This window comes from Phyllostomus discolor, chromosome 6 (genome assembly GCF_004126475.2).
Source record: "Phyllostomus discolor isolate MPI-MPIP mPhyDis1 chromosome 6, mPhyDis1.pri.v3, whole genome shotgun sequence".
NCBI classification, from domain to species: Eukaryota; Metazoa; Chordata; class Mammalia; order Chiroptera; family Phyllostomidae; genus Phyllostomus; species Phyllostomus discolor.
The window spans coordinates 40278248-40854963 of NC_040908.2; the positions used below are offsets into that span (position 1 = coordinate 40278248).

At 37.4% G+C, this 576716-nt stretch overlaps 5 protein-coding genes, 4 long non-coding RNA genes, 2 other non-coding genes and 5 pseudogenes across 16 annotated transcripts; 11 read left to right on the forward strand and 5 right to left on the reverse strand.

Annotated features, from left to right (window-relative positions):
* Positions 1-3281: 3281 nt before the first annotated feature.
* Positions 3282-63708, forward strand: KIAA1841 (KIAA1841 ortholog). Of its 4 annotated transcripts, none has more exons than XM_028516758.2 (21): positions 3308-3513; positions 6129-6287; positions 13632-13815; positions 14656-14749; positions 17215-17453; positions 20449-20507; positions 21888-22048; positions 29074-29160; positions 29267-29377; positions 36613-36736; positions 38837-38989; positions 47829-47974; positions 48988-49087; positions 50502-50534; positions 51382-51481; positions 57365-57456; positions 58805-58833; positions 58911-58984; positions 59595-59683; positions 60946-61037; positions 61908-63708. In XM_028516758.2, the coding sequence occupies exons 2-21, from the start codon at positions 6138-6140 to the stop codon at positions 61942-61944; spliced, it is 2154 nt and encodes a 717-aa protein (XP_028372559.1). In that variant the 5' UTR covers positions 3308-3513; positions 6129-6137; the 3' UTR covers positions 61945-63708. The 4 variants fall into 4 exon arrangements, 3 of the variants coding, with proteins under 3 accessions (XP_028372559.1, XP_035883899.1, XP_035883900.1); XM_036028006.1 differs by lacking the exon at positions 3308-3513 and adding an exon at positions 3686-3934; XR_004903675.1 differs by lacking the exons at positions 58805-58833; positions 60946-61037; positions 61908-63708 and having other exon boundaries at positions 3282-3513; positions 59595-59666.
* Positions 63709-94473: 30765 nt separating this feature from the next.
* On the forward strand, positions 94474-96757 carry C6H2orf74 (chromosome 6 C2orf74 homolog). The gene is made up of 5 exons (XM_028514495.2): positions 94474-94793; positions 94978-95073; positions 95200-95284; positions 95393-95470; positions 96260-96757. The coding sequence occupies exons 1-5, from the start codon at positions 94678-94680 to the stop codon at positions 96428-96430; spliced, it is 546 nt and encodes a 181-aa protein (XP_028370296.1). The 5' UTR covers positions 94474-94677; the 3' UTR covers positions 96431-96757.
* A 4029-nt stretch (positions 96758-100786) lies between these two features.
* LOC114500145 (activator of 90 kDa heat shock protein ATPase homolog 2) lies at positions 100787-119155 on the forward strand. 2 transcript variants are annotated; one of them, XM_028516754.2, is made up of 9 exons: positions 100787-101010; positions 102250-102440; positions 113716-113801; positions 115624-115738; positions 116816-116904; positions 117619-117717; positions 118079-118180; positions 118758-118809; positions 118927-119155. In XM_028516754.2, exons 1-9 carry the CDS (start codon positions 100931-100933, stop codon positions 119097-119099), a joined length of 987 nt encoding a protein of 328 aa, XP_028372555.1. In that variant the 5' UTR covers positions 100787-100930; the 3' UTR covers positions 119100-119155. The 2 variants fall into 2 exon arrangements, with proteins under 2 accessions (XP_028372555.1, XP_035883912.1); XM_036028019.1 differs by having other exon boundaries at positions 100789-101010; positions 117613-117717.
* A 597-nt stretch (positions 119156-119752) lies between these two features.
* USP34 (ubiquitin specific peptidase 34) lies at positions 119753-340712 on the reverse strand. Its single transcript, XM_028516659.2, is given in 82 exon segments — positions 119753-121001; positions 121193-121352; positions 122646-122789; positions 122892-123032; positions 125232-125311; positions 132952-133075; positions 134080-134204; positions 134322-134426; positions 135637-135744; positions 136597-136723; positions 138298-138376; positions 140014-140171; positions 141890-142524; positions 146693-146840; positions 147907-148011; positions 148997-149041; positions 149120-149224; positions 149310-149358; positions 152788-152939; positions 154428-154502; positions 154601-154769; positions 155746-155831; positions 157421-157501; positions 159302-159367; positions 159485-159532; positions 159621-159696; positions 159943-160007; positions 162863-162958; positions 163069-163122; positions 164565-164643; positions 165751-165904; positions 168726-168898; positions 171954-172048; positions 172622-172699; positions 172795-172851; positions 172939-173085; positions 174427-174492; positions 175779-175939; positions 176968-177151; positions 185041-185161; positions 185260-185315; positions 186655-186759; positions 188174-188326; positions 189339-189463; positions 189594-189634; positions 194720-194802; positions 197701-197901; positions 205628-205714; positions 206196-206279; positions 206612-206734; positions 210313-210438; positions 214055-214264; positions 214470-214570; positions 224029-224176; positions 224269-224395; positions 227247-227406; positions 227530-227629; positions 228961-229074; positions 230158-230312; positions 235008-235090; positions 239377-239472; positions 242365-242454; positions 250959-251086; positions 251172-251287; positions 254878-255092; positions 261288-261898; positions 262192-262322; positions 262646-262681; positions 263141-263270; positions 263448-263573; positions 268349-268384; positions 268387-268433; positions 268523-268601; positions 269632-269644; positions 282177-282238; positions 283315-283507; positions 288613-288680; positions 295076-295225; positions 295399-295449; positions 302523-302931; positions 309721-309808; positions 340550-340712. Coding segments are annotated over 82 exon segments (10629 nt in total). The 5' UTR covers positions 340593-340712; the 3' UTR covers positions 119753-120393.
* Positions 134739-136910, forward strand: LOC118501098. The gene is made up of 2 exons (XR_004903678.1): positions 134739-135408; positions 136560-136910. It is a non-coding gene; the product is annotated as an uncharacterized LOC118501098 (long non-coding RNA).
* Positions 153482-173243, forward strand: LOC118501097. The gene is made up of 3 exons (XR_004903677.1): positions 153482-153786; positions 163218-163224; positions 173233-173243. It is a non-coding gene; the product is annotated as an uncharacterized LOC118501097 (long non-coding RNA).
* On the forward strand, positions 272644-274999 carry LOC114500839 (annotated as a pseudogene).
* On the forward strand, positions 278162-278617 carry LOC114500073 (annotated as a pseudogene).
* Positions 320664-323304, forward strand: LOC114500072 (annotated as a pseudogene).
* Positions 340713-348448: 7736 nt separating the features above from the next.
* Positions 348449-349826, forward strand: LOC118501096. Its single transcript, XR_004903676.1, has 2 exons — positions 348449-348828; positions 349035-349826. It is a non-coding gene; the product is annotated as an uncharacterized LOC118501096 (long non-coding RNA).
* A 13355-nt stretch (positions 349827-363181) lies between these two features.
* Positions 363182-408331, reverse strand: XPO1 (exportin 1). 2 transcript variants are annotated; one of them, XM_028516369.2, is made up of 25 exons: positions 407515-408331; positions 404298-404429; positions 399758-399859; positions 396057-396129; positions 379831-379892; positions 379550-379594; positions 378232-378413; positions 377188-377236; positions 376992-377111; positions 375501-375629; positions 372920-373078; positions 371957-372154; positions 371366-371504; positions 370782-370963; positions 370550-370706; positions 370298-370461; positions 369892-370026; positions 369371-369554; positions 368968-369074; positions 366882-367076; positions 366065-366233; positions 365410-365544; positions 365170-365329; positions 364989-365085; positions 363182-364202 (listed from the first exon to the last, which is right to left on the reverse strand). In XM_028516369.2, exons 2-25 carry the CDS (start codon positions 404421-404423, stop codon positions 364056-364058), a joined length of 3216 nt encoding a protein of 1071 aa, XP_028372170.1. In that variant the 5' UTR covers positions 404424-404429; positions 407515-408331; the 3' UTR covers positions 363182-364055. The 2 variants fall into 2 exon arrangements, with proteins under 2 accessions (XP_028372170.1, XP_035883914.1); XM_036028021.1 differs by having other exon boundaries at positions 363183-364202; positions 398033-399859; positions 407515-408174.
* On the forward strand, positions 393894-416121 carry LOC118501099. Its single transcript, XR_004903679.1, has 3 exons — positions 393894-394008; positions 412910-412925; positions 416109-416121. It is a non-coding gene; the product is annotated as an uncharacterized LOC118501099 (long non-coding RNA).
* Positions 416122-438479: 22358 nt separating this feature from the next.
* On the reverse strand, positions 438480-438586 carry LOC114501078. Its single transcript, XR_003684852.1, has one exon. It is a non-coding gene; the product is annotated as a U6 spliceosomal RNA (small nuclear RNA).
* A 24768-nt stretch (positions 438587-463354) lies between these two features.
* On the reverse strand, positions 463355-463975 carry LOC114500599 (annotated as a pseudogene).
* Positions 463976-507974: 43999 nt separating this feature from the next.
* Positions 507975-508264, forward strand: LOC114501049 (annotated as a pseudogene).
* A 33463-nt stretch (positions 508265-541727) lies between these two features.
* On the reverse strand, positions 541728-541829 carry LOC114501099. Its single transcript, XR_003684872.1, has one exon. It is a non-coding gene; the product is annotated as a U6 spliceosomal RNA (small nuclear RNA).
* Between the last annotated feature and the right edge of the window lie 34887 nt (positions 541830-576716).

Sequence of the window (576716 nt, forward strand, 5' to 3'; positions counted from 1 at the left end):
GGTATTCTCTGGTAGCAGCCTATTAGAAGATCAGAAAATTACCTCTACCCTTTACTAGCACAGGTACTGTGGGACAAGGGAGATAATATTGTTCAGGAGTAAGCAGTCAAGATTCTACAGTGTTAGCCATAGAACTGCCACACACATAAACACATATGTGATGACACCATGTAGGACTCAGTCTGAGCGTGAGTCATACCAATTTAAGTGGGTTTTGTGAACAGGGCCTCCATTTTTGAGTGGTAAAAAGAACTCCACACTGGGATATAGTAACAGACTTTTTGGGGAAGTGAACATGGCCTCCTCCAACACACCTATTTGATTTCTTTCAGACCTTGAAGCAGATGAAGGAAATATATTTATTGCTTTGTCTTTACTTTTCCACATTATTTTTTGTTTTTGTTGTCTTATACAACTCTGCCTTGTCATGAAGAAAGTTATGTTTAGTTTTAAATCTTGCTCTGCAGCAGTGTTTGGTAGCAGCTGGAGTCCAAAAGGCATTGTATTTATTTATTGATTTATTTTTATTGACTTTTATCCATAAACATTTTTCTGTGTGTGTACTTCACAGTGCTGATAGAGTTCCTTTTTTGTTTTATATTTCATTAGTTAGAAATGTTTCAAAAATGGCTAATGTGGTTCCATGGATTGAGTCCCGGCCTGTGAAATGGTTCCATTCCCAGTCAGGACATGTCCCTGCGTTGCAGGCCAGGTCTCCAGTGGGCTGTGCAAGAGAGTCAACCACACACTGATGTTTCTCTCCCTGTCTTTCTCCTTCACTTCCCCTCTCTCTATAAATAAATAAATAAATAAATAAATAAAATATTTTTAAAAAATGTTTCAAAAATAGTTTAGTGAAGTCAATAATAAAGGTTTGGGTAGCATATAATCTTTGAAACTAGACTTTTGTGTAGAGATGGTTAATTGGCCACCAATATTCATTGTCCCATAATTTAAAACTGTAATTCTTACCTTTTCGTTGGGTACACAACTACTCAAATGGAGCCTTCATTATCTGGCCTCCCTCTTTATGGTTAAATTGTAGCCAATGGCATATAAGTGAAATGATATGTGTGACTTTTGGGTCATGCCTTTAAAAGTCCTGGGGCATGCATTTCTTGCCCTGTCTCCCATTTCTTCCATGGGATGTGGAAATGAGTGGGCATTTTGCAGCCACTTCAGATGCCACAATGGAAGTTGTGCGTAAAGGATGACAAAGCGGCCATGCCATCCCTGTACTACCACCTCTACTGTTACTTGAGAGACAAATAAACTTGTATTGTGTTTATGGTCTCTTTGTTAATGCAACTTAGTCTATACTAAACCTGATAGAGGGATAGATAAGCTTATGAACACAGAACAATTAGACTTGATGAGGAAGGGAACGTAGGTGAAACACTTAAGTTTCCCATTCTGCATAGAAGACCTCAGGAAGGAACATCTGCACAATGCCAAAGAAAGATTCTTACTTGGTCAAAGGTCATTGAGCCTAGTGAGTTGGCTATTTGGACTGGAAAGAGTCACATAAACTTTCTCTGACCTTAAAATGAAAAGATGGAAGAAGTTGATTTTTCAAGGCTCCTTTCTGGTTCTGTCATTCTGTAAATGAATATCGTTCTAGAAAAGACTGGAGACAGATGAGAATAACCTTCAAAGATTAAGCACCTGAATTAATCCCCCAGAGGTTAATATGTGGCACAACACCTGGAGCAGATGTTATGGATGGGGTCCAGTTGTAGAGCCCTATTCTCTAATGTGTTTGTTTGCAAACTGGCTAATTCATTTCTTTTTGTTGAACCTTGCTAAAAGCAAGGAGCAGTAGCCAACACAAACTTACATTCTGACATTTTCTCAACTGCTCCCCTCAGAGCTTGATAATCTGCCTTCCAAGTTAACACAGGTGACACTTTCCAGCCTGCAATATGTTTCTACCTGCCAATGCCATATAGATCTTAGATCTGTTATTATAGCACACCACTTTCACAACCAATTTTCCCTTTTAGGGACTTCACTAAGCTTCTGAAACAAATAGGTCAAAAATTACTGTGGCTAAAGCAAGATAAACACTTTTCTCTCATGTAATAGTCCAGAGGTAGGCTGTCTAAGGCCTGTGAGTCAGCTTTGGTTTACATGGTAATTCATGGCCTCGGTTCTTTCTATGTTATTGCTGTTCAGTCTGTTAGGGGTCCCTATTCTCCTGAGTTCAGCTGGCTCACCACCATCACAACTAGGTTCCAGCCTGTGTGAAAGGAGAAAGAGGAAGTAGAGAGCAAGTAGCCTCACTTTAGAATTTACTTAACTTCATCCTGGCCAGGTAGCTCAGTTGGTTAGCATGTCACCTCCCTACACCAAGGTTGTGGATTCTACCCCAGTCAGGGGACATGCAGGGACCAACCAATGAATGCATAAATGAGTGCAACAACAGCAATCAATGCTTCTCTCTGTCTTCCCCCCCTCTTTTTCTCTCTAAAATAAATTTTTTAAAAAGAATGTACTTAACTGATATATTTGTGAGACAAAACTTTCCTAACTTTAATGTCATCATGGAACAAAACTAGTAAAAAGATTTGCAGAAAGTCACAGGTGATACAATTGGAGAAAAAACTTATTTTCTGCAGTTAGCTACTTCATCATCAGATCTCATTATATAATTATTCATTTGAATAGGGCTTTACTTTTTCTGTCCTTTCTGATTCTAACATTTAGTTTTGGTTCTCAGAATAGGCACATTCCAAGTGGCAATTTAAAATATGACATGTAGTATTTACAAGACTGGGCCTTACATATCTTACCATGTTCCCAGTGGTAATCACAATAACACACCCATGCTGAACCTATTAATGTGAATAAAAACTCAATTTGTAACCTAGAGTTATTTACATTTTTCAAGAGAAGCCTCCTGAAAAAGAATGCTTAACCCAAGATACTCTGTGTCTCTCAGATCGTACACTTTTGCCATTCTACCTACGTAACCTAAGCAGCTATACCAAAATGACCTGGACCGAAAACCATTTCATCCATTCTTTATCCGAGTTCTTTTATCTCTCGAGTTCTTTTATCTCTCCCGTGTTCCCCCTTTCTTCTGGACTCAGAGTTGGTCACCTAGGCTCAGGCTCTGAAGGTCTGGTTGCTAAGAGGCAAGACGCTGGGAGGGTGGGGTCGCTGCACTGCGACAAGCCTAGGAGTGAACACCCAGAGGGGGCAGGGGAAGGGCCGTGGTAACCGCTAGCTGCAGCTACTAGTTCGGCTCCCTCCCGCCTGACAGGAGCTCGTCGGTTATTGGCTCGCCCTCTGTGGCGCTGGGCTGCGATTGGTGGGACGCTGTTGGGCCTGGCGCTCCCCCGGCCCGCGGGTGCTGGTTTCCCCGCCGCGCAGGGCGTTGCGTGAGGGCTCGAAGTGAGGGCGGCGGCAGGGCTGCGGGTCAGTTCGCGGGAGCTTCATGGCCGGAGCGCTGACAAAGGTGGCCGCTACAGGTGACCGAGGTGCTGCGAGGGCCGCCGCGGCCCTGTTGAGGTGAGCAAGATGCCTAGGGGTCTCCGGCGCCGGCCCGCGGGCGGGAAGTGCGACGAGGGGCGGTTCCGCTGCCAGACCGCGCGATCCCGCAGCGCGGCCTCCACCCCGGCCGGCCGAGGCCCCCTTGCCCAAACGCCCGCCAGCGCAGCTCGTAGCCCGCTAGCCCTGCCTGCCCCTCATCCTCCCCTCAACCCGTCCCGCCCGCGCACCTGCCGAGGGAGTCCAGCTTCTGTTCCCGCAGCCTCATCCCTCCGCCCGACGCCTTTGTCCCTTCCCTACCGGCTCCGCGCCCGGAGAGTTTCAGCACCTCGGGGGATGAAGGTGGAGCGGGAGACAGAGAGGGCCTGGGGTGCCCCGAGGACGCGCGGCGCAGGGACTCCCTGGGCTGAAGGTTTGCAGGGCTGCGGACTATTCATCCTGGGTTTCTAATGTTATTTTACGTTCTCCTTCCTAACGAAAGCCAACCGTCTCCGCTCGCATTTGAGGTCAGGCTTCTCCCCTGGTGCCGGATGACTCGGTGGTACCTCCCACCAAAGGCCTTCGACCTGCCCGCCCGGCCCCCCTGGCTTCCCACCTTAGCACTGCTTAGGGGAAATTGTCTCTACAGCCCTTCTCAGTTTCAGAAAAGCAAAATCAGATGTCAGTCGGGGACCTATGTTGGTCTTAATTAGTTAGATTGGTCTTACAGATACATTTAAATACACTAAGCTTGTGGGAATGGAGAACATAAAGTACATTCTTAAAATGTGTTGTGTATTAAACAAACAGATTTTTTTTATTTCTGGTAAATACATTTCAATTTAAACATTAACTTTTAAAATATATTTTGTCATGGATAGGGGTAGATTTAGTGATAGTGTAATCTGAGCTTCAAACTTTTCTTTTTGTCACAGTTTTTGATAAGTCTGTACTTTTTTTTCCCCCAGAATGGGGTGCACTATGACATCTGTTCTGAGAGTTTATGTGTTATTAAGGACTATCCATCAATGCTAGGCCTGTCGTACTTACATGCAGACTCGAAGAGATGCTTTCTTGAACATTCATTTAACTGGAATTAATACTGGGCACTGGTTGCTTGCTTGGTATGATTCAGTTGTATAAAGAAAATGTTAACAGAAGAAAATTTTCACATCTAGATGATTTAAATTATTCTTATTTTTAAACATGCATATTATATTTGAAATATACATACAAGTTTTAAGTATTTGAACAGTATTTTTATAAGTTAACAGGTGCCCACACATTGAAGAACACATTAAATATTTTTGGAATTTTATATAATTTTGGGGGGAAAAAAAGCACCCAGTTCCTTGCCCTGAATTCTGTTTTAGACTGTTTTCTACTAAGGCCCAAACAAATGATTAAAAGAATACCCCATGCCCTAACATACTTCTCAAATAATGGAGATAAATTATTTACTGAGCACCTTTTGTGTGCCAGATAGTGTCCTGGGTGCTTTATATATTACTATTTAATCCTTACCATAACTCTAAAGGTAGGTACTATTTTATTTTATTATAGCTGAGACCATTGAAAGTGGTAAAAAGTGGATAAGAATCTAGATGTGACTTTCTACTTATTTTGTCAAGAGTGTACTTCGTTGAAAAGTTGCTGTCTCTTTTATCTGCCACACGATTTGTTTAATCTGAAGATCTCTGGTAGGTAATGTTGCTACTACAAACATATAGTCCATACTGTGTGCTAGGTAGCTCCGTCCATCCTCAAAAGTATGAGGGCTAGCCACTATTTTTTGTTTTACAGATGAGGAAATTGAGGCATAGAAATAAGTAATCTGAACCATATAATACTAAGTGCTAGAACCAGATTGAAAATTTGGGAAATTCGGCTTCAGAGTCTATATTCATATTCACAATGTGATTCTGGCCCATTAACAGGGTTACTCCCTGGTTGCGAAAAAGCTATGATTTTAGAATACTTAATGTTTTTCTTTACTTCTTTTTAACACTCATGCAGATACATGTAGGATAACTTTATTATATCTACCACCTGTTGGTAGATGAAATACTGCTATTTGTGACAACATGGATGGATATTGAGAATATTATGCTAAGTGAAATAAGTCAGTCAGAAAAAAACTAAGAACCATATGATTTCACTCATATGTGGGATATAAAATTGAAACTCATTGAAACTCATAGACACAGACAGACAGCAGCATGGTGGTTACCAGAGGGAAGGGGGTGGGGGGCTAATAAAAGGGTAAAGGGAGACAATTCTGTGGTGACAGAAGATGATTTGACTTTGGGTGGTGGGCACACCATGCAATTTACAGATCATATATCATAGAAATGTATACCTGAAACCTATATGACCCTATGAATCAATGTTACTCCAACAAATTTAGTAAAAAAATATATTTTTTGTATTATACTTTTAATCACATGTTTATCTATCTGTCCATCCTTCTATCCATCCATCCACTAAGTCGTGATATTAAAATACTATTATATTTGAAGAGTTTGAGCTATATATTTTGTGTTAAATCAGTTTTATTTTTCCTTCACATAGTAGTAGATAATTTTTAGGAATGAACTACAACTGATTTATAATGTTCTAAAAACATTTGTAAATAAATCTGTCCTTTCTATCTATAGTTGCAAAAGATGAGTCGTGGATATTCAGAAAACAACAATTTCCTGAACAATAACAACCAAATGGTGTTGGACATGATCCTTTATCCATTAACTGGAATCCATCAGACCATTAACTGGGAAACTGTGGCAAGGCTTGTACCTGGGTTAACACCCAAAGAGGTAAATAACAGTCTCACAAGTCTCTCCTGAAAAAATCAGAAGTGATCAGTTTCTTTATTATTTCTTTTTTTAACCATTTAAAAAAATTATTTTTATTGATTGATATTTAGAGAGAGAGAAGAAGAAGAGGCAGAAGAAGGGAGGAGAGAGAGAAAGAGAAAGAGAGCTGTTGTTCCACTCACTTATGCATTTATTGGTTGCTTCTTGTATGTGCCCTGACTGGAGATTGAACCTGTGACCTTTTGGTGTATCTGGAGGATGCTCTAACCAACTCAGCTACCCAGCTGGGGCAAAAGTTATCAATTTCAAGGAACAAGCAGAGAGAAAAAAGGATCTGTTTTACATGTTTATACAACTGAAAATTCGCTCACAATATCTTAATCAATAGAGGGTTTCCTGTGAAATTATGGGTAGATAAAATTTTTGTAAATAATATTTTACATTATTAAACACCTAATGCTATGAGTAATATTCAACTATTTAAAGGAAAAAAACTTAAAACTCCCAATATTGACTTAAATTATTTTATCATAACATACAATAAACTAAATGAGCTCCAACAGTACTAGGTATAAACACGCCTATACCACCATAAACCTAATTTACATATTATAGACATAAGTAAAAACTAAAAACAACACAGTTCAAACTAATAATGCTTACTTAATGTGATAAGTTTAATGTTTTTCCTGAAATTAAATTGCTGATTATTACACAAATATTGTGCAGTCTGTTGTGGCACAGAATTTTTTGCATTCAGCCATGACTGCCATGTGCCATTCAAAGCCTTCATTCTTTCTCCACTTTTCTCTCTTTAACCTACTAATGAAGCCTTACATTACACAATAACATTACTTGCCTTGCCTTGACACTATTGCACCTCTCCTACAGGTCCCTTCCCTACCTTTATCCTTTTTTAAAATTAGCCTTGGACAATTTAAATGTTTCTTGGCACAATCTTACTTGTAAACAGACAGCAAATAGGCAGTGAAATAATCTGTTATTGTGATGATCTAGAGGATTTTATTAATATTATTATACTCAGAATAAAAACTTAGAATCTAAAAACTTCTATAGGGAACTCTTTGATTTCTGATCATTTGTCAATGAACCCAGGCTTGAGAAACACTGACCTTAGAATTTTTGCTGTTAAAAGGAATCTTGCAGTGGGTGAATCATCTCACAGTTCTAGAAGTAGAAATGATATCAGTGATTTTTCCCAGTATTTTTGAAACTTTTTCACCTCTGCACAACTCATCATATACATTATAAATACTGTGGAATTGGTGAATGAACCAAGTTACACCCTCTTCTTTTTACAGCTGAAAAAAAAAGGAACTGTTCTTATCACTTGCCCTCAGTTATCAGTCTTTGTGAAATGATGTTGAAACTTATGTTTTAGAGTATATTATCACTCCCTAATTTATGCATTATCACCTTTAGGATTTTTACATGTTAGACATTAAAAGTTGAAAAAATAATACACCATCTTTATATCTTTAATATGGGTTTGGCAATTCTAGGATTTGATCTCTTTATGTAATTTTTTGTGACATTTAAAAGTAGGTTTCAGGCATCATAATACCTCACATTATAGACTGTAACATACATCTCCTTAAAATAAGGACAGTATTACATAACCACAGTACCACAATCAAACCTAAGAAAATAACTCTACCATATCATCTAATATCAACTGCATATTCAAAATCACCCAATTGAGGATTTTTTAATTATATTTATTGATTATGCTATTATATTTGTCCTAATTTTTTCCCCTTTGCCCACCTCTACCCAGCACTCCCTACCCCTTTATCCAATCCCCACACCATTGTTCATAATCATGGGTCATTCGTGTAAATTCTTTGGCTACTCCATTTCCTCTACTGTACTATACATCCCTATGGATATTCTGTAACTACCTATTTGTACTACTTAATCTCCACGCCTCTTCACCCATTCCCTCACAGTCCTCTCCCATCTGGCAACCATCAAAGCACTCTTTGTATCCATCATTCTGTTTCTGTTCACTTGTTTGCTTAGTTTGTTTTCTAAATTCAACTGTTGACTGATTTGTATTTATTGCTATTGTATTGTTCATAGTTGTGATCTTCTTTTAAATAAGTCCCTTTAATATTTCATATAATTGTTTGTTGATGTTCTACTGTTGTTTTCCTGTAAATTGTCCTTCATTTCAATTAGTGTATCCTTCATTTCTGACTGGATCTTTTTCATGCTGTTGAGGTCCTCAATAAGTTCCTTGAGCATCCTCATAGCCAGTATTTAACCTTTGCATCTGATAGATTGCTAATCTCCATTTTGTTTAGTTCTTTTTCTGGAGTTTTGATCTGCTCTTTCATTTGGGCCACATTTCTTTGCCTGCTCATTTGGCAGCCTTCCTGTCTATGTTTCTATGTGTTAGGTAGAGCTGCTATGACTCCTTTAATTCCTTCTTGTTTGTAAAGCTATTTTTCAGCTCTTTGATTCTAAATGATAGCTTTGCTGGGTAGAGCAATCTTGGCTGTAGGCACCTGCTTTTCATTACTGAATATTTCTTGCCAATCCCTTCTAGCCTGCAAAGTTTCCATTGAGAAATCAGCTGACAGTCTTGTGGGAACTCTGTGGGTAACTGGTAACTAACTGCTTTCCAGTTGCTGCTTTTAAGATTCTCTCCTTATCTATAACTTTTCCCATATTAATTATAATGTGTCTTGAAGTGGACCTCTTTGTATCCATCTCTTTGGGACTCTCTGTACTTCCTGGGCTTGCATGTCTATGTTCTTCACCAAATTAGAGAAATTTTCTTTCATTATTTTTTCAAATTGGTTTCAAATTTCTTGCTCTATCTCTTCTCCTTCTGGCACCCCGATGATGTAAATGTTGGAATACTTGCAGTTGTCCCAGAGGCTGCTTATAGTACCCTTGGGGTTTTTTTTTATTCTTTTCTCTTCTTGTTCTGATGAGTTGTTTTTCGCTTCCTTATGTTACAAATCATTGATTTGATTCTCAGCTTCATCCATTCTACTGTTGTTTTCCTGTAAATTGTCCTTCATTTCAATTAGTGTATCCTTCATTTCTGACTGGATCTTTTTCATGCTGTTGAGGTCCTCAATAAGTTCCTTGAGCATCCTCATAGCCAGTATTTAACCTTTGCATCTGATAGATTGCTAATCTCCATTTTGTTTAGTTCTTTTTCTGGAGTTTTGATCTGCTCTTTCATTTGGGCCACATTTCTTTGCCTGCTCATTTGGCAGCCTTCCTGTCTATGTTTCTATGTGTTAGGTAGAGCTGCTATGACTCCTTGTCTTAGTATTGTGGCCTAATGTAGTAGGTGTCCTTGTAGGTAGAGTCCAGTGGCACAGCCACCCCTATCACTCAAGCCTGGTACTTGAGATGTGCCCTTCTGAGTACACCCTTCTTTTGTAGTTGAGCATTGATTGATGGTGGCAGGTCAATGGGAGGCAATTACCCAGGCCAGTCAGCTGCAAGGACTGGCTATGACCACTTACCACCAACCTCTGCCCTCTGTGGAGGATCAGCTATGCAGGGGCAGCTTGGGTGTGGTCATAAGTTGAGTGGAACAGAGTCTCAGGAAATCTCCCAGGGCATGGCAAACAGTGTTAGCCAGGTTAGTGGAGCCTCAGATCTGGCACCTGCCTGCTGGCTCTGTGGCTCTGTTTCGGGAGGCTTCAGAAAAGAGACAGTGACCTCTGCCTACCTTTCTGTCTGGGAGAAAATTGTCCCCCCGTTCTTGCCTTGATGCCAGACACTTCAGTTTCTCCCTGTATGCCACTGGTGGCTTTCAAGCTGCTACCCTGATGCTGGAGCTCGGAGGGAGTGAATCTGAGTAAGTCCATGTGCAGGCTGTCTAAGAGGCACTGCTTGGGACTCCAGTAGTTCCTCAAACCCTCGAACTCAAACCCTAGAATTTATACAGCCAGAATTTATGTGAGTTTATCTTTGTGGCACTGGAACCCTGGGCTGGGAGCTTGGTGTGGGGCTGGGACTTCTCAATCCCAAGATATCCCTTCTGAATATTTACCCACTGTACATGTATATGGGACCAGTCTGTTCTGTGTCTGTGCCCCTCCTACCAGTATGAATGGATGTGGTTTCTTTAATTCCATTGTTGTCAGACTTCCATTCAGCTTGATTTCTGAAAGTTCTAAGTGGTGGTTGTATAACATTTTAGTTGTAATTTTGGTGTGGTTGTGTGAGGAGGCGAGTGTGTTTATTTATGCCACCATCTTAACTGAAAGTCGAGGATTTTTTTAACCAAAATACAACTACGTAGTGAATCAGACCATTTTTAAGTAGTATTGATTTTTACATAATTTTTATTACTAAACATAACATGTCCTTAAAGAATACACACCCACAAAGATAATAGCAAAAAATCAGAATTTATTAATTTCACCTCAGCTAAAGTATATATATACCTTATATATATCCTTCCAGATTCTTTTCTATATATGTATGAAATCTTCATGTGGACTTATAACAAATGTACTTTTTTGCTGCATGCTTCTTTACTTAATATATTGTAAATATCTTTATGGGTCAGTTAATTAATAGAATTCTATTACATTGGATGGAGTATACTATTTTATTTGAGCTATATCATAATTTTCTGAACCAGTCCCTTTTGTTGGATAGTTAGGCTATTATTTTCAACTTTTGACTACTACAAATACCACTTTAATAAACATCTTATTTTCCTTTCTTTAGGGGATAGTCTCAGCAGCACAATTGCTTGATCAGGGTGCTTGTGCATTTTTAAGGCTTTGTTACACATTGCCACCAGAAGGGTTACCCATGTTATACTCTAGTCAACATAGCTGAGTGCCTGATCCTTGCACTTTCTATATAAGTATTATTTATGTGTATGTGTCTTCTCAAAATTCTTATATATATATACATATATATATGTATATATATATAATTTTATTTAATTTCAGAGAGGGGGGAAGGGAGGGTAAAAGAGAAGCACAGAGACATCAACATGAGAGAAACATCAGTTGATTGCCTCTTGTATGTACCCCTGCCAGGTACTGAACCTGCAACCCAGGCATGTGTCCTGACCAGGAATCAAACCAGCGACCTTTTACCTCGCAGGACAATGCCCAACCATTCAGGGCTCATTTATATATTTTTTAATAAATGCTGTCTCATTGCCATTTTAATATAACCTTTCTTTAAATCCTGAAGAAGTTAAATGTTTATATTTTTTTGTTCCATGTCCTTTTTCTATTTCTGGATTTGTTACTGGTATAATAATAGTTTTGTGTGTATTAAGTATGTTAACCCTTTATCTAGCTTATTTTTCTGTTTGTTTTCAGCCTATTAAGTTACTATAATAGCCACTTATATTCAAATGTTGAAAAATTTATGTTAAAGTTTATGAATATTTTACTTTGATATCTGCCATTTTCATCATGCTTAGAAAATTCTTCTCACCTGATTTATACCTGTATATTTTTGAGTCTTATAGTTTTAACTCTTATGTTTAGTCTTTTATTTATTTGAGCTAATTTTTATATATGGTGTGAGGTAACCTCATTGTTTTGCAATAGATATGTACTTTTTGCTTAAGAAAGGAGAGAGACGTTGGAGTTCAACCTGATTGTTTTGCACATAGATATGTAATTTTTGCTTAAATACAAAAAAGGTATATTTTAAAATTTTTATAGTTTATTTGCTTTTTAAGCAACCATGTATTCATTTTGAATATCCAGAATTTATAATTTTCTTGTTTTTAAACTATTAGAAATTGCTGTAAGCTTTGTTAAATAAGTCTATTTATATTCAGTTTCCAAATAAGCTATAAACTTTACCTAAAAGACCAAAAGAATCTGTGTTTTAAAAGTTACCTTCCACTTTCTTTGTGTTACAAAAAATAAACTTGTTTTGTAGGAAAAATGGATCCAGTAATACATCATTTATATTCTTTTATCTTCTACATGTGAACCTGTACATATTTCTAATTATGTCCTAGCATGTTTCTCTTTTTTCCCAGACTTTCAACAGTATTTTTTTCAGTACTCATAAACAAATATTTTCTGTTTCTCATTTATCATATTATTTTTATTTAATTTTAAGACTTAGTTTAAAGAGATGAGAATATCAATTACCTAATATTTCAGTCCACATTTACATATCTTTTAAAGCCTTTTAAAAAAACTGTTACTTCCCTTTTCAAAGACTTGAATAGGCATTTGTGGTAGTAACTGTGTAAATAATGCTTCCTGAAAATAGCGCTTAATATCTAGTGGGTACTTGTTAAATATTTGTGTAATAAATGATTGATGCCATACCCAATGCATTATTCATTTAATATGTACATATACATGGTATATATTTTTCTCTTTTTTTTTTTGCATCTCCAAATTACTTAGTCTTCTATGGGATTTACCATCCACTTTAATGTTGATGAGATTTATAAACAGATACTGTAGCAGTGTTGTTTGATCAATACCCACAGTAAGGAAGGCATTTTATGTTATCACCCAGAACACACATAGAAATGACATTTTTGTGAAGGAGTGCTTAGCTTAATGCACTCTTGATATTTTCTAATCTATTCTATTTTATTTTTTCCAGTTGCTAATCTGGACCTTCTCAGTTGATTTCATGACTAACTGATGGGTTAAGGGAAAGCACTGCAGTAGAGCAAACTATGTCCGAATATGTGGCAATGAAGTATTTTGTGCAAGGTGAACCTCATTGTTAGTAGGAAAAAGTCTTTTGTTATTTTAATAGAGAAAGTCTGGTGTCACAAATCAGATACTTTTTGGTTTAGTTTCCATTGAAGGTTAGAATTTAGTCTTATTCCTGGTGGAAACTCAATATAAAACTATTATCCATTGTTTACTAAATTATTTAAATTGTCAATTGATCATAACAGCAGACCACAGGGAAATATGGCTGATAAAGGCATTCTTCATTTTTCTACAAGAGCATAAATATACTATGCCTTTGGGTGGTTTTTAATCAATAAAATCAATCAATAAAAAATAAATATAGTTACAGAAAAGTATCTTCAAATATCTCAATAGTACGCAAAACTATATATCCTCATTTTTTTAGTTTTGTATTTTTTATTATTTTTTTAAAGATTTTATTTATTTATTTTTAGAGAGGGAAGAGAGAGAAACATCAATGTGTGGTTGCTGGGGGCTGTGGCCTGCAATCCAGGCATGTACCATGACTGGGAATCGAACCTGCGACATTTTGGTTCACAGCCCATGCTCAATCCACTGAGCTATGCCAGCCAGGGCTTAGATCCTCATTTTTAAATTACAAAAACTCCCAGACCCACATTTTCTTCTTTTTATATTGTTACAGTGCGCAAAAAGGTTTGAGGAACTGAAGAGCAGTGGAAGTTCACCTGTTGACAACCAGTATAGTCTCCTAATGGCTGGAGAGAACCCTGTAGAAACTTTGGCAACATATATCAAATCCTCACTTCTTGATACACAGGGAGAATTTCAGGAGACTTCAGTTGGTCAGGATGCAGTTTCCAAAACAGGTAAGGTTTTAAAGCAAAATGCAGTGTTTGTCCTTTAATTCTACAAAATATTATACATTCCAGTCATCTTTTCTTTCTTTATTTAAAGGCAAATATAAACAGTAATAGAGAAATCTATTAGTATTTGTATCGTTTTAAATTTTAGAAATTTGTCTTTTCTATATTTGAAAAAAAATTTAAATGTTAATATACAGGTGAAATACTTTTACCAAAAAAGCTCTTTACCAAAATTTACTTCTCCAATCTGTTAGCCTACTAATGTCATAAATTTTGGAATTTGACCTATACGTTTTACTTAAATTGTTTCTTTGTTTTTGTTTTTGTTTGTTTGTTTGTCACTAAGAGAATCTTGCTTGTTTCTTGTGTTAATTTTTTTGCAGCTACCCTTTATTGCAGTCAACAACGGCTTTAAATGACACAGTGGCAGGGCTGAAGAGATGTTTCCACGATTGCTTTGGAAATAACAACTGGTTTTAGCAATCCTTGCAGGGAATTATTTCAGTCTGAGCAGCAGCAGTCAGAGTATTGATATAAAACTTTACTTCAGGAAGAGAAATTTATACTGTTAGCTTTGAGCATTTGACCCTGTCTGTACATACCACATCAGTATTTATTTTTAACTTCATTATAATATTAGCAATTTGTTATCCCTTTTTTGTACTGTTTCTTCCATAGACCTTTGGAAATATTGAGGGGTATGCCACCTGACCAAGTACCATCTTAACTAGCCTTGAAAACCATGCATTTACAGTATAACCATTCAATAAGTGAAAACTATTCTGAGCTAGAAATGCTAACCTACCCCCTTTGTTTTTGTATGTGTTTGTTTCTGTATTTAAGGAAGACATAGTATAGCTTCCACAAGGAATTGTTCTTCAGAAAGTGAAAATTGTACTACTCGTAATGGTGGAGAAAAGACTGAAGAATCTGAAGGGTAGGAGGCTGGTTCTTTGCTAGATAAGATTTAATATGAATATCAACTTAATATATGATTGGTGATTGTATACATCAATTACCATAATTTAGGAAATACCACATTACACAATTGCTAAAATAATTGAAATCAGTTTAGTTCATGTATTGAACTATAAATAATTGTTTAATAGCTAAACATATGACTTATTTGTGTTATTTATAAATTGGACTAGTTTTTCATTTAAAAGATTCACTTTTATTTTGTGAATATTAGAAACAACATCTATTAACATAAAACTTTAAAAGTAAATTTTAAAGTCCAAAGAAAAATCTGTCATTGGTTCTCCATCTCTATTTTAAAAAACTGGGTATGTATTTTAGAATGATATATTTGAATATAATAAAAATTAGAGTACATCTTTCAATATATTACAAGTTTTGATAGTTTTGTATTATTTTGTGTATTTTACATACAATAAACTGAACATATTTTAAGTATTCACTTTGATGAGTTTCCACAAATGGGCTCACCAAGTAACCATCATCCAAATGAAGATATAGAACATTTTCATTGTCTCTGGAAGTTCCTTTGTGTATTTTCAGTTTAGATAGTTCTTTTATAACAGATTTTTTAACATGATTTTTAAAAGATTTTATTTATTCATTTTTAGACAGAGGGGAAGGGTGGGAGAAAAGAGGGAGAGAAACGTCAAAGTGTGGTTGCCTCTCACACGCCTTCTATTGGGGACCCAGCCAGCAACTCAGCATGTGCCCTGACTGGAAATGGAACCAGTGACCCTTTGGTTTGCAGATTGGTGCTCAATCACTCAATCCACTGAACCACACCAGCCAGGGCTAACAACTTTATTACCATATAATTTATATACCATAACTTTTACGTTTTTTGAAAAGGTTCCAGAGATGGATGGTAGTGATGATTGCACAACAATGTGAATGTACTTAATGTCACTGGACTTTACACTTAAAATGGCTAAGATGGCAAATTTTATGTTATGTATATTTTCCATGGTAAAAAAAAAATCACCCTTTTAAAGTAATTTTTTTGTTTATTCACATATATTTTTTATATTTTTTTAACTGACAGGTTTGTTTGTATGGCAGAAAAATTTCATCAGATAATTTCTCTACTGGAATTACCTAGTATTGTGGTCCAAAAAGCCACACAAACTTTATGTTTCATTGTAACAGTGATTACCTGTTAATATTTTGACCATAATTTCTTTGGAAGAACAATTTGCCAAGAGTTAAATTCCTTTGACTTTAACAGACTGTTGATTAATGATCCCTTTTCTGGTAGCTCAATTTTATTTAAAATGTAATTAGTTAACTAATTAATTAATTACTTTTAATTTTGAAATGCACTTGACATTCAGTATTATTTTTTCAATTGCAGTTGATAGTCAGTATTATTTTATATTTGTTTCAGGTGCATGGCATACTGGTTAGAACAAATGTAATTTTTTAATTAGAAATTTATCAAGTTGAATTAAACACACATTAAATTCCTACTGTAGGACAGTGTATCTCTTCCTATTTAATATTTTCCTTTTGTAATGACATGAAGGCACTTGTGGATCACACTAATGATTCTTTTTGAGGTAATATAAATTTCAAAGGATAGTAAATTCAAGGAATATATATCATTTCAAAGCAATCATTCTGGTATATTGTCTAAACTTATCAAATTATTTTTTAAATATATAAATAACCACATTCTAGTCTTCAGAATTCTTTAACTATATTTACTGATTTATATTTATTGAATGTCTTGCAAACTTTCTTGCTGTTAAAAATGAGTAAGTTGTCATGATAATTTTTAATTCTTTAATGAATAATTTTAACATTTTTTTCTACTTATAACTAGTAGGAAAATTTTAGTATTTAACTTTATCTCCTTCCCAGGCCCATAGCCATGTAAAAGTGCTGTTTTATGTTCATGACAAGAATTAGAATGTATTATTTGATTTTTTTTGGTGAATTGATATTGTTCTCTAAAACTTTATAATTATAACTTGAAAATAATATACAGAGTCTGGCACAAATAATGCCCCCTTTTGTTACAAAATATTTTATTACAAAATTGTAAGCATGTAATTCTGTAACATAACAATATCGCACTCAAGCACACCATATGACATTTTAGGTAAAATGTTCAAATTAAAACTATAAATTATTATACCCATATTATTACCATACCAACCACACTCAACCAGGTGTTACTTCTGCCAGACCCTGTATTTAAACCCTGTAAATTATGAGTCCCATAGTAAAAACTTTTATTTGTTTTATTAAGTCAGTAGTTTAACTAAAGTTATTCCTAATCTAAGATATAGATCAGATTAGCAAGACACTTAAATCCTATACTACTGATTTGTGGTCAGACCTTCAAAAACATGTCAATATGCTTGGCTCCTCTTCTAAAACTCTTAATAATTTCATTTTTTTATAACATTTTTTATGAAGGCCAAACATGGTGATCCATGTATGTGATGAAGCAAAAAATTTGAAAGAAGATTTTATTTGCCCACGAGATCTTTTGATATCAGAAATGAAGTACTTTGCTGAATATTTATCTATGGATGCCCAGCGCTGGGAGGAGGTGGACATTTCAGTTCATTGTGACGTTCAGATTTTCAACTGGTTGATAAAATACGTTAAAAGGAACACTAAGGAGAATAAAGATTGTGAGATGCCTACTTTAGGTAAAAGACAATCTATTACTTATTTTGTAATAATTACACTTATGCATCACCTGGTAGTTGCATCAGGCCAAACATGAAATGTGGAAAATTGCCTGAACATTAGCATTAATACTCGGATTAGTAATTGCCATTTAGGAAAGTGATATCTCATCTTTTCTAGTAAATTATAATGAATTTATGGCAAATGGACAGGTCTCTAGATCAGCAGTTCTTACTGTGTGGTCCATGTATCACTGGAGTCCTGGAGGATCCTTTTAAAGAATCTACCAGGCCAAGACAATTTGCATAATAATACACAAGATGTTATTTGTCTTTATATGTTGACATTTGTTCAGGTGCAGAAATAAAGGAGGGCAAAACTTGCAGTTTTAGCACACGTCAAAGCCAGGACACCACCAGACTGTGCTAGTGGTCACTGTATTCTTCAGCACCATGTGCTCATAGTAAGAAGGAAAAAAAGAAAATCCCGGTTCACTTAAGAATGTCCTTGATGAAGCAGTACAAATTTTAATTATACTAAGTCTTGACCCTTGAGTTTACATCTTTCTCATATTCTGTGAGGTGACACAGGAAGTGCACTTCTGCTACACACCCAAGTACTATGTGAGGAAAAACACTTGTGCAGTTGTTTGAGTTGTAAGCTAACCTAGTTGCTTTTTTAAAAAAGGAGAACCATTTTCACTTGAAAGAATGACTGACAGACAAATTATGGTTATTCAGACTTAGGCATTTGGCAGATATTTTCTTGAAAATGAATTAAGTGAGCTGGTCAGCTAAAGGGAAACAATTGCTAGTATTTGTTGCCAATAGTAAAATTCAAGCTTTCAAGTGAGAATTAAAGTTTGGAAGTCTTATATGTATCTTCACGTGCTTGACAATTTCTTAATATTTAAAGTCTTTTTTGATGAGACTTGTGATTTTTTAAATATATTGTACAATGAAATGTTTCAGCCTTTGCAAGATTTACCTAACTCATTGAACGAATATTTTCCAAATGACCAATGCATGATGCAATCATGCACAGGATAAAGATTCAAATCACAGGATAAATCAATGGATTTTGAGGTAACATTATGAAAAAGTTCATTGATATAATTTCAGATCCCATTCCAACTAACCTTAAGGAAGTACCATTTGTCAAGTTTTGATGTAACATCAAAGACTTACCCACATATTGAATGTAGAACCAGATATGAGAATCCAGGGGTCTTCTATTAAGTCAGACATTGAAGAAATTTGCAAAAAATGTCAAACAGTGCTATTCTTCTCTATAATTTTTTTCATTTTGGAAAATATAGTTATTTTTCATAAAAATATGTGAACACATAATGTTTATTTTTCTTTTTAAATGAATTAATAAATATGTTTTCTGTTTTAATTTCTAATATAGTAAATACTAACAGATATAATCCATATAAACAAAAGCTCTTTAGGAGTCTCAGTTTTTAAGATTGCAAAGGGGTCTTGAGAGCAAAAGTTTGAGAACCAGTATTCTAGATGAAAACAATAACAATTACTAAGTAATCTTTCATTGCGCATAGAGTTGTACAGGAACTCTCACTAGTGGGTTAATAAAGTCTTTCCATGCACTAGAATTGCTATTTATAGTAGAACTAAAATATTTCTAAATTCTCATTAGTAAATGAATCTATTCAGACAGTATAAAATTATCTGAGGAAATTTATAATTTATTACATTTTAATGATGAAATTTAATGGAAAAGGCTGCTAGTCTAGTGATCCTTAAATAAAAATGACAAGATTGCTAAATCAAGCATTTCAGTCAATCAGAGTCCAGAGATTTCAGACCATCCAGATATATGTACATGTGAAGTAAAAATCAAAATATGTAGAGAGAAAAAAACTATTGTTTGATCCAGCAAATTTATATGTATAGCAAAGGTAAAAGAAGTGGATCAAAACTAGTCACTGTAATCCTTGACTTTAAACTAGTGAATAGAAATGTAAACTTTTTTTAAAAAAATATTTTATTTATTTATTTTTAGAGAGGGAAGGGAGGGAGATAGAGAGAGAGAGAGAAACATCAATGTGCGGTTGCTGGGGATCATGGCCTGCAACCCAGGCATGTACCCTGGCTGGGAATCGAACCTGGGACACTTTGGTTCCCAGCCCGCGCTCAATCCACTGAGCTACGCCAGCCAGGGCGAAATGTAAACTTTTATAAAAAGCAATGTTTATTCTAACCTAATGACTACCAAAATGCTTAATTAAATTTCTGAAAATCCACACATTGCTTATCTAGAATGGATCACATTACAATTTCCTGAGGAACTTTTTCTGTTTGAGAATCTTTAATCTAGAATTGTTATTTAAGGAAAGATTGGATTACTTATTTTAATCATTCTATTATTCTTTAGTTGAATTGCCTTAGTACTATAACAGTAAAAATCAGGGGGTTTTTTTCCCTTAAATATACCTCATAGGAGATGACTTAGGTTGACTAAAACAGTAGCATTACCTGGCTCACCCCTTTCCCTGGTTGTGCCTCTGAAGGCTCACTCCGTCTGCCTGCGGGAAGTAACTTGAGCACTTCTTCAGGAGTAAATTTTATATTATCTTTCAGAACTATTTTCACTAAGAATTTGTTCATAACAAGCAGTAAGCTGCTTTTGAAATAATTCATAACAAGGGCTCTCCTTAAATCGTTTAAAAAGTTTTCTCACTGATTTTTGTGTGACGTATTCTCAATTTTAATTATCTTCTTCCCTGGTTTAGTTAAGGAGAATTTGCCTATGTCTTATCTTTAGCTGGAGTCCTTTCACTTGATGTGACTCTAATTCCAGGAGTATTTACTGTGCATTTTCTCTGTACCCTAAGTTTGAACACTGAATTTTGTTTCTTTGATATATGTAAGTCATAGTAAGTTTATCTTAAATTGTTCTTATTAAAGTATCATCTTCTTTTCATATGAAAAGGAGCCTGTTCTAAGGACATTAGAGTACAAATCAAAAGGACAATTTAATTTTTTTTTTTAGAGCCAGGAAATGCCATTTCAATTCTTATTTCTTCAGAGTTTTTGAAAATGGATTCATTGGTAAGTATTTTTTGGATGTTTTTTATTTTTACTTATTTATTTTTTTATTCTAATTGTTGTTCAATTAGAGTTTTCTGCCTTTTACCCCCATCCCAGCCCACCCACATTGGTAAGTATTAATAAAAGATCTAAGTTCTTCTGTTCACTATGCTTGATTTAACATTTAACTTGATTTTTCCTTCAAGTGTTAGAAAATTCTAAGGCATCTTTCTGAAGTAATTGTTAATGCAAGAGTGTGATTCCATTAGAATGAACTGCTCATGTTTGAAGATATTTAGGTCTGTTGTGAAAGGAGTCGAGGCCATGACATATAATTTGTATATGATGCCTATAAGGAAAGCAATTTATCCTCATGAAGTAGCTCTCTTTTGTATTAGATAAAACTAAACAAAATTAACTTGACCCTAAAAGAGAGTTTGCTCTAAAACCAAATTAAATGAAAATTAATTGGAATATAGTTGTTTCACTATTTAAGTAATTTAATGCTAATTTGTCATTCACTTATAGTTGAGTGAATTAAGAACAAATACCCAACTATTAAACACTATCATTTTGTATGTATAAATGAGATGCTCATGTCTGTTGTTTAAAAGTAGTTGATTAAACATGAAAGTACAATATATACATATACATATCAAGCTTTAACATTAAAATTTGTTTTTCTCTTTATTTAATGAACTTATTCAAATATTTTTATATGTTTTTATGGTTTTACTCTAAATAATGTTTGCTTTTGGTCCCTACTAAAACTACAGAGGGCAGAATACTCCTTTGCTATGTTAATGGATATGAAATTTGTTTCTTTGATAGTTGGGGTTTTACTAGTTCCCTGTATTATTTCTAACCCTTAGTCCCATAAGCAAAATATTTTGAAGAATACATGTTTAGAGAATGCTAGTTTTCCCCAGAAACCAAACCCACCTCAAAAAGTAAATAAATATACCCTCAGGCTGGAGAAAGGGAAGGAAAGTCAGAGACCAGCATGGGATTGAGAAAACCCTGAAGTCACCGATAATATGTTTTGTGCTACTTCAGAGAAATGGAAACTTAAAATTGTAACTATGTCTAGTGATAGGAGTCAGATATCCTGTACATTTGAGTTGGTGGACTAAGATTTATACCTGCCAAAACCATGAGAGATGCTCATTGCATCTTTAAGAAGGTTGAAAATTATTTTTCTAGCTATGTATATATGTTTGTACAAATTTGGCCCACTGGAACACTTTGGAACAGTGTAGATAACCCAAATAGGCAAAACCAGGCAGGACCTAGCAATACAAGTATAAAGCTTTTAATGAATTTTATCTTTGAAAGGTACTGATATGACATTATCCTTCATGCTACTGTTTTCATCATTCATTTTCTATTCTGTGTTTTTAGGTTGAACAATGTATTCAGTATTGCCACAAAAATATGAATGCCATAGTAGCTACTCCATGCAACATGAACTGTATTAATGCAAATCTTCTTACACGTATAGCTGATGTGTTCACACACAATGAGGTTGATGATTTAAAGGACAAGAAAGATAAATTTAGGAGGTAATTTTTATTTTTAAATCTAGTGTTTCTATTAGAAAAAATATTTCTTTCATTTTAGCAAAATATTGTTTTAGATTATATTTAGAAATATATTTCCATCTTATTATAAATGAAGTAAAATTTATCCAGAGCCAATTGCTCAAGGTAAAAATTAGTAATGAAATTAGTTATTTTGTATAATATACCTACAAGTTTATTATGGCAGTGAATTATATGAAAAAATATTAAGAAAGGCCTTAGTATAAAGGAGAAGAGTGGTATGAGGTGGGGTCAGCAGTGGTCATATCACTTAGGTGCTGTTTAGGTCATAGCAAGGAGTATATACTTTCTTCTAAGTATGAATGTAAGCAGAGGAATAGCATGATCTGATTTGTTAAGAAATCATTTTGGCCCTGATTTGTGTGCCCTGGTTGGGTGTCATTCTGCAAAGTGTAAGGTCACCAGTTCAATCCCCAGTCAGGGCACATGCCTGGTTAGCAGGTCCTTGGTCTGGGCACATATGAGAAGCAACCAATTGATGTTTCTTTCCCTCTCTTTCTCCCTCCTTTCCCCTCTCTCTAAAAATAAGCAAATCTAAAAAAGAAAAAAGAAAGAAAATCATCTTGGTTGCTATCTGGAAATAGATTACAAGGAAGTAGGAAACAAAGAGACCTATTTGGAAGCTAAGGTGGTAGTCTGGTGAGAGACAAAAGGGTTACAACGGACTAGAGTAGAAGCAGTGGAGCTGGAAAGAAGTAGAAAGATTCACAGTAAGTTATTGGAAAGAGTTGACAGTCCATTCAAGATAGTGACATAGACAGATATGGCTCTCCTCCTCGTATGTACAACCACATCAAAATTACACCTAAAACATGGAACAACTATCACTCAGGAATATCAGAAATTCAGTTAAATGGAATTCTGACAACTATGGAATTGAAGAAACCATATCCATCCAGACTGGTAGGAGGGGTGCAGATACAGAATGGGCTGGCACTGCACCCACATGAATAAAAATTCTGTAAGGATATCTTAGGAACAAGGAGTGCCACACCCACATCAGGCCCCTCAGCCCAGGATTCCACTGTCAGGAAGATAAGTCCCACAACATCTGGCTGCAAAAACCAGTGGGAACTGAGTAAGTAGAGGAGGCTGCTAGACCTCTAAGCAGTTCCTCTTGGGGAACCCACACACGGACTCACCCACTCAGACTCGCTCCCCCTGAGTTCTAGCACCAGGTTGGCAACTGGAAGGGCACCACTGGTATACAAGGAGAGACTGAAGTGTCTGTCATCAGGGCAAGCATAGGCCATTGTCCCTTTGCTGAGCTCCCTCCACCCCACCCCACACCCCCCCCACCCCGGTGCCATATCTGCAACTTCGTAATCCTGGCTAACACTGTATGACCCACCTTGGAGATCCACAGAGGCTCTACCCCACCCAATTTAGTGGCCCACCCAAGCTCCTTTTCCATAGGAAAGTCTTAGCTCCTAAATCCGATCAAACAAAAAACACCTGGCTTTAGTGAGCCCTAGGGCAGCAAGATTAGAGTCACAGCTTGGCTTCACCTGGGAATCTCCAAGCCCAGCACAGGTAGCAACCATCTCAGATTGCTTTATAGTTCAGGCAGGGTGGCCCTGTACAAAACACAGGTAGGGGCTTACCATGGCTTCCACCACTCGGGGAACCTCAAGGCCAGCACACCCAGTGAATAGCTACAGACCAAGTTGGAGGACCACCATCCTGCCCCTGCATAGCTGATCCTCCATGGAGGGCAGAGGTTGGTGATCAGTGGTCACAGCCATTCCATGTAGCTGACTGGCCTGGGTAAATCCCTCCCATTGATCCACCAACAGCAACCAAAGCTCAACTACAAGAGGAGGGTGTATTCAGCCCATACAAAGGGTGTGCCTCAAGTACCCAGCTTGGTGATATGGGAGGCTGTGCCACTGGGCCATACAAGGACACCCCCTACATTAGGCCACACTACCAAGATACAGTCAGAGTCAAAGCAACTCTAGCTAATATATAGAAACAAACAAGGGAGGCTGTCAAAATGAGGAGACAAAGAAACATGCCCAAATGAAAAATCAGATCGAAACTCCAGAGAAAGAGCTAAATGCTATGAAGATAAGCAATTTATCAGACACAGCTCAAAACACTGGTTATAAGGATGTTCAAGGAACATAGTAAGGACCTCAACACATAAAAAAGATCCAGTCAGAAATGAAGGATGCATTAATTGAAATAAAGAACAATTTATGGGGAAACAACAGTAGAATGGATGAAGCTGAGAATCAAATCAGTGATTTGGAACATAAGGAAGCAAAAAACAACCAACGAGAACAACAAGAAGAAAAAGGAATGCAAAAAATGAGGATAGTATAAACAGCCTCTGGGACAATTTCAGGAGGTCCAACATTCGCCTCATGGGGTACCCAAAGGAGAAGAGAAAGAGCAACAAACTAGAAATCTATCTGAAAAAAATAGTGAAAGAAGGCTTCCCTAATTTGATGAAGGAAATAGATGTGCAAGTCCAGGAAGCACAGAGAGTCCCAAACAAGCTGGATGCAAAGAGGCCCACTCCAAGACATGTTATTAAAAGGCCAAAGGTTAAAGATAAAGAGAGGCTCTTAAAAGCAAGAGAAAATGAGTTAGTTACCAGAAGATTGCCAGATGGGAGGGGACAGGGGAGAGAATAGGTAAAGAGGTGAGGGGATTAGGAAGTACAAATAGGTAGTTACAGAATAGCCACAGAGATGCAAAGTACAGTGTAGGAAATACAGTAGCCAAAGAACTTACACACCTGACCCATGGGCATGAGCAATAGGTGGGGGGGAATTGCCTGAGGGAGTAGGGGGTACAGGGTAGAGTAGGGGCAAAAGGGCAAAAATCAGGACACCTGTAATAGCATAATAAATAAAATTTTAAAAAAGAAGGAGTTAACAGGTGTTTCAAATGTAATGGTGTAGGAAGAGAGAATATGCTAGGGTAATTACTAGGTTTTCAGGTTGAGCAACTAAGCGGATGGTTAATGTCATTTACAAAGAGTGGAAAGATTGAGGTGAGGAGAATCAAGAGTTGGGTTTGAATCATGTTAAAATTATTTAATATATTTAATGTACTTTTAGACATCAGGTAGGATGACAGGTAGATAGTTAAATATACAAGTCTGAAGTTCAGGTAAGAGGTCAGGGCATAAAATAGAAATTTAAGAGTAGATGAGGTTTGAAAACGTGGGATGAGATGAGATGGGATGAGATTTCTTAGCAAACCCTCCTATCTCCATAGAATTGCAGATGAATATATATGTGAGATTTTTCTTTTTATTTTTTAATGAATTATATTTATTTTTTCTTTTTTAAAATATATTTTATTGATTATGCTATTACAGTTGTCCCATTCTCCCCCTTTATTTCTCTCTGCCCTGCACACCCCCTCCCACCCACATTCCCACCCCACCCCCCTGCCTTAGTTCATGTCCATGGGTTGTACATATAAGTTCTTTGGCTTCTACATTTCTTATACTATTCTTAACCTCCCCTATTTTCTACCTACCATCTATGCTACTTACTCCTGTAACTTTTCCCCCCTTCTCTCCCTCCCCTGCTGATAACCCTTATGTGATCTCCATTTCTGGGATTCTGTTCCTGTTCTAGTTGTGTGCTTAGTTTTTTGTTTTAGGTTCAGTTGTTGATAGTTGTGAGTTTGTTGTCATTTCACTGTTCATAGTTTGGATCTTCTTGTTCTTAGATAAGTCCCTTTAATATTTCATATAATAAGGGCTTGGTGATGATGAACTCCTTTAACTTGACCTTATCAGAGAAGCGCTTTATCTGCCCTTCCATTCTAAGTGATAGCTTGGCTGGATAGAGTAATCTTGGATTGTAGGTCCTTGCCTTTCATGACTTGGAATACTTCTTTCCAGCCCCTTCTTGTCTGCAAGGGTTCTTTTGAGAAATCAGCTGATTGTCTAATGGGAACTTCTTTGTAGTTAACTGTCTCCTTTTCTCTTGCTGCTTTTGATATCCTCTCCTTATCTTTAATCTTGGGTAATATAATTATGATGTACCTTGGTGTGTTCCTCCTTGGATGCAACTTGTTTGGGACTCTGAGCTTTCTGAACTTCCTGAAAGTGTATTGCCTTTGCTAGATTAGGGAAGTTCTCCTTCATTATTTTTTTTAATTAAGTTTCAATTTCTCCTGGCTGATGTGGCTTGGTGGAGTGAGTGCAGGCCTGAAGACCAAAGTGTTGCTGGTTCTTTTCCTAGTCAGGCCACATTCCTGGGTTGCAGGCTAGGTCCCTAGTGTGGGGGCACGTGAGAGGCAACCACACATTGATGTTCCTCTCTCTTTCTCCTCCCTTCCCCTCTCTAAAAATAAATAAATAAAATCTTAAAGAAAAGTTTTTGATTTCTTCCTCTTCTTCTGGCACCCCTATGATTTGGATGATAGAAGGTTTAAAGTTGTCCTGGAGGTTCCTAAGCCTCTCCTCATTTTTTTGAATTCTTGTTTCTTCATTCTGTTCTGGTTGACTATTTATTTCTTCCTTCTGGTGCAAACTGTTGATTTGAGTCCCAGTTTCCTTCTAGTCACTGTTGGTTCCCTGTACATTTTCCTTTATTTCACTTTTCATAGCCTTCACTTTTTCCTCTATTTTGTGACCATACTCAACCAATTCTGTGAGCATCCTGAAAACCATTGTTTTGAACTCTGCATCTGATAGGTTGGCTGTCTCTTCGTCACTTAGTTGTATCTTTTCTGGAGCTTTGACCTGTCCTTTTATTTGGGCCATTTTTGTTGTTATTGGGTTGTTTTTGGTCTCTGAGAACCTGTTACTTAGTAAGGGGTGGAGCTTTAGGTATTCCCCAGGGCTGGGCAACCCCTGTTGCTGTGTTGTATCACTGTATGTGGGGGACAGTCCGAGAGGGAACAATGCCACTTGTTCCATTCTCTTGTGGCTTTCAGTCAACTTCCCCCACTACCCACAAGCAAAGTGGGCCCTTCTGGTGCTGATTCCCAGGTGAGTGGGTTTGTGTTCATTCTAGGACCCTATGGGTCTCTCCAATGAACTTTCCTGTGAGGTTGGGAGTTTCTCCTGCTGCCTCAACCCCCACAGGTTTTTTCAGTTAGGTTTCCAGGCTTTATTTCCCTGCTCTGGAACCCTGGGTTGCATGGTCTACCTTGCTCCCCAGTTGTTCCTCCCAGTTTATCTGCATGCAAATGTGGGACCACCTGGTCTGTGAGCTTCCACCTCCCTGGTCTGCCAGCTGCCACCTTGCCTCAAGTCCTCTCTACCCAGCTGCCCATCTTTGTTCCTACTGGTCTGGATGGATGTTTCTTCTTTAACTCCTTGGTTGTCAGACTTTCATACAGTTCAGTTTTCTGTCAGTTCTGTTTTTTTGTTAGTTAGTTAGTTTGTTTGTTTGTTTTTAAATTTGTTGTCCTTTTGGTTGTGTGAGGAGTCACAGTGTGTCTACCTATACTTCCATCTTGGTGGGAAGTCCCTGTTTCTGAGTTCTCCATTTTGTTCTGTTGGTTTCTTTGTTGATATTTTTTATCAGTATCACATTGTCTTAATTGCAGCAGCTTTATAATATTTTTTGGTATCTAAATTCTCCAGCTTTTTCCTTCTTCAAGACTGCTGTCTTAGCTATTTTAGATCTCTTGCATTTCCATGTAAATTTTATAATTAGCCTACCCATTTTTCTTTCTCTTGTGCACACACATACACAACTGCCAGAATAATTTAGGGTTAATATTGAGCCTGTAGATTTGTGAAAATTGGATATCTTAATAATATTGAGTCATTCAGTCCATCAACATGGTATAACCCTTCATTTATTTTAGCAATGTTTTATGATTTTCAGTGGAGAGATATTTTTCACTTCTTATTAAATTTATTCTTGGGCATTTAATTTTTGGGTGCTGTTGCAAATCTATTTTTATTTGTTTAATTTTATAATTATTAACAAGAATATTGGTGAAGACTATCCAAAATTTAGAGGTTCAACAGAGAAGTGTTACCAGTGAGGGGTCTGAAGAGGAGGGACCGGTGGGTTGAAGGAAAGAGGTTTTCAAACAGGAGAAACTGATTAAGTGATCAAATTAGTAGAATGCTGCCACCATACAGAGTGAGATGAGGACAGAATGTGACCAGTTGGATTTAGGTGACTTTTTTCCAGATGTTTTGCTCTGAACAATTGCTGAAAAATTTAGTAGTAGCTATTAGGGATAGGTAGGCTCAATAAAGGATTTTTTTAAGGTGATAAATATTAGATTATGTTTATTTGCTGACCAGGACGATTCATGAGAGTAGGAGAAACTGATCATGTAGGGGATGATCCAAGAGTTTAGGCCTTAAGGGAAATGAGACAGGGGAATTATCCAAGAGCCAAATACTTAAAAATGGGACTAAGGCCCTAAATCTGGATCTGGCCTTTAATAGCAGATGTTTTGTGAGAGAAAATGGAGACAGGATAGTACACTTGGAATTAATGACAATTAGTTTAATTAGAATTAATTAGAAGATTTGAAGTTTAGTCATTTTATGCATGAAAATAAAGTATTAATACTCATTGAATACTTAATGCTTTGGTATTTTTTTTAATTATCTCATTTAACCCTCCTAAAAACTTATGAATTTGGAATTATTAACACCACTTTATGAATGACAAAACAAGGTTAAGAGAGATTAAGTTGCTAAAGATCACGTCCTGAGTTACTTGGTAGACCCAGAATTGTTAAATTTCCAAAATCTTCAATCTTGAACATTCCAGTTACAAAGGACTAAAAGAGAGGTAATATTTCAGTCTTATTTTTATTGTGAAAATAGATTCTTGATCAAGCAGTTGTCATTAGGAGGTTTATTTACTTAGAACACTAAAACTGTATTATACATTCCCAAAGAGAATTAATAAATCTAAGGATTTATTAATCTTATTTTCTACATGTGCAGATAGATCAGTGTTTGTTTTCATTGCTATTGAGTAACTTTAGTAAAGTATATATGGGAAATTAATTTGTTGGTCATTTGTTGTTAATAGTAAACTGTTTTGTAAGAAGATTGAAAGACTATTTGATCCTGAATACTTGAATCCAGATTCTCGGAATAATGCAGCAACATTGTACAGGTATGGTAATATGTTTTTCTTTGGTAGACTATATGATGCAGCTAAATTTTTTAATTTTACTACATTAAAATTTTTTCTTATATTTTTAAATCTCTTTTTGTTGTAGGTGCTGTTTGTGTAAGAAACTTCTAACTAAAGAAACAGAAAGAAGAATTCCTTGCATTCCTGGAAAAATCAATGTGGATCAACATGGAAATATTGTGTACATTCACATAAGGTATAGTGAAAAATACAGCTTTTCAAATATAAATTACTAGTGTATTTATAGAAGCATAACTACTCCTATACGCAATAGGATATATTTTCTATATGTGATCCAGTTTTGATTTAGAAAGATGCAACTTTCAAAACAAAGTTGTTTTAAAGGCTATATTTTATTAAGAGGGTAAATATCACTAAACTGTTAAGTTTTCAAAGAGTAAAAATGGTCATGCATTTATCTCGAAAGATATTCTGATCAATACCAATAAAATTATTTCTTTACACTAACAGATTTTATATAAATGTTATATTGAATAGAGAACCAAGAGAACCAAGTTTACTTTCAAGTGAATTTTGGTGGGGAAAATGATCTTTAAAACTGAATTTTCTGGAGAAAGCAAAGATGGCAGCCTAGGTAAACATGGCTCACCTCCTCACATAACCACAAAAAAATTACAACTAGCTGTCCAGCCCTGGCTGGCGTAGCTCAGTGGATTGAGCGCGGGCTATGAACCAAAGTGTCGCAGGTTCCATTCCCAGCCAGGGCACATGCCTGGGTTGCAGGCCAAGGCCCCCAGCAACCACACATTGATGTTTCTCTCTCTCTTTCTCCCTCCCTTCCCTCTCTAAAAATAAATAAATAAATAAATAAATAAATCTTTAAAAAAAATTACAACTAAACTACAGTTGCACGTGGGTCTCCGGCCAGCAGTGACCATGGAACGCTGTGGATGGCTCGCCGAAAAACACGCGAGAAACAAACATGCACAGAGACAAGACTAGTTTCTGTGGGGAAGTAGGGACGAAATGGCCACCCCCCCTAGTGGGGAGCGCCCCGATTTACAGTCCATACCTGCTTTTATTGGGCTCATTTTGCATAATCAGGTAAAGTACAGTACTCATTAGGGGGAAGTAAGGAACTATAGAAAACAAGGAACTCTGCTGGTCTATTGTATTGAGTCGGGGTCAAAGAGCTGTAAGACTTTGAGGAACAAACTAACTTTCTCCTTGGACCCTTCTCATTCAACTGAGAGCATTCTAAACAAAGAAGGTTTCACAGTAATTTACATGTTCTTTCTTAGGCCTGATCACCCGGGGAATCCGCCCTTTTCAGCATAGAGCTGCACCACCCCATCATTGTTTCAGGCTTAGCACGGGAACTAAGGCAATAAGGAGATTTTCTCCCAGACGATGAGAACTCAGGCTATGTCAAAGCCGAGGAGCGAGGGTCCGTCACCCTCTTTTGCTGCAGCCCCCCAAGTCCTTCTTTTGGGGGGCCTCCCAAAGTGATCGTGCCTGGCTTAGGTCGTTCCCCCCGTGGGGAATCTTACCCGTCTTTGGCTAACCGACCAAGCTTTTTGAGGTTCAGTTATGAATAAATCAGCAGAAGCAGCATTCCTGCCAGGGAGACAAGCCCTTGTCTCCTTGCTGGCTTACGGTTCCAAGGGCGTTCCCTTAGCCTTAGCCTAGGTGGGGGTTTCAGCTTCTGATACCAGTCAGGGCGGTTCCCAACAAACTACAGAAAACCCATTATTCAGAACTGCCAGAAATTGAGCTGAATGGAAGTCCTACAACTACAGAATTAAGGAAGAAACCACACTGAGATTGGTAGGAGGGGTGGAGACATGGAATGGGCTGGTCCCACATAAATGTATGGTGGATACAAATTAGGAGGGATATCTTGGGAACAAGAGGTCCCAGGCCCCCAGCCCAGGATTCCAGTGCCAGAAAGATAAATCCCCATAACTTCTGGCTGCAAAAACCAATGGAGATTGAGGCTGTGGAAGACAGAAACTTCTGGATTCCCAGGCAATTCTTAAATGGCCCATGCACAGCCTTATTCAGATTCACTCCCTCTGGGCTCCAGCACTGGGGCAGCAACTTGAAAGGTAACAGAGGCATACAGGGAGGAACAGGGAGGAACTAAAGTGTCTGGAACCAGGGCAAGAGCTGGAGGACAGCTTTCTCCTAGACAGAAGTGCTGGCAGAGGCCATTGTTCCTTTTCAGAGCCCTCCCCCACACAGAGCTGGCAGGCGGGCACCATATGTGATACTCCATTAACCAGGGTCACACTGTTTGCCCCACCCTGGGATTCCCTGAGTTTTGCCCAACCCAGATTTCACCCAAGCTGTTTCCAGTGGCTTTTCTATACAAATGGCTTGTCTTGGCTCATGCTTCAGATTTTTGTAAATCTCAAACAAGCAGCATCTGGCCTCAGCAAGCCCCGCACCTCTTACTAAGTGACCCCAGGCCTAGCACTAGCAGCAGCTGGCCTTGATTCACAGTTTGCCCTTGCCTGGGGCACCTCTAAGCACAGCATAAGTAGCAGCCACCTCCAGATCACTTCGTAGCTTATGCCAGGTGTTCCCAAACAGAACACAGGCAATGGCTGCCCTTAGCCCGCACCTCTGGGAAAGCCCCAGAGCCTGCTCACTCAGTGGGCAGCTACAGAGCACATTGGAGCACTACTACTCAACTACCTCCATAAGTGACACACTCATGAGGAGAACTCAGCAGGCCCCAGAGCCCTAATGAACTAAGTCCTGCTATGTGGACTGGGCCCTGCATAGCTGATCCTCCACAGTAGTCAGAGGTCAGTGGTCTGTGGTCATAGGCAGCCCTTGCAGCTGATCAGTCTGAGTAAATCCCTCCCATTGACCTACCAACAGCAATCAAGGCTTAACTATAAGAGGAAGATATATACAGCCTGCATGGTGGGTGACCTCGAGTACCCAGCTTGGGTGATAGGGGAGGCTGTGTCATTGGACCCTACGTGACACCTACTACATTAGGCCACTGTACCAAACCAGGGAGTCATAGCAGCTCTACCTAAAACATAGAAACATAACACAGGGAAGCTGTCAAATGAAGAGACAAAAAGCAGGGTCCAAATGAAAGAACAGAACAAAACTCCAGAAAAAGAACTAAGCAAAATGGAGACAAGCAATCTACTAGATACAGAGTTCAAAACACTGGTTATAAGGATGCTCAGTGAACTTAGGGGAAGAGCAGATGTACTCAAACAGAACTTCAACAGCACTAAAAAGAATGCAGAAAGCATTAAGAAAAAACAGAATTGAAGGATACAATGAAACGAAGAACAATTTCCAGGGGAACAACAGTAGAGTGGATGAAGCCAAGAATCAAATCAGCATTTGAATAAACAAAAAACACCCAATTAGAACAGCAAGAAGAAAAACAATCCACCAAAAATTGAGGGTAGTGTAATGAGCCTCTGGGACAACTTCTAGGAGACCAACATTCACATCATGGGGGTGCTGGAAAGAGAAAAGAGAGAACAAGAAATTGAAGACTTATTTGAAAACATAATGACAAAAAAACTTCCCTAACTTGGTGAAGGAAATAGACATACAAATCCAGGAAGCACAGAGAGTCCCAAACAAGATGAACCCAAAGAGGCCCACACCAAGACACATAATTAAAATGCAAAAGGTTAAAGACAACGAGAGAATTTTAGAAGCAGCAAGAGAAGAACAGTTAGTTACCTACAAGATATTCCCATAAGACTGTCAGCTGATTTCTCAAAAGAAACTTGTCAGGCTAGAAGGGATTAGCAAGAAATATTCAAGGTGATGAAAAGTAAGGACCTACAACCAAGGTTACTCTACCCAGAAAAGCTATCATTTAGAACTGATGGTCAGATAAAGAGCTTTCCAGACAAGGAAAAAAACTAATGGAGTTCATCATCACCAAAGCATTATTATATGAAATATTAAAGGGACTTATTTAAGAAAAAGGATATCGAAACTATGAATATTAAAAAAGCAACAAATTTAGCCCTAGCTGGTGTGGCTCAGTTGATTGAGTACTGTCCTGCGAACCAGCTCAATTCCCAGTCAGGGAACATGCCTTGGTTGCGGGCCAGGTTCCCAGTTGGGAGTGTGTGAGAGGCAACTGATCGATATATATCTTGCACATCAATGTTTCTCTTCCTCTCTGCCTCCCTCCCTCTCCCTCTTTCTAAAAATAAATAAATCAAATCTTTAAAAAATAAAATAAAAGGCAACAAATTCACAACTATCAACAACTGAATCTTTAAAAAAAAACAAAAAACTAGGCAAACAACCAGAACAGGAACAAAATCATAGGTATAGAGATCATTTGGAGGATTATCAATTGGGAGGAGGACGAGAGAGAATAGGGGAAAAGGTAAAGGGATTAAAAAGAATAATTGGTAGGTACAAAAGAGACAGGTGGTATTAAGAATAGTATAGGAAATGGAAAAGCCAAAGAACTTATATGCATGGCCCATGGACATGAACTAAGAGGTGGATTCTTGGAGTAATGGGGGGTGCCAGGCAGAGGGGAGCAAAGGGTGAAAATTGGGACAACTATAATAGCATAATCAATAACATATACTTAAAAATAATTGAATCTATAAAGCAAAATTAGCAAACAAGCAGAATTATAGATCCAGAGAATAGTTTGATAGTTGCCAGGTGGGAGGTGGGTCAGTGGGGATTGGTGAAAAAAGTGAAGGGATTAAGAAGTAAAAAATTGGGAGTTTCAGAATAGTCATGGGGATGTAAAGTACAGCATAGGGAACAGAGTAGCCAAAAAACATATATGCATGACCCACAGACATGGACAGTGGTGTGGGGTTTGCTTGAATGAGTGTGGTGGGAGGTGAGAGCCTGGATGGAGGAGGCAAAGGGGGAAATATTGGGACAGCTATAATAGCATAGTCAGTAAAATATAATTTAAAAAATAATAATAAAATTGAATTTCCCCAATCTAGTTGTTATTCTTATTTTGTCAGTATTCCATTAATACATAGTTCTTTTTTTATTCCCCTTTAAGTTCAAAACCAGTTCTCATTTTGAGTTGGAGGGAAAATGTAAATGGTATGTCTCAAGAAAGCAAAAACTTCAAAATACGTGAGGTCTGTCCAGAAAAAAGTCCAGCCATTGTTAATATAACTAGAATGGTTTTCGCCACATCGATGTAGCCTGGCAGCCAAGGAGAGGGGACCGGAATGCACATGAATGAACAATGAGGACTTCACTGTACTAGTCAGTGGGGGTAGCAGACACCATTGACTGAGCATGTGTACTGTGTGGCTGTCACATTCAAAATGACTGAGTGAGTAGAGCAATGAATCTGCATCAAATTTTGCATTAAGCTTAAACATTCCTCTGCAGAAACTATTCAGATGATTCAGAAGGCTGTGGGCAACTGATGATTGGCAGCTTCATCACGACAACACCTGCTTATATGTATCATGTCTCACGCAGTTTTTTGGCAAACCATCAAATCACCCAGGTGACTTGCCCCCCCTCCAGCCCAGATTTGGCATCCTGTGACTTACGGCTTTTCCCAAAACTAAAATCTCCTTTGAAAGGGAAGAGATTTCAGACCATCAATGAGATTTGGGAAAATATGACAGGGCACCTGATGGCAATTGGGAGAATTGTGTGGGGTCCCAAGGTGCCTACTTTGAAGGGGGCTAAGACATCATTTTTCCTATGTACAATGTTTCTTGTATCTTGTATCTTCTTCAATAAATATCTCTATTTTTTAATATTCTATGGCTGGATACTTTGTAGACACACCTCACTCATATATTCTCTGATAATATCCTACTGCTAGGAATTTACCCAAAGAGATAGTATTGGATTTGTGAAAGCACTTAATAAGGACAGTTTTTGCTATATTGTTTATACTTGTAATAGAGGAAACACCCTGGCTGGTGTAGCTCAATGGATTGAACGCAGGCTACAAACCAAAGGGTTGCCAGTTCAATTCCCAGTCAGGGCACATGCCTGGGTTGCAGGCCAAGTCCCCAGTGGGGGCCACGTGAAAGACAACCACACATTGATGTCTCTCTCTTTCTCTCTCTCTCTCTCTCTCTCTCTCTCTCCCTCCCTTCCCCCTCTAAAAATAAATAAATAAAATCTTTAAAAAAATAAAGGAAACACCCAAATGATTAAACAAACTAAAATATATCCATACAATACTATATCTGTATAAAGTACATCTAATCAATTCTTAATGTGCAGTCTTTGAAAATAATGTTGTAAAGGAATATATACCTACATATAAAGTTTTTAGTGGGAAGAAGTGAAAAGAACAAACACATTGTAAAACAAAACTAGAGACATGTTCACTAAAATGTTTACTGTGGTATTACCTTTGAGTCATAGTATTATGGATGATTTTAATTTTCTTTGTGCTTGTTCTTTCTTTTATATTAAAATATACAAATGTTAGATTTCATATTTTAAACATTAAAACAGAAGTACAGAGAAACATTTAACCTAATATGAATATAGTACAATCGACTTTAAAGTGTTACATTTTTCTCTACGTACAACAACCAGGCAATCTTTACTAGTTATTGTAAGCACCTGACATTTTATACTTTTTTGTCTTGAGACTTGATTCACCTTTTAAGAATGTCCACTCTTAAAAAAAAAAAGAATGTCCACTCTGATAGCAATAACAATTATATATTCTATATATATTATGACAGTGGTAACTATGTGAAAAAATTGATAGTAACTTCAACATCCATTTTTGTTTTATTCAAAGTATTTTCCAATAGGCCAGCTATTGGTAACACTTTTTAAATTGTCTTTAACTTAAAACAAGTTCCTGTGTAATTTGTAATAACATGATAGTATTTTGTTATTTGTTGAACTAAGGACAAGAAGAGCAAAAGTTTGAAAAGATTAAGGGACTTGGAAAAAAATGGTAACTTGAGTTACATAATTCTATAGCAAATAGGGTTTTAAGCCTTTGCCATTTTTAAAGTTTATCTTACTTAACTTAAAAATGTATATTTCTGAGATGGATTGTATCTTACTATTATTACTCAATTACTGAAAATGTCTTTTGAGAATAATATAAAGATCACATTAATGAAATGTTCAAAATCACCAATTATTACTGTACATCTTATTATACAATATGTACAATTAGACTAAAGCAACATCTGAAGTCTCAAATGTTAGTCTACTCAATATGTATTTAATTTATAACCCTATATGTAGCTTAGCAAAATAATTCGGCATTCAACCTTCTATACCTTTTCCTATGATTCATAGGGAAAAAAAGAATAAATAGACTCCAAAATGAAATTTTATCTACCATTCAGTTTAGTCCATCCCACAGCCATTATTTTGGGGAAATTCTTGGATATAAGCCACATATTTAAAAACATTTGCTCTAATCAATTGTTAATATTGCTTGCTTGTAAAATAATATGACAATTGAGACTTTTTCCCCAGAGATAAGACTTGGGACATTCATGAGTATTTGAATAGTCTTTTTGAAGAGCTAAAATCTTGGAGAGATGTGTATTGGCGCTTGTGGGGAACAGTCAACTGGCTAACTTGTTCAAGATGTTGTCAGGTGAGTTTTTAAAAAATACCCTGCTCTGCAAACATTGAGAGCAGGCTCTTTTGATATGTGCTGTTTAATTAGTATGTTTGGATGTGTTTTGATAATATCTGATATCTTTTTAAGAAATTAGTGGCAAAAACACTGGTGCTATTATAGAAACATTGCTTACATCTGACTTAATTTCTCTTACTACATTTCTTCTTCTCCTTTATTATCATTATTGAAACAATCAACGACTTGCCAAATTTTTAGAAAACCAGCAAGCTTTAAGTCACTAAATACTTTTTTTAATGGAAAAATAAATACTGAGTCCTTATTGCCTTCAGTTATTTCCAGCCAAACTTTTTCTCTGCTAGCCCACACATTTCTTGAAAAATCCAGAAACACCTTTGCAGATAGAGTGCTATTGATATGTGCCCTTCTTGTTATAACAGTTGTGTTCCAAAAAAAGGTTTTGCTCATTTTTTAATAAAGGAATTCTGTAGTAAAAACACAAGAAAGCTTGCTATTTAAAGATACCAATAATAAATCATTTTATAGAATAAATAGACCATTGTAGGTCACAGTCATTCCTAATTAGTCTTATGTATAAATCCAGAGTGTTCTACATAAAAAATTTTTGTGAATCCCTAATGTCTCTCTAACCCCAGTAATTTTCCTCTCTCACTTGAGTAATGATTTTCGGTAGAGGGAACGAAGAGCTGCTTATTAAAACCTTCACTATGAGATTTCTATTGGACTTATACCCAATAGACTCCTTATGTCCCCACAATTTTTAAAAATTGGGTTTATTGAAATAAAATGTATGTACAGTAAAATTCACCTTTATACAGTAAAATTAATTTCTGGCGTTTGACAAACACAGTCATGTAACTACCACCACAGTCAAAGCATAGACCAATTCCATCACCCTAAAAATTTCTTATGCCCCTTTGCAGTCAGTTCCTTCTTCCACCCCAGACTCTGGTAACCATTGATTTGTTTAAATGTCTTTATAATTTTGACTTTTTCAGAAAGTCATACAAATAAAATTATACCACATTTAACTTTTTAAGTACAGCTTTATTTTTTTTTTATTTACCAAAATGAACTTGAAATGTTTATTCACTAGGTGTTTTGTAGGTGTTTTGAAGGGCTTTGTAGGTGTTTGTAGTTTGGGGCCATGATGAAGAAAGCTACTATAAACATGTCCTATGGACTTCCATATGAATATAGGTTTTTATTTCTCTTGGGTAATAACCTAGAAGTAGGTTAGATGCTGGATTGCATAGTAAATGTAAGCCTGTTTTCCCAAGTCTCTGAACTTGCATTCCTCCCAGCTTTTAAATTTAATTTTATTTATTATTTTTCGAGAGAGGGGAGGGGAAGGAGAAAGAAAGGGAGAGAAACATCAATGTGTGATTGCCTCTCGAGCACACCCTACTGGGGACCTTGCCCACAACCCTGAAATGTGCCCTGACTGGGAATCAAACCAGCAATCTTTTGGTTCACAGGCCTATGCTCAATCCACTGAGCTACACCAGCCAGGGCTGAAATCTATTACTTTTATAATTAAATCTTTATAAGTTCCTTCACCAATGATTCGAAGTTACTCCATAGTTTTCATTAATACTAATGCTAAATATTTACCTTAAAAATATGTCAAAGAATAATTGAGGCAAAATTTTATTTCATTATTTTCATTGAAAACTTTGTGTTTGGCTAATTGTAAAATTAGATAAACATCAAGATCAATTTAATTCATCTGAATTTTGGGTGACATGTTTTGTTTTTGCTTTTTAATAGCTTTATTACAGTATAATTGTATGCCATAATCTTCATTTAAGTATGCAGTTTAGTAAATTTAGAGTTGTGCAACCTCACCACCATCCAATCAGCTCATCACCCCATCACCCCAAGAAGATTCCTTGTGTCCATTTGTTACCACTTCCCAATCTCAGCCAACCACAAATCTACTAGTCTCTGGAGATTTGCCATTTCTGTATATTTTATGTAAATAGAACATAGGTGGTCTTGAGTAAAGTATTTTTAAGATACACTTAAATATTGTATACCTTAAGATATACAATATGGGAATAATTATTGATTTTATATATTTATTTTATTCAGGTTTTTCTCTGTATAGAATTTTCACATTGTCAGTATCATTCAGAAGCAGTGGTTTATCCTCCTGCAGCAAGTTCGCTGAGTACTGTGGGCACTGGAATTTATCCCTGCTGCAACCAAAAGGTTCTTCGGTTTGATCCTACTCAGCTTATAAGGGTAATGCTCAATGTTACCCTTTTGCAGTTACATTGCTCATTAATAATTTTTATTTTATTTAAATCTTTTTCCCTTTTTGTTTTTAAAGTATAAAGGTAATACATCAATGTAGGGTTGATGGTATTACAAGTGTTGCAATGAACATCCTTGCACATACACCTTAGTGCAGTACATGAGTATCGCTATAGGTTACAGTCCTTGATCACTAACACTTTTGAAAATGTTACATAATTAAAATTCATGGTTGATGAAAGGAACCTAAAGCTCTTCCTCATCATCATTCATACAACTTTCATACAACAAATATAGAGGGGAGCAAAAGTAAGTTTACAGTTGTTCGTGTAGAAAAATAATACAATAATTCATCATTAATAATACAAGAATAAACTCTTTGTGTTCCACATGCTTACAGCTGTAAATCTCCTTTTGCCCCATCCTGTATTTATAAAGCACCAAAGTTGTATCACACATTATACAAGGCAGAGGGCAGTGTATAAAGTTCGATAGTTTCTGTCTTCAAGGAGCTTAGAGTTCAGGCAATAATATCAAAAGGGAAAAATTATACAAGGAAGTGTTTGCAGGTTCATAAATGTCTGTAATAGGCTGATATTACCTTCTTAGGGATTTGGCATTTCATTGAGATCTGAAGGGTGGGTAGGAACATTTGAGGGGAAGAGGAAGGGAAAGAGCCCTGCAGTCTGAACAGCAAATCCAAGAGTTACAGTGAGTAAGAGACTGAAAGAAACTCTGCCTGTTATGTGAAAAAAAACAAAAACAAAACAAAAAAAAACATGCATATTTGAAGACAAAGCTGGAGAGGCAAGTAGATGTCAGGCCATATAGGGGCAGGACCTCCTCCACCATGTTTGAGTTTTTTTCTTCACTTCAGGTTTTTGAAAATAGCAGTTGCAGTGTGGAGAATGGCTTGAGGAATAATCAGTGGAATTAGGACCAGGAGGAAGTTGTCATAGTAGCCTCAGAGAAAGATGATGGTCACTTGGACTAGAGCAGTGGAGATGACGAGAAATAGATGAATTCAATATTTAGGAAATAAAACTGATTGATGGATTATGTCATATAGGGAGAATATGACTCAGTTTCTTGCTTGTGCTACTTGATTGATGGTGGTATTATTCACTGAAGAGGAAACAACAGAAGGGAATTAGGTTTGGAAAGAGGCTCACAAGTTCAGTTTTGGACATTTTAAGTTGGAGATGCTCTATAAGATAACCAGACAAAGAGTGTTAAATATATGGGTTTGGGTTCTCAGATAAGTGACGAGGCTGGATATAATAATTTTTAAGTCTTCTTGCAAATAAATGATAGTTGAAGCCACCAAGTATAGGTGAGCATAAGGGCAGGGGGCCTACAGTAGCACCTGGAGAAACTCCAATATTTAATGGCTAGATAGAGAAGCATCAGCCTACAAAGGAGAATAATCAGGAACAGCCAGAATAATAGGAGGGAAACCAAGAACATTATTGTGAAAGTCAAGGGAGCAGTGTTCAAGAGAGAGCAGTCCACAATATGAAGTACTGCTAAGAGGTCAAGTAAAATAATGAAAGAAATGTATTTTGGCTTTGGTGACCTGGAATCCATAGATATGAAGATCTGTTTTGGTGGTATGCTAGATCCAGAAGTCAGATTAGTGTGGGCTGAAATGTGAGTGAAAGAAGAACAAATGGAGGCAGTGTGAACAACAATTCTTTTGGAAAATTTGAGAAAGGAAGGGGATGGATCAATAATCTGTATTTGTTTCTGTTTCTGTTTTATTTTGTTTTGATAGAAGAGAACGTCTTAAAAATGAGTGGAAAGGATCCAGTAAGGAGAGGGTGATAGTATAAGGTTTATGAGGAAGCAGAGTAGGGTGGATCTGAAGCACAAATGGCAGTATTTGTGTAGACAGGAGGAAGGGAAGCTCCTCTAATGTGACAGGAGAGAAGAGGAGGATGGTTGCAGAATTAGTAAAATTGTATTTTTCTCATTGATGATAAATTAATCCAATTGAATGCCTTTCCTGTTCTCCATCAAGTAGAAGAAGGTAAAGTGGTCTGCTAAGAATGAGGGAAAGAGGGAAGGTTTCAAGGTTTGGAGGAAGTATTAAGGTTTGAAAGTCTTTCAGAAAACAGAAGAGTGAATTTTCCAGATAAATATAGGTTACTAGGGTCATTGAAAATTGCTGATCATAAATGTATAGTGAAATCCAACATAGCTTTTCATATTGCTATCTCCAGAAATTTTCTCCAGGAGTGGTGAAAATGGGTACTTGAGCTCATCCAGAGTTGGGGTTTTGTCAGAAGGGTATGATGAAATTTAGCAGCAAGGAATTTGGGATGTTAGCACAAATGTTACTGAAATGATGGATCATAGGATTTAATTTGGATTAGGAAATTTGTTATTTTTGCAATCAATTACCAATTTTGATTATCAGAAATTTTATTAGTGAGGTAATAGATTGCCATCATAGTGTTCATAACTAAAATTTAGTTAACACTTTGCATGCAACACTGTTTAAATGAAGCATGAGACTTTGAGCAGAGGAGCAATAGCTTAGACAGGCCCAAGGGATTTTGTTAATTCATGATTGCTTTTATTGCAGTAACATGATTTTTAGTCCTTACAGTTCTTTATGGTTATGATGTTTCTATTTTAACTATCACTTCATTTTGAACAATACTTCTTAAAGTTGTAACTCTTTGGCTTTTTCATCTACTTAATAGTTATATCAACTACTAATCCATTTACTGTGAGAGGATTAGGAGTAAATAGTGATTAAACTGTATGATAAATTTTGTTTGTGAAATCATGGATATTTATTGAGGTAATTTATTGGGCTAAGTGAAATCTAGATAACTCATACAGTGATTTATATTTCCAGTAATGGCTACGTAATACAGACCAATCCTCCCACCAAAAAGCAACTTAAAAAGGTGGATGAAATATAAAGATCATATTAAAAGCATGAACAAGCTAATGGGGAATTAGTGATAAGATACAGGGGATAAAGGGAACTGAGAGGAGTGCGCTGGCACTCAAGGCCATTTTGGAGGGGATTGCAACCTGAAAGAGCGGTTGAGAAGCTGGGCTGTTTTTGGTGCCCTATCAGGATTTTTGGGAATAGTCAGTATCCAGGGTCTGTCAATACTGGGGATAATGATGAATAACATTCACTCCCTTACACTTTGAGTAAGTCAGAAACAAGCCATTTCTTGCCTGGATAGTAGCCTGGCTTTGATTTATTTGGGTGGCGTAGAATATTTCAAGCCCTGAAATTGGATTAAGGTAATCCTGGATTGCCACTCTCCAGGAACATGGGAGAACAGTAAAAATCCTCTTTGGACAAAGATAACATTATTCTAAACCTCAAATTATTTCTATAAACAATTTTCAACAAAATATTCAGCATGCAGAGATAACCTGGCATAGATGAAATAAGTTACTGAGAATGGGAATAGCAGAATTTAAGATACAAAAACAAACCACAGAATTATTTACATAGACTATAAATTAAATAAGATTTTGTATTTAGTCTAAGTTAATAGAAGCCAAGCTTAGAAATTTTTGTCAGGGAATTCTAAACTATAAAAGGGTTTAAGTAAAGCAAATAGAAATGCTAGAAACATGTAATACAGAAATTAAGCTCATTGGCAAATTTAACAGCAGATTATGTACAGCTGAAAAATCAATGAATTAAAAGATAACAATCAGAAGAAACTACCCAGAACAAACCACAGAGAAACCAAATGAGAAATGTAAAATAAAGTAAGAGACCTAGCGTGTGCATGTCTGCCTCTTTTTAAAATTGTGGTAAAATAAGCATAAGATAGAATTTTCCATTTTAACCATTTTTAAGTGTATATTTATTTCAGTAGCATGAAATAGGTTCACATTGTTGTGCAACCAGTTTCCAGACCTCTTTCCTCTTGCAAAACTGAAATTTTATACCCAATCAACAACTCCCCATCCCCGTATCCCTTGGCAACCTCTGTTCTACTTTGCATCTCTACAAACTTGACTACTCTAAGTACTTTATATGGTATTGTAGAATCACACGCTTTTTGTCTTTTTATGTGACATCTAACTTTTTAATGGGGTTCCCAATAGAAGAGAAAGAGAATAGATCAGAGGCAAAGTTTGAAGAGATAATGGCTGAGATACTCTAGAATTATTGAAATATGTCAATTTATAGATTCAAGAATTCCAGTGACTCCCAATAAGATAATAAGAAATTCATACCTGCATATATCATAGTGAAACTGCAGAAAACAAAAAAACAAAGAAAACATTTTAAAAACAGAGGGAAGAAGTGCTGAATCCCTTTAAGACATCAATAATTAGAGTTTATATCTCAGCAATAAAAATGGAAGTCAGAATATAGTCCATAGGTCTTCAGTGTGCCAAAAGAAATGTTAACAGTCTAGAAACCTATGCCTTCCTTAAATATCCTTTAAGAATGAAGCCAAGCCCTGGCTGGTGTGGCTCAGTGGATTGAGCACCAGCCTTTGAACCATGGGGTCACCCGTTCAATTCCTGGTCTGAGGCACAAGCCTGGGTTGTGGGCCAGGTTCCTGGTGGGGGGCGTGGAAGGAGCAACCACACATTGGGGTTCCTCTCCCTCTCTTTCATCCCTCCCTTCCCATCTGTTTAAAAAATAAAATAAAATCTTTAATAAGAAAAAAAATGAAGGCAAAATAAAGATATTTTTAGGCAAAGAAAAATTGAAGGAATGTACAACTAGCAAACTGCTTTAACAGAAATACTAACACATTCTTGAGATACAGGAAGGAATGAAGATCAAAGAAAGAAATTAATGTATTGAGAAATCTAAATGAACACTGTAAAAATGATGGTAATGCTTTGTGTACATATGCATGTATGTATGCATTCATGTTTGTAATAAATATATAATTATATTAATATAGACAATTAAAAATATGTAATTGATATATACTATACATTTTTCCCAATTACAAAAATCAGTTGTTTTTTTAATGTATTTGGAAAAACCCAGAAATTTAAATTTTTAGAAATGCCATTTACATTAGCACAAAAATATGATGAACTGAGAGATAAATCTACCAGATGTGAAAGACTTACACCCTGCAAACTACAAAATACTTTTGAGGAAATTTAAACATCCCATAAATGGAGAGATATACTTTGTTCATGGGTCAGAAGATTTAATGTTGTTAAAACGTCATCTCTCTCCAAATCGGTTTATAGATTTAATGTAATACCAGCAGGCTCTTTGTAGAAATTGATAATCTGATTCTATAATTTATATGTAGTGCCTAAACAGCAATATCAACTTTGAAAAAAAAAGAAAAAATAACTATGAAAAAGAATAAAGTTGGAGGGTATGACTACCAATTTTATATGTCAACTAGACTGGGACATGGGGTACTCAGATATTTGGTTAAACATTACTCTGTATTTGTCTACAAGGGTGTTTCTGGATTAGGTTAACCTTTGAATAGGTGGACTGAGTAAAGCAGATTGCCCTCCCCAGGATATATACTATACCTTTTAACATATAATTATGTTAAAACTTACAATAGCCTATAAGTTGGGAGAGCAGTGAAATTGAGTTTAAAAGGTCTTGAGAAGGAAGTGTATTAACAAATTAGACTTTGATAAGTCAAAGGTACATCTTATAAGTTCTAGGATAACCACTAAAAGGACAACAGAATGTGTAACTTCTAAATTAATGTGTGCGAAGGGTATGAGTACAATGATTAAAAAATTAAAAAATAAAGATTCTTACCAGATTTAGGAATAAAAGGAAAATTATGTAATTCAGTAAAGGATAGATGATATAATAAACTTGTAACAAATATCACATTTAATAGTGGAATGGAGAAAATTTTCCTTTTGAAATTGGGAAGATGATAAGGATGCCCCATTATCACCACACTTCTATTCAAATGGAACTGGAGGTCCTGGGCAGTATATTAATGCAAGAAAAAGAAATTAAAAAGAGACTGTTACAATTTGTAGATGATGTTGTGAACATAGAAAACCTTGAAGAATCTTCAGATAAATTATTAAAATGAATAAGAATTTAAGATTGATCTATTAAAAAGCATTTATAAAAAGCAATAGTATTTCTGTAAACCAATTAGATTAGACAATGAAATTTATGAAAAGAAAACACAGCAGCCTTAAAAATATCAGGTGCCCAGGATTAAATCTAACAAATATATATAAAAATGTTATAGAGAAAACATAAAACATCATTGAGATAAAATGAAGAACACTGAAAAAATGTATTACTGTACCAAGTTCATAGATTGGAAGACTCAATATTGTAGAGATGTAAATATTCTCCAAACTGATCTATATGGATCAATGCAACCTCAATAAAAACCCTAATGGTTTTGTACTGGGAACTTTGCTAAGCTGATTGTAAAATGTATATAGAAATTCAGAGGGCCAAGAATAGCTGAGATAGTTTCAAAGAACACCAAGGTAGAAATACTTGCTCTGTCCAATGTCAGAATTTTTTATAAAGCTTTGGTAATTCAGATGGGATGATTGTGATAATGAATAGACTGATGGACCAATAGAAAATAAAGTTCTCAGAGCCACTGAGTACTTGACTGAGACAAGGTGTCATTACTGAGTAGTGGGCAAAGGATAGACTTTCCAATAAGAGGTACTGTGACATTAGGATATCCATCTGGGGAAAAAATGGAATTAGACTCTAGCCCAAACTATTTTTTTAAAAAAGATCTATATGTGAAAGAAAAATGAATAAAGTTATTAAAAGGTAATAACATAGGAAGAAATTTTAAAGTATGTCAACTACATTAAATAAACTGAGGAGACAAACACACAGGTAGAACCAGATGTTAGCAACACATCTCCATAAAAGGTTCATATAAGATTTTTTAAAACTCTTATAAATCAATAAGAAAAAGACAATAGGAAGTTCACACAACAAAGTTCTTTGTTGTCCAGTAAACGTTAAAAGAAATTCAACCTCATTTGTAATTGGGGAAAAGCAGATAAAAACCACAGTGAGATACCACTGCATGCTCATTAGAATGACTAAAAATGTCTCACTAAGTGTGAGAATTAGTGAGAATATAGAGTAATGAGAGAACTCTTCATACACTGCTGATAGTAATATATTTTTGTACACATGAACACTTGTGTTCCAGGAAACATGTAAAAGAATATTCATAATAGTATTTTTTTATCCTCACCCAAGGGAGGACATGTGCAGAGAGAGAAGGAGGGAAAAAAAGAGGGAGAGAAACATCAATGGGTTGCTTCTCAAACGCACCCCGACTGGAACCAAACTGCAACCTAGGCATGTGCCCTGACCAGGAATCAAACCCATGACCTTTCAGTCTATGGAACAATGCTTCAACCAACTGAGCCACAACAGCCAGGGCCATAACAGTATTATTTGTAATATCTCCAAACTGGAAACAACCCATCTATCAATTGTAGAATAAATAAATTTGTATGTATTCATACAAAGGAATACTGTATATTAAAGCAAAGGTTAGTATGTATAATAACTTGGCTGAATAAAAACACAGTTTGAACCAAATGAGTGAGGTGAGACTAAACAATAGTACTTAGGGTTGTATCTTCCAGTGGTAAAAGGATAAAAGCAAGGAGAATTAAGTACTCTAAAAGTCAGGATAGAGGTTATCCTTTGGAAGAAGGGAGGTGGTTATAGGCCCTTGGGGAATGGGCTCATGGAGACTCCTGGAGTGTTGGAGATACTCTATTTCTTTTTTTTTTTTAAGATTTTATTTATTTATTTTTACAGGGGGAAGGGAGGGAGATAGAGATAGAGAGAAACATCAATGTGCGGTTGCTGGGGGTCATGGCCTGTAACCCAGGCATGTACCCTGACTGGGAATCGAACCTGCAACACTTTGGTTCGCAGCCCGCGCTCAATCCACTGAGCTACGCCAGCCAGGGCTGATACTCTACTTCTTAATGTGGATGGTGGTTACATGAATACTCTTGGATATTTTTAAGGTATATTAGGTCTGTCCAGATCTGTCCAGAAAAGCCCAGCCATTGTTAAAAGAGCAAGAACAATTTGTGCAGCATCGATGTAACCTGGCAGCCAAGGAGAGTGCCTGGAATGTGCATGTATGAACAGTGACTTCACTGCACTAGTCAATGGTGGTGGTAGATGCTGTTGAATGAGCATGTGTACTATGTGGCCATCGCATTTGAAATGACTGAACGAGTAAAGCATCGAATTTTGCATTAAGCTTGAACATTCCTGTGCAGAAACTATTCGGATGACTCAGAAGACCACAACTATGGGCAACTGGTGATTGGCAGCTTCATCACAACAATGCACCCACTCATACATCACGTCTTGTGCAGAGTCTTTTGGTGAAACATCAAATCACCCAGCTGACTCAGCCCTGCTACAGCCCAGATTTGGCACCCTGCATCTTCTGGCCTTCCCCAAAACTAAAATCACCTTTGAAAGGGAAAAGACTTCTAAACTTCAATGAGATTCAAGAAAATACAATGGGGCAGCTGGTGGTGATTAGAACTGTGTGAGGTCCCAAGGTACCTTTTTTGAAGGGAACTGAGGCGTCATTGTCCTATATACAATGTTTCTTGCATCTTGTGTCTTCTTCAATAAGCATCTCTATTTTTCATGGCTGGATACCTTCTGGACAGACCTCGTACATTTATGTCTCATGCTCTTTCCTGTGCAAGATTTTTTTCCTTGGGAAAAAAGAGCTAAAATGGTTGATATGACTAAGCAAAGAGGAACAAAAACATAGTCATCTTTAAAGGGAGGTTTCCGTAATGAACCAACCTCTCTAATTTAGTGTCTCTTGTACAACAGGGTTGTAAAGTGAGAGACCACGTGGTTGCTCTTCACGATCAAGGTGAAGATGGAGATTTGCTCTCCTTTCCAACTGCTAGAATACTGGATGATCTGCACAAACACAGAGATGTCGTTGTTGTGCCTTTTTCTAAAGACACAGTTAGGTGAGGTCAGGAGGGAGGAATGGGGGAGGGGGAGAGGGAGGTACTGCAGCTTTACCATCCCCTAGTGTGTCTCCAAATCACTAATGTCAGTCTTCATATAGTTTACATTATTTCAGAAAGCTTAACTGAAATCACGTTAGCTTAAAATAAGAACCATCGGGTGCTTATTTGATAGGGAGAGCACTTCTGGAGAAAGAAAAACTAATAAAAGAAGTCCTTGGTGATTGAAAGGTTGGGACCAGCAATCCAATTTTTGAAGTGTTTTTTTTTCTTTTTTCAAGTTACTTAAGTTCATCTAGTTGTGATTGACACAACTAGAAAAATAGTTGATGGTTGAGGTTATCTTTGCAAAAATTTGAGCTCCTTGAAGTCATTAATTTCTGAGGTTACTTCCATCATCTTGCAACTACAGCAGGTTATCAGGTTGAAGTTAGGAGGACTTCATAATAAAGGCGGTTCTTTTTTTTTCTATTGCTGAAGTGAGCTCCTGTAATGGGTACCATTCTCAAAGTAGTACCCATTATAGGAGCCCATTTTACCCCCAGGCAAATGTGATGCCTGGAGCACAATGGTGTTCCCCCTGTACGGAGTGATCCCTGCTGGGGGAATCATTCGATGAATTAAGAAATGTAAATTTAGAAGTACATACCTTATCCTCAAGAACTGTAGTTCCTTTTTTTAATTGAATTTATAGGAGTGACATTGATTAATAAAATTATATAGTATGCAGTATTCAGGTATACAATTCTATGATACATCATCTGTATATTGTATTGTGTGTTCACCTCCCCAAGTCGAGTATCCTTCCATCACCATTTTTCCCCCTTTGACCCTCTTCTACCTCCCCGCACCCTCCCTTCCCTCTGCTAATCAGCATACTGTTGTTTGTGTCTATGAAGAACTATATTTCTAAAGAGCAAATTATAAAACATGTGCAATAAAAAAAGATATCATTTGCATTTAAATTCTTAAGAAATTGAACACTTCTTTATATAATGTCTTTTTCTCCTTAGTGATTCTGGAGTTGGTCCCTGGGATGAGAAGGGTCTGGACTGTGATGTTTTACTGGAGCCAAGTACACCATGGGGCCCCAAAAGTGGGGAGCTCAATGCTGTGAGTAGCTTGTTTCACTCATTCTTTATTTACACAAAAAATTGATGACATTTAATCTTTGACAGAAACTTGATCATTTTAAATTGAAGTTGAGCCCTAGTCAGTATGACTCAGTTGGTTGGGCATCATCCTGTAAACCAAAAGATTGAGCGTTTGATTTCTGGTCAGGTCAGGGCACATGCCTAGGTTGTGAGTTCGAGACACCTATGAGAGGCAACTGATTGATGTTTTGCTTCCTCTCCCTCTCTCGCTCTCCCTTCCCTTCTCTCTAACAATCAATAAGGATGTCCTCAGGTGAGGATAAGTAAATAAATAAATTGAAGTTGAAATTTTTAGTTAATAAATATTTTCTAACTACTGAATGTAACAAGGTATTATGCTGAATTAATAGAACTATAAGGGTAATAGGACACGTTTATTGTCCTCATAGAATTAGTGGCTAATTGACTTAACTTTGGCAGAAAATATAGCATGGCCTTCAGAGTTTTTATTATGGATAAATAATGACTTGAAGAGTGAAAATAGTATGAATGGCATATTTTATCTCCTCCTAGTACTATAAACTGTTTTTGACATGAAATTCTTTTTTTTTCTATTATAATCAGGAATGCATTTAGTTTTTCCAAAATTTCAAAACTAAAATATGACCAGGAATCTTTGGTTCCTGCTGCTAACAATCAGGGAATCTGTTTGCTGGTAGCTTCCTGTCTGTTGGGGTGGCATTTACTTTGGAAAGTGAAATACTTCATGTAAAATAAGTTTTAAACTCCAAGTGGCTATAAGTGTTCAATCATTAATATTTATTTATGAATTACATGCAAAATAGCAAATTAGATTTCTTGAATATTCATATATAATCTGGTTCCTTAATTTATAAAAATATAAACATTAAAAAGTGAAATAGTTAAAAAATAACCAAAAGTATATTATATCTATATGTTATTTACTTGTCCTTTGGAAATGACACTAGGAAATGTTTTTATTTTATTTTATTTATTTATTTTGCTAAGCCATATATATCTTCTCTAGACAGAGGATATAAAAGATTATATCATTTTTAGCCTAAGTTTAAAATTATGTTTCAACCTGGAAGAAAATTATACTTGTAACTTTTAAAATTATTCTAGCCCTGGCTGGTGTAGCTCAGTGGATTGAGCTCAGGCTGCAAACCAAGGGGTTGCCAGTTCGATTCCCAGTCGGGGCACGTGCCTGGGTTGTAGGCCAGGTCCCCAGTATGGGGCATGCAGGAGGCAACCACACATTGATATTACTCTCTTTCTCTTCCCCTCTCTCTAAAAATGAATAAATAAAAATCTAAAAAAAAAATTCTTCTAGAGTATCCATATGAAAATAAGAAGCTTTAGTCTGTGTAGATGCAGATTTATTATCTCTTATTCTCTTGTCTTTTTTAAAGTTTTTATCACTGAAAAACTGGACTCTGCAGCTGGTGAGTGAGCAACTACATTCCACTTTCATGGATCTCTTTCTTCCTAAATTGAAGTATAGTTTAATATGTTATCAACATTGTATTTTTAGATTTTATATATTTTAGTTAAATGTTTATCATCCATTTCAGTGTCTAAACTTTTGTATTTACTAAAATTGTCATTGTTTAGAGCAGACACATACTTCATTTTCTGGCTGCATAATCTGTAAGTCTAATTAAATGAACTTTTAAAAGTTATTTTTGTCACTGAACAAAGCAACAAATCTATAACAGGAACTTTCCAATTATTTGGTTGTTTGATTGGTTATTTGATTTTTTTTTTACCCGTTTGCCTTTCTTGTGTCATCTGCCATCAGTATTCACAAAAATGGAGTCAGAACTCGGATCAGTGATGACAGACAGTAGGGTGGATAGATGCAGGAAATGGATGTAGGTATGATTAAGTGATCCAGGAACCCTCTGATCCAGGGAATGTGCACATGTGCTTGTTTATGAGACTACTTTAATATTGGCAATTATTGTACTTTAATTTACTCTTCATATCCATCAACATGCATTTAGTTGACTGACAGAGGTACAATTCAGCAAACACTGAATACCCGTTAGGTGCCATCACTCTTCTAGGATCTGTGAAGGAAATAAATAAAAAATATTTGATGTAATGTGATCCTGTCCTAATTACAGAAATTGTTATGTCTGCTTCCTGAATGTTGTGTTAGGCAGTGATCATTTATCAGCTCTTATTTGGCTCATTCATCAAAAATAAATTTACATATATGTGAAAAAATTCATTGTATATGTGATAATACCACATTTTTAATAGGATATGTATTATTTTTTAATTCAGAAACAACAGTCACTATTTTCAGAAGAAGAAGAATATACGACTGGATCTGAAGTCACTGAAGATGAAGTTGGAGATGAAGAAGAAGTGTCCAAGAAACAAAGTACATTGATTTCTTAGTTAAAAATTAAGCCTTATTTTTGTGAAGGGGCTATATTCTGAATGCTTTAATGCAAGGGATGAGGGATTGGCTTTACACGTTCACATGGTAGGGTATAACATGGAAGAAAAAAAATAAAGACGGCTCTATCAGGATTTCCTAATCCTGGCGCTAACACAGAATACTCACAAAATCATTTTAAAAAAGTGCAGTATACTGAGAAATAATCCTCCAAGTTTTTTTTATTTTAATCGTTGTTCAAGTACAGTGTTCTGTCCTTTACTCTCATCCCAGCCCGCCCACCCATCCCTCCCCACCTTTCTCCCATTTCCACTGCCCCCTAGTTTTTGTCCATGTGTCCTTTATATTTGTTCCTATAAACCCTTCCCATTCTCCCCTGAAATTCCCTCCCCTCTTCCCTCTGGTCACTGTCAGCCTATTCTCTATTTCAGTGTCTTTGGCTATATTTTGCTTCTTGTTTGTTTTGGTGTTTAGGTTCCTGTTAAAGGTGAAATCATATGGTATTTGTCTTTCACTGCCTGGCTTATTTCGCTTAGCATAATGCTTTCCAGCTCCACCCATGCTGTCACAAAGGGCTTCTTTCTTTCTGCTGCATAGAATTCCATTGTGTAAATGTACCACAGTTTTTTGATCCATTCATTTACTGATGGCACCTAGGTTGCTTCCAGCACTTGGCTATTGTAAATTGTGCTGCTATGAACATTAGAGTGCAGAGGTTCTTTCCAAGTTTTTATTTCAGGTGTAATCTAATAGATTTCTCAAAATGTATGACTCACATCAGTGTACCTAAGATGATTTGAAATGATACTCAAATGAAACATTGAATAATAGTCATCAAAATGTGACTTTAAAAAATTAAAAACATGATTTTATACAGCTAGCATATGAACTTGTGTCAAAATTTTTCAACTCACTGGTGAGAGAAATAGCAGGAAAATGGATCGAAAGAGCATTTGAAGATTTAGATTTTCCTACAAGGCAATAAACCCATAACCTTTGGGGTTATCTTTTCTACTAGATAGAAATCATTTGTATTTCTATTAGACACAAAAATCTTCAAGTTAACATGAAACTTCACAGAATTTGGGCCTTTAGTCAATAGTAGATAGGAAAGTCAAACTCAAGGATGTTATCTTAGAGAAGTAATCCCTGCGTAGGCCTCTTTAATAGTCCTCCAGGGGAACACTGAAAGAATGTGCAGTTCTCCCTTTGTCTTATTTCCAAGTTTTATATAACTTTTCTTTAAATGTAGTCCTCCACCAACTATTTTTCAGTCCTAATTAGTCAAGGAAACAATGCTACTATGTCATATGTTTTTCTCACAGTTGACTGAGATATAATTTACATGTCATAAAATTCAATCTTTTTTGAGGGTACACATTGAGGAGTTTGGGCATACAATTGTGTAACCACTGCCAAAATCAAAACCTGGACCGTACTCCAAAAAGTTACCACCTGCCCCTTTATACTCAGTTCCCTTTCCCTACTCCCACCCCCAGGCAACCACTATGCTTTTTGTCACAATGATTTACCTTTTCTAACATCTCATGTAAATAGAATCATGAGTAGTCTTTTGTGTCTGGTTTCTTTCACTTACTATGATATTTTGAGACTCATTCATATTTTGTATATCAGTAGCTCCTTTTCATTGCAGAATAGTATTCTCTAGTAAGAATATACCATAATTTGTTTAACCATTCACAGTTTCATGGACATCTGGGTTGTTTCCAGTTCTTGGCTCTCATGAATAATGCTGCTGTGAACATTTGCGTACAAGTCTGCGTGGACATATATTTTCATTTTCCTTGAATAGATAGACACCTAGGAGTGGCGTTGCTAGGTCATCTGGTAAATGTATATTTAACTTTATAAGAAACTACCAAACTGTTTTTCAAAATAACTATACCAGTTTGCATCCCACTAGCAATGTATGAAAGTTCCAATTGCTCTACGTTTACTTGGCATTATTGTTTTGTGTTTTTTACTTTAGCCATTCTACTGGATATATAGTTCTATGTATCTTTTCATGTGCTTTCACCTAGTACAATCCACTTAAAACTATTATGAATTACTTCAGGTAAAACATAAGAACCTTAAAATAATATAGTTTCATTTACCTTCCCTTCTTTGTTGAGATACATATATTTATATACATTACGACTTTTGCCTTAAACAGTTTTATGGAATTTAAAGAATGTAAGGAAACAAAAAAAATATGCATTTAGTCTTTTATGTTTACCCACATATTTACCACTTTTTCTTACATCTGTATTACCATCTGATGTTATTTTCTTTCATTCTGAAGGACTTTTTTTATTATTTCCTGAAGTACAGGTACATTTCCTATTGTACAGATATATTAGCAGTGAATTCTCTCATTTTTATTATCTGGATATATCTTTATTTCACTTTAGATTTTTTTTAAGATTTGATTTCTTTTTAGGGAGAGGGGACGGGAGGGAGGAAGAGAGGGAGAGAAACATCAATGTGAGAGAAAAACATCAATGGGTTGCCTCTCACAAGCGCCTGACCAGGACCGAACCTGAAACCTGGACATGTGCCCTAACTAGGAATCAAACCATCACTTTCTGGGATGAGACCCAACCAACTGAGCCACACCAGTCAGGGCTCACTTTAGATTTTAAGTGCAGTTTTCTTGATATAGAACTGTTGGTTAACAATTATTTTTTCTTTTAGCATTTTGAATATGTTATTCCACGTCTTCTGGCTGCCAGTGTTTCTGATGAGAAGTTAGTTGTTGATATACTTGTTACCCTGTATGCAATGTGCCCTTTTAATCCTACTGCTTTTGATGTTTTCTTTTCATTTCTGACTTTCAGAAGCTTGACTGTGATATGCCTAGATGTCCTTTTTTCGTGCGTTTATCTTACTTGGGATTTGTTGACCTTCTTGGATTGGTAAATTAATGTTTTCACAAAATTTGGGTAGCTTGTTGTCATTATTTAAATACTTGTTCTGTCCCTTTCTTACTTGTCTTCTGAAACTCCAGTACACATACATGGTAGACCTTTTGATATAGTCCCACGGGTCTCTGACATTTTGCTTCTATTTCTTCAGTTTTTTCTTTATTTTTCTGGAATAGATAATTTCTAGTGCTTAGCTCACATTCATTGATTCATTCTTTTGTCATTTCAGGTTTTCTCTCAAGCCCATCTAGTACAGTTTTTCATTTCAGTTATTATGCTTTTCAGCTCTAGAATTTCCACTTGGTTTAATAGTTTCCATTATTTCATTTAGATTCTCTATTTGTTTACTCAATAATATAATTTTTCCTTGAAACATATTTGTAATAGTTGCTTTGAAGTCAGAGTCTGCCAAATCCAACAATGTGCAGGCCCTCACAGAATCCGTTTTCGTGGACTGTTTCTTTTCTGAGCCATACTTTTCATTTTCTTTACATGTAACTTTTGGGTGCAAATGGACATTGCAGATTGTCTGTGTGCAGTCCTAAAATATTTTATTCTTTTGAGGATTATTGGGATTTTTGTTCTAGTAGGCAGTTAACTTGCCTGATCCAAACAGCAAAGTCTCCCCCATAGTATGCAGTGGATGGTGTTTCTGCACAGGTGATTTTCGCTACTCACTGCTGCTGCTTTAGCCTCTCCCATTCCTTACCTGCCAGGGGTCACACCAGCCTTGGCAGTTCAGTGTCAGCCAAGGATTTGGACAGAATATATATTCACATTTGGAGGCTTACCTGCTTAGTAGTTCCCTTGCTTTATGGGTTCTACCTAGATTCCTACTTGTCTCTCCAGCCCCAAGTCTGACCTCTAAAGCCAATAAGACCTCTGCTATCAAAAGTTCAAACCATGTGCAGTTTGGGGAAAGCATTCAGTCAAAGGCACAAGAAACTCTCACACCTCACAAAACGAGAAAAGTTGTGTCTCACAAGGGTTGACACCCCACCGTAGTTTCTGCTTGCCTTTTTAGCTGGGTTTTCTAGGGCCTCTCGTGCACTTGCATAGTTTAACACTTAGCTAGGAATTTGGGCAGACTTTAAACTCACATTTTATTTATTTACTTATTCAGAGCTTAAAGTGAATTTATTAGTGAAACAGTGAGACAGAACCTATTGTCACATTTTAGATCTCAGGTCTTTTGTGACTTTCTTGCTTCCAAAATTTCCCCTTTATATTTCCAACTTCTCTGTTGCTTCAAACTCTTATCTTTTTTTTTATTTTAATCATTGTTCAAGTACAGTTTTCTCCCTTTTACTCCCATTCTAGCCCACCTTCCCAACCCTCCCCACTTCCCTCCCATTTCCACCCTCCCCCTAGTTTTTGTCCATGTGTCCTTTAAATTTGTTCCTTCAAACTCTTATCTTGACCATGGAGCTCATGAGGCTGTAATTTTTCTCCTTGAGCTGGGGAGGTTAGGAAGTACCCTCAGGCAAGAAGGCCACAAACTCACAGTTCTTACCTCTTGCATCTTTCAGCTTAACAATAAACCACAACCTTCTGACCAGCTACCTCTTGCATCTTTCAAATGTAAATATTCAAATTCTCCCTACTTTTGATTATTTGCCAGTGCCTGCAGATGGTTATTTGAAATATTTTTGTTCTCTTTTTATTATCATTTTCTTTGGAAGGAATTGCCATTGCAGATGTCCCACCCTATCATGCCTTTCAGCAATTCTTTTTCCTCTCAGCAATTTTTAAAAATTAATTTATTTTCTGATTACATATGGTATGCAATATTATATTAGTCTCTGGTGTGCAACATAATTAGATATTTATGTACCTTATGAAGTGATCACTCTGATAAGTTTAGTACTCATCTGACACTATGCATAGTTATTACAATATTATTGACTGTATTCTCTATGCTGTACTTTACATCCCCATGATTCTTTTTTAAATAATTGTTTTTATTTTTTTATTACAGTCTGCATGCAATATTGTATTAGTTTCAGGTGTATAACCCACTGATTTGATATTATACAGAAATTTTATATGTAATACTTTGCAATCTCCCAATTAAACAGAGACACTCGTCAGGGGCTCAGGATTTGCCAGCAAGCAAATCTACCTAGATTATTAATATTGTTATTTTTATTCTAGTATCTTCAAGGTTACCTTGTATGTAGCACATTTTATAGGTTTCTCATTTATGGTAGTGATATAAAGTTTCCCTTTTAAAAGATATAGCAAAAATTGTGAAGATTGTTTACAAATAATTGATGTTTGTGAAATAGTGATCCAATGTACAGTATTACCTTCAAACATTGTTTTTAGAGAAATGCTTCTTTCTGTTTCTTATTTTCTGCCCCTCACCTTTCTTTACTAAACTGTCAGTGTTCAAAAAAAATTCAGAATGCTGACTGCAGAAATGCCCCAGTCTAAACTACAATTTGTTCCAAATCTGCTTCTTCCCAAGATCATTTTTGTCCTACCTCCATTTTTACTTTTATAGCCCCACCTCCTGCCTGAGCAAAAGACATTTTAAAGATGTGTGTGTGTCTGTGTGTGTGAGTTCCAGGACTATAGTTATGTTTTTATATTAAAAATTTGGAATTAGGAGATGACTTCACTGTCAAATTAGACTCAGAGAAATAAATATGTGTAATTTTCCCCAACATTTTTCTATATTTAATTTCAATGGGACTTTGAATTCATTGCCTCATTTTTTCCCCAAAGGTTTTCACCAAGTAGAAGAAAAGTAATTGAAATGAGCCCATGTTAAGTACTTTTAGTGCTTAAGACTTTTCTGTGTATTTATTTTTTATCCAGAAGTAATGTTAGTTTTTAAAAGACAATGGTTTTTCAGGGTTTTGTTTTTTGGAAGAAACAAGTGTATTAGAGAAATATATGGGACTTATTCTCAAAACATTGACTTTTTTATCAGGGAAAAAGGAGAAGCCAAAGAAGTTCACTAAGCAGCCAAAAAAGCAGATGTCTTCACCCTGTGGTCAGAAGAAAGAAAAGGCACTGGAGAAGGTAAGTCTAAATTATATATTGCTATTCTAAAGTTCATATTCAGATAAGAAAGCAAGTATAGCCAGGAGAAATCTGAAAGAGAAGAAAAGCAAATCCCATAATGGAATGCTAGCAATATAAAATGAATGAAAAAGTCCTATTAAGACAGATTAAAGATCTCTAAGATATATTGACAGGTGAAAAAAGAAAGTGCAGAATGGTGTGTAGAATGGCATATTATGCTATCATTGGTGCAGTAGAGGTAAAGGAATATATATGAATTTATTATATATACCTAAAATATCTCTGGAATACTATGTAAGAAATCGATAAGGTTGCCCTGGCTGGTGTAGCTCAGTGGATTGAATGCAAGCCTGTGAACCAAATTGTTGCTGGTTCAATTCCCAGTCAGGGCACATGCCAGGATTGCAGTCCAGGTCCCTAATGGGGGGCACACAAGTGGCAACCACACATTGATAGTTCTCTCCTTCTCTTTCTCCTTCCCTTCCCCTCCCTCTTAAATAAATAAAATCTTAAAAAAAAGAAATTGATAAGATTGATTGCCCCTAAGGAATGGAAGAATGTCTGGGAGCAGAGGCTTTTTACTATATGTGTTGTTTGTACCTTTCAAATTTTGAACCAACATTACTTATTAAAAAATAAAATATATAAATAGACTTTAAAATATGATAAATAGACTTAAAATTTTTAATAAATTAGTCAGTGTGGGGCAAAAATAGGTTTACAGTTGCTCATATGGAAAATAATACAATTACTAAATAATAATACAGGAATAAACTCCATTTCATATACGCATAATAGTAAACCTACTTTTGCCCCACCCTGTAATTTATAGTCTTTTAAAATAATTCTTATTTCCCTTTGACTTCAAGGGAAGGGGTAAAAATCCAGGTAGGAATAAGAGAACAGTAATAGCCACAGTTGCCTAAAACAGAAACAAACCACGGATTCCACAAATGTGTGAAAGCTGAATTGAGACAAGTCCCACACAATTGCACTGGACGTGTTGTAGGTTTATCTTTGTGTTAGGTACTACAGACACACGAATGGGTGAATTATAAAAGAGTGCATAAGCTGGGGCTTCCATTTCAGACAATAAAGCTGGGTTCAAATTCTAGGTTTGTTTCTCTTTGGACAAGTTTCTTAATTTCTACGATCCTATCTTTTTATAGAGATAATAACAACACCTGTCACATGTGGTTGTTGTAATGCTTAAATGAAATAATAATTGTAATGCTCTTCATACAGTATCTTGCACTCAATAAATGTAAACTCCTTTTATTATTAACTACAGCACTATCAATAAATATGTTCTAATTAGGCCTTAATGTTGTCTACTTTTTTTTAGTCAACTTCTAGAGATGTGTCTCCTTTCATGTGAGTATCACTCCTGAATCCAATGAAATATTCACTCTTAAAGCATCAATGCTGATTTTTGCTTAATTTTTCACTAGTGTGAGTATGCAGAAGAATAAGTGGGATGCTTCAAGGTCATTGAGATTCAATCAGGATGCACAAAGAGAAGATGGTAAGTTTTACTTTTTGGGTGGTGTATAAATTAGGTATAAATAACAATAATAGAAATCTTTTATATTATGAAGTATGCTGAATAGTTTTTTTAAAGATTTTTATTTCTTTATTTTAGAGATAGGGGGTAGGAAGGAGAAAACAAGGAAGGGAAACATCGATAGGTTGCTTCCCACATGCACCCCTAACCAGGGACCTGTCCTATAACCTGGTATGCTGAACAGTTTTAAAGGTTTCAGTTGGAATAAGGCTCAGAATTAACATATTCCTTAGACCTCAACCAGAGTTTCACTATTAGACAATCACAGTGGGTAATGTATTATCTTACGCACATATGGTTTTGAGGTCTCTCAGATTGACTTTTGTCCATTAATTTTACTCTAAAGATGGCAAAATATGTTTTAGGCTGATTTACAGTAATCTCGAAAGTATCACAATTACCCATGTATGAGCCCTTTTGTTACAGCCTAAAATTCTTCAAAGATAAATAGATATCAGCAATCTATAGAATGATATTTTCATAAAACCTTGATGATTGCAATCTTTTTTTAAGAAATAAAAGTTATAAATCATTCTCATGACAAGCAAGTTTTATTATTTTTTAACTTCAGATCAGAGGCGGATGTCTGAAATTACAGGGCACCTAATAAAGATGAGACTGGGTGATCTGGATCGAGTCAAGTCAAAGGAATCAAAAGAAGTAAGAATTATGTACTAGTGTACTGTGCTTGCTTAGATATGCCTCCCTACTTTATTTTCATTCATCATAAGGAATATATAGTTGTTTTAAGCAGAATTTTAAAAGAATAGTTTAAATATTTTTAAATCCTGCACCAGTTAGCCAATTCATTCACATAAAAGTTTTCCACCATCTCTTATGATCCATGGTTCATGGGTCCTCTGCAACACACATAATAAAGTACACTGTCACTGGAAGTGTAATGTCACACCAAGGTTAAGTGTGCATTGCTGACCAGATGCTAACCATCCAGAGGATAACTTTGTGGAAGTTGCTGATTTTGATCAACCCTGCATGAAGTACTTAGCTGTCATCTCTAAAGATATGATCTTGTTGAGAATGATGACTAGAAATACCTATGTTCTTACTAGAATTAAATATTAGTTAGAGCATATTCTCATAATATTGGTATTATTTAATAACTCTTGCCTGTATTTTTTATTTAAAAATGCATTTCCCTATAAAACTTATAAAACAAGACATAGGAAAAAATCTTTGTGACCTGCATTAGGCAAATATATCTTAGCTACAACAACAAAAATGTGATCCATAAAAGAAAAAACTTGACAAATTGGACTTCATCAAAATTTAAAAGTTCTTCTTTTTGAAAGACACTCTTAAAAAGTGAAAAGACAAGTCATAAGCTATGAGAAAATATATATAAAACACTTACCTGGTAAAGGATTTGTATCCAAAGTATATAGAACTCTCAAAAATCAATAATAAAATAAACAATCCAATTAAAAGAAATGGGCAAAAGATTAACCATACTCTTATTAAAAGAAGGATACAGGAAGCAAATAAGCACATGAAAAGATGCACAACATCATTAGTCATTAGGGAAATGTAAATTAAAACCTCAATAATATATATCACTATAAACCAACTAGAATGTCTAAAATAATTTTTAAAACATACTGGCAAGGTTTCCAAGAATTGGTAGTGTCAAATTGGTTGACTTATAAGGGACATAAGGGGATTTTCTTGGGTGAAGGAACTATTCTATGTCTATTGTAACAATGGTGACACAATTGTATGCATTTGTCAAAACTCAGGAATATTTACTAAACAGGGTGAATTGTAATATATGTAAATTATGTCAGAGAGCCTGGATGTTCAAAAATCAAACTAAAGGTACTTTTAAGTTAAAGAGTAATACCATTTTAATAAAGCATAGTTTCTCTTGATTCTGTAAAGATAATGACTGCTCCTTTACTCTGCAGTTTGCAGGAGGTATTTATTCCAGGATCGAAGCACAAATCAAGGCCTCAGTGCCAGTCAGCGCTCGGCAGGGAAGCTCAGAGAAAAACTCGAGGTGAGTCAGCCTAGGCAAATTCAGAGTGCCATTGGCTTTGAAGGTATTTTTTCTGGGCAAATCATACTGAGTTTTGTTTTGTTCTGTTTCAAGGATCAGATCAAGACACTAATAATAACCAGATTTTAAATCAAAAATTAAGACTTTAAAAGGTCATAAGCATGAAATTTAATGAAAGTATAGGTTCTTTTTAAGGCTTCAGTTTATTGATTCATCTATGTTCTGATCCAACTGCTGATCAAAATGTAAGCTATAGTGCTACTGTTAATTAGCAGACTTGTAATACTATTTATAGGTTATATGCTATTACTTTACATAAATCATTGAAGTCTTTCTCATTCTTTGTTTTATTTCTCTTTTAAAAATCTAACTTGTGGATCCTGTGTTATTTTATTTCACCAGTTTTCTTTTAAAGGTTTACAGTTACTGAGATTTGATAGTTAATACTATGCATCCAAAAGCCTTATCTGCAATTCAGAAATCCTGAAAGCTCAAAACACCACAAGATTTTTTTCATATATCTGTGTCAGCTCAAATGTAAACTGAGCTACTATGATGCTATTCACAGTTTTTATCTCACTTAATGTAAATGTTCATTTGTTTCACTGTGAAGTAACATTAATGTGTTTGATTATGAGGCATTGCTCTAGATCCATAATAGACAATATATGTACCATATTATCCCCCCCCCAAAAAAAATATGTGAATTCCAGAATACATCTCACTCCAAGAGTTTTTAAAAATGTCTTATGGAGCTACATAAAGTTTCATTAAATTTTGATACTGTCAACCAAACATAATCTAATGTAACAGTAACATCTTTTTGTTGTAGAAGCACCTCTAACCTTCTTTTCTGTTTAAAATATCTAGATCTAAAAGTCGTTTTGGTCCGGGGCGTCCTGCATAAAGCACCTTAACATATAACTCAAGAGGCCAAAGAAACACTTCAGACATCTGAAATTGCTCTCACCTCTTGAAGATCTTCAGAACTATGACTTCTAAATATTTTAAGTTATTTATTAATTATTCTTGTAAACCACATAAATCATAATGTTAAGGAAAGTGTATAATTAGGTCTTAGGAATCTAATTATAAATATGAAACTTCTTAAATCTAATTTTCTTTTACTGTGATGCTAAGCTGTATGGAAAATTAGTATTTACAAATCAGTTAAGACCCTAATATTAATTTGTTTATCTGAAAAAGAAGAAGACTAAACTGTGGAGTAGCCTAGATTTTTTCTGAGACCTTAAAAACTTAGGAGAACATGCTGGGTGCTGGGTACCATGCATGTGCACTTACTACGGTACATGTTCTGTGAATTGTGGGGTAGCGTTGAGAACTGCGATTTGTGTGATGAAATTCCCAGTGATGCTGATTTGAAGTTTGCATGGACATTAAGGAGTAACAGATCTCAAGACTGCATTAAATAAAGTGCATGGTGAGGTATTTCCTGTGTTGGGCAGAAGGGTTAAATTTTTTCAAGTTTATTCCATGGAAAGCACAATGTTATTCAACTCTTTTTTTCTTTTGGTTTTTAATGCTTATCTATTGGTCTTCTGAGATGGAATTACTGATTATTAACTCTTTCCTCTGTGAAGCTAGTGCCATCTGATAGTTTTAGGATAGTCGATCATTTCAGTTGTAGGAGATACCCATTGTACAGTTCTCAGGGCTCTAAAACCCAATCATATTTCCATAGCCCATTAAAACAGTTATAATTACTTATTGCTTTAGAGCTGTTTACAAGGAAAGATTCCCAACTTCATTTGATGGATGAAAAATTGCATATATTCAAGAGAAATCAAAATAAAATTATATAGGCCATATTCTAATTTTTCTAACCAAGCAGAAAGAGTGCTCAGGGAACATTTTTTTAAACCATGAGCATATAAAAAATATATGTTTAGAAATTATTTATATATAGGTCTCTTAAAACTTTAAGATGCACTGTTCCTAATTTAAATGAAGATTTGCCTTGTAATTGAAATTTCTTCAAGTTGTTTAGAGAACAGACTTTGATGATGTGTGACAGAACAGCAGTTTCTGTTCAAATGCTGAAGTGTTACACTCAGTATTACACATACAGAAAACATTATTTTAGTGACTGTTTTAGTTGGTAAATTAAGCTAGATTTTATTTATGTTATAGCTATGGCTTGGCCAAGGTTTTTGAACTTCTGTTTGGAAACCTTGTTGCAGTTTATAGAATTTTTAATTGATATTTTTGAAACAGATTATAAAATTTTTATTTTTAAATGAAAGTATTTTATAGTACATGATCTGTAAGCCCTGCTAAATACCAATTCTTGCTTAGTTTACTGTATTCTCTGAGTTAAAGTACTTAGGTATATACAGGTTATATAGTGTGGTGATAGTCATAACTAGAAGAGGAAAACATGCCCTTTTGACTTTTAACTGAGTGTAACAAGGCAAATTGCTCCCCGGTGAGATTGTACCACTGAATTGATTTTTACAAACTACAGTTTATCAGAATTTGATTCTCTTCAGAATGTGCTTTTTTGTTAATGTCTGTCATACATAACACAGGTACCACATCATTTTATTCAAGCTCTTACAGCATTTCTTTTGCCACATACTTTGAGGTTTTACCTTACATTAATTCTGAATTTGCATATCTTAAATGGAAATAAACATTAATGACAAAAGTAGTATGAAAAGTCCCTTGATCTGAATCATTCCATTTCCTCAGAAAGGCCTGGATGAGCTCTAGATCACAGGTCTTCGTGGAAAAGGTGAATTTTGTAAATTGTAAGATTTTTTTAAAAGGTTTCATTTATTTCATTGAGGAACTATTGTAAATCTCACCATCTCACACCTTTCAGTTAAAAGGCACTGTGACATCTAGTTAGTCCAGTTCTAATAAGCTAACTTTCCCATTCATTTAAAGCTGGTCAGCTGGGGAAGATGATATGGGGATGGTATTATTGCCGCTCTATAGGGTTGTTGGGGTATTAAATGGCTTACAGATCGAAAACAATAGCACAGTACCTTCTGGCTCATAGTGAGCCCTCTGTAAAGGTTAACTATTATTGTTGTTGCATTCTTATTTTAATATTTAGAAAGTAGACTTAAATTCAGTAAGATAAGGGTTTGATGTCCCTCTTATGTGACCTGAGTGGCTAAGACTTAGATATATTTGTGTGTGCTTAGTGCAAGAAAGAAGAGAGGCATTTAATGCTCGGTCGTTGCTATGGCATCATTTGTTACTTTATTATTCCAAACATCTTGCCTAATTTAGGCAGAGTAAACAGCATTTGTAGGAAGAGCTAGATAGGAAAACTATTTCCTGATATGCGGTAGTGACTTATGCTATTTTCAAAGAGGTTTACTGAAGGGGAGAGTGAAGGTTACAACATAGTCTTACAGCAGCTTTCCATCTGAGACATGTCTTTTCTTGAGAAAATGTAGCGAGTTTTGCTCTTACTACTTGTCAAATCCAGCTGATCAGATCAGAGATGGTGTGGAATAGTAGTTGCTACGTGTATATGCCTTATCACCTTTAGTCTCACAATAAATCCCCCACATCTGGTATTACCTCACTTTGTACTTGGAGAAGTGAATTCAGAGAGGTAAAGTAACCCACACACTGGGATTGGAATCTGGCTGGGCATATCAGCACATTCCAACACCTTCTTGGAACAATTTTACCTTGAATTTACCTGGAAACATTCTCGCCTGGTTCACTGGCAGCTCCTTCAGATTGAAAACAAGTGACCCTAGCTCACTTCCTGTAGTTTCAGTCTTGTGTATCCAACAGCCTACTTGGTATTTGTACTTGAAATACCAGTACGTGTCTCTAACTTAATGTAGTCAAAACAGAACTTGTGATATATCTCCCCAGTACCCCCCACAACTCCCTATTTGCTCAAGCCCAGTCTTCCCTAAGTTTAATACTATTGCCCACCCAAGTGCCCAAGCTGACATCTGGAAATTATCTCTTATCCCTCTTTCCTTCACTCCCCACATCCAGTTGATCAGCACATCCCATACATCCATCCATTTACTTCTCTCCATCTCCATTAGCACCACACCAAGTGAGTATCTTGTATAGGAAGTGCTGCAAAATTCTAAGTGATTTCCCAGCTTCCACTCCAAACCCTGTTATCTACAAAGCAACCGTAGTGATTTTGAAATGTGAATCAGATCACACCACTTCCCTGCAAACATTCTAGTAGCATTCCATCAAACTCAGAATAAAATCCAGCCTCCATTGCTTGGGTTTACAAAGTCCTGCATGACCTAGCCCCTGGCTGCATCTCCAGACCTCCTTGCCTACTACATTCCAGTCACAGTAGCCTACCTGTTCCCCCAACGTGTAAGCTCATTCCCACCTTTCAGTCCCTTCACATTAACTGTTCTCACTGGCTAGGTGGTTTTTTCTTACAATTCAGATTTTAGGCTAGATCTCATTTCCTCTCAGGAGGCATTTCCACATACTCAATCTAAAGTAGCTACCCAAGTCACTCTCATCCCATCATTATAGTTTGTTTCTGTATGAATGTGACATTATTACTCTGATTCTTTAAATTTGTTGGTTTGCTATTTGTCTCTCTTACCAGAAAATGAAATTAAATGCATCCAAATTGGAAAAGAAGTAAAACTATATTCACAGATGGCATGATCTTATAGACAGAAAATCCTGAGAAATCCATTAAAAAACTATTAGACCATATCATTAAGTTCAGCAAGATTTCAGGATTCAAGATGGATATACAAAAATCTACTTATACACACTAGCAATGAAAAATATGAACATAAAATAAGGAAAACAATTCTTATAACAACATCAAAAAGAATAAAAACTTAATAAATTTAACAAAAGAAATGCAGAACATATTCTGAAAACTATAAAACATCACTGAAAGTTTAAAGGAGAGCTAAATAAATGGAAAGACTATTCCATGTTCATGGATCACAAAACTGAAATGTTCAGATGGCATGACTCCTCATGGTTCCACCACAATCCCTAACAATCCCCAGCTGGCTTCTTTGTAGAAATTGACAAGCCAATCTTAAAACTCGTGTGGAGACTCAAGGGGCCCCAGAACAGCCAAAACAATTTTTTAAAAGACTAGAGAGAATTCACACTTTCTCTTCTAAAATCTTAACTGTAGAGCTACAGGAATCAAGACAATGTAGTAATAGCATAAGGATATGGAGAGAAAGAGATATCAATGGAACAGAATTGAGAGTCCAGAAATAAACCCATATATTTATGGCCAACTGATTTTCAACAACAGGGTCCAAGACCATTCAATGGGGATAATCTTTCCTGGAAATGGTGCTGGGACAACTGGATAGCCTGGTGCAAAAAAATGAAGTTGGACCCCTACGTAACACCACATACAAAAAAAAAAATCAAAAACATTCAAAATGGATTAATGACCTAAATGTAAGAAGAAACAAAATTAAAAAAGTGAAAAGACAGCCTACAGAATGGGAGAAATTTTTACAAGCCGTATGTCTAATAAGGGGCTTCTTTTCAGAGTATATAAAGAAATTTTACAATTCAACATTAAAAATTAGACAATAGCTTCTAAAATGACAAAGGATTTGAATAGACATTTCTCCAAAAGAGATAAACAAATAGCCAATAGTACTTTATAAGATCAACATCGTTAGCCTTCAGGGAAAATGCAAATTAAAATCACAATGAGATACCACTTCACACCTAGTAGAATGGCTATAATGAAAAAGCCACCTAATGACTTGTAGACAAAGTGACAAAATAGGAACCCTCACGCTCTGCTAGTGATGATGTAAAATGGTGCAGCCACTTAAGAGAGCACTCTGGCAAGTCCTTAAAAAAATTAAATATAGAGTTACCATTTATCCATCAAATTATACTAACAGGTATATAATTTTTATTTAGTCTCTTCTTTGTTTACCCATATGCATATATTCATGCACCAGATAGTATTACTATCTACTTTTTTATACAGACGGAGAAACTAAGACCCAGAGATGGCAGCTTGTTTAAGGGCAACAGGAAAGAATGATCTGAGCAGGGTGCTCTTCATAACATTGTTGCTATGTTAAATGAGGTAATACATACATGAAAGCACTAAGAATAGTGCCTGACCTACAGTGAGTGCTGGAAAGATGTTATTATTAGACTACATGAAAGACTTCTAGAAATAACTATATTGTGCTCATTTCTATTTCCAGCCTTGGCTTATGTTGTTTTCCCACCTAGATCCCTCTCCTTTGGGTTTGCTGCTTATCAGAATTTCCCCCGGCTTTATGTCCCTGCTCCCATCTCCTCCATGACTCTGCTGGTCTCTCTCTCTCTTCTGAATTATACTGAAGTCACGACGTTGCCACAGTTTAGCAGTTACATGTTCTCATTGCTTTTATTTTTTGATGGTCGTGAGTCCCCAACCAAATCTTATGCTCTACTGGTAATATTTTATATGTAGATGACCCTTGGACAATGCAAGGGCTGGGGGGACCAACTCTGCGCAGTCAAGAATCTGTGTAGAACTTTGAATTTCCTCCAAAGCGTAACTACTAAGAGCTTCCTGTTGACCAGAAGCCTTAGGATACTATAAAGTCAATTAATATATATTCTGCTGTATGTATTATATACTGTATTAGTGAACTATAAAAAACATTAAGAAAATCATAAGGAAGAGAAAATGCATTTACTGTACTTATTACAAATAATTTGCATAGAAGTGGACCCATGCAGTTCAAACATGTGTTCAATGTCCAAACATGTATAGCACATATAAATATTTGAAACAAATATGACAGTGTTTGTATTTGTTAACTTTGAGTGGTAGGTTATTGTTTTAGACTCTGTGCTTGTCTGTGGTTAATATATTTTCCCAAATTAAAAAAATTAAGCTGACCAGAAGTTATTAACCATTAAAATGATGAGAATTTGTTTAAAACATCAAGAGAAAGTAAAGCTTCAGCAAGATATGTAGACAACTGTCAGAATTATTCTACAGCAGATACAAATACTTAAGGGGATCCCTAAAGTGTATTTATTTCTAACCACAAGTAATCATATGACTGTGAGGTATGTAGTCATAAAATCAGGGAAGAAAGTTGACCTTTTCCCCAGTAAGTAAAGTTGCTGAATATTTGTTAAATGTCATCTAGCTTAGTCCAACGAATCAATGTTAAAGGCTTTCTGCCAGTGGCTCTGGAGTGAGGCCTAGTGTTGGTATTTTTTAAAGGTCACCAGATGACCCTATTGTACAGACAGGTTGAGAACCACGCGACTATGTGATATGATATCTTTAAATGACTAACACCTCTAGCCAGAAATGTTCAGAGCATTAAAAAAAAAAATCAGGACAGCATATATTCTGATAGCAGAATGCTGCCATAAGGTGGTGCTAAAGTGCAAGGAAACCATAGTTTAAAAATCACACAACTTACTTCTGGTGAAGATGGCAGCATAGGAGAACATGGCTCGCCTCTTTGCACAACCACATCAAAATTACAACTAAAATACAGAACAACCATCACTCAGAACTGTCAGAAATCAGACTTCCAGCAAGATGGAGGCATTGGTGGATGCACCGTACCTCCATGCACAACCAAGACAAACAACAATTTAGAGCCAGAATAACACCCAGAACTAACAGAGAATTTATCTGATTGGAAGTCGGACAGCCAGGAACTTGAAGTAGACCCGCTCATCCAGACCGGAAGGAGGGGCTGAGAGGAGGAGCGGGCTCAGGGCGCGGCACACGGAGATCAGGGAGAACTGGGCGCCTGAGGCAACCGGGAGCACGTAGTAAGCCTTCCGGATGCAGCGGTGGACCCTGAGTACGCAAGCAGCAGCTGGGGGACCCAGTGAGGCAGCGACTGTGGACCAGGGCAAAGCGCGCAACCCAGGATCCCAGAGAAGGGACTGAGGCCCCGGGAGGACGGAGCTACCGCCATTGTTCCCCCGCCCCCACATACAACATCACAATCCAGCGACTGGGGTGCCCAGCCCAGGTGAACACCTGAGGCTCCACCCCTCACCTTAACGAGAGTGACCAGACCGGGGGGGGGGGGGGGGGGGGGGGGGGGGGGGATTGAGAGAGAGATATGTCTCCAATTGAAGAACAGACCAGTCCCCCAAGACTCATCCTTTTGAGCGACCAAGAAATAGCCAATCTATCAGATGCACAGTTCAAAACACTGGTGATCAGGAAGCTCACAGAATTGGCTGATTTTAGGCGCAAATCACATGAAAAAATGCAGGTTACCATAAAAGAGATGAAGGAAGATGCACGGAGAACCAATAGTGAAGGGAAGGAAACTGGGACTCAAAACAATAGAGTGGACCAGAAAGGAAAAAAAAACAACCAAGCAGGAAAGAAGGAAGAAATAAGAATTCAAAAAAATGAGGAGAAGCTTAGGAACCTCCAGGACATCTTTAAACGTTCCAACATCCGAATTATAGGGGTACCAGAAGGGGAAGAGGAAAAGCAACAGATTGAGCACATATTTGAACAAATAATAAAGGAGAACTTCCCCACTCTGGCAAAGGAAATAGACTTCCAAGAAATCCAGGAAGCTCAGAGAGCCCCAAAGAAGTTGGACCCAAGAAGAAACACATCAAGGCACATCATCATTACATTAGCCAAGGTAAAAATGAAGGAGAGAATCCTAGAAGCAGCAAGAGATAAGGGGACAGTCACCTACAAAGGAGTTCCCATCAGACTGTCAGCTGATTTCTCAAAAGAGACCTTATAGGCAAGAAGGGGCTGGAAAGAAATATTCCAAGTCATGAAAGACAAGGACCTACATCCCAGATTGCTCTATCCAGCAAAGCTCTCATTTAGAATGGAAGGGCAGATAAAGTGCTTCTCAGAGAAGGTCAAGTTCAAGGAGTTCATCATCACCAAGCCCTTATTTTATGAAATGCTAAAGGGACTTATCTAAGAAAAGAAGATAAAGAAAAACCATGTATAGTAAAAGGACAGCAAACTCACAATTATGAACAACCACACCTAAAGCAAAACCAAAAGAAACCAAGCAAACAACTAGAACAGGAACAGAACCACAGAAATGGAGATCACATGGAGGGTTAGCACCAGGGGAGTGGGAGGAGGAGAGAGGGGGAAAAGGTACAGAGAATAAGCAGCATAGAATGTAGGTTGAAAATAGATAGGGGGAGGGTAAGAATACTATGGGAAATGTAGAAGCTAAAGAAATTATAAGTATGACACATGGACATGACTAAAGGGGGGATATGGGTGGGAGAGGGTGTACAGGGTGGAGGGGAGTGAAGGGGGGAAATGGGACAACTGTAATAGCATAATCAATAAAATATATTTTTAAAAAATGTCAGAAATCAAACAATGGAAGTCTGACAACTACAGAATTAAAGAAACCACATCCATCCAGACTGGCAGGAGGGGTGCAGACATGGAACAGGCTAGTCCCTCACCCACATGTGGTGGATAAAAATTCAGGAGGGATGTCTTTGGAGGGAGGAGTCCCAGCCCCACACCAGGACCCCCAGCCCAGGGTTCCAGTGCCAGGAAGATAAGTCCCCACAACTTCTGGCTGCAAAACCCAGTAGGGATTGAGCTGATAAAAGAAACTTCTAGAGCCCCAAGCGGTTCCTTTTAAAGAACCCACACACAGACTTACTCAGACTCACTCCCTCTGAACTCCAGCACCAAGGTGAGTAGAGACCATTGTCCCTTTTCTAAACTCTCACCCCACAGAGCCATCAGGCAGGTGCCCTATCTGATCTGAGCCATCAGCCTGGCTAACACTGATGGCCCTTAGAGGTCCCCAGACATTCTGCCCAACCCAGTTTATGGATCCACCCAAGCTGCTTTTTGATATGAATGGCTGATTTTGGCTCATGCTCCACAACTTCCTAAATCCTCTCAAACAAGCAACAGCTGGCCTCAGTGAACCTCAGGCATGGCACTAGCAGCAGCCAGCCTAGATTCACAGTTTAGCTTTGCCTGAAAATCTCCAAGCTCAGCAGAGGTAAGAGCCAGAATGCTTATAGCTCAGGCAGTGTGGCCCTGGGCAAAACACCGGTGGAGGCTGATCTTGGCCTGCACCACCCGGGAAACCCCAGAGCCAGTGCACCCAGTGGACAGCTATAGACCAAGTTGGAGTGCCACCACCCTGCCCCTGCACAGCTAATTGTCCATGGAGGGCAAATCCTTGCAGATTACTGGCCTGGGTAAATCCCTCCCATTGATCCACCGACAGCAACCAAGACCCAGCTGAAGAGTAGGGTGTACTCAGCTCACACCAAGAGTGCACCTTGAGTACCTGGCTTGGATGATAAAGGAGGCTGTGCCCCTGGACCCTACAGACACCTAACTACATTAGGCCATGCTACCAAGACATGGTAGCTCTACCATGCAGCTACCTAACACATAGGAACAAACACAGGGAGGCTGCCAAATGAGAAACAAAGAAACATGGCCCAAATAAAGTAACAGCTCAAAAATCCAGAAAAAGAGCTAAACAAATTGGAGATAAGCAATCTGTCAGATGCAGAGCTCAAAACACTGGTTACAAGGATGCTCAAGGAACTTAGTGAGGACCTCAGCAGCATAAAAAAGATCTAGTCAAAACAAAGGATATACTAATTGAAATAAAGAACAACTTACAGGGAAACAACAGTAGAGTGGATGAAGCTGAGAATCAAGTCAATGATTTGGAACATAAGGAAGCAAAAAATAATCAACAACAAGAAGAAAAAAGAATTAAAAAATGAGGATAGCATAAGCATCCTCTTGGACAACGTCAAGAGGTCCAACATTCACATTATAGGGGTGCCAGAGTGAGAAGAGAAAGAGCAAGAAATTGAAAATCCATTTGAAATAATGACGAAAGAAAATTTCCCTGATTTGGTGAAGGAAATAGACATGCAAATCCAGGAAGCACAGAGTGTCCCAAACAAGATGGATGCAAAGAGGCTTACTCCAAGACACATAATAATTAAAAATGCCAAAGGTTAAAGATAAAGAGAGAATCTTAAAAGCAACAAGAGAAAAGAAGTTAGTTACCTACAGGGGAGTTCCCATTAGGCTGTCAGCTGATTTCCCAAAGGAAACTTGTCAGGCTAGAAGGGACTGGCAAGAAATATTCGAAGTCATGAAAAGCAGGGACCTACAAACAAGATTGCTGTACCCAGCAAAGCTATCATTTAGAATTGAAGGGGAGATAAAGAGCTTCCCAGACAAGAAAAAAACTAAAGGAGTTCATCATCACCAAATTATTATTATATAAAATATTAAAGGGACGTAAGAAAAAGAAGATCAAAACTATGAATGATAAAATGGCAAAAAAATACATATCTATCAACAATTGAATCTAAAAAAACAAACTAAGCAAACAAGAAGAACAGAGACAAAATTATGGATATGGAGGGTGTTTTGATGGTTGCCAGATGGGAGGGGGTGTGGGGAATGGGTGAAGAGATGAAGGAATTAAGAAGTACAAATAGGTAGTTACAGAAGAGCCATGGGGATGTAAAGTATAGTACAGGAAATAGAGCAGCCAAAGAACTTATACCCATGACCTATGGACAGAACAATGGTGGGGGGATTGCCTAAGGGAATGGGGGTGCTGGGTGAAGGGTCCAAAGGGGGGAAATCAGAACAATTGTAATAGTATAATGAATAAAATATAATTTAATAAAAAACACAATTTGCTTTAGTTATGCTTAGTTCTTAGCAAGTGTGCATATGCTTATTATTTGTAGAAGAAAACAGAATATTAGAAAAAGAGATGGTAAGAGAAATTGTAGATAGCTAAAATACATAAGGAATTCTAGAAGGCAAATGAGAAAAAGGAAGAAAGCAAAAAAAGAACAAAGAACACTACTGACTCATATGTTGAAGTTTAAGTTTGATGTCCTTCTTCAATGCCAGAATTACCTGTTTCATAGCCATGCTTTTGTATATTTATTCTGTAGTTTTCATAAACATTTAGAAATCTCGAATCATTCTGAGAAATTGAAAAGGGAAAAATATTTCAATAGTCTTGATAAAACAAAGTAAGTGATGGGAATTGAATTAATGTATATTCTTTAATATTAAATAATGAAATGTTCCCCTTTCTGTAAATATTTTACTTAGCAAAGGTACATCCTCTAGATGAGTAAATTATTATCGAGGTTAGCAGGTTACCTAGCCTGCTAAACTCTGTACACAGTCCTCACTTCAGTTCTCTGAGGACCCGCCACCCTGTTCCTCCCTGTCCAGAGAGGAGAGACACAAAGACATAGGAAAACAATGGGCAGATTTATACCAATGTATTAGCAGAGGTTACTCTAGGGATGGGCAGGCAGAAGAGGTAGAATTATGGTGCTCTTTTCATTTTAGCTTGCCTATGTTTTCTTTTTCATTGATATTAAATATTTCAAGTTGACAGAAAAGTGTAGAAGATAATACAGCAAACATCCAGGTACTCACCCTCAGTATTATGACATAATAGCATGATATACATTTTTTTATAAGAAACAAAACAAATACCTTCACCTTATTATAGATGATTCTGCTTCCAACTGTCTTTCCTGGAAGTAAATACTTCCTTAAAGTTGGTGTTTATGTACATGCATATTGTTATACTTTTACTACATATATTATGTAGCTACAACATAATAGACTATTTAAACTCTAATGAACTCATACTGCACATCTCTTATATGATTTTTAGACTCTTAATCATGTTTTTGAGATTTATATATTTTAAGAGATAGCTTAAGTTTATTTTAGCTCCTGTACAGTAATCTATTGTATGAATCTACCAAAAACTATTTCTCCATTTCTTGTCAATGGACATTGAGGCTATTTTCCATTTTTTTCTTAAAATAACGCTGCAGTAAAAACTTTTCATCATTACCTTGTGCAAACGTGAATTGAAGGGTATGCACATCATCAACCTGAATAAACAGTTGCAAACTGTTCTCCAGGGTTGCTGCACCAGCTTAGGCCCCTGTCAGCAGTATATGAGCATCCCTGTTGTTCTGCTTCTCTGCCAGCAATTAAGGTTGTATCAGTCAGGATAACTAAGTTATACCACAATAATCAACAACCAGAAAAATCTCAGTGGCTTAATTCAAAGGTTTATTTCTCACTCATGCTGCGCTCATACTGCAAGTGCAGTGCAGGTCAGCAGTGAAGGTCTGCTTGTCACAGTCACTCAGGGACCTGGGCTGCAGGAGGCTCACCCTGGCGCCTGCTGCGGAGAGGCAGGGAAAAAGAGCTACAGGGCTTGCACTCTGGCTGTTGAAGTTTCTGCACGGAAGCAGCACAGGTCACGTCAGTTCGCATTTAATTGGCCGAAACAAGTCATGTGACCACATCGAACTTCAAAGAGTCCTCTTTCTTACCTTTCAGGTCTAAGTATAAATGGGTACCATGGTACCAACAGAGTTTCATTTTTACTAGTCCAGTGAGTATGAAATGGTGTCTTGTTAATTTAAATGCCCTGATCATTGCTGAGGTTGAGCATATATTCATACGTTTATTGGCCATTTGTGTTTCCTCTTTGGCAAATTGCCTGTTTATATCCTTTGCCCATATTTCTGTTGAGTTTTTAAAAAATTGATTTTGTAGGATTTCTTTATATTCTGGATACTAACCTTTTATTGGTTATATGCAGACATTTCTTTTCACTTTAAGGTACCTTTGTTCACTGGCAGATAGCTTCTTTAATTGGTAATTCAAGGACCCAGGCTCTTATCTTCTGGTTTCACCCTCTTCAGAACATAGCTTCCACACAGCCACGCTTATCTGTCTCAAGACAGAGGGCAGGAAAGAGCAGAGGCTTGCTTGTGACGGGCCTGAGAGTGGCACTCCACACTTTCGCCCACTTTCAGTTGCTTTGAGCTCAATCACAGACCACACCCATTCCTCCAGTTATGGACCCTTTTCATTTCTAAGTAATATTCCCTACTGCTTTAGCTCTTCCTTAATCAATCTTATCAAAGGTTAATATATTCTATTAAGTTTTTTAAATAACCAGATTTTTAAAAACCCCATTGATGAAGAGATGTGAAACTATGACTGATTACTGGCCACCTTCACTCCCCAAATGTTTGGAGACCAATACCAACCTTCATGAAGTGTATGAGGCTAATTACAGACCACTTTTGCTAACATGAAAAAAATGTTTTCTCATTCCTAACTCATGAAATTTTCTTAAATTTAGCCAAGATGGCATTTTTTTTTTAGAAACCTGCTGGCAAAACTATGTAGTAGTTACTTTGTAGTTACTTATATTGGCCCAAACTTGCAAACCAAGCCGTTTATAAAAGATGCTTGTCAAAGATTAGCTAACCAGCAAGCTGACAGACTTTCTTTTTTTTTTAATCTAGAGAAGTGGTTTCTATTGCCAGTTCTTTAACGTTCCGCAAACTTATGTAACTTATGACATTGTGAAACCCACATTACCTACATAAAACTGTGCATTAGACAGATAGAAGGCAGAGACCCTGGACAGAGGTAAATTTATTCTGATTTGCCATGGTCTGTGGTTCTTACTGCTACAGCAATAAAGCCTTTACTACAGACTGGTCACCCATGTAGGCTGGCCATTTCCTGTTAAACTACTACCTATTACATCTTTGTTTTCTATTTCATTAATATTTGCTTTTTCCTTAAATATATACAAGGAAATGCCTATGTTTATGGATAGGATAACTCAATATTATCAAGTTGTTAATTTTCATCAAATATACAAATTTGATGTGATCACAATAAAATTACCAATATTTTGTTTCCTGGAACTAGATGGGCTGATTATAAAATTCATATGGAGAAATAAATATTCAAGAAGAGCTAGGAAAATCCTGAAAAAGAAATGGTTGGTGTGTAGGGATGACTAGCCATACCAGATATGAAATCATACTACTGTAGATCCCTAGAATACAATAAAAAGTATGGAAATAGATTCTAGAAAATAAAAAATAGTATATGGCAAAAGTGGAATCTCAAACCCTGGGAGAGATTTTTAATAAATAGCATAAGATAACTGAATTTTGAAAAAGATGAATTTGGAATATACTTGACCCCACATACTAGGATAAAATCCCAATGGCTCTGAGAGCTACTTGTAAAAAATTAAATCATATAAGTGCTAGGAGAAACTGTGGGTGGACTCCTGTATAATCTGGGATAGAAAGATGTAATAAAAGGAAAGACCAATAATCTTAACTACTTTTTAAAAAACTTCTTCATGACAAAAAATAAAAATAAAAAAGTCAAGAGAGATAACCTAAGGGCTCTCGTGAGTTTTATTACATAGGGCTCAGATCACTGATATATAATAAGTTCTTTAAAAATAATATGAAAAAGACAAAAAAGAACTTCTTATGAAAAGGACAAAAGATAGCCCTGGCTAGGTAGCTTCGTTGGTTAGAGCATCATCCCCATATGCCAAGGTCACTGGTTCAATCCACGGAAACAAATTTAAAAGAAAAAACAAAGGTGAATAGACAGTTCACAGAAAAAGATGTATGAATGGCCTTCAAACAACCAATGGGAATATACTCAACATATTCACTATAGGAGAAATGCAAATTAAAACTACACTGAAGTACCAATTCTCATCTATCAAAATAACAAAACTCCAAAGGAATAAAATGGTGCTACCTCAAGGAGGGGGATTTGACAATATCTAGCAAATAAATATATGCATTTATCCTTTGACCCAGCAAAGCCACTTCTAGGAAATTGCTATGAAGTTACAACTTGACAAATATAAAACAATAGAAACATAAGATTACTTATTATATCATTATTTATACACAACAGCAATAATGTATAAACAACTCAAATGTCCATCAGCAGGAATCTGGTTGAATAATAGTACACCAGCACATTGTGGTACTGAACAGCCATTGAAAAGAAAAAGGACAGCCCTGGCCAGGTGGTTCAGTTGGTTGGAGGGTCATCCCATATGCCAAAAGGTTGTGGGTTCTCTCCCCACTCAGGGCACATATCTGGTTCAGGGCACATATCTGGGTTGCGAGTTCGATCCCCAGCTGGGGTGCACACAGAAGGCAACTGGTCGTGATGTTTCTTTCCCACATCAATGTCTGTCTGTCTGTCTCCCCGCCAACCCCCAAGATCACTAAACATATCCTCAGGTAAGGATTCAAAAAAAAAAGACTAAGGACAAAGACTATTTCTCTCAGTTTATATGGATATATTGTTGAACAAAGAAGCAAAAAATGTGTAGAGCAAGTTTCTTTTTTTGTTATTGTTGTTCAATTATAGTTGTCCCAATTTTTCCCCATTGCTCTCCCCTGTCCCGCCCCCCTCAATCAATTCCTACCCTGTTGTCCATTACCATGGGTCCTTCAGCAAGTTTCTTTTGTTCAAGAAATAAATAGAATCAGTAGACTCTATTTTTAACAATATATTAACAATTTTACTTAACATATACATATTAGTTCAACAATAAATACATGGTTTTCTGCAAAAGAAACAAATCTGGTTATCTATAGAAAGTGGGAATGAGGTAGAGGAGGTAGAGTTGGAGAAGCTAGGCTTCTTTATATCATTGGACTTTTAAAACTTTTTTAAAAACTTTTTATTTTGAAATCATTACAGATTCTCTGGGTACTATAACCTAGCCAAGTTGACACATAAAGCGACCCCAGTCAAGAGAGGAAGTAAAATCAACAAGACTTAGAAATTGACTTAGAAAATGGGGTGGGGAGTTGAGAAGTGGAGGATAATCTCAAGGGGTGTGTGTGTGTATGTGTGTGTTTGTGTATGTGTTTTGAAGAGCCACTGGCTGGTGAGGAATAGAAACCGAAGTGTGGACTTGGAGTTGGGTGTCTGGTAGAATTACGCCTAGCTTCTTATCATCCACATTAAAACAAAACATGCTGGTAGAGAGCTCCACTCATGTGCACAGAGTTCTAGACCAGCTTCCTCTTGCCTAATTCCTAAATGTGACACACAGCCAAGGAACACTGAAGTGAAACAATCCGACAGAGGAAGACCAAGATAAATGACCTGAGAAAAGTAAAAAGTGATCTGAGAGGGAAAAGCTAATTCTGGTAACAAAAGAAGATATTAAAAAATAATAACTTTAATAAGTATCCTCAGAAAAATTCAAGAAGATTTGCATTTGTAAAATAAATACAGCATAACATAAGAAAAAAAAATAAGATACTCCTTTATTTGCTGAAATAAAAATGCAATAATAAAATTAAGGAAATAGCTGAGAATATAGAGGAAAAATGATGGTTGGGACCTTTTGATGGTTCACATAGAAATTTAACCCAGAATATTCAACATCCAACTAATAAGCGTTTCAGAATGAGATAATCAGAAGGGAAGAAATTATTAATAAAATAATTTCAGAAAAATGTTAGAACCAGCAAACACAGGTTTCTAGATTGAAAAGGCCCACCAAAAGCTCAACGCATTGAATGCAGGAAAAAACAAATCAAGGGTGTCCACAAACAGAAACCAGGCCAGTGACCCTGCGGGGAAGATCCAATGACAGCACTTGGAAGTTCATATTGGCCATCTATCTGCTCTGCTGCCCTCAGAAATGGACACATGATAACATCCTAAGTAAGGAGCTGTGGCTTGTAATTAGTAAGTGAGTAAGACACAGAAGAGGACATGCGAATGCTGCATATACTCCTGATATTATTATAGAGTCAGCACTGAAGCTGACTGCTCATGAAGGTCAATTGGATTTGAAGGGTTTTCATCTGTTGTCAAAAATATTAGTTCGGTTATAAGTATGTTTATACAGCATACTCCAGATGAAGATGTACCATAGGTGCCCACTATTTGTGACTTGAGTTTCAGCAATCCAGCAGAAATATCCAAGATACTAGAAGCTTGGAGAAAAGAGAGATCTAATAGAGTACCACCCCCAATTATCAGCTACCTAGAAGTCAGTTTATCGTGTGTAGAAGAACTCAGCTAAACTACTAGGTCACTGTCTAGAAAAGTGCTTATATAGACAGTTTTAAAGGCAGAGCACGAGGAAAATGTGCTCTGTTGCTCCCCCATCCACTGGCTGGTGGGGCTGGGGCTGGGGGCTGAGGTTCCTGAGCTGGAGGGCTTTGAGGGAGGATTCCCTGTGGCCCTGCCCCAGTGCTCCGAGAGGTGCCTGCCCAGGAGCCAGCAGGTTCTGCCTGAAGAGCCCTAACCATACTGCTTCATCCAGGGATGAAGCCATCCGTTCATTCCACATCCTGGCTCCACGATTAGCTCTGACTTCGTGGCAGTAATTCCTTATACTTGTTAAGGAGCTCCTGGTGGAATATGACATACTGCAGTGATATGGTGATTTTAAGACTGGGCTTCAGGACATTCAGAACCCTCTGCAGGAGAGCCTGGGGTCTGAGCAGAGAAATGGGAGTGAGCTGCTTGAAAGAAACATGGCATTTGCTGATGAGCCAAAGAATCCTCATTAGATCAAGAACTGCTAATGAGAATTAAGAACTTGCTCAAACGTGTTATCCTAATGGATAATGGATAATCATGAGAAACAACTTTGTTTCGTTTTCTCTACTTTGTAGTCTGGAAAACAGTGTTCAGTTTTTGAAAGATATGGAATCTGGGAAAATAGATGGATGATATTTGGAAGAAGAGGCGACAGATGACCAAGAGAGCTCCTGAAGGAATTTCATAAGTGTGGTCTTGAAACAGATGATTAGTGAAAAGGACAAAACAAAACAGGAGAAGGGAGTCTCAACCCTTTTTTCTTTCAGGCATTTCTCCTGAGAAGCCCCTGTCCAGACTTCTCTCTGCACCTGATACATGCAGTCCTGCTTTCCCCTTAAATTCTCAGTGATGCTTAATAATGCCATTCACCCTGCTCTCCCAAAGCAAAAACCTAGCTGCCATCCTTGACAGTTTCCTCTTCATCTTCTCACTCTAATTCACAGGTGGCAAACACAAGGCCTTTGAGACTGAATCTGGCCCCCCACCTTGTTTTATCCAGCCTGGCACCTTGTTTCTACCTGGCAGGAGCGCTGAGCTCCTTGCCCCTAGTTAAGGAGTAGTTACATTTATACAGCCCTAAAATTACATTCGGCCCTTTGAAGGCATCCACAAGCCTGATGCAACTGCTGGTGAAAACGAGTTTGATATCCCTGCATCTAATTCATCATTAAGATATGTTGGTTCTATTGCAAATCTCATTTCTCCTTGCTCACTCCCTCCTGCTGCTCCTTGGTCCTGACCCTAACTTTATCTCAACTAGACAGGGGAGTTTCAACTGGTCTCTCAGCCCTCTGTCTCAGCCACTTCTCCATCTCCACTGTTTACATCAATATTTATGATTGCTGTTCTTTCTTCTCTTTATTGGCTAGAAGCACAACTATATTTAATGCAGAGCACAGTAACAATTAAATTTTGTAATTGCGAAATTTAAAAAGTGCCTATACAGATTTTCAATGTAAATATATTAGTATGCTTTCAGAATATAAACTAAGCTTAAAAAAGAAATATGTATATAAAATAATAAGAGATCTTTTTTGTTTGGGAAGGAGACAAGAGAAACAAGAAATTGCATAGTTTTTTTCCCCCTAAACTTTATTCATTTCACTTTAGGCCCTAAAGATCATGTGATATATTGTATCATTGTCTTTGTCAAACAACAAAAACTTGAGTTTAGCTTATTTCTGCTGCAGAAAGTGTCACTTTAGTGACTTTTGAAAACCGAATGGTATTTTATAATGAACTTAATGTAAAAATGTGATTTTGTTTTTTAGCTATTTTTGTATTTGCCCACAAACGATTGACTAGGAAAAAATTAATTGGCTAAATAAGGACCAGAAGAGTCTTCTGCTATCATAGCTAGAAATGGGCTTCAAAATGTTTTCTCAATTGCAGGATTGTTCAGAGTAAAGCAAAGGGAGCATTTAGTGTTTTATTTATGTCTTTAAAGTTCCTTTAAAAATTTTCATATATGAGAAATAGGACAACTGAAGGATAGAAGCTCAGTTGTAAGTTTCTGTTTTTTGGTCTATAAGAGTCCGAGGTGACACCAGGCAGACCTCTGGGTCTGTGTGCTATACATGTGTTTTATTTTTAGTGATATTCTACTTTTGGAATAGTAGCGCATGAAAATGGGTTTAATAACTCACTGTGGTTCTGAATTGTCTTACAGTCATTATCTCTCAAAATTCTTGTGTTTGTTTTTATAATGAAAAATAAAAGTAAGTGATGCCTAAATAAATAAATGAATAAATACCAAGGCGCACCACTGCAACATTCAAAAGCACTGGGATCTGTGTGAATCGAGGGGATGAGAGCACTGTGAGTGGAGGCTTGACCTGGTAGAGATCAGGTTTAGAAAACAGCAAATACCTGAACGTTGTGAAGTAAATTCATAAACCCACTATATATAACTTCAACTCTAACTTTCTTATATACTAAAAAATAGAAGTATTTAAAGAAACCTTAAAAGATTATTCAGTGAAACCAAGCAGCAGTGTGGCAGATAATGTTGATTGCTTACCCATTACTCATTCCCTTCCTTCTTTGCTCACAGAATTCCAGTTTCATTCAGGTATTAAGTGGTCAAATGCTTTTCAGGGAAGCTGGCCCTTCACTAGCTCCAGAAGACGAATTCTGATTTGGCCAACTTAATAATGGTGATTCAGATTTCCTTGCCAGTGATTCGTTTAAGAATGGACATGTAACTATGGATAATGGAGGGGGGAGGGAAAGTCTGTCGTAGTGCTTCTTGGATATTTTCCCTGATATTTAAAAATAAAAATAGGCATGAGTAAAGGCCCTTTCAGGCATTTGGACATTATAATGTCTGAATATTATGCTTACAGTAGCTGAAACCATATTGCAATTGTGCAGAAAAACAAGAGAAGAGGACACAGATGCTACACTGAGAAATGGGCCCTGGCTGGTGTGGCTCAGTGGATTGAGTGCTGGCCTGCGATCCAAAGGGTCACCAGTTCAATTCTCAGTCAGGGCACGTACCTGGGTTTCAGGCTGGGTCCCTGGTGGGGGCTGCGCACACATTGATGTTTCTCTCCCTCTTTTTCTTCCTCCCTTTTTCTCTCTCTAAAAATAAATAAATAAGCCCTTTTAAAAAAAAGAAAGAAATGGAAGAGAACAATTTAATGAAAGTCTTGGACTGGTGATTAACCCTTTGACTAAACTACCTTAGTACATTTGTATGAGAAAATGCATTTTTAAAAATTATTTCAGATAGTTGAGTTGGATTTTCCATTACTTGCAAGCAAATACACCTTAGCAGATCCAAAAGATTTCTAAGGAATTCTGGTCAAGATAGTAAATATATTTTTAAAAAGTGACTTCTAGCCCTGGCTGGCGTAGCTCAGTGGATTGAGCGCAGGCTGGGAACCAAAGTGTCTCAAGTTCGATTCCCAGCCAGGGTACATTCCTGGGTTGCAGGCCATAACCCCCAGCAACTGCACATTGATGTTTCTCTCTCTCTCTCTCTATCTCCCTCCCTTCCCTCTCTAAAAAATAAATAAATAAAATATTTTTTTAAAAAGTGACTTCTGAAACCAGTTATTTAATCTTTAAAAAAGATTTATTTTGAAACAATTCCAAATTTGCAGAAAAGATACAAGACAGGAGAAGAACTGATTTGAGTAGAACTCAGTAAGCCTGTGCAGAGCCCTGAAGGGTTGTGGGTAGCAGAGACGGCTTTTGTGGAGAACATGAGATAAACCACGAGGGACGATTAGAAGGTCAGACTGGGCCGGCAAGAGTACAGAGAGGCATGCAGCGAGAGGACAGCAAGGAAGTTGTAGGGAATTCTAAGCAGCACGATGGGAAATGAGGCTGGAGAAAGGAGGTGGGACTAGAATCAGACAGCTTATGTGGTAGGTGGTGGGGAGCTGATGAAGAGGTTAGGCCAAGAATGGCATTACCGGAATTGTATTTGACCAAGATAACTTTGATGGGTTGGTCAGTGGTGAACTGAATCAAGAGGAACGTATTCAGAGGTAAGGAGACCAGTTAGGCAGCTCTTGTAACAGTCCAGGTAGGGCTGACATCCTGACCGACCTGGGTCATGGGTGGTAGAGCTGCAAGGGGGATGGTTTGGAGAAAGATTAGGATGGCAATCAGCTGGATGTGGTCACTGAGGAGACAGAGGCGGAGAGAGGAAGGAGCCAGCGCTGTTTTTCAGATTTCTGACTGAGGGGACTGAGTGGATGGTGAAGCTCTGAACTCAGGGGCAGGTTGTACTCGTCAGGTAAGACAAAGCATTCAATTTAGGACTAGCTGGATACATTTGAAATCTCACCGTTCCCTCTGTTTCTCACCATGGCATCCACCACACACAGCGGAGTATGCAAGACTTTTGCTGAGTTTTTATAGTTTATTAATTCTCTACTGAAACACCTGCACAATTTCCACAAACCAAGGCATGGCTGTATCTTTAACCCTTTGTTGTTAGCTCCAACAGTGATTTTTCCATCCCCTGACTTCATCTGTTCTTGTAATCCTTCTGCTGTTTTCTTGAAGGCTTTTTCGGTTAATATAAGGCCCTATGGAAATCCGAGTCTTATTTTTCTTTGTGTAACCCTGGAAAGAGTGGAACATGCAGAAGCCATGCCAGAATGGGTCTGAATCTGAAGACAAAGATGACATCTGTGGTTTTGCACGTGTGCGTTGGTTTTTGCTTTGGTGCTGTTGCTTTCTCAGGGTGAGGACATCTGTGACCCTTTGGAGCAGCAGATTTGTCGTCAGCTTCCTAGTTCAGATAGTTCTGGTTATCAGTCAGAGAAAAAAGATTCCTCCTTCTCTTCCCGCTCTTTTTCTTTTTTATTCTTTTTCTTTTTTTTTCTTTTCACCCTTGCTGGGTCGATTGACTTTTACTTATTATTTTCTCCTATTATTTTGAAAATTATACACTCTCGATTTTTCTGCCAATTAGCCTCAAATTTTCAACTCATGTACCTGAACATATATTTTTAAAACCTAGAGCTGAGCATGTAGATGGAAGGGAAGACTCTGGACCCAGACTGCTAGGGTCAGAGTCCTAGATCCACACACAGCGGAGTATGCAAACTGGGAAGTCACGAAACCTCTTGATGCCAGTTTCTCTACCTGGAAAGTGGGATTGTATTTAATGACACCTAACTCATAGGATTGTTGTGAGGATTAAATAAGCCAAATCATGAAAAACACCTGGCAACAAGTAATAAAATTGACTTTAACTATAGAACCTTTGAGAAGATAGGCGCTGTAGATGACAAGGTTGGCGTGAATGCAGTAAATAAAATAATTGGTTTATTCTTTAAATTTGAGGCTTTTTTTTTTTGCTTATTAGCCTAAAATTCCATTTGGTGATATTGACTAGCCTGGGGCATCCGGTGAGACTGCTAGTGTCCTTTCCAGTGCTCGGGGGAGAGCTCAAGGAGAGGGCGAGGTCATTCTTACTGTCAACCCTGTAACTCGGCCTATGGAGATTTACACGAAACAAGGACCACAGACTTCGATGTTTACGTGGAACCCCCGATGCCCCACTTATCTGCCTCTGACATTTGTATGATGCCTAGAGCCTCTGAAGCCACCTCCTACCTATGAGGGGGCCTGCTGACAAACAGGGGGCCGGGTGGAAAGATAGGAAGAACCTTGACCCTTGATGATGTCTCTGGACCCTGGAATTAACCAACCCTGGAGCCATGTTACCTTCAGGCTTTTTGCTGAGTAAGATGATAAACTTCTTATTTAAACTACGTTTAGTCACATTTTCTACTGCTTGTAGCTACAAACTATATAAAAGTTTCAGGGTCTTCAATATTTTTAATAGTGTAAAGTTTCTAAGATCAAATAGTTTGGGAACTACTGGGTATATTATTTAATTATAAAAATATATCACATTTATATTGGTTGTTCTCGTACTTTGGATATCACATTTGTTATTACAGAGCATACTGTAGGGGCAATTTAAAAATACATTTTTTAAGCTTTATTATGGAAAATTTTAAAATATACAAAAGCAGAAGGAATAATATAATGAAACCAATGTCCCATCACTGGGATTCAATAACTATCAACATATGGATGATCATATTTCATCCAGACTCTCCATTTCTTCCTACCCAGATTATTTCTAAAACAATTCCAGGTATCATCTAAGTTAATAAACTTAGATGAAATACTCACGTATATTTCTCTAAAAAATAAGATTTCTTTTTAAAACATAACCACAATACCTTACCACACCTAAAAACATTTTCATGCTTCTTTGATATTATTAAGTATCCAATCAATGTTCACACTGTTCTGAATGTCCTATAATTTTTTTTTTAGTGCGGTTCGTTTGCATCAGGATTTGAGTGAGGTTCGTGTGCTATACTGTTTTATAGGTTATCTTAAATATTCCAGCTATGGTCTTTCTCTCCATCATTAAAATTTTTCTTTATTTCTTATTGTTGATAAAACCGATTCTTAAAACTGTGGTTTCCCCACAGTCTGTATTCAGGTGATGGCCCCTGTGGTGCTAGTTCACACGTTCCCCTGGTTTTCGTATTTCCTGTAAACTGGTCAAGTCTAGAGGCTGGTTGAGACCCACATTTTTTCAAGGAGGCGCAGTAGGACTACTTCGTGGGTGCTGCTGTGTGATTTTCATCGGGAGGCATGGCATCTGTCTGTCTCTCTTTTGCAATGTTGACAGCAATGTGTGAATCCATCAACGTGAATCCATCGACGCATGAGGGACTGCCAAGTGATAATATTCAAATTCTAATATAGTTTTCCTCTGTTTTATATCTGAAACTTTTTTCTAAAAATAAATTTCTCATCATTTGTTTGCCCTGAGATAGAAATTATATAAGAAAACAGAAATATTTGACTCACCTCCTGCCCTGCCCTTTATTTACTGGTTTAAATACTGAGCTGGCTCCCTCGCACCCTCCCCTGGTGGATAATGAGGGTTTTTTCACGTTGTTTAAAAGGACAGACAGCACTGAAGGGTCCAAGTGGCTGTGGCGCGCCTAGGACCCCCGTACTGCTGCTGGGAGTATGAACTGGTAAAACTCTTTGGAAACCTGTCCTGTGGCATCTTCTAAGGACTGCCTAGCACCCTGTGAACCATTCTGTGGACAACAGAAATGAGCACGAGGTCCACCAAGAGATATATATTAAAATGACCCCTGGCTGGTGTTGTTCAGTGAGTTGAGTGCCCGCCAGCAACCCAAAGGTTTGCTGGTTGAATTCCCAGTCAGGGCACATGCCTAGATTGAGGGCCAGGTCCCCAGTAGGGGCGTTTGAGAGGCAACCACACATGGATGTTTCTCTCCTCTTTCTCCTTCCCTTCCCCTCTCTCTAAAACAAACAAACAAACAAACAAACAAATAAGATCTTTTAAAAAATAACAAAATGCTTATGGCAGCGCTACTTTTAATAACCAGTAACTGGAAATAACTCAAATGTTCATCAACAGCAGAATGTATAAATAAATTGAGGTATAGTCATATAATGGAATAATGCATATCAAAGTAAATAGAACAAGGCATTGCCACATATAACCACATGGACAACTCCTCCTCACAGGAGTAATGTTGAGTGAAAGAAGCCATACACAAACAAGTGCATCCAGTATGAGTCCATTTGTATGGAAATCAAGAATAGGCAGAATTAATTTATAGTGATAGAGGTCAGACAGTGGTTCCTTATGGAATACTGACTAGGAAGGAGTATTAGGGTTTTCTGATGGGGTGTTAAAAGGTTTTTGTCACTAGAATTTACTATAGGTAAGTTATGTTTCAACAAAAAGTTTTTAAAAGGCAAAGTAACAATATATACCTATCGCTTACATCATAAATTTTGGAAGAAAACACAAGAGCCCTGGCCCAGTGGCTCAGTTGGTGGGAGCACCATCCCACACACCAAAATGTTGCGGGTTTGATCCCCAGTCAGGGCACCCCTGGGTTCCAGGTTCGATCCCCAGTTGGAGTGCATATCAAAGGCAGACAATTGATGTTTCTCTCTTTCTCCCCTTCCTTCCTCTCTCTCTAAAAATTAAATAAACAAATGAACAAATAAATAAATATCTTAAATTAAAAACCACAAGAAAGTAATAATGTTGGTTTCCTGGGGAGTGGGTGCTGGCACAGAAATAGGGCCGAATGGGTCAGGGCAGGATAGGAGATGCTTTTGCCACATAAGCTGTTTCTAAATTAAGGCATACTTGATGTATGACATACATACTAGTTTCAGATGTAAAACATAATGGTTTGCTATTTAAATATGTTGCAAGGTGATCACCATAATAAGTCTAGTTAACATCCATCACCACATATAGTTACAAATATTTTTTCTTGTGATGAGAAATAGACTTTCTATATTTAAAATTTTTGAAATATATGAACATATTTTTCTTTAAAAAATTGATTGTTGCCCTGGCTGGTGTGGCTCAGTGGATTGAGTGCAGGCCTGCAAACCAAAAGGTCGCTGGTTCAATTCCCAGTCGAGGCATATGCCTGGGTTGTGGGACAGGTCTCCAGTTGGGGGGTAGAGGGGGAGGTGTGAGAGGCAACTGATCAATGTATTTCTTACATATCACTGTTTCTCTCCCTCTCTTTCTCCCTCCCTTTCCCTCTCTCTAAAAATGAATAAATAAAATCTTTGAAAAAATTGATTATCTAGTAGAATCCTATTTCCAAATGGACCTACCACACAGGCAACTATTGTCTGTTTTCCAGCCTCGTCCTCTTTCTCCTGACAGCCATGAAATGTGATGCATGGAACCATTACTGGGAAAACTGATGCTTTTCCTTCGAATGTTGACTAAAAGTTTTAAGCACTGAAAGCTCAAATAGTCTAAGGAAAGGCAGTATGCTCAAATGTCAAATTATTATGGATATGTTAATAGGAAATATTCTGTGTCTCACCCCATCTGGCTTTGGATGCTCTGCAAGTACTGATGGAATTTGTCCCGTTTGTCCTTAATAAAAAACAGAATTAGCTGGATTAGAACCATATTGACTACAAAATCTTTTCGTTCTTTGTGATAAACGACTCTTCTCCAGTCAGAACTTGTTTCGGTCCGAGTGCCCATTCCCAGCCATAGACAACTTTAGAAACTGCAGATCCGCCAGTGCTGTGATCTTGGACTTCCCAGCCTCCAGAGCTGTGAGAGCTAAGTGTTTGTTGTTTATAAGTCACCCAGTCTATTTCTGTTATGGCTGCCCAGTCATTTGGGGCTGAGCTGTGGCATTTGGGGATTGGTGTAGGGCAAGTGGACTTGATCTTGGCTAGTGAAAGGCTTTCTTCTCCCAGTCGGCACTGTGGAGTTTACAATACATGATTCCATTACCAGTTTCTGTTGGCTTAACACTACAAAACTCATATCTGATTTCCTGTCCCCCGCCCCCCAGGTCCCCTTGCAGCATTTGCTGCTTTCCAAATATCTTCCTCCCATTGAACATCTGTGTTTCAGATGATTTGTCCCCAGATGTGGCATTCAGGGATAAGTGCCTGTTTTCTTTCTTTTTAAAAAAGATTTTATTTATTTATTTTTAGAGAGAGGGGAAGGGAGGGAGAAAGAGAGGGATAGAAACATCGGGACAGGGCCACAAACCAGGCATGTGCCCTGACTGGGAATCGAACCTGTGACCCCTTGCTTTGCTGGATGATGCCCAACCAACTGAGCCATGCCAGTCGGGGCTGGCATGTATTTTCTTACTGAGGGAAGTGCTGACTTGGTGTCATCACCCCTGCCAAGGGCTGTGTCTCCCGTGGTAGAGCTCAGAGTCCCTTGTCCCATGAGAAGTACCTGAGTGATGAATGGATGGCCAAAACCTTATCAAGCTGTAGTAACTTTCTGAGTTTTTAAATGGCTTCTGCATGAAAAGGTTAACTGTGAATCATAAATAACAAAGGTTTTTCAACAGAACAACCTTTGTCTTGTGTGGAAACTGTACGTACTGAAATATTAAGCATTTATCTTGGTATTTAACATCATTTTTTCTGTTTTCCTCTAATAAAAACTGACAGGTTTTGGCCATTAATGTACAAGAAAAAAACCTATTTCAACTCAAGTGCCCTGTTAAATATCATAGCTTGATGTTGATGAGTTCCAGTAACTTCCTGGAACTCATCAGGTACTCATCATTTAGATTATAGCCTTCTAAAATCTAAAATGAACCCTGGCTGGTGTGGCTCAGTGGATTGAGCACTGGCCTGTGAACCAAAGGGTTGCCAGTTCCATTCCCAGTCAGGGCACATGCCTGGGTTGCAGGCCAGGTCCCCAGTGGGGGATGTGAGAGAGACAACCAAGAAACAGTGATGTTTTTCTCCTCCTCTCCTTCCCTTCCCCTCTCTCTAAAAATAACTAAAATCTTTTAAAAAAATAAATAAAATCTAAAACGAGAACTCTAAGCAGCCCCACCAGCTGTGGTAGGGAAAAGCCTGCACTTGTTTGATAAAAGAGAAGGGTACTCACTTCACTTGTCATTGGAGGCTAGAGCAAACTTATGTATACTGTCCCACAAGACAGTGAACAGGCTCCGTGGCTCTCGTGAGCAGTGCAGGAGCCTTGTGTAAAGAATCAAGGGCTGAGAAAGGGAGGCAGTATGGTGTTGGTCACAACATGTGTCCATCAGGAATCTTAGATGGCAAGAGACATAAACCTCATTCAAAACAGCTTACGGCTAAAAGGAGAGGCATTGGCTCACACAACTGAAAGTTCAGCATCCATCTACACTTCAGCCCTGCTGTCCTCTGTGCTGGGAGTTTCTGCAGATGTCCTGGCATTGAGATTAACGGAGATGATTCAGGCCACATGTTGACTGTGGACTGTTCTGATTGGCCAGAACTGGGTCCTGTGCTCACGCTGGTGCTCAGACTGGGGCAGCTGTGACTTGTGAGTCCTCTGAATGTCCTCATCTTCGTCCTGCAGTTCAGGGGTTGTGCTTTCATCAAAGGATCTCACCAGATCCATGGATCCAGGCCTTAGGGAGGTGGCTGGGGATTCATATGCACCCCAGACCCACTTGGAGCACAAGAGGCTGCAGACCCTGCACCAGGAGGGCATGTCTTCTGGCGACTACCCCAAAGGAGCCTTAAAGGCAGGAGGGGAAGTAGGACAGAACTGCTCATCCCAGGAGGAATCCAGGTCTGACCTCCATGTGGCAGATGCCCTGAGCACCAGAAAAGCCCTCCTGGCTCCCAAGAGAGCTCCCTATCTTCTGGCTGATACCTGAGATTCTACCTCGACTGTAGAGTGTCCTCAAATATCCTTGAGAGTGAAAACACTTTAAATTTCTATCAGGAACTCTTGGGGTGAAGGATTAGAAAAAACAGGTTTTGATAACAGGAGAGAATGGAATTTGCAGGGTTCTGGGAGCCTGAGGTCAAAGAATAAAAGAGGTGGGAGGAGGGAAATGACAAAGGAAGTGAAACTCTGCACCACTTCCCAGGACGCCTGCAGCAGGAGCAGGACAGACGGGCGAGGGTCTGGGATGTGGCAGGTGTGCGGTGTGTCACTGAGTTGCAGTTGCAGCTTAGAGAAAGCAAGGAAGAAAGGAAGCCCAGTGGGTGGTGATGCAGGAGAAGTAGCCCCAGACCAAGTCTTGGAGGAGTTCGAGGTGGGGACAGGTAAGGGCCGAGGGAGAGGCAAGGCTCTCCCAGTGGGGAAACAAAATGAACGAATGGATGGTGACAGAAACAAGATCTCTTTGTGATGGGTTTATTTTTCTAGTGCCTGCCATGTACCAGGCTGCTTTATAGATGGGTTCCCTTTCCTTTGTACCACGAGTATTTTTGAACTGTGATCAAACACATGCAACACAAACTGGCCATTTCTACGCATACACTTTGTGTCATTAAGTCTATTCATATTGTGGTACAACCGGCACCACTGTCCATCTCCAGAATGGCTTCACTCTTCCAAGCTGAAACTCCATACCCATTAAATAACGACTCACCTTTCCCCCTCTCCCGGGCACCTGGCAGCCTGTGTTCCACTTTCTGCCTCTGTGAATATGTCTGATCAGGTATTGGATGTAAGCAGAATCGTACAATGTATGCACCTTTGTGTCTGCCTCAGTTAGCCTGGCATAATGCCTTTGAGGTTCATCCATGTGCAACAGCTATCAGAATTTTGTTCTTTTTTTTTTTTATCCTCATCTGAGGACATTCTTTTCATTGCTTTTAGAGAGAGAGAATGGAAGAAAGAGAAACATCAATTGGTTGCATCCCATGTACGCCCTGATCTAACCCGCAACTTAGGTATGTGCCCTGACTGGGAATCGAACCCACAACTTTTGGTGTACAGGACAACCAAATCACACCAGTGAGGGCAGACTTTTGTTCTTTTTAAAAGCTGAATAACGTTCCTTTGTATGTAAACACCACATTCAGTTTATCTGTTCACTATCGGTGGACACTTGGATCGTTTCCAACATTTGGCTGATGTGAACAACACTGGTATGGACGCGTGTGTGCAAATATCTGGTCAGGCCTCTGCTTTCACTTCTTTTGCGTAAACACCCAGAAGTGGAATAGCTGGATGGGGTGTAGTTCTGTGTTTCGTTTTTTGAGGAACTGTCGTGCTGCTTTTCCACAGCGGCCGCACCATTTCACGCTCTTACCGGCAGAGCACAAGGGGCCCGATTTATCCGCATTCTTCCCAATACTTGTCATTTTCTGTTTGTTTTTTTTTAATGATAGCCTTCTTAATGGATGTAAAGTGGTATCTCATTGTGGATTTTATTTGTTTCTTAATTATTAGTGATGTTGAGCATCTTTTTATATGGTTTTGGCCATTTGTATATCTTTGGAGAAATGTCTATTCAAGTTCTTTGCCCATTTTTGAATTGAGTTTTTGTTGTTGTTGTTATTGTTGTTGAATTGTAGGGGTTCTTGATACTCTGGATATCAATCTGTTATTATATACGTGATTTGCAAATATTTTCTCAGCATTGAGTATGATATTAGCTGTATAGATATTTCTACATGCAGCCTTTATTATGTTGGGGCCATTTCCTTCTATTCCTAGTTTTTGAATGCTTTTCTTTATCATGAAATGATGTTAAATTTTGCCAAATGCCTTTCCTGAGTCAGTTGAGATGATAATGTATTTTTCCCCCGTATTCTGTTGATGTGGTGTATTACATTGATTTTTATATATTAAACCATCCTCGTGTTCCGGGAATAAACCCCACTTGGTCACCATCATATTATCCTTTTAATACGCCACTAAGTCCAGTGTGCTAGTGCTTTGTTGTGGGGTTTTACTCCAATATTAATAAAGGATATTGGCCTTTACTTTTCTTTGTATGTGTTGCCTTTGGCTTTGTTATTGGGGCAACACCGGCCTCATAGAATAAGTATTCCATTTTCTGCAATGTTTTGGAACTGTTTGAGAAAGACTGGTATTAGCTCTTTAAATGTTTGATAAAATTCCCCAGTGAGACCCTCTGGTCCAGGACTTCTTTGTTGTTGTTGTTGGGAGGTTTCTTGACTATTTATTACGTCTTTTTATTGTAGCTTGACTCAGATTTTCTATTTCTTCATGATTCAATCTTGCTTAGTTTTGTGTTTCTAGGAATTTTTTTTCACTCATCTAGGTTATCCAGTTGGTTAGCATACAGTCATTCATGGTACTCGCAGAATATTTGCTGTTTCTGTAGCACTGGTAGAAATGTCCTATCACAAGTAATTTTTCAGTCCAAACATTCTGTGGGCAGAGGACAGGGTCAGACTCCGGAGACCAGCTACGAGCAAACCACCATGGCATCACAGAATGACAGTCCAGTGCATGGAAAATGTGATTTAGAGACCCAAGTTGGATAACCCTCCACTGTATTATATTGCATTATATTAACTACACATATAAATTTAAGATGTTGCTTCCCAAGCCACATTCAGTGAAGAAAGCCCTTAGGGAATGTCTTATCCAGCCCTTACTTGTTGCTACAGCCATGTCCTTGCTAAAGGTCTCTGGTCTCAGAGTGCGTGTGATGAACAATCTTGAAGACAGAGCCAACTGCAGCCGCCCTCCAGTCCAGCATGACACTGCACCACACACGCTCAAGCTTAGGTGTGAGGGTGGGGCCCTTTTTCCTTTTTTGTTTAAGGATAATATCCACATAGTACAGGGCATGAAGTGCAGTAATCTCAGGCACACAGTTTCATGGGTTTTTACATGTTTCTAAACCTGTGTAACTACTAGTAGGTAGATATAAAATACCCCCATCTTCTAGAAAAATCCAACACAAGAAGATTTGGACTATTTTTTTAAAATTTTAAATTTATCAATGAGGGAGCGAGAGAGCAACATTGCATCATTGTCCCACTTATTTATACACTCATTGGTTATTCATTGGTTGATTCCTGTATGTGCCCTGACCAAGGATCTAACCCACAACCTGGGCATATTGGGACAATGCTCTAACCATCCAAGTTACCCAGCCAGGGCTCCAAGATTTGGACTCATGAAGTCTCAGTCTGACAGCAGCGTATGAGGTATGAGTCTTCACCTGGCAGCCTTGGCTGGAGGAAGTGTCATCCAGGAACTCTACTGACACCAGGAATGGCTCAGAGGTTCATGTTCTGCAAAATCAGCCTTGGCTGAGCCCTCCAGCAGACTCCCCTTGTGTCTACTCCCACACACATTTACTCAACATTCATGGAGTTTTCAGGCCCTGACTTGGTGGAGTGTCCAAAGATAAAGCAGCCACAGTCCCTGCCTTGCTGGGAGGCAGCCAGTGCCTCTACAGCCTGGAGCCACCCCCAGCTCACCTTGGACTGTTAGAGATGGGATTGGTGGTAGCTGCCTTCCTCCTCTGTGCCTGCCTTTTCTTCTCAGAAGGTCCTAGCTCTGCCCTCCCCATCCTTGTCCCCCTCCTTGTCCTGGGCATCACTCACTCACCTGAAGTTAGGATGGGTCAGGGGTCACCTGTACTCTGACATCTTGTTCTGCCCCTGCTTTCTCAGTCACGCCCTCCAGAGCTGCCAGTGTTCTGGTGTGTCCAGGAAGTAGGCCCACTGATGGCGGATAGAAGGATATGGGCTATTAGGCCTGAGGAGAGCACCACTGGGGCCAGAGAGATGGATTTTATAAGGAGGAAGTGGACTGATTGCTTATGGTCTGTGAAAAAAAATTCATTAAGCAGGTTCAGGTTAAGAAAGGAAGGGAACTGTTTTGAGAGTAGGAAGATAATCTTTGTCCAGAGAGTGGCCAAGATGATGCCAAGTGACCTCCACCCCCACCCTCTCAGAGGAGAAATAGGCAGACCTCAGGCCAGAGGAGAGTTTCATGGATTGCCCGATCCAGGTGATGGGTGGGGTTGGCTGGCGCTGGTCCCCCTAATGCCATGGTTCCATGATTCTGTGATGTCATTGAAGAGAGAAGAATGGGGAGCTGGGCTCAGCTCCAGATGCTCCAGTTGCCCCCTCCTTCGGATTCTGATAGTTTTTGGGATGAGGGGAGGTGAGCCGAGTGACCACACGTGTCTCAGCTCAGAATCCCCTCTGGCCACCTCAGTCCCCCACCGCATTTATGGAGAAAAAGTAGCCAGTGTGAGTCAGTTCCACTGAAACGAGCAGAACATCTTTTACAAAGGTGGTCAAATGAACAACCATGAAAACAGGCTTTTACTCTTCTGTTTCTAGAAAACTTAAAGAACAAGAGACCGACATTCAAACTGAGCTGGAAAAGAACATTTGGACAAACGGCGATTGTGAGAGTGGATGAGTCGGCTTCTTAAGCCTATGAGCTTTGAAACCACAGCAATTACTTTCATCATCATCCTACTAATTTGCTTCATTTGCATCCTCCTTTTACTGATGCTGTTTTTATATAGATGGTATAAGTCCATGCTGATAGATTGGGATCAGATTTCAAGTCACACTAGCAAATGTATCTAGAAATAATATAAAACAATTAAAATAGAACAAATGATAATGCTGTACCAATGTACTTTTTCCATCCAGGGCTTTAGAATTGCCAGTTTCCTCTTTAAAAGTGAATTTTTGTGCATTAATTTTCAGTTTCCAAAGCAAGGAAGATGAGGAGATAGAAAGAGGTACTTATGAAGATGGTTTAACTGCTAATGTGAAGACACACAACTCAGGAGACCAAGAAAAGTAAGTCTACCACAGAATGTTGCAGAAAGCCATTTGTGTGTGTGTGTGTGTGTGTGTGTGTGTGTGTGAGATAATGGTGGCTAATGTGCATAACTTTAAAAATCCCTGCTGACTGATTTTTTTTAGGACTCTCGTAAAGCAAATCATACGGCCCGGCATTCTTGTCCAGAGACAGAGTAAAGAAATGGTGGCCACCCTCCTAGAAAACAAAGAGGGCATAGAGGGCATTGAGGGCAACGAGGGCAACGAGGGCAACGAGGGCAATGAGGGCAACGAGGGCAACGAGAGCAACGAGGGCAACGAGGGCAACGAGGGCAACGAGGGCAACGAGGCCAAAGCGGAGAACGAAGTAAAAGAGAACCATGATGATAAGAATGCTAAAGAAAATGGGCAAGAGGTGATCAGCTTTTTGGCACTCAAGGGGCAGTAGCATTTATTTGATTGACAAGGAGGCAAACTACTTGGCTAGGTGCATTAAGGAGTGGTCTAGGCTGTATTTAGGTTTGTACCTGGAAGGAGAGCAAAGTCCACACTCATTCACACCATTCTTCTTAGCTTTATAGGCTCATGGCATTAAACCACTTATATATGCCAAGCTTAGACACTCATTCTTCATTCCTAACTTTGTGTTTTTCCTAATAATTCTCTTCATTTTGCTGCTTTTCTCAGATTCATAGAATCTTAGTGCTGCAGGAGGACTTGGAGATCATGTAGGGGTCCAAGAAATGAGAAAAAGACATAAATTGTTCAAGGTCATCCATCTTCCACCGTGGCTGAGCTCGGGACCGGCCCTGTGTCCCTTCTCAAGTTCTAGGCTCCTTCTACCATAGCACACAAACTTTGCCAGGGCCTTCTGAAGTGCCACATTTGGGGCTTCCTAATAAGAACAACTCATGTGCCCTCCCCACACGAGGCCCATGCCCAGCTGGACACAGGATGGTGGTGTAGGCAGCTCTTGGGTTTGGCTGCTATGTACAGAGAGTAATGCATTACCAGAGCTGTCTATGTCAGGGTGTGCTTTCATAACCACAGAAACAGGAAAATGATGGATTGTCACTGTTTTTCTATACCACTTAGTGATACTTTTCTGTTTCTCACTAACAATGCACATATAGCCTATGTCTTTAAAAGCAGGGTTTGTTTTCATAAATTGATCATTTACATTCTTTGTCCCATTCTCTTGCAGGATGATTCAGAAAAACCACACATACCTGTCAGTGGAGCCCCTTCAGTTACTGATCACAACAAAAGACCTTTAAAAGGAGTGACATTTTCTAGGGAGGTAATTGTTGTGGACCTTGGGAAGCAATACCCTACACCTCAAAGCTATATTCAAGAACATAAAGAGAGAAAATGAAGCTGAGAAAAGGCTGAGAGTGAAAGAGATATAACCTTAGACTAACAAGGAGATGACAGGGGCGCAAAATTGTGTTGAAATAGCAAAAGAATAGGGAATTAAGCAAATGCAAATAGTATTTTGCCTTTGTGCAGAAATAAGTGGGCTATATGCAAAATTCTGTAAAATAAAATACCGACAGCTTGACTACTATTTTTTAAAACTCAAATCTGAGTTCACAAAATTGATTGTATTAAGTGTCCTTAAAATTCAGTCTATTCACTGTTGAACATGTGAATAAAGTTATTTGTGTTTGTGCAGATGTCTGTTAGGTATGTGATATTCAAGGGAACGTGGGAAACAGCACATGTCCTTGATGCTCTGATCACAGGCATTCATGGCCAAGTAACATTACTACTGTTACCATGGAAACCCCCAGGGGCAAGGACTAGGGTCGCCTGCCACACAATCCCCATTGAACTCAGCCCTTAACATTTTCTCATACAGACTTTTTTTTTAAAGTTGATTTTAGATAGAGTAAGAGAGAGAGAGACAGAAACATTTTGTGGTTCCACTTATTTATGCATTCATTGATTGCTTCTTGCATGTGCCCTGACCAGGGATCAAACCTGCAGCCACGACATATCAGGACAATACTCTAACCACTGAACTACAGGCCAGGGCCCTGATAGCTGCTTTGTAAGAGTGGTACGAAGAGACTACCATTACCAAAAAAACATCCTATTATGTTAGGCAAGTCCCGAGATGATATTATTCTTGATTTCAGTGGTTTGAAATGTGCCAGGTTCCAAATGTATTTGGAATCTGGCAGTACAGACTGGTACTACACTGTGGCCATCTGCAGTAAACGTTTGTGAAACATGTCAGGCTGTGAGAGAGGGAAAGAGTAGAAAACATAGCATGCGATTCAAGGGCCTAGCACACTGTCATGCGTGTGGCGTAGGTTCAGTAAGTGTTTGCTGAGTGATGGAAAGAATAAGTGATAAAATTATTTTCAACGTGTAACTGATGCTAAATGGGGAGTATTGACATCTTGATGGGGAGAAGTCCCTGTGGCCTGGGATCATCCCATTGTGAGGATTTTGAAATAATTTCAAACTTACAGAGGAGCTGCAATAGTGTAAGACTCCTTCAAGATACTCTTCACCTAGAGCCTCTGGTTGTCAACAATTAGCCTCACTTGCTTTATCTGTGTTTTCTTCTGAACTAATTGAGTCAATTGCAGACATCATATTTACCCATAAAGATTTCAGCATGCATCTCCAAAGTGCAAGAATATTCTCCTTTGCAACCAAAATTCAGTGCTCAGAAAACTTAACACTGGCACGATATTATCTAATACATATGCAGTCTGAGGTGCAATCTAAATTTCCCCAATTATGGCATTTTAAACTGTTTGTTTTGGACCCAGGAGCTAATTTAGGATCATGCACTGCATTTATTTGCCATGTCTCTTTGGGCTTCTTTTGACATTCACGAAATGTTTATCTTTGAAGAGTCTAGGCTGAATCCATTTTGCAGAATCTCCCTAAGTTTAGACTTTTCTGATGGTTTCTTCATGATTAGATTCAGATTAAACATTTTTGGCAAGAATACCACACAGGGTACATTGTACCTATGTCAGTTTGTTCCAGTTTTGGTTAAGGTGGTCCATTGGCAGATTTCTTTCTTATAAAGATGTTTCCCTTTCATAATTATTAAGTGAACTAACTGGGTGGGTATGTGTGTGATACACCTTCACACTGCATGAATACCCTCTTGCCCAGAAATCTTTTTCTCACTGGATTAGGGCTTCATTCCCATTTTTATTGTGGTAAAAATAACAAATTTCACCAGCTCATCCATTAAGAGTACAGGTCAGTGGGACTGAACACACTCCTGATGCTGTGTCCCTGTCACCGCTGTCCAGAGTACCATTCACCGTGAAACCGAAACTCTCTGCCCATACACAGTAGCTCCGCATGCCCCCTGCCCACGCAGCCCCTGGCAAACACCATTCCTTTATGTCTCTGTGATTTAGGCTATTCTAAATTCTTCATGGAAATGAAATCATGCAGTATTTCTTTTTGTTTTTGTCTTATTTCACTTAACACAGTGTTTATATGCTAAGTTCACATTAATAGCATAATGTAAGCCTCAAGTTCCATCCATATTGTAGCATATGTCAGAAGTTACTTCCTTTTAAAGGATGGCCAATATTCCATTATATGTAAGTGACACATTTTGCTTATTCATTCTCCTATCAGTGGACACTTGGGTGGCTTCCACGCACTGAATAATGCTGCTATAATCATGGGTGTACGAATTTCTCTTTGAGACCTTGACTCAGTTTTATTAAGACTAATATTTTCATAATAATATTTAAACATTTTTAAAGAGCCTTACCCAAGGAAATTTTAGAGAGAGGGGAAGAGGGAGAGCAAGTGAGAGAGGGTGAGAGACATCACTTGGTTTCCTCCCTTATGTGCCCTGGCCAGGGCTGCAACCTAGGTATGTGTCCTGACCAGGAATCAAACCTGTGATGTTTTGGTGTATGACTTTCCAATCAACTGAGCCACTCAGCCGGGCCATAATAATTATATTAATACTGAAGGTTTTCTTTGTGAAATTACTTTTTGGAGCAAATTCTTTTAGGTCAATTTAATTCTTGGTCAATTATTACATAGAATGCCCTTTTCATTTACATTTTAATATAATTGTTTCCATTGGGGTAGTTCTTTTTGTATAAATACTGGGAAAAATGTTTTGTCTACATAAAATTTTAGTGATTGTAGCCTTTGTCTTTGTAAATTTCCTGGTCTTGTTTTTTCCCACAGTTTTCAATTCTCCATATCTAAATCTTACTATGCAATGTCCTATCATTAATATTCTTTATTAATTGGATAAAAGATACACAGCTAATGCACAAGAAAACTGTGACCACTAGTATTACCATTGAAATTCTTTCCTATTTGATACCATGTTTTAGTTGTCCGTGGTTTTGGCGAAGTAAAGTGTAAAAGGTGAAATAAAAATGTCATTTTGTTTTGGGGCCAAAACACTTTGAAGTAGTCTGTTTGCATAACTGTTGTAGATTTTTGGAAAATTAAATTGGCATGCAGTTGCTCCAGTAAGGAAAGGAGAAAAAAGTTCTCCACCAGTTAGTTTATCTCTTGATGAGCACAGAGCACAGACAAAGGACAGGTCAACATCAGGGAACAGAAGAGTCAGGTGCTTCCACCCTTCCATCGTCATATTTGTTTTCCATGTTAAACCAATATCCACAGACCCTTTAGTAACATCTTCCATATAATCAGTGCAAAGATTTTGCGGGAAGGTGAAGTTTTGTTAAAGGAATCATTATCCACTTAATTATTGTAAAATTGCATCAAGCTACAATAATGGGCACTTGCAGTCACATTCTTTTGTCATCTATAAAGGATTACTAAATGAATAAAATATAAACATTCTTGAAGTAACTGGGAACTTGGTAACGTATGCTACTTGGACAGGTGTTGGAAAGGCCTGAGGAGAGAATCATAGCTCACCAACTCTGCAGGAACTTTCGGACAAAACAGGAATGTGGTGTAACAAGCACGCGCACAGTGGAGACCGCAAGCACCGTGGGCTCGCTCCGACCTCAGAAGTCGGTTGTACAGCAAACGGTGATCAAGCACTAGGGTCGAGTCCTGCACTGGGCCGAAAAGCACAGCTGATGACAGCCTGGACAGACGCTTCCTGTCTGCATCCCCAATGCGGCTGGCTCTCAGGCAGGCTTGTTGCCCGCCGCCCATCTGCTAGCGTTGAAACTAATCACTGTAGTAATAATGAGCCCTTGAGGTGTTCAAGCCTTTATAGGAGGCGGCCGAGGTCCCTCCTATGAAGGAGGTCCTTTCTTCCTGGTCCCTGCACTTTGGAGTCCGGCTGCGGGGACCCTTGGGCCTTTCCAAACCATCCACAAGGCCGCCAGGACCCCGCCCCCGCCTGAGGGACCGCCCATCAGCCCGGGGCCTGGGAACCTCTCCCCACACCGTCCCGGCAGGCACACCGCCTGGACCCCGCCCCACGGGCGCAGGCTCTCCGCTCTCTTTCTTACGCGCACCTCCTCCCAGCCGCCCGACTCCCAGGCCAGACCTCTCCTGGACCCCCATTCACGGCCTCCCGGGCCTCCTCACCCCACCCATAGCCCACCAGGAACCCCCTACCCCCAGGCCCCGCCCCACCCCGCCCCACCTCGCCCCACCTCGCCCCACCTCGCCCCACCTCGAGGCCCAGCTACGGCACCGGGTCTCTCAGCTCTCAGCGCTCAGCGACCCGGCGCGCGGTGCGGAGCGGTGGGCGGAGCGGCGCAGGGGCGGGGATTTCTGGCACTTAGTGGGCGCCGCGAACGAACGCTCCGGTCCTGGGCTGAGAAGCCGGAAACGTCAGCGACTCAGCCGCACCACGGGACTCAGCCGCACCGCAGCCCCGCCGCCGCGGCCCTGCCTTGTTCTCTGCTGAGGGCGCGCCGCCAGCGCAGACATGGCCAAGTGGGGCCAGGGGGACCCGCGCTGGATCGTGGAGGAGCGGGAGGACGGGACCAACGTGAACAACTGGCACTGGTGCGGCCGGGTGGGGGTCTGGGCCGTGGTCCTGGGCCTCCCTCTCCGGAGTTGCCCGGCGGGCTGGGGGGAGCCCTCTGCGAGCGCCGAGCGCCCTGAGCACTGGGGCTGGGGGGTGAGGGTGCCCTCGTCCCAGGGCGCCTCGGAGGGGCGGGGTCTTGGACAGGTGCACTGGATTCCTTTTCCCTCCCCCAACTACTTGTAGTTGCGACTCATCTGTAGCCTCTGGGCTTGGTAAAGCCCTCTGAGGCCCCGGACGTGGAATCTTGCATGCACTGCCTCTGGGACTTGTTTCCTCCTTTTGAGGTTGGGCTCCAAGAATGGTTTTTGATTTACTTCTTCAACTTTGACAGTCTGTACCGTTAATCAGGTTCTTCCCTTCCCCCCTCCCACATCTAATCCTCTTGATGTTTCTGAAAGTTACAATGAAGCTATAGAGAGTGTGTGTGTGTGGGAGCGAGGGTGTGTTTTGGTTTGTGCATAGTGGAAAGAACAGGCATTTGGATCTCAACTCTGCGTCTAACTTGATGGGTCTCCGGTGAGCCCTGCCTTGGAGGAATTTGAACCCTTTACCCATCCTTTTTGTACCTCATTTGGAACACTGGCGTATTTCTGCCTACCCCGTCCCCCAGAGCTTCAGGAAGTGATGCTCTCTGCCCTGCTCCTCTGAGGGCTGTGGTACCTTCAGGCCATCAAGCTGATGCTGAGGCAGGTCCAGGCAGAGCAAAGCCCCGGGTCTGTGAAGGGATCATTTTCTGGCCCGGGCTCAGAGGAGCTGACCTTTTCCCCCCCCCCCCCCCCCCAGCCGCAGACACATCAGGGACTTCTCTTAGTTCATTTCTGCTTCCCAAAGTGGGAACATTATTTGGGGAGATTGCATGAAGTAATAATATGTGTGAACACACTTCATAATTTATCTTGTTAGAATTATTTGTTATTACTATCTTCTCATATAGTGTATACATTTCCTACTTAGATTGGTAGACCGCCTTTTCCCCAAATAAGCTGGTGTTTTTAAGACAAAAAATACTACTTTATAGAGTAGTTAATACTATCTTAAGGAACCAAGCAGAAGGTTTAAGAAGTATTTGGGACAAAGTTGGTTTGAGAAGCATGTTTGTAGGTTTGAGGGTGGCAGTTCTTCCAAGGCCCCTTGAGGGGAATCAGGCGTATCTGGGCTGGGCAGGTGGTACCACCTGGGCCTTCCATTCATGGCTCTGCCCTTCTGGCTCCTGGCAGGACAGAGCGAGATGCCACCAGCTGGTCTAAGGGGAAGCTCCGTGAGTTCCTGGTGGGCATCGTCGTGGAGAATGAGGCTGGTCGCTGCCAGATCAGTGAGCTGAAGCAGGTGGAAGGCGAGGCTTCCTGCAGCAGCCGCAAAGGGAAGCTGATCTTCTTCTATGAGTGGAACATCAAACTGGGCTGGAAAGGTAACAGGGGCCTTATGGTTCAGGTAGGGCTGGAGGCAGCTGCAGGGTAGACCCCGATGATTCATTATTCATCCATTCAGCAGATATTTTTAGAACTTCTGTGGACCCTGCATTGACTGGCTTCTGAATTAGTGCTCGTAGTTTGGGACACAGCCTTACCACACATGGAGTTCCTTGTCTGACAAGCGTGGGGCTGCCCCTTCTCCCAGCACTCAGAGCTGCTTTGAGCTCTTTGCTTTTAGCTGGACTCTTGTCTGCCAGGCACCTGTGAGCACTAGAATTTCCCAGAGCTGCTGCCTGGAACCCTGTTCCCCCAGACAGCTGCCTGCTGGCTCCTTTGGGCCTTTCAGGTCTTCATCCTCAGTGAAGCCGTCTGTCTGCATCCTGTAAAATTGCGATGCCATCCTTGTACTGTCTTCCTTCCCTACTTTATTTTTTACCACAGTGCTGATATTTGGTATACTATATATGGTTACTTAAATGTTTTGTTTATTATTCTGGTTCTCCCCTTCTCCCACTTCGTCAGGGCAGGGGCTTAAAAATATTAGCTTTATTGAGCTATAATTCGTGTACTGTATAATTCCCCCCTCTCATATACAATTCAGTGGTTTTCATTACAGAGTTGTACAGCCATCACTACAACAGATTCCAGAACGTTTTTATTACTCCTCCCAAACCTGGAACCTATTGGCAGTCACTTCCCCTGTCCTCTGCAGCCTGTGGATTTGCCTGTTCCAGACATTTCGTATGAATGGAATCATGCAGTATGTGTTTTTTTATGATTGTTTTTCACTTAACATGATTTTTTTCAAGGTTCATTCTTGTGTGTAGCATGTTTCATTCTTTTTTGTAGCTGAATGACATCCTTTGGTACAGATATAGCATGTTTTGCTTACCTGCTCATCAGTTAGTGGACATTTGGGTTGTTTTCACTCTTTGGGTCTTTCAGTCAGGAATTGATTGGTTTTGTTGCAGGCCCAGATCACTCTCTGGAATGTTATGTTTGTTGAATGAGTAAATTTCTCCTGTGGTGCCGAGCTCCTGGCTAGGTAGGTAGTCCTTGCTCAATAAATCCTTGTTAAAATAACCACAAGTGTGAAGACAAAGGGAAAAAGGAAGAGAGAGAAGGGGAGATCTGGTTCTAGAAGATTATACTGTGTTAAAGTTGGGCCTCAGCCCAGAAGTCAGCTCCTTTCTTGAGAGTTTGGGTTAGAGAGCCACCTGGTGAGCTGACCTTGGACCTCTGCTCTAGTGGCCACCTCGTCAGCTCAAGCCAGGCCAGAGCCCGGGGAGATGGTCAGCCAATATCAAAAGTGGTCCCACTCCTGCCTTGGAACCTTCTGTTGGGGTTTGCTGTCACTCACTCCTTCAGGAGCTGCTGCTGGATAGTTCATGACTGGGTAGCTCCTCACACTCACCTAGTTCCTCCACCCCACTCCTTGCCAAGACAGGGCTCTGAGGGCCCAGAGGAAGCTCTCAGTGCCCTGTGCCCCTTCCCTCTGCCTAAGCTCAAGGCAACAACCAGCTCCTTTGCAATGAAAGACTCAGCCATGCCCAGGCAGCAGCCAGAGGGCAGGCTGAACAGGACTTGCCCTGACCCTCTGTGCTTTCACCTCTAGCAGTGAGTCCCAGAGGTGGCAAGCAGGACCCGCTGGGGAGGAGGCAATACTCAGGTCTTTTGTTTTGTTTTTTAACTGAATTTTAATTTCACCCCACTCCCTGGTTTATTGATATGTAATTGACTTAGAGCATTGTAGGAGTTTAAGGTGTGCGATGTGATGATCTGATTTGTGCACATACTGTGAAATGATTGTCACTGTGAAGTGACATACTGTGAAGTTTGTCACCTTTGACCTCCTCCATCCCCCACCCCCTGGCAACCGCCAATCTACTCCCTCTCTGTTTTGAGTTTGATTTTTCTACATTACACATATAAAATCATACAGTATTTGTCCTCTGATTTATTTTACTTAGCATAATGCCCTCAAGGTCCATCTCTGTTGATAAAAATAGCGGGATTTCCATTTTTATGGCTAAGTAACAGTCCTGTGTATGTGTGTGTCTCATTTTCTTTACGCCTTCAACCACTGATGGTTACTATGTTGTTTCCATGTCTTGGCTTTTATAAATAGTGCTGAAATGAACAGAGGGGTGCTCTCTCTTTAAGATAGTGATATTATTTCCTTTGAATATAAACCCAGATGTGGAATTGCTGGATCATATGGTAACTCTATTTGTAATTTTTTTGAGGAGCCTCCATACTGTTTCCCACAGTGGCTGTACCCGTCTGCATTCCCACCAGCAGTGCGCAAGGGCTCCCTTTTGTCCACATCCTTGCTCACACTTATTCTTGTTTTGATCATAGCCATTCTAACAGGTGTGAGGTGATGTCTCATGGTGGTTTTGATTTGCTTCCCTGGGGATGAGTGATGTTAAACACCTTTTCGTGTACTTGTCGACCATCATATTAATATCTTCTTTGCATAAATATCTATTTAGGTCATTTGTCCATTTTAAATGACATTTTTTATTTTTTTGCTATTAAGTTGTATGGGTACCTTACATATTTTGGACACTAACCCCTTATCAGATAACGCTTGAAAATATTTTCTCTCATTCTGTAGGTTGTTTTTTCATGTTGATTATTTATTTTGCTGTGCAGAAACTTTTTAGTTTGATGTAGTTCTACTTGTTTTGCTTTTGTTGTCTTTGCTTTTGGTGTCAAATCCCAAAATAATTACCAAGACCCATGCTTGTGTTTTCTTCTAGGAGTTTTATGGTTTCAGGCCTTATGTTCAAGTCTTTAATTCTTTATTTTGAGTTTATTTTTGTGTGGGGTGGAAGATAGTGATCCAGTTACATTTTTATTTAGCACAGCTTTTCCAACAGCATTTATTGAATGTACTCTTGGCTCCTTTGTAATAGAATAATTGGCCACATGTGTATGGTTTTATTTCAGGGCTCTCTATTGTATTCTGTTGATTTGTGTCTGTTTTATGCCAATACCATGCTGTTTTGTCTATTATAGCTTTGTAATATAATTTAACAACAGGACATGTGATGTCTCCAGCTTTGTTCTTTCTCAAGATTGCTTTGGCTATTTGGGAATGTTTGTGGTTCCATATACATTTTAGATTGTTCTATTTCTCTGAGAAATGCCACTAGAAGTTTTATTGGGATTGCATTGAATCTGTGTAGGTTGCTCCCCCCCCCCCCACTTTTTTTTCCTGCTGTGGCTAAGTTTTTTTTTTTTCTAGTTTCTTGAGGTATAAAGTTAGGTTCTTTATTTGAGATCTTTTTTTCTCTTGATTTATAAATTCATTACTACAAACCTCCCTCTTTAGAACTGTGGTTGTTAGCATTCCTTAAGTTTTGGTGTGTTGTGTTTCCATTTTCATTTGTCTTGAGATATTTAAAAAAAATTCCTTTTGATTTCTTTGTGCCATTGGTTGTTCAGGAGTATTTTGTTTAATTTCTATGTGTTTGTGAATTTTACGGCTTTCTTCCTGTTATTGATTTCTAGTTTTATACCACTGTGGCTGGAGAAGATACTCATATTCTCTTTTTGAATTTGTTGAGACTTGTTGTGTGGCCTAACATATGATTTATCCTAGAAAATGTTCCATGGGTGCTTGATAAGAATGTGTATGTATTCTTTTGCTGTCTGATGGGATATACTTATATGTCTGTTGGATCCATATAGTCTACATACAGTGTTGTTCAAATCTGCTATTTCCTTATTGATTTTCTGTCTGGATGATCCATTCTTTGTTGAGAACTGGGTAGTAAAGTCCCCAGCTATTATTGTATCGCTATTTATTTCTCCTTTTAGTTCTCTTAATATTTGCTTTGTATATTTAGGTGCTTCAATGCTGGGGGCATAAATATTTACAGTCATTACATGTTCTTGCTGAATCGACCCCCTTACCATTATACACTGATCTTCTTTGTTTCTTTTAAGAGTTTTTAGTTTAAAGTCTACTTTATCTAATGTAAGGATAGCTGCCCCTGCTTTCTCTGGGTGACCATTTGCTTGCAATGTCTTTTACCCTCCCTGTGCTGTTAGTTCACATGTGTCCTTAAAGCTGGGGTGAGCCTCTTACTGGCAGCATGTTGTCAGATCTTGATGTTTTTTAATCCATTTGTCATTGGGTGTGTTTTGCTTGGAGAATTTAATCCATTTAGGTTTAAATAAATATTGATAGGTAAGGACTTACTGTTGTCACCATGTTAGTTGTTTTCTGTATGTTCCTTGCTTTCTCTCCTGACATCTTCCTTGGGGATGTGATGCCTATTTGAGGCAGTATGCTGTGACCACTTTTCATAATCTCTTATGTATCTACTACAGGCATTTCTCTGTGATTACTTTGAGGTTTACATAACACACCTTAAATTTGTAACATCCTATTTATACTGGTAACAACTTAACTTCAATAGCATACGGAAATTTATATTTTTTTCTCCCCAACATTGTAGGTTATTGATGTTACAATTGAGTTTAAATGTTATCATTTATTTTAATGGATTTTAACTGATATAATGAATGTTACAATTTACTTTAAGTTTTTCTTAAAGTAAATAGAAAAAATCATAGGCTACCATATTTATAAGTTATAGTTATTTTTAATGTTTCTTTTTTAACTTTTAAAGTAGAGTTTTGACTTCTGGCCAAGATGGAGACATAGGTGGACTCACCATACCTCCATGCACAACCAAGGTTGGAACAACAACAATTTAGAGGTAGAATAACACCCAGAACTGACAGAAAATTTATCTGAATGGAAGTTGGACAGCCGAGAAGTTGAAATAGACCCGTTCATCCAGACCAGTAGGAGGGGCAGAGACAAGCAGCCAGGTGCAGAGAACAGGGAGAATTGGGCGCATAAGGCAACCGGGAGCATGTAAGGCATCTGGGGTGCGCAAGATCACAGCAGGTGGACTCTTGAGTACGCAACTGGCAGCTGGCAGACCCAGTGAGGCGGCGATTGTGGAGCAGGGCAGAGCGCACAACCCAGGATCCCAGGGAAGGGACTGAGGTCCCACGGAGAACGGAGCTACCGCCATTGTTCCCTCTCAATGCCACCCTCACATACAACATCACAATCTAGCCACTGGGGTGCCCGGCCCTGGTGAACACCTAAGGCTCTGCCCCTCACTGTAACAGGAGTGACCAGGCCGGAAAAAAAAAAAGAGAGAGAGAAAGAGATGGCTCAAACAGAAGCACAAATCAGTGCCCCAGAACTAATCCTTTTGAGTGACCAAGAGATAGCTAACTTATCAGATGCACAGTTCAAAACACTGGTGATCAGGAAGCTCACAGAATTGGTTGATTTTGGTCACAAATTAGATGAACAAATGCAGGTTACCATAAAAGAAATGAAGGAAAATGCACAGGGAACCAATAGTGGTGGGAAGGAAACTGGGACTCAAAACAATAGAGTGGACCAGAAGGAAGAAAGAAACAACCAAACAGGAAAGAATGGAAAAATAAGAACTCAAAAAAACGAGAAGGATCTTAGGAACCTCCAGGACATCTTTAAACATCCCAACATCCGAATTATAGGGGTACCAGAAGGGGAAGAGGAAAAGCAACAGATTGAGCACGTATTTGAACAAATAATAAAGGAGAACTTCCCCATTCTGGCAAAGGATATAGACTTCCAGGAAGTCCAGGAAGCTCAGAGAGTCCCAAAGAAGTTGGACCCAAGGAGGAACACACCAATGCACATCATAATTACATTAGCCAAGGTGAAAATGAAGGAGAGAATACTAGAAGCAGCAAGAGATAAGGGGAGAGTCACCTACAAAGGAGTTCCCATCAGACTGTCAGCTGATTTCTCAAAAGAGATCTTACAGGCAAGAAGGGGCTGGAAAGAAATATTCCAAGTCATGAAAGGCAAGGATCTACATCCCAGATTGCTCTATCCAGCAAAGCTTTTATTTAGAATGGAAAGGCAGATAAAGTGCTTCTCAGATAAGGTCAAGTTAAAGGAGTTCATCATCACCAATCCCTTATTTTATGAAATATTAAAGGGACTTATCTAAGAAAAGAAGATTAAAAAAAAACATGTATAGTAAAAGGACAGCAAACTCACGATTATGAACAACCACACCAAAAGCAAAACCAAAAGAAACTAAACAACTAGAACAGGAACAGAACCACAGAAATGGAGATCACATGGAGGGTTAGCACCAGGGGAGTGGGAGGAGGAGAGAGGGGGAAAAGGTACAGAGAATAAGTAGCATAGATGGTAGGTAGAAAATAGACAGGCGGAGGGTAAGAATAGTATGAGGAATGTAGAAGCTAAAGAACTTATAAGTATGACACATGGACATGAACTAAAGGCGGGGAAGTGGGTGGGAGAGGGTGTACAGGGTGAAGGGGAGTGAAGGGGGGAATGGGACAACTGTAATAGTATAATCAATAAAATATATTTAAAATAATAAATAAAAAATAAATAGAGTTTTAAGTGCATTATACACTACCATTACAATATTAGATAATCTGACTTTGACTATATATTTATCATTAGTAGTGAATATGATACATTTCTATGTTTTTATTATGCTAATTAGCATCTTTATATTTTAGTTCAAACAATGCTCCTTAGCAGTTCTTATAGGCAGGTTCAGTGATGCTGAATACCCTGAGCTTCTGTTTGTTTAAGAAAGTCTTTATTTCTCCTTAATTTGTGAAGGACAGCTCTGCTGGGTATAGTGTTCTCGCTTGATAGTCTTTCCTTTTTTCTTTCTTTCTTTATCCTCCTCCTCCTCTCTCTTTTTAAATTATACTTTATTGACTATGCTATTACAATTTTCCTGATTTTTACCCTTTTGCCCCCTACACCTAGCACCCCCACTCCCTCAGGCAATCCCCTCACCATTGTTCATGTCCATGGGTCATGCATATAGGCTCTTTGGCTGCTTCATTCCTACACTGTACTTTACATCCCGTGACTATTCTGTAACTACCTATTTGCACTTCTTAATCCCCTCACCTCTTCACCCATTCCCTCACTGTCCCCTCCCATCTGGAAACCATCAAAACATTCTCTGTATCCATGATTCTATCTCTGTTCTTCTTTGCTTAGTTTGTGTTTTAGATTCAATTGTTGATAGATATGCATTTATTGCCATTTTCTTGTTCCTGGTTGCGATCTTCTGTTTCTTAAATAAGTCCCTTTTACATAAGTTCCTTTACCTTTTTCTTGTCTGGGAAGCTCTTTATCTCCCCCTCAATTCTAAATGATAGCTTTGCTGGGTACAGCAACCTTGTTTGTAGGTCCCTGCTTTTCATGACTTCGAATATTTCTTGCTCTAGTTCCTTCTAGCCTGACAAGTTTCTTTTGAGAAATCAGCTGACAGCCTTTTGGGAACTCCCTTGTAGGTAACTAACTTCTTTTTTCTTGTTGCTTTTAAGATTCTCTCTTTGTCTTTAACCTTTGGTATTTTAATGATGATATGTCTTATTTGGGATTCTCTGTGCTTCCTAGATTTATAGGTCTGTTTCTTCACCAGGTTATGGAAGTTCTCCATCATTTTCTTTCACATAAGTTTTTAATTCCTTGCTTTCACTCTTCTGGCACTCCCCTGATGCAAGTTGTCACAGAGGGTCCTTACAGTGTTGTCATTTTGTTGGATTCTGTTTTCTTTTTGCTGTTTTGATTGGGTGTTTTTTGCTTCTGTATCCTCCAAGTCTCTGATTTGATCTTCTGCTTCATCTATTCCACTGTTGATTCCTGGTAATGTATTCTTAAAACACTTTTTTTTTTTACTTATTGATTTTAGACAGAGAGAGGTGAAGGGAGAGAGAGAGAAACATCAATTTGTTGCTCCATTACTTATGCATTTATTGGTTGATTCTTGTATGTGCCCTGACTGGGGACTGAACCAGCAACCTTGGCATATCGGGACAACACTCTATCCAACTGAGCTACCTGGCCAGGGCCTGTATCCTTCATTTCAGTTCATTTATTCTTCAGTTCTGACTGGTTCTTTTTTATGATTTCTAGTTTCATTTTTATATTTTTAATCTCTTAACTTATTAAGTTTATCTATTCTTTCCCTGTGTTCTTTGAGTATCCTAAAACCAGTGTTTTGAACTCTACATCTAGCAGATTGCTTGTCTCCATTTTGATTAGGTTTCTTTTTGGAGTTTTATTCTGTTTGTTCATTTGGGCCACATTTCTTTGTCTCTTCATTTGGCATCCTCCCTGTGTCTGTTTCTATGTATTGGGTAGAGCTGCTATGTCCCCAGGCTTGATAATGTGGTCTTATGTAGTAGGTGTCCTCTAGGGTCCAGTGGCACAGCCTCCCCGTTTACCTGCGCTGAGCACTGCAGGTATACCCCACCCCATGTGGGCTGTGTACACCCTCATATTGTAGTTGAGCCTTGAGTGCTGTTGGGATGTTAATGGGAGAGATTTACCCCCAGGTTAATTGGCTGCAAAGAGTGCTAGAACCACTGTATGGGATCAGCTGTGAAGCAAGAGCCAAGACTGGCTGTTCATATAGAAAAGCCACTGGAAACAGCTTGGGTGGGTGCACAAGTTAGGTGGGGCAAGGTCTCAGAAAATCACCAGGGTGGGCAAACAGGGTTAGCCATGGCCAGGGAGATTCATATATGGCACCTGCCTGCTGGCACTGTTGGAGGAGGGCTCAGAAAAGGAACAATGGCTTCTGCCAGAATTTCTGTCAGAGAAAGCTGCTCCTCCAGTTCTCTCTGATGCCAGACAATTCTATTCTGCTCCATATGTCTCCGGTGCTTTTTGAGATGCTGCCTAGGGCTGGACCTCAGAGCAGGTGAGTCTGAGTAAGTCTGAGTGTGGGCCCTGTAAGAGGAATGCCTGGGGCTCTAGAACCCCCCCCCCATCTCACTCAACTACAGTCCTGCTGGTTTTTACAGCCAGAAGTGGGGACTTCTTTTCCTGGCATTGAACCCTGGGTTGGGGGGCTTGTTGTGGGGCTGGACCACTCTCTCCTCAGGGGGCACCACCATAGCTGAGGTATGCCACCTGATTTTTATCTGCCTCATGTGGGTGTCAGATGAGCCTGTTTCGAGTCTCTGTCCCTACTGCCAGTCTCAATGTAGTTTCTTTATATCCTTAGGTCACAGGTGGCAAACACAAGGCCCACAGGCCAAATCCGGCCCTCCACCTTGTTTTATCTGGCCCAGCACCTTGTTTCTACCTGGTGGCAGCACTGAGCTCCTTGCCCCTAATTAAGTAGTTACATTTGTACAGTCCTAAAATTATATTCGGCCCTTTGAAGGCAACCATGAGGCTGATGTGGCCCCTGGTGAAAATGAGTTCGACACCCCTGTCTTAGATCTAAGACTTCCATTCAGCTCGACTTCAGGCAGTTCTGAGTGATGGTTGTTTTGTAGTGTGATTGTAATTTTGATGTGGTTGTGGGAGGATGCGGGTAACCACATTTATCCACGTTGCCGTCGTGACCAGAGCCCCGACACTCCTCTCTCAGTATGTTGAGTATATAGTCTGACAGTTGGCTAGCTGTGTTCCGTGGTCACACTGGCCACTAGCTGGGCTCTGCATTTACCTTTAGTCATGTGGGGTCACTGGCTGTGTTCCCCAACAGAACACTGCCACTGTTTGGACTGTGATTGGGCAGTCTGTAGGCTGGTCTCCGCATTTGCTCCTGAGTGGGTGGGGTCTCAGGCTATGATCCCTGACCAGATGGTGCCATGGGCTGGATTCTGTTAGGCAGGGTTGCAGGTGGGCTTTGCAGTTGGACCCAGCCTCAGGCTGTGCTCTGTGATCAGGTGGGCATACAGATTGCCTTCGGGTTCAGCAGGTCTGCAGGTTACCTTTGTGAACAGGTGGGCCAGTAGGCTGGTGGGCTACTGGCTGTGCTAGACCCTTTAGCAAGGTTGCGGTCTCGGTCAGGAGGTGTCTCCCGCAGTTGAGTGGGGTCATTGACTGGGCTCCCTCTCTAGCTAAGGGAGGCCTCAAGCTGTGTTTTGCATTTAGGCTGGGCTCTCGGCCGGGCTCTGAGTCTGCTTAGGGTCACTGTTCAGGCTCCCTAGTTATGTGGGGCCAGAGGAGAGGACTGCTGGTCAGGCTTCTAGAATAGTGGGAACTGGAGGCTGTGCTCAGCGGTTGAGCTGCCCTGCCTGTGTGGGGCAATAGAATGAGCGCTACAGCTAGCTTCAGCCCTTTGGCTGGGGATGCCGAGCAGAATTGCTGATGGAGGTCCCTAGCCAGACAGGGCTACTGCTCAGCTCTGCAGATGAGTTGTCACTGACCGGGCTCTCTGCTCAGAGTGCTGTCCACTGAGACTTGAGGGAGTGCTGTAACATACATGATTGTCTAACCACTCTGCCATACACCTGAAACTGATACAAAGTAATAGTGAATGTAAACTGTAATTGAGGAATAAAATTTAAAAAAAAGGTTTGAGGGCTGGTTGCTGAAAGCCCTGCCTCCACTCCTCTGATTCCCAGTGGTCTCTGTGAGGTAAGTCTGGAGCAGCCTCCTAGGCAGCACCCCACAAGTCTGGGGAGCTGGATGTCCACCTTGTGCTTTCCCCTCCGCTGGAGAAACCGCCGGGGGGCCCTCTCAGTGTGGCTCTGTGCAGCCTGGGGCAGGGGTGATTTGGTCAGAGTGTTACTCCTCCTCTTAGCCTTCACATGTGGTCCTTCTCTGCCTCTGGTCCAGGAGGGTGTTGCAGTCTCAACTCTGGTTCTGGGATTTTAACAGAGGCATCTTGTCTACAGAGAGCTGCCAGTTGGTCATTTTGTAAGGGGACTGACTCCGGACTAACCTATGTTGCTATCTTTATGTTGTCACTGCAGTTGACACTCTGGTGTTGGGGAAAAAAGTCAACTGCATGGAGTCCACATAGAGCTTCCCCATGATCAGAACTCATTGTCCCTTTCTGTCCCTCCATCCCTTTTGTGACTCATCAGGATGGCCCTTTACCCTGCTTTAATGTGGTAAAGACTTTTGGGGGTTGAAAAAATAAACACTGGTTGCAGAACCACTCAATCCAGCCCTGTGCGTCCACCGACCCATGATTTTGTGTGTCCATTCCCAGGCCAGGTTCTACCCCTGCTTTTCCTGGTGGCTTACCTGTAATCTGGGACAGGAGAACAGGGTCAGGTTTGGTACCTGTTTTGTTGGTAAAGTCTTATGCCTGCATTATCACGAGCTGTGGTGGCACCCTGTGAGGAGGGTGGGCTAGTCAGTTATGCAGGAAAGTTCTGCATAAACCAGTTGTTACTTTGTAAATGAAGAACACATTTTGCTCATTTTAGGTATAATTAAAGAATCTGGTGTGAAGCACAAGGGATTGATTGAAATACCCAACCTTTCTGAAGAAAATGAAGTAGATGACACTGAGGTGAGGTATCTGATATTTCATTTCCCCCTTTTTTTAAATCAAGCTTCTGCTGTAGAAGTTGAAGATTTGAAAAACTGCTCATCAGACTGTGTGATTCCTGTGCTGTAATTTTGGTGAACTGTCGTGGGCTCCTTTGCTGAGAATTGCTCACTGGGGGGGGGGGGGGGGGGGGCGGGCAGCACAGTGGCATAGGGAAGAGTAAGCTGAGGGAGTAACCCTAGACGGCCCCATGGCCCGGGTGTGGGGCCTGGGCAGGTGGCCGCAGCCTTCGAGGACTCCTCATCTGTGGAATGGGGTTAATCCATCTTGCAGGGATGGCATGTGACAGTGTACGTACTGTAAAGGGATTAACAGCACGCAGTTTGGCGACAGTTCTCCCCTGCATCTTTGCTGTTTCCCTTTAACAGTGAAAATTCTCAGCTTTTAGCTATGATGTCCTTTGGTTAATATATATAATTCGTAAACTAGTTAGTACCTATCACTTTTGACTGGCTAGGTCTCATAGTTCTTGGGAGATAGAGCATGTGTATCTCCTAACTGTGGTTTTCAGCTAGTGCCTTCTGGAAGCTGAGTTTGGTTCTGGGGAGAAACAGTTTGTAGGGTTGCTATATTTTCTAAACCAAATAGTTTTTGACAAAAGGTCTTTTTTGATTAGTGAAATTATTCAAGGTGAAGGCTTTCAAAGATATAAAAACTAAATCACACTGAGCAACACGTCTATATAGTTATACAATGAGAAAAGCAGGGCTGTCTCAGACGTATCTTCAGCGATGTGGTTGCTGTACTCAGGGGCTGTGATTTCACTTTGCCATATTCCAGTCCATCAACTGAGAAGTTTTCATCATCATGTGAAACTGGTCTTTGAGTTTCAATCCTTGGTGGCGTCACAGAACAGACTCTCTAGACGGTACCTGGAACAAGCCCAGCTCAACTGCATCACAGGACACTAAATGATTTCTAACCAACCCCACTTTTCATTCTGAGAATAAGTACCACAGAGATGTCCCCAGAGCATTTTGGGGTTTCCCTCTCCGTCTCCCCCCATTTCCCTCCCCTCTCCTCCTTTCCTCTCTTTTCTTACCTCCTCTTCTGCTCATTTTCCTCTCCTTTTCCCAACTCTCCTTCCTCCCTGCCAAAAAAAATGTGTAGCTCAAGGCCATGTTATATGGGAACTTGTTTTTCTTAATTACACTGGCTTTGGGGTTCTAGACCAGCGCTGTTCAATAGAAATATAATGCAAGCCAAATACAGAATTTAGGATTTTCTAGCAGCCATATTAAAAAAAAAGTTAAAAGAAACAGGTGAAATTAATTTTAACGTTTTTATTTAACCCAATATATAAAAATACCATTTCAACATGTAATTAATATAAAAATTATTAGATTACTTTACATTTTTTTGTTTTGTACTAAGTCTCTCAAGTTTGGTTTGTATTTCTTTATACTTCTAGCACATCTCAAATCAAACCAGCCACATTTCAAGTGCTCAGTAACCACATGGGGCTAGTGGCTACCATACTGGACAGCGCATTTCTAGACCCTGATAAAAGCCATAAACTACATCATCAATGTAATACATATACATATAAAATTTTGAATGCAAATTAAGGGGCTCACATTCTTAGAAGTCCATTCAAGATTTGGCCAACACAATCAATGGAGCCTTGATTTAAAAGCCTTTACAGCTTCTCAAACTATAGGAAGAATCCTGTCACAGCTCTGGTGTAGCCACTTCTTCCCCTTCCCTCACAGTCACGTGTCCCAATGTTGGAAGAATACATCAAACCAGGTTTTTCTTAGGTTTGTATTTTTCTGATTTGTAGGTGAACGTGAGTAAAAAGAAAGGAGATGGGGATATACTGAAGGATCTTATGAAAACCGCAGGCACCGCCAAGGTCAGGGAGGCCCTTGGAGATTACCTGAAGGCACTAAAGACGGGTAAAGAAGGCATCCCTCATGACCCCAGGGGTCCCTTTTCTATTTACCCAAGTTATGCTCTGCGCCGTGGTCTGGATTCACAGGTTAAGCTGATATCTCAGGCTTCAGAAACTAACTCTTTATGCTGCAGGATAAGCTCTATAGTGTGGATGGTGGAGCTAGTCATGAGTAAGGCCATGATTAGTTATTATCAGTATTGCAGCATGAACCATTTTGCCTACAGAATTGTTAATAGTTTTCTGGAATAATTATTTAATCAGTCATTTGTATAATTACTTATTTAATGTCTTCCCTGCTAGACCATAAGCTCCCTGAGGGCATGGAAGGTGTCTGTCTTGTTCATTGCTGTATCTCCAGTATCTAGCATAATGCCTGGCACATAGTAGTAGGTGCTTAATAAAATTTTGTTGAATGAATGAATGAAAGTGACTGTAGGTAATACAGGTGTAGTGAGGTTTACCTAGGTAATTCCTACACCGTATGGAAGTGAGATTATTTACTGTTTTCTTACCTAGAGAAGTTACTTGCCAGGCAAAATGGCCAACAGGGCCTGTATGTCTGCGCACAATCCTTGGATTCTGCTATGTGTCTAGGTGTTGGCATAGATGGATTTGAGGTTGCCACTTCTCCCTGGAGACCACACACATGGCTGGCCACAGGCGGGAATACCATGAGGCTGGTATTTGCGAGGTGGTGGTGAAGCAATGAGGAAGTATTTGTAGAGTACAGGAAGAGGACATGAAGTATGCTTCTGACAGTACACAACGGCCAGTTAATAGTTAACTGAGCTTTCTGGAAAACAACATTTGAAACTTTTGTGTATTTATCAACAAAAATAGATAAAAGTGAGGCATTTGAAAAGTGAAATAAAAGGCACTTTTTTGTTTTATAACTCGTTAGTTTTATACATATATAAAAAGGAAATGGTCTTGAAATCTTCAAAATGATTTAGGAATTCTCATATTCTCATAGATATCAGTTCTTTAATTTTCCTATATGCTGTTTGGGGTTTTCTGCCTATTTGTGCTGAAAAGGAAAAAGTTCCTTATTAAAACCATCTCTCATTTTTCTTTGTAGAATTTACAATGGGAATGATTTTACCAACAAAAGCCACGGCAACACAGGAACTGACTATTAAAAAGAAACTGAGTGAAAATACCTTGCAGGTATGATCTCTGGTGGTCAATATGTAGAGAAGGGGCTTAGTGTGAATTCTTCAAAGCTCTCAACAGCCTTCCGATGATGGCCTGAAAGAATACCAGGGAGGGCCAGTTAATCCACCCTTACATCCTATCTTCTGCCTTTTTTGAGGGGGAAGTGACTTGCATCTTTGACGGAAGGGAATGTATAAATGCCTTTTGGGGGGATCAATACTGAATTTCATCGAAGACTTGTAAAGGCACAGTTCTTTGGTAGGCAGCAGGTTATAAAACCAGGAGACTTTGAAGCTCACATACCACAGTGGACCATCCTTCTCTCCAAACTTTTGGATTGGGAGGTTTTAGATCCTGTTCTTGGAATCTGGTACTGTAAAATTGACACTCTTGGTCCTTATGTGCTGTTGTCCTTCATCTGCTTATCTGCATGCCTTCTGGTCCATATTTATATGTCCAAATAGGATTTGGGGTGTTAAGTCATAGCTTGGGAGTAGAACAGAGTTTAAGAGCTCATAGGAATAATAAGCACCATTCCCAAAATAAAGGTCTGGACTGGTGGTACTAAGAGACCTTTTCATGCTATTTCCATGTTTCTGGAATGGGTAGTGTGGAATTTGGGATATATTAGTGTTTTATTAAGCCTGGAAAACTGAATTTTTAAATTTAAGCAGCTTTACCTCTTGGCATGCTAATTATTCTTTGGAACCTCTTCTCCAGACTCAGGTGCCCCTTGGTGTGAGGATTCCCACTATAGCACTGCACATGACGGAACTGTTCGACACAGCTGTGGAACGGCTGTACAGCATCTTCACTGTCAAAGATGTAAGTAACTTCTCAAGCTAGGATCTTAAGCGCTGATACTGGAGGACATGTGCCACTAAGAGCTGGAGCTTGTCTTTTTGTTTTCCTTATATTCCTATTTTTCTGATTGAAGGGATCTAGAAGTGTGGGGATAGAAGTCTTCAGGTAGCTTCTGAAATATTTGATGGGGGGAAGGATGGACATCTTGGGGGGAAATATATAAACAGTTGGGGGATACATTCATTTACTTCATTTTCTCCCTCTGCAAGAAAAAGAGAAAAGAAAGCTAAACTAATTACAAGCTCATATTCAGGACTTAAAAAAAAACTCATAGTAATTGTTACATGCTGAAGTAACATGTCTTACTGTTTTTCTTGGTTAGCTGGTACAAAAATTTTCTAAATCTCCTGCCATATTAGAAGCTGAAAAGGGAGGGAAATTCCAAATGTTTGATGGGAACATCACCGGTGAATATATAGAACTGGTAAGTAATCTTACAGTTAAAGAAAATAAGCTGGGGACCGACTCCTGTTTCCGTTTCTATTGCTTTTTAAATTAATGCTATTTTTAACTGCTTTGGGGTTTTATTTGAGCTCACAAAAACTTGAGAACTTTATATAGTTGGTTATAGAACAAATAAAAAATGTTACATATTATGAGAAAGTTGAAGCCTTAGTTTCATAGTATTTGGGCAAGTGCTTATGATTTTAGAAGAGTAAGATTCTCCCAAATCTTTGTGTATAACATTCAGCTTTCTGCCACCTCAATCACTGGGATCTGCATTGTCAGATGTCAGGTGACTTACCATTGACATTGGTTCTGTTTTTGTTACCCATGTTACTACACTTCTGTCCTTGATATTAACTGCTGTTATGGACATTTTGGCACTAGGGACAATGAATTCTACAATGGTACGGACATATAAACTGGAAGATGGAATTGTATATTGTTCATTGATTACTTTTGGTACATAGGGGTTTTGATGAAAGGCTTGGGTGTTTTTCTGTACAGTACTATAGGAAATTTTAAGATGTTTTCAATATAATTTCCTTTGTTTCCAGTTAACAAATGAAAAGATCGTCATGAAATGGAGATGTAGGAACTGGCCAGAAGGTATGTTATTGGTACTGCTTGCTTTAAGAGTCCACAAACAAGCTGCTTTCCTCCTCACTGTGAAAAGCAGGTAGTAGTACTTAGTTTTCCTCTTCATGTTTCCTATTTTTCTTCCAGAACACTATGCAACAGTTATACTGAATTTTGTGCCTGCTCTAGGGCAAACGGAATTACAATTGGACTGTAAAGGAGTTCCTGTCTGTAAAGAAGAGAATATGAAATTCTGTTGGCAGAAACAGCATTTTGAAGAAATAAAAGGCTTACTGCAGCTGACCACTCTAAATGGTTGAATTACAAGATTTTATAAGGGCATTACTTTTTGTAAGCAGAAAAGTGTCATTACTTCTTCCTATTTCTTTTAAAAAAAGAAAACAACACTCATTAATTTCTAGTGGGTGAAATCCATGAACTTTTACAGAATTTAAAGCATTGTTTGAATCTTTCCTATTAGACTCTCCATTGAGTTAGAAGCAGCAAGCAACCTGAAATTAAGTATTTAACCTTACCTCCGATAGATGCTCCTCTGGGACAAGACTGAATCCCTGAGTACAGATAGTTGAAGTTTCCCAACCTAAAGCTTGTCATTGTAGCAAGCTTACTTTCAGCTGTAGTTTTAGTTCAGGAAGACAAAAAATGAGTGGCATGTTGATATCATTCCTTTATTTACTTCAGGGTTTGTAAGGTGGGTAGCTCTTAGGTAGTGAAACAGTGGCATGTTGCACTCAGAAGCATGTTGAAGTGAGGACGAGTTGGTTGTATTAACACTTCTCCCAGCAGCAGTTAAGTATTTCAAGGTGGAGAGGACTAAAAAGTCTTATGGGAATTAAGTTACGTGTTGGACTGCTACTAACACTTCTAACGAAATAGACTATAATGGATAAGTGCTTCCCTCGTTCACAGTTTTCTCATTACTGTGAAGACTGAAGCACCATATGTAAACAAATGAAAACTCATCACAATCAGTTTAATTAAGTGCACAGAATAGCAATCAGTCATGTCAATAAAAATAAAACAATTATTTTTACATCAAGTGTGCTTTATTTCCTCCACAGGTATTCTGTTAAATAAAGCACCATTTATATACTGCCAGGCCACAGCTAAAGAGGATTCTTTACAGAATCAAATTTCTTGTGGTTGTTCCGTATACAAGTAAACTTAATTTTGATAATAAGAACCACAGCGATCGGAGGCAATCTGCCTCTATTATAAGGTACAAAACTGGCACAGAGGACACCATATTATACACAGTAAAAATGCTGTAAGTTTAAATTACATTGTACAGGGCCAGAGAACCCTGTTCCTCCCAGACAGCCATATTAAAGGAAAGCCACTACAGTGAACTCTTAATTACATAAAACATATCCATTATCTGATTGCCCTTTAGAAAGTATACTGAAGATGCAAATTTTTTTCATCTGGAGTTCTGCCTGACCAGGAATTAAGCCTATAAATCTATCTTGCCATTCAAGCAGAGAGCACTGGACAAACTGAAGCACAAAAACAGAAATAAGCAAAACTTATACAAACAGCATTGGGGGGGGGGGGGCGGGGGCGGCCTTAAAAGTAGACATGCGACACCTCATGTCAAGAAGCAGCCTGGTTTCCTTTGCCAGATATCCTTGTGACCACGTGGATCGTGGACTCGATGGTTCTACACAGCGTATCTAAAATGTCGTGCTGCTGCATGTGACTGAAGAGTCCTCTGGAATGGCCACAACTGAGGGATACAGCAGCCTCAGGGTCCTGGGAGGGCAAAGCTTGACCATCACAGCTTCTCAAGTCAGCTAAGTCAGACAGAACGGCAGAGATAGAAGTAGAAGGGAACTCGGATTCTTCCTCAACTAAGTTAGAATCCTTGGAACAGTGGAGGTCTTTAAATTCTTTACAATCTTCAAATCTACTACTGTTGGACTGTTCTTCGGCATGCTGTGACCTGATATTTGACATGTCTTCTGAAAACGAAGATGGAACTTCCATTCGGTATTCTTTAACAGAACTATTTTCAGGGGAAGGAAGATCTTGCTCAGTTCCTGGATCGATAATTGAGGAGTCTCTCGTCTCATTGTCTGAAGTGCTAGTTGGGGTCAGGACCTCCCTGGTTTCTGTTTTCATGTCGCTGATGCAGCTGTCTACAGTGTGCTCCTCATCACTGCTAACACGCCTTCTTTTCACAGGAGTCGCCCCTTCATCATCTGTGAAGACAAACACTTCTGTAAAAGGAGTCACTAAGCTCACACTGAAGGGCAGTGTCTATGGAAAATTTCCTCTTCAGCATTTATTATATTTCGGAGGCCCAAGTGAACACAAAGCCTACTGTACAGTCAGTTATACCGAGTGTATTCCCTTTTCCCACCCTGAAGGTATATGGGCCCATAAAGCTAACCTTTAGTTTTTCTTTCTTTGGCTTCTTGCTCTTGGAGTGAGTTTCTCTGCTGCAGACAAGTCCTGCATTTACTTAAAAGCTCTTGCAGAGTTGGAATTAGAGCTGGGTTTAATTGTTTGGGAGTGTGTACCGACAGGAGCAAAGCAAGTGCCCGTAGGTCCTACAAAAACCCAGACATGAACATTTCAAATTCTGTAGCCACATCTGACACACTTTGTTTACAGTTCAATGCACATATTTACCTTCCCAGGAATCTACCCTGATTTATTTTTTTAATTCTTGCTTGATATGTTTATTGATTTTAGAGAGAAATGGGGGGGGGGGAGAGAGAAACATCGATTAATTATCTCCTGTATGTGCCCCGACCGGGGATAGAACCTGTAACCTAGGTATGTACCCTGACTGGGATTAAACCAGCAACCTTTTGGTGTATGGGACAACACTCCAACCAACTGAACCACCCAGCCAGGGCTTAATAATTTGTGTGTGTATGTTTTGGGAGAGAGAGAAACATCAACTTGTTTCACTTATTTATGCATTCATTGGTTGCTTGTATGTGCTCTGACTGGGGATTGAACCCACAACCCTGGTGTATGGGGACAGCACTAACCAACTAAGCTACCCGGCCAGGGCTTCTCTGGCTTTTTACAAGAATGCTGAAACCAGAAAGCCAATGTTATGATACTGTATCTCACTGGTTCAAAGTCACTAATACCATTATTTTATGTACCACACCATTAAAATAAGACTGAAGACTCAAATAGTGTTTTCTGAAAATGGGGGTGGGAGTGGGGGAAATCAATAGAATTCATGTAGGAACTTAAAAAACAAACCCTGAATGACCCATAAGAAAGGTAGGCTTTATTAATCCAGAAATCAGTTTCTTAAATATAACTTTGAGTTGTGGAAAACAGGCCTTCCCCACTCCTCTCTGTAATCTATGCTGGCACCTGAGCCTTGTGTTACTGGAAGGCTGCTGCTGGACAAATGCCAGCACACAACTCCAGGTCCCACTATTCTATGACATGGCTATCTTGAGAGTCCATACAAGGCAACTCACTAATTCCCCAGTTTTAACTGGCTTTATAATAGGCAGATCATTAATCTGATTGTTTAGTTACTCATGAGCATCATACATCACAAGGCAATAACAAACATCACAAGTAATTGTTTCAAAAAAGGTAAACAAGTAGAGACAAAGGAAATGTCTTTTAATGGTCCTATTGCCATTATTGCCATTAGCTCATGGCTTCTAATGCAATAGACAGTGTGTGCTATATACACAAAAGCCATAGTGAGCAAATTTTTAAAGATTTGATTAGTTTCTTCATCATATTTGACTTTTACAGGTTGAATAAGTTAAAGCTATGAAATAAAATCATACTAAACCCAATTTAGATGTGGTTTAAGGAAAGCTCTGAAGTGTGTAACTACTGCGTTCCATAGTTCTTACCCCATTTAATGAAGCACTTGCTTTGGACATTTCAATTCGATTGGTAAAGTCAGACTGCAGGTTCTGATACTGATTTATCAAGTTTGTAATAAGGGTGCTGATCAAATTGGCACAGTTTGCTTCAGAAAACACTTGACCCTGAACCTGAAAAAAAGAGATAAAGAAAAAAATCTCCACAAAACTAACATAATGAAAAACCATTAACTAACTGGAGGTAGTATACTGAGTTTTCAAAGTACAACATACCTTTAGAAGAAAATGAGTCATGAATGTGTAGACAATGTTGTTGTTTAGGAAAGTTCTTTCATCCATTAAGATACACTTAATATATTCTGCAAAAACAGGATCTTCACACAAAAGCTTGATGCAGTTTTTTGACAGAGCAGACTAAAGTGGGGAGAAGAAGCTCTGGTGGGTAAGCACTGAAATCGCTGGAAACCTTAAACACACTGCTTACAATGTACATCTGGAGTCTGTAAGCCCTACCAGAAAAGCCACTTTTATCTCAGTCAGTCTACTGAACTTTCAGTCATGGCAACCATCCCCCCCAAGCAATAAAACAATAACTGGGACTGCATGAGTGCGTGCTACAGCGGGAGATTTAGAAAAAGTCTGAATGGCAAAACTGAACAATCATTTTCTTTTAAAAAATGCAGCTTTAGTACCTATAATTAAGGGACTGGACAAATAGAATGTTTTTAGGAAACTAATTAATGGATAGTTAATAGGTAACCAAAGCACACGTAGAGGAAATTTTAAGAATTAAATTTATTCTCTAAATTGAGTTACAACTTTTACTGTATGATCTCATTAGCAGTAATTTGTTAAAATCTTCTCCCCTCATAATAGTGCAAAGGTAAACAGCAAACTTCTTTTTCCTAACTGCCTCACACAGAGAATTAGTGGGTCCAATATGCTGAAATTTTACTAAAATTTGGTTTTCCTGTTTTCAAATGATCATGGCTCTTAAACACAAGTAGTATGTCTTTAAATAGATACACTCCCTAGATCAGTTATATGAGTTTTAATAATAGCTCATTTACATGGAAGACAAAACAGACTGTTTGAAAAGTAGGACATTTAGATAATATGTGCATTATATACTTAAATGTTTTATTACAGTAAGCAACTGTGTAAGTAAAATGCTCAAGATCATCCAAGAAATTAGGAGTTGAGTAGGACCAGGGCCCAAGTCTTCAGATTGTTGGTGTCAGGAAGATCTGCTTTATTCTACTCTGCCTACTGCCTATGTTTCTTGCACAGGATGGCTGGCAGGGGCACTGGCAGCCTTAGTTGGGTTGGTATGGTTTTGTTTTAAGGGAAGTTGGAGGAGCAGATGGTGAATTCTGTGGAAAAAAGCTAAATAAAGGAGTAGTAGAGTGCAGAGCAAGAGGGAAGCAGTAGGTGGGGGCAGCATACAGGAATACTCCTCACCCTCTAAAATAAAGCAGCCACCCAAACCAATAAGAAAAGATCAGCAACAGAGAGTGGGAAAAAGCAGAGATCTATTTCAATTTACTGATTAGGCCACTCAGCTCAAAAAATCAATCAGCAAGTCATATTCTGAATGTCTACTAAATATTAAATCATGTGATCAATGTACCTAGCCTTTCAAAGATTCCTACTACAGAAAACAAAATGACATTTCTTCAGGAAACAGAGATGACTCAAATCAAGACTCTACATTTGAGGAGCTCACAGTGTGGGACAAGGAGACAGAAACAACTATAGTACCAAGTGACGCACCCACTAGGAGAATATACAGATCACTAATGCCTGGGCAGGAGGCTGGACCAGACTCAATCAGTCAGATACTATAATGTGGGTAAATGTTTACAGCTAAGAAAGATTAATAAATTCATCTCGTTGGAAATGAACAGATGCAATCAAGGCAGGAAAACAATAGTTTTTTTCAGGGTCTAAAAGAGTAGAGATCCTTTATGCCTGATCTAAGGAATGAGCCCAACCTTAGGACCAATCTAGTTTCTCCCCTCTCCCTGCCATTCTCCCTCCACAATTTAACAAGCATTATTTGGGTGCTCATGTTATTTGAAAGGGGTTGGCTCTTAGATACCTAAGGTAGGAAGGGTACAGTGTTTCCTGTTCTCAATGAGACTGCTGAGAACAAGTGTATCAGACTTGAAAAACTACTCTGAGGTAACAGATAAACAAGAGGTAAAAGGACTGCTGAAATAATTTCTGCTAGAGCTTTTGGAATGGTGGAGGGAAATAAGAGACAGATAGGGGCAGGACAGGGAGAGCAAGAAGTAGCCTCTGTCTTCTTCCCCTAAGATCTCCATCTTGGATTTTTACAACTGTTGATATTGATGTATAAATGAGGAATTCAATTATGAACAGCTTATTTGAAGCACCCTGTGATACATATCTGCCAAAGTAAAAAACCTGAAAGGGCAACTAGATGCCCAATGCTTAGTAGCTATTATTTCCATTAATCATCTTTTACCTACAAAGATTCTAAAATATCCCCAGTGTCCAGCCGATTTTCAACCAATTGTTTCTAAAATTACTGACCACATGGGTCAGATAAGATTAAAGACTAAGTCATCTAAAACTCATTTTCTTTACCTGAGTCTGGCATAGCTCAGTCCAAAGTTTGGGGAACAGTGCAAGATGAAGTGGCAAACCTTCATAGGCAACTAGGATACCTAATATTTGAAAAGAAATCAGAATAGGTTATAAATTACACTACTGAGGTATTAAACTGTAGGTACAATATAATAGCTATTTCTAGTTGTAACTATGCATATTTTCTACATATTTTAGAAATATGTAAAATACTGAAAGGGAAGAATTCATTCCAATGTTTTAACCAGTTAAATAATTTAGAATGCAGTACATTTTGCATTTACTTATATTCTACACCGCATTCCCAGAAGGATCTGAGGCACCTTAAACAAATTATTATTTTGGAGTACTGGAACTTTATCTGGAACAATTTAATAAAGGTTACTGCCAACTGGTTCCAAAACTTTCTTGGATTAAGATACTTGGCCACTTGGCCTATTAAGAGGATTTTCATCATGCAAGAGCTAGACTGCAAAGTATGTGTGTGTGGTACAGAGTGCAGGAGGGGAGTGTGCGCATGCATGTGCTTTCACATGGAGAATTAGAGAACATGTTGTTACTTCCCCTTTTACTTTATTTCTTTTAAAGATAGGGAGAATTATCTTCATGGTAGATTTAGGTCAACACTGCTCTGAGTCTAATAGCTTCTAGCCCTGTCCCCAGGATCTTTTGGATAGACCATACTTAGCTGTGTGTCACTGTCCTATCTGGAATCTGTATTTTTTTAAACTTTCCTCTTCTTCACTGTTCCAGATGTCAAGTACGTCTTTAAGAAATTCGTTCCCCTACCTGTTGCCCTCCTACCTCTGAAAGCACAGAAATTGCAATACTATAGCCATAAGTCAATTTCCCATCCTCCATATTCCCACCTCCAGGGAAAGTATAATCGTGGAGGAGAAACACAGTAAAAGCTATCTCCTCCATTAACAGAAATTATGAAAAATCAGACATGTAGTCAGCAAACTTTTCTGTAAAGGGTCTAAACAGTAAATATTTTAGTATTTGTGGCCTTTTGATCTGTTACAACTACTCAGCTCTGCAGAGTAAGTGTGAAAGCAGTCATAGACGACACTAAATGAATGGGTGTGGCTGTCTTTCAATAAAACTTTAAGAATAGTGAAATTTAAGTCTTATGTGGTTTTCATGTGATATATAATATTTAGAGTAATCTAGTTTTTTTTACTATCCAAAAAGTAAAAACCCTCCTAAGCTTGCAGATAGCTCACTGGTTATACAAAAACAAGGAGCATGCAGGCTCCTGTTTGCCAACATATGGTTAGACCAAGGATTTGAGAAAATTTTAAAAGGGAAGTCAGATCAGTTACCCAGTTTAGTCATCCAAGGATGCCTAGACTCCCTTTTGTAGGTAAGCCTATTTGTTTTCCTGTCCAGATTAATCCCTTTGTAAAGATCCAAGTTAACTTCATCCTCTTTCACCTTTACCCAATATACATAAACAAATAAGGGCATGTCATCAAAACTGTTGGTCATTGCATAATTACCCACAGAAGAACAGGGGCTTGCAAACTGGCCCACAGCCTGTTTTTGTATGGCCATGTGAGCTAACATAAATGTTTTTAAAGAACCGTAAAAACAAAACAAAAACAGCCAAAGAAAATGTGACAGAGACCATACATGGACTGCAAATCTAAAATATTTAATACCCGTTCAGAAGTTTGCCAATCCCTGAACTAGAGGCTGCTCCCATATGGAAAGCAAACTGTGTAATTCTGTTTATGTTTCTCCGGTGTTCATTCTTTTCTCACCAAATATTCCTCAAGTGAAACAATCCTTATTTCTCTTTTCTGTAACTATCAAAAAGCCAGCATTACCACAATAAACAAAAAATCCCATGGAGGCCTTCTATAATCTAGATCACTCTCAAGTGATATTCTGATACAAATTTCTTTATAAGCAAAGAAGGAAATATACCAGTACTGGCATCTACTGTGCTAGGTATGTCAGATAACCAGTTACTTTTCTCATCAATTTGGGAAGTATGATCCTCATTTTTGCCCCCCTTTTTGGATGAGGAAATTATGCTCAGATGGGTTATATAACCTGCTCAGGTTCATCCCAAAAGCCAGTGAACTATACACTTGTGTCTACCTCAGATTTATGAGATTCTAAACCATGAGTTCAATGTAATAGTGATGTACTTTTGTAATACAGTAAGATCCATACGTACTTATTAATATAAAACTTGTTTTTCCTGGACCATCTGTTACACCACACTCTGGTAAACACACCTACGGTGAGCTAAAGACACCTCTTTCATAGTCCCATCTATTCTCTCTGAGCAGCACCTCCTCTGGAAGGAAGGCCATCCCTTCAGAGCAACAGAGTTTCCATTTCTTTCTAGTCATTTCACAGAACACTGAGGATCAGGTGCATCTTGGCTCTGTGACTCAGGGTAGAGGCCAATACCATCCTACTCCACACACTCCTGCTCCAATACCTTCTGGAGTCTCACTGGGTGGAAAGCACAGGGAGATGCAATCAACCAGAGTTCTCAGGAACACATCCAAGCCTTGTATCAGTGAAATGAGATGGGCAGGCCTAAAACCTACTGGCTTCTGTACCACTTAACTTCCTTCATCCCCACTCATGAAGGACCTAATATACAACAATAAAAAATTGTATCTTTTCTTCATTAGTAACATCTTATACTGCAGAAACTGCTGGATATGTTATTAAAAGAAAAAGATCTTTTAAAAACTGCTTTCGTAGGTAAAACTGCAGTTTAGATGGTTGCCAAGAGGATAAAGTATTTCATATGTGTAGTTACTAGTTAGGGTTTCTCCCATCTGAATTGAGCTGATTCTCTGTCTAGTTTTCTACAGGAGCATTTATCATATTCAATCATTATCCACAGGAAGTGACAGCTTTAGCCTATGGATGAAAGGCCCACAACTACGGCTCCAGTGTGAGAATGAATCATCATCTTAGCCTAAGACTGTCACACATTTGATGCTTCTAATCCCTCTTGTTCTGATATCATACTGACTAAAATAACTTACTGTTGTCTATTTAGCTTCCCATATAGGTTACTAGAAAAAAAAAATCTGCTGGTCCTACCATAGAATATTTACACACCCGTGCTAGTTCTTTCTCTATGTAAATTAACAAATTGGTATAATGGGTAGAGTTAAAATGTGTTTATTAAATATAATTACCATGTATTAGTCTAGGGTAAAGGGATTTGCCTTCGATGGACTAATAACAGCTGGCTTCTTATCTGCCCTAAATGATTGGCCCTGCTCTGAAGTATATTCATCTTAAAAAACCCTTCTGAAAACAGCTAACCAGCTGCTTCTCCAATCAGTCCCACCCTGACATCACGAAAAGGTCAAGTACGAATCAGGGCTATACTTTTTGTAATTTGAAATTTTAATATGTTAACTTTTACCAACTATGTGAGCTTTTTAAATTCTAGAGATTTGAAGATTGTGGATTTTCTAGGTACATCATAATGTTACTTGCAAGAAAATCTATTTCTTTTAAAAAAGATCGATTTCTTTTTATTTTGGTTATTAATGCAAGCTTTCCAAAACAGTATTAAATAGTAATGGTGACAGAAATTCTAGTTTTGTCTCTGAAAATGAAACTTACTTAACTCAATGATGATATATAGGGATTTGTTATTAAGTTTAATTCTACTTGAGCATCTTGTTAATTCTGAATGAACTATACAGCACCTAAAGAAAATGGTATCAGAAGATGCAGTACTAGTTTTCTATATTACTTTTTGTTTTTTTGTTTCCCAAATACAAAACCAATGCATGATCATTATAAATAATGATCTAGAAAATAAAGACACCCCATAATTTTATCTTTATACAGAGATTAACCCTCTATGAATTTTTTCCATATACTGAGTGATTTTGTCCCTCTAAAAAATACAGTAATATCAAGCATGGGTTTCCAGTTTTTTTTCATGTAATCTGCAGTCAATTCCTGTCTTTATATCTTAATGGCTAGATAAACTTTGGTTTACTTAACTAAGCTTCTATTAATGGACATTGGGTTGTTTCCAATTTTTACCTAATCCAAACCAAGTGGACATAAAACACCCAATGTATATTATTATACATGCTTTGAGTAGAGAGGGCAGATTTCTAGATCTGGTATTGCGGGATCAAATGGCATGAACCATCTAAGTATATAATGCCAGATTGCCTCCCCAAACTGACTCATAATATTATAAGATCTCTTCTTTCCCCAATTATGCATATTACCTAAACTTTGACACACAGCTGAAAAAAAATTGTTACATATTTGCTTTATTCAGTAAGGTTGGGCAATTTCTCCTATGGTTACCAAACATGTACTCTGTGTGTGTGTGTGCACATGTGTGCTGACTGTTCATGGTCTTTGCTTATTTTACTTCATATTCTTTACCATCATACCGAATCCTAAAAACTGTTATTTGGCAATACTAGCCATTTATCTGTTAAGAATGCAAATATTTTTCCCATTAGTGGTTTGTGTTTTCATTCAAATTATGGCATTTTAAAATATATTTTCAATTTTTATGTATATAAAATTTTCAATTTCTGGGTTTTGTTTCCTGATGAACATGGTCTTTCAAATCTCAAGGTGGCATCCACATAATCCTGTGTTTTTCTCTAATATTTCCATTATTTTGCTTTTCACGATTAAACTAGTAATCCTCTTGGCATTTATTTTAGTCTAAGGAATGAAGCAGATATTAAAGGCTCTCTCTTTTCTCCCCAGACAGCTAACCAATTATCTCCACACCACCCATTCACCATTGATCTGCTGTGTCCTTGTATATCCTTATACTCGTTTTGGGGCTCTTTTTCCACTCTTCTATATATTTCTGTATCTGTATCACATTGTTTTAATCATTATAGTTTACTTTTACATAAGAAATGGATGAAAATAAATCTGTATTTACTGTTTTTATGCATAAAAAGTAAAAGGATAAACAATGAGTAAAAGTGGTAGGGGGCAAGTCTGGGATATGATGTGTATCTTTTTAATATTGTTTGAACTATGAACTCCACATATATTTAAAATAATAAAAATTACTATACCTTTAGTATTTTAGAAATCAATAGTGCCAGTCCCTATTCCTATTCTTTTTCAGAACTTTTCCAGCTAAACTGCTATTTTAAAATATCAAAACACTGTGGTTTCAGACACACTGTTACTTCACATGGCAGTCAGTAGCTTTGTTCACCCTCCCTCAATTCTCTTCTCATTTCTGTCTCCCCTAACCCCATGCCTGATATCCTTACTTCAAAAGTACTTCCACCCTCCCTTTGTTTACTGTTTAGTACTTGCAACTCTGTCCCCTGCAATTCTAATCTACAATTATTACATAATTCCTTTCAATCCCCTAACAACTTAAAATCTACTCAGTTACCCATATAAGAATTCCTACAAAGACTTTTCTTCAAAACTGGAAATGGCTCACAATTCAGTATCAGTCTTGAGACATTCACATCTACAGTCAGTCATAATATTCTGGCCCTTGGACCATCTAACCTCAAGACTTAAATAATTAAGAACATAACCAATTTAAACTTACCCTTTCCTCTCCTTGTTGCCAAATATAATCTTCTGAAGAAATTATATAAATTAAAACTCTCTGCTTCCCATTACAGTCATTAATGAGGGCTTTGCTTTTGCTCAAGCCCTTTCCTAGGGGCCTCTCCCTGGAAATAAACACTTCAGCTGGAAGAAGGAGTTAACTTCAAAATACTGAGACTTAAGTTCTCCATTTATAAAAAACATAAGGAAAGCAATGTTTTTAGGTTTTTGTCCCACTTCATATCCACTTTTCTGCATTAATTAAGATATAACTATGAAAAATTTTTGTCCTGCTCAATTTGTGAAGGGTTTTGGTCTCCACCTAGAGCTGTGCTATTCAATACAGTAGCCATTAGCCACATCTGGCTCTTTAAATTTAATTACAATTAATTAAAATAAAAATTCAGTTCCTTAGTCACACTCCAAGTTCTCAAACACTCACACATGGCTAGTGACTACCATATTATGAATGATGATACAATTGGATAATATTTCCATCCTCGTAGAAAGTTCTATAAAATAGGGTGCATCTTGAGAACTAAACATCACAAGACAGCATCAACAGTGCTTCATGGTTATAAGAGTGATGAGAGCATAAAATATTATGAAAGCTGGTGTAGCATATGTAGATGGGTAAGTGTGTTGCTCTTTTCTTCAGTCCTCCTTCCCTCCATGTTTAACTTCCCTGAAACTGTGTATTTGTATTGATAAGGAAGACAGTTCCAAACAGGGTTGAACACTCATTATTTGGTCAGAGCTGTTCAAGTAGCTAAAATAGCTCCTCACATAATTTTTGGTATAAATCATATGAACACAATTACCAAGAACTTTTCTTAAGGTAAGCATCTTTTTATTAGTTCCCCTCCTTATTTGGAAGCAAGGCTGTGTTACTAGAACTCCTGATTATCCTCTCACACCTGATCACTGCCACTGCTAGGTTTTAGCTTTTTACCAAGTGCCACAACCCTGCTGTGTAATCATTAAATGGCCAATCTGAGCATATTCTCACCCCTCCCACCACCCGTGTTGGCACTTCAGTGGTGTGTGTGTGTATCTCCATTTAATGATAACAGGTAGAAGAAACAACCTTTCAAATCTGAGATGCTCTAATCACTTACCAATCAGATGGTTTTTCTGAAGAGGAATTATCCCTGAGAGCTATTACCACTTTCTTCTTCTTGGATAATGAAACCTAAGGTATGTTCACATCTTTTGCCCTACCTATAATGGATCAAAACCTTCTGCACAGGAAGGAAGAGGTGATTGAGAAGGAGAACAAGGGGATTCCTAGGGTGTGGTAATATTCTATTTCTTGACCTGGGTGTTAATTCCATGAGTATGTTATTTCCCATGCTCTGAAATACAACTATAGAACACTGGCAAGGATTCCTGGACCAGGAATCCTGGCAAGAAGACACACAGAGCCTGGGAACTCTGGAGGTCCTGAGACAGGGGACATCTGGAGGGGGTGGCTACATTTCTTCCAACGACTTATCTGTTAAACAAAAGTCACCCAAAGGGAGCATTCTCTAACAGCTCTCATGTACATGCTTGGAGAGACCATATTACTTATTACCTAATTTGAGTTTTCTTTCCCCTTCATAATTTACTGATGGTTTTGATTTCTATTTCTCACATATTCCTTTGCAAATTTCCCTACTTACTCACCTCTCTATTTTAAAAGACTTACCTCCTAATTTACTCATATATGCACCTCTGCTTCACCCTAGCAAGCCCACTCAGCTTGCTCTTGGTGTTACCAGCTCCAAAGCACAGCTGGCACTATAAATCTCAACCTCAAGATCAGGGGTGGGGAAGTCCATCTAAGCCTGTCTCCCTAATCAGAGCAGTTTCTGTTTTTTGTTTTTAAATTCTGCTGGGCAGATGGAGGAGGACTTGGGCTTCTAAGTACAAAAACTGATCAGCCCTACTCCACACTCCCTTATAGGCCAGCTGAAACTCTGGGCAGAACTATTCAATGGAAACCAGTAAGTTGGTGTTTTCTTAATAAAAATAAAAATGTTCCCAAGATTAATATTTTTAAACATTCACTTTAAAAAATAAAAAAAAAAGAGATTGTCTCATTTTTTTTCTCCCCTTCCTGAATGACTAGGGGCTTAAAATAATTCAGTGGAATTTACTGCTCATCTTTTATACTTACTCAGCTTAACTAATGTTTCAGTAAATTTTTCACAGTTGATTGCAACTCGGCATAATAGATGGATGAATTGATGATAAGAAAAGAAGTAGTCTAGCAGCATACGATCATAAACGTCATCTTTGCCCTGAAGGTTAAAGATGATAAAATGGTTGCACTTTAATTGTATAATAAATTAAAGAGCATATTTTGTGTAAATGTAATAAATTTAACTAAAAAGCTGATTAAATATTTAAATTCTATAAGAACCTAGTTTTAATCTCCAAGTTTCTAGTAATGTTATTAAGATCTTAATTGTCACAAGTTTATTTTCAGTGTGCAAATGCTGTCAATTAAAATTACCCATTATGTCTATATACTTTAATAAAAAATTACTGTAAGAGTTTAAAATGTGACACTTTATTTAGCTCTACAGACATATAATCAAGAATAATAAATTAAATCTGACTTTTGAAATATATTCCAAATTATTTCTGTAATGGTTACTACAGTGTTAAATTATTTTAATAGTTTATCTTCTAAGAACTTAAGTATATTTAAGATACAAAGATAGTGGGCAAGGGAGAGTGTGAATGAAGTGGGGTGAAGAAAGATAAAGGGAGAAAATTGTTTAAAAAATGTTGAAACTAAAATAAATTATTCTGTACCCTTTCTCTATAATTTAGAATTAGTATTATTTTAGAATAAGCATCAGAGGACAAAAATCAGACTCCAAATGATGATAAATCTATCAATTGTGACATAAGGCTTAGGTCAAAGGATTATAATTAAAGGGCAGTAAAAGAAGTCATTGATTATATGGCCAAATTTAAACAATAGTAAGTACCTAACTTGACTTTTCAGGTTTAGATATATGACCCAGTTATAATTTAGCCTAGTAACAAATACTAATAAGGTTTACTATTAGGGTATTTTTTGAGGGGAAAAAAACTTACTACTTGTGCTTATTGTTGATTTTTCAAATATTAAACCAACATTTCAGAGCACCAAAAGGAAAAAGTCCAAATGAGTCTAATCTTTTTAGGATCCACAAAATGGTCATTTAAATCTCATATACTCATTACTGCCAGAGGGGAAATTTCAAATTACTGTGTACTACAGAAACATGGTTTTCCTGGCATCCCAACATACCTTACTGGTTTCCACCATTGTGGGCAAGAGGCACATATTGAGTTCAGGGCGCGGAGGCCGAATATTGCTTTTCCCTCCTATTAGCTTGATATTTTCTCGACAAGGGAAATAAGGTCCAAGAGACACTAAGACATTAAAAGTGTACAATAAGAATAAATGGAAAAGTATAAATCTCCAAGTTTCAGTGTGCAGAAAGATTAAATGCCAACCATATTCAAGTACTGGGCTAGATGAATACATACTTGGTATATTACTGTGATGGTAAGTACAATGGTTGTGCTGTAGAAATGGAACCAGAGTATGAAGAAAGTCATGGGGACTTAAAAGCACAAGTTCCTTGAGGACATCTGAAAATAAAAATACAATTTGGGTATTAAAAAACTGGAGTATGCCTATCTATTATTGTCAAAACCCACAGACCCTTTTGGAATGACTAGTTGCAGTGTGACAGCTGGAAAGTTTTAATGAGTCTAAAACTGGTTTAGCTCCTGACACTGGGAGAAACTGTGTCTGATGCTCAATGAAATCTGAATCAGCAGAGCTACCAACCACAATGCGGTCATTATTTAGAAACTAAAATTTAAAACTTTTTATTTGTATATTATTTATCCAAGAGAAGCACCAAGGAGAAGTACATTGAAGAAAACATTTAATGCACATTATATGTCTTCATAAAATCAACCACAGAAACATACAAAGAAATCTAAAGTTCAAAGTTCTTCAGATCTAAGGGATAATCCTTAATCTACTTTTAATGTTTCATGATGCTAGCTGGACTGATTCTCATCCTCTAATCACATAGATGTAATGCTCATGATGACAAGTTGCTGGCAATAGAGATTACTACTATGCACCTCTCCCCTCTTGCTGGAGAAACGTAGTCCAATAATTCCACAGGCCAATGCCTACAAAGACTGCCTACTTATACATGACAGCCAGTTATTCATGTCATTTTGAGAAAGTCTCTAAAGATCGCTTCACAGTGCTTTCTAAGGTAGTAAAAATCTCAATATAAATTAAAAATGAGGGGGTCCTTTAACAGGCACAAATGATCACTTTATTGTAAATATGTAATCAATAAAAACGTAGAATACTTAGGAGTCTATGAACATACTTAGGAGTCTATGAACAGCTAGTATGAAGTATCTTTAGGCAAAAGAACTCAAAGTGAAATAATCACAACCCTTTAAAATGTCAATTCTACTTTGTAAAATTTTCATGATTGTATCTTGCCTACATAGGATCAGAAGATTTCAGAGCAGGAGATCTAGAGATAACCTAAGGTCAAATGGCCCAGATATATTAAGTGACCTGCCCATGATCACACAGGTAAATTACTGGCAAGATAAGAAATAAAACTCAGTTTTCTTAGGACCTGTTGGCTAGTGCAAGTTACACATAGAAAGTACAAATGTTTTCCAAACCCTACAAACTAATATCACATCCTACCACCCCCCACACCAATAAACAAACAAAAAAACAAAAACAAAAACAAAAAACCCAGAAAAATGTTCTTTCACTAGGGTTTTACATAGGTGTATTTTCTAAGTAACTTACCAATACAGGCATTTCTAAGTTCTGGAGGACTATAGGAATTAAGAAGAGTTAACAGTTTATGAGCAAATTCAATTCGCTCCTGCCACTGGATTAATGCTTGTTTTACATCTGCAAATACAAAAGCATATACAAATAGACCACTTGAAATCAAACCTTTCCACAATTATTTTCTATGTAAACTAAAGAATACTAACAGCAAGAAATTCAAATTAATCACAAACATCTTGGGTAAAAGTTGTGACTATTTTCATGAGATGGTTGTTACTGTTAAACCTGCTACATTCTTTTTTTCTCCCCTTTCTTTTATTGATTTAAGAGAGGGTGAGAAACATCAATGCAAGAGAAACATCAACTGGTTGCTTCCTGCATGTGCTATGACTGGGGATCAAACCCGCACCATAGCCATGTGCCCTGACCAGGAATCAAACCAGGGACCCTTCAGTCTGCAGGATGACACCCCATCAACTAAGCCACACTGGGCAGGGCTAACCCTGCTAGATTTCTTAAAGCACATATTTAAGTGAAGAATATATTCTATTTTCCAGAAATTTATATGAAGTTCACAGTTAATACTGTCTTACAGGGACAAAAGAGATATTTTTATAGTTATTTCTCTCAAACTAAAAATCATCTAATCTAAGCCATGAAGTTTCTAGTATTCATAAAATACTCACAAAACATGAGTATTCACAAAATACTTATGTTGTAACTGTGCTGGAAGTGTTTTCCAGTCTCCTAAATCTTGACACTTACAGCATGCTTGACTGTTTAGGGGGTAGGAATATAGAAAATAAACAAAAGCATTATATCAGGAGGTCATGGTAAGCATTTCCTCATCAGCCCAAACTACTGTACATAAACTGGAAATAAAAATGAATTCTCTGAAGTATGCAGTTTAAATGCCTTATTTTGCTCTTTAATAGTTGAACTAACAAGAAGAAGAAACAGAAATGGCCAAACCTTTTCTCTGAAGATATGGGCGTGTAGACTTCAATACCGAAAGGAATATTGACAGAAGTTCTACTAAGTCTCCAGTCACATGGCAAGCTGTGGCTTCATGATACATCATGTGCAGTGTGTTGAAAGACTACAAATGATTCAAAAGAATGGAAAACTTCATTTTCATTTTGACTTTATTGAGCCACAAAACTGTAGTGCTCATCCTCTAGATAGATGTTTTCAGACTCAGACTATGCATATGTATATGAACACAAAGCAAATCTATTTGCTTTTTATCTAAGTCAAATTTTCTCGTTCACCTCTTTTTTAATATACACAAGTTCTCACACTTCAGAACTCTGATATTTTGTGTATACATTTTGGTCTGAAGGAACAATTTGTTTAATCAGATTTTTCTTCTTTTTGTTACTATTTGTTCTAAGACTGCAAGCCTAATGCTTAAAAGGCAGCAGGAGCAACAGGAAGATTGGGAAGAACAGGTAACTGTTTTAACTAACATTTCAGGGCTTTTGAAGATAGAAAAGGATGACATGGCTGTCAGCCATACTCAAAATAGTAGGTCTAAAAGAGGCAAAAAGCTAAAAAACATAGTAATTTCTTTAATCATAATGGCTCATTAAGTCTATTTTCTTTAACTACATTCAACTTAACTAAACCCTTAGGTTTTTTTCCTACTTCATTCTACATCAAAACATCTTGTTTCTAATCCTCTTGAATCAGTTCCCCATAGCCTGTATTCTATTCAGAATTTAAAGTTCAACATTCATAGCCTAGAATCTGTGGCAGTACATAATCTAAACAATGTACTTGGGTGACATTTAACCTGTAAGTTGTGAAGAAAGGACCCATGTCTGTCTTGTTCACTGCTATATCCCCAGTGTCTAGTATAGTGCCTGGCACAGAGCAGACACTCAAACATCTGTTGAGTGAAAGAATTAAATTCTCACTACTCCTCTTTATATACCTTTTGTTTTATCCAAACAGAAAGAGTTGGCATTTCTCAAATACAATCAGTATTTTCTTGTCTCTGTATCTATTAAATCATTTATCTAAATGCTCTCCCACTTACTGCAAGTCCAAAGTTTTCGAAGTAGTTTCAAATGTGTTGTATTCCTATTCTACCACACCATTGGCTGAAAAAAACCACCCTACCTCTTAATCTCACGATATCCTTCTCATGTACTCTCATTTTATCTCCATTAGTAGACAAAAGGTTACAGTGTACCCCTGTGGCCTTAAAATCATCTCATAGTGTGGATGTTTAAGAATTATGGGAAGAATGAATGGCTGATTTTAACCACTTAAAACAGTCTCACAGGCTTTCTCTGATGATGCTAATCTCAGTCTTAGTAATGTTATCAAATAAGTGAGCTCTTGAGAACTGTGCCCTTGATTAAATCATATGAGTTTCTTCTGTTTCTATCCTTACAAATAAAATAAATAAAACCAGGCTATTTTAAGTGGTTGTTCTAAATACAAAGTAATGAGGAAAAAATGGAATTACTATGGAAAAAGAAAATAGCACCCTAAAAACTGTGATCTAATTATTCTTTGAATATAGATTAGCATTTAGTGCTCTGTATAATTAAAATCAAGATATTAAGACACCTGTAAAGTCTACAATAAGCTCTAAATAGCCAAAAAAACAAGAAGTCTTGGTGAGAAAATTAAAACAAAATACATCTACAATAAAATATTTACCTCAGTCATCAGGATCAACCCTCGATTAAATACAACAAGAAGTCTGTCTTCATCAGATTCTAATAGTATTCTGAAGGCACTGGAAAAAATACATAGTCTAATTTGAGAACTCTAAATCAGAACAGAACACTTTGCTGATATTAAAAACAAAACAAAACCCCATACAATCCTGAAGTACAATATATTGTCATTAAGGCTATCTTCCTACCTACAGAAAAGAGACTACTATAACTATTTCTTACAAATGCAATAAAAGGAGGTAATATTAAGTAAGAAACTCTCTAAGTAACTTAAGGAAAAGTTATGTCTAATAGTATATAGTTAACTCCACAATGGTGGAAGAGAGGTTCAATAGGGATACTTTAGAAGTTTCAGTATAAAAAATGTTTTTCAGCCCTGGGTGATATGACTCAGCGGACTGAGTGCTGGCCTGCAAACCAAAGGGTTGCTGGTTTGATTCCTAGTCAGGGCACATGCCTGAGTTGCAGGCCAGGTGGGGGGCGCATAAGAGGCAACCACACATTGATTTTTCTCTCCCTCTCTTTCTCCCTCCCTTCCCCTCTCTATAAAAATAAATAAATAAGATCTTAAAAAAAAGTGCCTAATAAAGGATATCACCTCCAGTTATTAGACTTAATATTGGGTTGTCCTAAAGTTTGTCTGGTTTTCTTCTGTACCATGGCTCTAGTAGCATTTATTTGTCTTTAACTTCATTCAAAACAATTTTGTTAGACTGTATTGTGACAGCTGTTATATCAGCATATATTTTTTTAAAATTAAGCAAAATTGGTGATTTTTTTGTGTAGCCATTTTAATAATGAAGATAGGAGGAAAAAACCCACATTTTCAGCATATTATGCTTTATTATTTCAAGAAATGTAAAAACACAACTGAAACACAGAAAAAAATTTGTGCAGTGTGTGGAGAAGGTGCTGTGATTGAGCGAACATGTCAAAAGTTGTTTGCACAGTTTCATGTTGGAGATTTATTGCTAGATGATGCTCAGTTGGGTAGACCAGATGAAGCTGATAGTGATCGTATGGAGGCATTGAGAACAGTCAACATTGTAACATGTGGGAGAAAGCCAACATACTAAAAAAATATCCAAATCAATAAAGTTACTGGTAAAAATAAAAATGTTTTTTTTTTATTTTATGGAAAAAACCATATGGACTTCTTGGCCAACACAATATATAGAAGCATTTTAAGAAATTAACCTGGATTTTAATTTGCTCAGAACAACTGTAAAGATCATGATTTGTTACTTTGTCTAATTCCTATAGTTATGAAATACAGATAGACCTAGGCTACACAGAATGAAAAACATTAACAATGACTCATCCAAAGATGAAGAAAGCTGTTTCTGGAGGCCTCTAGAACTGAACTTTTCAAGCATAAATTTGGATCACTGCCATAGAGAAAAGGAGTACAAAGCTTTAGGTAGAAGACTATGCATGTATGGTAAGGTTTCTTCCAACTCTAAGATTCTATAATTCTGAGAAAACACAAATAATCCAAAACCAAACAAAAACAAACCCTGTTTAAAAGTAGTTTAACTTTCAAAATATAAATTCTTTCAAGGTGACTAAATGCACAAATGCTTTCCCAATAACCATATAGAATTGGTAAACTTTCAGTTACAAATAATTTAAAGCATATGTCCCCTCACTTGGAAAAACAAAATAAGCAAAAAAACACCACAAAACATCTTTCTACCTTATTAAAGTAGTCCAGCAGGAGCGACCATCTAAGCAACGTAAGTAACAACTTATGGTTGTTTTCTTAAACTGTTTAATATCTTCTAATTCTTCATCTCTCATATCTGGCCTCTGAGCTATAAATAGCTGCATCAGGTTAAACAGTTCTTCCACTGCCTAAAAAAAGGAAAATAAGTATTACGGTGATCTTTTAACCCTACGTTTTAGAATGTCTGCTTCTCATTCTGAATGTTATGTTCATTAGCTCTTAAAATTACATAAATAAGCTAGATTATACTAGCATTCAAGAACAGTTATAAAATTAGCAACAAATTCTATTTTTAAAATTTCATTTGTAATTCACTGAAAATTTCAAAATGGAGTTTTAGTAAGATTAAAAACTACAAGTTAATACTGTTCATTTTTGGTCTTAATACTGTTTAAAGACTAAGTTTTCTAACTTCCACTGTGAATCCAGAGATATGCTACAAGAATCCTTTGTCCTCTTTTCTTTAATAAATGAGAAATCACTATTTGTCACAAAAATTTTATGCCACTTAATTAAGACCATTTCTGAGAAAAACCCTTTGGTGCCAACATTTGAAATTATCTTTCTTGAATGATGGATAGTCAGTTCATGTTACCTGCCAAAAACTGATTTAAGCACCATTTTTATTAAAATCTCTAACAGATAAGTTCTACATTAAAAGCTGTTACACTTCATTGATGTTAAGGGCAAGTAACAACATTAGGGAATATTTGCACTCACTAACACTCTTCAAAGGTATATTTAACTATGGACATGTTTAGTAATTAAACTAAATGTTATTTATGTGAATGTGATAGGAACAAATCCATTGAACCTTAGTATTATAAATCCTGGTCTGACTCCTAAGTCAGACAGACTCTCTCATTCTCTTTGTTCTGTATTCTTATAGCCTTGGTTTGGAACACTTTTCTTGGTACTTAATACAGTCACACTTCTTTTCTTTATTATAGGCATTCTAACTTTCTTCACTGGAAAGTAGATTATTCTTTCAGGGTGAGAAATTCTAAACAGTTCACTATGTTATGGTCACTACGTTTACTGATCTAAAGATCAGTAAAGTCCTTTTTTAAACAGGACTTGTACAGAACACAATTCAAGGATATCAATCCTTATAATACCCTTTATTGTATTCTTCTGATTGAACTATTGAATGTCTTGAAAAAGCTATTCCTACTCCCCACTCCCACTACCCCCTATTTAGCAAACAACTTCTCATATTAGCAGTTTGTGGTCTGTGGGTTCGGAATAGCTTTAAAAAGGGCTCCCTGTTCTCCTTTTAACCCCATTTCCAGATTTATACCCTCTTGGTCTAATTTTCTATTAACAACAGAGAGGAAGAAATGACAGTGAAAAGAAATATCCAGCCTTATATGGAGAGGCGGAAAAAGGATCAGATTTAGACTGCATATATTTGATTTCATTCAGTTGAATGTAGTGTGAGAAAGAAATACTATGGAATACTACAGCAAAGATAAAAACATTGTCCACATCACAACTTAGCATAGCATATAGATCTTGCTATTATCTAAATGGTAAATACTCACTTCCTTAAAACTACCACAAAGCTGACTTTTTTCATTAGGTACACATGAAAGACACATTTACAAAACCATACATTAAAATAGGTAGGTTCCATAAGAGAGAAAATGTCAACATAAACCTATGAAAAACTATCCATATACTTTGCATTTTATACATGTTCAAGAAAACAAATATACATTAAATCTTTAAGAAAGAATAAAGTTAGACTGTATTCCCACATTTGTCATCACTTCACATAAGGGAAAAAACAGGTATTTCTAATCATTTTGAGGATACAAATGCAATATTTATCAATTTTACTCACTCCAGGGTATTGGCTGGCATGTGGTGTGAGATTCTTAAAGGCCCACTGGATGTTCTGGTGAGAAGCTAGTTGTCGTGTAAATGCAGGAGACTGCTCACAGCAGAGCCTCAGAATGCCGTAGTAGGCAGGCAGCATCCCACGGTTAAAAAGCACCACATCCTGATCATCATGGTCAGCAAGGATGTAATTGAAGGCAATGTTCTTGGTTACCACTGGGTTCTGAACAATAAGGCGGATATTCTCTGGACAGTCAGCACACACATTGTACCAAAATGAAAGCAAAGCCTGTTTATTGTGATTTGTAGCTATTGCTGGCTCAGAAAGTTTAGGCTGGAAAAGGTTCCACAAATCCATGAAATATGTGGAAAACATCAGCTTCTCAGTTTTGGAAATTAAACAGTAAGTCATAAAGCTAAAATAGGGCACTAGCTTTGTAGTGCCATGAACAGCAGCATCAACATAAAGTTTGGCTCTTGAGAGCAAACCAAGGAGCACGTTGTAGACCTGATGCAGGACTACTGTTGTGTCTGGACTGAGTGGAAGGTCACGGGTTGGGATGTGCAAAGACCGTGTTGACCGGAACATCTGGCGGAATGAATTGCTTGGTATAAGGGACACCAGAAGATATGCTGCAGCTATAAAATGTAAAACAAAACTGTCAGATAGATTCTTACAAGATATAAAATAGACTGAAGAGCAGTCATTAAACACAAAGCCACTCTTTCCTTTAAAAATGAAAATGAATAAAATTGAAGGGCTATGAACACCTCTTTTAATATCTTTTTGCTCTACTATTAGCCCCACAAAAAGATCCCAAGGAATGATGAAAACAGACATCTTCCTTCTGTCACTGTTATTTTTTAAGTGGACACAACAATACCATTAGCAGAAACAGCTTTAAACCTCTTTTGTTTAGTTTTCCCAAGTTGTAGTTTTCCCACTTATTTTATCATTTTATTTCTTCTTAGGAAACAATATGTTTTAACAGGAAGAACACAGTATTTGGAGCAATGATTATTTTGTAATAATTTACAGATCACAGTAAAATTTATTTACATTACAAAGACAGAATGAGATCTATCTAAAAGTCCTTTGTAATATATAAGACTATATATCTGCCAATTATAGAACATTAGTTTTGGAAAATCTTTAAAAGTCTTCTAGGCTAACCTTGCACACAAAGAAAGAATCTCTCAACATACTTGAAAAATCTTACTAAGCCTATGCTATAATTCTGAGAGGTAGTAACCCATTAGTTGAGTCTATCTGTAAAAGCAGTTAACTATGAGCAAGGCATTGAGCTAAATACTTTATAAATATGATCTCATTTAATCTTAACAGTCATCCTGGAGGCAGGTGATATTCCAGCAGAAAATCGGAATTTTGAAGAAGCAAAGACTAAGATCACACAGATAAGAGGTAGAGCTCACATTCAGCCTTGGGAGATGATGATGATAGCGATGATAATGGTAAAACAGGAACAACCAGAATTGCTAACATTTATTGAATGTTTACTATTTAACATCCTAACATTATGTACAATAGTAGGCACTACTTTTATTTATCCTCATTCTCACTCAGACTTAAAACAGTAAGACCACCCTGTATTACATAGCTAGTGGCACAACTGGAATTCAAACCCAGGTGGGCCAACCTCATGAGCTAAGGCTTCTAAGGTCTTAGTTTAACTTTTTTTAATACATCTAATTCTGTCTCCCACTATTCTACCTATAATTTGATAATTTCCATTGTACTGCAAAGCAAATAAAGTCAGTGTTTCTAAAATTAATTGTAATCTGCCCTGGCTGGTGTGGCTCAGTGGAGTGAGCACCAGCCTGTGAGCCAAAGGGTTGCCAGTTTGATTCCCAGTCGGCACATGCCCTGGGTTGCAGGCCAGGTCCCCAGAAGGGGGCACATGAGAAGCAACCACACACTAATGTTTCTCTCCCTCTCATTCTCCCTCCCTTCCCCTCTCTCTCTGAAAGTAAATAAAATCTTAAAAAAAAATCTGTAATCTATTTTACAGATTATAAATTAAACTTATTTCTGCACAATACTCCATTTCTATTTATTTCTTCACGTATATATTGCTCTGGTAGTCTATTTCCAAGATGACTCAATTTCATATGTGTCTCAAAGATAAAAAGTTGACATATAGGTAGCACCCTGATCAATTTTTATGTAACACTGAAATTGAGAAAAGTCTTTCATGATTTAAAAAACTTATTCAGTTGAACTTAGAACAAATCTACTTTCACTTCTGTATGGCAATTCTTAAAATACATGATGACACCTATCATGTCACAATTTGTCTTTAGACTAAACATTCTCAGTAATTCCTTAAAGTTATTTTGTAAGATTAAAAGTTCTCGGCCTGGTTGGTGTGGCACAGTGGATTGAGTGCTGTCCTACGAACCAAAGGGTCACCAGTTCAATTCCTAGTCAGGGCACATGCCCAGTGCAGGCCCAGGTCCCCTGTTGGAGGCGTATGAGAAGCAACCACACACTCATGTTTCTCTCTCTCTTTTTCCCCTCCCTTCCCCTCTCTCTAAAAATAAATCTATTGTTTTAAAAAAGTTCTCTGTAGTTTTTCTTCCATACATGCTATCATAATTATTATTCTAAGTTATATTCATTCTATTCAAGTATTTAGGTACCCTTTTCAAGTTACATTTTTTTCAAAAACACTTTTTGACATTATTGTAGTCTCTACTATAATAATTAAAAAATTATGCATTATAATAGCTTATTTCCTAACTGAACACCAGCTTTACATTTTTCACAAGTATAAATAATGTGGTTGGGTATCCATATATTGAATGACTTGTCTACACTGAATCCCCTGAAACAATATTACTGAGTGAAAATGGGCAAAAAGATTTTAAGGATTTAATTACATGCTAAATTACCTTTCACAAGGGTAATATTAACTTACAGTGTCACTGCAGTGTACAAGAACACCATTTCCAGAGCACTGTTAGCAATACTGGGTGTAACGACTAGCTAAAAAACTTTTCTGGGTAGCAGACAGGTTCAGCATAGGTTTTTGTTTTACGTTCAGAAACATGAATGCCAACAGACATATTGTGTCAGCTCTCACAAATATCTGTGGGTTCAACTAAATTGGCAGGAAAAACAAGCCTATAAGCAGAGTACCAACGCCAATCCATGTGTACCCACACTGAAAGGTGTTTTTCCCAAATCTTTTACTTTAGAATAGTTAAAAGAGAGTTTCCATACCCCTCTCCCCATTCCCGCTACTGTTACAGCTATTATTACTAAGGTACATTTGTTGTGACTATGGAACCAACACTGGCACATAACTATTAACTAAACTTTACACTTTAGATTTCAATAGCTTTGCCCTAATTTTTTTTTTTTAGGTTCTAGGGTACATTACATGTAGTTATTATGTCTCCTTAAGCTCCTTGCAGCTATGATAATTTCTCTGACTTTCTTTGCACTTGGTGACCCTGACACTTTGGGGGTCAGTTATTTTTGTAGAATGTCCTTCAAACTGGGTTTGTTTGATATTTATCATAGTTAGACTCAGGTTATAGGTTTTTGGGAGGAAGACCACACAGGTCCAGTGCCCTTTGCATTACATTATATCAAGGGTACACGCTGTAAACATGACTCTTCAGTGATGTTAACCTCAATTACCTGGCTGGGTTAATGTTTGTCAAGTTTTTTCAAGTTATTTCCCCCATCCCCCATACTCTACTTTTTCAAAGCAAGTTACTAGGCGTACACAAAAGGGGTGGGAAATTAAACCTCCTTGGGGCAAATTATTTTAAATTTTTCTGTATGGGAGAGCTGTCTCTTCTCCATTTATCTACTTAATCCTTTATTTATATCAGTATGAAGACTCAGGAATATTTATTTTATATTTTGGGTTACAATCTAGCACTATGTTATTTATTTACTCAAATTGTTCCAGCTTTGGCCACTGGGAGCTCTTTCAGGATGGTTCTAAGTCCCTTTGATATGCCCTCATTACTCTGGTTTTTAAGTACCTTTTTAATTTCTTGTTCTATAAGATGTTAATCAGCCATTTCTCCAAGGGGCTGTGATTTGTTTCATTGAAAAATGGTGTTTAGAAAAAGAGATATGGGTATTCGGTGTGCTTGTTACTACTGGAGTGTCATTGATTCTAGGCTCTCTTAGTAGATAGCTAGTAAATATGGTTTTAATGATTAAAAACATATAAAATATTAACTACTTTGATTTTTTTTTCTTTGACTACTATCAAGAGAGGACATATTCTATGTTTATTTACAAGCAATTTTCTAGTCCATAAAATATCTATATTTTGTATTTGTCCATCTGTCTTCCGGTATCTTTGGTTTATTTTCCTCCGGTGTATGTATAATAAAGATGTTTATCATTTAATGTCCATAATTTCAGTAAATATTTTCTCTCAACTTGTTTTATGTCTTTATTACTACTTTACTCTTGGTCTTCTCATATATTTTAAGAGAATTTCCTGACCCTTCACTCTCTTTACTAATAATCCTACTCATGCTTTGTCACTCATCAAGCAAGGAAAAAATGGCTGTAGTGGTGATGCTGCCTGAGAAAGGACATCCTTTTCTAACCTTAAAAAACCAAAAACACTATACATATTTGTAAAACATTGGTATGGGTTTCCAAATACTAATATAACTTTGGCTTTTAAATACAGCATTTCTAAGAACATTTGAATTATACAACAATGGGCACACTGTAGTCACCTTAAAAACAAAACAAAGAAACAAAACTTGGACAACAAATGGTTTGTTAAATTCTGAATATTTGACTTACAAGTCCTGACTCTGGGATAATTGTGAGCCAAAAGAAATCGCTCGACCCAATTTTCCATATTCTGTAGGACCCAGCTGTGTGCCAGTTTATTTCGGGGTGTCTGCACTGCCAACCAATCCAGACACTGAGAAGGATTATATTCAATTACCTACAAATAAAACAGGCAAGAACAAATTATGAGGCCAACTGAATGAGCAGTTACTTTTTAACTTACTTTTGGTATATGCCATTAAACATTTAAAAGTCAAAATAGTTTTTTGAAAACTAGAGCCAAAAAAAGTTCCAACCATGATTTTTCCCAATTCTAAAGCTACTTACTTTTATCAACAGGAAATGTTCAGAAACATCTGTCATTAGTTTACAAAATAAAATAACTAAGGACTCTAACAAAAGACCAGTAAGAGAAGTCAATGACTTTTAGGCCTAAGTTTGCAAATTAATTTAAAATACTTTCAATTTTTTAAAGTTTCTCATCTTTACTTTTATTCTTGTTTGATCAATCTGTTACTATAAATGAGAACGAAAACTAGTTCACCTCACCGCTGGGGAGATTTTTTTTTAATGGGAAAATGGAATCTTAGGATCTAGAGTAGGGGTTGGAAAACCGTAACTTACGGGCCAAATTCATTGGTTGCCTGTTTTTAGGTTTTACTGGAACACAGTCATTTCTAGTCATTTATGTATTGCTCATGGCTGGTTTTATGCTAAAACAGAAGCTAAATGGTTTCAACAGAGCCTAAAGTACTTACTGTCTGGCCAGGAAGAGAAAAAGTTTATTGACCCCTATCTAGAGAATGGGCTTTTCCAACTCTAAGAAATTTTATGACTCAGCAGTAACTGTGGAGGAAAGAGAGTGGCTGGTGCTTTCTCTACCATTTCTATCAACTGCTGAGAACACTTCATTTGTATTTCTAGGGCTTCTGCCACTCTATATAGTTTTTTTTTTGATGGTAGGGAAATGAGAATCTTGGAATGGCTGAAGGCTGTTCATGACTCTAAGAAAAAGTCTTTAAAAATCTGGGAGACTGGACAAAATCTCTTTTCCCCCGCAGATCTTCTGACTAAAGCATCTTTCCTTCCCTTGATCGGTAACTTACCAAACCCATTTTGGGTTGCTCAGGTAAGAAGAAATTGGTACTTAATATGGTAGTGACTGTATTCAATAAATAAAATCCTCAAAAAATAAATACAGAAACATCTGCTGCAAAACTTACCTCCCATATCCTCTGCAGAATGTAAGATGCAAAGGGAGGCATTCCTGGAGGTCCACCAGCAAACTCCATTAGCATAGTCAATAATTTAAAGAAAGGATTGGCTGCCTGTAAGAGACACATAAGACTGTGTATCTAAATATACTTGAACCCATCTCTATCAGCAGAAAATAAACACACATAACTCTTGCATACAATACATTTAAGTTTGCTGCATTATGTTCAGTACTCCTGCGTATGAACTTAAAAGAGCAGGATCAGGCCCGGGCTGGTGTGGCTCAGTTGGTTGGAGCATTGTCCTATAAACTGAAAGGTAAGGGGTTTGATTCCCAGTCAGGGTACATACCTGGGTTGCAGGTTCAGTCCCTGGTATGGACATGTGTGAGAGGCAACCAACTGATGTTTTTCTCTCACACTGATGTTTCTTTCTCTCTCCCCCTCCCTCCCTACCCCTTTCTCTAAAACCAGTAAGCATGTCCTTAGGTAAGGATGGATTAAAAAAAAAAGAAAAGGATCAGCCGGGAATAAAAAGTCAATTGCATGGGAACCATATATAACAGGAAACATGTATTTTTCTGAATTTGGAAAACAAAATTCAAAACCCAAATGAGACAACCATGCTTATAGAAAAATTTAAATTAAAAGTTCCCTATAGCAATCTTTGGTCTCATACAATTTGTATTAATATTTGACATGTATTAACAAAGCAACTGTAACATTTCCATTCTACAAAAATATTTTTTGTACACTACTTTAGTTCACTTAAAAAACATACTTCCCACCTATCCAGTATTCTGGTTAGTCTATTTTTTTCTTGGGCATAATTATATGCTTAAAACCAAATAACACTAAAGCTTAGTATCTATTCACAACTCATATGTTGAACTTATATGTAAATTTATATTTAAATGAGAAAATTACATCTGTGATAAGACATGAAGCATTAACTCAGTTTATTCAAGTTACATACTTGAAAACAGGTTATGTTATGAGGAAACTGGTAATGTTTTTCAAGGATAATTTCAAAAGTTCATTTGAAAGCACTGTCAATACTGGTAGTAGTTTTAAAAATACAAATTAAATTTCTACATACCTCAGGAGTCAGTTTTGCTATTGATGTGAAAAGCATAGATACAATCTAAAAGAGAAAAACAGAATTTCAGAATATTGTTTTTAAAATTATTAAAAAACTTTAAGACTGTTCCTCAGCACTTACATGTTCTGCAAGTCGATTATTGTATCGACACAGGCTAAAAATCAGATTACAAGTTTGTCTTATATTGATGCCATCACGAATATGTTGAAACAAGAAGGGAAATCCCTGTTAAAAGCAAAAGTTTTTCAGTTAAGAACTATTGTTATTATTTTTGTGATTGTCAAATGGTCTGATATAGAGAAGGTATTACCTTTCCTCCTGTTAATGCTGCCATGTCAGTCTGTGATAATGTCAAATGCCTGAAAGAAAACATTAATAGAAATTAAGTTTTCCTTTCCTCTATACTACTACTTTGAAGTAGTAGAAGCTATTTGCTTCATGAGACACATCAAAATTGTTCTTGTTATAACTATTCAGTTATAACTATACCAAGTGACCACCATAAAATGATTCTGAACTATCTGCTGGCTATACTTGCTTGCTAGAGATATTTTAGACAATTTTTCAAGATTCCAAAATTGGTATCTAAAAGCTCAAATTCCATTTATTTCCATTTATTTATTTAATTTATATTACATTTTGTTATAACACTAGGATAGGTTTAATTTCGATAGCTTTTTCTGAAATGAGAACCTTCAAAACAAAATGAACTATGAAGAAATACTAGAAAGTTTCACTTCCCAGTTTATAACTACTACATATGTCTTTTAAGCTTATTATGAAAATTTTTAGTATAGAAATAGTATAAGTATTCCATCACTCAGCTTACCAAATTCATGCTTACCAGTATTACTCAAATTACCAAATTCATGGCCAGTCAGATTTCATTTGCACCTCCTATTCACTCAATGAGGACTATTCTGAAGCAATTCCAGATATTTTATCACTTAATCCATAAATCTCAATACATATTGCTAACAGATATTTTTAAATATGTAAATACACTCCCATTATTCATACCCAAAATTAACAATTCCTGTCTATCACACAGTATCGTTTCTAAAAAAAATTTTTATACTTAATTTGTTTGAATTACGATACAAATAAAGTCCTCTGTTGCAATTGGTTGAAATTATCTTTCAAATCTCTTTTAGACTACTGGTTTCCCAAGTTTGTTTTTTATCTTACAATTTAGAAAGCAGGTGGTTTATCCAATAGAACTTCCCACATTTCCATTTTGCTGAATGTACCCTGTGGTGGTGTTTTAAGATGTTCACCTGTTCCCATATTTCCTGTAAACTGTTAGTTAGATCTAGAGACTTGATCAAATCTAGGTTTGACTTTTTGATTAAGAATTATTAGTGGTGGTATGGATTTTTCCAGGAGGCACACAATTAAAAGCTGCCTCACTTTTTGTAATGTTTTCAGCCAATGACTATCATTTCCTAGATTCAATATTTCATTTTGATGTAAAATACTGATACTGATATTCTAATTCCAGCACTACCTGCTTATTTATTAGCTCAAATACCTCTGTGACGATAAACTTCCCATCACTTACCATTTGGCTGCCTCAAGATAATAATTCTTGCAGGTAAAGATAACTGCGTAATATCATTTCTTAATTAACATTTCCAAAATTATGATTTGGTTTCCTAATCTACTACACAAAGGCTGTAAGTTTTTTTTAAATATTGTTTTTAGATATTATTATGAACTAATGGATTTAAACATCTGATATATTTTAGTCCACTTGTAATTATTATTGATGCTCAGGTTGTCCAATCTATGACCAGCATAAACCTCTAAATTGGCTCTTTTGACATGACTTTGGTAGGCTTGGATAGCCTCTTTGTTTTTCAAGGTGACAAGACATTCCCAGCTTCCTATTCATTTCTTGCTGAAGACCTGAAATTGGCCATATTTCCAAGGAACCATTATTTTTTTTCAGTGGAAAAAGGTATCTAGAGACTACAATCTAGATGTTAAAGGCATTCATTAATTCTGAGCTGCCTTTGGATCTCTAGGCCTTTTCAGAAAATGGAGGTACCTTACACATACATGCTTTTGTTTGCCTAAGACAAAAATATACCATAAATGCTACTAAAATATCCAAATTCAGTTTTAAAATTATGTAAAAACCCTATTATTTTATATTTATATATTTTTCTTTTGCTAAAAATCTTGGTTTCTAATGACGTTAACAATTACTTGCTTTATTCTATAATAAAAAATTTGGAATAATAATTTCAAAACTGCTTATGATAATTTTATAATTCTTTTTGTCCTCTAGGTACCTCCTACTAGCAATTTATAGTTAAATTAATGTACTCTAAGGTTACTTTAATCAACCCTTCTCCGTGGCTATCATGCCAGCTCAATACCATAGTTAGGCTAAATTGTTTCAGTCTGCTTTTGATTCTTAGGGATTGCATTTAACTAATTAATTATGATATCAAACATTTACATGATTCCAAAGTTAAAACTAAAAAAATAAAATAATGTATATTCAAATAAGTCAATCTTTCATTCCTTTCTCCTCCAGCCTATTTTCCATTCCCCAACCATGGGAAACTATTTCTTCTTTGTTTTTTATCTAGTCTTCAAATTAAAAATAATGCAGTCAATTCTTATTTGTAGTGCGTATGTGTTACCAAGTACGGCAGACAGCAAACTAGTGAAGACTCAATCATTGCTTATAGGGCAATACAGGGTTAGGTTCCTGTAAGTCTCTGGTCAAATTTCCATCAACCAACAGATACATTACCTTTTTAAATTTAATACATCACTGACTCATTAGCACTCAACTCACAGCAAACAGCACCATAGCTCATAACTGAATGAAGCTTATGTAACACATACATTTTCTTTCTAAGGCACATTATGGACTTCTGGAGCTAAGAAACACTAGACAGCACTTAGCGTTATGCTTGGGGGCCATTTTAAACAGCCAAGTCACCAACAAAAAGCAGAAATTTGAAAAATGTGGCACATACTGTGAAAAAGACATTGTTTACCATATGAAAACTAAAATTTTCCCTAAATTTATTTGCTCTGTTCCAAGAATGGAAGCAAGAATGCACAGTGTCACCATAATTGACCTCATCTGGGACCGTATACAACAGGCAAATCAAAGTTTCCCCCCCACTCTGTACATGTGATTTCTGCAGTCCATAAATGCCTGTAAAAGCTCCTTCAGTACTGACTTTAGGATTATAAAAAATTTTAGCATGCAGGCAAATTCACAAACAGAATCTATGAGCGGACACTCTCTCTCACAGCCTCCCCTTTTTAAAAAAGTAACATATTATATATACTTTTTCCACTTTACATTTTTGACTTAGTAATATTTATCCTAAAAATTTCTCTAAGGTAGTACACATATATTCCATGCTTCCTTTGTTCAGCTATTGAGTACTCTATCAAGTAGATGCCATTTTTTCAACTAGTCCCTTCTAGGTGGACATCTCCAGTCTTTTTATTGAAAACACCACTGCAATAAATAGCACTACATATATATCTTTCTATATTTGGGGAATAGATTCTTAGAAGTGAAACTGCTATGTTAAAGGATGAATGCATATATAGATACTTTGCTGTATATATTTCTCACATGACCCAGGTAAAGTATGAGTTTGGTACAAAGGATTGAAATACTTAAGCTATAAGAGTTGGTAAACTGTGGTGCTATTTAAAAGGAGTTATATAACAAAAGTTACTGAATTAATAGTGTGGAAAAGAGCAAAACTGAACATGCTATATGCATCTTGAATGTTGACGCATTTCACCTTTCTGAGCGAGACTGTTCAACCAAAAGAGCAACTAAAGCTATCATTTTTTCAAGGGCAGCTGGCCTGTATTTTTCTTCTGCCAAAGAGAGGATATCTTCTTCCTCCTCTTCCTCCTCCCCTTCTTCCTCTGACAATACTTCAACTTGAGGCTAGAGCAGAACAAAATACAATTTTAACATTATATTAGTTTATAATGCTCTACTGAGAGCATAGAACCTGATTTTTTTATATAACTACCCAGCATAGACAGCGGCAGGAGCATGTATCATGAAAAATAGCCACTCAAAGTCTAAACCTAACTTTAAAGTCTAAACCACATTCAGGACAATTTTAGAATAGGCAGAAATGTAAAGAGCAATAATTCTCCATTCTGTAATTATTTACCTTACTTAATAGATAAATCCCCTACTATTTTTTCTTATAGGCAAGCCCCTATGAAAATAAATCGGGATCAAACTTTATGCGTATGATAAAACAGTATTTTCTAGTTAATAAAACTACTGATTACACAAATTAAGGCATCCTTATCTGTAGTTGTCAAATAATCCAAACAGCAGGTATTTAAAAGAGATACTCATTTGAGCTTTGAAATGCAAGAGACTAAAAAAGATTTTATGATCTAACAAAGCAAAAGAAAAGCAGTCTGAACAAGGAGCCATATATGTTAGAGTTACCTAACTGTCCATATTCTGAAAAGCATTATACTATAGTGATTAATAGTTTAGACCAGGAGTTTGACCAAGGATGAAAGCCCAGCCCACTATGATCTAAAACAAGTCACTGTATTTTTCGGACTATAAGATGCCTCCCCCCACCCCCGCCCCCGCCCATTTGGAAGGAATACTGGTTGTTAATGCTGCTGCTGAGTTCTGTTTACATTTACATTGGTGAAATATTATGTTATCAAATATTTTGCCACATTTTTTGCTTTAAAAAATTTTCCCCCTATTTTCCTCCTCTAAAACCTAGGCACGTCTTGTGGTCCGAAAAATACAGGTAATGTCCTTATGCCTTAATTTCATCAAATGGAAATAACAAAAGTACTTACACCTCTCTTAGGGTTGCAAAAAGGATTAAACTCACAGCAAACAGTACCATAGCTCTTGCCTGAATGAAGCTTATCTAACACATGTATATTCTCCCTGACATATATTATGGCTTTCAGGAGCTTAGGAACACTTGAGAGCACTTAGTGTTATTCTAAGTGCAAACAGAGCATTCAATCCAATGTGGTCATTACCAAGAAAACAAAATTCACGTGATGCTTTAATATATAAATAGACACGCTACTTAAATTTTTGGAAGACTCTGACAAACTCAATAGCAAAGGGCTTAAAAATTATGGGCAACAAAAATGTTCACCAAAACAACCTGCTAATGATAGAATCTGAAAGCATTTGGTGGCCATTTTCACCTAAATTTATTTGATTTCTTCCAGGGCCTTACAGTGAAATTTATTACTTAATTGTTTCTTCTCTTGCTATATTCATTAAAAGTATCAATAAGCTTACAGCCTTAAAATTATTTAATATCAGTGCCACAAGAGATTTTAAAGGGTTCTAATATCTAATGACTTTCTATGATACAAATTTATAAACATGGCCTCTAAATCCCTAAAATAAGAGAATTGTACTTACATTTTCAGGCCCTTTGGTTCCCATGTAAAAATGTACCATTGTAGATATGGCTTGCAATGAAAGCAAAAACTGGCTCTAAAAATAAAAATATTGATTTAAAAATAATATAAAAACAAATTTTAAATACTGAAAATAGGTACATAATATCAGAAACAAACAAGACGCAGCCTCACCTCTTCTTCACCCATTTTGGCAAATTCATAAAGAAAGGCAAAATATTCCGTAAGATGTTTACTGTGAGGTTTTACACCATGTTCCATAATTAATAACAGAGTTCTCACAAATCGAGTGACACATGAACGACCACCAATATCTTCTACTGAGGCATCCATATCATCTGACCTGAAAACACAATTTAATGTATCTTAAATAAAGCATGAAGTCTGGAGGAGATAGATACTCCAGGAGAACTGTTTTGAAAACCTGAATTTCTTTCTTTCATTTTTGTAATAATAAGTACAATTAACAACAATAGAAGTAGTTGAATTCTAGTAATTGTGTCTGGCTAAATCAATTCAAACAAAAGACAGAGTCATTTGTACAGGATTTTAAAAATGCACTTAATACAAAATAAAACAAAAAGTGAAAACTTTTTAACTTTAATACAAACCTTCTTGGTTTGTATTGTAACAGAGTATTTTCATTTATTTAATTTTTTTATTGTTGTTCAAGTACAGTTTTCTGCCTTTTCCCCTCACCTCAGCCCAAGAGCCCTGCCCTCCCCACCTCCCTCCTGTTTCCACCCACCCCTGTTATTGTCCATGTGTCCTTTATATTTGTTCCTGCAAACCCTTCACCCTTTTCCCCTGAAATTCCCTCGTCTCTCCGCTCTGGTCACTGGCAGCCTGTTCTCAATTTCAGTGTTTTTGGTTATATTTTGCTTGCTTGTTTGTTTTATTGATTAGGTTCCTAATAAAGGTGAGATAATATGGTATTTGTCTTTCACCGCCTGGCTTATTTTGCTTAGCATAATGCTTTTCAGTTCCATCCATGCTTATAACAGATTATTTTTAAATAAAAGAACTTAAATATTTCATTGTGGATATTTAAAAATACTTTGGCCCTGACTGGCATGGCTCAGTTGGGCATCACCCCCCAAAGCAAAAGGTTGTCTGTTTCTTTCCCACTCAGGGCACATGCCTGGGTTTCGGGTTTGGTCCCAAGTTACAGGGCATGAGAGAGGCAACCGATGGATGTTTTTCTCCCTCTCTTTCTCCCTCACTTCCTCTCACTCTAAAAGTAAATAAATTAAAAACATATTTTTTAGGCAGATCATTAAAAAGCTTAAAAATAAAATGTTCAAGAGATAACTTCTTACCCATCCTCCATTCCTGGCTGTAGGTAGAGATGAGCGTGCACAGGTCTAAGTCTTTGAATCACGTGGATACACAAACGCTGAAACATCTGTAAATGAAAAGATTCAACAAACCAAGAGCCACTCACATCAGATACTAAAAAAATTAACATGATTCAAAAATTTCTCTGCCATCCATTTACATTTTGCCCACAGATTAAATCTTTTGACAATCTAAAGCTTTCGTGGAGTCTCGACCACAGACTGAACATATAAGACAAAGTTAGCCTGAAAAACAATATTCAGTTTTATAGTAGGGAAAATCAAAAACAAACAATACATTTCAGGAATAGAGACTACAAAAAACAAAGCTTCATAAGATTCTCTTAACTAGTGGAGAGTCTCTAAATAAGATGTGTAAATGGCCAATAAGCACATGAAAACATGCTTAATATTAATTATTAGGGGAATACAAACCAGAACCAAAATGAGATACTACTTCATACTCATGAGAATGGCTAAAATAAAAGACAGTAAAAAAATGTTAAAGAAGGTGTAGTGAGACTGGAACCCTCATAGATTGCTGGTGGGAATATAAGATGATATAGAACCTATGAAAAACAGTTTGATAGTTCCCAAAATTGTTAAACATAAAAGTGACAATATGACCCAGGTATTCTACTCCTGGATACATATCAAAATAAAATTGAAAACCTATGTCCACAGAAGTATTTGAACACAAATGCTCATTGCACCATTATTCAAAATAGCCAAAAAGTGGAAACATCCCAAATGTTCTTCAATTGCTAAATGAATAAACAAAATTTGGAATATCCATTTAATGGAATGATATTTGGCAATGAAAAGAAATGAAGTATAGGTACATGATACAACATGGATAAATCTTGAAAACATTGTTAAATCAAAGAAGTCAGTCACGAAAGACCACATACTATATGTTTCCATTTATACGAAGTGGTCAGAATAAGCAAATCTACAGAAAGATAAAGTAGATTAGTGGTTGCCAGTGGCTGGTGAGAAGAGACAGGATAAAATGGGGAGTGACTGCTAATAGGTATGGGCTTCTTTTTGGAATGTTATAAAATCAGATAGATAATGGTTGTAACAAGATTGGAAACCTATCAAAAACCACTAAATTTTATACTTGGAAAGGTCTGGGTGAATTTCATAATATAAAAACTATATCTCAATAACTGAAATGTGACATATTTCAGATAAAACTTTCAGGTTTGTGTCATAAATGAACATAAAGTAGTATTAAGATTTTCCTTGTCTAATTTTCCAGTTAGCAAAACAAATATGCATGTGACAGCTCAGAACTTGTCACAGAAATGATTTATAAACTGTTCATTTCATTCCCCATGGTTAGAATATCTAAGGATCTGAAAAAGAATCAGTACAACTCATAAAGCAGACAGTAGGATCTGAGAGAAAAAGTGGCTTATAGCTATCTTCCTATCACCAGGACATGTAAATGATTTAAATCACTTGATTGAAATAACATCTAATTTGCTTAAAAAAAAAAAAAAAAAAAGGCTGGTGAAAACAATAGAAAAATGACTTTTATGCTAAGAGGCTGATCTTTCCAAATTACTATAAAAGGTGGGTTAAGACATAGTCTCAGGCAATTTTAGAATTAACTGAAAGCCATTTCTTTTTCAAATAAATTTTTTCTTACCTGTCTCACAATTTGATTAGGGCACTTAATTAATATCTGCATTGGCCACCAGTCATCATCAGCCATTCGGTCCAAAAACCACTGTAAAAAATCAGTGTGATTTTTAACATTTAACCAATGCTTGTTGGGATAAAAATCACATAAAGATTTTACTTCTCATTAATGTTTCAGTTATTTGAAGTTCTAACCAAAAAAGATTTTTCAATTGTTAGTCTAAAATCTAAAATGCCTGAAGTCATAATCAGGATTACCTTATTACAGAATACCTCAGATGCACAACCTGCATGATGGCAACATTCAGTCCTTATAATAAAATGAATACTGTTTTTCTCTTAGTCCGCATAAATGTCATACTGGAGAATCTTTTGTTTCTATTGTCATGATCAGAGTATGATTCATTTTTTTATGTTTAAAAACAAATTATGTTCTCTTGATAACAAAAAACATGCTTCATTACCTAAGCTAAGAACAATTTCCCACTGATTTCAACATATTAAGCACATATTTAGCTCTTCTATTGAATTGTACTGCCATATATACATATGCACAATTAATAAAAACTGTAGAAACTTTTAACTCCTTGACAGAGTTCCAGAAGCAAATCTTTAGTTAAAAAACTGAAGTAAAAAATTTATTAAAAAATCAAAACAAAATAAAATATGACCTAATCAATCAACCCTCCAGATCTATGAAACAGCTTAAAAATCATAAAGTGGAAGGGGAATAGAGAAACATGTTAGATACCACCAAGAGGATGCAATCAGTCAAAGCCAGCCATGTGGAAAACCCTACACAAATAATGACAAAGTGGCAAGGAGGAAAAAAAAGGAACTTAATAGATAAAAGAAGATTTAAGAAACAAAAGCAAATGTGGACCTTATTTGTAATATTCATTTAAACACATCACTGAAAAGCACACTGTTTTAGACAATTAAAGAAAACTGAACATGGAATGGGTACTGGATATAAAAGAACTGGTTCTAATTTTACTAGGAGTGAACAGAATCATGTTACATATGTATTTTTATTTTTAAAGTTCTTGTCTATTAGAGATACATACTGAGCATTTATGGATGTATGATATGGTATCTGTGTTTGCTTTGAGATACTTTAGCTGAAAAAAGGTGGGGGGCAGAAATATATGAAAAAAAAAAAGAATGTCACCTTTTGATGAAATTGGGCGATAGGTACATACATCTCTATTTTTGTGCATGTTTTGAAATGTTCATTATTAAGTTTTGAAAAATTAAACATTTGTGCTTGAAATTTGTAATAAACAGATTCTCCAATTTCATCACTACAAACCATAATTAGATGACCTTCTATATAAGATAAAATGTTCAACTAATTTCATCTCTATTGCGTACTATGCTGCTATCTCCCACCTCTTAAAAGTTTTGTAAGCAAATCAAAAATTATAAATAATATTAAGATGGTAATATGGTTAAGTGATCATTATCTGTGTGTAATTATCTTTACGGATGTCTCTGATTATGCAATATGGGAACAGACAATATTGAACATAAACTGATCTACTGGGACACATGTATATTTTTCTCAGAGTGGGAGGGGAGATAAACATTTTCAGTATTCTGTTAACATTCAAGAGTAGTTACGAAATATCTAGTAGTCTTTGAATTTTCTATACTTTTTCCTTCTAATACATGGTGAGGGGAACCAAACGATTTTTAAATAACTTAAAAATCAATTATTTAAGCAGTATAATAGATGTGACACATAAACTATAATCTTCTCTCAGCTATCAAGTGTTTTAGGAATAACTCAAACTGGGCTCCCAGCTTATGCTTTGACAGATAAAACAATTTTGCCATGGCATCTAAGTTAAGAAAACATAACAAAAAAGTGAATTATTCAACTCACCTCACAAGCTGCTTGACTATTATTAAACTGTTTGGTCAACAATTCAATCCACTGAAGCATTGTGGGCTAAATAAAGAAGAAGAAGAAGGAGAAGAAGAAGTTAAGACATAAGGACTTCTCAGCTAAAGACAATAAAAACCAAAAGATATCAAGTCACAAAAATGCACAAAATAAAATGCATACCTTTTCTTTTGAATGAATGAATGTCTCTAGAACAAAGGAAGTGCTTAACTATAAGAAAAGATAAAATTAAGCAAAAAATAATTATTTTAAAGTAGTCAATTTTGAAAAAATTATCAAAGGCTTATATATTTATTACCTTTGCAGTCATTAGGGATACAGCTTTAGGATCTGGTAATGTACTGGGAATACAACTACACAACTGCCACATAAACCTGGAATTTAAAAATAGCAAGTTGAAATTCTTTTTAGAGAATAACTGAAATGTGTAACAAAAAAGGTAAATGGGGGATAATGGTGACAGAAGGGGATTTGACTTTGGGTAGTAAGCACACAATATATTATACTGATGATAGATTATGGAAAAGTACACCTGAATCCTATATAATTATATTAACTAATGTCACCCCAATAAATCAATAAAACTTTAAAAAATCTATTATAAAATTTACCATACTTACCCAAAATATGTATGTTCAAAAATATTTTTGTCTTGAAGAAACTGCATGTTATCATGCCAAATCCACTGAAGAAAAAAAAATGTTAACATCAGATACCAGAAACCATTTGCTTCATTACATTTTACCAATATTTTAGAAACAAAGCTCCAAAAATATACAAACTTAAATTCATGTTGATTTTCTTCCAGACATATGGAACATGGGAGTACTATAAGATATTAATCCTGCTCCAATTTATTATTATATATCTGGATACCTCAAGTGATTATAGTCTTTAAGAAATGTATTTATAAAATAAAAACTCTGAAATCCCATGTGTTTGAAGAACAAATATATAAATGAATAAAACTATGTTATATTACGTATTGATAAGAATAGGTTATGAGAGAAAGTATGTTTAAAAACTGGCAAAATAAAAAAATTTAATGCAGGTGGCAGACCTATATGTGAGGTGATTTCCCTGTTTACTCTATAAAAATCATGAAAAATAATTATTTCTGACATTAGTCCTATACCACTGCTTTGCTGTTTTTAGTTTGTATGTTCCTTCATCAGGTTTTATAATCGCATCTATTAGAACGCCTGCTCTACATTATATTTAGAAAATCATAACCAGTCATTAAATGGCCCTGCTTCAGAGTTGTTGGTCCTCTAGCATTTCCAGGCATACAGCTTTCTATAAAGCTGTAGCCACAGGGGGAGTTTGACAGCACTCACCTATCCCAATCAAGTGCCTTTTCACAGCAATTGAGCCCTCTTCCAAGTTTCTTCCTTTAGTTAGGAACTGTCTCCTTTCTGCTACAAGACCTGAAACTTTGCTTTGGCCACCATTATCTGCTTTGGACCTAAAGCCTGGTAGTCCCATGATTTTCATCAGACTTACTGCATTTAATTTTGTTCCATTTCTATTCTACAGAAATATTCATCTTGTTTTTTGATTGTCCTTTTTGCATTGTATCAATAAAATGTATGTGGAGCCAACTAGGTATGTGTGTCTCAGTGTGAAACTACTGCATGACATTGATACAAAAGAACTTTCTTAAGTGTTTTCTATATACCCATCCAACTTCATCTTGGATCATTCTTTCTTGCACTTATTTATCACCACAGCCACAGAGGTCACCTTTCAGCCCCTAAAACATGCCAATTAGCTCTATCCTTCCCTCAGGAAACTATACAGAATGTTCTCTTTGTCTGAAGTACTTTTCACATGATTAACTTCTCACTAACTTTCAAGTCAAACTTGAAGGACACATTTCCTGATCACCTCCCCCGGCATTCCCAATTCAACTACACTTTTTGTGTACTCTCCTTGTTTTATCCATAATTGTCACTACTATTTATAATGTCTGTTTACTTATCTTATGGTTCTATAATTTCCTATTTGCCTTCTGGGGGAGTCTGCTACTAGCTATATTTTAACTGAACAAATCTAAAGGTCCAGATTCCAGTTAATATCTAAAATCTATATTAATGTTAAGTAACAGTAATATTTTTACTTAAATTTTTGGTAAAATGTATGTGCAGGTAAACATTTTAAATTAACAATCTGAAACTATGATAGAGAAAAATGGTTGGTTTAGGCCTATAATTAAGAATATTCTAACACAATTCAGTTTGTTTTTCTTGTCATTACTTCATTATTACAAATATGCAAAGGTCTGGGATTCCCTTTTGTCAACGTACCTAAATCAGTGATTTTCAAAGAATAGTTCAGAGAGCTATGGGTTTCCCTATGACATTTTCAGGGTATCCGTAAGGTCAGAACAATTTTTTACTCATTCTCCCCTAAGCATACAATAAAGTTTTTACAGAGGTTAAATGATGAGACCACAATAAACCAAATACAGAACCTCTTATGAGATACAAATGGTCTTGTATTAAATCAGATATTAAAGAGATTTGCAAAAATGTAAAACAGGGGCACTTTTCTCACTGAATGGTATTGTTCAAGAAACATTTTTCCACATGATTAATCAGCTTGTCCTAATTCCATCAACCACTTTACTTTTCTTAATTTTTCTTCAATATTACTAATAATTTTTCCACTTACTTTAATCTCCTTAAATTTTTATTACCATGCTATGTACTTTTGTTATTTTTAAATGAATACAAATTTTAAAAATTTATTGTAATTTCTAATACGGTAAATATTGCTATAACCACATCAAAACTACTATTTAAAAAATTCTAAAGCTGCTAATAATTTTTTAAGAATATAAGGCGGTTCAGAACCACTGATGTAAATGAACAATATACATCACTAAGCTTTTATTTTAAATTTCATTTTTATTTCACAATGGGCTGTCATTAAATACTACTGAGTTAAAAAAATTGACTATTGAGTCCTCATATAGAACAAAGTCTACATTTATCCGAATATCTTGGGGGCATAAAGTCTTACACATCATTGTGATTTTAATCTATTCAATTTTAATTGTGATGATGGTTGAAATTATTATATAAATAGGTGAGTTTAATAACCTAAAATGTAGTGAAGCATCTAATTTTTCTGGTAAATCCAATTCAAGGGGTTAAAGAAGACAATATTCTTAGCTTTTTATCAGTAATATGTGTAGGCAAGATACCAGTTTTTAATACATATTAAGTTCGGGGGGAACAAAATCCACTCAGTTTTAATGCTTGACCACACAGTGCAAGTATCAACACATCAATTAGATAGTAAAAACTAAACTAAACTGCCTAGATGGAAGAATATTTTTTCAGGTATAACCTTCTTGAGATTTACTTTTTGTACTTTTGGCTGACTGAGTTTACAATACTGACACAACAAACACTCAGTAATGACGGCTTTTTATAAATCTTTGTTGTCCTAGCCTGTTCTTATATCATAGTACATTACTTGCAAAAATACTTAAACATGCTTTCAAACTGTTGCTAAAGTTAGATTAATTTATACCTCTAGTAATTCTGATGAAACATCAAATTTGTATTCTTTTCCATTTTCTTCCTCTGGTTCCATGCGTTTGTAAAACAGCATATATGCACTGTGTGTCTTTAAGAAGAAAAAAAAGTATATTTTCACTTTGACAAAATATAACTACAAAAGTAGGCAACATGGAAAAAAGAAAATAGTATAAAATTGTATATGAAAGAAACAGTTACCTTTTCAAAAGAGAAATCCATAAATTTATCTGTAACAGAATCGTAGGTCTTGGTCTGTTTTAAAAAATAAGTTTCCTTCTTTAGAAAATGGGTATACTCAGTTATATTTTCATATAAAATATATCAAAAAACTACTGAATACTATATAGTAACTTTGTAAATAGTTTTCAAATAGCATTACTTTCATAAAAACATTGACAGAACTTTTTGACTAAGCATACTAAAAAAAAAGAAGATTCACAATACATTTGAAGGTACTTTATCATAATATGTATGAAGAATAAGGGAAGAAAATGGACTTGTAATTTAAAAAACTATCTTTTAAGAGAAGAGCTTTTTGCAAAGTTTACTTTTATTTACTTTTTGGGGTTTTTTTTTTTTTGAGGAAACGTCCTAGGAATAACGTCTAGAGATGCAATCAGTTTAGTGGTGGCTTCAGTGGTAACTCATTATTTACTTCCTTTTCCTACCCATTTCCAAAGTGGTAGCAATTTTCCTACTTCTTCTTTTCTCTTCAGAATAGTACATAAGAACACCAAAGAGCAACAACAACAAAAAAAAAACGCCCTTTACTAAGGTCCAAAATGAGAACAGTTATTTCATAACCAACATGGCTATTAAAATGAAAACCGGTCTATCTGGGCTGATCTGTGAAATGGAAAGACTATTAAAAACATGACTTATAAGAATCAACAGGGTATTAAAAATTTTTTTGGAGAATTGGTATTAGGATAAAATGCCTATGAAGAGTGAAATTATAATACTAATTCAACCTATCTTTTCTTACATTTTACTTCTAATTATGTAACAAACAAATTATTCTTTTTCTACTTTCTCATTTGTAATAACCAGGTTGCTGCTGCTTTACAAAAGGCACTAAACGAATAATTCTTTAAAGTTAGCTTAGTCCAACCTCCTTGTTAAAAAGTGTTCATATTAAGACTATACAGAGTAATTTCTTTTGGCTCTAATCCCAAAGCATTCAAGAAAACAACTTATTCAATTATAATGTCTCATGGCAATGTAATTCAATTCCTATACTATTATTTAATTTTCAAGTCTTAAATTTCTTAATCAGTTGAAGGCAAAAATAGTAACTGTTAAAATATTTCCCACTATCACATACTCTAAACATACTGCACTTCCCATAAATGCCAGCTGAATAAAATTTAGATTTAATTATAATGATTAAAAAAAAGTTAAGTGAGCCCTGGCTAGTGTGGCTCAGTGGACTGAGCACTAGCCTGCAAACCAAAGGGTTGCTGGTTTGATTCCCAGTCAGGGCATGTCCCCAGGTTGCGGGCCGGGACTCAATGGGGGGCATGCAGGAGGCAACCACACACAGATGTTTCTCTCCCTTTCTTTCTCCCTCCCTTTCCTTCTGTCTAAAAATGAATAAAATCTTTAAAAAAAAGCAATTCTGCTATTGGATTTTATGACACTGCAAAGCAATTTGAAAGATCATAAACCATTTATAATTTCTGAATACAACTTACTGTCATCTCTCCACCAAAACATTCAGAGGCAAGTTGAGCAGAATCAAAAGGTTTTACCTCAGCATCATTAAAAAGATACCTAAAACAGAGTACACAGTGTTAATAAAGTATATATATGCACACTAATATCTCTGTATTTTGCCTATTTTAAAAGTATTTAAATTACATACTGATATAAATAATTATCAACTATAATTAATATAAGGTAAATTCTAACTAAGCTCTTATTTTGACAACTCTAATCCACTAGAAATTGGGAATATAATTTTATAACATAGTCATAACCACCCTAAAATTTGAGATCCATTTATAACCCAGAACAAGAATTCATAAAAAACAATTGAAAGTATGCATTAAATAGAACATGTAAAACTACTGAACAGATAAAAAGGGGATGAAACAACTTCTAAAGATAAAGATGCCATTTAAAAATTTATGATCATGATCAAAAAAGATTTAAAACATATTTATGGAAATATTCAAAAGGACAAAAAAGTTAAAGATATCATGGACATGATGGCTTAAAAAGAAACAGCTGAACAAAACTATGCTAACTGTAGATCAATGTACTCATGTAAATGTTCAAAGCAATACCCCCAACACTAAGAACACTGCCCAGCACAGATATAGTCTGTTTGTACACAAGATTCTACCTAACCACAACATCTGAAGACCAAAAAAAGTTATGTAAAAATTGATTTAATGACTTCTAACCATTAACTTGATGAAAGATGCGAAAAAAGAATGTGTGTGTCAAAGGGTAAAGTTAAGGTAAAGAGAATGAAGGATGAAGGGGAACTTCCTATTAGAATATATATGGACTTTGTGGCCACCCTATAGAAGGCATTCAGTAAATGATAGCTTTTGAATGAGTGCACACAGGTAAGATCTTGAAGGTACAATATTTTCTATGAATATAAAGTTGTGTGTAAAATTTTGTGTGTCATTTTTCTCAGGAAAGCATTCATCAAATTTTCAGAAGAGTCTGGTGATCCATAAAGTTTAAGAATAATAAGTGATTTTTGAAAGTCACTTTCATTTAAAAATTCCATCTAACCCCTTTCTAAATTTATAGAAAGTTTTTAGAAAACTAAAATCAGAAAACAAAATCTAAAGAGAAAACTATTATAAACTTCTATTTAAAGAAAAGATTTTTAAAAATTCCAATGAAATATTTAAAACTCACCATTTATTGTTTTTGTAGGCATGTGGATTGACTATATCTCTGATGAAGCTATAATAGTGCCCACCATCTGCTGTTCCTGTGTGAACAGTCACTCCTATCAAGTCATACTCATAGCTCTCTGTGTCTTTTGAATGATCACTGACTTCCTTAAAACCTGAAATGATTTACATAAAATAATGGCAATAATTTTGAAAACTGCACAGTAACATCTTAGAATCACTTTATATAACATACTTTATGTACAGAAATATGTACGAATACTTTACAAAACAACTATATTTACTAGTGACTCACCATCCATAGCCTAAAATTTTAAGAAACATTTATACGAATCATTGGAACAACCATGTGTTAGTACATAACTATGGACAACCTCCATGTGATATATAAATACAAACTATGTTCCTTTTGTTTAATCTGGCTGTTTCTTTTAAAATAGATAAATATGAATGAAGCATTTTGTACTACCTTTATTAGGAGCAAACACAAAATATAAAAGGGCATTAACATATTTAGGTCTTTTTGTCTCATGTTAAGGAAAATGGGGGCACAGTACTGATAGTATGTTTCCAACTATCAGTTAATAGGAAGCACTCTATATTAGAAGCTTTATGTAGACAGAAATGAAAATAAAAAATATACTTCCTGCCCATAAAGATTTAAACTTGAAAGATATTAAATACACTAAGGAAAAAAACCTTCAGAATGGTTTAAGTTTAAAGAAGATATATGATTTATGATCTGTATTCCTGGCATCACATAGAAAGGAAAAAGTACAGTAGGCCCTCCATATCCATAAGGTTCACATTTGTGGATTTAATCCAAGGCAGACAGAAAACAGTATTTTGTATACAGTTAGGATTCTGCAGTTAGGAATCTGCAGATGTCAAAGGCCAAATGTATGCATTGTTCTACACTATTTATATATGGGACTTGAGTTATCTGTGGATTTATCTACAGGGGCCCTGGAACCAATTCTCTGAGATACCTAGTGACAACTGTAAAATCAGAGCAAGTGAGAGCAGATTTGACTGACTTGTGTGCACAGTCTAAACTAGAAAATGAAGTGGTAATTAGGTGGAGAGGAAGAAATGACTGACAGTGTCAAAGCAGTGGCTGAGGAGTTGGATGTGCTAGGGTCTGACTCTAAATGCATCCCCTGTGGCCTAACAAATTCCTTTATGTTAATATAAGTTTCTGCTACTTCCATCCATGAAGCATTATGAAAAAATACCATGAAGCACAGTTCCTGTGCAGTCTTGCTATAATTTTATAAAGGGTTTGAAAAAAATCCTAAAAAGTAAGCAGCATGTATATAATGTCCACTTCTTAATTTCACCTGTATTTTTAAACTTATCATCCCTATTGGCTCATTTTCTGCAACTTCTAAACTTACTGAAATTAAACTTTAAAAATTACCTCCCATAACTCCATGTTCCTTAAAGAATATGTTCTCTTGAAAGATTACCCTGCACTCGTTGTTCACACCTCTTGCATCTCTCATTTAAAGAGCATAAAACTTTTATTGAATGCTCAGTGAAGGCCAGACAATAGAGTATAAAGATTGAAACATCGTTCTTTTCCCTAAATCTTATGGCAGCTTCTGCAAACCTTAAATTTTAAATCAGCAGAACTTTTTATAGAAAGAAAAGTTTCCAGGAACCTTCCTATGTAAAATGGAACTTCTCTGGCTAAAGAAAAAATGGAAAAGGCAAGCACTGGATTTGTTCTGCTTTCTTCTCCCATCCATTTCCATTCCTCACTCTGGGATCCTTAAGGCACATACACAGATGTTTGAAAATCACTGGTCTTATGAAAGTAACAACTATTTGGAGGTCACTACTTATGAACGAAGGGCCTTATCTAACTCAGTGCAATCTTCCTTCCTATTTCAACACCCAAATGAAACTGCTCTACATAAAGATAACCAAAAATCTTCTACATGATACATTATGTTCCATTGTGTTCTTAATAAAACTGTTCCTTTTCTTTAGCATTCAACCATTCTGACCACATTTCCTCTTTCTTGAGGTCTTGAAATAACGACCCCCTTATTCACCTGGCTGATTCTTCCAGAAACCCAAGTCATTATTGACTTTTCCTCCTCACTCTAGTAAGAGACTGACTAAAATGTAAGCTTCAAAGAAACAGATACCTTCATTCTTTGTTGTCACTATATTCCCATTACTAAAAGAATACCAAATTACATAGGAGGTGGATGTTCAACAACTTTGTTGGATTTGTTTATTCATTCAATCAACAAGTCCTGTTAACTGTAGCTCCATCCACTTCTCAAACCTTACCGTATGCTTTCTCATCTAAGTTACCATCTCTGTAGTTTACCAGAATGGCCTCCCCACATCCCTTTCATCATCCTCGAATCCATTTTGATTGCTGTAGTCAGATTAACCTTTTCCAGATCCCACCTGGTTCCCATTTCAGTTCCCTGCTCAAAATCTTCCAGTGGTTTCCACACTGAATAAAGATCAAAATTATTAACATGACCTACAAAAAAAATTATCAGGCCACTGTCTTCTGCCCATTTTATGAACCCCACTCCCACCCATTAAAGAGCTTATCCATTCCTTTCAATCTAGCTCATACTCAAGCTCTGCTTCAATGTCACCTTCTCATAAAAGCCCTCGCTAATTCCCCTGGAACTGAAATACATTTACTGTCCTATTTGACAACACATTCATGTTTGTAATTTCTTGTTCAATATGAGACTTGCCCAGTAGACTTAAGTTCTACAAGGGCAGGAACCACTACATTTTCTCCAATGCCTAGGAGAGTGCCTAGAACATAGTCCTAGTAGATAATTACGTATTTACTTGCTAACTGACTGAACGTGCCATACTGTCTTTAAAAACATTCTTCTAACAGTCAATTTAATTTTGTTAGGTGCATATTGATTACAACTTTATGACTATCTAGTTATAGAGACTTACAATAAGAGAAAAGAGATGGAAAATTACCTTCTTTTCTGTCACTCTTTCCCATAAGAAAATCTTCTGTATACGGTGTCATATCCAAACGTAATGGAAAGGAAAAGTGTGTGTTCACTTTCTCTTTCATCATTGTGACCATATTAAATGTATACCTCATAGTATTAAAACTCAGAATGCGAGGCAATTTCTTAAAACACGCCCTGAAGGACAGAAAAAAAAATAATAACTTTTGTTAAAAATTGTCTTTCAAAAATACTTCAAGAGGGGGACATGTGTATCCCCTTGTTAAAACATTTTTCATTCTGAAAAAGCTTTCCTTTGTCTACATAAATTACAGCAGACTGTGGTAAATGCCATGATGTAGATATGTAAAGGGGCTATGGAAGCTCAAAGAGCCGCAGAAAAGAGCCACACCTACTTCAAAGGCAAAGGGGTCTTTGGTTCCCTTTCTTACCTACCTTACATGACAAAGGTTGAAGTATTTATTTTGCATAGTCTCTCTGCATCATTTATTATTTATGTGACTCTAAAAAAGTGACTTACCCTGAGCTTAATTCCTGATTTGTAAAATGGAGAGTAAGTGTCTACTCCCTACAACTTTAATAGAACACTGTCTGGCAAATATCATTCAATATGTGATGCCTGGTATTACAATAATCAGAACAGCAGCAACAAGTCAACTGGTTACCTAAATCTTATGGCTGACATATTGCTACTTCAAGTTTAAAAAACCAAAAATGCAGTTTAAATAAAATATACATATAAAAAATAGGATTCATGAAAACTAGGAATTTCAGGGAATACTTCACTGTACACACAGAATTCAAAAGAGAATTTCTTTAAAGCAAGAGCTCAGTTTTTTTTCCCCCTTCAAGTTATTTAGGAAGATGAAGGCAGGGAAAGGATGTCATAAGCAAAGGGAATGAGAAGTCTAAAAAGTCATCACTACTAATTATTTGGGACTAGCAAAAGGAGTCAAATGATGAAGGGTCTTATATGTAATGTTAGAGTATTTGTCAGAACTTTATCCTAAAGCTAAGCATCACTGAAGGACTTGTGGTTGCAGTGAACCATGTGTTGGGTCAGAGGATAAAATAAACATCTGAAAAGATGAGACTTTATGTTATAGACCTATTAAATCTATGAGACACACAAGTAGACAGTTGGAAGAGCACAGAATTCTGAATTAGATAATTTGGGAATCATTAGAATGTCAGCAAAGATCATTGTTACAGTGGTAGATAAAATTAGTGAGGAAAGAATAAATAAACTGAGAAAACCAGAGGTTTCAAGATAGAGCAGAATATGACCCTCAGCCCATTTCTGATGACCATTTGCCATGTTATTACAAGACATCTAAAAGTATAAAAGACTGAATAACACTTTTGCATGGGAGAGATGAATGACAGATTTACTCAACAAGTTTGTTTATTCCAACTAAAAAGAGATTCTCCAAAGAACATGACTCACTGTTTCAATTATCTTTTATTGACTCATTTTATTCCTCCACAGTAAAACACTTTTGACTGACAACATTCTGTGTGAGTCCTTAACTCTTACCCTAATCTAGTTCTTGTCAGATGAGTTTGTTTTCTTCCTGTAACTACCTGCACAAGTATACTTGCATTTTACTATGTCCACCTACACCTTTTCTCTTTTGCAACCAACTTGACATCTGGAAATTGAGAAAAAGAATACCTTTCCTTTCAACTGCATGTTTACCTGGAAAAAATCTTCAATTAAACAATTTGAAGCAATGGCTTTTCATTCTCTGCCTTAAAACATGCTCAGATCTATTTAATTTAGAAAACTGCTTAGCTCTGGCTGGTGTGGCTCAGTGGATTGAGTGCTGGCCAGAGAACCAAAGGGCCTCTGGTTAAATTCCCAGTCAGGGCACAAGCCTGGGTTGTGGACCAGGTCCCAAGTAGGGGGCATGAGAGAGGCAACCACACATTGATGTTTCTTTCAATCTCCTTCTCCCTCCCTTCCTATCTCTCTGGAAATGAATAAATAAAATCTTAGAAAAAGAAAAAGAAAAGCCCTGGCTGGTGTGTCTCAGTGGACTGAGTGCCAGCCTAGGAACCAAAGGACTGCTGGTTCAATTCCCAGGCAGGGCATAAGCCTGGGATGCAGGTCAGGTCCCTAGCAGTGGGTGTGTGTGAGAGGCAGCACACATTGATGTTTCTCTCCCTCTCTTTCTCCCTCCCTTCCCCTCTGTCTAAAAATAAATAAATAAAATCTTAGAAAAAGAAAGAAAACTCCTGTTTGATCCCAAAGTTCTTCTAGATTCTAACTTCTTCGCTGTTCTTCATTGTCAAACTTCTAAAATGAATGATCTACACTGGATTCCATATACCCTGATAACCCTGTTTTTATTGCTACAACCTGACAAAACACAGAGTAACTTTTTGAAACAGAACTCAATGCTTTTTACTCAGCTATCAGTTTTCTGCATATCTATAAATTGTATCAATTGAATACTTTCTTCTCCCTTTTCTGGGGTACAACCCTATTTTGATTTTCTTTCTTTCCTTGTTTTGATTCTGTCACCTTTTCCTCTGCATTTTCAGGCTGGCTTAAGTCTCAATCCTTTCAAATACTTATCTTCTTTCCCAGGAAGATGTCCTAATGCCATCAATCAATTATGCAGTTAGTCCCCAAATCTAAATATTAATCATTTGATGTTACTATATATTACCAATCTTGCTTTCTATTACTGGTCAGTGCAAATCCTCTACCTGAACCAGCAGGCTGGCCTAATCCTTGCACATACAAGGTCATTTCAATTGCTCTGCCTTTGTTCCTAGCAACTAACTGCCTAAGATGCTCTTTCAATCTAATTTCTATTTGTCATTCAATAGTCACCTGTAGAATTGAAACATCTTCACCCAAATACTCTGTCCTGAACTTATGGCTGGGCTCTTAAGAAAAAATCTCTCACTTTAGAGGTTGAGAGGAGGATATCTTTAGTTCATGAGTAGACTCTTTCTTGCTCTAGAAATACAGAGCAGAGAACTAAGCAATTAGGCAGATCTTGGTAAATATTTGATTAACTGAAAGGGGAAAAATATCTGAAATGTTTAAGGGTACTTTAAAGTATATTTCAGTAACTGAATGAAAAGCTACTAACATGAGAATAAGCTCCAAGCAGATAACCCTATCCTTAATCAGAGAATTTTAATTTATACAAAATTTGTGTTTTATTTCCAGTTGATGATTTATCAAAATGATAAACGTTATAGTTTTTAAAAATACCTTTTTTCAGCTCGTACTTTCTTCCCACAATGAGAACAAGTATACATGTTGTCACCTTCTAAAGTATCTTTAATAGTAACTTCATCAAGAGATTCCTGTGTATAAAACCACAGTTAAAGTTTCATGTTATTGTTTACAGTATGCAAAAATACAAAAGATAGTAATTTTAACTTGAACAGAATACACAGAAGAAAACAAAGTTTAAAAAAGTGAATTCTTAGCCCTGGCTGGCGTAGCTCAGTGGATTGAGCACGGGCTGTGAACCAAAGTGTCATAGGTTCGATTCCCAGTCAGGGTACATGCCTGGGTTGCAGGCCATGAGCCCCCAGCAACCACACATTGATGTGTTTCTCTCTCTCTCTCCTCCCTTCCCTCTCTAAAAAATAAATAAATAAAATCTTTAAAAAAATTAATTCTTAATTTCAGTAAAACATTCTTTCCCACTCATGACAAAATGCTGTAGGAATCTCACCAAATATTTCAAATGTGAGGTATTTAAATTTTGATTAGAAAAAAAATTGGCTCTGTGGTCTATATTTCTTATCTGAGTTGCACAGTATGAATAAAATAGATGAAAATATGAAAGTTAACTTCACAATGAAAGACAAATCTGCTATGTACAAACAGTTAATAGCAGGAAAAATTGTAAAAATATATACATTACTCACATAAATGTTCTTCATATCAGCCACCTGGCACCTCACAGTATAAAACTCTTCAGCAGTCTGACTAACATGTTCACAATCCTGGTCAATTGAGAGTCAAATATTAGTAATTCATTATGATAAGCTAAAATACACATTAAGATTTCCAAAAAGTAAAGAACATGTAGAACACTTACCAAAGACACAACATTGTTTGTAATTACACCTCCAAACAAACTTTTGACAGTATTTTTCTTTAAAAACAAACAAACAAATGTCAGTAATTAAAGTTGGGCAAATCTCTACAAATTTCAAAGAAGCTTCAATATTCTGGTACTAACCAGTTCTGGAGACATTTCTTCAATTTTGGTAATAAGGTCAGTAAAAAACTCTGTCATATCTTTCTGCTCGCCAGTATTCAGAGGCTGCTTATCCATGGTATATGTTTTACAAAAGGGTCTAGGATTATATGCTTTGCATTCACTCTCCTGTAGAGGCAAGATGAGGATGGGAGTAGGGGAAAGAATTACAAAATAATGAAACAAATCTAAGTCTCAAATAAAATTTTGAAAATTATCACAAGGTTCATGAATAAACATCAACACAACAACAAAACAGATAGTAAATCTATAAAGGTTTAAAATGCTGTTTTTTCCCATTTTTGTTTTATTTTTCATAGCAATTTGTTTATAGTCCTGGTGCCAGGAAATGCTTAAATTATTGAAAAGTAATTATTATTTATTCAAGTCTAGAAATTTCTAGAAAATATTTTGAGACTCAAAGGATGCAGATTTATATTGTGAAGCATAAAACACAAAATCTTTCCAGGGTGAATAAGTTTTACTTCAGACCGAACTTTTGTTTTATTAATTTAAAAGTTTTTATTCGCTTCTCAGCCTTTTGGCTAAGATCAAGTGTAGTTCTTACCAGTTTAAAAGTTTTAGCTCTTGACAGTTCAGATAGAATGTCCCAACTCTATTAAACAGAAATTAAAAGTGGAATCAAGGGATGACTAGTAAATCTTCTAATTTTGTTAAAAATCTCATTTACTGAGTCTTTATTGGAAGCTGAAAAATACATAAATAAATGATACAATCTCTGTCCCCATGATTCTGACAGGTAAGACAAGTGACTTTTAACACAACTGGTAGGTATGGCTGAGTTACAGTGACTTGGAGATACTTTATGGAATTCTTTGGTCTCTTAGATGAGATAATCATGTTCATTCTTGAAGGATGCCAGAAGGAAGAAAATGGAGAAGAATGCTGAAGAGTGCCACAGGCAGAAGCAGTAGCATATACAACTACACAAGTGATGAAACAAAGGGCTTCAAAAGGGTGATGGACTTCAAAGGGCTTGTATAGTTACTATGGAGTGAGGCTGAATTATGGGGAGTAATAATAAAGAAAGTTGAAGGGAAGAAGCAAAATCATGCAGGGTATGTGCCATGCTGATGAACCTGGATACTATTCTGTTCATAAAGAACCACTGAAGAGCTTTAAATAGGGGAATAATATCATAAGATTTTCTATTCTTTTAAAGATTTATTGCTTTTATAGTTTTTGAAGAATTAAGAAGAAAAAAGAAATCAGTCAGAAAACTCTAAGCCTAAGGGGGGGTATGTGACCCTGTCACAGGAAAGGAATTCTTCAAAGGACAGTAACAGGATATAAGTAACTGAGAAATAACTATTATGAATACCAGTAAGTGACAAATTCAATTTGAAAAATAAGCACACAGGACAAATACAAATGAACTCTATTCAATGTTTCCAGCTTTGATCAGAGAGCATATCTAATCAGTTTTTCATACACAATTCTCAAACATACCATTAAATATGTAAACATTTTTTGAAGCTCCAGAAGAGTGGTCTTGTGCTTCATATCTTCTGAATACTGAAAATCAAAAGAAAGCTTTCCATTAAAAGAAAGTATTACAATGTGCTTGCTTAACACTATTCATGTTTATTCTTTTAGCTGTGTATAGAAAAAAACAAAAACACACTCTATACTTTCTTTAGCAATTTTAACATTTAAAAATTGGAATATTTTGTTCATTATATAAGTATAGCCATCACTATTATGTAAAAAAAACCTTAAAAAATACATCTTAAAAAAGTTACTTTCTAGATCAATGCGGTTTTGGTGATTTTATGTTCCTTACATATTGGTGATTTTCTAACAACAGAAAACATCTAATGTGAGCAACAAAGTTGTTATCCACACATTTAAAAATACATTAGTAAGTCACATCTCACCCTCATCTAGTCATATCTTTTTCTAGAACAAATCCTTAACACAACAGAGGAATGCTGTCCAAGATCTTTAATAATCCTCTAAACATCCAAATATCATTCACAGATTCAGGAATCGGGCCTGACTCATTAACTAGAGATTTAATCCTGAACACTAGGTTTAAAGGAGAGTCCCCCATTCATGGCAAACACTAATTAGATATACTCATCTCAAATAGTAAAGTAAACCCATGAAGTATCATCCTCATTACAAATTACTACCTGTGGTAATTCTGAAGGTCTGACAGTCTCATGAAATAAGCCTCCCATATGCCAAAAGCATATACTAGTTATTTGTGTTAAGTGCAAGTAACATGGCTCTGTTGTTTAGGAGCTTATATTCAACTGAGGACATAAGGACACTGAATAGAACCAGAAACATGGAAACAGGGAACAGACTGACAGCAGCCAGAGGGGAGGGTGTGGGGGTTGATGGAGGAAAGAAGGTGAAGGGACTAGTCAAAGGACATGTATAAAGGACCCATGGACATGGGTTTGAATGTGGGAGTCGGTGTGGGTGGGGAAGGCTGGGTAGAGGAGGGCAAAGGGGGAAAAATGAGCACAACTGTATTAGAAAAACAAAAAATAAATTAAAAACTTGTATTTATTTCCACTGAAAATATGTTCATTGTATACATTGAGTGTGTATATTCCACAACTGTTTTCCTTTGAGAAATTATATTACAATGTTAGTAGTAATCTACTGAAATGTAAAAGTAATTAAAACATACATGGTATTAGCTAGTTATGTAACCAAATTTTATCATTTTTTAAATTCATAAATTACTTTCTCAGACAATATTTTAGTAAGTTTAAGAAATCTAAATTTATCCACGAAATATTAAATTTTGTTTTATAGTTTTAACTTTTAAAGTGAGAAAACTATACCTTAGCAGTGAAGACGGCCTGTCTTGCTTCAGGTATCATATAAAGTTGCTGTATAGTTGAAGCCAAGTAACAGGTAGCTCCAAGGTTAGTCAGACCAACAAATCTACATTCAGCACGGACATCCTCATGAGGCCAATAATCCCATTTATAAGGTGCATGGGCTGCTGAAAAAAGAGGGAGAAAAAGATGTCCCCCAACCCAACTATTAAACATAATGTATTGCTTTTATTAACCACTACTACCTCCATTACACATATAATTAATATACATAAAACATTAAATATGGTAATTTTTAAAAATTAGTAATAACACATAGTGTAACTAATTCATTCCCTAAAAATTCAAAGGACTCTCACAACTTTATTTTCCTTAGTATAGGGAACCTATCTGCGTGGTATGGCGAATGTAGCCCTGCCCCTGATTCGGAAAACCGGCAGGGAGTGAGTCGACACACAGGAACCGAGTCTGCAGATCTGTTTTCCTGTGAGGAATGGGGCCTGCATTGTACCTAGGCTGCTTTGAGGCTTGCTTTTTGCTAAAACTCCCTCACGCTGAATTGAGGTAGCAAATGTTTACTGCATATCTTTAAAGTAACTTCCTAAAATCTGTGCTAAACCTCCCAAATATGGAGTGTAACCAGTTCAACCACCTTTCCCCTTGTGTTTGCAAATATCCTTTTTCTTTGAAGTAATTAGCAACATTCTTTCCTTTGTTATCTGCAAAAAGTAACCACCTAAAGCAAACCATTGCAAAGTAAATGAGGACTATCCTTAATGTAATGTACCCACGAAAGCAATAAAAGCCTGTCCAGGCAGGGGTCCAGGCCCTCTTTCTCACTTAGAGAGTGGCCATGCTGTCCCTTTTTCTCCACAGGACTTCTGTAATCTGTGTGAATTTGTTCATTGCAGCCACAACACACAGGCCCTGCAGGCCAGAGTCCTTGTCACATTAGCACTAAATTATTTAACCAAAAAATGCTTAAGTACATCAGCTCTCTATAAAATGTCCTTCACACTGTGGTTTCTTAAAAAGAAAGTTTTTACTTTTTAACTTCAGTAACATCCTAACAACAATCATTTATAAACGTTAAAGTGTTTGAATGGTGAATTCTTTTTTAAACCATGCAATCCAAGAATCTCAGTCCTGTACACAAGATTTAGAAAGATTAAAGAAAAAGAAGACTGCTTACACTGCATGTGTTGTGCCATAACCCAGTTGTGTATTAGTCTGTAGTTCTCAACAGATCCCTTTACCATCTCTACTAACAAATCATAAGCAGCAGCTCTTGAAGAATGTGATTTGCACTTTGGCTGTTGTCTGTCTTTTAGGCTAGGCAACAAAAACAGGAGATTGAAGATATCTCTTAAAAATTCCTGGAAAACAGAGAAAAATCAAGTAATTATCTCAACTTGAATATTAATTATATTCCAAATATAATGAATAACTCAGCAGAATAAATTATATGACAATCTGTAATTTTCTAAAATGCTGTTTAAAAAGTTAAAGCTGCATCATATACAATCATATGAAAGTCTTCCCAAACTTCACTTCTCTAAGATAAAACAAAATGGGTGAAGATAAGGTTCACTCTTACCTCCCTCTTAACACCTAATATAGCTCATTCTGCAGATTCCCATCTACAATGCTATTACTTTATACATTGAGTGACTCAAGTTTTTGTTAAAGGACTCATTACTCCCTATCTTGACTGCCTCTGCCTTTACTTAAGTTTCTCCTTATTTTCTCTAGTAGTAGTAGTAGCAGCAGCAGCAGCAGCAGCAGTAGCAATTGTAGTAGCAGCCAAAGCAGCAATTTACTCATGGTGAAAACCTTAAGTGCCAGAGGATAATCAAAGGCCCCAAAACAAAAAAAGAACCCCCCAAAATTAAGAACCTTGTTTGGAGTCATAGAGCTGGTAGGTGCCAGAGTCAGGGTTTAAGACATCAAACTCTTAATTTCTATACTAGTGAAGATCAAACTGTGGTGCAGTGTTTTACCACGTAAAGTAACATTCCAGATGTACTTTTTCCTACATTTGATCTCCCTCAGAGTGAGTTACCTCCCCTACTTGTTCTTCTTTCATTTTCTTTGGTAAATTAGCAAAGAACAAATTATGACTCTCAGCCATCTCAAATACTACTATGGTACATTGCTCTGGGGTATAAAACCTCCTGGGTTGCTGCATAGAAAAGAGATAATGTGGTTAAGACTAAGACTCTGCTCTCCTTAGAAAGTCTGGATTGCAAGGTTGGCCCTTGGCTGTCTTTTGGAACTTGAATGGTAAATAGTAACCTTTTCTGATATAAAACTTTCCCTAATTGATAACAGTGGCTCACTTGGCTATTTGTGCTTGGTTTATGCTAAGTAACTGCTTTCTATTTGAGAGTCTGGAATTTCAGAGACTATGTCAATTATGCAGATACTATGTGTCTACACGACCCACTCCAATAAAAACCCTGGACTCCTAAGCTCAAGACAGCTTCCCCAGAAGGAAACACCACACATACACTGTTACACTCATTGCTGGGGGAATTAAGTACACTCTGTGTAACTCCATTGGAGAGAGGACTGTCATATGCATGTACTTGGTATTCACCAGGCTTAGCGCCATGGTTTTCTTTTGCAGCTTTCATTTTGTATCATTCTGCTATAATAAAGATTATCTATGAGTACAACTACATGCTGGGTCCTCTGATTCCTTCTAGTGAATCAGTAAGGCTTGGGTTGGTCTTAGAAACCTCTGACACAAGTGCCAAACAAAGGACACTTTGAAATATTTTCCCATTAATGACTTCGTGTCTTCCATGTCCTTAGTATCAAAGAAAGAACATAGTTCTAACTTTGGCTAAAAAATATAGAAAGTAAATAAGTTCTTACTTCATATGGTAGACTAATTAGTATCTTGTCTTAGAATTCAAAGGTGAGATGACTGTTTTGGACACAAAGTAATACATGTACATGAATCAGAAAATAAAATCGAGCTGACTCAAAAAGAAAGGGAACTGACTAGAAACTAGTTTAATAATGCATTATCTTTGCCAATGAGTCTAGATATAAAAATTCAGTGAGTTAAATAGCTATTACTCTAAAGTTTTGAAAAAAATGTATTTAAAGGCTATGATAAGCAGAAAGGATTTTGGGAATTCTGGACATGATGGCGGCATAGGCAGAAAAGCTTTACTTCCTCGCACAACCAAAAGAGGGATAACAACCAATTTAAAAACAAAGAACAGCCCTGGCTGGTGTAACTCAGTGGATTGAGCGAGGGCTACGAACCAAAGAGTCGCTGGTTCAATTCCCAGTCAGGGCACATACCTGGGTTGTGGGCCATATGAGAGGCAACCACACATTGATATTTCTCTCCCTTTCTTTCTCCTTCCTTTCCCCTCTCTCCAACAATAAATAAAGACCCCCCCCCCCCCAAAACAAGAACAACCAAAACCGTCAGAAAATCAAACTGCATGGAAGTCCAACAACCAAGGAGTTAAAGAAACATTCATCCACACCGGTAGAAGGGACAGAGAAGGGAAGCTGGAGCAGAGAGGACAGGTGGCAAGGCAAGGCAGACCACACAGGTGACCCCACATTCACACAAATAAGCTGGGAAGAACAATGCGGGAGCAAGACATATGGGGAAACCCAGGGTTTCAGTGTGGGAAACGGAACACTCAAAACTCCTAGTGTAAAAATCAGTGGGGACTGCAGCAGCAGGGGAAACTCCCAGTCTCACATGAGAGTCCACTGGAGAGGCCCACAGGGTCCTAAAATGTACACAAACCCACCCACCTGCGAAGCAGCACCCGAAAAGGTACAATCCAATTGAGGGAAGCAAGGGAAGTGATGGAAAGTGGGATCAGAGCCAAGCAAGTGGCATTGTTTCCTCACCGACCCCTCCCCCACAGACAACACAATGTGCCAAAGAAGGTTCCCCACTCTGGCAAATACCTAAGGCTCTACCCCTGACCATGTAACAGGTACGCTGAGACAAAGAAATATGGCCCAAATGAAAGAACAGATCAAAACTTCAAAGGAAGAACTAAGCAATGGAGATAGACAACCTATCTGATGTAGAGTTCAAAACACTGGTAATCAGGATGCTCACAGAACTGATTAAGTTCACTCTCAAAATGAAGGAAGAAATGAAGGCTACACAAAATGAAATAAAGGGAAATATAGGGAACCAACAGTAACGGTTAGGAAACCGGGGCTCAAATTCAGCGATTTGAAACAAAAGGAAGAAATAAACATTCAACCGGAACAGAACGAAAAAACGAGAATTCAAAAAAATGAGGAGAGGCTGAGGAACTTGAGACAACTTCAAACACTCCAACATCCGAATCACAGGGGTGCCAGAAGAAGAGGAACAGAAGAAATTGAAATCTTACTTGAAAAAATAATGAAGGAAAACTTCCCCAATCTAGTGAAGGAAATAGACTTTCAGGAAGTCCAGGAATTCCAAAGAAGTTGGACCCAAGGAGGAACACATCAAGACACATTATAATCAAGTTACCCAAGATGAAAGAAAGGAGAGAATCTTAAAAGCAGCAAGAGAAAAGGAGACAGTTACCTACAAATGAGTTCCCATAAGACTACGAGCTGATGTCTCAAAAGAAACCTTACAAGCAAGAAGGGGTTGGAAAGAAGTATTCCAAGTCATGAAAGGCAAGGACCTACATCCAAGATTGCTCTATCCAGCAAAACTATCAGTTGCAATGGAAGAGCAGATGAAGTGCTTCTCAGAGAAGTTAAAGAAGTTGATCATCACCAAGCCCTGTTGTTTGAAATGTTAAAGGGACTTATCTAAGAAAAAGAATATGATCAGAGATACGAACAGTAAAATGACAAAAAACTCAGAACTATCAACAACTGAACCTTAAAAACAAACAAACAAAAACAAAAATAAACTAAGCAAACAACTGGAACAGAAACAGATTCACAGAAAAAGGATCACATGGAGGGTTATCAGTGGGGAGGGGGAGAGGGGAGAATGGGGGAAAAGGTGGAAGCGATAAGAAGTGTAAATGGTAGGTACAAAATAAGGGGAGGTTAAGAATAGTATGAGAATGGAGAAGCCAAAGAACTTATATGTATTACCTATGGACACGAACTAAGGTGGGGGAATGATGGTGGGAGGCGGGGTACAGAGCAGAGGGAAATAAAGGGGAGGGAAAAAAAGGGACAACTGTGATGCCATAATCAATAAAATATATTTTAAAAAAAGATACAGTGTCTATAGCAAATTACGACAACAGTAATTTGTTGAGAAAATACTAAATTTTGATGTTTGCTTTTTTGTTTAACAATTTTATTGAGGTATAATTCACATACTGTGCAATGCACATATTAAGATTTATTTTTAGAGACTTCCGGCAAGATGGAGGAATAGGTGGACGCACCGTACCTCCTCGTACAACCAAGATTAGAAAACCAATAATTTACAACAATAATTTACTATCAGAATAACACCCAGATCCGGCAGAGGATTTATCTGAATGGAAGTCGGGCAGCCAAGAAGTTGAAGTAGACACATTCATCCGGACTGGTAGGAGAAGACGAGCCGGGTGGGCGTGGGGCTGGCTCAGGTCAGCGGTGCGCGGAGGTCGGGGGAAGGTTTGGCGCAAAATCGGTGCAAAAGCCATCCGGGGGCGCAAGAAGGCAGCGGTGATCCCTGAGTACGCAAGCTGTGGCTGGCAGACCCAGAGGGGTAGCGATTGTGGACCAGGGCAGAACTCGAGGCCCAGAAGCCCAGACAAGGGTCTGAGTCCAGGGGAACCTCCCGCCCCACCCCCACATATAACGTCACAATCTAGCGACTGGGGTGCGCAGCCCCGGTGAGCACCTAAGGCTCCGCCCCCCACCGTAACAAGAGCAACCAGACCAGAAAAAAAAAGGAGAGACGGGAAAAAAAAACATGTTTTCAACAGAGCAGATCAGTCCCCCAGGACTCATCCTTTTGAGCAACCAAGAATTAGCCAATCTATCAGATGCACAGTCCAAAACACTGGTGATCAGAAAGCTCATGGAACTGGTTGATTTTGGATGAAATTTAGATGAAAGAATGCAGAGTACCATAAAACAGATGCAGGAAGACACGCGGAGGAGAGCCAATAGTGAAAGGAAGGAATATGAGTCTCAAAACAATACAGTGGACCAGAAGGAAGATAGAATCAACCAAGCAGGAAAGCAAGATGAAATAAGAATTCAAAAAATTGAGGAAAAAATTAAGAGCATCCAAGACACCTTTAAACGTTCCAATATCCGAATTATAGGGGTACCAGAATCGGAAGGGGAAAAGCAACAGATTGAGCACGTATTTGAACAAATAATAAAGGAGAACTTCCCCAATCTGGCAAAGGGAACAGTCTTCCAAGAAATCCAAGAAGCTCAGAGAGCCCCAAAGAAGTTGGACCCAAGAAGAAACACACCAAGGCACATCATCATTACATTAGCCAAGGTAAAAATGAAGGAGAGAATCCTAGAAGCAGCAAGAGGTAAGGGGACAGTAACCTACAAAGGAGTTCCCATCAGACTGTCAGCTGATTTCTCCAAAGAGACCTTACAGGCAAGAAGGGGCTGGAAAGGAATATTCCAAGTCATGAAAGACAAGGACCTACATCCCAGATTGCTCTATCCAGCAAAGCTCTCATTTAGAATGGAAGGGCAGATAAAGTGCTTCTCAGAGAAGGTCAAGTTAAAGGAGTTCATCATCACCAAACCCTTATTTTATGAAATGCTAAAGGGACTTATCTAAGAAAAGAAGATAAAGAAAAGACATGTATAGTAAAAGCACAGCAAACTCACAAATATTAACAACCACGCCTAAAGCAAAACCAAAAGAAACTAAGTAAACAACTAGAACAGGAACAGAACCACAGAAATGGAGGGCACATGGAGGGTTAGCAGCAGGGGGGTGGGAGGAGGAGAGAGGGGGAAAAGGTATAGAGAATAAGTAGCATAGAATGTAGGTTGAAAATAGATAGGGGGAGGGCAAGAATAGTATGGGAAATACAGAAGCTAAAGAACTTGTAAGTATGACACATGGACATGAACTAAAGGGGGAAATGTGGGTGGGAGGGGGGTACAGGGTGGAGGGGAGAGAAGGGGGGAAATGGAACAACTGTAATAGCATAATCAATAAAATATATTAAATGGGAAAAAAAAGAAAAAAAGATTTTTAGTTTTAGTACCACCTTTAAACTAGGCTTTAAAAATAAATTTAAATGAACAAAAATAATTTCAAAAAGGTTTAATTCTGATTCCAACTAAGCAAAAAAATTTATATATATAGTTGATCTGACAAAAAAAAAAAACTGGTATAATTTTGATTCATGTACACAGCTATTGCCATGTTGGCTGTTGTCATTTTTTTAATTTAAGAGTCTAAGGAGAAACGCAGTCAGTGGCCCTGACTACATATGTATTGAATGTTTTAAAAATTCTTACAGCACACTGGCTGAAAAACAGCTGTCACATAGTATGTCTGGGAATATAAAATGAAACGGTTATTTGTAAAGTAATGTATTCTGATTAAAATAAATCAAATTTAAGAATTTATGTGAGTATATAATGAAACAGGTGTGCAAAGCTGTACCCTGCATAGTATTTTTTTTAACTAGCAACATGTCAACAGATTAAATTATTTTCCTCATGTATTTTTACATGTGTTTATTAGTGTATTCATTTTTAAACTAAGAAAGAAGATCACAGAATGCCGTTTTCATAACATAAATTACATACTTGTATATTTATCATATCCACAAAAAGTCCTAGAAGGCCATCACCAGGCAACATGGGAAACCAAACTAAATATAGTAATCTTCTGTTTGTACTATCTGAAGTTTTCTTCTTTACTTATGATTTTTGCTTTATAATGTTACATTATCAGAAAAATGAATTTCTATTTTAGAATAATAGTTCTACATTGGTTTATATATAATATAAAAGTTTGAAACTCTCAAAAAAGTGGGAATGGAGGAAATATAACTCAAAGTGATATAGGCCACCTACAATAAACCTATAGTCAACTAACAAAAATAACAAAATAAACACTTCAACCAGCAAAATTATCAATGAATCAAATTATTCACAATGGTTATAATTAAAAAAAAAATAAAGAAGGACATAAAAGGAATAACACAGGAAAGAGCTTTATAGAATAGGGGAAGTAGCACAAATTTAAGCTAGGTTAAGATTGTCACCTTAGTTTATTGTCAGGAATCTGTAGTCTATGCCCAGGGCACAATCTTCCAACCTTTTGGTTATTTTTGTGTTTTCTGACACAATCAATGACCTCAAGAAAACCCTCTAAACCACACCTAAATCAGTGCAAGCAATGACAGAAGTGCAAATGGGAAGAGTAACTTGATCTAAAGTGTAATTAGATATTTGTTAGTGTAGAGTCATTAAGTGCAAATATTCAGTGACAGGTTTTATGTTAAATGGGCCCTCAAGCATAAAACCAATAAAATGGCCAGTCTAGAATCATTAGTTATTAATTCTATTGTGTAAGTTACTATTCAAAATATTCAATCCCACAAATTATATCATTGTAGTAGAGGTTGCCTCTCTACATACAGTCATAGAAATTAAAAGTTGTAGCCCTGGCTGGCATAGCTCAGTGGATTGAGCGCGGGCTGGGAACCAAAGTGTCCCAGGTTTGATTCCCAGCCAGGGTACATTCCTGGGTTGCAGGCCAGAACCCCCAGCAACCGCACATTGATGTTTATCTATCTATCTATCTATCTATCTATCTATCTATCTATCTATCTATCTATCTCTATCTCCCTCTCTTCCCTCTCTAAAAATAAATAAATAAAATCTTAAAAAAAAAAAAAAGGTGTTTCTGGCCCTGGCTGGTGTGGCTCAGTGGACTGATTACCACCCTGTGAACCAAAAGGGTGCTAGTTCGATTCCCAGTCCAGGCTGCAGGCCAGGCTGCGGGCTACAGGGCACATGAGAGGCAACCACACATTGATGTTTCTCTTCCCCTCTTTTTCCCTCTCTTCTCCTCTCTCTAAAAATAAATAAATAAAATCTGAAAAACAAAAACAAAAAACACCTTGTTTCTGCATTCTAAAAATAAGCCTAAGGTTTATAATATTTTCAGGATACATTTTATTCAAAGTTCACTTTTCCTGACAGCAATAAAGGTCTAGCAAACTTCACATCCACATGTTTAAGGAAATTTTACATATCCACATACAATGCAATAATAAAGTCTAAATCACATTTCCCGAAGATATCTGGATGTCTTAATACATACCTGTCCTTCTCTTGAAAATTTAAAGGGTGGTTTGTGTTTAATAACACTTGTTGCAAGTCTGAGGAGTCCTGTAAGCCCATCATCTTCTATGTTACCATCTTGATGATCAAGTATCTCCCTGCTACAAAAAAAGAATATAAGCAAGAGAAGATAGTTCACATAATTATGTCCTTTATCGTTCCACAACAGGGTAATGGTCAATTTCACATGAAATTTTACCTTCGAATGCAGTCAGCCAAATGTCGTGCCAAAGCATCTAAGTCAAGGAGTGTTGTCTTAATTCAAAGAGAAAATACAAAATTCAAATATAAATTATGTTCAGTAGTTCAGAGATTATTAAAACAACAAAAAAATCCTTTCCCTGTAAGTAATAAGAATTCAGCCCTCCCAAATTCATTAATATACCTATTAATAAATAAATCATTACTTATATATGATGTCAAATTAATAAAATTAATTATAAACACATCATTGATAGTCCTTTAAAAAAGATGCAATGGAATATCTGTAACAAATTATGATTTATCACCGTAGTAATTTGTTGAGAAGACACTAAGGTGTGATGTTCTTTTTTCTTTAAAAATTTTATTGAGGTATAATTTACATATTGTACATTTCACCCATTATGATTTACTTTTAACATCACTTTTAACCTAGGCTTTAAAAATAAACTTAAATGGGTACAGCTAAATATTTAAAAAATCTTTTAATTCTCATTATCCTCAAAGAAACTTGATCTCTATAAAAGAAAATAACTTTGGCAAGCAAAAAATATTAGATTCCTAATTTAAATATGCAGGGCCAGGTTAAAAAAAAAAAATCAATGTTTTCTGGCTTCAAATCAATAAATCAAAACATATTCAATATTAATTTTTGTAATAATTTCCTGAATGCAAAGTAGAAAACTTAAAGAATTCATATGTAAACTATTTCTTAAAAGTAGAAAGTTCAAACACTACAGGATATTTTAAATGTAAAGTGTGTATACTTCACTTTGATCAAAATACATTAAAAGAAAAATGAAAGAAAATGTTTCCTAAATATTTATATGTAACTTCTTCAAGTGTTTCTCATTTTTTCCGAGATCATTTGGATGCATTTTAGATTACTAAATTTATAAAGGAGAAAAACCAAAAGACTTTATGTGCCAAGTTTGCTTTTAAAATCAACTTGTTTTAAACAATACTTTGTTTAGATCAAAATATTTTAGCCTAGCATAAGAAAATTAGTAGAACAGCCTACTGATAGTGTTTGTTTAGCTTAAAATAACTACATTTAAATTGCAATTTTATTTTATATTCAGAAGTCCAAATCCACATGCTATTACAGAAAGCTGTAAAGTCTAAATTGCACATTCTAAATAAGATTGTGCATCCACGAATCTTATCTAAAAGAGACAAGAAACTACTTACATACAGATATCAGATAAAGACATTGCAACAAAGATCAAAGTAAAAAGAAGAAAAGGATTAGAGCAGAACAGAAAGGTGCAAATACAGTAGGAAAATGATGGCATTTTCAACTCATTGATTAAAATGCCTTTAATGAGGACCTATGAAGTTATGAACATACATCTCTATTAACATAAGAATGTATATCATTTCCTAAACATACCTGACTAGCGTCCTTTATGTGTATGTTGTCAACTAATTTGCACAACAACCAAAAATACTCTTTGCATCCAGGTTTTAACATTGGTTCTTCTTCATAATCATCTATCTATTAAAAAAAATTTAACTTTGTGAAAACATTTTAAAAAGGTAAATAACTTGAAGTTACAATATATTTAAGAAAGCAGGCTTTATGAAAAAAATAAATCCCAACACAATCTAAATAGTAATCAAAATTTAACAGAAAAAGAAAACTCCTAATTTTTATAAAATTAGAATAACCAGGTACATAGTGAATAATACAAAAAATCCCAGAAGAACATTACTCTCGAATTACTTACAACCTACTTGAAAAAATAAGAATAATTGCCCTGGGTGGTGTAGCTCAGTGGATTGAGCACGGGCTGCAAACCCAAGGGTCGCCACTTGGATTCCCAGTCAGGGCACATGCCTGGTTGCAGGCCAGCTCCCTAGTACGGGGTGAGGTAGAGGCAACCACACATAGATGTTTCTCTCCCTCTTTTTCTCCTTCTCTTCCCCCCTCTCTAAAAATGAATAAATAAAACCTTTTAAAAAAGAATAATGTATAATGCTAAATAATGTGATATAAATTAAGAATTCATTGAAAATGTGGAAAACTATAGAACATGAGTATATATAAATCTACCCACATGCAGTGGTGTATTATAGTTTTGAAATCTGAAAAATAAAGAAGATAATATATTTCTTACAGAGCTGATGATAGGTTAATATGGAGGAGGAAAAGTAAATTCCTACAATGCAACAAATTTCTGGGATTAGTAGAATTTACATACTAATGTGCTCAGGATTTATTATGTGATAGAAGGCTTTTACAAGGCTAGCGTATATATTGGGAAGGGAAGGAAACTGAAAATTCAGAATATCATAAGAATTTTAAATAAAGCCTGTGACTAAATGATAAGAAAGCTGCATTTATGCTTCCTGTCATTCAACTTACTAACACAGGCTCCAGAACTATAAAGAACAAATGCTGTTTCTAAAACAATACCCATGAGAGATCCCCTAGAGTTGAAATTAAAGCAAACAGATTCTACTACTAGGTGTAATGTTGTACAGTATGTCATAATACTGTCACTTTTTAAGGAAAAGATTTCATTTATTTCTTTTTAGAGAGAGGAGAAGGGAAGGAGAAAGAGAGGCAGGAAAGGGTAAAGAGAAGGAGAGAAATACTGATGTGTGAGAGAAACATTGATCAGTTGCCTCTTACACACCCCCAAACAGGGACCTGGCCTGCAACCCAGGCATGTGCACTGACAGGGAATAGAACCAGAGACCTTTCAGTTTGTAGGATGATGCTCAACCCATTGAGCCACATCAGTCAGGACTATTGCTTTAAGAACTAAATAATTATTATCACCTTGGCAAAACTATATAAAGTAAACAAGTACTGAAAATTACTGCAAGGATATAATATAACGGATAAAATTGGGCAAAGAAAACTGCAAAAATAGAAGCTGCTCCCGAACACAGTAAAATCTTACCCTGATAGGTTTGAGTGCTTGAGCATCAGGAAGAAATTTCAACAATGTTGAGGCAGCCAATAGCAAAAAAGAGCGATTGATTGAGTCTCCTCCATCCAGCCCTGATAGAGATAACTTATAAAGACCATTGCAAGACTCATGACGGACTGCAGTCTAAATAAAAAAAGTTAAGATGATAATCTGAGTTAGTATTAAAAAGTTAATATTAAGGTTAATATGTTGACAGAAACAATGTTAAGTGGCTTCTTTAGTAACATATTGGAAAATGAAATGTTCTGATCACATACTCGTGCATATATTATTTAAATATATCATCAAATAAAGTACCTCAAAGTATACAGTAATATGTAAAAACAAATTTAGAAACCCCAAATATGGCTACAAAAAAGCCAAATAAGCACAACAGACAAACAGAAAAGGAATTGAGAAGAAGATATACACATATAATTTATTTACAAGATTAAGTTACAGGATAAGATATTTTCATATCAGGTAGCAATTTAGAAAGTACTTAAATAGAAAATTTTAGATATTCTAAGGGATCTTCCCAAATGTCACAGTGGTTCTCTGGGACAGAGCGAGAAAAAGAACACATATACAATTCAGACCTAAAGTTTTAGACAGTGCTGTCTCAAAAAGATGTGGTTGTGGTGACTAAGTGATAGAGTGTGTTTCTACTATTTCATTTAGAAATATAGTGTAATATCAAGATACTGTTTGTGAAAATGATATTGTCCTCCTTAGTGTCCATAATGGAATAAAAATAAAATACATTTGACTTATTTTTAGTTTCTTTTGTATCTAAGGATACACTCCAATGAAATAAAACACAATTTCTCTAAAACATAAATTACCAAAATAAATGATCAGGTACCCCTGCACAGAAAAAAGCAAAAACAAAAAACAAACCAAAGCAAAATAATCAGTCTGTTAACAACTATCTCAGAAAAAGACAATATGAGTGGTAAAGAATATTTAACATTCACACTTAAGTGTACACAGTTCAAGAGATTCTAGATCTTAAAGAGTTAAAAGAGCACATTCCAGATGACATGATATATTTATGGAATTATGTCCACTTATTTTTTTTAGCTCCTTTTTATTGTCAATGTTAACAACATGAAAAAATATGAGAGTAACTACTAATCTTCAATCTTTATCTTACCTCGGGAATAAGAAGCGTCAATTTCTTTAGCCAATCTTGTAAATGATCACTGTCAGCAAGGCTAGATTTCACTAAAGAACAGCAATGAGCCCAACTCACCAAGAGCCACATTGAATAATGTGAAACTAAAAATAAAAAAAAACAGGAGAAAAATTCAACTATAAAGGCTTGTATTGTAAACAAAAATGTTATATATAAATGTATCCAGTTATCCAAATCTTTACCTATTAAAAATTAACTTTTTTGAATCCTTACCTTCATGTCTAGACCTGTGATCAGACTGAGCTTTCAAAACTCTGTAAAGTAAAAACATATCACCACTAATTAAATTTAGCAACAAATTAAAAATAACTCAATTTTTTATCACATATCCTTTAAAGTATATATAATTTCCCCCCTAAAATGATTAGATTTTAAGAAAACTACTTTTAATTTTTTTCTGTGATATTTATCTTTTCTTTTAAAATTCACTGGTAAATGTTGATTTAATACACAAAATTTGAGTGACACCAACAATGACTCATAAAAGTGAACCCTCAAAAAGTGTTCATACTTTAGTTACTAAAGAGATGTGTATTACATAGAGAAAGGTTATAAAATTTGTCTAAACTTCAGACTCCTTAAAAAATAAATCATGCACTGACATAAAATGCCCTTCCTTTGACAGGAAAAAGATTCTGAGATGTTCTAAATTAAATTATAGCAAGCCAGAGAGTGAGAGAAAAAGACAAGAATATTTAACCAGTTAATAGTTGTGAGCTAACTAACAATAAACTGCTCACATTCCTGAATGCACATTGGAGCTTGGAATCGACTCATGATTGTTGTCCTCAACAAATCAAAAGTAGTCAACAGTTCTTCCTTAGGGACTATGTACCTACTCTAGAACTGCTCTTACTTTATTTTTTCCTACCATTCCTCTTACATGTACCCAATGCAAATTCTTTCTTTCTTAAAGATTTTATTTATTTATTTTTATAGAGAGGGGAAGGCAGAAAGAGTGGGAGAGAATCATCAATGTGTGGCTGCCTCTCACACACCCCCTACTGGGGACCTGGCCATGCCCGCAACCCAGGCATGTGCCCTGACTGGGAATGGAACTGGTCATCCTTTGCTTCACAGTCCAGCGCTCAATCCACTGAGCCACACCAGCCAGGGCCCAATGTAAATTCTTTCAAAACAACTTACATCTTTTTCCCCCAAAACAGAATGTATAAAAAGCCCATCAACTCCAGGATGGTGGACATGTTGTTTACTCCACCTAGCCCTGTTATTGGTGATTTCATGCCCCTGTGTAACGGGATGTAGGCTGGGAGGCCTCAAGGCCCCCCAGAGGGGAGATTTCTAGTGGGGTACAGTCAGGGACCCCCACAAGTCTGGCTGAGAGATGCAACACAAGGAGCAGGGCCACTGAGAGTTAGCCTGCACATCAGTAACAGCAGACTAGTCTTCATATCTATATGCAAAACTGGTTATTTTGCATATCAACAGCAGGCTAGCTGGGGAGATGGGGATGACTTTGACTCAGGATGTAACTGTAAGGTAACTCCCCTTACAGATCTTGAAGATGGTTTGCTCCATGCCAGGGGGCCTTGCCTGCCAAGACTTACTGTGGTAGCCAAGACAGGCTGAAAACTGCAGGAGTGCTGGCAGGTGTAGCTAATTGTGGGAGGAGTTAAAAATGGGGTTATGGAGGAGGTTCCAGGCTGGAATTTAAACTAAAGGCAGGCCGCCAAGTGGGATGGAAGACAACAGGGACAATGCAGGACTAGAAGGGACAATACAAGACTATGCAAGAGGATGATGTGAGACCATATGGGAAGGAAAGGGGTAAAAGGACTCTCACTGGTGGGCCATGAGTAGCTGCTCCATGGTTTTGGATTAAGAACTGGAGATCCCGGTGATACAGCTGATGGTGCTGGGGACTGCAGGAGACCTGCTCAGCCAAGCACGGATTACTGGGAGGAACTGGGAGTCTGGCGGAGCTGCAGACTTCTATTTCTTTTTTTCCTGAAATACTGTACTGCTGAGACTGGCTTGCTTGGGCAAAGCGGAATAAGGCAGGACTGTGTGTGTTTGTGGGTGTTTTAGACAGACTAGGATTTTAACAGTGACATTTCGCCATTACTCTAAACCTGCATAACTTTTGAATAAATAGTTCCTTTTTATCACACTCTAGCATTGAGAGCCACATTTCCTAACATCTGGCAGTGGGCAAGATGAACCTAGCACAGACAGACCTCAGAGAAGGGAGCTTGCTTAGGTACCAGTACCTTGGCCCCCTGCAAGTCCCTTCTGTAACACATGAAAAGGACCTAGTCCTTTTCTGTCTAGCATTTTGTTCAACAAACCCCTTCAGAAAAGCTTTCAGCCATGAAAGTTTCTGTTTAATGCTTTTGTATTGTTAGTGCCAATCTCCATCATGAATAGTGAAAAGCAAATTAAATCTCTAGCATTCCCACATTTTTTGAAATGTGTAACACAAAACACATTTCAAAAATCCCAAAAAGCAAGGCTCACTCGTATTATTGATTTTAAAATAAAAGTTACTAAAAATTTAAAATGTTATAAATCAAGTATTAATATTAAACATACAGTATGTTTAATTTTTATCATATTGATATAGTTTTTACTAGACCAGCATACCCATCTATCTTTTAAATATGTAGCAACAGACAATTTTTGATAACACAAGCAAAAATTTGTTCAGGCTGCCCCAACTGATACAAAACTCCTAGAACAGGATAAACTGAGAGTGAGGGGGTGGGAGCTTACAGATTTTAATGAATTCTTTAAAAATGGAACTGCTGGCCCTAGCCAAGTAGGTCAGTTGGTTAAAACATCATCCTGACTCACCAAAGTTGCAGATTCCCATTCAGGGCACATACAAGAATCAACCTATGAATGCATAAATAAGTGGAACAACAAATCGATGTCTGTCTGTCTCTCCCTTCTTGTCTCTCTTTCAAATCAATCAATTAATAAGTAAAAGCATAGAACTGCTGAAATGAAAACAAGAATTGCCACAGAGGAACTAGTTTGGATAGCAGCAGCTAGAACCAAATCTGCATATTTATTTTTCATTGTGTGAGGTTAACAGAGTCAAGGGAACAAAAAGCTGACTAAAGCAGTCATTGAATGGCCGTAACTCAATATACTGTAGTGTATGGGATACTGACGTAGAGTGTGCATTGGAGGACAAGGAGAGAAGAATTAAGAAATAAATTTAGCTGGAAAATAACTGGTGGCTGGGGTGTTAAAAGTATTTTATCATACAATTCAAGGGCATGTTATAGCCCTTTCTTCATTTACCCATGTTATCCACTCATAGCTTTTTACAAACTGAGGTAAGGTGCCTGGCATTGAAAATATAATGTGGAATAAAATAACACATAGTTCATATACAACTTTTCGAGTCTGGTGGGATACAGCAGATGTTGATCAACGAATAAATGGGAATTCAATTACAACAGAAATTAAAGTACATTAAAAACGGTATCTTAAAAAAAATCATGCTATTTATGTGCAACCACTGTCAATAAAGGTGACTTTTTAAATTTAAATTATTTTAATAGTATCTAAAAACAGTTAATTAACTATTAGCCATAGATAATATTAAAAACTTTTAAAGGTGTTTACATTAGTTTTATAAATCATTTAAGAATAATGTTGCCCTGGCTGGTGTGGCTCAGTGGATTAAGTGCCAGCCTATGAACCAAAGGGTCGCTGGTTCGATTCCCAGTCAGGGCACATGCCTGGGTTGCAGGTCAGGTCCCCAGTGGGGGGCGTGCAAGAGGCAACCACACATTGATGTGGTTGCCTCTCCCTCTCTTTCTCCTTCCCTTCCCCTCTCTTTAAAAATAAATAAAATCTTAAAAAAAATAATTGCAAATGTCAGCCCAACATAATGCCTACAGAATACTAAGAAATTAATTTTATATATTTTAACATACTTTATGTGATTATTTAAGGCATATATATAGTCAGGTCCCATGTATTAGTCAGCAATTATCATATTCTAATTTATACATTTTTAAAATTTTCTACATGATTAAAAAATTTTCCAACATAGCTCAAATAAATGAAATCATATCACATGATTTAATTATATTCCCATATACACATTTCCAGCTCTGTCCACTGAGGGTCTACAAGCAATACTGGTAGCAAGGAGTATACCAAGCACCCATATTTTTGAGGTTCCCCACTAACAGGAACTCTGACTTAAAGAAAATGGCTGATTCTAGGGATAAGGCAGGGGAAACTACAAGCCTAGAAGACGGGGAAAAAAGGATTCCTCCTCTTCCCACAAAATAATGGGCTATGTCAAAAGGACTTATGAGCAAGCTTGACAAGGCCAACTCAGATATATTTTGAGCAAAGTGTTTAGTAATGAATTGTATGTTGAATAAAAAAAAATCCAAACTGATAATAAATAAAAGGGAGGAAGAGAAAGCACTTCCTCGCAACAGAATGTCAACTAGTAAACACAAAAGAAATGCTAAGAGCTAGAAAATCAATAGTTTGAAAACATACTAATATTTTTAATTCAAGCAACAATCATCACTGAATGCTAAAAAAAATGTTACTGAATGAAACTTTATTAGGAGCAGAAATTTTAAGCAGTTGCAAAATATCTTCCCACTGGTTACTTTTAATTACAAAATAGAAAATCAGAAACCTTATTAAGGAGAAACCTAAAGGAAACCAGGTTAACTGATCAAAATTAGTATCACTAATAATGGGACACACTGATGGAGTATACCTGTTAATATGCATAATCTGAATTTAACCATAGGAAAACAATCAATCAGAAAAACACACTGAAAGGTTCATTATAAAACACTTGACCTGTACTGGTCAGAAATGTCAATTCATCAAAGAAAGGCTAATAAAGTAATCTGATTAAAGGAAATTAAATAAATATGACAACTAAGTGCAGTAGTAGTACACAATCCTATACCAGAAAAAAAATTGTTATAAGAATATTAATGAGACAATCTGAAAATCAATGGTATATTAGATAACATTGCCTAAACTTAAATATTTTACTGTAGTGGTCAAGAAGATGTTCTTGGTTTTAGGAGATACACATCAAAGTATTTATGGGTTAATGGTCATGATGTCCAAAATTTACTCTGAAAGATTTAGGACAATATGTAAATAAATGTTTTTGCACACACACACACAAAACACATACTCATGATTATGCAATAAAACTGGCAAAATGTTTATAATAATATTCAAATTTAAATAAGCAGTATGGGAGTTCATTAAAGCACCCTACAATTTTTCTGTTAACTATTAATATTTTTCAAAATAGAATTTTAAAACACTATAGTCTTACTATAAATACATACATTAAATTAAAAATATCATACCTAGGAGCCAGATTATCATATGTATAAGCAACAGACATAAGTCGCTGAATCAAACTGCTTCCTTGCACAAGAACAAGAAATACCTTTAAAACAAAAAAAATATTTTAAACATCTTTAAATGCACTGAAACACAACACTTCATTTTTAACCAAGACTCCAAATTAATTTTGATCTAGGACAAGAAAAGGAATATCCTAAGAATGGCTATTTGAAAATACAATAAAAAAGTCTATGCCCATACCACCCTGAACACACTCGATCTTGTCTGAAAATACAGTAAAAATATCAAATATTAGGAAACCAGAATTTTGTATCCAAACTTAAGACAGTAACTTTAACAACAACAACAACAACAACAAAAATAACAAATTTGAAATAGACAAAGCTATTCTTTATATTTGATCCATGATTCTCTGCATGTCACCCAACTGGGCGAGAAAAGTATTGTGTATTACATGTGAGTGGATTTTTAGGGCATGAGTGAAGAATTAAACATTTTTTACTTTTAAAACAAGAAAGAAGTCAAGCAATGGCAGATTCCTCAGCCACACTAAAATATAGAAAAGCAATATAATATACCCATAACATAGAGTGTGGATTTTAGAGTTAAAACCCTGAGGTTCAATGTTGAGTTTGCTAACTTTTAAGCTGCCTGATTCTAATAAATACTTAATTTTTAAATTATAGTTGTTTATCCATATATTGAAAAATAATTTGCTAATTCACTGAAATAAAAATTAATGAATCCTTCCTGTAGGTCAGAACCAATTCTTGGCACTTATTAATTATAGCACTGTTCCCATCCTGGAGATGTTAGACAAGTGCAGCATAAAACAGAGAGAGCACTGTAACACAAGTATATACAATGTGCTAAATGTACAAAGCATGGGAGTAGCAACTAAACCTGTTCCTGGCAGAATCAGGAAAGGTTCAAGAAAAACTATGTTCAGAATTAAATTTGAAAGGTCACTTTGGAATTTGAATCGTCTTCAACACTATTAAAGAGAACAAATGAAATAATGAATGATAGTACATTACTATCTATAGTACATCAAAATTGGATGACTTTGTCACCAGAATTAGTATAAGACTTTTGCTCCCAAACAGCTTAGATTTACGTACTAAGCTCTAATTATTATGAAGAAAATAAACTAATGATATTATACTTAGAGTAAAGTCCCTTTTGTGAACTACAAAAACCTAACACTGTCATGTGGATAGAAAAATTCTCTAAAAAAATAATGTTTTTAAAGGGTAGTCACCTATGACTGGAGAGAAGGTCATGTGCATATTCAGAATTATTTTCAATAAGAATGTACTTGCATTATTTTTAAAAAACAAGTCACTTCTTTTCAAAACTCCTGTGTGTGCACACACACACTTGCCCATATTTTTTAGACTATAAGACTGACTCTCTTTCTCCCCGCCACCCTCCTCCGCCCCCTGCCCAAATTTGGGAGGAATAATGGTTGTTAATGCTGCAGTTTTGTTTACATTTACATTGGTGAAATATTATGTTATTTATGTTATTAGATATTTTACCACATTTTTTTGCTTCAACCTTGCCCCCCCCCCCATTTTCGTCCTCTAAAACCTAGATGCATCTTATGATCTGAAAAATACAGTACATTTCTTGCTGTGTATAATGAGCATTTTTTTCCCCTACATTTTGAGGGAAAAATAAGGGTGAGCATTATGCATGGGTAGTACTAATTCTGTACCTACATGCTTTTAATTCTTTTATTTATGCTTATGTGTTAAAAGTGTAACTTTCAAAAGTTTCGAGATTATGAGTCAATAAAAAGGAGCACATTCAATTTGAGCTTCTTGTATTATAACCTGGAATACTAGCATAAACCATTTTTCCCATTTAACCCTAAAATAGTAGCACTGACTGTTTTCCCCATTTAACCCTAAAATTCCAAAAGGGATGTAAGCTTTGGGTTTCCATTTATACCTGCAGTTTCCAATCCCTAATTGCCACAATATTTCTCTATCAGTAACCAACTCATTACTCTGGTGTTTCTTGGACAGGTATAAGGTTAGGCACCATTCTCAAAAGATTACAAAATGAGTAAGAGATTTCATTCAAAACTCATCTTCATCTCTTCCCACTTCCTAGTTCTCTTGACAGCAACTTTGGAAGGGAAATAAATGATCACATGAACAGCAGAATTCAGTCATAAATAATTCTAATTTTATTGCTGGTTATTGTTCCATTTTCTTCAGCTCTCCATCTACCATTTTATATACTTGCTCTGCAATTCTAGGGCTGGTACATGACAAATCAACTACCACCTTTGCCAGCTGAATTCTTATTAGGTTCTGTCAACCTATTACTTCCTTGCTGTTTTTGTTAGCACTGCTCCAGAAGTATTTCACCCAGAAAAGGCAGTTGGTTTCAGAAGCAGTAGTAGAGCCCCTTTCTTCAGAGGTCTAAACCCCAGTTCAACAGTATTCCTCCTATAAGCATCTTATTTCTGAACACCCCAACCTATTCCTTCCATATGTTCTGCAAACCCTAGGAGTGGTAAATGGTTACCTGTCTAGGTTACCTCAATGTTTCCTTTTTTTGTATTTTCAGCCCTCTAAAACATACACATAATACTAATTCTCTATCTTATACTTCATCTGTTTGAAATAGCTAATGTGGTTTGTTTTCCTAATGGACCCTAATACACGCAATATATGTATTCAACTGTGTCTAAATAATAAACTCAATCCTACAGTTGGATAACATTAAAAAGTGATGTAATTCATTCCTGCATTTTGGACGACAGGCTGAAAAGCATTATTGCTTCATAATTACTTCTGCTTTAAAGTGAAGACATCACTTCAGCTATTAAGTCATACTGTGGTACAGTAGAATAGCATTTCTTATGCATTAGTGTACTTCACCATTTTGGCAAAACAAAAATACGTAAGTTCTCTTAAAATATACGTAAGTTCATTACTACAATTTAATAACTTCTGTACATTACCTCTGTTAATCTTGGTATATGAAGACCTTTGGCATGATCACCAGCAGCTTTTCTTGATTTACCAGGCCAAGTTCTTTTCCTATGGCTTTCTGCTATACCAGACCAGGCAAAGACATCATGATAAGCTAAATCCAAATCAGACGGATCTACTGCAAATTGGCATATTAGCTTCAGCAAGCAAGCAAGACAGTCTAGTTGCCACTGTGGATAAGAAGAAAATGTCATTTCCGTATTTTAATTAATTTAATATGGCTACTATACAACTTGAAATGAAAAGCTGGAAAATAAAAATAATTATAGCTAGTACTTAATCCACATGCTATAGAATTTTGCTGCACATTTATTATGGTTAGTAATAATCCAATTTCATAAAAATGAAGAAAAATGATCTAAACACTAAGAGGATATATTTAATGAATGGAAATGACACCTGAATTCTATCATGAAAGCATCATACAAATATATGTAAAAGAACAGATATAGGGTTTTAAGATTTATCCTAATCAAATGTATTGTAATTTCAAAAAATACTAAAATGATAACAAAGATATTTACCTACAAAAAATGAATTGAGAGGCAAAATATTACAAGTTGTTTCTCCACACAAGATGAACATACTCTAATATTCTGCAGATAAAGCAATTCTCAATAATTCTAGAAAATAATTCAACTGAAACTATTACATTTATGTGTGTATATTTAAAGTAAAAGAACCATTTCTTGGTAAAATATTGTTTAGTATAATATTTCTAAGTGACCTAAAGTAGTACTTTAAAATTTAAGTAAAACACTTCCTTTAAATAAGAGTAATGCTTATGAACAAGATAAGAGTTTCAGAGCTTTCTCTTCAATAGTCCTTTTCTTCCTATTTTCCTAACTCCACTACCAAGAAACACAGCAATCCTACACAACTGGTTTTTCAGAAAGGTACCAAGAAATGTAAATGAGGAAAGAATGCTCTTTCAACAAATGGTACTAGAAAAATTGGATAGCCACATGAAAAAAATAAATAAATAAATAAACAAAACTTCAACCTTACTCCCCATATGCAAAAGTTAATGTAAAATCATCACAGACCTAACTGTGAAGTTAACAATAAAACTAACAGGGGAAAAAAAAAAAAAACAGGAGAAAATCTTTGTGACCTTAAAACAGGGTTTCTTATATAGGATACAAATTTCATTAAAATTAAAAACTCTATTTAAAGAACCATCAATGTTTATATATGCAAGCCACCGACTGAGCAAAAATAGTCCCACTGTAGTAGCCCCACTTTATCCATAGTTTCACTTTCAGTGGTTTCAATTACCCATTGTCAACAACAATCTGAAAATATTATAGGGAAAATTCTAGATATAAACAAGTTGGACTTCCGGCCAAGATGGAAGCATAAGTAGGCATACTGTGTCTCCTTGCACAACCAAAACAAGGGTAACAACAATTTAGGGACAAAAAACAACCAGAACTGACAGAAAACTGAACTGCATGGAAGTCCAACAACCAAGGAGTTAAAGAAGGCACATTCGCCCAGACTGGTAGGAGAGGTGGATCCAGGTGCGCAAGGCCGACCCAGTGAGGCAGCACATTGCGGAGCAGAGCTCAGTGCGCAAGGCCAGTGGCAGACTGGGTGGTCCCACATCTGTGTGCAGATAAACCAGGCAAAACTAGGTAAATGGGACAGACTGTACAACCCTGGGTCCCAGCACGAGGAAATAAAGCCTCAAACCACTTATCAAAATCACCGGTGGGGGTTGAGGTGCCGGGAGAGACTCCCAGCCTAACAGAAGAGTTCACTGGAGAGACCCACAGAGCCCTAGAATGTACACAAGCCAATCCACATGGGAATCAGCACCAGAAGAGCCCAATTTGCTTGGGGAAAGCAGGGGAAATAACTGAAATCCAGCAGAGAGTGGAGCAAGAGCCATCGTTCCCTCTCAGACTCCTTCCCCACACACAGTGTCACAACCCAGCAAGGTGGGTTACCCCACCCAGGTGAATACCTAAGGCTCTGCCCCTCACTGTGTAACAGGCACATCAAGACAAAAAAAAAAAAAAAAAAAAAAAAAGGGGCCCAAACAAAAGAACAGATCAAAACTCCAGAAAAAAATATAACTACTCGACAAAGAGGTTGCCAACCTATCAGATGCACAGTTCAAAACACTGGTGGTAATCAGGATGCTCACAGAATTGGTTGAATTTGGTCTCAAATTAGATGAAAAAATGAAGGCTACACTAAGTGAAATAAAGGAAAATGTACAGGGAACCAATAGTGATGGGAAGGAAACAGACTCAATCAATGGAGTGGACTAGAAAAAAGAAATATCCAAAAAGAAAAGAATGAAGAAACAAGAATTCAAAAAAAATGAGGAGAGGCTTAGGAATCTCCAGGACATCTTTAAATGTTCCAACATTTGAATTATACGGGTACCAGAAGGGAAAGAGGAAGAGCAACAAGTGGAAAAGTTATCTGAACAAATAATAAAGGAGAACTTCCCCAATCTGGTGAAGGAAATAGACTTCCAGGAAGTCGAGGAAGCTCAGAGAGTCCCAAAGAAGTTGGACCCAAGGAGGAACATACCAAGGCACATCATAATTACATTACCCAAAATAAAAATTAAGCAGAGAATCCTAGAATTAGCAAGAAAAAAGGAGACAGTTACCTACAAAGGAATTCCCATAAGACTGTCAACTGATTTCTCAAAAAAGACCTTACAGGCAAGAAGAAGCTGGAAAGAAGTATCCCAAGTCATGAAAGGCAAGGACCTACAATCCAAAATTACTCTATCCAGTAAAGCTATCATTTAGAATGGAAGGGCAAATATAGTGCTTCCCAGATAAGGTCAAGTTAAAGGAGTTCATCATCAACAAGCCTTTATTTTATGAAATGTTAAAGGGATTTATCTAAGAAAAAGAAGATAAAAAGTATGTACAGCAAAATGACGGCAAACTCACAATTATTAACAACCACACCTAAAACAAAACAAAACAAAAACCAAGCAAACAACTAGAACAGGAACAGAGCTACAGAAATGGAGATCATATGGAGGGTTAGCAATAGAGAAGTGGGAGAGGGAGAGAAGGGGAAAAGGTACAGAGAATAAGTAGCATAGATGGTAGGTAGAAAATAGGGGGAGGGTAAGAATAGTATGGGAAATGTAGAAGCCAAAGAACTTATACGTATGACACATGGACATGAACTAAAGGGGGGGAAAGTGGGTGGAGGGGAGTGAAGGAAGAAAAATGGGATAACTGTAATAGCATAATCAATAAAATATATTAAAAAACCAATTCATATGTTTTAGATAAGACACCATTCTGAGTAATGATAAATTTCCTGCTTTATTGCTTTGTCCAGCCCAGGACATGAATCATCCCTTTGTTCAGTGTGTCCACCCTGTACACATAATGTACCCATTAATCACTAATTAGCTGTCTTGGTATTTCAGTGCTCATGTTCAAGTAACCCTTATTTTACTTAGTAATGGTCCCACGATGCAAAAGTGATGATGCTGCCAATTCGGATATGACAAAGAAAAGTTCTAAAGTATATGTATGTAAAGGGAAAAACATAGTATATACAGGATTTGGTACTATCCGTAGTTTTCAGGCACCTTCTGGTATCTAGGAACGTATCCCCATGGTTAATAGGGCACTATGGTACATGTACCTGGCAAAAAAAATTAAAAACTGTGCAAATTCAGCCTTACAATTCTTTATTGAGACAAAAAAAAGTCCAAGATATGAACAGAAACTTCACAAAGGAAGATAAAATGTATGGTCAATACAGAACTAATGGGACACAGTAAAAGCAGTGTTAATAGGAAAATTCAGTTATAAACATTTATGTTAAAAATGCAAGAAAGATCTAAAATAAGCAATCTAACTACAACTTAAGGAACCAGAAAAAGAACAAACTAAACCAAAAGCTAGCATAAGAAGAAATAATAAAAATCAGAAGAGCTAAAGAGGAGACTAAAAAAACCATAGAGAGCCCTGGCTGGTGTGGCTCAGTGGATTGAGTGCCGGCCTGTGAACCAAAGGATCACTGTTTCAACTTCCAGCAGGGCACATGCCTGGGTCCCCAATGGGGGTCATGCAAGAGGCAACCACACACTGATGTTTCTGTCCCTCCTTTCTCTCTCCTTTCTCTTCTGTCTAAAAATAAATAAACAAAAAATCTTAAAAATTAAAAAAAAAAAAAAAAAAAGAAACCCATAGAGAAAAATCAATGAAAACAAAAGTTGATTCTTCAAAAACAAAACAAAACAAAAAAGACAAGCTTTTAGCTAGGACTAAGAAAGAGAAGAGTGAAGTTACTAAACTCACAAATGAAAAGTGAGAACATTTTTTAACCAATTCTACAGAAATAAAAAGGATTGTAAGAGTACTATGAACAATCATGTCAGAAAATCGGATAACTTACATGAAATGGACACATTTCTAGATACACAAAAACTATCAAAACTCATTGATAAAGAAATAAAAAATCTGAATAATGCTCTCCCCAATTCAGAAAGAGCAGTACCACATGATTTCATTCATATGTGGAATCTAATGAACTAATAAGCAAAACAGAGACAGACTCAGATAGAAAGCAGACTGACAGCTGTCAGAGGGAGGGTGGCTGCGGGAGCAGAAGAATTGGGCAAAAAGGGAAAAAAAGAGAAAACTCATGGACACAGACAACAGTGTGGTGTTTACTGGGGGAAGATGGGGTGGGGGGAGGTAAAGGAAAGTATAGAGGGGATAAGTTTTGATGGACCGAGATTTGACTTAGGGTGGCAAACACACAATACAGTGTACAGATAGATGATATACTGTAGAATTGTGGAACTGAAACTCGTATGATTGTATTAACCAGTGTCACCCCAATAAATTCAATAAAAGGAAAAAAATGCAGACAGAAAAATGTCAACTGTAACTGAAAACTAAGATTTTAAAATAATAAAATACAATTGCTTTTAAAAACTAAAATGCAGAGAAAAATAAATGAAATTAAAAATCTGAATAGACCCATAACTAATAAGATTAAATCAGTAATCAAAAATCGCTCAACAAAGAAAAGTCTTGAACCTGACAGCTTCACTAGTAAATTCTACCGAACACTTAAACAATACCAATCCTTCTCAAACTTCACCAAAACAGAACAGGGGACACTTCCTAACTCATTCAATCTATGAGGCCTACATAACCCTGATATCAAAGACAAACAAGAACACTACAAGAAAACAGCAAACCAACATCCCTCCTGAACACTGATGCAAAAATCCTCAACAAAATATTAGCACACAGAACTCAGCAACATATGAAAAGGATTATACACCAGGACTGAGTAGGATTTATCCTAGAATGAAAGGATGATTCAACATACAAGAATCAATCAATGTAATAATACCACGTCAACGAAATAAAGGAAAAAAACCACATGATCATCTCAACCAATGCAGAAAAAGCATTTCACAAAATTCAGCATCCTTTAGTGATAAAATACTCCCAAACAAGGACACAAGCAAACTACCTCAACATAAAAAAGGCATTTATGAAAAACCTATAATGAAAATCATACTCTATGCTGAAGACTGAAGCTCTTCCCCTAAGAGCAGTAACAAGGAAAGGCTGACTGCTTTCACCACTTCTATTCACCATACAAGTGAAGTTTTGGCATGAGCAATTATGCAACAAATAGAAATAAAAGGAGTAATTGTTAATGCGTTTCTTTTATGGATGATGAAATTGGAAATTAGACAGTGGTAATGGTGGCATAACTGTGAGTATACTAAAAATCACTGATCTGTACATTTAAAAAGAATTTTATTGTATGTGAATTATATCTCAAAAAATTAACTTAAAAGTATACCTCAACTAAGTTCATTTTAAAATAAATAAAGGTAGATAAGAAAAAAAGGTTGATTCTGAATTATATTTATAACATTAACAGTGATGTATCTTAAATATCAGTTGACTTAAAGGAATCTGTGTCTCAGACATGCCTGGCATTAGACATTGCTATATAAAGTGTGAGATACGGTAGCAAATTTTTGTTATTGATAATTCAAAAAAACTATCCCAAATTCAAAGGGAAACAAAGGAAACTTTCAGCATGATTCCCTGTAAACTTCATTCAAAACTAAATTTGTGTATTTTATAAACAAAATTCCTGTAAATGACATATACCTTACTCCTTAAAGATTTTAGTTAAATACTCCCACTTTGCCAAAGAACTAAAAGGCACCTCATAATTCTGAGATTAATTGGACATGGAAGACATGATTAAAAGTAAAACATAACAAACAGACATTTAAATTATAAGACACAGAATTACAATAATTATTATAATGTAGGTACCTTTTCTAATAAGGAAATATCTATAATAAAACATGTAAAGTAAAAATGTATTGTTTTTCATTTCAAAGTATTGAAACAAGTGGTAAGATAGCAATTGTTTTCTAAATGTATTTTCTTTTATCAATCTTTTATTGATTTATTTTTTTCAGCTTTCAGAATTTTTACTGAGAATCAGAAATGGCCCTGGCAGGGTAGCTCACTTGGTTGGAGCATTGTCCTAGACACCAAAAAGGTTGTGATTTTGATTTCTGGTCAGGGCACAAACACAGATTGTGGGTTTGATCCCAGGTCAGGGTGCATACTGGAGGCAATCCATTGATGTTTCCTTCTCACATCAATGTTTCCCTTCCTCTTTCTCTCTCTCCCTCTAACCAATAAACATACCCTTGGGTGAAGACTAAGAAATGAAAATGTCTTGGATATCACAGCTTCCACCAAGAACTTAATATATAACAGCTGATTACTGCAGCTACCTGATACAATAAAGGTGGTTAAGAGAACAGTCTAACATAATTAATCATTAACCTTATAGAGGTACTAGTATTTTATATCAAATCAAGACACTTGACTCCTGGGTTCCAAGGTAATTCTTAAAAACAAGTACTAAAAAATTAATACTTGAATGGAATGTTTGATAATGCTACTCTGCTCTGTTGGAGGTGAGGAAATACAGCATACATTTGATTTAAAACCAGATGGTGCAGTATAGCATTATGAATGTTTTAATATTCCATAAGCAATTTTACTTTACTAAAATAATACAATGGTGCTTCTTCAAGTTAATAGGAGTAAAGCACCATTTGTTAAAATTATCATTTTGTTGAGGACCAATAATTTTGTAAAATACTATAAAAATACTGCAGCCATGTCATATTGCTTTAAAAATTTCTAAAAGCTTACTCTTAATTTCTACACCCATTTGATTGAAGAACAGTCAAAATGGTCTGGATACACATTTTTGAATACTACTGCTATAGGAAAAAATGGTGAAAACAAAATGAAAGAATGACAAAGAATGTTTTCAAAACATTAAATACTTATACCAAGTTTAAAAAAAAGAATATTAAGTATGACTATATTAATTTTAATATATAATTCATAAACCTAAAGATAAAATGTTTATGATTAGACATAGTTCAGAGTCATTAACTGTAGCACTTAAAAAAGTTTTTAGCCCTGGCTGGTGTAGCTCAGTGGATTGAGTGCGGGCCTGCGAACCACAGTGTCACCAGATCGATTCCCAGTCAGAACACATGCCTGGGCTGTAGGCCATGTCCCCAGTAGGGGGTGCACTAGAGGCAACCACACACTGATGTTCCACTCCCCCTCTTTCTTCTTCCCTTGCCCTCTCTCTAAAAATAAATAAATAAAATCTTAAAAAAAATTTTTTTAAGGTGATGACATGGAGAACACTTACTGCATAATTACTTCATCAGACCTTTTTTAAAAATTAATTTCCACTATATTCCATACTCTCCTTTGCTATAGTACTGTTGCAAAAGTTATACTTGCTAATGGGAGATGGAAATACTTAAAATGAGATAACTATTGTAACTAACCAAAACAGTGAATTTTCACTTACCACAGTCCAGGATTCCTGCTCTTTAGGCTCCAGGATTCCAGAATTAAAAATTTCTAATAACTGTTGAAGTCCTCCAGCAGCAACAAACTGTAAGCAATTGTGAACACAATGGTAAGAGGAAAAGCAGCTATGTGATGAAGACCTGTTTTTTGATTCAGTAACTGAGTATGTGTATGTGTGTTAAGTATTACATATCTTTCATTTAAAAATTTTCTCTTAAGTAACTAAAATAACTTCTATACAAAGTAATAATATACAGCCTACTTTTAAGAATTTTTAAAGTAGATTCTTGCAAAAATCTACAACATGCCTTTATATTCCATTAACCATTTAATCCCAAACAAGGAATGCCATAACACAATATAGTCTAATGAAGAAAACATTTAAGTGCTAAAACATAGGAGCACCAAGGAATTAATATCACCTTACAGTGATTTAGAGTAATACAAACTTTTTAAACTATACTTTAATAAATTAGTTTAAAACCAATGAATAATTATGGTACCTTCTTTTGAAAAAATAGAAATAAATTATTTTTATCGATATACTGCAAAACACAAGATCTAACCTTGCAACTCCAGGAATTTTTACTGTTTTCTACTTGATCTTCACTGGAGTCATCAGAGTCTGGATAAAGATCACTGTAACTTCCCTGTGGGAAAGGCAAAAATAATAATGAGAGAGAATGGCAAGGGAAAAACTTATTCTGGAAATAAAAGATAACACAATCTGGCCCTGACTAGGTAGCTCAGTTGGTTAGAGCATCATCCTGATACACCAAGGTTGTGGGTTCGGTCCCTGGTCAGTGCACACACAAGAAGCAAACAATAAATGCATAAACAGTAGAACAACAAATCCTGATGTTTCTCTCTCCATCTCTCTCAAATCAATTAAAACTAAATAACTAAATAACAAGATATAACTCTGGAATTCTGCTCCAGAGATAATACAAATATTTAATGATAATAATGGCAATGCAATTACCGTCGACTCTCTCCTTATTCTTCTGTTAGGTTTTCCCAGTGCTTCAATAATTTCCAGGGCATATAACAGCTTGTGAGCACTCTTAATTTTGAGGAGTTCTTTCCAATTAAGTCCATCATTACCCTTAAATTAATGAAAGAAAAACATAAGGTTCTCAGGCCAACTTACTAAGGGAAACCCCCCCAAAATTAAAGAAATTGATACTACATAAACACTCAATTATTACACATACACTGAAATATATTCGAACATGTGAAAAACAATTATACAATGGGTACTAATGGTATGCTTAAAACACAAAGGCTGGGAGGAGGAACTGTATAAAAGAAGGTGAAAAGATTGACTGTTAAAGAATATACGCACAGTCCATGGACACAGATAATAGTAAGGTGAAGGTCAGGGGTGGGGCGGGGGCTGGGTGGAGGTGGGCATAGAGGACGGAAATGGGGGATGTCTGTAATAGTGCCTACAATAAAAATAAAAAATAAAAAGAATCAGCCAATGAATGCATAAATAAGTGGAACAATAAATCGTTCCTCTCCCTTCCTCTCTCTCTAAAATCAGTAAGTGAAATTTTAAAAAGTCAGCTACTCATTAAATTTGTTAAAATATACAAACAGCACAATAGGAAAAAATGTTCATTTCCAGCCAAGGTGGAGGCGTAGGTAGATACACTCTGCCACCTTGCACAACCAAAAGAGGGGCAACAACAAATTTAACAACAAAAAAAATAACCAGAACTGCCAGAAAATCGAACTTTATGGAAGCCCAACAACCAAAGAATTAAGAAGAAACATTTATCCAGACTGCTAGGAGGGGCAGGAACGGGTAGCCAGGGAGGAGACGACACACAGCAGGGCAGTGGCTAGAGGACTGGACAGGCGAGGTGGTAGTGGCTAGACCAAGCGGTACCATATTTGTGTATGGATAAACCAGGAGGAAATATTGGGGAGCAAGACAGTCCGTGCAACCCAGGGTTCCAGCATAGAAAACTAAAGCCTCAAAACCTCTGACCATAAAATCCTGTGGGGATTGTGGTGGTGGGAGAAACTCCCAGCCCCATAAGAGTGTTTATTGGAGAGACCCACAGAGTCCTAGAACATACACTAACCCACCTACCTGGGATTCAGCACCAGAAGGGCCCAATTTCCTTGGGGGTACCAAGGGAAGTGATTGAAAGCCAGCTGAGAGCTGAGTAAATGGCACTGTTCCCTCTCGGACTCCTCCCCCACATACAGGACCACAATGCAGCACTGTAGGTTGCCCTGCCCTGGAGAATACCTAAGGCTCCACCCCTTGCTCCAAGGCAAAAAAAAAGGCCCAAATGAAAGAACAGATCAAAGCTCCAGAAAAAATACAACTAAGCAATGTAGAGATAGCCAACCCATCAGATGTGGAGTTCAAAAAACTGGTAATCAGGATGCTCACAGAAATGGTTGAGCATGGTTGAAAAACAGAGGAAGAAGTGAAGGCTATGAAAAAATGGAATAAAGGAAAGTATACAGGGAATCAACAGTGACAAGAAGGAAACCGGAACTCAAATCAATGATTTGGAGCAGAAGGAAGAAATAAACATTCAACAAGAAAAGAATGAAGAAACAAGAATTCAAAAGAATGAGGAGAGGCTTAGGAACTTCTGGGACAACTTTAAACGTTCCAACATCTGAATCATAGTGTTGCCAAAAGGAGAAGAACAAGAAATTGAAAACTTACTTGAAAAAACAATGAGAACTTCCCCAATCTAGCAAAGAAAATAGACTTCCAGGAAGCTCAGAGAGTCCTCAACAAGTTGGACCCAAGGAAGCACACACCAAAACACATCATAATTACATTAGTCAAGATTAAAGATAAGGAGAGAATCTTAAAAGCAGCAAGAGAAAAGGAGACAGTTACCTACAAACGAGTTCCCATAAGACCATCAGCTGATTTCTCAAAAGAAACCTTACAGGCAAGAAGGGGCTGGAGAGAAATATTCCAAGTTATGAAAGGCAAGGACCTACACCCAAGATTACTCTATCCAGCAAAGCTAGCATTTAGAATGACAGGGCAGATATAGTGCTTCCCAGATAAGGTCAAGTTAAAGGAGTTCATCATCACCAAGCCCTTACTATATGAAATGTGAAAGGGACTTACCTAAGAAAAAAAAGAAAATCACAACTATGAACAGTAAAATGACAACAAATTCACAATAATCAACAACTGAACCTAAAAAAAAAAAAAACCCAAAACAAACTAAGCAAACAACTAGAACAGGAATAGAATCACAGAAATGAAGATCACATAGAGGGTTATCAGTGGGGAGGGGAGAGCGAAGAAATGGGAGAAAAGATACAGGGAATAAGAAGCATAAATGGTGCGTACAAAATAGAGAGCGAGAGGTTAAGAATAGTATGGGAAATGGAGAAGCCAAAAAAACGTATATATATGACCCATGAACATGAACTAAGGGGGAGGTAATAGGGCAGAAGAGAATAAAGAGGAGAAAAAAATGGGACAATTGTAATAGCACAATCAACAAAATATATTTAAAAAATTTATCCTGTTAACCTTCACAACAGTTATATCAATTTACCATCTGACCAATAAAAAAAACACTGCAGCCTAGTTGAACTTTTAAGAACATGGTGAAGTCTATATTTAATGTCAATAACTTATACCAACCCATTTAAGTCATATGCAAATACTTATATTTAAATATATTATTTTATACTCTCAGCCTAAGAAATTGTTATTCTCACTCAATGTGCATCTTTGACAGTATTATTATTAGAGCTACTCTGAGTCATGAACCATTTTCCAGGACCACCTTCTTCACTTCTAAGTCATTCAGGAGACATAGGACCTTCTGAAATCATATGACAAGACAAAGTCCCAAATTACAGATACCATTAGCATAACATTAAGACATTATGTTTTCATTCATCCTATAGGTACTCTATTGGTATCTTCAAAAATTAACCCCCTTATATATTGCTTTTAAGTGTAATCTTTATTTAAAGAGATGTCTTTAATATAAAGATATCTAACTCATATGTGAGGTCATGCCCCTATGGGAAATTAACAAATATATATTAGATTTCTTAGCCTCATTTCTTTTCACCTAATTCTATCAGCTGACTTGTATAAACATTCAAAACAAGCACTGATATACGTTATTAAATCATAGTGCATCTTCTCTAAACATTTTTGTTGTCAAAAACTAAGCAATAGTTAGAACATATAGTAATATGAAAAAAAGCACTAATTTAAAAGCAAATCCAGCCCTGACTGGTGTGGCTCAGTGGATCGAGCACCGGCTTGCAAACCAAAGGGTTGCTGGTTCGATTCCCAATTAGGGCACATGCCTAGGTTGTGGTCCAGGTCCCCAAATAGGGAACGCATGAGAGGCAACCACACATTGATGTTTCTCTCCCTCCTTCTCCTCCTCTTCCCCTCTTCTCTCTCAAAAAATAAATATTTAAAAAAATAAAAACAAATCCATATTTTCTAAAGATAATTTTAGCAAACATCCTTGCCATATATTTAGCCTACATTATTCAACCATGTTAATATTTAAATAAACAAACATTAAAATGAACTGGTACTTTTTACCAATTAAATAAATTTTACTGAAGAGACAGGTCAAACAGCAATCTCATACATGCCAGTGGGAATATAAATTGGTACCATCCTCCAGGAGAATAAAGATTCTGTGGGCTTACCTGTTCATCTGAGATATTCTGGAATGCCATCAACATGTTAGGACATGTAGGAAGAAGCATCAGTAGTTCCCATACACGTCTAGAGAGGTTTTCTGCATGAAGATGAAGTTCTTCACATCTTAAACTCTACATAAATAAGAACAACTATTTGTCAAGACGGATCAGTAAAAAACAAAACCCTAAACTGAAGTTAAAATTTCTGCATAAAATCACTAATTATCAAGTTTGTTAATATTTTATAGTCTTACTTTAACAGTGAGAAATAAACTTTTTCTTTATGTGGTAAATATCTTTATTCAATAAATTAAGAGTTATATCAAAGTTGTGGCCTTTCAACTTGGTACTGAACACTTTTCTGGAAAGAAAAGTTATGTATAATTCTGGTCCCTTTCCTCAGAAAACTTTCCAAATAAAAGCAAGAATGTCTGTTCATAAAGACAGTCAAGTAAATGTCAGTAGGACTATTATCCTTTTCCTATTATGTATTTGCAGGTTACTATTCTAAGAACAACACAGACTGCGAATTAAATCCTTAACCTTATATTTGGGAAAAGAGTACACCTGTTCCTCTTTTCTTATGGCCTATCAATACTTTATTTTCCACTCTCAGATGAGCAGTGATTTAGATGAAAGCAGAAATTTTTCTACTTTTTTCCATTATTATTTGTTAACCCATTTCCTATTTGCCACAAGCACTTGTGGTTGCAGCTTTTACCCCAAGATAACTTGTGAATTACAGTCCTAACCTTACTTACAAAATATCTCACTTTTATTAGTAGTATTTTCATACTGCTCTATTATATTGATAGACTTTGGAAACAAATGATCATTCTGTTTATAGCATTCTGATTTTAATAGTAACAGAAAAGCTGCACCTTTTTTTTTTTTCTAAATGGGAAATGGGTCAAATCTGGACTCTGTAAGGTGCTGAGATAATAGATAAGCTAAGGAAAGTTTCAGGAAGTATGTAAGAAATGGGCAATTTCCTTCTACCACTGCAGCTGTCACAATTTTGGGGGGGTATAATAAAATCTAAGGGATGACAAAGGAATCCTCTATGCACCTATAAAAAGCAGTTTGGTTCTTTTTGTATAATGGTATAAAGCTTGTATACTTTGATAACAAGGGAATGTTAGAGATGGAGCTTCAAGGTAAACTTTGCTTTTCACAACTGTAATGAAGAAAGAGAAGCAACCCAAGTAATAATTTTGCTTTAGTTCAGAAAATGGCACTGAAAGTTCTTCAGCAAAATAGAATTCATTTCTTTGTAAATACCCACTTTTAAAAAAGACTGAATTCTGCAAACAAACAAAAAAATAATTTGAAGAAAAAATTCTCCCATCTGTATATGATTATATTCTATGTTATGACTGAAAGGCCCTACAATATGAGTGAAGATCCTTTACTTTTATATTCCAGGCCAAATCAGCCTTGCAACAAATAAACTCCACATCAACAATGACATACCAGGAAGTTCAAAGAAATATCTGCTAAAAAAAATGTTTCCCTTCTGGTTTAGGTCTCACGTGGACTATTCCAATGGTCTATTAACTGGTCCTCCATTTCCAGCCTTTGTTTTCTCTAATACATTCCCCACACTCACACCTAAACTTTGTTTCTAAGAGCCCAGAAAATGATCTCACTTTTTTTGCTATAAAACCTTCCATGACAATGGCAATTCATTTTACAAAGAATAAAAAACTCATATTGTTCCTCTACAGTATTGCTTACAATCTCCCTTTCTGTCCTTATATTTGTATTGTATTATATTCACACTCCCACATTTTTCAAACATGCCATTCACTTTCATGTGAATCTGTAATGTTCCTTTTCACTCTCATCAGCAGCTGAACACAGTATTAATGACATCCCTTTTGCAAAGTCCTTCCTCCAGTTTTTTTCCTCTCTCTTATGTTCCCATAACACACTGTATAGAATACTAGCCCCATCCTGAAACACTGGGGAATTCTTGTAATTATCTTTCTCTCTCTTAAGTTGCCAATACAATGTTGACATAAAGTAAAAGGTCATTAAGTATTTGTGGTATAAGATAAAAAAGGTGAAGAAATGAGAGATTCATGGGCATCTAGTATTAATTATTCTGTTTAAACAAAAGGGCGATTTCTTAGAAACTTAAAAATATGCCCCTACAAAAGAAACCACACTATCAGAACACGGGACTCAGTGGCTACCACTGTATCCATGATCAAACACATTTTGAAAACATAAAAAGAAGTTATTTAACATTCTTGGGAAAGAAAGAACAAACAATAGCCATCAAAAGCAAGCCACAAAAGCACCACTATTAACTAACTGCCACTCAACCTCAAAATAATGATTCACTGGATGAAGAACATCAATGAACAATACCTTAGAGTAAGTCCATTTAAAGGCATTAAGAAAACAAATTCAGTAGACTGAAAATGACTGCTTTAGGTGATCTCATACACACTACTGACTTTTTAAAAAATCTGATTTATTATTTTTAGAGAGGATGGGAGAGAGAAAGAGAGAGAGAGAAAGACTGATGTGAGAAAGAAACGTTAGTCAGCTATATCTTGTATGCACCTGAACCAAGGACCAAACCCACAACCCAGGCATGTGTCCTGACCTGGAATCAAACCAGCAACCTTTTGCTTGGTGGGACAATGGCCAATCAACCAAGCCACACGGGTCAAGGCCACACTATTTACTTTAAATACCAACTTTATATTGAAAAGCCACAAAATTACTTCTCTAGACCAAAACTCTTCTCTGAACTCCAAACTCATATAATCCAATTGCTTACCTGACATCTTCACTTGATATCCCACAGGCATCCATTTTCATCTCAAATGGAATCTACCTAGTTACTCAAGCCAGAAACCTGCATTTTCCTTCTCTATTTTCCTTCTTCCCAAACCCAAGTCTATGCTTAATCTTAAATCAATCTACCACCAAGTTATATTGTTGGGACCTGCTGTCCATTTAATTTATGTCCACTCCCACCATTCTATTTGGGGCACTGTCAACATTTCCTTGGATTAGTGCTTTAGGTTCCTTACACCTTTTTCTCTTCTTGCCAAACAAACCTATTACATTTAAAACAAAAATCAAGGAACAAATATCTCTCTCTTTCTCTCTGCTTAAGATATTTTAAAAGCTGTCCACTTTACTCTGAAGAAAATGAAAATGGCCTACAGTCTCATTCTACTCTCCCATCACCCTCCACATTCTAGAAACTAGCTCTCTAAAATTCCTAGACCTATCTAAATCCTTCTCATATCAAGGGCTTCAGGAATCAAATTACTCTACCCAAATCATTCCTCATTCTCTTCATTTAGCTGGCTCCTTTTCCTTCTTCGACCTCAAGATTGCATCTACCCTCCCTTAGAGAAATCTTCTTTGACCAAATAATATATAAATGGATCTCTATCACCACACCCTAATAATGGCATGTCATGTTTCAGTCGTAGTGCCTACCTCTACCTAAAACTATCTCTTACTTTAAGTGAACCTACTTATGTGTTCAGCATGTCAATGATCTGTCTTCCCCATGGGATTCAATGAAGGTTGAAACTGCTTATTGTGATCTTCGTAAAACAATACTTTAAACAGTATGCCTAAATCATATTATACACTGAAGTAGCTAATAACTAACTTAATGGTTTCCTAGGTTTTACTGCTCTTAAGAGATTAATAAAAAAGTTTCTTCCCATTCTGCACAAAGATAAAACTTTGTAAAAAATAAAATGATAGTCACCTCACTATCTTCCACTGCCACTTTTCCTGAGGGTGGTTTAAATGATGCAAGCATCTCTAATAAATCAAAAAGAGTAGTTAAATGAGGTTCTTGTAAAAGCAAAAGCATTGGAATGTTGTCTTTCTGAGGAGGTGGTAGGCAAGATGCTGGCAGCTGAACACCTTCCCCTTTCCGTTCTCTCCTCGGTGCACCCAAAGATACAAAAACCATCTGTAAAAACAGAAGCAATAGGAAAAAAAAGTAATTATACATACTAAGTTTGGCTTAATAAATCTCTGAAGTATAAAATAACTCCATTTAAAATTTTAATATAACAAAAGCAATAAGAACGGTTTTTAAATTGTACCTTCAAATGTCCCCCTATAGACTGTAACAGTCAACAGATTAGTAAAACTCAAATCATACTTATGTGTACCTGCATATCTTTAAAACCAAGCTCATGCAATGCTTTTTCATCATAATCTGTTGTTAACTCATGTCCAGATGAAATCATCCTGACAGGTCCCATAAGGCCTCCTTAAAAACAGGAGAGAACATAAGTGAAAAAGTTTAGAAGAGTTAACTTCTTTGCTAACATGAAAATATGGTTATATTAATTAATTTCACTGGACATTCAGCTTAAATATAATTATTAAGCAAAGTGGAGACAGTTACTAAGCATGCTTCCTGAATTTTCTGTTGTTAGAAGTTAGCATTAGACAGGAAAAATTACATGAAAATTCTCTTTTAGCATCATTTTAACTAGATCAATTCCTGCCAGCTTAACAATATGAAAAATTATACAAGTAAAAATCATTATGGAGCTTTCTGGGAACCTAAACCATTTTCCCACACAACACATGCAGATGATTCAGATTTATTAATACATTAATGCTAGTTAAACAATTAACCAGCAAGTATTTATAATGATCAAATTTTCTCTTCCCTGTTATTATGCACCAAAACAAAGTAAGACAAACTATAACACAGAAAAAAAATTAAAAAAAAAAGCTCTGACATAAAAAGATCAGTTACAACATCCTAGATTATGATAAATATAATTAACTCAGATTGAGGCAATTTATTTCTAAAAACCATAAAGTCCTCTTTTGCTGCCTATCCCTTCTGCTTCATTTCCCACCATCATCCCTACCTACATATGTTTTTAGCCACCCAACCTCCCTATTTTTTTGAAAACACCAAAACCGTTTGCATCCGAAACCCTAAAATGCTCCTCCACACAGGAATTCATTCACACAGCTCATTCCCTCACTTCCTCCAGATCTATCAAATGTAAGCTCAAAAGGCCTTCTGTCTAACCAACCACTCAATCTGAAGAGCTTCAATTCACTATTAATCCCTTACTGTTTTATCTTTCTTTAAACCACTTAATAGGATCTAACATGATATATTTATATATTTCCTCCACTTAAAAAAATCCCAGTTCTAAAAGGCAGAGTTTATGTTCATAGATGTATTCCCCAGCACGAGAATATAGCAGGTATTCAATATAAGTATTGTTTAATCCATGAATTTTATTGTATTTTTTCCATTGCCATTTATCCCCCTTATACCCCCTACCCCTGCTGCAATCACCACTGTTCTCCATGTCCATGAGTGCTTTTTCCTTTTTGCTTGATCCCTCCACCAGCTAACCCTCTGACAGCTGTCAGTCTTTTCTCTACCTCAGTTCAGTTTGTTCATTAGATTCAACATGAGTGAAATCATATGGTACTGATTTTTAAAATTTGGCTTTTAGTTTTTGTTTCTGATGGCATTTTGTTTTCTTGCATTATTTGTCTTTATTGTATCCTCTTTTAAAAGATTTTATTTATTTATTTTTTTAGAGAGAGGGGAAGGGAGGTGGAAATGGGAGAGAAGCATCCATGTGCAGGAGAAAAATCAATCAGTTGCCTCTCACACACCCTCAACTGGGGTCCCGGCCTACAACCCAGCCATGTGCCCTGACTGGGAATCGAACCAACAACCTTTAGGTTCACAGGCTGGCCCTCAATCCATTGAGCCACACTAGCCAGGGCTGTATTAATTGCATCCTTTTTAAAAATGTTTTTTCAATAAAGTAATTATGGACTTTTCCTTCCCAGAGATCTTCCTTCAGAGCCATCCTATTCTGCTGTTCATAAGGACAATTATTCTCTGACTGTTGCTCAGCTTTTAAGCTAAAATATCTCCTCACTATGTCTCTAGAATGTTCCTCTTCTTTCTTGTTCGTATATCATTTTGCTCCAGAATAATCTCAAGTAACTTACTAAGAAATAGTGTGTGAGGTGTAAATTTTCTGAGCATGTACTCCTCATTCTGAGAACACAGCAGCATTCATATTATTATTTAATCCATTAATTTTTCAAAAAAGGAAATGCTTGACAGAATAGGAAAATTTAAAAGTTCTAGTAAAGATGGCAGTGTAGGTAAAGGCAGTACATGAATCTTCACAAAACCACATCAAAATTATAAATAATCTATAAAAAAAACTACCATTCAGAGCCACCTAAAATCGAGCTAAATATAAGTCTTACAACTAAGGATATAAAAAAGCCTCAGAGACTGGTAGAAGAGGCAGAGACTCAGAATGGCCTGGTCCCGCACCTGCGTGTAGTGGATAAAAATCGTGAGGGTTATCTCAGCTGCAAAGGCACCCCCGTGAAGAAGGGGTCCCAGACCCAACCCAGTCCCCACAGCCCAGGGTTCTAGTGTCAGGAAAAGAAGTCCCCATAAGTTCTGGTTGTAAAAGCCAGCAGGGACTGTGGCTGAGTGAGAGGGAAGGCTTTTGGAGTCCCAGGCGTTCCTCTTTAAACAGCCTGTGCATGGAGTTACTTGGACTGACTCACTCTAAGATTCGGTTCTAGGCAGCAAGGCAGCAGCTTGAAAGGCACCAGGGACATATGAGAAACTGAATTGTCCTGTGTCAAGGCAAGAGCTGGAGGGGCAGCTTTCTCATAGACACAAGTGCTGACAGAGGCCATTGTTCCTTTTCTGACCCTTCCCCAACAGAGCTGGCAATAAGGTGCTATATCTGACTCTACATCTATCTGGCTAACACAGTTCCCCCTGCCCTGGTAATTTCCTGAGATCCTGCCCCACGAAACTTTGGGGCCCACCAAAGCTGTTTGAGTAGCTTTAACATGTAAAAGGTCCCTATTGGCTAATGCTTCAGACTTCCCTAAAATCTCTGAAGCAAGCAGTATCTGGCATCAGCATGACTGTACCTCTGGCTAAGTGGCCCCAGACCCAGCAGTAGCTGCAGCAGGCCTTGGTTCTCAGCTTGGTCTTTCCTGGGCATCTCCAAGCTCAGCACAAGTGGCTGCCTTCTGTAGAATGCTTAGCTCATTTGGGTGGTCCCAGGCAGGACTCCTGTGGAGGCTACCCTTGGCCTGCACCTCCCAGGAGGCCCTAGAGCTAGGGCACCTGGTAGACAGCATCAGACCATGTTGAAGAACTACCAGAACTCTTCCATGTGGGACACACAAAAAAAGGTGGACTCGGCAGGCACCAGAGCCTTGATCAACTAACTTCTACTCTGTGGGGTTGGCCCTTGCACAGCTAGCTGATCTTCCACAGTGGTCCCAGCCAGTCCTTACAGTTGATCAGCCTTACGGTAAATCATTCCTACCGAGGTGCCAACAGCCTTCAGGACTCAGCTACAACAGAAAGGTATACACAGCCCACACAGGAGTGTACCTGGAGAGCCCAAATCATGTGATCAAGCAGCTGTGCCACTGGATCCTACAGGATACCTACTACATAAGGCAACTCACCCAAGCCCAAGAGATGTAGCAGTTCTACTTAATAGACAGAAAAAAAAAAATAGGGAGGCTGCCAAAATGAGGAGACAAAGAAATGTGTCCCAGTCCTGATTGGGTTAGCCATCATCCAGTGAACCAAAAGATCACTTGTTTGATTCCTGGTCACAGAACGTGCCTTGGTCATGGGTCCCTGGTTGGGGACGTGTGAGAAGCAACCAATCAATGTTTCCCTCATATGTCAACGTTTCTCTCCCTCTCTTTCTCCCTCCCTTGCCTTCTCTCTAAAAATAAATAAACAGAATCTTTAAAAAACATGTGCTCCAAATGAAAGAACAGACTACAACTCCAGGGGAAAAAAATAGAGACAAGCAATCTACTAGATACAGGTTCAAAACACTAGTTATAGGAGCTCAATGAACTTAAAGAGTGATGAACTTAGAGAATTAAAAGATAGGAAACAAAAAATGGAACTAGAATACATAAAAAGAACCAGTCAGAAATAAATACACTAACTGAAATGAATATACTACAGGGAATCAGCACTGGAGTAAATAAAGTAGAGGATCAAATCAGAGATTTGGAAGATAAAGCAGAAAACATCCGATCAGAACATTAAAAAAAAAAAATACAAAAAAATGAAGATAGTGTAAGGAAGGAGTCTCTAGGACTTCAAGTGTACTAACATTCACATCATGGGGGTGCCAGAATGAGAAGAGAGCCAGCAAGGCATTAGTAATCTATGTGAATAAAGAATAACGGAAAACTTCCCTAACCTGGTGAAGGAAATAGATCTGTAAGTATAAGATGCACAGAGTCACAAACAAGGTGAACCCAATGAGGCCCACACCAAGAAACATCATAATTAAAAGGCAAAAAAATTAAAGACAAAGAGAGCATCTTAAAAGCAGCAAGAGAAAAGCAGTTCGCTACTGACAAGGGAGATCCCATAAAACTGTCAGCTAATTTCTCAACAGAAACTCTGAAGGACAGAAGGGAGTGGCAAGAAATTTTCAAAGTGATGAAAAGCAAGGACCTACAACCAAGATTACTCTACCTAGCAAGGCTATCATTTAGAATTGAAGGACAGATAAAGAGCTTCCCAGAAAAGAAAAATCTAAGAGTTTATTCCAAACCAAACCAGTATTATAAAAAATGTTAATGGGTATTCTTTAAGAAGGCAAAGAACAACAAAAAATATAAATAATAGCCCTGGTTGGTGTAGCTCAATGGACTGAGCGTGGGCCTGCGAACAAAAGGGTCACTGGTTCGATTCCCAGTCAGGGCACATGCCTAGGTTGCAGACCAGGTCCCCAGCAAGGGGTGTGCGAGAGGCAACCACACATTGAAGTTTCTCTCCCTTTCTCTCCTTCTCTTCTCCTGTCTCTAAAAATAAATAAATAAACTCTTAAAGCATATATAAATAATAAAATGGCAATAAATATCAAAAATTAAATGCAAATGGATTAAAAGCTATAATCAAAGACATATGGAGGCTAGAGGCTGAATGAACAAAACAGGACCTTTACATATGCTGTCCACTAGAGACATACTTCAGATCAAAGGACACACAGACTGAAAGTAAAGGGAGGGAAAAAGATACTCGTGAAAATTGAAATAAACAAAAGCTGAGGTAGCAATACTTAACACTAGATAAAAGAGATCTAAAAAATAAACAAATGACCAGAATAGAAACAGACTCATAGATACAGAGAACATTTTTACCAATGCCAGATGGGATGGGGGACTGAGTAAAAAGGTTGAAGGATTTAAGAAGTATAGCAGTGGGAATATAGTCACTAATATTGTAATAACTATGTATGGTGTCAGATTGGGAGCTGATTAATCAGGGTGATCAGTTAGTAAATTATATAACATCTAATCTCTGGGTTTTACACCAGCAAGTAATATATAATAGTATATGTCAACTGTAATTGAAAAATAAGAACTTTTTTTAAAAATAAAAAAAATAGGAAAATTAGGTAAAAATGTTGAAATATCTGAATAATTAAATGAAACTTAAATAAATATTGTTAAATCTTATTAACTTAATATAGAAAAACTCCACTGAGCACTAAACAGCTATTGTCTGGAATGTGTGAAACAGGACTACTGCTTTGCATAAGGACATATAACATTTTTAATTACTTGCCTCCCTTCACACAAACAAGAAAATTCTATCCGAAAATATTTCAAACACATAGGAGAAAAACAGGTTCCTCCAGATTAATTTTGGCAATTTTCCTCAAGTACAATTGTGCAGCAAAATTGATTAACGGTTGCATAGTGAAATGTATGATAATTTCCTTTATTATTTCTAAGCCTAGAAATCTTGGCTCTCTCAAAGGTTTGATATTTAATCCTATTTCTTCTGGATTTTCCTATAGTTAATTTTGTGTATAAAAATACTTTCAATCTATGCTGAGTATTTGAGTCACAAAACCACCCCACAAGAGAAAATACTTCATTGTTCAGTAGTCATCAGTTTCAAAACGTGTCACAAGTGCCAGAACAAATTAACAACAAGTACCAAGGTACCACTGTGGTTTTAAAATGTTTAATAGTTGGCATTAAAATTCATCATTAAATCCTGTTGTATTTTCCTCTTAGAACCTCATATACTGCTTTGATTATTTATTATTCGAGGTAAATTTCATCAAATTTGATATAATTACATTACGATTTTAGGTAGAAGATACTATAAAATAAATTACCTGGTATCTCTACAATATTTTGTACAGAGGCATGTAAGATATATCCACTTATTCAAGTAGACAGCAAAACCCTAAAAAGACAAATCTTAAACTAGATATAAGTTTTTATTTATCATCTGATTTATTGTGATGTGGCGTAGGAGCATTCTCTTCTGTGATCCTTCATCTATTAAGAGCCATACTTCCCTTTTCATTAATCCATCAAGTTTGTGCTTGCTTATCTGTTTTAAAGAACTAAATACATTGTTTAGGAATACCCACTAGAGGTAAAACTATAAGCAATACTAAAAGAATAGTAAACCAAAAAACAAGATTGTATTAAGAGGAAATGGAAAGGATGATATTAGGGAGGGATACAGAAGTAGCTTCTAATAATGTTCTAGTTCTTAATATGTGTGGTAGGAACATGGGTGGTTTTCATTTTACTAATTTCGCATTCTTTTTATGTTAATTTAAATGTTACAAAAGTAGATACAGTTTGACCTGAAAACTCCATAACTAAGTTTTTAGCCAATTTGTTAGATAGCATTGTTTGTAATAAGAAAAACAGTGGAAACAGCCTAAATGTCCATGAATAGAGAATATGTAAAATAAATCATGGTCCCACCTTATTATAGATTAGGCAGATCTTTAAAAAGAATGAGGTAACTTTCTATATGCACTAATATGGAATGTTCTTTATGAATGTTAAGCACTATAAGGAAAGGGTAGAGGAGTATAAATAGAATGCTACATTTGTGTTTTAAAGGGGTGTGTGTGTGTGTATGTGTGTGTGCGCGCGTGTGGGAGAATATACTTCTTGGTACCTTTTCAAGGATATGTAAGAAACCAGTAAAAAACATCTGCTTCACAAGAAGAGAAATGGGTGGTTTAAAGGTTAGGGTAGAAGGGAGACTTTTCAACACCTATTCTTTTGTATCAAGAATATCTGTAAATTATTCAAGAGAAAAACTTAAAAGATCTGCTACTTTAGAAGATGCACATGGTTCCACCTTAAGTATGCTGTAGTGATATTGTCTCTTTACTAAAAGATGCCAAAGAATTACTCTGCACACAGGCAGAGTCAAAGTCCTAAAAACAAGCTTTTAAAACTTTAAAATTTTTCCACTGAGTATCTATTTAGCCTGTTATAATTTCAGACGTTTCAATTATAACAAAAAATAACAGCTCTTACAGATGTTCCTCTGATTAGCTCATATTTTATGTATTATAGGAAGACACTAAAATGTACTAGTCTTAAGAGTTAAATCAGGAATCAAATATAACTTTAGGCTCACATGAAAAATTTCTTAATATGATACTTTCTTGGAGGGAAGGGGTGAAATGCACAGGTGAAATTTAAGAGGGCATTATTTTCATATGCTCCAAAAAATATACATCTATATCAAAATGACCCCCCAAAACTGTAGGGCACTAAATAATATATGGAAACAAATTGATTAACATTTCCCTTGGTGCTTATCAAATAACCTCCCAAAGTAGAAATCTTTGAGAAGGAGAAAAGAATGTTTACTAGTAGTAACACCTGAAGTGACTCTAACTCTTAAGAATCAATGGAGAGTTCCAGCCAAAATGAAGGCATAAGTAGAAACCCTTTGCTTCCTTGCACAACCAATAAGATAACAACCAATCTGAAATCAATAAATAACCAAAGCGCTAGAAAATCAAACTGCACGGAAGTCTTAACAACCAAGGAATTAAAGAAAAAATCAACCAGAACCACCAGACGGGTAAGGCGGCCCATCATGCTGGATAACTCAGAAAAACCAGGGTGAGGCCGCAAACTGTGGGGGCGGGAGCGGAGGACCCTGGGGGTGGGGCTGTGCAGGAGGGGTTGAATTAAAGGAAAAACTGAGACTCAGACTGTGGACTATGGCGATTGCTAGGGTGGGAGAAACTCCCAGTCTCACACAAGAGTTCATTAAAAAGTGCACTAGAGACTAGCAGGCGAGCTGCACTGTTCCCTCTCTGGCCCCTCCCCCACAGGCAGCACTGCAGCACAGCAAAGAACGTTGCTCTGCCCAGGTGAATACCTAAGGCCCCACCCCCTTACAACTTACCAGGTGTGCCAAGACAAAGAAATATGACCCAAATGAAAGAACAGAGCAAAGACTCAAGAAGAGAACTTAGCATGGAGATCACCAACCTATCTGATGGAGAATTTAAAGCCCTGGTAATCAAAATGCTCACAGATCTGATTGAGCTTGGTGGAAAAATGAAAAAAACAAATGAAGGATACCCAGAGTGAAATACAGCAAAATATTCAGAGAACCAACAGTGACAAGAAGGAAACAAGGATTCAAAGCAACGATTTGGAACTAAAGGAAAAAATAAACATCCATCCAGAACAAAATGAAGAAACAAGATTCAAAAAAGTGAAGAGAGTCTTACAAACCTCTGGGACAACCTGAAATGTTCCAATATTCAAATTATAAAGATGCCAGAAGGAGAAGAACAACAGCAAGAAATTGAACTTCCCCAATATGGAAAAGGGAATAGACTTCCAGGAAGTCCAGGAAGCCCAGAGAGTCCCAAAGACATTATACCCAAAGAGGAACACACCAAGACACATCACAATTAAGTTACACAAAATTAAAGATAAGGAGAGAATCTTAAAAGCAGCAAGAGAAAAGGAGACAGTTGCTTACAAAGAAATTCCCATAAAACTATTAGCTGATGTCTCAAAGGAAACCTTGCAGGCAAGAAGGGGCTGGAAAGAAGTATTCAAAGTCATGAAAGGCAAGGACCTACATCTAAGATTATTCTATCCCACAGAGCTTTCATTTAGAAAGGAAGGGCAGATAAAGTGCTTCTCAGATAAGATCAAGTTAAAGGAGTTCATCATCCCCAAGCCCTTACTGTATGAAATGTGAAAGGGACTTATCTAAGAAAAAGATAATAAATATGAACAATAAAATGACAACAAACTCACAATTATCAAGAAAAGAAAAACAATGAAAACAAAAACTAAGCAAACCATGAGAACAGGAACAGAATCAGAGAAATGGACATCACAAGGAGAGATCTCGGTGGAGAGGGGGAACGGAGGAATCGGGGGGAAAGGTACAGGGAAGAAGCAGCATAATTAGTAGACATAAAATTGATGGGTAAAGATAAAAAATGGTACAGGAAACAGATGACTCAAAACTTATATGTACAACCCATGGACATGAACTAAAGGAGGGTAGAATGCTAGAGTGTTGGGGAGGCAGGGCGGAGGGGGATAAAGGGAGAAAAATTAGGAAAACTAGTAGCATAACCAATAAAAAATACTGACAAAAAAAAGAAAGGGCATGGGAGAGATGGGCTGGGGATGGTAGGGGTGGGGGAAAAAAAAAAAAAAAGAAAAAAAGAAAATCCTGATTAAAATCATATTAAAAAAAAATCAGTCTATGGAATTACACCAAGAGTAGGGAAATGTGGGTGAGAGCTACAAACATGGTAGTCTTCAAAGAAATAAAATTTTGAAGTTAATATAATACAACTTAAAATATATGAAAATGTGAACTACTGGACTTACCAGGAAACTCTCCCTTTCGGCTGCTTTGACCAAACTCCTGAAGCTGAGCTTGTTGATTTATTTGTTCTTTCTGTAAATTTTCATACCAATGAGTTACTTCAGCCCTAAGATCTGCTACCTGGTCACTAGGATACATTTCAATAGTCATCTGAAATATGAGATGCAATCAATTTAAAAATACAAAAAGAACAGATAAACTGGGAAATGTTATCAATTTGGAAACTAAAACTATGTAACTACCTTGTCAGGAAGTCCAGCTGGCTGACATACAACCCTTAGCGGCAGGGACTGTTTGTCACTCAGTGCTTTCAAATGACTACTAATACCAGTGCCTTCAATTTGCCACTGTCTGAGATGATATGCAAACCTAAAACAAACAAAAACCAAATACAGAAAGGATATAATTTTAAAACAATTTAATATTACTGAAGTTTTTATTACTTTATAAAATGAAAAAGCCCACAAAAGATTCTAGTGCATTCCAATTTACTCTATAGCACTGCTTGTTTTTTTTCCCCCCAAATTAAAAGCACTCAGTTTAGATTCAACATACTGAATCAAATTTAAAAATAGGCATAAATAAACATAGCTAAAACTCCTAAAAAATGGTTTTCAGGAAAAATTACTGAGGAAAAAAAATCCCACTAAGAACATCATCATCATCACCATCGTCATTATTATTATTTTAAATGGAAGATGGGGATAGTGGTAGTAATATGCAGGATGAATTCAAACAACAAACTTATCTGGTAAGAGAAATGGCAAGTTGTCATTCCTACATTCAGAAGAGGAAGAAAAGGTATTTGAAATATTTTTCAGATAGAGAAATTTTTCTAGTAAATATATGTTAACCAGCCTAACAGAATTTTGAGAGCTGATTCCATGACTGCTAAAATTACAAAATGAATTATAAAGGCTAGTATTTCACAGGACACAAGCATCTAGTATGACACTAAGTATGTGTCAATTTCCTAAGTGATTTCTAGTTGTCAAGACAGGATCCAAGGTAAATGAGTTCAGTTAAGAAAAAAATTATCAATATCTTATACTAATCAGCAATTCTGGAATAGAAGGAGGATACAAAAGGGAATAAAATGGACTTGATTTCCTAGAAGCAATCCAATGTCCAGCTTCTATTACTGAGTAAAAAAGTAATCTTGAACAAGCTTTTTGGGCCAATAATTCTTTGTTCGGAGGGTGGAAGGGGGGAGGTGGGAGATATCTCATGCACTGTAGAATGTTTACCAGCATCCTTGATTTCTACCCACTACATTCCAATAGTACCCCTTCTCTTGTAAGCTGTGAGAATAAAAAATGCTTCCACAAGTTACCTAATGTTCCGTGGGAACGACTGCTTCTTGTTGAGAACCACTGTTTAAGATTAAAATCTTATCTTTAAAAAAATATTTCTAAAGAGACATTTATCTTAGTCTCTTAATATAAAGAATATAAAACAATAGTTACTTTGTATTTTCATTCTATAAATGTTAGACTATTTTAAATTAGGAGCACCAAACATATTAAGCACTTGAAACTGGACAATAATCCTGCAAAATAATTTGAATGAAAATACCTAAATTATTAAACTACCTCTTAGTTGTTTTAATATTCAACTGTTTCCTAGTTTCTCTACTAGGCACCCATAAAATAAGGATTTTTATATGTTGTTTAACACCAACTGCTACAATAAAACATGAAAAAATACAAAGGTGTCTATCAGCAGACAATTTTTTTATGAGTTAGAAAAAACTTATACATCTGAGAAGGGATTTTTTAAATGAAATTCATTAAACTTATAAAAGTACCATGGAATCCTAAGAGCCTCAATTTATTTTTAAATAAGTGCTTATTTTAAGACACTGGTAGCACTGTATAAGGACTAAGGGTTTAAACCAATAGGCCCTTTTTGGTTTGTTGTTTGTATACCCTGCAGCATAGAGAAAATTTTGGAATAATATACATACAGGTGTGGGCAAAAGTAAATTTACAGTTGTACATGAAACACAGTTTACTCTTTTACTGTTTATTATTATATTATTTTCCATATGGACTACAAACCTACTTTTGCCCATCCCTGTATTTATGTATCATTAACAATAACTGTTTCTGATAGGAAAAAATAAGACTACAGAAACTTTCATTTTGTTTAGTATATTTAAATTTTATGAGTACTTAAGATTTATTAATTTGAACACATCACCACATTTACTTATTTATTTTTATTTTTTTAAAGTAGTATAAGTTACCTGGCAGTGTGAAGTTTCTATGTAAAAAACTCTAGAGTTCCCTTATACAATCTTTAAAAACACATGGAATTACTTCAGTAGAATTTCCACAAATCGCAATCATAATCAAAGCAAAAAATTTTGCAGAGTCCAAATGTTTTAAATCATGAAGTCATGTTATCTATGAGAAATGTCTAGAAAATCTTTATTATTCACTATTTCCTAATATTTTAAATATCAGTAACTGTCAATTGTATGCCATTTTCATTATCAAACTAAACTTTGAAGTTGAAGTTATTAATTTTAACAATTTTTTCAACAGTTTCTTTGTACTTTTACATTTACTCATGATTTTTAATACAAAGAATTTCTTAATTAAAACTATCTACTCACCTTTCACTTCAGTCGATACATTCATAAATGTTAATTTGCTTTATTTCTGTATTACACAGGGTATGTCTAAATTAATTATACAGATATTCATTAACACAGAATTTTTGATCATGTTTCCATGGTAAATGGAAATTCAAAATTAAAATACTGTCTCCTAGTCCAGGAAGAAAAAAAAACAGCAAATAAAACAAACTCAATTTGGTTCAACTACGAGAGATTATTTGATGTTCTTGGTGAGTTTCAGTGAAACTTTTTTTGGTAGTGGTGTTCTCTGCCTTTTCAATCATAGTAATTCTTAGTGATGAAATTCTGTCTAAAATTCTCGTTCATGCATATCTTCTCAGAGTCTAATGATTTTTAAAGCCCTGCACTATTTACCAGGAAACTTTATTGCTCATTGTACCACTTAATGGTACACATTGTGAACAAAAATTACTTCTAATACTAGCACTTCATTTTTGGCAATTTACCTGCTAAATTTGGTAATTTAACTTGCTACCTGCCCCCCCCAAAACCTCTAATTTAATTTTAAGAATACTTTTGGACATGTCTGAAAAACAGCCTTAAAGTCATCCTCATGTGATATAAAAAAAAAATTACCTTCTCCTAAATGCTTCTAGATGTGTCTTCAGCATAAGGAGTCCTCTTTCTATAACAGTGAGACTTGAATGTGATTCTTGCTCAAGACTGCTAGAAGCTATCATAAGACTCTCCATACATTTACTAATAAATTCTTGTTCCTTCTCCAAACCAGTTTTACCTGAAAAATCAGATGTTTTGACATGTATATCAACACATATTATTTTGCTAAATAAAACTATAACTAAACAAAAAATTCTTTACATAAAAAATTACCTATTAGGCAGTATTTCAAATCACTTACCATTAATATAATAGGAATTAATATATTGGATAGCTGCTCGACTGACATCACCAGATTGTGCTCTTAAAGCAATGCCCCAAAATTGGTCCATACCACAAAGCTAAAAAAGAAAAACATAACATCTATAAATTGTATTATTTTCAAACAATACAAATACTAAGACTGAAGTAACAAATATGAAAACACAATTTTGTTAGCATAACAATGCTTAAATGCTTTCATCCAACTTACTCTGATAAAGTCATTCTTTATATGTATTCACAGAAAGTTTTAAAAAATGTTAACCCAAGTTGTCGCTTACATTTATATTAACCACAAGATGACAAAGAGAATGCTTTCACTGAAAACTACAGAAAAAGTGGAGACTGCATGTTCTTAAAAGTTGGGCAGAGTAAAGCAAAATATCCTTCTGATAAGTGACTAACCACCCTTAGTGTTTCTAACATCTACATAAAAAGCAGTATTATCTCAAAAGTAGAGTATGACTACGTCTTAGGTAAAAGATCTGTCTGGTTGTCTGAAATGACATATTAAAATTTATCATACTAACATAAAAGAGTTAGGACCAAAAAACTAAAAAAAACAACAACAACAACCCACTACTGAAACAAAGAAAGAACGTAGGAAGACAGTATGAAACCATTTTAGATACAATTAAAATTATTCATTACTACATAAATTAACAGCAATTTCCTCTGCTTTTGTCATTATAACACAACTCCAGCTTCCGGAGAAAATTAATGAAAAATGTGAATGGATAATACATAAATCATAGCTATTAATAAACTGGAATGTCCAATGAGGTAGGCTTTCAAATAACAGTCTGTGTCAAGAGAGTCTAGGAATGATGCATTCAACAAAGCCTAGCAGCCACCCAACTAGGCAAATGGAACTCTAAACCAGAGGTAAGATTAGCAATTTGTGAGGGTCTTCAGCTAATAAACTGATTATATACCTTAGGATCAGAGATGATTTAAATAGATTCTATTCCAGAATAGAGGTTACCAACAGAAACTCTGGAGTTGCTCATGAGCAACTAAAAGTTTTGGCTTTGACAAATGGCATAAAAATCAGATTTTAGACAAATCAACCTTCTAATTGACAAAATACTTCATTATAATACTTCAGTATAATACTTCATCATACTATATGGGAGCTTTATCATTATATTATCAGAGGACTAAAGGAACACTCAGATGGCCTCTTCTCTATTAATCAAGGAATGTGTAGTAAGTTAACTAAGTACAATCAAGGTTATCTTTGCTAATGAAAAGTTACCAAATTAGTTTTTTTAAAACTTTTTAAAACCTAAGAATAAAAGTCTTCATAGTTAGTAAATTCAATGCTTGATAAACAATATAATTCAGTATACTAATTTGAAGAATGAAACAAGAATTCTACAAGCTGACCTGATCAAGTCTAAATCCATACCTCAGAGTTTGAACCACCATCATAGGCACTGGTAGCCAATCGAGCCAAGTTACATAGATGCTGAAATAGGTTTAAGCCAGTCATGCTAATCGTTTCAGGTTTTAGCTGGGGCATCTTAAAAAAAAATTTAAGCCAGTTTAGATTAACTTAAGAGATTTAAATTAATTTTAGTAAAAACATTATAAAGAAAATGTTATCAGCTCAGATTTTCACTGAAAAATTAAGATAGATGATAATTCAACAAAAATTTTATTCAGGTCATAATGAAAACATCTGATGCATTTCAATTTTTGTTATGGACATAATCAAATCAGAGAAAATGAATTTTAAAATTTATCATTTATTGTATACCTAGACCATGCACATTTGTGAGATGTGTGGCTTACATGTAACAGTCTGTATATAAGTCACAAGCTGAAATTAAGATAACTGAAGGTCTATTTGTAGCTTTCCTTTGGATTTATTTGGTGACTTAGTTTACACATGTATTCATTCATATATACTCAATTTTACCACAAAGACAATGTGAGAGTATGTAGAGAGCCTTTACAATCTCAAAAATAAGCATAAAAATAATAAAAAAGTCTGTTGCTGTTATTATTTCAAATTCAAGTGAAATATTAATATCTGAACCAACTATTGCATCTGATAAAGGAGATCAAAAACTGGATAGAAGAACATCTTTAATACTATTATATTATAATATTATTATTAATTCCTAAAACAGCCTTTCCAGGGATCTACAAAAAATGTGAAGATTAGTTTGTATCTATCTGCCAGAAGAATGGCTGATACTACAACCATTTAACAAGAAAGAGTCACAGAATACAGCTCTACATTAGTGGGTATGGGTAACACTCCTGAAAACTTAACTACAATGTTACTATTTTGAAAATAAATACCAAAACTCCCCACATTTCTTATTAATGTTCGCCCAAAGAGTTATGCTAATTACTGTTAAAGTACTTTAGTTAAGGAACAGAATATTTTTGTAAATATAAACTAAGCACTGATTTGCTATAAACACTGTAGAAAACAAAATTAAAGTAAAATCTGGCAAACACTACATAAAACTCCAGAAAATAGCACCTTTATCTTTTACAAATTCAAAAGGAAAAGTTAACATTACAGACTTTGTTTTAAAATGAAATATAGAAAAGTAATATAAACAATAAAACTGTCAAAAAATAAAATTACCTTCTCCAGGAAAAGGTGTTTGTAGGTTTCCATTCCCATAGCATGTTGATCTTTACTTCGAACTTGATTTAAAAACCAATGGAGTGCATCGTCATAACACTCAGAATCTTCTACTAAACAATGCCATAAAATGTCGACTTGCTCTAAACTTAGCCCTAGATTAAAATTACAAATTTTGAATCACAGTACATACAATATTTCAGTCCTAATTCAATGTCCTAGAAGCACCAATATATCCATAAAGATATTATACAGTATGTAATGTAGCTAAATATGGTATCTATATAAACCATCTAAAAACATACAACTTATATAGTAAACTAGAAGAGTCATTTGGTATGGAAAATCATTCTTCCTAAAATATGAACATATTACTGTATTATAGTACACATGATTAAGGGGAGGTAATCCAAAAGTTGAGTCAGTTCTAAGGTTTAAGGGTTAAGAATTGAGTGGATACCATGTTCAAAGTCCAGTCTGTGCACACGGGATATAAACAATATAAGCTAATAAGCATTTTTGTATACTGAAGAAAAAAAAAAAAGGATCCTTGTGATAAAGCAAAATGGAACTGACTGCCTAACACAGAGAACAGCGACACATCAGAGGATATCATTAGCTTGGAAGCCAATGTAATGAAATGAAATCTGTATGGTAGTTTGACACAAGTATTAAATGATTCCAAGGTGTGACAGGAGAAAGTCAGAGAAATATTCAAAGAGAGGGGGCATTAAAGGCAACCCACAAATCTCAATATGGGTAAATGAGACAATCTAAAGGGGCAGAAATAAAAGCATCATGGGGATTTCAAAAGTATATCATTAGGGATTCCAAAGCCTGGGGTTCTTCCTCAGATCAGAAGGGATATGAAGGTGTGACAATCGTAAGAAACGTCTCTCTTCCTTGGGAAAAGCAGATGAGTCCCAGAATATGAAAAAAACACCACAGAATATATTTAGTAACAATACCAGTCTAAGTAGAGTTTGATGAGTAGAAAAATAGTATCCTATCAGTTTCTCCCAGAAATAATGTACAGACTATTTGTTCTAAGATAACCTGTGTCTCTAGGAGTCAACATAAAACTAAAAACAACCTTTAGTGTATATTAAACATATTAAGTATTTAAGAAGACAGATAAGTGAAGAAAACAGGTAACACCCCTAGCTGGTGTAGCTCAGTGGATTGAGCGTGGGACTGTGAACCCAAAGGTTGCCGGTTTGATTCCTAGTCAGGGCACATAGCTGGGCTGTTCGCCAGGTCCCCAGAGGGGGGAATGTGAGGGGCATTGATATTTTTCTCCCTCTCGTTCTCCTTCCCTTCCCCTCTAAAAACATAAATAAAATCTTAAAAAAAAAAAAGATTACAGCCCTAAAAACTAGTATCCAGATTAATTATAGTAAATTATATAAAAAAGAAGTGTATTTATAAATGACTGAATCACCAACCCACATTCAGTAGACAATATATATACTTTGTTATTGTTTTAAGTTAAAAAATGTATTTCTTGCTACATTAAAAATCAATATTATCTTATAGAACTTTGCAGTAACCATATTGTACTCGACAGAAATTGTGCCAGTAAAAAAAGTACAACTATGATCTGGGAGAAGTTTTCAACTTGATTGTATCTGGACAGTAGCTATAATGCACAAAGAATTCATAAGGTGCTCACTGGGGATGGGAGCAGCAAAATAACTTTTTTTAGTATATTTTACTGATTATGCTATTACAGCTGTCCCAAATTCTCCCATTTGCCCTTCTCCCCCAGTACCCCCTTCTCTCCAGCAATCCCCTCCCCCTTAGTTCATGTCCAAGAGTTATACATCTAAGTTCTTTGGCTTCTCCTCTCCTATACTGTTCTTAGCATTTCCCTATTTTATACTTACCAATTATCTTCTTAGTCCCTGTACCTTTTGCCCCACTCTATCCCTTCCCACTGATAACCCTCCAAGTGATCTCTATTTCAATGATGCTGTGCCTGTTCTAGTCGCGTGCTTAGTTTATTTTTGTTTGTGTTTTTTCAGATTCAGCTGATAATTGCGTTTGTTGTCATTTTACTGTTAATAGTTTTGACTTTCTTCTTTTTCTTAAATAAGTCCCTTTAACATTTCATACAGAGGCTTGGTGAGGATGAACACCTTTAGCTTTACCTTGTCTGGGAAGTACTTTATCTGCCCTTCCATTCTAAATGATAGTTTTGCTGGATAGAGTAATCTAGGTTGCAGGTCCTTGCTTTTCATCACTTTGAATACACTTTTCTACCCCTTTCTTGTAAGATTTCTTTTGAGAAATGAACTGACAGTCTTATGGAAACTCCTTTGTAAGTAACTCTTCTCTTGCTTTTAAGATTCTCTATTTTTAACTTTTGGCATTTTAATTATGATATGTCTTGTTATGGTCCAACTTGTTTGGGACTCTCTGTGCTTCCTAGACTTACATGTCATGTCTATTTCCTTCACCAAATTAGGAAAGTTTTCTTTCATTATTTTTTCAAAGAAGTTTTCAATTTCTTGCTCTTCCTCTTCTCCTCTGGCAGCTCTGTGATTCAGATGTTGGCATATCTGGAGATATCCCTGAGTCTTCTTATTCTCTCATTTTTTAAAATTCTTGCTTCTTCATTCTATACTTTATGACTATTTATTTCTTCCTTATGTTCCAAATTGTTGATTTAAACCAGGAATGTCAAACTCATTTTCACCAGGGGGTCACATCAGCCTCACGGTTGCCTTCAAATGGCCTAATGTAATTTCAACTCCTTAACAGTCAAGAAGTAGTTACATTTATATAGTCCTAAAATTACATTTGGCCCTTTGAAAGCAACCTTGAGGATGATGTGGCCCCCAGTGGAAAGGAGTTTGACACCCCTGATTTAAACTCTGGCTTCCTTCCCTTCACTATTGTTTCCCTATGGATTTTTCTTTATTTCATTTCGTGTTATCTTCACTTCTTCCCTTATGCATCTGCCATACTCAGTGAGATCTCTTAGCATCCTTGTCACCAGTATTTTGAACTCTGCATCTGATAGGTTAGCTTATCTCCATTTTGCTTAGTCCTTTTTCTGAGGTTTTGATCAGTTCTTTCGTTGTTTGTCTCCTCAATTTGGCAGCCTCCCTGTATTTGTTTCTGTGTATTAGGTAGAGCTGCTTTGACTCAGTCTTGGCGCATCTGTCATATTGTAAGGGCAAAGCCTTAGGTATTTGCCAGGGCAAGGCAACCCACTTCCCGGCTTTGTGGTACTGTATGTGAGGGCAGAGTAGGAGAGGGAACAATGCAGCTTACTTGGCTCTCACCCTGTTTCCACTCATTTCCCCCAACTTCCTGCATGCTACTGGAGCCCTTCTAGCTGCTACCCTGATGCTAAATCCCAGAGTGGGTGGGTCTGCACTCATCCAAGTGCCATGTGAGCCCTTTAAACTACTCTCCTGAGAGACTGGCAATTTCTTCTGCCACCCCAATTCGCACTGGTTTTTACAGCCAGTTATGAGGCTTCATTTTTCCAGTGCTGGAACGTTGGACTGTGCATTCTGGCCTGGGATGGCTGACTTCCCAGGTGTTCCTTCAGGTTTTTATCTGCCACACTTGAATGTGGGACCACCTATTCACCTCACTTCCTGCCTCCAAGCCACTGCCACCACACTGTGTCCTCTCTGCCTGGGTCCTGGTCTCCATCCCTCCTACCCGTCTGAATGATTACCTCTTCTTTAAATCCTTGGTTGTCAGACTTCCATACAGTTTGTATTATTTACTTCATGTATGGTGTCTATCCTGATTGGTATGACAAATGATCTAGTAACAAAAGACACTAGTTTCCTACCAAAAACAGGAGTCTTTACTTTGATATCTGTTGGTATCACAATGTTAGTGGTATTTGTTATAAATACCATGACTTGAAAAAAATTATAGATTTAAACAGTGCTTCTCAAGTGCAGATATGGACTTAAAAGAGTAATTAACTCCTCTCTGGCTAGTAAGACACTCAACATTAGATTGTATTAACATAGCTAAAGAAAGGGAATATCCTTACAAATGAGGTTTGTTGACATGAACACATATATAAAAACAATATGGAGAAGGAGCAATAACTTAATCAGTCTAGTTAAGAGAAAAGGAACTCGCCCTGGCTGGCGTAGCTCAGCGGACTGAGCTCGGGCTACAAACCAAAGTGTCGCAGGTTCAATCCTCAGTCAGCCCACGAACCCCAGCAACCGCACATTGATGTTTCTCTCTCTCTCTTTCTCCCTCCCTTCCCTCTCTAAAAATAAATGGATAACATCTTAAAAAAATGGCTGAATACATTAAAAAAAAAAGAGAGAGAGAGAAAAGGAACTCTAGTCAAAAGACTCAACCTTCACCCTCCCTTGTGTGAACATTTAGTATGTATGTTTGGACATGGCCGACACTCTGAATATACCAGACCAATCTCTATTTTTTAAAGGTTAACTGTTAATGACTTTGAGTTTGAAACTAATCTAAATAAAAGTAGGGTCTCTCAATGTTTCTATCACCTATGAAACCAAGCAATTTTGGATAAGATTTAGCCCTGATAATAGCACAGGTGTTTGCAATTTGGGTGACAGGAAGATTCTATAACTAAAGGCAATAAAAGATGCAATCACCCTAACATATGGTCTTGAAATGAGACATTTATCCACTGAGAAACTGGCACTTACAGAGAATGAAGAAAGAATGTATCAAGGTTATGCTCATATTACCATATATACTGATAAGTCATTACTGAGAATAATTTAATGACTAAAGAAATCTAAATGCATGAGTACATTTCACCAGACTCTTCCCCAAGGATCAATACCGATCTAAAAACTTATTAAAGTATTGATTAAAATACTTACTGAAATGATCAGGTGATCCCAGAGTTGAAAACACACAAGTCAAGAACTGAAGTCGAACTTGAACTTCAGCACTGTGGCTGTACCTATATATAAAAAAGTCATTCAAATAATTAAAAGTCATTAAAATAATGAAAAGATCCTATTTCATAATAATTATTAAAGATTTAATGGCCCTAATCATAAATTTTACTAAATAAGTAAAATTTTATTTTCATAAATAAATTTTACTAAATTTATTTTCATAAATTTTACTAAATAAGTAAATTTTACTAAGTAAAATTTTATTTTCATAACTCCCATTTATTAAATATTTTAATTACGTAACTTTGGTTACACAAAAAAGGTCATACAATCAAATATGTTTTAGATGTGTTATTTAATAAGTTATAAAAATCTGTGAACTATTAGAAACCATACTTTCAAATTAGATGAGAAAAGTACATAAGAAATCAACAGTGGAACAAACGTCATTTTGAAATGCTGTAACACACACATAAATTATGTCTCCATCCAGAAATTTCATGCTTCATTATCACAGTCCCTCCAATGACATAATCTTATTACTTAAATAAGAAATGCTAAATTCATTTCCATAAATCCAGTTCATAAAGAATTCTGCTGATACACAACTGACATTTTTTATGTTATTTTAAATCTAAATAATCATAATTCATGTGTATAAAATTCAATGGTTAATGTAAGAGTTGCTGTGGAAGTTGGTTAATAGGTGATTTTACATGGTTCTTTGGGAATTCAGTTTGTAGGTACTTACAAAGAAACAGCATTTTTAAAGTGTGGGAGGAAGCATAAGAGATGAGTCTGAAGCTATAGACAGTGGCCAGACTGTGGGCAGCCTGAATGTCAGAAAAGTTTGGTATTGATCTGGATGGAAGCCAATGAATGATTTTGTGGGGAGGAGAAGCTAATGACCAGATTTTCATTTTAGGATTCTTTTAGCAACCCTGTGCACTGCATATTGAACTGTGTGATTTCACAATATTCTAGTCCCAAAGCACCTGAGCACTCAGTCAATATAACTAAGTCAGTCAGGAGATTTTATTGCTATGTTACAAATCAAAAGGCTGGTTGTGGGTGAACTGCCTAAATTACTTTGCCAACAAAACACAGCTATCCAGCCTGAGCCCTGATCCATATAACCCAGCAGCTTACAGAGTCAGAAAGCCTATTAATTCAATTTCCAATAATCTTCAAGTACAAATTTTTAAGTTTCCTAAAATTAGTTAGTTTCAAAAGAATTACACTAAATTCACTGAAGTTTAAAGTAAAGGTTTTCTAAAGATTGGGTTTGCTCAATATACCTTTACTGCTCTTTATTATTTTGTATTAATATTGGCAAGAAAAAAATGAACTCTCTGCTTCATTATTGCTGCAGTGCCCTTTGTAAAGATGAATGTACACATGGCAAAATGGCTGGGATAGGGGGAGGTGGAATATAATTACGCTACTCACAGACTAAAATGCTATGTAGACAAAAATTCAAGTACATCTATTAATAGCTCTTCATCCTTTTCTAATAGGACAGATTTTGTAACAGAGTCCTTGAAGCACTCTGAGGCAGAGTCTGAGGGACTTGGTCACAGAAATAAAAAGGAAAAAAGTCTTGTTCTTTACTAAGGAACCCGTAACTCAACAAAGTATGGATCCCTTTGTCATCCCTTCTTTGACTTCCACAACAGAACCACTGCCTCCACACTTCAAAGAATTCTGTTCCCACTGAACAAATGAAAAATAATGTGCCATAACTCAATATGCTTTACCAAAAAGTAGCAAATGTACAGAATTCTGTTTTATAGTCTGAAGGAACAAGGAAGTTATACCAAAGTAGTCCAGATAACCTCTCTCTGCTCTACGGTTTTATTCTCTCAGATCCAGGCAACAAGGCAGACTGGAGGATTGGAAAAATACTCTGGTGTACCCTAAGAAAGTATAAAACTCATCTCCTATGAGCACCACTCCATCTTTACCTTTTTTTTTTTTTTTTTTTTTACCAAAGTAATGCTTGTTTGAGGCTGCACCTCTGGTTCCACTACCAAAGTAAGCAATAACCCTGTAGCCAATGCTATAAATAACCAAGTTTCAGACCTGTATTCATTTTTTGGCACTTAATGTTGGGACTTTCTCTTTCTGATGATGATTCATCTATGTTCTCCACTCCCCTCTCTTAAGAATCCCATCCCTGCTCTTTAAGCCCACAGGCTTGTGGTTGTGGCAGGAGCTCTTTTGTAACTTAGGGTTTATTTCTCTTTTAACAGATAACTTGAATTCTGTCTCCCCAAAATGCTAAAGATGTGGGTCATTTGTGGTTTAATTTCTGCTCCTTTTAGATCTTATCTATTTTACAGAGGATGTGTGGTAATGCTCAGATTCAGGAGGCCACGATCATCCTAGACCTCTGCTTCAATAATAATAATTAAAGGAGGACACAGGCTATGAAGAACCCTTATGAATTTTAATAGGATTTTAAAAGAATGCAGGTTGTATAGTTTTAACCTTACAAGCAAAGTTATGGAATAGAGTAAATTTAAGGAAATACCTCAAAAATAATTTGACAGCCTTGTAGAATAGGATACCTTATGAAATTATTGAACAATAGACCAGGAAAGGTTGGTTGAGTTCAGATTTTAGAAAGCCCAGAATAGTAAGCGGAAAAAACTGGAGTTTACTTTTTATGCAGTGAAGAATCTAAATGGGCTCAGGGGCAAGTTTCTTGTTTGCTTTGTATCATAATTTGTTCTAATGAGGTAACTACAATTTACAGATAATCTACTTTGTGCCAGATGTAATTTACTGAATTATTTCACTTATTCCTTATAAAAATTAATAAGGTAAGTAATTGAAACTTATTAGAGAAGTAAATACTGAAAGAAGTTCAAAACACTACATTCATAATCTAAATCCAAGTCTGTATGATTCTTAAGCCCATGTGCTCTCCAACAATACCATACTGCCTTCATAATTTAATAAGAATAAGGAATTAAAAATCATAAGGGCAGACTGAGGAAAGAAGACTGATCTACAGGTTGGTTAAAAGAAGTAGAACAGTGTTTGTGGGAATGTCAGCTTGTGAAAAGACAGTGTAACACATTTTTGTATTACAATTAACTAGAGATTGAAGACAGTACAAGGTTAAGAGTCAAGAATATGAATTATAGAAAACAGATTGTTTCACTGTTCATAAAATGTGTTTATAAAATTAATTACAGAATACACTAGCTCCACTATTTATAAAATGTGTGCCCTGGGGCAAGTCATTTATCTCACAGCTTAAATGTTTTCACTTTTAAAATGAGACTCTCTACATCAAATGGGTTGTTTGATATCCTGAAGTTAATGATACTTAAATGGTAGCTGGCACATAATATCAATGAACACCAGCTACTTTTACCATCAACATCATCATTATTCATGTTTGGAAAAAAAAAGAATACAAAAAAGGTCCAAGTCTCCAAGTTGTAGGTGACTGGGAAGATAGAGGTACTCTCCAGGACATAATAAAGCCTGAAGAAAAACATGTTTTGTGGGAAAAAATAAATAAATTCATTTTAGGAGGTGAAAAAAAGTATGCCTTAAAGGTCTGTGACTTTTCTGAACACTTCTCCAGTCTACTCAGCTTCCATCTATGTGGAAGTTTCCCACGTGTCTATCTTCTCAGAAAATACTGTGCTATTTCTCATACTTGCTGATATGCTGATACTGGCACTGAGATGGTTTCCTCAATTTGGCCATCAGTCCCCACCAACTGACTCAAAGCATTTTACATGTTTACTTCTGGGCAGGCAACTCCTTACAATAAGTGTTAAACACAGCACTACCACCAACCAATTTCTACAAAGTCTTATCCAAAGTCACTTCAACATATATAGAGAATACTTTTAATGATGAAATATTAACAGGTTATGCCATCAGGTTTTAAACTTTCCAGACATGTCCTAAACTTTTTAATACTAGTATCCAATTATAATAATAAAGGAAAATGTTGAAATTAATTAATTTGTTTGGAAATAAATATTTAAACATCTTAGAATTAAAGCCTTAATACATTAAGACAAGGATATAGATGATTTCTGCAGAAAAATTTACTTTTAGTTCCTAAAAGCAATGACTTTGAACAGAACGCATTAGTAAAGGTTAACCAAACCACACACTATATAGCCTACATTTCCGTAAGGTTAAACATTATAAAAATAACTGTTATAAAATTCCTCAACTTAAAAAAAAAACCCTTTCTTTCTCTTAAAATTTTTACAATAGAAATTTTTATGTTTATTTACTATATAAAAAAGTACAAACACCAGAAAATTATCTTTGAGAGAACAGACTTAAATTAACTAACTTAAGAGATACTTACAGTGCATGTTTTTGCCTTCCTTCTCTTACAGATTGAATATAGTATACCAAATTATCAAAGAAAAGTTTCATCATGTTCAGTTCTTTTTCTGCCCACCTGAACCAATTGAAAGAAAAAAAATAATTTTAAAGCCATAAGTAAGAAAATAAATCTATTATAGGACAGGAAAAATATTTTAAATCCCCGAATCCAAAGTCTCTTAATTGCCAAAACTACAAGTTGTATTTATATTTGAATTGTGAAAAGATATAAAGCAATGCACCTTCATTTTTATGTTAAAGTATCAATGACATTTTTTAAATCTCAAAATACTCAATCCCTGTGAAGGGGATAAAATGTCTGGCAGAGTGCTAAAAATAAATGACTAACATAAACTTACTGGGTTGGCCAAAAAGTTTGTTGGGCGTTTTTCCCCATAAGATGGTCCTAGTAGTACTTAGTTCTCATGAACTTCATTCAGAACAATTTTGTTGGACTGTGTTGTGACAGCTGTTATATCAGCATGCATTTTTAAAAAACTTATAAAAAACTGGTGAATTTTTGTGTAGCCATTTTAACACTGAAGGTGAAAGAAAATACATGCTATTTTCAGCATATTATGCTTTGTTATTTCAAGAAAAGTAAAAACGCAACTAAATTGCAAACAAAGATTTGTATAGTGTACAGAGAAGGTGCTGTGACTGACTGAACATATCCAAAGCAGTTTGCAAAGTTTCGTCCTGGAGATTTCTCCACGGATGGTGCTCCACAGTCAGGCAGACCAATTGAAGTTCAGAGTGATCAAATCTAGACACTGATAACAATCAACATTATACCACATGGGAGATGGCCGACGTACCCAAAATATCCAAATCAATAAAGTTGTTGGTGAAAATGAAAAATGTGTCTTTTATTTTATGGAAAAAAAATAGACTTTTTGACCAACCCAATATATTAAAAGTAGTATGATACAGTCAATATAGTCCATATCAGGATGGACTGTGTACACTGGTCACTATTTAGCAGAATTTAGCAGAGTGCCTGGCATATAGAACCCCATACAATATAAACTTACTAAATCAGAATTCCTTTTACTGTCAATATGTAATTTGCTTATTTTTTAACAATTTTTTAAATCAAAGAAATATTCAGATATTAAGCTCCAATGTAATCAGAAATACTAAAATAAAAAAAGAAATAGTGATAAATATAATCAGAGATACCAGGGTCCTTTACTTACACAATAATCTATCTTACACATTATTTACTAGCAATATACCTGCTAAATGTACAGATATAAAAGGATTAATGTTCCAAAACTTCTAATGTAATTTACATGTTTTTGCTATAGCTCTCTTTTCAAAAGAACTTACCTCTTGCCATGACAATCATTTAATGACAATCAAGTGTTAGAAACAAAACTAGTTCTAACACACTTGCTCCATGGATTTGTGCAAGTAACCTGAGCTGTTTAAGTCTGTTTACTGGTTACCTGAACAAAACTAAGAGGACCAGGGATAACAACTTCCAATTTCAAAATACGGGTCATAAGAGTTTGAGATAGTATGTACCAAATGTCAAGTGCTGTTGCACATAACAGACTCATAATAAGTTAAAGTTCTGGCTATTAATTGATGCCAACTAACCATAGGAAGTTCAGGGTTCTTTGAAAAGAGAACCCGTAGGTAAGATTTAGAATACCAGCCTCATGTTAAAAACCCTGTGATCTGTCATTAACAGACCTATTTACATTCAATTTGAAGAACAGCCTAAAAGGGCTTCAACTATATATACTTTGGCTGAGGTACTTGGTAAGTATTAATAACTTAATCTTCAGTTTGCCTCTTCTACAAGATTGTTACCCTTTCTTACTCTTTAGCATGAACTTCCTCAAATGGTCACAATATATCACCAACTTGACCAAGAGAATCCCTTTCATAATTTAAAATTTTGTAATTCAGTCATTTAAACACTACTGGAAGCATCAATGAAATAGGACCCCTGGTATTCTTGTACTTTAAGGATGCTAAATGTTTTCCTCCATCCCTCTCTGTTTAGCATCTCAAGGACCTTCCTTGCATTCATAAATAGAATAGTCACTAGAGTTATATTGTAATATTAACTGAAGAGGACTAAGATGCTTTTAAAAGAATAGAGGTTCACAACATTAAATAGATCTCCTTTGAAACAGTAAATAAACAAGGGTTATAACTTGAAAGAACTTCATCCTATTTAGAAAATAAACTTCCAAGATTTTTTTAAATGTTACTCATTTTGAAAGCAAACAAGTACAAGTGCTCTCACCATCTCATCTTAGCTTTGAGATATTAGGTAAAAAGCCATCCAACTTGACTTCAAAAAATGAATTCTTCAACAGGTCTATTTTTTCCTAAAATTTAAATGTCTCTAAAATCTCTCTCAAAAGTCTATTTTGAATAAAGCAAGTAATTAATACATTCTTATAGATTAATGAAGCACCTGTGACAGCTTTCTCTAGAATATTACCAAAAACTGAATCAATTTTCACAAAGTACTATCCTTGAAAGAACTCCTTAACATTCATTAATCATAATTTCTACATAAAGGTAAAAGAGCTCAGGGTGGTATTCAGTTTATCTCTAAGATGATGTAATGTCTAGAACCAATTTCTAGTGAAAATAAAAGATACCCTGGCGTGTTTATTTTAGTGTGGATCTTCTTCAGGAGTTGCTATGGCCAGATATACTAAAAATCTTCACCCTAAAATTAGTGCATTAATTGCTAAAATATTTTTCTCCAACTACAATGAATACAAAAAGTTAGATGTTCCTGCCAATGGAGATGTAATTTCTATGGGGCTAACCGGAAGATTTATCGGCCTAAGAAATCTAAAAATAATATCTGAACCACACAAAAATCAAATTTTCCTAGTACATACAGAATAAAAGCAAGTAAGTTATTCAAAACCTTGTTTGATAACTATGATTTTTTAAAATCTTTAAAATAAATACATTTCTTTTATTTACTTACATTGTAATCCAATGTGTATCATAACTACTCCCAAACTGTTGAAAAGTACCAAACAGTTTTGGAAGAAGCCGAAGTGAAATTACTACCGATCTGAAACAGTAAAAACAGGTATTTAGAAAATAAAATAATTGTAACTACTATTAGTAGTTCTGGCTTTTTACAGAAATTCAATTATTTAAAATCTTAAATGAAAAAAAGAATTTAAGGAAATTTACATATATATTTCTCATATAAATATTAAAAAATTTTCTTCTGAAGTATAAATTTATTTTATATATTGGAGCAAGAAATCAAATTTTACAATACCAATCTAAGTCTTTTAAACTAAAATAAACTATAAATATCAGAGTATAAAAGCAAGCGAAGAGCATTTAAAGATAAACTTTTTTCATAAAGTATATATTCTTTAACAAGTCATGGGGACTTCTGAAAATTTAATCCAGGAAAACAGGAGGCAGAAGCTTAGGTAAGTTATCTAGAGTGGGTTTCTCAAAGTTTAATGTACACTTGATTCACCTGAAGAAATCTTGTTAAAATGCAAATTCTTATTCAATAAGTCTAAAGTAGGTTCAGAAATTTTGCATTTATAATAAGACCACCGAGTGATAAAATGCCGGTTAGTGGACTACATTCTGAAAAGCAATAATGTAGAGAACATTTTTTTCAAACTATACAAATTATCATTTTCTCTCTAATTTTCATTTACTATGATCTGCCTCCAAGTTGAGAATCAACTACATTAGGAGCCATGTTAATAATGAAAGTACACAATATACAACAACTATTACAAGCAAAAAAGGGATAGGAAACCACTCACATGCAAATAAATCTGAGTATTCCTCTGTTCTCAAAGGAAGAAGTGTATGTAAGATACTAACATACAAATCCCAGAAGTCTTAGTAGGCAAACAGGTCGGCCCCATGAGTCTCAAAAGAATGTCAAACTAATGAGATACTGAATTTTTAAGCTCAGAAGCCAATATAGCTTCTTGAAAGAAGTTTTACTTTATTTTATTTTTAAAGATGTGTATTTATTTATTTTTAGGGGAAGGACAAGGGAAGGAGAAAGAGAGGAAGAGAAACATCAATGTGTGGTTGCCTCTCACACGCCCTTTACTGGGACCTGGCCCACAACCCAGGAATGTGCACTCACTGGGAATCCAACTGGTGACACTTGAGCTCAATCCACTGAACTACACCAGCCAGGGCTGAAAGAAATTTTAGAAAGAGCAAAGTGGCACCCTAACCACAAGTCTAGTGTACAAAGTAAGTCTCCCAAAATGCCTACTCTTTGAGAAGAGTACCAGGGATATCAGAAAAAGGGGCTGCGTGGGAGGAAAACAGTGGTGAATAGAGTAGCAGAATTTAAAAAGAAAACTTCCTACTTATGAATTAAATCCAAAGTATTTAAACTGGACTATAAAGCCTTGTGTGATATGCCCTTATTCCTCCTATTAGTCTAACTTAATTTCCTTCCAATCTTTTCTTTTTGCAGTCCCTTCAAATCACACAAACACATTCCAGAGCCTCTGCTATTGCCTCTATTTGGAGATGCTCTTTACCTAAACATCTACCTACAAGACTCCTCTCATTTTATTCATGTTTCCTCAACTGTCAACAGAAAAAATGACCATGACAATTAATTGTACATTAAATAACACCCTTCCACTTCATCATCATCTACAGAATATTCCTTTACTTAATGTGTCTACCATTAATGTGTTGTTCAATGAGCAGGCTGTCTTATTAAAAATCTATGCATCCACATGCAAACCAAATCTATATTTACTTAAATAATGAACCAGCAAATAAAAGATTTTCAAGGAAGGAGGATGACCAATTTTTTAAATGCTATACAACAGTCATAAAGAAGGACAGAAAAAAAATACAAACATGACAAAAGAACCAGCATGTTAGTACAATGTTAGAAGATCAAAACCACAGTGGTAGAGATTAAGGAGTACACAGTGAAGTAGTGAATACAGTAAGTGCCTGACATCCAGTAAGTACAATGTAAATATTCTTCAAATATTTAAAAACATCAACATTTTAAAGTATATTATTTTAAATTTTTAAAAATGTTTACTGATTTGAGAGAGAATGAAACACCGATATGAGAGAAACATTGATCAGTTGCCTCCTAGTCTTCCCCTACTCAGAGTCTGAATCTGCAACCTACTTACGTGCCTTGACTAGGAATCAAACCTCCAACCTTTGGTGTACGAATGACACTGCAACCAACTGAGCCATAGTGGCCAGGCCTTAAAGCATTAATTTTAAATATGACTGGCAAAACCCTGTCAGTTTCTTAAAACCCTGTGAGACTGCAATTCCATTATATATACCTAAGGCAACAATTTTCAAACACTCTCATCTCATGGCACACAAAAATGAATTACTAAAATTCTGCAGCAGACCAAAAAAATATATCTTTGCCTATTTGGCTAAAAGTCAGTGTAATTTTCATTCATTCACACAGGACAGCTATTGTTATCTTGGCTATTGTCATTTTTTAATTTGGCAATCTAAGGGAAATGAGGTCAGCACCTGACTAAATAGACAGGTGCATGTTTTAAAATGTGTATGGCACACCAGTGTGCCACGGCACATGGGTTGAAATCACTGACCTTACTTTACAAGCACAAAATCAGTAAGAGATATCACAAGGAAAAAGAAAAAATATAGAAAAGTAATTTAAAATCACAAGAGCATATCTGAAAACTGTTTGCCTAGTGTAATTTCAATAATGGTTTTCTAATACAAAGAAATAAATACTAGAAAGAGATACATTTATTATTTTCTTTAAGAAGAAACTATGGCGCTCTTGCCAGTCAGGCTGAGTTGGCTGGATTATTGTCCCATGACCAGAACCTTCCAATTCCTGGTCATTGCATCTGCCTGGGTTGCTGGTTCAGTCCCGGTCAGGGTGCCAATGAAAGGCAACCAATCGTGTCTCTCTCTTACATCCATGTTTCTCTCCACTCTCTCTAAAATCAATAAGCATGTTCTCTAGTGAGGGTTTAAAAAAATAAGAAAAAATAAAGGAGCCTCCTATTCTTCTGCATTTCTTAAAAAAAAAGGAGAGAGAGAAGAAGCTATGGCAAATTTTATAGCAGGCCATAATTAGGTTTTCTGCAAATTTTATTAAATTATCTTTTTTGCAGTCAATGGTGTTAAGAATCTGGATGGTTTAAAACTACTCTCCAAATTTCCTACAATAAACATGTTTTCATTTTATAAAATATAACATAGAAGAAAGCATAACAGGACATTAGAAAATAGGAAACCAGGTGGTGAATGGACACTGGTTGAGTGGCTAGTGGTGTGGTTCATTTAAAAGAAGAGTCAAACTATGGTCAGGTGGCTCAAGTTGTTTAAGTATTGTCTTGTGCACCAAAGGTTCCAGGTTTGATCCCTGATCAGGGCACATATCCAGATTATAGGTTTGATCCCTGGTAGGTCAATGTTTCTCTCACACACCAATGTGGGGGGAAAAAAAGAAGAAAAACCAAAAACAGAAATATGTAAAGAATGTGGAAATGAGACCCATCTTCCCTCGACTCTGACCCCAAGTAGAATGCCTTTCTTTACAATTTTTTTATATATTCATTGAATTATCAAGAAATGATTAAATATTAGATGATAAAACATTTTAAAAATCTTTCCTTTTATCAGAAAAATTCCGAATTTTCACCTTAAAAAATTTCCAGTACAGTAGCCACACATTTTAAATGTTATAAATTAAAAAATACTTTATAATACATGACTAAATTAAAATTCAAAGTGATCTCAAATTACTGTAATATTTTATTTAATCTGATAAATTTAAGAGGAAAAATAATATAAAGTATGTAATTATGGACTAAAAATTAATAACATACAAAATGGGGAAGACTTTGGAGACAATAATTAATATTTCATTAACTAAAATTCAGCTTTGATAGCTGAATGCTTACAAAACTAAATATAAAAATGTTATATTCAAACTTATATTTCAAAAGTTCTTCCAAGAATTAAACTTTTAAATACCAAAATTACAATCCTGGGCAACAACAAAAATGGTCAATGACCAAGAGTAAAAAGCTACTAATTTTAGACTCAAGAAAAATGCCACTACCCTGAACTTCCCTAGTTCTTTGCTCGAGTCTAAGAAGTTTTGTTGTAACCAGAAGTTTATTAATTACTAGGCCAAAGACTTTTCAACCTATGTGCCATAGTACAGGAAGGAGTATGACTCAAAAGTTTTTAAAGCATGCAATACCCGATGAGTTAGGGGCACTGGCCTCTTTTCTCTTAGATTGTCAAATTAAAAAATGACAACAGCCAAAAGACAAATAGCCGTCCAATGTGAATGAATCAAAATTACATCTGTATTTTTTGTCGAATCAGCAAAAATACATTTTTTTTGTTGTGTGGCAAAATTTTAGTAATTAGTTTGTGCGTGCCATGAGATGAAAAGGTTGAAAATCGCTGCACTAGGCAATCATGTTGACTTAGTAGAATGGATACATTTGCTGGTAGTCTTCACAAAGTCATGTTTGAACAATTTTTTCATAATCCAGGACTTCATATTTTAAGAATACTGATGTGTTCTTCAAAATGCTACTTATTCAGCCTCATAAATTATAATATGGGGTGGGCAAAAGTAGGTTTACAGTTGTAAAACAGAGTTTATTTTTGTATTATTTATTAATTATTGTATTATATCTTTTTTCATATGAACAACTGTTTATGCCAAAAGTTAACACAAAATCCTTTATATAATATAGTCATATGGAGGAAAAAACATAACAAAGAAAGTATAAAGTTCCATCCATTTTTTAAATATCTGAACCTTTATGTACAGGATCCCTGACACAAGCAATCATTTTACTCGATAAAGTATTTGTACACAAAGGAAAAAATTTGAACACATGGGTTCAAGTACCCACAGGGAATCAATGGCCAAAAAAAAAAAAAAAAAAAAAAGAAACCCAATAAACAAAAACAAAGCAAAACAAAAACAAAAAACAAAACAAAAGCACATTGGAGAGGTTCTCAGAGTCTCAATTCAACTCTTGCGAAGAATTTCAGAGGTGCAAGGTACCAGACGTGGACTGCTTTCTAGTAAACATAAAAACTAAATGGGTTGACTATTACCCAACCCCTATATTACTACCCTACTCATTGGAAAGCAGTCTTATCTCACTCATCCTTGGTACAAACATTAAGCTGATAAGTAACAGACTTTTTATTGTGGAGCTACTTTCTGCCTCATGCTCTCACATTATGACAACATTCTACAAACATATTCTATTATATTTCTGTAATTTTAAACTTCCTGCATTGCCAAAATATTATATGCCTTATAAACCAATCTGCCTAGAGATAAATGTGCACAAGGCACATGTTTCATATAGCAGAGAAAGACAATGCAGGCATTTAAAAAAAATATTTACAATGGGTCCATATAAATGATAGACTTATGAGCAACTTATGGAAGACTGTAACTTTCTTTTTCAAATCTATTTCCTGAGATGTAATGAGTCCAAGTTATTGTTCAAAAAAAAAACAAAAAAACAAACCCCCCCCCAAAAAAGCTACTTTCATTCTTTAAAGTAAGTTGCAATATAACCATAGAAAAGCAAAAACAAACAAAAAACGTTCAGAGGCCTTGTAAACCATGGCAAGTGAGGAACTAGAAAGAAAATGAAAAGGTTACCATAGAGAAAATAAAAAGAAACAAAAAAACCTCTGTAAGCACATAAAAATTAACATCATTAAGTAAACCTCAGGGATTTTTGTCAGATGTCAGGAAAATGGTAAATGAATTAAGGTTACAATACCTTATTTGTTTAACATAAGGAAGAGTTTTCCTGTTAGTATTAGCCCTGGCTGGTGTGGTTCAGTGGATTGAGGACCGGCCTGCAAACCAAAGGGTCACTGGTTCGATTCCCAGTCAGGGCACATGCCTGGGTTGCAGGCCAGGTCCCCAGTTGTGGGGTGCAAGAGGCAACCACACATTGATGTTTCTCTCCCTCTTTCTCCCTCCCTTCCCCCCTCTCTAAAAATAAATAAATAAATAAATAAATAAATAAAATCTTTTAAAAATGTATTAGCACACTTGTGCAACTTTCCTCTCTTATTGTGATGGTAAACTAAGGGAGCTAGGTTCTAAGGAAGAATTCTTGTGTTTAGAATAGGATTTCTCAAACTCTGATGTCACTACTTACATTCTAGGCCAAATAATTCTTTGTTGTGCAGGAGGGCTATCCTCTGCATGGAGGGATGTTTAGTAGCAACCCTAGCCTGTAACAGCACTTTCAATCCTACTCATTGGCATAACGTTCAAAAGTATCTCCAGACATTGACACTGTCTGGGGGGAAATTATCCCCATTGAAAATCACTGGTTTATCAGAAAACCCAGACTAGTGATGATTAAAATATGTTTAAGCCTATTTTTTTCAATTTGCAATGATAACTTCAGTATGTTTAGCTGGTGTACACTGTATGTGTTACATATGTCATTGGCTGAAGAATGTCACATGACCGATCTTTTATAGTGAAACTAGCATGATATAGCAACCCTCTGAAGAGTAAAGTTTGAGGGCAAAACTAACTTTAACACAATAGCTATTCAAAAATATCATTAAGTAACTGACTAGGGTACAGGGATCGCCTCAAACAAATGTAAAATGTTTCATTTTCAGGTAATTTGGGGGGAGGACAAATTCAATCTTAATTAAAAATACAGATTAACAATTCTCACTTTATATACAAATTTCTCCTTTTGTCCCTTTGAAGTTTACTTGTAAGATAAATATATGCTCTTGGTGGAAAAATGGAAAACAGAAAAGCCTAAAGAAGAAAAAACTAACTCAATCCTAGAAGAAAATAACCACTTTACAGGTCTTACATTCTGCTTGCCCTCTTTATAACAGATTGGCCTGTGAGTATATGCCCATGTCAGTATATAACCTCTGAAAAGAGGACTCTAACAGGCTATATGATATTTCATTTTTCACACAGGTTTTTTAGAAGTACAACATACATGCAAAAACATATATAAATCCTAGTGACAGTTCAAAATATTAGGAAGTAAACATACCTGTGCAACCAGTACTAACATCAAGAAATAAATCATTACCAGCACACCAGAAACTTTCATTCTGCCCCTTTCTAGTCACTAACAACCCAAGAATAACCATTATCCTGACTACTAAATACAATAGTTCTCCTGTTTATAAACATTACAAACTTCTACTAAAAAGATAAATCTGGCTTCTGTCATTCAGCATTATGCTTGTGAGATTCATCCACACTATTCTCTGCAATTGTAGTTCATTCATTGTTATGCCATTCAACCGTCCAAAATTTGATTTTCCTTCCTATTCATTTTTAGCATTTGGATGGTTGCACAAAGAATATTTACTTATTTTAAATGGTGCTGCCATGAACATCCTTGAATGTGTCTTTTGTTAACCATCTGGAGGAGTTTCTTAGGGCACATACTTAATGGTGGAACTGCTGGGTCACAGGGTATTTAAATGTACATAGGAAGAACATAAAATTTATAAAACCACTTAAAAAACTGTTCATTAGTTTCACAAAGACTTTTAAAAGACAGTAGTTTTAAATTAACTGCTCTAATACTTATATAAATGATGAAATATCATCCAGCCATTAAAAGCATTCCTTTTAAACAATATATGCCAAATGAGGCAAGTGATCCACTGAGAGGTTTATTAGTGATTTCTCATAACTGCACAAATAAGCACTTTTCTATTGTGATTCTCCAAATTATAGCCCTTTAAAGACCTAAAGGAGAAAATATTGCACACACACTTCCTAATTCAATTAGGTAAAAAAACTTTTGAAGCAATTAAATATTCAGTAAAATTAGATGTTTATATGAGTTACAGGTAGGGTTAAGCTGAAAACATTATTTAATATAAATAATATATTCAATTAATAACTGAATTTACTATGGCAAACATTATCAAAGCAAAACATTATCATAATTTCAGGAAAACCTGAAATTATACCACAGAACAGAAGTAAACAATGACCACCAAAAAAGAAAATCAAGAAACTTATAATCATCTGGGCTCCAATAAGAAGACTATAAATATATGGCAGAATTCAAACAGAGAAAAACATTAACCTAATTCTTTATACACTACAGAAGTCAAGACAAAAATGATACACCCAAATGAAAGAACAATGCCATTATCAAAATGTTTTATTCAGCTTAAGCTTACTTCACTTATCTTCCTTTACATGTAATATGACAAATTTCAAGAACAGTTAACTGCAATTTGAACACAGAATAATCACCACCATGTTCCCCGAGTTAAGAAGAGAGTAACTACTTTTGCTACTCTTTTGTTTCTCTTGGAGGAGATTTAATCAAGAGTGACAAAAAAGTGCTGAAAAAAAGCAAGACTGGGTGATAAAATATGAACCCTGTGAAGGATGTTTTTAAACCTAAAATGAGAACCACAATTACTAAAAATAGGTTGATAATGGCACATTAGCTGCTATGAATTTACCACACCTAGTCAATACATAAAATTAACTCTTACTACATTAAAATTTTTTTAATTCCTATTTACCTGTTGTTTCCTAAGTTTTCAAGGCATCCTTCAATGAATCTCATTCGAATCTGTCTATCCGTGAACCAACATACTAAGGAACAGAGAAGTTTCTCTGCTTCATTTATTAATCCTTCAGAAAGATTAACCTACAAAAAATACATAAAGTTACAGTTTATCCTGATTGCATTCTGCTATAATTTTGCAGTCTTTTGGATATATTAAGTAACTTACTGCATCATCATCTTGGACTATATCCCACAACAAAGTGTTTCCTTTCTTGCAAACATTATCCAAATTAATATCTGTCACAGCATTACTGTTGAATTGATGTTTATGAACTGCAGGTCCTGAGGGGGCAAAATATAACACACTATAAAGGAACACAGCTGACTAAAACTGTGAAGTGAATTATATATTCATAAAGTTAACAAATCAAAAGTATAACTACCTTTTTACATAAGAAAATAAAAACAGTAAGATTAGCACAACAGCTGCTTTATATATGGCAAGAATAGTACTGCTTAAATTTTGATAAGACTAAAGTGAAAAGAATTTTCTTTTCAGTCTCTTCCCTATTTCTAATTACGAGTAATGTTTTTCACATGCCAAGAGAACTGTACATAAATACTTGAAACCGAAATTGAGCATAAAGAAGACAATTTATGTGGAATAATTCTAGAGCCAGGGGACAATCCTAATCCTCTAACTGACCCTCTGTATAGTTGTCTTATATTCCTACATTTAAAAGATTTTTAATTAGATTCGAGACTATTTGCCCAAAACTTCATATTCAAGATTCCAATATAATAATTCAGACTTTCTGAGTTACCAGGCTAAATAAATCTCTCTAGTCCTGTTACATTAGGCAAAAACCTTCTCTCTCTCTTTTTTAAAGATTTTATTTATTTATTTTTAGAGTGGGAAGTGGGAGAGAGGGAGAGGGAGGGAGGGAGGGAGAGAGAGAGACAGAGAGAGGGAGAGACAGAGAGAGAGAGAGACAGAGAGACAGAGACATCAATGTGTGGTTGCTGGGGGTTATGGCCTGCAACCCAGGCATGCACCCTGGCTGGGAATCGAACCTGCGATGCCTGGTTCACAGCCCGAGCTCAATCTACTGAGCTACGCCAGCCAGGGCGGCAAAAACCTTCTTTGTTTTTGTCTTTAAACTGCTTTACCATGAAATTTCCCTATTGGATTGTACACATACATTGATTTCATTAAAATGAGGATTGTGCAACTATAACCACAACACAGTTTTAGAATACTTTTACCACCCTAAAACATTCCCTCATACTAATTACAATTAATCCCCGGTCCCATTCCCCAGCTCTGATCTGTTTATCCACCTTTTCTAGAATTTTCCTTTTAATAAATTCACCTTTTCTAGAAATTTCATGTAAATGGAATCATAGAGTATGTATAGTCTTATGTCTAACTCTGTTCACTTGGCAAAATGTTTACTGAGGCTCATCCATGTTGAACCACATTATCAGTAATGTGTTCCTTTTAATTACAGAATAATATTTCATATGTGGAAATAGTGCATTTTGTTTACACATTCACCAGTTAATGAACATTTGGATAGTTTCCAGTTTAGGGCTAAGAGGAGTAATGTCATAAATATCATGTAACAAGTCTTTGTATGGATGTGCATTTTCCTTTCTCTTGGGCAAATGCTAAGGAGTGGAATTAATGCGTCAAAAGGTGCATCTATGTTTAATGGAAAGAAACTGTCAAACTCTTCTCCAACATGGTTGTGCCCTTTTACATTCCTACCAGCACTGTATTAGAGTACAAGTCCCTGCTCCTCCACATACTTTGCAACATTCTTTGATCACTCTTTCATTTCAGCCATTCTGATAGGTATGAAATAGAATCTCATTTTGATTTTTATTTGCATTTTCCTAATACTAATGATGTTGAGCTGCTTATTAGCCATTTATGTACTTTCTTTTATGAAATAAAGCATTCCCCACTTTTTAATTAAGTTGTCTTACTAATGAGTTGTGAAAGTTCTTTTATATTCTGGATATAAGCCCTTCATTAGCAATACTTTCCCCCCTCTGTGCCTTGACTTTTTGGCTTTTTTTTTTTGGTTTGTTTGTATTTACTTTTTAAAATTAACTTTATTAAAATATAATGTAAGGTAAGAAACAAAACAGTTCTATCACTCCATAAAGTTCCCTTGTGATCTTTTACAACTGGAACTGAACACCAAACCTCAGGTAATCACTGAGTAGAATTCAACCATTATAAACTGCTTTTGAATTACTTATAAATTAGTTAACACACTATACTATTAACAAAAGCAAATGTAGCTTTCTTCTTGAGTGTAACTTGTGCCAAATGTTTTTATGCGTGTAACTCTTCTAACTTCATTGACTTAAAATGCTTTCTGATATTTATCTTTTGTGTTGCACTCTGTCAGCAGTTCTTTCCTTTTTATTGAGGAGTACTACTATTACACTATGTAAATACACCACCATTTATCTACCAGTTAATCCTAGCTGAAGCTCTCATGAATGAAGCAGGTATGAACATTCATATACAAATACTTTTGTGAATACGTTTTCCTTTCTTTTGGATAAATACCTAGAAAAGGAATTGCTAGGTCATATGGAAGGTACACATTTGACTTTATATAAAACTGATAAAAACAGTTCCCAAACTAGCATTGCATGAGAGTTCTAGCTGCTCTACCATCTTTAGTATCATTTGTTATCATTAGTCTTAATACTACCCATTCCAACAGGTGTGTTCAGGTTTAAATTCACATTTTCTAGATGACTAGAGATATTGAGAATCTTTTCATGTACTTATTGACCATTTCTTTACATTCTTTTATGAATTAACTATTCAAATCTTTTGCTCACTTCCAAAATGATAGTATTAATGTTTTGAAAGACTTCTTTGTAGTACTAAATACGTAGTAACACAAGGTAGATTTAGACAGCATTAATACATTTAATAATTTTACTGAACTTCTAACTTCATGTAGTAAAAACACACATAGTACTGAATAAAAGGCAAATGGAGTAAGAATAGAAGAATGGTCAAAATTTATTAATATAGTGTCAAAATCAAATGACCTCAATCTTAAATTATTCATTTCTCCACAATCACAATAACACAAACATTAAATTTTAGATAGATAACTTTATCTAGATTATGTACAACTAACATTTGAAATCAGTTAAGTTGTCACCAGGGTACGCAAATTATATCTCCAAGTTTGACAATGACTTTTAGAATAAATCTACTTAACCAGGTTTACTTAAGTTTGCAAGTGCTGATGGTACCTAAGCAAGCACAATGTTGTATATAGACCTTTAAATTTACAATTCTAAAACTACTTTTCCTCTTAATTTTTCTCTTTCCTCCTTTTTCTTCTACTATTCTTTAATCCCTTCTAGCCTCCATTCTTCTAAAGCTGTTATGTCCTATTACATTTTTAGGTTCATTTAGAATGATTAGAACCATTATTTTTGAAGATTTTTTATCATTTCAGGTGAAAGAAACACCTTGGCCTTTAGTACTCACCTTTTCTCTTATTTCTCCCCAATCCTTCCTAGTCCCAGGCTAGACATTTTATATAAATAGAATATAATATATGATCCTGTGTAATCTACTTTTTGATCATACAACTTATAAATATAAAATCTAATGAAGTTATTTATTTTCTACAATATAAACCTATAATTTTAATACATTTTAAAATATTCTAGCTAAGTATCTCTTGATGGAACTGCAGCTTTTATATTCATGATGGAATATTCTTAATAATTTTATTCCCTTAAAAAGAAAACTACCATATGAAACATATTTGGCAAAAACATTTAAGTATCATAACATTAACTGTTGATTCATTTTAACAGTGTAATATAAATTATTCCTATTTTAAAGAAAATAATACATTTTACTTACTACAGAACCTTACCTTGACTAAGATGTTCATGGTAAATAGATGCTAAATTAGGAAGATGTTGTTGGAGATGAGATGTTAGCTCTGCATGTGAATTAATCTGAACTAGCTCCTCTTCACACCCAGACTCTTCACCATCAAAATCAGCCATATTTTTTTCTGATTTTGCACTGACCTGGGAGCTACTGCAACTGACATCATCTGCACTTAGCATATCATCAACCATATGCCTATAACACAGAGAAGAGCACAAAATTACTAGTTACATTATTTAAACAGAGTTTGTGAATACCAAAAATATCTCTCAAAACATTTGGCACAAGTTACACTCAAGAACAGAGCTACATTTGTTTTTTTTTTTTTAGTAGTATAGTATGTTAACAGCTTTACAAAAACCAAAAAGCCCACAATATCAGAACTATATATTGATTTTACAATATACCCACATGTTACCTGACCCATCAACACATTTCACAAAAATAGCTTCAAGGACAATGATTTCAAATAAGAACAGGAAACTCACTTTTATATAATAATTCTATAAACTCAAATTACAATGTGAACCTTAAACTTTGCTTACACTTACTCATATGACTAGAGAATCAAATGAGGTAGCTACCAGGAAAATATTTCAATTTAAGGCTGCAATCTAGAAGTTGTTAACTGAGGGACCTTTAACTCAATAAACATCTATTAAGTATCACTTCTAAAACATAATTATACTGGATGCTCTAAGGATATAAAGACAAAAGAATGAAAAAATAAAATAAGGAAAAGTTCACAAGTGACTTAGACTCACAAGCAGTACCAACTGCAAAGAATATGCAAAGTGCTAACAAAAATAAAATCACTAGGTCTTCTGGGATCATGGGTTGGTTTTGGGTTAGAAGACTAAAAGACATTTACAATGTGACAAACAATTATATTTCACCTCAGTCTTAGAAACTAATTCCTTTGTCCTCAGTATGAGCTCTCAAAGGAGTGCACAGATATAGAATGCATATCTATAATGTGAGACCCTAACCAGTGATTCTCAATCACAGGTGATTCTGGCCCCTGAGAGGGACATTATCTGGCAATGTCTAGACCCATTCCTGGTTATCAAAACTGGACATATAATGCTGGTATCCAGGGATAGAGGCTAGGGATGTTGCTAAATGTACTACAATGCACAGGACAGCACTCACATTGCTGGGAATACAAAACAATGAATTATCTGGTCCAAAATGTCAGAAGTGCCAAGGATGAGAAACATTACCTTAAACTCAAATTGAGTTAATGATAAATAAAAAGCAAAGGAAATAAAGTACCAAAGGAAATACAAGTATCCGTGAACATGTATTTCTCCCCAACAATTGTACTAAATTCTGAAAGGCCTGGCAAATTGTCAAATCTAAGAACACTCATCCTTATAAAACATATGTTCATTATTTTATCAACTCAAACACAACTACTTGGAATAACAAATAGCAACATACGAGGTCTGTCCAGAAAGTATCCAGCCATGCAACATGGAAAATAGAGACATCTATTGAAGAAGATACAAGAAACGCTGTACACAGACAATGACACCTCAGTCCCCTTCAAAGTAGGCGCCTTGGGACCTGACACAGTTCTCCCAATTGCCATCAGCTGCCCCTTTGGATTTTCCTGAATCTCATCAATGGTCTGAAATCTCTTCCCTTTCAAAGGTGATTTTAGCTTTGGGAAAAGCCAGAAGTCACAGGGCGCCAAATCTGGGCTGTAGGGGGTCTGAGTCACCTGGATGATTTGATGTTTTGCCAATACACTTTGCATGAGACATATTCCATGAGCGGGCACGTTGTGCTGAAGCTGCCAATCACCAGTTGCCAGTAGCTGTGGCCTTCTGAATCATCTAAATAGTTTCCGCAGAGTAATGTTCAACAAGCTTAACGCAAAATCTGATGCAGATTCATTGCTCTACTCACTCATTCATTTTGAATGTGATGGTCACACAATATACATGTCCACTCAATGGGGTTTACCATCCACACTGACCAGTACAGTGAAGTCGTTATTGTTTGTGCAGGCGCATTCTGGTCCATTCTCCTTGGCTGTCAGGTTACACTGTTATCACGCAAATTGTTCTTATTATATTAACAATGGCTGGACTTTTTCTGGACAGACCACGTATACTGAGTTCCTATATTCCAATCACATTAGCCTATGAAATGCTCACAATAGGTAAATGGCATAAGTATTGACAGTATCGTTCTCTTTTATAAATGAGAAAATGATAAACAGAAAAATTAAGTACTTTGCCTAATACTGGAACACTAGTGAGAAAATCACTTACTGTTAAATACCATAGGTACATTTCACAGATAATCAGAAAGTTTTATGCTGAAGGTTTATCTTTTTTTTTAAGACTGTATTTATTTATTTTTTGAGAGAGAGGGGAAGGGAATGAGAAAGAGAGGGAGAGAAGCATTGATGTACATGAGATACATCAATTGGTTAGCTCTCACACGCCCCCACTTGCGGACCTAGCCTACAACCAGGGCATATGCCCTGATTGGGAATTGAACTGGTGACCTTTTGGTTTGCAGGGGGACACTCAATCCACTGAGCCACACCAGCCAGGGCAAAGCTTTATCCTTTCATTAAAATACCCTAAAATTATAATATGTGTAAAATTTCCCTTTTCACAATCACACTTTCATGGAAATTTCCACAAGCAGTCTTACACCTGCTTGTAAGAAATTATTACAAGGAGTTGAAGATACAGATCTATGTTATCCAATGATAGCCACTAAACTACATGTGGCCACTGCACACATAGGAAGTGGCTCATCTAGATTCTGGTCAAGATGGCAGAGTAGGTAAATGCAGTACTCGGAACCTCCCACAACCACATCAAAATGACAACTAAATTATAGAATACCCAATACCCAAAACACCTGAAATCTGCTGAACAGAAAGATATAAAAAAGAAGCCACTTTCAGACTATGGGTAAAAGGGGTGGAAAAATGAAAATGTGCTGGTCTCGCACCCACCTATGGTGGTTAAAAATCAGGAGAGGACGACTTCTGCTCAAGATGGCAGCATGGGCACGCATAGCTGCCTCCTCCCACAACCACATCAAAATTACAACTAAAAGATAGAACAATCATAACTCAGAACCATCAGAAATTGAGTGGAATGGAAGTCTGACAACTACAGAATGAAAAGAACCACATCCATCCAAACTGATATGAGAGGTGCAGATGTGTAATGGGCTGGACTCTCACCCACGTGTGGATAAAAATTTGAGAGGGGTATCTCAGGAGCGAGGAATTCCAGCGCCATACCTGGACCCCCGCCCAGGGTTCCAGTGCCAGGAAGATAAGTCCCCATAACTTCTGGCTGCAAAAACCAGCAAGGATCAAGTGGGTGGAAGAAACTTCTAGAGCTCCAAGAAGTTTCTTTTAAGAACCCACACATGGACTCACCTACTCATGCTCAATCCTTCTGAGATCCAGCACTGGGTAAGCATCTTGAGAGGCACCAGTGGCATATAGGGAGAAACTGAAGTGTCTGGTATCAAGGCAAGCAGAGACCATTGTCCCTTTTCTAAACCCTCCACCCAAAGAGCTGGCAAGCTGTTGCAATATGAGACTCCACCCACCTGGCTTTGTTTGACCTTCCTGGAAATCCCCAGAGGCTCTGCCCCACCCACCTTATGAGCGCACTCAAGCTACTTTTCTATATTAATGGTGGGTCTTGGCTCATGCTTTACAACTTCCTAAAGCCTCTCAAACAAGCAACAGCTGGCCTCAGTGAGCCCCAGGCCTGGCACTAGCACCCACTACCCTTGATTCACAGCTTGACTTTGCCTGGGAATCTCCAAGCCCAGCACAATCAGCAGCCATCTCAGACTGCTTTATGGCTGAGGGAGGGAGGGTGGTCCAGAGCAAAACACAGGTAGGGGCTGACCATGGCCTCCACCACCCAGAAACTGCAGGGTGAGCACACCCACTGGACAGCTACAGACCATGTCAGAGCACCACACCCTGTCCCTGCACAGCTCATCCTTCATAGTGGTTGGTGGTAAGTAGTCACAGACAATCTGTGCAACTGACTAGCCTAGGTAAATCTCTCCTTTTGATCTGCCAACAGCATCCAAGGATCAACTAAAAGAAGAGGGTGTACTCAGCATACATGAAGAGTGCACCTCGAGTACCAAGCTTGGGTGATAGAGAAGGTGGTGGTACTGGACCCTACAGGACACCTACTATAGTAGGCCACACTATCAAGACATGGAGTCAAAGCAGTTCTATCTAATACACAGACACAAACACAGGGAGGCTGCCAAAATGAGACAAAAACATGGCTCAAATGAAAGAACAGATCAAAACCAGAAAAAGAGCTAAATGCAATGGAGATAAGCAATCTATCAGATGCAGAGTCCAAAATACAGGTTATAAGGATGCTCAAGGAACTTAGTGAGGACCTCAAAAGCATTTTTAAAAGATCCCGCTTCCATTCAATCAGTACCCCAAGCCCCAGTCAGTACCCCCGCAGCCCAGGATTCCAGTGACAGAAACAGAAATCCCCATAACTTCTGGCTGTCAAAACCAGCAGAGACTATGGCTGAGTGAAACAAAAGAACTCCCGAATTCCTAGGTTTGTCTCTTAAAGGGCTTGCACACTAACTCACTCAGACTCTCTATAAGCTCCACTGCTGGGGGAACTGCTGGAAAGGTGCCAGGAACAAATGCTGAGGAACTGAATTGTCTGGCTTCAGGACAAAGGCTAGAGGAGCAGCTTTCTCCTAGACAGAAATGTTGGCAGAGGCTGTTATTCCTTTGCAGAGCCCTCCACCCACAAACCCAGCAGGCCAATGCCATATCTGAGTCTCCATCAACTAGGCTAACACTGTTCCACCCACCTGAGATCCTGACCCACGCAACTTTCAGACCCCAAGCCATTTCCCGTGGCTGTTCCATAGATATAGCCTCTCTTAGTTCATGTTTCAAGTTTTCATGAAATTTCTCAAACAAACAGCATCAGGACTGTCTATATCTCACACCAGCACAAGGTAGCAGCTATGTAGATTGCTCTGTAGCTCATGTTGGGTGGCCCTGACCAGGACACAGGTTGTGGCTGCCCTTGCACCTCTTAGGAGGCCCCAGAACCAGTGTACCCAGTGGATAGTTTCAGACCACACTGGATGACAACTCAATCACCTCCACAAGCAACAACTCAAGGGGCAGACTCAGCTAGCACCAAGGCCCGACTGAAGCAAGCACTGCTCTATCGGGTCAGTCCCTGCACAGCAGCTCCTTCGCTATAGCCACAGCCAGTCCTTGCAGCCAAATGGCCTAGGGGTCAATCCCTTCCAGTGACATGCCAACAGCAATCAATACTCAACTACACAGGAAAGTGAACACAGCCCACAATGGGGCACACCTGGAGCGCCCATCTCAGGCGACCAGGGAGGCTGTGCCACTGGGTTTTGGTCATAAACAAAATGAAATCTTGCCATCCACAACAACATGGATGGATCTAGGAGGTATTATGCTAAGTGAATTAAGTCAGAGAAAAGACAAATGCCAGATGATTTCACTTACATGTGGAATCTAAAAAGCAAAATAAACAAGCAGAAAAGAAATGGACTCATAGATACAGAAAACATTTTGATCGTTGCCAGAGAGGAGAGGGGTTGGGGAGATGGGTGAAAACACTGAAGGGATTCAGAAGTACAAATTGGTAGTTATAGAATAGTCACAGGGCTGTAAAGTAACAGTGTAGAAAATATAGTTAATAATATTTTAATAACTATATATGACATCAAATGGGTTTATCAGGGTGATCACTTCTTAAGTTATTAAATGTCTAATCACAGGTTCTACACTTGAAACTAATATAACACTGTAAGTCAACTGTAATTTAAAAGGAAAAAAAACATTGTTTTTAAGATTTAATTTATTCATTTTAGGGAGAGGGGAAGGGAGGGAGGGAGAGGAGCAGGGAGGGAGGGACAGACAAACATCTATCAGTTGCCTCCCACACCTCCTACAAACCCAGGCATGTGCCCTGACCTGGAATCTAACCTGTATCCTTTTGGTTTGCAGGATGATGTCCAATCCACTGAGCCATACCAGTCAGGGCAAATAAAAAATTTTTAGGTAGCTTGTCTAAACTGCGATGTGTTATAAGTATAAAATATTGTAGATACTATTGCTTTAAATAAAATTTAAAATTAAAATTAATCTCTCCTGTTTCATTTTGCTTTTTAAAATATGCCCTACAGAAAATTAAAATTTCTACATTTTTGGTATATACTTATAGTTTACATTATAACCCTACTAAACAATACCGATCTACAATAATTATAAGTGAATAAATATAAGCTAGAATTACTTCCCTGAAGGAAATATAGGTTTTATGTTTTTTATGTTTTTATTTTTAGCAGACTTACCCATCATGATGGTGGTGATGGTGGTGATGATGGTGGTGATGTTGTGGACCAATGAACTGCCGACAATTAAATAATTCATTCCCAATGGTTTCCCCAAGAAAGTCACCAGTGCGTGTAATACATGATTCCTGAGATGCTTGTGCTATATGAGCAGCATTCATTTCCCCTGAAATATCATGTTCTGGGTCTTCAGAGTGTGAACAGGTATCCAGCATTCGTATTCGATTATCTACCGTTGGCAGTGACTCAGTGTTAAAAACCAGGTCTTTTCCTGTTCCATTGCTTGTCCCACTTCTTTCTGATGGACCTTGTGAATCCCCTAAGCAAATGCCTGCTTGACTTTCTAACTTTCTGTTCCGAAGATCTGTACCACAACTACTTTTAGAAGGATTATGACCATGATCATCATCTTCATCTTCTTCTTTAAGGGCTTCAATATCTGCAATGTCTTCTGAGTGTACCTCACTACCAGGGCTCCCCGCTGACTGGCTTGCATGGCTAGAATTCACTTCATTGCTAGACCCATCACTATGCCCACTGCTGCTACCAGGACCACTGCTTCCATCTTCACCACTGTTGGCAGTTTCATCAGAACTTCCCTGCATGGATTCCTGTATTTAGAAACAAACAGATTTAACTAAATATTTACACTAGTAAAAAAAAAAATAACTGATATTAACACAGTATACTTTTTAAAAGGCTGCTGCAATCCTGACTCATTCCTTTGAACAATACACAATGGAATTAAGAACTCAAAGTAAAGTACCTCAATAATACTACTTAAAAGACAGATCAGGCCTGAACATAGATCATGTTTAGATTCCTAGCTCAAAGAATACACATGGCAGAAATCCAAAAATCACTTTGGGGTGGGATGGGGGGGCAGGGCAGACATTTTTCATACCTCTGTGTCTGAAAGTCGCTGTTGCACATGTTTGGTTCTATTAATAAGTTGCTCATCCATTTCAATGTCACTGCCTCCACTTTGATGGGTATCACTGTTATCACTGCTCTGAGGACTAGCTGCAGGTGACCCTATATTAAATAGATTTTTTTGTTTTATTCCTAATGTATATTAACACAGACCTATCAGAATGACACAATTCTTTAATTCTTTGATTTACCAAAGCTTCATGCTCAGTAGCCAAAAATATAACATTTGTCAAGGAGGATCAATTAAGTCAAGATGCTAATAGTTTAAACAAAAAGGGTGACCTAGGTAACTAGTTAAAGATTTACGTCTTCTGCTCAATATGAACTTAATGACTCTGATGTAAATATATAAAATCAATTAACTAATGACTGTTGTCAACGTGAGTATAAGTCATCTTGCCATGCACTTCTAAGACCCAACTTACAAGGTGATGGAGCTGCTCTTCTCAGCTCTTCTTCCTCTGAAGGAAAAGGAAAAAACAGGAGGGAAATATTCTAAATGACTCCACTTATTTGGGACAGCATATCAGTTGTTCTTATTACATAATCAACAAGATACAGGTAGGGAAATCTGCAGTAATGTAAGTCCCCACCACCTGCAGTAGAGGCTGTGGGTGCCTACACAGAAAAGCCTAAGAAAAGAGTGGTGTATGGTACCAGAAGACAAAAATTGGGGTAAAGTTGATAAAGTTTTAGAGAGTCCTATAATACATGTAAAAAGCATTATAAAATAACACCTGAAATGAGAGTAAAAAAGATGAACTAACCCCAATTTATTCACACTTTCACAAACACTATAGTGCCCATGTCAAACTTATTTTGAAATTAAGGTTGAACTGAACTACTCAGCAGAAACTACTTCAAATTTGAGCTATAAACCTTGGATAGCTTACTTAAAAAATACATTATACTTTACTAACCTTTCTTATTTCCAATGGGAAGATTGGTATTTAATAAAGATGCAAAAGAACTCTGTTTAGATAGCTGAGCCTTAGCTGCTAGTGCATTATTCCATAATGCTTTAATTAACATCGATGCCAAGTACAATGTCTTAAAAAAAGAGAGAGAAAGGTTGAAATTAGAAGTTTTAGGCAACATTGTAATAAATTTAATATCCGTTTGCCTAACTGAAATGCCAACCATAATAAAGTACAGGTTAAATTATATGAATCACAAATACATTTTCATATTACTAAAATAAATATCGTTATGTTTTGAATAAATTACCTGTTCAGTATGAACACTTGGCTCAAGAGCTGAGACCAGATTGAGAAGATGTCTCAGTGGTACTGGATCCAAATTCTTGATGAGTGAAGGAAATAAATCATGTATATACCGACTACAATGTTTCAACTACAAAATAAAGGTAGAGACAATAGTAAAAAACAATTACCCTACATAAATAAATAATCTAGTAACAAAATAGTTATAATATAGTTTGTATTTTTTAAAGTCTTAGTACTTTTTTTAAAAGCCCAGGTGGTTGCTACACTAACTGGACAAAAAGTTCATTTGGTTTTTTCCCTAACATGACTCTAGTAGCACTGAGTTGTCTTGAACTTCATTCAAAACTATTTTGTTAGTGTATTGTGAATGCTGTCGCATCAGTGTGCATTCAAAAATAAAATTTCAGCCAAGATGGAGGCGTACATAGATACACTTTGCCTCCTCACACAACCAAAAAAAGGACAACAAATTTAAAAACAAAATAACCCCAGAACAGCCAGAAAATCGAACTGTATGGAAATCTAACACCCAAGGAGTTAAAGAAACATTCATTCAGACCAGTAGGAGGGGCAGAGACAGGCAGCTGGTGTGGAGAGGATGCCCAGCAACACTGTGGCTGGAGTACTGGGTGGGTGAGACGGCAACTGGCAGTCCCAGATTTCCATGTGGATAAACTGGGTGGAACAACTGGGGAACAAGACAGAAAGCACAACCCAAAAAGCATTCCAGTATAGGAAACTAAAGCCTCAAAAACCACTGGCTATAAGAACATGTGGCAACTGCAACATCAGAAGAAACTCCCATCCTAACAGGAAAGTACATTGGAGAGAGCCAAGGATCCTAGAATGTACAGAAACCCACCCACCCTGGAATTAGTACCAGAAGGACACAATATGCTTATGGGTATCAGAGGAAGTGACTGAAAGCCAGCTGAGAGCAGAGCAAGCAGCACTGCTCCCTCTCGGACCCCTTCCCCACATACAGCATCACAACACAGTGATGTGGGTTGCCCACCCTGGCAAATACCTAAGGCTCTGTCCCTTACAATGCAATAGCTGCACTGAGGCAAAGAAATATGGCCCAAATGAAAGAACAGATCAAAACTCCAGAAAAACAACTAAGCAACAAAGAGACAGCCAACCTATCAGATGCAGAGTTCAAAACACTGGTAATCAGGATGCTCACAGAAATGATTGCGTTCACTCTCAAAATGAAGGAAGAAATGAAGGCTATCCAAAGTGCAATAAAAAAAAGTATACAAGGAACCAACAGTGAAGAGAAAGAAACTGGGAGACTCAAATCAATGATCTGGAGCAAAAGGAAGAAATAAAAATTCAACAAGAACAGAATGAAAAAACAAGAATGCAAAAAAATGAGGAGAGGCTTAGGAATCTCTGGGACAACTTTAAATGCTCCAACATCTGAATCATAGGGGTGCCAGAAGGAGAACAACAACAGCAAGAAATTGAAAACTCACTTAAAAAAATAATGAAGGAGAACTTCCCTAATCTGGCAAAAGAAATAAGACTTCCAGGAAATCCAGGAAGCTCAGAGAGTTCCAAAGACATTATACCCAAAGAGGGACACACCAAGACACATCACAATTAAGTTACCCAAGATTAAAGATAAGGAGAGAATCTTAAAAGCAGCAAGAGAGAAGGAGACAGTTACCTACAAAGGAGTTCCCATAAAACTATTAGCTGATGTCTCAAAGGAAACCTTGCAGGCAAGAAGGGGCTGGAAAGAAGTATTCCAAGTCATGAAAGGCAAGGATTACCCAAGATTATTCTACACCCAAGATTATTCTATCCAGCAAAGTTTTCATTTAGAATGGAAGGACAGATAAAGTCCTTCCCAGATAAGGTCAAGTTAAAGGAGTTCATCATCACCAAGCCCTTACTATATGAAATGTGAAAGGGACTTATCTAAGAAAAAAAAGCAGCACTGCTCCCACCATGAACACTATGAACAGTAAAAGGACAAGAAACTCACATCTATCAACAACTGAACCTAAAAAACAAAAACTAAATCTAAGCAAACAATTAGAACATGAACAGAATCGTAGAAATGCAGATCACAGGGAGTGTTAGCAGGGAGGAGAAGAGGGGAGAGGTATAGGAGTAAAAAGGTACAGAGAATAAGAAGTGTAAATAGTAGACATTAAGTAGACAGGATTGTAGTAAGAATAGTATAGGAAATGGAGAAACCAAAGAATTTATATGTACAACCCATTGGCAGGAACTAAGGGGCTGGGGGGGAATGCTGGAAGATAGGGAAGTACAGGGTAGAGGGAAATATAGAGGGGAAAAACTGGGGCAATATAACAGCAGAACAATAAAATATAATTTAAAAAACAATATTTTATTTTAATTTTATTGTAAAAACATTTTAAAGATCAAGCGTATCAATTACAAGAATGTGCAACTGTATCTTTTGTATATTTTATTATAACACATTACTATTACTTGTAACAGTAACTAATCTAATATTTTCACATATTTAATAAGTAGTAAGAAGCTATAAAACTCACAGACTTGTTTCATATATGTAATTTTCAAATATAATTACTGTATTCTGGTGGATATTTCACTTTTAAGAGTTTAAAATAACAGTTTAGATATTTTGTTTACTTAAATAGTAAATTTTATACACAAATCCCATAACTGTTCAAAATCCACAGACCACACAAAAATCCAACCACAAATTTGAAACCAAAAGCTTGAAAATAATCAGCAAAAGCCAATGTAAACAAAGCTAAAGACAACAAAGTAGATACAGTTGTAACTCATAACAGACAAAATGCCAATTTCATGTAATGAAAATGAGAATGACAAATACTCTATAAACAGTCTCAGAAAAGAACACAAAAATGGTTTTTAAATACAAGATTTTCAACTTGATTCATATAAAAGAAATACAAATTTAAAATATCAAAGATATCACCATTTATTCATCAGTTTAGCAAATATCAACAAGTTTTAGAACACAATGTATTGACAATAAAGGATGCCCTGGATGGTGTGGCTCAGTGGATTGAGCACTGACCTGCAAACCAAAGGGTTGCCAGTTCAATTCCTGGTCAGGACACATGCCTGGCTTGTAGGCCAGGCCCCCAGTAGGGAGCACGCTCAAGCAGCCGCCACACACTGATGATTCTCCCCCTCTCTTCTTCCCTTCCCCCACTCTCTAAAAAGGAAATAAATAATATCTTTTTTAAAGATTTTTATTTACTTATTTTTAGAGAGGGAAGAGAGGGAGAAAGAGAGAGAGAGAGAAACATCAATGTGCGGTTGCTGGGGGCCGTGGCCTGCATCCCAGACATGTGCCCTGACTGGGAATCGAACATGGGACGCTTTGGTTCGCAGCCCGTGCTCAATCCACTGAGCTATGCCAGCCAGGGCGGAAATAAATAATATCTTAGAAAATAAAATAAAAGCCCTGGCTGGCATAGCTCAGTGGATTGAATGCAGGCTGGGAACCAAAGTGTCCCAGGTTCGATTCCCAGCCAGGGTACATGCCTGGGTTGCAGGCCATAACCCCCAGCAACCGCACATTGATCTATCTATCATCTATCGATCTCCCTTCCCTCCCTAAAAATAAATAAATAAAATCTTAAAAAAATAAAATAAAATAAAATAAAATAAGCCTTGGCTGGCATAGCTCAGTGGATTGAATGCGGGCTGAGAACCAAAGTATGGAGGGTTCGATTCCCCGTCAGGGCACGTGCCTGGGTTGTAGGCCACGGCCCCCAGCAACTGCACATTGATGTGTGTGCGTGTGTGTGTGTGTGCGTGTCTCTAAAAATAAACAAAATCTTAAAAAAAAGAAATACTACCTTTAATAAATAAATAAATAAATAATAAAATAAGATGCAGGAAATGTGCCACCACACCATTATCTACCACAAGTAAATTACACATATGCTGTAACCTAACAATTCTATTTATAGGTAGGAACTAATCCTACATAATATGTACACATGGATGAAATGACTATGTTAGAAGCTACTTATTGTATCATTTGTATAATAGAAAAGATTGCGGTAAAATAAGACCTATGGAAAAAAAATGGTTAAATAAATTACAGTGCCATGCATATAATGAAATACTATGGCATCTTTAAAAAGAAAGTTTGATATATTGATAGGGAATAATCTCCAGGATAAATTAAGTGAAAAAAGACAAGTCCATTTAATATTCAACATCTGTGGAAAAGACGACAAGGGAAGAAAAATATTTATAATTAGCTATTTGTATAGAAAATCCATGAAGCACCTGAGAGGGTAAGAACTGCATGCCTGGGAGACAGGGGCAGGAATAGGAAAACATGTAATATATCCTTTTATATTTATTTACTTTTTATATTTTGAACCATGAGGATATATGCCTATTCAAAAATTAAATTAAAAAAGAAAACAGAAAATATACCAATACAACATTCTTGAAAGGATTCAGTATATAAATGAAAAAAAAAAAAAAATAGAAAAATGTTTCTCAATAAACCAAATAGTTTCGTTAAGAATCCCCAATCAACTAATTTCCTTTAATTTTTTAAAATAAATTTTCATTTCTGATGTTTTAGAGAGAGAGGAAGGGAAGGAAAGGAGAGGGAAAAGAAACATCGATGTGAGAGAGAAACATCAATCTGCTACCTTCTGTATGTGCCCTGACTGGGAATCAAACCAGCGACATTTAAGTTTGAGGGGTGACATCCAATCAACTGAGTCACACTGGCAAGAGCTCATTTCCTTTCATTTTACCAGTAATATAGTAATAAGACTTGGACTCTAGAAGTCAGATTCCCTATGTTTCGCTCCTAACTTTTTCCATGTCTCATAGGGGAATAGGCACTTAGAACACATAACGAGGAAGCACTCAATAAATGTGAGCTGTTAATAGTACCTGTGCTGCAGCCCAAATGCAATCAATGTGCTGAGTAACTCAACCCGCCCTTCAGCTGCCAAAAAATTCAAAATCACCTTGGCAACTGTTTGATAATCTGGAAAAAGAAAAACTTATTATAGTTAATTTTTTAAAATAGTCTTCTGTCTTAATAAAAACAGAGAAGTCCTAAACATCCACAAACCTCAATATGTAAATTTGGTCCAAATATATGCTCTACTACATTGTTGCTTATAAGCCAGTCTGCAAGTTCCTTTTGCAATTGACCTAAATCAAATAATAAAACAGTGAATACATTTAAAAAATTAGTATCACTCTTTCCCATGTCTAAAGGTAGACAGAGCTGAAAAACTAAATGTGTTCACATACAAATTATAAAGCAATGACTATACACAACTATTTAGAGTATTACACAAAGAATAACAAAATATAAGAGATGGTAATATTAACCTAACTTTATAAACAAGCAAAAAAAAATTCTAGAAAGAGAAACAACTTAAACCAGGTACAAAGGAGAGAATACCAACTGCTAACATAATTAAGTGATATATTTTTCTGCTCAAAGACAATGCCTTCCCACTTTCAATTTCTATTAGTAGGCACCTGAAGTGGTCAGGGAAGGGTTTCCAATATAACCTCTACAGTAGGTACCATCAGGAAAGTAGATTAGCAAATGATGAAAAAAAAAATTATCTTCAAGCCAAACTGCACATCTCTTGCCTGATACTGATGAAGATTCCACTAATGTCAAAAAATAGTAAGTGATAGTTCCTGATCGTTCATAACAACTTAGTTACATTAACCAATATATTTTCCTCCATTTCAAAAAAATTTTTTTATGTTGGAACAGTTTTAGGTTACCCTTCATTTTTCAAGATCCACTCATTTTGTGGAGGAATAACTCTCTCACTAGCATACAAATTAACCTCTTCTGTTAGTTCTACCAATAAGGTAGTGTGGGTTTATCAGTTATCTTTCACAGCTTTGAAACATACATGACATCTAATAAACTGAACATACAGGGTGGAGCAAAAGTAGGTTTACAGTTGTATGTGAAACAGTCAATTCCTGCATTATTATTTAATTATTGTATTATTTTCCAGAGGAACAACTCTAAATCTACTTTTACTGCTCCCCGTATTTGATGTGTGCAGTTTGATGAGTTAAAGCTTAAGTATCCATCTGTGAATCCATCAGCACCATCCAGACAACAAACACATAATCAACCAGTTTCTCCATGCCCTTTTGTAATCCACCCCCTTTTCAGCCTCACAACCCCATACCCTAACTAATGACCTGCTTTCTATTATTAGAGATTAGGTTTCATTTCCTAGAACTTTAGGCATAAAACAAAGTGACACAGTATGTACTCAAAAGTTTTTAAATCTGGCTTTTCACTCAACATAAGATTTATCCATTTGTTTGCAATTTATCAATGATTGTTGGTTTCTTCTAGATTTTAGCAATTATGAATAAAGCTGATATAAAAATCCATGTGCAGGTTTTTGTGTGGACATAAGTTTTCCACTCCTTTAGGTAAATATCAGGGAGTATGATTGCTGGATCATGTCATGTGATAAGAGGATGTTGACCTTTGTATGAAACTATCAAACTGTCTTCTAAAGTAGCTGTGTCTTCTTGCATTCCCACCACCAATGGATGAGACTTCTGTTGCTCTACATCCTTGTCAGCATTTGGTGGTGTAAGTACTCTAGATTTTGACCATTCTAAATAGTTCTACCAATAGAATCTCATTGTTATTTTAATTTGCATTTCCCTGATGAAAAAGGGTATGCAGCATCTTTTCATGTGCTTATTTGCCAGCTGTGTTGTGTATCTTTTTGATGAGATGTCTGTCAAAAGTCTTTGGTATATTTTTTAATCAGGTTGTTACTTTTCATATTGCTGAGTTTTAAGAGTTATTTGTATATTTTGGACAATAGTCCTTTATCAGATGTGTCTTTTGCAAATATTTTTCCCCTGCACATGGCTTGTGTTCTGATGCTCTTGACATTGTTTTTAGGAAAGCAGAAGTTTTTAATTTTAATGAAATACAGTGTATCAATTCTGTCTTTCATGAATTATGGTACTGTAGTCATCATACCCCAGGCCATCTAGGTTTTCTTTTATATTATCTTCTAGGAGATTTATAGTTTTGCATTTTATGTTTAGATGTGTCATCCACTTGCATTAACTTTTGTGAAGAGTTTAAGGTCTGTGTCTAGATTCTCTTTTTTTAAACATATGGTTGTTCAACTGTTTCAGCACCATTTGTTAAAAAGGCTGGCCCTGCTTCATTGTACAATGGACTATATTTATATGGGTCTATGTCTGACCTCTCTGCCCTGTTCCACTGATCTGTCTACTCTTTGACCAAAACCACAATCTTGATTGCTACAGCTTTATAATAAATCTTGAAGTACAAAACCTCCAATTTGGTGCTTTTCGTTTCAATACTGTGTTGTTTATTCTGGGTCTTTTGCCTCTCCATATAAACTTTAAAATTAGTTTCTAAGTCTGAAAATAAATTACTGGAACTGAGATTACACTGAATCTACAGATGAAGTTGGGAGGAACTGCTACCATATCTTTAAAATTTTGAGTCTATTTACTGACATGGAAATACCTTTCTATTTATTTATTCTTTGGTATCTTTTATCAGAGTTTTGGTATCAAAGAGTTTTATCTCTTCCTTCCCATCTGCAACCTTTCATTTCCGCTTCTTGCCTTATTGCATTAGGTAGGACTTCCAGCAAGATGAAGAAAAGCAGTGGTAAGAGGGACATCCTCTTCTTGTTCCCGATCTTAGAGGAAAAGCTCTGAGCTTCTCACCATTAAGTATGATGTTGGCTGTAGGGTTTTTGTAGATGTTCTTCACCAAGCTGAGGATGTTCTTCTCTATTTCTAGTTGACTAAGAGTTTTTATCACAAATGAGTGATTTTGTCAAATGCTCTTCATGTAACTATGTGATTTTTCTTTAGTTTATTGATATGATGAATTATGATAATTAATTTTGAAATGTTGAACCAGCCTGCATATTTGAGATAAATCACACTTGGTTATGGTATATAATTCTTTTTTATACATTGTTATGTTTCATTTGCTAGTATTTTGTGAAGGCTTTTGCATCTGTGTTCATAAGAAATACTGGTATGTACTTTTTGCTTTTTTGTAATGTCTTTGTCTTGTTTTGGTATTAGAGTAATGCTGGACTCAAAGAGTAAGTAAAGCAAGATTCCCTCTACTTCTATCCTCTAAAAGAAACTACAGTAATATCATTTCTTCCTTAAATATTTGGTAGAATTCACAAGTAAACATATATGGGCCTGGTGCTTTCTGTTTCAGAAGGTTATAAATTTGATTCAATTTCTTTAATAGATAAAGACCAACTCAGATTCTCCAATTCCTACTATTTTAAAAAAATTTCATGAAAGAAGTAGTGATGGGTAAATTGTAGGTAGAAGACAACAGGTTTCAAAATAGAATTTACAGTTAAAGATCCCAAAATTTTTTCATCTCTAAATTATACATTAAAAAAACTGAGTAATTAAAAAACAGAATAACTAATTTTTCTTATATGTCTTTAGAAGAATTACATTTAATTAAAAAACACTTAAGAGATTTTTTAAAAAGCTATGGGCCTCAAAAGATAAAACATTAAAATAAAACTACTAATGATGTCTTTGAGGTAAAAGATATTTTCTGGGTAGTCCTACAAAAGCTATAATCCATGACTAAACTGATTAGCGTAACATACAAAAAGACAATTCAACAACTAAAATTCTAAAAGATGAACTTCATTCTTTCAGTCTCTTGAAGGACATTAAAAGGAGACCCATGGAAGTTTTGTAATATCTGAGAACTGTAATTATAACTGACCAAGCATAAAATTGGATATTATTCGTAACAACCATTCAGGACTCTGGAAACTATATAATGGGGACTCCCAGAAAGAGTAGGGGAAGCAGGAATAAATTTTGAAGAAATTATGACCCAAACATCCCAAATTTGATGAAAAATATTCATGTACAAATTCAAAACTAACAACAAATCCAACAGGATAAACACAAAGAAATCCATACCTAGACACATCATAGCCAAACTATTAAAAGCAGCAAGCATGTACAAGGGAATCACATTAGATTACAGCTGGCTTCTGATCAGAAAAAAAGGAATAGAACTATACTGAAGCAATATTTCCATAATTTTACTAGAATTAAGTTATAAATCTGAAGTAAACAATAATAAATTAAGATGCATATATGGTAGCCCTTTCAGTTTAGCTTCTCCCCGGATGGCGGGCCATGGGGATGGCACAAGCTGGGCAACGGGAGGCAAGGCAGTACCCACAGGGACAGCAGGGGCCTGAGGGCCAGGGTGGCCATAGGAGTAGAGGCAGAAGCTGGAGGGGAAGCAGCGCTCAGCACCACAGCCCAGGCCGTGCAGCAAAGAGAAGAATAAAGTGAATTGCAAACCCAAGAACCAGGATGAACCGGGAATCCCTTTCTGGCTCCGAGAGATTATGAGAAGCCATCAGGATATGAAAAACCCTGTCGGTAGCAAGAAGAAGAAGAAAGAGGCCCAGGCAGCCTTCAGCAGGATGCTTGACAAGGAAGCTCCAGCATAGACACGGACATCGCAGTCCCCAAGTTCAAGCAGAGAAAGGGGGAGTCCAAATGGGCCTCCGTCCAGCGGGTGGAGCAGAAGGCCCAGCACGTGCTCTTCCTCAGCAAGAACAAGGCCAAACCAGTGACCCAAGGCGCAGGCAGCACGGACACATCCCTGAAGCAGCAACTGAATAAAGTCCAGCAGAGAAGAAAGGAAAAGGCAATGCAGAGGCTGGAGCAGGAGCTGCTCTAAGACATAATGAAGCTAGGGAGGTTGCCCTGCAGCCCCCTTTCCTCACATCCTCCAGCCAATTCCCAAGGCCAGGAGTAGAATGAGCAGGAGCCAGCCTGGCAAGAAATCACTGATCCTGGGGATGCTTTTGAGTTCTGGTGGTGTGTCCCAGCCTCCCACTACACTGATGGCCCATTGATGGCCCGACAGAAGCTCCTGGTGGAGGAGAGAGCAGGCTGTGCAGGCCTACAGGGCAATGAAGAGGTTGCAGTGGGAGCGGCCTGGGACTTAGCCCGCCTCCCTCCAGAGAAGACAGACATGAGTCTATTATGGTGGGAGACTTGGATTGCAGCACTGGGTGGAGGACAGTGGGCAGGGGACCCAGAGATCAAAGTCCTCTCCCTGGACATAGCCTGGGACCCAGAGCCTGGTGCATGAGCTCCCAAGTTCCAGAAAGGGCTCCAGTCTCTGCTCTCCTTTTTTCCTTCCTGAAGACTACTTTTCTGAGCGACCATCATCAGGCCTATCTCTGACACTGGACACCATCTGTCCTGAGTCCCTGTAGGTGGGGCCAGCACCTAGTTGAGACATAGAGAGTCACAACCAGCATCATTCCCATGAACCTAGCATCACCCTCACCTCTGTCCTGAACACACAGGTCCAGGCTGAGATGAACATGGGCCAAGCCCATAATCCTGTCCCTAACTGCCAATTACTTATAGACACTGTGGATTACCTAGGTTGAGCAAATCCTCAGACTCCCCTGGATTCAAGAGTAGCACAGCTGGAGAGAGGAGGCAGGGAACAGGCCAGTGTGGGGGAGGAAAGAGCCCCAGGGGAGGGCTGGTCAGCATCAAGACCACCTGCTCACCATGCCACTGTTAGGTCCCCAGAAGCATTTTTCACAGGGAAGCCATCCTTGGAAGAGAAGTTACAATGGCCACTGTTGTAGTCACCTATAGTGGCCAATAAGGTCAGTGTATTGACTCAAGTGACTTTAACATAGGGCATTACAATAAATTTCAGGGGTTGGGTTTTTTGTTTTTTAGATTTTAGAGTTTCACTGTTAGCTTAAGTTGCCCAATATTTGGCCAGTGAAGATCTTGATCTTTTGACACTGATCTGAGCCTCAGATTGTTAATGTTCAAACACAAGGTGCTCCTTCTGAGATACGGGACCCAGATTCTTTAAGGGAACACTGTTCCCTCTAATGGTGGGGTATGGTATTGATGTAAAAACCAATATCTAAGTTACACAACTACTCTTTGATGCTGGTATGTCATGCTTCCAGACCATTCTTGCAGACAGGCCTTGGAAATACAGAAAACAAAACAAACATAACTTTAAATATCTGAGTTTATATTGATATTTTGCTATCAAAATGTAATCACTTTTTCAAAAACAAAAGAAAATAATTTTTAAAGCATAAAAAGTCAGTGGACTTAAAATTCAATGTTATACTAAGACATGCCTTCATATTGCAAAACAAGGCAATGAAAGAATTTTTAAAATACAGAAGAATATAGAAAACCAACAGCAGAATGGCAGATATACATTCAAGTATATACACAACATAAGAGTGAAAGAATTAATCCAATCAAAAGACAGAGAATGCAGGACTAGTTTTTTTTTAATCCAACTATATGCTGCCTCCAAAAGACATAAAGGATGGAAAAGGGTATGACACGAAAATAGGAAGTATAATACAGTACTAACATCAAACAAAATAAACTTTAAGCCAACAAATGTTTTAAAGAAACAAAGGAAAATTTCACAGTGATAAAAGGGTGCAATTATCAGGTGCATAACAACTATAAACATATATGAAACTAATAAAAACTCCCAAAATACATTAAGTAAAAACAACAGAATTCAAGAGAGAAAAAGACAAAGCAACAAGAAAAACAAAGTACATAAGAATAAACCTGACCAAGGAGGTAAAAGACCTGTACTTGGAAAACTACAGAACACTAAAGAAAGAAATTAATAAAGACACAAATAAATGGAAGCATATACTGTGTCCATGCATTGGAAGAATTAATATAATTAAAATGTCCATACTACCCAAAGCAATCGATAGATTCAACACAATCCCTATCAAAATCCAATGACATATTTCAGAGATATAGAACAAATATTTCAAAAATGTATGTGGAACCATAAACAACACCAAATCGTCTCAGCAATTTTGAGAAAGAAGAACAAAGTAGGAGGGATCACAATACCTGATATCAAATTATATTACAAGGACACTGTAATCAAAACAATCTGGTACTGGCAAAAGAACAGACACAGAGATCAATGCAACAGAATAGAGAGCCCAGAAACAAAACCAGCTCTCTATGGTCAATTAATAGTCAACAAAGGGGGCAGAAGCATTAAATGAAGCAAAAATAGCCTCTTCAATAAATGGTGCTGAGAGATCTGGACAGGTAAATGCAAAAAAAATTAAATTAGACAACCAACTTACACCATACACCAAAATAAACTCAAGATACATGAAAAATAAACATAAGTTGTGACACCATAAAATCCTAGAGGAGAACAGGCAGCAAAATGGCAGATATCACACGCAGCAATATCTTCATCGATATATCTTCTAGGGCATTGGATGTAAGGGAAAGATAAACAAATGGGACTACACAAAATTAATAATCTTTTGTTCACCTAGAGAAAACATCAGCAAAATGAAAAGAGAACTAACTGTACGGGAAAACATATTTGCTAATGATACCTCAGACAAGGATTTGATCTCCAAAATATATAAAGAACTCATGACTCAACACCAAGAAGATAAACAATCTAATTAAAAAATGGGCAAAGGTCCTGAACAAGCACTTCTCGAAGGAGGACATACAGAGGGCCTACAGACACATCAAAAAATGCTCAACGTCATTAGTCATCAGAGAGATGCAAATTAAAACCACAATGAGATACCACTTCACATCAGTCAGAATGGCCATCATTAATAAATCAACAAATAACACATGCTGGAGAGCATGTGGAGAAAAGGGAACCCTGGTGGCGGGAATACAGTTTGTATTCCACCTGTTGGTGGGAATACAGACTGGTGCAGCCACTGTGGAAAACAGTATGGAATTTCCTCAAAAAACTAAAGATGGAACTGCTTTTTGATCCAATGATCCCACTGCTGGGATTATACCCTAAGAATCTTGAAACACCAATTCAAAAGAACCCATGCACGACTTACATTCACAGCACCATTATTTACAATAGCCAAGTACTGGAAACAGCCTAAGTGCCCATCGGTAAAAGAGTGGATCAAACACCTGTGGTGTTTATACACCACAATGGAATACCATGCAGCAGAAAGAAAAAAGGAACTCCTACCCTTTGGGACATCATGGATGGAACTGGAGAGTATTATGCTAAGTGAAATATGCAAGATGGCAAAAGACAAATACCATATGATTTCACCTATAGTGGAACCTAATGAACAACACAAACAAATGAGCAAAACAGAACCAGAGACATGGAAAGAGTAACAAACTGACAGTGATCAGAGGAAAGGGATAACAGGAGAAAGAAGGGAAAGGGTCTAGTCAAGGAACATATATATAAAGGACCCATGTGTATGGACAACAGGGTGGGACTGACTGTGAGAGCATAGGGAGGGGGCTGGGAAAGGGAAGAGCAATGGGGAAAAATTGGGACAACTGTAATTGAAAAACAACTTTAAAACATACTGCTTATTAAAAAAAAGACCAATGCTACAGCTAATTGTTGCTATTCATGGCAGTTATATTTTATAAAGTTGCTGTACTGAATTAGATAATACTGAACCTCGAATCTTCTTTTTTAAAAAATTGTAGCCCTGGCTGGCATAGCTCAGTGGATTGAGCGCGGGCTGCGAACCAAAGTGTCGCAGGTTTGATTCCCAGCCAGGGTACATGCCTGGGTTGCAGGCCATAACCCCCAGCAACCACACACTGATGTTTCTCTTTCTCTCTCTCTATTTCCCTCCCTTCCCTCTCTAAAAATAGATAAATAAAATCTTTAAAAAAATTGTTATCTCCCATTGCTTTCTTGGGTAAAAAGAGCATTTCATTAGCATCAAGTGCATCCTAGAGTAGCTTCTCTTTTTTTAAAAATTATTATAGAATGTTTTCTTATTTTGTTTTTTTTTTAAAGATTTTATTTATTTATTTTTAGAGAGGGAAGGGAGGGAGATAGAGAGAGAGAGACAGAGAAACTTCAATGTGCGGTTGCTGGGGGTTATGGCCTGCAACCCAGGCATGTACCCTGGCTGGGAATTGGACCTGGGACACTTTGGTTCCCAGCCGGCGGTCAATCCACTGAGCTACGCCAGCCAGGGCTTTAGAGTAGCTTCTATTTAGAAGAATGACTCACTGAAATAATGTGATTTTCTGTTTGTTTTTGACTGGAAGGAGACAGAAGGTTTGATTAAATGCAAATTTTATATAATAATTTTAGGTACACAATTTGTTCTATAATCCATTTGCAGAACTCCTTTAAAGACAAATGTTTCACAGAACTAAAACTAGTTTTGAAGTCCCTAGTTCTGTCAGGGCAATGAAAGGGAGGCTTTTCCCCACATGTAAAAATGTGATCATAAACCACTGGCAGCCTTCCAATCACCCCACTCTCTCAGAAGAAAGAGACATCTTTCATTGGGTATTAAAATGTCTTCATGTTGCTTTCTTTTATTTGGTTCTTTTTTCTAACAGCTCCTTTGTTAAAGAGGTATAACTGACATAACATATTGGTTTTAGGTGTACAACATAATGATTCAATATTTGTACATATTACAAAATGATCACCACAGTAGGTCTAGTTAACATAAGTCACCATAGTTACAAAAATATTATTTTTGCTTGTGATGAGGACTTTTAAAATCTATGCCCTTAGCAACTTTCAAATGGGCAATACAGTATTAACTATAGTCACCATGTGGGACATTATATCTTCATGACTTATGTTATCACTGAAATTTTAGCTCTTCCGGGAACGGTGTTATTAGGTATTCACAATGGTCCAGCATTTGACATACCGTCGGAGGCTGTCCTACAATACAGCCTCTAACAAAACTAGGCTGTCCCGAACCCCTGGCAATAGAATCGTTTACCTTTACACCAAAAAGGTTGGGAAGGCACCAAAATCTGCATGTGGCGTGTGCCCAGGCCGACTTCGTGGGGTTCATGCTTTTAGACCTAAAGTTCTAATGAGGTTGTCTAAAACGAAAAAACATGTCAGCAGGGCCTATGTGTGCCTGTGTGCTATGGATCATGTACTATGATCCATGTGTGCCAAGTGTGACCGTGACAGGATCAAGCATGCTTTCCTTATTGAGGAGCAGAAAATTGTTGTGAAAGTATTGAAGGCACAAGCACAGAGTCAAAAAGCTAAATAAAAAATGGAGCTTTTCTGAGTAATAAAAATAGTTAAAAGGAAAAAAAAATAACTGAAATTTTATACCTTTTGATACCCTTAACCCACTTTATCCCTCACCTTGCCACTGACACCACCAATCTGTTCTCTGTATCTATGAGATGGGTAGCTTTTTGTTTTTGTTTTGTTTTTTGAAGCATATAAGTGAGATCACGAAGTTTTTGTCTTCCTCTATTTCAATTAACATAATGCCCTCAAGGTCCACCCATTTTTTCCATAATGTCAAGATTTCACTTTTTTTTTTAAATTTTTTTTAAAGATTTTATTTATTTATTTTTAGAGAGGGAAGGGAGGGGGAGAGAGAGAGAAATATCAATGTGTGGTTGCTGGGGGTCATGGCCTGCAACCCAGGCATGTACCCTGATTGGGAATCGAACCTCTGACACTTTGGTTCGCAGCCCGCGCTCAATCCACTGAGCTATGCCAGCCAGGGCGATTTCACTCTTTTTGATGGCTGATTATTATTCCATTGTGTGTTTCTGTGTGTGTACACCACAGAATTGAAGGCAGAAAAAGACAAATGCCACTACTTCTGTTACTTGTAGCAGTTATATTCTGTAAAGTAGCTACAGGCTGCACTGCATTAGCTAATACTTCTCAGTCCTTGAATTTTAAATCCTAAAAACAACTTACCTTAGCAGATTCTATGTTCTCTGTTTCAAAAAAGAGAAAATGAGGTTCAGAAGTATTTAAGTGACTTTTCTGAGACTGCCCTACTAACAGGTGCTGGAATTGGGATTCATATCCCATCCAACTGGTCCCAGAGCCAGAGCTTCTCCCATTATTACATTATACTGCATAGCCTCTCACCATTTCCACCCCTCTGGTCACCTCTGTACCAGCACTAAAATAACAAAGAGCATCGCTTTATCTAACTTCATTTGAGAATGTGCCATGTTAGAGACTCGTATTTTTTTATTGCTCTTTACATTTCCACAAATGATAATAAAAGAACTATAATTATTCATTTTCAGGTTACAAATAAATTGCAGCAAAGAGGCAAATTCACAAATATGAAATCCACAGAGTGAGGATCCACTAGGGTTACAGACTTCAATACCCTACTTTGAATAATGGATAGAACTAGAGGGCCCTGGCTGGGTAGCTCAGTTGGTTAGAGCATGGTCCCAGTATGCCAAGGTTTTAGGTTTGACCGCCCAGTCAGGACACATACAAGAATCAACCAATGAATGTATGAATAAGTAGAACAACAAATCAATCTCTCTTTCCCCCCTCCCTTCCTCTTTCTAAAATCAATAGAAAAATAAAAAATTCAAATGCTTAAAAAAAAAAGGCAAAAAATAATCAACAAGAATATAGAAGGCAAAAAATACTACAAACTCATTAAACCTAACAGACATCTACGGAACACTCCATACAACAGCAGCAGAATAAACATTCTTAAGTACATGTGAACATTCTGTAGCACAGATCATATGCTCTTGACTAGTCCATAAAACAAGACAAATAATCCAATTAAAAACTGGGCAAAAAGTGAACAAACAATTCACCAAAAAAGAAAACAGAATGAATAATTATATAAAAAGATGATTCACATCATTATTTAGAAAAATGCAAATTAAAACAATAATGAAATACCACTTCACACTCACTGGAATAGCTATAATCAAAAAGACTGACAATAACAAACACTGGCGAAAATGAAGAGAAACCAAAACCCTCATACATTGCTAGTGAGAATGTAAAATAATGGAGGTAAACTGGAAAACAGTCTGACAGTTTCTTTAAAAGTTAAACGGAAAATGACCATATAAAGGATAATTGTACTCCTAGGTATCAACCAACAGAAATAAAAACATATGTCCACAAAAAGACTTGTACACAAATGTTTCAAGCAACATTATTCATACTAAGCAAAAAGTGGAAACAACTGAAATATCCATTAAGTGGTAAATGGATATAAACAAAATGTGCCTATCTACATAATATACTCTTCAGCAATAAAAAGGAAATGAAGCACTGATTCACAACATGAATGAACCGCAAGAAAAACAGTATACTAATTCAAAGAAGCCAAATGAAAATGACCACTATCATAATGAGCAAATCCACAGAGACAAAGTAGATCAGTGGCGCTGGGAATAAGACTACAAATGGGCTAAATGGATCTTTTTTGAAATGATGGAAATGTTATAAAATTGAGATGTGATGATAGTGGCACAACTCTATTTACTAAAATTCCTTGTAAAAACAAGTAAATTTACAATATATTCAGTAGCTATACCTCAATAAAACTGCTTAAAAAGAGAGACCCAATTCACAGACTCAACAGTACTTCCCACACTTTTTCTATTTGCTCCAATTTTCTCATACTGTACACACTTTTCTCTACCCAACTTCAATGGTTTCTACTTACTATTCCTCAGAACTTTTAACTCTTGTCTCTCTCTTTTCTTAAACACATCAGTAGGCTATATATTCCTCATACTTTTAAAATGGAATTTCTTCTTACTCTCTCAACCCACTGTTTCAGCAAAATAAAGACCCAGCCTGGACATGTGGGATTACTGAACTGATGATTCCTGGATGGTTTTTTTCTTTTTGCAGGGGTGGGGGTTGGTTATGGCATTGACAACTTTAAAATTCTATTACACAGTGTTGTGGGGGTAGAGGTGTATGTGTGGCAGAGGGGAACTAGGGAACTGAAAAGGAAATCCAGAGCTGTAGTTTTACATATACACATAGTCTAAATAGCACTCCTAGTATAACCCAGAATTTATATATCTACAACCAGTTATGGACAACACATTACGAGGGGACCAACGACAAAGGAATGTTGCCAGAAGTAAAAAACTGATCTAATAATAAATGTAAAACCCATAAGATATGAAGAACAACCAGAGAAATAAGAACACTATCCTGGAGGAAAACAAGGGTAGAGACATAGTCTCTGGTTTTTCAAATTCATTAAGGGCTGGGTTCAACTGAGATTAGCTCCATACAGCAGAACTAAGATTAATGCATAAAAGTTACAGTAAAGCAAGAAATATGACACATTCATATAATTATGAATTTTTTAATACCTTAACTTTATAACTCTGTTCAAGCAGAAGTTACTATGTATTACCCAATTAAGATTTAAAAACTGATTTCTATAATCCAAAGACAACTTAATGAAATAAATACTGGAATAAATATTTCCAAAAACTTCAAAAGCCCCAAGCTATAAAAACTTCTTTTTACACATGAGCATTATTAACTTGGTTTTCCCCCATAAAACATATTGAATCAGGTACTTTCTTTTTCTGCATCAAGTGTGCTTTCTGAAAACTAGCAGTACCACATTCTTTACTACTAATTTTCCTATATTATTACTTTTGCATTTTGTGCAAACAGCACTGTGTTTGGTATGTGCTCTTTAAAAACAAAGAAATGTTTCAATATATTGTTCTGAAAGCTTATTAAGACTGCACAAATGAAGCCAAAAGGCAAAGAATTTCTAGAAAGTACTTCAAACCTAATCAAGTCACAATTACATTTACCATATAAACAGCCACATATTAATATGGTATGACATGTATTAATGCTCTTACTTACGTTTCTGTGTCTGATACCAATGATTCATTATTGCACACATCATTGAAGGTGTGAAGCTGATTCTATAATTAGAAAAATTAAAGTTTTCCAAAATTATTCTTACATATGTTAGCAATTGTCAAGAAACATGGTTTGATATCTATAGATCATAATCAATAACCAGAACAAAATTATAAAATTTAAATAATTAGATACATACATCTCCCAATTAGTCTGGCTATTTTCTTTATCATATTAAAACATTAAATAAGTTCATTCCATAAGTATTACTTATGCTTTACTCCACTATGCACCCTACAGAAAAAAAGCTGAATAAGGAATAACACAAAAATCTAAGGCAAAGCATTATGTCATTACAAACATAAAATTTTGGAAAGGCCCCCTAAATAAACACATTTAAGAATTAACTTCGGAAAATGTCAACAAGTATTTTCTATGTTTACAAATTCCAATACATGGGTAAAATCCAGCTACTTCAGAATAACTACACTACAAAAACAGACAGAAAATAGAAACAACTAAAGCTAATGGAGAACTTGGTAAACCAGAGAAAGCATATACATTCTAAAGAACGTTGCTAACTACTTAGCTCTAGCAAATTGTTGTTATGCAATACAGACTCAAGGATATCAGATCTTCCTCCCCACTCTACCCCACCCCACAAGAGAGGTCAATAATATAGATTTCTACCCATGTGAAATTGTTTTGCTACTGTACACCCCCCAAAACATTTTTTTTTGTTAAACTGGGCCTATGACCCATTAATTTGTGGCTTCCCCCTAGATAATGAATTAAGTAACTACTTATAATCTCTAATTCTTTTTCTCTCTGAACATATTGGTTTCTAAACATAAAAAACTGAAGAGGTAAAAAAAAAAAATAGTAAAGGAGTTGTACCCTGAAATAAAAAAAAACCCTAACATATAAATCCTTCTAAATCTAAGCCTCAGTCTCCTCATATTTAAAACAGGGAAAATAAAGAAAATTTGTAAGCACCATACAAAGTAATGCATGTAAAATACTAAGCACAGTGTCTGGCATAAGGCAAGCGGTCCATAAATAGCATGTATTATTATAATGATGATGATAGTCTGAAATGTAAATAAAAATGACCAAAAATAAAGCAAATATAACTCACCGTTATCTGACTTAGTCCAGCCAACCTCATAGTCAAAGTAGGTGACATAAAGTACTTAAATGCAAGATCTAGACTTTCTTTATCAAAGCATAATGTTGTGTCCAGCGGTTCTTTCACTGTGCTCCACATTAAGTCAGCCATATTGCGAGCCGCACTCTGTCTTAACTCTTGATCAGAGAGCTTGCATAAATACCTGAATGTTTCAGAAATAAAACATACACAGAACTTGAAAAATATTTCTAAAGACCACTCAATGTTTCAGTAATATTTCTTTGCTCCATAATTTCAAAATGTTTAGTACAGTAGAACCTAGCATCCTGGGATTAACATTCCCAAATTAAACTATTTCACAGTGATGATTCAAAGATTTTATGGCCCGTGGCAGTGTGTCCTTTACTGAGAGGCCAACTTAAGTTAGAAATTTAAAGAGTCAGGTCATTCAGCATAATGCACCTCCAGTAAAGCTTTACTATTCTCTAATACCTGTCATGTATATAGCTTCTGTTTTAGTAATTTTAGCTGACATCATATAAATAGTATTATCAACTTCCCCACACAGCTGAAATTCTTTTAAATATGTGCATTTTAAATATTTTTTGTCTTCCAAAAATCACAAGCCACTGGTTTTCCTTTCAAGCCTTGCCTATTCTATTTGGTTGGCTTCTCTTCTCGATCTAACCTTTCAACATTAGGGATCCTATGGGCTTGTAATGGATTGCAAAAAGTCCCCATGTTCCTCCCAGCACTTTATATAGAAGTCTTTACAACATAACTTTGCCACTCTTCCAATCAAGAGATGTAGTCTCTTTCTCTACTCCCTTGAATTTGAGCTTTGCTATGAAAATTCCTTTGGCCGCAAGGGTATAAGTGATGTGACATAAGCCGAGAAGCCTGGAAAGCTCTTGAGCTTGCCCTCTCTCTTGGTGGGAACTCTTCTACCACAAAGAACAGCGACTCAGGTTAGATTGCTGGATAAAAGAGACATGGTTGACACCCCAAACAACATCTAGCCAAGACATACGTGAAACTCCCTCTCCCACCATGACCAATCACCCAGACAACCACAGGATATATAAGTAAGGCTATCCTAAAGCATCCAGTTTCCAGCCAAGTTAGCCCAGATCAGAAAAACTAGCCAGCCAAATAACTGTAAGAGATAATAAATGGCTATTATTTCAAGCCACTAAGTCTTGGGGGCTTTCTTACACAGCAAAAGCAAACTAACACAGGGCTCCATCCTAGAATCACTTCTATTCTCTTTCTACATTCTCTCTCTGGATAACCCCATTCACTCCCATGGTTTTTAAGTACTGCCTTTATGGTAACTCCTAAATGAATGATGTTTTTCTGAATTACAGGCTTATACTCCCAATTTGCCAGTGTCTCTTAAGTTATCCAAAGGCATGTCAAAGGGTAGTCCTCCTAGTCTTTCACATCTCAGTTAATGATACCCATATCACCAAAGAGAAATTGAGGGTTAAGTGTCATCCATGATACTCTTCTCCTTAAACTTCACAATCACCAATCTTGACAATTTCATTTTCACTTATATCCATTCAATTTTCAAAATCACCAAAATCAATCCTTATACGAGTAACCATCATTTCTTTCCAGGATTACTGCATTAATCTTTCAATTGGTCTCCTATCTTCTATTCTAACCTCCCTATAATTTATGATCCAATTAAGGCCAAAGTGCTTTTTTATATTTTTAATTTTTTAACTAAATGTATTGGGGTGATGTTGGTTAATGAGATTATCCAGGCTTGAAGTGTACATTTCTGATACATGATCTATATGTTGCACTGTGCCCATCACCCAAAGTCAGATCGTCTTTTGTCACCATATGTTTCGCTCCCTTTACCCTTACCTACCCCCTACCTCTGGGAATCACCATCCTGTTGTCTGTGTCGATGAGTTTTAGTTTTATATCCCACATGAGTAAAATCATATGGTTCTTAACTTTTCGACTTATTTTGCTTAGCATAATACTCTCAAGGTCCAATAATGTTGTAAATGGCAATGTTTCATCTTTTCTTATGGTTGAATACTATTCCACTGTATGCATGTACCACATGTTCTTTACTCATCTAAGAAAGGACACTTCCATAGGGGTGCATGTATCCTTGTGAATAAATGTTTTCAAATTTTTCAGGCATATAGCCAGAATGGGGATTGCTGGGTCATGTGGGAACTCTATTCTTAATTTTTTAGGAACCTCCATACTGTTTTCCATAGTGACTGTACCAGTTTACAATCCTACCAGCAGTGAATGAGGAGGGTTCCTTTTTCTCCACAACCTCTGCAACATTTAGTTTTACTTGTCTTGTTGATAACAGCTCTTCTGACAAGTGTGAGGTAGTATCTTGTAGTTTTGGTTTGCATTTCCCTAACAGCTAGTGAAGTTAAACTTCTTTCCATGTATCTGTTGGCCATCTGTATGTCTTCTTAAGAGAAGTATCTGTTCAGGTTGTCCACCCATTTTTAATAGTACCACTTGTTTGGTGTTGAGTTGTATGAGTTCTTTATATTTTTGGAAATTAACCACCCATTGGAGCTGTTGTTTGCAAATATCTTCTTCCATTCAGTTGGTTGTCTTTTTGCTTTTTGGTGTCTCTGTGCAGAGCTTTCTAGTTTGGTGCAGTACCATTCATGTATTTTTGTCTTTACTTCCCTTGCCTTTGAGTTCAAATTTATAAAATCTTCTCTTGTACCAGCTAGTGTGGCTCAGTTAGTTGGAGTATCATTCCATACGCTGAAAGGTTAGGGGTTCAATTCCCAGTCAGGGTGCATACACTGATTGCAAGTTCAATCCCCAGGGTGCTTATGAGAAAGCAATCAATCAATGTTTCTCACTCACACCACGTTTCTCTTTCTCTCCCTTTCTCTCTCTCTAAAAGCAATGACAAATGTCCTCGAGTGAGTATTTTTAAAAAATATTTTCTCTAAGCCTAAGTTTTGTACATTTAGTACCTACCTTTGTTTTCTTCTATGCAGCATATTCTTTCCAATCTTGTGGGGTCTTTGATCCATTGTGAATTAATTTTTGTGGATGGGGACAAAGACGCAGTCTAGTTTCATTCTTTTCAATGTGGCTTTCCAATTTTCCCAGTACCATTTACTGAAGAAGCTTTCTTTTCTCCACTGTATGTTTTGGCTCCATCAAAAATTATTTGCTCATATACATGTGGTTTTATTTCTGGGCTCTCAAGTCTGTCCCATTGGTTTGTGTATTTTTCTTTCAATACCACACGCTGTTTTGATTATTGTGGCTCTTTAGTATCACCTGAAGTCAGTAGTGTAATACCTCCGGTCTCATTCTTTTTCCTCAGGATTGCTATGGCTATGCAGGGTCTTTTATGTTTCCAAACAAATCTGATGATTTTTTGTTCTATTTCTTTAAAAAAATATCACTGGAATTTTGAAAGGGATTGCATTAAATCTGTGTAGTGCTTTGGGTAAGATGGCCATTTTAATTATATTTATTTCTCTAACCCATGAACACTGAATATTTTTCCATTTCATTGTGTCTTTTTCAATCTCTTTTAATAATGCTTTGTAGTTTTCAGTACACAGGTCTTTCACTTTGTTAAGTTTATTCCTAGGTATTTTATTCTTTTTGTTATAATTGTAAAAGGAACTGTTTTATTTCATTTTTTTCTTCTGAAATTTCACTGTTAGTAATAGGAATGCAGTGGATTTTTGTACATTATTTTGTATCCTGCAACTGTATTGTGTTTGTTTACTATTTCTAATAGTTTTTTTGGTGGATATTTAGGGTTTTCTATAAAAAGAATCATATCATCTGCAAAAAGTACCACTTTTACTTCTTCATTCCCAATTTGGATGCCTTTTATTTCTTTCTCTTGCCTGACTGTTCTGGCTAGGACTTCTAGCACTATGTTGAATAAGAGGGGTGAGAGTGAATATCCTTCTCTTGTTGAAAGTGATCTTTTAAAAGCTATGACTCATCTGCTTAAAACCCTTCAATAGTTTTCCATTGGTAAAATTAAATACAAATTCCTTACAATGGCTTGAATGTCCTGAATAATCTGCCCCTGTTTATCCAACCTCGTATTATAATTATACCCCCTTATACACTACTATGTTCTATATCAATCAGCTTCTAGTTTCTTAATATGTCATATTCTTTCCAACTTCAAAGCTTAAGCCCCTATGTTCCCTCTACCTGGAATATGTCCTTCTAATTAATACCTGATTAGCTAATTGATGTTCTTCAGATGTCACATTTAGGAAAGGCTGCATATTCCCTCTCTATCATGTTGGATAGAGAGGGAATACTATCATACTTGCATAACAGTCATCACTATCTGCTTCTTTTCCTGACACTTTCTCCAACAACTTAAACAACAATAAGAAATTAGTAGGCACTCAGATATTTGTGAGTAAATAAGAAAAAGTATAAAAATTTTATAAACATTAGCAAGAAATACAATCTTAGAACTTTTAACAGTTCATACTCTAAGTCTAATCAATACAATTCTTCTGTATCCTCTTCATAGGTTTCCTTGCTAGGCTGAGACTTATAAAACTCAGCTGTTATTTCCACCTCAATGAAACATTCTCTATTCCCATATTTAAAATTGTGACCCACCCTCTAGAACTCAATCCACCTTTGCTGCTATTTTTCTCTGTAATACTAACCACTGTCTGATGAATTATATCACTTATTTTGTACACAGACTGCACAAAAGGAGAACTATTTCTTCCCTGCTGTATCTCCAATGCTTTGAACATAATACTTACTATATGTCTGTTGACTGAATATAGTAGAATACCATGTAACCAGTGTTAATCTCTTTAATTCTTTTTATACACTCATGTTTTTTAAAAGTTCAACATAAACTGCTTACAAGCAAACATTAAATATAAACTACTTACGCATAAAAAATACTACTCTGACTCGGGGAGCTCAGCTGGTTGGAGCCTTGTCCCATAACCAAAAAGACGGGGGTTCGATCCCCAGTCAGGGCACATACCTAGGTTGTGGGTTCCATCCCTGGTCTGGGCATATCCAGGAGGCAACTGATCATTATTTCTCTCTCATATCAATGTTTCTGACTCTCTCCCCCTCTTCCTCTCTATCTAATCAATAAACCTATCCTCAGGTGAATACTAAAAAGAAAAATACTATAAATTAATACTAAATTATATACTATAATTTTCTCTAGAGACTGTGAGTATAAGGGGCTTTAAAACAATATAATGTTGTACTATGTCATAAATTGTTTAAATGTATTATATTAATAGTCAAGTAGAAAAGACTTCATAAACATACCTGATAACATAAGTCCTAAAAGGGATGATGTGCTGCATGACAGCAGGAATATGTAGCCATATTCTAATCTATAAAAAAAACCCAAAGTTTTAATGTATAATGAACATGTGAATACATGTCTTTCATTTTAATTAAAAACAAGAACATTTAGTATTTTGCTGCCTCTAAAACTACATACATTTTATCTATTTTAAAAGGATAAACTAATAAATAGGGTTATACACATATCAAGTAATATAGCCTACATACTTTTATACACACACACAAAATCAATCTGAAGAATATTACCTTCTTGCTGAAAAAGAACAATCTATTCAAGTATTATAGTATCAACCCAAATATTACAGCACTAGTTTTTAATAAAGTATGTTTTTAAAAAAGCCATCTCATCATTCTTTCTAAAAAATATCAAATTACCACTGATTTCTAGTCACTTCAATATCAAGGCAAATATATTTTATAGAGTCACACACTGATTACAATGTCAACAACCATTTACTGAATTGAGCTCTTACTATAAGTGCTCCAATATAATCTGCACGATATTCCAACCCATTTCTAAATTTAATGTACTTACACTGTATTATTCTCAAAAGTAGTGATTTGAATATAACAATAAAAATCCTAAACAAACTACTGAACAAAAATTGTTGATATTAAATCTTAACAAAGGCAAAGGACATGAATTAAAAACAAATTTGCAAATACAGAATGTATAGCTTCACTCTAATCTAATCAAAGATATCTACATAAGTCCTATAGAAGATACTACACTAATGATGAAATGTAAACATTTTTCTTTCTAAGACAAGGAACAAAACAAGAGTGACTTCAATTCAACTTGAACTCATGGGCCTAGACAGTACAATAGGCAAGAAACTAAATGGAAGGCATAGGACTAGAAAGGAAGAATTAAAATCAAGACTACTTTGAGATATGATTATTAAGCAGAAAGTCCAAAATAATTTTCAGGTGTTTTAGAATTATTTTAGCAAGATTGCTATTAAAAAACATAAATACATAAATCAATATACATATAAATGTACACACACATTCACACAAAAACTATATATATACACATATATTTCTTCTATACCAAATAGTAAATAATGTTTTCAAAAATATTATCTTTACAACATCAAAAAATAGCATATAACTAGGAATAACCTAAGACATATGATAATACCTCTACATAGAAACAGAAAATTATGAGGAAAATTAAAGAACATGTAAATAAAAACACATTTACCATATTTATAGATTAGAAGATTCAATATTGCAGATATGACAGTTCTCCTCAAATTGATCTATACATACTATGCAACCCAAATAAGTTTATGTGCAGGAACTTTAGATTCTGATTACAAATGCAAAGGTCCAAAAATAGAAAAACTAATAACGAGTAATAATACAGCATGGTGACTATAGCTAATAATATTAACTATTTTGTATTTGAAAATGGTTAAGAGAATAGTTCTGAAAAGTTCTCACAAGAAAAAAAAACTTGTCAACTATGAGTGATGTCAAATGTTAACAGACTTACAGTAGTGATCATTTTGTAATATATACAAATATCAAATCATTATATTGTACACCTAAACTAATATAATGTTATATGTCCATTATAAGAAAGGAAGGTAGAACTTGGTTCACAAGATAGCAACCCTTCTTATGAAGCTCCAGAAATTAAGATGGTAAACAAATAGCACAAGATTAAGCAAAACAGACTGATGGAATACACTAAGGAATCCAGATTAATGACAAAAATGGTATCGTAGAAAAAAGAGAAAAGCACTGTCTTTGCTCTAGTGTTAGCACAAGTGGTTGTCTATGTCAAAATGAAAATGAATCTTGATTCCTCATCCACATCATTCACAAAAAACAATTCCAACTGAACTGTACACTAAAATATGAAAATAAAAAAATATAAAAATAATTACATTTTAAAATAAAACAATGGAATTTCCAGAATGCAGGAAAATACCTTCATGACCATACAGTAAGAAAGACTTTTGCAACCATAAATAACACATTAACCATAAAAAATTTTTGATAAGTTATACGCTATTAAGTTTGATTAATAATAGCTCTTAAAAAAAGACACAAGAGAATAAAAAACTACAGAGTGGAAGATACCAGCAATACATAGATGTCAGACTAAAGACCTATATCCAAAACATATAAAGAATCTCCATATTATCAGTAAGAAGAGAATAGACAATTTGATTTTTAAAACAGGTAAAAGATTTAAACAGGTACTTCTCAAAAAATATCCAAGTGGCTACTATGCCTCTGAAATGGTACTCAATCTCATTATTCATTAAAAATATAAAACAAAACAATGAGATACTACTGTAACTTTTATCAGAAATGTCTAAATTGAAATAGTAAGTGTTTGCAAGGATATGGAGCAACGGAAACTTTGATATTCCTGGGGGGAGTGTATATTAATACAATCACTTAGGAAAACTTTAGCATTAATGCATAAGAATATATTATAAAAAACTCCATTTCTAGGTTATTTATCCAAATAAAATGCACACACATGTGCACCAAAAGACATGACAAAGAATGCAGACACCACATTCATTATAACAGGCTATATGTTCACCATCAGTAAAATTAATCGATGTTGTTGTCTTTTTTTAAGATTTTATTATGCCCTGGCTGGTGCAGCTCAGTGGATTGAGCGTGGGCCTGCAAACCAAAGGGTTGTGGTTCAATTCCCAGTCAGGACACATGCCTGGGTTGCAGACCAGGTCCCAAGGCAAGAGGCCTGTGAAAGGCAACCACACATTAATGTTCTCTCCCTTTCTTTTTCCTTCCCTTCCCCTCTAAGAATAAATAAAATTTAAAAAATATTTATATTAAAGATTTTATTATTTATTTTTAGACAGAGGGGAAGGGAGGAAGAAAGGGAAAGAAACATCAATCAGCTGCCTCTCACACACCCCCAGTCAAAGACCTGGCCCAATTTGAACCAATGACTCTTTGGCATCTGGGACGACACCCAACCCACTAAGCATGCCAGTCAGGGTAATGTTGTTGTATTTTTAAAAGAAGTATTACATAACAATAAAAATGAGCAAATTAGAACTATATGCAATATAAATTTCAACCTTAAACAAAAGCAGCCAGATATGAAAGGATGTATAGCATGTAATTCGACTTACATGGTTATTAACAAAGCAGGTAAAACTAAATCATAGTATTCAGGAATGTCAGCTTAGGTGATAAAACAAGAAAAGCAGGAATGTGATCACCATAAAAATGTAAATTGTCTTTAGCTTTAAGAGCAAAAAGATGGGATAGGGACTTGAAGGAATCATAGAAAGACTTCTGGGGAATTAGTGTTTTGTTTCTTGGTATGAGTAGTGATTAAATGGGGTATTCACTTTGATAAATTACTATAACATATGTTATCATTTTGTGTACTTTATGATGATTATATTTAAAATATTTTAAGGGTTAAAATATTCAATTATATATAAGAGACCTTAGAGGGGATGAAAATGAAAATATGGACAATGATAACCTTTTACTTGGGAATAAACACAGACACAAAAGAATAAAAATTTAAATTAAAAAACAAGTGAAGAAGAAATATCAGCACTGAAAGGAAAACATTTTAATACAGCTACCATTTACTGATTCCTTAATACTTCCATTCTGATAGATGAGAAAAGTGAGACTTATAAAAATAATGTAACCAAAATTACACAGCATATACAATGCAAACCTAGCACTATTTCTCTATAAAACTACATTCTTTAATACTAAAGATACATAACATTACAACAACCAAATTCTGTATACTATTAATCATGTAGTATACGTCCTTTTTCTTTTTTGAGCTTTTATAGTTTGCTCTTTGCTCTTTCCCCCTCTTGGTGCCCTCTTAAGTACACATTTAAAAACTCAGTAAAGAGAAAAAATGTTCCCTTGTCCCCTACAATAGCAGAAAACCAGGCAGTGTTCTACATCACAAAGCTAGTTTTGATGAAATAGAGACATGAAAACTTCACAGAACTGTCAACCCAGTCTCCTTGTCTAATGTGGAGTTACATGAAAATGTTTAATCCTAGCTTAAGTTCTGATGTTAAATATTCCTTATTAGTGTTTTTATAAAAGTAATTTTAGGACACAAAGTTCAGAAACTGTTACTGTGTCCACTGATTTCTTGCTATAACCCCTACAAGTTTGCATCTCTGATTACATCACTTACTTCATCATCTGTCATTTGTTTTCTAAAGCATAAATTCATGAGGTTCTTTTATTAAGCCTCATTTACACCTCTTCTCCATGCATGTTAGTAAAATAAATCCCATGACTCCAGTGGATTATTTACTAAAAATCCTTACATTTTGTCACTTTGAAATTAATAAAAGGTATTATGTCTGAGATTGCTAACTCAGGCAAAGAGCTGCAGTAGGATACTGTGAGTTAAAACCAAACATAACTTACCCTGGATCTCAGTGGAGAAAGACCTACGAGGACTCTACATTCTACTTCTCTAACCTATGCTAAATATCGGTTAGCTGCTTTTGCTGAAAACCTAAAGCCCAACAAAAAGTAAGAAAACGACATAGGAGCATATAAAAATTTTTGTTGTTTTTCTCCTGTGATTGCAGTCATTATTACTTAGATCCATATAATAGTGAAGTAATATTTGTGCAAAATTAAGAAATCTGATAAAGTGTTAGTTTAAAACTGCTAAAGCAAGTTTTTGAGATTAAAATAAATGTATAGGCTGAGAACATTATCAGATTTGCTATAACTTGATAAACTAAGAATTTTGTTTCTTTGCTGGTAATTCCAACCCAGGGCAAAGTGAGTTTTCCTGTGCTGTAAGCTCTGAATTGTAGGTTCAGGTTCTAGGAAGTATCACCCACTACCTGATAAAGTCACCTTTTCTCATTAAGAGTGAGAAAACCATCCTAGAAAATGAACAGAATGGTTTGGTTCCCAAGAAACGATGTAACATGTTCTTCTCAAAGTGTGAATTACTATAATTAGTTGTGGAAGAAACAGGTACTCAGCAAAGTCAGTCCTCATTTCTCTTACCCTAAAAGTGGTCTGTTTATAATTCATGGAGTTTATTTTTTCCCAAGGAAACAATAGCCCTAAAATCTATTTTTTTTCATTATTTAAATATAGGAGTTTTCGTCCCTGTGTGAAAGCTGATATAAAATCAGAGATCTTTAGCCTTATTGTAGCTAAATATCTCTGATATTTATTATCTCATTATTTAAATATAGGAGCTTTCGTCCCTGTGTGAAAGCTGATGTAAATATCTCTGATATTTAGCTACAATAAGGCTAAGCATGCTACCTGTGTCTCAAGAAAACAAATGAGACAAAGAAATGACCAAGTTTTGCAATTTACAATGGACCACTAAAGGAAAGAATGGAACTATTGCATTCTAGACAATGTACCACTAGAGGAAAGAATGGAACTAGTGCATTCTAGATTAATTTGTATGTGGCTAGAAAATTCTGAAATTTAAAGGTGTTAAATTTTCTCAAATGAAAATAAATGTCCATTTTAATTGTTTAAAATAACCACTGGTTGCCCCAGCTGGTGTTGCTCAGTGGATAGAGCAGCAGCCTGTGAACCAAAGGGTTGCTGGTTCAATTCCCACTCAGGGCACATGCCTGGGTTGTAGGCCAGTTCCCCAGTAGGAGGAGGACAAGAGGAAACCACACATTGATATTTCTAAAAAACAGATAGATAGATAGATAGATAGATAGATAAGTGAATAAATAAAATCTTTAAAGTAACCACTGGTTTTTATATAAACTTCAGGCAGGGTGGTCAAGACTCTCCCCGCTCCCCCCCAAAAAAACAAAAACAAACAAAAAACAGAACTTATGCCCAAACTCCAAATGCTTTAAATGTCACTAACCCTTTAAGAAAAACTCTAGACTGAAAAATAAAAAGTACAAGCCCACAGAAACTTTGATTACAAAAAGAGTTTCCGTACTTACGTGCTTCACAGTAACTGACATCCACAACATATAAAAGACTTATCTTTACAAAGGGAAATGAATGTTAGGTCTTTACTTGCAACATAGAGGGAAGTCAAGTACATTGTCATAGTACCCCAGGCTAACCATTATTTAAGTAATCAAAAACTCTTAAGAAGGCAAAAATATCCCAGTAAAAAAAATCCCAGACAAGAAAACTTAAAATCAACTTTTGTGCATAGCTACCTATTCTTATTTTAGACAAGAGGTAAATGGCTAAATGTATCTATTCAACTTAAATTCACTAATTTATACAAATTCAATTTTATTATAATGAAAACTTTAAGTTTCCTATACTCAATTTTTTCAAAATATAATCCAGGAAAAAATTATTATACATGTAAATCACTCAAAACCTGCCTGTTCTGGACATGAATTCATGTTATTATGTTCCAAGATTATTCCCAAGATTAAAAACAATTCCAAATAATACTTACATTAGATACAACTGTAATAAATGCATGTGCTATAAGAAATGGCAAAGTTTCAGGAGTTCCATATTCAAAGCAATCCTTCATGAGAGAAAGGCCATTTTTCCCACAAAACAAACATACATAACGAAGCAAATGCAATGGTACTTCTACATCCTGAGGGGAAAAAAATTATTACTTTAAAACTTAATCAGAAATAATTTTTATTTTATTACCTATACTGTAAAGATGCTGATCAGACATGAATTCAAAAAATATACATGAGAGAAAAAACAAAACCTCCATGGATTTTTCCATAAACCTGAGACTGAAAAAAAGCATACACTTACATTCATATCACAGAATGCTCCTAATATGTTGCTTTCTTGGGTTGAAATATCCTGAGTAAAAAAAAAAAAAAAAGACAATTCAGTCAAACTACTTAATGACAACCTTTAACATACAATTTTTCTAATTTTATAAAAACTCAAACAGATTTTGCAATTGCTTCTCATCATAAACAGCAGTATTCCTAAATGAAGCTAATATGATTCAATTCTAAAGTATAGGTTAACTCTACTCCAAAGAAATCTTTCTATATTATGTACTACACATTATTTTGCCTTCTTAAACAAAAACCTCTCCTTTAAGAATTACAATAATTCTTTCAAAAATATCCAGCTCAATTAAATCATTTTGAAACTGTCCTCTGGAATTCTCTAGAGATATACTCAAACATATATGATGTGCTTTCCATACATAAAATCTAAACTACCTAAAAGCACACTTATCCATTATTGGTGAGAGTACAAGCTGGTATAACCTTCCTGGAAGACAATTTGGCAAAATCCATCAGCATTTAAAATGCACATTCTCTTTGATCCAGCAATTCATTTTCTGGTTTGTTATCCTAAACAACTAATAAAAAAAGTTTTAGAAAATGTATGTATAATGAGGCTCACTGAAATTATTCATAACATCTCAAAATAAGAAACAACTTAAGTATCAACAGGATAGGTAAATTAACAGTGGCATAACTATCCAAGGTTTTAAGCATCCTTCAAAAATAACAAAGTAAAATGGCATGAGGGATCTTTTTTAGGGATAATGGAAATGTTTTAAAATTGCAGTGTGATAATAGTTGCACAACTCTTTAAATTCACTAAACGATTAAACTATACATTTTAAGCATGTAATATTTATGGTAAGTTATACCTTTAAAGATCTGTTAAAAATAAGGTGGATCCATATGTACAGACATAAAAAGATAACATCTTATATTACATTTTTTAAAAGTTATGAATATGATTTAATTTTAAAATTATTTTATTATCTAGAAATAGCTGAACTAATTTCATAACAATGATTTTTTTTGACAGGACAGAGAAACAAGAGATATTCAGGCTTTTTAAAGTCTATATTTTGTGTATTCTATATTTCTTGGTCATACTGAAAATGTTACCTTTATAAAGAGAAAGCAAGATATTATGATCTGAAAAAACTTAGCTTGCAAAAGAACCCATGCATTACTTCCTGTTACCTGTTTTATATATTTAACTTTCCCTGCTGAAATAGTTTCAAAATAATTGAGAGCATCATATCAAACTCTGAAAATTTCAAAATAATTAAAAGCTGTCCTAAGAGAAAAAAACATCTGTCTGACCAGAGGGGAGAGAAGAGGGAATTTCAGGGGAGAATGGGAAGGGTTTACAGGAACAAATTTAAAGGATACATGGTCAAAAGCTAGGGGGAGGGTGGTAATGGGAGGGAAGTGGGGAGGGTTGGGTGGGTGGGCTGGAATGGGAGTAAAAGGGAGAAAACTGTACTTGAACAATGATTAAAATAAAATTAAAAAAGAAAAAAAAAACATCTGTCAAAGTAAGTGTACTCCTTACTTTACTTCCCAAACCACTACTACCAGGGCCACAGTTAAAGCTTTAATTATTTCTCAACAAAACTTTTCATCTTCAAAAAGTCCTGAATATAAAAACTCCTCTGATATTATTAAATATAGATTCATGAACCGTGTGAACTATGCAGGAAATATTTGATAGGAGTCAAGATTTCTAGTGTCTTACAGAGGGGCCCAGAAAAATATGAAAAGATGCTCAGCATCACTAGCCATCAGAGAGATGCAAATTAAAACCACAATGAGATACTACTTCACACCAGTCAGAATGGCCATCATAAACAAATCAACAAACATGTGCTGCAGAGGATGTGGAGAAATGGGAACCTCAGTGCACTGTTGGTAGGAATGAACACTGGTGCAGCCACTGTGGTAAACAGTATGGAACTTCCTCAGAAAACTAAAAATGGAACTGCCTTTGACCCAGCAATTCCACTGGTAGAATTATATTCTAAGAACCCTGAAACACCAATCCAAAAGAACTTATGCATGGCAATGTTCATAGCAGCACAATTTACAATAGCCAAATGCTAGAAGCGACCTAAGTGACCAGCAGTAAATGGATGGATCAAAAAACTATGATATATTTACACAAAAGAATACCACACAGCAGAAAGAAGTTCCATCTACTATGGTACATTTACATGATGGACTACACAGCAGTTCCATCCTTTACCACAGCATGGATAGAACTGGAGAGCATTATGCTAAGTGAAATAAACCAGGTGGTAAAAGACAAATACCATATGATCTCACCTATAAGTGGAACCTAATCAACAAAACAAACAAGCAAGCACAATATAACCAGAGAATTGAAATTAAGAACAATCTGACAGTAACCAGAGGGGAGGTGGAAGGAGATAATGGGGAGGAAAGGGTGAAGAGTTTTCAAACAACTATAAAGGACACATTGACAAAACCAAGAGGGGATGGGATCAGGTGTGGGAGGTGGGGATGGCTGGGGTAGGGGGAAGTGGTGCGGGGATATGGAGACAACTGTACTTGAACAATAAAAAAAAAAAAAGAAAAGAAAACTGCTAAAATAAAAAGTTTTGATGGCCTAATAAATGAACTTGCAAAAAAGAAAAAGAAAAAAGATTTCTAGTGTCTAACATGGACACAAAAAATCTCCTTAACAGAATTCTATTTTAAAATGCAAAATGTTACTCAGAGACTTGGTTACATCTATTCTGGCTGCTCAGAAAAATTGCTTTACTGTTTTATATTTCTACTCTGTATACATGAAGATAAAATCCTAAGGCATTATTATTTAAGTATATAGAGTTAACATAACCCTATAGGTAACAACACTAAGAAGTCTTGCTAAAAGCTAAAACAATGTAGCTTTTCTTTTAAAAGTTCTAATTTTACAAAGATGATCCGTAAAAAGGCCTCAAGAAACCTATCAGGAAGTTTTAAAGTTTTTGTTCTTTTCCCAAACTTCACATTACTGAATAAGATGATGCCACTCCATTTCTACTAAATCGGAATTTGCCTATTCTTCAAAAGAAAAAACAAACAGAAATAAATGAATAACTAGAAAATAATTCTATATCTAATTAAGCAAATGTTACTCCATGATCAAACCATAAAGAATCAAAGGCCTTGTAGGTTAGGAATAAAATTTGTGCTTAAAAAGAAGTCACCGGAGTTGGAATTAGACAGTAGTGATAGTTATACAAATTTGGGGAAATACTAATAGTTACTAAATTGTATACTTTAAAAAATGAATGAAATCATTAAAAAAGAATAAAAGAATGATTTAAAAAGAGAATACATAACTTTTTAAATTAAAACAAAGTGAATAAAAAAAGTCAGTGGAAAGTCATAAGAAAAGCAAGAAAAGGCATTCAAATTGGAAAGTAGTAAAACTGTCTTTATTTCCAGATGACATGATACTTCACATACAGAACCCCAAAGACTCCACTAGGAAACTACTAAACTGATAAATGGATTCAGCAAAGTAATAGAATACAAAATTAGTATCTAGAAATCGAGTGAATTTTCATATGCCAATATTGAACTCATAGAAAGGGAAATTAGGAAAATAATCCCATTCATAATTGCTTCAAAAAGAATAAAATACCTAGGAATAGACCTAACCAAGGATGTAAAAGATCTGTACTAGGAAAATTATAAGATACTGAAGAAATTGAGGAAGATACAAATAAATGGAAACACATACTCTATTCATGGATAGGAAGATTTAGGATCATTAAAATGTCCATACTCTCTCCAAAGCAATCTGTAGATTCAATGCAATTCCTATCAAGATTCCAATAATGTATTTTACAGAACTAGAACCAATATTTCCAAAATTTCTATGGAACCACAAAGCGCCCTATAGAGCAACAGTGATCTTGAGAAAAGATTCCTCCTAAAGTTGGATGAATCACTCTACATAATATCAAACTATGCTATAAGGCCACAGTAATCAAAATAGCATAGTACTGGCATAAAAACAGATACACAGATCAATGGAACAGAATACAGAGTCCAGAAATAAATCCACACCTTTACAGTCAATTAATATTCAACAGAGGGAACAAGCACATACAATGGTCTAAAGATAGTTCATTTAATAAGTGGTGTTGGGAAAATTGTGGACAAATACATGCAACAAAATGGAACTAGACCACCTTCTTACATCACACACAAGAATAAACTAAAAATAGACCTAATACCATAAAAATCCTAGAAGAAAACATAGGCAGCAAAATCTTGAATATACTTGTAGAAATAGTTTATCAGAAATATCTCCCCAGGCAAGGGAAACAAAAGAAAAAATAAACAAATGGGACTACATCAAACTAAAAAGGTTTCATACAGCAAAAAAACAAGTCAGCAAAATAAATAGAGACACAACTGAAAGGGAGAACATATTCACTGATACATCTGATAAGGAGTTAATATGCAAAATTTATAAAGAACTTATAAAACTCAACACCATAAAAACAACCCAATTAAAAAATGGGCAAAGGACCTGAACAAACACTTCTCCAAAGAGGAACTACAGATGGCCAAAAGACATATGAAAAGATGCTCAAGTCACTAATCATCAGAGAAATGCAAATGAAAACCATGAGTTTAGCCATGACCGGTGTGGCTCAGTTGGTTGGGCATGGTCTAGCAAAGGGAAAGGTCACCAATTCGATTCCTAGTCAGGACACATGCCTGGGTTGAGGGCCCCATCCTACACTGGGGTGTGTGCAAGAGGCAACAGATCAATATTTTTCTCACATATCATGTTTCTCTCCCTGTCTTTCTCCCTGCCTTCCCCTCTCTCTAAAAATAAGTAAGTAAAATCTGTTTTAAAAATATCTCTATAATAAAGGCCCTAGCCAGGTAGTTTAATTGGTTGCAGCATCCCTCTGATGTACCAAGGTTTCAGGGTCCATCCCCAGTCAAGGCACATACAGGAATCAACCAATGTATAAATAAGTGGAATAATAAATCAATGTCTGTCTCTCTCTTTCTCTCCGCCGCACCCCCCATCTCTGAAACAGCTGACTTTTAACATATTTAATTACACAGCCACTAGGACAAAAACTAGAAATTTTAGGGTATTTGTAACAGGTCTTTACTAACATTAGAAGCTTGAGAAACAAACATTATGAATAGAATATTAAAGAAGGACATATAAATTCTGTATGAGGTGACTAGACTTCTGTATAATAATACCGAATTCTGTATAATGAGATTCTTCCTTTATTATTTCTAAGGATGTTTTTGTACTAGAATTTTACCACAAAGACCTCATGAACCAATGCTTTTGACCAAGTAGTCACATGGAATGATCCTTCAGAACAGTAATGAGACACTTTATCCCAAAAGGAAAAATATAGGGGAGTGTGACTAGGCCTATATTTAGAGACACCATTTTTTAAAATCATTAAAAAAAGATAAACTGATGAGCAAACTAATTTTAGAAACAAAATAGGAGATTTAGTACTGCTACAGTTCTATCATTGAGACTTTTAACTGGAAGAAAATTTCTAAAAAACGTTGCATATATTTCACTCATCTTACCTAGGTCCCTAACCAAACTGTATTTAGCATCTTTCAGTTATCGACTTAAGACATTAAAACCCTAGTCATATGGTGTGAAGATTAAATTCAGCAGACTTGCACAAATGGATCCCCTTTTTCTTATAACATGATTCTGAGATGACAGTTAGAATGTTTAATAAATAACATATCATGTACACAATTCATTAAAAGATTTCTATATGGCAAGATAATACACTAAGAATTCTAAAAGATAAAGCACAATCTGATTTACAATATTCCTATGGAGAGTTCACTCTAATAGGAAAAAGACCTGCCTCCCAGGCAATATTTTTCAGTAGTCTCAATTCAATGTGAAAATATTTTCAGTAAAGGACTATTTATTTTCTAGACAAAGAAAGAAATTTAAAGAAATCAATACGAAGGTTAAAGAACAAACAGCTCAAGAAAAGTAGACCTTTTTTTCTAAAGCATGCCGTAGATTTGTCAATGGCCACAATTCTTCCCATGCCAGAATGCACAGGAAACAAAATGTACTTTAAAGTTTAAAATGAAACTTTATCTCTCCTCTAACCCAGAGATAAAGTCTACTCCATACCACTTTTTATCTGGACTGCCCTTGTGAACTGCATCAACCAACTTAATGTGGCACTATTGATGCTATGTGGTTTCAGAGGCTAGATGTTAAAAGGCTTTATAGCTTCTACTTTTGCCTTCCTGGATCAATGCTAAGATTATAAAGAAGCTAGTCTATCCTAGTGGAGAATGAGAGGTGATGTGGAAAAAATCTGAGACGGCCTAAACAGCCAACGCCAGCTTTCAAACATGTGAGTCCATCTTGGACCTTCAAACCCATCAGACACTCAAAGTAAATGCAGCTGAATAAATGAGGCCACAAAAATCCACCAAAGGAATTGCCAGATCAACCCACAGAATCATGAAAAATAACAAATAACTATTGTTTTAACCCACTATTATTATCCATTACCACATAATTGTCTCAATTCTCACTATACTTACAAAGAAATGCCATTATCTAAATAAATCTAAAATGGGTTACTGAACTCTTAGGAAGGCTTGTAAAAATATTACTAATAAAATGAGTTAAGTACCTTGACTTACAAAAAAAATACTATTCAATACTAGCAGTTACAGATAATTTAAGCTTTTTTTTTTACAAAGGGAATTCCAAATTCTATTACCTATGCCTCTAAGAATGAAATTCAAGATTCTGTGTTTCTCATCCTCAATCATTACCTTTTGAAAGAGTAAAATAAGTAGAGCATAGATCTACGTCAACAAAATATTTAGATCACTAATAGTTCAGTTTTTATTAGTTCAATTTATAAATCCCTCCTTTCATAGAACTATACTGCACAAATGTTCAACACAAGTTATTTACAGGAATAGTCTAGAGAAAACTGGAATTACTTTTAAGTGATTTCTATACATTTTTTCAGCAATAATAAGTGTCTGTATATTTATTCATAAGTTAGGAACTGCCAACTCACTATGACTTGGTATTACTTAAAATTCACAATACCTATTTTTACATACCTCTATAGTAGGATGAGTATTATGCTTGTAAGCAGTATATAAGGGAAACTGAATTTGGAAAATTTTTGCCACACATAGTAAGAGTTTTTCCTTCTCATCTGTACTCCATAAACTAAAAGGATCAGAACTCTCCTCAGTCAGATTACAAATTCTTGTAGAGTTTGGTTTTTGTTCTACTGATTTTTGTCTTTCTGTACTTCCTTCATTGCACTCTCTTTCTGTATTCAGTGGTTCTTCCTCTTGATTATTCTCATCTTGCCACGTGGAATCTATGTTAATAGTAGTACAATGTTTACAAAGCTGGTCCCGGAGCACTTGAACTTGGGCAATCACTAAGTTAATAAGTGCACATACTACTTGGTTAAAAATCTCCAAATGCTTGTATTCCTTGAAGCAGCATAGACATTGCCTATAAGAGAAAAAAAATCAATAAATTAATGTTTCCTAAAGAAGTAACAATTATATCTAACAAAATAATACAAAAAATAAGCAAATACTAAAATACTTTTATTCAAATGGTTTTTTAAATTCCTCCTTCCTGAGCCCTGGCTGGCGTAGCTCAGTGGATTGAGCGCGGACTGGGAACCAAAGTGTCCCAGGTTCGATTCCCAGCCAGGGTACATTCCTGGGTTGCAGGCCATAACCCCCAGCAACCGCACATTGATGTCTCTCTTTCTCTCTCTCCCTCCCTCCCTTCCCTCTCTAAAAATAAATAAAATCTTTCAAAAAAAAAAAAAAAAAAAAAATTCCTCCTTCCTGATGTGGTAGCGCCATAATAACTTATACATACAGCATCACACCACAAATTGGAACTTCAGTTTTTTAAAAAATCACCATATCAGGTTGACTTTTATCTGTATGAATTTATCTGTTCTTCACAAAGAACACAAAGAACTATTTAAGAATAAGAACTATGGTATATATCTTTGCTTCTCTAAGTACCAAGTACTCGATATATGTTTAGTAAATACCAGGATACTGCCATAATTAAACACCTTTCTAGTAACGCTGCTTATTTCACATTTGTGTTTTTTGTCAATTAATTAAAAACCCTACATTTTAAAATTAATAATTTGCCTGAAATCTACTTCGGAGGGACATTCCTACCCTATTTGGCAGTTTAGGAACACCACACACACACAAATACACACACATTAAACTCCATACAAGGCAAAAATATATATACATGTAAGAGTCAGTAATTATACACACAAATCTAGCTTCCTCAGAAAGTTCAATTAGTAACACAATGCCTAACACATGGTAAAAAATCTAAAGGTTCTGGTGAATTAAGTAGATGATACTCCAGTACCAGGTTATAATAACTGCATCCAATAATAGATGACAGTTAAGCAACTACTACTTAAAATTATTCCTTAGTAATATTATCAAAACAAGTCAAAACATCTATATTGTAGTCCAGATAGATCACCAACTCCTTGTATGACCATGTAAAAATAATCACATCACATTTCTCCAGGTATGGCAGATTTGAAGTATGGCCACATACTCTTTCCTTTAAAGAATGAAAGTCAATTTTCCTTCCCTTAAATGTGAACCACATTTAATGACTGGCTTCTAATGAATGGAATGTGGTAGAAATGACCGTGTATGACACCTGAGACTAGAACATAGACAACACTGCCACTTCTGCGTTGCTCTCTTTTGGATCACTCACTCTTTGGGAAGCCATCTGTCATGTTGTAAGACATTCAAGGAGTTCACGTAGAGGTCCGCATGAGAAAAAAACCTGAATACTAACAATACTGACAACAAGCACCAACTTGCCAACCACGTAAGTGAGCCAACTTGGAATATCCTTGAGCCCCACACAATGTTCAGATGACTAACCTGACCAACACCTTGAGTATAACCTTATAAGAAATCAAAACCAGAACCCACCAGCTAAAGCCACTCCCAAATTCCTACCCATAAAAACTCTGAGGACATAAATGTTTACTGTTGTCTTAAGACACCACTTTTGGAGTAATTTGTTACACAGAAATAGATAAATGATACATCATGCCTGTTTTATCAGTAGCAAAATGAAAGGGATTTTACCTCTAAGGCCTCCTCTAGTTTTAAAAGTCTATAATACCACAATTTATACATGAAGAAAAATAAAGTCTATTTGATGAATAGCTTCTTCCTTTAGCCTTAAGAAAACCAAGTTCAAAGAGGATATTTTGGAGTATCTTTCTTTTGTGAAAATAGACTCTGAATCTCCCCCAACTCCCCCAAAAAACCTGAAGTCAGATTTGGGCTAGGAAAGCCAAAGAGGCAGTCAAATTTACTTTAAAAATGCACTGTCAGAAAATGAGCAGTAAACTGCTCAATTCCTGAGTAGGAAACTAATCTTAAAAGACAAAAATGATATATAAACCAAGTAATGGAAAGCTGGATCTAGGTCCTTATATATCTAAAATATGTAAGTTCAAGGAGAGCTGAGAGTCTAGTCTAAGATATATATACACATACACACACACACTCCTTCTAAAGTTATCATATGATACATAAAATCTGAGAAGTCCAACTATTTGAATTCTCAATATAGCACTTCTCTATATGCCCTACCCACAAAGCAAGGGAGAAAAGTGTTTGTTTTTAAATAACATCCCTTTCGATTAAACCCAATTTCTTCTCTGTTCTAAACCCCACTACAAATATAGCAAAAAGAAAAATTAAAGAAAAAAGAGACAAACTCTGTTAAGGGAAGAGATCACAGAAGAAAAGAGGGCAGGTTAGAAAAGGGTGGTACAATAAATAACTGAGAGTGGAAGAAATAAAAATTGGAAGGGGATACAGAAGGATATATCAGCAAAAAGAAAGATCTCCACAGAACACTGGAAAGACTCAGGACTCAAGATTATCAGATACTTCTGAAGGCAGAGATGAAACATGGGACCAAAAAAAGAGAGGACTAAATGAAAGAAAGATACAGTTAAAACCTGCAGGTTCCCATCCCAACTAGGATACTGTTCCTACTTGACCCAGGGAAACAAGTTTTTCCTGTACATAAAATGAACAAGATAAACTCAGGAACACCAGATACTGAAGAAGCCAGGGATAATACAAGAAATTAAAAGCAAAAGAATTAAATGAAATGACTGAGTGGTAAAGCTTCCCAAGTACCCTTCCTTGCCCAACAACCAGACTAATATATCTCAAAACCAAAGATTTAAAGATATCTTTCTTAGAAAATGTGAACAATCTAAGAGAAATGTTCATTTATCCCCAAAGTCTGCTCACCATTTTACCATCATAAAGAAGAGGCCAACATCTGAAATGCCCCATTCACAAAAAACTTTCAAACCATCTTTCAGTGCCCTCTCTTAACCATAAAAGGATAGTTAAGACTTTCCAGAAAAAGCTGCAGCACCAAAGGCTGATCAAAACAGTGAAAAGAAATTCAGAGGAAGTAGATAAAATGCAGGAAGAAATTAAAAAAAAAGGCTTTAATTAATTGATATCCTCAGAGACATAAAAGATAATGGACTGTTGAAATAAAAATACAAGTAAATGCATTAAAATTACAAAACAGAACCCTCTCATGTACACAAATACAAATATATAGTTTTTATGTATACATTTATAATTTAAAAAGAAATTAAAATTATAGCAATTTGTAAAATTCAATACAAGGTTCAGAAGGTAAAACTGAAGAAATCTCTCTGAAAGTAGACAAAGAAAGATAACAGGAAGGAAAAGAAAAGTGAACCACCAATCAAGGAGGTACAATATCTGACTAATAATTATTTCCAAGAAGACATAGTAGAAAATATGGATATGAGAAAATTATGAAAATGTTTTTAAATTTCGGAACTGAAAAGCCCATCAAAACACATATCATGAAATTTCTGAAACTGAGGTACAAAGCTGCTAAAAGCTTTCAGAGAGGGTAAAGAATGAAAATGAAAAGCTCAGGAATAAAAATACCCAGTACTTCTCCAAAGCAGTTTTGGAAACTAGAATACAATGCAGCAATACTTTCAAAGTTCTGACAGAAAGTAATTTCCACCCAAAATTCTGTATCCAACATGTTATCAATAAAAGTAAGAGGAGAACAGACATTTTTAGGCTTAGCAAAGTCTAAAAAGCATTTGCTTCCCATTTACTTTTCTCAGAAAAACTGTCTTCCTAACAAAACAAAAAAGTAAAGCAACAAAGATGACAACATAGAGTCCAGGAAACTGGAGATGCAATACAAGAGAAAAGCAAAGAAAATTTAAATTATGATCTGAAGAGAAGACAGCTGTTTAGTAACTGCAGTTAGAAATGAATAGATTGAATAGGAAGGACCAAAAAAGACTGGGTAGGCTGGGAGAGGGAGGCCAGAATAATAGATCATTTAATGATGCATAAAAATGTTAAAAATTAGTACTAAGAAGGGTTGCAGGTTCACATCCCAGTCAGGGCACCTACAAGAATCAACCAATGAAGGAAACTGAATTTGAACAACAATTAAAATAAAATAAAATAATAATAAAATAAAATCAACCAATGAAGATATGAAGATATAAGTGGAACAACAAATCATCTATGTCTGTCTCTTTCTCTCAAATCAATTAAAAAACAAAAAATACAAAACACAAAACCCTAGCTGAGTAGCTCAGTTGGTTAGGGCACTGTCCCAATAGGCTGCAGTTGTGGAATTCATCCCTGGTCAGGGTACATACTTGATTCAACCAATGAACACATAAATAACTGGAACAACAAATTGATGTTTTTCTCCCCCGCCTTTTCCTCTCTCTCTAAAATCAATTTTTAAAAATTTGTTTAACATAGGAAATGATAATCTGTTAAACCAACATACATAACTTAACTTCCCTAATCTTACAGACAAAACAAAGGAGTGACAGTTACATGACTGTTATACAACAATTAAAAATGGTAACATATAACATTTGATGACATGGAGAGATTGAGCACAGTACACTGTACATGAAAAATCAATTACCCAACAGACATGTAGTAAAATCTTAAACTGTACTGTTCACAATCTCACACGTAGGTTAAACCAAAACAGCAGTTTTTACTCTGGATGGTGGCATGATTTTCTTAAATTCTGATTCTCTATTTTCTCAAAGGTTTTTACAAGTGTATCATTTAAACAGAAGAAAAAAAACAAAATATTAAAATGTTTGTAATGCTTATAAATTATTAAATTCTTATCAATATACTGTTTGTTTTTAAGTGAACATTCTCCTTTACCTATAGTCAATAGATTAGAAAAAATGATTCTTGACCACTGATAATCTTATGAAAGATATTACCATTTCTTTCCCAGGAAATCTATAAAGAACATTTTGTATGAAATGCCATGGGTTGATTAAAGCACTAAAGTAAATTTGTGGACTTCAGTGGTCATGAGCCCCCAAGTTAAAAATCTTTTTTTGTAAAATAACAGTGCTTTATTAGCAGCCATTTATCCACAATCTTAATCTAGGCAATATTTTCTGATGCCCAAGAAAGAAACTGGGAGATATGGGTGGGAATAAGGACAGAAAAATAGGCAAAAACTTTTACTACAAAGCAGTGGGATCCAACTGGATATGTTATTGTCATTTGTATCTTATATCAATCGGCCTGACAGGGTGTAATGGTCTACTTTTTGGTACTTTTTACTACCAATTAAAAACTGCTCATAACATCAGCATGTGAGTAGAATTATAAATGTTACAGTATTTCTAGTTCAGCTTTTTCACACTTTAGTTTATGTACCCTTCAACATAATTTCATTTTCTAAAATACATTTTAACAACTTTAATTAAAACAGGTATTTTTTGGCCCTGGCTGGTGAGGCTCAGTGGATTAAGCACCAGACTGTGAAGCAAAGGGTTGCCAGTTCAATTCCCAGTCAGGGCACACGCCTTGGTTGTGGGCCAGGTCTCCAGTTGCGGGCACACAAGAGGCAACCACACATTGATGTTTCTCTCTCTCTCTCTTTCTCCCTCCCTCCCTTACCCTCTGCCTAAAAATCAATCAATCAATCTTTTTAAAAATATAGGTATTTTTGGTTTTTATTTCTAGAGGGAGGGGAAGAGAGAGAGAGAAACATCAATGTGCGGTTGCCTCTCACGCACCCCAAACTGGAGACCTGGCCAGCAAACCAGCCATGTGCCTTGACTGGGAATTGAACCAGTGACTTTTAGGTTTGCAGGCCAGCACTCAATGCACTGAGCCATGCCAGTCACAGATAGGCTATTAATGTAAATTTTAAATTCATTAATAATTAGTATTATAAAATAGCCAACCATCTATTTAACCCATAATGAAATGAACAGCAACCATTGCTAAATTTAGTCAAACGAAATTCATGTTGAAACTAAGAAGAGATGTCAATAATGATTGCAGAAAAGTTTTAAATAACTAAAATCAATCTTTTTTGAAATGAATTTACCAATTTTATTGACAAAAAATATGGAAAAGGGATGTTATTGCACAGGAAATGCTTTTTGAAATTAAACTATTCTGATAAACTATTATCAGCTAGCCTGTGTATCTCAGGACATTCATTTATGTTATCACTACATTTAACATGTTCATTAATGATTGCACACAATGCTTCAAATATTCTTTAACTATAAACACTAAAGAAGCAAGAAGTTTAAACAGGACAGGCACACTAAAGAAAAGAACATTCAGCCATGACCAACTGAAGTCACATTGAGGAACAGAAATTTGCAAATACTTGAAACAAACTTTGATTATATTAATGATTGTGTTCCCTAAAGTTTTATTCTCTATATTCTCAATATATGTATTACTTTTAAATGGATATATAAATGTTTTGGAAAAAGAACAAATTAGTCAGTGGCTTCCAGAAGTATGAAAGTGCCCTCTACCACCATAGTGATTTTTTTAAAAGATTAAGTTTATTACAGATCCCTAGCTATACCATAATAATTCTTTAATCTCTCAAAATAACTGCTTTTAGAATTTTGATCATGCCTACACTTCTCAATAATGAAAAAGGGATTAAAGAAAGAAATTTTTATTCTTATGTTTTAAAAACAAAACCTTAAATGGCCCCACAAGTAAGGAAGAAGGGAGGGAGATTTAATAAATATTGATAAACTGGCATTTCATTACCAAAGGTATACAAACCAACATCCTAAAAGGAAAACTTGATGACAAACAAAGCAAACTTAAAATATAATTCACAAAGTTAGTATTCAAAATACTTAAGGATACATACCTCTGTGTCCAGGAATTGATATAAGCAAATATTCTGAGAGTATGTTCCTTTCTGAGCTGCAGTCCATCACCACCTTCTATATCTGATACTAAAATAAAGTAAAAAAAATTTTTTTAATTATGAAAAAATAACACTAAACCAGTATTAAAGTCAACCAACACTTTACCAAAACATACCTAGATTTACAAATGAAAATATTTTAGGTGATTTTTTTTTGCTTCCACCCCCAAAAATAAATCTTGATTTATATAATGAATGATTCATTTGGGCTTAAGAAGAAATTTTTTAATACACGTAATTCTGAGCAGAAAAAGGAAGACACTTTGCAGTTATTCTGGTATTGTCTCTCAGCTTCAAACCCGCCTTTCTGTTCTGCTTTGTAATCCTGGGGCTGGGACTCTACAAGCTACATTTTTCATTTCCAGCTGGTTCCTGTTAAGATCTCCTTCCAATGCAGTACAAAGCACTAGAAAAAGACTGGAAGGTAGGAGGAGACCAAAGACTTGTTAGCTTGCTGTATCTCAAAGCAACACTCAGCAGCAGCACTAATTCCAGGCTCCAGCTTCTAGGAACCTATCTCATGGTACTTGTCTTACAGGTACTACTAGGATTAGCCAGGCTACATCCCTTCCTTGAAGTCCTAGTTTCCTTCACATAGGCCCACCTATAAATGATTAGAATCTGACAACCCTCTTTCCTTTGTTCCTCAACACTTAAGGGACAATGGATGTTCCCTGCAATTATCATCATTGTCATCATCATTTTCTGGGTGTCCTCCGATGTCCTCTTTGCTCTTTCAATATCTGTGTAATTACTTCTCTTTATTAAATTCCCTCTTTAATTCCCTGACTGGACCCTGACTGATATACTGGCATTTTATATATGATATACTACTACTACTCCTACTAACTACTACTAACTACTACTGCTACTACTACAAAGAAATCTAAGGTTAAATCCAAAAGAGAGCCCTGGCTGGTGTGGCTCAATGGATTGAGCACCATCCTGTGAACCAAAGGGTCGCCAGTTCGATTCCCAGTCAGGGCACATGCCTGAGTTACAGGCCAGGTCCCCAGTAGGGGACGCTTGAGAGGCAACCACACACTGATGTTTCTCTCCCTCTCTTTCTCCCTCCCTTCCCCTCCGTCTAAAATAAATAAATAAAATCTTCTTTTTAAAGAACCTTTGTTTAAGAAAAAAAGAAATAAAGTTGGCAGTTGGCTAATGGCCCAAATAAGTCTTTTAATGTAAAATGTTTCGTTGAACAAAATCAGGAATCAGCAAAATGTTCTATAAAGGGCCATAAAGGGAATAATTTAGGCTCTGCAGGCCACAAGGTCACTTTCCCAACTAGGCAGCTCTGCCACTGTATCTTGACAGGCCGTCATTGACAATAAGTGAACGAATGAGCATGGTCATGTTACAAAAAGACCAGCTGGCCAGGTTTGGCACAGTGGTCCATAGTTTGCCAACTCCATGTTAGATGAAGTCCAACAAGATAACATAACCCATGGCATTTCAATCCTCACTGAGTCATCATACATATAGTAATTTAATACTTGCTGAGCATTATATATGCTATAGACAATGGTGAATGAAATAGCAACAGTCCCCACCTCATGAAATTTATTAGTCTTGTGAAAAGATGTAAATAAAAAATACTCATACATATTTTTATAAATGCCAAAAAGAAACGAAGTAAAATATATTTGTGTATCCAATAAGCATAACCCACCTTAGAATGGGAAGTCAGGAAGAGACTCTCTGAACAGGTAATTTTTAAGCAAAGACTGGAATGTTAAGAATTTAGACATTAAAAACAGAAAAAGAGAAAATAAAGCATTCTAGGTAAAAGAAGTTCATTTAAAGACAATCCCCAGGATGATAGGAAGAAAGATCCAAGGATTACTGATCACCGTGCACTGACCCCAAGAACACTAGTAAGTTGAGACAGCAACAAAGAGAATAAAAGGGCTCTAGGTAAGATCATTTGCTGGGGGGGGGGGGGGGGGTTCTAAAAATGTAAGTTTACATTTGATTTAAATGAAAATGTTTTATTCTTTTAAAGGGATTATGATAAATGTTGACAGAAGTTCAATACACATGCATGCAAACTTGGCAACTACTAAACATAGGAATGAGAGAGATCATGTAACTCAAAAAGTGTAACTACAGGCCCTGACTGGTATAGCTCAGTGGATTGAGCATGGGCTGTGAACTAAAGGGTCACTGGTTCAATTCCCAGTCAGGGCATATGTCTGGGTTGCAGGCCAGGTTCCCAGTAGGGGGCGCATGAGAGGCAACCACACATTGACATTTCTCTTTCTCCTCCCTTTCCCCTCTGTCTAAAAATAATAAAGTCTTTTTTAAAAATAAGTGTAACTACAGTATACTATCTGGTTAGCAGTGTAGAATATTTACATAGTCCCAATAACAAATACACAATACTAACTCAAAAACAATTGGAAAAGCATGGCGAGTAAAAAAGCTAATCCTCTTCCTTCCATAGAAGTCAGTCAATAGACCAATAGACCCTTCTACGGGAGGTAGTAAACAGCTGAAATAATAGGATTCATCATTTAGATCAGTGATTTTGACCTTTTTCATCTCATGGAACACATAAACTAATCACTAAAATTCTGCAGCACACAAAAGAATGTATTTTTTGCCTGACAAAAATATAGATATAATTTTGATTCATCCACACTAGATGGCTAAGCTGTGTTGGGTATTGTCACTTTTTCATTTGACAATCTAAGAAAAAAAGAGGTCAGTGTCCCTGACCATATAGTCATGTACTGCGTGTTTTAAAAATTCTTGCAACATATCAGTGTGCCTCTTGTGGAACAATATTTACATAGTCCCAATAACATAAATACACAATACTATAATTCAAAAACATTGAGAAAAGCATGACAAGAATTAAAAAATCCTTTTTGGAACAAAGGAAGGTAAAAGCTGAGGTGAGAGGGATCAGATACAATAGAAAGCGATTACCTCTAGACCAGAAAAAGTGAGGCTACAGCAAGAGATTATTGTTATTTAGGCCTTGCAAAACTGTTCAACTTTTTAAACAAGATACATATATTATTAAATAAAATTTAAAACAAAGAAAGGGGAAGAGCCAATTTTACAAAAATTTGTTCTAGCCCTGGCTGGCGTAGCTCAGTGGATTGAGCGAGGGCTGCAAACCAAAGTCTCGCAGGTTCAATTCCCAGTCAGGGTACATGCCTGGGTTGCAGGCCATGACCCCCAGCAAACCGCACACTGATGTTTCTTTCTCTCTCTCTCTCCCTCTCTAAAAAAATAAATAAATAAAATTTTTTAAAAAAAATTTGTTCTTATGAACACTCACAGCATGCCTATTTCAAAGCCAGCATAAAAAGAAAGTTTAAATATCAATAACCTGTATTCTTTATTTCTTAGTAATTTGCAAAAATATACTTGAGTCCAAACTAATTGCATGAAGGGGACTTTTTTCTATAAAATAAGAAAAGATTATTTTAGTAGAGTGATAGAGAAGAACCCAAACTGAAATTAAGTAAAATGAAAAGTATTATCCATTAGAATATAAATATTGTCCATTAATATATAAATAGATAGTGAGGTTAATTAAAATCTCTATCAAAATGTTTAATATTCGAATTCAAAATGATTAGCAAAAAAGCTGCAGAAGGATAGAATGTATGATATCATTTGTTAATTTTTAACACAAAAATAAAAACTGTGTTGTTATAAATTTATATACAATTATATTACAAATACATACATGGTAAAGAAACACATCACTTTAAGAGAATGGTTAATTACATCTAGGGGAAAGGATAAAGAGATAGGAGAGAAGTACTTTTTAGCTGAATCAGACAATTTTTTCCATTCCTTTTTTTTCCTTTTATTGAATTCATTGGGTTGACACTGGTTAATAAAATTATATAAATGTCAGGTGTACAACTTCATAGTACATTATCTGAATATTGTTTTATGTGCCCATTTCTTTTTTTAAAAAGCCAATATAAAATGTTAACATCTATTAAATCTAGCAGACACATGTTTATCTTCTAGGGATTTTTGCTATAGGTCTGACCTATTTCATAATTAATTTTTTCCAATTAAGCATGCCAGATTCAACATACCATTTTTATCTTCACTCCCTCTAAAATTCCACAAAAACAAGAGAAAATAAAACAAACACAGAGAGGCCAAAACAAATTGTGGTAGAAAATGATTAAAAAATGACAAAATCATAGCAAGTTAAAAACATCAAGCTGATAGTAGGGAAGAGAAGCAGGCTAATTTTGTCCCATGAAATGTCACGAAGGCTCGGGAACTGGAAACACTAAGTGCCTCTGAAAGCAAGAATATAGGTGGGACTAAAAATATTAGTCTTATAAAGAAGCTGACACCTGCTCTATTCCCTCTCCCCTCTGTGTGTGTGTCTCCCCCACCCAAAAGATGTTTCCTCTCTGGAACAGCTAAAGCAGCAAGATCTGATTTTCAGAAAACCAGGCAACTGAAAATATGTAAGTGTCTCTGCACAGGCATTTCCCACTATGTCATGTATGCATTCTCGATGAGCTTCCTGTGATGCAAAATCTTGCACTAAGGAATAATGAGGCTAACAATAAAACAAGGTTAAAAGCAGACTACTTCCAAACCTATGAAACTTTATAACCAGAGCACTGACAAAATCAGTAACTAGTCTGATTTAAAATAAAGAATCCTAGCAGTTAAATCTTTATTGGCATTTGTACCTAATCAATGTCAATCAAACTTCTGCAACATTAAACCATGAAGTCCATGCTTCATCTTGATATAAAGGTGACTGAGAGCATTCAAGTCTAATAAAAACTATTTCCCCAAAACTTGAAGACCAAACATAACCATTCTCACGAAACCTTCATTTTAATGATTTTGCATCTACTTCACCTTCTACATAGAGTTTTACAAAATAGAAAATACAAGGGTCCTTAAACATAATTAGCCACAAAAGGTATTTCTGAGGACTGGCAACTCTGTCACAGTTTCTTCGTATGTTGATAGAGGCTTCTCTTAATCACAAGAAAGCTTGTGTGATCACTAAAACATTCATTGATGGGGGTAATCCTTTAGGAAATGATAAGATGTTCTATTACACTAATATCTTCCCTCTACTTATCAATTGTGTATAAGCTTAATTTTTGTTTTTTAAAAAAGCACACTTTGTTCGAGATTGAACTACATACTTACATTAAGAACTATGGCACTCTTTCCCTGCTCAGCTCCAGAAATGCCAGAAGACTAAGTAGGAAGCTAGAAGATTCCTCTCTGGTAGTACTGACTAAACCAAGAGAGGTTAAGAAAACATTCTTTTTTTCTTTTTCCTTTTGTTATCGTTTATGCTATGACAGTTGCCCCAATTTTTTCCCCTTTGTCCCCCTCCCCTTCTTCCCAGTCAGTCCCCACAACATTGTTCATATCCAAGGGTGTTACATATACAACAGGGAACCCCCCCCCAAAAAACAGAATTTATTTATTAAAAGCTGTGTATTTATTCTTACATATTTAAACTTCAGTCACCTTCAAAGTACTCTACAACTGATGCAATAACACCTATCCAAGCATTTTTTCCCACTGCTCAAAACAGTTTTGAACTCATTGATTTTTATGCCTTTTACTGCTTCTGCCCTTTTTTGTTTTACTTCTTTGACATCAACAAAACATTTCCCTTTGAGGACTTTTCTCGTGCAGGAAGACAAAAAAGAAGTTGCTCAGAGCAAGAATGGGCGAATAGGGAGGGTGGGGTGCCAGGGTCAAGTCATTTATGATCAAAAACTGCTAAACACTCAGTGCAGTAAGGGCAGATGCACTCATAAATCACCCATCATTAAATAGGCAAATGCACTGAGTCTTAAAAATAAAAATTCACTTAAACTGAACACAGCCTCTCACAACAACACTAGCCGATACACTGAATACAGATGGGTTCCTAGAATGCTCACTGAGCGGGAAAAGCCTGTACTATAAGGCACCTGCTCTCTAGAAGATAATTTCAGGGTTTTTTGGGTACACCCCCATATGCTCTTTGCCTAATCCCTTCACCTTCTCTCAACCAGTTACAATCTCCCCCCTCTCCTCTTACAACTGTCAGTCTGTTCCTTTCTTCTGTGCCTGATTCTATTTTGCCCATTAGCTTATTTTGTTCATTAGATTCCACTTATAAGTAAGAGCATATGATATTTGTCTTTCAGACAAGATCAGGTTCATTCAGGGTGGTATGGCTGTAGACTAGTGTTTGTCTTTCACTGCCTAGCTTATTTCACTTAGCATAACAATCTCCAGCTCCATCCATGCTGTTGCAAAAGGTAAGAATTCCTTTTTTTACTGCTGTGTGGTATTCCATTGTATAAATGTACCACAGCTTTTTTATCTACTCATCTACTGATGGGCACTTAGTCTCTTTCCAAATATTGGCCACTGTAAATAATGCTATGAGCAAAGGGGAGTTATATTCTTCTGAATTGGTGTTTCGGGATTCACCAATTCGGGAATTGGTGTTTTGGGACTGGATGGATATATTCCCAAAAGTGGAATCACTGGGTCAATAGGCAGTTCCATTTTTAATTTTGTGAGGAAACACCTTACTGTTTTCCAGAGTGGTTGCACCAGTCTGCATTCTCTGGCCAGGGGAAGGCATAGGGCAAAAGTGTTTGCCAAACTAGTGGGTAAAAAAATAACAGCATCTGAGGCCCTAAAAGTCAAAGACACTTCTGCCCATCAGGAAGAAGATCCTGACAAAAAACCTAGCAACTGTGACCAAATAAGATATAGTGGAGAATAAAGCAGCTACTAAAAACAAGCTCTTGGTTTGCATGATTTCAACAAGAGACCATAAGTACACAATGCAAGTTTTCCTTCCTCAGTCTGAAAACACAGGGATCAGAGTGGCTGAAATGATCATACCTTTCTATAATACAAAATACAAATAGCATGTATTTGTGAAAAAGTGCATGTATGATCAGACACCTATCCCGACCTGAGGTCAACGTGGCAGCCTAAATGTTCTCCAACACAAGCTTTCCAAATCATTCCATTGTAACTATCTCATAACCAGAAAGCTGAGGGAAGGAGATCTTAACAGGGCTGGACAACTAGAGAGCTCTCCAGACAGCAAACATCATACTCAATGATGAAATACTGAAAGCTTCTCCTAAGATCAGGACCAAGACAAAGTAGTCATTTTCATAAGTTCTATCCAACATATTATTGGACATTCTAGCCAGAGCAACTGGAAGAAGAGGCAAGAAGAAATTGGAAAGGAAGAAGTAAATTACCTCTGTTCACAGATGACATGACCTTATATGTAGGAAACTCTAAAGAGTCCACCAAAAAAAAAAAAAGAGAGAGAAAACCCTATTAGAATACATGAATTCAGTAAAGAAGCAGTAAATCAACACACAAAAATCCACTGCAGTTCTATATACTAACAATGAACAATCTGAAAAGGAAGAACACAATTCCATTTACAAGAGCATCAAAAAGGAATAAAAGACTTGGGCACAAACTTAAGAAGTGAAAACACTTTTACATTGAAGGCCCTGACAAGGTAGTCAGTTGGTTAGAGGCAGAAGCAACCCAAATATCCACTGACAAATAAAAAGTGGTAAATACAAACAATGGAATATTACTCAAGCTTAAAAAGTAAGGAAATCTGCCCCGGCTGGTGTGGCTCAGTGGACTGAGTGCTGGCTTGCAAACCAACGGGTCACCGATTTGATTCCCAGTCAGGGCACATCCTGGGTTGTGGGCCAGGTCACCAGTTGGGGACATGCAAGAAACAATCTGAGCAATGTTTTTCTCGCACAATGATGCTTCTCTCCCTCTCTTTCTCCCTCCCTTCCCATCTCTCTAAAAATAAATAAACTAAAAAACAACAACAACAAAGATAAAATCAGGAACATCTAGGCTGAAAAATTTCTATAGGCTAAACGATCCATGGAATCAGTAGTTTCTTCAACAAATAAGCAGCAAGGGGGGAAAAAGGAGACAGCAGGATCTACAGATGAAATTAGTTTTAAGAAACAAATCAGAAAAACCACCAAGCTATCCTGACTGAACAATGACTCCTAAAAAGACATCTTTAAAAATAAAAATAAGGACTTCCGGTCAAGATGGCAACATAGGCAGACATGGCTTGCCTCTTCACACAAACACATCAAAATTACAACTGAAAGAACCACCATCACTCAGGAGCATCAGAGATAGAACAACCATCACTCAGGAGCATCAGAAATTGAACTGAATGGAAGTCTGACAACTATGGAATTAAAGAAACCACATCCATCCAGACTGGTAGGTGGGGCCCAGATGCATAACATTTGGTGGATAAAATTTGGGAGGGATATCTCAGGAGAAAGGAGTCCCCGACCCACAAAAGCCCCCCCCAGCCCAGGCTTCCAGTGCCAGGAAGATAAGTCCCACAACTTCTAGCTGCAAAAACCAGTGGGGATTGAATCAGAAGAAACTTCTGGAGATCCTATTAAAGAACCCACACACAAACTCACCTACTCAGACTCACTCCTTTGAGCTCTAGCACTGGGATAGCAGCTTGAAAGTGCTATACAGAGAGAAACTGAATTGTCTGTCACCAGGGTGAGTAGAGGCCATGGTCCCTTTGCTAAACCCACCCCCCCAACAGAGCCAATAAACTGGTGCCATATCTGAGAAGCCATCAACCTGGCTAATACTGTTTGACCCACCCTAGAGATACCAAGAGGCTCTGCCCCACCCAATTTACAGGCCCACCCAAGCTGTTTTTCCATATGAAAGGCTGGTATGTCGCCTAAATCCTTCAAACAAGCCACAGCTGGTTTCAGTGAGCCCTCACACAGCCAGATTACAGTCACAGTTTGGTTTTACCTAGGAATCTCCAAGCCCAGCACAAGCAGCAGTCTTCACAGATTGCTTTACAGCTCAAGCAGGGTGCCCTTGGCAAAACACAAGGGGGTGGGGGGGCTTACTTTTGGCCTGCACCACCAGGGAAACCCCAGGGTTAGCACCCAGTGGACAGCTACAGAGCAGTACCATTACCCTGCACACCTCATCCTTCCCAGAGGCAGAGGTTGGTGGTCAGTGGTCACAGCCAGTCCTTACAGCTGAATAGCCTAGGTGAATCCCTCCCATTGATCTGCCAACAGCAACTAAGGCTCAACTACAAGAGGATGGTGTGTACTCCACCTTTGGTGTGTAGCCCACACCAAAGGCAAACCTTGAGTACCCAGCTTGGGTGATAGGGAAGGGTGTGCCACTGGACCCTGCAGGATACCTACTACATTAGGCCACGCTATCAAGACACAGAGTCAAAGCAGCTCTACGTAATACATACAAACAAATGCAGGGAGGCTGCCAAAACGAGCAAAGAATCATGACCCAAATGAAAGAACAGATCAACACTCCAGAAAAAGCTAAAATGAAATGAAGATAAGCAAACTATCAAATGCAGAGTTCAAAACACTGTTTATAAGGATGTTCAAGGAACTCTGTTAAGACCTCAACAGCATAAAAAAGATCCAGTCAGTAACAAAGGATATACTAGTTGAAATAAAGAACCATTTACAGGACAACAATAGTAGAACAGATGAAGCCAAGAATCAAATCAGTGATTTGGAACATAAGGAAGCAAAAAAACCACCACACAGAACAAGAAGAGAAAAGAATCCAAAAAAAATGGGGATAGTATAAAGAGTCTTTGAGACAACTACAAGAGGTTCAACACTCACACCATTAGGAGAAAAGAAAGAGGAAGAAACTGGAAATCTATCTAAATTAAAAAAAAAAAACAGCGAAAGAAAACTTCCCTAATTTGGTGAAGGAAATACACATTCAAGACCAGGAAGCAGTGAGCATCCCAAATGAGATGGATGCAAAGAGGCCCATTCCAAGACACACCATAATTAAAAGGCCAAAGGTTAAAGATAAAGAGAGACCCTTAAAAGCACCAACAGTAAAAAAGTTAGTTACCAGATGGTTGCCAGATGGTAGGAGGAGGGCAGAGGGGGAAAATGGGTGAAGAGGTGAGGGTGTTAAGAAATACAAATAGTTACAGAACAGCCATGGGGATATAAAGCACAGTATAGGGAATGGAGTAGCCAAAGCACTTACAAGTATGACCCATGGACATGAACAATGGTGAGGGAATTAACTGAGGAAGTAAAGGGCTCTGGGTGGAGAGGGCAAAGAAGTAAGGACAACTGAATAGCATAATCAATAAAATATAATTTAAAAAATAAATTAAAAATAAGCAAAAAGTATATACATACTTTTTTTTAAAATAATGAATGGATACATCACTGATTACAAACTGCAGAGCAGCCAGAATCTACAGAATTACTACAGGCAGGTAACCACACAAACATGAAAGGCAAAATGAACAAAACAACAATTTATTCAAAGAACCTCAAACTAGAACCCTGACTGGTATGACTCACTTGGTTGGAGCATCGTCTGGTAAATAGAAAGGTCAAAGGTTCAATTCCTAGTCAGAGCATATGCCTAGGTTGCAGGTTCAATCCCCAGTCGGGGTGCATATGTGAGGCAAACAATCGACGTTTCTCTTTCACATGGATATGTCTCCCTCTCTCTCCCTCCTTCCTCTCTCAAAAAGCAATGAGAAAATGTGTATAAAATAAAAATAAAAGAACCTCAAACTAGTAACAAACCAAGAGTTCAAAGAGGAGATTGATTTTTTTAAATTATACTATATCTACACATGGAATTCTATTCAGTGATTTTTTTAAAAACCATAGACTACTGATACAGGAAACATGAGACTAGTGGTCCAGCTCTGCACAGTGTAGTTGGTTGAAGTGAGCACGGCAGTGAGGAGTTGCGCTGCTTGAGCCTGAACCCACCTCAGTGCTGCCTCCACCCCTGGGGCCACCGCTCCCCTTGCAGTAGGCACACACACCATGACAAAGAAGGACAAGAAGTCCTCCAACCAGAACCTGGCCAAGAGGAAGCTCTTCATCTACAACCAAACCAAGAGAGAGTTCATGAAACACACCACTAAGAGCTGACATTTGATCATGCTTTTCTACCTAGTTTTTTGTGGGGTCCTGACTACACTCTTCACATTCGCAATGTGAATTATGCTTCAGACTCTGAACGATGAGGTTCCAAAATATTGTGACTTGATTTCTAGGTCCAGGACTTACAGTTTTTCCAAAACCAGGGTTGGTGTTGGAGTATTTTATTCAGTATGTCTGAACCACAGTCCTATAAAGGGCACATTGAAGAACTTAAGAAATTTCAAAGCCATATGCTTTAGAAGAACAGAAGAATCTCATAGTCTATCCTGATGGAATACTCTGAACAGAAGGATCCAGGTTACAAAGCATGTCAGTTTCCTCTTGCCTTATTTCAAGAATGCAGTGGAGTTGATGATTCTGACTCTGGTTACTCCAGTGGACAACACTGTATTCTTGTGAAAATGAATAAAATAATTGGATTAAAGCCTCAAGGAGAACGGAGGGATAGAATGCTTTATTTCTAAGAGTGGAAACACAACTCCATCAGCTTATCCTTCCCTGGGAAATCTAGACTTTAAATATTTTCCATATTAGCCCTGGCTGGCGTAGCTCAGTGGGTTGAGCGAGAGCTGCGAACCAAAGTGTCACAGGTTCGATTCCCAGTCAGGGTACATTCCTGGGTTGCAGACCATGGCTCCCAGGAACCACACATTTCTCTCTCTCTTTCTCCCTCCCTCCCCTCTCTAAAAATAAATAAAATTAAAATCTTTAAAAATAAATAAATAAATAAATATTTTCCATATTATGGGAAGAAACTGCATGTAGGCTATCTAGAGCCATTAGTTGCTATCCAGCTTGGCTTTGGTGCTAGCAGTACCCCAAAAGAAGTAACAGTCGAGTGCAAAAATGTTGTGTAATGGGGTGCAGAGCAAGGGGGATCCACAGAAACCCTCCCCAATAGCCCTTGGTTGGGGAACGGGAAGAGGGGAGATACTTTGCATTACAATGACAAGCGGATAGCCGTGTCTTTCCTAAAGGGAAGCTGTGCTTCCACCTTGGCACAAAAGGTGTGTATATGACTTTCAGAATGTATAGTGACTTGTGATAAAGCCGGGGGTTTGTACAGCACCTGCGTGAGAGGCAGGGAGGTGGAGCCCCTGGGTCACTGAGTCTCACTTGTGCTCTAAGGATGGCAGCCGAGAGAAGGTGTTTAAAACAGCACAGTGAAACTGGCAATGTAGCTCATCGTGGGAGGAGCAGCATAGGAGGTCATGTAAGAAGCCCTCCATCAGCACTTAAAACTAAGGTTAGGCAGCCATGAGGGAGCTTCCATGCGGTTTGGAAAGGGCATAGTAAGCAGGGAGGCATGAGGAAGGAGAGTGATGATGTAGCTGCCATGTGAAGGGAGGAATAAGCAAGCAGCTATGAAGTTTGTAGTCAGGATCCCACATTGTGGCCCGGAGTAGAGTAAGGAAGGAGACACACTGCTGCTCTGATTATGCCTGCTCTAGCTGATTCGGAAACCATCAAGGACCCTGCCTTGCAAGACGCTGACCTGCTGCTTTGCAGACCTGGACCCTATCTGGACTCAGTACTTGTGCCTTTCCTGGACTTCACCAAGATGCACTGTAACACAGCACATATATTCCCAGACTATAACATGGAGGTTGATGACAACCTACCCCAGATCCTGAAGGATAGCTGCTGTGAGACTGCACAGCTGGCTTAAGCATAGATAAGGATATGAGAACTATTGGTCTTGGCTTTGGCTTTTAGCCTTTTGGGGAGCAAGGGAAGTGCTGGGTTTCAGGGAAGAACAGGGCTCTGAGTGTAAGTGCTTTCAGCACCCACAAGGTTAGAATATTATAAATAAAAACCTGTTTCTTCCAATACTAATTGTTGGGTCATACATCAAGGTGCCATGAGAACAGGCCCCTGTCTGCTCAGTTACAGTTAGACCACCCAACCTGAAAAACCATGAAGACGGTGACAAGTTTTCAGGACAAGATGCATTCAAAACCACAATGCGTGCATAGTAGGAGTTAGAATATGTCCACAGGGTAAATGTTGTGTTGTCTGTCTTCATTTTTTATCAGCTGGATCTGACATTCTAGAATTATGAAACCACCTGAGAGAGAGATGAAGTGCTACATGACACTAGGGTAACAACATTATAATATGCTTTCAGATTATAGTGTTCAATGTCCCCTGAAGTAACTGCCTGTTGCCTCTGCTGCCTTTGGGAATCATTGTACAGTCACCAGATAGGCCCTCTGAACATCTGATTCTGAAAATGGGTGACTTATCCTATTTTTATGTGGTTTAACTGCCAAGTGTCTAAAGCTTAATGTGTTGTGCCATGTAAATATTTTATAGATTTAACATTGGTTAACTGTCATATTTGATGCCAGAAAAGTTTTAGGGGTGAAAGTTTCAATTGGTAACTGACAAAATACAAAGTGACTTTACAGCTGCAAAAAAAATGTGTGAAGCTCTGTGTGTAAAGAGGAAAAGTAGATTTGAAAAGTTAAAAAAAAAAAGCCACTGACTACTGATAAACTAATTAGAAACATGGAAAAATTGTTAACTATATGCTAAGTGAAAGAAATGCCAGATACAAATATTATAGTATACAAAGTTTATTTTCATTTTTTTATTTGTTTTATTTTTAGAAAGGGGAAAGGAGGGAGAAAAAAACATCAATGTGTGGTTGCCTCTCACACGCCCCCTGCTGGGGACCCGGCCCACAACCCAGACATGTGCCCTGACTGGGAATTGAACCAGTGACCCTTTGGTTTGCAGGCCAGCACTCCATCCACTGAACCAAACCAACCAATAGCCAGGGCTATTTTCATTTTAATAAAATTATATAAAAGACAAATCTAAGATTGGGTGGCATAAAGCACATCAATAAAGAATGATGTCATTAAAATAGTAAAATAAGAGTTTTCCTACCACCTTCCTCCCAAAAACATTGATTTTGAAAATCACCCATGGACAACCAAGTGTGAGAGTCCAGCAGAAAAGTTTCAGCACACCACTGGAACAAAAAAAGTCCAAGTTTGGACACACTGAAGAGGGTAAAAGGAATAGTTTCATTTTACCTGTGACACCCTTCCCTCAACGGTGCCAAGAAAGATCTTCTCAGTCTGTGATTGCTCCCACAGGTGAAATGAGAATGTGAGTAAGTGCCCAATTTCCCCAGTTGTGCAGGTTATACTGCCAAAGAGACCCATTTTTTTCTCACCCTTCAGAATCTTGGGATGTACTACGTAAGTGGGGAGCAGGGAGTAGCAGGGCTCTCAGAGAACAGAAAAGAGTCCACGGATGGATCATACTAAATGCAATGCAGGACACCCAACCACAAGCCACCTTGTCTTAAGATGCTCCCAACTGGCAAATAGGTACACGCTACATCCATATACTTCACCCACACACACACTCTCATGCCCATGGCTGGCTCCCTGAGTGCACCCTTAGGAGCAACATGAGCAAGCCTTTGCAGACAGCTAGTGAGCATGTGCAAAAAGGTGTCCCAACTCTGCAGGACTGGCAGAAAGCACACAAACTTGAGAATTCAGCACCATCTTAGGGAAAGCAAACCAGAGGCTGTCAGCACTCAACCTAGCTCTGCATGATCAAGAGAAGGCATACAATCTTAAAAATTCCCTCCAAGGGAGTATAGGAAATGAAGAGCCAGTATATCCACATAAAAGCCTGAGAAAGCCTCAATTTCTAACAGCTGACAGAAGGTAGGTCTTTCCCAAAGCCAGTCAGTAAGGTAACTGCTTCTTTCAAAGCAAAACCAGCAACTCAAGACTTCAAGGAGCCTTAACTAGTGTGGCTCAGTTGATTAGGTGTCATCCTGCAAAGTGACAGGTTGCTGGCTCAATTCCCAGTCAGGGCATATGCATGGGTTACAGGTGCAGTCCCTGGTCAGGGTACATACTAGAGGCAACCAACCGATGTTTCTCTCCCTCTCTTTCTCCCTCCTTTACCCTCTCTCTAAAAAATTAATTAATTAATAATGTTTTTAAATATCTGAGAACTTCCCAAATCTGGGAAGAGATCTGGACATTCAACTTTATGAAACTCAGTTCCCAAAAAGTATAATCTCAAGAAAACTCCAATACACATTACAATAAAACTATTTAAAAGAGAAAAACAAATTCCACATACAAGAAAATCACAAGGCAATCAGCAGATTTCTCAGCAGAAATCTTACAAGCCCAGAGATAATAGGATGATATATTTAGGTGCTGGGGAAAAAAAAAAACAACAACTGCCAGCCAAGAATACTTTACCAGGAAAGTTGCCTTTCAGAAATTAATGAAAAATTAAGGAGATAAAGACTTTCCCAGACAAATGTGGAGAGAGGAGATCTGCTTTAAAGGAAATGTTGACAGGCATGTCTCAAGTTGACAGGAAAGGACACTAATTACCATGTGAAATACAAAACACTGATAAAGTACAAATCAAATCCTGAATACTCTATTACTGCAACAATATGGTGGTATGTCAATTACCTAACTATAACATAAAGGTTAAAGGACAAAACTATTAAAATTAACTATAACTATAATAATTGATTAGTGGATACATAAAATAAAAAGATGTAAACTGTGCTATCAAAAACAGAACATATTGGGGATAAGAGTAAAAAGTAAAGAGTTTTTGTATACCATCAAAGTTGTTATCAGCTTAAAATGGACTATCTTATCTATATTTTATGTAAGTCTCATGGTAACCACAAAGCAAAAACCTACAGTAGACACACAAAAGATAAAGGAGGGAATCAAAGCATACCACTAAGGAAATCATTAATTCACACAGAAAGATAGCAAGAGAGGAAAGAAGGAAAAGTAGGAACTACAAAACAGCCAGAAGACAATAAAATGGCAGTAGCAAGTCCTTACCTATAAATAATTACTTGCAATGTAAATGACATAAATTCTCTAATCAAAGGCACAGTCAGGCTGCAATGATTAAAAAAAAAAAAAAGAAAAAGAAGATTCAACTAGATGTTGCCTGCAAAAGACTCACTACAATTTTAAGGACAAATATAGGCTCAAAGTGAAGAGACAGAAAAATAGATTCCACGCAAATAGACACAAAAAGAAAGACATTCACAAAAATAAATAAACCTTTATTTATAATAGAAAAAAAAAAGACTTCAGGCCAAGTCTTTTGTCATATATGACAAAGGATTCAATTAATCAAGAGGGTACAACAATAGGTACATATGCACCTAACACAGAGTATCTAAATATACTAAGCAAACACTAATAGATCAAAAGAAACACACAAACATTGTAATTATAGGAAGGAACTTCAATATCCCACTTTCAGCAATGGATAGATCACACAGAAAATTAGCAAGAAAATAACAGACTTCAACAATACTTTCGAACACAGGGCCCTACCAGACATATACCAAACATTTCATCCAACAATAGCAAAATACACATTCCCCTCAAGTGTACAGAGAACATTCTCCAGGAGAGACCATATGTTAGGTCACAAAACAAGCCTTAGTAAATATAGGACTGAAATCATACCTAGTATCTTTTCCAACCATAATGCTATATAAAACAAATCAGTAGCCCTGGCTGGCATAGCTCAGTGGATCGAGCAAGGGCTGCAAACCAAAGTGTCGCAGGTTCAATTCCCAGTCAGGGTACATGCCTGGATTGCATGCCACAACCCCCAGCAACCGCACATTAATGTTTCTCTCTCTCTCTCTTTCTCCCTTTCTTCCCTCTCTAAAAATAAACAAACAAAATCTTGAAAAAATAAATAAAAATAAAAATAAACAAATCAGTAAGAGGAGGAAAGCTGGAAATTTCAGAAGTATGTGGATTTTAATGTACTTAATGTACTTCTGAAAAACCAATGAATCAAAAAAGCTTTGAAAAGGAAATCAAAGCCCTGGCTGGTGTAGCTCAGTGGATTGAGCACAGGCTGAGGATCAAAGCATCACAGGTTCGATTCCCAGTCAGGGCACATGCCTGGGTTGCAGGCCACAACCCCCAGCATTGATGTTTCTCTCTCTCTTTCTCCCTCCCTTCCCTCTCTAAAAATAAATAAATTTTTTAAAAAATCAAAAAATAAATCTTGAGACACACAAAAATAAAAACAACATACCAAAACTTACGGTATGCAGCAAAAATAGTTCTGAGAGAAACTATAAATGCAATATTAAGGAAAAAATATCTCAAACACCTGACTTTACACCTCAAAGAACTAGAAAAAGAACTAAGCCCAACATTAGTAGAAGAAACAAAATAACAAAAATCACAACAAAAATAAAAACAGAGACAAGAAGAAACAAACCAATGAAACTAAAAGCTAGTTTTTTGAAAAGATTTTTTAAATGGACAAATCTTTACCTAGACTAAGGAAAAAATACAGAACACTCAAAAAATAAAATCAGAAATGAAAGAGCGGACAACCGAAGAATGAGAATTGATATCAGAGATCATAAGGGATTATTAAAAACAATTATAAACCAACAAATTGGGCAACCTAAAACAATAAGTTTCTAGAAACCTACAACCTACAAAGACTGAATCATGAAGAAACAGAAAATTGGAACAGACCAATAACAAGTAAGGGGATTGAATCAGTAATCAAAACCTTTCAACAAAGCAAAGCCCAGGACCAGAACACTTCAATGGTGAATTCTACCGAACACTGAAAGGCTAACACCAATCCTTTTCAAACTCTTTCAAAAAACTGAAGAGGAGGGAACATTCCTAAACTCATTTTACAAGGACAGCATTACTCTGACACCAGAGCCAGAAAAAAATACTTCAAGGAAAGAAAACTATGGGTCAATATACCTGATGAATATAGATGCTAAAATTCTTCAATAAAATACTAGCAAACCAAACTCAATAGCACATTAAAAGGATCATATACCATGATTAAACTAGGATTCCTCCCTGGGATACAAGGATGGCTCATCATACACAAATCAACAAACATGATACATCATTGATAGAATGAAAGATAAATATCTTAGAATCATCTGAATAAAGGCAAAAAAGAAAAAAGCATTGAAACCTCGGTTATGAGACTTCCATATAGTTGGATTTCCTGACAGTTCTGGGTGTTATTTGTTTTGAAGTTTAAGTGTAATTCTTTTTGTGGTTGTGCGATAAGGCAAAGTGTGTCTACCTGACTGGAAGTCCTATGTCAGTATTTCCTAAGCTTTCTACACTGATCACATATATTATATCCATTAGCAAAAAAAAGTGTGTGTGTATGTGTATACACATTTAGTGAAACAAAAAGGGAAATCCAATAGGTCAATGTGAAAAGTTACAGAGAAAACCTCTCCATTTGCTTTGGTAAATAGGAGGCCACTGGTGACCTGTGACAATATAGTTTTTATTCAAAAGCAGAAGCCAGGTTTCAGAAACTTGAGAAGCTAAGATGCTAGAGGGAAATTGTGAAAAGTCCTAGAAAAAATGGAAGGAAATAAAAAACCAGAGATCACTCTTTGTGAAGTTTCAAAAAAAGACTATGTTCACTTTTCCTACAAAATGTTTACTAAAATAACCACTTCTCCAATTCCAACAATTTTTTTTTAAATTGCTCAAAGGTCAACGTAAATTCTATCAATTCCACAGACTTCTCCATCCAATCTTACCAAAAACTAAATTCCTCCCATTGTGCTTCAGCTACATATACTTTATGAAATTTCTCTTCTCATACTGTTTTTTTTAAAGATTTTTATTTATTTTTTTATAGAGACGTGAAGTAGGGAAAAACAGAGGCAGGGAAACAACAATTGGTTACCTCTTGTATGCCTCCAACCAAGGACCTCGCCCTTAACCCAGGCATGTGCCCTGATTGGGCATCAAACCTGCAACCTTTCAGTTCACAGGCTGGCTCTCAACCCACTGTGCCACACCAGCCAGGGTATTTTTTGTATATTTCTTATGCTGGCATTGTTAAGACTTGACTGCATTCTTAATCCACACAAAATCCCTATCAGGAGTGTATTCAGGGTATTATCCTCATTTCCAAATAAGAAAGAAGGCACTAAGAGGTAAGGGAACTTAACCACAGCCAAACCCCTAATAAATGACAGGAACAGGACTTGAATTCAAGTCAGTCAGATTTCAGAGATCACTCCCTCAACTACTGTCCTCTGCCTCATCTGTATTGGATTCTAACCTTTCTTAAGGGAAGCTATCCACCGCAATGTATTTCTACACCTACCAGTGTCCCACACAATTCTTTACACGTGTTAAACATTCAGTATTTTTGTTATATATTGAAAAAAGTATTTAAATGTAAAGAATTAAGGAAAACATACAAAATAATCAATTTAGTAAATGTAACATTAAAAATGGTTTTCAAGCCCTGGCTGGCGTAGCTCAATGGATTGAGCAAGGGCTGTGAACCAAAGTGTCGTAGGTTCGATTCCCAGTCAGGGTACATGCCTGGGTTGCAGGCCACAGCCCCCAGCAACCGCACATTGATGTTTCTCTCTCTCTCTCTCTTTCTCCCTCCCTTCCCTCTCTAAAAATAAATAAATAAATTCTTTTAAAAATATAAATAAATAAATAAACAAATATTTGGACTTTGACAAATGTGTACTGGGATTAATATAATTTTTTAAAAAAAAATGGTTTTCAGGCCCTGGCTGTATAGTATGTTGGATAGAGCATTGTCCCTCCCTCCCTCTCTAAAATCAATAAATATTAAAGAAAATGTTTAATGGTTTTTAACTTTCAAACCTGTGCCCAATAGAATGGCTCCCTCAAACAATTAGGAAGTGACCAGAGAATGAACTATCAACAGTCACCAGTGCGTCCAAAGAGTGGGCTTCAAGAAGCATGCTATTCAGACACTCAAAGAGATCCAGAAATCTGCCATGAAGGAGATGGGAACTCCAGATTTATACACTGACACCAAGCTCAACAAAGGTGTCTGGGTCAAAGGAATACTGAGTGTGCCACACTGGCCCTGGGCCAGTGGCTCAGTTGGTTGGAGCACTGTCCCATACACGTAAGGTTGTGGGTTTGATTCCCAGTCAGAGCACATAGTAGGTTGCAGGTTTGACCCCCATCAGGGAATACACAGGAATAAACACTAATTAATATTTTAATGTTTCTCTCCCACAACAATGTGTTCTCTCTCCTCCCCCCTCTAAAAATTAATAAACATATCCTGGGTGAGAATTAAAAATAAGTAAATAAAGTAAAAAGAAATGTCCCATACTGTATTCCCATTCAGTTGTCCAGAGAACATGAGGATTCACCAAAACTCTGTAAGCTGGTTACCTATGTACCTGTTGCCACTTTCAAAAATCTACACACAGCCAATGTGGATGAGAACTAACCACTGATTATCAAAAAAAGTTGTAAAACTGCAAAAAAAATTTTCTTCCTAGTGTAGCACAATCTACTACACACCTGTGTGTTTGCTGACCAGAAACAACTTCATCTTCCTCATGGCCACAGAATGCCAAATTTCTTTTTGAGAAACACCAACCTTTTTTAGCTATGAAGTTTGGGTGGGATCAGCTTCAGGAATGGGTCATAATCAGTTTAAGCCAATCAAAACCCATACTCTTTGAACTCTTTCAGGAATAAGCCAATGACATAATAAGTACCATTTACTATCAAAGTTTTGGGAAAAGAAGCTTCTTTGTAGTCGTATAGTATGTTTCTAAAGAGATTCTCTCTCTTTTCCTCCCTGTAGTATAATTCCAAATATAGTGGTATAAAGATGGTGCAACAGGCATTTCTGCTACCATGAAAAGGCCCAAACTGATGTTAAAACCAAGGAGGCACAGCAGAGCAAGCTATACAGAAATGAAGTCTTGATACTGTTATGAATCCATAGATTCAGAGTAGTCCACACCTGAAATGCTTAGTTATGCATTTAAAAAATCCTTTTGTTTCTGCAATTTGGGCTGGTTTATCTCACAGGTCCTTGTGACAGAGTTCTAACTGGTTCAAAAGTAATTCCCAATCATATTTTTAACCCAAGGATGTTAATATCAAGGAACACCCACAAATAAAATTTTTTTAAAAACTTGACAAGATGAGGTGTTAAGAAATGAGCCCCGGCTGGTGTGGCTCAGTGGATTGAGTGCCAGCCTGAGAATCAAAGGGTCGCTGGTTCAATTCCCAGTCAGAGCACATGCCTGGCTTGTGGGCCAGGTCCGCACTTGGGGTTACATAAGAGGCAACCACCACTGATCTTTCCCTCTCTTTCTCCCTCCCTTCCCCTCTCTCTAAAAATAAATAAACCTTTAAAAACAAGGAAGAAATGAAGTACCTTTTTATGGAGGGGGTGGTAAGAAGAACATCACAAAAGCAAGAAACAACAGTATCTGAAAGTAGCCAAGAAAACTGAGAAAACATGGAAAACCACCACATCCAGCCTACCCTTTTCTTTTCTACCATTACACATTACATACCTACAGTGATCTTAATATTTTTCCATACAATTTAACAAATAAGTATTAACCCTAGTATGTTGAGTATTGTGTAAGTTAGTTAATATAACAGATAGTTATGATCAAAGAACTTCCAGCCTTGTAAAATAAAGATATTAAACAAGTAAATAAAAATAAATGCATAATTCTAAACTGTGGTGCTATAAAGGTTAAGAACCAGAACTACTTTAGATTGGATTTTCAAAAAAGGCCTCTCTGGCAAAATAACATTTAAGTCAAGATTTGAAGGCATAGGAAGGTGATACATTCCAAGCATACATTAAAGGCTCAGTGGCAGCAAAGAACATCAATTTAAAAAAAGGCAAAACAAGCAAAGAACAAGGTTAGCAGTAGCTAGATGTCACACAGAGCCTCACAAATCATAGTAAGCTGTTCTACTCCCCACATTCGCAGTAACTATTCCAATCAGTTAAAGGTCCAGTTCAATTTTCCATCTTCCTTGAAACTTTGACTAATCCACTTTGGCCAGAATAAGTCTCTCCACAGTTGTTTTAACAGTTTTTCAAGAGTTTCCCAACTTCTATAAGCAAGTGTCTCTCTAAAAATAAGGACAGCATGACCCTGACGGGTGTGACTCAGTTGGCTGTGTGTCATCCCACAAGGCGAAATGTTGCTAGTTTGATTCCTGGTCAGGGTACATATGCCTGGGTTAAGGGTTTGGTCCTCATTGGGGCATGTGCAAGAGGCAGCCAGTCGATGTTTCTCTCACATACCAATGTTTCTCTACCACTTTCTCCCTCCCTTCCCCTTTCTCTAAAAATAAATAAATAAAATCTTTAAAAAATATATAATAAAATAAATGTTTAAAAGACAACATGGTCATGGCCAGGTGACTCAATTGGTTGGAGCGTCATCCCATGCACCAAAAGGCTGTGGGTTCAATCCCCAGTCAGAGCACATACCTTAGGTTGCAGGTTCAATCCCTGGTCAGGGTGTGCACAGAAGGCAAGCACCGCTGTTTCTCTCTCATATCAATGTTTCTCTCCCTCTCTCCTTCCCTTTCCCCTTTCTCTAAAATCAGTAAGCATGTCCTCAAGTGAGGATACAATAAATATTTTTTTTAATTCATTCTAGCCTTGGCCAGTGTGTGGCTCAGTGGGTTGGGCATCGTCCCACAAACCAAAGGTCACCAGTTCAACTCCTGGTCAGGGCATATGCTTGGGGAAGGGGCAACCTATTGATGTTTCTCTCCCCTTCTTCCTCCCTTCCCCTCTCTCTAAAAAATAAATAAATTAAGTCTTTTAAAAAGAGAATTAATAAAAATAAAGTCATTCTATTTTTCACTGGGTTTTTTTTTTGAGGTTCAGTGAAGAATTATGAAATTACAATAGCTTCAGAAGTAGATTATCATCATGGTATTGTACATAATTCAACACAGTACTATTTCAACTGCACAAGCACTGTACTACTACCTCCTGTAACCTGGGTACAATGCTTATAATACTTAAGCATTGCATGCTGTGTTGTCTTTGTGAGCATCCATATAATGTTCTAAATGGTTTTCAGGCTTACACCCCAATTAATAAAACAGATCAAAATGAGCTTTTCATTTTGAAACAGGAAGAAAAGATTCCAAGGTGCCCCACATTCCCTTGAAACAGGGCCAATTCCATTCCAAGGAAAAATTTATAAACCAAGGCTCATTACTGAAAATCCTGAAGAGGAAAGAATTAAGGACAAGATCATGTGGCTTGCTATCAATCAAGTCCCTCCAGGATGACAAAAAAATACATCTCATCTTTTTCACAAGGATAGCATCAGATTCTGTCAAGTATTCTCATTATTCCTCATCAATCTGGAAGTTAGATTTCCTCTTAATACATGTTTTATCCTGTCAGTTTGGGGACTCCTCTTAGAAGAGAAAATGAAACAAAGTGCTATTAGAGTTAAACATTCTGCTAACCACACACTCTACTATACCACTCTACTGACTACTGCCCCTTACTGATTTTATTCTGAACACAACTTAAAAAGACCTACTGTCTTAAGCATATTCTTAAGTTTCAATTTATTCTGATCTAGTACTCTTACTACTTGCTCATATTCATCATTTGTTACTAAGTCTTTATCAATAATCAAAATGTGGTTCACGAGCCCCAGCTGGTAAGGCTCAGTGGATTGAGCGTGTGCCTGTGAAGCAAAGGGTCATGGGTTTGATTCCCAGTAGGGGCACATGCCTGGGTTGTAGGCCAGGTTCCCCAGTGAGGGGTGCGCAAGAGGCAATCACACATTGACGTTTCTCTCCCTCTCTTTCTCCCTCCCTTCCTGTCTGTCTAAAAATAAATAAATAAAAATATTAAAAAAAAAAAAAAAACACTTGAACCTTGCTCTAAAAAAAAATATGGTTCATGAATCTGGCACCAAAGTTACCCAGAATTCAAAAGCAAAAAATAAACAAACCAAAAAAACCCCCTATTTTGTCTTAAGGTGGTTTAGAAGCAGAACACTGCTAAATCAGACCCACAAAATCTAGGAGTCAAAACAAACACTTTAAGACTATGAAGCCTACACACTGATGCTCTGATGTTAGAAGACAAATTTATTTTTCTTATGTTTTATCCTATTGCCAGATTTCCTCCCAGATATGCTGAATGAGCAACTCAGCAATTTGATTTCAACATATTCAAGGTGATAATCACCCAATTACACAAAGACATATAACAACCCAACCACCTGTCGGTCGAGGATTGGTTAAGTTATAGTGTGATCAAGTAATGGAATACTACATTTAAGGCATTAAAAATTATAATTTAAGTGCATATAAGCATGGAAAGGTGTCTACATCTTATTAATAAATATGATATGCAGTGAACTGTAATTAGTTTATTGACATAAAATAGTGTGTCTGAGGAAAGAGAAAAGAATGACTTAAGAGATGTTCACCATAACAAACTACTTCTTTGGTAAGCAGAGTTTCAGATTCTAATTTTACTATTTCCTGTCCTATTTGATTTTGTTCTAAAAAAGCAGATATCCTTCTTAAAAAATGAGAAAAGGCAAAGCTACTTTCTTTGGAAAAACGCTAAACACCCTGGTAAGGAAGTAAGTAATCAATGACAGGAGTCCTTAAGTTTTCTCCTGCCACCAAATACTACAGGTGACACTTCAAAAAACTTAAACCAGATTACAATGAAGCACTCACAGCTAAAGAGTATACCAAATCTCCGATAGAAAAGAGCTCATCAAGGGTAACATTAGATTTGAAACTCTTGGTTGCATTCTAACTCAAATGGTATGCACAGGAGAGACACCTCAAAAGGAGCTTTAGCTTCAAGACTGTAAAGCCACCAGGGTATTATCTTCTACCTCTTTATGAAACTTCAATGTCAACTGTTTCCACAAATTTGTCCCAATTCCATTATGCAATTAGTCTCCCTCACATCCACTTGCTAAAACACTCACTCTAGTTCATGTACTCCAGTTACCTGGATCTTTTGTTGAAATATTCTGACAGGAAAAATCTGATTGGTTGACAGCACCCAATCACTCCCTGAGGTCAGGAGTCTACCTGTAATCCAAGCAGCGATGGTGTGGGAATAATACAGTCTTCCAGGGGCTACAACCAAGATTAATTCTCTAGTAGAGGTTATGGCCAGGGCAGGAAGAGAACCTGTCTTCTACCACACAGTAAGATAAGTGCAAGACGAGGACAAGTTAATATTACATAAATTTTAAATTAAGTAATCTACATTTGGAGACTGTAGATTACTTAGAAATTTTTAATTTCTAAGGAATTTAAGAGAAAAATAACATTAACAGGTGTTAACCACATTAAAATGTAAAGCCCAGCCCTGGCTGGTGTAGCTCAGTAGATTGAGCGAGGGCTGCAAACCAAGACATCGCAGGTTCGATTCCTAGTCAGGGTACATGCCTGGGTTGCAGGCCATGACCCCCAGCAACTGCACATTGATGTTTCTGTTTCTCTCTCTGTCTCTCTGTCTCTCCCCCCCCTTCCCTCTCTAAAAGTAAATAAATAAAATCTTAAAAAAAAATGCAAAGCCCAATTATTTTCCTGGCATATAAAGTCCTAAATAAAAGTAATTTAGCCAAACTTCATCCCAAAGACCCAAATCTCACTTCCTATGTAGAAAGAGAACTAATTTTTGCCTTTTTGCATTGTCTATTAATGTAAAACATAGTTGGTTAGGATATTTATTATAAGCATATACCTACTAGTTTATGAATAAGGTAATAAAAAGCAGTATATATGGTGTAATCTACAACTACAGCATACTTCAGCCAGAGACTCTCATATCTAAATCACTACTGACTGACTACAGGTCCAAAAACACTGCTAGATAATCACATTCTTCTGCCACAACTTTTCATTAACTAAAATGTTTATTAAACATTTACTGTCCACAAGGCATTGTATTAGAACTGGGAAAAGAATAAACATGGCAGCTGAATTTAAGGAATTCACCATTCAGCAAGGAAGATTCACATTAATTTTTTTTAAATGGCCTATTACTTAAGTATGTATTCTAAACTAAAGAGTATAAGTAATTTTAAGAGAGATCTGAAAGATTTCAGAAGGCCTCAAAAAAAAAAAAAAAGTGAGATGAGTTTGGGCCAAACTGTGCCATGATATATATATACCAGGCTAAGAAGTTAAGAATATTCTCCAGGCAATAAAGAGTTATGATGGTTTAAGAAAGTGGGATGGCTGGGCGGCTCAGTTGGTTGGAGCATCATCCCATACACCAAAAGGTTGAAGGTTCAATCTCCAGTCAGGGCACATATGGAAGGCAACAGATCAATATTTCTCTCTCACTCATTTCCTTCCCTCTTTCCTTCCTCCCTCCCTCCCTCTTCTTTTCCTTTTGCTCTCTTTCTCTCCCTCTCCCTTTCTCTCTGTCTAAAATCAATGAACATATCCTCAGGTGAGGATTAAAATATATGTTTACATATAGGATGATCATTTGCAGCAATATTTTCTTAAGATTTCATTTATTATTTACTTTTAGAGACAGGGAAAGGGAAGGAGAGAGGGTTTAGAAACATCTATGTCAGAGAAAAACATCAACTGGCTGCCTCTCTTAAGTGCCCAAGGAACACAACCCAGGTGTGTGCCTGACCAAAAATCAACCGGTGACCTTTCACTTTGCAGGACAAAACCCAACCAAACGGTCAGGGTTGCAGCATTATTTATACTATGGGAGAACTGGAAACAAGCATACAATAATGGGAAAATATCAAATTGTATACAAAATGGGAATATTATACAGACAAAAATATGTTTTCAAAAGTTAATAAGGGAGATGATCAAACATAATGTCAGGTGAAACAAGCTAGATATTGTATTTGTGCCTGTGTACCTATCTTAAAAAAACCCTAGATATGTGTACTTCTTTTTAAAGGGATCACTGCTGACAATATAGAGATAGATTCCCATTCAGCTACATTCATCACCATAATTTTTTACTACAATTACCATGGAATTACACCTGAATGTTAAAATACATAAAAATATAGTAATTTTCTATTTTTCCAAACAATGTACTCATTCATAATAATGTCTTCCACTTAATTAGATCATCTAGTTTATACAGCATACCATAACTGTTAAAGAGTGTAGGCTTTTTAGTCTGACCTGGGATTATGCCTTGTTCAAATCCTGGCTCCAACAAATAGTTCTGTGACTCTATACAAGTTACATAAACTCTAAGCCTTGGTTCTCTTTATCTGAAAAGGGTGATAAGAGTACCTACCGCCAAAGAACTGATAAAGTACTGAACACAAACTATTCAATAAAATATTCCACTTTAAAAATAAAATGCAAACAGAATTATTCTACAATTACTGATAGAGTATCTTGAGTTCTAGCTTTGATATGGCTACTAACTAAGCAAGTGACAGATGATCCTTTGCAAACCACTTAAGACTTTCTGAGGTTCAATTTCTTCACCTTTAAAGCTGAGGCACCAATACTTGCTCTGGCCCATCTCAAAGGATAGTCAGGAACATATGACTTGTCTATTTTAAACAAATGGTAAACTGTAAATCACTCAACACACACAAAGAATAAAATCCACAACATACAAATAAATTTAGAAGACTGATATACATTTAAAGCCATTTTCATTCTGCTCTTGTAACTTCAGACCTCCAACTTCTCATCGACATCCAGAAATACCTTGGACTTAGTGAACTGGTTCATAAAACAGCTATAAAAGCACCAAACACACAAAATCCACACAACCAGCACAGGAATATACACTTAAAATTACCTCCTAAACTAAATGCAATCCCAGAAAGGAAGAAGAGCAAAATTCACTCAACCCATTTCAAGCTTTTAAAAATGTCTTCCTTATAAAAAACAAAGCACTGAAACGATAATGGGAACTCAAATGTTAGTATTGTTGATTGTTTTTTTTTTCCTAACACTAAAGCCAAATGCTATTTTGAAATGTAATTTCAAGTTTTAGGATATCTGTCAAGACCACATTAAAAAAGGGGGTGAGGGAGTCCTTAATAGGGGGTCCTTAGCCTTAACTTCCAGGTAAAATTACATGTATATATGTTCCATGGTGAGAGTTTTATAGCTTCAGATTCTCAGCAAGAATAGATGTATAATTGGAAATACTAATACTCCCATCAAAACTGATGACAAAAGACAGCTATTTACATTCTTTTGCCACCAATTTTTATTTTAACTACATTATATGCTACCATATTTTAAAATAAACATTTCACCTCAAGTCCTTAACTTATCAAAAACTATGCATATCAGATATAAAGCTATACTATCCACATTATGTCTACCCTTTCATTTAAAACACGAAGTTTTTAGATTACACATTTACTGGTGTGTCCAGGCAGACTTTAAGTTTGAGCAGAGATTGTAAATTTTAAAAGAAACGGGTTCTTCTAGTTTTTTAAAATAATTCTTTTTCAACATCAACTTCAAACGTAACACCCAAAAATACAGAAAATTTCATTTCTTCTCTTAGTTTAACCTTTATGAGGACTTTTATTGACAGATGAATTCTGAGCACATTATTTTGGTACTTTAACTCTGAATTTATCAAGGATGAATTGATGTTCATCTTTGTACAACCTATTGGGGTGGAGAAAGTAAAGTCGTAATAACTATTATGAGCCAGATTACAAGAAAGATATATAAACTACTTCAATTCAACAAGTTTTATCAAGTTCCAACAATCACACTCCTACTCAGTCATGGATAAATGTTAGTAAATGAGATGCAGCAACTATACAAAGGAAAAATGAAAACAATTTCTAAAACAACTACAGGGCAGGGGAGGAGCAACCTGTAATAGCTCAGTAGAACCTACAAATAAAATTGCTTAAGTAATTTAAACAAAAAAAGGAAGTATCATTGTGAGATTGTTTCTAGGAGTCAATTTTTAAAACAGCCTTAAAGGAAATATTAAGAAACTGTCTAAATATTTTTAGAGATCACTGGCTCATACACAAATAAGAAATCCTTTTTATTTGTTCATTAAGAGAGGTTTCTTAGAGGGTCTGCATGGCCAGATATTGTGAACCTGGTTCAACTAACTGTTCAATTTACTTAAAGGTAAAGGAAGACAATCTACTGTCAGGAAGACTTAATGAAAACTAAATTTTACTTAGTTCTCCATACTATTTCTAACTCTCCATAAATTCGCTGCCTTTTTGAGTGCTTCTAAACAGAGTCCTAGGGGATTCCCAAATAATGTTCAATAGAACCTTTCATTATGTCTCTTTTCAAAAGATAATAAGACTAACTTCAGTTTCTTTAGATGCTATGTTTAAAATTCCCCTAGTTAAGCTGAAAATAATTTTAAAAGCACCAACAAAATTATTAAAGCAGTTTTTCCTAATATATTACATAGCAAGCCTATTCGTTTTCCAATTTCAGAATAGTAAGGCCAAAACCCCATAACTTTATCTGTGATAGAGAATACAGTTTTCTGAAAGACTTATAAGAACTTATGTTTCAGTGTATCAAACCACCTGCACCTCAAAATAAATGTATCTCAAAACAAAAACTAACCTGAAAATTTTAGGAAAACTGAGAATGGCACAAATATTGAAAAGTATCTCAAAATAAATATAATCTCAAAATAAATGTATCTCAAAATAAAAACTTTAAAATTCTAGAAAAACTTAGAATTGCACAAATATTGAAAAATATAGTTTGAAGACAGACAAAAACGTGCTTCCACCTGTCAGGAAGCAAATACTCAGCTGAAAGTAAAACAAATACCCTTCCACTTTTACTATTGCTTTTGGTCATTAAAGTGAAATTCAAACACATAAAGTAAAATTCAAACACAAACAAGAAGATACATTTTATAAGTCAATTGTTTTAATGAATCATATTAGAAAGAGGTAGTTTGAAAGTCTTTCAAAATATCACACACAACACAAATCCAAAACCCACATAAATTGTTGGTAAATGAGCATTTCCTTAAATCAGGTTTCTGCATATTAACCTTCCATTAATTCACCTAGTCCAACTAGGCCTTTGGGCCCAGAAGTTGTTAACTGGCAATATATCTAGTTTCTTTAAACCAAAATACCATCTTACAAGGGATGGGAATAAAAAATTTTAATCTGGCTAGAAAGAAAATCAATGTACATAATCTCTTTAATAATAATAAGTAAAGGAATAGGCCTTTTATTCCAGGAGATAGGCCACGACTATCCCGGGATGGTATCTGTGGTACAATACTCTCCTTAATATAACAGAATTTAACATTAAAACAACGAATGGTACACTTAAGAAGCATCACTATTTAATTTTAAAAATAGGTATGAAGGTTCCAATCATCAATACCACAATTCATTTTCAAGTATTTACGGGCTGGCAGAAGGGTTTAATACACCCACATACACTCCCAAGGGAGGGGAAAGCCACCAATCTCCTCCCAGGGAGTTTAATGGAAAAAAAATTAACAGGTAAGAGAGGCCTCAACACCACTCTAAAAATCAAAGAGGGAGGCGGGGGGTCGGAGGGTCCGGGCTGCGGAGGAAAGCCTGGTTCTCGGATCCCACCTCGCTTCACCTTCCCAGTAGCATAAGGAGGCGAAGGCTCATTAGTGCCCTCGTTAATTGACACCTGTAATAAGGAAACTTTCCGAGCGCTGAGACCACTCAGGCCTCGCCTGACCGCAGCTCCATCGCGGCCGCCTTACGGGCACCCAGGTAACCCGGCAAGGCTGGGCCTGAGGCGGCGCGACGGCCGCGCCACAGCTCACCTTCCCGGAGCGCTAGGCCCGCACGCCGCCCGGTTCTGCCGTCGCCTGCCGCAGGCCGCGGCAGCCCGGGGAGGCCGGGGAGAAGCGCGGGGACCCCAAACCGTGCACCCCGACAGGCCGCCACCGCGGCTACTTACTTTCATTTAACACCTCCACCAGGTCTGCGCAGTTCTCGCACATCGTTCGGCCGCCGCCCCCCCCCTCCCCCGCTTCGGATCGCACTGACTGATCCCGACCGGCGGGGGGGAGGGGAGAGAGGCGGAGGGGGCCGGCCGGCCGGCGGGGCGGGGAGGCAACGAGGGCTTGCGGCGGCGGGGACGGGGCGGGGAGCAGGAGAATGGGGGAGGGGGCCGGCGGTCCCCGGAGCGGGCGGGGGAGAGGAGGGGGGCGAGGGGAGGTACGCAGGCCGGAGGGGCGCGGAGGCGCCGGCGGCGGGGAAGGGGGGGAAGGACGGGGGGAGGGGAGAGGGAGGGAGGGGGCGGGTGGGAAGAGAAGCAGCAGAGTCACTTCACCGACCAGACGCCGCGGCCACCGCCGAAGCCGCCGCCATTTTAATAGAGCGTTCGGGCTGCGCTCGGCTCTTTCCGTCCGGGGGAAGGAGCCGAAGAGAAGCGCCTCGCGCTCTCATTCCTCCGCCTCCCGCCCTCTCTTCGCCTCCCGCCCTCCCACCTCGCCGCCGCACACACGCCGCACGCTCCACACCGCCGGGGCCCGCTCGCTGCCCTCCCTTTCCTCTTCCGTCCGGCCTCCCCGCCCTCGGTCCACCCCCTCTCCGCGCTCGCCCACCCCGCCCAGCCCGGATCTCTGTCTCAGCGGCCGGAAGGGAAACGCGAAGCCAGCGCGGTCGCGGGGGGGAGTCCGGGTAAGTAGGGGAAGATGGCGGAGGCACCAAGCGGATCGCTGTTGGCGCGGCGTCGCCCCACGGCTGCCCACTCCGTGGGCTCCCAAAGCCCAGCGAGCGCCGGGTCACTTGCGCCACCCTATCTCCCGCCCCTGAGCTTCACTATTTTTCCTGCGGATCCACCAACTAGAATGGGTGCCGCTTTCTCACATGTCTTGCCTCCCTCGCGCTCAGGATTTGGGGGTTGCGGGGCGGTGTTAATGGAGATCCGGAACGACGCTGCAGCTTAGATTAGGGTACATGGCCCTTTCCTTGCCGGGGTTCGTGAGAATGGAACAGCTCAGTGTCGACTTAACCTGCATCCTTGTTACCCTTAGTCCTCTAAGGTTCATCCATCCTCGAACAGTAAGGCATCTGGTGTGATTAGAAATGGCGAAGTGTTCACATGGGAATCTTCTTTTTACGCCAGAGGGCCCCTCACGAATTGACCCATCTACGACTCTCCACCCGAAAAGCATATTACGCTTCTCAGGGAAGAGCAGTTTTAAAAGGGTATTAAGATGGGAAACGGAAAGGAAGAACAGGTGAAGGGAAGGTGGGCATTCAGTTGAAGTTTGCTATTAACTTTGGGAAAATTTTCCTTACACCTGCACTTACATCTTCCTCACTGATTTTTGTACCCAATGTGGTTAAAGATGTGACTAAAAGTCCGAAAGGTGGGTGGTGTAATATTTTTAGAACTGTAACCAGAGCAGCTAGTAAGTAGTGATTCTTTAATAAATTTTGTCGCAGTTTCGTCACACCATCACCTCCCCATGCAAGGACCACCATCCTGGGATTTGCCTTTCTGCTGCTTGAAGTTGATGCTGTGAAGTTTTTGCCCATCGTGTTTTAAGTGGCTCAATATGAGCAGGCGCTCCTTAGGAACTGTAGAGCTCTTCTGACATCATCTTCCTTCCCCATCTTTTCCACAAAATTTGGGTTTCTGTGGCATGCATCCTCCACCTAATGTCCCACCCACGCCTCACCCCTTCCAATAGGAACACTTGCAAACCCAAGTGGTTTATGTTTGTTTAATTTTCAGGTGGCAGAGGAGAGACCTCGGTCTCAAGAAGGAAGTTCCCCCCCCACCCCAAAAAAAGACCAGAATTATCTTCTGGAGGGCGGGCCCCTTGTAGTACAGGCTTCCCCACTAGGTGAGTGTTCTAGGAACCCATCTGTTTTGTGTTCCAGCTGGCGGTTGTGAGAGGCTGCATTCGGTTTCAGTGAATTTTTTTTTTGAAGACTTTCAGTGCATTTCCCCATTTTATGATGGGTAATTTACACAAACAACATTCAGCAGTAAAATTTTGTTTCCTGTTGGGGAAAAATGAGGCGGAAACGGTTACAAAGAAGCTGCTTTAAGTAAAACAAGTTTATGAATGGTTATCTCATTTAAATGACGCAAAATGTACATTGACGATGAACCTTGTTCTGGGCATTCTTCGAGCAACCACACTGAAAAAAATGTGGTAACAGTTCGTGAAGCCATCATGGAAGACCCCCACTGGACTACTGATGAACTTGTAGATTTGACTGAGGTGTCATGGAACTCCTGTCAGCAAATTTTCTGTGATAATTCAGCATGAAATGAGTTTTAGCAAAACTTGTGCTTCACTTGCTCATGCCTGAACAAAAAGACAATGGCTTGGCTATGAGCTATTCTTTGAAGGAGCAGTTGGAAGCTGACCCTGATTTTTTTTCCAAAAGTCATAACCAGAGGTGAATCTTGGTGTTACAGTTACAACCCCAAAATGAAACAGGAATCTTCAACTGCCACTTCCCCACACATGTGAAATCAACCGTGAAAACAATGATCATCTGTTTCTTTAATGTGAAAGGGGTTGTACATTTGAAATTTTTCCTCTGGGTCGGTGAAACAGTCAACCAAAGTTTTTATCTGGAAGTTTTGAGAAAGTTACAGTTATGATTTGCAGGAGAAAAGCCCCTGTGGCAAACAGGTGACTGGTTCTTCCAAGGTGACAATACATGCTGAATTTTGAGCAGTTTTTGACCAGAAAAGGCAAGACCCCCATGCCCCACCCTCCCTATTCACCCAGTTGCCCTCTGAGCAACCATTTTTGTTTCCTCGATGAAAAAAGTCCTCAAAGGGAAACATTTTTGCCAATGCGGAAGAGGTGAAACAAAAAATGGCAGAAGAGGTAAAAGGCATCAAAATCGATGAGTTCTTAAACTGTTTTGAGCAGTGGAAAAAATGTCCTGATAGGTGTATTGCATCTAATAAAGAGTACTTTGAAAATGACTGAGGTTTAAATATGTAAGAATAAATATACAATATTTTATAAATAAATTCTGGTTTGGGAGCATCTCCCCTTATGTTATAGATTTAAAATGAATCATGGTATGGTTTCTCTAGGGCAGACCATATGTTTCAATTCTTGCTATGAGATGTAAGCAGAAATCTGCAGAGTGGGTCTCTTGAAAAGAATTGCCCCTTCCTACTTAAAAAGAGACAAATTCAGCAGATGTGCCCCTTAACCCTTAGTTACTTTCTGCCTGGAACATTCTTAATACACAAAATAACACAGCATCCATTTTAATTTTTTTTAACAATGAAACCACGAACAAGATAAGTGCCAACTATAAAGTTGATAATGCAGAATAATGTGTGGGTAGGTTGCTGATACATCTTGAGCAGTTGTCAACACCCTGCTTATGTGAGAAAAATCCCTTTTTCCTCAATCCAGTCTTAGATTTTCATTACTTGAAGCCACATTTCTAAGTGATGCAGGTATTTGGGTAATTAAGAATCTGTCAGCCGTGCTTTTATGACCACAGAGGACCCATAACAATTCTTGAAAATAGGACTACTACTACTACTACTACATATTCTGACCTTTCAATATTTTTTTAACAAGGAGTTGCTTCCTAGTTTTTTTTTCTTTAAAAAATCCTGTGAAATACCTGGCTGGCGTAGCTCAGTGGATTGAGCGTGGGCTGTGAACCAAAGTGTTCCATGTTCGATTCCCAGTGAGAGCACATGCCTGGGTTGCAGGCCACGGCCCCCAGCAACCGCACATTGATGTTTCTCTCTCTCTTTCTCCCTCCCTACTCTCTCTAGAAATAAATACAATCTTTTTAAAAAGTTCTGTGAAATGATGCTGGGTTTAAGGTGATTTGAGCCCTGACTGGTACTGCTCAGCTGGTTGGGCATCTCACAAAGCAAATGGTCGCTGGTTCAATTCCTGGTCAGGGCATATGCCTGGGTTGCAGGTTCTGACCTGAGTCAGGATGTGTGTAAGAGGCAACTGATCATTGTTTCTCTCCCTCTTCCTCCCTTTCTCTTCTTCTAAACAAAATAAGTACTTAAAAATGATTTGAGAATCTAGAGAATTATTCCCATATGTGATCACTGTTCTGCAGTTGTCACTTCAGGGCTCAATAAACTTATGTAAGGATTCAGGTAATAAATATTTCATGCTGTGTAAGCCATCCAATTTCTTAATCACGACTACTTGACTCTATAAGCACAAAAGCAGCTGTAGATAATATATATTGAGTGTGACTGTGCTCCAAAAAACTATGGACACAGATTTTAAGTTTGTTTTCATGTATCACAAAATACTATTTTTCCATTTTGTTTTAACCATTTAAAAATGTAAAAATTATTAGCCCATGGGCCACACAGAAACCTGTAACTAGTCATATTAGCCTATGGGATGTAGTTTACCAACCCTTTCTCTATATTCAGCTGCTTATCAAAAGATAAAGGCATAGAAGCTAATAAAAAGGTTGCCTGACTCTTCACTCTGTACTAACTTGGTATATGTATTAACAGCGACTTTTTAATGTGCTTGAAAGGTGTTCATTCTAAAGCAATAGAACAGAATCTCTAACATCCCCTAAATTCTTATAAATTGGTTATTTAAAAAGATTTTAGTTGGTGGTTCTTAGAAAGATGGGGGAAGGAGAGGTGAGAAACAGCAATTGGCTGCCCCTCCTGACAGCCCCTACCAGGGCCTGAACCTGCAACCCAGGCATGTACCAGGGACACTTCACTTTGTGGGACACCACCTAACCAACTAAGCCACACCCATCAGGATCAGGCTTATAAATTAATTTTAAAACCAGTAGTCAGCAATTGCCATACATCTATAGCTATAAGACTGATAATGACTTTTAAATATTTTGTATACATGTCACCATCTAGTGGTAGAATTATGCTTTGAGTAAAATGTACAATCTGAAATTTCTAATTTTCAAGTTTGTAGTATAATTACAGTATATTTCTAGGTACTTTCCTGGAAACCAGCCCAGCATAAACAACTTTGAAAAATTAATATTGCTATAAAAATTATTTGTTCTCAACATTCTAGTTGCTATTGAACACATGATTTTTGTCTCTGAATTTGGGGGTTAAAGTCTGGTATTAACATTAGAGGCCAGAGTTACTGCACAATTTACTCCTCTCCCTCACATCCACACTTAACACATTTGTGGACTTCAGGGCCATTACTGGAAATGCAGCTATGCTATTTTATTTCTCTCCACACCACCCAGTCATGTCAACTGCTGTTTGGTTTTTAAATTGCCAGAGTGATTACTTTTTAAAATAAATTGGGTTATATCACTTCTCTGATGACTGAGTCAGACAACCTTGTTTTTATTAAAAATAAATTGGGCCTTGGCTGTTGTGGCTCAGTGGATTGAGTGCCAGCCTGCAAACCATAGGGTTGCTGGTTTGATTCCCAGTCAGGGCATGTGCCTGGGTTACAGGCCAGGTCCCCAGTGGGAGAGTCAGGAGAGGCAACCACACATTGATATTTCCCTCTCTTCCTCCCTCCCTTCCCTTCTGTCTAAAAATAAATAAAATCTAAAACATAATAAGTAAATAAGATGGATTAAAAAACTTGCCTGCATTTCAAATATTTTTTTTTTATTTTAGAGAAAGGAGAGAAACAAATTTCTCGTGACACCCATGTATACACTCATTGGTTGCTTTGTGCATGTGCCCCAACCAGGAATCAAACCCACAATCCAGGAGCATGGTGATGATGCTCTAACCAGCTCAGATATGGGGCTGGGACACTCAATCTCTAGTTGGGCCTTCCCCCAACATCTCCCCAGTCTTTAACATTACTGTTCTTCCAGACAGACCACATTGGTTTGATTTCTAAAATAAAAAAACCTCCCTGCTCTAGTCTGAGGAATGTTTCTTCATAAGATATGCTCTGTAATTTTGAAATGTCTAGTCACTTATCCTAAAGGTATCACAGTACTTGGTTTATTTCCTTTACAGCTTTTACTACAGTTGGTAATTATTTCTGTTTACTTGAATCAGGGACACGTAGGACTGCGAGTGAATTTTTTTTTTATTTTCAATTAAGAATGGCTTGAACAAATAGCGTTTATTTTTCTCTTGTGACCCACAGGCAGTAATGGAGAGTCTGGGGCCTAACAGTGGAGTGGCTCAAGGATATGAACCAAAGTTGATTTTCCACTACACATACTGGCTTGTCACCTACTAGTTGTAAGATAGACACTACAGCACCAACTATGATCTTTAAAGACAGGAAGGAGGAGGAAAGGTGATAATGGCCTGTCTTGGTTTGTATTCTATCCAAAGCAGGTCCTGAAACAAGGACACAGGTAGAAATAGATTATATTATCTCAAGAAACACTGATGGAATACTGGAGATAGGAAATTGGGGAGGGAGGGAGTAGTTATCCAAAAAATAATTCATCATTAAGCCCTTTATTCTTGAGGATAACTGGAACCCAATCCCACTGGGAAACTCTACAAACCATTATAAAAAGTATGCCTTAAAATCATCCTACCCAAGGGACAAGGAAGCTGGGTATTTACATCTACTGCCTTTAGTTATTGATTTAGTGTTGCTAGGAGGAGTTGTAGGTAGCAAAGCAGGCTTCTCAGGCAGATAATACCCTCAGGCATAAAAAAACAGGTGCTAACAGTTGTAAGTCTGGCCACCGTGCACTGAAGTGAAAAGAGCTAGGAACAGAGGACAGATGATTATCTGGTACACCACCCTCCCTCTTCTATCTGCCTGGGATACAGATGTGGTATCTGGAGAAGCAGCAGCCTTCCTGACATAAGAAACCTATATTCAAAAAGCAAAAGCCAAGGCCTTAAAAGTTGGCAAAATGGCAAGAGAAAAGACTTGGGGCACTGCTGATCAGCTGGCTCAGTGCTAGCAACTGCTTGGTTCTTGCTGTATAAGACATTTGGTTATCTAACAAAAACAAAACCCTGAAGCCATAATTGGAGTTTTCATAGACCAGTGTAGTTAGTCCAGTATGCCCTAGACTGGGAATCAAACCAGCAACCCTTTAGTTTGCAGGCCAGCACTCAACCCAGTGAGCTACATCATCCAGGGCATTAAAAAAAATTTATTTGAAGCCCTGGCTGGCATAGCTCAGTGAATTGAGCTCGGGCTGGGAACCAAAGTGTCCCAGGTTCGATTCCCAGCCAGGGTACATTCCTGGGTTGCAGGCCATAACCCCCAGCAACCGCACATTGATGTTTCTCTCTCTCTCTCTCCCTCCCTCTCTCTCCCTCTCTCTCTCCCTCCCTAAAAATAAATAAATAAAATCTTTAAAAAAAATTATTTGAGAGATAGAAACTGCTTCAGAATTTGTGCTGTTGGGTGAGTTAACTCTGAATTATTTGCAGTAATTCTCAATTTTTGGTTCTCAAGTGAATAACTTGGGGTCTTTTTTTTTTTTTTTTGGAAGAAAACAAAGCATATTACTTACCTATTCCCCAGAGATTCTAATTCTGTAGGCCACATTGGGGCCTGAAATAACCTTTTTTTTTTCTTTTGATTTTGAGAGTATGTTTATTAAAGCTGGGGACAGCAAAAGAAAGAAAGAGCTTTGATTAGAAGAAGCAACAGGAGAGAGCCTAGGTGGGGCTGCTTTGGCTCACCGAGAAGTCAGAAATGGGGGCTTTGGAGACACTTTCAAGGCATTAGCTATGGACGAGCTGCTGTTGCTCACTGCTCCCCTGGTTACAAGCCTCATGGAGACTCAGAGTTTAGGAGATGTTTGGTGGAGAGAGAAGAAAGGCATGGGTGTGCTCCTCGGTGCGCGGGGGGGGGGGGGGGGAGGTGGGGTACGAGAAATGAACTTTATTTGTATTATTTGAGAGAACGGAAGGGGAGGGAGGGAGGAACATCAGGTTGTTATTCCACTTATTTTTGCATTCATTGGTTGATTCTTGGGTGTGCCCTGACCAGGGATGGAACCTAAAACCTTGGCTTATAGGAATGTTCTGACTAACTGAGCTACCCAGCTAGGGCAAACATCAACTATTTTAACAGGTACTTCAGATAATTCTGATGCAGTTGGTCCTCATCTGACTGTGAGAAACATTTAATCCCATTTCTTTAACATTCTCCTCTCTGTATTTGAAAGCAGGAAGTCTGGTTTCCATTGTGACTGACTTTGGCCTAGAGCATCCAAAGCTCATTTATATCTCTTCCTCATGATAATATGGTTTCAGTTCTATACATGATCCTAAGTGAGAAATTAAGCCTTGCCCAGAGAATACGAGTATCTTTTTTATTTTTTTTTAAGATTTTATTCATTTTTAGAGAGGGAAGGGAAGGAGAAAGAGAGAGAAACATCAATGTGCGGTCACTGGGGGCCGTGGCCTGCAACCCAGGCATGTGCCCTGACTGGGAATCGAACCTGCGATGCCCTGGTTTGCAGCCCGCACTCAATCCACTGAGCTATGCCAGCCAGGGTGAGAATAGGAGTATTTTGATAAACTATGGTATCTGGAGGTAGTTTGACAGCACAGAGTAGATCATTACGATTTTTACCTCTGGAGAATGTATTTCAATTAATGTAGCCACATAATGTTTACCTACTCTAGCCCATAGTTTATTAAAATATTTAGGTCTTTTTTACATGTCCTGCTGGTAAGCCAAATCCCAACATATATTTATGCAATTTTTTTACCAACTCCCGGTATTTTGCAATTGTACCCTGTTTTCTGTTTATAAATGTAATATTGCTCATTGTAAAAACTACAGGAAAATATGAAGAAACTGAATATTGACCATTATACCATACCCAAAGGCACTACAATCCTAAAAAAGAAAACCATTTTTTATTGATTTTCAGAGAAAGAGGAAAGGAAAGAGAGAAACAACCTGTTGTTCCAGCCATTTATGCACCCATTGATTAATTCCTGCATGTCCCCGTACTGGGGATGAAACATGCAACTTTGGCACCTGAAGACAATGCTCCAACCAACTGGGCTACCCAGCCAGGGCACGTACTGTCATCTTAATTATATCCTTTTATTCTTTAATAGGCATGTAAATCTTTTTTATTAAAATGGGACCAAAATATCAAAATTAAAAAAGTATTAAGTATTTTTCATGTTAACGTAAAAATACATATTTTTATTGTCCTCAGTATACCATTTCATTATATAGATTCACAATATGTGATTTTATTACACTAGACCTAGCTGATCAACATTTAAATTGTCTCCAAGTTTCCCCTCATAAGCAACACCACAATAAACATTGTGATATATACATCTCTGTATACTGTTGTATTTCCTTAAAGTCTTTTTTAAATATATTTTATTGATTATGCTATTACAGTTGTCCCATTACCCCCCTTCATTCCCCTCCACCCTGCACACCCTCTCCCACCCACATTCCCCCCCCTTTAGTTCATGTCCATGTGTCATAAGTTCTTTAGCTTCTACATTTCCCATACTATTCTTGCCCTCCCCTGTCTATTTTCTACCTACCATCTATGCTACTTATTCTCTGTACCTTTCCCCCCTCTCTCCTCCTCCCCCTCCCCTGTTGCTAACCCTCCATGTGTTCTCCATTTCTGTGGTTCTATTCCTGTTTTAGTTGTTTGCTTAGTTTGCTTTTGTTTTAGGTGTGGTTGTTAGTAACTGTGAGTTTGCTGTCTTTTTACTGTTCATATTTTTTATCTTCTTTTTCTTAGATAAGTCCCTTTAACATTTCATAAAATAAGGGCTTGGTGATGATGAACTCCTTTAACTTATCTGACCTTATCTGAGGGCACTTTATCTGCCCTTCCATTCTAAATGAAAGCTTTGCTGGATAGAGCAATCTGGGATGTAGGTCCTTGCCTTTCATGACTTTGAATACTTCATTCCAGCCCCTTCTTACCTGTAAGGTCTCTTTTGAGAAATCAGCTGACAGTCTGATGGGGACTCCTTTGTAGGTTACTGTCTCCTTATCTCTTGCTGCTTCTAGGATTCTCTCTTTCATTTTTACTTTGGCTAATGTAATTATAATGGGCCTTGGTGTGTTCCTCCTTGGGTCCAACTTCTTTGGACTCTCTGAGCTTCCTGGACTTCCTGGAAGTCTATTTCCTTTGGGGAAAGATTGGGGAAGTTCTCCTTTATTATTTGTTCAAATAACTTTTCCACTTGTTGCTCTTCCTCTTCTTCTGGTACCCCTATAATTCGGACGTTGGAACATTTAAAGATGTCCTGGAGGTTCCTAAGCCTCTCCTCCTTTTTTTTGAATTCTTATTTCTCCATTCTTATCTGTTTGGTTGTTTCTTTCTTCCTTCTGATCCATTCTATTGTTTTGAGTCCCAGTTTCCTTCCCATCACTATTGGTTCCCTGTGCATTTTCCTTCATTTCTCTTATTGTAGCCTGCATTTGTTCATCTAATTTGCGGCCATTTTCAACCAATTCTGTGAGCATCCTGATCACCAGTGCTTTGAATTGTGTATCTGATAGGTTGGCTATCTCTTGGTTGCTTAAAACTTTGAGGCTTTCATTCTGTTTGAGCCATCTTTCACCCCCCACTTTGGTCTGGTCACATCTGTTATGTGTGAGGGGCGGAGCCTTAGGTGTTTACCAGGGTGGGGCACCCCAATCACTGGGTTGTGATGTATGTGGGGGCGGGGTCCAAGAGGGAACAGTGGTGCCTGCTCCACTATCCGTGGGACCTCAATCCCTTCCGCCGCTTCCCCCAAGCAAACTGAGCCCCTCTGGTGCTGATTCCCACATGGGTGGGCTTGTGCAGCCCTTGGGACTTTCCAACAACCTTTCCTGTGAGGCTGGGAGTCTCCCCCTGTGCCTCACCCCCATAGGTGTTTTCAATCAATGCCCCGTGGTTCTATTTCCCAGCGCTGTGATCTTGGTTTGTGCGCAGTGCCTTGCTTCATAATTCCCTCCTCACTGGGTCTGCTGGTTGCCACCCCTCGGCTGGGGTCTGCCAGCTGCCACTTGTGCACTCAGGGTCTACCTGCTTCAGTCTTGCGTGCCCCGGATGCCTTAGGAGCCCAGGTCAAGTGCTCTCTGCTCCCCACACCTCAGCCTATGCCCGGCTGCCCGACTCCACCCCTCCTACCGGTCTGGATGAACGGGTCTATTTTAATTTCTTGGTTGTCTAACTTCCATACAGTTCAGTTTTCTGTCAGTTCTGGTTGTTATTTTGTTTCTAAATTGTTATTGTCCCTATCTTGGTTGTGCGAGGAGGCACAGTGTGTCTACGTATGCCTCCATCTTGGCTGGAAGTGTTTTACCTTAAAGTCTTAGGAATTGAGTTATTGGTTATTACTCTCTTTCTCTGTATTTTTTCTTTTGAGCCTAAATAAATATTTTTTTCATGTGAGCATAACCCATGTTTTCTTGTGCTTCCACAGATACGAGACTATTCGTCCTTTTTTTCTTCCTCTTTAGAAGCTTAATATAGATTGCTTCAACCTACTGCTTTCAAGAGGATTAAGATTCAAAAAATGTTTCTATTTAAGATTTTATTTATTTTACTTTTTTTTAGAGAGAGGGGGAGCAAGGGAAAAAGAGAGGGAAAGAAACATCAATGTGTGACAGATAGGATCGGTTACTTCTACCTCTCACATGCCCCCAACAGGAGACCTGGCCCACAACCCAGGCATGTGCCCTGACTAGGAATTGAACCAGTAACCCTTCAGTTCTCAGGCCAGTGCTCAATCCACTGAGCCATGGCTACAAGGGCTCAAAAAATGTTTCTTAAATAACATTAACTGTTTGTATTCATTGTGTGGGGTTTGTAGATGAATGGAAACAAAAGAGGTGGAGAATTTTAGTCAATGGACTTATTAACAAGACTATACTTTTGGAAGTTTTTTTCCCTTCATCTTAGTGTAAGGAGTCAAGATAATCCAAATGGGAAGCAGAGCAATGTACAGATTATAATAAAAATTCATATAAAGATCTATGTAAAGGTGACATTCATGTCAAGATGCTGATTGTGTTATCCAATATCTAAATTGTCACAGGCAAATTTTCTCACCACAAATTTGCCTGTAATTAGACCAGACATAATAAATACTAAGGTGAAAAATAAAACATAAAACAGCAATATATACACAGGAATACAAAAACAAAGCTATGAGGGAGAATATCCAAAAGCAAAACATGTACATATAAGACTTTTATAAAAATTACCTAAGTTATAGTTGGACAACTGCTTAGTCATTTAGAGGAAAAGTGTTCACTATCTCACATCATTTACCAAAAATGTAGAATGAAACTGCAAAGATACTAAAAGAAAATATAGGGGAATATTATATAGTGTTGGCTTGTGGAAGATGTTTAATTTAGGTATGACATGAAAAGTAGAATCCATAAATTGATACATTTGACACTTTTTAAAAATTCTGTACACCTAACTATCATAATAGAATTGAGAAACAGACAAACTTAGGAAGCTATTCTATCATTACAAATGCTAATCCTACACATACAAATAGCATATTTTGCTGTGTATAATGCGCAATATTTTGCCCAAATTTTTGAGGGAAAAATAAGGATGAGTATTATACATGGGTAGTACTAATTCTGTATCTATATAAATGTTAATTCTTTTATTTATGCTTATGTGTTAAAAGTATAATTCTAGAAAGCAATAATGATATCCAATGCAAAATACTACCCTGGAATATGATAATAGGTTTTGTTTTTAAATATAAATAAGTAACAATTAAAAAGTTAAAACAAAATTTTTTCCCTGAAAGTTGGCACCAAAAACATGGGTGCACATTATACACAGCAAAATATGGTAAATACAAAGCCCTGGCCACATGCCTCGGTTGCAGTGTAGTTCCATAAACTTAAAGGTTGCTGGTTCCATTCCTGGTCAGTGCACATGCCTTGATTGCAGGTTTGATTCCCAGTTGGAGCATGTACAGGAGGCAACCAATCAGTGTTTCTCACATTGATGCTCCTCCCTCTCTCTCTCTCTCTCTCTCTCTCTCTCTCTCTCTCCCTCTCTCTCTCCCTCTCCCTCTCCATTCCTTTCTCTCTCAAATCAATAAAAAAATGTTTAAAAGAAAACAAATAAATACAAAAACCCAAATAGGACAAAAACTAAGCTGGAATAAATTGGGACAATTTTTTTAAGTAAACAAAATTCAGCCTCATTAGATACCATGAAACAAAATTTTTAATAATTACCGCCTTGGGCCAAGTTTGAGAGAAATCACAAATTATATTATTGATGAGAACATAAAATTGGTCCAGCTGTTCTGGAGAAAAACTTGGCAATCTACTAGAATCTTTCATTTTTATGTATACTTTGACTTAGAAAATTCATGTTTAGTAATTTAAGGCCAATTAGGGAGCTAAAGATTTAATTACAATAACACTCATCAAAACTTTGTTTAGACCCTGGCTGGTGTGGATCAGTGGATTGAGTGTTGACCTGTGAACCAAAGGGTCGCCAGTTTGATTCCCAGTCAGGGCACATATCTGGGTTATGAAGCAGGTACCCTGTCAGGGGCACACAAGAGGCAACCACACATTGATGTTCCCCTCTCCTTCTCCCTCCCTTCCCTTCTCTAAAAATAAAAATCTTTTTAAATTTTTTTTAAAAGCTTTAGTAAAATATCAGCAATTATCTAAATGTCTAGTAGTAAGGAAATTACTGAGTAAATTATAATGCAAAGAAATATGTGGTCACTAAAATAAATGTTGCATAGTATTTAATAATCTGGAAATGTATGTAATGATATAGAAATTTTTAAAAAACATTATGTACTATATAGTTCCACTCTTAAAAAAGACTGGGAAACAATGAGTTTACATGGGTTAACAGTTAACTTTTGGGAGGGCTTATGGTTAATATTTTTGTTATATGCATTTGGCATACTTTCTACAATGAGGAAGTCTTACAATTGCAATTCTAAAACAAGAAAACTCTTGTTAATATTTAAAGTACACAGCTCTGTCAGGGTTCAATTAGGGAGAGCAGAACCACTATAAGTATAATGAACTGACGGATCCATATGGGAACAAGACCATCCATAATTGTGGGAGAAGTGGAGGAAAGCTGTTGTCACTGTATCTGGTGGTAGAGCTGGGGTCACTGTCAGCAGGGCCAACCAGGTGAGAACTAGAGAGCAAGTTAAAGAGAACAAGGATAAGCTGAATCCCTGTCTCTCATTACCTCTAATTAAGATGGTCTTCATAGAGCAATAGTTCCTGCCTCTCTTCTACCACCCAATTCTCACCAAAAATTTTTAAACAGTTTCAACTGAGAACCAGATATGTAAGAGTGATGGGGACTTTTGGGGTAATTTACATAGGATTGTCCTAATATATCAAAGGAATATAATTTCTAAGTACTCATTAGAAATTCCCTTCTACTATATTCCAGAATGACATTTTACAGCAAATATATTGTATTAAGTTTCTTCAAGTTAATATTGTGAAAATCAGGTGAGTACTGTAGGGATTCCATATAGTTCAAACATGTCATCTGTGTGAGTTGGGGCAAGTTCAAGTTATATAATTTGTGTTAGTGTCCAAGTCTGTGAAATGGGGAAAATAAAAGAGGTTCTGTGAGGGACTTCCGGCCAAGATGGAGGTGTAGGTAGGCACACTGTGCCTCCTCGCACAACCAAAAGGACAACAATTTAAAAACAAACAACCAGAACTGACAGAAAATTGAACTGTATGGAAATCTGACAACCAAGTAGTTAAAGAAGAAACATTCAAGCCCTGGCTGGTGTAGCTCAGTGGATTGAGCACGGGCTGCGAACCAAAGTGTCGCAGGTTCGATTCCCAGTCAGGGTACATGCCTGGGTTGCAGGCCATGGCCCCCAGCAACCACACATTGAAGTTTCTCTCTCTCTCCCTCCCTTCCCTCTCTAAAATAAATAAATAAAATCTTTAAAAAAAAAAAAAAGAAGAAACATTCATCCAGACCGGTAGGAGGGGCAGAATTGGGCAGCTAGGGTGGAGCGGACCCATGACAAGGCAGTGGCTGGCAGACCCAGTGAGGTGGCTGATTGTGGAACAGAGCGGGCAAGGCAGCGGTTGGAGGACTGGGCAGTCCCATATTTGCATGCAGATAAACCAGGCAAAACTGGGGAACAGGATGGACTGGACAACCCAGGGTCCCAGTGCAGGGAAATAAAGCTTCAAACCAGGGATTGAAAGCACTTGTGGGGGTTGAAGCAGCAGGAGAAACTTCCAGCCTCAGGAGAGTTCGTTGGAGAGACCCACAGTGTCCTAGAACATACACAAGCCAACCCAACTGGGACTCAGCACCAGAAGGGCCCAAGTTGCTTGTGGGAAGTGGGGAAAGTGACTGAAATCTGGCAGAAAATGGAGCACTGTACCATCTCAGACCCCTTCCTCACAAATACTGTTATAACACAGCAACCTGGGTTGCCCCACCCTGGTGAACACCTAAGACTCCGCCCCTCACTATGTAACAGGTACATCAAGAGCAAAAAAATGGCCCAAATGAAAAAACAGATCAAAGCTCCAGAAAAAATACAACTAAGCAATGACAAGATAGCCAACCTATTAGATGCACAGTTCAAAACACTGGTGATCAGGATGCTCACAGAATTGGTTGAATTGGGTCGCAAATTAGATGAAAAAAATGAAGGCTACACTAAGTGAAATAAAGGAAAATGTACAAGGAACCAACTGTGATGGGAAGGAAACTGGAACTCAAATCAATGGAGTGGACCAGAAGGAAGAAAGAAACAACCAAACAGAAAAGGAGGAAGAAACAAGAATTCCAAAAAATGAGGAGAGGCTTAGGAACCTCCAGAACATCTTCAAACATTCCAACATCTGAATTATAGGGGTACCAGAGGGGGGAGAGGAAGTGCAACAAATGGAAAAGTTATTTGAACAAATAATAAAGGAGAACTTCCCCAACCTTTCCCCAAAGGAAATAGACTTCCAGGAAGTCCAGGAAGCTTAGAGAGTCCAAAGAAGTTGGACCTAAGGAGGAATACACCAAGGCACATCATAATTGCATTATCCAAGATTAAAATGAAGAAGAGAATCCTAGAAGCAGCAAGAGAAAAGGAGGCAGTTACCTACAAAGGAGTTCTCATAAGACTGTCAGCTGATTTCTCAAAAGAGACCTTGCAGGCAAGAAGGGGCTGGAAAGAAGTATTCCAAATCATGAAAGGCAAGGACTTATATCCAAGATTGCTCTATCCAGCAAAGCTTTTATTTAGAATGGAAGGGCACATAAAGTGCTTCTCAAATAAGGTCAAATTAAAGGAGTTCATCATCACCAAGCCCTTATTTTATGAAGTGTTAAAATGATTTATTTAAGAAAAAGAAGATAAAATATATGTACAGTAAAATGACACCAAGCTCATAATTATTAATCATACCTAAAACAAAAGCAAACTAAGCAAACAACTAAAACAGGAACAGAACCACAGAAATGGAGATCACATTGGAGGGTTAGCAACAGGGGAGTGGGAGGGAGAAAAGGTACAGAGAATAAGTAGCATAGATGGTAGGTAGAAAATAGGGGGAGGGTAAGAATAGTATGGGAAATGTAGAAGCCAAAGAACTTATATATGACACATGGACATAAACTAAAGGGGAATGTGTGTGGGAGGGGGTGTTCAGGGTGGAAGGGAGTGAAGGAGGGAAAATGGGACAACTATAATAGCATAATCAATAAAGTATATTTTAAAAATTCTGTGAGAATTAAGTTAGATAACATAAAAAAACAGCATATTGAAAGTGCTCAGTACATGGTAGCTCTTCAAGTAATCACATCATCTTATCTAAATCTTGCATTTTCCACACCCACACATCTTTATATTATTAATATAAAGCATTGTATTAATTAGAAACAACAATTTGGCTTGTTTTTCAAGTTATATGTAGGTGTGTACTATGGCATTTTGCTGATTAATTCAAATGTGTTTTAAAAATGTATTCTTATTGACATAAGTCTATACATTTTCTCTCATACATGGCATCCCCATATATGAATAAATCACAATTTGTCCATCCTCCTGTTAGATATTTAGCTTATTTCCAGTATTTGCTGTTAGAAACAATGGTACAGTAAATATTCTTGTATGTGTCTTCTTGGATAGGTATGCAAAAAAAAAAAAATCCGGGAATATAAACCTAGAATTACAATCGCTGGATTGAGGATATATACCTGTTTAGTTTTTCTAGGTATTGCTAAATTACTCTCCCAAGTGGATGCGCTAGTTTATACTCTCAGCACCAGACATGGGATTTCTTATTTCTTCACATCCTTACCACACTTGGTCTTTTCAGACTTTCTTATTTTTGTGTGAAATGCTACCTCATTGTTTTAAAATGTTCTACTGAGACTGAGCAATAGATAATTCTTTAAAGACCTAATGGCAAAGAGTAAAATTTTTCAAAAATAAAGAAAAAAAGACCTACTGCCAGTATTTTCAGACATTTCCTTCAGACATCAGGTAACTATTTTAAAAAATATTTTATTTATTTTACTTTTTAGAAAGAGGGGAAGGGAAAGAGAAAGGGAGAGAAACATCAATGTGTGGTTGCCTCTCATGTGCTCTGTACGGGGGACCTGGCCCACAACCCAGGCATGTGCCTCGACTGGGAATCGAACCAGCGACCCTTTTGTTCTGAGGCCTAAGCTCAGTACACTGAGCTACACCAGCCAGGTCAAATGACTTTTTAAATACTGTATTCTTGTTAGATGTTTACACATCCCTGTCCTCCTTTTATTAAGCTGCATTGTGCTTACCTACAATGGTAGAAAGTATACACAGGGCCAACGGCCTGGATTTAATCCTGTTCTGTCACTCCTTAATTCTGTCAGCACAGGCAAGTGAAAAACTGTCTACCTTGTTATCTGTAAAACAGGGATGACAGTATCTGACAGGGTTCTTAAGAAGATTAAATGTTATAGGAGGTTATTATTCATCGTTGCAAGTGCAGCAACTAACAATCCAGTACATAATAAGCAGACTATAAGCATTTGTAGAATTGAAAACATTTATCCACCAAGCATTTTCTTGAACTTTACCTCCTCAAGAATACCAGGGATTCATAATACTGCCATAGTGGCTTGACAACCAACTCACTTCTGAGTTGTAGAAAATGATAGCAAGTTGCATGCAGTCCACTGGAGTTTAGAAGATGACACTATAAATTCACTTTTGATGTGTGCACACTATTTGATACTCAACTGATTGAAAATATCCCACCCAAATTCAACAGTAAAGCATACAAAATATGAAAACTCACTATTTGAAAACAATTATATTTGCAGCTGAGTCAAATGGATAAAGCACTCAATAAAAGTCAGGTAATTTGTACTCTTTATTAGACTCACTTCTGCCCTTGAAAAATTCTCCAAGAAAACAGTCCAGCCAATAAAACACTTTAAAAAGAGATATAGGCATTCTCATAAATTGCTTGTGAAGAAAAAAGATACAATCTTTATGAAGTCAGGAACGATACTCAATAGATTTGAGAATATTCCATTTTATTCCCTAACTGAATTTTACAACTGTCAATTAAATGTATCCATGCAGTGATTTCTTCCAGACTTCCCCATTAAACAGAGACAGTAAATGTTTCAGTATTTTTAGCTCAGCTCCTGCTGAACTACATTAAAGTTACCTTGAAATTTTTTTTTAAAGATTTTTTTTATTTATTTTTAGGGAGGGAAGGGAGAGAGAGAGAGAAACATCAGTGTGCGTTTGCTGGGGGTCATGGCCTGCAACCTAGGCATGTGCCCTGACTGGGAATCGAACCTGAGACACTTTGGTTCGCAGCCCACGCTTAATCCACTGAGCTACACCAGCCAGGGCGAAATTTTTCTAACCTTTATAATACTGAAATTTATGTTTAGTGCCTCTACCATAAATTGTCATAAAGTCATGAGCTGGAATCTGTTAATTACTTACCTTAATATTTTTTGTTCACCTTTATAATCTGGTCAAAATACAGACTTCAAGTGTTGAAATAACTTGGAAGTTCATTGTATTTTTCATTCCACTGTAATGATCAAACACATTTCATATAATCGCTTGGATAATGTTTCTCTTAGAATTGAATCTTTGTTTTGTATTTCGTATTTCACTTCATCTTCCACATCTCTCCGTTTCTATAGTTCTATATACATAATCATTTACTCAATTATTGGATTAATGTCAGCTATAACTGAAACAGGATTCTTGTAAAACCAAAAATACTGACATGTCAGAATATTGTTTACTAAAGCCAAATCTTGTTTAATTTTCCAGAGGTTTACTCCAATTTTTCTCATCTCTATTAAACATGAGGATTGATTCAATTCCTAAACTACTTTTTCAGCTAAAAAAAAAAAAAAAAAAGATTTCATTTAGACATAGGGGAACAGTGGGAGAGAAACATCAATGTGTGGTTGCCTCTTGTGTGCCCCCTACTGGGGACTTGGCCTGCAACCCAGGCTGGTGCCCTGACTGGGAATCAAACCAGTGACCTGTTGGTTCACAGGCCTGCACTCAATCCACTGAGCTACACCACCCAGGGCAACCCATTTTTAATATACTAACGAGACTTGGTATTTCAGAGATTTCTGTCATTTGTGTAAGATCAATAAAAAACCATTATACTTAAAGCTTTGTTTGATAAATACATATAATCACTATTACATTCGTTTTTTTCATGAATTTCATATATATGCAACTTTACATACATACTCCCTTCATGCCTGTCTTTTTTAGAAAGGGAAAGGAAGAGGGGGAGAGAAACACTGATGTGTGATACATTGTTTGCCTCTTGCATGCCCCTAACTTCAGGCTCCAGCCCTGACTGGGAATCGAACCCTTACACTCAATCCACTGTTACCCCAGCCAGGGTCATGTCTTTGTTTTGGAGAAGCATCAATTTTGTTGCATGAGTTAGGTTACCCCCGCTTTTGTTGCTAAATACTATCATATTTTTATTTTTAAAAAGATTTTTAGGGGGTGAAGGGAGAGAGGAAGAGTAACATCAATTGGTTGCTTGTTATGTGCCTCCACCAGGGACTGAACCTGCAACCCAACCATGTACCCTAGCTGGGAATTGAACTGACCACTTTTTGCTTCCTGGAACAACACTGAACATCAGCCATCAAGACTGGCCACCTTTTGCTTCATGGAACAACACTGAACCAACCCAGCCACACTAGTCAGGGTCATGATACTCATTAAAAAAAAATTTGCAACTGCAATCTTAAAAAATCACGAGCTAAAACAGAACTTAATTGCTATATACATTAACAGGTTTCAACCTTGGATGATACATTTAACCATTTCTATCCATGTGCACATAACCAGCAATAACCACCATATACAGTCAAACCTTGGTTCTGGAACAATTTTGGTTCTCAGCCAAGTTGTTCATGGAAAACATGTTTCAACTAACAAAACTTTGGGTCTTGATTCTCTAAATAAACAAGACATTCATGCTGATACCTGTATGATCAAGTCACCTGTCTCTCAGGTGACAAAAGATTTTTAAAATTGCTTCAGTTTTGCATAACTACTATATATATATATATATATATATTTTTTTTCTGCTTTGATTTCCAACAGATTCAGCTATTTTAAAGGAATGTAAAGTTTTCAAATTTTTTACCTTGGATATTTGTTTTTAATAGTTATACTTTATGCCAAAAACTGCATACATATTTACTAGTTATACATTAAAAATAAAATCAAAGCAAAAAATTATTCAGGAGCTGAAAGTGTTGCCCCACAGATAGTGTTTCCCCAAAACTATTGTTAAAAACAACACAAAAACTGATGTAGTAATATAACTACATAACTATAGGATAGGGATAAAAAGAAATCCCCCTGAAGGGCTATTTTCCTATTGCAGTATAAACTGAACTGGCAGAAATGCTAGGTATTTCTCACATGTTACTAAGGCAGGAAACCCATTTCACCAATGATCAAGGTATCTTATAACAATTAGCTTCAACTAATGAGTTTATGAAATTTATATCAATTTTATCACATCACAGGAACTGAGGCCAAATCTCAACCTATACCTTTATTACAATTACAAATGCACAACCCCTTCAGTCCAACTATTTTGCTTCTAAAAGTTTATTAGTTGTATATACTCACATGAGGATTAACAGCAAGAAACTCACCTCTGGGCCAGAAAATGTCCTAAATGCTTTACATGTTAACAGATTTAATACTTAGCTTTATATGTATTTCCATTTTACAAACTGAGGTTTGGAGAATTAAGTGATTTGCCTAAGTTCATACACAAGGACTTATGGGTAGGTTACAAGGATAAGAATTTTGGAAATCTGGTAGGCCTGTCAGCATCTATACAACATACTAGTGAGATGGAACTAAATATGCTGCTCGTGCTACTGAAACATACCCATGGTTTTATAACTAAAAATTAGTAACCTTGTGTATAAATAATCCCATTTTACATAAGGAAATTGAGGTTCTGAGAGGCTGAATGATTTGCTTAAGGTCACACAACTAATGCTGGAGCTGGAATTCAAACCCTGACAGGGCTCCAGACTTGACAATCACTATGTGACACTGGTTAAATTCATTACGTTATATTCATTCAATGGGATATATTACAGCCCCAGAAAATGACAAAGCTGTGCATATTGGTATGTGACAGTATGCAAAGAGTAACCCTAAGTAAAAAGGATCCCAGTGTTCTCTTACAATTAGCTATTGTTTGCCTAAGAACTGTATCATGAAGTCAGGGACTTACAAGCATGTAAAACTTTGGGGTGTATGTGCACTTGCCTGATGAAATAGAATATCCCTCTCATGAGATCCACATTAAATAAAAACTTAAATTTGACTTTCTAATTGTCTATGAATTTTTCCTTGAATGTGTCGTTTATACATCTTAAACTTTACAGAAATTATTTGTTTATATTTATCCTTAATTTAAAGGTGTAAATTTACTTCTGGCAGTAGTTTCTAATTCAAAGTGGACTACCCTGCTTCCAAAGCCAAACCTTGGTTTCTTGCAACATCCCAACCATTATCATCAAGAGGCTAGTGAGGCTTTGGGGAGCTAACAAAATTAATACAGGAACATAATTGGAAAGTGACAGGTATTCTAAACCAACGGTATGTATTTTATATAGCTCATTGAAACAGAGCAAACATGTCTGCCTAAGCTCTCTTCCTGATTCAAGAAAACACCTGAAAATACTTTTAGGCTTTACACCAATAATTAAGACTGAATCAAAGACTTTAATAGAGCTAAAATTTGAAACAAAGTCTTCTAATATTCCTCTTTGAATAAATTCCTAACCATTTGAGTTCTAGAAATAAACTGCTTTATGCAGGATTATAGTGTACCGAAATGATGGCAGTTTTGCCACAGACCTAAGTTAGGAATACAACCCTTTAAATGCGTAGGCTTTAATGTAGTTTATAAAGACACTCTTTAATCACAAATAAAGGTAAAGTGTATCAAAGATTTGTTTCTTGGGAACAGGTGTCATATTCATTTTACCTGCTCCCCCCCCACCCATTTAAAAATATTGTATGTCAACAGGTTTCCAGTGTCACTTTAAAATGTAATACCTAAACATAAATAACCACTTTAATTAATATAGGAATAATTTTGAGCCAATAAAATTAATGTAAACCAAGTTTATTCTGCTTTTTTAAGTAGTGTTCTTAAAGCACTACAGCTTGGTAAACAATGTAAATTAGTATAAGTCATCTCAAAAGCCAGTTGTTTTGTTTTTTTTTTTAATGAGTTGTTAAAAAGATGCAGCCTATTCTAACAGGATAAATATTTTTAACCATTTCACTTTGAGTTAATGAAGGCTCACAAATGAGCAACACTCCTCATTGAGGAAAACAAAAAGCTGTTGTCGACAAGCGACAGCACACACACACAAAACCAAAAAGAACTGTGTAAAAATAACTAACTGTGTTCACATATTTTTGAAGTTGCTTTACAATGGGATGATATGCACATGATCTTGCTGCAAACTTGCCATACAGACTTGTAAATACATGTAGTCTAGACAAACAATTCAGTCCAAGAGGTGCTAACTTCAGATAATGCAGCACTATAATCCTTTTAAGAATGCAATTTGTTTTACTCATTATTTTTCTTCTAGGCTGAAATACAGGCCAGAAAGAAAATGCTCCCTAATTAAAAATTGGTATTGTTTACAGAAAAAAAAAGTGTACTTTTGCATTAGAATTTACAAGTATATGTTCAAATCCAATTTGCCTCCTCCCCCCATCCCAACCACAAAACGGGCATGAAGTAGAATTTTTTAAAAATGCCTTAATTTTCAACTTCATGCAAACTAAAGATGACCAAAACAAAAGCTTTAACAATGGAAGGTATTTCACAGAAAATTTCTTATACAAAAACACTTAAGAAAAAGGGCCACTAGGTGACATTTTAATTTACAAATTGGCATCATTTTGGTCGACAAATATCCAGATGCTGTTTTCTTCTGCTAACAAGAGTTGCAGAGGAAGAAAAAACAAACAAACAGAATGACTTCTGATTTTAATCACACATTTCTTCTGGAATTTCATGTGGATTAAGGATGCCAGGGACAGACATTTGAAGTTTATGTTTCTCTTCTTGAGCCTGTCGAAGGGCTGTTTCTCTTTCTTCCAAAAACAGATCAGATGTATCTTCACCTGCAAACTCCTGCAAAAAAGGTCAACATAAGTGTATTACAAAAAAATTAATAAATCTTTAGGGATAAAAAAGTACAAATAAGCACATCCCTATTTATACAAGGGATATACTTTTCTCATCAATTGGTTGGGTTTAAATTATGTTATGATGTGGCAGAATTAAAAATCAAAAGTGTTAGTGGAGGAAGAAAACGTTGTAAGACAGTTCTAGTATGAGAGAAAAATTCTTCATAAGCAAAGATAACAAGAAAGCTGTTTTTTCCCCTTAGACTAGTGATCAAGTTTAGCTGTAATTGTCTTCATAGCTGTATTTTCATTCTCCTTTGCATTTTCCTTCTACTTTATGAATCCTTTTTTATACTAAGCTACATTCCTTCTGCCCCTCCCTCCTTATTAATTTTAGAGGAGAGGATGGAGGAAGAGAAAAGAAAAACAACCGATTGCCTATTGTAACACCCAATTGGGGGCCAAACCCAGGCAATGTGCTATGACCAACCAGGAATCCAACTGGTGACCTTTCTTTCGCCTTGCTGGACAATGCCCCAACAAAATGAACACCAGTCAGGACCAAAATGAATTAATATCAAGTTTCAAAAGAACCCCCCAGTATTTCAAACCTGTACTGTTTCTGGCCTTGACTTAGTTTTTCATTCTATAATCAATCTCACATTAGTAAGAACGTATAGTATTTTAAAAGTCCATTCCTTTTACACTATGAATAGAGTGATTAATTCTACAATGCATTTAGATCATAATTAAGTCTCAATAGTCCTGCAAATGTAAACAAAATACGTACCTTTATTTGTACTAGGAAATCCCTAAGGTGTTCCTTGAAAGCAGGAATATCCTGATTTAAGCTGAAAAGCCCCGTCACAAAGAGCTTTACTTGAGCACTGCAAATCAAAACATAACAACTAAAATAATCAATCACCTTTTTAAAAATGAAAATTTTGTTTATTACAATTATATATATTTACTCTTGTAGATGAGGGAATGCAGATTTAAGGAGATTAGCCACATATTCCTGAATAAACATTTGGTTGTTAACTGGATTCCCAGGATTTAATGGTGTACTTATTTTTCCTTCTTCAACCAAATTAAACATATATGCAAGTATTGACGCATGCATTGTCAAACCTGTTGATAAAAAGAACATTATTAACTCTAAGATTTAATAACAACTAAAACACAGCATTTTTATAGCTTCAAATTCTTACCAGCAGTATGTGAGGTGTCTGTCACAACAGAAAAGATATGTTGAAGAATATCACAAAAATAAGTTTGATAAAAACTCTGAGCTGCAGCTTCCTCTTGTGCAACGTTTTGTAAGAGTGTAAAAAGGATCTGTAAGCCTAAAATACACAAAACATTGATAAATTACAGATCGATAAACATTATTCATAATAGTATTTCACAAACTATTGTGATTCAAAGGCCATTCTCCCTTTTTTTAAGCTAGTGATTATTTGCTTAAATTACCTTGAATCAGTAATGGAGTTCAACTAGAATCAATGTCTGTTTACTTATAGTGTAATGGTAGTAATGGTTATTATAGTCTATGTCTGAAGAATCAGTTGCTTCACTCTATCTATATCCACACCAAAAACAGCACAACCTAAGTTGAAGTTCCTATATGCGTAAGTGATGGTCTTCTTCCCACCTTAAATTTTATGCCCACCTCCCCGTAACTAATCCTGCCTATGGACTTTGTCTGAAACAGACACTGTTTTTAGGATTTACTCAGACCTAGATATACAATTGAAAAACTCTGAAAAATCTGTGACAAGTAAAGTGATAGATGTATCTATAAGTGTCTCTATTCTGTAGATTGGTAGGCAAATTTAAAAAAGGACATCATCTCTATGCATTTACCTGTATCGGCAACATTTCTCATAGTATGTTTGAATGCCCAAATAATGGAATCCAAAACAAGTTTAAATTGTGCAGGTGGAATAGCCAGAAATGCTGGGAAACAATGAGAATTGACAGCCTGAAGTAGTAAGAAAAAGTTTGTTCTATGTTCAGGATATTCTTCAAAGTCCTAAAAGTAAATGGTGGAAACAAAATCAAGTTTAAATACCTTAATTACACATTAAATGGGATTGGAAAAGCAAACCCTAAATTCAATATACTTGTTAGTGGAACCCATAAACATGTATGGACCCTGAAAGGCAAATCCAAAGACAACAGAATTCACCTCTCATTGGAGATGAAGTTACCATTTATCAAACAAATCAATTACAAAAATGAGGAAACACAAGGTCACATTATCAAAGAACCCATTGAAATGCATGTGAAGAATACTTTTTCTAATAACTAAGACTATTGTTATCACTTAATTTTAGTGACTTTGAGACCATAATACAGATTAGAAAAATTGCTAGTTACTGTGTAAATTTGTACACTAACAACATTTCTCGGTTAATGTATTTTCTCATGGCTTAACCCGTATTATACTTTTGTAACTGAAAATGTAGGCCTGCCTTTTTATTTAAACAAATAAATATAAATTTTTAATGTCTAAAATACACCAAGATTTGAATAAATGCAAGTTCCCATTTGAATGTTACAATCCATTTGTTTGCTTTTTTAAAACAAGCACTTCCCTAATCTACAAGTGCAAACATTAAACTCCAGAATTTATCCTGCAGAATTTCCCATTTTATAACTGAAACGTAAATCATGTTACCTTATTTATCATATTCAATGTGCATTCAAAAACAGCATCAAATATTTGAGGTATTTCAGCTGTTATATGTCCTCCCAACTTGTTGACAATTATAGCCATAGTACTAAGCACTTCTGGTTCTCTAGCAGCTGGGACATTTCTCTGATAATCAATGAGAACTGCATCCAACAGAGGAGGAACAAAATTTTCAGCTACCTGTTAAAAAAAAAACAACAACAAACTTTTAAGTTTTAATCTACGCATTTGGTCACTATTATAAAAAGCTAGGTCCTGTCATCTCTAAGGTTGGTGTACTATAAACTGGAAATCCTGTGCTTTGAGACTAGTGTTTTTGTACACCAAAACATTTTACTAACACCAGCCAAGACATCACAATAGGCTGGGAAGGGACAAGAAGATATTGCTCAAATTGATAATTACCAAGGAAACTAAGACCCAAAAACCAAGTGACTGACTCAGAGCTTTGGTGGCACGATGAGGATTCTAGGCATACTATATATGCAGAAGGAATAACCTAATAGAAAGGAAAAGTGTTCCTAACCAAGATTGTACCAGTTTCTTCAACAGATAATATCTATAAAAACCAAGGTACTCATATCTGTATCTAACCAAAAGTACACACTTGATGTATTTTAATAAAACAGCTATCACTTCTCATAAAAGTACCAGAAACAATGCACCAGAAAGACTATATGTAATTTCCATAATTCTCAATAGTCATATTAAGGTATAATTTCTATGCTTTTAATAGGTTCTCTAGTAAGATGTATACAATAAATACAACCAATGCTTTGTTAAGTGAAGACTGCTAGTTAGTAAGCACCCTACTACACAAAACAGGTTTAGTAAGTTGTGATGGATAAGAACAAAATTGTATTTCGAATTACTTCGTACCTCTCATTTCTTCTCTTGATACTGACTGAAATAATTCTTTCCCTACAAACTGGATATGAGGTGTGTTTGAATAGCTTTGAATTCACTGCCCCAAGCATTTACACAAATCTTCGTTGTAAAATATAATGATGCCATCTTTGCAATTATCACCATTGATACACCTGAAATTTGCCCAAGCTATTGTAAATTATGATCTTCATAATTCCGTCAATGCACCCTTTTTAACTTTCCAATTTTAATTAGTTCTGCTCTTATAATGCACATGTCCAAGACTTTTCAATGTTTAAATCTGATACCTTGAGAATTCTAGAATTGTTTTTCTGGATAAATTTCCTGAAAATTATTTCTTTATCAACTGAAACAACATGACAATTTCCAAGTTATGCAAGTAGCACACTTGTCAATCACCATCTCCACCCAGCAGTGTTAGCAGGATAGGACTTTTTGTAATGTTTCAAGGACCAAGAAAATGAAAAAGTTTAACAATAATTAAAAATATTTTACATCTTTCCAAGTTGAGGCACATGGAACTAATTTATTTTCTGAAAACCATGTTCCTTTCTGGAAATGATTTAAGACTAAACGCAGTAAGAGAGTAAAAGACCCTCAAACTTTCAGCCCAGGAAGCACTTTCACTGAAGAAGCAAACTAATGGTCACTTTGTAACTTGCTTTGAAAATCATGAACATTTCAGATGAAATTCATTAGTATTTCATCTGAACTCGATTACCTATTCATAAAAAAATTAAAATGACCCAATCTCAGCAACCTTGCTACATATCACCGCCTTCTCCAAAAAAAACCCCAGCAATTTCTTTGGAAGATTGCTTATAACTGCTATTATTTTTAAGTACTCAAGGACCCAGAATCCTGTAAAATAATCCCAAATGTAGACACTGAAATTATCTTTACTTTTTAAAAGATTTTATTTATTTTTAGAGGGTAAGTGAAGGTGAGAGGGAGAAAAATATCAGTGTGTTTCGTACACCCCCTACTAGAGACCTGGCCTACAACCCAAGAATGTGCCCTGACTGGGAATCGAACCAGCAACACCTTACTTCACAGGCTGTTCAACCCATTGAGCCATACCAGCCAGGGTTGAAGTTACTTTAAATCAGCCAAATGCATACAGAAATAAAGCATATTCCATAGAGTGCAGCATCAACTTCAACAAAAAACACATCTCACTTACCATCTGTGGATCATTAGACCGGCTCACCCAACCAGATATTAACTTTAAAGTTTCCCTTTTTACTGTTCGCATACTTCTAATCAACGGTTGCTTTGTAACCATCTCACCTAAAAAATACAATCAAGTGGAAACCAACTTGACAACTAAAATTCTATACTGGTAAATTACATGTGCTTCCAATATTATTTACCATTAAAAACCTAAAGAGAAATTTATTGAAGAAATAATACTAATTTTATAAAGTAAGGGGCATGCAATTGGTTAAAATTACCTAGGATTATCTGGAGGAAGGTTTATTTAAAATCTGTTAGAAGTATAAAATGCTTACACGAAGGCAGCGCATGTTGCCTTAGTGTAATAACTGATGCAATATAGCATTCCATAAAAACTCAAAATCACTTACCATTGGCTTGGATAGCTGCAGAAATATTTTCACTGAGGCACTTGTATACATTAAGCATATCTAAGTAAATTCTTCCAAGCTGAATTACAAAGGGGTGTCCCACAGCTTTGCAGGCTCTCACATTTGTTTTCAATATGCTACCGAGCTGCTTGACTGTTTCAGGATCTTTAAGTATATCCACATTCTGTGAAACAAAAAGTATCCATTAATCACATGAGAATTATCCTTGTAATTACTAAAGCAAAAAGCACTACCCACCTTATTTCAAAATCATAGTCACATTTGTTAATCCCAAATGGTGTAACAAACACAGAAGTTTATTACCAATACCTACAACTAAGAGTAGTGTAAAATATTCCCAATTTTCCAGCAAAACAAAATTAAAAATACAGTATTTTAAAAGACTGTGGAAAAGCACAGGTAACAATTTATCAATCAACATGTCGATAATATGGAATTCAATACTTTTATAAATAATCTTAAATTCCAGTATAATTTTTACAAAAAGGAATATAACTTACTTTGGTTGCCTGCTGGATTATGCTATCCCAAACTTGATTAGGAAGTAGCATGTATTTTTCTATCAAATGTTCTTGTACTGTTTGGTCTGTTTGTGCACCAATCATGTATCCCACAGCTTCATAAAATGTATGGACCTATGTTAAAAGGCAGACATTTTACTTTTACACTGTAATAAGGGAAACTAGGCAATTCAGGCATGTACTAAAACAAATTTAATTAAAGTGCCAGAAGTAATTAATATAAGGTAAAAATATAGCCTAACCAACTTCTGGTTGAATTTCTGCTTCACTATAAAAACCAGACACCTGAACTGAACCTAATAGTGGCATTCCTTCTAGTCCCATTAATTAATTCTGACTAAAACAATAGTTACTTTCTAAGAAAATATGCTAAGATCTCCCATACCTGTTGAGGCTGAAGATCACAAATTATAGTGTTAATGTTGTTCAAAATTTCATCAATAAATGGCATTACTTCTCCAACCTGAACCTGAACAAAGTGCCTGCGACATTTCTGAGCTATTTTAATGAAAGTATCACAAGCCATGTCTTGGACTCCATCATGGGTCTCTAATGAAACAAAAACATTCATAAAAAAAGTTAAGAAATATCTTTTGTTCAACAAAAATAAACTAAATAAAATATATGGAGGATTTACCATGCATGAATTCAAACAGCTTGTTAACTACCGTCTTCAAAAATTTCCAGTGAGCTCTTAAAAATCTTGGATATTGACCTACTATGTACATGATATTTGATGCAATGATAGCTTTATTATCTTTGCCTCTTTTCTGTTCACATAATCCTAATAGATCCTGTAAAATAAGACAACTGTCAGTAATTTGTAACAGTTATCTAATGATTTCAGTCCACACATATGACATGCATACCTTTATAACTGTAACAAGAAATCGTTTTTCATCCTCTTCATGCATTGCTCCACTAATAGAGCCTATTGCCCAACACAGTGTATTTAAATTTTTCCATGACCACTCTGTACCATTCACTTGATTGTGAAGTTTCTCAGTCATTATTCTTTCTGTATCTACATAATCCAGATGAGTAAGATAAACTACAAATGAAAAAAAAATCCAGATGTTTAAAATGCAAAACTTAATGAACAGAAAGGTTTTTACCAAAGGAAGAGCAGCACATTAATAAAATGGCTATTAAAAGATTCAGAAACTGCCCTGGCTGGCGTAGCTCAGTGGATTGAGCGCGGGCTGGGAACCAAAGTGTCCCAGGTTCGATTCCCAGCCAGGGTACATGCCTGGGTTGCAGGCCATAACCCCCAGGAACCGCACATCGATGCCTCTCCCTCTCTCCCTTCCCTCTCTAGAAATAAATAAAATCTTTAAAAAAAAAAAAAAAAAAAAAAAAAGGATTCAGAAACTAAGTGTACCATTTTTCTTAAATATTGGCACCCCAGAGTAGAACCACATTGATAAAGATTAGATAAATAATATCAACTTACCTAATGTTTCTCTCATATTCTTATACAAATTTATGGAATCTGTATCCTTCATGAATTCTCTTACAACTTCTCCCTGATCATTTTCTACAACTAATACTTCCTCTGGTTTAGCCATACGACTAACCATCAATAAACGAACCTATTCAATAAGAAAAACCTAGTTAAATCTTTGAAATCAGCCACATCAAATGCAATGATAAAAAAAAAAGTTAAGTTATATGCACCTTAAGATACTAAATTACCCCCACAATATAAAAGAGTGAACACATTTAAAATTTAATTCTGCAACAGTGGTTCTCAAAATTTATCATGAATAAAAATAAACTATTAAATTTCTATGGCCTCATTCAGAGACATATTCAGTAGATGGGGATGGCCTAAATCTGCATTTCTAACAAACTTAGATTACTGGTGCTGCTTGTAAAAGGACAATTTTTTAGAACCTTAGCTCTTATACCAATCCCTTTCATGTTGTTTTCAATATACATGGAGAAACTGGATTCTTATTGAAGCTCATCATTTATTTGGATAGATTAGCCAAAATTGCAGTAAGCAACAGGAAGAGCACTCAACCACACACTTTCTTGTTACCTTGGATAACACGGGCAAATACAGCTGTCTCCGGGGAGGAACATCAAAATGCTGACTCCCAGACAGCAATGGAGAGGCAGATGTAGAGAATGGGCTCTCTCTATAGAGTTCAGCTGCCAAATGATTCCAGTACTCAAGACAAATCTTAAAGATTTCCGTTTCCTCCACTTCTGATACCAACAACATATAATGAAGGGCCTACAAAGACCAAAACTATTAAAATAATCCTTAACATCATTAACGAAACTGCTTTCCACTCATTATGTTATTTAGAAATAAAATTTCATGTTTTATTTTTCACAGTTCTAAAGTTTTATTATTTGTGCAACACACTATTATTGGTCTAGGAGCAAATTCTGCTTTCTACTGACAAGTCCTAAAACACTTCAAAAACCTTGAGATAGTTAGCTGGTACTGAGAGCAAAATGGTAACAACAATCCAAATACCATCAACTGATGAATACATAAAATATGATATAGCCATACGAGGAAGTATTTAGCAATTAAAAAAGGATGAAGTACTAACACGTGCAGTAACATGCATAAACCTTGGAAACATGTTAAGTGAAAAAAAAAAAGCCAATAACAAAACACCATTTATTATTATTCCATTTATATGAAAGTTTTAGAATAGAATTATTCCAGAGACAGAGCAAATTACTGGCTGTTAGGGGATAGGAGCAGACAAGAATGAGAATTTTCAATGGGTACGTATCATTCTTTTGTGGGTGATGAAATGGTTTGGAATAGACAGATAGTTGAAAACATTGTGAATGTACTAAATACCACTGAATTATATATACACTTTAAATTGGACAGTTCTGTGTTATGTGGATTACACCTCAATTTTTTAAGTAAGGTCATTAGACAATCTGAGAAATGACACGTCTACATGCTCTTTAGTAATTTAAAAAATATTACGTAAAGAATAGTATAAGAAGCCAAAAGCTCCACAAAGCTTACCTCCATGAGTGTTTCCCTGAGATTTAGTCTTTTTTCTATAAGTTGACCATGTTCCTTAAGAAATGTGCAGAGAAACAAACTGAGATTTTGAATAAAGTTCTGTTCATCATCTTTTCCATTTGAGTATGCAAGTCGAATATTGGTATTTAAAGGAAGCATCTGCAAGTTTAAATACTGTTAGTCCACATTTTAAAACCAACAGGACACTACTTTAAACTCTGAGATCCCATTGCCCTTTGACTAATACTAAAACAGTTAAATAGCTTATCCTTCACAAGAACTCCTTGGTTTGTCTTATTTTTGTATCTTTGTGTCATAGCTTTAGTTAACTGTTTTCCCTTTAATGTTGTAAGTAGTAAGATTTCTTCACATAAGTCTCTAAATTTCCCCCCGTATCAAATTTCAATTCCCCTTAATGATACTAAAAATATAAAACTTCATTCAGGTAACATACATAGTAATGTAATATTACAATTAACCTTCTAGATAACCCCATATGTATCTAATCAAAGTAGGACTGGACAATCCTCCATTTCAAAAGTGAAGATCAGAAGTAGAGCCGATAGAAGATGGAGGAATAGGTGGACGCACCGTGCCTCCTCGCACAACCAAGATTAGAAAACCAATAATTTACAACAATAATTTACTATCAGAATAACACCCAGATCCGGCAGAGAATTTATCTGAATGGAAGTCGGGCAGCCAAGAAGTTGAAGTAGACACATTCATCCGGACTGGTAGGAGAAGACGAGCCGGGTGGGCGTGGGGCTGGCTCGGGTTGGCGGCGCGCGGAGGTCGGGAGAAGGTTTGGCGCGAAATCGGCGCGACAGCCATCCGGCGCGCAAGAACGCAGCGGTGATCCCTGAGTACACAAGCTGCGGCTGGCAGACCCAGTGAGGCGGCGATTGTGGACCAGGGCGGAACTCGCGACCCAGAAGCCCAGACAAGGGTCCGAGTCCAGGGGAACAGAACTACCGCCATTGTTTTCTCCCGCCCCGCCTCCACTTATAACGTCACAATATAGCGACCGGGGTGCCCAGCCTCGGTGAGCACCTAAGGCTCCGCCCCCCACTGGAACAAGAGCGACCAGACGGGGGGGGGGGGGGGGGGACACACACAAAAAAAACCCTATGTTTTCAACAGAGCAGATCAGTCCCCCAGGACTCATCCTTTTGAGCGACCAAGAACTAGCCAATCTATCAGATGCGCAGTTCAAAACACTGGTGATCAGAAAGCTCACGGAACTGGTGGATTTTGGACGAAATTTAGATGAAAGAATGCAGATTACCATAAAACAGATGCAGGAAGACACACGGAGGAGAGCCAATAGTGAAAGGAAGGAATATGAGCCTCAAAACAATACAGTGGACCAGAAGGAAGATAGAATCAACCAAGCAGGAAAGCATGATGAAATAAGAATTCAAAAAATTGAGGAAAAGATTAAGGGCATCCAAGACACCTTTAAACGTTCCAATATCCGAATTACAGGGGTACCAGAATTGGAAGGGGAAAAGCAACAGATTCAGCACGTATTTGAACAAATAAAGGAGAACTTCCCCAATATGGCAAAGGGAACAGTCTTCCAAGAAATCCAAGAAGCTCAGAGAGCCCCAAAGAAGTTGGACCCAAGAAGAAACACACCAAGGCACATCATAATTACATTAGCCAAGGTAAAAATGAAGGAGAGAATCCTAGAAGCAGCAAGAGGTAAGGGGACAGTCACCTACAAAGGAGTTCCCATCAGACTGTCAGCTGATTTCTCCAAAGAGACCTTACAGGCAAGAAGGGGCTGGAAAGAAATATTCCAAGTCATGAAAGACAAGGACCTACATCCCAGATTGCTCTATCCAGCAAAGCTTTCATTTAGCATGGAAGGGCAGATAAAGTGCTTCTCAGATAAGGTCAAGTTAAAGGAGTTCATCATCACCAAGCCCTTATTTTATGAAATGCTAAAGGGACTTATCTAAGAAAAGAAGATAAAGAAAAGACATGTATAGTAAAAGGACAGCAAACTCACAAATATTAACAACCACACCTAAAGCAAAACCAAAAGAAACTAAGTAAACAATTAGAACAGGAACAGAACCACAGAAATGGAGGGCACATGGAGGCTGAGCAGCAGGGGGGTGGGAGGAGGAGAGAGGGGAAAAGGTATAGAGAATAAGTAGCATAGAATGTAGGTTGAAAATAGATAGGGGGAGGGCAAGAATAGTACGGGAAATGTAGAAACTAAAGAACTCATAAGTATGACACATGGACATGAACTAAAGGGGGAAATGTGGGTGGGAGGGGGGTACAGGGTGGAGGAGAGAGAAGGGGGGAAATGGGACAACTGTAATAGCATAATCAATAAAATATATTAAAAAAAAAAAAGAAGTAGAGCCGATATTAAACCAGATTTGCAATCTTTCAGTGACTTTTTAAAATGTTCATTATAATGTCTAGTTTACTCTTAATCTTGTCTAATAAGTATGTCATCACATTATAGGTTGTCTATTATAAATTGTGCTGAAATGATTCAGCTCCAACCCAACTTTTCCTAAGGCACTAAAATTTAGTCAGTGTTTAAGTGTTGTTTTACCTGTTTTAGCTGCATCATTGTCAATGTAAATAGCGTTACAAACTGTTCCTCATATTGGCTTACACTCACACCAGCAATCTCAGTGAGGCACTTCAGAGAGACATTTCGAAACATCGGAACATTCAGGAACTATTTTAATAATTTTAAAAAAAGCATGAAATTAAATTGGTGTGAAACACTTTACTTAAACTTAACACTTAAAAAAATACAGGATTTTACATGAAACAGGAAAAAAGGGCAGATAAATTATTTTGTTACTTTTTAAAATTTTATTTTAGAGAGAGGGGAAGGGAGGGAGAAAAGAGGGAAACATCAATTGGTGGTTGTCTCTCACACACCCCCCTACTGAGGACCTGGCCCCCAACCCAGGCAGTGCACTGACTGGGAATCAGACTAGCAACCCTTTGCTCCGCAGGCTTAACCCACTGAGCCACATCAGCCAGAGCTGTTATTTTATTTCCTTTTGAGGAAATTTCATTATCTATCCAATAGACAATATTTTAGGAGCGAACTGCTTTCCTTTTGATGCATTCTTGGACATCTAAAAAACACAAAGTTGCTTAGTAATTTACCTAGGACCTATTATGTGACTTTTAAGGACATCATGTTTTCTGTGTTGCCTAAAAGTAACCCAAGATTTGTAATCACTCAGGATTTTATGAGATGGGCAACACACCTATGATTAATGAAGGTGTAGGAAAACTAGCTCTCTCATATTCTATTATTGAGAAGATATAAAAACAGTGTACCATTTCTGGATGTTAATTTGGGAAGCGTCACAAATAACATAGCTATTGGCCCGATACACAAATTCATACAAAATAAATATTCGGACAAGTGCATAATGTCTTAAATATAAGAATGTTCCCTGTACTACTGTTCCAATAGCAAGACATTTTCATATAAACTATGTAATAATAAAATGGGGTCTCCAATATTATAAACTCATATATCAGAATTATTATGTTCCTAAGCCCTGAACTACCAAGCCCAAAATATAAATTATAACTGACTGCTCTTAAAGCCCTAATTCATACAGACATCTGCCAAGAAAACATTTGAAAATGTAATACAAGCAACAGTAAGTGTTCATCTCTGGAAGAACAATTATAAGGCTTCATATAGGCATTATATGTTGTTGCTTTAAATTGTCAGAAAAAAACAAAAAACTTTCCATGTTGTAGAAACATCCCTTAACTCACCTCATTGTGACCTACATAATCACCTAAAATCAAACCAAATCCTTAAGTTTTCACATGGAATTTGTGAAATTACATGATATAAGTGGATCAACTGTAAGATTTTAATAGTAATTCAAAGAATTACTCACTGAAAACTATGGAAAAGGTCCTCTGAGCAGGTTTCTTACCTTAGAAACAAGGTTGGTTATGACTATAAATGCAGAAATAGTTTTCTATACAAAAGACATTACAAACTAAGATAATACATGCAATTCTTCAGTGGCAAACAAGTGAAATGTATTCACTCTACCTTATAAATTAATGTGCTGATTAACTTGGTTTCAAAAATATATCCGAGTGGAATCCAGTTAAGAAATCTGAGCAACGTTTCCAACGTTGCATGTACAAGCGGAGCATTTTGGGAATTTTCCTGCAACAAAAACATACCTATAAATAATTATCTTTTTGTAACTGTTATTTTAAAAAGTGAAATTAAAAGCACTTACCATCACAAACTGACACAGCTGAAAAATTTGTGAGAATTCATTGCACATGCTAAAAAAAAAAAAGTGACCAGTTTAGAAGACAAATAGAAATAAATATTGTAATTATTTACATACTAACAAATATAAAATTTTAGCAATCTGGTCATTAAAAATTTGAGTTACTTCTACTTAAACTCATGTAACAACAACTTTATCAAAAGCTACAAAGTTATTAAATACTACTAATTCTTGGAGGTTTGGTTTTATATGTCATCCTTGCTCTTTTTTAATAGTATCGATCAATCTAGTATTTTAAATCAATGTAACTAAAACAAAACTCTTCAGATTAAGTAGTAGTAGAATTACATACATGGTTGGGCAAAAACAGGTTTACAGCTGTGAGTATGCAAAAGCTTATTTTTGTTTTTATTATTGTATTAATTTCCACATGAACAACCGTAAACCTACTTTTTCTCTACCCTGTACATCCCAAATCCTAAAATGTACTTATACACCAAACCAGATGGAAAACCGTAACTTCTGAAGCTAGTCTGACTACATAAAAGTATAAAGGTAATATATTGCTGTGCCCTAGTGACTTCAATAAATTTTTATTACCAAGAAGGAAGAAAATAAAGTCTGTCATGATCCTAGTGTTAACAGAAGGGAACTGACAAGATGCCTACTAATAGTAGGGACTATTAAGAATTCAGTTGACATTTGGACACAAGTTATTTTCCTTCAAAGCTATAATTAAGTAGCCACCATATAAAACAGATACCAAAGTGGTTTCTGGGAACTCTAAATCTATAATCCTTTCCCACTCTGATATGTTTTTTTTTTGACGTGACAATGAAAGTGTAACATCTTTAACACCACTTGTACTTCTAAAAGCCTCCAGATTTAGAATATTAGGTCCCCTGTAGGTCTACTTAAATTTGAAATAAAAAACAATTAAGAGTTATCTAACACTATTTATAATCACAGTTCCTTAAACATTTACAATCTACCTCCAAATTTATTTAAATAGTCTGAGAAATTAAACTTCTAAAATAAAATACTTGCCTGTCTTTTAGATGCTTAGCTTTCACTTGCGTTATCTGTCCACTAGAAAAATCAAATACTTCTTCACTCAAGAGTTTAAGAATCACCATATTATTCTGACAGAGACTTTCACTGGTCCTACTTGCTCCAACAATATCACTGATAAAAGTTGGCCAGTGTTTTGGCCATTCTTGTTTCAGTATCTAAAATGAGAAAAATATATTAATTTCATTTCGCTCATCAATGACAATACTTCACACTGAAAGGAGCAAATACTCCACCACTTTACATTTTCTGATCCCTTATTAAAACAAGAAATGTACCACCCTCAACAGAATACAATGGATGGAAAATATAACACAGATGAAGTCCTGTTCTCAACTGTCCCATGATCCTCTCAATTATCCCAACCGATCTAATCTGGCTCTAGTGTGTATTGACATTAGTATTTATAAGATAAATATGTACAGACAATCCTTGGAGGCTGAGCAATAACAAGGTGATGGGCAAGGAAAAACTTTTTGGCTAGCATCTAGCCCTTGAAAATATTTGGACATATAAATTTGAAAGGAGGCATTAACAACTGGTGATGAAATCATCTTTGACCAAAAGCCTAATAATGAACTATTTTCAAATTTTTAAGTATATACTACACATATTTATACACACTGTACACTAGGGATTCCCTACCCAGATATTCTGTAATAACACCTGTGAATAAGAGGTGGGTACCTATTTTCTTTGTATTCTTCCCTCTCCCCTTTCAGAGAGAGGCTACCAAAGATGAGTCCTTAGTTAGAAATCCAGTTTATTTTAGCGAAAACCCAAATGTTATAAGAAACCAAGCTTCCAAAACATAGTAAATAGAAAAATTTTCTTTCACAACAATTTATCTCAGGAGAAAAATTTGACATTTATAAAAACTAGGTAAATATTAAAATTTCTAAAATTAGATTATATAAAAAGTTTCAAAAGCCAAGTAGAGATTAATGAAAGGGATGCTATATTCAACTGAATGATTTAGGAATTAAGACTGATATAGATAATATAGAAAGAAAACATGCATAGTACAAAGCAAATGAGAAAATTTTAAATAAGTCTAATCCATACTAGAGCCATAGAAATGATGGGTTTACAGTATTTGATGTTTCCTACCACAGCTAATAAACAATTTCAAACACTAGACAGGTTAACTATTATAGCTATTATAAATACTACGTACTATCACTAGTGTAAGATGTTATTCATTGAAGTAGGTTCAAACGTTCTATTCAAGTAATCAGCCTAACTGAAGCTTTTAACTCTTCTGAGGAAAAGAGTAAATCAAGTAAAAGCTTACCTGAACAAGAATCATATTCAGTTTCCCAATATACACCTTTTCCTTCTAAGAAAAGAAATACTTTAGGTTAAATGAAGACCTAACACAGGCATAGTAAATCAACAACAACAACAAACCAAAAACATAAACAGAGGCATCCCCTGAGAAAAAAAATAATTGCCTATCTATTGAAAACAACTGTGCAAATGTATCTGTAGGTCTGTGCTAGAGGTAAGTTTTAGGTCTAGATTCAATATTTAAATGATTTTACAATGGCACCACAATCTCAAAAAAGCTCTTACCTCTACACAAGTTGGATCAGATGACGTCTTGATAATGAGGCCAACAACGTATTTTTTTATTCCTATTAAAAAAAAAAAAAAGACGATTTTTATGGCATGCGAATAAATCTTCAGGAAAAAAAAAGTGGGGGAGGAAGAGGGCGGAGTACAGTCAGATAATATGCCTAAACCCATCACCAATGTTGGCATTTCAGGAAAAATTTAATTCACTACTTGAAATTTTGAGGTTTGTTATTACCTTTATAAAATACAGATTTAACAGTTACAAATTATCTTTTAGGATATTCTTGCCCTGGCTGATGTGGCTCAGTGAACTGAATGTCAGCCTGCAAACAAAAGGGTCACCAGTTTGATTCCCAGTCTGGGACGCATGCCTGGGCGGCTAAGACCAGGTCTCCAGGAGAGGGGGTATGTAAGAGGCAACCATACATTGATGTTTCTCTCCCTTTCTCCCTCCCTCCCCATCTCTAAAAAACAAACACCAAATCTTAAAAAATAAATAAATAAAGATACCCTTTAATGCTATACCAGTTAAACACACCAAATGTATGATTTTAAAATTAAAAAATACAAAGGACTAATGTGTGGTTCACTGAAACAAATATATACAGCAACTTTTCTGTGGGTTAAAACTGCAAAAACCCTGAAGATGTAACTCTGTAAGTATCATGAAAAAGTTTATGTAAAAATATTTGCAAGCACAGCCCTGATTATTTTTATCCTTTCCCAATTTAATAATAACATTAAACTAACCCTGGAAATGTAATTTTAACCCCCCTCCCCACTACAATGTAGAAAAGAGTTAAGGAGAAAGTTTGTAACATTTAAACAGTTAAGACTGTGCATTACACCTTTGATTTTACAGACCATCTACTATAGGTCCCCTTAAATTTTAAAATAATGGGGTACACCTGTATTATCATCCCCAGAGTCTGAAGCAGGATCCCTAATTCAACACATTTTTATTTCCCGCTACATAAAATAAAGACTGCTTTCACACTTGTTTGATGTGGACTTTATTGCCAAATGATTTATGAAGATTTCAAATTTTCAGACTTTTCTGAACCTTGGAACTACAGATAAAAGTCCATGAAATTGTGTATATAAATTGGAACACTAGACTCAGATTTTCTTTAAGAAGGGGTCTGCTGACAAATTTACCTGCAAGAATTAGTAAGAAATGCAGCCAACTTGAAGACAACAAAATGCTTATTTGATTGTAAAACTATCTCAACACAGTAATCTTCACGAGCTTACGTCTTAAATTCACTGTTTTATACCTTTACTTCCCTTTTAATGGTACTTGAAAATAACTTTTTATTAATTATGTTATATAAATTGGCCATTTTCTTTAATGTCCCATATAAAAACCACCTTTAAAAAACAGTAGTCAGCCCTTGCTGGTATGGCTCAGTGAGTTGAGCACCAGCCTGGGAACCAAAAGGTCAACAGTCAGGGGCATTTGCGAGACCATTGATCAATGTATCCTCACGCATTGATGTTTTTGTTTTTCTCCCTCCTTTCCCTCTTTAGAAAAATAAATAAACCCCCCCCAAAAACACAAAAAAACAACCCCCCCACACCAAAAAACAAAGATAGCCATGAAAATTTTCCAAGCTGTGAGAAAATTGTGTATTAGTACAACAAAGTAGAATATAATAATGAAAATGTAATGTTAACACATTGTATGCGGGAAACGTATTTATACGTTTTACACTGACTGGTAGTAGAGCGCGTGATAAAAACTACCGGCAAACAATGTGTTAAGTAGTATCAACATTATGGTGTACCATTTAAAAACACTGCTTCCCCACCGCTCTGGCCAGGTGGGCTCAGATGGTTGGAGCATCATCCCATAAACAAACAAACAAAAAAAACCCCTGTGAGATTGATTCCTGCACAAGAGAGCAACCGATCCATCCTTGGATGAGGATCAAAAAAAATTATGAAGAACACAGCCTTCCTTTTTTTAAAAAAATACCTTACCTGATCATTAACATCAACATACAATGTAATGAAAATTTATTCATTTTTTTACTCTCTTCTATATTAGGCAAAGATGCAACACACACTGTTGCAGACAAGACCCACCAATGAATGCTAAAAACAAATGGGCATACTCTCAGGAAAAATGGGATTATCTGCCCAGTCTCAAATTTTCTCCTCAATATACCTATCATTTTAAAGTGAACAACAGTAACACTGTAAATAGAAAACCAAGAGGCACCACCATAACCAAATGATAAAGGTTAACAACAAGCAAAATCAAACCCATTGTGATGTCATGTACCCCCTGCTTTCAGGGACTGAAATACAACATCACATGAGTGGCATTTTTGCTTTAAAAATGTGAACCTAAACTAAAAATACACACTATACAAAAGAACTAACCAGAATTCAAGTGTCAAAGCCATACAATCAGGAAATAACTGTTACAGATTAAGACTAGACACACAACTAAATGAATTGTAGAACTGAGAAAGGCCATTAGAGAGGAAACTGGTGAAATTCAAATTAAGGTCCACAGTTAATATATTTCTGAACCTATGTTAATTTCTGGTTTTACCATTTTATTATGGTTAGGTAGGTTGTTAGGATCAGGACAAATTAAAAGGTACAAGTGCATTCTGGTACAAGAATGCCATTCTTGGGCATTCTTTCTATAGTCTAAAATTATTTCAAAATATGAAGATGCTTTGTGAATACAAAATTAGGTCTAGTTTTAGTAAAGTGATTTAAAAAATGAAACAATTAGGGGAATCCAATTCACTTTTAAATGAGCACTAAATTATACCATTTAGGGCAACCCACACAATAATCTTATGTGTCCTCAATATCTGTAAGACCGAATCAAAACTTAATTCTGGTACTGTTAACTTTTCTGTTCTTTATACATAAATTACTATCATTAGAGGCCCCACCAAAATAAAGAAAAGGGCAATTCTTAAAAAAATAAAAACAACAACAAAAAAAGGGTAAGCATTCCTCTGAACCCTGTTAATCCAAGTTACACAAGTTTAAAAACAGAAACAAAAAGACAGTCTCTTCTCTGATTAAATGACTGTCAATATCATGTAATGAAGAATAAGTAGTTTTCTTCTAAATCTGTCACAAGAAGACGATGTCCAAAACTACTACTTCTATTTGGAATATGTAAGATTTTGAGGCTTTCCTTAAAAGCCTCAAAAATATTAAGGCTTATTTGCCTCAGATAATATAAAACACAATCAAACAGATCCTTCCACTTTTCTGTTACCAATTAAAGTATTAAATATTCCCACCCTCCTTTCAGAGGCTTCTGAAATTCATCGTAAATGGAGCAAAAGGTGAAAGATGAAAATAAGAAAAAGGTGAAGCTCAAAAAGTGGAAGGTTCTGGCAGACAAGAAGTCTCAGTTTAATGTCACTCTACCATGATCAGTACTTCTATCCCTTCAAAAGTATGTAACTATCTATAAACACCTTTTTGATTAAGTACTACTGCCTTTTTAGTATCTGCGCAGAATCTTCTACTGCTAGGTACCAGAGCTTATTTGATCAAGCACCATTAACTCCTTGCCCAAATTCCTTCCTATCATTAACCCCAATTAAAAAAAAAAAAAGGCAGCTCAATTAAGAACAGCTTTATGGTCGTGAACTGCACCTTAAAAAAAATTTTGCAGTGTGTCATGCATACCAAGGTAGAAAAGGCAAATGTGTATAAGCAGCAGAAAAAGCTGTTTCTGAGCTATAATAGAAAGTCATCTAATACTTGACAGAAAAAGATACTTCAAGTTTTTTTCTTTGTGCCAAATTATTGTCTGTCAGTTGCATACATGACACTTAAAACAATTAAACACATTACTTTCTAAATTTATTGATTTCAGAAAGAGAAATATCACCATGTTGTTCCGCTTATTTTTGCATTCACTGGTGCTTCTTGCATGTGCCCTGATGAGGGTTCGACCCATAATCCTGAGGTATCAGAATAATGCTCTAACCAAATGAACTACCTGGCCAGGGCTAAAACAAGTTATTAAAAAAGATGTACTCCCCTTAAAGACTTCATATTTGACTTTTGGCTAAGATGGAGGCATAAGGTAAATAGACACACTTTGCCTCCTCACACTACCAAAAGAACAACAAACTTAAAAACAAAAACTAACCTTAACTGCCAGCAAATTGAACTGTATGGAAGTCTGACAACCAAGGAGTTAAAGAAAAAACATCCATTCAGAACAGTAGGGGGGCAAAGATGGGCAGCCTGGGTGGATAGGGCAAGGGCTAGGTGCAGGCTGGCAGACCAGGTATTCCGCACATTTGCCTGCAGATAAACCAGAAGTAACAACTGGGGAGCGAGACAGACCACACAACCCAGGGTTGCAGCAAGGGAAATAAAGCCTCAAAACATCGGACTGGAAAATCCTGTGGGGGTTGATGCAGAGGGGGAACCTCTCAGCTTCATGGCAGAGTTCACTGGAGAGACCCACAGAGTCCTAGAATGCACACAAACCCACCCACCTGGGAATCAGCACCAGAAAGGCCCAATTTGCTTGTGGATGGCCAGGGACGTGACAGAGAGCTGAGCAAGTGGCTTGTTCCCTCTCTGACCCTTCCCATACAGATAGCGTCACAAGGCAGCGACTATGTGAGTTGCCCTGCCCCGGTGAATCCTTAAGGGTCTGCTCCTTACTACCTAACAGCTGCGCCAAGACAAAGAAATATAGCCCAAATGAAAGAACAAATCAAAGCTCCAAAAATGGAACAAAGCAATGAAGAGATAGCCAACCTATGAGACACACAGTTCAAACCACTGGGAATCAGGATGCTCAAAGAAATGGTTGAATATGGTCACAAAATAGAGGAAAAAGTGAAGGCTATGAAAAGTGAAATAAAGGAAAATGTACAGAGAACCAACAGTGAAGGGAAGGAAACAGGGACTCAAATCAATAACTTGAAACAGAAGGAAGAAATAAACATTTAACAAGAACAGAATGAAGAAACAAAAATTCAATAAAAATGAGGAGAGGCTTAGGAACCTCTGGACAACTTTAAACCTTCCAACACCTGAATCATAGGGGTGACAAAAAGAATAAATCGAAAACTTATTTGAAAAAATAATGAAGGAGAACTTCCCTAATCTGGCAAAGGCAATAAACTTCCAGGAAGTCCAGGAAGCACAGAGTCCCAAACAAGTTGGACCCAAGGAGGAACACATCAAGGCACATCATAATTACATTACCCAAGAGTAAAGATAAGGAGAGGATCTTAAAAGCATCAAGAGAAAAGGAGACAGTTACCTACAAAGGAGTTCCCATAAGACTATATGATTTCTCAAAAGAAACCTTACAGGCAAGAAGGGGCTGGATTAAAGTATTCAAAGTCAAGAAAGGGGAGGCCCTACATCCAAGATTGCTCTATCCAACAAAGCTATCATTTAGAATGGAAGGGCAGACGAAGTGCTTTCCAGATAACGTCAAGATAAAGGAGCTCATCATCACCAACCCCTTATTATATGAAATGTGAAAGGGACTCATCTAAGGAAAAGATGAAATATATGAACAGTAAAATGATAACAAACTCACAATTAACAACTGAACCTAAAAAACAAAACAAAAACAAAACAAACACCCCTCCACCAACTAAGCAAACAACCAGAGCCACAGAAATGGAGATCACATGGATGGTTATCAGCAGGAAGGAGAGGGGAGAATGGGAAAAAAGACACAAGGAGTAAGAAGCATAAATGGTAGTTACTAAATAGGGGGAGGTTAAAAATAGTATAGGAAAATGGAGAAGCCAAACAACTTATATGTACTACCTATAAACATTAACTAAGGGGTGGGGGAAATGCTGGTGTGAGGGGGGTGGTGCAGGGTGGGGGAGAGAGGAGAGAAAAAAATGGGACAACTCTAAAACTTCATCAATATATTAAAAAATAGACTTCATGTTCAACATAGTGGCAGTGTAGGCAGAGTTACACTTGCCTCCTATAAGGACCATAAATAATTCATATACAGTAAGAAACATTATTAATCAGAAATTATCTGTTTCCAATTATGTGTATGTGAAGTGTAAAGTGAAAAATGGATGTTAAGAACCCTTCTATTCTAGCAACTTTCCAAGCTTTTCCTTAGGAATTAGGAAAGTTTGTTATGTTAGGGGGAAAAAAAATCATGATTATTTCACTCATCAGTTTTAATTTTTATTTGTCTGACAAGTACAATTATGTTCTTACATGGTTATTATGTTATCAAGTTTTTCAAAGAATTCATACAATTACTTAGCACATTTATATCCATAAGCCCCCTGATGTTGTTCTCAATATGAATAAAAATATTCACCTAAGTTTTCAAACTTAACCCTGAATTCATTGAAAGGGTTAGTTTTTTAAAAACCAGCTTTGTATATTTCTTCAAAACAAGATCACTGGAAGTCAGCTATAACTTGTAAATTCTTCCAAATCCAAGAGTGGATGCATATATTTTTTACAAGAGGAATCCCCAAAACACCCAGAATTTATTTATAAAATATTGTGTATTTATTCTTACATGTTCAAAACTTCAGTCACCTTCAATGTACTCTTGATGCAGTATATTTATCAAGACTTTCCCTCCACACTGCTCAAAACACTTTTGAACTCATTGATTTTGATGCCTTTTATATCACCTTTGCCATTTTTGTTTCACCTCTTCCACATTGGGAAAATGTTTCCCCCCAAGGACTTTTTTTAATCAGGAAAGCAAAAAAAAAGTCGTTCAGGTGGGGCACGGGGGTCATACTGGTTTTGGTCAAAAACTGCTGAACACTGAGCACAGTGTGGGCAGGTGTGCTTAGAAGTTACCCATCGTGAAATGGGCAAATGCACTGAGAAAGACAAAAACCCCTCACCTTAGTAGGGGAAACTTGTACTACGAGGGGCCCACCCTTCAGGAGGTAATTCCGGGTCTTTTTGGGTCCCCTCTCATGTAATCCAACTATTTTCTCAATATCAAGAAAAATGTCATCGACACTCATTCCAAATACAAGGAGCAATGTCAAGTAGTCAACATAAAATAATAAGTGGACAGTATCAATGTCAGCTAGCTAAACAGCAGAGTTTTAAATAAATTCCACCCTGATTCTAAAAGCTACGTATCTTCCAAGTAATTTATACAGCAATATTAGTAATCTGATTCTCCAGGAGTATCTTTTAAGTATTGTATACTTATGCCCTAGCTGGTGTGGCTCAGTGGATTAAGTGCCAGCCTGCAAACCACAGAGTCACCGGTTTGATTCCCAGTCAGGGCACATGCCTGGGTTGCACACCATTCATCCCCAGTAGGAGGTACAACAAGAGGCAACCACACACTGATGTTTCTCCCTCCCTTCCTGACTCTAAAAATAATTTTTTAAAATCTTAAACCAAAAATTTAAATATTATATACTTAATTATAGGGTAAAAATACATTTATGCACCTAATTTTCATAAAGAAGATTCACTAAACTCCTCTAAAATTGAGAACTTACTCTGACAACATATTGATGGTGAAATTCCCATGGAGGCAAAAGCTCTCCTTTCAAAATTTAAATAGAAAGGATTATACATTGTCATCTTTATCTAGGCAAGTGATAAGACTGCCATGAGGTTTTCATCTTAATGCAGGATCCTACCTATTAAGAGAAAACTGAATTCATAGATAAACTATAAAACATGTTAAGTAAAAACGATGCATATTCTGATTACTCTTGTTCACAGTAGCTAATATTCACATACCACTGAAAATGGAACACCTTAATACACTATTATGAAAGTGCCACAGGTAAACTAAGTTCAATCTGGGTTCAACCATTGTGCAATACGTCATTCAAAATGTTTGTTTACAAGCTATAAAAATGTAAAGTCGTAAATCCCTCCATAAAAGATGTATAAAAATTATAGGCTCTTTTCCTGCGTCATAGATTACAAACATCTGTCCATTTAAGCTACACCTACATCTATCATCAGAAAGACAGTCACTAAAATATAGGGTTAAGGTCAGCTTTAGCTCAAAGTGGTTAATGTGTCGTGGCAGACACTAAAATACAGGGTAGGGCAAGAGTAGGTTTATAGTTATGAGCACACAAAAGTTTACTCTTAGTATTTATTAATTATTGCATTACTTTCCATATAAACTTTGAATCTACTTTTGACCCATTCTGTATGGAACTCTTAAATAGCTGCCCTCTTTCCCTTACTGTCCAAAGGAATACAGAATGATGTTCTTAGTCACTCAATGCAATAGTTGTAACAGCAAAATAAGAAGCAAATATCTAAAAACAATTCAAAAGCAGGGGTTCTTAACTGAGGGCTCCCACAGATAGGTTATAATCAGACTTATTGCCTACTAATTTTAATAATTTTAAGAGGAACAGATCTGTAAGAAGTCATCTTTCTTAAAAGGGTTATGGCCTCAGACACTGAATAAGAACTCTAAAAGATAAGGCAGAAATTAAAATTTAATCAAGTTTATAGCATCATTTATAATAGCTAAAAGGTGAAAACAGCCCAATGTTTATGAATAAAGAAAAGGTGGCAGGTGTATGTACATGCACACGTACACACATACACAGAATATTTGACCTTAAAAAGGAATGAAATTCTGATACATATTAACACATGAACAAACCTTGTAAACATGCAAAATGACATAAGTAAGACACTAAAACAAATATGGCACAATCAACTACATGTGTGATGAGTAAAACAGGCAAATTTCTAAGATAAAGTATAATAGTGGTTAATAAGTACTGGGAAACTGGGGAGGGAGTGTTAATGATTAATGGTAGTTTTAACTGGGGATGGTGAAAAAATTCTGGAGATGTACAGTGATGGTGATTTGTAGTACTGTGAATGTAGTTACCAACATTGAATTGTACACTTACAATGGCAAATACTGTCATGCATATTTTAGCAAAAGAAAACAATTTTATTTTAAAGATCTAATAATTTTTCCCGTAACAAAAAATAAGCCCTGGCTGGTGTGGCTCAGTGGTTGAATGACGAGCCTGCTAATCAAAAGGTTGTGGGTTCAGATTCCCACTCAGGACACATGACTGGGTTGCAGCCATCTTCCCTAGTAAGGGGCATGTGAAAAGCAACCACACATTGATGTTTCTCCTTCTCCCTTCCTTTCTTCTGTCTAAAAAATAAGTAAAATCTTTAGAAAAATAATTAAAAAGTCACATTTATTAAAATCCACTCTGCTTTAATATAAAGTCTGTCTGTGTTTCCTATTGCTATGTTGATACAAGCTTAGTAAATACTAGACTGTTAGGTTTCAAGTAAACATCTCTTATGGAAGTTCCACATAATCAGAAAACTTTGGAAGGACAAAACTGTTACCTTAATGAGAAGTGGTAGGAAATTTTTTTATGTCAAGTATGTATGATACTGAAATGTAATAGAATATTTTAAAATATTGCCTTGTTCTTTAATATATGAAGTAGATACTTAATATTATCCCACCATGGCATAAAACTGTCAGAAAGATACAAATAAGGTATGCCTATTGAATCCGAGATTAGACTGATAAAGCTTCAAACATTACAGTCTGTAGGAAAAAAATTAAGAAATTTCTCATTTGATTTAGCCACTAGGGCTTAAGAACCCCAAACTTAAATTTTCTTTTCAAAAATTACCAACAAAGTGAACAATCACCATCTGTGTTCAATAGAAAATAACAGTATCAACTTATGATAATATATATACAAACAGAAGAATATGCAACATTATTAGTCATGAGGGAAATGCAAATTAAAACCAGGAAAACCCATTATATTATATGCACTGTAATGCCTAGAATCAAAACCACCACATCAAGTTTCAGTGACGATGTAAACCATATTCACATACTGCCAGTGGGAATGTAAAATGGTACAACCATTTTAGAAAGCAGTTGGAGGGGCAGTTAATCAAATACCTACCATATGATCCAGCCATTCTACTCCCAGCTAATCAAGGGGGTGATAGGTTTGGGTGGAAGGTAATCACAAGATGAAGATCTTGACTATATTGCTGGTTTCATGGGCACACTCACAAGTCAAAATCTACAAATTGTATACTTTTAACACATGCAGTTTATTATGCATGTCAAATTATATATATCTCAAACAAAAAAGAGCAAATGCAAGTAATTTTTAGAAGTCAGTAACACTTAAAAACAACATACTGAACACCCGTTCTTCAATACAATGGGAGATCTTATGCATGGAAGTGACCCAATTAGTTGTTTTTAAAATATGCTAAATCCTTTGTGGTAACTATATCATGACACACAAAAGTGGTTATGAAAGAGCCCAGTTAGGAAGCTATTGCAGAAAATTTTAAAAAAATAACTTGAGACTAGTATATGGTTGTCTGATGATATGAATAGCAATGGAGATATTTTTGTGGAAAAAAAGATTGCAACACACATGCTGTGTTTATTCATACCGAGTAAGTACAAGCACAGAGGACTTTACAAACATTACACCTTTGTATCTCAATAACTCTGTGAAACAGTCAAGATTCAAAGAGGTAAAGTAACTTATGTAGTTCATATAATACATTAGCATGTGTCTCACTCCATAGAAAAGTACTATATAAAACCTCATGGGTTTACCAGCTTTGGTCTGTCAATTTTGTAAATTGTAACACAGAACTGAACAACTCAGACCTAGTTTGTGCAACTACCTTTAAGCAAACAAACTTCCAAAATAGCCAATTATGATTTTATCACTCCTCTTTTTCAATGTTAGCCAATTCATCTCTCATAAAATGGTATCTTAAGAGATTAAAACAGCCTTTGGCATAAACTCTAAACAGAGATACCTTTAAGCAAATAAGATTATTATTTTGGGGAGGAATGAAAGAGTCTTTCAGTGTCTCCCATGCCTTCTTTATGGTTTGAATTTTCTAAACAAGTACAAAAATTAGTATTTTAAGAAAGATCCCCCCACCCCGTTCTTTCTGGGAGAGGGAAAGGGAGGAAGAAACAGAGAAACATTACAATTGGTCTCACATGCCCCCAACTGGGAACCTGGTCGGCCACCCAGATATATGCCCTGAGAACTGAACTGGTGACGTTTCAGTTTGAGGAATGACGTCCAACCCACTAAGCTACACTATTCAGGGAACAAAAATTCTTTAAAAAGGCAGGGATTACCTTAACAATAAATTTGAGGTGCACTCAAGATAGACATTCAACATCACTGACAATCCTGGTATACTGTTAATTACTTCAGTGGCTAGCAAACACTCCCTCTCTCTATCTGGAAACTAGACTACTCCACATATTAAAATTTCCCCTTCAGCCCTGACATATGTGGCTCAGTTGGTCAGGCCACATGCCTAGGTTGCAGGTTTCAATCCCATTCACGGCGCAGGAGAGACAACCATCGATGTATCTCCCTCATACTGGTTTCGTTCCCTCCCTTCCCCTCTCTAAAAAAATAAAATAAAATAAAGTTTCCACTTCATCTTTTTAAGCCAAAAAATATTTAGTTGATTTGTAACTCATCTATATAAGCATTTACTTCAAAACTTAACCTCAATACATACATAACTTATAAGAGCAAAAATATTGGGAAATTTCATTAGGTCCTTGAAGTACAGGAATGAAGTAAATTGGAGAACATTAATTCAATATGCAATTTGTTGACTGAATAATTATATACTGACACCTATACACCAAGAGATAAGAATGCAATAAAAACATTCTTTGATCCCTGATACCATTAAGCCAACCATTTTAGGGGATAAAAGAGTAAAAAAACAATGTCAGCCAAGTGTGATAAATGTTATGGTGGGGGAGACTCTAAATAGGTAATTTTTTTCTGGCCTAAAGCAAAAATGATTAAAAACCAGAGCAATGTAGTAAATTTTGTATTACATAAATCTAAGTTTACTAAAATGTTTTATTATGAGATTGTATCTCCTTTGATCATTTTAAAATTAAAATATCATTTAATTAAATGACATTTAATGTTTTAAAAAATACCCTTACTCAGCTATTACCTGTGTGTCTTTTGTTCACTGAAATTATATTCATTTGTGATCTACTGGTACAGGATATACTAAGGGAACACTGAGCAAAAACATCTAACCTAGTCTAGATGTGTTTTGTCAGAGATTGTCCTGGCAAAGTACTTTAGACAAGAGGCCTACATTAAAAATACTATTACCCTAAAATAACATGTGAAGACTAACATATGGCTTATGGACAAGCACTTGAAATTAAATAAAATGTACAAAACTTATTTTGGCTTGCTATTTGTGTAGCTAAACCTATCCTTCCTTTAAAATACAACAAGTATTGCAATCTGTGTGAATGAGCTTGTCTAAAGGGCCCGACCTAATTCTCTTCCTTTAGCATATTTAGAACTCATTATATACACTAACTTAATTTTCACACAGTATGCATTTTTTACATACACATTTTATCTCCTGAGCAACAGCATTTTGATGCAAGGATATGTTTATGTAGTCTTAAAATACCTAACAGTGCTTTATAGGAAACAAGTAATATATGTCCCATGTAAATAAATATATGTGGTAAGGAAGATATAGAGTAAAAAGTGATGGGGACAGCTTTATGGGACATGCCAAAGACAAAAGAAATGTACATTATTTGGGAGATTACACTAAATTCATTTCCAATACCAAAGTTACTGAAGGAAAATTAAAGTTCAGAAATGTTAGCCTATTTTGTGAAATACAAACTCTTAAGCCTGGAGAAGCCTCCCAAGATTGACAATGTTAAAAAGGTTTATAGGCTCTGGCTGGGTATCTCAGTTCATTAGAGCATCATCCCAATACACCAACAATGCCAGCTCAGTTACCTGCTTGGGGCATATGAGATTAACCAGTGAGTGAATGCAAAAATACATGAAACAACAAGCCGATTTTTCTCTTTCTCCCCCACTTTAAAATCAATTTTAGAGAAGGAGTTATATGTCCTGACTGGTGTAGTTCAGCGGGTTGGGCATCATCCTGCTAACTGAAAGGTCACCAGTTTTATTCCTGGTCAGGGCACATGTCTGGGTTGCTGACCCGGTTCCCGGTTGGGGCATGCCAGGCTAGAGGCAACCGATCTATGTTTCTTGTTCATCTATGTTTCTCTCCCTGTCTTTCTCCTCCCTTCCCCTCTCTCTGAAAAATAAATACAACCTTAAAAAGAAAAAAGTTATAAAATCTAGTACTAAATTTATTTTCCGATGTTTTACAAATGAGAGCAACCACCTGAAACAAGAACACGCATCATTAAATCCACTGTGCCAAGTTGCTGTTACATATCTAAATCTAGGGTTCACTAACATTCTCTGGGAACCAGTATGCATGGTCTTACAAAAACGAACCTCTCGAAAACCCTAGAAGTCACAGCACTTTCCCCTCCACATAACATCTTCACTGATGATTGCAACCATACACAGCTGATAGAGTACCTAAAAGTACTTCAGGTACTTTTAGAAAGTTGACATCACACTTAATCTTAACAGTAGTGCTAAGGAAAATGCAGGGAGAAAAGTGATTCTAATAAATGATAAAAAATATATATATAGCTTGCAGAGAAACAAGTTCCTCACCAACACAGAATAGGAACACATGAATTAAACAGAAGTTTAAGTCAGGCAGAATAAATCACTACCCCTTCACATCCCATTTTTTTCAAACTCTATGATAGGTTTTCAAAAGTAAACAGTCAGCCCTGGCTGGCGTAGCTCAGTGGATTGAGCTCAAGCTGCAAACCAAAGCATCGCAGGTTCAATTGCCAGTCAGGGCACATGCCTGGGTTGCAGGCCACAGCCCCCAGCAACTGCACATTGATGTTTCTCTCCCTCCCTTCCCTCTCTAAAAATAAATAAATACAATCTTAAAAAAAAAGTAAAGTCTTATGCCCCCCCCAAGTATTTTATATCAAATACTTACATATTAATACATGGGAACTCTCGTGACTTCCTAATAATAACCATACATACCACTCCTATTCATGTAGAAAGCTAAAAATGTCAAATCCTCAGGGAGAGTGCTAGCCTCTCATTTTTTTTTTCAATACTGTAACTGTGACTTTGATAGGCTAGTATAACCTTAAATCATTTAAATTTAAAGCTGGAAAAGACTATGGAAGATCATCTAGTACAATTCTTAAGCGGTAAGAAGCAAGGGTCTACGTCTTTAGAGGCAAGAGGGACTTACACTATAGTAGAATGATACTGAAGTAAAAGAAGTTTTGGTTTTGGGGGGGAGAAGGGGTGGGGTGGTTAGCCATACCCAAAATTAAGTTTGAAGTTCACACTACAGGTATCTAACAACAGAAGTAAAAGGAACAAGGACATCATCCAAGTCCCTAAAGAGCAATGGGTAAGTACAAAGAATCAATCTACTTGGGCCACATAGTCAAACTGCACTTAGCCTCTAAGAAAATTACAGAACATAATCTAAAATGGTTTCAACCCAAAATAAAACATTTGAAATAGGAGCCTCTTTTGAGAGGCAGTTTCCTCTTGCACTGTCATTCATAAATAAATAAATAAATAAATAGATAGATAGAAATTAAAAAAATTTTTGTTTATTTTTTTTTGTAGAGAGAGGGGATGAGAGGGAGAAAGATAGGGAGAGAAATATCAATGTTAGCGAGAAACACTGATAGGTTGCCGCTTGCACACCCCCAACCAACTAACCCACTAATCAGAGACCTGGCCTGCAACCCCAGCATGTGCACTGACCTGGAATTTAACCAGTGACCTGGTCCAGTGCAGGATGATGCTCAATCAAGGGAGCCATGCCAGTTTAGTGCCTGCACTATCATTCTTAATCTTTGCTTTATGGCATATTGAGAATATTGGCATTAAAACTTATCTTATTTATTTCTAACCATGCTAGACCGATGTCAAGATTTGACTAGCTGAATAAATCTGGGTCACTAACCTACTGTAAAGACAACATGAGAAAGCAGATGAAAGACATCTTAAAGATCAACAGTCAAAAAAGAGGGACATATTTTAATATAAGAAAATGTAATAAACCGCCCTGGCTGGCATAGCTCAGTAGATTGAGCTCGGGCTGCTAACCAAAGCATCGCAGGTTCGATTCCCAGTCAGGGCACATGCCTGGGTTGCAGGCCACAGCCCCCAGCAACTGCACACTGATGTGTGTGTGTGTGTGTGTGTGTGTGTGTGTCCATCTCTTTCTCTCTCCCTTCCCTCTCTAAAAACAAATAAAATCTAAAAAAGGTAATAAACCCCCATTATAAATCCCAGGTATTTATTTCTATTTTACAGAGATTAAACAAGTGATGTAAAGTAGGCAATAAAGCAGTACATGAAAAATGAAAAGTAAATGCAAAGAATTCCAACAGACTAACCTTGCCCCAAGTTTTTTGAACTATGACTATTTTTGCCAAAATACTACACAAAGGAAAAAGTTAAATGCAGGGTAGAGTAAAAGGAGCTTTACAGTTGTTTGTGTGGAAAATAATATAATACTTAGACTAGCCCTGGCTGGTGTGGCTCAGTGGATTAAGCACCATTCTGTGAACTGAAAGGTCTCTGCTTCCCAGTCAGGGCACATGCCTGCGTTGCTAGCCAGGCCCCCAGTTTGGGGCATGAGAAGCAACAGATTGATGTTTCTCTCCCTCTCCCCCCTCCCTCTCTCTAAAAGTAAATACACAGAATCTTAAAAGAAAGAAAGTAAAATAACAATAATTAATAATAATAATAAACTGTTTCACACAACTATAAACCTACTTTTGTCCCACCTTTTATTAAAACCAGCCAACACATCCTTGCGTTCTGACGTTTTCTCATTTTAGATGTCAACCTCTTATAATTCAAAAGGTAAGGCTTATTATATTTTTAAAGGTAAAGGCTTATTTTTTTCCTTTGCTATTTTAAATTTGTACCTTATTCCATGTGTTAAAATATTAATTACTTGTCAGTTATTGTCTGGTAAATTTAAAATAATTTTTAAGGGCACATATTCAAATTTCATTCACTTCAGGCATTGTTCCAAGACCTATGAGTTGATACGTATTTTTCATCCCAGTATTTATTATAAAAAGTTTAACCAGGTTGGTCTCCTCTTTTCCCCAAAAGATAAACCACCTACCTTGCCACATGCTAAAATCAGTGATCTCCATTAAGGCACAAACCAGATTCAGTACACCTGCTACCCAAATACTCAACTGTAATAAAACTGCCGGAATTAATAAAACTTCTGTGAATCTACAATTGTATAAAACATTTTCCTACCTTCACACTGGTTCCTCGGAAGAATCTTCCACCTTGTTTTTATCACATTTTCCAAAATTTGTAGTCCATAATACTGAAAATTGGATAACAGAAGTATGTGAATATATTGCTATAAGATTAGCAACTTTCAGGATTAACAAATGGACAGACATTCACATTTACATCTAAAGTTTCAAAAACATTATGCTACCAAGTTTAATTACATATATTAAACAAGGATCTATTCACCCATATACTGAGTTTTCATGCATTTTCCTCATTTTATTGTTTACTACTCTATTTAACGTCCTGCTGTTTATACATGCTCACACCAGGAAGAACCAAATAAAAAGCCCTTTTGCAGCCAAATAGGCTTATCTGTAGAAGGAAAAGTAACAGCCAGATATGATTCACAACATAAATGACTGCTCAAAGGCTCACGTACTTTTTTTTACACGACCAGGCTCCTAAAAATTTAGCAGCTTGGATGCTCTCAAGCTTCCTACCATCTTCTAGGAGTTGTAAGCTCTTGGCCAAGCATTACAGTACTGTCACAGTTACTTTCTATAGAAAGTATTTACAAACATCACTGGTGTGTTACTTAAGGAGCAGCAAGACAGCCCATGGATTTTTATTTTAAATTTTAACCCCACCCTTATAGTTGCTATTTCTACTAATTTAAAGATAAACTTTTGTGCACAGTCAAAAAATATACAAATGCCGGTTGCAATCTGTTATCTACCTTTCAGGTATTCCTAAATATAAAAGTTACAACTAAAAAGGTAAGAAAGTTAATAAATAGATACCACTTTCAAGCCATTTTGTCCTTCCTGCTGATTACTCACTCTAAATAGTCAAGAATGTTTATAACAATTTATAATGCTATAAGGGATAAAACCCAAAATTATTATCATGACCAATTAGTGTGGATATACAGGAGGAAGAAAAAGGACAAAACTGTTGTGGCATGTTTCAACTGGTTGAATTAGGGAAGAATCAGCTATAATACCTGAAAGGTAAACTCACTCACATATGGACATAATTAACCTCAGATTGCAAGTTTTGGCTGAGAATAAGAGTTCATCTTTAAAATGGTTAGTCATCACACAATAAAATAGGAGCATTAGTATTTCAACCAAAGGGATCATGTGAATGAACACTCATTTTATTCAAAGCACAATATAGACTGTCCCAAACTACATTGTGCTCAAACAGTAAATGTTTTTGCTGTTTTCTTTCATTTTAATATTTCATATTTTTCAGGAAAAATTTCAGCTGAAATCCTACATTTGTAAACATTACTTAAAAAGACTTCTAAAATAAAAACAAGGCCAAAGCAAAATTCTGAAAATACAAATTTGATGCCAATACAGAGGTTCATAATCAGCAGTAAATAGTGAAGCTTTCTATCTGGTTTGTTTACACCTCTCTGTAGGTCTAGGTCTCAGAAAAATATAAATAAAACAAAAAAAAAGTTTCGGATAGATTAAAATTCTAAACTAACTTTAAAAAACATACTACTCTAATAACTTTAATTGTAAAGGCATGAAATTAGACTGCCAGGTCAAAACAATGTACTTGTTACTTCGTGGAATATACCCTCTTACTAATTCTCAACTGATTAAAAAGACCTTTGCCCTGGCTGGCATCGCTCAGTGGATTGAGTGCCAGCCTGTGAATGAAAGAGTCACTGGTTCGATACCCAATCAAGACACATGCCTGGGTTGGGGGCCAGGTCGCCAGCTGGGGGTGGGGGAGGAATGACAGGCAACCACACATTGATGTTTCTCTCCCTCTCTCTAAAAATATATAAATAAAATCTTTTTAAAAAGACCTTTAGAAAATTATGAATCAAATCTCTATAAATACCAGTAACATTACAGTATTTTAACCAATGTTTTTTAGCATACACTTAATTAAAGGATACACTCCCCTTCATTTTCATATTTATTTACTTCCTCCTTTATGTTTGACACTTTGTTACCTAAATTACTAACCTCTAGTCTTTTCTCCAACTGTAAAAAGGTAGCATGAGCTTGCAGAAGATACAACTCATCTTTGCTTCTTTCTGCCAAGGGGGATGAGGCAGGAAGCCCAATAACAGCTTTTCACTAATTAGGCCAAAGGAGTACATAGATCACCATCATAATATCCTAAAATCGAATCTCTCCTAGACGTTAAGACTCTATACATGATGAGAATTCACATTTCTTTGAAAAACAGCATCTTGATTCAAAAAATCTTCAGTGACAGCCAAATCTGAAGGCCAATGATAACTACTTTGAAAATATCCAAATAATCCCATCATTTTAAAGAATTATACTTCTGCATTACATCTCAGGATTTGAGAAATCCACTGCTGAGTTATGAAGATGAGGGACAGATAACAGCAAAGACTAAATGAAAAAAATAAATACATGAAATGATCCCCATGGTAGAAATTTCTACTGAGCCCTTAGAAATGCTTATTTTATGCATTGACTTCCCCTTTCCCCTCCCACCGCCCATGAAACAAAAACAATTGATGAACAGAATTCAGTTAAAGGGAATCAAAAGGGTAGACCTTGTGGAGGCCTGCCGTCAAAGCCTAGCTGTGTCAGTTGCACAGGAAGACACCCCTTTTCTTCCTATTACAAGCAATCAACATAATGGAACATTATGATTAATATCAGGTAGTGTTAACATCTTTAAAGAAAAAAAAAATGATTGCATAAAAGCCAAATGTCATAGTGCATAAATTTAGCACCAAATCATTTGCAATTTATGTAAATTGAAGAATTCTTTACCTGTTGCTTTCTTTCTGTTCCTCTAATCATCTCATTTTTCACAAGACAAATTTGAGTTTTTAAAAATACTGTTGATAAATCAACTTATTAGTAATGTCTGTCAGTATAAAAAGCAAAATTTACCAGGCAAGCAAACAGGCAAACACTGTTATGTTACTTAAGGTTAGCACTTTGAGGAAGTTCTGAACTGTATTTTTGTCCTAAAATTTACAAGATGTCAAAACTAATTAATATTTCAAAACTGTTAATTAACACAGTCTGATTTCAGAAACAGATGTGAACATGGCTATTTTCTGTTTTAACACAATGTATACCAAGACAAGAAACTTTGTGTGTATTAAACAGAATGCCATGCATGGTTATTTTATTACATTAATGCAGTTTAAAGAGAAGTGTGAATCATCAAGCCTAAAACAGTCAAAACACATTTTGATCAACCCTTCTGTTCAAACTTAAGAAAAAAAGGACCCAATTATAACATTTTCAACTGCAAATAAAAACTGAGTGCTGTCCCATTAAAAGCATTGGTACCACAGAGTAGGGTTTTACGCTGCCCATACAACTTGGTGTTGGAGGTGCCTAGCCTGTATTATATTGATTACTTGCCCAAAGCAAAACAATTCCTGATGTTGTTTCATCTCTGAATAACATTCAGAATTAATGCTACTTAGAACTATATACGTAGTCTAAAAACAAAAGAAAAAAACCCCAAAAAACAAAAAAGCCACCTTGCATACTAGTCCCAATTACAATGCTTCATAATTCTTAGGACTATTTGCAAGAATTAATTCTATGTTCAAGACTAAATTTTGAAGTAAGTTAACAATATTAAGTGATTTGAGATAACAAATGCTCATACTAAAAATGAGATACCTTCCTCAAAGTTTATGACTGGAAGAAAAGAATAAATGGATTTTTAAACCACCACTTGCTTACTTTCGTGTTCATATTCTGTGAAAATTCCAAAATTGTGTCAACTCTTGTCCATGCATCAGGATGCTCCTTTAAATGCGTCAGTACTTCTTGAGCCATTCTTTGCTAAAATATACAAAAATAATTTTCAATTCACTTGTTCTTTTGAATCACTTATTAAAATAGTATGGAGCAAAGCACAAATACTAACAAGACAGTGATTCTACCAACTTTTAGGAACACTCAAGTAATTAGTCTTCACAGATATAAAAATGAGTTCATTATCACTCTTAAACTTCAATTAAAAATGTGAATATTCATTCATTTAAAACAAAATAGCCTTTTTGGAGTAACATGTTTTATTTGGTATTCTCAAAATTGAAATGAATTTCAATCAATGCTACTAACAAAGATCTACCCTGACATAAGTTCTCAGCACTTACAATCAACCAAAAGCAACACAGAAAAATTCATCTACTTAGATAAATTATTTAACAGTACAGTTGTTTTACAAGCATCACCAAGCAATCTCTAAAAAAGTTTATTTATAAAAATATACTGCATAGGAAGACAAATATAAACTAGGTCTAAGTAATACTACAAATCTCAAATGCCTATAGATACATATAGAACATTAAGGCCCTTGGACTTTGTAAATATCTCCCAAACTTACCTTTTTCCATTTTCTGAATGTCCTGTGATTTCACATATTAAATCTCAACTTATTTAGAAAGCTCTTCAATTTTTAAAAATGCAAATGAAGAAATAATATTAAACCTATGTAGCCATTATCTAGAACAGGGGTGTCAACATCAGCCTCACGGTTGCCTTCATAAGGGCCTAATGTAATTTTAGGACTGTATAAATGTAACTACTTTGTAACAGTTAAGCAAGAGCTCAGGTAGAGAAGCAAGGTGCTGGCTGGTTAAAACAAGGTGAAGGGCAGGATTCGGCCCGTGGACCTTGTGTTTGCCACCTGTGATCTAGGGTGTACCTGTTTTTCTCTTGAACATAAAAGATCTAAAACTTATGGAGGTCACCTCTTTTAAGTTTCTCCACTGTCATTTCCTTCCTTTGTTCCTTTTTTAGAGATAATTGCCTTCTTGAATTTGTTCTTTTCCTGCCCATATTTTCAGAGCGTGTATGTAAATTTCTTAAAAAATATAGTTGTGATATTACTAAATTTTATATAAATAGTATATCACATAGAATTCCTTCTGAAATTTGCTACTCCCATTTGGCATAGCACCCCCTCCCAGCTTTACTGAGGTATGACTGAAATGGACAATTAAAAAAATCTAGCCATGTTGATATTATTTATCTAGTTGGGTTTTTTAAACCAGTATAGTCTCCTATATATGAACAAAGCATGTAATTCCATTGTTCCCTCCTACCCCCCAGAACAACAGCTTAATGTTCTTCACTTTTAATGGCTGTTTTGTAGCTCAACTGGATCTTCCCTATTTATCTTTCACATATTTCTATAACATATCGTGGGCAAAAAAGTTCAACAGTTTTAAAATTTGTCATTTACCCTTCTGTTAGACTCCTTTTCTTGATCAAGGGTATAAATCTATGGTCATAAAACAACCATCAAAAAGGGGAAAAGAGAAGCATACTTATTTCCATCTCTGATACAGACACCTCACAATCTCTAATTTAGCTTTTATTCAAACTTACCCTGCCCCCAAAAAACCACACACACACACACACACACACCCTTACTATTTCAGCTTTGATGTTGAGAATTGTTTTCCTTAAGTAGTTATAATATCACATTCATGATTTTCCCCATTAATCACTAGCAACATATCCTGCTTGTTTTCTTTAAAACATTTGAGTTCAACTGAAGTTAGATAGTGGTTCTGTACCCTGAAAACACCACCAGAACCCTCACGGAACTTAAGAGAAAAATCGGCTGCCTGCGTTTCATCTGAGGGTCTGGGGCTAGAGCTACATTTATAAGCTCAGAAAATTCAATTGTACATGTATTTTTTAAATCTGATTTCAGTAAGAGATTGGTAAGTTAAGGGGCAACACTTGTATCATATAATAACTGAAAAAGGCAGAGAGAGTAGTGATGTGAATGATCTAGGGCTAAAGAACATTTTCACAGTGTTTTGATTCTCTCACTGAATCTCTAAATATTCATTTCTAACTAGACATAGACTTACATATAAAATAGTGACAAGCATCAAGAACAGGATATATAAAAAATCCAGGCCTAATAAAGTTATCTGGTCAAGATACTCTCACATCCTTTGAGGTGATAAGCATTCCAAATAAAAGTAAATACTTCCCACACCATTACCACTTCAACCTCTGCAAAAATCATGTTTCCTTTTAGTTTTTCTTTAATTTTACTCTCCAAAGTTAATGCTGGTATTTGCATAGTATTGTCTTTATTTTTCCCTAATCCCACTATTCTTATATAATATTCTTTCACTAACTTAAAACTCTAGAGAGGTTAAAAAGACACAAACAGCAAATAAAGAGGGAAAAAACCCCTGGCATCTCCCTGTGTTACTAACTGAATGCTGAAAGTATTCTAGTTGCTAAGCAATAGATTAAAAGAGTTCAAGACACTTAGCATAATATTGGAGAAAATACCCAACTCTTTCCTATCTTTTCCCCCTGGCTGCCTACTTGGCTAAAAATAGAAAAATGCGTATAACAGAAGGTAGTCCTAATTTTACAGCGCTAAATATCTTACTATACTATACTTCCCCCATCTAGGTAAAAGTTTTGCCTCAAGATTTAAAAAGCCACCCTTCTTGTAATTTCTTCTCCAAAGTTATACAGTTCTTTTTAAACAGTTAAACAATGAGTTTACATCACACATGCTAAATCTTCATACTTCCAAATGTACTCTTTAAATAAAAATTCTTCTGGGTATCAGACTCTATGAACAGATGCTTTTCAAACCTCATCATTAATCCTCCAATCTCTTGCAAAGTAAGTAATAGTTTGTAGATGAAATAGTAAAATAGTGTCCAGAAAACTTACTGGAATACAATTAATACAGCTAACACTAAAAACATGTTTTCCACTACGCCTTTTTACTTCTTTTTATTCAGAACCAAGACCCCGCCAAAGAGTGGTAATGAAAAATAGACTGAACTAGAGTTTAAACATGATTTTTAGAAAGAGTTCTTAACTGACTTTAAGCTCTAAACTGGTTTCCTTATCTGTAATATAAAAAATATCAGTTTACTGATTGTTTATGCAACTGATTTGTCACACAACATCTAAACATAAAATCCTTACTTCTGGGGAAAGGTAATTTTGCTCTTATAAGTAGAAAATAGTTATACTTTTAAAAACCTACTATTTATTACAAAGTCAAATTTAAAGCAAATCAATAAATCTCAGTACTAGGAAACATTACTAAAAGCTACATTACTACTATATAGTTTTCATGATAAAAATTACTGCTACTTCTCAATTATAAGCATAGAAGAACATCAGTCCTTCATTTATTCATAATACTTTTAGATACTGTAAACCAGTTTACAAAAGAACAAAGATTAAACAGCAGCGGAAAAAATAAATGCCCATTTTCCTAATGGCTACAGTTTTATGCCTCTAATATATTCAAAGCTGAGCCCAACTTCATGAATTTCAACCTTTCATACTTCCTTCCAAAACCGGCTGCTTTCTATACATACATGTTAAAACAAAGCTTAAAGCTCCATGTTGAATGTACAGCACAAGGAAACTACTACAATATACATGTGATAAGTATAGATAGGATAACTTTTTCAGGAATGCTTTTGAAGACTAGAACTCTGATTAATAGCCCCTAGGAGTATAAAACTGGACTAACAAGCTTAGAAAAATTACTGCAGAGTAATTTTTCCACGCATACAATTTTCATAGCCCCCTTTCATTTAAAATTCCCTTACTGACAAGATTCTTTTATCTAACAAAAAACTTTTACTCATTTAAAAGTCTTTGAGATTAGCCTCACAGCAGTTTCAAGATTCTCCAGTTTCTTGTAACATATACATTTTAAAAACTTACAAATATTCCTGTCTCATCTATTTTTCAATTGCTTGAGGGGAGGAACCCCTTACAATGATCAAAAACAGGTAATTCCCTACATTAATAGTACCATGTTTACAAATAAATTCAAGTAACACGAAGATGTTAGGTATTAGATTTTTAAAACAAGTTTGCATCTGTAAAATACTTCTGTAATTTAAATGTTTCAAAGGTAAAAGAATCACAGTAACTCCAAATATATTAAACATGTACAAGGTACATACAACCACTACTATCTATACAGCATTTAATACACTGCACTTTTATTAAATGAAAAAGAATGTTTTTTATTAAGTGGAGTAAAATGTTTAAGAATAACAGAACAAGATCATCCCACTCTAACCGTATCAAAATATAATCCAGTTTCTTTCTCCATAAATTTCTCATTAGAATTAATCTATAATTTTGAATTAACACAAACTATGGAATACTTTTTAAATAGTGATGATTTAAAATGGCATTAAAAACACAACAACTTTGTTACACTGCAATGTTGTAAAGTTTTGACCAGTTACTTTACCTGGGCTCCTTCTCCGTGGTATAAGCAATTCACCACATTGTCTAAAAGGTTGATATCCAGTTTTTGGCTGAAATCAAGCAGCTGACGTGCTGCATGGTCTGCTAACATTGTCATAATTGCTGGCATAGATAACTGAAAATACAGGGAAAAAAGTAAGGTGTCTAATGAAGTTTTGATATCAGTCAAAACTTTCTACTCAAGTTATTTTACTTCAAATGCTCACACAAATCATGAGTATTTTAGAGGCTTTTTTACAAAACTGATAGTAAAAGCAAATAAAAGCTGAAATTACTGTCACTCCATAACCATATTAGTTATTAGGGGCAGTTAAACTTTTCTAGACCCCAGAAAAATTGTACTGTTCTTTACTAACATTTATTTAAAGTTACCCTAACCTTTTTTAAAAAATGAGTCTACAAAGATTGATACAGTTAAGGGAACATGTTTCCTCCCCTTCATAAGCACGATCTTCTAGTTCAGTAAAAATTCACTTCCCCTCATTTTATATTACCTTAATTTTTAAGATATGCTTAAAAGGCAAGAAGGCGCTAAAAATTAAATGTGGCACACAAAATTTTGCCATCATGTGTATCAATGTTTATCAGGAACCACCAGTCTAACAAATTTGGTACCTTTAAATTCTATATAAAGAACTTACGTTTCTACACTCAATTATATCACCTACTTTTATTTCTTTCAACCCTCAACGAATTTGGGGATTAAAATTACAAGCATACAAATGTCCTTGATATATGATCCAGGAAAAAAAAAAAAAAGCTTTATGGTAATGTCGATCAGACCCCCCCAAATTTCCACGTATTCATCTGTGAGGTAAAAACTGCAAAGCTTGACAACTGTTTTCCAAATAAAAACAAATTCTATCACAATAGAAAACGAGCCTCTTCACCTCAAAAATGCACTGGCTAAAACCTACTGGTTCACATGCAATGTTATCTATCCTTTTTAGGGTTCCACTCCAAGATGCCTGCACACATCCACAGGACATTGGCTAGTGCCATATTAAAAAAGCTCACAATTTTGTATACAATTACAAAAGACTCAGGACATTGAAATTCAGGCATGAAACCTCAGGTAAAGGAACTCCTGGCTCATTGTATGTAGACCCAACAAGGTTAGATGGTCATCTCCACTTCTCCCCCTCATAAAAAGCTTCCAGGATCAGAAAACAGGTGACTAATTTGATTATGTTTGGATAAACTAGCTGGATAGGAAAAAGGCTTTATTTCTCAGCTAACAATAATGGCAGCAACTTTGATTTTAACTCAAACGTTTTATTAAATGATGTCAATTACAAAGTAGAAGTCAAAAGATGAGTTAAGTTAGGTATAAAGTAAAAATCAAGATATTAAAATTTGAAGGGTTTTTATTCCTCTTAAGTCTTTTGATCCACCAATGACAGTGAAACTGTTGAAATTTCAAAAAGTTTTATAGCAGTTTTTAAACTTGTTTTTAATACCGAATACCTGGCACACACAACAAAAACCTTTGATCTAAATACTAATGTAAAGTTGAGGCTGAAAAGCAATGTCCACAAAGCACCAGGATCTACATTATCGAGTTTTCGATTTTTTTTGGTTAAACATTGAACAAACTTTCCTATTTAGTACTATCATCATTTAATAGCCAAAACAAAGAATAAAGTAACTCTAAAAAGTTTCAAGTACTTTGTCCACAGAGTTCTTCGCCTAAATTCTTGTAAAAAACCAGTTAGAATACAAACAAGCTTGTGTTAAATAATGAAGAGTTTTGCCATCTTTAGAACTAGCGGCTATCTTCGAAATGACCTACCTATTCTTGAACTGGACGTAGTACAGAAATGGCGGCTTTCTGGCCAATGCCAAGCACATTTAGTCCCCCAAGTCAAACAGCGTCCAAACATTCTTTCCACTAACAGTAGTGTCCCACACTCTTACAATATACAACCAGACAAATAAACTGCCATGGTGAGAGAGGTGAAACCACAAATGCTGTTTTTTTTCCTCTTGGAACACTCAATCCTAAAATCCACTCACTGGATAGCACACACAAGGGATTATCTAGCAATGTGGTGACTTTACAAGTGACTACACCAAAATACCTTCACTGCCACTTCAAACTCAATAGGCAGGCGACTACCTACTGTCAGTTCCCATCCAAAACCAAGAAAAGCCGTTGGTTACTGATAACTACCTACTACGTTAAAAAATACATAATTTTTTTTAAGTCTCTACAAGGAGAAAGACTGCTACCGTAGGTGTGTGGGCAATTGCTTGCTTCATTCAGTAGAAACACACCTCACTAAGGCCCGCCCTCCCCTCGCTTCCCACCCGAAAGGATTTGCAGCACTTCTAACTATAGCATACCGGAGCACGCACTCACCCCGCCCATACTCGGAGGAGGCAAAAAGCAGGCGCCCGAAGTTCACCGCCCCAATTCTCCAGGCAGCATGGCCTCTGCGTGATCAGAGGAGGTCCCCGCTGGACAAATCTTTAGTGCTTCCTCTACTACACCACTTCCTCCCACCCACGCCAAACTCAAGAGGCATCGGAATGAAGGAGAATCAGAGCATCATCCACTATACAGTACTAGCAGAAAAAATTCGATCACAACTCTCAAGCCGCTGAAAACAAACTACGGCACGAAACCCCATGTGCCAGATCCATGAAAAATCAACTAACCTTTCCTAATTCTAAACCTACTCTGCAAAAAAAGAAAAAAACCTCAAGATTTTGAGTTTCCCTGCAGGAGGAGCAGGGACTCGGCAGCCCCTCCCTCCCCCGATCCCAAGCTCTCCACCGAGCAGCCACGTGATGCAGGCGGACGTTTCAATGCTGCTGCACTAAATATTTCTGGAAACTTCCACTGCTAATAATTCACAGAGATGTTCCTCAAATCACCCCAACTTTTCTCCAGCCCCTTGGGCTGGGGAAGCCCTTCCACCCCCGCGCCGGGGCCCAGCTTCACTATCACGTTCCTCGCTTTCCTCCACCGTCACCCGCAAAGCGAATGACCCTGCAAGCAGTCCCCTCCCGCGGCCGCCTCCCCGCCTCCATCTCCCAGGGGCAGAAGCGGCTCCATTCAATCGCAGGGTCCGCTGTGGGCCTGCCGCCGCCTCCCCGGCTCGCTTCCCGCGGCCGCCGCCGCGCCCCACGCTGGCCTCCTCCCTCCCAGCCGTGCCGCCGCCCGTCCCCCGGCCCCGAAGACACAATCGACTTACCCAGAGATTGAACCAACTGCTTCTTCCTTCCTTGTCGAGGGATTAGGGAGAGGGAAGGTGGGGAGAGGGGAGAGGGGAGGAAGTCAAGGTGGGTTTCAGTTTTCCCACCTTAAAAAAGGAAATTTTAAAAAAGGAGATGAGGGCAAAAAAAAAAAAGCTCAGCAATATTTAGTATCCAGGGACACTTCACCCCGACACACACACACACACACACACCCGCCCCCCCACAAAAAAAGGGGGAATTAATCTGGGGAATAAATGCTCCCGCCTGGCTGGGAGTGAGGGAAGGGGGAGGGGAACGGGGTCAAGTCCCAAAGATTCAGCCCCAAGGGGACCCTCCAGCTACAGGCGGCAGCAGGAGCGGCAGGAGTAGGGGTACAGAGTCCACACGGCCGGGGGACGCTCTGCTGCCAGTTGCAGTCCGACTTCCCCTACCAAAATACGGCTCTCTCTCTCACGCGGCTCCGGCGCTGGGCCCCCCCCACCCCGGCTCGCCTAAACTTTCCCCCCTTCTCCTGCTCCTCAGCGACTGGTGGTTCCCCCCTCCCCCTCTGGGTGGTTGCACGGACTGCAGCAGCAGACTGGAAGAGGCACCGCCGCCGGGGCTGTAGCTACTGTTGCTCTTGCTGATGCTGTAGCTCCCGCTGCTCCTGCCGCGGCCGCTGCAGCCGCTTCTCCCCCTCCTCCTAGTGCCTCAAACTCGGAACCGGTTGAAACCGGTTCAGACTGGGAGATTCCATCTCGGTTGAGTTTTCAGCCCATGGCGCCGCGGAGCGTTTGGAACCTGGGCCTCCGCCCCCAGCCTGCCCGCCTATTGGCCGGTTCCAGCCACAGCCGCGCCATCAGCCTACCTCTTATTGGCCAGCCCGCCCGTCATTCCCACCTCAAGTCTCCACAAGAGCCCGCCGCTTCGGCCCCCGCCTCTTTCCAGCAGCGATTTGCCCGCAGAGTGGGGGAAGGGAGTGGGGCGGGTCGAATAAGAGTGAGAAGGCGGGGTGGAGGATGAGGAGGTGGGACAAGAGCCGAACCCAGCAGAGAAGAGAGCGAAAAGAAGCCGCAAGGAGGATTGGTTTGAGCAGCGGTCCATCAAACGCACCCCGCCCTCGACTTCCCGTTCCCCTCCCGCCGCTCCCCCTCCTAGTGCTTATCCCTCAGACCCTGCCCTTCCGACCCGCTCATTGGCTGGGCGCTTTTGGTGACGGTGAGGGTGGGGAGCCGATTAGAAGCTGGTGGTGGCGCGAGTTTGAGCGCAGCGCGCGGCAGTCTTCTTTCAGCTTCCCCGGATTCGCAGCGGCCCACCCCCGCCGTCTCCCGCCAACCTGCGGGGCCTGAGCCCGCCGGGATGAGGACCCGCCCTTCGAGTAGGGGCTGCGCCACGAAAAGGGAGTGCACACCCACTTGTTTTTTTAATCGCGGTGGGGAGGAGAGGAAAAGGGAAAAGAACCCGCCTAGGCCAAGTGTAGGCCCCAGATCTCTCTAATCTATTTTAAAGCCCAGTGTTTGGGGTCTAGGAGTTGAGGAAGAGAGTAACCAAGAAGTAGTTGAGGCTTGAGGGGTGGGGGCGTTGGCTCTTGGCGTCTTGTGATCTCAGAGACCTGGAAAAGACACAAAATAGTTTTGGGGCAAATCTTCAAATTTTAACTCAGTGTCTCCCCAGATTGAAATGTGGCTACTTTAACAACCAACCCTTCCTAAAAATTAAAACTAATTCTCGTAATTGGTTTAATTCTCTATTTTTTGCTGGGTGAGTTTGCCTGCCAAGCGCCTCCTACCAAGATACCCTTGGTCTAGTGCTGTCCTCGGTTTTTCTTTTTAGCATAGCTGGCCTTCACATACCTTATCACCAAATGGTATTTGAAAGTCATATGTACGTGGCTTTCCACATGGTTGCTACTGGTTTGTCCTCAAGTCCCCTCCAGATCAGCTTTCCTGATTATTTGCTTGAAAAAACAGCAAGCAGCTCACCCAAATTTTATGGAACCATGGTGCCAAGAAGTTGGTAAATGGTTTATTAAATCAACGTAATTTTCTGTGGCAAATCTTCACTCAGTGAACAATGGCTAACACCAAAGCACCCTTAAGGATTAACTCCCTCGGTTTTAGCCTGGTTGCTCAGTTGGTTTAAGTGTCCTCTGGTACACCAAAAATTTGCAGGTTCGTTGGATTCTTGGTGAGGGCGATACCTAGGTTGTGGGTTCCATCCTGGTTGGGAGTTACTAGGGGAGGCAACCATGATGTGTTTCTCTCCAAAAAAAGTCTCCCTCAGTCTCCCAGTTAGAAAAAAAAAAAATCTTAAGTCCTAGATTCACCCACATGATACTGGGTGACTGACACCTAAGATTTTTATTCATTGCCTAACTGAATAATATGAAACTATAATGTATAATATATATGATGTACACTGATCATTTGGAATACTTTCATTCTATTACAAGAAAAACCAGGACTGTCCTGTGATTTAAAAAGTTTTTTCCTCCACATTTTCAACCCTGACTAGGCTACTGGTTTGTTTTTTAAGATGGCATTACAATAGGATTAAAAACTGGAAGACCTGGCTTTGTTCCTGTAACCTCAGAAAAGTCACTTTACCTCTTTGGGCCTCAGTTTCCATTTCACCCACTTAATGAGGGTGATATCATATATGCCTGTCTCATCCAGCCATGTAAGGCTCAAATGGATGTGAAGGCGCAGAGATCCATAAAGGACTTCGTGGAGTGTAAAGTTCAAAAGGTCTCAGTCCCTTTCTTTGGCTCTTTTCATCCCATCTTTAAATCATGCCCCCAGGGGTTCATGTCTGTGTGACTAGTAAATCAGAGTAAATGTTTAGCCCATGGTTTTGCCTAGAGTTATCCAAAATGGACTATTCATTATAAAATTCATAATACTTTTTTGATTAACTTTATGTGTTGGAATCAAACAGATTTCAAACCTTGGTGTGGATATGGGTAAGGAAATGTAAGTAAACTGTACTGAGTGCCTGTCTGCTGTCTAGCAGGCTGTTAGAGACCCTTTTGTACAGTATTCCACTGAGTTCTCCCAACAGCCCTGTAAGAAAATCTTGCTCCACTCCCTATCATACTCACACACAGGTACAAACCATTCTACAGTAGTTAAGTTGATATTAGAACCCATGATTGTGTTCTTTCTACTAGTTCTCATTATCTCAATAACAGTATTTCTTACTTCATCAGAAATCAGAGAAACAGCCTCGGCCAGTGTGGCTCTGTGGTTTGGTTGGTTGGAGCACCATTCCATGTACCAAAAGGTCGTGGATTTGATTCCCAGTCAAGACACATAACTAAGTTGCAGGTTCAGTCCCTGGTTGGGGTACTTAAAGGAGGCAACCAATGGATTTCTCTCTCTCTCTCTCTCTCTCTCTCTCTCTCTCTGTCTCTCTCTCTCCCCCCCACACACCTCTCTCCCCCACCTTTCTCCCTCCTCCCATCCCCCCTCTCCCTTCGTCTCTCTAAAATCAATAAATGGCCCTGACTAGTTCGGTTCAGTGGATTGGGCGTCGTCTATAAACCAAAAGTTCTCTGGTTCAATTCCTGGACAGAGTACGTGACTGGGTTGCACACCAAGTCTCTGGTTGGGGCTGTACAAGAGGCAAGCAAGATGTTTTCTTCCCTCTCTTTCTCTCTCCCTTTCCCTTTCTCTAAAAATAAATAAAATCCTAAAAAAAATCAATAAATGTATCCTCAGGTGAGAATTTTTATTTTAAAAGAAGAGAAATTCCTTTCAACCACTGGTCATGTGTTTCTATTAAATTATTTTTATTTTATTTTATTATTTTACAATTACTTTATTACTGTGGAAGGTACTACCAAGGTATCCCCTAAAAAGATTGTGTTAATTTATATACCCACCACAATATGTGAACAGTACTTGTTTGTTACCTAGAAAAGCTATAGACATTTGCTATTACAATCACACCAGAATCAAATGAAAAATCTTTGAGTTTTAATTTCAGCTTTGGTTCTGAAGACAATCTTTCTTGACTGAGATCTTCAAGGAATATATAAGTAATAAGATTAAAGGCCAAATAATGTATTTAAAAATTTTTTAAGTAAGGATATGCAATAAATCTATTATTTGAATAATGGAATTGGTTATTTCACTTTTTTTGAGAAAATTGATACCACTTTGCTCTTAGAGATATAGCAGCAGTGACCTTTCAACATGCACTTTTCCCTACCAGTCAAAAATCAGCATTTGGGCTGAACATATCATGGGTCTTGGTCACTGGGTATAGTCATGTACTTAGCACAAATTCACAATTCCACAGGCTTTTTCTTCCAATGAATCTTGATGACATGTTTGTGACTTTGTAAACCCTGAAAGTAAGCATTGAGAGAATTTCTTTCTGAATATCTTATACAAAATTGTTTTCCTATTTGCTTTTAAAAAGTACTTTGTGGATTGCTTCTTGGCCTTTTGGTTAAGATCAAGTGTAAAAAATACTTTGTGGCCCTGGTCGGGTAGTTCAGTTGTTTAGAGCATCATCCAATACACCAAGGTTGCGGGTTTGATCCCAGATCAGGGCACAAATAAGTAGCAACCAATGAATGCATAAATAAGTGGACACAAAAAATCTCTCTATGTATCTCATTCCCTTCTTCCTCGATCTTTCTAAAAGTCAATAAATTTAAAAACCTTATAAATAAAAATAAAAATACTTTGTAAGATAATGCATCCATAGATTTAAAAAATATCACCAATGTGACTTGAACAATAGTAACATTGTGTATCATGGTGAAGCATGCAGGTAAGAGAGAACAGATACTCTTTTCAAGAAAAAAATTGACCTGAGAAGGTGTAGTCAGATTGCAAATTTGTTCCTATCAGCCTCAATTACAGTGTTGAGTATGTTTATGAAAAATTATGACTAGTCTATCAGTGGACCTGAATGCCTGTGTGTCCAAGACCTCAGTGAATTATTTATATGGATTCTATGAAACCTCAAATCATTTGAGAACAGAATCAGCAATTATCTGAAAGTGAGTTGCTGCCTTTTTGAGAATATAGTAAAAAAACAAACAAACAAACAAGGCCGCTAAGTCTAGGAGTTACAGTTTGACTGAGAAATGTACACAATTCTACAAGGTGACATACAGCAATGGGTCTCTTACTCATGGAGAGGTGAGAAATGAAGTACCATTTAACTAGGATAATTCTCAAGCAGGACAAAGGAAGCCATGTAGTTGTTTTTGCTGAAGTATTTCTAAGCCAAAAATAAAAATAATGAGCAGGTGTTTGGGGTCTGTATATATAAGAAGAAAAAAAGAACAGATTAGAAAAGGTAACATTGGTACCTATGGGTTGGAAAGATAAGCCATTTCTTTCACACACATAAACCCACCATTATCTATTAGGCAATGAGAATCAGAAAAGGGAGAGTAAAATAAAAGAAAGTGAAGAGGGTAACACTAACCATTCATTCAGCAAATATTATATTAAGAGCCCACTATTTTCTGGCAACTGTTGTAAGTGCTGAGGATTCAAGAGGAAAAAAAAATCCTACAAAATCCCTGCTTCATTAGGCTTTTAGTTTAATGAAGGACACTTGAAGTAAATGTCAGAGAAATGGTGTTTTGTTATGATGATATGTGCTAAGGTTAAAATGAATTGGCATAGGAGTAGGGAGTTGGGGGGTGGTGGCGCAATTTTAGGTAGAGTGTCTGTGGAAGGTGTCACCTAAAAGGTACATTCAAGAAAAGACCTGAAAGAGATGAAGGAAGCCTGCAAGTGTTAGGGAGAAGAGCATTCCATCCAGATGGAAAAATAAAGGTTCTGAGGCAGGAGCATATTTGGTATGTTATTTACAGAGGTGTGCTGTATAGAGCCGGTTCAACTGACTCCTGGGAGACAACTGTTAAATTTCAGGACCTTTTGCAAGTTGATTTTCAAACACAGCCAGTATAAACAAATAAATTATATAAATACATTATATTAAAAACAAAGGCAATAAATACTCAGAATTCATCACTTCCTAATTATGTTATCATACTTTATCATCTATGCTCTTGAGATTACATCAGTGGTGTTTGCATGATGGAAACACTAATAATACTAATAATAATGATGTGGTCCTGAGCATGTCTTCACAGTTCCATAATTTGTGATGTCACACTGGTAGCTTGAAATAGGCCATAGTGGGAGTGCTTATACCATGGAAGTCAGCTGAAATTCAGTACTTTTTCTTCTGAGAGCCTGTTGTTAAATCTTTACCAGCACACTACTGTGTGTTAAGGACCATCAAGGAGGTCACAGTTGTGGTCAGAGCTAACTGAGCAAGAGGGAGAGAAAGTCATAGCAATAAGAGGGCCTGGTAGGAGGTCAGTTGATATAGGGCTTCACAGTAGGCCATTGTAAATGCTTTCTCTTGTTTTCTCAGTGAGATTGGGGCCATCCAAGTGTCTGAACAGAGATGTGATGACTTGTCCTGACTTATCATTTTTAACAGGATCACTCTAGATGTTAAGATGACAATAGCCTGGGGAGCAAGGGTAGATATAGGGAGACCTTTCAGGAGACTATATTAATCTAGGGACTGATTATGGCTTAGATGAGAGTGGTAGTCTTGGAAATATTCAAGTTCTGATAACATTTTGAAAAAGTCAAAAGGACTTCCTACAGGATTGAGTTGGGATGTGTGAGAAAGAGGATTCAAGGATGACTCCATGGATTTTAGTCTCAGTGATTGGAAGGATGGAGTTATTTTCTGAGATGTGCTGCAGGAGGAACAGGTTGAGGAGAATGGGGCAGAATTAGGATCTCAATTTACCATCACCCATAAATTCCTTAAAGGCAGGGGCTTTGTGCCAACTTCTTAGTTGTACTTAATAAATATTTATTAGATTCATGAATTAATAAATATTTGTTAGATTCACTTCTTTTAAATCTTATTCAAATAAGTCCTGGAAATTAATGTTGATGAAAAAATGTTACTGCAATTCTGCGACTCTATAAATCTGAACAAAAGGAGAAAATCTACCAAATGCTACTCTAAACTAGGCCTATTTTACTTTTTTTAATTCTCACCACTTAGTAGGTCTGACTCTTTGCCCTGCATCTTTCTGCTTGCATGGTGCTCTAGTTGTCTGATCACAAGAACTTCAGGTATTATCACCATTAGCAGAAAACTTAAAAGCAGACACTATAGTAATATGTTATCAAATTTTGACAATATTTTATCAAATTTTTATTTCAAAGCCTTATTCTCATGTAGTAAACTAGATAAAATAAATTCTAACAACAGTAAAAATGTTCTATCACATGTTCCGACTTTAGGAGAAATGAAGAGCCTAGGCAAGTTAATGCATCTATTTCAGTGATTCTCAGCAAGGGGCAATTCAAACATTTTCTCACAAAAACAATCTTGTTAGCAATGTCAGAATTAAACAGTGCACATTATAAGCCCAGGTAGATCAGAAGGTGAAGGTAACAATAAAAACAAGTATAATAATGATTAACAAGAAGCCATTGTTGGTTGTCGCAACTGGCGCTGCTAGTATCCAATGGGTAGCAGCCAGGGATGCTGCTAAACATCCTGCAGTGAGTGCATGGGACATGCTCCCACAACAAAGACTTATGCAGCCCAAAATATCAATAATGCAGAGGTTGAGGAACTCAGCCTATTTATGAAATAATTGAAGTCACCCAGGCTCACCAGGGAAAAAAAAGCTGAACCATAACAAGATCAGTGTTTCTCAAACTTTACTGTGCTTAAGAATCACCTATGGAGCCTATTAAAATGCAGATTGATTCATTAAGTCTGGGGCAGGGCCTGAAATTCTGCATTTCTAAAAAACTACCAGGTGATGCGAACTCTGATGGTCCATGGACCACACTTTGAGTAATAAGGCACTAGATTATGTCACTGTGGTGGGATGGGTACGGGGACTCCTTAAGAATTTGTACTGAGAAAGCACAAAACATAATGTTTGGGGCATAATATGTACAAGTTTGCACCAGGCTCATAAAAAGATATGTTATTTTTAGATATCTGTATTTTTTTCAATTTTTCCCCCTGGGAAAGTTTTAAAATGTATTTCTAGAGCAGAAGATGTTCCTCACTAGAGAGATCAGATTAGTGTCATAAATACATGAATAGAAAATTCTAAGTACCTCACCCTGCCTTCAGATGGTACTATGTTTAAATAATTTCAAGCTGATTCTTACATACTTATTGAGAAAGTGAGAATCAAACAGCAGATAGACCATAAACCCGGATAGACCAAAAGGTGAAGGTAATAATAAAAACAGCGAATATAATAATAGCTAACTTTTTAAATAGCTAATATTTATCAAGCACTTATTATGTGCCAGAAACTTTTTCTAAGCATTTTATGGTATTTTTCATTCAATTTTCACAATAACCCAGTGAGGCAGGAACTATTACTATTGCCATTTTAAGATAGGGAAATGAACACAGAAGGTGAAGGTATTTGAAAATAAAGCAAAAAGTATACAAGTATACCCTATAAATAATAAATGAAAGAACAAGTATGAAATTTTCTGAAAAAAATATTGTTTTGGTTGTTTATTCCTTCACATTAAGATGTAAATTTTAAAACATTGGGAGAAAGGAAAAGAAAGAGAAACAGTATCAACTGAAAGGGCTGGAACAAGTAGATGAAATGGGATTTTTCTAAAACAGACCTTTATTCTAATTTACTAAATTGGAAACTTTCAAGTTCTCTTAAAATGTATTTTAAAGGAAAAAAAATGTATTTTAGAGATATGGGCAAAATCTCCAGGAGAAAGAGTTAGTATAAATCCTATAAGTTATTTATTTATTTATTTATTTATAACCATTCTATTATCTTTACCCTGAGAAATGTTGCAAAAGCAAAAGATTTATTTTAATAACAGCTTGCTTAGGCATTTTGAAAGTTGCCACAATTCATGGAATATTTTCTTTAAAATGGTCTAGCACGATCTGTTGTACAACTCTCCATTTGTAATGTAATTAGAATTTGAAGATTTCCAAATGAATAATATATAAATCATTCTTCACATGAAAAGCAACACAAAAAGTATTACATAACTATATGGGCCATTGTAGTAATAATTTCAGTAATTCTAATTCTCTATAGATGAGGCATTATACCATTTAAGAAATAAATGTGGAAAGCAATATATGTGTATAAGCATGAAATCATAAATCCTCTACAAGTTCCTCTTATAGTAATTGTCAATTGCATAGAAGTATAGAAATTTTTTGTTTGTTTATACATATACTCATTCCTCCTTTTCCTCTTTCTTCATGCTTTGAGAAAATTGGAGAGAAAAAGGGGGAAATTATTCCGGAATTGAAGAAATCCAGTGAAAATTCTCTTCTCTCTCTTACCATAAGCAGCCTGAGTGACCTCTGAAAATGGTTCGCTATCCGTTTGATCCAAGAAGCCCAGAAAATCATGCAAGTCAAGAGTTTAAAATGTTCATGTTCACTTTAAGAACACTCATGAAACTGCCTGAAACTGCTGAGGCCATCAAGGGTATACATATTTGAAAAGCCACCAAGTATCTGCAGATGTCACTTTACAGAAGCAATGTGCCATTCTGTTGTTAAAATGGTGGAATTGGTAGGTGTGCCCAGGCCAAATAGGGCACAGGGTCCATGTTCCAAAAAGAGTGCTGAATTTTTGCTGCACATGCTTAAAAACACAGAGAGTAATGTGAACTTAAGGGTTTAGATGTAGATTCTGTGATCATTGAGCACATCCAGGTGAACAAAGCTCACAAGAAGCAGTGCAGAATCTACAAGTTCATGGGCAAATTAACCAAGATAGGAGCTTCCCTGCCACATTGAGAGGATTCAACAGAAAAAGAGAAGATTGTTCTGAACCAGAAGAGGAGCCTGCACAGAAGGAAAAAGATATCCCAGAAAAAGCTAAAGAAACAGAAACTTATGACTTAAGGGTAAATTCAGCATAAAATAAATTCTAATAAAAGTTAAAAAAGAATATGGTCAGTCAACACTTTCCAAAAAAAAAAACAAAAACAAAAACAAAACCTCTCATAATACATTTGGAGGTTGCCAAGAGTCTTCATGTAAGGCTTTGAATCTTGGACACTTACTATTTTTTCCAGTTAGATAAAGTAACCTGTTGAAATCAAAAAGTAGTAGTTGTTTATAAGAACACTGCCTGGTAAATTTACCATTTACCAGTATATACTCTTTGCAGATGCTTTTTATATGTAGCTAGTCATAAACAAGTCAGAAATGGGCCAACGCAAACCTGGAATTCTAAATTTTGAATGTTTAATAAAATAAAATCAAGATTTTAAAAATCCTTAAATACAGTGAAATTTGGGTTATGCCATATCATGAAACACAGAAAATTTATAATGATATAAATTCAAACTAAATGATATTTTCCCTGATTTATCTAGATAATTATTTCATAACATTTTTCTTTGTCTATAGAGATCCAGCCTAGTAAACATACTCTGTAAAAAAATGTATTTTAATGTGGTGTTCTTTAAGATTTTATTTATTTATTTTTAGAGAGAAGGGAAGGGAGAAAGAGAGGGAAAGAAACATCAATGTGTGGCTGCCTTCGTGTGCCCCCCACTGGGACCTGGCCTGAAACCCAGGCATGTGTCCTGACTAGGAATTGAGCCTGTGACCCTTTGGTTCATAGGCCTGAGCTCAATCCACTGAGCTATACCAGCCAGGGCAAATGTGCTTTAATATTTTTAAAGTTTAACCTATTCTGAGGTCCATGAAAGCTGAAGTATTTAAAAATATTTGTCTTTCTTGCATAAGTCAAACTATGTACCAAAAGACACATTGAATGTTGTTCACCTGATAATTAAGCTGTAGGTTTTGTGTGGGACCTAAATGTAATTTCTGTGCTCGGCACTAACGCACTACACAGACTTTTCTTTCAGATTGTGTTTACCTCATGAAGAACAACACTTCTTTCAATACTAGGTAACAATAGGATTCCCCAACAAGGGTTTTTCAGTGAGTTTGGGAAAAAGAAGAACACAGTGTGGGCCAATATAATGGGCAAGGGTAAGTGAAGCTGAGGCTGCAGTGGAGTAGCAACCCTGGACAACCAGGCCGAGGCAGCAGCTGGCCCAGTTGTCCAGAGTCCAGTGCAGAGTGGCTCCCAGTCATAGGCTGGGAGGTGCCAGCCTTAGCAGGAACCATATGCTATCCAAGAGGCCGAGTCAAAACAAGTCCACAGACTGGCCAGACAAAGGAATTAGAAAACAGTTGCCAGATTGGCCTTCAGAGGCAGTGAGTGAGGTAGGAGATGGTGAAGATCACAGATTTAATTACCTAGGTGGCAATTTGCACTTTTTTCAGGCAGCTGTATCATCTCCATGATAAACCAATAAACTCAACCAGAGGAAGGTACAGAGAAGGATAAGGGGGTCTTGTGAATGACATGAGTGTAAACAGTTCCAATTTCTTCCTACTTCACCAGGATACAAATCTCCCTAATTTGTGCAATGGTTTCAGTTTTCTGATTGGAAGGAGCATAGGCCAGGACACCAAGAAATCTGTGCTACACACAGATTAGTTAAGGGTTTTGGAGAGCCCCCAAGGCCATGTGCCTATCATATATACCATTTTCAATATCCAGGGCCTTAGTTTTCTGGGTTCATGCTTTCACTGCTATAGCTAGAAAAGATTGAAGACAAGTCAATAGAGTTCATGACTCAGTTGTGTCAGAAGAATTTATCCAGTCTTGCCTTATAGTAGCATCAGTTCTGATGCTAGAGAAAGGTACAAAAACACAAAAGTTAGTCCTCAAAGTAAGTAAGCCTATGCTGGAGAAGCAAGAGGACATTTGGAACCTCACATAGCTCCTGATCATCTTTCCATCAGTAGTTCATCTATCCCTCACACCACAGTGAGAATGTAGGCTGCAACCTGTTAGCTCCCAGCCTGTTAAGGAGCTCAGTTGGGCTATCTGGACCCTCTGACTGGACTCTCAATGCTTCTATGAAAGTGAGTGCCCTTCCATTCCACAGCCTAGGATGAAAGTCAAAGCTTCCCTTCCCTCTCTACTAGGGCCTCTCTAGAGAGAACCCAAAGGACTGGAGGCAGTCCTAAGGCCCTTGGGGTACTCTTAGAATTGTCTTCTAGTCTCTGCCTTTAGAGACTCAGGAACTTGCTGACAGGGGCAGGTGTTATTTCTCCTTTCTGGTTTTTCTCACAAATGAATTGGTGTGGGGTGGGGAGAGTGGTTTGAGTCATTTACGTTTTAGTGGGCATGATAATTCTGCAAGCATTCAATTCTTTTTATTTATTTTTTAAGATTTTATTTATTTTTTAGAGATGAAGGAAAGGAAGGGAGAAGAGAGGGAGAGAAACATCAATGTGTCAATTTGCCTCTCATGCATCCCCTACTAGGGACCTGGCCTGCAACCCAGACATGTGCCCTGACTGGGAATTGAACCGGTGACCCTTGGTTCACAGGCCCATGCTCAATACACATGAGCTACGCCAGCCAGGGCAGCATACATACTTCTGATGAGATCAGGTAGCTAAGGGAAGAAAAGAGGACCACTAAAGGGACCTAAGAGACAGAAGAAGAACACCAGTGAGGAAAAACAGAGTAAATGGGGGCTTCAAAGACAAACTTTGCCTGTCCTGAAGTCTAGAAAGGGAAGTAGAAACTCATGCAGATCTGAGAAGGCATCTGGCAGAATGTTATAATGCCGTTCTTGGTAGGAGGGCATGAGAGAATTTGCTTTTATTGGCCCCAGTGAACATGAAATCCCCCAAGTCTCGTGCACAACATAAACTTCATTTGTTCTTGAAGACTGCAGCCAAACAACTTATACTGTGGAAATAACTGGCATACAGAAAAACATACAAGGTTTACTTGAGGGAGAAAAATGCCTTCATTTTTTAATTCCACATTTATATTCCAAATTCTCCTATGGAAGCCGTATGGCTCTACAGTAACTCTGTAGTGGCGAGAGATACATTTGAACTGTAAAAAAATGTGAGTTTCACAGGATCAACTAATATTCATATAAATGTTTCCACTTTAAAAATAACTGGAGTTGCAAAATGAGAAAGTAAAAACTGTCTGGAGTCAGGAGATCTGGATTCTCCTTTTAGTTCTGTTCTTAATAAGACAAGCAGAGCTCTTCTCAGTTGGTGAAATGACCAATTTGCTAAAAGGTTCCTAAGGTTCTTTCTGACAACCTTCACTTGTGTGTTCCTTTCTTCTTAAAGATTAGAGTACATAAATGGAAGTACAGACATTTTTTAATTGGGATTTCATCAATATGTTTGCCTTAAGGAAGCATTATCTATACTTACACAGATATTCCTCTAACTAATATTTGAGTCCTGCCATGTGCCATGTACCTTGCTAGGGCTGGAGATACAATGAGAAAACCTTTTATTCCCTTAACAGAAAAATACCAAGTGATAAAAATATTTTCTTCAGATGTGATTTTTTTCCTATAATTGGATCTACAATAGTTTCCAATTAATTACCGTTTTATAAATTTGAACATGTTATATTTAACAAGTGGGGGTTAATTTAGTTGCATTTTTGGCTTTTTTAAAATAACAGGGAGTTGTTTTCATGAATGATGTTGGAAGAGGTATTGAAGACATTTTAGAGTCACTGGTCAAAAATATTTATTGATAATCTGTTCCGTGCTAGATTCTGTTGCAGGTGATGAGAATATGGTAGGGAACAAATCAGGCAGAGGTCTTGCTGTCAAAGACTCATACTCCTGAGTTTATTAAAATAGGAGAAATTTAAAACTAGCATGTATTTATGCAATTTAAACTATGTTAGCATGGTCATCAATGGCCTCAGCTTCTTCATAAAACAGCTCTGAAAATTTTTCAGGTGATTTTTTTTCAGTTCAGGCCTGTGTGTGCTTATTTAAGCACTTGTGACAAATTACCACTTTTTCTAGTATTGCTGCTAGAATGTTGATTTTGAAAAATAAATGTGACCATGCTACTCTTCATTCTTGTTTCTAGCTCCTTATCTCTTCCTTTTACTTTAAAAACATCCTTCAGTGACTTCCCATTACTTCACAAAAAAGAAATTCCAACTCCCTAGCACGTCATGCAAGGCCCTTGGTGACTGCGTCCTGCCTCCCTGGTCTTGCTTATGCTCTATGGCTTGCACACCATCCACTCAGTCCACACTCACTGCCATTTTCCAGAATACCAGGCTCTCAGCTATGGGCCTTTCCACATGCTGCTGCCTCAATCCAGACTGCGCTTCACTCCTCTCCTGCCTCCAGCACCTTCACTGATTCCCCAGATTGGGTTTATCTATGACCCCCACAGTTCCTGTGCCTGTTACTGAAGAGCCATTGGGGTCCTGCTGCCCACCGCCAGCCTCCAGGTAGAATTCCAGGGGCAGAGATTTGGTGATAAAGGAAAGAAGTCTTTTTCAAAAGGTTCACGGTTTTGGAATAACATCTTTCCACTTGCATTAGTCACTAAAGCCTATCAATTAAGGCTAAACTCCTTAACACCTGAGTTTTTCTAGCATTTCCCTCTGTTAGTTTTATTATCTTTTTTCTATAGGGTTTGTTTACAAACTAAAACAACGTAAGATATAAAGGCTACACAATTTTGGAATAATGTCAGGCTTCTACCTCACAACTCATTCCCTCCAGAACACCCAAAGAAGAATAACCCTGCCACCCTCTGCCAGGCCAACCCCATCCTAGGCTGTGGCTGGAGTCCCTTCACATCCAAAATACTGTCTGCTGGGACAGGCAGGCAGCTGCTGCACAATCACCCAGGCACCCTTGAGATGAGAGAGCCAGAGAGAGAGAGCCTGAGAGGGCCAGTGCTGGTTGGAGAGCCTGAGAATGTTTCTTTTATTTCAAATATTCTTGCCCATAATTCCATTCCATGTGCTCTGGTGGCATTCAGCATCTCAGCCAATCCTATCCTAGACTGTTTACTGTTGCCTTGGCAAACTTCTCCTATGGCCCCTCCCTACTTTCCCCCAGTGATCTGCTCAGATCTCTCTGTATCACGCCTACATCCATCCTGGGATTTGCCCACTGTAGTATAATGGCCCACTTACACATCCATCTCCTGATTACAATGGGAAATTTCAGGATGGTGTTCAAAGTTAGACACATAGACACCATTAGTAAAATGATGTTTTGAGTGAATAAATGAATTAATGAGTATACATCTACAGATGACATTCCAAGCAAGGACATGAGGAAACACAAGCATGGTAGCAATCCAAGATGGAAGCCAACAGTGGAATCTAACTCACCTCCTACCAGGACTAACTGGAATTACAATTAAATTATAAAACAATCATCCTGAATAACCAACTGAAGAGTAGCTGGTGAGAAGTCTTTGTTTCTTTTTTAAATTTTAGAAAGAGGGGAAGGGAGGGAGAAAGAAAGGGAGAGAAACATCAATGTGCAATAGATACATCAATCAGTTCCCTCTCACATGCCCCCAGCTGGAGACCTGGCTCACAACTCAGGCATGTGCCCTGACTGGGAATTGAACTGGTGACCTTTGGGGTCACAGGCTGGCACTCAGTCCACTGAGCCATGACAGCCAGGGCCAAAGTCCTATAACCAAGTAATTATAGAAGAAGCCATGTGGAGACTGGTAGGAAGGACAGAGGTGGTCCCACAGGTGGTGTCTAAGATTCCAGAGAGGTATCTCAGCTGCAAATGTTTCCCCTAAGGAGTTTGGGACATAACCATAAGCCAGGCTCCCCAGCACTAGAGCCAGGAAGAGATGCCCACATAACATCTGGCTGTGAAAAGCAGTGGAGTTTCTGGCCATCAGGGAGACACAGGAGTGTCTCTACAGGAGTAGAGACATAGTGCTCTCTTAAAGGGCACAACACACAAAATTTTGTTTGCAACCACTCTCCCTGGGCTCCAGCGGAGGGTAGGTGGAACAGACTAGAGTTACAAGAGGGAGAGTTGGGGTTTTGTGGTCATGGAGAGAGAAGTGAAGGGACAGTCACCAGGATCCCTGTGTTGAGTCATTCTCCCACACTCACAGAAACCGTCTTCTTGGCTGGAGCACCTCTCCTCCCTATGGCACCAGCCTGGGGGAAAGTAACAGATACACCCTCTAGAACTCCCTCTCACCCCACCCTGCAGAGATTTTGCCCTGCTGAGAAGTCAGTGCCTTGGCCAGGGCAGAGAGTTCAGATGTGGGGGGTGTCAGTGACTGAGTTGTGTGCCTTTGCAGTGGGGGACTATTCCCCTTACTTTCCTGTGAATCTCACTGGTACTTCCCCTTCTTGGGAGATCCGCTAGAACCACCCTCCAGGCTTCCAGCAGAGCCACCCTCAGGGATCCTGAGGCCCCATCTGCCTGACTCCAAGAGGCTCTGCCCTTCTGAAGTCAGGGCCAAAAATTTGGGACCGAGTTGTGTGTCTCTGGGGTGGGGACCACCCTCCCTCACCTCCTCCACCTTCCCTGAGCAGCACCTTTCCCTCACAGGAGATTCAGTAGATGAGTGGATAAAAAAGGTGTGGTACTTTTAAACAATGGAAAACTACTCAGCCATAAAAAGTGAGGGAAATCTTACCCTTTGTGACAGCATGGATGAACCCGGAGAGCATTATGCTAAGTGAAATAAGCCTGTTGTAGAAGATAAGTACCATATAATTTCACTTATATGTAGAATTAATAAACAAATAAACTAACAAACAAACTAGAAACAGACTCACATATACAGAGAACAGACTGACAATTGTCCGAGGGAAAGGGTGTTGCAGGGCTGGGTTCAAAAAGGTGAAGTAGCCCTAGCTGGTGTGGCTCAGTGGACTGAGCTTCCTGCCTACAAATCAAAGGGCCACCAGTCCAATTCCCAGTCTAGGGCACATGCCTGCGGTTGCACTCTGGCGACCCCAGTAAGGGGCGGTGTGAGAGGCAACCACACATTGATGTTTCTCTCTCTCTACGTCTCCCTCCCTTCCCTTCTCTCTTAAAAAAAAAGATGAATGTATTAAGCAAAAAACAAAAACAAACAAATAAAAAAACAAACCATAGACACAGACAACAATGATTACCAGAGGGAAATAAGAGTACAGGGAGATAGAAGAGGGTATAGAGGACATAAATAGTGATGTTGATGGGGAGAGTCTTGACTTGGGATGGTGAGCACACAATACAGTATACAGATGATGTGTTATAGAACTGTATACCAGAAACCTATATAATTTTATTAACTAACGTCACCCCAATAAATTCAATAAAAAAGGGGAAAAAAAAGGAGTTCATTAAGGAAATATCCAAGGAAAATATTCCAGGAAATACTTGTGGGTAGTGGAGAAGTGTGACAGGAAAGGAAAGGAAACTGACAAAGGATACATTAATGACCAGGCTACCATTGCAGAAAATTGAAACTCAATCCTGCTAAGCGCCTCTGGGCGACAGCGGAGAGCTCATTCCTCAGAATAATCTCACTGAAAGGAGGAGGAAGTGGGGGTATTCATCCTCCAGTTCCACCTATCATTCACTGAGAACTGCTGCTGGAGCCATCAACTCTTTGGCATTTCTGCCTGCCCATTCTTCAACAAAGAGATTCCATCAGGTGGAGAGTGAAGAGCACTCACAAACGAAGTCATTGATAAGGACTGCAATGGTGAGTTTTGAAGGAATATGGCTTTGGTAGTGAGAGTCTTTACAACAACTTTAAAGGACACTTGATGCTTGCCTTGGTCGTTGTGGGCTGGCCCTTTCGAGGGACCCTTAAGGACCTAGCGGACTAGGACCAGAGAGTACCCACATCCATAGGGTTTCCTGACAAGCCACTTCCACATTCAGCTGTGGCCGCATTTGAGGTCAGGTTTCTTTTCAATATGAAGATCATTTCTGAGACACACACACAAGACAAGCATGGTAAATTAGGGACTATGAAAGGAATTCAGAATGGCTGAAAAACATAGTTGAAGAAAGCAATGGTGAAAGATGGGACAAAGGAGAGAAGCAAGGCTGGATCCTTACACTTTAATAATTTGGACTTTATTCTGAGGGCAATAGTGAACAATTTAAAGCAAGCAAGACTGGGGACAGGAAGATATGTTAGACAAACTAAGGAGTTGATAGTGGCCTAAACTAATGTGGCAGTTTTGAGGAGGGCAAGAAGTGGAAAGATTCAAGACATGTTAAGGGGGTAGAATTGTCAGAACTTTGTGGTTCGTTGGCTGTACATCTTCCCTTCCCAACTAAATGATAAACTTCTGAAGAGCAGGAACTCTGCAGTGTATGTCTTTGTATTCCATTAAGTTACCTGTAGTGCTTACCTGTGGATTAGGTATTCAATAAATATTTGTTGAATTAATAGATGAATGAATGAATGATAGTTTAAAGCTATACACAAGGTAGAGCTGACAAATCCTTACTCTTAAAAACAAAAGACAAACATCGAACTCACACAATTTAGACTTACAAAAGACTCTTAATTAAGGTAGTCATCTTGGACCTGAAAGAGGACAGAAAAGGTTAGCTTGGTGGAGTGCTCCTATTGTCAAAGAAGGCAAATTTAATCAATTTATAAAATATCTTACTGGAAGGAAGGAGACTCTTATTTTAAAGTAAATGCTTAAAGGGATCTCATTTTACACAATCTGTACAATGAGAAAAGGCTGTGCAACCAGCCACTTTGAATCATATTACACAGAGATCTCTTGTCCAAAGCAATGTAAAAGTATATTGTGTACTATTATATGCTACATTTGTTTAGAGAAATCTTGTCACTTAGAATGTCAGAAATGTCAGAAACAATATTCTCTGTGATTTCCATGGAGAAAAATCCTTTCTACTTTTCAGATTCCTTCTGGAAATATTCTTGTAATTCATAAAATACTGAACTGTGATTCATGAAGTTACAAGGCAAATTAACCCCAAAAAACATGTTTTGGAGATGGTGAAGGAGGTCATTATAGTTAATCAATAGCCCATTACAAGAAATCAGCAATAATCTTAACAGTTAACATAATAGATATTTAGTCTATATAATGAAAGCTTTTATTAATTCTTCAAACTTTATGTAATTATTTCCATAATCAAAAAAGTGATGACAAAAGTTTAAATTCTGAAGTTCAGTACCCTTTCAAAAATATTTTAAAACACGATCATGATTAATCATATACACAAATAAGAAACAAAGTCATGAAGGCCAATTCATCTTTCCATTTGCATAACTCTTGGTGATAAACTGGGATGCATAGATAATTTTTTAAAACATGAAAACAATCTACTATACAGTGTTGAAAGAAAAAGTGCACTACAAAGTCTGATTCACAGATATGAAACTAAGAGAATCAGTTTTCCAAAAGGGGAAAATACCATATCTATCTTATTTTACCGGCAAAATTAAACCTAAAAATGCATTAGTCAATATTTTTACTTGTGTGAAAATATTGAAATTAAAAAAAAGGACCAAAGATGGGAATAGTTTGAACTATGAAGTTAAAATTTTTATTTTAACTGGGAAATAAATGCTTTATTATATGAGATCTGAAACTATTAATGTTATGTTCTTAAATTGTTGTCTACTTCTAATTCTAGGGGGTTTTTTCCTTCAACTTTTAGCTGGTTAAACTTTTAAACAACAGGTAAAATTAAATGTCCTTTCTCAAATTTCTTACAATTTAATTATTTAGTAAATAGAACTTAAGGACTACAAATCAATTCAAAGTTCCTTTTGATAATTAAAAAATATATATCGACCATACTTCAGGATTGTGGGCTTGCAAAGACCTTTTGGTTTATCTCAACACACAGTATAAAAAATACATTTTACATTGTGACCCAATCCACATGTACTTGTCTACACAGCAATGACTAACCTGCTGACCCACATAAACTGCACAATAAATGTGTGCTGTTTTAAGCTGAAAAAAAAAAAAGGTCTATGGCTCTACTGCCACGAACATACCTGATCTCATAAAAACTTATGTTTTTATGAGAAATTTAAAAAAAACCCTAAGTTGGACTGATGTGTTTTTAAGTTTAACTTTTCAGGAAAAATAAGATAGATGTAATATCTTTCCTTTTTGGAAAATGAATTCTATTAGTTTTATATTTGACAATCAGGCTTTGTAATGTACCTTTTCATTTGATACTGTGCAAGTAGATTGTTTATGTGTCTACACATAAATGACAGTAATTCTATGAAGTATTACTTACCTTTACTGCCATTCACTCTGATATTTTCTGTTCCATTCTATTCTATTTAATTTTTAAAAGAGCCATTAAAGTAATGGACTATGGCCTAGTGTTTGAAAACCTCAACTTTCGTCATCTCATATTTAAGGAACAGCAGTGATTAAAGACTCTAGGGGCAGATGTTTGATTTCTTATCCCAGCTCTACCACCTCCTAGCTCTGTGATTTTGTTCAAGTTCCCTATTCTCTGTGATCCAGCCTCCCCATCTGTAAAATGAGGATAACAAATAGGACCTACTTCTTAGGGCCATTGTAAGAACTGGTAGTTATACATGTGACGCTTGTAAAGCTTGCTTCAAAGTCCCTACCACATGATAAGCACTCCATAAATATCGTCATCATCATTATTATTGTTAATCACTCACCAGGAGTTATCTGACTCTGTGCACAGTCCATCGCACCAGGCACTCTTAGACATTCCAAAGACACACTGCTCTCTTGACTCATCTTTCAATGGACTGATAAATTGTAACCAGGACAAACTGGCTTTTATAGATTAGTGACATACAATGTTTCTCACTTCATCAAAATAAAGTGTTTCCCTAGGTTAAAAAAAATTAACTTCTATAGAATTACCAAGTAGCTACCCCTCAGAGTCAAAGACTAATTTTGTCACAGAGGGTGCTTATCAAAGTCACTGAGTCACTCTGAAAAAAGTTTCAAGAGATTTGAGATTTGTTTTCAGATGGCATTTACAGTCTTTTCCTCTGGTGAGGAAACATGTTTTAATAAGACAATTAAAATCTTGATTATTGTCATTAGAATTTTTTCTCATTCAGATTCACACAGCTTGAAGCCCCTTCTTTGATATCTACAGAACTAATTATATTATCAAACAATGCCTGTTTCCCTTTTTTAGAATGTCACAAGAAGGAAAAAATAATAATTTCCCCTGAAGTCATAATGTTCTAAAGAGGCATTCAGAATTTTATTACTTAGCACTTATATCAGCAATAATGTCATTTTTTTACAAGATAAAGAATAGAATAAAAGTAATTCTAGAGTTTTATATGGTGTATTAATGTTGTTATTACATCATTTGAATTCTATTAACTTTGGCCAAGTATACCAGATAGCTATTATTAGAATAGAAACTCCCTAATGACATTACAGTTCCAAGAGTTCCACTTTCTAAACTGTTACCCAAACTGATTTTTAGATGATTAAGGCAGCCAAAGAGTTACTGTGAAATCACACAAATTAGATAGAAACTGGCTTTGCTCTGATATCCCTCGGTTTCCATGTTTGCTTTTGGTCCTCTGCCAGAACTATGCACTTGCTTATTTTCCTTGTAAAGTTCCTTTGAGGCTTCTCCTAAGTAGAATAATTGTATGATGTGGTAGCAAGAAGTGGTATTGGGCAGTTGGGTAGGGTAGAGTGAGAACTGTGTGACCTACCACATGTGGGGGCAGATGTTTCAAGATTTGATTATCTCCTACAGTAAAATTATATCAATAGGTAATAGGACGTATCTATGGAGGTAACCATCCTAAAAATGGTTAATAATCTGAAGCTTATAGAGATCTGTGAATTCCCAGATCAAAAATTAAGAGGATACCTCTTAATGAAATATGAAAGAAGGTACAAATCAAGTAAATTTGTATTAGAGTCTATTGAATACAACTGGAGATTAATTGTTGTTTGGGGTTATCTATTCACTCATTTAATGCTTGATCAACATTATTATCCTCACCAGTTGTAAAAGCCTCCCAAATTTCCCATAGCACCCAGAAAGATTTAAGAAATGCAAATCTAACCAATTCTTTCTTCTGCCTACTAAAATCTTTCAATGGAAACTCATTGTTCGTTTTTTATGATTTTGTTTTATTTTTCAATTACAGCTGAGTTACAATATTATATGATTAGTTTCGGATGTACAACATAGTAATTAGACATACATATAATTAATTAATTAATTAATTTTTGTAATTTTTAAATTTGTTGTTCAAGTACAGTTTCTGTCTTTTACTCCCATCCCAGCCCAATTTATTTATTTTTAGAGAGAGGGGAACAGAGAGAGAAAGAGAGGGACAGAACCATTGATGTATGAGAGGTGTATCAATAGGCTGCCTCTCACACACCCTCAACTGGGGACCTGGCCTAAAACCCAGGCACATACCCTGACTGGGAATCAAACTGGTGAATTTTCAGTTTGAAGGCCAGCACTCAATCCATTGAGCCTCACCAGCCAGGGCTAGACATGCATATAGTTTATGAAGTGATTACCTTAAGTTTACTACCCGTCTGATGCAGAAAGCACAGTGCCTGGCCAAATAGTAGGTGCTCCATAGATCTTTGTTGATGAATGAAGACACATTTATTGTGTGCTTGCTATAGCCTACTACATGCCAGGCAATGTGTTGGGTACTGTGAGGACACAGCTCAGTAAGATAGGGTATCTGCCTTCAAGGGATCAGACTTGCAAACAAACTGCTGCCACAGAGCCCAAGGGCTTTGAAGTGAAGTAGGTAACAGGTGCTTTGGGAGCAGAGAGAAGCCAAGTACCAACTCTCAGAAAACATGAAAACAAACTTTTCTACTTGGCACATGCCAAGCTCTGAACTAAAACCTGTACATTATCTCCCTCATTCAATCCTCACGACAACCTCATGTGGTGGTTAAGGATCTTGCCTAAGGCCACAGCCAGTATTTAAATCCAGCTTATCCAAGTCTTCAAGCTTCAAAGCAGAAAGCTGCACGTGTCTGTGCACAACAGCTGACACAAGGAGTCCCTGTGGATCTGTCCAGCCACTTCATGAGGCCCTGTTAGAAATTTAAAAGGGGCCTAACAGAGCTGATTTAAAAAATGATTTTTAAAATGTTGAGTATGTAACTCATTTACATGCTCTCCCCACATTTTTTCAATAGACAATACATTCTTACAGCTCAAACATTTATTTTTTATTTTATTTTTCAATTACAATTTACATTCAATATTATTTTTTATTAGTTTCAGGTGTATAGTATAATGGTTAGACATTTCTATATTTTACAGAGTGGTCTCCCCAATATTTCAAGTACCATCTGGCGCCATACATCATTATTACAATATTATTGACTATGTTCTCTATGCTGTACTTTACATCCCCATGACTGTTTTGTAACTACCAATTTATACTTAATCCCTTCACCTTTTTCACCCAGTCTCTCCAGCCCCCTTCTCTCTGGTAACTATCAGTCTGTTCTCTCACAGTTTAAACATTTAAAAAAATAAACAGGTTCAGTTAAATTTTCCCATTCTTGTCTCCCATTGGCTCACACCCAGACTAACCAAAAGTAATCCTGGTTGTATATACTTTATGCATTCTTCCAGAATTTCTTTATGAATATGAAAATAAAATATATGTTCTTATCTTGCTCCATTTTTTCCCACAAAAGGTAGCATACCCATAACACACATATTGTTCTGTACCTTGTTTTTGTTAGTGATATGTATCTTGAGGATATTCCTTTATCATTAGCTCATCATTCTTTTTTGCCAGCATAGTATTCCATTTCATGGATATATTACAGTTTATTTAACCAGTTCCTTATTGATAGACTTTTCTTTTTGCGCTATTACAAACAATGCTGCAATGGATAATCTCGGACATAGGTCAATTAACAAGTATGCAAGTGTATTCGAAGGATAAATTCCTAGGACTGGTATTGCTGGGTCAGACGGTATATGCATTTGTTATTTTGATAGATATTGCCAAATGGGGAAGAGAGATCTATAGGGTTTAAATCAGTTTACATTCCACCAGCAGTAAATGAGAGCACCTGTTTTCCCATAGTCTCTTAACACAAAGTGTTAACAAACTTATGGTTATTTCCCAGTCTAAGGGTTGGAAAAGAGCACCACAGCATTTTTCTCATTATAAGTGAGGTTGAACATTTTTAAAAATGTTTAACAGGCTCTGGCTCATGTGGCTCAATGGATTGAGAGCTGGCCTGTGAACCAAAGGGTCGCTGGTTTGATTCCCAGTCAGGGCACATGCCTGGGTTATGGGCCAGGTCCTCAGTGGGGGCAATGTCAGAGGGAACCACACACTGATGTTTCTCTCCCTCTCTTTCTCCTTCTCTTTCCCACTCTCTTAAAAATAAATAAAATCTTTAAAATGTTTAACAGTTTGTATTTCCTTCTTTTTGAACCTATAGACAGATTCAAAGAATGTCTATTCACATTCTTTATTCATGTTCCTCTTGTTGGTCTTTTTTTCTGTGTTTGGTAGGAGCTTTTTCTATATAAGGAAAATTACCTTCTGCTTGTGCTGTAAGTTGTAGCCATTTTCCTATTGTGTCAGAAGTTCTAGCCAGTGCAACAAAACATGTATTACATATGATATAAAATTATTCAGAGACTTCTGGCCAAGATGGAGGCATAGGTAGACACACTGTGCCTCTTCACACAACCAAAATTAGGACAACAATAATTTAGAAACAAAAAAACAACCAGTACTGACAGAAAATTGAACTGTATGGAAGTCGGACAACTAAGGAGTTAAAGAAGAAATATTCGTCCAGACCGGTAGGAGCAGTGAAATTGGTCAGCCAGGTAGAGAGGGCTTGCAGCAAAGTGGCAGCTAGTGGGCCCAGCAGGGGGTCAGATTGTGGAGGGGGGGCAGTGCACAAGGTGGCTGGCGGACTGGGCAGTCCCACATTTGCGTGCAGATAAGCCAGGCAAAACTGGGGAGCAGGACAGACCTCGCAGCCCAGGGTCCCAGCTCGGGGAAATAAAGCCTCAAAACATCAGTTGAAAACACCTGTGGGAGTTGAGGTGCTGGGAGAGACTCCCAGCTTCACAGGAGAGTTCATTGGAGAGACCCACAGGGTCCTAGAATGTACACAGGCCCACCCACACAGGAATCAGCACCAGAAGGGCCCAATTTGCTTGGCGGGGCCAGTGGAAGGGACTGCAGTCCGACAGAGAATGGAGCAGGCGCCATTGTTCCCTCCCAGACCCCTCCCCCACATACTGAGTCACGACCCAGTGACTGGGTTGCCTGCCCTGGTGAACACCTAAGGCTCCGCCCCTCACTACATAACAGGTGCGTCAAGACCTCCAAAAAATGGCCCAAACAGAAGAACAGATCAAAGCCCCAGGAAAATACAACTAAGTGACAAAGAGATAGCCAACCTATCAAATGCACAGTTTAAAGCACTGGTGATCAGGATGCTCACAGAATTGGTTGAATTTGGTCACAAATTAGATGAAAAAATGAAGGCTATGCTAAGTAAAATAAAGGAAAATGTACAGGGAACCAATAGTGATGGGAAGGAAACTGGGACTCAAATCAATGGAGTGGACCAGAAGGAAGAAAGAAACAACCAAACAGAAAAGAATGAAGAAATAAGAATTTTAAAAAATGAGGAGAGGCTTAGGAACCTCCAGGACATCTTTAAATGTTCCAACATCTGAATTATAGGGGCACCAGAAGGGGAAGAGGAAGAGCAACAAGTGGAAAACTTATTTGAAGAAATAATAAAAGAGAACCTCCGCCCTGGCTGGCATAGCTCAGTGGATTGAGCGCAGGCTGGGAACCAAAGTGACCCAGGTTCGATTCCCAGCCAGGGTACATTCCTGGGTTGCAGGCCATAACCCCCAGCAACCGCACCACACATTGATGTTTCTCTCTCTCTCTCTCTCTCTCTCTCTCTCCCTCTCCCCCCTCCCCCTTCCCTCCCTAAAAATAAATAAATAAAATCTTAAAAAAAAGAACAGAAATTTAAAAAATAAATAAAAATAAATAAAGGAGAACTTCCCCAATCTGGCAAAGGAAATAGACTTCCAGGAAGTCCAGGAAGCTCAGAGAGTCCCAAAGAAGTTGGACCCAAGGAGGAACACACCAAGGCACATCATAATTGCATTAACCAAGGTAAAAATGAAGGAGAGAATCCTAGGAGCAGCAAGAGATAAGGAGACAGTAACCTACAAAGGAGTTCCCATCAGATTGTCAGCTGATTTCTCAAAAGAGACCTTACAGGCAAGAAGGGGCAGGAAAGAAGTATTCCAAGTCATGAAAGGCAAGGACCTACATCCAAGATTGCTCTATCCAGCAAAGCTTTCATTTACAATGGTAGGACAGATAAAGTGCTTCTCAGATAAGGTCAAGTTAAAGGAGTTCATCATCACCAAGCCCTTATTTTATGAAATGTTAAAGGGATTTACCTAAGAAAAAGAAGATAAAAAACATATATAGTAAAATGACAGCAAACTCACAATTATTAACAACCACACCTAAAACTAAAACAAAAACAAACTAAGCAAACAACTAGAACAGGAACAGACTCACAGAAATGGAGATCACATGGAGGGTTGGCAACAGGGGAGAGAGAGGAGGAGAGAGGGGAAAAAGGTACAGAGAATAAGTAGCATAGATGGTAAGTAGAAAATAGACAGGGGAAGGGTAAGAATAGTATGGGAAATGTAGAAGCTAAAGAAATTATAAGTATGACACATGGACAAACATGAACTAAAGGTAGGGTGGGAGGGAGTGTGCAGGGTGGAGGGGAGTGAAGGGGGAAATGGGACAACTGTAATAGCATAATCAATAAACTATTTTTAAAAAAAGAAAAAATATTCAAAAGGAGAAGGCAAATTATCATTATTTTAACATGATTATATAGCTTAATAACTTTAAAAATTGACTCAAATCACCCTGGCTGGCGTAGCTCAGTGGATTGAGCGTGGGCTGGGAACCAAAGTGTCCCAGGTTCGATTCCCAGCCAGGGTACATTCCTGGGTTGTAGGCCATAACCCCCAGCAACCGTACATTAATGTGTGTGTGTGTGTGTGTGTGTGTGTGTGTCTCTCTCTCTCTCTCCCTCCCTTCCCTCTCTAAAAATAAATAAACAAAATCTTAAAAAAAATTGACTCAAATTAATAAAGCTAATTGAGTACCTCCAGGTAAAGGAAATGGAAAATAGTGTCGGGTCCACCAAGAAGATGTTACATTAAGGTTATTTCAATATACTAGGAATAAGAAAATATGATGAAAAAGAGACTTGGTTCACAATAACTACAAAAAATATGAAGTACCTTGAAGTAATTTTGATGAGTCTTATATGAAGAAAAATACAAAACTTTATTCAAGTCCGGGTTATCAGATGAGGAAATCACACATTTGAAAGAGGTCACTTATCAAAGTATTTTATAGGTTTAATTCCATTAACAAGACAAAATAATTTAAGTTAGAGAAAGTATTAAGTCTATGTATAAACATAAAAAATAATAGATATACACATATACATATATTTTAATTCTAAAAAGGAGAGTTGTGAGGATAGATTTCACTCTAACAGATGTTCACATATATTATAAAAAAGCACCAATAATTGAAAGAGTGTAGTATCAGTACAGTATTAAACAGATGAATCAGCAGACCAGATACATACCCAACTGTAAATAAGAAGGTGATCTGTAATAACAAGAGACACGCAATATAATTGGGAAAAAATACAGTTTAATAATAACTAATGCTTATTGCAATGTATATACTCTGTCTGGCACTCTTCTAAGTTCTGTATGTATGTCAATTTAATTAATCCTTGTTTCAGTCCTATGAGATAGATACTACTTAACTGATGAGGAAACTAAGCAGCAAGAAGAGTAAGTAATTTGTTCAAGGTCATACGTACAGCTAGAAAGTGGCAGGGAAGCCCTCAGATCCAGGCAGTTTGGCTCCAGAGTCTGTGATCTTAATCATTTGTAATTAGGATAACTAATCATTAACTTGTAATAAAGGAAAAAATATAAAGGCAAAAATACTGTAATATATATTTGAAAGTTCACTATAGAATGTCATAAACCTCTCTCATGTAATTCCTTTCCTTTGCTTTCTACATTTCTGTTTGAAGTCTTTTACAATTATAAATCTTTTTATAATTGAACAAAATAAATGGGATATTTTGAATCTTTAAAAATCTATGATTATGCATATATTACTTCTCATTTTGTTTATCTAGTTGAAATATATCATCTATTCTTTCTTATTACTATTTTAAGCATTGATGATCTATCTTCCTTAAAAATGCTGTCCATCCTCCTTATTAATCTTCTACTGTTCACCCTGAGTAAAAATGGATGAGATAAGTCCTATAAGTTAGGATAATTTGGGACAGTGTTGATATACATTCTCAGGCATATGAAAGTTATTCAAAACAGCAGACTGTTCAGCCAATAGAATTGAATAAAATTTGTCAAGAAAAGAAAAATGGAATAAGTAAAGATACTATTATATAAAACTACTCTAGTAAACTTAGTCCATTTATCAGCAACTTTTATTTATTTTTAATTTCTACGCATATTCACCACACACCTCTCCCACTCCTTCTTCCCATAAGAATTTGTAGCAAGTCATTTACAAAGCTGAAACAGTAACTCCAACCCATCTGTATCATACTCAAGTTTTGTCAAGTATCTAAAGTGTGGGTTTGGACATTAGTTAAAATCTGAAGTGAAAAAGATACTTAGTACATTTACTTAGTTGTGGGATGGAATTTTTAATAAGATATTTAGGAACATCAAATTCATGTTTTTAAGTCTCTAAAAACAGTATCTGACAGCTAAAACATGCAATAACGCAGTAAAGTAAAAGATAAAAAACCATTAAAAAATGTTGCCACCTCCATCACATCAGAGAGACAGAAAGCTCCAGCTGCTGAGTCTGATAGGTTTTGATCCTAGTAATTCCCTTTAAATAAAGCCTCAAGGTGACGGGTTCATTTTTCAGCCTATATCAGAAAGCTTATAGGTTGATTTCTTAACTGTGAAGTTTTTTAAAGCAAACTTTTGTGAGAAAAATAAAAGAATGGTGTAAGTTCCTCAGGCTTATGTCACTTTTAAAGTCCTTACTTAAGATGAAGCAGCAGAGGTAGCAGAAAGAGCACTGGGCGTGGAATCAGAGCAAGGGTGACCTTTCTGTGTCATTGGTCAGTGTATATCATTTAAATAGTCATGACCTCACCTTTGAGCCTCAGAATCCTCATCTAGGAATTAAGGCTGTCCTGCACAGGATCTCTTAAAGCAGTGATTGTCAACCTTTTGGCCTTGTGGCACACATAAACTAATTACTAAACTTCTGCATCACATCAAAAATATATTTTTTACCCATCTGACAAAAAATAGGTATAATTTTGATTTATTTACACTAGATGGCTATTGTTGTGTTGGCTGTTGTCATTTTTTTTTTATTTGACAATCCAAGGCGAAAAGGTCAGGGCCTCTGACTAAATAGTTAGGTGTTGCATATTTTAAAAATTCTTGTGATAGCCCTGGCCAGGTGGCTCAGTTAGTTGGAGCATCACCTCGTACACCAAAAGGTTGAATGTTTGATTCCTGGTCAGGGCACATCCCTAGGCTGTGGGTTTGATTCCCAGGTCAGGGCACTTATGGGAGGCAACTGATCCACAACTGATAGTGTTTCTCTCCCTCTCTCTCTTCCTCCCTTCTTTCCCTTGGCAGTTCTGGAATCTATCTCTTGCTTCAACAGGGTTTGGACGGAACAGAACTAAGGACGCCCTTCTTTCCAGCTACCCTCCAGCCTCTTTTCTAGTCACCACCTTTGGAGCCACCTCAGCCATCCTCAATGTCCGAGACCAGCCAACACTGTTTTTTGACCTGAATTCTTCATTGCTGAACAACCATGAGCTCCCAGATTCATTAGAATTATTCCACCGAGGTAAAGGCTGCCATCAACTGTCTGGCCAACCTGCATTTGTGAGCCTTCTACACCTACCTCTCTCTGGGCTTTTATTTCAACCATGACAATGTGGCTTTGCAGGGCATGGACCACTTCATCCATGAGTTGGCGAAGTAGAAGCATGAGGGCACTGAGCATCTCTTAAAGCTGCAAAACCAGCACCATGGCCATGTTCTCTTCCAGGACTTGGTGAAGCCTTCCCAAGGTGAGTTGGGTAAAACTCAGGATGCCATAGAAGCCGTCTTGGCTTTGGAGAAGAACCCAAACCAGGCCCTTCTGGATCTGCATGCCCTGGGTTCTGACCGCACAGACCCTCATCTCTGTGACTTCTTGGAGAACCACTTCCTAGATGAGAAGGTGAAACTCATGAAGAAGATGGGAGATCACCCGACTGGGTGAGTATTTCTTTTAAAGACTCACCATCAAGCACAACTAGGAGCTTTTGGAGCTCTTCCTTCCACAGTTCCTCCCTTGCTTACTTCACCCAAGTCTCTGCTCAAATGTCATTTCCTTTGAGAGTCCTTCTCTTGACCACCTTATCTAAAATGACACACACTGTCCCAGACCCACTCTTATCCTTTATCCTTCTTGTCATTTATACTTTTTTTGTTGTTTACTTATTTATTATCTCTCTCCACAGGAGAGCCTAGACTTTTCTGTCTTGTTCACTGATACATCTCTGCAGGCTATGGACTGGCACATAGTAAGCACTGTAACTGTTGGAATAAATGTATAAATGAATGAATGCCACTTCCTCTGACTGGAATGCCATTCATCTGCCTAACACCTACTCATCCTTAAAGAGCAATGTAAATATTAGTACCTCCCTTAAGTAGCCTTTCTTGATTGACAAAACTAGTTTAGTTTCTCAACCTCTGTGTGTTCATAACACCTTCTAGTTATGTTAAATCTATCAGAGCATCTTAGTTGTTTGTTTACTTATTTGCTCCCCTACCTCATTGCTGCATCTTTTGTTCTAATTCAGGGACATAGCAAATATCTTGCTGGGAATGGAACTGTGCTCAGTAAATGTTTGGAGAGTGAGTGATGGCTGAATAAATGATGAATGAATAAACTTAGAACAATTACTAATTTTTTAAAAAATATGAAATGCTTTACAAATTTGTGTGTCATCCTTGTGCAGTAGCCATGCTAATCTTCTCTGTATCATTCCCATTTTAGTATATGTGCTGCCAAAGCGAGCACAAAAAATCCTATTTTTGTTAAACACGAATTATCATGTAGGAATTCATAGTTTTTACTTCAGAACATATTTCTAAATGAAATTCTATTCAGATAAGATAGAGACACCTGTGTTAGATATTCAACTAAATGGAAAACAGGGTTGATAAAAGAATGCAAATAATTTCATATTTATTCATTCATTCGATTCTCTTGCTCATTCATTTAAGAAATATTTATTAAGAGTCTTTCATGTACCAGGCAGTATTCTAGGCACTAGAGACATAGTTATGGATAAGGCAAACTCCCTGCCCCTGATAAGATTTTGTTGCCATTCACATAATAGAACCATGTTTTGTGCAGAGCATGCAGCTTGGTTCTATTTAATTTTTTATTTGACACTGACACGCCTACATTTCAAGTTTAAAATATTTTCATTTAAACATTTTTATTCTTTAATATAAAGAGTAGTTATATCTTATAGAGAGAGAGATAAAGAGAAAGAAGGTAAATATAATAAAATGTCAACAATTAGTGACTTTTAGGTTGTGCATTTTCCTATTCTTGCAAATTTTCTATAGTTTTGAAAAAATGTTAATGATAAAATTAGAAGATAAAATGCATGTTTACTTGTATTTTAATCTTATTAATTTTTAAAATTCTGTAAATGTTGCTAGATTATTGTTCAAAAAGTCTGTAGTAACATACACACACAAACACACTCACACAATAAATTTGAAGTGCCCATTTCTATAGTTTTTTTCCAGCACAGAATATTGTTTGGTTGTTATTTTAATTTTTATTTTCCTAGCTATTATTTTCATATATTTGTCGGCTACTCAGATTCCTCCTCTGTGGATTGCCTGTTCAGGCTCTTTGCCCCCCTTGTTCTTGGTTTGCTGGTTTCTTTCTTATCAGTTTGTAATGATATTAACTCTGCCTGTCATATGTGTTGCAGATATTTTTAGCAGTCATGATTTTCATTATGGCTTTTGTGCCTTTCCCATTGCCATTGTTTATCCTGTTGTGTAGTTGTACAGGTCTATCTTTTTAATTTTGGCTTCTGACTTTCCTGAGTTGCCTTGCCTTTCTGAAATGTTTTTAAGTTGCCTTTTTTTAAATCATTTTTTAATTGTGCCTTTCTTTTAAAAACCTATTTTATTTATTTATTTTTAAAGATTTTATTTTTATTTATTTTTAGAGAGGGAAGGGAGGTAGATAGAGACAGAGAGAAACATCAATGTGCGGTTGCTGGGGGTTATGGCCTGCAACCCAGGCATGTGCCCTGACTGGGAATAGAACCTGCGATGCTTTAGTTTGCAGCCTGCACTCAATCCACTGGGCTACACCAACCAGGGCTATTTATTTATTTTTAGAGAGAGGAGAAGGAAGGGAGAAAGAGAGGGAGAGAAACATCAATGTGTGAGAGACACATCGATCAGTTGCCTCTCACATAACCCCAACTGGGGATTTGGCCCACAACCCAGGCATGTGCTCTGATGGGGAATCGACCTGGTGACCTTTCTGTTCACAGGCCAGCACTTAATCCATTGAACTTAGCCAGGGCATAAGTTGCCTTTCTTATACAAATTTATATAAGTTTTTTTCTTATGTTTCCTTCTAATTACGTATTAACTTTTTACATCTAAATCTTTATATGGAATGTAGTTTAGCATTTGGAGTATAGGAGGTAAGGTCTAATGTTATTTTCTAACAAATATTAAATAAGCAAACAGGACAGACAGAAAACTACATTAACCCTAAAAGTACAGAAAATTAGCTCTACCTGCTTCTTTTCCACAGCTGGGGAGACCTGTCCTTTGGATTTCTCAAGTACTAGCTCCTTTAGTGGTTCTCGATGCATGATCGAATCCAGGATCAACTGCATTTCTGACTCCAGTTAGAACACATTACAGATGTGATACATGTCTGCCTTAGAAAGTATGGAAAATACAGAAATGTGCTCTTGAGATGATATCCTAACTTTGGCAGTAAATATGTGACCCAGCATCTTATCAGACAAGACCAGAATTGTGTTCACTTGATACAAAATTGTTTTCAGTCTCAAAACTTGAGTAGTGGTGATATTTCAATTGCATTTCATGGAGTCTTGGGGGTTGTAAAGCTGGTAGGAGGTAGATGGGGCTCTAGATCCGTATTCTGGATCCAACCATGGAAGCCTATATAAAATTTCATTTAAAAAAGTTTGAAAATACAATTTACCAATAAAGCCAATGCACGAATGCAGGATTACAATCCAGGCATGTGCCCTGACCAGGAATTGGACTAGCTGAGCCACACCAGCCAAGGCGGTAGTATATTTACTTTTGTTTCAAGCTGATACTGTTTCTTATACGCAAAATGGTAACGGTAATTTGGACAACCCACTGTCTGACCAAACTTTCCCCGTCCTCACCCTGCCCTTTCCTCAATCACTCCTCAGACCCAGGTTCATTGACTTCTTCTCTCTCTCTCCCTTTGGGCTAATTTCTTCTGCCTTCATTTCTTCCTTCTGTTATCCTGTAGCTCTTTGTCTTTTATGTTGACTCCATGTTCCCTTGCCTTTCTGTGATTCCACCTGCAAAGGGGCCCACAGGATCGCCAGGCTAAGATGAGTGTTTCCTATTGTTCGCAACAGCCTTTTTAAACTTCCACAAATCTCTGACCTTCCCACCTCCACCCTCCAAGGATGACCTCACCTCCTTCTTTAAGGAAAACAGAAGTCTTTAAAAGGAACTCCCCCAACTTCCTGCCTCCAAAATAACACTCCTCCTTTCCACCTTTTAAGGCTATTTTTTCCACCTATGCCATGGATCACATACCGCCCCTGTTATCTACAGCATTGCACTATTCATCATCCTCTCTCTCTGAATCTTGAATTTCTCTGGCTCACTAGTCTTTAACCCGGTCAGTTATAACTCAACAATTTGACAGAGTCAGCATGAGGCTCCTCCTGTCTGTCTATTTATAGACACTTCTGTGATGTTCCTGTTGCCCATGGACCCAAATGTTCTTCTTATTATCCTGGCTCCTTTCCGCAATCTGCTTAAGTTTACCAAATAAGCAGTGAAATAGCTAACAGAAATCTATATGCACATACACTTCACCCTTGAATAACACAGGTTTGAACGGAGCAGGTCCACTTATATACAGATTAAAAAAAAAATACTGTAACCCTGGCTGGGTAGCTCAGTTGGTTAGAGCATTGTCCCAATACACCAAGGTTGTGGGTTCAGTTCCTGGGTCAGGGCACATACAAGAATCAACCGATGAATGCATAAATAAGTGGAACAATAAGTTGATGTTTTTTTCTCTCTCTCCCTTCTTCTTGGCCTATAAAATAAATAACTAAATAAAAATACTGCAACACCGGGGTGGGGGAGGGGCTGGGATAGGAGTAAAAGACAGAAAACTATACTTGAACAACAATTAAAATTTTTTAAAAAGTACCAATACACCAATCCAAAAGAACCTATGTACCCCAATGTTCATAGCAGCACGATTTACAATAGCCAAGTGCTGGAAGCAACCTAAGTGCCCATCAGCAAATGAGTGGATCAAGAAACCATGGTACATTTACACAATGGAATTCTATGCAGCAGAGAGGAAGAAGGAGCTTACACCCTTTGCGACAGCATGGATGGAACTAGAGAGCATTATGCTAAGTGAAATAAGCCAGGCAGTGAGGGACAAATACCATATGATCTCACCTTTAACTGGAACATAATCAACAAAAGAAAAAAGCAAACAAAATATAACCAGAGACATTGAAATTAAGAACAATCTAACAATAGCCAGAGGGGAGGGCGGAGGGGACTTTAGGGAGAAGGGTTTTCAGGAACTACTATAAAGGACACATGGACAAAACCAAGGGTGAGGGTGGAAGCAAGGGAGGGAGGTGGGTTTGGAGCAGGGGTAGGGGGGAGCAGTGGGGAGAAAATGCAGATAACTATAATTGAACAACAATAAAGTAATTTATGAAACAAAAACTAATACAAAATTAAAAAATACTATAAATGTATTTTCTCCTTATGATTTTCTTCATAAACATTTTCTTTTTCTCTAGCTTACTTATTTTTCCAATTGATGTTTTTGGTTACACAGAAAAAGGGGTAGGGAGGGAAAAGGTGGAAAAACTTAACCAAGTTACTGAAATAATATTGGAGTAATTGTCAAGTATTATACCAGGATAACAATGAAGAGGATGGCCCAACTTCTGAGTCTGTTGATGAGTCAGATGCATTTCTTTTGAAGCTAGTAGTTAGTGAGACAGGTTGGCAGAAATTAACAATTTCAGAGATCCAAGGATCCAAATAACCTACTAAATGACTGGTCTCAGAACTAAACTTGCTGTTATGTACATCTCATAGCCAAAGAAGAGATGACACATAATCCGCAATAAGGGGACCTGATGTCCTTAATATTTTTGACACAGTATTTGGCCTGAAAGTCATAAAAAATAGACTTAGCGCAGGATACCTGGTAAGTTTTTCCCCCTCTATTCCCAGCTCCCCTATCTAAAATTTGAAAGATGAATGCAATATTTGAGGCTCTTTTGGTTTTTAAGTTCCCTAGTTTTCATTCCCCAGATGGCGAGTATCAGCAAACCAATCATATTTATTTGTTCAGCCTTTTACATTTATGCTTTGTCTTTATAACTAACTATTCCTTGACACCCCTGTGATTAAGTAGTATCAGAAAGCAAGATACCTTGTTGATATTGAAATACTTTCCTGCTATTTTAAGGGCCTTTGATAAATTAAGATTTAATCATATCCCTTAGCTTCCATAGAAAGACGATTATAAGAAATGGCCTTTCAAATAAATACGTCCTGTATCTTTTTGCAAAGTCAAATCAAAGGCATCCATTTATTCATTCACTTAACAAATATTTATTGAATCATGATTATATGCCAGGATACAAACATGAATGTAACCTAGTCCCTGCCCTGAAGGAGAACACAACCTAGGAAGATGCAGACAAATAAATCATAATGTAGTGTTAGAGTGTCTGTAATTAGAAGCATAAAATAAAATGCAAAGGAAGCAAAGGAGAGGGAGGGAATAATTCAGCCTCAGGATAAAGGAGAACTTCTTGGACATGGAAAAGTTGGATACTGAAGATTGAGAAAAGCTACTCTGACCAGAGGGAAGTAGAAACCATGGCCAGTGTGGCACAGTCATTTGAGCATCGATCCTTAAATCAAAGCCTTGCAGGTTTGATTCCTGTGGGGTCATATGCCGACGTTGCATTTGGGGTCCCCTGTGGGTGTGTTCAATGAAGTGATCCCAAACTTTTCTCCCACAGGGATGTTTCTCTCCCTCCTTCCCTCCCTCCTTTCCCTTAGAAAACAGTCACTAGGATGGAAAAAAGTCATGAGGAAGGATTCAGAGAAGAAGCCAGAAAAGTAGGGTAGTGTCCACTTTTAAACAGACTTGGGTGTATAGTTGATTCCATTTAAAAATTCCAGAGTTAGATTTCCCTGCATATACAATTTGCCATTGACTAGCCATGAAAAACTTGGGTGGAATACATTAAGTCTCACTTTCTCTATAAGAGAGAAATTGCATTCATTCAACAGCATTATGACCACTCACTGTGGGCCAAAACACATACAATAATGCCAGCCTAGTAGGGTTGTTGTGAGGACAAGTTAATAAATGTAAATAAAGCATTTTGAATGGTGCCTGGACTCATAGTAAGCACTAACTAATGTTAGTTTAAAGTATTAATTATTATAATGTTAAAATGGCTTATTTCCATGGACTAAGGATGTGCTTTTTATCCTGAAAATAATAAGGAGCTGTTTAGGATTTCTAGGGGGAGCCCTGGCTGGTGTGGCTCAGTGGAATTGAGTGCCAGCCTGTGAACTGAAGGGCCATCAGTTCATTCCCAGTCAGGGCATGTGCTTGGTTGCAGGTGGGGTCCCCAGTTGGGGATGTGTGAGAGGCAACTGATCCATGTATCTCTCGCCCAGTGTTTCTCTCCCTTTTTCTCCCCTGCTTCCCCTCTCTAAAAATAAATTTTAAAAATATTTTAAAAAAAGAGTTGTAGGGGAGGAACAACAGTGCATTTCTGGATTTCATTTTAGAAAGATTATTGCCTGCAGAAGAGCATAGAGGGGAAGACTGGATAGAGAGATTAGAGATGGGAAGAAAAATTAGAAGGTGATTCTTAATAGTCTGAGCTTAGGACTTAACATATATTATGGGGATGGGATTGGAAATGAAGGCAGGTATCTGAGAAATGTTCAGGTGAGAGAACTTGATAACTGATATGGAGACAAGGATCAAAGATGACCTTTACATTTTTGGTGTGGGTGACAGGATAAGGATGTCCTTAAGTGAGAGAGGTCATATAAGAAACTGATAAGATGTGGACAGAGGTTGGAGTGAAAAAATTATGACAAAGTGTCCAGCTTGGGACAATAGGAACGAGATGTGGATAACAACTTTAATATTGTACATGTTGTCATTGTCAGTACATTTGAAACTCCTCATGGTGCCGAACCTCAGTTACGTCTCCCATAGAATCATTACCCTGATTTTTGTACTTAGAATTATTTTTCAGCAGTTTTATGACACATTTATGTTTTCTTAAGTAGATCTTGTTTTCATTGTGTGTTTTTCATATACATGTATTCTCTGCCTTTTACTTCCCCCAACATTAAGTTTGTGAGCTTCATCCATGATGATGTATGTGACTATAGTACCTTCATTTTCACTGTTATGTAATAGTCCATCACATGAGTATAAAACTACTTAACCACTCTACTATGCATGAACATTTGGGCTTTTTTCTTTCTTTCTCTTTTTTTATGAACAGTGATATCCTGAGCTTCCTTGGGCATTGTCTACTGATATATAATGCAAGATTTATAGCTATATTTGAATTGCTAGGTAGTAGGATATTCATATTCTTCAACTTTCTTTTTTATTTTAAATATATTTTATTGATTATGCTATACAGTTGTCCCATGACCCCCTTCATTCCCCTCCACCCTGCACACCCTCTCCCACCCACATTTCCCCCTCTAGTTCATTGCCCATGTGTCATAAGTTCTTTAGCTTCTACATTTCCCATACTATTCTTGCTCTCCCCCCTGTCTATGTTCTACCTACCATCTATGTTACTTATTCTCTGTGCCTTTTCCCCCTCTCTCCTCCTCCCACTCCCCTGTTGCTAACCCTTCATGTGATCTTCATTTCTATGGTTCTGTTCCTGTTCTAATTGTTGCTTGAATAATACCTAGTGCTGTTCCAAAGTAATTTTACCAGCTGAAATTCCATAAGCAGTATATACCATATTCTTACTAGCGTGTGCTATTATATGAATTTTTTACGTTTTGCTAACCCAGAGGTCAATAAAGTGGTGTCTCACTGTGGTTTTCATTTTCAGTTCTCTAATTACTAATGAGGGTTGTGCATCTTTCCAAATGTTTTTGACTATTCAAGATTCCCCTACTATGAAATGCTCCTTCCTATCTTTTGCCTTGGTAATGTATCTTTTGGTTAAGGTATTTTGTAAGTACCAGGCACTAAGCATTTTCACACAGGTTATTGCATTAATCCTCACAATCTACTGCCTTGAAATCTTTTTTAGGAGCAAGGGATTTTATATATGTTAATACATCTTTGCTGCTGCATAAGATATCTATCTATAGATTGAAAGAAAAAAGAACATACAGTACTTATAAGTTTCTAACCTATTAACAGTGTTAAGTCCAGACCCACACATTTATTTTAAGAATGGCCCTTAATTTGGCTGTATTCACAAATACTATCTGAAAGCAGCATTAATTTTATTAGTTAAAGAGTTAGCTATTTTTCATCAAAAATAGTCTGCATCTGGCCCTGGTTGGGTAGCTCAATTGGTTAGAGCATCGTCCTGATATGCCAACAGGTGTGTATTCGATCTCTTGTCAGGGCACAGACAAGAATCTACCATTGAATGGATAAATAAGATTTCTCTCTCTCAAGTAAATAAATAAAAAAGCAAATGAATAAATTAAATAAATAGATCTTGTATTTGACAAAGGATTATAAAACACAGCCAGGGGTCCTGGTTTAGCCTCTACTAGTTCAAGTGTGGAACCCAGAGCAGCGGCACCAGCAGCACCTGGGAGCTTGTTAGAAATGCAGATTCATGAGCCTCACCCCACCCTGCAGAAGCAGGATCTACATTTAAAAGATCCCAGGTGTCTCTTAGGCACTTAATGAAGTTTGAGAAGGGCTAGCTAGCTAAATGGTGGTAGACACAATGTGTGACATATGGTTAGCACTGAGGTTGAAAGAATATCTTCGTTTTTCTAGAACATACAAAGCAAAACTGTTCGCAGCATTTTTTTTTTTATGCCTGACATTTTTAGGTGTAAGTATTTGAATCTCTGTGGGGCCTACCTAGATGAAATGGAGCTGAGAACCAGTGAGCTGCATTGATACATCAGGTAGGGTTCTGGTTTCACAGCCCCAGGAAAATAAAACACAATAAACAATTTGACCTGAAATAGATCTACTTGAGGTCCAATTTATTTTCTATTTTTTTTCCGGAATGACCCATACAATTGATCCAACTCTCCACTTCATTTTGAGTGTATGATTCAGTTTGACAGTCTTACATTAACTAGACGAGTTCAACTAATAGAGTTTTGAGCCATAGGACCATAGAAATCATTTGTACGAACAAGTCTCATTTTACAGATGAGACAAATGAAACTTCAAGCAATTAAGTGAGAGATCAGTTAGAAAGGGCTCAAGGTCCAGTCCTGGGCTTTTCCCATTAAATTAGATTAGGAATTTCCCTGCACTCCGGATACATCTTCTGGACTGAACAGGCTAAAATTCTTTTTAAAAAAATGATCAGGAAAATAAATGACTATTTGGGGGAAAACAGCCTGTTAATCCAAAAACAACACAGAAAGCAACTTTCTGAATGAAAAATTCTGTAACACCCGTGTGTTTTTAATTCCAATAGCAATTGCAAAACAGCAAAACAACTGAAGTGGCACCATCCTCCGTGTACCTTTCTAACACCACCGCAGCGTTTGGACCCAGCGGGCAACTGATCGCCTTTCCCACTCTTTTCACTTAGAATTCATCCCATCTTAGAATTCAAAGTAATGACTTAAAATTTTAACTCTGACTTTCTAGTCCCTGAATTACACTGATTAGGCCAACTCCACACTTACTGCCGTGGCTCCACCTCCAGAAAGGCAGAGGTGGAGTGACCCTATTGTTCTGGGCTTCCTTTCTTTGTCCACCCCAGCCTCTGGCCAGTCGTCTTAAGCCATCCTTCAGAGATCTAAAAAAAGGCCTGGGGATTTCCCTGCTGCTGGGCTACTTTATGACAAACACTGCTGCTCCCCTGGTTTAAACTTCCCTTTCCCCATAAGGTGTATTTCTGTGGTCACTGGGGACTTTTACAACTAGTAATCAACACATAGATTCAAGCAACTCAAAGGATCTAACACATACTTTTAAAAATCATTGAAAAGGGTACAAGTAAACTGCCAGCAGGGGTTATCTCCTGGGAAGGGGATGGGACTGTGAGGAGGGAGGACAAGAACACTTTTATTGTATCCGAATTGTTAGAATACTTTGCAAAGAAAACATATCCATTTGTGACATAAATAAAGTAACTAATCATGGAAAAACCAAAAGAACTACATGCTCGCATTAAAATTTTAATCTGTATACTATGTCAGATAGTTGGAAATAAAAGTTCCCGGTTCCTGATTCCCCATCCCACTCCCCAGAAGAAAGCCCTCTCAGCAAGTGCTTTTTACATCCTTCCACTGATGTTCTGAGCATATTTAAACATACCCATTCCTCTCTATATTTTTTCTACACAAAATAGAATCCTAAAATATGTTTCTGAACTTCCTTTATTCACCTAACACTATGCATATCTTGAGTAAAGTGGTTCTTAAAAATATGCCACACACAATTTTTTTTAAATTAATACTTTATTTTATAGAGCAGTTTCAGATTCATAGCAAAATTGAGTGGAAAGTACAGAGAGTTCTCATATATCCCTTGTTCCCATACTCACACAGCCTCTCCCCCTATGAATATCCCACACCAGGGTGGTACATCTGTTACAAACCAAGAACTTCTATTGACACATCATTATTGCCCAAAGAGCACAATTTACATTAGGGTTCACTCTTGTTGTTGTACATTCTATGGTTTTGGCAAATGTATAATGCCAGTATTCACAATTTATAGTATATACAGAACAGTTTTGTTGCCCTAAAAATCCTCTGTGCTCTGCCTATTCATCCCTCCCTCCCCAAACTCCTGGCAACCACTGATATTTTTTATGGTCTTTATGGTTTTGTCTTTTCCAGAATGTCAGGTGGCTGGAAACATTCAGTGTGGAGCCTTTTCAGATTGGCTTCTTTCACTTAGCAACATGCATTTAAGGTTCCGTCATGTCTTTTCACGTCCTATTAGCTCATTTACTTTTAGTGTTGAATGGTATTTATCCGTTTACTTCCTGAAGGGCATCATGGTTGCTTCCAAGTTTTGGCAATTGTGAATTAAGCTGCTATAAACTTCCACATGAAGGTTTTTGTGTGGACATAGTTTTCAACATATTTAGATAAATACCAGGCAGTGTGATTTCTGGATGGTATGGTAAGAATAGGCTTAGTTTTGTAAGAAGCTGCCAAATTGTCTTCCAATGTGCCTATACCCTTTTTGCATCCCTATCAGCCATGAAAGAGAGTTGCTCTATATCCTTGACAGCACATGGTGTTGTTGGTGTTTTCAATTTTGGCCATTCTAATAGGTATATAGTGATATCCCTAATGACATGATGTTGAATATGCTTACGTATCATTAGCATATTTTCTTTGATGAAGTGTCTGTTTAGGTCTTTGGCCCATTTTTTAAATTGGGTTGTCTGTTTCCTTATTGTTGAATTTTTTTTTCATTTTTTAAATTTTTAAATATATTTTATTGATTATGCTATTACAGTTGTCCCATTTTGTCCCCTTCACTCCCCTCCACCCTGTATACCCTCTTCCACCCATATCCCTCCCTTTAGTCATGTTCATGTGTCATAATTTCTTTAGCTTCTACATTTCCCATATGATTCTTACCCTCCCCCTATCTATTTTCAACCTACATTCTATGCTACTTATTCTCTGTACCTTTTCCCCCCTCTCCTCCTCCCACTCCCCTGTTACTAACCCTCCATGTGATCTCCATTTCTGTGGTTCTGTTCCTGTTATAGTTGTTTGCTTAGTTTCTTTTGGTTTTGCTTTAGGTGTGGTTGTTCATAATTGTGAGTTTGCTGTCCTTTTACTATACATGTCTTTTCTTTATTTTCTTTTCTCAGATAAGTCCCTTTAACATTTCATAAAATAAGGGTTTGGTGATGATGAACTCCTTTAACTTGACCTTATCTGAGAAGCACTTTATCTGCCCTTCCATTCTAAATGAGAACTTTGCTGGATAGAGCAATCTGGGATGTAGGTCCTTGTCTTTCATGACTTGGAATATTCCTTTCCAGCCCCTTCTTGCCTGTAAGGTCTCTTTTGAGAAATCAGCTGACAGTCTGATGGGAACTCCTTTGTAGGTTACTGTCCCCTTATCTCTTGCTGCTCCTAGGATTCTCTCCTTCATTTTTACCTTGGCTAATGTAATGATGATGTGCCTTGGTGTGTTTCTTCTTGAGTCCAACTTCTTTGGGGCTCTCTGAGCTTCCTGGATTTCTTGGAAGTCTATTTCCTTTGCCAGAGTCAGGAAGTTCTCCTTTATTATTTGTTCAAATACGTGCTCAATCTGTTGCTTTTCCTCTTCCCCTTCTGGTACCCCTATAATTCGGATGTTGGAACGTTTAAAGATGTCCTGGAGGTTCGTAATCTTCTCCTCATTTTTTTGAATTCTTATTTCATCATGCTTTCCTGCTTGGTTGATTCTATCTTCCTTCTGGTCCACTGTATTGTTTTGAGTCCCAGTTTCCTTTCCTTCACTATTGGCTCTCTGATCATCTTCCTTCATCTCTTTTATGGTAATCTGCATTTTTTCATGTAATTTGTGCCCAAAATCAACCAATTCCATGAGCTTTCTGATCACCAGTGTTTTGAGCTGTGCATCTGATAGATTCGCTATTTCTTGGTTGCTCAAAAGGATGAGTCCTGGGGGACTGATCTGTTCTTCTGTTGGAGATATATCCCTCTCTCTCCTTCCACCCTGCCCCCCCCCCCGTTGCTCCTGTTATGGTGAGGGGCGGAGCCTTAGGTGTTCACCTGGGCTGGGCACCCCAGTTGCTAGATTGTCACGTTGTATGTGGGGGCGGGGGTGGGCGCGGGGGCGGGAGGGAACAATGGCAGTACCTTCGTTCTCCTGGGATCTCAGTCCCTTCTCTGGGATCCTGGGTTGTGCGCTCTGCCCTGGTCCACAATGCCACCTCACTGGGTCCACCAGCCGCCGCTTGCGTACTCAGGGTCCACCGCTGCGTCCCGGAAGGCTTACGAGCTCCCAGTTGCCTTATGTACCCAGTTCTCCCTGATCTCTGTGCACCGCGACCCGCGTCCGCTCCTCCTCTCAGCCCCTCCTACTGGTCTGGATGATGGGGTCTACTTCAACTTCCTGGCTGTCCGACTTCCATTCAGATATTCTCTGTCAATTCTGGGTGTTATTCTGGCTCCAAATTGTTGTTGTTCTAATCTTGGTTGTGCGTGGAAGTACAGTGTGTCCACCTATGCCTCCATCTTGCCAGAAGTCCTCCTTATTGTTGAATTTTAAGAAATCTTTGTATATTTTGGGTAACAGTCCTTTATCAGACATGTTTTTGGCAAATATTTTCTCCTAGCCTGGCTTTTCTTCTCATTCTCTTAATATCACACTCTTTTTAATGGATGCATAGCATTTCATTAACCAGTTCCCTCTTGATGGTGTGTAGGTCATTTCCACTTTTTGCTATTAGCTGTTACAATGAACACTATCTCACAACCATATTTGAGTATTTTATATATATATATATATTATTTATATATATATAAACTTTCTAGCAGAGGAATGCCAACATTAGAGGGCATGTACAATTAATATTGTCATACATATAGCCAATTTATTTCCCAAAACAAAGTAGCACCTTCAAATATAATTGAAAATTTGTTCATCATGTCTTGAGCCCCTCTGTGAGGTAGATAAACAGCACATTCCAGTTAATTTTCAAGATTAACAGCAGATTAAGGATCATTTATTTGTACATTATATATTTCACTAGACTGATCATTTTCAAAGTTTTGTTTATAGATTACTTGAGGGGATTTATCCTGGGGATGCAAAGTTGGTACAAAATTTGCAAATCAATAATGTGATACATCCCATAAACAATATGAAAGATAAAAATCATATGATTATATCAATAGATGCAGAAAAAATATTTGATAAAATCCAGCACTCATTTATGATAAAAACTTTCATCAAAGGGGGAATAGAGGAATCATACCTCAATATAATAAAGTCCATATATGAAAAACCAACAGCTAGCATCATACTCAATGGGTATAAACTAAAAGCATTTCTCATAAGATCAGAAAAAAGACAGGGATGTCCACTTTCACCACTCTATTCAACATAACACTGGAAGCCCTAGTCACAGTGATCAGACAAGAAGAAGAAATAAAAGGCAATAAAATTGGAAAGGAAGTAAAACTGTGATTATTCACAGATGATATGATATTATACATAGAAAACTCAATAGGCTACACCAGAAAACTACTGGATTTAATAAATGCATTCAGCAAAGTAGAGGACACAAAATCAATACTCAGATATCAATAGTATTTTTATACACCAATGATGAACTATCAGAAAGAGAAACTAAGAAGACAATCCCATTTACTATTGCAACAATAATAAAATAAGGTACCTACGAATAAATTTAACCATGGAGATAGAATAGCTGTACTCAGAAAACTATAGTACACTGAAGAAAGAAACTAAGATACAAAAAAGTGGAAGTGCACACCGTGTTGATGAATTAGAAGAATTAACATCATTAAAATGTCCATAGTACCCAAAGCAATCTATAGATTCATTGCAATTCCTATTAAAATACCAATAGCATACTTCACAGATCTATAACAAGTATTCCAAAAATGTATATGGAACTAAGAAAGACCTCAAATAGCCTTAGTGATCTTGAGAAAGAAGAACAAAGTGGAAGGGATCACAGTACCTGATATTGAACTATATTATAAGTCCACTGTAATCAAAACAGCCTGATACTGGCATAAGAACAGACATATAGATCAATGGAACAGAATAGAGAACCCAGAAATAAACCCATGTCTCTGTGGTCAATTTATATTGGCATACAATGGAGTAAAGACATTCTTTTTTTAAAGATATTTACTCTTCAGTAAATGGTATTGGGAGAACTGGATGGGTCCATGTGAAAAAGGAAGGAAGGAAGGAAAGAAAGAAGGAAGGAAGGAACTAGATCACCAACTTATATCATATACTAGAATAAACTCAAAATGGATAAAAGACTTAAATATAAGTCATGATACCACAAAAATCCTAGAGGAAAACACAGGCAATAAAATTTCAGATATCTTGCATAGTAAATATTTGCTGATATAGCCCCTAGGGCAGGGGTGTCAAACTCATTTTCACCAGGGGCCACATCAGCCTCGTGGTTGCCTTCAAAGGGCCAAATGTAATTTGAACTCCATAACAATTAAGTAGTTCTTACATTTATACAGTCCTAAAATTATTTCAGCCCTTTGAATGCAATTGCAAGGCTGACGTGGCCCCCGGTGAAAATGAGTTTGACACCCCTGCCTAGGGCAAGGGAAACAAAGGAAAAAATAAATAGGATGGAATCAAATTAAAAAGCTTTTGCACAGCTAAAGAAACCATCAGCAAAATGAAAAGTGAACCCACTATATGGGAGAACATATTTGCCAATGATACATTCAACAAGAGTTTAATCTCCAAACTATATAAAGAGCTTATACAACTCAACACCAAGATGACAAACAACCCAGTTAAAAAATGGGCAAAGGACCTGAACACACACTTCTCCAAGGAGGACATACAGATGGCCCACAGGCATAAGAAAAAATGTTCAACATCACCAGTCATCAGAGAGATGCAAATTAAAACCACAGTGAGATATCACCTCACACCTGCCAAAATGGCAATCATTAATATATCTACAAACAACAAGTGCTGACTAGGATGTGGAGAAAGGGGAACCCTAGTGCATTGTGGATAGAATGCAGACTGGTACAGCCACTGTGGAAAGCAATATGGAGACACCTCAAAAAATTAAAAATGGATCTGCCTTTGACCCAGTGATTTCACTTCTGGGAATATATCCTAAGACTCCCAAAACACCAATTCAAAAGAATACATGCACTGCTATGTTCACAGCAGCATTATTTTACAATAGTCAAGAGTAGGAAACAGCCCAAGTGCCCAACAGCAGATAAGTGAATAAAAAAAAGCTATGGTATATTTACACAATGGAATAATACATAGCAAGTAAAGAAGAACGAATTCTTACCTTTGGCGACAGCATGGATGAAACTGGAGGCTATTATGCTAAGTGAAATAAGCCAGTCAGTGAAAGACAAATACCATATGATCTCACTTATAAGTGAAATATAATGAACAAAAATAAACTAATGAGCAAATAGAACCAGAGGGGCATAGAACATGGAAGAGACTAACAGCTGTAATAAGGGAGGAGGGAAGTGGGGACTGGTTGAATTGAAGGTGAAGGGATTAGTCAAAGACGTATGTGAAGGTACCATATGATCTCACCTTTAAGTGGAACCTAATCAACAAAACAAACAAACAAGCAAAATATAATCATAGACATAAGAAATGTCCCCCCCTTATGGAGGGGAAAGGTGAAAAATTGGGACTACTGTAACAGCATAAATAAAATATATATTTATATATTTATATTTATATATAAAAATCACCTGAGAGCCCATAGTCAATCAACAAATATTAACTGTCAATTAGGACCCAGCTCCCAAATTGTTTAATAATTTGTATTTGGTAGAAAGTAGACTACACAACTTTGCATAAGTAGAGTGATCATAAAACTTATTTAAATCCTGGAAAACTGGCATAACAGGGCTGTCCCAAGCAAAACATGATTTGTATTATCCTGCATATTAACTGTATAACAACCTTATAAAGGTATATTTTTAAGTTAAAAAAAAGGCAGGGACAGAAGTATATATAGAATGATATATTCTGTGTAAAATTTAAGGAAAAATTGTTTACATATGAGGAAAGAAACTGGAAGCATACGCCAGAGAAACAGATAAGTAGGAAGATAACAAGATTCTAATCTTCACATTATATCAAGTGAAAAAAATTAACATAAAACCCTACAAATAAAGGACTGGGGAAGGGGACTAGGAAGTACTGCTTAATGATGTGGGTGAAAAAATTGTGGTCTACGGAAATTAACGTCACAGTGTGAGCTGATCATAATTCCTAACTAGGCAGGTCATGGTGGGTAGTTATGACCCAGACTTATAACTTTTTCCCTTTTTATTAAATTTATTGGGGTGACACTGGTTAACAAAATTATATAGGTTTCAGGTGTACAGTTCTACAGCACACATCTCTACAGTGTATTTTGTATGCATCACCCAAGTTTAGTCTCTGTCCATCACCATTTGTTCCCCCTATTCCCTCCACAACCTCTCTCCCAGGCCTATAACTTCTTTAGTGAAAAGTTTAAAGCTAGCTCTATCCATTATTCTTGTGCATCTAGGTTACACACCATTGAGATGTCAGACACTGAGATGTAATACCCCTGGAAGCCAAGACCACTTAAGAAAGCAGGTAATCTTGTTAACTATCCTGTAATCTAATAACCACCTTGCATCTTCCAACCTCCATGTAATCTTCCTTACCTCTCCTCAATTTCAAATGTATGAAAAAAAAAAGCAAGCTATACCCTGGCTGTTATGACTCAGTTGGATTGAACACCAGCCTGTGAACCAAAGGGTCGCTGATTCAATTCCCAGTCAGGGTACATGCCCTGGGTTGCAGGCTAGGTCCCCCAGTAGGGGGTGCATGAGAGGCAACCACACAATCATGTGTTTCTTTCACACATCAATATTTCTTTCCTTCTTTTTCTCCCTCCCTTAACCCTCTCTATAAAGATAATTCCTTTTTCTAAAAGTGTTCAAAACTGTTATTATTGGGAGCATTAGAGATCTTGTTCCCCAGATATGTTATCAATAAACTCTTCCTTCCATAGACAATAGGTATAGGGTTTTTATTTGTTGGTGATAGAAGTTCTAAAACTAGACAAGCAATGATAGTTGCATAACATGTACTTAATGACATGTATTTGTACACTTTAAAATTGTTTAAAGTGGGTGCACTTCCTTCTGCAGAGCACACCAGCACCTTTCCTTTTCCCTTCTTTTTTTCCCCCAGCTGCAAATTACCTTGGCCTTGCCCTCTCCTAAGCTCTAAGAGCTCTTCTTTTTCCTTCTGTAACTTGTTTCCTTAGCCTATGCAGCCCAGCTGGCTCACTTCTACTACCATAACTGTCTAAATAAATTTTCTCTTTAAAAGACATTTGTTAACATGGTAAATTTTGTCACGTATATTTTACCACAATTTTTTAATTCAAAATTAATCAACAAAATGGAAAGGGAACCAACCGTATGGGAAAACATATTTGCCAATGATACCTCAGACAAGGGTTTGATCTCCAAAATATATAAAGAATTCAAATGATCCCACACCAGGAAGACAAGCAATCCAATGAAAAAATGGGCAAAAGACCTGAACAGACACTTCTCCAAGGAGGACATACAGAGGGCCCATTACACGCATGAAAAAATGCTCAGCATCACTAATCATCAGAGAGATACAAATTAAAACCACAATGAGGTATCACCTCACACTGGTCAGAATGGCCATCATTAACAAATCAGCAAACAACAAGTACTAGTGAAGTTGTGGAGAAAAGGGAACCCTAGGGCACTGTTGGTAGGAATGTAGATTGGTGCAGCCATTGTGGAAACCAGTATGGAATTTTCTAAAAAAACTAAAGACGGAACTACCTTTTGATCCAGTGATCCCACTGTTGGGACTATACCCTAAGAATCTGAATCTCCAATCCAAAAGAACCTATGCACCCCAACATTCACATCAGTGTTACTTACAATAGCCAAGTGCTGAAAACAGCCCAAGTGCCCATCAGTAGATGAATGGATCAAAAAACTGTGGTACATTTACTCAATGGAATACTATGCAGCAGAAAGAAAGAAGGAGCTCCTACCCTTTGCAACAGCATGGATGGAGCTGGAAAGCATTATGCTAAGTGAAATAAGCCAGTTGGTGAAAGGCAAATGCCATATGATCTTACCTGTAAGTGGACATCTCACCTAATCAACAAAACAAATAAATGAGCAAAAAAGAACCAGAGACATGAAAATAAAGAACAAACTGGTAGTGACCAGAGGGGAAGGGGGAGGAGGATAACAAGGGAAGAAGGGGAAGGGGTGAGCGAAGGAACAAGAATAGGGGACTCATGGGCTTGGACAATGCAGGGATTGACTGTGGGAGCAGAGGGAGCAGGTAGGGTGAGCAGTGGGGAAAAAGGCAGAACAACTGTAACTGAACAACAATAAAAAAATTTTCAAAATTACCCTGGCTGGGTTGGAGCAGCATCCCCTACACTCCTACTTGGTGGGGTGGGGAGGGAACAGGGAAGGTTGCAGGTTCAGTCTCTAGTCGGACAAATACAGGAGGCAACCAATCAATATTTCTCTCTCACATTGATATTTCTCTCTCTCTCTCTCTCTCCTCTCTCTCTCTCTTCTCCTCTCTCTCTCTCTCTCTCTCTCTCTCTCTCTCTCTCCCTCTCTATCACTGGCTCACTCACTTGCTCGAGTGGATTGAGTGCCAGCTGTGAACCAAAGGTGGAAAGGTGTCCAGTTTGATTCCCAGTCAGGGTACATGCCTGGGTTGTGGGCCAGGTCCCCAGTTGGGGGTGTGCAAGAGGCAAACCAGTCAGTGTATTTCTTGCACATCGATGTTTCTCTCCCTCTCTTTCTCCCTCTTTCCAGCCTCTAAAAATAAATAAAATCCTAAAAAAATCCCTTCAAATAAATGTACAACACAAGTACACACACAAAGGGTTGATAAAACAGATTGGTTATCTTCAGACAGAAAACCCAACTTTGTTTCTACACCTCAATAACAGATTTGGGTGTGCCCCCAAGTCTCTTAAAGGAGCAGCCAGGTTAAACTAGCTAATAGAACATAAAATGCATTATTGAAATATTCATGGGTAATGACAAATGTGAGTAGAAGTTTCTTCCTTGTTTATAAGGGTCATTTTAAAAAGACCATGAAAGAGTCAGAATTTACAGTGCCTCGCAGAATTATTTATATTTACCTAAATAAAAATAGGTCCTGTGGGAAAAGATTAAAATAGAGGCTGTATTTATGCCACAGGATTATACTTTGAGATGGTTTATTTATTAATTGTACCAATGTGTTTTGCTCACTATATCCTTTCTCAGCCTCACACAATACCACCCCCACCCTACTCTACAATTGGTCCCTTTGTGTCTTAGGTCTTTTGTAATTCCTTTCCTGGATTTTTTTTGCAAGAGGGAAAGCCAAAAGGCAGTTTAAGCTAAATGCTCTTCAGATCTTTTGTAAAAGTGTAAGCCCAGTCAAGAGGAGAGAAGAAAGATAGAGGCTTCTGTATGAGAGAGTAATGGATTGCGGTGGGGGAAGAGGGGAGATTCTCCTAGACTGGTGAGGTTTCTTGTAATAAGAGGAACTTCATTAATAATTGGGGGCTCAGAGAGGGGTCAGACCTCAGAGTGTTGCTGAACATCATTTGGGATCCTGCTGCCACTGCCACACCCTAGGGCAAAATTCCAGAGGTAGAGACTTGGTGATAAAGGAAAGAAGTCTTTATTCAAAAGGTTCACAATTTTGGAATAAGTTTTTCCACGTGCATTAGTCACTAAGCTTATCAATTAAGGCTAAAAGCTTTAAACACCTGAGTTCTCCTAGCATTTCCCCTGATTAGTTTTAGTTATTTCATTTCTATAAGGGTTAGTTTACAAACTAAAACAACATAAGATACAAAAGCTAACACAATTTTGGAAGAATGGGCAGGTTTCTGCCTCAGAGCTCATCCCCTCTAACACCCAAAGAAGAATAACCCTGCCACCCCTCTGCCAGGGCCAGACTAATCCTAAACTGTGCCTGGAGTTCTGTCCCATCTAAAATTACTGTCCGTTGGAATGCAGGCGCTGCAGCAAGATCCGCCAGGCACCCTTGAGAAAGAAAGCCCGAGAGACCAGAGAGAGAGCCTGCGAGAGCCAATGCCCATTGCAGAGCGTGAGAATGTCCTTTAATTTCAAATCTTCTTGCCCATAATTCCATGCCCTCTGGCTCTAGAGGCATTCTGCTCTCAGCCATCCATCCTAGACTGTCACCATTGCCCTTGGGCAACCTCCCCCTACCGCCCCTCCCCACTCCTTCCTAGTGATCTGATCCGATGTCTCTGTATCAAGGTGTGTATTGGGCATCTAGGGTGACTAGACCCCAAAGTGGCCTGCTTGGGCAGAAATGCCCATTCCTCACAGAGCAGAATATCATTGTACACTAGGGGACCACATGGCCTGAGACCAGGATTTCTGTGGCATATAATGCCACATTATAGGTACATAAAGCACCCTCACCAATGATTGTTAATTAGTTTTCCATCAAAATCTGATGGGAGCCAAAATCTGGGAGTAAAAGTAATATTTTCTTATTTTACATATGTTAAAATTCATACTTAATGTACGTTTCATGTGGAAATTTGATTGTAATAAGCAGAATAATGGCCTCTCAAAAATATCCACGTTCTAATCCCCAGATATGCAGATATGTTCATTTATATGGCAAAGAGACTTTGCAGATGTGTTTAAGGACCTCAAGATGAGAAGATTATCCTGAATTATTTGGGTGAGACCAACATAATCAGAAGGATTTTTAAAAGTAGGGGAGGGAAGTGCCAGGGGAGATCAGCAACCTCACATTGCTAACTTTGAAGATGGAGGAGGGGATCATGAGCCCAGAAATAGGCACCTCTTGAAGCTAGGAAAGGCAAAGGAACAGATTCTCCCCTAGAATCTCCAAAATAAACAGAGCCCTTGAAACCGGAAAAGACACCAGAGTTCAGGCTGCCTGTCACTACCAAACCCAATAAGCAGTGACAGCGACTGAATCTTTATGGGCGCTTTATTCAGATGGCCAGAGATCTGAGAAGATGGCGGGTTCATACCCTAATAGACCAATTTAAATTTCATTTTAAAATGGCCCTTTTTATAAGGAGAACAAAGTGTAAATAAGGGGTTTGGAATTCCTGGAAAAGTTAATTGGATTAAAAAAACACGACTTTAGCATTCTCACCCTGGGCAGTGGTCTTTAGCTGTGTCCTGGGTGTTGGTCAACTCAACCTGGAGGACAATGGCTCAGATATCATCTTAAATTGCTTGCATTTCTCCGGAGGAACAAAGGTGGAACTGCTTATGGTCTCCTGGAGTCAGGCTGGGTCATACCTTCAGTTCCTGGAACAGAAGCTTTTACAAGCCTTGATTACTAAGCTTATTAGCTATTACTTAAACTAAAATTTTCCAACTCTTAAGTCTCCTATCACCCTGACATCTTGATTTTAGTCCTCTGTGCATGTGTCAGACTTCTAAACTATGGGATCATAAAATAGTAAATTTGTGTCACTGTTAGCCACTAAGTTAGTGGTACTGTTATAGCAGCAATAGAAAACTAATACATGGTTATGGAGCCTATCCACATCCCCCTCTTTTTCCCCTTGTCTCTGCTTACTAGGGATGAAAAAAGGGGGGTTCTGTTACAGAACAGACCCAATTGGGGTGTACTATATACTATTACTGAAAGGGCCCCCCACTAGGTTCTCTATGCCCACCTCCAGAGGGAAGACATCTCTCAATGCCAGAGGTTTGTGAAAAGGAAAGGAAATATTTAAAGCTATACAGACTTAGAGTAGTGACTTAATGTCTTCATTAAAATATTAAAGTCCTTTAAGATACCCACAGTCGCACACAGTCCTTCCTTCTCCCTCTGCCCTAGTATGGGGTACCATATCTCAGGAGGAGAAGTAGAAGTCTGTGATGTGGGCTCTTGGCACCATCAGCTGTGTCACCACCAGGATTTTCAGTTAATCCAAAGCCATGTGGCGCCTTCTCATGGCCCACCAGCAAGAGTTCTTTCACCCCTTTTCTTCCAGGCTAAGTCTCTCCCTCTTCCTAAGCCACGTGGTTCTCACTCTCACCAAAGCTGTGGGGTCCCCACTATGCCAAAGCCGAGTGGTTCTCTCCTCTGAGTAGCTGCTGAGTCTGGGTTTTAAATCCCCATGTCAATCTTCCTCTGCACCCACATTTCCAACTCCTACAATCAGTTATACCTGCAAGCATTCCTGTATTCTTCTAGCATTACCAGGCTGCCATCATAAGTCTGCACAGGTGTGGCCCCATGGCATGGAGCCAATCATCTCCAAGCTCTTATGCAGGCAATGTAACCAGTGGGGGCTGCCTCCCAGTTACATCTTGGGTGGAAGTCACTTCCATCTCCCTGGCTCATACCTATGATACCAGTTAAAGGTTATAGATATGTTAAATGGCCGTGCCAGAGGTTAGCTGCAAAGCTGTTGCTGTATAAAATAGCTCTGCATGTTCCTGCTCCATGTGTCCCTTCTCTCAACTCAAACCTGTAGGGGGGAGGACATCCTATATATTTTTCCAATATTTCCTAGACACCTTGAGTTCTGGACCCCATTCCAAATCCCTATTTGCCCGCCCCCTTGGCTGCACCCTGTTACAGTTCTATGGAAAGTAACCTCACACAGTGATCTGATCATAAATTCCTAGCTGGGCAGGGTATGGTGGGTAGTCACACCCCAGACCATAAAAATTCATTAGTAAAAGGTTTATCTTTGCCTTAAGTAAGCCTTGTATTATTGTTTCTGTGCATCTAGGTTAAATACACTTTTGAAATAAACCACCCTCAAGAGAGCACATAATCTTGTTAACTAACCTGCAATCCCATTCCCACCTTTCTTTTTCCCACCTTCAGGATCTTCCTTGTGTGGGATGAACCCCATTTTTCCAGCAATACCTACCATGACTCAGTCCTTTCTTGGGAAGTTATACATTCCCCACCTCACTGGCATTGCACCAAACCCAGGACAAGGTGAGAGGGCTTATGAGATGACTCATGAGAAAAAAAGTGCCAAATAAGGCAAGAGGCTGCTTTTGTTCAGAGGGTAACCAAGGGTGATGGGTGTTAAGTCTCCTATGACCACAGATCTACTAGTGTAATGACACTACCACACCTTAGGGGAAATTTGGCTAGGATAGTGGACAGACTCTGAGTTCAGAGTGGAGAGTTCAGAAGTGGAGATTGTTGTAACCCCCCAGGCCAGTCTCAGATCAGCTACGGAGGTCAGATCCTAATGAGTTTAAACAAAACCATCCAGGGCAATAGGAGATGTGAGTTTGCTGTCATGCAGTTTTCCTTGGGAGGAGTCGTGAGAGTGGTGGGCATGATAGGCATCTTCTGGCTGGGTGACTGATTGGAGATGGCTAAGGAATTAAGATTGTTTTGGTGTTTTGGTGTGTTTCTTTCTTTCTTTTTAAGATTTTTATTTATTTTTAGATAGAGGGGAAAGGAGGGAGAAAGAGAGGGAGAGAAACATCAATGTGTGCTTGCCTTTAGCACACCCCCTACTGGGGACCTAGCCTGCAACTCAGACATGTGCCCTAACTGGGAATCGAACCAGTGACCCTTTGGTTCACAGGCCAGTGCTCAATCCACTGAGCCACACCAGCCAGGGCCTCTTTTGGTATGTTTTCTTAGGATAAAAGATAGCTGAGAATCTTCTCTAAATAGGATTACCCAAAACAGGACATTTGAATTTCAGATAAATAATAACTGTTTTAGTAGAAGTATATCCCAAATATTGCACTCATATAAGGCTTCTTCTCCCTTTGAGAGTGAGTGGATAAATTAGGGAAGGATGCAGGAAGCTGAAGGGATTCTTCTTTTCTCTGAAATTGGGTCAGATGCTAAGAGTGAGTTTTGAGGGTAGAGCTACAACTTGCCACATCTGTTGAAGGCGATAGATAAGGAGGTGACCAGGGGGCTGCCTGGATATAGAGACTAGTAGTGAGGCTTCCAATAGCGGTGAGAACCCCAGCTTTGGAACCACCCTGCCCAGGTCTGTGTCTGTTCCTAACTTCGTGATCTTGGACAATTTACCTATCCTTTCTGCTCTTCAACTTCCTCATTTGTAAAATGGGGTCCCTAATTGAAACTTACTTGTGGGGTTGTTGTGCAGATTAGGTAAGGTGATGCAGGTGAAGTACAGACAACAGTACTTCACATGGAGTAGGTGCTTACCACTATTCAACTGCAGTGGCACATATCTTTGTGGCTGTGTGCTTTTTTCAAGACACTTTCTAAAGGAGAGAAAGTAGATAGCTGAATTGCTTTCTTTATGTTTCTAGTTGGAAAATTAAGTTAATTTTTAGAAACATTAGGCCCTGGCTAATCCAGGGCAATAGGCACAAGAGGCAACCACACACTGATGTTTCCCTGTCTTTCTCTCTCCCTTTGCTCTCTAAAAAAAAGAAAAATTTTTTAAAAATTAAAAAAAGAAACATTATCTGAATTTTAATTAACACAAAATTGAAATAATCTTATTATAATAGTAATATATTTTTATTGTAGAAATTTTTGTTTTTTAACAGGCCCTGCCTCAGGTTTATTTGCACAAATACCACAGGAGGACCCCAGCCTGGGGCACACCAGTCCTGTCCTCATGTCAGCAGACAGAGGCCTCTATTATGGAGCCTTTGCAGAGGCCTGGGTACCTTTGGGAGCCTGAAACTGAGCCTGAGCCGTGGTTGCATCTGCATCCTGGGGCTCAGTTTGGGCCTTGGCCTTGGCCTTTGGCCGTCAGAGCTGGAGACTCTTAGAGATGGGGGCACAAGCACATTTCCCGGGCTTGGGGTGAGCAATGTAAGCAAGTCAACTGAGCTTGCGGCTGCTGCCCTTTGGGATCTTGGGCATGACCTCCTTGGACTTGACCAGGGCCTTGATAGCCTCAGCATGTGCACTAATGGCCTTGGTTTTGTTGGCCTGTATCTTCTTCAGGCCCTTCTTGTTGTGCTTCTTGGCAAAGCGCATGTTCCTTAGGAACTTGGGGTCTACTCCTGTGAGAGATTCATATCTTTTCAACCTGGGTTTCTAGATGCCATTTCTGTGCCACTTTTGAAACTGGTTGTGTGTGGTGTGGTTCTTGGACTTGGCCATCTCTGCACCCAAGCCCGAGGCTCTCAAAGCACCTGAGACCAGAAGCTCATTGTAGAAATTTTTGGAAATATAGAGCAACACAAAGAAAATTAAAACCACCTATAATTTCATCTTCAAAGAATGAATAATGTTAATGTTAGTTACTTTCATATATCTGTATAAAAATATTTATTTAATGGCATTGTACAGTACTCACTTTTAAGAACATGCTTATTGATTTGAGAAAGAGAAACATCAATCTGCTGCCCACCGGGCCATGCATTCAGTGGTTGGCCCCTGTATGTGCCCCAACTGGGGACTGAACCCACAATACTATTATATCAGGACAACACTCCAACCAACTGAGCAACCTGCCCAGGGCACAATACTTGTTAAGGTGGTTGGAGAACTGGCTGTGAAAGAGTTCACAAAGAGGAGAAAGTGTAGAGAGTAAAGTTTTTATTCACTCTCCGAGAAACCAGAGGGGCTTGATATGGAGAGATATACCAGCCTTGAGAAGTGGGGGCTTTGTGTTTTTATTGGATTATAATTGGATTAAAAAGGGTGGAGAGTGCTGTTGTACCGCCCCTGGGCTGCTGGGGCATTGTAACAGTTTGTTCCAAAGTTATCTTCTGCCTGTGGCTGTAGGAGCAGTTAGTTCTGTTATTGCTTTCCAGTAATTTCCAGTCCTGAGGACTTGAGGTCAGAAGAGTAAAATGGTAGTCATATTTAAGAAGGTCATAGGCCTGCTCAGCAAGTGGTGCCATGATAGCAAATGGTGCCGACTTTATCGCTGACTTCAACCTTTTGATGGGGAACCCAAATGTTGGAAAATTTTTTGTTTCAAGTAATAGCAAATACGTTTAGTAATCAATGTATGTAAAAAGCTATTGTTCCAGGAACTGAAGGAATGACCCACCCTGACTCCAGGAGACCATAAGCAGTCCCACCTTTGTTCCTCAAGAGGACTGCAAATAGCGAGATGGTATCCAGGTGTTGCGCTCCAGGGTGAGACATCCATTGCTCAGGACACAGATAAAGACCAGCAGCCAGGGCACAGATGGAAGAATGATGCAGCTTTTATCTGATTAACTTTTCCCCTGAATTCCAAACCCCTAACCTACACTTTTCTTCTTAAAAAAGGATTGGTTTAAAATGGAACTTAAGACAGTCTGTTAGGGTACAAACCCGCTGTCTTTTCAAATCACCTGAATGAAATGCCCATGAAGATTCAATCCCTGTCTCTCTTTTTGGGTCTGCTAGGTGACAGGCAGCACGAATGCTGGCTGTTCCGGTTTCACTTTCGGTACTCATTATTTTACTTCACAATATATCCTAAAAGTTCTCTCAGTCACTCACTGGTCTTCTACAGCATATCTCAATGGCTGCATATTATACTGATACACTGAATTTTTTAAAAAATCAACCTCCTTTGTAAAATAGGTTGTTTGGAATTTTAAAACACAAATTAACCACACAATGCTTCTTGGTAACCCACATTTGCTAAAATTCCATATGAAATTTTTTTAATTTCAAGAGCAACATTTTGAAAAATAGGATAAGATAATCTTATTGTACTGACACGACTAATTTTAATTCATTCTCTCAATAAAGCTCTGTGTGTGTGTGTGTGTGTGTGTGTGCGCACGTGTAGGCTAGTTCTAGTTGCTGATGTAGTTGAATTGTGTTACCTGTATACCTCTTGGAGAACCTTAAGTCACTTTGGCCTGAGGCATTAATATTTAACAAACCTGAGATTGATGGATTGATGATAGCAAAATTAATTCAATCCACCTGGGTTTCTATCTGTTGCTAGAACAGCAAGACTCTTCTACAAGCCAGAAAGCAAGGGCTTCTGCAAGAAGCAACTGAAAGCAGTTGTGGCCTCCACAATCTGGAGCTGGGAACTGGCTTCTCCACTGGCTTTCTTTCACCTTTGTTCTCAAATGCCTCCTAATAGGCTTCTGAAGGGTCAGGTTGCCTCTATCCCTCTTCTCTCTTTCTTTTTGTTTATGTGTTTATTTCCTTATTTATTTTTATCCCTCTTCTTTAACTAAAATCTTGACTCTCAGTTAATAAATAGAAAGTCTGACAGAGAAATACTCGTTTGGACTAGGCAATACCGTAGTTTGGAAACTCTGGTTTTAGATAAGGTGTTCAGCTCATGTCGTAGAGAATTAATCCATCAGATGTTGGTGTTGATTAAATGTTCCACTGAATCAACTAAATCAGTCTGTGTCATTTCCCAGTGACCTTGGGCTGCTGTTCCTCTCACCTCTTCACCTTTGGCTTCTTTTAAGGAGGGCGTCCTGGCAGCATTCCGTCTATAATCTGCAGCTATCTTTTAGATATGAGAAAGATCAACTCTGGGATATGGGACAACACCTTAACTGACATAAACCACATGGTTTTTGGTTTTTTGTTGCAAGAGGGGTTGGAGAAAGAGAGGGAGGAAAGCATTGATGTGCGAAAGATACATCGATCAACTGCCTCTCACAATCCTCCAAGTGGCCCACAATCCAGGCATGTGCCCTGACTGGGAATCGAACTGTCAACCTGGTGGTATGCAGGCCAGCACTCAATCCACTGAGCCACACCAGACAGGGTAGCCACATGGTTTTTTGTTTGTTTGTTTGTTGTTTGTCTTTGTGAAGATGGTTCAGAACACAGACATCTCTCTAATCACGGCAGGTAAATCCTTAAGTAAAATCAATTCCCCAACCTGAAAAACAGCCACTTGCAGACAATTAAATTTACTTCAATCAGCTCAGGTCATACTTTTTGATGGATCCTTTTCATGTATGTTATATTATTTAAACATTAGAGAATGAGGTATTGCTATAATTGATAGAAATTAACCCACTCAGTCACAGGTCACTCACTGTCCAGCCCCTCACAGCCTCCTCACTGGATGAACTCCTCCTTTCTCCGAACTCTCTGCTCTGCTCTCTTTTAACTCCCCTTCAGCCAAACTCACTCCTTGCTATTCCTCATCAAGGCCACTTACCACCTCAGGGCATTTGCACTTGCTGTTCCTTCTACCCCAGAAATCCATGTAACTCACTCCCTCATGTCATTAGAGTCTTGTCTCAATTATTACCATTACAATGTGGCCTTGTCAAGAAAGATGTTCTTGACTCTATTTAACATTGTACCTGTAACCCCATATTCCCTATCCTACTTTCCATCTTTGTTTTTTTCCATAGCACTTAACAACATTTAAGATGACATGTACATGCTTATTCATTTTGTTTCTTGGTGGTTTCTCCCCACTAGAATATGAATTCCATGAGAGTAGGAACTTTGTTTTGCTCATTTCTCTATCCCCAGTGCCTAGGACAGAGTAGGCTCAACAAATTTTTTTTTGAATAAATGAATATATGAAAGGTCGCTCAGCCAATAAATGGTAGGGATGTCAATTAAAAAATTAGGTCTCCTGGTTTGAAACCTGGTTCTCTTTTCTGAACTGCATGCTGTCTCTGGAAAGAAAAAAAAGATTTTTTTTTCAAAAGCTAACATAGAAAAATGTTTATAGAAGGGAATGTGAAAACCTGGCCAATAATCCTTTCACAATATTTGATATTTTTGGTCCTTAACTAAAATATCATTAAGTCAATTGAAAATCTGCATTGAAGGAAAGATTTGGAGAGCTCAAAGAAGGCACAATTACTGAATAGGTGTTAAATTAGTATTTGAGTAAAGGTGAAGAGTTGGGCCATCAAATTGGTAAGAGGGAAAGCTAAGGGGTCATAAATGACTTCAAGCATTTGAAAGGTTAAAATGAGATTCCTAACCAATTCTTTGTCATTTCTACCATGGATGCAACAAGATGGGAGCCTTTGTTAGACATAAGAAAGATATTATTGACTCTAAAATGTCTGAACTTGTAAGGGTGTAAAGTCTACATTATGGAGAAGTATAAAAATAAATATTTAACGTTGGCTAACTCATTCATTCACTCATTCATTCATTCATTCATTCACTTAACACACATTCTTAGTCCATGCTTTAATGTGTACTATCGAGGGTACCTGAACTGCTATCTTTGGGTATATAACAGTAAATAAGACCCACAGAGTCTGTTTTCATGAGTCTAGAAAATGCTTAAGATACTCTCTTGGGACCCACTAGTGCTAGATTTCTTGAGATCTCTACCAGTTCTTTTTTTCTCTTTATTTTTTAAAAATATTTTATTTATTTACTTTTAGAGAGAGGGGAAGGGAAGGAGAAAGAAAGGGAGAGAAACATCAATATGTGGTTGCTTCTTGCACACCTTCTACTGGGGACCTGGCCCAAAACTGAGGCACATGCCCTAATTGGGAATTGAACCTGCGACCCTTGGTTCCCAGGCTGGCACTCAATCTACCTGAGCCATACCAGCTAGGCCAAGATGTATATATTTTCTTCCTCTTTGCTTTTTATCCCGTAACCTCCCACCACTTGCTCTGAGCCAATTGCTTGCCTTTTTCACTTTATAACATATTATGAATCTTTCCTTAGCAGTATAAACAACTATTCCTTTTTAAAAGCTGCATGCATAGTGGACCATAATTTATTTCACTAGTCTCCCTCTGATGAATACTTGCATCTATTTTTTTTGTTAATAAAAAGAATATCGCAATGAATATTCTTAAAGACACATCATTTTTCACATATGTGTATATCATATAAGATAAATTTCTAGTTACGTTGTTGGGTTAAGTGATATATACATATGTCAAAGTTTATTGTGGTGAAAGACACAAAATTTACTATCATTACTATTTTTATGTGTACAACTCAGTAGTATTTAGTATCTTGACATTGTTGTCAATATATATATGTCATTTTGATAAATATTGTCAAATTGCCCTCCATGGTGACTGCATCTATATATACTTTCACCAGCATTGTATTAGAGGAGGCCCTTCATATAGAAGCAAAGTGCTGTGATTAACTGGGAGAAGGTATAGCAGAGAAAAAAGGGCACAGGTTCTGAAATTTCATCTTGGATCTGATGCTGACCAGCTATGCACTCTTGGGCATTAATTCCTTCGGGTTTTGTTTCCTCATATCTAAAATTAATCTCATAGAAGGGTGAGGATTCAAAGGCCCACAGTCAAGGCCAGGAGTATGGTAGGCACTTTATGAATGATAGCCGTTAGCTATTTTGTGATCTGGGTCCTCTATCAATCAGTCTACAAGTTATTTCACATCATGAGAGCTAATTTTCTCATGTGTAAAATGAGGGGATTTAAAAAAATAGGAGACTGCTTACCCAATTGTCATCATTAATTCATTGCAATACTAGTTATTAAAGTGATCAAGGTGAAAGGACAAAGCCAGCACCATTAGCTGCTGTGGCACCATTTGCCGAGCAGGCCTAAAACCTTGTTAAACATGACTGCCATTTTACTCTTCTGAGCTTTTGTCCCTAGGACTAGAAATTACTGGAAAGCAAGAATAGAACATGACTAATGGCTCCCCACGGCCGCAGGCGAAAGATAACATTGGAGCAAACTGCAGCTTATGCAAAACCACCCAAAACCTCCTGAGTTGCAACAGCCCCAACAGCCCAAGGGCCACACAATAGCAACCCCTCCACCCTTTTATAATCCAATTATAATCCAATAAAAATTCCAAGCCTCCACCGCTCAAGGCTGGTTTATCTCTCCATATCATGTTTCTCTCCTTTCTTGGAGAGTGAAATAACAACTTTATTCTCTACACTTTCTTCTCTTTGTAAATTCTTTCACCACCAGCATCACTGACCACCCTAACATCCTGTATTTAGAGTCAGTGGGGAGTAGTGGTTAAGTGTATAGATTCCAAAGCCAGATTGCCTGGATTATTCTTGGTGTTGCTGCTTAACAGCTATGTAACCCTGGGCTGGATCCTTGACCTCTCTTCTAATCCATTTGGGCTACTATAACAGCACTAAGGACTGGGTGGCTGATAAACAACAGAAATTTATTTCTCACAGTTCTGAAAGTCTGAGATCATGGTGCCAGTATGATTGAGTTCTGGTGAAAGCCCTGTTTCAGGTTTTAGACTCCTGACTTATATCCTCATATAATGGGAAGAGCTTTGGCTAGCTCTTTGGCCTCTTCTTTAAAGGTACTAATCCTATTCATGAGGGCTCCACCCTAATGACCTAACTCCTCCCAAAGGCCCCACCTCCAAATACTATCACACTGGGATGAGGGCATTAACATATGAATTTGGGGAAGACACAAACATTCAGTTCATAGCAACATCTCTGTGTTTCAGTTTACCCACTTGTAAAATGGGGATAACAATAATAATACCTATTTCAGATACTAACTGTGAGGACAAAATGACACCATGAATATAAAACTTTTAGAACAATACTTGGCACTTAGAAAACACCCAAAGAGCCCTGGCGTAGCTCAGTGGATTGAGCGCAGGCTGTGAACCAAAGCATTGCAGATTCATTTCCCAGTCAGGGCACATACTTGGGTTGCAGGCCATGGCCCCCAGCAACTGCACATTGATGTTTCTCTCTCTCTCTCTTTCTCTTTCTCCCTCTCTTCCCTCTCTAAAAATAAATAAATAAAATCTTAAAAAAAGAAAACTCCCAAAGAAATGTTAGCTTTATTGTTATTAACCGACACAGACACCTAAAGCTAAGGTACTTAGAGGTCCTGCAGAGCCCGTCTGGCTAGTGATCTTTTCTGAAACCCAGCTATTGAGAAGCTGAGGAATTCTATGGTGCCTACCCAGAAAAATGCACTATTTTGCATGATAACACATACAATTTCAGAGGCCCCTGGTCCTCCAGCTGAGAATTCCCAATCTGGTTTAACTCCCTCAGTCCAAGAATTTTAAGGGCCCCTGTATAATCAAAATGACTTACAAGTAAGCTACTTTAGCTGTGGAAGCTGAAGTTGGATTGCTTTTGGTGGAGAAGAGACTAGCTAGAGAGGAAAAGGGGATAATAGGTGGAGAACACTTTTTGGGTAGGTTTGATAGGGGACTTAAGAGTTGGAAAATTTTAGTTTAAGTAATAGCTAGTAAGTTTAGTAATCAATGCAGGTAAAGCTTCTGTTCCAGGAAACTAAAGGTATGACCCAACCTGACTCCAGGAGACCATAAGCAGTTCTACCTTTGTTCCTCAGGAGGAATGCAAACAATTCAAGGTGATATCTGAGCCAGAGTGCTCCAGAGTGAGATGACCACCACCCAGGACCAAGCTAAAGACTACCACGCAGGACAAGAATGTTAAAGTTGTTGTTTTTTTTATTTATTTAAGATTTTACTTATTTATTTTTAGAGAGGGAAGGGAGAGAGAGAGAGAAACATCAATGTGCAGTTGCTGGGGGTCATGGCCTGCAACCCAGGCATGTACCCTGATTGGGAATCAAACCTGCAACACTTTGGTTCGCAGACCACGCTCAATCCACTGAGCTACACCAGCCAGGGCTTAAAGTTGTTTTTTTAATCCAATTAACTTTTCACTGAATTTCAAAACCCCTCACCATACCTTGTTTATTCCCTGCAATAAAAAAACTTGGCCTGGAGAGAAAAGACAAGATGGTCTGTTAGGGTATGAACCTGCCATCTTCTCAGATCACCAGCCATCTGAATAAAGCACCCATAAAGGTTCAATCCCTATCTCTGCTTATTGGGCTTGGTAGTGACAGGCACCCAGAAATCCAGTGTCTTTTCTGGTTTCAGGTTGGCTACAAAGGGGATAGAGAGAGAACCTACTTTATCTAGGAGAATGTCATGGTTTTAAAACATGTACTGGATTCTTTGGCAATTTTCCTATTCCCCTACATCTTAACTATTAAAACATGGTAGAAGTGATATTGTACTAATTTCTGGACTCAGAAGTTAAGAAACTGGTACCAAAAAAAAAAAAAGGAAAGAAAGAGACTGCTACCTTCTACTTTCTGTCTCAGACACTCTTGAGCCAAGACACAATGTTGGGCAGAAGGCCAAGCAGCCTGTGGAGAGGTCTATGTGGGGAAGAACTGAGCCAGCTCAGCCCCAGCTCACAGCTAGAGTTAACTTGCCAACCTGAAGGAGACCCTTCAGTCTCCTAGTTGAGCTGGCCTGTGGTACAACATAGAGCAGAAATGACATTCCCTGATCTGTCTAAATTGCAGAGTTGTGAACAAAATAAGTAATTGTTGTTAAGTCTTGGAATTTTGGGATAGTTTGTTACACAGCAGTAAGTAACTCATACAAAGAGGGAAGTGAGTCAAGGGAGAGGATTTGTTCATATATTTGCTTGCTTGTCTTTATAATGGAAAAGGCTTGAGAATGTATATATTGAAAGGAACTGCTGTACTCAGAGGGCTTTGCCCTAAGACCTCTGTTTTCTAAGTGAGGTGGGAGGTCCTTCCCTTGGGGTGATAGGGTTGGGAGCATGAAGGAGGACTCATGGAAGATTAGAATATATGTCACGGGACTGGAAGGAGTGCTGACTAGGTGTGTGGAAAGGCTGTCAGCCATCATGAAGGTGGGGAATAGTAATATATAGTAATTCATCAGGGGAAGGGGTCCTGGAGAAAACTGGCCTTGAGCAGGACCTTAAAGGATGAGTGGGATTTTGGTAGCAAAAGGGACAGTGTGGGAAGAAGAGGTTGAGTAAAAATAAAGAGGAATGGAAATGAATTACCTATTTGGGAGTTATGCATTTACCCTTTTAACAGTTATTTATTGAACCTCTATTATGTGCCAGGCACAGCACTAGTATCCAGGTGTTTGGGGATGAGGATACATTTGTGACCAAGAGCAAAAGTCCCTGCCCATGTAATGCTCTCAATCTAAGGCAGATACAAAGAACAAGTTGAAAGACTAACAGATACAATAATTAAGAATTGTAAAAATGGTGATGGAAGACTTGACTTGGGGTGGTGAACACACAATATAATATACAGATGATACATTATGGAATTGTACACCTGAAACCCATATAATTTTAAAGCCCAATGTCACCCCAATAAATTCAATAAAAACAAGAAAAAAAGAATTGTGATACCTGTGGTAAAGGAAACAAAGTGTTGTGATACAGAATCAAGAAGGGGAAATCTCCTTTAGATGAGGTGTCAGGGTGCTTCCCAAATAAGTGACGTTTAAACTGAGCCATGGGTGATAAGGAGTGCCTGGGGAAGGAGCTGGGGTGGTTCCAGGCAGGGGAAGGCATGTGCAAAGGTCTGAAGCAAGAGCTGGCAGGGAATATTGAAGAGGCAGCAAGGGGCCAGGTGTTCCTGCTGCTGACTTTGCAGATCTGCTTAGGTAATTTTATTCCCAGTGCAATGAGAAGCTACTGAAGATTTAAAACAGGGGGATCAGACCATCTAATTACATTTTAAGAAGATTCCTGCCTCTAAAGATGCTTAGAGGGATAGTAGTGGGAACATATTTTTAAAAGAACAAGTTTTCATTCATTTTACTTAAAAAAAAAACCCTAGAGTTTTATTGTTGTTTTATAGTATCCATTTGAATAAAACTTTGGAAACTCCTGAGAGAATCAAAAACTTCACAGATGAAGAGGTGTGCCATGTTCTTGGAAAAAAACTCTACGTCATAAATATATTAGTTCCCACTGAATTGATCTAAATATATCACAAGGGAGAGGGTAGGGGAATGAGAGGAAAAAGGAAAGGAGAATTAAGAAGTACAAACCTCCCTTGGTTCGTGTGCCTCACTTGGTTGGAGTGTTATCTGTAAACCGAAGGGTCCCAGGTTCGATTCCCCATCAGGGCACATACCTAGGTTGTGGGTTTGGTTCCTGGTCAGGGCTCATATGGGAGGCAACCAATTGATGTTTCTTTCTCACATCAGTGTTTCTCTCTCTCTCTCTCTCTCCCTTCCTCTTTCTCTAAATTAATAAACATTTTTTAAAAAAGAGAAGTACAAACTGACAGTTATAAAATAAGTCACAGGGATATAACATGCAGCATAGGGAATAATATCATAATAACTATGTGAGGTGACAAATGGTTACTAGATTCTTTGAGATGATCACTTTGTAAGATATATAAATGTTGAATCACTATGTTGTATACCTGAAAGTAATATAATATTGTATATCAACTATAATTTTAAATCAATTAAAAGTAAATAAATACTACAATCCCAATAAAGATGACAAGAGGATTATTTTTCTGGGAACATGTCGAGTTGAATCTAAAGTTCATATAGAAAAATAAGCAAGCAAGAATAGCTAGGACAATTTTGAACAGAAAGAATGTTGAGGGGAGACTGTCTTACTAGATATTAAACCATAGTATTGGACTGCAGTAATTGAAACTATAGCACTGATGCCTGTAAAGACATACAGATCAAAGAATAAAAATAGAAAGTAGAGAAATACGCTCAAATACATACAGACATTTAGTATATAATAAAGTAACACTTTTAAATTGGAAGAAATTTGGATTGTTCAATAATGATTTTAAGACCACTGAGTAGCTATCTAGAAAAAATAAAATTACCCTGGCTGCTGTGGCTCAGTGGACTGAGCAGCAATGGATGGAAGGGTGGCCAGTTTGGCTCCCAGTCAGTCAGGGCACATGTGGGGGTTGCAGGCCCATCCCCGGTTGAGGACTGGGGCCACGTGAGAGGCAACTGATCAATATTTCTCTCTCTCTCCCTCCCTTTCCCTTCTTTCTAAAAAGAAATAAATAAAATGTTTAAAAAGTAGAAAAAAGTAAAATAGATCCCAACTTAACCTTCTAATATTAGAATAAGTTCTTGTTGGATCAAGATTTTTTTTTAAAGATTTTATTTATTTATTTATTTATTTTAGAGAGACGGGAAGGGAGAAAAAGAGGGAGAGAAACATCAGTGTGTGGTTACCTCTCATGTGCCCCCAACGGAGACCTGGCCCACAACCCAGGTATGTGCCCTCCTTGGGAATTGAACCTGTGACCTCTTGGTTTGCAGGCTGGCACTCAATCCACTGAGCCACACCAGCCAGGGCTGGATCAAGATTTTCTTTTAAAGATTTTATTTAGAGAGAGGGAAAGGAAGAAGAAAGAGAGGAAGAAAAACATCCACGTGTGAGAGATGTTGCCTCTTGCACATGACCAACCGGGGACCTGGCCCACAAACCAGGTGTGTACCCTGACTAGAATTGAACCAGTGACCTTTCAATTCACAGGCTGGTACTCAATCCACTGAGCCACACCAGCCAGGGTGGATCCAGGTTTAAATGTAAAAAATAAAACCAAAGAAGTATCAGAGAAAAGTATGGGAGATATTGTTTTTATGGGCTCCTGAGGCGATGGTCTTTCTAATAAATAAATAAAAATAGAATGTCTTAAAAAGTTAATACACTTGGCAATGTGAAAATAAAAATATGCAGCACAAAAAAAATCATAAGCAGAGATAGTGATCAACAATCAACTGGAAAAAAGTGTGTGAGGTATGCAAGAAGGCCAAGTTTCATAAGTCCATCATCAAAAAACCAACAACTTAGTGTGAAAATGGGCAAAAGATATAAAAACACAGCTCACAGAAAAGGAAATACAAATCATGCTTGCATGAATGGAGAGATGCTAACTCATTCTTTTTTTTGAAATATTTTATTTATTTATTTTTGGAGAGAGGAAGAGAGGGACAAGGGAGGGAGTAGAGAGGGAGAGAAACATCAATGTGTGGTTGCCTCTCTCGCACCCCACAAAAGAGGACCTGGCCTGCAACCCAGACATGTGCCCTGACTGGGAATCAAAGCAGCCACCCTTTGGTTTGTAGGCTGGTGCTCAATCCAATGAGCCAAACCAGCCAGGGCTTATTCTTTTTTTTAATAAAGATTTTATGTATTTATTTTTATAGAGAAGGGAAGGGAGAGAGAAAGAGAGGGAGAGAAACATCAGTGTGTGAGATACATCTTGCCTCTCTCACACCCCCATCTGGGGACTGGGTCTGCAACCCAGGCATGTGCCCTGATTGGGAATCGAACTGGAGACCTTTTGGTTCACAAGCCAGCACTCAGTCCACTGAGCCACACCAGCCAGGGCGCTAACTCATTCCTAAGAGAGATGGAAATTAAAGTAAAATAAATTACCATATTTGATTTATAAGGTTGATGAGGATCAAAAAGTTTGATGAAAATCTTTGTTGGCCAGAGGATGGGGAAACAGAGTCTCTAACATTGTTAGTAGAAATATAAATTGGTAAAATCCCTATAGAGGGATATTTGACAATGTCAATCAAAATTACAAACACAGATATCTGTTGACCCATATTTCTCTTCAGGAAATTTAACCTAATGATACTAGCACATGTACGAAATGATGCAAGTACAAGGCTTTTTATTATAGCATTATAGTAGTCCCCCCTTAGCTTTCTATAGTTTCAGTTACTCATATTCAACTGTGGTCCAAAAATATTAAGTGGAAAGTTCCATTTATTAAAGGGAAGTAAACAATTCATAAGTTTTAAATTGTGCACCATTCTGAGTGGTGTGATGAAATCTCATGATGGCCTGATCACTTGGCCCAGGGAAAATCATCCCTTTGTCCAGCACACCATGCTGTATACCCTACCTTCCTGTTAGTTAGTTAGTAGCCATCTCCGTTACCATATTGACCTGTGGTATCATAGTGTTTGTGTTCAAGTAACCCTTATTTTATTTAATAATGCCACATCCACATAACTTTTATTATAGCATATTGTTATAATTGTTCTATCTTATTAGTTATTGTTGTTAATCTCTTACTGTGCCTTATTTATAAAGTAAATTTTATCATAAGTATGTATGTATAGGGAAAAACAGTGTTTTTAGCGTTTGGTACTATCCATGGTTTTAGACATTCATTGGGGGCTTGGAACATACCCCCAGGGTAAAGGTGAACCACTGTACTTGTAAAGAGCAAATAAGCTGTGGTTCAGTGTGCAACAGAACACTATTGAACTGTTATTAAAGAGTAAAGAAGTTGCCCATCACCTGATGTGTAATCAGTGACTGAGACAGGTGGTATAAAACTTACGGCAGTGACTTTAGAATTTTTTGTCAGGATCCACTTTTGGATCTCAGTTCAATTCTGTGCTTAGTGCTACACCAGGCAATTAGAGGGATCAAAGAAATTCTGTAGGAATTGCCTTACCTGACACTTAGTAGGATCTTAATGCCAATATCTGTTAAATAACAAATAACAAATCTCTAGAAAGCTGGGAGAAATGTGAAAGTGGTTTAGAGAGAAAGCTACTGAGGTAGGCTTAAACAGTAATCACTTTAATTGTCAAATCAATTTTGATTGATCCCATTTCATAGGTTGGGATCCTTTTTATTTTGAATGAATTAGCAAATTAACAGGGTGATCACATCTGGCTCCATTGTGCCCAAAGCTCAATATCTAATACTTTAGTTTCCATAAGGCAAAAACCGGCAGTTCAGCTGCTTTTTTTTTTTTTTAGCTAGATGCTATATATGTCTTAGCATTATTTCTTTTGTTTTGAAGTCCTTTTGTTTGGGAAAATTGAGGCTTGGATGTTTTTGTTTTGTTTTGTTTAAATATGTTTACTGATTTGAGAGAGAGAGAGGGAAAGAGAGAGAGGGAGGAAGGAAGATAGAATCACGAATGTAAGAGAGAAACATGGATTGGTTGCCTCTCATATGTGCTCTGACCAGAGATCAAATCGCAACCTAAGTATGGGCCCTAACTGGGAATTGACCCAGTAGCCTTTCAGTTTGCAGACTGATGCTCAATCCACTGAGCTACACCAGCCAGGTAAAATGTCCTGTATTTTAAAAAATTCTTCTCCTGGGCTACTGTCTTTTATTTTAGGACTACCACTAAGGAGAGGAGTTAATAGTATTAGAATGCTGTGTAAATTTTGCAAGCCGGTTACTTTCCATCTTCACTGTCCCAGAGGTTTGTGGGTGGAGAGCTGAGGTGTCAGCAGCTGCAGCAATGTCCCTAGCCATCAGCTGCAAGCCGCAGACACTGTGGCTTACCAGAGGTTGAAAGGGGCTATTCTGGCCCACTTGCAGACTTGGACAAAATTTGTCTTTCTTCTTTTATTTTCTTGACTAGTTTATTATAATTTCCTCCCAAATGTCCAGTTCCCAAACTCTATCACATGTAATTAGGCAAAAATGTATTTATTTATTTTTAACTTATTTTTAAATAATTCCAGACTTACATAAACATTGCAAGAATAGCACAAAGAATTCCTTTTACCAAGATTCCCCAAATGTTAATATTTACCACATTTGCTTTATCATTTTCCTCTTTCTTCATAGATACATAATATTCCCCATACAGTTTGACACACATGATAAACATAAGATGATGCCTCTTTACCCCTAAATACTTAAATGTACGCTTCGTAAAAAACAAGGTGTTCTCTTATACAACATAGCACTATTATAAAAATCAGGAAAGTAACATTTATATAATGTTATTCTAATCAAGAGTTTATTCAAATTTTATCAAATAGTTTAATATTGTCATTTATTGCCAAAGGACAAAAGATTTAGGGTAAAAGTATTTTTGATTGATCACCTAAATTAGTGGTTTCCAAAATCTAGGATTTTATTTAAAAGTTAAAAATAAGCCCTGGCTGGCGTAGCTCAGTGGATTGAGCGCGGGCTGGGAACCAAAGTGTCCCAGGTTCGATTTCCAGCCAGGGTACATTCCTGGGTTGCAGGCCAGAACCCCCAGCAATCGCACATTGATGTCTCTCTCTCTCTCTCTCTCTCTCTCACTCCCTCCCTTCCCTCTCTAAAAATAAATAAATAAAATCCTAAATAAATAAATAAACAAATAATTAAAAAAGCAAAAAAAAAAGTTAAAAATAACCCTGACCAGTGTGGCTCAGTTGGTTGGGCATCATCCTGCAAAACAAAAGGTCACCAGTTTGATTCCCGGTCAAGGCACATGCCTGGGTTGCGGGCCAGGTCCCTGGTTGGGGGTGTGCAAGAGGCAACTGATCGATGTTTCTCTCTATAACATATGGATGTTTCTATCCCTATTTCTCCCTCCCTTTCCCTCTCTCTAAAAATAAATAAATAAAATCTTTAAACTTGTAAAATAAATAAATAAATAAATAAATAAAATAATGCTTTTTTCTGTTTTCTTTTCTGTTGTGTGCTGGTTATTTCCCACATTTGCTTTATCATTTTCTCTCTATGTATCTATACATTTGTATATACAAACATACATATGTGCATACATATACTCATATACACATAAACACATATATAATTACATATATTACTTATATACATGTAATTTTGCTCTCAGATCCATTCCTCGCCCTCTCCTGCTCTGCTCTGTTTTATAGGGAACTACATTTATTTCCCAGGCTGTTACCTGTCTTTCAGGGAGATTTGGCCAATAGGGTGCACTAGTAAAAGATTGTAGAGCAAGAGAAATAAACCAAGGAAGAAGGAAGGTGATTCCTCCTCTCTGTCTTTGACTCAGGTGGCTTCTGTTTCATGGTTCTGGCTCAGCAACCTTCCTCCTGTGGTCTCGTTATGGATGGCCCAGCTTCTGGACTCAGGCCTTGTCTCATCGCCCCTCCAACTCTAGGTATAATAGCTGCTTCCCACTCTGGCTTATCTCTGGCTTTCTTACTCTTTCCTGTTTGGCTTCTTAACTCTTCCATCACCTGTGTACCCAATTCCCAGTATTAAATTCACTCTGTTTGAAATGCTTGAAGTGGTTTCTGTTTTCTTGACTCAACCCTATTGATAACACGGGGTAAGATTTTGTTTGAAAATGTCCTTGCTCAAATAACTTCAGAAACCCCTGCCAAGGATGAGTGCCTCAACCCTTCATTCTACTTGTGCGTCTGTTTATTTGTTCATTCAATCACAAGCTATATATTGAGCTCTGACTAGATAGCACACTAGTGTGTTGGGTGCTAAGGATTCAAAGGAAAACATAGCATTAACAGCAGTGACTAAAATTTACTGAGTATTTACTATATATTTTAAGTGTTTTAACATTATCTTCTTATACATATATTAGTTGTCTATTTGTTGGATAAAATATTGCCCCAAAACATAATGGTTTACACAATAAGCATTTATTATCTCAGTTTCCAAATTCTGAAGTGCTTTAGCAGGTTGGTTCTGGGTTAGGGTCTCTCAAGAGGTCTCTGGGAGAATGTCAACAGGGACTTCAGTCATCTGAAGGCTTGATTGGGGTGGAGGATTCACTTCCAAAAAGATTTATTCACAGGGTTGTTGGGAGGAAGTTTCAATTCTTCACCACATGACCCTCCCTGTAGGCTGATTGAGTGTCCTCATGAGAGGGCAGCTGACTTCCTACAGGCCAAGTGATCCAAAGCCACAATATTTTTTATGTCTTAACCTCAAACACAGTATCACTTACATCATAGTGTATTTTTTTGTCACTAAATCCACCTGTAGTCAAGAGTAGAGAACTTCAGCTCCATATTTTGGAAGGAAGAGTGGCAAAGAATTTGCAAACATATTTAAAAACGGCCACACATATATAATTCTCAAACCACCCAAATTTTGCAACAGTCCCATCACATTTTGTAATTGAGGAAAATGAGATACAGATGGTTAAGAAATCTATCTAAGGTTCCACAGCTAGCAAGCAATAGAATTGTGATTCCAATGCAGGTAAATTCTAGAACTTGTGGTTTAACCATAATACTATGATACCTGGCCCTCGTGAAGCTTGTGTTCCAACAGGGAGACTGACATTAAGTCCAGCAATCTCTCTCTCTCTCATTTAGTCCCTGGCCCTAAGTGCAACTCTTTCAAGGGTAGCAGACCAGCAGTTCCCAATCTTGGTTGCATATTAGAATTACGTGAAAAGAAGTTTTAAAAAATACCAATGCACAGAACATACCTCAGATCAATTAAATAAGAATCTTTGAGACTGGGGCTGAGACCTAGGCATCATTTTTTAATATATTTTTTAAGCTCCTTGGGTGATTCCAATGTGTGGCCAGGGTTAAGAACTGTTGCAGCACTCAATTCTGTCTTATAAACTTGTATATGGAAGTACTAAGAGCAAAAAGGGGTGACAGAGATCAGTTTTTAGCTTGCTGCTGTGTTGTGGAGGGGGTCTACTTCCTAAAGGAGCTTTCTATACATTTTTATGTGAAGTAGTTTTTAATGTCATGATTTGTGGAAGTTTTTCTTTTTTTTAATTTAGCGAGGGAAGGACATGTGGTATTGCATTGTGGGAAATATTTTGTTTAATCGAAAAAAATCACTTTAAAAATTTTTTAAAATTTATTTTTAGAGAGAAGGGAAGGGAGGGAGAAAGAGGAGAGGAGGGAGAGACGCATTGATGTGAGAGAGAAATATCGATCCATTGCCTCTTGTATGCAATCTGACTGGGGATCAAACCCACAACCCAGGCAGGTGCTGTCAGGAATAGAACCAGCAACCTTTTGTTTTGTGGGACAACATTCAATCACCTAGCCACACCAGTCAGGGCTGAAGAAATCACTTTTTATGAATGAGCTGACTCTGACCTTCCTTGAAGCTAGAAAACCTCTCTTTTTCATTGGCTCCTACTATTCCAGATATCGAGAAATAAAAAGAAAATCATACCAGCAAATCAACTATAGGGGCTTCACTCCAGGGAAGCTGCATAGATGAAATGAAGTTGAAGATGCAAATTCTCTTTTCATTCTGACATTAGCTAAGTCTTTCTGGTTCTCCTTCTCTCCCCACCCCAACCTGAGGTCTGTAGAGTCATTCAGCTCCCAGGCCTATGAGGGGTTGATTTTACTTTCACAAAAAAGTGCCATCTTGTTACTGATTGGCTACTAGAGAGTAGACTGCCTGCTTGTTCTCAGACTGTAGTTTCCTGAACCACTGGGACCAAGAGCCATTAATTTTTTAATATGCAAATCTTTATACAGTGCCTTATACATATCAGGTGCTCAAAACATTTACAACATTGAATTAATGTGCTTATTTCATTTTCAGAGGTTGCAGATGGTGATTTGTTCAGCTGGTGAGACATAGAATCAAAGATGTCAAGAGAAGGGATGTATTGATTGAGTACCTCCTAGTCAACTGTGTTACAGCGCTTTTGAATTAATCAGAGCAATCTGTGACCATTGCCTAAAAGACACTGAAAACATACATTTTGCGAAAGGGACAAGAGAAGCAGCTTCTTCTTATGACTGTTGCAGTCTTCTAATTGGTCTCCAACTTCCTGTCTTAGTCCCCAACACACCTCCCATCTATTGCTCACATCAGCCAGTGTAAGCTATGATACTTTTAAAATAGAAATCTGATCATGTCACTGGCTTGGCAAAAATCACCTCTGTGGGAAAGCCTGTAAGATACTGCATGATTGGTCTTTGCTTATCATTCCAGCTCCATGCTGACTTCTTGCAAGCTTTTTCCACCCTCAGGCTTCTGCATTTGCTATTCCTTCTGCTCACAGCTCTTTTCCTGAGGCTCTTTGCATGACTGGCTCCTTCATAGCTTCTAGGTCTCTGAGAAGTGTTCCCTGATTACTCTACATAAAGTAATCTCTCTTGAGACTTCCAGTCAAGATGGAGGCATAGGTAAACACATTTTGCCTCCTTACACAACTACAGAAGAAGTTACAACTAGGCTACAAAACAAATATCACCCAGAATCATCAGAAAATTGAGCTGTATGGAAGTCTAACAACCAAGGATTTAAAGAAGGTACATTCATCCAGACGGGCAGGAGGGGCAGAGACACAGAGAGAGATGAAGAGGTGAGGAGCTTCCAGAGTGGCACAGAGAGGTGGTGGAACAGGCAATCCCACATTTACATTTGGTGGGTAAAAACTGAAAGAGGTATCTCAGGAGTGAGGAATACCAGCCCCAAACCAGACTACTGAGCAGCCCAGGGTACCAGTGCCAGGAAGATAAATCCCCATAATTTCTGGCTGAAAATACTAGCGGGGGTGGGGCGGCAGAAGAAATTGCTGGAATATCAGGAGACTCCTCTTAAAGGGCCCACATGGATTTAGGACATATGCAGACCCACCCCCTCTGGGGTTCAGCACCAGGGCTGGAAGGGCACAGGTGGCACACAGTAAGAAAGTGAGTAGACTGGAAACAGGGCGAGTGCTGGGAAACAGCTTCCTCCTGAGCAAACTACCAGAAGTCAGGAAGTGGCAATGTCCCCTCTCTGAGCCCTCCCCCTACACAGAGCCACAAAGTGGTAAAATGGGTTGCCCTGCCCCGGCAATCACCTAAGGCTCTGCACCACACAATTTATAGGTCTGCTCTTCTACAATGGGCCACACTACTAAGGCAGGGAGTCAAAGCAGCTCTGCCTGATACATAGAAACAAACACAGGGAGGTTGCTGAATTGAGGAGACAAAGAAATATGGTCCAATTGAAATAACAGAACAAAACTCCAGAAAAATAGTTAAACAAAACAGAGATGACCAACATATTAGATACAGAGTTCAAAACACTGGTTATCAGGATGCTCAAAGAACTCATTGAATACTGCAACAGCATAAAAAATATGCAGGCAGAAGTGACAGCTACATTAATAAAGAAAAATCTACAGGGCACCAAGAGAGGAGGGGAAGAAACTAAGAATAAAATCAACAATTTGGAACATAAGGAAGAATAAAGCATTCAATCAGAATAGCAAGAAGAAAAAAATTTAAAAAATGAGGATAGACTAAGAAGCTTCTGCAACATCTCCAAACATACCAACATCTGAATCATAGGGATGTCAGAAGGAGAAGGGGAAGAAAAAGAAATTGAAAACTTATTTGAAAAACTAATGAAAGAAAGCTTCCCTAATTTGGTGAAGGAAATAGACATACAAGTCCAGGAAGCACAGAGAGTCCCAAATAAATTGGACCCAAAGAAGAACACATGAAGACACATCATAATCAAAATGTCAAAGGTTAAAGATAAAGAGAATCTTAAAAGCAGCAGGAGAAAAGCAAAGAGTTTCCTATAAAGGAGTTCCCATAAAACTGTCAGCTGATTTCTCAAAAGAAGTTTGCAGGCTAGAAATGATTGACAAGAAGTATTCAAAGTGATGAAAAGCAAGGACCTACAACCTAGATTACTCTATCCAGCTAAGCTATCATTTAGAGTTGAAGGGCAGATAAAGTGCTTCCCAGACAAGGTAAAGTTAAAGGAGTTCATCATCACCAAACCATTATTATATGAGATGTTAAAGGGACTTATTTAAGAAGAAGAAGATCAAAACTATGAGCAGTAAAATGGCAACAAACTCACAACTATTAACAACTGAATCTTAAAAAACAAACCAAGCAAACAACCAGAACAGGAACAGAATCATAGATATGGAGATCACTTGGAGGGTTATCAGCTGGGAGGAAGTAGGGGAGAATGGGGAAGAAGGTAGAGGGAAAAAGAAGCATAAATAGTAGGTACAAAATAGACAGGGGAATTAAGAATAGTATAGGAAATGTGAAGCCAATAAACTTGGATGCACAACCCATGGACATAAACTAAGCAGGGGATTGTTGGAGGGAATGGGGGTACCAGGCAGAGAAGAGCAATGGGGAGGAGAATTGGGACAAGTGTAATGGCATAATCAATAAAATGTATTAAAAAATAAAGTAGTCTCAGTTGTTCATTACTTCTGATTACTTCCTTCAAAGTATTGTTCTCAATGTGAAATTACCTTATTTATTTACCTGTTTACTGTCTATGTCCCTGAACCCAAATATAGTGTTATGAAGGCAAGAACCCCATTTTGTTCATCTAGATTACTCTTGTATCCCCAATATCTGGCTGACAGTAGGCCCTCGATCAATATTTATTAAATGATTGACTAAAAAAGAGACTTCTGTCATGTGAGTGCCACATGTAGGGCAGCAAACATGAAAAGATTGAGTAAATACGTAGAAAAAGGAGTACTGTTATTCAGTTAAGGAGGTGTAGCTATAGGCAGAATAGTGGTTATGGATTACAGAACACAATATTTTTAACAGCCTTTATAATTAAAAAAAAAGCCTCATATGGCCCTGGCAGGTGTAGCTCAGTTGGTTGGAGCATCATCCCATAACTGAAAGGTTGAGGGTTCAATTCCTGGGCAAGGCACAAGCTTGGGTTGCACGTTCAATTCCTGGTCTGATTGTGTGCAGATGGCAACCAATTAATGCCTCTCTCCCACATCAATGTTTCTCTCCCATCCCCTTTCTCTCTAAAAGCAATAAAAAAAAGTCCTCACATGAGGATATTTTAAAAAGCCTCATATATTAATAATATTCCCCTCAAATTTAGAATGTTATTTTCCCATATTCATATCTTTTCTTTTTAAAATAGTTCTATAGGATGGAGTGGGGCAGGGGGCAAACAATGATATTTACTTTGGAAATACAGACATAAACATTACTTTTATTTTATATGTTGAGAGTAGAAATATGACTCCTATGCAATGCAAGATTTGCAATATAACTGAAAATGGACAAGACATTGGCAGTCCCATCTATTATAACTGGACCAGAACTTCAGTCACCAGCTGAAAAAATAAACATGGGGTCAGCAGGGATTTGCCCTGTACCCTGAGTGCATTCCAAAGTGAAAACCATGTGTAAATAACCTGAGGATCTAATGCCTCCTGATTCAGAATTCATGCAAAGCCGTATAAGACAGGGTAGAATGAACCGCAGCAGGATGTACTTGCCTTGAAGAATGGTCCAGGGAACAGGGGGACCATATCTGGGCCAAAAGAAACTATGCAAAATTTCTTACTTTTTCTTTTCCAGTGATCAAACAACTAAGGCCACTAACAGAGAGCTAATTTTGTTGGAGGTGGAATAGAACAGCCCCAATCCCAGGGTTTGCACCAGTTGCCTGGTGTTAGCAAGGAGCAGAACAGGATGTGTGGAGGGCCAGCTGAGACACATGCTGGGTTGTTGTTCAGAGTAGGGTAAGAGACACCCTCATTGGGCCCTGCTTTGTAAGGAAGTCTGATGTAAAGCAAACCTGTGTAGCCCAGAGGCCTCTGTATTTATCTCTACAATAAATGAGAGAGACTGAAAATGAGTAATGTGCTCTGCTTGATTTAGGGGTTACACAGAGGTATAAGGACATCTTCATTATTTCCCTAACCAAGCCTCTCTCAGATGATCTTGCTTTTTCCTCCTTTATCGGATCTTTTGATTTCTTACAGTAGAAAACAACAGAAATGATTGTTACTTCATGTATCCAGTAGTAGCCTACTTTTATAAGCCATAACACCTTTTTTGTTGTTGTTCTTTGAATATGCCATACTTCCTATTCTGGTTATTATTGAAGTATGTCAAACTACCCCCAATTTAGTGGTCTAAAATGTTAACCATCTCATTAGGCTCACAAACTCTGCCGCTTAGGAATTTGGGTAAGGCACAACAGAGATGTCTTATCTCTGCTCCGCAGTGACTGGGCCCTCAGCCAAAAAGACTCAAATGCAGGGGGTGACCTGAATGGCTGGCAGCTATAATAATCTGATGTTCTCCATCACTCATATCTGGTGCCTGAGCTGGTATAATGCAAAGGCCGGCTTCAGTGGAACTACCGATTGGAGCTCCCGCTTAGGGCTTCTCCATGTAGCTTGGGTTTTTTAGCATGGTGCCTGGCTTCCAAGAGGGAGCATCTTGAGAGCAAGCACTCCAAGAGAACTAGGTAGAAGATGCGAGACTTTTTTTTTTGTCTCAGACTAAGAAATCAGGTAGTGCCACTTCTGTTGGTGACAAGAGACATAGGCCATTCTAGGTTCAGTGGGAGGGGAATTAGGTTGCATCTCTTGATGGAGTGGTAGCAGCATTGCATTGCAGAAAGTCTTTACCTTGGGCCCTTGTGTGCCTGCTGAAGACTATACCTATATCATTGTTAGAAGCCTTGGTTTTAGCAGACAGGGTCTACAAGGCACACCTTTGAGATCCTTACAAGGCCTAGCTCAAAGGTTCTATGAGAACCACCTTAGGTGTTCCCGAGGTCTTAAGTAGGGATCTTACAGGCCTGCCTTGGTTTTGATCTTTGCCCTGAATTTTTTTTTAAATTTGAGAATTTTTTGTTTTCTTGGATAGCTGGAACAAGAAATAGTTTTATTTTTCAAATTTGGCAAGTCCCAGCTCTTTTAGAGCTGGGTCTAAAATTCCACAATTTTTACCTTTTCAAAAAAAAATAAATTATTTTAGAAAGACAGGTGGAAGGGAGAGAAAGAGAGGGAGAAACATAGATTTGTGGTTCCACTTATTTATGCATTCATCGGTTGCTTCTGGTATGTGCCCGGACAGGTGATTGAATCCACAACCTTGGTGTATCAGGAAGATGCCCTAACAACAGAGCTATCCCAGCCAGGGCACACAGCTAAAAGAAACCAATAGGCACTTTCAACAGTCTGCCCAGAAATCTCTTTAACTATATCACTGAGTTCATTAGGTACAGCTCCTCTTTTCCGTGTTATGGCAAGAAACAGTGCTGCTAAACTCTTTACCACTACTTAAAAATACTGCCTTTTCCTCCAGCTTCCAGTAATTTTCTCATTTCCACATAAGCCCTCATTCACAGTCTTCTGCTAGTAATCTGAAAGCCTCTTCCAGCTTTTGCTTGCCACTGGTCCCAAATGTTTCAGGCATTTGTTATAGCAGCATCCATTCCCAGGTAATAAAATCCATTCTGGTTATCATTGCTGCATCACAAACCAGTTCAAATGTAGTGGTATAAAACAATAACCGTTTTGTTTGACTTATTATATGGATAGCGCACAACAGGGAAGACTTGTCTCTGCTCCACAGTATCTGGGTCTTCAGTGAGAAAGACTTGAATGCCAAGAGTGACTCATTAGCCTGGAGCACTAAAATCATCTAGAGACTTCTTCACTCACATACCTAATGCATGGACCAGGATGTCCCAAAGGCTGGGGATAGCTGAGACCTGTGCATGGTTTGGGCTTCTCACACAAGGCAGCTTGATTTTGAAAGTGAGCATTTCAGAAGCCACCTGGCCTTTCTGACCTAGCTTCAGAAGTCATGCAGCATCATTTTACTACTTTCTATCAGTACTGGATCACATTAAACCTAACCCATAGCATGAGGTTTGCAGGACTACCCAGGAATGTAAATTTGGGCTGTAGATCTATACTAGGAATGTTGCTAGACTGTGGTTATAACTTTTGGGGACAGTTCCCCTCCTGCTCTGCCTGCTCCGCTCAGCACCAAAGCAACTTTTCTTGTTGACCACTGGAGATAGAGGTAGGGATATGTTTATTTCTGGTCCAAACTTTATAATGCAGGTCTCCTATCAGCTCCCATTTTGGATAGGTCCTGATCTTTGTCCTTCATGAAAACTGTTCAAGTTCAAGTTCGCCAAGTTTGGTAATTTTCCTCAAAGGTAACTTCAATACTCTATTTACCTCTTTTGGTTCATGCCTTCACTTATGTTTTAGCCTGATATTTTCCTTACTATACTAAAAGCTGATTTTAAGAAAATGGTTTTCAGACCTGGCTGGTGCAGCTCAGTGGGTTGGGCATTATCCCACAAACTGAAAGGTCACTGGTTCGATTTCCAGTCAAGGCACATGCCTAGGTTGTGGGGACAGGTCCCCATCTGGGGCATTTGAGAGGCAACCAATCAATGTTTCTCTCCCTTTCTTCCTCCCTTCCCATCTCTCTAAAAATAAATAAAAAATATTTTTTAAAAGAAGACGGTTTTGAAATGTAACCCAGCAATTTTAGTTGTTTTCAACAAGGTCAGTCTGAATATATGGTCTGCTTTATTACTGAAAATGGAATCCTCTATCACAATAAATTGTACCTTTATTCACTTGGTTGTTTGTTTCAGAACCTTGGAAGTCCATTTAAAAATATTTATTGAAATATAATTGACATACTATACAATTCACTCACTTAAGTGCACAATTCAGTGGCTTTTAGTATATTCACAGAGTTGTGTACCCATCAATACAATCAATTTTAGAACATTTAATTATCCCTAAAAGAAACCCTGTACCCATTAGCCACCACCTGGCAATCTACTCATCATTTCCCAGCCCTAGACAATCATAACTACTTTTTGTCTGTATAGATTTGTCTATTCTGGTCATTTCATATAAATGGAATCATACAATGTGTGGTCCTTTGTGACTGGCTTCTTTCACTTAAGCATACTCTTTTCAATGTTCATCTATACTCATGTTTATTCATTTCCCTCACTAAGCTGGTAGAGTCCAGCCTGGCTGGATATGCCAAGCTTTTTTTCTCACATTGGTATCCTGACAAATATTCTCCCCACCCTTATAGTAGGTACTGAGGATCAGCTCAGTCAACATCCATTGCAACTCCCTTCTTGTGTGTGTTGCTCTATTGCAAAAGTTGGAACACTAAAAACTGCATTTCCCAGAGTCCCTTTCAGCTAGATGCTGAGTGTAATTTATGTTCTGCCAATCAGATGCTCCCATGTGAGACGTGAATTCAGAATTAAATAAAGCCAGAACAATTATCTGTATTTCCATATGGATGTGGCAAAGAAGGTAATGTGCTCAATGGTCAGCAGCTTGCTGTGGTGGCAACAGCAGTCCCCAACCCCCACCCCCCCACCCAACACACAGAGCAGCAGTCTGCTCCTGGGGATGTGAGTTGTTTCTAGGAGCTCCACCTAGAACCTGCTCCTCCAGCCTTTCCAGAGATTTTGCCTACTAATACCTACATAAGTGGATTCTGTTGTCCTTGGAAGGAAGCTTAAGAGCCTCTTTCCTGCCTCCAAGAAAATAAAACTCCTAGGTCATTTAATATAGGTAATTAGCTAGTTGCCCTGTTCTCAAAGGTATCCTAAGACTGAAATCTTTAAATCTCCCTTTCTAAATTACCCCAATCTCCCTCAGAATCAGGTAGTTTTTCCTTACATCTAAGCAAACATTTTAGAGCAGTGCTGTCCAACACAAATATAGTGCAGGCCACATATGTAATTTCAAATTTTCTAGTAGTCACATTAAAAAAAGTAAAAAAGAAACTAGTGAAATTAATTTTCATGATATATTTTATTTAACTCAATATATCAAAAATATTAGTTTCAGCATGTAATCAATAAAAAATTATTAATAACAAGTCATCAAAATCCAGTGTGTATTTGACACTTACAGCCCATTTCAATTTATACTTACAGCCACATTTCAAGTGTTCAATAGTCTTTAGGGGGCTGGTGGCTACATGTCCTGAACAGTGTGGCATTAGAGCCATTTTACATGCTCCTGCTTTTTTCCCATGGAAAGCAACAGATTCAATTCCTTATAATAAACTTTCAATAAACTTTGTAAAAGACAAGAAATAAGTAATCATCTCATCTGGAAGCACTCTTCCTCACTACACTACACACAGTCTTCTTTCAATTCCCTGACTGCATCCAGCTCTTTGCTGTCCCCAGGCTTTGGCACCTGCTGTCCCCTCCACCTGAAAGCTCTTCCCTCTTGTTCTTCCTCTAGCTAACTGAGCTTGTCCTTCAGTTTCAGCTGGGAAGTTGCTTCCTCAGAGTCCTTCCTGACCACTGTCCCACTCTCCATCTGAATTTGAGTCTCTTTTTATTCTTGTCCCCTAGAATATATACTTCTGTTCAGCTTTCAGCATAATTTATATTAAGTAATTATTTGTGTGATTATTTGTTTAATGTCTTCCCCCAACACACACCTGGCCATAGCAGCCATTCCACAACTTTTGCTAAATGAATGAATGAAAGTGCAATGTGACATATTAAGCTCATTTCATACATGGGACTTGTTTGCTTCTCTTCTGATGACATACCCCATCAATGGTGAGAGATTCAGCCATTATTAGGGACTCAATAATGGCTGGGATCAGGGCCAGAGCTTCTATTCCCACTTTAGAATGCAATGGTCACAGATAAAAAAGTCAAAATTATGAGTTTTAAAACAGCTGATAACACTCAGGTTAGTCAAAGCATATCCATTCAATATACAATGTAATATGGCTACTAGAAAATGTGTTAATAATAGTTTAAAGCACACAAGAAAGGCAAAGATAGTTGAATGCAGGGGAGCAGAGGGGCCAGTCTTCCCAGAAATTGATGATGTGGTATGACTTATCACTTAATAGGAAGGCCCCTTCCTACCTTCTCTCCACCTCCTGTCTCCCTCCTTGTGTCCAAACTGGTCATTTTACACTGCGTTATACTCTTAGGATTCTACTTTATCACATTGCCAACATTTCATTATGGACATCCATTTTTAAGGTCATGATGACATAATTTGTATCCTGAGCAGTTTGACACAGGAACAGGCCTGAGGGTGCCTCTAGCATCAGAGTCTTAGGGCAACATTAATGCACCAGGCACTGGATTTGCCTAAGTATATGTATGTGCATGTGTGTGTAATGGCCTAAAGAGAAATTTCTTCTCCTTTAGATATTCAGGGCTCATCCTGCGTCCATAACAGCCTGAAAGAGCACCCAGTTTATTTAAACCAAATACCTAAATGTACTAAACATATTAAGGCCCCTCCATAGCCCTCTTTGCTAGACAGCTGTGATCTGTTCTAGTAATGTGACACTGTACCCTGTCCTTCTGGGCCACAGCTGATTCACCAGAGTGGGTTGTCAGCCTTCAGGCTAATCAATGACTTTTCCCCTGTTGCCCACTGCAATAGGTTCTGCCATTTTAGGGGGAGGAAGGTAGAACAACACAGGTGTGTATTCACAGAACATTAATGGAGGGGCATGAACAGGAAATCCCACAGGGCCCTGCAGCTGAGGGCCCCTGAGCAGTTGCGAGCCTGGGACCACCCTCTACTCAAGCCATAGGAAGCTTGGTGATGACTTCTTTAGGATTAATGTTTGTTATTACTCCCTACAAAAAGTCTCCTTTATTTTTACTAGCTTTAGTGGACCTCGATTCCTTATGACCAAGTGAGTCTAAACTAAAATGGCCTAAAGGTCTAAAACACCAAATACAATAGACACTTCTTACATTTTCAGTCCTCAACATTCCTTCTCTGAGAACTGCCCCCACCCAGAGGTATGAGTACCAACAGGATGGTGCCCTTATAGTAAAGTCCCTTCAAGTTACTTTTTTAAAAATATATTTTATTGTTATGATATTACAGTTGTCTCATTTCCCCCCTTCTCTCTACCCTGCACCCCCCTCCCACCCACGTTTCCCCCCTTTAGTTCATGTCCATGTGTCATATTTATGAGTTCTTTAGCTTCTACATTTCCCATACTATTCTTACCCTCCCCCTATCTATTTTCAACCTACATTCTATGCTACTTATTCTCTATACCTTTTCCCCCTCTCTCCTGTTCCCACCCCCCTGCTGCTAACCCTCCATGTGCCCTCCATTTCTGTGGTTCTGTTCCTGTTCTAGTTGTTTACTTAGTTTCTTTTGGTTTTGCTTTAGGTGTGGTTGTTAATATTTGTGAGTTTGCTGTGCTTTTACTATACATGTCTTTTCTTTATCTTCTTTTCTTAGATAAGTCCCTTTAGCATTTTATAAAATAAGGGCTTGGTGGTGATGAACTCCTTTAACTTGACCTTATCTGAGAAGCACTTTATCTGCCTTTCCATTCTAAATGAGAACTTTGCTGGACAGAGCAATCTGGGATGTAGGTCCTTGTCTTTCATGACTTGGAATATTCCTTTCCAGCCCCTTCTTGCCTGTAAGGTCTCTTTTGAGAAATCAGCTGACAGTCTGATGGGAACTCCTTTGTAGGTTACTGTCCCCTTCTCTCTTGCTGCCTCTAGGATTCTCTCTTCATTTTTACCTTGGCTAATGTAATTATGATGCGCCTTGGTATGTTTCTTCTTGGGTCCAACTTCTTTGGGGCTCTCTGAGCTTCTTGGATTTCTTGGAAGACTGTTCCCTTTGCCAGATTGGGGAAGTTCTCCTTTTTTATTTGTTCAAATATGTGCTCAATTTGTTGCTTTTCCCCTTCTCATTCTGGTACCCCTATAATTCGATGTTGGAATGTTTAAAGGTGTCCTGGATGCTCTTAAGCTTTTCCTCAATTTTTTGAATTCTTATTTCATCATGCTTTCCTGCTTGGTTGATTCTATCTTCCTTCTGGTCCACTGTATTGTTTTGAGGCTCAGATTCCTTTCTTTCACTATTGGCTCTCCTCCGCATATCTTCCTGCATCTCTTTTATGGTAATCTGCATCCTTTCATCCAAATTGCGCCCAAAATCAACCAGTTCTGTGAGCTTTCTGATCACCAGTGTTTTGAACTGCGCATCTGATAGATTGGCTATTTCTTGGTCGCTCAAAAGGATGAGTCCTGGGGGACTGATCTGCTCTGTTGAAAACATATTTTTCCCTGTCTCTCCTTTTTTTTTGTTTTGTTTTATCCGGTCTGGTCGCTCTTGTTACGGTGGGGGGCAGAGCCTTAGGTGTTCACCGGGGCTGGGCACCCTGGTCGCTAGATAATGACGTTATATGTGGGGGGTGGGGGCGGGAGTGGGGACGGGAGGGAACAATGGCGGTAGTTCCGCTCTCCTGGGCTCAGACCCTTCCCCGGGCTCCCAGGCTGCGAGTTCTGCCCTGGTCCACAACCTCTACCCCTCTGGGTCCACCAGCCGCAGCCTGCGCACTCAGGGATCACCACTGTGTTCTTGCGCCCCGGATGGCTGTCGAACCGATTTCGCGCAAAACTTTCCCCGACCTCCGCGCACCGTCCTGCACCAGCCCCATGCCCGCCCAGCTCGTCTTCTCCTACCAGTCCAGATGAACGCGTCTACTTCAACTTCTTGGCTGTCCGACTTCCATTCAGATAAATCCTCTATCGGTTCTGGGCGTTATTCTATCTGTAAATTATTGTTGTAAATTATTGTTGTTCTAATCTTGGTTGTGTGAGGAGGTATGGTGTGTCCACCTATTCCTCCATCTTGCCGGAAGTCAAGTTACTTTCAACCAGAAGATCTTTGTCTAAGACACCAATATAGGTATCTCTTGAGTTACCAACATCCAAGTTGTACGTGCCTGCAGTTATCAACAGCTGCTAGGCATGAAGAGCAGAGAAGCTGCCTCCCTGGGCAGGGAGAGAGTAAGACTGGGTCTCAGTTTATAAATTCCTCTTGCTAAGAAGAACTACCAATATTCATTTCTTCAACAAATATATACTGAATGGCCTACTTGCATAGCAAAATTTGAATGGTTTTAACTACATTATGTGTGAATCCAACTTCTGAGGGGTGGTCTTGGACTCTGACCATTATTTATAACATGTTTTAAAGAAAACTTCATTTTACATCCCTCCATCCAATTGTCTTCCAATTAATATTTGGCCTTCCTGGGATCCAAGCTGAGGATTACTTGCAAGGAACACAGAGTAGCACAATGAGCATCTTACTTGAGAAGAAGCTGCTGACTTTCAGTATTTCTTCTTGGCTAACATGGAAAAGTAACCAAGACCATGAAAGGCAATGCTTCAAAATGTGTGTAAGGCATCCACAGGAAAGCAAAGGTGCAGTAATAGTGGAGCATATTTATTGAAACAGGCACAGGAAAGTCTGTGAAATTAGTCATTGGTGATTTAAATAATTCATTTAAACTGGTGAATCTGTTATCAGATAAGACACTCTAAGTTTGGTGGGGTTTGTCAAGCTTGTATATATTGAATAATATTTACACTAAAAAATTAATTCATTCTCCTGGCCAGGTAGTTCAGTAGGTAAGAACATTGTTTCTATACTCAGAGGTTGCAGTTTGATCCCTGGTCAGGGCACATAAAAGAATCAAGCAATGAATGAATAAATAAGTGGAACAACAAATTGATGTTTCTCTCTCTCTCCTGTTGATCTCTCTCTGTCTAAGATCAATTTAAAAAAAATCAAATAAAGACTGTGGAAGAAAAAATAGGTTTTCACCTAGGGAAAAATTCTCTAGAAGAGTGATTCTTTACTTTTTTGAGTAGAAGAATGACAGAAAACCTTTCTTTTCTTCTCTTTTTATATTATTTTTTAAATTTTACATTTATTTTTAGAAAGAGGAGAAGGGAGTGAGAGAGGGGGAAAACATCGATGTGCTAGAGAAAGATCAATCAGTTGCCTCCTACACACCCCCAGATGGGGACATGGCCCACAATCCAGGCATGTGCCCCGATGAGGAATCAAACCAGTGACTCTCTGGTTCACAGGCCAACACTCAATCCACTGAACCACACCATCCAGGGCTCATTTCTTTATGATTTCAAAAGTAACATGCTCATTTAAAAAATTTTAAACATTACAGAAAAGCCTTTATTCAGTATGTATTTATTTAGTACATATGTATCAGACCTTATTTTTAGTGCCTAGACTAGGCATTAAAGTGAGCATAAAGTAGACAGTCTCCTATAAACTCATCATCCAGAGAAGGCATTATTAATAGTTTGGTACAGTTTGTTCTAGACTTTACACACCTGGATTACATAGCCTATCTTGGTACACCTGTGATCCCTGGCCCTCCCCCTGAGGGTCCCAGGTCAGGAAGCAGTGCTCTAGAGCTCTTAGGTGACACATTGGCTTCACAGACTTCTGTACCACATGCTATTGATAGTCAAGAACTACCTTTGTCGAAAGTCTCCCCTTCTAATGGAATTCAAGGTCAATCCCATTACATGGACTCTTTCTTTGGCACAGACCTCTCTGATGGGAGCTATTGGCATGGAAGCAGGTACAAAAGCAAGTGAAGACAAATATATCCTGTTGGCCATTTTATCAGATGTTGGTAAGTGGCGAAAATATCCTATCTCAGATCCAGGGCAGCTAACAAGTATCTGATACAGTGGTGTCCTGGACCTTATTGGTACCCAGTAAAGACTGAATGTTAAAACTAATATTCCAGTTGTATTTGAAGGGAGAAGAGGCTTTATGGTCTTCTTGCAGAGGAATTTACTGGGGCAGGTACACACCCTCATAGCTTTTAAAGACATTATTTTCTGAAGTCTCTGATGTCAGCACACACCTCCCACTTCAGAGGCTGAAGGGAACTGGCCAGAGCATCTTGCTTAGATGCTCTCAGTACATACTGTCTTTTGTGTCTCAGTTTAATGACAGGGCTGGGCACGCAGTTTGTAATCTAGCTTCAGGTTGAAATGAGATCCATTTCCCCTGTAATTTTGATTTTTGTATTTAGAATTAAGCTAAGTCTTCTTTAGTGAAACTTTAACTGAGAATTTGGGTCTAAACAGTCAAGAGATTTTTCCCCCATGGGAAGAAGGTCAGGGAAGATATCTTTCACAGTATATATCTTAGCAGTTTTGATTACATAAATTATTTATGCCACCTGCTGGTCCTTTCAGGATTCACTCTTTCATTATTAAATTTTTTTACATTTAATTTTTATTTGTTCTATATAAAATGTGTCTAAAATACTACTTCAATCAAATCCATAAATGTTTTATAAGGAATGGACTAAGTTATAGAACTTGATTCTGACCCATATCTCTAATTTTTAAAATTTTCCCTTGCCCAGGCTATTTTTAAAAGATACTTATATATTATTTAGGGGAGAGCCATTATTCTCTAGTAGACTAACATACCTAAACAGCATATGTTTTAGACTTCAAAGCCTTTGTGAATATCAGAAAAGCATATGATCTTGGTGGGTAGTGAAGTTTGTCATCTCTACAAATGCAAAATAGCTCATTTGGCCAGAAAATCATTAAGTGACTCCTACTGGAAGGAAAACTTGTAACAAAGGTAACAAAGCCATTTAAGCTCTTTTGTCCCCCTTACTATCTGCCACCCCTTTGCTCTTCCCTCCTCCTTGTAGTACATAATCAAATTGGAAGAAGTCTCCACATAAACCAGGATTGATGTTTCTTATTTAAAATTTACATATTTGCCTCAGAGTATGTGGGACACTAATAAGGTGCAAATTGAAGTGCTCTGTAGAACCCCCAAATTGACTTTGGGTGGGGGGTAACTTTTTTAATTATAAGAGAAAACATGTTACTTGTAGTAACTTTGGAAAATTCAGGCAACCAGGCCTGGCTGGTGTATCTCAATGGATTGAGCTCAGGCTGTGAACCAAAGGGTTGCCAGTTCAATTCCCAGGCAGGGCACATTCCTGGGTTGTGGGCCAGGTCTCCAGTTGGGGCACATGAGAGGCAGCCACACATTGATATTTCTCTTCCTCTCTTTCTCCTTCCCTTCCCTTCTCTCTAAAAATAAATAAATAAAATAAAATAAAAAAGAAAATTCAGGCAACCAACAAACAAGGAAATAAAAATAATCTATAAGAAGCCCAAATCCCAAAGAGAAACAGTGATAATATATTAGTGAATACCTTTTCCATGTACAGTCTGCAAAAACAAAATTGGGACAGTCAAAAGTTAATACCTTACTTACTGTTTTGTAACTTTTTTCATTTATTAATATTATGTAGTCATTTCCCAATTTCATTATTCTTTTTTTAAATTTTTTAAATCTAGTTTCAGTACTTTTTAAAAAAGATTTTATTTATTTATTTTTGGAGAGGGAAGGGAGGGAGAAAGAGAGAGAGAGAGAGAAACATCAATGTGTGGTTGCTGGGGGCCATGGCCTGCAACCCAGGCATGTGCCCTGACTGGAAATCGAACCTGCAATGTCATTATTCTTCTAACCTCTGGAATTCCATTATCTTGATGATCTGTACTAGATTTAACTAGTCCTACATTTATGGCTCTTTGGTGACCATGTTTTTGGACAAGAGAAATAAGCCGCAGTGAGGATTCTGGTATACACATACTGGTGTGATCTCTGATGCTTTCTTTAGGATGACAAGGGAAATTCATAGCAGCAGAATATGCAGGATCAAAGGTTAAGGTCATTTTTAGGTCCTCAGTCCATATTAAATAATTGATAATCGACAGCTCCCAAGAAAAGGACTACTGTGGGGATTAAACCCCCAGGCAGGTTTTAGGGTTGAACGTCCCCCATCTCGCCTTGGAGTTCTTCAGAGTGAAAAGCTGTCCGGTCATTTTTTTTTTGTACTGAAGGGAGGTCCTGAAAAGAGTGGGAAATCTTTTAAAATGATAGTAATGCACATTTTAAATTGATGGCTGGTAATAGTGAGGTTAATTACAATCCAGACAGCTATCTATGAAATCCTAGAATATTTTAACTGAGATGGTTTCAGAGAATAGGTACTCTGTCCAAACTACCGAACAAATAGTTTAGTGTATTTTCTTCAACTTTTTATGTGTGTGTACATATATTAGTAAAACATGTACAACAGGATTGAGACGAGCAGCTGCCCGGGCCACACACAGCACAACTTCAGGGGTTTCATTTACACAGATTAGAGTTTGAACAGTGCGCCCATGGGTTATACAATCTAGTATCTCTTTGCCTACAGTATACAACTCACAGTATACAATTCACAGGTTCAAACAAATATACCTGAGAAGTTAGTTCTCTGCCACCTTGTCCCCTATCTGGTCTATCTAAAGCATTAACTCAGTTCAGGTAGCCTTCCCAACAGATTCTATATGCATACAAATATTTACATATGTATGTAATCTTTTTTCTAACACAAATAGTAGTATGTTATAGACACTATATTGTTCCTTGCTTTCTTCACTTAACAGCAGATCTTGGTGATAGTTTTGTATCAGTATGTCTAAGGCTATCTCCTCCTCCTCGTTTTAACAGCTGAATGATATTCCACTGTGTGAATGTTTAGAGCTCTTGTTTCATAAGTAAGTGAGTGTGGTATTATTAGAAATAAGGAACAAAGAAAGAACAAAGTTTAGGAAGCATTAGGATAAATTACAGTATGGACAGGCTGAGTCTAAAGACTGGAAATACAGCCTTGGATGATGTGGCTCAGTGGAGTAAGCACCTGTATGCAAATCAAAGGGTTGCCAGTTTGATTCCCAGTCAGGGCACACGACTGGGTTGCAGGCCAGGTCTTCAGTAGGGGGCATGTGAGAGGCAACCATACATTGATGTTGCTCTCCCTCTCTTTTTCCCTCCTTCCCCCTCTCTAAAAATAAATAAAATCTTTAAAAAACACACACACACTGGAAATACAAAGCAAAAGCTTTTTGTGAAAGGAGTCAAAGTTAGAGAGATGAATTTTGGAGTCATCTAATATGTTAGGACACATTAGGGTACCTTAAATTCAGTGGCTTAACCAATACCTAAGTTTATTTCTATTTCATGTAATAGCTAGAGGTAGTGGTATAGGGCTGGTAGGGTGGCTCTCATCCTCTACCTATGGCTTCTGTCTCTGGCACCAGCTCCTGCCATCACATCCATATCCCAGCCAGCAGGAAGGAGCAGAGACAAGTGGAAGACATGCTTATTTAAGAAGATGACAGGAAGTAGCCTATATCACTTCTCACATCCAACTGGACAAACTTAGTCACATGTCTCACCTCCCGTAACCAGCTGTAAGTCTGCTTGCAGTCTCAGAATGAGTTCCAATAATAAAGGAGGAAGTGAGGACAAATATTGGTGGAAGCTAGCAATCATGGAAGTTGTTAGGTTAGGTTCCCTAGGAAAAAGACTCTGAAGGAGATTCATGTGCAGGAATTTTATTTATTGTGGTGAAATATAAATTTTATCATTTTAACCATTTTAAATCATTTTTTATTGTTATTCTATTACAGTTGTCCCAATTTTTCTCCCTTTGCCCTCCTCCACCTACCCCGTTCCCCAGCTCCCACAGTCAGTCAATCCCACCACCATTGTCCGTGTCCATGGGTGATTCATACATGTTCTTTGTTTAGTCCCTTCCCTTTCTTTCCACCATTATCCCCCTCACCTGTCCCCTCTGGTCACTTTAAGTCTGTTCCATGTTTCTATGCCCGTGGTTCTATTTTTTTCATTAGTTTATTTTGTTCATTAGATTCCTCTGATAGGTGAGATCGTATGGTATTTGTCTTTCACCATTTGGCTTATTTCACTTAGCATAATGCTCTCTAGTTCCACCAATGCTCCTGTGAAGGGTAGAAGTTCTTTCTTTCTTCTGTGTAGTATTCCATTGTGTAAATGTACCACAGTTTTTTGGTCCACTCATTTACTGATGGGCACTTAGGCTGTTTCCAGCATTTGGCTATTGTAAATAGCGCTGCTATGAACATAGGGGTGCATAATTTTTTTTGAATTAGTAATTCAGGATTTTTAGGGTATATTCCCAGCATCAGAATCACTGGGTAAAAAGACAATTTCATTTTTAATATTTTTGAGGTAACTCCATACTGTTTTCCACAGTGGCTGCACCAGTCTGCATTCCTACCAACAGTGCACTAGGGTTCCCTTTTCTCCACATCCTCACTGTCATGGTTGTTTGTTGATTTATTAATGATGGCCATTCTGACAGGTGTGAGGTGATACCTCATTGTGGTTTCAATTTGCATCTCTCTGATGGCTAGTGATGTTAAGCATCTTTTCATATGTCTTTGGGTCATTTCTATGTACTCCTTGGAGAAGTGTCTTTTCAGATCCTTTGTCCATATATATACACATTAAAAATTTTTTTTATTCATTTATTTTTAGAGAGAGAAAGGGAGGGGGAAAAAGGGAGAGAAACATCAATGTGTGGTTGCCTCTTATGCTCCCTCTACTGGGGACCTGGGCCACAACCCAGTCATGTGTCCTAGACTGGGAACGGAACCAGTGACCCATGGTTCATAGGTCAGCACTCAATTCACTGAGCCACACCAGCCAGGCTCCTTTGCCCATATTTTAGTTGGATTATTAGTCTTGCTGGTGTTGAGCCATATGAGTTCTTCATGTATTTTGGAAATCAAACCCTTATCTGATGTATCATTGGCAAATATGTTCTCCCATATAGTCGGTTTCCTTTTCATTTTGATGATGGTTTCTTCATCCATACAGAAGGTTTTTAATTCGATGTACTCCCTTTTGTTTGATTTTCCTTGCCCTAGTAGATGTATCAGAAAAATATGGTTACGTGGGACATCTGAAATTTTACTGCCTATGTTCTCCTCTAGGACTTTTATGGTGTCACAACTTATATTTAAGTTTTTCATCCATTTTGAGTTTATTCTGGTGTATGAGTAAGTTGGTGATGCAGTTTCATTTTTTTGCATGTACCAGTCCAGTTCTCCCAACACCATTTACTGAAGAAGCTATCTTTACTCCATTGTATGTTCATGCCCCCTTTGTCAAATATTAATTGACCATAGAATCTTGGGTTTATTTCTGGGCTCTTTATTCTATTCCATTGATCTATATGTCTGTTCTTATAACAGCATCAGACTCTTTTGATTACAGTGGCCTTATAGTATAGTTTGATATGGGTATTGTGATCCCTCCTACTTTGTTCTTCTTTGTCAAAATTGCTAAGGTTATTCAGGGTCTTATTTGGTTCCATATACATTTTTGAAATATTTGTTCTATATCTGTGAAATATGCTATTGGTATTTAAATAGAAATTGTGTTGAATCTATAGATTGCTTTGGGTAATATGGACATTTTAATGATGTTGAATTCTTCCAATTCATGAACATGGTATATGCTTCCATTTATTTGTATCTTCCTAAATTTCTTTCTTTAGTGTTCTACTATTTTAACCATTTTAAATTGTAGAGTTCAGTGGAATTATGTGCATTTACATTATTGTACAAAAATCCTTTGATTTCTTGTCTAGATTGAGAAGCTTCTGCATTACTTACAAGCAAGTGGGAGCACTAGTCTTTAACAGGAGTAGTTAGCCATTTCTGTTAGCCCAGAGGGTTTAAAAGGATCTGCAGTTCAGGTTTTTCAATGCATCAATCCAAGTGTTCCCATTCTTACTCTCAAGATTTCACTTCTTCCTAGTCGGGGCCCTGAATTTGGCACAGCAGACTGGAGAATTCAAATTTATTTGACATTCTGCTATTCTTATAGTTAAATGTAGGATTCCATATCTTAAGCCTCTTTTGCCCTCTGGCTGCAGGAGATGATAGTCTCTGCATATGCTTCCAAAGAGGCCCTCTGGTCTTCACACATGGCCTTCAGTTGGTGATTAATCACCCTCTTAGTCTTTTCATGTCTTTGCCTTATGCATCAATGACACTCGAAGAGCCACTGATTCCATTGTCCTTATGGTAGGACTTTCCCTCATCTCTCAAAAGTAGTGAATCCCCTTCCACTAGTATTCCATCCAAGTTCACCACTAGTGAAAGTTTTAACAAGTATCCTGCAGGTCAGGAGCTTGTAGTGTGCTTCCCACAACAGTGATGGGGTTCTCATTGTCAGCTGGCAGATGGGTCATCAAGTCCCCAAATCTCATTTTTTGGTAAATTTTTAAAAATTCAATTTATTGGGGTAACATTGGTTAATAAAATTATATCATCTTCAGGTATATGACATCATAATTCAACATCTGTATACTCTACTTAGTGGGCTCACACTATATGAAGAGTCTCATTTCCTTCTGTTATGATATATATGGCCCTCTTTGGCCATATCGCCCTCCCCCCCTCCCTTTCCTATCTGGAAAAATGTATATTTCCTCAGAAAATTAAGACTAGAACTATTACATGATCCAGCAGTTTCTCTTCTGGGAATTTGTCCCCAAAATATGAAAACACTTCTTCACAAAGATATATGATAATATATAATAAGATATATGAAACCCTATGTTTATTACAGCATTGTTTACATAGCCAAGACATGAAAACAGCCTAAGTGCCCCTGTAATGGATGAACACACACACACACACACACACACACATACATATATCACATATATATGGAAATGTGATATATAGAGAAATGTGATTCTATATACATGCACATACATATTATTAAGGCATAAAAATATGAAATTTTGCCATTTGCAAAATTCCATTTTTAGAGTCTGCTTCCTTGAACCACTCCTGCCACAAACTGCCTTAGGTTGGGTTCTCCAGGAAACAAACTCTGAAGTGAAGATTTTTGTGCAGGTGGTTTATTGAGGAGTACTTTCAGGATCAGCATCTGCAGAACTGGAGGAGGAGTGAACCACAACACAGTCACAACAAACATGGAAGAATAATACGGAAGAATTCTTTAAATAAGTCAACAGCTATCCCACCCTGAGGCAAGGGATGTGTGCCTTCTTATTCCTGCATGGAACAAACATTGGCTGCGGGCTTTCTTCAGGGAAAGGATGTGACCTTTGGTGAGGTGGCTCTCTTTACATGAGGCAATTTCCAGATAGGAGCTCAGCTGAGAGCTGTCAGCCTCCAGCCTTCCCAGGAGGTAGGGAAAGGAAAGACTTCAGTATAAAAGTTACACCACCGCAGAGATTGTAACCAAAATTACAAAAGATTAGAGAAAAAAGGGAGATAAGGACAGTTCGCTGGAGAGACTCCTACATTTATGTAACAATAGGAAAAACTGTCAGAAAAGGAGACACCAGAGATACAGAGCTCAAAGAACAGAGAGCCACAGAACCAAGGAAAGAGTCCATAGGAAGCTTGGATTTTATTAATCCAATCTCCTAACTTTATGGATGAGGAACTTCAGAGAAGAAAGACTAAGTAGTTTAATTCTAATTGGCCCAACTAGTTTGTGAAATAGTCAAGACCAGCACTCAGGTTTTTTGATTCCCTGTCTAATGTTCTTAACTATGTTTCCTCCTTGTATCATGTGTAGGTGACCTCTTTCTTACTCACTTTTTTTATGGAACAGGGAAAAGGTAAATTAGTGAAACTCTGGAGCATTTGATTTGTGGAGGTTTGGTTCCCAACTTCATTAACTTCTCACAAAAAAATTTCTTGGCATGCTCTCTCTCCTCGGAGCATGCCCATGACTTTCCCTTTTTCTCTTCTTCCCCAGCAGGCATACACCTCTGAAACTCTGAGGCAACCAGGGGAGCAATGGGCAGCAGCTGCTCCTCCTGGGCTAACCCCCTAAACCTGTCTCCAAGGCCTCCTTGTCTCTGAATTGCCAGTGAGCCAAAGAAGCCCCACCTAGGCTCTCTTCTGTTGCATCTTTGGTCCTAGGCAATTCTTTCTTTCCCTGTCCCCAGCTTTAATAAACGTACTCTCAAAAAAACTTTTTTTTTTGGCCCTGGCTGGTGTAGCTCAGTGGATTGAGCACGGGCCTGTGAATCAAATGGTCGCTGGTTCAATTCCCAGTCAGGGTACATGCTAGGGTTGTGGGCCAGGTCCCCTGTGGGGGGCACGTGAAAGGCAACCACACACTGATGTTTCTCTCTCTCCTTTCCTTCTCGTCTCTCTAAAAATAAATAAATAAAATATTTTTTAAAATTTTTTGAATTTTTATATATATATGTATATCCATAAAGTGACAGTATTCAATATGAAGAGAATCACTAACAACTCTACAGATTACATTTATAAAAGAGGTGTTGAGGGGCTTCAGAGAAGACTGGCTGCCGATCTTGTAGGCTTGTGGTGCAAGCAAGAGATGTTTCTTTCACTTCTCTGCTTTAAATATAAGGCCTAACTTAGTAATACTTTCTTTTCCTATTTTTCATAAAACTTACCATGGTGTGTCAAGACTGTCTAGTTGAAAAAACACTCACCAGATGAGAGAGGCTGAGTTATCACTGAGATGTCATAAATTGGAATAGTTAATTTAGTCGAATGCATCCAGACTTGTAGTTATTTTAGAACAAAAGTTCCCTGGAAAAAAGACTGATGATTGTTCCTGAGATCTGGTCCTATAACATTTAGTTTTCTATATAGCTTTAGAGTTTGCAGTTGAAAGGCCCCATGCTATATGGGCCATGTGAGCCCTATATACATACATTAAGAAGACATTGAAGGTTAGGGCGTGGAATTCCCAGAGAGTGGGAGAAAACCATTTTCACAGGGGCCTGCTGTCACTGTGCCCTCTTTAACCACACGCTGTGTCCAGTCACAGAAGGACAGAGGGCTCAAGGCACACAAAAGGGACTAAATATTGGCTGTGGGGAAAGCACAGGAAGGATAGGGATTTTCTGCCTTCAGCTTCTTTCCTCTGCTTTATTGTGGGGAGCAGAAGGTCACTACTTTTCATTTTTGTTTTGTTTTGCTTTGTTTTTTGACACTGGTGACAACTTCTTTTAATAGGCCAATAATTTTTATTCAGATAGTGCAACTATGATCCCTAGCAGTATATTAAAAAATATCCCAAGTCAACAACATTTCTAAATATATGCACACCATCTAAAGGCTCCAAAAACATTTAATTACAATTGTTCATAAATAGAACTTTGAGGCTGATTCCAAGGAGGCTCAAATTCTACACATTTATTGGCCATTGAAACGGTTAAATTCAGTGATATTGAACAACATAGATCACATTTCTTCTCAAAATACATTCATATATAAACACAATAAGTTAATACTTGAGTTAATTTTTAATTCTCAGATGAGAAACAAACTAAATTAAAAAGGACAATTTATTCAGAGGCCTAGTCTTCATTTATATTATAAATCTAAAACAAGTATATGAAAATGAACATATAGATACTTGAAAATACCCAGAAGATTGAAATGTTCAGTTTTAAATTAAGATCTTTGCCACTGTGTATAAAGAACATTAAGAGGCAACTTCTCTCAGGAGGGAACTTACATTTACCGAGCTAATCAAACAATGCATAAAATCCAAACTCCAATATACTGATAAGAAACTTATTTTTGTCCAGACCTTAGTCCTTGTATTAGCATAATAATGACTATTTTCTCCCAGTAGCTGGACCATATTTCTACCCATCTTCTGGGCCATAAAAAAGTTTTGATAAATTTAAAAGGAATCAAGTCATAGAAATTGTTTTCTTGGACCAAAATAGAATTAAATTAGAAATAAATAACAAAAAGATATCTGAAAAATCCCCAAATACTTAGAAACTAAATAATATACTTTGTATAATTTGTATGTCAAAAAAGAAAGCAAAAGGGAAATTAGAAAGCGTTTTGAACTGAATGAAAATGAAAACAACATACCATTTGTGATGCAACTAAGGGAATAATTAAAGGAAATTTAAAGCACTAAACACCTACATGAGAAAAGAAAGTCTCAAATAAATGACCTTAGTTTCCACCTTCAGAAACTAGAAACAGAAGAAAAATTAAAACTAAATAAAGTACACAAAAAATGAAATAATAAAGATAAGAGAAAAAAGATAAGAGCAGAAATCAATGACATAGAAAACAAAAATAATAGAGGATATCATGAAACCAAAAGTTGTTTTCTTTAAAAAGATCAATGATATTGACAAGTGTCTAGTCAAATTCATTAGGGGAAAAAAGAGAGAGTGAGAGGGCAAAGATACAAATGACCAATATCAAGAATGAGAGAGAAAACATCATTGTAGATCCTATAAACATTAAATAGGTTATAAAGTTCCCTGGCTGGTATGGCTCAGTGAATTGAGTGCCAACCTACAAACCAAAGGGTTGCCTGTTTGATTCCCAGTATAGGGTACATGCCTGGTTTGCAGGTCAGGTCCCCAGTAGGAGGCACGTGAGAAGCAACCACACATTGATGTTTCCCTCCCTTTTATCCCCTTCCTTTCCCTCTCTAAAAATAAATAAATAAAATCTTTTTAAAAAACCTATGAAAAGCTACTATAAGTAATAAGTAAATTTAGTGAGTTCACAGGATACAAGGCCAATAAACAAAGGCTACTATTGCTCTATATACTAACAACAAACAATCAGAAAATTAAAATTTAAAAGTATCTTTTACAATAGCATCAGAAACAAACTATTTGGTAATAAAGTTAATATAAAATGTGCAAGACTTGTACACTGAAGATTATAAAAGTAGTGTTGAGAAAAATTAAAGAAGCTATACATAAATTGAAAGATACCCTGTGTTCATTGATTGGAAAACCAAATATTGTTAAGATGGCAATATTACCCAATGGCCTTTTCTGTAGAACTGGAAAAGTTAATTCTAAAATTCATATGGGATTGCAAGGGATCCTGAATAGCCAAAATAACTTAGAAAAAGAACAAAGCAGAAAGATCACAGTTCCCAATTTCGAAGCTTATTGCAAAGCTACAGTAATCAAAACTGTGTGGTACTGACATAAGGATAGACATATAGGTTAATGGAATAGAATTGAGAGTTCAGAAGTAAACCCATACATTTATGGTCAATCGACTTTAAACGAGAGTGTTAATATCATTCAGTGAGCAAAGAATAGGCTCTTCAACAAATGGTGCTGGGAGAACTGGATATCCAAATGCAAAAGAATGGAGTTGAACCCTTACCTCAAGCCATAGACAAAAATTAACTCAAAATGGATTAAAGACCTAAGTATAGTAACTAAACTACAAAACCCTTGACCTGACTAGTGTGGCTCAGTGAGTTGGGCATTGTCATCAGTTCAATTCCCCATCAGGGCACGTGCCTGGGTTGCTGGCCAGGACCCCAGTTGGGGTGCATGTGAGAGGCAACCAATTAATGTTTCTCTTATACATTGATGTTTCTTTCCCTCTCTTTTCTCCTTCCCTCACCCTTTTTCTAAAAATAAATAAATAAAATCTTTTAAAAAAATGAAAATAAACTATACAACTCATAATAAAACATAGGGTTAGCCCTGGCTGGGTGGCTCAGTTGGTCAGAACATCTACCCATATGCCAAAAGGTTGTGGGTTGGACCCCTGTCAAAGCACATACCTAACTACTTTGTGAGTTTGATCCTTGGTTGGGGAGCCTCTGGGAGGCAACTGATTGATGTTTCCCTCTCTTTCTCATTTCCTCTCTCTAAAATCTACATTCATATCCTTGGGCGAGTGTTAAAAAAGGGGGGAGGGGAGAAAAGGTGGTCAAATTAATTTAAAGTAGGTTTATATAATTCCTTTATTTTTATAATCAATCAATTTTTAAACTTAGGAAAACAAAGTAATAAATCAACATACTATTCTTAACTAACTGCAGTAATACAATGTCATATATAGATGAATTATAAGGTATTCATAAAGCAAAGAATGTGATGCAAGTCCTAATACATCTTTGGTCAAATATATCTGTATGCCTGTATCAAACTCTGAGGTCCTGCCTTTGCCAATAATTAAATCTTAGATATAAAGATCAGAAATAACACCAAGATTTTATTAAACATTATTATAAAACTTTTCCCATGGACTTAATGAAATGGAAATATATAGACTGCAAAAATTAATTGATCTGGCATGTAACATATAAGTGAATTTTTGTTCATGAGCAGTTGACAATGTTAAATAAAATAAGATGAAATAAAGATGAAAACTGACTAAAATTGGAATAAATATTTTTGTTACATGTTTTGATAAAAATAATTTGTAACTAAGACTATACTTTCAGGGATTATCTCTATATACTAAAGAAGTTTCTCCAACAAGCACACAAAAACCACAAGGAGGAGGTGTGGCATTCTCTCCTGAGTTTGAAGCTGACTCTTGGTGTTGCTTTATTTTATTTTATTTCTGTTTTTCTTTTTCCTTTGTTTCCTTTTTCTTCTTTCTTTTTTTTAAAAATTTGCTTCTTGATGTTGTTTTTGCAGTTGCTATTGGCCCTTGATGGTCAGCCTTCTCTTCCTTTGGGAGAGTTAAAAGGGAGAGGATGAAGTCTGAGTGGTTTTTAAAAATAACAATAATAATAATAATTTGTAACTATTTTAATGAATGACACACTGAGTTTGAAAGAGATTCTGTAAAAACTTGGTTTATTTTAACTAGTATGCTATGAAAAAGTTGGTGATCCTAGAAAAATTTTAGTTACATGTAAAATAATATACTGCTGACCAAGGTGGGGCAGCAAACAAAAAAAAATTAATAATTAAAATAATAAACTGCTTTGGCCATTTCAACATATTTCTTTGCTGCTAATAACATGACTTTGGGATGAGTATTGAGAACAAGTCAAAATAATTGTGTTTAAGTATGTAAAAAAAACTATTGTTTAGTATTTTTAAAAGGATATGCCCTGCACTTTCTTTACTTAAGATAAATGCTTTCTTTGATAATTCTTAAGGGATGGAAGAAGCCTTATTTTCACCACCCCACCATACTGTATATTTTATTCAGACCATAACAATATGAGCCATTTCACTCTTCACAGAAGTAAGTAAAAGATTAGGAAAGACTGGTTCCTTGTTAATCACTGAAGGAGACCTCCCCTTTGTTTGATGCTCTGGTATATATTAGTCACCTAGTAGAGCCATAAAATCAGATTTGGGATGAATAATGTGTCTGCTTTTCTTTTTGAAAAGCTGGAGAAGGGCTATCATGAACACAGGTACTTTCCCAAGCAGGTTAATTTTAGGAAAGAGGAATCAGAGAAGCTAAGGATGGAAAGTTTGATTTCCTTAAAGCTGTTCATAATTGAGCACAATTTGGAAAGCATTCTGTACTCCGAGTGGTATAAAAACCCCCAGTTTGAGGATCACAATGTAGACTCAAAAAAATGGCTTAACATGGTTTAAGAAAACATTGCCATCTAGTGGCAACTGCTTCAAGTTGTAGACACAAGGACCTAAAGGTTCCCTTGACCCTTTGAAGGACACCTCTAAATCAGCCCCAAGTAGCAAAATATCCTGTGTTTATATGTTATACTTGATATTGCTTTCTATGTATATTGCTATTTAACATTTCAAGCGAGCCCTTGAGGTGGTGATGCCAATTCCCTTCTATAGATGAGGCACTTGACACTCAGACAGGGTAATTTATCCAAGATCTCACTTTCATCTATTCATTCAAGATCTATTTATCAAGAACATTTACATGACTAGCATTATCCATGGCTTGGAGTAGGGGGATGAGTTATGGGTGAACTACAAATGACTAAGACACAATGTGCTTAAATCATTGACAATCTAGTGGGTATACAGCACTATGAAGGCTGGAGTCATAATTTGCATCCAGGACTAATGTGTATCAGTGTTCTTGCCACTACATCATGGCACAGTAAATGTAAATGTCATAATGGTGTTTGGATGAATCCTGCAGTCCTTGGCAGTACGGATGAGGTCAGTCATGGGGAAAGGTGGTTTCCAAGAAAATGACTCACTGAATTGAAATATCAGCTGGACAAGAGGCTGTCCTTCTCCCTTAACCCTCTAATCTGGGGTTTGTAAACTGCTATGAGTTTGGAAATCAGATAAAGAGTTTATTAAAAACTTATTTATTTAATAAACATTAACAAACATTATTTAACAAACATTAAAGTCAATGACCTGAGTGAAAATCCCTAGTGAGAGTTTTAGAGCATAGACTGAAGTCTGTTTTGCTCACACTTGGGACTTTTTAAGATGTCCTGTCTCTGAGTTCAGGCCAGGCAGCTTAGCTGGCCAACAAATTCTAAGTGAGCAGCGGTACTGTAGAATAAATAATTGTACTGCAATGAGCTCACGGAGTTAGGAAGAACCCACGTCCCTTATCAGGGCCTGCCTGCCTCCCCAGCCTCGTGTTTAGGACCTCACCCCCTAGCTTAGGACCTCTCTCCTGCGGAGACCGACTTTCTTTCTACTATTGACCATTCCAGGTTCTTGCCTAACTCAGACCTTTGTAACATTTTCCCCTCTTCCTCGCTCTTCACAAGATTGGCTCCTCATCTTTCAGGATACAGCTTTAATGTCACATTCTCAGAAAGTTCTTCGCTGACCACCCTACCTAATATCTAATATAATCACTAGTACCCTAGTATCCAGGCTCTTCACCAACACCATTTGTGTCCTAAAAATGTCCTATGCTAACTAAAGGCTTAGCACTTACCACCTTCTAATATACATATATTTTGTCTGTTATCTTTATTGTTTATCTCCCCCCACTAAAATGTAAGCTTTGTGAGGACAAGTGCTTTGTTTACTTGGCTCATTTCTGTATGCCTACCACCTAGGACAGAACTTGGCACATAGTAGGTGCTCAATAAATAACTGTGAACGAATTAAATGAAAACTCTTTTCCTCTTTGTTTCATGTGGCTATTTTCAATAAACATACCCAGACAGCCTGGTTTTCTTAAATAGAATCTAACAGTTTTCCTTGGCAGCTCATGAAACAGGACCGCTGTGTGCCTTTGTTCTGGGAAACGGACTTCAAATAACCTTCCCATGACTGGAACCTCCCTGTGATGGGAAGTCAGGCATTAGTTAGGTATGTTGAATCACATTTCTTAAGTCTACGCTGCCACATCGTTTGTTAACTCTCTCTGGCAGGATAGTGGGTAATGAGTTCAGGGTCTTGTTCAAATATCAGGTTAGCTTTCCTCCATTCCTAACCACAAACTCCACTTTGTGATAAGCTAGTTCTCTGGCCTGTGTACAGCTGATTTCACCATGGGCGGGTGAGGCTGCAGAGAATAAAATTCTCAAACTCATCTCACTCCTGGATAAACAATGCCAAGTGCATCCCCTGCTGGCATTAAGTCAAGCATGGTGATGTCTTATGAAAAGAACAGTATAACTTGTAAAGGACTGGAAAGGTGCTAAGTCACCAACTTCTGGTGAGACCCAAAGGAGCTAAGAAGGAGCAAGGTCCCTCAGTCTTCATGAAAGTCTAGTTTGTATACAGCATTACCCTGAAAGTAGCAAGGAAGAATCCCTAAACTGCCCCTTAGAAGGAGCCAGGGTGAGGAACAGTAGCTAGCAGCCTATCCCCACTCCTTGAGCACCCAGTCTTCCTGCAGTGTTGCCTGCATCCCTGGTCTTCACTGCCTCACTTTCTATTCACTACTTCTGACTCACTACCTTTCCAGCTTCTTCCCATACCCCTTGTTTCTCACTTATCACAGGCCACCTCATGAACATCTTTCAGTCCTTGAATGTGACAAATGTTTCCCACCCCCAGACTTTTGCACATACTATTCTGTCTCTACTCCCATAAAAAAGACACTTAAGTAACATTATCTACTTCTTAGCCTTTGCATTTTGGCTTCTCATTATCTCTCAGGGCTTCTGTTTTTGCTGTTAATTGACCCAAACTACTTTTGCCAGTGTAATCAAAGATGTATCCATTTCTAAACCTATAGATTAATATAGAGAGAATTGATATTTTGTGATTGAGTCTTCTGTTTTTTCTATCCAACGACCTGATGGACCTTTCCTTTTGTGCATGTTTTTCTTTTGTGTTCCTGAAGAACTTTATTTATTTTTAGAGAGAGGAGAAGAAAGGGAGAAAGAGAGGGAGAGAAACACCAGTGTGTGAAAGACACATTGATTGGTTGCCTCTCACATGCCCCCAACTAGGGACCTGGGCCATAACCCAGGCATATGCCCTGACCGGAAATCAAACGGGCGACATTTGGGTTCACAGGCCGGCACTCAGTCCATGAGGCAAACCAGCCAGGGCCTGAAGAATATTGTAAAGTTTTCATCATATAGATTTCTTGGTAAATTTAGTCCTGAGAATTTATCTTTTTTGTTGTCATTGTAAATAGTGTCTTTCCCCCACTATACCTAATTGATTGCTATTTGTATACATAAAAGCTTTTGGTTTATTACATCAGTTGAATTTGTTTTGTTTATCATGGATTTTCCACTTGATTCTCTTGAGGTTTCTAGATATATAATCATATCATTTACAAACAGTGATACTTTATAACTCCTCCTTTCCCATTTTAATACCACTAATTATCTTCTTTTGTCCAACTGAATTGACTAATGTATCTAGAACAATACTAAGTAACTGCGGTGATAGTGGACACCTTATCTTGTTCCTGAGTTTGATGAGTTTGATAGTTTCTGCATTAAGTACAGAGCTGGTTTTTTCATTGTACATAAATCTCTCGAATCTGTCTACTTCTCTATATTTTCTTTTTTAATTTTAAACATATTTTATTGATTATGCTATTACATTTGCCCCATTTTCTTCCCTTTATTGCCCTCCATCCTGCACCCCCATCCCACCAGCATTTCCTCTCTTAGTTCATGTCCATGGGTTGTACATATAAGTTCTTTGACTTCTCCATTTCCTGTACTATTCTTAACTTCCCCCTGTTTATTTTGTACCTACCATTTATGCTTCTTATTCCCTGTACCTTTTCTCCCCTTCTCCCAGCTCCTCATCCCTGCTGATACCCTCCATGTGATCTCTATTTCTGTTATTCTGTTCCTGTTCTAGTTGTTTTGCTTAGTTTGTTTTTGTTTTTTAGGTTCAGTTGTTCATAGTTGTGAGTTTGTTGTCATTTTACTGTTCATAGTTTTGATCTTCTTTTTCTTAGATAAGTCCCTTTCACATTTCATATAATAAGGGCTTGGGGATGATGAACTCATTTAACCTGACCTTATCTGGAAAGCACTTTATCTGCCCTTTCATTCTAAATGATAGCTTTACTGGATAGAGTCATCTTGGATATAGGTCCTTGCCTTTCATGACTTTAAATGCTTCTTTCCAGCACCTTCTTGCCTGTAAAGTTTCTTTGGAGAAATCAGCTAATAGCTTCCTACATTACATTTTATATTGTGATCCAGTACATACATGTACACACATAACATATAACTTTACAACATAGGGCAAAAGTACATTTATAGTTGTGAGTACACACTCCTAGCCAAAGAGAGTTAGACAAACCTCCTAGGTTGCATGGTCTGTCTCACTCTCCAATGTTCCTCCTCGTTTATCCACACGCAAATGTGGGACCGCCTGGTCCTTCAGCAGCTTCCTTGCTGTGCATCCTCTCCTCCCTTGCTACTCATCTCCACGCCCCCCACCAGTCTGAATGACTGTATCTTCCTTAACTCTTGGTTGTCGGACTTCCATATAGTTCAGTTTTCTGGCAGTTCTGGTTGTTTTTGTTTTTAAATTTGTTGTCCTTCTTTTGGTTGTGTGAGGAGGCAAAGTATATCTACCTACGCCTCCATCTTGGCTGGTAACCCACTTCTCTATATTTTCACTGCTGTTTCCTTAGTTCAAGATCCTATGCTTTTCACATGCAATAACCTCCAACTTTCAATTCATTTTCAATTTATTTTCCACACAATAGCTAGAACAGGCTCATAAAAATGAAAACCTGATCATGTTGTTTCTCTTAAAATACTCCAGAGGCTTCCCGTCCTTTATAGGATGAAGCCTAAAATCCTTAACATGACCACAAGGCCCTGCATCATTTGATCTCCATGTGAATTTCCAGCTTCACCATGAACCTAGTCTCTCTCACCACAGTCCACCCCTTGCAGGCCTTTCAGTTCCTTGAACATGATAAGTATTTTTCTCCTCCAGACTTTGCACATTCTGTTCTGTCTCTACCCCTTGGCTTTGATAACATCATCCTACTTACCCTTCACATTTTGGCTTTTCACCGACTTTTTCAGGAAAACCTTCCCTACACAGCAGACCAGGTGTTATATATTCTCATTTCACCCTCTTCTTTTACAGTCCTCTCATTATAGCACCATTACATATAACTGTTTATATAATTTTTAATTGTCTGCCTTTCCTGCTTAATTGAAAATGGTACTAGTGCCTAACACATTGCCAATTCTCAATAATTTATTTATTTAAATAATATTATTTTTTTAAAGAAATAAATATGCATTGAAAGTATAGGATTGCATTTCTCTGTATTTATATAAGAACCATCTCAGGTTCTGAGACTGCACAATCAGTGACTGGTGTATTTGCAGGGGAATATGGGATGATAGCAAAGCAAACAAATTAGAAAATGGGTATATATCATTATACCAGATAATAAAGAAATTATCAAAGACAACTGAGGTCATGTCAAAAGGACTCCAGAGCCAATTTGAAGATGCTCTCAATGGGCAAAGATGGGACAATTTTTGTAAGAAAAACAACTAGTCCTGCCTAATGTGGCTCAGCAGATTAAGCACTGGCCTGCAAACTGAAAGGTTGCTGGTTTGATTCATAGTCAGGTAGGGCACATGCCTGGGTTGTGGGCCAGATCTCCAGTTGGGCGGACAGAATGGGGTGAGGGGAGAGGCAAATGATCCCCATTTGATGTTTTTCTCCCTCTCTTTCTCCCTCCTTTCCCCCCTCTCTAAAAATAAATTTAAGAAAATAAAATCTGGAAAAACAACTATAATAGATTGAAACACATCAAATATATTTATCTATTATAATTATACTAAAAAATAAAAAACTCATATTTACTCTTCTGGAGGATGGAAAGAAATTGGTTCTTTTGACAACTGGTAATAAAGAGAAAAAGTAAAAAATTTATTCTGCCACCCTGATCCATTGATGCTTCTCTCCCACTCTTTCTCCCTCCATTCCTCTCTCTATAAAAAATAGATAAATAAAATGTATTTTAATAAATAAAAGATAGATAATAAAATGTATTATCTATCTTTAAAAAATGTATTCTGCCTTTGTTATAATAACTTTACCTCTGGATAACTGAATAGTTAATAAGAGGAAGTATCTTTTTATGGATACATTCAAGCTAATAAATTAAGAAAATTATAGAATTAGAATGTCATAGTTTTTGCAGCTTAAACTGAATGAATGGATCTAGGCAATGACTAGTCACATTGTTATCTGATACTTTGGCCAAATAGAAGGACACAACACAATATACTTATATTAAAAATGTAAAACCTAAATCTAATCAAGCTTCTGGGTCCAATTACTCATTTACAGGAAACAAAATGGACAAAGGATCATGTTAAATTATGCCACAGGGATGCAATGAACCAAGTCCAGGCTCTAAAAATCTTTACAGAACAGAAGACTTGTTTGCCTCTATGAAAAGTTATAAGGGATAAAAAGAGAGCTGGAAGATTTCTATAAGACTTAAAAGATATCTCAACCATTGGCACTGTGTGGACCTTGTTTGGATGACTGGATATTTGAAGATATTAAGGAATTATTAGTTTTTTTAAGGCATTATAATGTTGTTGTGGTTGATATTATTACCATTTAAAATTTTCAATTTTATTTTATTGATTTGAGAGAGAGACAGAGAGAAAGAAAGAGACAAACATTGATTTGTTGTTCCATCCACTCACACATTCACTGCTTGACTCCTGTATGTGCCCTGACCTGGGATCAAACCTGCAACTTTAGGGTATCAGAATGACACTCCAATCAATTGAGCTACCCAGTCAGAGCAGTTAATATTACTTCTTAAAAGTGTCCCTATCTGTTAGAGATACATAGGGAAATATTTGCAGATGAAATGACATGGTATCTGCAATTTGCTTCAAGTTAATCCTGGGTCAAGAGAGTGGGTGGGTATGTAAATGAAACAAGGTGGGCTCTGATATACATATTTTGCTGTGCATAATGTATACCCATGTTTTTTGGCCCAAAGTTTCAGAAAAAAAATTTTTCATTTTAATTTTTTAATTCAATTTTTTATATATTTATATTTAGATACTTGTTTTTTGTATTATAAAGGAATTTTAGAATTTATTTTTAAACATGATACAAGAGATTTTATGTAACAAATAATTACAAAATGCAAGACAAATACAAGATATTTCAGGTGCAATCTATATATAATGTACATCCTTATTTTCCCTCAAAAATTTGGGCAAAAAAGTACATATTATACCTAGCAAAATATGATAATAACTATTAAGACTGCTTGATGAGTACTTGGGAATTCATTACATGAATGTGCTACTTTTGTATATGTTCAAAGCTTTCAGTAAAATAATAGGTCGAATAAATTAATGGAAAAAAGAGGGACAACATTTCTTTTATGTTTCACTATATCAGACTCAAGGCTACGGCCTAGATTCTTAGGAGGTACTTTAAAAAGGACATAAATCTGGTTGTCATATGTTTAAATCTTGACAGTCTGAGGCTTCAGGGCCTGCCTCACTAGCTGTGGAAGGCAGGAGAAGAGCACATTTCAGAAACCCAGGGCTGTTTGTCTTGGTTATGCAGATGATCCAGATGGCAGAAACAGGAAGAAATGACAATTGATATTTATTCCATTTTAGCAGTGTCCTGTACTACTTGGATTTCCAAGAAACTTGGGTACAAGGTAATCCTTTTTGCCCGAGCCTTAAAATTTTTGGCTCCAGTTCCAGCACTCTCACAATAATGAGCAGCAGAATTCATGAGCATAAATTAGATTTTTATTGAATGGAAGTAAAAAAAAAAAACCCACACCTATTAGTGTATGCAGTTCTGTTCAACAGAACTTTCTGCAGTGATGGAGAGTTTTGTATCTCCACTGTTTCACTCTGGTAGCCAATAGTCACATGTGGCTACTGAGCACTTGAAATGTGACTGGTGTGATTAAAAAAATAAATTTTAACTTTATTTAATTTTAATTCATTTAACTGGCCTTCTATGGCTAGTAGCCACTGTGTTGGACAGCAGAGTTTGAGTCTATATAATATCTATAGTATTAATAATTGCTTCTCTAATGCTTTCTACTATTACTCAATCACAAAGAATGCTGTTTTCCTAGCCAAACAGGTCAGTGAATGCTGTATTTAGTACACATTCATCTCCTCTTCCTATACCCACTCCTTTAAGTTAGAACAACAATAACAAAACTGTGAGGATTTTGATTCACCACCTTTTCCACATATCTTCTAGGAAACCGATGGATTTATGCAATATTGCTGAAAGGGATTATCTAATCCACACCTTCCATTTTTATAATTTATTCATTTAACAAACATTTAATCAGCACCTACCCTATGCTTGGTACTATACCTATTGGTGCTAAGAACACATTGATTGTAGTAGATGCTGCAGTGTGCTGCCCAAATATCTTCCTTTAGGACTTTGGCATTCATTTTCCCAGTAGCAGGGTTATTGCTGCCATCAGCAATAAACCTTTTTAGGTGAGCCACTCTCCCAGAAATTGGCCAGAGGCTGAGGAAACTGCCTTGCTGCCCCCACCACCAGGAAATAGTTCATATTCATTCTAAATGGACATATACACTAGGCCCATTTGCTGAAATTTGTGATAACTCTAAAAGGCGTTCTAAGTCCAGAGCATCCCATGGGATCAGCTGAGGTCTTTTTTTGCAACCATATCATAGTTCAACTTCTGCCTAACCCAAGCCCTATAGTTGTTTCCAAATGCAAATCTCCATTTCAAACAGACTTGGTTCCTGCCCTCATGGAGATGATACTATTCTGGCAGATGAAGAAATTGAAATCCAGAGACATTTAAGGATGTAGATAAAAAGGAATTCTTCAAATCCACTGAGAGAAAGTAATCTGATCATAAATTCCTAAACTGGGCAGGTCATGGGTGGGGGTAGTCACACCTGAGGCATGTACCTTTTTTAGTAATAAGCTTAACTTTGACTTAAGCCAGCCCTTCTATTGTTCTTGTGCATCTAGGTTAACATACCTTTGAAATGTCAGAGTAATCCTCTTTTCCAGACCCTTCAGAGGTGTAACCACATTCAAGAGAACACATAATCTTGTTAACCATCCTATAATCCAGTCCCTGCCTTGCTTTCTCCTACCTTCATGTAATCTTTCTTACATTCCCTCCTTAATTCCAAAGACATGAAAGAAACTGCAAACTGGTCATTCTCTCAAAGCATTTGAGACCTTGCTTCCTGGCATATGTTATTAGTTTGGCTCAAGTAACAGTCTTTTTTAAAAAATATTTTATTTTTATGTATTTTTGGAGAGAGGGGAAAGAATGGAAGAGAAGAGAGGGAGAGAAACAACTGATGTGCAAGAGAACATTGATTGGTTTCCTCTCACATGTCCCCAACTGAGGACCTGGCTCACAACCTAGGCATGTGCCCTGACTGGGAATGGAACCTCTGATCTTTCAGTTTGCTGACTGGCACTCAATCCACTGAGCCACACCAGCCACAGCTCAAATAAACTCTAATAAAAATTCTCTACAGGTTTAGACATTTCTTACTTTAACAAAGAGTAGCCCAAGGACCCACAGCTGATTCATGGTAGAGCTATGAGGATCCCTTTTTCTGGCATTTAGTGCCACTATACCATATGACATTATAATAAAGCATGCTGTATCAGGAAATCACAGTCTGCTCTTAGGAGCAGCACTAAAGAAATGAGATATCTTTCTAAAATGTTAAATAGAACAATTAATTTCCATGGGAGCAGCACCTCTCTTCTTCTAGAGAAATGCTTCCTTATTCCTCTAGACACATGGATCCTAACAGAAGTTTGCTTTCTTCTCTAATCCAGATTTTTTTACTACATGGTTGGTTGGGAGGTGGGTACCCATCATGGCAGCCTGGCCGTTGTTGACCCAAGGATGGCCACATGACAAGCCAGGCCAATCACAACTGTTTCCCAGAGTTGTTCTTAAACTGGAGCTGAGCAAGCACTTTCATCCTAGTCAGAAGATAAAAGAATACAAGTTTAGATCCCTCTAAACTTTGGAAAAAGTGAAGATCTCATCTTCCAGAGAAGCAGGTGAAAGAAGGGAGAGTTCACGTACACAGAGTGAGGAGATAAGATTGATACAAAGTCCCAACAGCAATTTGTGTCCCTCTTTTTTATTTTTTAAAAATATTTTATTTATTTATTTTTAGAGAGAGGGAAGGGAGGGAGAGAGAGACAGAGGAGACAGAGAGACAGCGAGACAGACAGACATCAATGTGCGGTTGCTGGGGGTTATGGCATGCAACCCAGGCATGTACCCTGGCTGGTATCGAACCTGCGACACTTGGTTCACATCCCATGCTCAAATCCACTGAGCTATGCCAGCCAGAGCTGTCCCTCTTTTTAAAAAAATTATTTATTCACTTTTAGAGAGAGGGGAAAGGAGGCAGAAAGAGGGACAGAAACATCAGTGTATGAGAGATACATCAATTGGTTGCATCTTGCACAACCCAACCAGAGACCTGGCCTACAACCAGACATATACCCTGACTGGGAATTGAACAGGTGATCTTTTGGTTGACAGAGCAGGGCTCAATCCACTGATTCACACCAGCCAGGGCTGTGTTCCTCTTTTAAGACATTGCTAAGGCCAGTGCCACCCCTGCTTTACCTAAGGCTTGGTTATTTAAGCCAATGAATGTTTTCCTTTTTTGCTTAAGCCAGTTCATAATGGGATTCTATCCTGTTGTGCTACCCCTAGCAAATTGCATTTTACCTTGCCATCTGTGTTTTGCACACCCATTTTTGGATAGCTTGTATTCCTTAGCATACAATTTTGTATTCTTTTCATTTGCCATTACCATATATTTTCCCACCATTTTGACATAATGACCACAAGTTAATAATTCTAACAAGTTAATGTACCATGATCTTAACAGCTTCCCAAATGTAAAATATTTACTGTTTGCTCTTTTCTTCTTATTATTATACTAAACATTACAATGACTAATTTGATGTATCTAGCTTTTTTCTTCTGTTGAATTAATTTTTTTGAGAGTATGGTTTGTTAAGCTGGGGACAGTGAAACAAAGGAAGGGGCAAGAGGGAAGAAGAAGCAACAGGAGATAGTCTAGGCAGTGCTCTGCTGTGGCTCTCTAGGCACATTGTAGGAAAGATGTGGGCCATGCTGGGTTGTGTGGACTCATTGAGAAGTAAAAGTCACAGTGAAAGAAGTGTGCCAAGGCAGGGTTGCTTTTAGCTCCCTGAAAAGTTTAGGATAGAAGCAACAGGACAGAGCCTAGGTGGTATTCTGCTTTGGCTCCCTAGAAATATTATAGGAAAGAAGTGAGCCATGGCAGGGCTGCTGTTAGCTCACTGCAAGACCGGAGGAAAGGGGGCCTTGGAGACAGATTCAGGTGGTAAGCCCAGGATGAGCTGCTGCTGCCAGTTGCTCCCTGGTTGCAAGTCTTGTGGGGACCCTTAGAGTTTAGGAGAGAAAATGAAAGATACATGCCTAGGAAGGAAGAAAGGAGTGGGTATGCTCCAGAGAAAACCCGCCCATTGAACTAATTTTTAAATTAAATTCCTAGCAGTGGGATTGCTGAATCAAAGGGTATAAGCATTTGCAATGTTTTTTGACACAGTGAATATTTTTTACATTTCAGAAAATGTCTGCTTAGATGTCAAGTTTAAAGGAAATGTCAGAGCCTTTAGTGGTGACAGCCTTGCATCACTCCCTCCTGATTGTTTCTTCTGTCACTTGACCCACCAGGGCTTGTTTCTCGCCTAAACACCTGGCCATGGGAAGAATGTGCTGGGTTTTTGCTCTGCCCAGGGTTGGAACTCCAGGATGGGGTGGTAGGGTTCTTCCAAAGGAAAGGGAAGCTGTGGAGGTGACTGGAAGCATCAGGAGGGACTTTCAAAATACCAATTCTCCCTGCAGTCTGCCAGATTCAGAATCTCATTAAGTTGAGCAACCTACAAGAGATTCTGGTAACAAGTCCTTAATAAATCCTCTTATCATATCCTCCCATAGCACTTTGGTTTTTCCTTCAAAGCATTTAATATTATTGCAAATTATTAATTATGCAATTCATTGTCCCATTTCTGGGAATTTACCTTACAAATGAATTTTTAAAAAATATTTTATTTATTTATTTTTAGAGAGGGAAGGGAGGGAGAAAGAGAGAGAAACATCAATGTGTGGTTGCTGGGGTTCATGGCCTGCAACCCATGCATGTACCCTGACTGGGAATCGAACCTGCGACACTTTGGTTTGCAGCCTGTGCTCAATCCACTGAGCTATGCCAGCCAGGGCACGAATGAATTTTTAAGAGAGCATTAACTTAAGAATTCATTCAGCAGAAGGAAAAATCTACATAAATCACATGGTCTATAAGGTGCACGAGAGAGCAGAGGTGTGTCCTTTTTGTCCACCTTTGTATCCTAAAAACCTAAAACAGTGCCTGACCCCAGAGTGGGCGATCAACAAATATTAGTTGAATGAATAAATAAATTAGCATAATAAAAGGAAATAGGTTAATTATGTTTCTTAAATTTGCTTAACCATGGAACTGTTTTTTCAAATGCTTGTTAACATTCTAAGGGACATACTTGGGAAATGCCAAGTCCATGCTTAGGGAAAAATATCAAGAGGAGACCTTGTGTGTTCCACAGGCCTTCTGTGGCCCTCTGAACTTCCTTGTTGAACTGTTGCACCCTCTTGGAGCACAACAGGGATCCCAGTTATCTGATCAACTTGATGGGAATGTTGTTGAAGCAGGTCGATCAACATAGCATTTTGATAATCAGGTGGAAATTTAATAGTCCCAGTTAATGTTCTCTTGAAAATTCATAATTTGTCAATCATTGAGCAGTTTTACAGGCCAGTCTCATCAAACTGTTTTAGAAGACATCTCTAAGATTCTTCATAGGGAAGTTTATTTGTGAGCACTTTCACAATGCTGGCATATATTGGAGTTAAGTGAGTCTTCTGCATCTTTTTAAAGAGATTAACATATCCAAATAAAAAGATTAATTAATTCACAGAGACTTTCTCTACTGTATAAGTGAGAATTATTCTGGCTTTTAGTCACAGAGTAGAAAGAGCTCTAGATTAGGAATCTAAGATTATTTGAGACACTTTGATTCTAATTACAGATTCTGTTTCCAAGAACCTGCTGGATCTTTAGGAGGCTTTCTGACCTCAGGGACCCCTTGGATAAAGTGAGAAGATTGAATTGAAAAGGCTGTAATATTCCTTCCGCTCAGACAGTCAATGGTGCTTATCTGAAAGCACATTTGGTCTCTAGGAATAAGTAGATGTGAACATGAAGAACTGGTTAATACATTCATTACTGTGGCCTTAGTACAGTCTCCAGGACCATTACAGGGAAGTGAATGCTAAAATACAAAGTTCAAATTTCACAACTTGAATGATGATTGCTCTTCAGCTGAGCAATTCAAAAGGTTCCCACAGAAGAGGTTTCAGGAAGGCCCAATTATATTTAATGCTGGCTGAGAAGAAAAGTGAAATGTGATGAAGATACACTGAAATTAACCCAAAGCAGACCTTTTGCTATTTGCAGGGTCTATAGTAGGACTACTTTACTTACCATCTTGTCCTGTGACCTTATAGTGTCTCTTGAGCTTCCAGCACTTGATTTCCCCCTCAGATACATTTTCCCTGTACTGCTTATCTTGTAAAAGTAACTACTGTGTTACAGATGTATGAGCCAAAGCTAATTTTATGAGAAACCTGAGTGAGAAGAAATCAATCTTTCAAGGTCCCAGAAGTCCTGAGATCATAAAGAAAGGGCTAAAGAAGTAGTTTCTGGCTTTTTGCTTTTGATTTCCTTCTTAGTTTCAGTTGTTGGGTTTTTTTTTTTCTTGTCTGTTTTTTTTTTCTGAAACTCCTCAAAACTTCCATGGCATATATAGATGCTCACAAACAAAACAATGACAAATACTATGCTGCTAGAAAGGTCACAGTCCAAGCAGCCAACAGACACTGCCAGCCTGGCTTGTTAGTGGAAATTTACAAACGATAATGGAGCTGTCACTTTTGCTTTAAGAGCTACTCCCACTTGGGGACCTGAAACTGTGGAGTCACCCAAACAGCAAAAAGTGATTAATTCTTTGATTTACTGAAAGGATCCTTATTGATCAAGTTCATTTAAAGATATTAGTCTATTTCTACATACGTATTATCATAGTTGGTAACCATAGACACTTCAGTACTTACAAGTGGTCAGATTTAATTATTTTTGTTTAACAAAATCATGGGCTATGCCCATTACTGTAAGCCCGATATTAATGCATGTGCAAGCTTAAAATTCTAAGTATTGTTTTCAGTTTCTCTCCTGGTTATGTGATTTTGTGTGTGTTTTGTTATGTAAAATTCAAGTCTAATTACTGTTTTGAAAAGATCTAGGCAAAGGGTCATGACAACAATTCAGCTATTTAGCACAAGTCTCTGTAAACAAATCACCAGAGAAAGGCTTAAAGTGAGGTAATAATTCCGGCTCATTGTCAGTGAATAAACACCAGGCATCTATAGACATGTTTAATTAATTCCTGCACTCTCTTCAAATACAAATTAATACAAAAGAGCATTTTGTGACTTGAAGGTAATTGCTCACATGGCTAAGCTATGTATCTCCAAGAAATGTATAATGTAGGTGTCGACTGATGCACAGAACACACAAGACGATAAATATTTTGAAATGAACATTTACTTCACAGAAAAGGCAAATAAAGTAGAAAATAAAATATGGCAAGGGAGACAGACACCAGACACAAGTCACAACAATACAAGCCAAACAGTGTTGTGCTAGAGGTGTAAACACACTCCCCCCTCAGCACCAAGGAGGGGCAACTTAAACCAGAATGGAGAACAAGCTTTACCAGAAGGGGAAGTGACTCCTGAGTCATTCTGGAAAATGAGTAGAAAAATGAAATGTTATGTGTACAGTTTTTGATTAACAGAGGGTGGGGAAAGGCTTCCAGTTAGAGGAGCATCAGAAGCAGAGAAGAGTCCTGGCTGAGGGTGAAGGAGATGTGACCAGGAATGGTAGAAGGTAGGCCTGGGATTGGGCTAGGAATCATTTGAACAGCCTTGAATGTGACCTTAAAAGTGTGAACCAATCAAAGAAAAATAATTATTTCCCATTTTTGTGTCTTAAGGTTTCAAATTGAAAAATAAATATAATAAGCATTATAAAGATGAAATACTATGAAAAAGAGTAAAAAAGACTTTGAGAAGTAGAAAGTTAATCTTTCATAATTCCACAGTCCTGGAGATAACCATAGGTAGGGCAAATGGGTATTACTAAAATTTTAACAAGTATTGATAAATTGTTCTCCAAAAAATGTATATCTATTAATACTTTCCACCAATATGGGTGAGGTTGCTTCCTTTCCCTCATAGTTGCCAGCACTGGGTACTTTCTTTCTTTTTAACCTTTGCCAATCTCACAGGAGAAAAATAACATTTAATTTTTTAGCATCTTTTCTTTTTGTTGTGGCCCTTTGATTTCTTCATTCTTAATTTGAAATGTCCCCTTTCTCATCACTCATACGTGCACCCCCAGCACCTAGCACATATGAGGCACTTAATAAATAAAGAAATATAATCAGTAGGAATGGGTAGTTGCTGCTTTTTGAAGAGTAAAATGGTATGGTCACATTTGTGTTTTAATACCATAGTTCTGATAGCAGTAGGGAGAAAGGACTGAGAGCAGAAAGCTACAAAATTCTGAGTCTAGTCAGAACATCATTAAAATATTTCAAGTAAGAAAATGACAAATGCTTTACCTAAAGTAGTACCAATGGGGATGAAAAATGGGAATGGATACGGAACATTGCAGGAATGGAATTAAGAAACTTGGTATCCATTTAAGGAGGTAAGAAGATGAAGGATAAGGACATGTTAAAGAAAACTAGAGTTTCTAGCTTGGGTGCTTGAGTGAATTTTCATACAGTTAATGGGAATATGGAACACATAATGAAGAATAATTTATTTACAGAGAATTCTGAATGAGTTCAGTTTATTTATTAAGTGCAGTCTCCCTCCTCCTATTCTGTTGTTTATGACCTTGTTCTCATTTTCTCTTGCTTCAAATTTGATAGTGTTCCATCAGTTTTCCTTATTTTGCATCTGATTTCCAATTTTCCATTGAAGTCCACTGTATAAAGGCAAGTTCAAATTCCTCCTCTCCTCAACTACACTGTTAATCTAGTCTGTCCTTTATCACCCCCACTGCCTTTTTTTTTTTAGCATGGCTTATTCATGTATTAAATTATTTACCTATTTAACTAATAGTTATGGAGATCTTTCAATATGCCAGGCATGGTTCTATATGATGGGGAACATCAGTAAACACAAGTTACAAAAAATCCCTGCTTTCTTGGAGCTCACATACTATTCTACTTAATTCATTATTACCTTTTTATCCGCCTCCATCATTGCCCTGGAATTGTTCTTCTGAATGTTTGATTTCAAAATTGTTAAATCCAACAGCCATTTCTTGGTTTCTTTGACCTCTCTGCAGCATCTGACATTGTTGACAGTTCTCTCTTCCCTTAGCTTAACTATCTCCACATCTGCTTTTCTATTTCCTGGTATGCTTCATTTATTTCTCCTTCTCTCTTTCCTTCATTCTTTTCTCCAGTCCTTCCAACTCACATTTTAAAGACTTACTTCAGTTATGACATTCTAACTTGCACTGTAGTTTCTTGGGAGTTTGTTTTAGCTACACCACTGTTTCCTGAAGTGTGTTCCATGGAAGAGAAGTTCTTTGGGTTTTTAATAGATGTTACGTAAAGAAAGAGTTCTGAGGTCAGATACTTTTGAGAAAACACTGGATAAGCACTGGGCTTCTCAGTAGCAGAACATCATAGAACAATTAACATGTCAATGAGAATTATGAGTGACCTACAGAAGGAATAATATACAATGTTTCCCTCATGTCTTTGATCATAGAACCATATTTTTTAGTTGCATCTTGCAGGACTTCTGAAAAAACATACTTTAGGGAATATTATATTAGACCATAAGCTCTTCAAAGCTAAGACCTTATCTAGCTGTTCATATATTTCCTAGAGTACTCTGAAGAATGTTTTGATACCAGTAGGTATTCAGTACATTTCAATAGGCAGAGATTATGTTGAGGGCATCACAAGTGCAAAAATGAAAGAACAAGAAGCCCTGGATGGGTAGCTCATTTGGTTAGAGCCGATAAGCCAAGGTTGAGGGTTCAACCCCTGGACAGGGCACATACAAGAATCAACCAATAAATGTACAAATAATAAATGGAAAAACAAATCGATGTTTCTCTCTCTCTCTCTTTCTCTATCTCTAAAAAATAAGTAAATAAAAAGAAAGAACAGGAAAGCATGGGTCATGTTTAGGAGTAGTGATAAGGAAGAATACCATGAACAACTATATGCTAACAAATTAGATAACTTAGATAAAATAGATAAATTCCAGAAAAGATACAAACTACCCAAACTAACTCAAGAAGTAGACAATTTGAATAGATCTATAAGTGTATAGATTGAACCAGCAATAAAAAAGTTACCCACAAAGAAAAGCATAGATGGCTTCACTACTGAATCTACCAAACATAGGCACAACAGGTACAATCAAGCCTGATGTTGGAGAAATTCATGTTTTACCCTATGAGTAATGAACTGCTAAAGGTTAGGAGAGCTGAATAATGTAAGAGCAGGGTCAAATTCCTCTTTCCAAACAGAATTGCTGCTGAACCACTTGAGCCACCTATGCTCCTAAAATGGGCTAAAGCCAGGTTGGCTCTCGATCTCTTGGGCACAGGTTCTATGACATCTACTGCTTGACTGGACATTGAGCACTAACAAATCAAAAGCAGTCATAAATATCCTGAATCCAAGAATCACCAGCAACAGGGCTTTAATACCACCCACCTGTCTAGAAATTAGTCTGAAAGTAGGTTATGCTGGTATGAAGTAAGTGGTTTACTGCTGCCTCAGGAAATTGGTGTCATTTTGGCTACATCAGGCAAACTTGCTTTCACAATCTTTTAGCAAACAACAAAAGCTACTCAGAAAAATGTGACCAAAGTTCATGTGAAACCATTTCCCAAGATTCTTAAATATTATAAACACCAAAATGCATTTTCTACCTGAGGGGGGGAGCAGAGTTTGCCACTCCAAAATATGAACTTTGGGGGATATTGATTATTTTAAGCTGGTTAATTTTAAGAAACAAGAGACTCAGGAAAATCTTTTGACTTAACTAAAAGAAGTTTTTAAAAGATTTTATTTATTTTTAGAGAGAAGGGAAAGGAGAGGGAAAGAGAAGGAAGGAAACATTGATACATGAGAGATGTTGCCTCTCACACACCCGCACTGGGGACCTAGTTCACAACCCAGGAATGTACCCTGACTAGGAATTGAACCAGCAACCTTTCGTTTTGCAGGCTGGCACTCAAGTCACTGAGCCACACCAGCAAGGACTTATCTAAAACAATTTAGATAGAGGATCTTCTCCAGGAAGGGAGCTATCTGTACCTCATATGAATATGGATTTAAAAATCCTCAACAAAATACTAGCAAACTAAATTCAGAAACTTATAGGAAGAATTATATACTATCATCAAATGGAGTTTATCTCAGGAGTGCAATGTTGGCTTAACATCCTAAAATCAATTAATTAATAAATCATTTTACTTATTTTTAAAATTTATTGATTTGAGAGAGAAGGGGTAGAGAGAGAGAGAGAGATTGATTTGTTATTTCACTTATTTATGCATCATTGGTTGTATGTACCCTGACCAGGGATTGAACCCAAAACCTTGGCATATTGGGACAATACTCTAACCAACTGAACTACCAGGCCAAGGCTGACCAAGGCAATTAGTCAAGAAAAATAAAGTCATCCAGATTAGAAAGGAAGAAATAAAATGATCTCTATTTACAGATAATATAATCTTTTATATAGACTATCCTAAGAAACCCACTGAAAAACCCTTAGAACTAGAAAACAATTTTCCAAGGTTATAGGACACAAGATTGATATATAAAAATTAATTGTAGTTTTATAAGCCCTGGCTGGCGTAGCTCAGTGGATTGAGCGCGGGTTGTGAACCAAAGTGTCGCAGGTTCGATTCCCAGCCAGGGCACATGCCTGGGTTGCAGGCCACAGCCCCCAGCAACCGCACATTGATGTTTCTCTCTCTCGCTCTTTCTCCCTTCCCTCTCTAAAAATTAATAAATAAAATCTTTAAAAAATAATTGTATTTTTATATACTTGAAGTGAACAATTAAAAAATGAAATTAAGAAGATAATTCCGTTATCTTCTGAATAATAGCATCAAAGCCTCAAAAAGAATAAAATACTTAGGAATAAAGTTAAAAGAAGTCCAAACCTTCATTCTGAAAACATGAGACACTTATTGAAAGAAATTAAAGGAGATATAAGGAAACAGAAAATTTGTGTTGTTGGGTCAGAAGACTAACATTATTAAGATGCAATTCTCTTGAACGTACCTACATATCCAACTCAATTCCTATCACAACTGCTACTGATTTTTTTGTAGATGTTTACAAACTGATTCTGAAATTTATATGGAATTGCAAGAGACTCCCCCAGAATAATCAAATTAATCCTGAAGAAGTTGAACAAGGTTGGAAAACTCAGTTCCCGATTTCAAACTTACTACAAAACAACAATAATCACGAGAGTGTGGTACTGGCACAAGGACAGACATAGAGATCAATAGAATAGACTTGAGAGTCCAGAATAAACCCACACATCTACGGTCAGTTGATTTTTTGACAAGGGTGCCAAGATCATGCAATGGAAAAGATATTCTTTCAACAAACCCTGGAAAACTGTATGGCCACAGGTAAAAGAATGAAGTTGGACACTTACCTTACCCTATATATAAAAATGAGCTCAAAATGGATCAAAGACCTGAATGTCAGAACTAAAACTATAAAACTCTTATAGAAAACATAGAGTAAATCTTCATGATCTTAGATATGGCAAAGGATTCTCTGAGATTATACAAAAGCAAAAGCAATGACAAAAAAAAAGTATTATAGATAAATCGGACCCTCATCAAATTAAAAACTTTTTTCTTCAAAGGAGACCAACCACATGGATTCTATTTAAAACTTCAGTTTTAGATGGTTTCCTCTGACATTGCTCCAGCAGGATAAGGATGAGAGTGGGGTTGTGGCCACCCTTATTATTGCCAGTTGGGTACTGGACTCTCCCAGCCCTCTGTTGACACCTGAGTGAGGGTACTTTTTCCTTACTTACAGGTAGAGATGGGAGCTCCAGCTCTTCACTAGGAGTTATTTTCTATTGTACAAGTTTGAAGCAAAATACATTTTTATAAGAAGATATTGGCCCCACCTGGGTAGTTCAGTTGGTTAGAGCATTGTCCAGATACGCCAAGGCTGCAGGTTGGATCACAGGTCAGGGCACATATGAGAATCAATCAATGAGTGCATAAGTAAGTGTAGCAACAAATTGATGTTTCTCTTTCTTTTTCTCTCTCTGTATCTGTCCCTTCTTCTCTAAGATCAATAAAATATTTGAAAAAAGATATTGAGCATCCACTTTATATAAAATACTTGTGCTAATATACTTTGTAAAATGAGGCATGTCACCAACCCCACTGGTAATGTTTATCTCAAAAACCTCTGACATGCAAAAATATGCCAGGGTGGTTTTATTTATAGAACAGTTATTAACTTGATGCTGTTCTTTAGTAAACTTGTCTGTTTCCACATGGTATTTTGTTTGTTTAATTTTCTTTTTTTTTAAATTTTATTGAATTTCAGAAGACTTCCAGCAAGATGGAGGAATAGGTGGATGCACCGTGCCTCCTCGCACAACCAAGATTAGAACAACAAAAATTTACAGATAGAATAACACCCAGAACTGATAGAGGATTTATCTGAACGGTAGTCGGACAGCCAAGAAGTTGAAGTAGACCCATATATCCAGACTGGTAGGAGAAGACGAGCCGGGCGGGCGTGGGGCTGGTGTGGGTCGGTGGCGCATGGAGGTCAGGGAAAATTTGGTGCGAAATCAGCGCGACAGCCATCCGGGGCGCAAGAACGCAGCGGTGATCCCTGAGTACGCAAGCTGAGGCTGGCGGACCCAGTGAGGCAGCGATTGCGGACCAGGGCAGAGCTCGCAGCCCAGGATCCCAGAGAAGGGTCTGAGCCCAGGAGAATGGAACTGCCGCCATTGTTCCCTCCCGGCCCCGTTCCCACCCCTGCCCCCACATATAACATCACAATCTAGCGACAGGGGTGCCCAGCCCCGGTGAACACCTAAGGCCTGCCCCCCACCGTAACAAGAGCGACCAGACCAGAAAAAAAAAGGAGAGACAGGGAAAGATATGTTTCCAACAGAACAGATCAGTCCCCCAGGACTCATCCTTTTGAGCGATCAAGAAATAGCCAATCTGCGGGACTTCCGGCAAGATGGAGGAATAGGTGGTCGCACCGTACCTCCTCGTACAACCAAGATTAGAAAACCAATAATTTACAACAATAATTTACTATCAGAATAACACCCAGATCCGGCAGAAGATTTATCTGAATGGAAGTCGGGCAGCCAAGAAGTTGAAGTAGATGCGTTCATCTGGACTGGTAGGAGAAGACCAGCCGGCGGGCGCGGGGCTGGCTCGGGTCGGCGGCACGCGAAGGTTGGGGGAAGGTTTGGCGCGAAATCGGCGCAAAAGCCATCAGGCGCGTAAGAAGGCAGCGGGGATCCCTGAGTACACAAGCTGCGGCTGGCAGACCCAGAGGGGCAGCAATTGTGGACCAGGGCAGACCTCGCGGCCCAGACAAGGGTCTGAGTCCAGGGGAACGGAACTACCGCCATTGTTTTCTCCCGCTCCGGCCCCGCCCCGCCCCGCCCCCACATATAACGTCACAATCTAGCGACGGGGTGCCCAGCCCCGGTGAGCACCTAAGGCTCCGCCCCCCCCAACGTAACTAGAGCAACCAGACCGAAAAAAAAAAAAAAAAAGGGGGGAAGGGGGAAAAAAATGTTTTCAACAGAGCAAATCAGTCCCCCAGGACTCATCCTTTTGAGCGACCAAGAATTAGCCAATCTATCAGATGCGCAGTTCAAAACACTGGTGATCAGAAAGCTCACGGAACTGGTGGATTTTGGATGAAATTTAGATGAAAGAATGCAGATTATCATAAAACAGATGCAGGAAGACACGCGGAGGAGAGCCAATAGTGAAAGGAAGGAATATGAGTCTCAAAACAATACAGTGGACCAGAAGGAAGATAGAATCAACCAAGCAGGAAAGCATGATGAAATAAGAATTCAAAAAATTGAGGAAAAGCTTAAGAGCATCCAAGACACCTTTAAACGTTCCAATATCCGAATTATAGGGGTACCAGAATCGGAAGGGGAAAAGCAACAGATTGAGCACGTATTTGAACAAATGATAAAGGAGAACTTCCCCAATCAGGCAAAGGGAACAGTCTTCCAAGAAATCCAAGAAGCTCAGAGAGCCCCAAAGAAGTTGGACCCAAGAAGAAACACACCAAGGCACATCATAATTACATTAGCCAAGGTAAAAACGAAGGAGAGAATCCTAGAAGCAGCAAGAGGTAAGGGGACAGTCACCTACAAAGGAGTTCCCATCAGACTGTCGGCTGATTTCTCAAAAGACCTTACAGGCAAGAAGGGGCTGGAAAGAAATATTCCAAGTCATGAAAGACAAGGACCTACATCCCAGATTGCTCTATCCAGCAAAGCTCTCAATTAGAATGGAAGGGCAGATAAAGTGCTTCTCAGATAAGGTCAAGTTAAAGGAGTTCATCATCACCAAGCCCTTATTTTATGAAATGCTAAAGGGACTTATCTAAGAAAAGAAGATAAAGAAAAGACATGTATAGTAAAAGGACAGAAAACTCACAAATATCAACAACCACACCTAAAGCAAAACCAAAAGAAACTAAGTAAACAATTAGAACAGGAACAGAACCACAGAAATGGAGGGCACATGGAGGGTTAGCAGCAGGAGGGTGGGAGGAGGAGAGAGGGGGAAAAGGTATAGAGAATAAGTAGCATAAAATGTAGGTTGAAATTAGATAGGGGGAGGGCAAGAATAGTACAGGAAATGTAGAAACTAAAGAACTCATAAATATGACACATGGACATGAACTATAGGGGGAAATGTGGGTGGGAGGGGGTACAGGGTGGAGGGGAGAGAAGGGGGGAAATGGGACAACTGTAATAGCATAATCAATAAAATATATTAAAAAAAAAGAGAAAAAAAAGAAATAGCTAATCTATCAGATGCACAGTTCAAAACATTGGTGATCAGAAAGCTCACGGAATTGGTTGATTTTGGGCGCAATTTAGATGAAAGGATGCAGGTTACCATAAAAGAGATGCAGGAAGATACGAGGAGGAGAGCCAATAGTGAAAGGAAGGAATCTGAGTCTCAAAACAATACAGTGGACCAGAAGGAAGATAGAATCAACCAAGCAGGAAGGCATGATGAAATAAGAATTCAAAAAATCGAGGAAAAGCTTAAGAGCATCCAGGACACCTTTAAACATTCCAACATCTGAATTATAGGGGTACCAGAATGGGAAGGAGAAAAGCAACAAATTGAGCACGTATTTGAACAAATAATAAAGGAGAACTTTCCCAATCTGGCAAAGGGAACAGTCTTCCAAGAAATCCAAGAAGCTCAGAGAGCCCCAAAGAAGTTGGACCCAAGAAGAAACACACCAAGGCACATCATAATTACATTAGCCAAAGTAAAAACGAAGGAGAGAATCCTAGAAGCAGCAAGAGGTAAGGGGACAGTCACCTACAAAGGAGTTCCTATCAGACTGTCGGCTGATTTCTCAAAAGACCTTACAGGCAAGAAGGGGCTGGAAAGAAATATTCCAAGTCATGAAAGACAAGGACCTACATCCCAGATTGCTCTATCCAGCAAAGCTCTCATTTAGAATGGAAGGCAGATAAAGTGCTTCTCAGATAAGGTCAAGTTAAAGGAGTTCATCATCACCAAGCCCTTATTTTATGAAATGCTAAAGGGACTTATCTAAGAAAAGAAGATAAAGAAAAGACATGTATAGTAAAAGGACAGCAAACTCACAATTATTAACAAGCACACCTAAAGCAAAACCAAAAGAAACTAAGCAAACAACTAGAACAGGAACAGAACCACAGAAATGGAGGGCACATGGAGGGTTAGCAGCAGGGGGGTGGGAGGAGGAGAGAGGGGGAAAAGGTATAGAGAATAAGTAGCATAGAATGTAGGTTGAAAATAGATAGGGGGAGGGCAAGAATAGTACGGGAAATGTAGAAGCTGAAGAACTCATAAGTATGACACATGGATATGAACTAAAGGGGGGAAATGTGGGTGGGAGAGGGCGTACAGGGTGGAGGGGAGAGAAGGGGGGAAATGGGACAACTGTAATAGCATAATCAATAAAATATATTTTTAAAAATTTATTGAATTTTGGGGGGTGACATTGGTTAATAAAATTATATAGGTTTCAGGTGTACAATTCTATAATACCTCAACTGTATATTATAGTGTGTGTTCACCACCACAAGTCAAGTATTCCATCACTATTTATTGCCTCTTTACCCTCTTTTACTTCCCTCCACCCCCTTTTTCCTCTGGTAATCACCATACTGTTGTCTGTTTCTTGTTTATTTTCAATAGGAGTACCTGTCTTGTTACAAATCTTTCATTAATATATGACTCCACTTATACAATTGGAAGGTATTTAAATAATCTATTTAAATAGTTGTTGTACAACTGAGTTTTCCAAGATTTCCTAAATTGCTTCACAGATAATTTCAAAGGATTTGAATTTATTTTATTCCTCCCAAGTATTAGACAGATATCAAATATAAAGCTATATTATTTAGTCTGTCAAAACTCCAAACTGTGAGTAATTGGTCATTTGTTTTCCTAATTGCAAGTTAGGAAGGTCTTAAAGACACATTCTGATAGCTCTGGGAAGCATCTTTTTTTTTTTGTCAAAATGATATTAAAATTGTTTTTCCTTTTTACAAAAACTGTGTTTACACATTATAAGATAATTTGAAAATATTGGCAAGCAAAAATGTTGCAAAGACATTTATAATTCTACCAACCCAGATACTTAATATCTTGACATCAAGATATAGCCTTCCGCCCTGGTTGGTATGGCTCAGTAGATTGAGCGTGGGCCTGCAAACCAAAGGGTCACTGGTTCAATTCCCATTCAGGGCACATGCCTGGGTTGCGGGCCAAGTCCCCAATAGGGGGTGCGTGAGAGGCAACCACACATTGATGTTTCTCTCCTTGTCTTTCTCCCTCCCTTCCCTTCTCTCTAAAAATAAATAATTAAAGTAAAAAAGATATAGTCTTCCAGACCTTTTTCTAGGATATATTTAAATATATATGTTGAGTGTTCTAGTAGGAAAAAATCCTCAGTTTTGGCATTTGTGGAATATTTAGCACAGGGCCTGGGGCTCTTAGTCTTTTTGGAAAGAAGGAAATGTCATTATACATAGCATTTGTTTTGGGGCTTGCACTAGTATTATGTTAACATTTTAGGTTTATGTAGGTGTAAGCTTTTATATTTAATTGATTTGATACTGTTTTACTTTGGTAGAAATAGGCTTTCAACCACAGGAAACATTTTTAACAACTAGAGGATAAGAATGAAAGAAAGGCGGAAGCAGAATGAGAGTTGTTGATTTCTAAAGTAGTCATTGTTTGGGGTTATTTCTGGGTTTCATGCATAAACACTAATATCTCATTCTATTAGTTATGAATCAAGAAGTTAAGTTTTATTAAGCCCTCTAAGAACTTTGTTTTATTTTTAAAAAGTAGCATTTGTTATTTTCCTGACTATAAAAAATAATGTTCATTATAGGAAACATGGAAAAAAACTTATACAGAAAATTTAAATGGTCTATAATCCTACTATTCAGAAATAACCAGTTAATATTTTAATATACTTGTTTCTTGTCTTTTTTCTATGCATATACACACATTTTTACAAAGTTGCAGTGATACTCTATATCACCAAATGAACTTGGAACACATTTTAAAGTTTCCATAAGTTTTAAGTGATCATATTTAAGAATAAGCATAAATTGATATATCAATTTACTTATTTTACTATTGTTGACTTAGATTATATTTTCCTATCTTTGTCATTTTAAATGACATTGCACTGAACATCTTATATATATGTAAATATTTGCTTAAATTTCTATTTTCTTTGAGTATTTTAAGAGGGCAATTATTAGATCAAAGGTCATAAACTTTTAAAAGAAGATTTTCTTTATTTTTTTAGAGAGAAGGGAAGGGAGGGAAAAAGGGAGAGAGAAAAGTATCAGTGCTGCCTCTCCCATGTACCCCTGACCAGGACTGGACCTGCAACCCAGGTATGTGACCCCATGGGGAATCCAATCACTAGTGACCTTTAGCCTTGCAGTAGGATGTCCAACCAACTAAGCCACAATGTATATACAATCATGTATTAAATTTTCACTCAAGATATGTCACCGTTTGCATGATTGTTACTAAAGAAAATATTCTCTTGGAAAACGTAAGATTGTGCAGAATTCCTAACAGTGAAATCTCATTGACCATATCCTATTCTGGGGCCTTGTGGAGTTTGCCATTATTAGAGCTGTTAAAATGACCAATACAAACATATTAATATTGGGTGGGGAAGGCAACTATCAGTTTAACTATTCAAAGAAAGCCAGTTTTGGCACTTGTGAAAAGAACTGAACTTATTTTGTGTCCTATTTCTATACATGTATGGGCAACCAGTATTATTCAGATACAAAATTCACAAAATGTTTGATTTACAAATTGTAATTAAAGCTTTTAATTCAAAATGTTTCTGAAATTGGTAAAACTCCACAATGGAACACTATAAAATGAATTGATACTTCTTTTTAAAAAACAAATACAGACTTCAAACGCAAAAGCACCAACAATTGATGCCCTGCTTCTTTGACAAACTGTCCAAATAAGTTTAATCATATAATTTCTGCTGCACAGCTTATAATCACAATGCTTAGTCGAATACACACTGTATTATATACATAAAATGTGGTCTTAGCACATTCTTCTCACAAAAGCATCTGGCTTTTTAGTGCCTCGTACCGATAACATTTTTTGTTAGGTCTGATATCACATACTTCAGATGTCTTTTCCAATTTTGTGTTCACTTGGATGATTTCTACAACACTACAGACTTGCATGTTCCTTACCCATGGTAGATATTTCTATACATCTGTATCTGAAATTTGGGGAAGTCATTTAGGTAGCTTAGATTATGGTGTTACCAATCTTTCAATGTGTGTTATTAACATAATTATATCACCTCCACCTCTCATGTATTAAATCATTATAATGCTGGTTCTTTGATGAATTTTATCATAAAGACATCATATTCATCCTGCATCATTTTAAAAGTTTAACTTTACTGGGATGTAATTTAGATAAAACACGCCCATTGAAACTGTACATTATGTTGCACTTAGATAAATGTATACAACTCACATTCTGCATGTTTTTTTTAATTTGGAGAGAAGGGGACCTGAGTGCAATCTTAAACTGGCCACTCACTAGCCACATGACCTTGGGTTAGTTAGCTTCTCAAAACCTTGACTCGTCTCTGCAATATGAAGGAGGATAAATGTGATCTCACAGTCTCACAGAGTTGTGAAGGTTCAGTGAAATAATGAACAGCATGTCTAGCATACAGCCCGATCTCAACTCACTTTTTAATACTAGGTAGGATAAAATATAAACTTCCTACTTCTAAGTTTCTGTGTGGGGCTTCTCAAATGGAAATCAATAAACCCATCATTTCTTCCTTTAATGTTTTCATACTTTGATTGTCAGATTCTAGCCATTTAACTGACAGTGAATTCGCCTCAGATTTTTTTTAGTGCTCTCACGCCCTTGCTCCCTGATTTTTCTTCGGGTAGGCACTTCCTATTTCTCTTTTCCACAATCGCTTTACCTGTGCCCCTTCCTATCTCTTCCACTTGGGTGGAGATGGTGAGCCAGGAGGAACTGTCCAAACAATCTTCAGGATTCTCCCGGACAGGTTCTCACACTACAGAGATGCATCTGGAAGAAGGAGATTCAACACCCGCCGCTGGATTCGCAGGCCTGGACAGGGCCCTTAAGTGGAAAGCACCTTGGGCTCCCCTGGACCCAGTCTCTGTCAGGTCTTTAGGATTCAGCTGTGCAGAGAAAGACGAGGAACAGAAAGAACAGGCGGGGTTGGGGAGGCAAAGGGAGAGAGAAGAAGTGCAAGTGCCCTCCTGGAGTTCCCAACCTACAGTGGTGAAGCCAAGTACAGCCTCGGATGCGGGAGCCTCACAGGGCGTGGCCTCAGGGACGAGAAGCAGGGACTGGGAGGGGCCTCATGGGGGCGGAGACTCAGGGAGGTGGGCGGGAGGGTGGTTTGTGGCAGCAGGTCCTCCCCAAGGTGGGCAATGGGGCTGCACTATTCTGCGCAAGGAGGAACAGAGACCCCTGCCCCAGAGGACAAGGCAAACTGTTAAGAAGATCACCAGTAAGTGAACTCGCAGATCTTCCCATCCTCTCACACAGCCTAAGTGACCGGTGAGAGTTGCCAGCCTCAGAGGGGCAACCAGGGTGGCTTCTTTTTCATTTTCACTATCTTGCCCTGGCCGCAGATTTGGAAGGGTTCCAGCCCCAGTAGCCGCAGCAAGTGAGGGCACGGGGCAGTGGTTTGGGTGTTAGGTGGTCTGCAGAGCTGCACCATACAAAACACTACCCTACCCCGAGATTGCCACCATTGAAGCAGTCCAGCATAAAAGAAGTTTCTGCCTTCCTCCCAGATGTTAATGTGTGACATGGCTCCACGCTTAACTTCTCACAAATGATTTCTTGTTTTCAGATAATTCAGTTTTTCTAGTTTTTTGACACTTCTTAATTGAATTCCTCCACTTTTAGTTTAACTTTAAGTCTCGATTTGTATTACCTATCCCAATGCTAGACAAAGAATTAAAAGGCTGAAAGACAGCAAGCCTTTTAGGGAAAGAAAAAAATCTATACAATTACCTATGCAAAGCATACTTCAGCCTCCTCAACTGCAAAATGTCTGGCATAATCAACTAAGCTATGTGCCAGGACCTGGGAAAAGACATATATAACACATACTCTAAGAGAGAAGAGGACAGATGGAAAACCAACTATAATTCAGTGTTATGCATTTAATAATAAAAGCGTGTACTAGGTATGTAAGTAGCATAACTGAAGGAATGACTATTTCTAGAGTATATGAGGATAGGGGCCTACAAAAAGGTTTCACTCAGGAATGATGCCTCAGTGATATTTGAAGCATAAGCAGGAATGTTAAAAATTTTTTTTTAAAAAGCTCATGAGGTAGATATTAAAACATGACTAAAAATGTTGACTGACAGCACAGAGAAGAAAATAAAAATAGAAAAAGGTACAGAATTTTGTTATTTTTAAATTGTCAGCAAAGAGATTAGTTGGAAAATGGGTGAAGGGGTAGATAATGCCTTTACTGAAATATTACGGAAATAAAATAACCATCCTCTATAATTCCCATTCCAGGAAAGACCAGTGTTGTTATGTTGATGCATATTCCTCTAGGATGTGTATTCACAACTGACATTGTTTTCTATAGAAGTGGAATCTCCATACACTGGAGGCCGAATAGCAAAATGGTTAAGTGTGTTGGCTTTGAAAGCCTTGTGTTGCCTGGGCTGGAAGAGAGGAACCACCACTGCCCAGTTCTGTTACCTTGGGGATTTTATCCTTACCTAGTTTCCTCCTTCGCAAAATAGGGCTGTAACTGTCAATTGTTAGTTGAGATTTTTAAATTTCAGGGTCAAGTTTTTGCACATAAAAAGAAACCCATCAAACTGTTTGCATTTAATTGATATTTAGTGATTAAGGCTGTAAATTTTAAGGCTAGTTGTTATTAAGTATTTAAACACAAATCTCAAATTCATTTATAAATCTATCACTTTCATGTTAAAAATAAAACATTTTTACTTGCTCTTTAACACTCAGTGAGATTATTAATTTGACATATTAAAGTTTCCATTTAAACATTATCTATAAAAATGTGATAGAATTTTCTTAAGGATTACATATTAAAGTCACAAAAGCATACAAATCAAATTCTCTTACATATTTGAGCATTATTTATAAAATTCATTTATTAAATTTTCTTTATGACAAATTCACACATTGCTGTATCTGATTTTTTTCACATACATCAAGCTCCTAAAAAGGCATAATTATACTCTGTATATCATCTTGGCCCATTCTCCACCCAGTCCTGAGTCCTTACAAAGTATTCCTGTAAGAGTCTTCCTGTGCACTGAACAGTCATTGGTTAGGAGTGTAGGCTCCCAGCCAGATTGCTCTGCTACTAGCTGTCTGTGTGACCTTGGTTAAATCATGCAACTTTTTGTGCCTCTTTTATTGTCTGAAAGTGGGGGTAGCAATAGTACACAATTCAGAGTTGTTGTGAGTCTGACCTGAGTTGGTGCATGGAAAGCACTTAAAACAGTGCATGGCAAGGAGTAAGCCCTCAGCAAATGTTATGACATTAGTGTAAATGTAGTAGATCAAATTCTCTTAGGCATTTGTGCAGCATAAAAATCAAACCTACACATTAAATCAAATTCACTTAAGTGTTTAAATATCTACTATACCCCTGAGTGGTAAAATCCTAAATATTTCAATTAAAAAATCAGTCTAATGCAAGATTTTTTTCCCAACCTGTGAGATTCTCTAAGACATGTCAAGTATCTTAAATACAGAGCATAATACACAAACAACACGGAGTTAAAAGTTTGTTAGTACATCTTGTAAATAGAAGGTGTCATTAAATAATATTAACTTTGCCCTGTAGCTCTCAGTTGGTTTGAGTGTCCACCCAATAAACCAAGATTGGGGGTTTGGTCTCTGGTCAGGGCACATATGAGAAGCAGCCAATGAATGCATAAATAAGTGGAACAACAAATTGATGTTTCTCTTTCTTTGTCTCTCAAATCAATCAATAAAAATTAAAAATAACATTAATTTCTCTACTTTTTCAAAATAAAAGCTGAGGGAAAGTAGGGTATATGTATACAAATAATGATTTCTTCATCATGTGTATGCTATTTTAGGTTGCAGTCATTACCCAGTGACACCCAATGAAGGGGAACAGATGTATTTTGGCACCGTTAATCTGATATTGTAAGGTTCAGGACTGTTAGTTAAAGACTGAGACTGGGGTTGTGGTTTTGGGTTATTTGTCAAAGATTCTAGGTGGAGGAACTGGATGGTAGGGGAGGAAAGGGTGTACCTGTTGGGGATTCCACGTGGTCTGCCCATTAATAGGCTGAGCCCCTTGTAACAGAGGGGAACTGCCTGCCATGCAGTGGGAACTTAAAACATTCAAGACACAACTTATTTTCACAACCCAGGGCATTGCCTATCCCTTAGGAATCTTACACTTTGCCTTTGCCTAACTTTTATGGTACCTACTTTTAACTTTTCCCTGCTTGACATGGAAGGATGAATTCTGTACCATCCCAATGGAAAGTTCGGCTAATTTCTTTGCTTATTAAAGTTAAATTATTTATCTTCTTTATATTTGCTTTCTTATCTGTCTAATAAACAGATTAATGCCATAGTCCTACATCAAAGGATTATTATTTGCCTTAAATGAAATTTCGTAGAACACAATGTCTGGTATATAGTATGTACTTACTGAATGTTAACTATTATTATTGTGTGGTTACTTTCTCAGCTTTTTTTCTTTAAACAGTTTCACATTCCTTACATATTTTATTAAAATGAAAAAGAACAGTTGTCTTTCAATCAATACTCAAACTTGCACTACTTTATGGTAGTTTGTTATAACCTAGTGACTTATAAAAACCACATATTTATTATCTTACGGTTCCGGAGGTCGAGAATCTAAAATAGTCTCACTGGATTAAGATCAAGGTGTCAGCAATGGGCTGCATTCTTTGCTAAAGGCTCTCAGGAGAATCTATTTCCTTGCCTTTTCCAGCTTCTAAAGGCCTTGCATCCACTTGGCATGGTCTCTTCCTTCAGCAATAGTATAACTCTGACCACTGCTTCTGTCCACAGTCTCCCACTCTGACTCTCCTGCCTCCCCCTTTCACCTTTAACGACCTTGTAATTACATTGGGCTCACCTGGATGGTCCAGGAAAATCTCTCCATCTCAACATCCTTAACTTAATCACATGTGCAAAGTCCCTTTTGCCATGTAAGGTAACATATTAACAGATTTCAAGAATCAGGATGTAGACATCTTTGGGCAGCCCTTATTCTGCCTGCCACAGATACTATTCCTAAATTACTGATGATGAAACCAAAGTTGGCATTGTGTACCAGCAAAGAGTTGGAAAAGGATTCTTATTTCACTGTTCTTTAAATAGACCTTGGCTACATGCTGACAGCATTGACTACTTGTTTGACCCTGTGACTATTTGTTTCCTTAGAACTAGGAACATTTTAAAATCTAAATGGCTCTGAATATCTTCCAGGTATTCAGCCATTTTATACTATATATAATTTTATATGTTATAGTATTTTATAAACATATATTTATATTTATAGATATAAACTTGTCTATCCAGAATATGGCAACATGTTCCTAAGCTGCTAAAATTTAGGAAGGGATATGCACATACACACAAAGCTGTCCTGAGTAGCCAAAATAGCTGACAGAAAGGCGGTAAGACGCTTGTGTTTCATTCCCGTGAAAACTTTAGGCTTACACTCAGATCCCAGGTCTTTTTTTTTTTTAAAGAGAAATATGGAACACTTCACAAATTTGTGTGTCATCCTTGCTCAGGGGCCAAGCTAGTCTCTATATTGTTCCAATTTTAGTATGCGTGTTGCCAAAGCAAGCATGACATATAGTTCTAAGAAGCTTAGTTATTTAATTTACAATCCTTGGCTGACTTCACATAGAAAATTAGAGAGCAAGAAAGAAAACTCTAGGCAGGTAAATTGATGGAACTAAGGAGACTTGAGGAAACATCTTGGTCAATAATGTGCCTTGTTTATATGATATAATCAAAATAAATAAAGTGATACTAAATTTGTGCATTCAAATCAAGAAAGGAAGATGAGAAATAAGAGGTGTTTTAAGTAGAATCTATTAATTCTCAAATCTTTGGCCAGTTCTGGGCTTTAAATTCTTTATTTAAAAAAACTAGACAGACTATTTGATGTCCAGACCTCAGTATACTCTAGAATTCTATGACTTCAGGTGACAACAACAGCTTGTTAACAAGGACACAATCAGAAGTGCTATGGGTGGGAGGGGATGGGTGGAGGTCGGAGAGGAAATGGGGGGATAAGGGTAATGGCAAAAATACAATAAAATAAAAACTAATTTAGAAAAGGAAAAATAAGTGCTATGTATTATGGTATGTACTTATATTTTTATTACATTTGCTATTATGACAACCACTATTATGACATTTTGCCAGCATTTAAATACTTCAGTTGTCTGAGACAATTAAGAGTGAGGCCAGCAGAGTAATGTGCTTCAACAGTGTAAAAGGCATTACTTTTTCATAGCTAGTACAATAACTAATATTTATGTTCTTTAATATAACCAGAAATTAATGAACCACTACTATGTGTCAGGCACATTGTTAGGAGCTAAATCATCATGAGAAATTATTTTCATATGTTTCAGGAGACAGGTGAAGAACAATAACTAAGTAAAAACTTTTAAAGTATGAAAATAATTTGGAAGGAATTCTTCCCAGAAGCTGTCCAGCAGAAAAGTTCATGCAAGTCTTCAAAGATAATCTGTTAAAGATGTTTACTGATGCATTGTTTGTAATAGTAATACACTGGAAATGATCTAAATGTCCAGCAATAGAATGAGTGAGACTTATATACAAGGTCAGTCAAAAAAAAGTCCAGGCATTGTTAATATAACAAGAATGGTTTGCACAACATTGATGTAACCTGGCTGCCAAGGAGAGTGGACTGGAATGTGCATGTGTGAACAACGATGACTTCACTGTGTTAGTCAGAGGAGGTGGTAGACGTCATTGACTGAGTATGTGTACTATGTAGCTGTTGCATTCAAAATGACCGGGTAGAGCAATGAATCTGCATCAAATTTTGTGTTAAGCATGAACATTCCCCTGCAGAAGCTATTCAGATGAATTCAGAAGGCTGCAGCTATGGGCAACTGGTGATTGGCAGCTTCATTACAAGAATGCACCGGCTTATGCATCATGTCTCATGCAGAGTTTTTTTTTAGTAAAACATCAAATCACCCAGGTGACACAGCTCCCCTATAGCCCAGATTCGGTGCCCTGTAAAATTTTGGTGCCCTGCTATATTTTCATGTGGAAGTATGGAAACTTTTATTTAAAACAACAGGTTTTATAAAAATTTGGAATAAATAACTAAGTTGTTTCACCTGCAATTTGGTGAGCAGCTAAAAGCTGTGAACTTGCATTCAGTTCCTCCTCTCTTCATCCTGGTTGGCTTTGAGCTTTCAATAAAACTTTTCACATGAGCTTGCTCTTTAAGAGACCTGTATTCAGAACATGTGATAATAGCAAGTGTATGCATGCTAACTTGTGTATTGTGAGCCTCACAGAGGAAATTGTGTGCATCTGTCTGTTTACTTTTCCTTGGAACCTAGAAGGTCACCTCTAAAAATAATCTTGCTCAGTGTCAGAGCTTCTGTGACACAGAGGTACATTCCTCACATGCTCTCCACAGTTACTGCCCTATTTGAGGCATATCCAGTTGCCTAAAGGACTCAGACCAGAGAAGGGGAGAGAAACAGCTGCCAGCTAAACTGTCCAGATCTTGATTCACTTAATATTGTATACAAAGGGAGCCCTTTAAAAGACAGTGCATACCTCTTCTCATGGCTACCACTCTGGACTAGCAATGTTGAACTTTTAAATTTTTATTGGCTAAATATTTCTTCTTTTGTCAATTTCTAAAAGAAATGTTAAAAGAATTTCTGAACTAGAGCCTATGCTATGGTTATTTGACTTTGCAATATACACATTCGGGGTGCCTAACCAGTCTCGACCTCTTCTGGAGGGGCCCAGGTTCTCTTGTTGGATGAGTGGGCCTAAGGAACCATGCTCATACCAGGGAAACACAGCCTGTTTGCCCTTGTCCTCCACCCCACTCCTCCCTAGCTGGACCTTCCATTACCCCATGCTGGGCTGGGACCACATTGTGCATAGTTTGAAAGCCAAACTATGGATTTTTACAAGGGAATAAGCTGATGAGAACTCTGCTTTAAGATTAACCTGGCATCAGTGTGAATGGGGAATGTGAGGAGAAAGAGAGATCAGTTGCAAGTCTATTGCAAAGTCAGAAATAACGAATGCCATGGACAGAACAAAAAAGAATGATGGTGACCTGGCTGGTATAGCTCAGTGGATTGAGTGCGGGCCTGTGAGCCAAAGGGTTACTGGCTCGATTCCCAGTCAGGTCTCACATGCCTGGGTTGTGGGCCGGGTCCTCAGTTTGGGGCATGCAAAAGGCAACCACAGATTGATGTTTCTCTCCCACTCTTTCTCCTTCCTGTCCCCTCCCTCTAAAAATAAATTTAAAAATATATTTAAAAAAAAAGAATGATGGTAACTGCAGAGATGGAATCTATGGAATTTTATAGCTGACTGTAACCAGGGTACAAAAGAGTTCCATATGTTCCAGAAGTTTCTAAGACTTGTGCCGGGAAATTGGTGGTGCCATTATGAAGAAGAACTCATCTTCTGCCTGTCCAGGGACCTCATGCTAACAACTGTTTTGTCATTTGTCTTCAAGAGTTTACTTGCATTGATTCCTTTCCATTTAAGCCTAATTAAGAATCTCCTACATTTGAAAACAAAAATAAAACTTTCCCCTTGAGAAGTGATGGGAAGTATAGGCTACTAACGTCTTCATCTTATATGTAGACAGCCAAGAGATGTTGCTATGATTAATGGAATGAAAAAATGGAGCTTACATAGGTTTCGAAGGTGGCCAGTGGAGAAACCAAGAATGATGATAAAACTACTTTGAGTGAGAGAGGAGAAACAGAGAGAGATATGTAAACTAAATTCTTATTCAACCTATCAGAAAAGTAATAATGTCTAGGCTGATAAATCAAGAAATAGTCATATTAGGAGGTTAATTAGCAATATGGAGGTTACAACAACACAGAAGCAATTCAAAATGGTTGTCTCTGGCCAGGAAAAGAGTGGCTCAGAGGATTGTTGCTTTTTTGTTTTTGTTTTTTTGTTTTCACCTCCCACCTGATTGTTGCTTTGTTTGAACCATTTGTATCTATCTCTTTGATGAGGTTTTTGAGGGGTTTTTTTCTTCCCCTTTTCAATACGGTAAGAAGAGAGGCCTTAAAATATAAGCCTCCACACCCTGGCTGGTCCAGTGTGGCTCAGTGGGGTAAGTGCCAGCTTACGAACTGAAAGGTGACCAGTTTGATTCCCAGTGAGGGCACATGGCTGGGTTGTGGGCCAGGTCCCTATATGGGCCCGTGAGAGAGGAAACCAACTGATGTATCTCTCACACATGAGTGTTTCTCTCCCCCTCTCTCTCCCTCCCTTCCTGGTATCCAAAAATAAATAAAATCTTTTTAAAAATTTTTTAATATATTTTATTGATTATGCTATTACAGTTGTCCCACTTCCCCCCCTGCACTCCCCTCCGCCCTGTACACCCTCTCCCACCCACATTCCCCTCCTTTAGTTCATGCCCATGTGTCATACTTATAAGTTCTTTAGCTTCTACATTTCTCATACTGCTCTTACCCTCCCCACATCTATTTTCAACCTACAATCTATGCTACTTATTCTCTGTACCTTTTCCCCCTCTCTCCTCCTCCCACTCCCCTGTTGCTAACTCTCCATGTGATCTCCATTTCTGTGGTTCTGTTTCTGTTCTAGTTGTTTGCTTAGTTTCTTTTGGTTTTGCTTTAGGTGTGGTTGTTAATAATTGTGAGTTTGCTGTCATTTTACTATACATGTTTTTTAATCTTCTTTTTCTTAGATAAGTCCCTTTAGCATTTCATAAAATAAGGATTTGGTGATGATGAACTCCTTTAACTTGACCTTATCTGAGAAGCCCTTTATCTGCCCTTCCATTCTAAATGAAAGCTTTGTTGGATAGAACAATCTAGGATATAGGTCCTTTCCTTTCATGACTTGGAATACTTCTTTCCAGCCCCTTCTTGCCTGTAAGATCTCTTTTGAGAAATCAGCTGACAGTCTGATAGGAACTCCTTTGTAGGTTACTGTCCCCTTATCTCTTGCTGCTTCTAGGATTCTCTCTTTCATTTTTACTGTGGTAATGTAGTATATGATGTGCCTTGATGTGTTTCTTCTTGGGTCCAACTTCTTTGGGACTCTCTGAGCTTCCATGATTTCCTGGAAGTCTACTTCCTTAGCCAGAATGGGGAAGTTCTCCTTTATTATTTGTTCAAATATGTTTTCAAACTGTTGTTCTTCCTCTTCCCCTTCTGGTACCCCTATAATTCGGATGTTGGAACATTTAAAGATGTCCTGGAGGTTCCTAAGCTTCTCCTCATTTTTTTGAATTCTTATTTCTCCATTCTTTCCTGTTTGGTTGTTTCTTTCTTCCTTCTGGTCTACTCTATTGTTTTGAGTCCCAGTTTCCTTCCCACCACTATTGGTTCCCTGTGCATTTTCCTTCATTTCTTTTATTGTAACCTGCATTTGTTCATCTAATTTGTGACCAAAATCAACCAATTCTGTGAGCTTCCTGACCACCAGTGTTTTGAACTGTGCATCTGATAGGTTGGCTATCTCTCAGTCACCTAAAAGGATGAGCTCTGGGGCTTTGATTTGTCCTTCTGTTTGAGCCATCTCTCCCTCTCTCTCTCTCTCTCTCTTTTTTTTTTTTTTTTGGTCTGGTCACACCTGTTATGGTGAGGGGTGCGGCCTTAGGTGTTCACAAGGGCTGGGCACCCCAGTCACTAGATTGTGACATTGTATGTGGGGGCAGGTTTGAGAGGGAACAATGGCGGTGGCTCCATTCTCCGTGGGACCTCAGTCTCTTCCCTGGGATCCTGGGTTGCGCGCTCTGCCCTGCTCCACAATTGTCGCCTCATTGGGTCTGCCAGCTGCCACTTGTGTACTCAGGGTCCACCCGCTGCGATCTTGCGCACCCCAGATGCCTTATGTACCCAACTCTCTATGCTCTCCACGCTGCGACCCGCACCTGGCTGCTCGTCTCCAGCCCTCCTACCGGTCTGGATGAACGGGTCTATTTCAACTTCTTGGCTGTCCGACTTCCATTCAGATAAATTTTCTGTCATTTCTGGATGTTATTCTGCCTCCAAATTGTTGTTGTTCCAATCTTGTTTGTGCGTGGAGGTACGGTACGTCCACCTATGCCTCCATCTTAATAAATAAAATCTTAAAAAAAATGCTCCTTAAGCCCTGGCTGGCATAGCTCAGTGGATTGAGTGCGGGCTGGGAACTAAAGTGTCCCAGGTTCGATTCCCAGCCAGGGTACATTCCTGGGTTGCAGGCCATAACCCCCAGCAACCGCACATTGATGTTTCTCCCTCTCTCTCTCTCTCTCTCCCCCACTCCCTTCCCTCCCTAAAAATGGATGAATAAAATCTTTAAAAAATATATGCTTTAAAAAAAATGCTCCTTAAATCACATCTCCTTACAGCTACCATCATCTGTCTTCTTCCTTAAAATATATTCCTTAATATAATAATAGTAGTAGTAGTAGCTAACACTTATTGAATTATTGTTATGTGCCATGCATTGTGCTAATCACTTTACTTTCATCATCTCATTTAATCTTCACAGCAAACTTATTGCAACTAGAGATCTTGAAGGCACTTTTTGTGCTCACCATCCACATTTGGTTACAATTCAGTCTCTCCCCAACCCCTTGCAGGGTGGCTTTTGTCACCCAAATTTAACTTAGGCTGCTCTCAGTGAGGGACCCATAATCCCTGTTGTTGAAACTGGTTATACTTTCATCATCTTTAACTCTACTCCTCTCCTCTCTTTGCTTCTACAAGACTACACATTTTTTGTTTCCCTCCTGCTTCTCTGGCTTCTTCTTCTCAGTCCCCTTTAAGATATTTCCTTTTGTATTTACTTCCTAAGTATTGGTATGCCTCAGAGTTCCTTCCTCATCTTGCTTTTCTTCCCACTTTGTATCTCTTTGGACTATTTATGTACTCCTATTGCTTAAGTTGCCATTGATGAAACTCAAACCTCTGTCTCTATACCAAGACTTCTTTCATGTGAGCTATAAACCCATGGACCACTATCTAGCTGACATCCTGATAAGGGTGTCCCACTGACACCTCAACTCAGCGAATCCCAAGCAAAATGCATCGACATTCTCCTCTACTTTTCCCTTTTGTGTCTTCCTCTCAGGAATTTTACCACTGTGTGTACAGTTGCCCACTTCCAAATGTGAACATTGTCCTTGATTCCTTAGCTGCCCTCTATATCTAATAACATGTAATCAACCACCTGTACAGTCTCCTTTCTGGATTTCTCTCCACTCCTCCTCATCTAGGGGACTACTATTTTAATTTGCATGGTCATCAACTCTTATCTGGACTGTGGCAGTGGCCAGATGACTGGTCTCCCTGCCCTCCCCTCTTTGGGCCCCTCTCAAGTCCATTCTCTACATTGCAGCCAGAGTGATTTTTTCTCATGTGTATATCTGAACCTGCCTCTATTCTGATAAAAGCATTTTATGGTTTCCTGTACCCTCAACCTAGATACTGGCTCATCGTTATCTAAGGCTACTGCTTTAGCACCTGCCACACAAAACCGCTCACAGCCTCCCAGCTCTTTTCTGTTTTCAGGCATCTGTACTCACTGCTTGCTCTGCCTGGGATCATCCTTCCTACTCCATTTTCTTCCTTTCTAATTCCAACTAGTCTTCTTGATTCAGCATAGATTTTTTTTTCTTTGATGAAGGCTTTTTGACCCCAAAGGCTGAGTTAGGTGTATCTTCTCTGTCTCCTTCACTAAACTGCAAACTTTTATGAAGTGTAATCGAATGAATTTGGGGAAGTAGTCCTAAGAATTTGAAAGAACATGAGTGAGGACTCGGTCCCTGGAGTCGACCTCTATAGAATCCACTGTTGAACATCAGGCCTCTGACACTGCTGAAACTCAGGGATACAGCTGGCTGCTTTAGAACCATCTGGACATTGGAGTTTTGGACCAGGCAGAGCTGCTCCTGGATCTTGTGAAGATTCTCCTGCTGCCACCAAATGTTGGCTTGCAGGATCTGTGCCTGCTGCTCCAGCTGGTCTTTGATGGTCTGGAACATGCTTCGAAGGCCAGGAGGGAGCAATGAGTTGGGCCTGAATCTGAAGGCAGAGCTACAGGTTTTGAAGTCTTTGGCGTAGGAGTAAATGATACTGTATCTTGGGAAAGGTCAGGCCTAGGGAGCAGTAAAGAGAAGATCTGCCTTTGCAAAAGACAATGGAGGAATGGTCTGCTTCTTAAAGAAGAACCAGGATGAGGAGGGAGAAGCAACAATGTCATGTACCACAGAGAGATTGAAGAGTATGTGCCTGTGTGTTTGAACTTAATGAGGTCAGAGATGTCCTTGGAAAGAATGTTGATGGCTCTTTTGTGAGGTTAATCACTTGTTCTAGTTCAGAGGAGAAAGAAGGGGCCATGTGGGACTTGGAGTTCCAGAGCAAAAGCCATCTGAACTGCATGCAGGGAAGGAAGGGCTAATGACAGCAGTAGTGGCAAAAATTGTTCATAAATTAACCACGGGGTTGAGCTGAGGCATACTCCAGTGCTGAGATGCCAGGGCCCTTCCCCACTACCGATCCCACCCTACTAACATCTGCGCAGCTTGAGAATACTAAAGAATAACCAGGCATAGGTGGGCAGGAAACTGTGGAAGCATATACACAACTCTATGTAGAGAGTTTTTTATTTAGTAACTACCATTTATTCCTTTCTATGTGACAAGCATTATGCTGACTGTCTTGTGCATGTTATGTCACTTACTCCTTACAACAACCCTTTAAACTATTGTCAATTAATGAAAAAACTGAGGTTTAGAGAAGTTAATCAACCTGTTGAAAGGCAACTGGTAAGTGATGAGCTGAGGTTAAAACTGAGATCTCTGACTCCAGAGTCCCTGCTCTTCCCCAGCCTGCTGGCATTAGCAGTTGGGCAGCATGAGGGAAGGGGGTCTCAAGTCTTAGTCTGGGAGTCAAGGAAGAGGCATAGCAAGGCTTCTGGAAAGCTAAGGAACCTATTTTATGTAGTTAACCCAATTCCCTCACTCTGCCTGACCAAGTTATGAATGAAGTTTACTGCATACCAAAGAACCATCTAGAGCTGCATAGTCTCATAACACCTTCTACACTGATGGAATGTTCTTCATCTGTATTGTCTAACATGGTAGACACTAGCCATACACGGCTACCTAGCACTTAAAATGTGATTACTCTGACTAAGGAACTGAATTTTTTTTTAAGATTTTATTTATTTATTTTTAGAGAGGGAAGGGAGGGGGAAAGAGAGAAAGAGAGAAACATCAATGTGCGGTTGCTGGGGATATGGCCTGCAACCCAGGCATGTACCCTGACTGGGAATCGAACCTGAGATACTTTGGTTCGCAGCCCATGCGCAATCCACTGAGCTATGCCAGCCAGGGCTAGGAACTGAAATTTTTAATGTATTTAATTTTAATTACTTTAAATATGAATTTAAAATCTGATACTTGATTCAGCTTTTGGAGATTTTTAAGTATATTTTGAACAACCTAGTGTATGAAATTTCTTTTTCAATTTAAAATTTTGTGAAATGTAAATTCAGTTAGCATTGGAATTGATATTTGCTATATATATCATATATACTAGATTGTAAAAACATATGAAGAAATGAATATAAAATAGATTATTAATAATTTTAATTGGCTAGATATTGAAATATTTTTAATATGTTGGTTTAAGTAAATGTATTATTTAAATTAATTTCAACTATTTTTTAAAAAATATTTAATGTGCCTACTAGAAAAATGTTCATTAAATGTGTGGTACACATTGTATTTCTGTTGTAAAGAAGTTACAGGTAAAGGTAAAGAAGTTACCAAACATAAGTAAGGGTGTGGGCAGATCCTTGCCATACTCAGTCATTAGCAGGGGACTATTAGGGAAAAGTATAGCTTCAGCTCAAATACTGTAGCAGATCCCAAAGGCACTGCAACTTGAGGCTGTCAGCTAACTTCTCTCTTCACAGCTGATCACTAAATTCTTGAAGGGGCATTCAAAGAGCATACCTATCCATGGGTGCCGTGGTTCATCCTTGTGCTGCACAAATTTACCTTTCCACACAGGTTCAGAGAGCAGCTCCTCCATGTCCCTCTATTCTGAGGGGTGTGAGCTTTTGTTAACCATACCCTTCTTAGGTTGGCATTGCTACACTGTTCATTCAAGGTCACAGTTCAACAACAGAGTGCCAGAGGCACACATGTGAATCATCTGAGTTCCACACATATTCTTCCCTGCCCTCATTGTGTAATAGGAGCCCTGCCTCTACTTGCTGATCACGGACAAGGACCTCTGCCAAGGTGATGACTCTTCTTTTTGCTTGCTGGTCACTGCACACAGGGATCCAAAGTGCCCAGGCAGCAGCCATAGTTTGTAGTTCACTGTGTCCATTGGCAAGAGTGCACTCCCTAATGAGTCCCTCCAATTGTGCAGAGCCCAGAGTTGCAAGGATGGGGAACACAAAATCCTCCAGACAGTCATTGGGAGTGACAGTAAGAGGAATCACTCTTGCTTCCACTTTTTTGTTTTTAGGCACAAATTTCCTTCCTACTGGATATAGCACCATAGAGGCCTCTGATTCTGTGCACATACTGCATCCTGGAGGAGTGCCCAATCCATAATAGTCTTGCCTCCAAGATTACATTTTATAATCAACAGCCAGGTTATAAGATCCTTCAGGGTAGGGAACCATCTATGTAAACCCAGGGTCTTTAATGCCACCTGGAATATGATATTGGAATTTGATAAGTATTACTCAACCAAATGAAGAAATTAATAATAAATTAATTAAAACAATGAAAGCTGGATGAATACAAGGCCTTTGGGACTAGGGTGTAGTGTGGAATGGCTACAGAATTGGCAATATCATTCATAATCATTTTTTCAGCTATAACCTATAAGGTATGACTCCTGAATCCTTAACTCAAAACCTTACCTTTTTCATGAGTTTTAGACAAACATCTACAACAGCAAACTTGATGTTGATGCCCAGATGTCCCAAAAGCATCTGCAACAAAATATGTTCAAATTGAACTAATTTTTCACTAACCCAATTCTTCCTTCTCCTCTGCTAATGCCACCTAGATGAGAATCTCTCCCTCAGTCCTATCATTCAATTTGTTACTAAAATTTGTTATTTCTATATCTTTCATAGCTTTGGAATTTGACTTTTCCTCCCTCTGCTTTCCTTCTCTCCAGCCACTTTTCCTTTCTATCCTTCTTGCTTGTTATTATCAAACTGACTTTTTAAAAATGCAGACTTAATCACGCTTCTCTCTTTCTTAAGACTGTTTAATAGCTCCCCACTGCTGTAGGATAAAACCCATACTTCTTGGTTAGCCTGGTTTACAGCGTCTTTCACAATCTGGTCCTGTTTATGTCGCTTACTACTCTACAAGGCTGGAAGCTTGTGATGGTGGGGATTGTATTGTCCTTATCTTCATTATTCCAGTGCCTAAAACAGTTTTGGAGACCCAATAAAATTTCCCTAAATGAATGAGGAGATAAGACCTGAAATGGGCTTTAAGATTGAGCTGGGTGGATAAAATATACGAGGTCTGTCCAGAAAAAGTCCAGGCATTGTTAATATAACAAGGATGGTTTGCACAACATTGATGTAACCTGGCAGCCAAGGACAGTGGATTGGAATGCGCATATGTGAACAATGGTGACTTCACTGTACTAGTCAGAGGGGGCAGTAGACATCATGGAGTGAGTATGTGTACTATATGGCTATTACATTCAAAATGACTGAGCAAGTAGAGCAATGAATATGCATGAAATTTTGCGTTAAGCATGAGCACTCCCCTGCAGAAACTATTCGGACGATTCAGAAGGCTGCAGCTATGGGCAACTAGTGATTGGCAGCTTCATCACAAGAATGCACCTGCTCATGCATCACATCCCATGCAGAGTTTTTTTAGCAAAACATCAAATCACCCAGGTGACACAGCACCCCTACAGCCCAGATTTGGTGCCCTGCAACTTCTGGCTTTCCCCCAAACTAAAGTCACATTTGAAAGGGAAGATATTTCTGAATTTCAATGAGATTTAGGGAAATATGACAGGGCAGCTGATGGTGATTGGAAGAACTGTGTGAGGTCCCAAGGTGCCAAATTTGAAGGGGACTAAGGCGTATTGTCCTATGTACAATGTTCCTTGTATCTTCTTCAATAAATGTCTCTATTTTTCATATTATATTGCTGGATACCTCCTGGATAGACCTCATAGACAAAACATGTAATCTGGAAACTTCAAACAATTATTGGGCTACTAAGTTGAATTTATTGATGAAAGAGATTCCTTATCCTGAATTTTTGTATCTCCAGGCTTTCTATCGAGATGGTGGCATAGGTAAATGCAGTATTCATATTCTCCCACAACCACATCAAAATTACAACTAAACTACAGAATAACCATCATTCTCAATCACCTGAAATCTAGCTGAACAGAAGTCCTACAACTAAGGATATAAAGAAGAAGCCACATTGATACTGGTAGGGGAGCAGAGAATCAGAACAGGCTTGTGGATAAAAATTGGGCAGAATATTCAGCTTCAGAGGATTCCTCCCTGCCAGGAATGAGGAATCCCTGCCAAAAATCAGGCTGCCTAGCCCAGGGTTCCAGTGCCAGGAAGAAAAGTCCCCTACTTCTGACTGTTTAAACCAGCAGGGGTTGTGGCTGAATGAAATGGAGGGCATCTGGATTCCTAGGAATTCCTCTTAAAGGGCCCATACATGGACTTGGACTTGGACACAGTCACTCTGAGCTCTAGCACTGGGGCATCAGGGACATACAGGGAGGAACTGAATTGTCTGGCATCAAAGCGAGAGAGGGAGTAGCACTTTTCTCCCAAAAAGAAGTGCTGGCCGAGGCCATTGTTCTTTTTCTGAATCCTTACCCAATTGAGCCAATAGGCAGGATTCATATCTGAGTCTCCATAAGCCTGGCTATCACTTATCACCCTGCTATGCTGATTCCCTGAGTCCTCATCCCAACCAACTTGGGGGCCCACCCAAGCTGTTCCCAGTGGCTTTTCCATATGAATGACCTGTCTTAGCTCATGTTTCAGACTTTCTAAAATTTCTCAAACAAGCAGCATCTGGCCTCTGCATTCTCTGTAAATCTCACTAAGTAGCCCCAGACCTGGCACTACCAGCAGCTGGCCTTGGTTCACAACTTGGCCTCACCTGGGCATCTGAAAGCCCAGCACAAGTAGCAGCCATCAGTAGATTGCTTTGTAGCTCATGCCAAGTGGCCATGGGCAGGGCACAGGTAGAGGCTGGCCTTGGCCTGCACTTCCTGGAAGGTCCAAAGCCAGCACACCAGGTAGATAGCTTCAGAACATATCAAAGCATTACCCAACCTCTCCCACAAGGGACACACTCAAGGGACTGACTCAGAGCCCCCGTGAAACAATCCTGCTCTGTGGGGTGGGCCACTGGATAGCTGATCCTCCATGGGGGTTGCAGCCAGTCCTTGTAGCAAGTCCTTGCAGCTAGTCAGCCTGGGGGTAAATCCCTCCCACTGATGGTGAAACATAGGCTGGCACTCAACCAAGGCTCAGTGATGACTGGAGGGTATACAACCCACATGGGTGGGCAGGCACTTGGAGTGCCCAGCTCGAGTGATCAGGGAAGCTGTGCCACTGGACCCTACAGAACATCTACTACATAAGACCACTCTACAAAGCTCAGGAGATGTAGCAGCTCTACCCAATACATGGAAACAAACACAGAGCTGTTGCCAAAATGAGGAGAAAAAGAAGCATGACCTAAATGAAAGAACAGGAAAAAAAAACTCCAGAAGAAGAACTAAACAAAATGGAGACAAGCAATCTACCACATGTAGAGTTTACAACACTGGTTATAAGGATGCTCAATGAATTTAGGGAAGAGTAGATAAACTTAGTGAGAACTTCAACAAAGAGATAAGAAACATAAAAATGGAATTAGGAAACATAAAAAAGAACCAGTCAGAAATGAATACTACATTAACTGAAATGAAGAATACATTATAGGGAATCAATAGTGGAGTATATGAAATAGAGGATCAAATCAGAGATTTGGAAAATAAGGAAGCAGAAAATACTCAGTCAGAACAGGAAAAAGAAAAGAGTCCATCCCTGGCTGGTGTGGCTCAGTGGACTGAGTGCCAGCCTATGTTTCACCAGTTCGATTCCCAGTTAGCACACAGGCCTGGCTTGTGGGCCAGGTGCCCAGTGAGGGGTGCACAAGAGGCAACCACACATTAAAGTTCTCTCCCTCTCTAAAAATAAATAAATAAAATATTTTTTAAAATTCCAAAAACATTAGGATCCTCTGGAACAATTTCAAATGTGCCAACATTCACATCATGGGAGTGCCAGAAGGAGAAGACAGAGAGAGCAAGGAATTGAAAACCCATTAGAAAAAAAATAACGACAAAGAACTTCCCTGGCCTGATGAGAGATAGACATACAAGCCTAGAAAGCACAGAGAGTCCCAAACAATATGAATCCAAAGAGGCCCACACCAAGACACATCATAATTAAAATGCCAAAGGTTAAACAGAAAGAAAAAAATCTTAAAAGCAGCAAGAGGAAAGCAGTTAGTTACCTACAAGGGAGCTTCCATAGGCTGTCAGCTGATTTTTCAACAGAAGCTTTGCAGGTCAGAAAAGAATGGCATAAAATAAATATTCAAAGTGATGAAAAGCAAGAATCTACAACCAAGAATACTCTATGCAGCAAAGCTATCATTTAGAATCGCAGGACAGGTAGAGAGCTTCCCAGACAAGAAAAAGCTCAAATCAGTACTACATGGAATGTTAAAAGGTCTTCTTTAAGAAGAAAAAAAAAGATGAAAAATAAAATGGCAATAAATACATATCAACAATTTAATCTAAAAACCAAAATAAACAAACAAGCAGAACAGAAACAGACTCAGAAATAGAGAACATTATGATGGTTGCCAGAACAGAGGGTGTTAGGTGGATGGGTGAAAAAGGTGAAGGGATTAAGAAGCACAAATTGGTAATTACAGAATAGTTATACAGATGTAAAGTATAGCATTAGAGAACATAGTAATATATTATAATAACTATGTATGATGTCAGAGGCGTACTAGGTTAATTGGGATGATCACCTGGTAGGTTATATGATGTCTAATCACTGGTTTGTATACCTGAAACTAATATAATGTATATCAACTATAATTTAAAAATAAAAAATATTTAAAGTCTAAATAAATATTTGCATCTCCATGACCATCCAAATGCTTGGCACATAGTAGGTATTCAATAAATATTGGATTAATTAATAAAATATGTTGCTGAATGGTATTATGGATTCAACCAAGGGAGCATTTATTTTGCAAAATGTAATGCTTACTTAATTCAGAGCAACTTATTTGGGGAAGAGATGAAAACCATTAATTCTTTGTGAAGAGGCTACTCTGTTGGCCAGATACCTGAGCAAACAGACCAGGATTAAGACAATTTAATCAAGTACATTTCTTATTGACCAGAATGGACCTGCTGTTGGAGAGTACAGCTGTCTTCCTGAGGCCAGTGGCTCCAGCATTAGATTTATTCATTGTAACCAGATCTGGCTACAGATGCTGCCCAAAACAGGGATATCCTAAGGTGTTGTTACTGGATGCTAACTTTGGATAAATACCTCCTGGAAGCTTTAAGACTTTGAAAATGAAGAGTGTATGTTATAATAAGTCATAAATATTACTGGAATTTCCATTTTCAGTGAACAGTTAAACTCATGTTTTTGTAGTTGGAACATGTAATGTACATGCTAACATTTTAATACTTATATTGAGTTCATAAGTCAAATATTTTACAAGATCCTAGGAACATGTTTTCAAAGTAATGTGTTATGAAAAGTGACCCTGACTGCAATACGATCACTCCCTTCACAGAACTTGTAAATAAACTTAGTAAACTCTTCTGCCAGCATGAGAGAATAACAAGGATATCTCCAGTTGCCAATTACTCTTAGCTGCTGCTTCTCCTAATGCCTAATTTGGAAAAACTCCATTTTGCTGCAGGTTCAAGTCTCTGGGTTATCCTGCCCCTGGACTTCTTCCCAACTGTTTGATTCTCTGGAGCTTTCGAGGAAACTCTGCAGTCCTTTCACTCAAAATGCAAAAGGGTAAGATGGTTAAAATATCAGTGGTCAAGATTTTGTGAAGTTTTTGTGTTTTTTTTTCACTTAACAGGAAGAATATTAACCAACCTTATTAGCTAAATGAGGAGTTTAAAACAGTAACAACCTTGGCTAATCTTCCATCATTAAGCTGGAATGTGGCTAAAAGTTTTCTACTATTATGCCAACATGAAAGGGATTTTCTTGCTTCCAGTTTAACTAGCTAGAAACTTCAACAAATACAGCTTTAATATTAAAATGGGATGATTTTCTTTTCACCCTCTAGGGCAGAAGATGGAGGAATGAAAAGGAACAGGCCAATTTATTCATCCCAGTCACCAAGAGGCTTGGAGCTGTAGGAAAAGATTTCCCCAGAGATGATAGAATGTCATTTACAGTGCTCTAAAAAATTAATAAGGCAATTTGCTTTTTAATGTTTCTGCAAATCTTAGTGTAGCTGCTTTTTATAGCCCTGAGCTGTGTGTTTAAATGCACATCAAAATGTCAAAGTGGGCCTCTACATGTCACCCCTCTTGCTGTCTCCAAAATGGTTTCTTAATTATTTGCAGACTTACAACGTCATTTGAGAACAATGTGAAATGCCCCTAACTAGTTGGGAGCAAAGCTGGTCACCTGGTGCCTTCGAAGTTAGTTAGAAGCAAATGCATCCTGGTTGGAGTTTGGCACCTGGGAAAATTCAGGTGGTGTGGGTGGGGTGGGGTTGCTTAGTGATTAAGAGCATCTGCCCTGATCAGTGGGGCTCAGCTGGTTGGGTGTCAGCCTGCAAAGTGTAAGGTCACCAGTTTAATTCCTGGTCAGAGCACATGCCTGGGTTGCAGGTTTAGTCCCTGGTCGAGGCACTGAATGAGAGGCAACCAACTGATGTTACTCACAACGATGTGTCTCTCCCTCTCTTTCTTCCTCCCTCCCCCCTCTCTAAAAATAAATAAAAATAAGATTAAAAATAATTTTTTTAAAGCATCAGCTGTGGAATCTGGTAAGCTGGGTTTAGGTCCTGAGTCCACTGCTCACTAGTTATGAGACTTGTGCTAGTTACTTAAAGTCTCATCAGTGAAAAGGAAACAATAATAGTACCTATTGAGCATAACTCAGCCTGGACCAATAGCAAGGGCTTGGTAAATCTCATTAGTGAAGAATAAAATAAGCATCATCAGCAGCAAAATGTTATACCTACAAGATTTTGTACTAGGCCCTGAGGATACAAGTGTAAGATATGGGTTCCATTTTCCCCAGCCTGATTAGAGAGAAGAAATATGTATACATACATATGTTACTAGATATGCAAGCATAATAAACTGATATGGCACAGGCAGGAGTGGGTAAGGAGCCAGAGAAAGTTTGTCAAGGGAGAAAGACAGGAGCTTGGTCTTAGAGAAAGGGCAATAACAAATAAGCTGACTACAAGGCCAAGGACATTCTCAGGGCTGCCACATTGCATAAGTGACTCTTCTGGTCAACCTCATTGAGCATCTCAGTTACATCAATGGCTAAGGATTTGTGGACCAAGGAGGTAGGGATACTTAAAAGGTTATTGGCTGTATTGTTGTTGTTATTATTATTATTATTATTTTAAAGATTTTATGTATTTATTTTTAGAGACGGGGAAAGGAGAGAGAAAGAGAGGGAGACAAAAATGATGTGTGAGAGAAACAGCGATTGCTTGCCTCTCTCACACCCTCAACTGGGGACCTGGCCCACAACCCAGGCATGTGCCCTGACTAGGAGTCAAACTGGCAACCTATCCATCCGCAGGCCAGTGTGCAATCCACTGAACCACACCAGCCAGGGCTGGTTTTGTTTTGTTTTTTTAACTGAATGTTTTGAAAACAAAGGTTTTCGTAGTTTAAAAATATTTCTTTTCCTTAAGGAAATAAATACTTTGTCAAATGTAGAACAGAAATAATCCTCTGTCACAATAAACTAAAAAGTAACTTATACATCCATCTGTGCCTAGCTTTGTTTGTAAATAGCATAACAGGTATAATACTTGGCCCTGAGATACAACAAAAACTCTATCAATCCAAGTTTGTATGTAGTTTAATAAACCATGCTTTAAAAAAAGACATGTGGTCCAGTTAGTCCAGGGAAAATATGGTAGTGAGTGACAAGATAAATGGCAATGAAGAGGGGGAGAAGTGTAAAGATTCAAGACATTCATAGCCCTGGCTGGTGTGGCTCAGTGGATTGAGCACCAGCCTCTGAACTGAAAAGTTGCCAGTTTGATTCCCAGTCAGGGCACATGCCTGTGTTGTGGGCCAGGTCCCCAGTTGGAGGTATGTGAGAGACAACCCATGGATATATCTCTTGCACATCAATGGTTCTCTCCTTGCCTTCCCCTTCTCTAAAAATAAATAAAATCTTTTTTAAAAAGATATTTATAGACAGCCTATTTTAGAGATGTAATATTGTAAGGAGAACAAGCTAGTAGGTAATATTTTCCAAAAGACTGTTCTCTGGAGACTATAAGGGTATCTAATGCTCTACTGTAAACAGAAATTTAATCAAAAGATATATATATATATACACACACATATATATGGTTTATTTATTTATTTTTAGACAGAGGGGAAGGGAATGAGAAAGAGAGGTAGAGAAACATCAATGTGTGGTTGCCTCTCACTTGCCCTCCACTGGGGACCCGGCCAGCAACCCAGGCATGTGCCCTGACTAGGAATTGAACTGGCAACCCCTTGGTTCACAGAACAGCACTCAAGTCACTGACCCACACCAGCCAGGGCTCAAAAGATATTTTTTTAAAAATTCCAAACATTGACATGCTTGGGGTAGAACTGTTAGAATGTCTTTCTTGGAATCCTACTCATTCATTTATTCTTTTATTCATTTAAAAATTAATTTATTATGTTTACTACTTTGTGCCATGCAATATGTGCTAGGTATTGCATATACGTTAATGAACAAAAAAGATGTTTCCTCCTCTCATGGAACCAGAGGAAGACAGACAATAAACAGGTAAGCAAATAAATCACTATATAATTACATATTCATCCATTTACTTACCGAAGAACTAATAGTAAACACATATTATCTGTTGGGGAATATTTGGGGTTCTGGGGATTCAATGATGAGCAAAAATAGACTGCTTCCTGTCTTCATTGAACCTACATTGAGGGAGAGGCAACTTACTCTAACAGTTATACTAAAAACGGTAAAGTTGTAACTATGAAAGAGCTATGAAAAAATAGTCAGAAAGAATTTGACCCTTCAAAGAGGTCAAAGAAGGTTTCCCTGAAGAAGTGAGGAATGAATGGAGAACTGAAGGATGAGGAAGAGTTAGTGGGCAAATGAGAGGGGAGAGCATTCCTGACAGAGGAAAAAGCTTGTAGCTTAGGCCACAGTATTCCTCAGAGGCTGGAAGATGGTGAGTATGGCTAGAAGAGAATGAGGAACCCACGTGGGAGATAGAAAGGGAGCCGCTGGAGGTGAAGGAGCAAGCCATGGTCACAGAAGCCAGGGGAAGAGAATGTTTCAAAAAGAAGGTCACAGACAACAGAGTCGCATGCTGCTGAGAGGTTCAGTAATATGAAAGCTGACAATGTCCCCTGGATTTCACAACATGCAGGTCATTGGTGAGCCTAGTGGAATTATGGGCCAGAAGCCAGGTTGGAATGGTTTGAGAGTGAATGTGAAGTGAGGAAATGTAGGGAACAAGAGTATAGATTAGGAATTGCATTTGATCACATGTAATGGAACCTAATGACAGTAGTTTAACTAAATAGGGTTATTTTTCTCACAAATAAGATAATGACAGAGAGTGACAGTTTAGGCTGGTGCAGTGGCTACATGATGTGATGTATGTCTTAGAATCCTTTTTACTCTGTCATTCTCAGTATGTGGCTGTTTTGTTTTTTGTTTTTTTTTTTCCATCGTGAATGCAAGATAGCTATTCACTCTCAAGTCAGTGCGTTGGATAGAAAGAAAGAAAGATCAAAGGGAAAAATCTGGTGCCTATCCCAGGAAAGCAAAAATGTTCTGTTAATTCCCAATTGACTTCAGCTTACATGTCATTGGCCAGAAGTATATCATGGCCATTCTTGGCTGCAAGGGAGGCTGAGAAATGTAGCTCTTTAGCTTGACCCAGTGCCGCTACTAACAGAATCAGCTTCTGTAGGGAGAAGGAAAGATGGCTACTGAGAAACAAGGCCACCACAGCAGCTATAAAACACATACACATCATACATTCAAAAAGTGTGTTCATAAAGGGAAGGAGAGAGATATTAAGATGATAGTTGGAAGAGAATGTGGGATTGAATTTTTTAAAAATATATTTTATTGATTATGCTATTACAGTTGTCCCATTTTCCCCCTTCACTCCCCTCCACCCTGCCCACCCCCTCCCAGCCACATTTCCCCGTTTAGTTCATATCCGTGTGTCATAAGTTCTTTAGCTTCTACATTTCCCACACCATTCCTGCCCTCCCCGTGTCTATTTTCTACCTATTGTCCATGCTACTTATTCTCTATATCTTATCCCCCTCTCCCCTCCTCCCACTTCCCTGTTGCTAACCCTCCATGTGATCTCCATTTCTGTGGTTCCACTCCTGTTCTATTTGTTTGCTTAGTTTGCTTTTGTTTTAGGTATGGTTGTTGCTAACTGTGAGTTTGATGTCTTTTTTTACTGTTCATATTTTTTATCTTCTTTTACCTAGATAAGTCCCTTTAACATTTCATATAATAAGGGCTTGGTGATGATGAACTCCTTTAACTTGGCCTTATCTGAGAAGCCCTTTATCTGCCCTTCCATTCTAAATGGAAGATTTGTTGGATAGAGCAATCTGGGATGTAGGTTCTTGCCTTTCATGACTTGGAATACTTCTTTCCAGCCCCTTCTTGCCTGCAAGGTCTCTTTTGAGAAATTAGCTGACAGTCTGATGGGGACTCCTTTGTAGGTAACTGTCCCCTTATCTCTTGCTGCTTCTAGAATTCTCTCCTTCATTTTTATCTTGGGAATGTAATTATGATGTACCTTGGTGTGTTCTTCCTTGGGTCCAACCTCTTTGGAACTCTCTGAGCTTCCTGGACTTCCTGGAGTCTATTTCCCTTGCCAGATTGGGAAAGTTCTCCTTTATTACTTGTTCAAATAACTTTTCCACTTGTTTCCCTCTTCCCCTTCTGGTACCCTTATAATTCGGATGTTGGAACATTTAAAGATGTCCTGGAGGTCCCAAAGCCTCTCCTCATTTTTTTGAATTCTTGTCTCTTCATTCTTTTCTGTTTGGTTGTTCCTTTCCTCCTTCTGGTCCCTTCCATTGATTTGAAACCCAGTTTTCTTTCCATCACTATTGGTTCCCTATGCATTTGCCTTCATTTCTCTTATTGTAGTCTGCATTTGTTCATCTAATTTATGACCAAAGTCAATCAATTCTGTGAGCATCCTGATCACCAGTGCTTTGAACTGTGCATCTGATAGGTTGGCTATTTCTCGGTCACTTTAAAAAACTGGCTCTAGAGCTTTTAACTCTGCTTGAGCCATCTTCTTTATTTCACTTTATTTTTTTCCTTTGGTCTGGTTGCACCTGTTATGTATGAGGGGCAGAGCCTTAGGAGTTCACCAGGGTGGGGCACCTCAGTCGCTGGGTTGTGATGTTGTGTGTGGGGGCAGGGTCTGAGAGGGAACCAGGGCACCCGCTCTGCTCTCTCTAGGACTTCAGTCCCCTTTGCCACTTCCCACAAGCAGATTGGGCCCTTCTGGTGCTGGCTCCCAGGTGGGTGGGCTTGCGTACTTTCTTGGACTCTGTGGGTTTCCCCAAGGAGCCTCCTGTGAGGCTGAGAGAATCTCCCAGCCTCAACTTCCACAGGTGTTTTCAGTCAGTGCCTTCAGGCTTTGTTTCCCGGTGCTGGGTCCCTGGGTTGTGCGGTCTGTGTCACTGCCTGTTTTTGCTTATTTTGTCTGCACGCTAATGTGAGGCTGCGGACAGCCAGCTGCCTTATGCACCTCACTGGGTCTGCTTGTTGCCTCCTGCGCCCAAGGTCTGCCACCAGTCTGTCAGCTGCCCTTGTGCTTCTGGGATCCGCCAACTGCCGTCTGCTCCCTGCGTGCCTGTGTTTGCCAGCCACTGATTTTTCCTGCCTGTACCCTTCGACCCCTCTCTGTAGGCCTCCGACTCCACCCCTCCTTACTGGGCTGGATGTATGGGAGTCAGACTTCCATTTGGTTCATTTTTCTCTGTTCTGGTTGTTTTTTTGTTTGTAAATTCTTGTTTTCCTTAGTTTTGGTTGCACAAGGAGGCACAGTGCGACCACCTATGCCTCCATCTTGGCCAGAAGTCTGGATTGAATTTTTTTTTTAATTGGGAATGATTTAAATATATTTAAAAGTTGACAAGAATGGTCTAATTGAGAGAGAGAGAGAGAGAAAGAGAGAGAGAAGTGGGTGGGGTTTGAATATACAAGAAAAAAAAGAGGATAATTAACAGTGTAATGTTCCTTAGAAAGAAGGAGAGAATGGAATCGAAATCAGAAATGGGATTAAAATTAAAGAGAGTAGGATAGATTCTCTAGGGTTACAACTGAAAGAAGGCTAAGTAGGCTTATATGTTTTATATTGAAAAAATGAAATTTCTATTTCCTCTATAATGTAGGAGGTGAGCTTTGCTATCTGTCACCAATGAGAGAGTTTAAAGGAGTGATCAGAACTTTGAGAAGTTTGAGATGTTGAAGTTTGAAATAGCTGTTGTAGAGCAAAACTGACTCAGGTATAAAGGGCACAAATAAAGAGCTACCAGGGAATGCTGTTCTCATTGCCTTTCCTGAGAAATACATTAGAGAATGAGCTTCAGGCAATCAAAATGACTAGACAGACATTAATATTAGGCCTGGTGTTGAGCATTAAATACACAGTTACTTATAGAACTACCCACACCCATGCCCATACCATCTGAATATTCTCCCATTCCCATCATTAACATAAATATAATTTATTCAACAAATATTTAGAAAATACCCTCTACACAGTAGATACTTATGTGTATCATGCTAGGATGGGTTGAGGTTGGGCAGGAAGTATAGCCTGGGAGAAGTGTAGAAAAACAATTGTTAGAAAAGGTGGGCCCTCTCTTAGCTGGGAAAATGCGTAGAAATCTTGACCCTTGGCCCAGTAAGAGTGGCTAAATTCCACCCAGGCAATGGTATCCAAGAGATGGTCTGACATGGGGAGATGGGGGTGGTAGTGTGGTAGGCAGACAGACATGAGCAGAGTGAGGATTATAGACCAGGTACAGAAGGTCACCATGGCAGAAAGCCCTGCCAGGGCAGGGTCTAGTAAGGAACAAAACTAGGAAAACAGGAACTTCACCCCAGAGTGACCTTTCCTCCTCTAGCATACCACTGGTCACTCGGTTGGGACCCTCCCCTGACCTTTTCTCTCTGGCATGTTGGGTTAGATCTTCTTAGGGGAGAAACAAGCAAGGAGGCTAGAGAATAGCCCTTAAGCATTAAGCCCCAGGACAATGAGGTCCTGACCTGATTCAAATATATCTAGGCTTCATTTGTGTTTCAGCTCCAGGCCCAGAAAAACAGCAAAACCAGATAAGCAACACCATGGCTGACATCAGGACCAGCTGCAAGGAACCCCTACTCAGGTGCCAACCAATCAGTGGAGACCACAACGCTGAAAGGACACACCTGGAAAACTGATGAATATTCTATTGAGATTCCCTGGGATCTCCCCTAAAATCTCCACCTTTAAAAGCCCTTAAAACAGAGGACCCAGTGTGCTCTCCCTCTCCCTCCTGGGAGCACACCTGTGCCTTTCCCTGCCCCTTCTTCTTTCCTCTAGGCTCTTATCATTTCCTTCCTCCCTTTTAAGCTGCAAGGGTCCCTTCTTTTACCTCTGTAACTTGTTTCCTGAACCCATTTCTTCTAAACCTCACTTTTTCTGGCACAAGGTGACTTTCTAAATAAACTTTCTCTTAGAGAGTTTTTGATCTGAATTCTTTCCTAGCCATAACTCAAATACCAAGGTTACTGAACCAAGATCCATTCTGATCTGACTGGTCTAACACCTGGTGCTGTTCTTGCTGCCAGCAACAGTTGCATTTGACTTTGGGAATTCTGGCCATTGTCATGGCATAAGGAGGAGCCCCAAAGTCAGATTGATTGGAAGTTAGGGTACCTGGAAGAGCAATTTAGCTGTGAAAATGGCACATACAAAGTTAGAAGGTAGAACAGGTGTCAGCAGGCCTGCTTCCTACTTGGCTGATTCCTCAAAACATCAGCCTCAAGAGGCTGCAGGAACCCAGATGTTAGATTCCCAAAAGTAAAGGAGCCTAATAGGATGACTCAAGGAAATAGCATCTAAATAATGTTGCCCATGTCAAAACTAGGTTATCCTACATATATATCTATCTTAGAATTCCTCATGCAATAGAAAACTATTTCTATTTCTATATTTGACTTACTATTATGAATATTTTTATATTCTACCTACTACTATAGAGAGAATATATGATATTCAGTAGGGCAGATGGTAATAACAACTACCATTTATGGAACATGCTACATGCCAGAGGCTGTTATAGATACTGAATGAACTGCATCTCATTTTATTCTTACAATAACCTTCTGAGTTAGCTATTACTGTTCCCATTTACAGAAGAGGAAACTGAGCCTAGTCTAGTAAGTTTAATTTGCCCAAGAACACATGGCTATAAATGGCCAAGCCAGGATTCTGGCACAAGTATGACTACAGACCTGCCATTTGCTATAACTGTTTCATCACACTGTTGTAACACAGTACTGAACTCTAAGAAGTGTCACTGAAATAACAATCGGTCTGCTTTTTTGGTAAGCAAAACTGGGATCACAGCTCATTTCTCACAAAGACCATGCTGCCCTCTGTCAGATTCAGTGACATTGGTAATTTTCAGAATGAATAAGAATATTTGACACTTGTATTGTGATATATAATTCCAAAAACATTTTACTGAAGTTTGTAACACATATTATAAACACTGAAGCCCAAACATATACAAAAACCAATAAATTTTTTTATTTATTTGTGTTTATTTATTTTTATCTTCATTCAAAGACATGCTTATTGATTTTAGAAAAAGGGTACTTCTGGTCAAGATGGTGGCATAGCCTCCATGGCTATGGCTAGCCTCCTCACACAACCACATCAAAGTTACAACTAAATTGGGACTTCCAGCCAAGATGGAGGCATAGGTAAACACACTGTGCCTCCTCGAACAACCAAGATAGGGACAACAACAATTTAGAAACAATAACAACCAGAACTGACAGAAAATTGAACTGTATGGAAGTCAGACAACCAAGGAGTTAAAATAGACACGTTCATCCAGACCGGTAGGAGGGGCGGGGCGGGCAGCTGGGTGGAGAGGGGTCGTGTGGCACAAAAAACGTTGGGACCAAGCACGTAAGACCACAGTGGGCAGACCCTGGGCATGCAAGCAGCGGCTGGCAAACCCCAGCCAAGGGGTGGCAACCAGCAGACCCAGTCAGTCGGCGATTGTGAAGCAAGGCACTGCATGCAACCCGGGATCCTGGTGCTGGGGGATCCAGCCTTGGGGCACTGATTGAAAGTACCTATGGAGGTTGAGGCACAGGGAGATACTCCCAGCCTCACAGGAGAAGTCATTGGAAAGACCCACAGTGTGCATAAGGCCACCCACATGAGAATCAGCACCAGAAAGGTCCAGTTTGCTTGGGGGAAGTGGCATAAGTGACTGAAGTCCACAGAGAGTAGAGAAAGCACCATTGTTCCCTCTCAGACCCCGCCCCCACATACAGCATCACAACCCAGCAACCTGGGTTGCCCCACCCTGGTGAACACCTAAGGCTCTGGCCCTCATATGTAATAGGTTCACCCAGACCAAAAAAAAAAAAAAAAAAAAGATGGCTCAAACAGAAGAAATGAAAGCCCCAGAACCAATCCTTTTAAGTGACTGAGATATAGCCAATCTATCAGATGCATAGTTCCAAACACTGGTGGTCAGGATGCTCACAGAATTGGTTGATTTTGGTCACAAATTAGATGAAAAAATGAAGGTTACAATAAGTGAAATGAATAAAAATGCACAGGGAACCAATAGTGATGGAAAGAAAGCTGGGTCTCACATCAATGGAGTGGACCAGAAGGAAGAAAAAAAGCATACAATCAGAAAAGAATGAAGAAATAAGAATTCAAAAAAAAATGAGGAGAGGCTTAGGAACCTCCAGGACATCTTTAAATGTTCCAGCATCCGAATTATAAGAGTACCAGAAGGAGAAGAGGACGAGCAACCAATTGAAAACCTATTTGAACAAATAATAAAGGAGAACTTCCTCAATCAGGCAAAGGAAATTGACTTCCAGGAAGTCCAGGAAGCTCAGAGAGTCCCAAAGAAGTTGGACCCAAGGAGGAACATACCAAGGCACATCGTAATTACATTAGCCAAGATGAAAATGAAGGAGAGAATCCTAGAAGCAGCAAGAGATAAGGAGACAGTTATCTACAAAGGAGTCCCCATCAGACTGTCAGCTGATTTCTCAAAAGAGACTTTACAGGCAAGAAGGGGCTGGAGAGAAGTATTCCAAGTCATGAAAGGCAAGGACCTACATCCAAGATTGCTCTATCCAGCAAAGCTTTCATTTAGAATGGAAGGGCAGATAAAGGGCTTCTCAGATAAGGTCAAGTTAAAGGAGTTCATCATCACCAAGCCCTTATTTTATGAAATGTTAAAGGGGCTTATCTAAGAAAAAGGAGATAAAAAACATGTATAGTAAAAGGAGAACAAACTCACAATTATTAACAACCACACCTAAAACAAAAACAAAAGCAAACTAAGCAAACAACTAGAACAGGAACAGAACCACAGAAATGGAGATCACATGGAGAGTTAGCAACAGGGGAGTGGGAGGAGGAGAGAGGGGAAAAAGGTATGGAGAATATGTAGCATAGAATGTAGGTTGAAAATAGACGGGAGGGCAATAATAGTATGGGAAATGTAGAAGCTAAAGAACTTATGACCCATGGACATGAACTAAAGGGGGGGGAATTTGGGTGGGAGAGGGTGTGCAGGGTGGAGGGGAATGAAGGGGGGAAATGGGATAACTGTAGTAGCATAATCAATAAAATATATTTTTTAAAAAGTTACAACTAAATTAAAGAACAACCATCACTCAGAACCATCAGAAATCAAGTCAAATGGAAGTCTGACAACTATGGAATTAAAGAAACCGCATTCATCCAGACTGGTAGGAGGAGCACAGATGTGGAATGGGCTGGTCCCACATTCACATGTAGTAGATAAAAGTCCAGTAGGTATATCTTGGGAGTGGGAAGTCCAACCCCACACCAGGCCTGCAGCCCAGGGTTCCAGTGTCAGGAAGATAAATCCTCATAACTTCTGCCTGGAAAAACCAGTGGGGATTGAGTTGGTAGAAGAAACCCTGGAGTCCCAAGCAGTTCCTGTAAAAGACCCCACACATGGTCTTACACAGATTCATTCCCTTTGAGCTCCACCACTGGGGTAGCAGCTTGGAAGGCACCAGTGGCATACTGGGAAGAACTGAAGTGTCTAACATCAAGGCAAGAGCTGGGGGACAGCTTTCTCCCAGATAGAAAGGTGAGCAGAGGCCACTGTTTTCCAAATCCTCCCCCCAAAGGAGCCACAAAGCTGGCAGGAGGGTGCCATATCTGAGGCACCATCAACTTGACTAATACTGTTTGTCTGGCCCTGGAGATCCCCTGAGGCTCCGTCCCCCCCAACTTACAGTTGTGAACAATGGCTTTTCCATATGAATGGCTGGTCTTGGCTCATGCTTCACAACTTCCTAAATCCTTTCAAACAAGCAATAACAGGCCTCAGTGAGCCCCTAGTCCCCTCCTCATCTGTACCTCTTGCTAAGTGGCCCAGGCCCAGTACTAGCAGCAGCCAGCCTAGACTTACAGCTTGGCTTCACCTGAGAATCTCCAAGCCCAACACAAGTAACAGTCACCTCAAATTGCTTTATAGTTCAGGCAACTATAGGCTCCAGGGCCTGCACCATCTGGGAAACTTTGAGGCCTACACACCCGGTAGAGATCTACAGACCATGTGGGAGCACCACCAACCTGCTCCTGTGCAACTGATCCTCCATGGAGGGTAGAGGTTGGTGGTCAGTGGTCACAGCCAATCCTCACAGCTGACTGGCCTGGGTAAATCCCTACTATTGACCTGCCAATAGCAAAGGAGATTCAACTATAAGAGGAAGGTGTACTCAGACACACACAGGGCACACCTTCAGTACCCAGCTTGTGTGATAGAGGAGGCTGCGCCACTAGACCCTACAGGACACCTACTACATTAGGCCATGCTACCAAGATAGGGAGTTATACCAGCTCAACCTAATATAGAAACAAACACAGGAAGGCTGCCAAAATGAGGATACAAAGAAACATAGCCCAAATGAAAGAACAGATCAACACTTCAGAAAAAGAACTAAAGAAGATGGAAATAAGTGACTTATCAGATGCAGAGTTCAAAACACTGGTTATAGAGATGCTCAAGGAACTAAGTGCAGACCTCAATAGCATAAAAAAAATCCAGTCAGAAACAAAGGATACACTAATTGAAATAAAGAACAAGGAATTTACAAGGAAACAACAGTAGAGTGGATGAAGCCAAGAGTCAAATCAATGATTTGGAACATCAGGAAGCAAAAAACAACCAATCAGAACAACAAGAAGAAAAAAGAATCCAGGAAAATGAGGATAGTGTAAGCAGCATCTGGGATAACTTCAAGAGGTCCAACATTCACATTATAGGGGTAACTAGAAGGAGAAGAGAAAGAGCAAGAAATTAGAAATCTGTTTGAAAAAATAATGAAAGAAAACTTCTCTAATTTGGCAAAGAAAATAGACATGCAAGTCCAGGAAGCACAGAATGTCCAAAAAAAGATGGACGCAAAGATGCCTACTCCAAGACACACCATAATTAAAATGCCAAAGGTTAAAGATAAAGAGAGAATCTTAAAAGCAGCAGGAGAAAAGAAGTTAGTTACCTACATGGGTAGCCATAAGACTGTCAGCTGATTTCTCAAGAGAAACTTTGCAGGCTAGAAGGGATTGGCAAGAAATATTCAAAGTTATGAAAAGCTGGGACCTACGACTAAGATTGCTATACCCAGCAAAACTATCATTTAGAATTGAAGAACAGATAAGAGCTTCCCAAAGAAACTAAAGGAGTTCTTCAATACCAAAACCATTATTATATGAAATGTTAAAGGCACTTTTTTTAAGAAAAATAAGGTTAAAGCTATAAAAAATAAAATGGCAATAAATAAATATCTATCAATAATTGAATCTAAAAAACAAACTAAGCGAAGAAGAACAGGAATAGAATCATGAACACAGAGAGTGTTTTGATGGTTTCCAGATGGGAGAGGTGTATAGGGAAATGGGTGAAGAGGTGAGAGGATTCAGAAGTACAAATATGTAGTTACAGAATAGCCATGGGAATGTAAAGTACAGTATAAGAAATGGAGTAGCCAAAGAACTTATGCACATGACCCATGGACATGAACAATGGTGTGGGGATTGCCTGAGGGAGTGGGGGGTATTGGGAGAGGGGGGCAAAGGGGAAAAAATTGGGACAAATGTAATAGCATAATCAATAAAATATAACTTAAAAAATGAAAGAGAGGAAAGGAGGGAGAAAGAGAGGGAGAAAAACATTCATATGAAAGAAATGTCAGTTGGTGTCTGCCCATATGCTTCCTGACTAGGACCAAACCCACAACCTAGGCACTTTCCCTGACTGGGAATCAAACCCACAACCTTTTAGTTTGTAGGACAATGCCTAACCAACAGAGCCACACCAGGCAGGGCTCGATGCAAACTTTTAAATGAATATTAATTCCAATTGTGGTAAAGACCAGTTATACTCATTGTAGCATTGTTTACTTTCTATATATCCCGTCATTTAAAACTTTATTTTAATTCTAGAGAAGTAAAAAAGTGATTTAGGTTTTTTCACACTTTGCTTGTTTGCTTATAACTTTAAAAAAAATAACATTAGCTCTGGCTGGTGTGGCTCAGTGGATTCAGCGCTGGCCTGTGAACCAAAGGGTCATTGCTTCAATTCCCAGTTAGGCCACATGCCTGGGTTGCAAGCCAAGTCGCAGTGGGGGCCGCATGAGAGGCAATCACACATTGATTTTCTCTCCCTCTCTTTCTCCTTCCCTTCCCCTCTACCTAAAAATAAATTTTAAAAACCTTACCCCCCCCCGCCAGATTTCTTAGAGAAATATATGGAAGAAGTCCAGCCATTGTTGATATAACAAGAACAGTTTGCACAACATCGATGTAAGCTGGAATCAAAGGAGAGTGATCTGGAATGTGCATGTGTGAACAATGACAACTTCACTGTACTAATCAGTGGGGGCAGCAGCCACCAAGTGAGCATGTGCACTGTGTGTCTGTTGCATTCAAAATGACTAAGTGAGTAGAGCAATGAATCTGCATCAGGCTTTGTATTAAGCTTGGACATTCCTCTGCAGAAACTATTTGGATGATTCAGAAGGCTTTTGGGGATGATGTAATGAGTGCAATGCAAATAAAAGTGTGGCACAAACACTTCAAAGATGGTTGAGACTCTGTTGAAAGTGATCTATATTCTGGAAGGCATGTAACAAGCAGAACACCTGAAAATATTGGATGTGCATGGGCTGCAATCAACAAAGATCAGAGACTGATGGTCTGAGAACTAGAAGCTGATGTGGGGATTCCAAAAACTACTGTGTCCAAGATTTTGATGCAGGATCTTAGCATGAAATGTGTCATGGCAAAATTTGTTCCATGGCTTCTGCTATAGTTGGGAGAACTGTGCAAATTCCCAAGGTAACTTATTTTGAAGGGGACTGATATGTCATTGTCCTATGTACAATGTTTCTTGTCTCTTGTATCTTCTTCAACAAATGTTTCTATTTTTCATATTACATGGCTGGATACTTTCTGGAGAAGCCTCATATAAAAATTTTTTGAAGATTTTATTTATTTATATTTAGAGCGAGGAGAGGGAGAGAGACAGAGAGGGAGAGAAACATCAATGTGTAGTTGCCTCTTTCACGCTCCCCACCGGGGACCTGGCCTCTAACCCAGGGATGCACCCTAACTGGGAATCAAACCAGTGACCCCTTGGTTCTCAGACTGGCACTTAATCCACTGAACCACACCAGACAGAGATCTTAGTTAAATTAAATTCTGACCCTTTTCCAAGGCCTCAAATGATTTTTAAAATAGATGTATCACATACCTTTTTATCATTTTTTCTTTCAGTTATAGTTGGTGGATATCAAATCTCTAATAATCTGGAATTGGGTTAATATGATCTGATCATATTTGCTCCCATCTTCCTTTTTTTGTGGTCACTTACTCTAATGTAATTATGATTTTATAGATTCAGACTTACAGAGTTGTACTTCAAGCTACTTGGTGATTTGATCCATTAATAGGTAAATGAATAAAAAAGAGGTGGTACATGTATAGAATGGAATATTATTCAGCTATAAAAAAGAATGAAATCAGCCCTGGCTTGTGTAGCTCAGTGGATTGAGCGTGGGATGCAAACCAAAGTGTCGCAGGTTCAATTCCCAGCCAGGGTACATGCTTTGGTTGCAGGCCATAACCCCCAGTAACCACACACTGATGTTTCTCTCTCTCTCTCTGTCTCCCTCCCTTCCCTCTCTAAAAGTGAATAAATAAAATATTTTTTAAAAATAAAAATAAATAAAAAATTTTAAAAAAAGAATGAAATCTTGCCATGCACAACAACATGGTTGGTCCTGGAGAGTATTATGCTAGGTAAAATAAGTGAGACAGGGAAAGACAAATACCATATGATTTCACTTATAGGTGGAATCTTAACAAACAAAATAAATGAACAAACAAACAGAAACAAACTTATAGATACAGAGGACATTTTGATGGCTGCCAGATAAGAAGGGGGTTGGGAGAATGAGTTTAAAAAAGGGGAAGGGAATAAGAAGTACAAATTGGTAGTTACAAAATTGTCATGAGATGTAAAGTAAAACATAGTGAATATAGTTGATAGTATTGTAATAACTATGTATGGTGTCAGATGGGTACTAGATTTATCAGGGTGATCACTTTGTAAGTTATAAATATAAATATATGATCACTATGTTGTACTCTACCTGAAACCAATATAATATAGTATATCAATTATAATTAAAATATTAAAAATATATTAAAAATAAATAGAAAAAGATTCAGTAGGAAAATGCTAATGAAAAGATGGATATAGCACTTTTATACTCATTATTCTACTTGTATATTATTTAGTATAACACTGCTGTATTGTAAATATACAACTGTATTATGGACTAAGCCATGTGAAGACAGACAGTAGCAAGGACTTCCTAAACCCATTGTATCATCCTTGTCCATTCCTACCCCATTGCCTGTAGGATCCCATGTAATTCAGTAGGTACCAGTTTCAGTTTCCCCAGTGTTTTTCTACTCACTTCAGTGGATTCTAGGCACATTCCCTCATGCCTCTACTTCAAAACTGAGCACTGAATAAAACCAACTACACTTGCAACTGGATCTCAATAAATTTGGAAGTCAAAATCCTTCTTTCCCAAGCTCAGTATATCTCTGCCCCAGGTTGGCTGCTTGCAAGCCTGTCCATATCAGCTCCAAGTTGGATCCCATCACAGGCCCATGCTCAGGTTGAATCTCCATTTAATGAGAGGCTTCCCAGGTTGCTGGGTCTTCAACCCATTCTATAGAGACCACCAGGCCTCAACTTCTGGTCTTACCACATGGGCTCTGAGCTTTTCCTCCTCTCTGCATCATCTAAGGGCTGGCTCAACTGTGGTAATCCTCCTTTCTTCTTTCCTCTCAACCCCAAACAGTTACATTTATGCCCTCAGGTTTATTTCTTCTAAATAGTATGCTGAGTGTTATAGCTTTATTCTGTTCTAGGCATTTGGTTATCAATCCTAGTTTTAAAAGATTTTTTTTTACTATGATCTACAGTAAAAAAAATTTTTTGTGGCAAGGTACATACAAAGGTTTCCTTTGCCATGTGGCAACACAACCTGATGTATTTTTTATTCTATTAAAAAAATTCAGCCACCAAACTGGTTTAACTAACCACTAATGGGTCAAGACCCTTGTTCTAAAGAGTCCCCAGTCTTTTGGCATCTTGTTTATCAATCAGCACCTGGTCAGGCAACAGGAAGGTATATTTAAAACAATCACTGCCTTATTTCCTGGATTTTTGACACAGAAATTTTTTGCCATAGAAGAACAACAGTCCGTAGAATATATAAAAGGCATTTTTAGTTGTTGAAAATGTTGGAGAATTATTTAAAGTCTTCTAGAAAATATCCACAATATGAAATTTTATTAAAGAACACAGTATTAAAAGTCAGGTAACCTGAGTCCTTGATTCACACTGCCACTGAGTGTTAGGAGGTAAATCACTCAGCCCCTCTGAACCAAGGGGTCTTGATCTAGAGAATAATATATAAATCTGATGATATAGAAACTCTATAAAAATCTAATAATTCATTCACTCGTTCATTTGACAAATACATCATTAAGTATGTGCCAGGTGGGTCTCCCACTGCTCATCTGAAAATTCAAATTGGGAGGACCAATGTTATAAATTTATCACACATCATATGAGATCATATGCCTGGATTCTTTCTCATCAAATTTATGCTTCATCAGGCATCATAGGGGAATGAGCTGCTTCATATAAATCACATTACATAGAAAAAGAGTGCTCATTTATATAAACCACTTAATAAAAATCTCTATAATATGTATTAGAGATTATGCTGTACCTAATTTCATTAATGGTTTAATTAGTTAACTAGTAGTAAGGAGCTTCATTTTAAGATTTATAAATTCTTATACAACGACAAAAAGTTAACTTTTAAAATGTCAAAAAGTTAACTTTTACTAGAATTCCCTCCATTTCTCGCCCCAGCACCAGAATTTTTAATCCTTTTAATTTAGTTTAACTGTCATAATACCAAGTGAGTTGGCACAATCAGTGGTCAGAGTATTACTAAAAGCCACTCATACACCAATGTAGCAATCACTTAACTGTACACGAAAAGTGATTGTGAACTACATAAAATATCACACTAAACCCAAATTAAGTCCCCAAACCCTCAATTCAGCATAATCCCAAAAATATGCACAGCTACCCCCAATGGCCCATGATGTAAGGGTAAGTGTGATGGAGGACAAGTTGGACTGAAGAGATAGCACTCTTAAATGATTGCTACTTTTACAAAGACATATGAGTATTGCCATGTGAACACATCCTTAGGGATCACCATTCCCAAGGCTCTGGAAAGGGCTTATATAAATGAAGGGCCCTGAAACTTAAGCTTCACTAGTTCATGGTAAATCTGCTTATACAAAATATCTGTTACTAAGTGAAGGAGTGAATATGATGAGCCAATTATAAGACTGGATCTGAAGTTAAATATATTCGTGTTTTATTTTTAAATTCACCATTTACAAGTTTGTGGTGTGAACAAATTAATTTCTCTGTGCCTGTTTTTTAACCTGTGAAAAAGGGGATGATGATATCAAACACATAGGAATGTTCTGAGGTATTGAAAGAGATAATGTGTAAAGCATGTAGTTTGGTGTCTGACAGATGGTTAACACTAATAAATAAGAGCAATACTTATGCGATGGTGATGATGACAATGCTATATTGAATATAATAAGGTAGGCAGAGGATGTTGAAGGGTATAATGCTTTTTGATCTTATAATAAATGTTTCCCAAACAACCCTGATTTAAAATCTTTTTAAATTTAAGTATAGTTGGTACACTATGGTATTTTGAATTCCTTTGGTTGACTTGATTTTAGTTTTCAAAGTTTTGCAAGATCCTGCCATAAAATCTGATGAAAAACGACTTAAGGAATTTTCTAACTTAAGCGGAACAGTAGCATGAACAAAAAGGGAGTTTAGGGAAAAAATGACAAACTTGGGGAACTATTTTCATATTCCCAGGATCCAGAGATATATCTAACTTTTATGCTACTGTCAATTTCACAAGCCATGTCTTCCTTCAGCACCCTCTCAGCCCTGTGGCCTCCTATCTGTCTTGGATCAACTATAGCTGGTCTTCACATAATTTTAGCACTAATTTCCATGAATTTTCCTATTCCATGTCCCTCTGTAAAACCTTTGGTTTTGTGTAACTAAAGATTACAGCAGCAGAGAAAAGTTTAGGGTAGAAAGAACATTCTGTCATTCATTTCTTGGCTCTGTTTAGTATCACTCCATTGTTCCTCTAGCAGGGTTTTACCAGTGTTTCCAAATGGCTAGATGCTA

Excerpts from the sequence above, each read along its gene's own strand:
- KIAA1841 (XM_028516758.2), top strand. The coding sequence starts at position 6,138 with ATGAGTCGTGGATATTCAGAAAACAACAATTTCCTGAACAATAACAAC. Across the intron at positions 49,088-50,501 it reads AAAGTGGGGAGCTCAATGCT|TTTTTATCACTGAAAAACTG; the intron begins GTGAGTAGCTTG and ends TCTTTTTTAAAG. Across the intron at positions 50,535-51,381 it reads AAAACTGGACTCTGCAGCTG|AAACAACAGTCACTATTTTC; the intron begins GTGAGTGAGCAA and ends TTTTTAATTCAG.
- C6H2orf74 (XM_028514495.2), top strand. The coding sequence starts at position 94,678 with ATGAGTCGGCTTCTTAAGCCTATGAGCTTTGAAACCACAGCAATTACT. Across the intron at positions 95,074-95,199 it reads AACTCAGGAGACCAAGAAAA|GACTCTCGTAAAGCAAATCA; the intron begins GTAAGTCTACCA and ends GATTTTTTTTAG. Across the intron at positions 95,471-96,259 it reads CTAAAGAAAATGGGCAAGAG|GATGATTCAGAAAAACCACA; the intron begins GTGATCAGCTTT and ends ATTCTCTTGCAG.
- LOC114500145 (XM_036028019.1), top strand. The coding sequence starts at position 100,931 with ATGGCCAAGTGGGGCCAGGGGGACCCGCGCTGGATCGTGGAGGAGCGG. Across the intron at positions 117,718-118,078 it reads GCATCTTCACTGTCAAAGAT|CTGGTACAAAAATTTTCTAA; the intron begins GTAAGTAACTTC and ends TTTCTTGGTTAG. Across the intron at positions 118,810-118,926 it reads ATGTAGGAACTGGCCAGAAG|AACACTATGCAACAGTTATA; the intron begins GTATGTTATTGG and ends TTTTTCTTCCAG.
- XPO1 (XM_028516369.2), bottom strand. The coding sequence starts at position 404,423 with ATGCCAGCAATTATGACAATGTTAGCAGACCATGCAGCACGTCAGCTG. Across the intron at positions 371,505-371,956 it reads ATTTGCCCGTGTTATCCAAG|GTTCGTTTATTGATGGTTAG; the intron begins GTAACAAGAAAG and ends CTTATTGAATAG. Across the intron at positions 365,545-366,064 it reads GAGAAATGTTGCCGATACAG|GCTTACAGATCCTTTTTACA; the intron begins GTAAATGCATAG and ends TGTGTATTTTAG.